At 50.0% G+C, this 573929-nt stretch overlaps 4 protein-coding genes and 1 long non-coding RNA gene across 18 annotated transcripts; 2 read left to right on the top strand and 3 right to left on the bottom strand.

Annotated features, from left to right (window-relative positions):
* Nucleotides 1-168314: 168314 nt before the first annotated feature.
* Nucleotides 168315-188572, bottom strand: LOC134418849 (cytochrome P450 26B1). Its single transcript, XM_063157795.1, has 6 exons — nucleotides 188252-188572; nucleotides 186208-186432; nucleotides 173178-173453; nucleotides 172034-172189; nucleotides 170111-170392; nucleotides 168315-168745 (listed from the first exon to the last, which is right to left on the bottom strand). The coding sequence occupies exons 1-6, from the start codon at nucleotides 188453-188455 to the stop codon at nucleotides 168353-168355; spliced, it is 1536 nt and encodes a 511-aa protein (XP_063013865.1). The 5' UTR covers nucleotides 188456-188572; the 3' UTR covers nucleotides 168315-168352.
* Nucleotides 188573-219750: 31178 nt separating this feature from the next.
* EXOC6B (exocyst complex component 6B) lies at nucleotides 219751-515857 on the bottom strand. 12 transcript variants are annotated; one of them, XM_063157788.1, is made up of 25 exons: nucleotides 515708-515857; nucleotides 461453-461618; nucleotides 452915-452962; nucleotides 451953-452043; nucleotides 451791-451836; nucleotides 447800-448004; nucleotides 402340-402411; nucleotides 376683-376859; nucleotides 368135-368203; nucleotides 334674-334757; nucleotides 334510-334556; nucleotides 332512-332632; nucleotides 329735-329806; nucleotides 329073-329170; nucleotides 328248-328353; nucleotides 327287-327396; nucleotides 322525-322636; nucleotides 320867-321001; nucleotides 319403-319582; nucleotides 313131-313160; nucleotides 297087-297228; nucleotides 285585-285658; nucleotides 227224-227336; nucleotides 221200-221226; nucleotides 219751-220146 (listed from the first exon to the last, which is right to left on the bottom strand). In XM_063157788.1, exons 1-25 carry the CDS (start codon nucleotides 515818-515820, stop codon nucleotides 220047-220049), a joined length of 2538 nt encoding a protein of 845 aa, XP_063013858.1. In that variant the 5' UTR covers nucleotides 515821-515857; the 3' UTR covers nucleotides 219751-220046. The 12 variants fall into 12 exon arrangements, with proteins under 12 accessions (XP_063013858.1, XP_063013859.1, XP_063013852.1 ...); XM_063157789.1 differs by lacking the exon at nucleotides 221200-221226 and adding an exon at nucleotides 220776-220802; XM_063157782.1 differs by lacking the exon at nucleotides 221200-221226 and having other exon boundaries at nucleotides 219751-220171.
* A 12351-nt stretch (nucleotides 515858-528208) lies between these two features.
* SPR (sepiapterin reductase) lies at nucleotides 528209-534159 on the top strand. The gene is made up of 3 exons (XM_063158106.1): nucleotides 528209-528848; nucleotides 529630-529920; nucleotides 530943-534159. The coding sequence occupies exons 1-3, from the start codon at nucleotides 528209-528211 to the stop codon at nucleotides 531131-531133; spliced, it is 1122 nt and encodes a 373-aa protein (XP_063014176.1). The 3' UTR covers nucleotides 531134-534159.
* Nucleotides 534160-552511: 18352 nt separating this feature from the next.
* LOC134418847 (uncharacterized) lies at nucleotides 552512-554417 on the bottom strand. Its single transcript, XR_010027869.1, has 3 exons — nucleotides 554084-554417; nucleotides 553926-553954; nucleotides 552512-553161 (listed from the first exon to the last, which is right to left on the bottom strand). It is a non-coding gene; the product is annotated as an uncharacterized LOC134418847 (long non-coding RNA).
* Nucleotides 554418-556097: 1680 nt separating this feature from the next.
* EMX1 (empty spiracles homeobox 1) lies at nucleotides 556098-567827 on the top strand. 3 transcript variants are annotated; one of them, XM_063157780.1, is made up of 3 exons: nucleotides 556098-556594; nucleotides 558323-558507; nucleotides 567018-567097. In XM_063157780.1, exons 1-3 carry the CDS (start codon nucleotides 556234-556236, stop codon nucleotides 567063-567065), a joined length of 594 nt encoding a protein of 197 aa, XP_063013850.1. In that variant the 5' UTR covers nucleotides 556098-556233; the 3' UTR covers nucleotides 567066-567097. The 3 variants fall into 3 exon arrangements, with proteins under 3 accessions (XP_063013850.1, XP_063013851.1, XP_063013849.1); XM_063157781.1 differs by lacking the exon at nucleotides 567018-567097 and adding an exon at nucleotides 559836-560030; XM_063157779.1 differs by lacking the exon at nucleotides 567018-567097 and adding an exon at nucleotides 567127-567827 and having other exon boundaries at nucleotides 556115-556594.
* Nucleotides 567828-573929: the final 6102 nt, after the last annotated feature.

Below are 573929 nucleotides of genomic sequence, written 5' to 3'. Positions count from 1 at the left end.
TGGGAGTTCTTAGGATCAAGGAGAAATCGCCTGGAATCCTGGGATGAAAGAAATTGGAAACCAATCAGGAGGAGGCAGTGGTTTGTGTCAGGCAAGGGGAGCTTTTCCTAAAAAAAGCCCACAAAATTCTCTGATCTAAGAAATAGTTTTGTCATTTAGGACAAGAAGAAATGGCCTCAAACGTGCCAGGGGAGGATTAAGTTGGATATGTGGGAAAAATTCTCCCTGGAAAGCATTGTCTAGGCCTGGAAGAGGCTTCCCAGGGGTGGAGTCCCCATTTCTGGAGGGATTAAAATCCATGTGGGTGTGGCACTTGGGGACATGGGTCAGAGGTGGCCTGGGCAGTGCTGGGAATGGTTGGACTAGATGGGCTTGGAGGGTTTTCCCATCCTGAATTATCCCGAGATTTCCTGGATTTGTGATGTCATGAGGGGCAGAGCACAGGTTCTGTGATCAGAACATTCCAGCTGGGAAAGGCAGTTCCAGGGAGGCCCAACCCAATGTTCTCCCAAGTCCTGCCCAGGCCAGGTCTTTCTTCTGTCCTTACATCTGGAAAATCCAGGTCCCCCTTTTCCCTCTGTCCTCCAAGGAATGGATAATCCATCCCCCTGGGAATTCCCACCTCCCTGGAAGTTTGGAACTGCTCCATTCTGAGGGAATCAGCAGAGCAGGGCCTTATTTCTCTCCAAAAAACTTCCTTTGAGAGGGAAAAACCTTTGGATCCTTGGACACCCATGGAAGCTGCGCTTCCACTCCATCCCAGCTGACATTTCCCTGCCTCTACCTCCATTGGGAATGGGCTCCAGCTTTTCTATTTTTTTATTTCTCCCTCTCTCTCCCTTGCTTGTGGGGGCTTCCATCCAGCCGACCCCATACCCAGCTACAAAAGCTCCGAGAGCCCCTCGGAAGGAGGAAGCAGCCGGAGCCGGCAGCCGGAGCCGCGCAGGCACGAAGGTCATCCTTTGCATAATGTATTTATCTTGGAAAACGGGATTTTATTCAGGCTATCCAAGAATCCAAGTGCTGAAACCAACACTAAGTCAACAGCACTTAGAGTAATGAAATAAATTCTTCAGGACAATCCAGCCCAAGGAGTTGACAAGGAGGGGGGGACTGGGGTTGTTTTTATTAAAATTCCTTCATTCCTGCAAACCGGCATTGTCTGTGTTTCTTGGATGCGGCCTACGGAGAGACACCGCGCAAAGCCTAGGCCGGAGTTTATTTAGTCTGCTGCCTGCAGCAAAGGAAAATAAAAAGCTTAATAAAAGATTTCCTTCTGTGGGAGCCCCTGCGATTCACAGATTGGAAGATAAGGGGGCTGTTAGGAGGAAGGGATAATTCTCCATCCCAGCAGCGATGGCATTCCCAAGCCAAGCGAATGGGAATTTATCTCCAGCCTCTGGTTAACCACCGGCCTGAGTGAAAGCCACCAGGACTGAAAGCCTAAACTGTTCTTAATTGTGCTGTAAAGCTCAAAGGAAAATATTTTTGATGCTCCGGCTTTTTAATCTAAATATGATTTAAATTCGGCTGTGCCCTTTCCCTCCCGACAGCACTACATCAATCCTTTATTTCACGACCTCTCGTGTGGAATTCTGCCAGGAATTCCGTCAAATTGGAAGCTTAATTTGGAGCCTAATTTCCACTGGCCCTAAAACTTGGGGATTCGGTTACGCTGCAGCTGCAGCAGCAGCAGCAGAATGTGCTTCCATTCCTGATCCTTTCATTTACCTGGAGAGAGCTTTCATCCCGTTATTCCAGGGTATTGTAGCTGTTGTTCCTTTGCTCAGGAATTCTGTCGGTGTGGCAAAATATTCCAGGTCCTGAAGAATTTTTTAGACCTGGAAAATAGAAATGTTCCTTAGCTTTTGGGTCTTCCTTCTCTTGGAAATGGAAAATTCCCTTGGTTTTGGTGTTCCCCCTTCCAGACCTCCAACCTGCCTCTCCCACCCTATGGTTCCCCAAAACCAGGGATCCAGAATTCCATAGATCTTCTTCCGCCTCAGCCAGAAAGCTTCCAGGATTTTGCAGCCCGGAACAACCAGGAGGAAAAGAATTCCCAAATCTTTTCCTAGCTTTTTTCCATCAGGGGCACAAAAGCAGACAAAACATTCCTTCTACAGATGTCCTGCACGAGGAAAGATCCAACCAAAGGCTTTGCAGGGACCCTGTGGAAAATCCAAGGAGATCCCTTGAGTCTCCTGCATCCCACAATCCCATTTTTTTCCATAAATCCAGGATGCATTTGCTTCCTCATCCTCAAAATGCACAGGTCAGCATGTCCCTAAATCCAGGCCAGGATTTGCAGCCCAGTTAAACTTCCAAGGACTTTCATGGCAAAATCCTTGGAAATTCAAAATAGGGGGAAATAATTCCTGTATTTCAGCAGACCACAGATGGGATTCAACCAAATTCCTATGGTACCTAACTGGATCAATTTAGATGGGAATATTTTCCCTAAGTCCCTCTTTTTTTATTCCCTTTGTTCCACCTGGGAAGAAATTTGGCTCCAGCATTGTCTCCAAACCCACCATGGCATTGATTTGGAATTGCTGAATGTTCCAGAAAGTTCCAGGCTGTTGGCTTCCAGTGGGATCACCATTCCTCCCCTTTCCCTCTTTTCCAACACTCCTTTAGGAATGGGATCCACATGGTGTAAAATCCCTACAAATCCCTAAAATCCCTACAACTGGGGCCATTTGGAGTAGAAAATTCCATGTTCCTTTTTGTTTTTTGGGCCAAATTTTGGTGTCTGAACCTACTCTGGGCACAACCAATCCACAGGTGACTTCACTCCTGGAATTCTGGTGATCCCAAGTTTGGATTGGTTCCCTAATCCAGGTCTAGAGAAAGGTTCTGTCCTTAAAGCCACTGCGGGAAAAAGTTATCCCTGGATAACTGGAGATTCCAACTCTTTATTTTATGGAGGAAGAACATTTGGATTTTCCTGGAAGGTTTGGAGTTTATTCACTTTGAGGAATCTGGGATGGGATGGGATGGGATGAGATGGCATGGGATGGGATGGGATGGGATGGGATGGGATGGGATGGGATGGGATGGGATGGGATGGGATGGGATGGGATGGGATGGGATGGGATGGGATGGGATGGGATGATCAGGCTCTGAGGACCTTATCCTGAAAACCACCAGAGTCCTGAAAACAATTTGAGATTAAGGATTGGGAAAAATTCCTCCCTCTGAGGGTGGGCAGGGGCTGGGATGGAATTCCCAGATTTGCTGTGGCTGCCCCTGGATTCCTGGAAGTGTCCAAGGACAGATTGGATCCACCGGGGATAAGGGGAGGTGTCCCTGTCCATGGCAGGGGGTGGAATTAAATGATCTCAAAATTCCCTTCCAACCAACTCCATGATTCTGTGATTTTATGATCTAAACTCTCATCCCCCAGGATTTCTCCCCAGAACTCCAGAAATAAATTTTCTTTCTATTTTTAGAGAGGAAAAATCTTTGTCTTCTTTCCAGGGCTTTTCTTTTTTCCAGAATTTTTTTCTTTCCATACTCTCCTCTTCAGGTAGTACCTTTTTGGGAATTCTGGGGGATTGGATGAGGCAGGAGCCAACCTGGGGTAGGAAAACTGGGAGAACTGGGTCTTGTTCTGGGACTTTCCAGCCAGGACACACCTTTGGATCTGCGCTCCAAGCAAACCCAGGCTCCTGGAGTAGGAAAAATTGATGGAGCTGCAGGAAAACTGGTGGAGTGAAGCTGCTTGGACCACGGAGCGCCAGGATCCAGCGTGAGGCATGAAGAGCTGGGGGGAAAAGTGGAGGAAATTAATGATTGGATAATGGATTCCAAATGTTGCTGTTCCAAGTGAAATCCTAGGAATACAGGCACTTTAGGGGACACGGAGCTCCAAACCAGATTGTTTTTCAAGGCAGAGCTGCAGCGAGAAGGATGCTGGGTAATGCTTCCCGAATTCCCAGAAAGGTAATAAGGTGAGGATTTAGCTCCATCCAAGCTCCGTTGGCTCCCGTGCATGCAGGAACGATTGCAGAGCGCTCTTCCCAAGGCTTTGCATCCCGCCCGGACTGTTAATCCCAGTGGCAGGTGGCCGCTGGCCATCTGGAATCTCTTCATCCATTAAGATTCTCCCAAGAAAGAGAGGAAAGAACTTCCTCAGTAGCCGGGCCAGGTTTTCAGGGAGAGCTTCTGTACGGCGGCTCCGGGTCAGCGCTCCCGCTCGGATCGTTGGCTCCAACCGCTGGCTCGGGGTACGGGACTCGGCATTCCCCTTCTCCAAACACAGCTGCTCCTCCCAGATCCTCAATTCACCTCCTCCATGAGCTTCTCCTGAAGTTTCCAGGGGGGCCAGACCTGGGATGGTGTGGAATGGTATGGAATGGTATGGAATGATGGGGTAAAGGGAATGGCCTGGAGCTGAGGAGGGAAGGTTTGGATGAGATATCCAAAGGAGTGGAATTATTTGGATAAAGCTGGAACAGTGAGGTTGCGGCTGCCCCTGGATCCCTGGCAGTGTCCAAGGCCAGGCTGGACATTGGAGCTTGGAGCAACTTGGGACAGTGGGAGGTGTCCCTTTCTATGGAATGGGATTGAAAGTGGATGGGATTGAAGGTCCTTTCCCACCCAAACCATTCCATAATTCCGTGATTATTCCAATTATTAATAGGATGTCCCATTCCCAGGCACTGTCAGAGGGGTTAAACCCCATCTGTCTTTCCTGCTTGGCTCAATCCCAATCCTTCCTCAAATACTGTTGGAAAAACCCATGGGGACAGTTCAGTGGTGCTCCAGTTGGAGTCAAAAACTAATGGAAAAATCTGTAAGGAATTTTTTGAAGTGGGGGATTTGTAACATTGGACACAAGGATGGGGGAAAACAAAGGAAAGCCTTCCAGTGTGAGACTTGTTCCTACTGCAGAAGGAAGAGCGAGGCCATCAGAGAAGACAACAGCCTTTCCCTACCAATCCTATTTTTTTGGGGGATAATTTCAGCCTCAGAGATGTCTCTCCCATTTCCGCATGGTCGAGATGAGAATACCAGCATGGACCAAGGGCCTTGGATACCTTGGGAACTCCACAAGGCTGCCAGAAGAATTTGGGCCAATTTTTCTGACCCAAAATCCAAAACATCCATCTGTATTCCAGCCCCTTGGATGTATCCAGCTCTCCGTGAGCCCCAGCAGGAATCAATTTGGGATCAAAGGAAGTGGCCAGAGTGTCCGAGGGTATTTAGCAGGATATTTGGGGTGAGAATTATGGAAAAAGGGACTTTTCCTGGAGGGGGATGTCTAAACAAGGAAAGGATGGGGTGGATGTGGATTCCTGATCCTTTGCACTTCCCATGGGAATACCAAATGGAGACAGGGATTGCACTGGGGATGATCTACTGCAAATCATCCCATGATGACCTTAAAGCCCCAGTGAGCTTTGGGAGACCCCAAAACTTGGGGAATTTACTGGAATTTACCCTTTGGAATGGGTGTCACTTCTGGATAAATTCCAAGCGCCTCATGTCCCTCAGGGGACTTCCACATGTCGCTGTTGTCCTGCTGATTTTTAGGGAACCCAGGTTGATTTTGGAGGGGCCAGAGCCGATGAATGTGGATTAACCTCCAGCTTAAACATTTTTCCAGCTACTTGGAATTGTGTCACCCACACTGGTGGTCTGCTCTCGGCAGACATGGAACGATGTCAGAGGGATTCAAGAATTCCTGGATATTATTCCTGTTCCTTCAGCTCCATCAGTGCTTGGAGTTGCTCCAGGGCTCAGCGCTTCACAGGGTCTGGTCAGGAGGAGGAAAATCCCACAATCCCAGAATCACAGAGGCTGGAAAAGGTCTTTGGGTCCAACCTGTGCCTGATCCCACCTTGTCACCAAACTGGGAATGCCACAACCCTTCCCAACCCACTCCAGCCCTGGAAACTTGGATCAGGTGGAAGAGTCTGGATAAGCACCTGAACCCTGAGATGTTTCCCTGGAATGGTCCCGGATCTATCCCAAGCTGGCCCAACCCTCTCACCAGCAGCCTGTGGAAATAATTCCAGCTAAAATTAGGACACTTCCAAGGATCCTGAGCATTATCCTGGATAATGTGGATGGGGAGGAGGGGGGAAAATGCCGGGTGGAAAAATCAAAGATGCCAACTTTTTTCTACGACACATTTCTGCTGCCTTGACACAGCTCTGCTTCCTCGCACCATTCCTTTATATCCGGTTGACGGATATTTTTCCATAGAGCGGGAATGCTGATCTTGGCAGGGTCTGAGAGCAAATATAGAAGCTCTGATGCGTGCCTGGAGAGCTCCAAGCCATCGGGAAAGCTGCCGGGAGCAGCAGGAGGAAACAGCGAAGAGCTGGAGCACTGGAGAGGCCTTGTTCCGTATCCACAAATCCCGCGGGATTTGGGAAGGTGAGGGGAACCCCGCCATCCCAAACGTCGGGATCCTGCCAAGGAACACTCCTGGCAAAATTCTGCCTCAATTATTATCTGGTTTCTTTTATTCCTGCTCTCGCTCTGGATCCTTGGCTTCCATCCTTACAATATCCAGCCCCCCACTGTCCTTAATATCTTCATCTTTTCCACATTATCCTGAGTGGGATCCTTGTGCTGATCCTTGGATTACGGGAGCACGGAAGGACTGGAGAGGCCCAGGTTTGGGAGTTAAAACTTGAATTTTCTTAAAGCCAGGCTTTGGAGCCCTGAGGAAAGAGCTCCTCAAATCCTCATCTCCCCACTTAAGGGCCATTTGTATGCGCTTTAATTTGGGATGGGAAATTCCAGCTGGCTCCACTTTTTGGGAATTGCTGGAGCAGGCCCCACTGTCCCTTCCTGCTCCATGTTCAATCCACATGCCTTCCTGCTCCAGGGACATCCCAGAGAGGGAATTGCAGGGTATGGATGGAAAGAAGTCACTCACTCTCCTGCAGGGACATCCTGCCCAAAGGGAACCTCAAAAAAGAGGGAGAGTGACAACTTCCAAAAGCCTGGAGGGACAGGACACAGGGAATGGCCTCCCACTGCCAGAGGACAGGGAGAGAAGGGATATTGGGAAAGAATTCCTGGCTGGGAGGGTAAGGAGGGGCTGGGCAGGAATTCCTAGATTTGCTGTGGCTGCCCCTGGATCCCTGAAAATGTCCAAGGCCGGGTTGGACATTGGGGCTTGGAGCAGTCTGGGACAGTGGGAGGTGTTCCTGCCCATGGATGGGGTGGGAATGGGATGGGATTTAAGGTTCGCTCCAACCCCAACATTCCAGGATTCTGGAGCCCCTCTGCTCTGCAGCCAGGCTGGGAGAGCTGGGAATGCTCCCCTGGAGAAGGGAAGGCTCCAGGCAGAGCTCAGAGCCCCTGGCAGGGCCTGGAGGGGCTCCAGGAGAGCTGGAGAGGGACTGGGGACAAGGGACAGAGGGACAGGAGCCAGGGAATGGCTCCCACTGGGAAAGGGGAGATTGGGCTGGGATCTTGGCAAGGAATTGCTGGCTGGGAGGGTGAGCAGGGGCTGGTCTGGAATTCCCAGATTTGCTGTGGCTGCCCCTGGATCCCTGGCAGTGTCCAAGGCCAGGTTGGATCCACCTGGGACAGTGGGAGGTGTCCCTGTGCATGGAGTTGGAATTTGATAATCTTTAGGGTCCCTTCTACACAAACCACTCCATGATTCCATGAAGGTGTTTCCAGGGGCATCTTTCCAAGGAACACAGGCCAGGACCACGTTCCCGATCTGTGTTGAGCTGGGCTGGATGAGGTGATGATGTCCAGGTGAAAGGCCGTGGATCTCATTCCCAAGCTCTGGAATCTCCCCATTTTCTCTCTGCATTTTACCATCAGTTCTTGGACAAAGCCGGAGCTTTCTTTTTAAGGAAAGCTGCCAGAACTTGGATGTTCAACTGTCCAGGGATGGGGAGAAAAAAACCCTTAAAAAAGCAAACTCTGGATCTTCCAGTGGTTTATTTTTGGAGTCCAGAGCAAAATGTCCTTGGATTTACTTTTTTCACGGATCTATTTTGGTAAAAACTCTATTAAATTTTTTACTTTTTTATTTTTTTAAAGATGGAGCTATTGGCTCCTTTCTGCCAAAAAAATGTAATTCCTGTCTTCTTCAGTGTTTCCAGAGGCCTTTTCCAGAGGTTCTCACACCCACACAGGAGCCTCTCCCAGAGCCCGGCCCAGACTCTGGGTGACCCTTCCATAAATCCCAGTAATTTATGGATTATTATTAGTATTAATAGCAGCCAGAAAAATTCCAAAACCCCAGGACTTTCTCTTTTTGCTCCTCCAGAAGAAATCCAGGGGTCTCCACGGAGCTTCCCTCGTGTGCTGCGGGAAGTCTGAGAACTTTTCCATGCTTAATAAGGAGAGTGGATTTAGGGAGGAATGACAGAGGGAGTGTGGCTTCTTATCTCTGTTATCCCTGATTTATGAGCTGCCTTTCCCAGAGGTTTGGAAGGAGGCTGGGATCAAAGGAATGATGTGATCCCAAGGCCATTCCAAAGTGATGGAGTAGTCTGGACTGAAATCCATTTCTGGAATTCTAGCTATCCTGAACAAACTCATCCTGCTTTATTCCATTCCTACCAGATCCAAACTCAGAGCCCCTCTTGCAGCAGTTCCATGGAAAATGAATGGGATGAGCATTCCAAAGCATGTCCTGCTGGAGCTGGAGCATTGTCAGCTGGGAAAACACCTCCTGATGGATCTGCCAGGTGTCCTGAGCAACCAGGAAAAACCTAGATGGAAAAACATGGAGAAACTGGGAGGAAGTATTAAAATGTGGAATGGTCACGTTTAAATTCCCAGTTGGGAAGGGGATTATCCATTAAGACAATGCTTCATCCTGGATGAACATGGAATAACTGATGTCATCCACCAATATGGGGTGAAAGAAGCTGGAAAGGTTCCACAAAAGGGATATTTTCCTTGGATATGGGACTAACCAGGAACAGAGGCATGGAAGTGTCCAAGCCCAGGCTCCACCTGGACCAGTGGAAGGTGTCGGGGTTGGGATGAGATGGGATTTGGTTCCATTCCAACCACTCCACAATTCCACGATTTCCTGGATGTTTCTTCCGAGTGAGACTCTCCACCCTTCCACCCGCCGTTGGCTTTTCCCAGATTGTCTCCATGGTTTCTGCTCCTTGGTGAGAGAACCGCTCTCCTTGCTGACCTGCACCTCATCAGTCCATGGATGAGCTGATGGAAACTTGGAACATCCCAGTTTTTGCTCTGTGGAGGAACAAGCATGGAAATTCCTTGGATCTCCACATTTTTGTGCCTATCAGGGACTCATTCCCAGCTAGTCACCCATCTCCTCCATCCCGACGTTCTCTCTATCCTGCTTTTCCCTTTTCCCATCCCACCCTGCCTCTCCACGTCCCCCTGGAGCAGCCACAGCTGCTGCATCCATCTGGAATTCCCTCCTTTCCACTCTTCCTGGCTGCCCTTCCCATTCCCTCTCCTCTTGGGCAACCCCAAAACTCCGGTGGCCAAAGCCAAGGCTCAGAGGCGGCTTTTTATTCCTGAGGCTTTGGAAAACCACATTCCTGCCCCTCTCCGGTCCCATCGCGCTCCGGCCAAGTGGGATGACGATGACACAGCAGGGCCTGGGTAGGATTTTTCCTCTTCCTTGTCCCGCTGCCAATGTCTTTGACCTCTGGATGAACTCCCCAAAAATTGCCTTTGGAGCTGCTCCCGCCTCTTTGACATCCGTGACCAGTTGGAATTTAAATTCCCTTTTTTTTTTGGGAGGGAGGGAATGAGAAAGGAGCGAGGAAGGGTGAGAGTTAAAATGGAAAAAAAATAATTAAAAGGGAGAAAAAAAAAAAAAAAGAAAAGATGGATGGGAAGAAACCAAACCCAGAACTGAGGGAAATCTTGTGGTTGGAAAGAACTCGGGAAAGAGTGGGATAAGTCAAGGGTTCAGAATATATGGATCTCTTTGTTCCAAGAAAACAGCGGGAAAAGGTAACAGGGCCTTATCTGGAGTCAGTTCCTGCTTCCCACGTCCCCTGGCAGGGTCATTCCCAGGCTGGGAATGTTGGAAATGTCCCTGGCTGAGGTTCTGGAACAGCCGAGCTCCAGTCACGTGTCCAACCTTTGGAATCCTCCATCCATCACCTCTGGCTGAGCTGGCGGGGACTAAACTCTGGAATTCTGTTGCTCAAAGCCTCCAATAAAAAGCCAAAATTCCAGCAACACCTGGATTGGGATGGACCGGAGAAGCAAATGGTAAAAAATTGCTGGAAATTGGAAAATTGATTCAATGAGGATAAAATTTTTGAAGGGTCAACAATTCCTTCCCCGAGTGATCAGAAAATGATCCTCCGCTTCCACTGAATTTATTTAGGATTTGTTTTCACTGAATTCCAGAAAAACTGCACCACCATCCAGCAGGAATTCCATGGGATGTGTAACTTCTTAGAATTCTTGGCCTTTTCTTAATTTATGTTCTAACAGTGACCTGTGTAAGAAAGCTCCAAATTCCAGTTCAGTTAGAAAATCCCACACTTTCATTTTTGAAGGGTTTGTTCCCAAATGAAATTTAAAAAAATCCTTTTCTGCTCCAAAAATATTTTGCTGGCAAGAAAAAATAATCCAAATGCTCTGTTTTGATTTTGGAGTTGCTTTTTGGGGGGAATTTTGGGAGATGAACAAAGGGAGACTTGGTGGGGTGGGAATTTTGATGCCTCACAGATTTCCAAGGGGAAACTTCAGACTCTTCACCTGGAAATGGAGGATCCTGAATGCCAGAGGGAGCCTGGAGCTCTCAGGAGGCTCCAGGATCCCAACAGTGTGTCCTAGAAGCTGGAAATCATGGAATCATGGAATGGTTTGAGTGGGAAGGGACATCAAAGATGATCGAATTCCAACCCCAACACCTCCCACAATCCCAGGTGGCTCCAAGCCCCAGTGACCAACCTGGCCTTGGACATTTCCAGGGATCCAGGGGCAGCTGCAGCAAATCTGGGAATTCCAGCCCAGCCCCTCCTCACCCTCTGATAAAAAAAAATCATTCCTGATATCCCATCTCCATGTCCTCAGGTGGATTCCCATTCCCACAGCAGAAGATTCCCAATGTCCTGGGATTTAAGGGATCTGGGTTCGTCCTGCCCAGGAGCTGAATCCCTTTGTGTCGTCACCACAGGCTGGGAATTCTGGTCCAAACTGGGATTTCTGGTGGATCATGGCATGGTCAGGGCACGGTTGGGAAGAGCTGCGTCAGTTCCAGGTTTCTCCTGGGACTGAGCAAAATTCCTGCAGTTTTCAGCCTCTTTATGTCTGCAGAGTTTGGGCAGAGCTGAGTTTAAGCCTGGCCTGAATCGCTCGGATTCACCTTCCCAAGCTTTAGGCTTGCCAGAGTTGCAATTTCCAAAGTGAGCCAGGAATGGGGAATCTGGGAAGTTATGGAAAAGCAGGAAAAGACAATACAGGAGGTGGATTGGATGGAGAAATATTCCAACAAAAGAGTGGGATTGGAGCTTCCCAGGTGAAGCTGAGATTCCAGGAGGCCTCTTAGGCTGAGGCTCCCAAGGAGCAGCCGGAATGTCACTCCTTGGAGCACCAGCCATGCTCATCCCAATGGGATTGCTGTCAGGGAAATTCCTGCAGGGATTTGGTTTTTGGGATTATGGCAGATGGGATTATCCATTCCCTGTTCTCAGGTTTCTTGCCCCTGGATCCCTGGAAGTGACCAAGGCCAGGTTGGACATTGGGGATTGGATCCACTTAGGATGGGGAAGGAAATAAATCCTCAATTTTTAAAATTCTATTAAAAATTATATTTTTATTTACATAAAATAAATTTTAAATTATGTTTAAATATATCTTATAATTATATTGTAAATTGCATTCAAATACATTTTTTAAATAGATTAAAATACATTAGGAATTGTATTTAAAATATATTTTTAAATTGCATTTAAAATATTTAAAAAATATTTTTATATTTTTTATTTCAAATTATATTTTAAATTACATAAAATTATATTTTAAATTACATAAAATATATTGAAAATTATACTGAAAATTATATCAAAATCATACTGAAAATATATTTAGAATCATATTTAAAATATATTCTTAATTACATTTAGAATGATATTAAACAATCCTTTATAAGTGTATTGAAAAGTAGATTTTAAGTTATATAAAATATAGTTAAAATTATATCAGCATTATATTGAAAATATATTAAGAATCATATTTAAATTTTATTTTAAATTACATCTAAAATTATATTAGAAAATAATATATAAAATATATTCAAATGCTATTTTTAAAAATACATTTTAAATTTATTTTAAAATACATTTATCTTATAAATAATATTTGAAATTGTATTTAGAATTATATTTAGTATTTATTAAAAATATATAAAGATATATTTAAATTACATTTAAAGCTATAGTTGAAATTTTATTTAAATTATATTTAGAATTATGCAAAAATGCAAAATGATATTGAAAATTAAATTTAAAACATATTAATGTCATAATAATATTAAAATTACATTAAAATTATATTTTAAATTACACAGAAATTATATTTAAATTACATTCTTGATTATGCCTGAATTTCATTTAAATTGCATTTTAAATTTATATTAAAAATAAAAGATTGGTAAAAAAATCCCACAACATTTTCCAGGCTGCCCCTGGATAACAGGGCCAGAACGTCCCGAACAAGTCACTCCCCCTTTCTTTTTAGCTATCCTGTCCAGCTTTTGGGAATGCAGAGCAAATCTTGGGAGGTGGGAAGTTTTCCTTTGGACATCTTGGGAATGAGTCCCACCAGGCCTTTCCCGGCCATGCCCTGGCCTGGCTGTCCAGATCCCTTCAATCCCGGTTTTTTTGGCTGTCACCCAGGGACAGGAGGTGACAGCCAGGCCAGGGCTGACGGTGACGTCACCGCGCGCTCCCAGACATTTGTCCTTGGGAAGAGCCAAGCTCGGGATCGTCACCACCAACAAAGATTCCCTACAAAATCCGGGAGCGGGGACGTGCCGGCCCTGCCGTTCCGGCCTTCCCCTGCCTTCGTTCCCGGTGCTGTTTGCGCAAAGCTGCCTTGGGAAGATCCCAATTATTCTTTCCTTAATGAACTCTTGGCTCACGGAGCCTCCCTGTTAATGAGCTCCCTGCTCCAGCCTTGTTCACCTTGGAAAATGCCGGGAAGGGGAGCCAGGAATTCTCACCCTGCTCCAGCAGGCTCAGCAGTGGGAATCGTTGATCCCAGAGCTGGGAAAACGGGAGCTCCGGTGTGGGAAAAGTGCCACCTAAAGTGAAGATCCCACTGATCCCAGCTCATTTTTCCATGTCAATTCTCCTGGGAGCCCCTCTGGAAACAGGATTTTCCCTCCTAATTATGGCAAATTTTACTGGAAGTGTCCAAGGCCAGGTTGGAGTATGTGGGAGGTGTCCGTGCCCTTGGAATGGGATGATCACTAAAGTCCAACCCAACCCATTCCAAGATTTTGGATTTCTAGGAAGTGTGGGCTCAACCAGTGCTCTGCTTAAGGCAAATAATTATTCCCACTTCTGGAAAAGAGCCCAAATAATTGGGAAAAAAAAGGGGGAAATAACGAGGCTGCAGGAATTATGGGCCTGGAATTCATTCAGGATATGGAAAAACTTGGAATTTGGGAAATTTGCTCTCTGTTGTGCTGATAAATTCCATAAAGCCTGACTTCAGGATCCTTGGGAGAACCATAGGTGCCACAGTTTATCCTTAAAACAGGAGCAGAGGGAATCCCAAGCTGAATTCCATGGAATCCAGTGATTTATTGCCCAGCCCACCTTGACTGGGAAAAATAAGAAAATCCATTTGGAACTGGTCCTAAATCCTTATTTCAGGTCCCAGTGGAATTCCAGGTCCCAGTGAGTTCATGTCCCTCTGAAGAAAATTTTTCCTTGGGATCTGGGACCTTTCCTTGGGACCTTGGCTCCTCTGGGAACTGCGGGAACACCTTCTGTTCTCACAACATTCCCCAAATCCTGATCCAGAGCCCAAATTCAGTTCTGGAATAACCCAAAATCCACATCCCAAAGAGCTGTGTCCTGCTCTCAGCTCATTTCAAGCTTTCCTGCTCTTTTCCCGAGCCTGATTTCCCTCCAGTAGTTCAATCCCATTTATTAGGAATTTATAGTTCTCCATAGGGTTTTTATATTTAGCAGCCTCCCCTGGAAAACCACATTTTTATGGATCTTGGATCCCACCCTTTTCCCTGTGGCTCCTCCAGGCGGATTTTTCCCCCTTTTTTTTTTGTGTTTATATTCCAATTTTGGAGCTTAGCACTGGCTCGTGTCCGTCCTTTATTCCCATCCACCCATCCAGAAATTCCTTATCAACAGGTCAGGTTTAAAAGGCCACAGTTTTTCCGGGATTGGGTCATCCTTGGCTCCCGGAGTCATTTGGCTCCAAGAGAAAAGTGGGAAAAGGGATTGGTTTACAGCCTGCTAAAGGTCAGCTGCGTCGCTCCTGGTTTTTAGAGGGGGAGATGTGAAATCCTTAAAATATCAGGATAATATTCCTAAAAATAAAACCTCACAAAGCCTGATCAGCTCCATGCGCCTGTGGATTTTCTTCTGGGATAGGCAGGGTTGATCCGAATCCCAAAGTTCTTGGGCCAAACCCAGAGGAAACCGCTGCCAATGATTCCCTGCATTATCCGGTTATTTAAAGCCGGATTTTCCATGAGGAAACCGAAGGGAGAGAGACTGAGGAATCAATCCCTGTTCAATTCCATAAGAAAAATGGGAACGCAGAGCAGCTCCAGCTTCTGTGCCAAGGGCTCCAAAGCTGGAAATCAGGGAAAAATCCTGCTGGTTTGGGATTTTTTTCAGGAATCATCACAAATAACAACTAAAAGGATGGGAATTTGGATCAGATTTTCCAGAGGCAGTGTGGATGCCCGATCCCTGGAGGGATTTAAGATCTGGGAAAACTGGGAAAAGTGAGTTAGGGAGGGGTTAAATAGGTGGAAAATCAACTTCAAGCCAAAATAATTGGAAACTCTTTTTTTTCCCCTCTATCCATCCACAAATTCCGTGGATTTTTCTGGGATCCCCATTTGTGGAAATCTTTTCTGGGAACGAGAGAGGATTGGAGCTTCCCAGTTATCCAACATACCAAGGATTAAAGCAGAAAGCTTTGGGATTTTGGCACATCCCACCATTTATCTCTTTGGGAATCATCCCAATTATTGGCATTTATTTGTAAACAGAATTTTGGCTGGATAAGGAGCTGGCAGGGTGGATATTAGGGAATATCCATGGAATTCCATATACAGGATATTTTGGTGACCAGTATTTTTAGCATCATACAGACAGGCTTGTTCACATTCCCAACTCTGAGTTTGGAGTCAGATCCAAACTCAGACTGGGTTCCAGGTGTGGATTTTTCCCACTCTGCACTTCCAAAGAATTCTGTTGTGGATGAACTCTTTACTGGGGCTCCCAGCTTGGTGATTCTCTGGAAAAATGGGAAATCAGGAATTTTAGGAGATCTGAAGGTTCTGTCATGGATGAAAGGGTGAAATTGGAAACCTGGAAATAAATTCCCAGCAAAACTTGCAAATAAATCTGGGTGAGGAATTTCTCTTAATCCATATCTCTTTTCCCATGATCCATTTTTCTTCCCGAGCCATTCCTCGTGAAAGTAAAAATGAAGGAAAAAAAGGAAAAATGGGTCAAAACTATGGAAAAAATGGAATTTTCTGCTGATTACCACCAAAAAATCCAACCAGGCTTCTCCAATTTTGGGCATAAATTAACACAAATTAACTCCAACACCATCCCATGGCTACAAACAGCCCGAGGATGGTGTTGGAATAACTGCTCCAAGCTGGAAATTTTCAGGAATGATTTCTCTTCTAACATATCCCTCTTTTTATTAAAAAACCTGGATCTCGGTAAAGATTTCACATCCCATTAATGGTTTTTGCTCTTAATTAAATAAACCACCAGCAGCTCATTAATACCCCATTAGGAGGTGAGAATAAAAGACGGGAAACTTTGGAAAAAAGCAATGGAAAATCCAACTGCTCCCAGGTAAAATTCCTCAATAATTTATCAGGAAAGGGCAAATCTCCTCACTTTTGGCTCGCACACACTGGCTCCTTTATTTAGGATGAGTCAGCCTGGAAAAATCCTATTTATTCCCAAATTTTGGCAAATCTGCAGCTACCAGGCTCGGAAGTGATACCAGCCAAATTTCAGGATTTCTAATTCGGGGGAAATTTTGGCCTTTGGAAATTTGCATTTTGTCGGGGTTAAGAAAACAAAATTCTTTCCTCCATTCTTGTCTCAGACCAGAATTTCTGACTCCAAAAATGCCCGGCTTTGGAAATCTTGACCTGGGATCATTGTTCCTGTCCACAGAAATGGGCGGGGTTTGGAAGGGAGACTTTTTTGGGAGCAGAACCAAAGGTCCTTCAGGGATGTTATTCCCCATTTTTACCGCGCAGAAGTGTTTTTCTTATGATGGAAGATAATAAATTCGGATTGTTGGAACACATGGGAAGGCAAAGGAAAAGCAACAGGAAGTTCAAGCAGGTTTTGGTGATGAATCCTTGGTGTTTTGGGGGATGAGGCGGGAATGTCCAACCTGGAGAAGAGAAAAATTCAGGGAAAACTCAGAGTCCCTGAAGGGGCTCCAGGAGAGGTGGAGGGAGACTGGGGACAAGGCCTGCAGGGACAGGAGCCAGGGAATGGCTCCCACTGGGAAAGGGGAGATTGGGCTGGGATCTTGGCAAGGAATTGCTGGCTGGGCTGGAATTCCCAGATTTGCTGTGGCTGCCCCTGGAACCCTGGCAGTGCCCAAGGCCAGGCTGGATCCACCTGGGACAGTGAGAGGTTTCAGAGCGGAACAGACGATCTTGAAGATCCCTTCCCACCCAAATCATTCCATGATTTTCTGTTCATCTCCTGCATCACTTCAGAGTCCAGGTCCATGATTGTCCATGCTTGCTTCAGAAGGAAAACGATTATTCCCGATTTCTTTTTTAAGGGGAAAATTCCAGGCATTCCTTCCCAGCCCGCACCAGACTCAGGGCATGGACACCCCACCCTACCAAGCCGATCCATCTGCATTTCCCCATCCCACCTCCCACTTTCCCTACATTTGGAGCTTCTCCCAGGACATGCAACACCCTCAGTGCTGCAGAAACTCCTTGGTAGGAGCCCTGTCAGAATTCCAGGATCCGAGCTGTCCCTGTCCCTCCAGGAAACCACGAGGGATGAGTCAAAGTCATGCCCAGAGGAGGGATTTTGGGATGGAGATTCCAACAATCCACCCCTGAGTGCAGGGTCTGACCACGGTGGTTATGGACCAGTCTGCACCAGACAGCCCAGGGATGAGTCTCCTTCCCCTCCTGAATCCCACAAATCCCAAGTTTCCAGCTTCCCTCCCACATCTGGGCTGCAGGACCTCCATGGAGTGCAGGCAAACCTCATTTCCCTGGCAAATCTTGTCTCTGTCACTCACCCAGGGTTGCTCAACGACAATCCCATGGCTTGGATCCAAGTTATCTGTGCCCCAAACCACCAGGAAAAGAGCTGGACTGGGTTTCCTCTCCCACATTTCCCAACCGGAGCAGTGAATCCCGCACTTGTCATGGGAAGGGAAGTGAAGCTGAGGCAACTTCCGAGAAGGAAAGTGGCCAGAGAGCCGCAAAAGAAGCTGTCCCTGGGGTGGTTTGGGTCACCCAGGGTTTTCAGCAGGGCCAGAGCCAGGAATTCTGGAAATGCTGGATTTCTGGGATAAAGTGGGAAGGAGATCAACTACAAACTCACTGTGCTTTGCTCTCTCCATTAACTTTGCCCTTGCAGGACCCAGATTTTGGGTGTGCTCAGGGCTGATCCTGGTTTTTGATAGTCCAGACTGCTCAAACTCTCCTTGTTCTGGGTGAGGGATCCCAATCCAAGGGGAAATGGGTTCCAGGATGTGCTTTCCGGAGGTTTTCCCATGGTTGAAGTGTTTCCATGGGTCAGGCTGGAGAAAAGGAACCTCTGGATCCCCACAATTCCCTGGCAGGAGGGAGGAGCTGGTGGGAGTCAGGATTTAATCCCAGGGAATGGGGACAGGATGGTTCCTGCCCAACATCCTATCTGTCCCCTCCTTGGGAAGCCATTCCCCCTTGTGAATGCAAACTTAGGGAATGAGAGGAGAATCAACACATCACATTCATAACCTCATTAGTCCCAAAAAATAGATGTGGATCCAGGATTTTCCTTGACCCGAAGAAGCTCAAATCCAGCCAACCATTTTTAGGAGCACATTTTATTTTTGGTATTTCCTGGGAAAGATGGAAAACTTCCACTGTCCTGACAGGAGCCAGGCGGGTCTGGGAAGCCAATCCTTTATTCCCTTCTTGTCTTCCAAGCCAATTTCAGGCTGTCCTTCCACTGACTAACTTGGCATTGGGAATAAACTCAGGAATATTGCTCTCCTCTGGAAAACACACAGGATTTGGGGGTCTCTTGTCCTCATGCATCCCAAAGGAAAAGAAAAAAAATCTTGTGCTTCCATTGAGAGTCCTCAGCAAAAGTGAGGATTTTGCTCCAAGGGAAAGATTTCGATCTCCAGGAGTGGAAGAATAAATCCAGGGATGGCTGGGAGAAGAGACCATTCCCACACTACTGTCAGAGAATTTCGGGGAGTACCTGGAGATACTCTTGGAGAATCCCTAAAATTGAGGGATTGGCTCATGGAATATCACTAGAATTGAGGGATTGGCTCTTGGATAATCCCTAGAAATGAGTGGTTGGCTCTTGGATTATCACAGGAACAGAAGGATTGGCTCTTGGAGAATTACTAAAGTTGAGGGATTGGCACTTGGAGAATCCTAAAATTGAGGGATTGGCTCTTGGGTTATCCCTAGAATTGAGGGATTGGCTCTTGGAGAATCCCTGGAATTGAGGGACTGGATCCCAAAGTTGCAGTTCCACCAGCAGGGAGACTAAAAGGCTTCAAGTGAGATCCCAAAAACCAACTTAGGGACAGAGGATCCACTTGGGAGTGGCATAAAAATCACACAAAGGGCAGGGAAAATCCCTCAACACCAGGAAAAATTCTTCCCTGTTAAGGTGGGGAGGCCATGGCAAAGATTCCCAGAAAAACTTGGTGCCACATCCAAGCTTTCCTTGGATGCCTCCGGGGATGGGGACTCCACCATTCCCTGGGCAATTCCAATGCCTGACCACCCTTTCCATGGAAAAATTCCTGCTGATGTCCAGCCTGAGCCTCCCCTGGCACAGCCTGAGGCCGTTCCCTCTTTTCCTGTTGTTCCCTGGAGCAGATCCCAAATCCCCCTCCTGTCAGGGAATTTCAGAGATGGAAAATATCCCCATGGATCCTCCTTTTCTCCAGGCTGAGCCTCTTCCCAGCTCCGTCAGGAATTCTCCAGCCCCTTCCCAGATCTGTTCCTTTCCCTGGAAACTCTTCAGCTCCTCCATGAGTTGAGGGGCCCAGACCTGGACATAGAATTCCAGGTGTGCCCAGCACGGAGGGACAATCCCTTTCCTAAGGATAAGACAAAGTGCAAATCCCCTTTAAGCCTGGAATTTGGAATGCCATGCTGCTTGTGGAATCCCAGCCCTTCATCCATGATGCCTTTTCCACAGCTCTGGGAATGCCCTCCAAGCCCTCATCACCTGTATCCAAAGTGTCCTGGAGTGATCCAAGGAAACCAAGAAGTTCAGACTTTATTGGAGCAAAATCCATGGGGTGAGACATCTGAGGGACAAGAGGAAAAGGGCAAGGAAGAACTCAGACATGAGGGATGCACAAAATCACCTCAGAATTCCCTTCAGACCACTCCCAGGATCCCGAAAATTGGTGAAATTTGGAAAAAGCCTTCCCTCCTCTCTGTAAAACTGAAACCAGTTCTGAGGAGGCTGGAGGAGTTCATGGCACAAATCCCGGGATAGGGGGGAAAATGCCATGGATGAACCATTGCCCGTGAGTCACTCCGGTGACTCATCGGAGCAGAGCCGAGGTCAGGAATAAAGGAGGGAAAGCTGTCACCTTTCCCTGCTCCTTTTCCCTAGGTCTGTTATTCAAAGTGCTGAGCATTCCCAGGATTTCTCTCCTGTGGCATGAAACGGACACCGCAGGTGTTATTTCTGGACACCTCAAGGAATTTCCTTCAGGAAAGAACTTCCCCTTCCTTGCTGTTTCCACCATCAAATCCCAAAAAATCCCAAATGTGTGGCACAGGGAGAACCCACCTGGGTTTATATGGTAAACTGAGGCACAGGTGGAGGGGTTGATATGATTGTGATCCACTGGAAAATCCAGGAATCCCACCTGGAATATTGTGGAAGTTGGTCCCTGGAGCAGGTGCTGGAAGTGCCTTTGGATGGTGTTGCAGCGTTCTGGGAATGTTACTGGGATTAGCGCATCCCACATGCCTGGAAAAGTGGAATTCCAGAAAATTGGCTCAATCTGCTGCTCGACACCTCCTACCTCAGCACAGAATTCCCAGGATCCTCCATTGCTCCAACCATTCCTGTTGTGGGTACCTCAGGTATCCCATGGCGTCTTGGCCGTGCACAGGGAATTGGCTCTCACCCCTCACTATCAGCATGGAATAATGGAATCATGGAATTCCAGAGCATTCTGGAAGGATGTGGTCCATAGGAATCACTGGAGTCCAGCTCCTGGCATAAACACCAAGGGATTCAGGGATCAAAACCTTCCCAGGAAGAGAAGAAAGGACAAAGCAGGAATGCTGCCACTTCCTAAACTATTCCCAAACATGGATCCTCATCTGGCCATTTCCCTAAGGAAGATTTGCAGGGATGGGAGGTTTGTGCTCCGAGGTGGGAGCTGAGGAAATCCCAGCTATGGTCAGGGAGATTCCAGGAAAATTTTCCCTTGGATCACTGGCTGTTAATGGAAGAAAATCCCTTCATCCATCAAAACCTTCCCATGAACATGTTTCCTACGGAGCTCCTGGAAAAACCCCTCGTTCCTTTCCTTCTCCTTCCCCCTCACATCCTCCTCATCCCAATGGCTCAAGGGCTGAGGGAATAAACCCCATTCCAGCCAATCCATGAGTTTATGTTCCTCCCATTCCATATATTGTGCCTTAACATTGCTCCCGCTCCAAGGAAGAAGTCACAACTTCTGCTCCGTGGACTTGCTAATCCAGGGAAAAGTAGAGAAACCGGAAAGTTCTTGTAGCTACCCCTCATTCCCAAGGGAGATTCCAGCACTTTTCTTTTTTTTTTTTCTGGATAAAAGCTTTTTCAGGCCTCTGACCTTGGACTAAGCAGCTCTCCAGATGTTGGGACACGATGGCTCCAGCAGGTCCCGGACTTCATGTGGCCACCGAGCTCCAGATGTTGGCCCAGAAATCAGCCTTTGGAGTCATCTCCTGGAGGAAAAGAGGGAATGGGTATGGATCGGGATGAGTCAAGCAGGGTGTGGAGCCGGAAAGGAAAGGAATGTGCCTCCAAAGCTGCTTTTATTGCCTTGGCACGTGGGCTTTGTCCTGGTCGAACACCCGGGTGGAAGTTCAGCCCTCCCGATGGATCTTGGGAAGTCCCTGTGGCCACAGGGTTTTGGGAACAACATTCCCTGGTTGCGTGGAGCTGGAAAAGCTACAAAGGTTTCCTCCCTTTGGCTCCCAACTTCCAGATTGCTCCGGATGGGACAGAACCGGCTGAGGGACAGGGACAGGGTGAGAGGAAACGACCTCAAGTTGGACCAGGGGAGGTTTAGGTTGGATATTGGGGAAAATTTCTTCATGGAAAGGGATCTCCAGGCCTGGCACAGCTGCCCAGGGAAGGGGTGGAGACCCCATCCATGGAGGTGCTCTGGAGCCAGGCTGGGAGAACTGGGAATGTGCCCCTGGAGAAGGGAAAAATCCAGGGAATCCTCAGAGTCCCTGGAGGGGCTCCAGGAGAGCTGGAGAGGGACTGGGGACAAGGCCTACAGGGACAGGAGCCAGGGAATGGCTCCCACTGGGAAAGGGGAGATTGGGCTGGGATCTTGGCAAGGAATTGCTGTCTGGGAGGGTGGGCAGGGGCTGGGCTGGAATTGCCAGATTTGCTGTGGCTGCCCCTGGATCCCTGGCAGTGCCCAAGGCCAGGCTGGACACTGGGGCTTGCATCCACCTGGGATAGTGGGAAGTGTCCCTGCTCATGGATGGAGTTGGAACTGGATCATCTTTAATTCCCTTCCCACCCAACCTATTCCATGATTCTTAAACTCTCCAGATGCCATCCTCCTTTTCCCTGTTCCAGGCTGAGGATCACACCTTGGCCTGGATTTCTCGGGAATGTGTGACAGCACTGAAGTTTTAGTTGATTTTGTGTTCCCGATTTTCACCTTGGAATAGCAATGGAAATATCCCAGTGCCAGCTCCAGGTTAAAAATAGAGGCCCGGGATGTATGGAAAAGAGTTCATGACCCTACTGGGACAATTCCAACCCTGGGCAGGTTTGGAATTACAGGGAACAGCCTGAAATTTTCCTGGTTTTTATTGGCATAAAGGCAGTGAGTTCTATTTATAAAGGAGAAAAAAAAAAAAAAAAACAACATAGAAGGAAGGGCAGGAAAAGAAGGAAAAAGGGAGACGTGGAGCTCCCCATGGTGTCCCGGGTGGAATGGGTCACGCTGAGGTCACGCACTGGTGGCCAGGACAGGCTGAGTTTCCCTGCCTGCTGGAAAAGTCTGGTTTGGAGGTGGAAATATCCAAGCACCAGGCTCTGGAATTCTGCCTGGAATTCCAGCTCCCTGCACTTCCAGATTGTCCTGAGGTGGTGGCACATCCCATGGAGGGCCCAGTCCCTGCTGTCACCCCCACCTCGGGCTCTGCTCCTCTAAATCACCCAGCCGGGAAAAGTTTGCATCCCAGTTCCTGGATTGTTCCCATCCCAGTCTCTCCTGGCATTCCAGGGTTCTCCTGAGGTTTCATCCAATGTCTGGGATTGAATCCTGTCCCCACAGAGGGATCCAGCAGCTCCTGGGAAGCACAGACATGAAGCCCAGTACCTGGGATGTGCTTGGACAGAGGTGGATCAGTCCAGGATCACTTCCCAGGTATCCATTGGGAGATCAGATCCCTTTTCCATGTGCCAGAGGTGTCTTCCAACACCTGAGAGTGGGAATTTTGTCCACAAGATAAAATATCCATTTCTCCTGGCATTTCCAGTCACCCCCTTTGGCTCCAGAGCTTTTACCCAAGGCAGTGGAGATGGAAAAACAGAGGAACAAGTGGATTTTCTTGGGATCCGGTGGCTTCCTCCAGAAATGGGAGATGGCTCTTCCTCTTGGATAGTATCTTGGATTTTTGTTTTCCTCAAGACACAACAGAGCAACCAAGGAATGCTCAATCCATGGAAGACTCCACATCCATATTTTCCTGAAAATCCAACTGGGATCTTGTTGTCCAGAGTTGGCTTGACCCATCCTTGACTGATTTTAGTGCCGGGCCAGCCAAAGTTCACCAGATATTTGTCATTTCTTTCCATCCTTTCCAAAATTTCCCGGGATTTCCAGTGCCCCACAGCTCCAAGGGTGGAAAATGTGGCAGTGAGGGGCTGAAATGTTCTGCATCCTCCTGAGTCACCGGCAATTTCCTGGAGCTCCCTGAAATACAGCCCGGATTGCCCATGGTCTCCCAAGGGAAACATTAAAATAAAGGGGAAAAAAAGGGAAAAGAGAAGAAAAAATTTTGGAGAAGTGTTTCTCATCCCGAGCCAAGGAGAGGGAGAGGGAAATTCCCTGGGTGGGTGTCAGGTTTTGGTTGCAAAATGAAAACAAGTGGGACCTTCAGGGACACCTCGCTCTTCCTGTGGCTTTTCCTTGGAGAATTTCTTCCAGGCAGGGTGGCAGGGACAGCACTTGGCTGCCCGGGAACACTCATTTCGGTGGAATTGTCCCCCGGAATTAACAGTGCACAAGAATTCTAGGAGATCTTCCAGTTTGTCCTCTGCTCCCATTTTCCTTCGGATATTTTTGGTAGATCCAGCATCCTCCTAAAGCTTGGAGTGATGGAGATTCCAACTTTTCTTCCCAAAGGAGCTTTGCCTCCTTCACCTCAGGAAGGTGAACCTGAATTCCAACCTACATTTCTTTTGGAAAATTTTGGACATAAAGTTTTCCTTTCTCCTTGTAATTCCTGATAAATTGCAAGTCTTCAATTGGCTTTTCCTTCACCCATTTCTTCAGATTCATCCAAGTTTGACTTCTGTGTCATCTCTTCAATCATCCCACTTAGGATGATTGGTTTAGCCAATCCTGAACTATTTAATTCCATTGAAAGGCTATTTTCCCTAATCCTTTTTCTATACAACAGCAGGAATTTCTTGATTTGGGGTCAATTTCTAATCCATCATTTCTCCCTCCAAAGATTGAGAGTTCTTCTCCAGCTGAGATTTATCCAGGCAATGAATCTTCCTCAAAAATAGTCCCTGCACGTGATTCCTTGAAATATTCCCTGCCTTTTCCATCCAGGTTTTTACTGCTTGGCTCTGGATTCACTGCCTGGGCCAGGAGAGGCACAAATTTGGCTCCCAAATTTTCCAAGTTCTGTGGCCTCTCCTAAAAAAAAAAATACTGCTCAAAATGAGTGGAGCAATCCATCCTCTGTGGAGGGCTGATATTCCAGGTGGAATAACATCATCATTCCCAATTTTCCTTCACTTTACCTGGATGGGTTTTGCCATAAAAATGTGAATTCAACTTCACATTTGAATTCTGTGTGACCTATCCACCAATAAATGGTTCTTTTCCTGCAAGGAAGCTTCTCTGATCCAAAGGAAATGCTCATCCACAGGGAGAAATTCAGAAATTCCTTTCCACTGGGAAGTACCAGGCTGGACATGGGGAATATCTGAATGTGGGCAGGGAAAAGCTGGAAAAATTCCATGTGTGAGGGTGGAAGGTTGCAGGAAGTCACTGGGGGCCAAACAGGGAATCATGGAATGGTTTGGGTGGGAAGAGACCTTAAGGATCATCCCATCCCAACCCTCCTTCTATGGACAGGGATGCCACTCACTGTCCCAGGTGGTTCCAAGGCCTATCCTTGGGCATTTCCAGGGATGGAGCAGCCAGGACCTCTCCAGGCCACACCTTGGCATGGGGCAAATTCCCAAAGTGTTTTCCTGCTGGTGGCAGCCCAGGAGCAGCAGTGACCCTGCTTTGGCTCCTGCATTCCCAATAGGAATGTGGAAACCTTTCCTTAGGAAGGAAACACCTTTTCCCTCGGAGACAGAGCCCTCCCAGGTCCCAAAATTCCCCTTCACCACACCCACACTGCTTTCATGGAGCCTTTTCTCCCTGCCTGCTTCCCAAAAAACATCCCAGTAGCCAAATCCCCAAATCCCAGAGCCAGCCGTGCTGCCGTGCGTATTCCAAGATGTTTGTGGAGTTAAATCCCAACAAAAACCTCCCCTACCTTCCAAAGGCCATCCCCAAGTTAAAAACAGATGGAAAACACTGGCAACAGAAGGATGGCTTTTCTTTAATCCTTTTTTTTTTTTTTTCCATGAATGATTCAGAAGGCCAGGAACAGCGGCCTAAGCCTGGCTTAGGCCCAGCACATCCTGTTGAGTCATGGCTGATGTCTGCACTCTAAGCTTGGCCTTGTTAGGACTTGTCAGCCAGGCCTGGCTCCCAAAATATCCCCCGGCCTGCCCTGGCCCAGGAATTCCACAATAAATCCTCACCCCAGGCACTGCCAGGAGCGTGAGGGAGGTCTCGGGAGGGCCAAAGGCCACGGATGGGAGGCAGGAAAACACATGGATCATTCCTTATCCTTTCGCCTGTTCTCACTTTTTTTTTTTTTTTTTTTTTAATGTTGCTTCAGCCAGAAAAAGAGACTTTGAAGTCCCAGCATGCCCAGTTCCAGGCCTGTCACTGATTTTTTTTTTTTTTTCCTCAGGATAACAGCAGGAATTTTATCTGCCACTGGGTGATACTCTCTGCCCACAGACACCACGGGAATTAGGGAATGCTGGGGATAGTGATTAATTAAAATCCATCATGTTCTGGAGTGTGTTTAAGTGGCTCTTGACCTTTAATGTGGTCATTTGCTGATCCTGAAAGAATTCCCAGTGGCAGCAAAAGGCCCGTATCCAGCAAACCCAGGCCTTTCTCTGGCAACACTTCCCATTCTCAGCTACATTTTTGTTGTGAATTTTGTGAAATCCCCAATAGTCCCTCAATTTTCCAGCCTGTCTCTCCACAGAGATCCCACATTTCACCCTGATGTTGATGGACAGATAAGGATCCAACCAGGAGAATGTGGGGATGAGCTGAGCTTTAGATTCCCACTGGAAAACTTCCACGCAGGCCCTCCCCGCTTCCCAAAATCCCCAGATGGAGGATTTGGTTTGCCCTGGGTTATCAAGATAAAGCACATTTCCCACTGCAGATCCAGCCTGGAGATCAAAACGTTCCCAAAAATTCAGGAACGTTCCAATTTGCCGCTTTGGTTCCAATCTACATCCAACTTTCAAAGGCAAGATGAAGGGAGATTGCTCCGAGATAGCAGCAGATCCACGGATTTGTCCAGGCCTCTCCTGTTTTTTGGGCAGTAGCTGAAAGCCTCCTGAAATTTCCCTTTCAAAGCTCCAGAGCACTTAGTACTTGGAAATTTTTTCCCGGTGAAACGCTGGGAGCTTTGCCACCGCTTTCAGCCGGGCTTGGATTCCCTCCTAAACATTTAATCCTCCAGATGGGGGAAGGATTTTTTTCCTGACTTTTTTTTCTTTTTTTTTGTGGATGGGGGGGAAATGGAAAGGAATCACGTGGGAGCTGCTCATCCCAGGCCAAAGCACGGTCAAGGAGAATTCCTGAATTCCTGGTGCTGAGCCCCAGGCTTGGACTTGGTGCCACAATTTTCTGGGAGGAGAGGACTCAGGAGGCCACACACAGAGCCTGTTCCTGCTCTCTTTTCCCTTTTTCCTGGATCCAGGAGAATCCCAGGCCTCCTGTGCCTTCCCCAGGGTGCAATTCAGCCCTCAGGAATATGCACCAGGACAAAAAAGTGTCCTCGGATTCCTTGGGAAATGTTGGAGCATCCCTTTGGTTTTTTTCCTGAATAAAACTCAAAATCAGGATGCACTGGGATCAAAATGGGCTGGAACTCACACCCAAACTGGATTTTTTCTGGAAAAAACTCTGAGGTGATGGATGAGATTCTGAAAGCCCAGCATGCTCCCTGTTTTTCAGTCCCAAAATTGTTTTCTGGAGGTGCCCAATCCCTGCTCCATCCATCAGGAAAATCTGGGGAGAGCCAAGCACCAATTTAGGAATTCCAGACAAGCACTGGGAGAGGTAGGATGAATCCATAGACTAAAAACAGGGATGTGGATGCAGCCCAGTCCTTCCCTGAGAATTTGGGAGAGAGGGAGAGGCCCGGCACAGAAACCCCTGAATTATTTTGATCCATTTGTCACAAAATCATGGAATAATTTGCGTTGGAAGGGAACTTTAAAGATCTTATAATCCAAAACCCCTGCCATGAGCAGGGATAAGATTCCCAAATGTGTCTTAAATCCCGTAAGAAGGAATCTCTTGAATACTCCAGTTATTTAGGAGTAGGGAAGATAAAGTCCTTGTGGATCAGGCTTTATCCCAGCCATGATCCAGGAAATTTTTGGGAACCAAAGCATCTTGCACAGTTAGACAGGATTAACAATGAACCTTTGGATCCCTCTTCCAGGTGTCCCTGGATCCGACTGGGATCTGCGTCCATGGAATATGGAATTTAATCCATTTGGGAAGAGGAAACAGTGCTCCGGAATCATGGAATTGTTTGGGTGGGAAAAGGTGTTAAAGCTCCTCTCATTCCATGTTCAGGACACTTCCCACTATCCCAACTTTCTCCAGTCCCCAGTGTCCAACCTGGCTTTGGACACTTCCAGGGATCCAGGGGCAGCCACAGAAAATCTGGGAAACTTTTGCAATTTCTTGGAATTGGCCTCCACCATGGCATTTTTCCTTGGATCGGTGTTCCATTTTAACCTCTTCCCCCAGTAGCTCCTTGGATATCCCACATAGAGATATTTGATGGATATTATTTATATTTTATAGATATTTATATTGTATGGATATTTATATTTTATGTATTTCTATTGTATGGATATTTATATTCTATTGATATTTATATTTTTATATATTTCTATTATATGGACATTTATATTCTATGGATATTTATATTTTATGAATATTTTATGAACGTTTTTCCACTCCCAGTCTAAATTCCTCCACAGCATTGGCTGAGCCGCTTCCCTCGAGCGGGAGGCAGGGAGCAAACACCTCCATTTCCCAAAGAATTCCTTGGATTTTAGAAGAGGTGCTGCGATCCTCAGCATCCCAAACTGTCCCATGATCCAGCAGGAAGGGAGGGGGCCTCTCTCCAGGACCTTGCTTCAATTCTAGTTTGCTCCTGCTGCTCTCAGGTGGGATTTCCCTGCTCCAACCCTATTTATAAACCCCAATTGTTATCCAGGAGCAGGGAGATGAAAAGGAGGGAACTTTCCATGGAATGGTCAGGAAGCGGCTCTCAATGGCCAGACAGAGTGGCAGCCTCCGAAGGAGCCTCCTGGGAGAAAGGAGGGATTTCCCCCTCCTGAGTCACGCTTTGTTGGCCTGGACACGGGCAACAACATTCAGGAGGGGAGGTCCTGGAATGGTGCCAAAATCCATGGATTTGGAGAGGTGCTGGCAGTGGATTCACCATCCCAGTTTCCTGGAAATTCTAAGGGAAATTCGGTTTAATCCGATCGGCAGCAAGGACAAGCTCAAGACCCTCCAATATGAGCAGGGAAAAGGGACAAATCCCAGGAATTCAGAGGAATTCTGTTTCTGTGTGGGAATTGCAGGCAGATAGGACACGAATCCCTTCAAAGCTTGGATGGATAGAGGAAAATCTACTTTTCACTGTGTCTGGTTTATTTATTTTCATCCAATTGAAAGTGTTTCATGCAAATTAAATTAATTTGTGTGCTGGGCACTGCTGAGGTGACACCTGGAATTCTGTGTCCGGTGGCAGGACATGAAGGAGCTGGAGTATGTCCAGAGAAGGGAACGGAGCTGGGAAGGGGCTGGAGAATTCCTGAGGGAGCTGGAAAGAGGCTCAGCCTGGAGAAAAGGAGGATCCACAGAGATCTTTTCCATCTCTGAAATTCCCTCACAGGAGGGGGATTTGGGATCTGCTCCCAGGGAACAACAGAAAAAGAGGGAATGGCTTCAGGTTGTGCCAGAGGAGGCTCAGGTTCGACATCAGCAGGAATTTTTCCATGGAAAGGGCGGTCAGGCATTGGAATTGCCCAGGGAATGGTGGAGTCCTCATCCCTGGAGGTATCCGAGGAACTCCTGGATGTGGCCGTCAGTTCTCTGGATGTGGCACCAAGTTTTTCTGGGAATCTGTGCCGTGGCTTCCCCGCCTTCATAGGGAAGAATTTTCCTGGCCCTTTGTGTGCTTTTTATACTGATCCCATGTGGATCCTTTGCCCCTAAGTTGGTTTTTGGGATCTGACTTTGAAGCCTCTTATTCTCCCTGCTGGTGGAATGGGGATTTTGGGACCCAATCTCTCAATTCCAGGGATACACCAAGAGTCAATCCCTCAATTCTAGGGATTCTCTAAGAGCCATTCTCTCGATTCCCAGGATAATTCACCAGCCAATCCCTCAATTTTAGGGCTTCTCAAAGAGCAAATCCCCCAATTTTAGGGATATTCCATGACCCAATCCCCCAGTTTTAGGGATTCTCCAAGAGCCAATCGCTCAATTTTTGGGGATTCTCCACCCTGGGAACAATAAACACCTTGGAGTCAGGTGGATCCTGTTCCCTCAGGCATGGATGATCCGTAGGGATAGGGATAAGGATCCGTCGCTGCGAGATGGATTTAGGTGGAGTTTACATCTATTCCTATGGAAGAACTTGGGAAAAGTGTCACCTGGAGAAGCCCTGAGGACTCCGAGGTTAAGTTTTGTTCTTGGAAATGACAGCTGTGGATCCATGGGTGATGAAATACCTGGAGAAATCCTTGTGGAGAAAGGGCCTTTAGGGAAATCAGGAACCTTGGGATGCTGATCAGTGTTGGACCCTAAATTTCTCAATCAATGGATTGTAATTAATTGGCACATTCCATGCAAGGGAATTCCAGATCTTCCTTAATTTCTTCCTTTAGATTCCTTGTCCACGGCTAATTAGGGATATTAGGGAAAAAACACCCATTGGGATATTTGTGAATCTGTTTGCAGCAAAATCGAATTAATAGTCAATTGAAACCTAAATCTAATAATTAAAATCATGGAAATGTGGGGATCAAAAAGTTGGAAAAGCCCTCCAGGATCACGTTCCTGATTCCCAACATTTTCAAAACCATGGGAATATTGGTGTCAGCCGTGGCAACAAATTTATTTGTTGTCTCAAAACTTCTCTTTCCAAGAGCTGTTGGAAACAACTTCCAACCTTGGACCTGGTGGCACAGAATGTTGTGGATGTTATTCAGCCCCTGGAACTGCCCAGAATTTCCTGGAAATTCTGAGAGAAATTCGGGAAGCTCAGTGGACGACGTGAGCGATTCCTGATTATTTTTATGATTATTGCTACAAACTTTTTTGCGTGGTGGCAAACAAGGGGTCATAAATTCCATGATTGTGGAAGAAACTTCTCTGGATCTGGATCCCTGGGTATTTTTCCAGGTATCCATCAGGTTTACTTGGCTTGGTTAAGCGCGGCTTGTTTTTGCAGCTCAGATCAAAGCACTCCTCAAGCCCCAGCCCAAGGCCAGACCAAGGAAAGCCAAACTTGAGTTGTTTTTGTTTATTCCCACATGGAGAAATCTGGGAGAACCCTAGGTCTGCCCCACACAGCCCCCACAGGGGCTGGTTTACCTCTGGAATGAGCAAGGGGGAATCCAGGGGAATTTGTGGCATTTTGCTCCATCCTTGCAAGTGTCCAAGGCCAGGTTGAACATTGGGGCTTGGGTCCACTCGGGATAGTGGGAGGTGCCCCTGAACATGGAATGGGATGAGAAGGGGTGAGATTTAAGGTCACTTCCAATCCAAACTATTCCAGGATCCTGAAGCCCAGCTGTTCTGGAGCCAGGCTGGTAGAGCTGGGAATGTTCCCCTGGAGAAGGGAAAAATCCAGGGAATCCTCAGAGTCCCTGAAGAGGCTCCAGAAGAGCCAGAGAGGGACTGGGGACAAGGCCTGCAGGGACAGGAGCCAGGGAATGGCTCCCACTGGGAAAGGGCAGATTGGGCTGGGATCTTGGCAAGGAATTGCTGGCTGGGAGGGTGGGCAGGGGCTGGGCTGGAATTTCCAGATTTGCTGTGGCTGCCCCTGGAGCCCTGGCAGTGCCCAAGGCCAGGTTGGACACTGGGACAGAAGGGTTGGAAAAGGCATTTGGTAAAACTGTGAGGGTCATAAACTCGGGTCAATCCATAAAATATTCCTGAAATCATGTTCTGTTCTGCACTGGACACTCAATACCTTTGGATTTTGGGTTTCCAGGAATTTGAGAGAATGGGGACCTTAATGGGGACCTCATGACCTTAAGGGTCCTACCAGGGCTGTAATGAGGGATGAGCCTGATGCCCCTGGATATTGAAATGGGGCTTCCCAAATCCAATTCCAAATCCAAGCTACAGAAATCCGGATTACTAAATTCACTCAAAATGGCCAAATCCATGAAGGGTCTAAAATCACAGGGAGGAGAGTTTGTCCAGGGTGAGTCTGTCAGGGGAGGGGTGGAAACAGAATGAATTTAAGGAAAAGGAAAATTTCAGCTGTATCTCAGGAAGTTTTTCCTGACAGTGAGAAACACAAGGATGCGACGGATTCCCCAGGGAAACTCTGGGAAGAGCCCAGTTGGAGCTGGACAGAGCAGCAAAGAATAAAAAGGGAAGGAAAAATCTTGGATTGCTCCCATGGGGTCCCAGAGGTGACATCAGAGGTGTTCTTTCCATCTCCAGTCTCTCCCGTGGTCAGTCTGGGAGTTAAGGAAATGTGGGAATCACGCCCTTCGGATCCCTGGGACAGAAATGATTCAGATGTTGGAGGTGAGAATGGGATAATTCCAAAGGGGGTGGGAAGGGGGAATTGTGACAGGATTGGAGTCCAGCAGCTCCTTGTCCCGGAGCACAAGGGAAAGAGGGAAGTTTGAAAAAACGGAAAGGAAAGGAAAGGAAAGGAAAGGAAAGGAAAGGAAAGGAAAGGAAAGGAAAGGAAAGGAAAGGAAAGGAAAGGAAAGGAAAGGAAAGGAAAGGAAAGGAAAGGAAAGGAAAGGAAAGGAAAGGAAAGGAAAGGAAAGGAAAGGAAAGGAAAGGAAAGGAAAGGAAAGGAAAGGAAAGGAAAGGAAAGGAAAGGAAAGGAAAGGCTAGAGCACTCTGGGATAGTGGAATGCGTCCCTGTCCATGGCACAGAGTGGGAATGGGTGGGATTTAAGGTCCTTCCCATCCTAAACCATCCCACGATCCCATGATCATTCCTTGTCCAAAGTCCCTCCCAGCACTTCCGTAGAGGAGTTGTCCCTCCTTGAAATTCCATCCCAGCCTCCAGGAAGCTCCTGAGGGTCCAATTCCCAAAATCCTAGGCACAGATTCATGGATCCATCCTCTGTCTCTTGGAGGACACAATCCCCCACAGCCAAACCTTGGGAGCATTCCCGGGGAGTTTTCCAAAGGGAATTTGAAGAAGGAACGCAGCTGGATTAACATCTGGATAATAATAATAAAAATATCAATAACACTAATGATGCAGTTGATGATGATGATACTAATATTGATAATAATAATAATAATAATAATAATAATAATTTATTTTACAATTCCACCTTGTGCATCCCATCCTTTTCCAACCAGCAGGAAGAGAAAACCTTTCCCACGGATCAGAGAATTGCACCTGGATCAAGGTGGAACCTCTGATTTTCATTCTCTTCCTAGTTTGGGTGAAGTGTTTGGGAAGAGGGGAATTCGAGAAGTTTGGGATTGGGAAGGGGTCCTGGAAGCCAGGAGAGGATGTGGATCATGGAAGTGAGGAAGCCAGGGCACCTCTTTGGAATATCCACAGCATTCCCTGTGCTCTCCCTGCCAGGATTCGGGAGCAAGGCAGCCTCACCACATCCCAGCTGAAATCCTGCTGATTCCTACATTCATCCTCACCTCCCAGAGCCTTGGCTTTGCTCCAGGAATTTGGGATCAGACCCAAGGGAGTCGGGCAGACGCTCCATCCTGTGCAGCCTGAAATTCCCTCCTCTCCCACTGCCTCTCAGCTGGATCAGCAAAAAACAGGGATTTTTTTTGCCTTGTGTTGCTTCCCAGGGAGGCTTGGAAAACTTTCATCCCAAGCACGCGTGGTTGTTTTCCTTTAATTCCGTGGGATGCTGCTGGTTTTGAACTCTGCCTGGCTTTTTTTTTTTTTTTTTGTCCAGGGATGTTTTAGTGCTCTCCAGTTTCCTTGTTTACGGAACAGCCGGAGAGCCGGGGCTGGGGGGTGCCATAAAAACCCGATCCAGGATTCTGATGATCCCGGTTGTTTTGTTGAAGCCGTGCTGGCTGAGCCCCACGTGAGGCAGGAATGAAAAACCTCCGGGATATGTCAGGAATGGGGAGCAAACAGAGACGCTCTGCGGCATTCCCTGAAAAAAAAATGTAGGGATAATAAACCAAGATATCCTTTCAAATCCACTCCCAGTTGGTTGGGAAAACATCTGTGTTTGTTTTATCCTATGGTGGCAGAGATAAGGATCTGGAACAGGGATAATTTTCAAGGAATGTGTTCCTAATAATCAGTTGATATTTAAACACACGATAACTGTCCTATTAAACCCCCTCCCATCGGATTTATTGGATAAGGATTTTCCTGGGCTGCCATTCCCAGTTTTCGAGGATTATCAAAACCATCCTGAAGATTAGTAAGGCATTTTATCATTCCCACGTTGCCCTTGTTAATCCTTTATAAATCTGCTTCCAATAATCAGCACTAAATGAGCAATCGCGGCTTTCTGGATTTGGAATGCGGTGACAATTCCCGTGGGAATTGCAAACCTGGCAGAGCTGCTGTCAGGAGATTCCAGGGAAGGCTGGGATTGTCCTGCTCACCTGTTCGGAAGCTGGTGTCACCTGCAGAACAAATGGGATGGAGAGGGAATTTTGACAGGGCACAGGGAATGGCTTCCCACTGCCAGAGGGCAGGGAGAGGTGGGATATTGGGAAGGAATTCCTGGCTGGGAGGGTGGGCAGGGGCTGGGCTGGAATTGCCAGATTTGCTGTGGCTGCCCCTGGATGCCTGACAGTGTCCAAGGAAAGGTTGGACATTGGGGCTTGGATCCATCTGGGATAGGGGAAGGTGTCCCTAAACATGGATGGAGTGGGATGGGATGGGATGGGATGGGATGGGATGGGATGGGATGGGATGGGATGGGATGGGATGGGATGGGATGGGATGGGATGGGATTTAAGGTCACTTCTCACTCAAACCATTCCAGGATCCTTGGAGCCCCTCTGCTCTGGAGCCAGGCTGGCAGAGCTGGGAATGTTCCCATGGAGAAGAGAAAATTCCAGGGAATCCTCAGAGTTCCTGAAGGGGCTCCAGGAGAGCTGCAGAGGGACTGGGGACAAGGCCTGCAGGGACAGGAGCCAGGGAATGGCTCCCACTGGGAAAGGGGAGATTGGGCTGGGATCTTGGCAAGGAATTGCTGGCTGGGAGGGTGGGCAGGGGCTGGGCTGGAATTGCCAGATTTGCTGTGGCTGCCCCTGGATCCCTGGCAGTGCCCAAGGCCAGGTTGGATCCACCTGGGACAGTGGGAGGCGTCCCTGCCTGTGGATGGGGTGGAATGGGATGATCCTTAAGCTCCCTTCAATCCAAACCATTTGAGGATTCCCTGACACTGCAAGAGGAGCCACCTGGGATTGTCCCTGTGCAGATCCATGTCAGGAAGCCAGGAGACTGGGAGAAGCTGGAATTCCATGGGAAGACAGGAAAGCCTCCTGGGGCTCTTTTCCCGATAAATCCAACCCCACTCAGAACAGAAATTGTGGAATTCAGCCACAGAGCCGTGCTGGAGGGGGGCACAGAGCTGGAGTTTTCCATCCCAGACTCTTGGATTGGATTTCCCAACAACATTTCCCAATGGAAACCCTCGGGAGCAATAATTTTCCGGCAATCCATGAGCTGAGTGCTGAAGTCGGGGGTTAATTGCAATTAAGTCTCCACACTGGCGGCTCCCACCGCCACCTCCAGGCCTTCGGATATAAATTATCCTTTGTTTTCAACCCTCTGGAAATCCTCTGGTGGAATCAGTGTGGCTGGAGTTATCCAGGGAGAATCCTTCGGGAAAATCCTTGGGCAGGCTGGAGGGACCCCTCTCCCTGTGTCCTCCCCTGGGGATTCCCAGGGAATTGTAGGGATCCAGGTTTTCCTGTCAAAGCCAGGCCTTTAATCCCAGCTCCAGCTGCAATTGGAATGATCAGATCCATCAGCAAATGGAATAAAGGAGATCTCCAGCGTCTGGCTCAGGAATATCTGGAGTTCTTCCCAGGAACAGGAGCGGGGACAATCCCAGTGCCAAATTTCAATCCTGGTGACAATTCCAAATTGGTGTGGCTGGAGTTACCCAGGGAGAATCCGTAGGGAATATCCTTGGGCAGGCTGGAGGGACCCCTCTCTCTGTGTGTCCTCCCCTGGGGATTCCCAGGGAATTTTAGGGATCCAGGTTTTCCTGTCAATCCCAGCTCCAGCTGCAATTGGAATGATCAGATCCATCAGCAAATGGAATAAAGGAGATCTCCAGCCTCCAGCTCAGGAATATCTGGAGTTTTTCCCAGGAATCCCAGTGCCAAATTTCAATCCTGGTGACAATTCCATGGCTCCCAGCGGATCCATCGGCAATCCCAGCCACAACCACTACATCCTTCATCCCAGGATTCGCAGGTGATGATCCCTGGGTTTTCTGGGAAGCACAGGTTAATTGGGAACACCAGACCTTCCTCTCCAGATCAGCATCAGTTTTGTCAGGATTTTTCCGTGTTTTTTGGGATTGTTGGAGGATTTTGCTGGCAGTGATCCCTTTCCTGGGAGCCACATCATGGCACAGGAAATGGACAGATTCCATATGGATTCATGGATTTTTGGCTCCAGATTCCAAAGTGTGAACCTGGCTCTGCCACCTCAGCTCTGAGCCGGGTATCCAGGATTTTTATGGGATAAGCCAAACTGACGATACCAAATTGGGAATGAGTGTAGATCAATTAGAGGGGTGTAGGATTCTTCAGAGAGACTTGGAAAGGCTGGACATATGGACGGAATCAAACGGGATGAGCTTCAATAAGTCCAAGTGCCGAGTATTGCACTTCGGCCACAATAACCCCCTGTACCGATACAAGCTGGGGATGGAGTGGCTGGATAGTGCCCAGGTGGAAAGGGACCTGGGGGTGCTGGTTGACAGTCGATTGAATATGAGCCAGCAGTGTGCCCAGGTAGCCAAGAGGGCCAATGCCATCCTGGCCAGTATCAGAAATGGAGTGGCCAGCAGGAGCAGGGAGGTCATTCTTCCCCTGTACTCGGCACTGGTGAGGCCTCACTTAGAGTATTGCATCCAGTTCTGGGCCCCTCACTTCAGGAGGGACGTCGAGTTACTTGAGCGTGTCCAAAGGAGAGCAACGAAACTAATAAAGGGCTTGGAACACAAGCCATATGAAGAGCGACTGAGGGAGCTGGGGTTGTTCAGCCTGGAGAAAAGGAGACTAAGGGGTGACCTCATCACTCTCTACAACTTCCTGAAGGGTGGCTGTGGTGAGCTGGGGGTCGGCCTCTTTCTCCGGGCGACAACGGACAGAACAAGAGGACACAGTCTCAAGTTGCGTCAAGGTAGATGTAAGTTAGAAGTAAGAAGAAAATACTTCACAGAAAGAGTGGTCAGAAACTGGAATCATTTACCCAGTGAGGTGGTGGAGGCATCATCCCTTGAAGAATTTAAAAAAAGACTGGATGTGGCACTTGCTGCCATGATCTAGCTGAACGGTTAGAACATCGGCTGGACTAGATGATCTTATAGGTCTCTTCCAGTCTTGAAATTCTGTGATTCTGTGATTCTGTGATCTCCCATAAATAACTTGATGGGAAAAGGGGCTGCAGCTGTAAATCCTTCCCTTCCTTCCCTGTCCAATCCCAAATCCTGCTCAGGGATCAAAGGATCATTCCCACGAAAAAACAAATCCTCTGGGAATGAATCATTTAATTCCATCAGGAAACGCATGAGGGAATATTTCCTGTCATTTTTTTCCTGGAGTTCTTGGTCCTCAGAGAGGCCTGGTTCAAGGAACTGGAAAAATTCGTAAAAATTCCTTAATCTGAAAATGAGGGAATGAGGGAATTCTGCTGAATCCTTGTTTCTCTTCCAGGCTGAATGTGGTTCCCAAGCTTTTTCCAGCTTTTTCCCAAAAATAGGACAGATAATTTGGATTATTTATTATTAAATCCATTGCATAATTAACTATTATAATAATTTTATTATTAATTTTAATCCCAGATTTTATCTCTTTCATCCTGGAAAGGATTTCTCCCAAGGCAGATTTAATTCCTGGAAGTGTCGCTGGAATGTCAGGATCTGGAATATTCCTCTCCTGCCAGGAACTCCAAAGAATTCCAGGAGAACAGAAGGAACCAAGAGCCAGATCCTACAATCAGGAGCTGGGTTTTTCTGGGAATTCTCTCCTTTGCTTTGAGATTTTTTGGGATTAGAAATCCCAACAAACTAGAAAAAAAAAATTCTCGTATTTAATATTTTTTGGGGGTTTTCCATCTGTTTTTTTTCAGCTCCTGGGAAGATTTCAGGGAATTTGTGTGGAATGGGCACTGTGATTAATGAGGGGGAGAAAGGGCTTCTCCCACTTTTCCTGAGGAAAATTTGGATTAATTAGAGGTGAATAAATTGGATTAATTCCCTCATTTTCTCAGCTGGGATTGAGCCCCACCTCAGGTGTTTAAGGCACAATGAAAAAGGATTAATTAAAAAAAAAAACAACAAACAATAATTAAAGACAAAACCCCTAATTAATTAAAGACCAAAAAACCAATCAATCAAGAAAAAAATTACAATTAATTAAAGATAACCCCCCCAATTAATTAAATATAAAACCCCCAACTAATTAAAGACAAGAACCCCAATTAATTAAAGACAAAATCTCAATTAACTAAAGACGAAACCCGAATTAATTAAAGACAAAACCCCCAATTAATTAAAGATAAAAAAGTCAATAAGAGGCAAAAAACCCTTCTACAATCTCTGGAATAAAACTCTGCCAGGCCTCATCCTTCAGGAGCCGTTGGATTCTCATGGATGATCCTTCAGGAATCTGGTGGGGGAGCAAGAAGGGTCTGGAACTTCCTGAAGGGTGGCTGTGGTGAGCTGGGGGTCGGCCTCTTTCTCCGGGCGACAACGGACAGAACAAGAGGACACAGTCTCAAGCTGCGCCAAGCGAGATGTAAGTTAGAATTAAGAAGGAAATATTTCACAGAAAGAGTGGTCAGAAACTGGAATCATCTACCCAGTGAGGTGGTGGAGTCATCATCCCTTGAAGAATTCAAAAAAAGACTGGATGTGGCACTTGCTGCCATGATCTAGTTGAACAGTTAGAACATCGGCTGGACTTGATGATCTTATAGGTCTCTTCCAGTTTTGAACTTCTGTGATTCTGTGATTCTGTGAAAACCCAGGATGGCTCCTCTGGTTGGGATCTGGCCAAGGAATCTGATCCCAAACTCCCTGGATCTCCTCAGCCTCTGGATTTGGGAGCTGGGAATGTTCTCCTCACTTTTCCATCAACAATTCCTGCCTGGCTGCTGATCCCAGCATGGAGGCAGGGAAGGATCCATCCCAGGATTTCCCGGAGCGAGGAGGAAAATCCGTGACCTGGGAGAAGGGAATGAAGAGAGAACAGGATGGGTCAATTCCACCACGGCAGGGTCCGAATTCCCACTGCAGAATATTCCAGGCTGTTTGGAAAACTCCCAACCTAGCCTGAATTCCAGTTGTGCTGCTGATTTATTAACCTTGGAATTCTGGAGAGGATTTTTCTGGAAAGGATTTTTCTGGAAAGGACTTTCCCGATTAAACGCAGCCTTGGCAGGAGAACTTCCAAAGGCCTCCCAATATTTTTGGTTTAATACCAGAGCATAACAATTCCTTTTTTTTTTTTTTTTTTGGGAGTCTGAATTCCTGCCCAGAACAGGCCAGGGAATGTAATCCCATTATTCCTGTGTCCTTGTGTCCTTGAAAAATGGTCCCAAAGTTTGGGATTCACTGAACAATTTTCCTTCTGCTTTGGTGTTTTCCTTTTTTTTTTTTTTTTTTTTTTTTTTTTTGGATGAAATTTGGACAAAGTTCGGACACTTTGGAGGAAACTTGATCCCAGTAATTCCTGTGGTTGGTTTATTCAGGAAAAATCTGCTCCCTGTTTTTTGGAGTCAAGGCTTGGACAAATGTTTGACCTCTGGAATCCTTCACAACCTGGATTTGACCTGGGAGCAACAGATTTTTACCGGAAATTCCAGACAAATCAGGAATTCATTATGGAATTCCTGAGCCACAGCTTGTTTTTGGGTTTTTTTTTTGGAGAACCAAAATGGATTAAAAAAGTTTTATTCTGGGTCTGAATTGTGGAATTTGGATGGATTTGAAATTTTTAAAATTCAAATGGGAAGAAAATTCCAAATCATGTGGAATTTTGAGGGAAAAACAGAATTAGGAACTAGGAATTTAGGAGTTCTGACTTTTTCCAGTGATTTTTAATTTTTTTTTGGTGGGGGAGGGGATGGGGATGAATTAATTGGTGACACTGAGAGAATTCCCTGAGTTGCCAAAATCGTAGGAAAATTTGCAGTTTCTTATAGTTCCACTTTGAACCAAAACTTCCCATGCCTGGCAGCTTCCCTGGGGAATTCACATTCCAACCTGGATTTCTCCTGGAGGAAACTCAGGATCATCCTTTCACAAATTCCTTTTTTTGTGCCAGCCATGGGTTTTCCTGCTTTTCCATGTGTTTGTGCAATCCCAAATCCAAGTCTAAAGGCCCGTTTGGAAGGAGGGATGGAACATTCCCAGAGCTGCTGGATGCTCTGGGAAAGGAATGGATTTCCCATTGTTTGGGATTGGGCAAAAAAAGGCTTGGAGCAGTTTCCTAGGGATCAGCACTTTCCTGGAGCTCATTCCCAACATTTTAGGATCCAAAGGAATTTTGCCCAGTTGGACAAGTGAAGGCAGGAGCTCATCCCAGCCTGGCAACCTGGAAAACTCCTCTCCAAAGGGTGAAAACTCCCAAACAATTGTTCTAAACCACCAACAATTTCTTTTTCCAGTCGGGACAACTCAAGATTTCCACTTTTTTTCCCAGAATAAAAGGCAAAAGGCGCTTTTTGATGGAGCACCAGGGTGACCTTTCCCAGAAAAATCAACCCTGGGCAGCTCCAGTGACATTTCTAAAGCACAAAGCTCCAAGAAATCCGTGGGGAGAGGAGCTGGAATGATGCTGATTCCTTTGGAAGGGCCCTGGATCACCGCAGGCTCTTCCCGGTGACAGAGCTCTTTGTCACCTGCTCCTTTCCCAATTTTTTTGGCAGATTTTTTTCCCTCCAGATTTGCAGAAAACAGAAAAACTTCAGAAAACAAAGGTTTGGGGAGGGAGGTGGAATTTTTCTCCTTTTCGGTTCTCTTTACTCCTCAAACCTTTGATTCCTTCTTTTAATCTCCACCTCAAATTCCCAGGATTTTGGTGGGTTCTCAGGCATAAAAGTGGCATCCACTAAAATGAGAAAAAAAAATTCCAGAATTCCTTTAAATTTATGGAGAACATGGGAATTTTTCCTCTCCCTGAAATCCAAATAATTAAAGACCAAAAAAATTCCACAACACCCAAGAAAAGGGGAATTTTATCCCGAAGGGAAAACTCCTAAAAGTGTTTCAATCTGGAGCTGATCCCAGTCAGGAAAACACTTGGAATTTTAGGGAATGGTGATTTCTGCTCATTTCCAGAGGGAATTTTGGCGTCACAACAGATCCCAAAATTCTCCTGGCACTTGGGTGTCCCTGCTGTCCCTTAGATTCCAATGAGGAAAAACGGGATTGGCTCCTTCCCAGGAATTTTCTTTGGGAATGTGACATCTTCCCCAGGTTTTCCCTGTCTCCTGGTGTTATCCAGCCTGACTGGGAATGGCTCGGCATAGGATTGGTCTTGCTCCAAGTAGGGATAAAAACATTCCAAAGGGATAAACTTGTTATGCCTAAAAAAAGAAATTAAATTGGAATTTCAGGAAATTAAATTGGAATTTGGAATTGTTGGAAGCTGGGGAGGGGTTGGGATCCCACCAAAAATTTCCTTTGATAAATCCATGGATAGGGAGAAAACAAATGTTTATCACATTTGCTGTTGAGGGAATTTCTGGGAATTCTCCTCTGCTTAATCCAATTAAAACCGGGCAGGGAATTCCCAGTTTAGCAGAGTCACACACATCCCATTCCCAGGCTCTGGAAAGGGCTTGGAAAAACCTGGGATGGTGGAAGATGCCCTGGCCCATGAATGGATGATCCTGAAGATCCCTCTCATCCCAACCCATTCCAGAATTCCAGGATTCCATCCCAGTCCCAGCCTGAAAGTCCCTTGGCCAAGTGGAAGTTGCAGGAGCAGCAAAAAAAATCCTTTTCTTTCAATTTTTTTTTTTTTTTTTTTTTTTTTTGTGGGATCTGGACCATTCTCACTTGGAATTAGAGGATAAGGAATCTCTGAAATGTGGATTTTTGAGGAAAGAAAAAGGTGGAATGGGATTTTCACCTCAGTGAAATATTTTCATCTGAAAGCGTCTCATCCTGAGAGGGAAGTGATCCCAAATTATTGAGCAAATTATTATCCCAACTTTTTGAGCAGTTATCCCAAATTATTAAGCATTTATCCCACTTTTGACCAGTTATCCCAAATTTTTGAGCAGTTTTCCCTGGACAAGACCTTTCCTCTCCCTTCTCCTCTCTCCTCATTCTTCCTTCTAGTCTGTCCCAGCCCCTCGCTGCCATCTCCCAACCAAATTCCCATTTTTCTTGGAGCTCTTTTAATGGAAAATTCCCATAAAAAGCAGGTGGAATGTTTTCCAGGATCGTGGGATGACCTCAAAGCCCATCCCTCATCCATGGGGACACCTCCCACTATCCCAGGCTGCTCCAACCTGGCCTTGGACACATCCAGGGATGAGGAATCCACAAATTCTCTGGGAAACCTCTTCCAGGGCTGGAATATAAATCCACAGATTTGAGCTCCCGGTTCTGCTTTTCCAGGTAGCTGGGATTTGGGACACTCCCTCAATTCCTAGATGGGAAAAGAGATTTTTCCTGAGGTTTTTCCTGGTTTTTGACCATCTCCACCTCCAAAGCCGCATTCCAGACCTTCTTCCAGCAGAAAACCAGGCAGAGGTCTCATCCAAGCTCTCCAGTTCTGCCTTGGGAACAATTCCTCGTAAATTCCATTAAGATCTCCAGGACACCAGGCTGATCCTGGCTGGTGAATTCCTGGGAAAAACACAAATCCAAGAATTCCCAGGGAACAAGGGACAGGATGATGGGGAATGGCCTCAAGTGGCACCAGGGGAAATTAAGGTTGGATTTTTCAGGAATATTTCTTCACCAAGAGGGTTGGAAAGCCATGGAAAAGGTTGGATTTTTGGGAATACTTCTTCACCAAAAGGAAAACAAAAGCCATGGAAAAGGCTGCCCAGGAAACTGTGGGAATCTTGGATCCCTGGAAATCTTGGATCTTCTTGGGGACAGGATTTGGTGGGTTGAACTTTGGGCATGATGGTCCTGGAGCCTCTTTTCCGAAATAATTCCGTGATTCCAAAATAAAAATGAAACTTTTCCAATACTCCAAGGTGGAGGAAATTTGTGGTTCCTTCTACATTGGGTCCAACCTGCTCAAAACACAAAATGAGCCCAAAAGGATCTGGGAATTCCATAGGATTCATCTAGGGATAATGCTGGGTTCTGGATAGGAGAGATGGAAACATTTCAGGGAATTTTTTTAAGGAAAACAGGATTCCTAAGGTTGAGGAGCCTTTTCATGGCAAGAGACATTTCCAGGTTCCAAGGACAGGTTTGGAGCATTTTCCAGTGGGGATTTTCTCCATGGGGGATGCCTGGAGCCAATTTTTCCATCAATATCCGTCCATGTCCAAGAAAAAAGCTCCAGCCTTGCTGGGTGTCAGGAAATCCTGACTGTCAAATAAATCCTGGGAATAATTATTTTCCTTTGAATTTATTTACATTTGAAATTTAAAAAAAAAAGAGGGATGAACGGATTCCGACGGCTCTTGGAATTCTTTGAAGGCAACTCCACAACCACCCCAGGAACAGAGACTCCTTTGTAATTCCCACCAAATCCTGGCCCGGGAGCCAAAAGCAACAAACAGGATGTCAGGGAATGGATGTGGAAAGGAAGCCATGGAAATTGGCGAGAGAAGTAGCTGGAGAATGATGGGAAGGGAAGCTTTGGAGTGAACTTTTTGTTGGGAAGCAGGAAAAATGAGGAAAAACTCCATCATTTTTGGCTGGATGTTGAGTGCAAGGAAGACAAAAAAATGTGGATTTTTTGTCTAAAAATGCCCTGCTGTAATTTTGGGAATGGCACATTCCAGCGAGGAAGAGATCTCTGCTGGAGACACACAAATCTCCATGTCCCGTGCTGGTCCTCATCCCACTTTTCCTACAAAATTCCATGCAAAGAGAAGGAGATCAAAGAGCTCTGCTTCTTTTCCTGGCTGGCCATTCCCGAAAAGGGCAGGAAAACTGGGAATGGAGGAAATCCCACCCTCATTCCTTATTTATATCCTGAACTTCAGCACCTTGGCCATGGTCATCATTTTATTCCAGCAAGACAGTCCCAAAAAGTGGGAATATTCCCGCCAGGAGGGTTTTAGCTTGGATATTCAGGAATATTTCTTCATGGAAAATTCAGGAATGTTATTGCATTTTTTCATGGAAAATGCTGTCAATCTTTGGAAAATGATCCCAGGGCAGGGATGGAGTCCTCACTCCCAGAGGGAATTCAATCCATGTGAAACACTGGGGACATGGATCAGTGGCCCTGAACTCAATCCCAGAGGGTTTTTTCATAACAATTAGCAATTCCATAATTCTGGAATCATGGAACAAGATCTTTCCTTTGGATCAGCACAGAGGGTCTGGTGTCCTGGTTTTCCCACCTCCTCTTCTCCCTAAAAACTGACTGGTCCTTCCAGGAACATTCCGCAGGATTTCCCAGATGGATCCCAAACAGCCGGAGGTTCCAGCTCCATCCCAGAGACAAAACAAATCATGGAGTGAATGAAAAGCTGGAAAAAGCTGAAAAAGAGACAACTATTTCATGGGCACAAGAAAAGACACAGCCAAACTCAATCCCAAGGGAATATTTTCAGGGAAACCAAGGCGATTTCTGTAATCTCAACTGGAAAAATATGGAATTTTTTCCCGTGCAGGCCAGGAGCTCATCCCAAAGTTCACTTAGGCCATTTTTCCAAGGTTTCTCAGCTCTTCAGGGGTTTAAGGGGAAGAAATTCAGGAATGAAGGAAAATCTCATTCGAGGAATGGGAGAAATCCTTTATGGGGCTCTTGGATGAGGAAAAGCTTTTCCACCTCCACTTTGGAATTCTGTGTTGGGAATTCCTCCTTCCTTCCAAAGGATTTTCCTGATTAAAAACTTGGCTCTCATTTATTAAAACAGGGAGAAGGGTAAACCTTTCCCCCAAAAAAAAACAAAAAGGAATTTTTTAAAGAAATGAAATCCCAGAAATTGGGGGATAATTACAAAAACCGGGACATTTGTGTTAAAACAAAGCCATTTCATCCCAATGTTTATTCCTTATTAATTCATCTTCGGGGAAAGGGAACAGATTTAATGGAAGAATTCCAAGCTTTTCCCATAAGGATACAGGGAAATCTCTGGGGAGTCATTCCTCTGCAAAGGGGGAAAATATCTCAATGGAATTCCAAACCTTTGGAATAACAAAAGGTTTGAAATAGAAAATTTCAACGTGAAATTCTCCAGGATGAGGGAACTGAGCACTTCCAACTTCCAAGGAGCTACAAAATCCTCCCAAAAACACAGCCCTGACTCAAACTGGTGGAAATCATGGAAAAATCTCAGAGATCAGAGGTTTTACCCCAAAATTTCCTTCCCTGGAATTCTGAGATGAACAATCTCACTGTTCCTTTGATTTCTGGAATAATAGGGATAAATTGGGAATGGCACCCAAAATTCCTTCTCCTGCTTCCCATCTTCCCATGGGATGGCTCCAGACGGGACAATTGGAATTAAATCCCCCTCTTGCCATTGGAATCACGGCCTGGAATCCCACCTGGAATCCACAGATAACAGCAGGGAGATGCCTCAAGTGGGGGTTAATCCATCCCATTCCCGGCTCCTTCATCCCATTGGCTCTATCCGGGCTCTGGGCTTTATTTTTAACTCCTGTGGAAAGCTCTGCTTTCTTTTCCTCACTGCTCCAAGATGAAAGTTGGAATTCTGGCCTTATCCGCTGCCGCCCTGGGATGCAGTTGGATTTTTGAGGGGCATTTTTCCCTCTTCTTTGTCTCTCGCTTGAGAAATTCCTTCCCAATCCTCCCAAAGTAGAAGCCTTCCCAGCTTCCTCTTTCCTTGGAAAAAGAAAAATCCCCAAAAATTCCAGTGCTATCCATGCAGCCAGATTTTTGAGGGGCCTTTTTCCCTCTCCTTTTTCTCCCAGCTGAGAAATTCCTTCCAAATATTTCCAAGGTGGAAATATCCCTGTCTTCCTCTTTCCTTGAAAAAGGAAAAAATCCCCCAAATCCCAGTGTTATCCATGCAGTTGGATTTTTGACGGGCATTTTTCCCTCTCCTTTTTCTCCCAGTTGAAAAATTCTTTCCAAATCTTCCCAAAGTAGAAGCATTTCCACCTTGCTCTTTCCTTGGAAAAGGAGAAATCCCAGAACTTTCATTGTTATCCAGGTCCAGCCTGGTGTGCATTTGGATTTTTGAGGGGCATTTTCCCCTTTCCTTTTTCTCCCAGTTGAGTAATTCCTTCCCAACCCTCCCAAAGTAGAAGTATTCCTGGCTTCCTCATTCCTTGGAGAAGGAAAAATCCCCAAAATTCTAGTGTTATCCACACAGTTGGATTTTTGAGGGGCATTTTCCCCTTTCTTTTGTCTCCTGCTTGAGAAATTCCTTCCCAATCCTCCCAAAGTAGAAGCATTCCCAGCTTGCTCTTTCCTTGGAAAAGGAAAAATCCCCAAAATTCCAGTGCTATCCATGCAGCCAGATTTTTGAGGGGCATTTTTCCCTTTCCTTTTTCTCCAGTTGAGAAATTCCTTCCCAATCTTCTCAAAGAGGAAGCAGTGGCTTGATCTTTCCTTGGAAAAGGAAAAATCCCAAAAATTCAATTGTTATCCATATCCAGCCAGGGGTGCAATTGGATTTTTGAGGGTCATTTTCCCCTCTCCTTTTTCTCCCAGCTGAGAAATTCCTTCCAAATTTTCTCAAAGTGGAAGCATCCCCACCTTGCTCTTTTCTTGTAAAAAGAAAAATCCCAACAATTCCAGCATGGAATTCGACTGGATCCAAGCCCTGAGTGCTTCAAGGAAAAAAACCCACACCACATGAGGAAAACATCACTATTTGGGGTGAGAACCTCCAAAAATTCCCCTTTTCTCTGAAAAACCTGGAGTTCAGTGGAAAACGTGGAAAACATCCCTGTTTGGGGTGAGAACCTCCAAAAATTCCCTTTTTCCCTGAAAAACCTGGAGTTTGGTTGGAGGCACGGCGCATTCCCGCCACGCAGGGCTGGGATCCGGGCACAAAAGGAGCCGTTTCCTGGATTTTTTTCCCTGGATTTCGGGACAGGGTTCAGGCAGGGGCCAAGGCATGGATGTGTCAAAATGAGGGATGGCCTTGGGGGTCACCTCTCCTTTGGACTCCAACGCCGCTTTTCCGTAGGCTGGAAAATTAAGAGGTGGGAAGGAGATTTATTCGTCCCCCTGGCCCGGTAGTTCCTTGTTAGGTTAAATTCCCTGATTTCCGGCTACAAAAGTGCTTGTTAAAATAATCTCCCTGGAAAAATTCCCCCGGGAGCGCTCCATCTTCCCCAGCCCAACATTCCCGGGGAATGGAAGGGGGCGAGGTGTGATGGATTTGTGCAAAATCAAATGAACCCCCCCTCAGAAAAGAGGAATTCTTGGGAATTTGGTTTGTTCAAGGTGTTTTGTGTGGAATTCCAGCATCCCTCTTCCATGCATCCTGTTTCGTTCTTATACACAAGGATATTCTGCCTTTCCCTTAAAAAATTCCATTTTTTTAACCACCGTCCCAGGCTGTTCCACAGGTAATTCCCATTAATTTTCCCTGGTTTGGCTCCGTCCTCTGCCCAAAACTTCCACCAGGATTGTCCCAAGGAGACAGCAGGAAAATCCATGATGTGCTCAGCATCCCTCTTTTTTCCAGGCTATCAAATCCCAAAACTTCTTTTATCCACATCCCTCAAACTCCAGTGGGAGTTCTGAGTCCCATCAGCCACAAATCCTATCCCAAAACCGGGGATTCCTCCCTATTCTCCCTATCCCAGTATCCCACCTGCCCCATTCCCAAAATCCTCCTTTCCATTTTTCTGCCCTCTGTGGTCACATTTTCTTCCTACACTCTGCAAATCCCCCCAAACTAAACTTGCTCTAAGGCTATTCCACATTCCTTATCCTGCTCTCCCTGCATCCCAAAGTTTTGGCCCCACTTCCGTGTCCCAATTCAGATTCAGCTCCGTGGGGGAGATGGGACCTGAGGAGCCCAGCCAGGATCGGCCCAACCTCTCCATATCCAGGAGATTGGGATCCCCTCCACCGATGTTTGGGAATGGGAGCTGCAGAGCAGGGCCTGAACTGGGATCTCTGGTTTTCGACAGTTCAGACTTTTCCATGTTTTTCATGGAATGCCTTGGGTTGGAAAGAGTTTAAAGATGATCCTGTTCCACCCCATCCATGGGCAGGGACACCTCCCACTGTCCCAGGTGGATCCAACCTGGCCTTGGGCACTGCCAGGGATCCAGGGGCAGCCACAGCAAATCTGGGAATTCCAGCCCAGCCCCTGCCCACCCTCCCAGCCAGCAATTCCTTGCCAAGATCCCAGCCCAATCTCCCCTTTCCCAGTGGGAGCCATTCCCTGGCTCCTGTCCCTGCAGGCCTTGTCCCCAGTCCCTCTCCAGCTCTCCTGGAGCCACTTTACGGGCTCTGAGGATTCCCTGGATTTTTCCCTTCTCCAGGGGAACATTCCCAGCTCTCCCAGCCTGGCTCCAGAGCACAATCCTGGAGTGGTTTAGTTTGGGAGTGACCCTAAATCCCATCCCATTCTATCCCATCCGTGGGCACCTTTCCCTATCCCAGGTTGTTCCAAATCCCGTCCAACCCTTCCTTGGACACTTCCCGGCATCCAGGGATGAGGAGGAAGCTCCTCAGGATTTTTGCTGAGGCCGGCACAAACTCTTTAACCTCTCCCCTTCCCTTCCCTTGCAGCCCCTTCCCAAAGTCCCGCTCCGCCCTGGGTGTTAGTGTTCAAAAACACATAATCACGGGGGATTATATGTGGCGCTTTTTATTAAGAGCTCTGGGAATCGGGGTATATTCAACCCAAATCTGACTCCGACCATACATCCGAAATGATCATGTTTTATACTCTATCGTTACATAACTTCCATGTTAATTATTAAACTTATATTGTTCTATTGTATACATAAATTTAGCCCCTCTCTGAATTTCCAACATGGGGACACCTGGAACCAACCCCTCCCTCCAGCAAAGGTTCAGTCCCGGGCTCGGACAAAGCTCCCATTGTGTGCCTGGATTATCCCGGCTACCGGAGGAGGCGAAAAACCGGGAATGCCGGAGGATGCTCGGAGAGCCGGGAGGGAGCAGAGGGCGCATCCCGAGCGCGCCCGGCCGAGGAGCGGGAGCGGAGCCCGCGGCATCCCCAGGGAGCGCCTGTCTTTCCCGGAGAGCGGAGATTGAGGAGCTGCCCGGAGCTCCCAGACGTTACCTCAGCTCCCAGCTCCTTCCCAGCGCGGCCGGGGCTCGCAGCGGATCCTCCCCGCCACCGCCGCGTCCCGAGCCATGAATCACGGCCGGCTCCTTCCGACCCCGGCACGGGGGGAAGCCATGGCAGGGAGCGCTCCGTGTGCTGCGGGCACAAAAAAGCGGCTTTTCCCCTTTTTTTTCTCCTTTTTTTACCCCCCTTTTGCCCATCTTATCTCCCCTCTTTTGCTCTTATTCTCCCTTTTCTCACTTTCCTCCCTTTTTTTCCTTCTCCTTATCCCCCCTTTTCTCTTTTTTCTCTTTTACCTTTTTTCTGCTTTTTCTCCTTCTTCCCTTTTCTCTTTTTTCTCCTTTTTTCATTTTCCCCTTTCTCTTTTTTCTTTTTTTTTTCTTTTCCCTTTCCCTCTTTTATCTCCTTTCCCCCATATTTAAACCTTTTTTATCATTTTTTCATTTTCTCTTTTTTCTCCTTCCCCCTTTTCCCCTCCTTTTCAATTTTTCTCCTTTTCCCCTCCCCTTAGCCCCTCTTTTTCCCCTTCCGCCCTTTTTTATTTTTTCCCTTTTCCCCTTCTTCTTTCCCCTTTTACCTTTTATCTCCTTCCTTATTTTACCTATTTTTCCCATTTCCCTTTTTTTCTTTTTCCCTCTCTTCTTCCCCTTTTTTCCCTGCTTTTCTCTTCCCCCCTTTTCTTTCCCCCTTTCTCACTTTTTCTTTCTTTTTCCAATGAGGGACTCAGTGAGGTTTTCCCTTGTTTGGCTTTTTTTCCCCTCCTCATTCTTTCTCCCTTTTTTCCCAATAAAACAAAATTCCCAGCTCACAGTTCACTGATTTTAGACCCAGCTGCACTAAACAATCACAGAGTCTGTGCCATGAAGGATAAAATTTGTCCCAAATTTGTCTCAATTTTGTCCCAATTTTTTTTCCACAATTTGTTCCCAATTTTGTCCCAGCCGTGTCCCAAACCGCTCCCGCTCTGGAAAACCAGCACCGACCCCTCCAGGGCAGGAATGAAACCACGGGAATATTTTATCCACGTTTACGGTAATTTACAGCCCATTCACAACTGAGAAAAACAGGGATCGCCCCAGGATCCTGCAGGGAGCAGAGGGATGCTGGGAATTGCATCCCAGGTTTCTAAAATCATCCCAAACTGAAGGACCTGCTGGTGGAGCTCCAAATGGGATCATGGTGGCCTTGGGGACTTCTCCAGGGTCATCCGTGCCAGGAATCCTCTGAAACTCCACCTCCCTCCATGGGGACAATTCCCAGGATTCCTGGGCACTTCCAGCCCTCCAAGCCGTGCTGTCCCATCCCCCAGGAGAAGTGGCTCCCTGCTTCCATCCCCACCACTGGAAACCCTTGGAAAACCCAGGAATTTCACCCCGAACGTGTTTTTTCCAAGTTGAAAAGGCGAAGGCTGTGGAAAAGGATCCATTAAGGAAGTTTAATCTTTCCCTGAGGTCCTGTGGTTTGGGGAGGAGGAGGAGGAACGCTCTGTCTTCTGGACAGACCGGGGTTGTTTTTTCCTGTCCCCACAAGAAAAATTTAGGAATAAACCCAGGATTTGCCTCCAGCTCCCCTCTGGATGTTCTCTCATTGTTCAGATGCCCGGCGAGCATCCATCAGGCTTTGTCATCCCCAATCCATGTTTTTACCGGGAAAAGCAGCAAATAAATGACTCCAGCTCCTCCCAGATCTTTCCCGCCCCTGTTATTTAAACACAAACCAGATTTTGGTGCTAAAAATGGCACGTTTGGGGTCATTATCTCCCTTAGAAAGCCTGACTCCCACGAAAAGCGCTGATTTTGAGATGAATCCTTGTTTTCCTTCATTCCTGGAAGGGATGAGCTGCCCAGGGTCCCTTAAAGCAACATCTGTTTACAGCCACAGCTCCAAACAATTCCCGATTCCTTCCACATTCCCAGTGGGGATCAGGCAGCTCCCAAGCTTTGCTCCAGAGCTTCCCAGAGCCTCTACCTCCAAGGACAAACTTGGAAGGAATTCTGGGGCTCATGTTGTAACAGCCTCTCTGAAGCTCCCATAAAAGCAGGAATTCCTTATGGAAAAACACCTCAGGAAAACACCTCTTCCTCCATGGACAAACTTGGAAGGAATTCTGGGGTTGGTGTTGAAACAGTCACCCTGTAGCTCCCAAAAAAGCAGGAATTCCTCATGGAAAACACCCCAGGGGTGACGCTGCATCCATGGCCTTTCCCAAATCTGCGGCGGTCACCAACTAGGCGGCTTGGAAGGATCCGTCGGAATCGCGGGGACTTCCAAGAGGAAGCGTTAGGAATGGCGCCAGGAGCGCAGCCTGTTCCGTTTATCCCACTTTCCCTCGCTAATGAGGGTGATCTGTGCAGGACAGGAGGCCCCAGAAGGGGCTGACACCGCCTCAAATCCCAGATTTTTAAAGGACTCTACGGAGATGAAATTCCGCGGCCGGGTGGCTCAAGGAAGGGCATGTCCTGGGAAAACGGCCATTCTGGGGTTGGTTTTTTCCTTTGGAAAGGGGATGGATCAGGAGCTCCAGAGTGGATTTGTTCTACCTGGTGGAGGGTGCAGAAATCCTACAAAAAACCCTAAAAAAACAGCCAGGGGGAATGATAATGTTGATAGCTCTGAGGTGTCTGTGCTTAGGGAGACCCCAAATCCTGGGAATTTTGAGTCTTTTTAAGGATCTGTCCCAACCCCAGCCAGCAGCTGGATCCCACCAATCCCCTCATCCTATGGAGTGGAACAAAAGGAGGAACTCCCAGTGCTGCCAACTTTGATGGTTTTTTTGGGAATTTACAATTTTCCATGTCCTTTCCATAAGATCCCAGCTGCTGGGTTCAAGGGGTGGCGTGAAAAACCTCCGGGTTTGGAAAAGAAGGAAAAGGAGGAAAAAACGTCAAAAAAAAGAGGGGGAAAATTCGGTTGGAACAGGAAGAAATCTGAAATGAAATTAATTTTTTCAAGCTCCAAATCTGGAAGAGAAATAGGAGCTAAATCTGGGAATTCTGGAGGAAATGTCAGGGTTGGGAGAGGGTCCCTTGGCTGGATCATCTCATTCCAAGGACAGGGACACCTTCCACAATCCCAGGGGGAATTTTGGGATGCAGCTCATCCCGGTGCCAAGGCCAATGACATTCCCAGAGGATGGAGACCTGGAGAACACCAGGTGTGTTCCCCTCCTGCCGAAGCCCTTTGGGATTTGTTGGGAACCTGGAGCGAGGGGAGGGGCCGGCGGCTTCTGCAGGTGGCGCTCCTGCCCTGACTAATGCTGGCAATTAACAAATTAACTTAATTAGGCGGTGACTGAGGCCGCATTGAGCAGGAGCTGCCCTTTCACCCCGAGCGTAGTCAGAGCAGTCACGGGAATTCTGGAGGGAATTTGGATCCAAAGGCAATCCAAAGAAAACACTGAGGAATTTTCCTCCCTCACTGTTGGGAATTTGCTCTGGAATTATTTATTCCACCCCAGACTCCCTGCTGATCCCATGGTTGGTCCATTGGGATCCCTGCTCAATCCCACATTTCCTCCAGCAGAATTCCAAAGCTTAGTTCCTTTAAGTCGCTGAATTACGATGCAGTGATCCCATGGTTGGCCTGTTCAGATCCCTGCTCGATCCCAGATTTCCCAAATCCCAACAGCAGAATCGCAAATATTAAATCACTGAATTGCAGTGCAGTAATCTCATGGTTATCCTGTTCAGATCCCTGCTCGATCCCAGATTTCCCCCAGCAGAATTCCAAAGTTTGGTTCCTTTAAGTCACTGAATTTTGGCACAGTGACACCACCACAGCCTGGGCTGGTGTCTCCAGGGAGGGTCCCCATCCAAAGATTCCCTGGAATTCTGTACCCTTGCAGTCCATGCACCCCTTCCCATGTTGGATTTTGGGCTGTGATGTTCCCATTGGATATTCCAGACTGGGATCTGGCACTGCAGGGCCCTGTCCCAGGTGCCCATTCCTGGCTCCTTCCCCTTGTCCCTCACCCATTCCCACCTGGCACTCCCAAAAAATGGGATCAGCTGGTCGAGAATTCACTCCTGAGCTTGGTGTGGAATGGAAGGAGATGGTTGGAGCCACCAGGAATGAGCTGGGAATGGGGGCATGGACTGGGAGGGTACAAAATCCCAGTGCCTGGTTTGGGGCACAGGGCTGGTGCCCATTCCCAGGTTATTCCTGGTGATTCCAACCATTTCCTTGTCAAACCAAGATCCAGAGTGAATTCCTCAGCAGCTGATCCCATTGTCCTGACTTCCAGGTGGGAATTGGTGATTAGGGATAAGGGGACACAGCTGAACCTCTGCTCTGGCAGTCTCATCCCAAAGGAATTTCCCCCATTCCATTTCCCCCATTCCCCATTTACCAATCCCATTGTCCCAGATTTCCAGGTGGGAACTGGTGAAAGATAAGGGATCACAGAGAGCTGGGCTGCTGCTCCAGTGCCCTGATCCCGAAGGAACTTCCCCCATTCCCCATCAGCTGATCCCATTGTCCTCACTTCCAGGTGGGAACAGGTGAGTGATAAAGGGTCACAGAGAGCTGAGCCTCTGCTCCAGTACTCTCATCCCGAGAGAACGGCCCCCATTCCCCAGCAGCTGATCCCACTGTCCCAGATCTCCGGTTGGGAATTGGTGAAGGATAAGGGGTCATAGAGAGCTGGGCTGCTTCTCCAGTGCTCTGATCCCAAAGGAACTGCCCCCATTCCCCCTTTGCCAATCCCATTGTTCTGACTTCCAGGTGGGAATAAGTAAGGGATAAAGGAGCAAATAGTGCTGGGCTGCTGCTCCAGTCCCCTGATCCCAAAGGAAGTGCCCCATTCCCCATTTGCCAATCCCACTGTCCCAGATTTCCAGGTGGAAATTGGTGAAGGATAAGGGGTCACAGAGAGCTGAGCCTCTGCTTCAGTGCTCTGATCCTAAAGGAATTGCCCCCATTCCTCAGTTGCCAATCCCATTGTCCTGACTTCCAGATGGGAGTGGGTGAGGGATAAAAGATCACAGAGAGCTGGGCTGCTGCTCCAGTGCCCTGATCCCGAAGGAACTGCCCCCATTCCCCAGCAGCTGATCCCATTGTCCTAGATTTCCAGGTAGAAATTGGTGAGGGATAAAGGGACACAGCCTCTGCTCCGGAGCTCTCATCCCCAAGGAATTTCCCCGTTCCCCATTCCCCAGCAGCTGATCCCATTGTCCTGACTTCCAGGTGGGACCAGGTGAGGGATAAACGTCGCAGAGAGCGGGGCTGCTGCTCCAGTGCCCTGATCCAGAAGGAACTGCCCCAATTCCCCACTCCCCAGCAGCTGATCCCATTGTCCTGAATTCCATCAATTCCAGGTGGGAATTGATGAGGGATAAGGGGACACAGAGAGCTGGGTTGCTGCTCCAGTGCCCTGATCCCAAAGGAGCTACCCCCATTCCCCAACCAGGATCCGGGAATCATCCCGCCCTGGAGACCCGGCAAGGGAGGGCACGTCCCTGTGCCCTCGGCAATGTCACCGTGTCCCTCTCCCCCGCGCTCATCCTGCTCCTCCTCCACGCGCATTTGGAGGCGAGCTCTTAATGGCTTGCTGTTAATTAGTGTGAACTCTGATTGCCCCGCGAGCACGCCCTTGCCTTTGTCAGCTAATTGGCCGGGCTTTCTCATCTATTATGTAAATAGCCCCGGTCTCTGTGGCGCGGTGTCGTAACGCTCCGCATTCCTGGGAGCCTGCGCTCCCGGTTCATGGAATTGTGCTCCCGGCCCCGGGCGAAAACAGCAGCAGCAGCAACAACAACAACAAAAAGCAGGCGAGCCTTTGGCTGGGCCTTGGGAGGCTCCAGAAGAAAGTGTTCCGGGCAGGAGTTCAGGGCATGGACAGCGGGAGGAGGAGACAGCGGGAAAAGCTGGATAATCCTGGCCTTGCGTCACCTCCCGCGGCCCCACGTGCACAGGTAGGGCTGGGAACCGGCCCAGAGGTTGTCCCGTGTCACATCCCCAGGGAAGGAGCGAGGGAGGAGCAGCTCTGCCCTTCCCTCTGTGCCGGGCTCTGCTGGGGCCGCACCTGGAATTCCGTGTCCGGCTCTGGGTCACTCCATTTGGGACTTGTCCCAATTTTGTCCCGTTTTTTATTCACAATTCGTTCCCAATTTTGTCCCAGCTCTGTCCCAAACTGATCCTGCTCTGGAAAAACAGCAGATCCCGGGGCTGGAGCGTGGCCAGGGAAGGGAACAGAGCTGGGAAGGGGCTGCAGAATCCTTGAGGGAGCTGGGAAGGGGCTCAGCCTGGAGCAAAGGAGGCTCAGGGGGCCCTTGTGGCTCTGCACAGCTCCCTGAAAGGCTGGAACCAGGTGGGAGTTGGGATCTGATCCTAGGGAACAACAGGATAAGAGGAACAGCTTCAGGCTGGGCCAGGGGAGGCTCAGGTTGGACACCAGCAGGAATTTCCTCATGGAAAGGGTGGTCAGGCCTTGGAAATGCCCAAGGAGGTTTGCAGTCCCCATTCCTGGAGGTGTCCAAGGAATTCCTGGATGTGGCACAGTGACAAGGTGGGGATCGGGCACAGCTTGGACTGGACATTCCTGGAGAGATTTTCCAACCTTTGTGATCCCTCTGCAAGGACCATCCCTGGTTTCCCTCCTGTGCTGGAATGAGCAAAGCTCCTCACCCAATTCCAAGGTCGCTCACAGCATTATCCATGAAAGCTGCAGGTTTTTTAGGGAAAATTTGGATGTCCTGGGAGCTGAGGAGTTGGAGAGGCAGGGAATTGTTTGTGGGACAGATCTGCTGGAGCAGCCCAGCCGAGGATTCTCTTCCCACCCACCCCAGGAGATGCTACAGCAGGAGGAGGAGGCACCATCCAGTGCCAGGAGCAGGGAGGAGCCAAAGGATTCCAAAAAGAGATCCACAGGCCTGGATTTTTCCAAAGCCAACAAATTTTGGGGCTGGAGATGGTCTAAATGAGTCTTTTCCAGTGATCCATGTCCTGCAGACAGGACAGTTTAGGACAGGAACCCCAAATGTCCTGGCCAAACAGTGAGCAAGGTGGCTCCTTGGAATGTCAGCTGGTATTTTCCATGAGGGAGAAAAACTTCCAAAGGATATTTTATTTATTCCACAGACAAGCCGAGCTGTAAAACAAATGAGCAAAGTCCCTGCCCCGATAAATCCACTTAGAAATCCAAACCCAGTAGCAACAGGATAATTTATGCCCCATGGAGAGAGGTCCAGAGGAAAATTGATGGAGTCTCTTATTTGGGTCATAAATCAGATTCCATTAATGGAACCCATCCACAAAGTTATAAACACAGCCCTGAGCCCAGGCTGGTCCTTCAGCTCCTGGGAAGGAGGGACTGGAGCAGAAAGGGGGCTCTGATCCATAAACTCCTTCCTGATAAATCCAGGAGGACAATCTGGGAAAAGATAGCCGGGCTCGATTTATGGCACCTGAAAGGGAGCCAGGCGGGAGTAAATCCTCTGTGTGCCAGCAGAAATAAATCTGGGAATGCTCTCCTCTTCTTCCCTGTCCGGAGAGCCACTCACAAATCCAAGAGTGTTTCCAGCTCCTCTTTGCTTTGGCCTTCCTGCCTCCAGTCCTGGGAATGCCAAGACTTATGGGATAATGGAATGGGTTGAGTTGAAAGGGATCTTAAGGATCAGCCAATCCCACCACATCCATGGGCAGGGACAGTTCCCACTGTCCCAGGTGGACCCAACCTGGCCTTGGGCACTGCCAGGGATCCAGGGGCAGCCACAGCAAATCTGGGAATTCCAGCCCAGCCCCTGCCCACCCTCCCAGCCAGCAATTCCTTGCCAAGATCCCAGCCCAATCTGCCCTTTCCCAGTGGGAGCCATTCCCTGGCTCCTGTCCCTGCAGGCCTTGTCCCCAGTCCCTCTCCAGCTCTCCTGGAGCCCCTTCAGGGACTCTGAGGATTCCCTGGATTTTTCCCTTCTCCAGGGGAACATTCCCAGCTCTCCCAGCCTGGCTCCAGAGAAGAGGGGCTCCAGAATCCTGGAATGGTTGGATGGAAAGCGACCTTAAATCCCATCCCATTCCATGTTCCGGGACACCTCCTGCTGTACCAGGTTGCTCCAAACTCTGCTGTCCAACCTGGCCTTGGAAAATTCCATGGATTTGGCAGCCACAGCAAATCTGGACAACCACATTCAGGGTCCAGAGCCCTTCCACCATTCCCAGGTCAAGGGAAGATGTTTAAATCCATTAAATCCGTCAGAATTCCTTGGCCATTCCCCACAACTCCTGTGTTCAGCAGGAGGCCACAGCTCCACTGGATCCAGGAGAAGAATTCCAGCGTGTTCCACCAGGCAGGGAAAATTCCCTGAGGAGCTGCTGCTGCCTTTGCCATCCATTTTCCAAACCCAACTTGTTCCACAGATTCCTCTGGAATGGGGGACATTGGGAAATGGTTTTGGCCCCAGGTGGAAATTTGATTTCACAGGAATTTAATCCTGACAGGGCACACACGGGATCAACTCCTGCTTTTCCCCAGGCATAAAAATTCCTTTGTTCCTTTGAGGGTGCCGCTCTCCAGGGCACCAAAGTCGAATAATCCAAAAGTGGGGGAGTTTGGGAGTGACGAGTAAGGATTAAAATCTCCTTTTTACAGGAATTTCATCACCCAATCCCTGCCTTTCCCACCTTAAAATCCATCGGGAATTGTCTGAAAAGCTTTGATGAGGTGCCTTTAATTAGGCTAGGAGTTCTGGAGGCATTGCCTGGGATAAAGGTGAGGGAATTGCACAAAGAGGTGGCAAAAATTATTTTGGATTAAAATTTGACTCCTCTTTTTCACTTTTCCCACAGCTTGGTGGTGCTGTGTGAGGATTTCCCTTTATTCCAAGGGAAATTTTCCATTATCTTCCAAAAAAAAAAACCCATTTGGAAAGCCAAAATCATGGAACAACGGAATTGTTTTAGTTGGAAAAGCCCTGACCACCACCTTGTCCCTAATGTAGGGACAGGTTTGGGCACAGTTTGGGATCAGGAATTTTCTCTAATATTCCTTGGAAAGGTTTGTGTTGGAAAAGTTGGGAAATGGAGGAGGTGTTCACAAATGTGAACAATGGGGGGTGGCTGGAAGTGAGTTAAGAGCTGTAATTTTTAAAAAACAATATTCTCACATATAATTTTATCTTAAAAATGGGACAGGAACCATTTCTGGGTGATCGCAATGAGAAAAAAAAAGATCTTAATTAATTCAAATATTATTTCAGATTTTCTTTTAATTGGAAAATTAAGCCCAGAAAATCCCAGTGCTTTGACCTTCAAGGGTTATTTCAATAAACCCGATTTTGGCCAAAAGTTGAGGTGAAATTGGTGACCCTGGCAAGAAACGCGATGAAAATTTGGCCTTAATTAAAAAAACAAAATTTAGCCAAGGAATAAATATAAATTATAAATTAATGAAAATAATAATAAATAAATATTAATATAAATAATAAAAAATGAATATAAAATGTAGATAAATATAAAATATATAAAACATATAAATATGAATATTTTAAAATAAATATTTTAAATATATATTTTATATAATTAAAATATATATAATATATTTTTATATATAAAAAATAAAAAATACATAATAAATAAATAAAAATAAATAATAATAAGAGCGTGTGTAGCAATTTCCTCCTCGGGTGTTGCTCACGTGCCTCCCGTGACTCAGACAAACATTTTTCCACCCAGCGGGGTTTGTCCATGATCCAACACCCGTTTCCTAACGATTATCCCGAGGAAAACATAAATTTCCGGGGAGGGGGGTTGGAAGAGGTAGTTTTGCAATCCTGGCAGAGAGGTCAAGCACGGCCAGGGCAGTTCAGGAGGTGATGACTGGGCAGAAAATCCTCTTTGGACTGTGCTGAAGCGGCCAAGGACAAGTTTGGACTTCTTAGGGAAGGCGAGGGAGCCTGGGAAGCTCTGGGAAAGCTCGGGATTAAGAGCAGATAAGGTGGATCCAAATCCTTGTAAACAGCAGGAATTTCCTCAGCCGGGGTGGCTGCAGCGAGGACAAAGCACCCAGAGGTGGAACGGGGATGAGTTTTAAATCCTGGGACGGATGGGATTTGGGGAATTTCCACCCCGGAGTCTGGGAGACCTCCAAGGACAAATTGTCCTGGAAAAATTCAACTGAGTTTTCTGGATCCTCTCTGGGCTTGGAGCTGGATTTGCCTCTGGAGGAGGAGCAGGAATTTTTTGGTTTGGAAAGGTTTTCTTGTGCCTGGAGAAATGGGGTTTGAGAGTCCAAAATCCAGTTTAACCAACGGAAGCGGCCTGGGAGAACTTCCCAGGGATTTTGGGAATACTGTGTGATTAACATTCCCTTAGAACCATGGAATATCCTGAGCAGGAAGGGACACACAGGGATCATGGATCCCACTCCTTCGCTGCGTAGAACAATCCCAACAATCCCATCCTGTTCTTGGGAGTGTTTTACAAACACTCCTGGAGCTCTGGCAGCCTTGGGAATGTGACCATTCCCTGGAAAGATGTTCCAGTGCCCAGCACCCTCTGGATGAGGAATCTTTTCCTGATATCCAACCTAATCCTCCCTGGAGCAGCTCCAGCTGTTTCCCCCTGGAAAATTTAGACTTTCCTACTCTTTTTTTTTTTTTTTTTTTTAAGGAATATTTTCCTTGAGATGCCTAAAGCTCAGGTGTCATCAAAGATGCACATGTGTTTTTCCTTTTTGACCCCCATTTTTTACAATATTTCAATATCTTGGGGTTTTTTTTCCCCTTACTGAAGGTAAAACCCTTTTTGGCTGGGCCCATCCCAGTAAATGACCCATAAAATTTCCGTGTTGAAAATGGATTTTTCCCTCATCCTGAAGACACCAGACCCAGGGCAGGAGATCTCCCCAATTTTGGGCTCTCTTGGGATTGTTCCCTGTTGGGATCCAGAGGATTCAGAGCTGCCTCCTGATGAGCATTAGGATTTGTCCTAATTCCTGAGGGATTCATTGAGGGATTGAATTTTAAAAAAGGAGGAAAAAAATCATCCTGGATTAACACAGATCCATTTCTCAGCCATGAATCTGCAGAGGCACCCCTGGGAATCTTTCCTAGAGGAAAAATCACCATTTTTGTGGGATTTTGTGTTTTTTGGGTCAGACCCTTGGCTTGTCTCCAACGCCAGGAAATTTTCCTACTTTTCACCAGCTGGGATTCAGGCTAAGGACGTGGAGTCACTCCCTGCTCACTTGTGCAGGTGGAAAAGAGCTTTGAGGATGGATTTGAACTCCTGCAGGTGTTTAAAAAAGGGAAAATTGGGATATCCCCTCTCTCTGGAGCCTCCAGATTCTGGATTTGTGTAGAGACAGTGGGGAAAAAAGTGGATCTGTGGTTATGGTGGGACAAATCCAGGGAAAGGTTGCATTCAAAGGTGAATTATTTGGGATTTCCAGAATATTTCCACTTTTTCCAGTGGGGTTCAAGCCTGGAATCATCCTTGTCCCATTTTCTGGCACAGCTGAGACGGTGGTTTGTCCTCAGCAGAGCACCCAAAAATTTGGGGTGCAGCATCTCCTTTCTCCAAGGCCTGCATGGGAATCTTGAAGGAAAAAGGAATTTTTGCAGCTCCACCCGAGTTCCTCAGGGTTTCCTGCCTTCCTGAAGGATGATCCCAAAACCTTTGCTGTTCCTGGGGAAGCACCTGGATTCGCTGGATGCGTAGAAATTAATTTGTGATTTACACTCATTTTTGGAGTGTTGAGACCTGATTTTTACGACCCCAAATCAACGAGAAGTGGAGACTCAGGGCCTTGAAATGTGAATTTTACAGGAAAGAGTCCAAGAAAAAGCCTGAAAATAGATGAGCAGATAAATCCTGACAGATCAGGACCTGCTGGAAGATCCGAGGGCTCAAGGGCTCCTTGTCGAGGAACTCATTAAATGCCAGATCCGTTCGCTGTCATTCCTGCTATTTTGGGATATATGAAAATATCAGGGGAAAAAAGGTCAGAAAATCAAGGGTGGTTCTGAAGCACTGCTGGAGCTGGGGCAGAGCAGCTCCAGGGGATCCCATCCCACATCAGGAGCAACAGGCTGGTCCTGGGAAGCCTCCACGCGATCTGTCCCACCTGGATGTGGATTTGGGATGAATATCTGCTTCCAAAGATCCAAAAAAACCCACAGCAGGACTTCCATTTCCAACATTCCTTCAGCTCCACCCTCCAATTCTGACACAGGGACATCTCCCACTGTCCCAGGTGGATCCAAGTCCCAGTGTCCAACCTGGCCTTAGGCACTGCCAGGGATCCAGGGGCAGCCACAGCAAATCTGGCAATTCCAGCCCAGCCCCTGCCCACCCTCCCAGCCAGCAATTCCTTGCCAAGATCCCAGCCCAATCTCCCCTTTCCCAGTGGGAGCCATTCCCTGGCTCCTGTCCCTGCAGGCCTTGTCCCCAGTCCCTCTCCAGCTCTCCTGGAGCCCCTGCAGGGACTCTGAGCATTCCCTGGAATTCTCCCTTCTCCAGGGGAACATTCCCAGCTCTCCCAGCCTGGCTCCAGAGCAGAGAGGCTCCAGAATCCTCTGTGGCCTCCTCTGGGCTCTCTCCATGGCCAAAATCCCTCTTTTTTGGGGGACATTTTCTCTGTAGCTCAGCATGGCCATGTTTGGCCTCCCTGCAAACCCTCACTGTTTAATTTTGGGGTTAAAAGGGCCTTTCCAGGCAATCTCAAGCTGGGAATATCCCTTTGCCTCAGGGCTCTCCCCACCAGGCCTTGGCCATCAGACCTGGCTCCTGCCAAGGTTCAGGAGATGATTCCTGATTTCTCCTTTCTCCTGGAGCTGCTCTGACTCATCTGCACAGAGCAGACACAACTTCCTTGGTCCCATTCCCACAGCAGCAACTGCTGCCTCTGGCTTGGCTTCAAAAAGGCTCCGGAGGTGCTAAAATCCCACAGAACTGGCAGGGATTGGAGCCCAAAATGGATTTTTTTTTAGAGCTGGGTCTCTGTCTTGGCTCTGAGGCTCTGCCTTGTTGCTCCTGGCACGGGTGGGAGGTTCTGAAGGTTCCAAGATTGGGGGTTTTTTGGGAAGAAAGATAAGAGACTCTACGTGTTGTGTCTCCCAGCTGGGTAACCAGGCTCCAAACAGACTCCAGGGAATTGCTGTGGCTTTTCCTGCTCGGAGTGAGGCTGGGTCACTGAGATGAACCTCAGCTGATTTCTTTCCTCAGCTGAGGATGGAAAACTCATTTTAGGGAGGGATCTGGTGATGGAAAGTGTCTCTGCTTCATCACTGGATGTTCCCTTCTCTTTTGGGGGGTCAATGCTGAGGAGAATGAGCTCTTTGTCTGGCACAGGGATGGATGAATTCCAGGAATCTCCTGCCAGGAGGGGACAGCCAGGGTGGAGGTCAGGCTCTGCTCAGAGGGAACAGGGACAGGAGGAGAGGGAACCGCCTCAGGCTGCGCCAGGGGAGGGGCAGGGTGGACATCAGCAGGAATTTCCTCATGGAAAGGCTTGGGAAGTATTGGGAGTGCCCAGGGAAGTTTGGAGTCCCCATCCCTGGGGGTGTCCAAGGAATTCCTGGATGAGGCACTCACTGTTGGGATGGGGCACAGGCTGGACTGCATTATCCTGGAGGGATTTTCCAACCCCAATGATTCCATGAACCTCCATGTGGTCCACACATTGTTCCTGGGATGTCCTGGCCTCCAAGATCCATCTTTTTCTTTTCATGGCCTCATTTCATGGCAGCAGGAAAGGAGCAGCGGGGTTTGGAAGGTTCCCAGTGCCAGGTACATCCCATCCTGAGGGAACAGCACCGGGACACCAATCCCGGATTGCTGAGACAACTTTGCTGTGTGAGATCTTCTCAGAAAGGAGAGATCTGGATTTAGAGCTGGTTCTAGATCTGGAAAAGGCCAGGTTTTATATCTGAGCAGTCTGGTTTAGTGGAAGGTGTCCCTGCCCATTGCAGGAGCTGGAACGAGATGAGCTTTAAGGTCCCTTCCAAGCCAAACCATTCCATGATTTTTATTTCACGGTCATGGCCTTGTTTAGAAATCTTGCCCCAAAGTAAGCGAGGAGAAAACTCTCCTAATTTATTCTCCCCTCACTCAGAAAAGCAGTTTGTTTATTTTCTTTTCTTAATTTTTTTTTCTTCATCCAACAACGCCAACAAGGAGGGCTTGAAGGCGCCTTTCTCCTGCCAGGGAAGGGACGGATCAGGGAACACAAGCAAGGAGAAGGTGAGGGAAGCAGCAGGAGCTGCTGTGCCCCAGCCAGAGCCTTGGAACCCTGCCCATCTCTGAGTAACACATCCAGAGTTATTATTTCTCCTCGGAACCAGGACCTCCCGCAGGAGCCTCCACAGAAAAGATTTGCAGGAATTCTGGACACCTTTGCCCTGCCATGGGAGTCCATCCCATGGAGAGCTTGGCTTGGCCTCCTCCAAGTCCCTCATGGCTTCCTGTTAGAATTAATGTCTTTTTTCCCCCCCTCTGTTTTAAAGCCAAACGGATTTGGATCCCTCTGGATCCAAATGGAGGGGAGCTGATTTTCCAGCACACGGGTAGGGCGTGGGGAGGTGTTAGCCAGGCTTGGATGGAGAGATCCAAACCTGGGAGAGGCTGATCCGTGCAGAGCACAGGGAGCAACATCTGGAGCCAGTCACCCTCCTAGCTGTGCCTGGCTTCCAGCTGTGCCTGGCTTCATCCCACAGAATGCTCAGCCCACAGAGAGGCAGGAAGGAGCTGGTGGAGTTGGGATGATGAGGGTCATGACCTAGGGGGTGTTTGCTGAGCCATGGGGGGTTCAGATGGTGGTGGTGGATAGTTTGGATGGTGGTTGACGTTTGAGGTGGTGGTGGTGGTGGATGGTTTGGGTGGTTTGGATGGTGGTGGTTGATGTTTAGGTGGTGATGTTAGATTGGATGGTGGTGGATGATAGGTTGGATGGTGGTAGTGGTGGTTTGGGTGGTGGTGGGTCATAGTTCAGACAGTGGTTGATATTCAGGTGGTGGATGATTTGGATGGTGGCTGATGTTTGAGGTGGTGGTGGGTCCTGGTTGAGATGGTGGTTGATGTTCAGGTGGTGGATGGTTTGGATGGTGTCTGATGGTTTGGATGGTGGTGGATGATGCTCAGACAGTGATGGATGATGGTTTGGGTGGTGGTGGAAGATGGTTCAGGTGGTGGTGGTCGGTATTTGAGGTGGTGGTGGATGGTTTGGATGGTGGTGAGTCATGGTTCAGATGGTGGTTGATGTTCAGGTGGTTGATGGTTTGGATGGTGGTGGTTGGTGTTTAGAAGGTGGTGTAAGATGGTTCAGGTGGTGGTGGTTGATGGGTTGGATGGTGGTAATGGTGGTTTGGGTTGTGGTGGGTCATGGTTCAGATAGTGGTTGATGTTCAGGTGGTGGTGGTTGATGTTTGGACAGTGATGGTTGATGGTTTGGGTGGTGGTGGTGATGGTTGGATGGTGGTAGTTGATGATTTGAATATTCCAGAGGACACCTGGAGCTGCCAGGGACCTCAGGGGACTGGCCCAAACCTTTGGGATGAGCTCCATGGTTGGGTTGGACACCGTCACCATCCCAGCCGCAAACACTCCTGAAAACCCGAACAAAGCAACCTCCCCCACCCCGCTCCTTCCTCGGGCTCCGAACGCGGGGCAGCTCCCCCCGGGGGATTCCCGGGAGGAGGAGCTGCTCCCGAATTCCCAGCGGGATGAGGAGCCGATAACCCGGGGCCGGGAGGGCTCTCCCAGGTTTGGGGTTGTTCTGCTCTCCCTGGGCACGGCCCTTATCTCTTATCTTGCGTGCGGTTTCCTTCCCCACATGGAGCACAGCTGGGGCAGGAGCCCGATAAGCAGGGAGGCGTTTCCCGCTCCCCCAGCGCGGCTCGGGAAAAGGGGAGGGAATGGGAAGGGGATCCAACGAACTGAGCTCCCGCCGCCATTCCCGAGAAATCCATTAGCCATGGAGTGGCGGGGCCCTTGGCAAACTGCGGGATTGGGAGGAAAACATCGCGAAAAGGGGGCGGAGGGAGGGGGTGTTGGAGTTGGGAGTGTGTGTGTTTGCTCCTGGGAGATGTTCCCAAAGGTTTCAGCAGGAGCTGATCAGGAAAACCTGGGATTTGGGAAGCAGGCTAATAATTAGGGAGATCAAGAGATGGGAATGAGAGGATTTCTTTGTGAGAAATGCTCCTAAAAGTTTTAGCAGGAGCTGGTAGGGAAAACCTGAGATTTGGGAAGCAGGCTGATAATTAGGGACATCGGGAGATGGGAATGAGTGGATTTGTTCATGGGAGGAGTTCCCAAAAGATTCAGCAGGTACTAGTAGGGAAAACCTGGGATTTGGGAAGCAGGCTGATATTTAGGGAGACAGGAGTGAGTGGATTTGTTTCTGGGAGGTGTTCCCAAAAATTTCAGCAGGAGCTGGTAGGGAAAACCTGGGATTTGAGAAGTAGACTAATAATTAGGGAGATAGGAATGAGTGCATTTTGTTTGTAGGTGTTCCCAAAAGTTTCAGCAGGAGCTGGTAGGGAAAACCTGGGATTTGGGAAGCAGGCTGTTAATTAGGGAGACAGGAGGTGGGAGTGAGTGGATTTGTTCATGGCAGATGCTCCCAAAAGTTTTAGCAGGAGCTGATAGGGAAATGTTGGGATTTGGGAAGCAGGCTGATAATTAGGGAGATAAAAATGAGTGGATTTGTTTGTAGGAGATGTTCCCAAAAGTTTCATCAGGAGATTGTAGGGGATGCCTGGGATTTGGGAAGCAGGGGACCACACTCATCCTGTGCTGAAAAATATCAGCCAGGACTTGTGGTCTGCAGTGGCAAAGGTTGGGAAAATCCACATTTGGAATCTCCTCAACACTTTGGGAACTCCTGTAGTGTCAGATTGAGCATTTGGGGTTTTTTGGTTTGGTTTTTTTTTTCAGACTTCAGTTCCCTCCCAGAGTCTGGGAGGCCTGAATCCTCCATCCTACTCTTTTGGGAATATGTCCAGGGTGTGCTGTGTTCCTGCTGTATTCCATGGGGAAATGGGATATGTGCGAAAAGCCTTTGGATGGACACTCGGCACGGGTGCAGTTGGATTGAGGGATCTACCCTTCTCTTCCTTCTTAGCATGGGCAATTATTTGAAATTAAATAAATTTTTGGGTTTAGTTCCCTCCATTCCCAGTCACATTCCCAGTTTGGAAAAGTTTCTACCTCCTGTTAGGAGGGAGTGAGGTATTTTTGGGATGTGACTCTCCCCTTTGGGAGAGGGGCTGCTGCCGACAGGGATTGTCCTCATGGAATGTCTCATCCCACAGAATGTGGAGCTTGTGTGGAGAGCTGGATCAGGGAAAACCGGGCCTTGCCCTTGTCCTGCCAGGGTTGCTCCAGCAGAATTTTGGGAAGTTTTCTGCTGGCACAAAGTGAGGAATGTGATTGAGGCTCTGTTGGACACCTGATAATCCCAAATACCAAATTCCCACTTCCCAAACCAGCCTGAAGGGGAAACAGAGCTGGGATTGGTGCCAGAGGAGTGGATCTTACTGCTGAGAGGTCACACCTGTCACCCTGAGCCCTCCTTCCCATAAAAAGGGAATTGAATCCCCATTTCCATGGGAATTGCTCAGAGCAGGTTTGGGGTTTCCTCCTGTTTCTCATTCCACTGGAAAGGTGCCATGGCGAGAAGGGTGGGAGGGAGCTCCAGGACTCTGGGAAGCTCCAAACCCTGTGGAGCTCTGGAGAGGAGGGAGGCTGGAAGAGAGGCCTCAGCTCCTGGGCTGGGAGCTGTGTCCCAGCAGGAATATTCATTTCCTTGGGCTCTGGAGCAAGGTTTGAACTCCCATCCCAAGCTGGAAAATTGGGAAACAGCCCCTCAAGACTGAGGACTTGGGGACTTCCATGGATCAGCTTCTCTGCCATCCATGTAGGAATGGTGGCCACCATTCCACCTAAATTTGTATCATTATTCCCAAAATATCCTTCCAAGATTTCTCCTGTGGCACCCACCCAGCTTGTAGGGTTTTTCTGCTCTACTCATTTTCACTCTGATTTAATTCCCCTGGGACTTCCTCTAGGATCTTCCAAAGTGTTCTTCTGAACTCCCCAAGAACTTTTTCTAGGACCTTCCCCACCTCTGGTGGGATGGTCCCTCTTGTTAAATTCACCTGGAAGTTTTGTTAGGATCTTCCAAATGGTTCCTCTGATTAAATTCCCCTGGATCTTTTCCTAGGATCTTCCAAACTGTTCTTGGAATGGTTCTCCTTATTAAATTCCCCTTCCAAACTTTTCCTAGGATCTTCCAAGCTTCTTCTTGGATGGTTCTTCTTGTTTAATTCCCCTAGAACTTTTCCTAAGATCTTTTCCTAGGATCTCCCAAACTGCTCTTGGAAAGGTTCCCTTTGTTAAATTCCCCTGAAATTTTTCCTAAGATCTTCCAAGCTTCTTCATGGATTCTTCTTCTTGTTAAATACCTGTGGATCTTTTTCTAGGATCTTTCAAACTGCTCTTGGAATGGTTCCCTTTGTTAAATTCCTCTGAAACTTTTCCTAGGATCTTCCAAGCTTCTTCTTGAATTGTTCCTCTTGTTAAATTCCCTGAGAATATTTCCTAGGATCTTTTCTTAGGATCTTCCAAATGGTTCCGCTGATTAAATTCCCCTAGAACATTTCCAAAGATCTTAGAAATGTTTTCTCTGATTCAATTCCCCATGATCTTTTCCTAGGATCTCCCAAACTGCTCTTGGAATGGTTCCCCTTGTTAAATTCACCTGAAACTTTTCCTAGGATTTTCCAAGCTTCTTCTTGGACAGTTCCTCTTAAATTCCCCTGGAACTTTTCCTTGGATCTTTTCTTAGGATCTTCAAAATAGTTCCTCTGAATAAATTCCCTGAGAATATTTCCTAGGATCTTCAAAATGATTCCTCTGATTAAATTTCCCTGGATCTTTTTCTAGATCTTCCAAACTGCTCTTGGAAAGGTTCCCTTTGTTAAATTCCTCTGAAACTTTTCTTAGGATCTTCTAAACTGCTCTTGGAATTATTCCTCTTGGTTAATTCCTCCGAAACTTTTCCTAGGATCTTCTGAGCTTCTTCTTGGATGGTGGTTCTTGTTAAATTCCCCTGGAACTTTTCCTAGGATCTTACAAATGGTTCCTCTGGTTAAATTCCCATAGAACATTTCCTAGGATCTTCCAAAGCCTGCTTGGATGGATCCAGGGAGATGAACCTGCTGAGGAGAGGGACCTGAGCCAGCATTTGGGTAGAAGAAGGGGTAAGTGTTGCGCACATGGCTGGGAGAGGGAGAGGATTTGGGAATGAGATCCCGAGCCCGTGACAGTGTCCCTGTGGGAGATGGATTGGTCCGGGGGTGTGAGAAAGGAATATTTGGAAGTGTGTGGGTGTGAGGCGTGTGTGAGACTGTGCCTGCCTTTCCCTCCCCACACTCTGAGAGCCTTCTTGGGGTGTTCACACAGGCCCCAGTTCCCAAAATAATCCTGAAAAATTCTGGAGTCTGTGGCCCCCTGGAGGAGAAGGATTTGCTCCTGCGCCTCGGGACTGGCTTCCCACAGCTCATTCCAGAAGTCAGGGCAGGTGTCCAGGGGTGTTTGGGATTTCCCAACCCCTCTCCTCACTCCTCTTGCCATCTTCTGAGGGACGGAGAAGTGGAACATCTCCAAGCTCTCCCCAACACTTCCCATTGTGTTCCTGGAAACCATGGAAGGGCAACCGAGTATCCATGGGCTGAAGGAGATGTCACAAGTGCCTGGAAAAGAGTGGAATCGTCCCCATTTTTGTGTCATTGTGACAGCCTTGATAATTTTCCCCTTCCAGAGTGTTCCTAAACCTTTGGAGCCCTGGACTTTAGGGCAAGGGCAGCACGTGGAGCACAGAAACCCTTTTGATCCCAAAAAGTGCTGGCATCCCTGCGAGGAGATCGGGATTCTCCTGCTGTCAGCAGTTCCCCTCACCAGCCCCAACACGTGGAAAATGCGGGCTCAGGTCCCTTTTCCCTCGGGAAAGGGCCAGGCCACATCTCCCGCCTGGAGCAACACGGTGGCAGGTGCCTCCTTGCACCCTTGTTTTCCCTTTTTTGGGAAAGCCATCCCAAAGATTGGCAGAGGGAAAACCGGGATTCAGTGGGTCAGCAAGAAAGAACAAGCAAGGCTGGCAATGTTGGCGCTCCGGGAAATTCACCTGGGAGCCGGCGGAGCAGCTGGAGCTCCGGCTCCTGCTCCAAGGGCTGTTGATGTTTGGGAAATGAAACAACCCCTGGTGCTGGCGACTGGAATTCAGCTCTCCCCACTCCCAGGGGAGTGTCCTGATCCCAAGGCTCTGGAGTCATGCTCACTCTTGCCCTCTGGAGCTTCAGGCTTGGATTTGATGGATATTTTTTTAGTTTTTTTCTCCTTGATGAGGATTTTCTCCCAAAAAAAAAAAAAAAAAAAAGGGGAGTGAGCGCCTCTTCCGCTCTGCTGTCGGGAAGGGCAGGCAGCATTTGGAGAATGGGGTTTCTCAGATCCACTGAATGCTTGCTGGCATTTCAGTTGTTATTTGGGAAGGGGCTTGCAGGAGTTTTGCCTCCTAGTCCTGCTCATGATGGCAATCTGCATATGGAAATAATTATGGAAATTCTGGGAGATGTGGAGCACAGGATGGAAACATCCACGGACTGGGCCTCGGTGGTGTCACCAGGCAGGGACACAGGACAAGGACTGAGACACCTCTGGCCATGTCCTGATGCTTTGGGGTTGGGAATTTTCACTAAAAATGGAGATTTTCCATGGATTTTGGTGCCCCCGGGGTGACAGAGCAGGTGAGCCAGGGTGTGAGAGTGAAATCTTGGACACCCATGGATAAACACGCTGGGTTTGGCCGTGCAGACCCTCGTGGGGGAGTGTTCTTCCCAGTGATTTATCCTGGGAAGTCTCCAAAGGCAGCCAGCCTCCAGAGAGAGGCCCCTTGGAAAGCAGCAGGGCCTGGAGCCTGGCAGGAAAATCCACCAAACAGGAAAGCTTTGATATTCCTGGCGTAAAGAATGGCGAGCAAAGAGAGGCTCTTGCACAACTCCCGCTGAGCTTGGTGCTCCCACATCCCCCTCTGGTTTTAAAACCGGAGTTTTGGCTTTAAAAGCTTTATTGCTGACCCTAAATCCCTTAGGATCTCTGTCCTTCCCCTGCCAGCACTGAGCTCCTCTCTGGAATCCTGGAGGGTCCCCAAATCCACCGCTGCCCCCAGGTCCTGGTAGGGTCCCGAGTGTTGAGTCAGTGCCTGTGGGCAAATCACTTCCACCTCTGTAGGATCTGGCTGTAAACCGAGGTTAATAACCCCAAATTACCAACCTGTGAGAATTAATGAGCTCAGCCCGGCCCGGCCCTTTGAAGGCAGGAGGCATTACAGGAGCACCGGGCCATTATTGCCGAGTGTGGTTTTAATCTCGGCCTAGTTTCACTTACAAATTGGAGTTTTGCTCCCTTTGGACTGCACGGCACTAATTAGACAGGGAAGGGAGGAAATAAAGGTTTCTAGTGTTGGAAACCAGTTAATTTTAGGGTGCTTTGCTTTAATTGCGTCTGCAAAGACATTGGGAAAACGTGTAATGAGCTGAGAACGCTTGAACTCGGCTTTTATTGGTCCCTAAACCCTTGCTTCTGCTAAGTCACAAAATGCCAGTAAAAGAGTGGAGAGCTCAACCTTTTTTTAAATTTTTTTTTGGGGAATGCTGAGGTGAAATAATTCCCCCTTACCCCGTTTCATGTCGCCCTCCTCCATAAATCCTGGAGCACTTCCCAGGAGCGGGTGCAGCGCTCTCCCCTCTCGTTTGGGAAACACAAAGCAGAGGGAGGTGCCAGGATTTGCCCAGGGTCACGTAAATGAGGCTTTGGCTCTGTGAGGAACATGTGGCAATTTAGGAAAACAGGTGGAAAACACGCTGTGGACACTTACCTCATTTCTGGGTTTGTTTTCACTCTGGCCGGCTCCTCCCGATTTAAGCTGGTTTGGGGTTTAAAGTGAAGCTTTGTTGGACTGGGATCTGTCTGGCTCCGGCACAGGGAGGATGTGGAGCTGCTGGAGAGATCCAGAGGAGGCATCAGGGAGGTCAGAGGGATGGAGCAGCTCTGCTGGGAGGAAAGGCTGGGAGAGCTGGGAATGCCCAGCCTGGAGAGGAGAAGCTTTGGGGCGAGCTCAGTGTGGCCTTGCAGGACCTGAAGGAGCTGCAGGAGAGCTGGAGAGAAATTTTGGGCATGGGACGGAGGAAGAGGACACAGGAAATGGCTTCCCACTGCCAGAGGGCAGAGATGGATGGGATATTGGGAAGAAATTCCTGGCTATGAGGGTGGGGAACAAAACTGGGAAACCCCAGGTGGAATCTTTGTGGAAAATGCCTGAAACAGCGGGACTGGGAGAGCTGTGGTTTGGTTTGAGAAGGTTTTGGGGGATGAACTGAAGGCTGGAAAAGTGGTGGATGTGGTTCTGGATTCTGGACTGGGAGCATTGGGGAGATTTGGCCATCCTCCCTCAGGCTCCAGGAATATCTGGAAGCACCTTTGGGATCTGATTGCTGGACCAGTTTGACTGGGAGGGAGCTGCTTGGAGGTGATGGTTTTCTGTGGCAAAGGTGAAGAAGGGAAGGTTTTGGGGTGATTTATAGAAATTTGGGGACCCAGAAGATCTGGGATTTCTTTCCAGCTCTTCAGAGACTCCTGAGTGACCATAGCCTGTTTGTCACATGTAAAGTGGAATCATGGAATGCGTTGGGTTGGGAGAGACCTTAAAGCTCATCCAGCTCCACCCCTGCCATGGGACACCTCCCACTATCCCAGGGGGATCCAAGCCCTGTCCAGCCTGACCTTGGACACTTCCAGGGATTTTGGGACATCATGTCCCAAACAGGATTTGCACAGAAATTAGGGAAAATGAAGATGTCTTCAGATCTGCCCTTGCCTCTCCTTGTCCTCTGGGGATCTCCCTCTGGCGTGGGGAGTTCCCAGTCTGGCTGTCCTGGGATAATCCTGATGTCCCGTGGCCCTTCCTGGAGGGACAGGGTTGGGGTTATTATCCTTGGGACTGCTCCCCTCAGAGACCTCAGCTGTATTATGGCGCCATCCTCACTCCCAGGTCAAATATTTAATAATTTCCCAATGAAAATTCAGCAGAGATTCAGGGGCATTCCCGAAGCAGCTCCAGCTTTCCATGTGTGGGAAGTGCGGTTGTTCAATGGGAATGGTCATTTTGTCAGGCTTTTCCAGAAAAGCTGCCTTGCCTTTGGTCCAGAAACAAAGCTCTTCATGAAGCTTTTTATGCTTTGGGTTGTTTCAAAATTTATTTCATTTTTGGGGCACCCACAGCACATCCTGGTGAGAATTCAACAGCTTGTTCCACCTGGAGAAGGGAAAAATCCCGGGAATCCTCAGAGTCCCTGCAGGGGCTCCAGGAGAGCTGGAGAGGGACTGGGGACAAGGCCTGCAGGGACAGGAGCCAGGGAATGGCTCCCACTGGGAAAGGGGAGATTGGGCTGGGATCTTGGCAAGGAATTCCTGGCTGGGCTGGAATTGCCAGATTTGCTGTGGCTGCCCCTGGATCCCTGGCAGTGTCCCAGGCGAGGCTGGACATTGGAACTTGGATCCGCCTGGGATAGTGGGAGGTGTCCCTGAACATGGATGGAGTTGGCGCTGGATGAATTTTAAATTCCCTTCCAACCCATCCCGTTCCATGATTCAGGAATTACGCTGGCCTGAGAGCCAAGCACTCAACTTCGGGAAATCCCAGCAGTCCCATCCACCTTCTCCTTGTCTTTGGCAATCCCGGGAAGGGAGCTCAGCCCGGCAGCAGCCCCCGCGGCGCTCGGTACCATGGACAGCGCTGGCATGGCCCCGCCACTCGAGGGGAGCCGGCGGGCCCCGGCCTCGTCCCGGGTCTCCCGGTGTTTCCTTGTCCCCCCTCTGCTTCCTGCCCGCAGCTCCCCGGAGGTTTTCTCGCAGTATCAGCTTTTTGTTTGTCCTGGATTAGCTATGGGAAATCCCCGAAATCCACCTGGATTTAAGAGGGTTGGTTGGTTGTCTGCACGCCTGACATTGGCATGAGGGGGGTTCTCTGTCTGCCACAGGAAAAAAGGAGTAGTTTTTCCTTCAAAAGCAGGGATTTTGACATCTTAAAATCCCGCAGGGATTGCTGTCCCTGTATCCCTGCAGGGATGAGGAATGTCAGGAGGAAAAATCCATGATTAGAGGGATTTTTTGGGAAAGGGAATTCGGCACAACCAGGGAAGTTGTGGCTGCCCCTGGATCCCTGGAAGTGTCCAAGGCCAGGCTGGACATTGGGGCTTGGAGCCACCTGGGATAGGGGCAGAAATTCCTGCCCATGGAATGGGGTGGAAGGAGAAGATCTTCAAGATCCCTCCAACCCAAACAATTTTATAACTCTACAGCTGCTTTCTGGAGGTGGAAATTTCCCTGGAATTCTCGGTCTGAAGTTTCAAGGACAGGTCACGGAGCTCATTCCAGGAGCAGAGGGAGGTTCCCTTCCATGGAATCCCTTGGGATTGTCACCCAATCAAATCACCTTGGGATTGTCACCAGGACAAAGGAGCACTGGGATCAGATCCATGACACTTTTCAGGTCCAACCCCTGTAATTGAACGTGTGGAACAGCTCCCACCTTTGAGCCCGGGGAGGAGAAAGGGGCTGGAGATTTAAACCCAGCTTAGCAAAGAACACAAAAGAGCTTAAGCTGCAGAAAGAGAGCTCGTTGCGAAACCTCCAGCGAGGATCCACCTCTGAGGGCCGTTCTGCTCCAGCTGGGATCAGTACATGGATGCTGAGTGCAGGGAATTGAGGACATCAAAGCAGCAGCTCTGCATAGCCCAGGAGTGCTGAGATTCCAAGGAACTCATTCAGCTTTTTGGGAACACGGAAGGGACAAAGAGGTGCCAGGTCCTCAGTGAGGATGTGGGGATCACCCCGATCTCACCTGTGTCTGATGGGTTTTAGGCTGGAGATCTGGGATGAGGTGGACTTTCAGCACCAGGTGGACTTGGTCACCAGCTCAGTGCTGTTGTGAGGGTGTTTCCCAGTGGAGTCAGATTTAAAGGGAAATTGTGGATTTAAAGGGAAATCAGCACCTGGAAATCAGTGGTTGTGGGATCTGGTGGTTTGCCATGAACAAAATTCTGCTCCTGACCACACCAGCCTTGTACCAGGCCGCGTGACCTGCCTTGCAGCGTTAGTCAGGGTGGAGAGTTGGTTCTAAGGCCAAGGATGTCTGTCAGGGATGGACAAGGTGATTTTGGAATGGTGGTCCTGGGATGTGTCAAAGCAGTGTGGATCAGGCACCGAAAGGATGTAGAGCCATGGAATGGTTTGGGGTGGGAAGGGACCTTAAATCCATCCCAGCCACGGGTGGGGACACCTCCCACTATCCCAAGGTGCTCCAGCGCCAGTGTCCAGCTGGCCTTGGGCACTGCCAGGGATCCAGGGGCAGCCACAGCAAATCTGGGAATTCCAGCTCAGCTCCCGCCCACCCTCCCAGCCAGCAATTCCTTCCCAATATCCTGTCAAAACCATCTCATCTCTGTCAGTGGGACACCATTCCCCTTGTCCCACCTCTACAATTCCTGACAAAGATCCCTCTCCATCCTCCCTGGAGGCCCCTCCAGATCCCAGAAGGAGATCAATAAATATTTCATCTGTATTTTCAGAGTGTCCGGAGGTTCCGTCAAGGATCATGTGGAATGTCCTAATCCCACCTCTAGTGGACGGTGTCCCTGCCCATGGCATGGGTTGGAATGGATGGTCTTCAAGGTCCCTTCCATCCCAAACCATTCCATGATTCCCTGATCACGACCTTGTTGTGTTTGGAGCTGGACAAACACAAAGTCCTCATCCTAAGAGGTTTGTCATCTGCAGGAGGACAGAAGGCTGCAATTTGGATTATTCCCGTTCTCTGTTGGGAAGAGATTCAGGGTTGAACTGAGGATGGAGGAGAGAGGGAGTTGGATCTCACAATCTGTTGGATTTCAGGATTAGGACAACCAGAGCCGTTCAGCCTTCCTGAGTTGTGCATCCGTCCTGGATATTGGGAGAAGATGGTCCTGGAGAGATTTCCTTTCTGTGTTTGACACCTGGATGGTGAAGCAGGGATGAGAGAGGAGGTGGCGATTCTGGGAACGACAATTTCTTGGATTCTTCATCCTGTGGAGCTGAGGGAACCAGCAGGGATTCTGGGAACGATGATTTCATGGATTCTTCAATCCTCTGGAGCTGAGGGAACTGTCAGGGATTTGCCCAGGAAGACAGTAGGGAAAAGAGATGTGGAAAACCTCAAACCAGGAAGATCCTGGGCCTTCCATGGAAGATTCTCTCACCATCTCCTTGCCAAGAAGTCTCCCAATTCCTTCCAATCCGTTGGCTGCTCTTCAGTAGTTCCAGAACTTTCCTTGGGTCCCACCGGGTGCTGCTCGGGATGAGGCAATCCTGGATTCGCCACTTCCATGGGATGCTGGGGACAGGCTCCCTGCGTGCCTGGGCACGCCACCCCAAAACTGTTCCTCCGTGCGACTTTCCCACAGCCAGAGGAATTCCTTGCCGGAGCCACACCTGCTGTGAACTGGTTTAACACCAGTTTGTTAAATGGGAGAAGCCGATGGCGACTGGAACCTGCTGGAAAACACCCGGCCCAGCCCCACCTGAACATCTGCACCCCGGGCAAAAGTTCCCTCTGAGGAGAAGGTGACAAATGTCACCTCCAGCACTCCCAACGTTCCCATTCCTTGCTGGGGAAGGGAGCTGGGACCCGCCGGAGGAATCCCATGGAGAATCCCAGTGCTGGCTTGAGGAGCGCTGCAGGAAGGGGGTGAAAATCCTTCCTCGGTGAAGAACCGGGATGAATCTGGGCTCTGAAACCCCTCTGGAAGTCTTGGGTGGGTTTTTTTTTTGGCTGTGTTTTCCTGGCAACAAATCCGCCCGCCTCGTTTTTCACTCGGAACAAGTTTTTCCAGGTCTGGAAGTGTCCCAAGTGAGAGGATAAAAAAAATTAACTCTCATCTTTTTAAAGGCCCCTGGGAACACCTTTGAGAGGTTTTGATGTCATTTATGCTGAGCCTGAAAACAAAACCTGGGCTGGTTTTGGTTTTAAACCAGGCCTGAAATTTAGGGCGGTGGGATTGAAGAGAAATGGGAATTTTCAGGTTCAAAATCTTCCTTTCAAGGAATGGTTTTAGCCCATAGGATCAAAAATATTCCTGATTATGGGTTGGGAAAATACAATTAAATAAATGACACTTTCCTTGTCCCCTTTTCCAAGTCAGCTTTTTCCCGCTTAATTCTTCAATTTCAGATGAATTTTTTAGATTAAATTCTGATCTTTCACAAAGGCTAAATTTTAAGAATTGGAATTAAGGATTTACTTCAACTTCTCTCAGTGGTTTCCATGAAATTAGTTTCCCTTATTGATTTTGCCCCTTGACAAATGGAAGAAGTTGGGTTATTTGGAGTTATTTTAAATTCTTTTGGCTGCAGAGCAGAGGAATCAAGTCCTGGTGCAATTTAGGGCCCAGACCTGAGCTGGTCTGGATTTGGGCCGGTCTGGGTGATTGAGTTGCACAAGATCAGATTCAGTTTATGCTTTGAAGGGGTTAAAATGTACAAACCAAAATTTCAGGTTTCCAGAACTACTTGTTTGGGGGTTTTTTTTATTATTCTCATAATTTATTGAAAGAGAAGACAGAAATTGTGTTCATTTTTCTCTTCCATGTCTCTTGGGATTTTCCCCTCCCTCTTGGCCTGTTTCAGCCCCTCCTTGTCCATCCCAGTGTCAGAATTGCAGGCTGCTCCTCCTTTATTTATCTGGAACACAGAAATTCCTGGTCCAACCCAAACTTCCCGGCTGTTTTTGTCCCCCAGGTGACACCAGACAGGTGTCAAATCCCTGGAGCCAGCAGACGCAGGACCCTGGAAGGGACAGAAGCCAGGGAATGGCTCCCACTGGGAAAGGGGAGATTGGGCTGGGATCTTGGCAAGGAATTGCTGGCTGGGAGGGTGGGCAGGGGCTGGGCTGGAATTCCCAGATTTGCTGTGGCTGCCCCTGGATCCCTGGCAGTGCCCAAGGCCAGGCTGGACATTGGGACTTGGAGCCACCTGGGATAGTGGGAGATGTCCCTGTCCATGGATGGGGTGGGATGGTATTTAAGATCCTTCCCAACCCAAACCATCTCATGATAATCCTGTGATCCCACACTGGTCCCTCTGTGATCTCCATCAGGATTCCTCGGCTGTGGATGGCCAAAAAGTGGGGGAGAAGACAGCCAGTGAATGTTTGGCCTGTGCTTGTCCTGCACCTGCTCTTAAATTCCAGCACTAACAAAAAAAAAAAAAAAGTGGTTTTTTAGAAAAGATGGAAAAGGACCTGGAGTTTTCCTGATGGCTGAGGAATGAGCAGACACGGCAGGGAATGGGAGAATTCCTCATCCCGCATCCCAACAAACCTTCAGCCACCCAAGCTAGGGGCAATCCCAGTGCTCCCATTCCTTGGCTCCCTTCACCTTTGCCAAGAGCTTCCCTCCCTGTTTTGGGGCAGCAGTGGGATTTTCCACCTCCTTTTCCCCTCTGGAGCTGGAGGAGGACTTTGGGGTGTTCCATCTGGGAACGGGCCCTTCGGTTGGGCTGGATTCTCTCTCACCTCCTCCCACCTGTGCAGGTGAAACTCTCCCTGATTTTGGCCGGGGCCACTCGAAACCTCTGAGCAGCAAAACAGCGGAAAACGCCCGGCTGGAATCCCATGGGAAAGAAAGGGAGCACACCAGTGTGGGGTCCAGAGATGTGTGGGGTTTAGGTTCCTCTGGAACGAGGATTTGGGGCTGTAGGTTTTGGCATAAACTCCCAGAATTCTGCAGGATTTTAGGGAAACGGGAGAAGCTTCCGAGCCTCAAAGCTGCAGCTCCTGGAGCCACCTGGGTGTGCAGGTTTGGGGCTTGCTCAGATCCAGCTGCTGGGCTGAGTCACACAATCCCAGGTGAGTTCCCTGAGCCAGGTGGGAATCTTTCCTTTCCCCCTTGCAGCTGGGTCAGGAATGTGTCACTGCTGAACTCCGCTGCAGGTGAATGCTCAGCCCTGGGCTTCTGCTGTCCCAGGAAAATGAGTAATCCCAAGGTTTGAGAAACTTGGAATTGCTAAGGGGGGTTTTGTGTCCTTAAGAAAACCTCTGGAATTCCAGAGTTAGTGCCAGGAGGGCTGGATGCTGGAGGAGACCCATAATCCCACTCCACGTGGAACAAATCGCATCTCCCACCACGCTGGATCTGGGAATTTGAGTCAGGCTTAGCGTGGTCGTGTCCATGATCCACCCCTCAGGAATATCATTCCATGGAAAGCCCAGAGAGGGATTTACAGGATTTTACCTCTACACATAGAGCAGTGCACGCGTTGTAGGATAAGTAGGAAAGGACTTGTGGAATTTAAGCCGGGCCTTGCTCCTGACCCATCCGGTGGATTTGGGAACGGTGCTTGCACAACCCAGAAGCTCTGGGTTGGTTAAAACCCCCCAGGGGGATCAGATTTAATCATTTCTGGATTCATCTCCCTTGATTTTCCGTGACCCTTTGGAATCCGAGCTCGCCCCGGCTCTGACTCATCCCTGTCTGAGCCGTGCCTGAAACTGGGTCAGGCTGGCACAGAGGTCCCCACTGAGGTTGCTCTCTCTCCTCCAGGCTTTTGGTGGGGAAAAATCTGGATCAGAGGTCAAAAACCAGGACATTTTTACTGGAATTGGGACCACAGAAAAGAATCTGAGGTTTAGGAGCAAACAGAAATCCTGGTGGTGCTGGGGCAAGGGAGGAGAGGATGGAGAAGAGAAAGGGAATCATGGAATGGTTTGGGTGGGAAAGGATCTTTAAGCCTCTGCTGTTCCAGCCTCATCCATGGGCAGGGACACCTCCCACCATCCCAGGGTGCTCCCAGTGTCCAACCTGGCCTTGGGCACTGCCAGGGATCCAGGGGCAGCCACAGCAAATCTGGCAATTCCAGCCCAGCCCCTGCCCACCCTCCCAGCCAGCAATTCCTTGCCAAGATCCCAGCCCAATCTTCCCTTTCCCAGTGGGAGCCATTCCCTGGCTTCTGTCCCTCCATCCCTTATCCCCAGTCTCTCTCCACCTTTCCCATGTTTCCCTTCAAGTCCAGGAAGACCACAATCCACTGAGAGCTCTCTGAGGAGAGATCCACTGAGGATCTTTGCAGCTAAACTGGGGCTCCCAGGGCTTTGGGAAGCAGGAAAATCCCCTCTGGAAAATTCCAGAGATCCCCAGCAACTTTTCTGGCTCCTGGTGCAGTCAGCAAGGAGAGGACAGCGGGGATGGTTTAAAATGAAAAGAAAAGGTTGATTTGGATAAATAAGGAATAATTTCTTTCCAGTGAGGGTGGAAAACCCCTGGGAGGTGTCCCTTAGGGAAGTGGTGGCCGTCCTATCCCTGGAAACATCCTCAGCCAGGCTGGGCTGTGGCTCCGAGCAGCCTGACCTGGTGGGAGATGTCCCTGCAGAGGAGCTGGGCTGGAGCAGCTTCAAAGATCCTTCACATCCCAGACCATTCCATGACCCCCAGCACCAGGCACGGGAATTGTTCTGGAACTATTCCATCCTGCCTGGAGACCACCTTGCCTTCCAGAGCCTCCAGGCCCGACTCTGCTGCTACAGGATGTGGCTTTGGGGACAAGGGGACATTGGGGCCACCTCCTACAGTGGCAGGAGCAGCCTGGATGTCGCGATACAACACGAAACGAATGGCACACACCCACTGAGATGTCCAAGGTACAAAAGGGGCAGTTCATTTCTGAACCCTGACAATTATATTTATAGAATTTCATAGAAATTTTATTCATATTTTATAGATGTTTGTAGAATTTCATAGAAATTTTATTCATATTTTATAAATATTTATAGAACTTCATAGACATTTTATTAGTATTTTATAGATATTTATAGAATTTCATAGAAATTTTATTTATATTTTATCGATGTTTATAGACTTTCAAAGTGACCATGGATCAGAGGATGATATTTCCACCTCTCCAACCACACTTGGTCAAACCAACATTCCATCAATTCTCTCTTTGTCTCGTGGCTTCTCGCTGCTCAGAGTGACCCCGAGAAATGTTGGAAATTCTCTTTTCCCAGCCCGCCGCCCAAAGAAGGAGTCAAAGCTCTTCATTTCTAGGTCTCAAGGTTGTTTATTTTTCCTTATCTATGAAATTCTTTCTCCTGTCCAGCCAAGGTCCATTCAGCAGGACAGTTCCAGACACTCTGCCTGCCCCAGGGTGGTGTTATTTTTTTATACTAAAAGCTACGTGTACAATGTTTACAATAACTTCCCAATACCTATCACCTATGTTAGACAGTCTGTCTCTGCTCTGAACCATTCCAAAAGTGCGACCATCACAGCAGAAGATGGAGGCCAAGAAGAAGAAGGAGAAAGACTGGACATGCCCAGATCCCTCCATCTTGCCCCCTGAAACCCCATTCTAAAAACCCCAAAAATCAATTTTAACCCCATGATAAATTCACTATAATTCTACTTAAACTGTTGTGGCTTGCAGATCTTCATCTAAGGTTGGTAATTTGCTCCACGGGTCATAATCAAACCCACAGTGCCAGGGTCTCTGAGCCCCCTCCAGGGATCTCGGCTGCTCAGGACAGACAGAGGGATGTCCTGGTTCCGACAGCTCTTCTTTGAGAAAGAAATGTAAAACAATCTTTATTTGCATGAAAAGTGCGTGAGAAACTCAATTACAAAAATGTAAACATCAGAAGAATTTAGAAGAACATGGTGACACCTGGCTGGGCAGGAAGGAGGGTTGGGAGAGTCCTTGGGAGTTGGGAAACTGGGAATGAGGGAGCTCAGAGGTAACAGCAGACCCTGCTTTGGATAAAGCTGAGCTCATGGAAGCCAGGCCTTGCTCCGTGTGGGATCTGGGCCTCGTGTTGGAACGTGCCTTGACCCCGGCTGCCTCCAGGGAATGCTGAGTCCGGGAACTCCGCGGGTTTGAGGCCCAGGGAGGCCGGGACCCACCCTGAGATGGTTCAGATAGGGAGAGTGAGTGAGACAAAGGCCTGACGCAAGAGCTGACCTCGGACGGTGCTGACTTCCACAGGATTGCTTTTCTTTTTTTCTTCATTTTTTCCCTCTTTTTGATGGTTTCTTGCAAAGCTTTCCCACAGCACGGGGTGGGTTTGGTCAGTCCAAGAATGCTGGGGGTGCCAAAACTCCAAATTTGTGTCCCTGGGATGTGTGGAAGCATCAGAGGGAGTTCAGGAGGTTTGGGCAACACTCAGGAATGGGGAAGGATTTTTAGGGTGTCCTGAGCAGGGAAATATTTGGGCCAGAGGATCCTTGGGGGGTCCATCCCACTCAGGATATTCTGGGATTCTGTGGTAGAAATGTCCTGTGCTGAGTTCTGCACCAAAAATGTCTCCTTGGAATGCACCACATAAAATCCGCTCACGTTTAGGGGCCAAAAGGAGGAAATTTGGGTAAAGTTTTCTCCTGGTGCAGTTCCTTGTTTGCTGTGGACCATCCTTTTTTAGGGTATTTTTCTGTGGATCATCCTTTTTCAGGGTGTTTTTTTTTTGGGTTGTTTTTTTTTTTGGTGGATCATCCTTTATTAATATATTTTTGATGTGGGTAATCCTTTATTAGGATATTTTTCTGTGGATCATTTTTTAGGGTATTTTTTCTGTGGATCATCCTTTTTTTAGGATATTCTTCTGTGGAAAATCCTCTTTTTAGGGTATTTTTCTGTGGATCATCCTTTTTCAAGGTATTTATTTTTGGTGGATCATCCTTTATTAAGAGATATTTTTCTGCGGATCATCCTTTATTAGGTTACTTTCTGTGGACCATCATTCATTAGGGTATTTTTCTGTGCACCATCCTTTTTTAGGATATTTTTTTGTGGATGATCCTTTATTGAGATATTTTTCTGTGGATCATTCTTTATTAGGGTATTTTCTGTGGATCAATCTCAGTCCCCATCCCTGGAGGTGCCCAAGGAATTCCTGGAGGTGGCATCAGGGCTCTGGGCTGGGGACAAGGTGAGGATTGGACCTGATGACCTTGGAAGTCTTTTCCTCAGTGATCCCAGGATCCTGGGATTGTGTTAAAGGGAGTTTGAATGGGAAATTGTTCCTGTAGTTGGGGAGACCCTGAAATGAAATTCCCAGATTTGCTGTGGCTTCCCCATGATCCCTGGCAGTGTCCAAGGCCAGGTTGGACACTGGGGCTTGGACCAGCCTGGGACAGCGGGATGAGGCTGGAATGGGATGAGCTTTAAGCCCCTTCCAGCCCAAACCATCCTGGAATTCTGTGAATTCTCCAACTCCTCATCTGCAGCTCCTCTCTTCACTCCAGGGGCAGCAAATAATTAAAAAAATAACGACAGCAATCACAGCCCAGACCTGATTTCATCCGTGGCACTCAGCAGGCCGGGCAGCGTCTCCTCACGGCTGGGATTTTATTCCCGTGCATTTGTGCTGGAAGGAAATCAGGAGCCAGGTCGGGTTTTATGGGTGTCTGTCAGCAGAGGAAAGGAATGAAGCCATCGCGGCGGCTCCACCCGGCCGTAAATCTTTTATGCATTGGGAGAGGAAGCCCAAACAACATCGGATTTGCAATTCCAGGGCTGTGCCAGAGTGGGACTGGGCTCCTGTTTTCCAGGGCAAGCAAATTTTGGGGTTTGGAGAGGTCAGAGAGGAGACGCCAAGCCCGGGGTGCTTTTGTTGTGGGGAATGTCACTGTCAGGGCACTCCCGGGTTTTATAAAGTTGTTTCTTTCCCTCAAAAATGTCTTTAAATACTTTTATTGTTGATGGGGATTTCTGTCCTGTGGTGCTGGTGCAGGGAGCAAAGGAGAAAACAGGGATGGAGTGGGATTCAGGAAATTGTGGAGTGATTTGGGTGGGAAAGAATCTTAAGGATTGTTCTATTCCACCCCATCCATGGGCAGGGATATCTCCCACTGTCCCAGGTGACTCCAAGTCCCAATGTCCAACCTGGCCTTGGGCACTGCCAGGGATCCAGGGGCAGCCACAGCAAATCTGGGAATTCCATCCCAACCCCTGCCCACCCCTCCTAGCCAGGAATTCCTTCCCAAAATCCCACCTAAGCCTTCCCTCCTTCAGCTTCCATCCCTAGGAAACTTCCCTCTCCAGCCACCTCCAGGCACTGTGAGGCTGCTCTGAGCTCTCCCCACACCCAGAACTGCAAATCCTCTGTGGAAAAGCAGGAATTGGGATCCCAGAATTCCAAATCCTCCATGGAAAAGCAGGATCTTGGATCCTAGAACTGTGTGGAAAAGAGGGAATTGGGATCCCAGAACTGCCAATCCTCTGTGGAAAACTGAGAATTGGAAACCTAGAACTGCAAATCCTCCATGGAAAACCGGGAATTGGGATCCCAGAAGTGTGTGGAAAACTGGGAATTGGGATCCCAGAATTCCAAATTGTCAATGGAAAACTGGGAATTGGGATCTCAAAACTGCATGGAAAACTGGGAATTGGGATCCCAGAATTCCGAATCCTCTGTGGAAAACTGGAATTGGGATCTCGTAACTTGGAATCCTTTGTGGAAAACCGGGAATTGGGATCCCAGAATTCTGAATCCTCTATGGAAAACTGGGAATTGGGATCTCAGAACTGCAAGGAAGAATGGGAATTGGGATCCCAGAATTCAGAATCTTCGGTGGAAAACCGGGAATTGAGATCCCAGAATTTTGAATCCTCCATGGAAAAGCAGGAATTGGGATCCCAGAATTCCAAATCTTCCATGGAAAACCTGGAATTGGGATCCTAGAATTCCGAATCCTCCATGGAAAACTGGGAATTGGGATCCCAGAGCTGCAAATCCCCCGTGGAAAACCGGGAATTTTGATTCCAGAACTGTGTGGAAAACCAGGAACTGGGATCCCAAAATTGTGAATCCTCTTTGGAAAATTGGGAATTGGGGATCCCAGAACTGCATGGAATACCGGGAATTGGGATCCCAGAATTGCGAATCCTCTGTGGAAAACCGGGAATTGCAATCCCAGAACTGGGAATCCTCTGTGGAAAACCGGGAAGTGGGATCCTAGGATTCTGAATCCTCCATGGAAACCCGGGAATTGGGATCCCTAGCCCTGCAGCTCCGTTGATTTAATTTACGAGCGCTGCCAGGCGGGATCCCAAACCCCTCGGGCGGGCCGGGGCTCAGCCGGGGGGGCTCGGGCCGGGCTGGGGCTGCCGAGATGGGGCCGCGACCCCCTCGGGCCGGCGGTGCCGCCGAGTCTGGCACAGCCCGGGAATCGCTGCAGGGAAATCGTGGGTGGGACCGGGATCTGCCCAGGGGCTGGGGATGGGGGTGACAGAGCGGGTTTAGGGGCACAAAGGGGGTGAAGGAAGAGGGTTTAGGGGCATAAAGAGGAGGAGGAGAGGAGGTTTAGGGGCACAAAGGTGGTGAAAGGGGGTTTAGGGACAAAAGGTGAGTGGCAGAGGGGCTTTAGGGACATAAAGGGAGGAGGAGAGGGGGTCAGGGGCACAAAAGGGTGACAGAGGAGGGTTACGGACACAAAGAGAAGAGGGGAGGGGGTTTAGGGGCACAGGGGGTTTGGGGTGACAGGGACGTTGCTGAAGCAGGAGGTGCCCGTGGTGCTGACAGGGATTTCAGGGAAGAGGGAAAAGGATCTCCAGCTCCTCTCCTTGGGTGGGGCTGGAGATCCCCCTGCTGCAGACAGGGAGGGCAAATCCCAGGCATCTATCCTTAAAATGACCTTTCCCTCTTCTTTTGGTGTTTTTAGGGGAGTCTGTCCCTAAATCCACCTTTCCCTTTGTTTTTGCTGTTTTGGGGAAATCCATCCAAAAATCCCTTTCCCTTTGTTTTTGCTGTTTGGAGGAATCCATGCATAAATCTATCCTTTCCCTCTGCTTTTGGTGTTTTTTGGGGAATCCATTCCTAAATCTATCTTTTCCTTTGCTTTTGGTGCTTTTGGGGTCTGTCCCTAAATCCACCTTTCCCTCTGTTCTAGTTTTTTGGGGATCCGTCCCTTAGTGCACCTTTCCCTTTCTTATGCTGTTTTTGGGGTAGTCTGTCCCTAATCCACCTTTCCCCCTGCTCTTGGTGTTTTGGAGGGAACCCATCCCTAAATCCACCTTTCTCCATCTTTTGGCGTTTTTGGGAGCCTCTCCCCCGCTCAGGAGGGTGCTGGGTGAGGAAGCAGCCGCAGGTGGCACCGCAGATAAACAAAGCAATTAAACTTTTACTTTTCCCTCCCGTAAACGGAAGCGGGAGCCGAGACCGGGCTGGAATGCGGCTCCCGATTCCGGTTCCTTAATGAGCTCGGGGGCGGAGGAGGTTTGACAGAGCTGCCCTTGGAATGACAATTCCCACCTTTTACCTGGATAAACACCCGGCCGCTCCTGGCAGCCGCGTTGCGCCTTTGATCTGCGCGAGGGCTGGGAGCTGCGAGATAAGAGCGGAGATAATAGAGCGCGATCCAGGGGAAGGGCAGGACCCCGCAGGGCTGTGGCTGGTGACTCGGCTGTGACCTCCCGGCGTTGTCCTTGATCCTGACCGCTGGAAGCAGCTTGGGATGGTCCCCAAGGGATACAAGAATCTCGGGATGGTTTGGGTGGGAAGGGACCTTAAATCCCATCCCATCCCATCCCATCCCATCCCATCCCATCCCATCCCATCCCATCCCATCCCATCCCATCCCATCCCATCCCATCCCATCCATGGCAGGGACACCTCCCACTGTCCCAGGTGGATCCAAGCCCAGTGTCCAACCTGGCCTTGGGCACTGCCAGGGATCCAGGGGCAGCCACAGCAAATCTGGAATTCCAGCCCAGCCAGGAATTCCTTGCCAAGATCCCAGCCCAATCTCCCCTTTCCCAGTGGGAGCCATTCCCTGGCTCCTGTCCCTGCAGGCCTTGTCCCCAGTCCCTCTCCAGCTCTCCTGGAGCCCCTGCAGGGACTCTGAGCATTCCCTGGATTTTTCCCTTCTCCAGGTGGAATGGTTTGGGTTGGAAAGGACCTCAAATCCCATCCCATCCCAACACCTTCCCCTATCCCAGGGTGCTCCAAGCCCTAATGTCCAACCTGGCCTTGGACATTCCCAGGATCCAGGGGCAGCGCACACGGATGTGCCAGGGAGGCTCCCTGGAGCAGGGCCAAACTTTTGGCTCATTGGGGTCACTTTGCTCCTTGCCCTCCTGCCCTCGGCGCCCCCGGGGGTGGTGGCGCCTCCCAGGGTGCCCAAAAATTCAGCTGTCACCTGCTGGTGACCTTTTGGCCCTGGTTTGTGGCAGGGTGTGGCAGCAGCCGAGCCAGTTCTGGGCAGGACCGGGAGCAGGAGAAGATGGGAATGGCAGGGGCAGGACAGGACCTGGTGGAGCCTGGGCCAGTAAAAATCCAGGGAGAACTCAGAGTCCTTTCCAGAGCCTGGAGGGGCTCCAGGAGAGCTGGAGAGGGACTGGGGACGAGGCCTGCAGGGACAGGAGCCAGGGAATGGCTCCCACTGGGAAAGGGGAGATTGGGCTGGGATCTTGGCAAGGAATTGCTGGCTGGGAGGGTGGGCAGGGGCTGGCTCAGTTTTGGTTGGACTCAAGTTTTCTTTGGGGCGTTCAACACTGGTTTTGGCTCCTCCGAGCCCCACCAGGAGAGAATTTCCATGGGATGTGCCAGCACATAGAGACACTTGCATAGCAGAATTGGGGAATCATGGAATGGTTTGGGTTGGAAGGGACCTGGAAGATGATCCAGTGCCACCCTCATGTCACTGTCCCAGGTGGCTCCAAGCCCCAATGTCCAACCTGGCCTTGGGCACTGCCAGGGATCCAGGGGCAGCCACAGCAAATCTGGGAATTCCAGCCCAGCCCCTGCCCACCCTCCCAGTCAGGAATTCTCTCCTAATATTTAGCTTAAATCTGCCATTTTTCACTTTGAATCCATTCCCCTCTCGTCCTGATCCAAGGAATTCCAGTTAGGAGTAGGCAAGCCTGGCTGGGCCCCTCTTCCTCCCAGTTTTCCTCAGAAATCCCTGGAGGGATCTTGGCTTGTCCCTGCCCATGGCACAGGGTTGGAATGAGATGATCCCTAAAGTCCATTCCAACCCAACCCCAAATTCCGGGATTGTCCCACGCCCCCAGCACTGTGCAGATGTTCTGAAACACCAACAGCTGGAATCCCAACACCTTTGCTGGGATTCCACCTGGGAATTTAAAGTTTTGGCCTGAGATCCTCACTGCCAGCCCTTCTCCCACTAATTCCATGAGTTGTTCCAGGATTCTTCTGAGCAATCTCATGGATGTTCTCCCAGCAGGATGTTCCACCTCTTGCTTTGGTGTTGCTGAACCACCCAGGGTGGGAATGCCACCCTTGGGATTCATTCCATGCCAGCAGTGACTTGGAGCCACCAGGGACTGGATGAGACCCTTTAAACCTCCCAGTTCCCAGAAATTCCCATCTTTCCTCCATCCCAATCCATAGAGAACCAGGGAAAACCTCCCCCTTTTTTTGTTTTTTTTTTTTTTTTCAGGTTTCAACACATTTCTTATCACTCAGGGGAAGCTCATTAGGCGCTTTTTAAATGAAAGATTAAATGAGTTGAATTCCTAACTAATTTTTCTGGTTTCTGGACGGGGTCGTAAATAGTCGGGGTGTTTATCTCAGTGACAGGTGGCTCCGTGCTGGGCCAGATTGGATCTCCTGGAGAACTCCTGAGGAAAGGAAAGGAAAGGAAAGGAAAGGAAAGGAAAGGAAAGGAAAGGAAAGGAAAGGAAAGGAAAGGAAAGGAAAGGAAAGGAAAGGAAAGGAAAGGAAAGGAAAGGAAAGGAAAGGAAAGGAAAGGAAAGGAAAGGAAAGGAAGGAAAGGAAAAACAAAAAACCCACAAAAAACCAAAAAAACCCAAACCAACCCAAAAACAACCCCAAAAACAAACAAAAACCAGAAAACCTCAAAACCAAACCAACCAACCAACCAACCAAAAACAACAACAACAACAAACAAAACAAACCCAAAGCCCCCAAAACCAAAACAAACAAACAAAAAAAAAAAAGGGAAGGTGTTTATCCCAATGAATTTGTAATCCCTGTCCTAAACCCCAAATCCGCCTCGGGATTTACAGCTCTGAGTCCCTCCTGGTTTGGAACAAAGCCAAGGAATGCTGGTGGTGGGTGCTGCTCTTCCCAGAAATGTGTGTGGAGTTCTCCTCCTGCTCGGGGTTAATCGGGGACCTGCCACATCCTGGATGTTGGACACCGGAGATTTGGTACAGGTTTGGAATTCCAATGGGAATTCTGGTGATGTTGGCCTCCTTGTAAACCTCAATCCGTGTTTTTTCTGCCACTTCCCATGGGAATTCCACTGTTAAAGTTGGTGCTGGTCACTCCAGGGTAACCCCTGAGCTCCGGGATCTGCCCTGGGATGGAGGAACCAGGAATGTTTTGGGAAGGATTGCAGCAGATGGGACAGCAGGGAATGGTTTGGAATGGAATGAGGAGGGATTTGGATGGGATGTTGGGATGGAATTCCTCCCTGTGAGGCCCTGAAATGGAATTCCCAGATTTTCTGTGGCTGCCCCTGGATCCCTGGAAGTGTCCAAGGCCAGGTCGGACATTGAGCTTGGATCCACCTGGGATGGTGGGAGGTGTTGGGGTTGGAATGAGATCATCTTTGAAATCCTTCCAACCCAAACCATTCCATGATTCCGTGTCCTTGGCAGACCATGGGTGCTCCCCACACCAGATTTCGTTTTTTCCCCCAAAATTTGAGGGATTGAACCTGGAGTGGCTCCTTTTTCCCTTCTGGATTAATGCCAGGACTAGGGATAACGAGTAGGAATTCTAATCCTAAATTAATTTCTGTATTTGATGTCCATGAAGTGTCTAAATAATAAAAACTTGGAATTACTTCTTGGATTTACAGGAGCTGGGATATTTCTCCTTCTGGGAGACGCCTGAGGAGAAGCAGAGCTGTCACCCCATCCCAGTGTCAGAAAAATCCCAAAAAAAGAGGGAAAAATCAGTTCCTTCCACAGAAACTTTTGGGTTTCCTCTGGCTCCTTCCTCTTCCAGGTGTGGGATCTGAAAATCTGGGAATGGGAAGGGATCTGCATTTTTCTGAGGTAAAATATATCCCAGGGAGGTTTGGGAAAAGCCAAGAGCAGCCCCAAATTTTTTCTCCTTTCTCTCCTTTCTCCTTTCTCCTTTTCCCTTTCCTTTGAAAATCCAAGAATTCCTGATCCATGAGGAGCTCCTGACTCGGATTCAGGATACTCCTGAGCTTGGGCTTATTTTTAAACCTCTCCTTAATCCCTCCCCGCATGTCTGAAACAGCAAATTTGACACAGAGAGGAAAGGTACCAGGAAAGATCCAGGAGGTAAAAAAAACGTCTGGGAATTGGGAATAAATGGGGGAAATTGGGATTGTGTGCCCTGACAGGTCCTAAAAAAATAATTACAGCAGTGTTGTTGGCTCTGTGCTCAAGGGACTGGGCTTGCAGTCAAGTTTAATAATAATTTTATTATTTTATAACATTTTCTTGTTTCTGTTATATAAATCTTTATATATTAGTATTTATAATTTTTGATTGCATTTTCTATTATTTCTATTTATCTAGAATACATTTTATATGTTATTTAATTTGCTTACTGTATTTCTATTATTTCTATTATTCATGTTTTATATATAATATATATATTTTCATCTATTATTATATTTTTGTTTTATATTATTTCTATTCTATATAAATGTATTTTATATACTACTATTTATAACTTTATTATTTAATTTATATTAGTTTCTATTTATTTTATACATGGTATATTTAATACATTACTTATTTTTGTAATTTTATTTATGGGATTTATATTTTATATCTGGTATATTTTTTATGTTACCATTTATAATTTTTCTGTTTCACTTATGTTATTTGATTTTTTGTATATATATAGAATATCTATATTATTATTTATATTTCTATTATTTTATTTATATAATTTCAATTTTACTATTTATCTTAATTTACATTTTATGCCCATTATATATGTCATATATATCATTACTTATATTTTTATTATTTTGTTAATAATATTTTACTATTTATGTTACATATTATATATAGTTTTATTTTTATGTTATATTTGTATACATATAATTTTTTCTATTCCATGTATTTTATATATTTTTATTTTATTGAAATTAATTTTATAATGATAATTATATAATATCTATAATATATATAATTATATACATTATTATATCATTTTAATTTATATTAATTTTTATAATTATTTAAATTTAATCACTTTTATAATTTCATTCCTATTATTTCATTCTTTCAGCCCCTTTAATATTCCAAGGTCCTGAATATGAAATTCCTACAGAACTGGAGAACCATACAGAGATTTTGGTGGAAGCTCTACTAAGACTTGGAAAGTTTTGATGACTTCAAATCTAAATCTAATTTGTAGCCCTTAAATCATATTCCACCATTAAATCCATATTTTCCTTATTAAATCCGTATTTATATCCCTGAACTCCAGGCAGGATGGATTTGGAGCAGTTTGGGAAGGAGAAATTGATGCAATCCTATAAAATTTGGGATCTTTATCCCAAATGATGTCACACCACTTTGGGATCCAGTGGATCCACCCAGAGCTGTGGCACTCCCAGGAAATCATGGAATGTGGGATTATCTTATTTTATCCATGCAAAATCCGCCTTTTCCCTTTCCCCCCATTTTTAATTCATTTTTTTAGGTAACTCAGCAAATCATGGAACGCGGGATCAGTTTGTTTTATCCATGGAAAATCCACCTTATTCCCAATATTTAATTTCATTTTTTGAGGTAACTCCAGGGAATCATGGGATGTGGGATAGTTTTATTTTATCCATGGAAAGGTCCACCTTTTCCCATTTTTTAAGTTCATTTTTTTTAGGTAACTTCAGGAAATCATGGAACGCGGGATCAGTTTGTTTTATCCATGGAAAATCTGCCCTGTTCCCAATTTTTATTTTAATTTTTTAGGTAACTCAGGAAATCATAGAATGTGGGATCGGTTTATTTTATCCGTGGAAAATCCACCTTTTCCCCAATTTTAACTTCGTTTTTTAGATAACTCCAAGAAATCATGGAATGTGGGAACAGTTTATTTTATCCATGGAAAATCTGCTTTATTCCCCATTTTTAATTTAATTTTTTAAGTAACTCCAGGAAATTATGGAATGCAGGATTGCTTTATTTTATCCATGAAAAATCTGCCTTTTCCCCCAAATTTTAATTATTTTTTTTTTTTTTTTTGTAACTCGGGAAATGCCCCTTCCTGATAACGAGGATTCCAATTCCTTTTCCTCCATGGGGAGCCATAAAATTTGGGATGGATCCAGACTCCACAACAGGTCCGGGCAGGAATCGAGGAGGATCCATGGAAACCTCTGGGGGAATTTCAGGAGATGGAAGGTAATTAACGCCCATTGGAATTTGAATTTGGCTGGGATTCCGGAGCTCTACTGGTGGGATCTGGGGTAGGATCTGAATAATTCCGGCTCTGTCATCCCAAACAGGTGGAAATTGGGATCCTCGGAAGGAATTCGCTTGGCAAATTCCAAAATGTCGCCCAGGAGGTTGGGAAAAAGCAGCTTCCCATTCCTCATCCTGCTGCTTTCTCTCAGGAGGAAGGAAATGGAAAAATTCCTTTCTGGAAATAGAAATACAAAACCAATTATTGATATAAGAGATGAATAATGAATTTAAGGGGAAAAAGTCCCTGGAAATCCCATGGAATAGCAAAAAACCCCCATAACAATCCAATTTTCTGCAGTGTTTTTCCAGAATGGGGATTTTTTACCTCGAAGTTTGTTCTTATTCCCATAAAAAGTGGGATTGAGGGAGCAGAGGTGGAGCTCGTTTGGGTTTGGGAGGGCTTATAGCGCTGGGATCCTGTGGATCAGGGAATTCTTCATTTCTTTGGGAATGCCCTGAGCCTGTGAACACCAAGGCAGACAAAATTCCCAATGGGATCACGGATCTGCTGCAGATCCACATCCCGCTCTTCTGGTGGGGGTTGCACCTTCCTTGGATCCGCAGCCCAGCATGGAGCAGGGTTTTTCTGGGATGAGGGCTCAGACAGCTCCAAGAATTCCCAGACTGTCGGAATTGGGACTGGGAGGGAAACCCAGAGGTCACTCAGTCCAGCTCGTCGCCCCGGGGCAGGATGAGCTTTCCCTGCGTCATTCCTGGTCCTGTCGAAATCATTCCTGAAAACCCCCAGCAGCGAAAGCTCCCTCACCCCTTCCCGGCAATCCATTCTTTTTTTCCTTATCTCTTTTTTCCCCTCCCATCCATCTCTCCCATTGAAATTCCAATCATGAACTCATCCCAAAGGGGGAGCAGTGATGGGATCATCCTCTTCTCACCATCCCTGTTTCCTTCACCCTTTCCATGCTCTCTCCCTCATCCTGGATTTTTTCCTGGTCACCTCCAGGGTGGAATTCCGGGGTCAGGTCCCCTCATCCGACTGTTGCCGCCTCATTCCCAGGAATGCGCACCAATCCCTGTCTGCTGCTCCCTCATTCCCGCTTTTCACCTCCTCCTGCCCTGTCCATCTGTCCTCCTGTCCACCCTCCAAGGATCCTCATCCCTGATTCCTCCAGACCTGCCGTTCCAGTTGGTTTGGGGAGGGATATCACAGAGCTTTATTTTTTGGGATGAGGGTGATTTTCCAAGGATCAAGGAGCCGCAGGAGCCAGAGATAAGGATCAGAGTAACTCCGGCAGGGTGTGGGAGCACGGCGGCTCAGCCTTAATCTCTGTGAGTCAGACCCAGCCTCTGCCGGGTCAGGTCGGGCTTGAATTTAAACCCAGCCTGGGCCGGGGGCACCCGAGGGTGTCCAAGCCACGTTTGGATCCTGGAATTCTGTGGTGGATCAGGACTTCTGAAGCTGTCTTCAGTTAAACTTGGCCTAAAGGAGCAGAAATTCCATGAACTTCACTCCAAACCCCATTCCAGGAACATCCCTGTCCCCATCCTGCTGTTTCTCATGGGCAGGGCGGGAGGGGGCAGTTCTGTGTCCTGAACCAAAGTCCCTCTTGTCCCATGGGATGTTGGAGCCACTGATTCCAGGATTCTGGAGCCCCTCTGCTCTGGAGAGCTGGGAATGCTCCCCTGGAGAAGGGAAAAATCCAGGGAATCCTCAGAGTCCCTTAAGGGGTTCCAGGAGAACTGGAGAGGGACTGGGGACAAGGCCTGCAGGGACAGGAGCCAGGGAATGGCTCCCACTGGGAAAGGGGAGATTGGGCTGGGATCTTGGCAAGGAATTGCTGGCTGGGAGGGTGGGCAGGGGCTGGGCTGGAATTCCCAGATTTGCTGTGGCTGCCCCTGGATCCCTGGCAGTGCCCAAGGCCAGGCTGGATCCACCTGGGATAGTGGGAACTGTCCCTGCCCTTGGATGGGGATGGGATGGAAATGGGATTTAAGGTCCGTTCCCACCCATTCCATGATTTTATGTCAAGATCTGTGTGGCCAGAAAAGCCAAAAAAAGGGATGTCACTTCACATGAACTGGCAATTCTGTTGTGTTGACTTCAGGGAACCTCCCAACCCTTTTCATCCCCCTTTTTCCCTGGATTGCTCCTCCCCAAGCAGCACAGGGACCACTGTGGGTGACGCTGGAGCAGAATCCCTGGATGAGGCAGAAACCCCAGTTTTGGCCGCTTCTGCAATAATTCCAAGTGAGGATTTTGCAAGAGCGGGTGTGGGATCCCTGGCACGGCTCCAGCTCTGCTGAGCCCATGAACGCCTGGAAAGCGAAACCCCAAATCCAAACAACACCCCCACCCCCTGCTCCTGCAATTTGGGACGTGTCCAATCATTTTCCAGAGCTGCTGCACTGTTGATTTTTTAGGAGTGGATGAGGTGATTATCCAAGTGTTAACGGGATAAGGATTGTGGGTGAATATCCAACATTTTTTTGGGATTTGTGCTGCTGTGGGTGATGGGAAGATGGATAAGCTGGGCTTTGCTGAGCTCCTGCAAATTCCCACAATTGTTTGTACCAAGCTCTGGGATCAAAGCTGCTCCATAAATGGGAGTTATTAATAATCCTAATTATTGGATGTTGGAAAATTGGTGCTGGGTGTTTTCCCATTAAAAAAATGAAAGGATTGGGATAGAGCCCTTTCAACTTTTTCCCAGGAATATTAAATCCATTTATAAAACAATACTGAGAAGTTGCCTCAAGGAGCCTGGAATTTGGGGTTATTCCTGGGGATTTTATCTTGCCATGAAAACAATTCCCAAATTCAAAGGGGGAAATTTTAATTTATAATCCCTGACATTTGTGTCACCCCTTTTCATCCCGATGGATCATAAATCATTTTTCCAGACCACGAACAGAGGGAAGGGGTGCTCCCTCCCGTGTGGATGGGGTGGAACTAGGGAATGGTCCCGTGCCAGCGGGATGAAGCAACAGCTCGTTTGGGAGGTGAAGTCATGGGATCACAGGAATTAGGGCTGGGAAAAAGCTCATTAAGGAATTTGCTGCATCCCTCTCCCCCTACGTGCTTGTGCCTCTGTCCCGAGCTTTGTCCGGACTAGTTGGGAACATCCCAGGGGAGCAGGAGGAACATCTCCAAATGAAACTGCAGTGGGAGCAGATGGGGGAGCTGAAGCCCAGCCAGGAATGGGAATGTTCATCCTGGAAAAAATAGAAAAATATTTAAAAATTAAAAAAAAAAAAAAGAAAATAAAGACATGGAATCTCCGGGCTGCCAGGCTTGGGATGAGCCTCCAGCAGCACAAGTGTTAAATCCCAGAATCTTTTAGGTCAGAAAACCCCTCTAGGATTGAGTCCAACACAGCCAGATCCACCACTGGCTTTTCCTGCAGATTTCCTCTTCAGATTCCAGCCAATCCCATCGTTTTCCTGTATGGAAGCAGCTCTGGTGGAGCAGCTGCGAATTCCAGGGGGAGCAGGAATGCTGGAGGATGCACGTGCACCTCAGGCATGGTGTCCATGAGCCTGGAATGAGCTGTGCTCCCACAAAGGTCATTCCAGGTCAGGGAAGCAGGGCAGGGTTGGAGATCCATGTGGGAAGCTGTGGAAGTGCTGTTAATGGAAAATTGTTCAAAGCAGGGCTGGAAAAGTGGATTCCAGCATGGAAAAGTGTCCTGTGTTGTGCGTGCAGGGGGTGGGGGAGCCAACTGGAGCCCCAAAATCTGGGATGTGCCAGGCTGGGAAGTGCTGGGGGAAGAAAAAAGGATTTTTTACCAAGTTTTTGTGTCCACAGGGAATTCCTCACCCCCTTAGGCCTCTGGAATATCACAGTGAGAGCAAATCCAAGGTGATGCTGTTCCCTCTGGCCCCAAATTCCCAGCAAAACCCCAGCAGGCCTTTTCCTGGATAAGTCCTCCCATTTTTCCTTATCCTCCTATTGGCTAAACCCTCCTGGCCTCACTGGCAGTTTCGTCCATTTTCTCTCAACTCCTAAGGAATTTTTGCCTTTGGGATGAGCCAATTCCTCAGATTCCATTTGAGATCCTGTCTGCAAGGTGACCCTTTGGCAAGCTGGGAATGAAATTCCCAGATTGTTTTCCTGGATGAACCTTCCCATTCTTCCCTTTGCTAAACCCTGGCCTCAGTGGCTGCTTCTTCTTTTCCACTCAATTCCAATGGATTTTTTACCCCTGGGATAAATCAACTTTTGGGCCCCCATTTGGGATCCTGGCCTCAAGGTGACCCTTTGGTTATCTGGGAATGAAATTTGGTGTTTTACTGGATAAACCTTCCCATTCTTCCCTTGGCTAAACCCTCCTGGCCTCACTGTCTCTTTCCTCCTTTCCCACTCAGTTCCAATGGATTTTTTGCCTCTGGGATGAATCAACTCCTGGGGCTCCATTTGGGATCCCTTTGGCAATCCAGGAATGAACCGCGGCGTCCCGGCAGGACGGGAGGGAATCATCTGTCCAACACCAAGTTTTTGGAATGCTGCCTTGCCTGACTCCTGGACACACCCACTTTTTCCAGATTGACCTTCCCACCTCGGGATATTTCACACACAATGGCTGGCCTGGTTTTCAGACAATTATGGGGAATTGGCACCTGCCACATTCCAGCCCCGTTCCTTTGATGCCGGGTGATTTTGGGGCACTCAATGACAGGACATGGACTGGGAGATCCTCACCCTCTGGAACCAGCTCCATTCCCACAGCCTCATTCCTTCCTCCATGTATTTATAGATAGGATTCGATTCCCTCCCCACAGCCGCTGGAATTGTTTTGGGCCTCGTTACTCTCCGGGGCCCTAATTAAAGCACCCTCGTTAATTATCTCAGGGGACACTCCTTCAGCAATTATGAGTTGGAGGGTGAGGATGGCTGCTCCCATTATCCAAAGGCTTGGGAGATGTTCGGCAGGATCAGTTGGATACTTGGGATTTCATCTTTTTCCGTAGCTAAAACCAGTTTTTCCCCAATATTTTGTGGTTTTTAGGGATGCAGCAAAGCAAATTCTGGGCCTTTTTCTTCTTTTCCCTATGAGCAGCCAGGTGGAAAAAAATCCATTGATTTTAGAGGATCCATTGGTTTTCAGTGGATCCATCACCGCCTGGATTATCCATGGAAAATCCATGGATTTTTAGTCTGTCCATGGATTTTAGTCAACCTCCCGAAAACCCCATTATTTAAATAATTATTCAACTAAATATTAAATAATTAAATAATTATTAATTAATTATTTAATTTAAATATTATTTAATTTAAAAATTAATAATTTTAAAATAATGTAATTTTAAATATTAATAATAATTAGATAATTGTTTAATTAAACAGATAGTCAATTAAATAATTTATTCCTTAAATAATTAAATAAGTCCAATCCTTAGGAAAGGGAAACTTTGGGGTGATATCAGGACAATAAAACAACAGAATGATAAATAAAAATCCCAGAAATTAAATAATCCTATAAAATATTAGGTACACGATATATTTATAAACTTATCTAGAGGAAAACATCTGGAATATTTGGAGGAAAAAATTCCTGTCTGAGGACAGAAATTGATTTATAAAATTCTGGATTTATAAAATTATTGATTTATAAAGGTTTTTATTTGGAGAACGGAAATGAAATTGCTTTTAAGGATAAAAGAAGGAAGGATTTGAGCTTTTCCCTGTGTCCAAAGTGGACGGAAGATGAAATCCTGGATGGAAAATTTGGATTGGGAAGAGAAGGGACAAGGAATCCAGGGAGGGTCCTGGCACTGCTTGTGCTCCAAAATCCATTTGGTTTCTCCTTGTCTTGGAGGTGAATGGGATGGCCTGGCGAAATTCCAGGTGGGAGTTCCAGAATTAGTTTGAAATTCCCTCCTGGACTTTCTCCTGAGGGAATTACTCTGAAATTCTGCTGTGGGAATCACGGGGCACTTCAGAGAGGATGGAGGAAGGAGAAGGGGAGGGTGGGGACGGGATTTGTCATCTTGAGAGGTTTTTCACAGCCCAGGTGTGAAGCTGTCTCACCATCAGGAATTTAGGAGATCACATTCCCTCTTAATGGGCCCAGCTGGCTAAAAAATCTGTAATTCCACTGGAGTTATTTGATAACAAATTCCCATATTAAAAAAAAAAAAAAGTGTCTTACTTTTTACTTTAAAAAAAGATTTCTATTTATCCAGGATGATTTTCTTCATTTTTTTACTTTTTACCCTTTATTTCTTGCTTTTTATTTTTTACTTTTTAATTAAAAAAAAAAAAAGTCTCTTAATCCAGGATGATTTTTCTTTATTTTTTACTTTTTACCCTTTTACTTTTTACTTTCACTTTTAGAAAAAAAAAAAAAAAGTACTTCTATTAATCCAGAATGAATTTTCTTTACTTTTTACTTTTTTTCTTTTTACTTTTTACTTTTACAGAAAGAGTGTTTCTATTAATCCAGGATGATTTACCGTCAATCCAGGGATCTCTGTGAGTGAGTGATCTCTGTGTCCCCTTGGATTTCTTCTCCCTTATTTAGCGTTTCTCTGTTTTTGTCCTTTTCCCTGGAGGATTCCTGCGTGTCCCTACATTTCCTCCTGAATTTGGGATTACACATGGATAATCCATCAGTGGTAAAAGTTCATCCCTCCATTTTCCTCTGGGAGCTTTTCCTTTTCTCTTTCATCTCCAGGAAAGGCTCTGGGCTCCAACCTTTGGGATTCAGAGCTCAGGAGCTGAGGACAACCCCAGTGCCTAAACCTGACCCCAAATACCAACCAGAATCATGGAATTATGGAATACCCTGAGCTGGAAGAGATCCATAAGGATCATCTAAGATGGCTCCTCTCAACCTTCCATCCCTGGAAATTCCATCAGCTTTAAGACCCAGACTCGTTTTTCCTGGTAGGAGACACTGGAGGGGGTCAGGAGAGCCCTCAGTGCTGTTTCTCTGTTTTTCTGAGGGTACGAATTCCCAGTTGGTGATTCCATTCCTGTGGATAGGGAAGGGTGGGAATCACTCATCCCAGCTCTTGGTGCTTTGTTTGCCAGCCCTTTTTAGGTGTCCCAGAGGGTCTGGAAGTCCCTGAGCACACGTGCACAGTTGGGACAAGCAGGGAATGACCCCAGGGGCCATCGCTGTCACTCAGGGTTTGAATTTAGGCTGAGAAAACTCCAAGATTGGGAATCCAGGACAAACCAGGATTGATTTTTCCCCTTTTTTATTTCCCCACAGTCTGGGATGGATCAGCCCTCTGGAACTTTGTTGTCCCTGTCAACTCTTGTCCCATTCTTTTGGGACAATGAGCTCTTAAACTCCTGACACCAGGAACAATCCAAATGGCTTTGGTTTGAGCTGCTGACAGAGGGATGGGAAATGAGATAATGATGAGGATGATGATGATAAATTATGGTTATGATGGTGATAAATGATGGCCCTTTCTCCATTCACCTTCTCCAGGACAACTTTGTCCAGACCTCTGTTCGATTCCCAGCCAGGATTTACTTCCCAAGCTCTTCACCCCAAAGCTCCTCAGGCTTGGAATCACCTCAGGTCTGGGGACTCTTCCCTTTCATCCCCTTGGGTTTGGGGACCCTCCCCTTTCTGCTCCAGATCTTCCGAACCAGGAGACCTGCAGTGCACTCTGGAGCCAAGCCACAAATTCCCTGTGGAATTCCACATTTTCATTTTTTTAAATCCTATCTTTCCTTTTCCTTTTCCTTTTCCTTTTCCTTTTCCTTTCCTTTTCCTTTTCCTTTCCTTTTCCTTTTCCTTTTCCTTTTCCATTTCCATTTCCTTTTCCATTTTATTTTATTTTAATTTATTTTATTTTATTTTATTTTATTTTATTTTATTTTATTTTATTTTATTTTATTTTATTTTATTTTATTTTATTTTATTTTATTTTATTTTATTTTATTTTATTTTATTTTATTCTCAGCATAACCGGCTCCACGCTATTCCCTCACAGGGAATTGTGGTTCCCTCACTCCCAGAGGAGTTTTCAGACCCGTCCCAGATCCATGGACATATTCCAAGGGCTGAGGGAGGAGAAGGAACCTTGTGTTTGTATCCATAGGTGTTTATGGAGGACGGAACAGCACAGACTTCCAAGACATCATCCTGGAGAAATCCACCCCTGGATCTGCTGGAATGGGACAAGGTTGTCCATGGAGACCCTGAGAGAGACTGGAATTGGGAAGTTTTCCCAGCAGGGCTATCTCAGGAGGCCTCCGAGTTAATCCCTGTCCTCCAGACAGGATTAAACCTCTGGAAAACCCCAACAGATCCCTGCTGGCTCCATCCTGTGGAGCTTGATCCCAAAATCCAGGCTGGGATCCTCATCCTTGGACATTATTGGAGCTAAGCTGGAAGAAATCACAGCAAGTTTTGGTTGGAAGGACCTTGAGGATCATCCAGTTGGGAACAATCCTTCCTTCCCAGGAGAATCCATTTTTCCCTGGGTGTCCCCGCTTGTTTTGTGGTGTTATCCCTGGAAAATTTCTGTACTGGGTTTGGAGACGATCCAAAGCTTTTCTTGGGTTGGGATATAGGACCAAAGGCCAGGAGAAGACCCTAGGTCAGTCTTTGACTCTTGGAGATCCTCTGGCTGTAGGAAAAATTGCTGGATCCACCAGCTCCACCCCACGGATGGGAATTGTGGACATGGAATATGAACATGAACACAAAACATTTCTCATCTTTTTCCCAATGTGCAAATCCACTAATTGGGAATATTTTAAATGAAGGAAATTTAGGGGGGTGAGACCCCATTCCAGAAAATTACCAAATATTTATCATTTATTTACTGAGCCTCCAATGGTCTCAGGTTCTCTACCAGGTTCCAGCTTTCCTTGGGAGTTGGAGGACACGTTGGATATCCAGGTTGTTTGGCTGTGTATTCCCAGATTTTGGGTCCAGTTTGGAGTCTCTCGAGCAGCCACACGGGGTTTTCTTGGGGTTTAGGATTCCATAATTTGTTTATCCCAGAAATCACAAGGCTGACACTTTCTGGGCCCTGGAGTCCTCCTGGGATTAGGGAATGTAATTCCAGGGGATAAAAGGGTGCATTGCTTAACCCTGGCAGGGACAACACAACAATTTTTGTTTCCTTAACTTTATTAAAAGTTATTTCTTTCAGGAATTCCAGCTGGGATTTCCAGGCACATAAATCCCCAACATCTCTTCCCATTGCCTGGTCCCATTCCTCCTTGGACCGTGAGCCACGGGCAGTGCTTTGACCAAACCTCTTCCCTTCGTTTCCTCCATTATCCCATCTTTCAGGAGTAGAAACAGCCTGGAAGGAACCTGCGCCTCGAGTGCTGTGCCCAGCTCTGGCCCCTCAGTTTGGGAAGGACTTTGAGATGTTTGAGCCCATCCAGAGGGGGCCGGTGAGGGGCTGGGAGCACAAACCCTGTGAGGAACCCCTGAGGGAGCTGGGGGTGCTCAGCTGGAGAGAAGGAGACTCAGCGGTGCCCCCATCACTCTGCACAGCCCCTGAAAGGTGCCTGTGCTCAGCCAGGGCTGGGTGTTGGGAAGGATGAAAGTTTGACAATAAAGTCTCACAGATGCTTGGCAGAAAGATTTTTACATGTAGAGTCTGATGAAGGAATAGAAATGGAAGCAAGTTTTGATACAGAAGAAAAGAATTGCTGAGCCAGTCTCACTGGATAACCAAGGAGGCAGAGGGTGTGTTAGTTAGAAGGGGTTTTTATGGCTTAGAGCAGAGGATAAACCCACCCCAAACAAGAAGATGTTTTTACCAAGCAGAAAGAGAGCACAGGCAAACAAGGCAGCAAATGCTGCAAGTAGAAAAAAGGTCTCAGAATTTTCCACTGCAAGAAAACTGAAAAAAACAACTTCTAGCTTAAACTGTAATGTACTGACTTTTAGTGATTGGAGAACAGTAATATGAATATGGTAATTATAGCAGTTATGATACGCTATAGATAATAGATAAGGTAGAGATTCGTTCTACTGTATGAAGATGCTCAGCAAAGAAAAGTATATAATGCATTGTAACCAAAAGAAAAGTATAAAATGCATTTGTAATGAAAAGTATATAATGCATTGTAACCAAAAGAAAAGTATAAAATGCATTTGTAATGAAAAGTATATAATGCATTGTAACCTAAAGAAAAGTAAATAATGCATTGTAACCAAAAAAAAAAGTACATAATGCATTGTAACCAAAAGAAAAGTATATAATGCATTGTAACCAGAACCAAAGGGTCTCCAGGCCTGCCTGCAGCTGGAGCTGACAGCTGTGGGCACAGCTCTGTCACCCACAACCGTGGACTTCTGTAAGGTCTTGGATGGAATAAACTGCATTTTGGAGAGCCCCTGGAGTCCCACACCTCTCATTTACAGCTGTGCTCTTTCTGCAGGAACTGACAGAACCAGAGGACACAGCCTCAAGCTGCACCAAGGGAAATACAGGTTGGATATCAGGAAAATGTTTTTTACAGAAAGGTGATAAAGTTCTGGAATGTTCTGCCAGGGGAGGTGGTGGAGTCCCCATCCCTGGGGGTATTTAACAAAGCCTGGATGTGGCAATGCGTGTTGAGATGTTGGAACTGAGTTGGACTTGATGGTCTTTAAGGTCTCTTCCAACCTGGTGATTCTGTGAATTCTGTGCTCCAAAATCCCCCATTTTGGAGAGGCTGCATTTGGACCAGCCCGGCCTGACATTGTTTGGGAAGCTCATTGATTCCAGGTGCGGAACCACCGAGGGAGACAGCCCCTCCTAGGAATATTTCCAGCATAATCCAAAGCAGGATGGTCGGTTTAGATGGGCCATAATTGCTCTAATTTGGGCAAGATGGGACTTGCTCAGCTCTTAAATCAAAAATGAGGCTTCACATTTCATCCAGACACGACTCCGGTCATCCCAGTGCTCTTAAATCCATGAGTTGTTGATTTGGGAAATAAACAAGGGGTGGGTTTGAACCAAACACAAGGTAAAACAGAGTTTCTCAACCACTCAAACTCCTAAAATTACCTTTCAGGACAAATGGATTTCATCCTTTGACCGAGAGGAATTACAGTAGGTTTTCATCTATAAACATATTCCCATAATTAAATTTCAGGACGGGAATAAAATCCAAGGCAGAAAAATTCCACCATTTCATTTGGGTTTTGTTTCATTCCTCTGACTTTAAAAAGAAAAAGGAATTAATTACCCGAAGCAGCTGAAATAATGGACCTGAATTTAATATATTTATGTATTTTACTTATGTATTTATTTTATTTTGTTGCAAGTCAAATATTCCCTGAGGGAATGAGCGCCCCAGAGTTGGAGAAAGGATCCCTCAGGATTCCTGCGGCCTCTTTGCTGTTCCTTGGTTTGGATTTCAGCCTCGTGTCCTGGTTCTGCATTCCCTGGATGATCCCGTGCAGGGAGAGGTGGGATCTCAGCACCTCAGGACGGAGGTGCAGAGTGACCGAGACCACCCTTGGGGGGCTCGGGAGTCCTGGAATGTTGCCAGAAGTGTCTGGTGGCTGGACTTTGATCCTACACGGGAGACGACACCTGTATGAGGATAGGAGGATTTCACTGGGTGAATGGTGAAGGGATAAGTTAATTAGAGTGTAAAACACGGGGTTTAGGATTTCTGTACAGGGGGGTCTAAAGAAGTAAGATGGAGGAATTGGGGCGTGTCCTGTTCTTCTTCTTCTTCTTCTTGGCCTCCATCTTCTGTGGTGATGGTGGCACTTTGGGATTGGTTATTACTAGAAGTGCACTGATCAATAAGGGTAGAAGGTATTGGGGAAAAATTATAAATATTGTATATGTAACTTCTGGTATAAAGATAAGTGACCGCCCCGGGGGCTCTCAGTGTGCTCATGGCTGGCTTGCTGTGCAGACCTCTGTCGGGCTGAAAGAAAATCTTTTAGATAAACAATTAATAAACACCGAGACCGAGAAAAGATCAGAAGTCTCTCCTCGTCCTTTGAAGCGCCGGGCTGCCCAAGGCCACTCTGGGCCTTTCCAGGCCACCTAAACAGCCGAGAAACCGACAGGGAGAGGTGGGAAATTGGGGAGAGATATTCCAGTTTTTCCCTTTCCTCCTGTCGTCCTTGACTTGGCACCACGTCCTGCCCTTTCTCCTGCGCGGATTGCCCAACACTCCAAGGCCTCTGGCGTCGCTCTGGCTCCCACACCCCGTGCCTCCACACCCCTTTCATCACAATTCCACACCTCCTCCACTTCCCCCGGATCCTTCCCCAGCCAGGGCCGGGAACTCTCCTTGTTTTTCACCCCTTTCCTCACATTCTTTGCTCGCTGCATGTTCGGGACAACTCTTTCTTCACCTGCCCTGCCTTGACTTGCGGGTTCCTCTAGGCACTGAAATCCCTTCCCACTCCTGCCAACACCTCTGGAAAAGCCATTTATCATGGAATGGTTTGGGTTGGAATGGCCTTAAAGATCACCCACTCCAACATCCCACGGGCGGGGACACTTCCCACTGTCCCAGGTGGATCCAAGCCCCAGTGTCCAGCCTGGACTTGGGCACTGCCAGGGTTCCAGGGGCAGCCACAGCAAATCTGGCAATTCCAGCCCAGCCCCTGCCCACCCTCCCAGCCAGCAATTCCTTGCCAAGATCCCAGCCCAATCTCCCCTTTCCCAGTGGGAGCCATTCCCTGGCTCCTGTCCCTGCAGGCCTTGTCCCCAGTCCCTCTCCAGCTCTCCTGGAGCCCCTGCAGGGACTCTGAGGATTCCCTGGATTTTTCCCTTCTCCAGGGGAGCGTTCCCAGCTCTCCCAGCCTGGCTCCAGAGCAGAGGGGCTCGAGAATTCCTGGAATGCTGGGGTGGGAAGGAACCTTAAATCCCATCCAGTCTCACCCCATCTATGGTGACCTCCCACTGTCCCAGGTGGATCCAAGCCCCAGTGTCCAATCTGGCCCTGGGCACTGCCAGGGATCCAGGGGCAGCCACAGCAAATCTGGGAATTCCAGCCCGTCCCCTGCCCACCCTCCCAGCCACGATTCCTTCCCAAAATCCCACCCCAATCTCTCTAATCTCCCCCACTTTTTGGTTTAGGAGCACAAAGCCAATTGGGCCCTCTGGGACAGGTGTCCTGCACACCAAGGACACCTTTCTGTCCCAAAGATTTTCCAGTCAAAGCAAAAACCTTTCCTCTTGGATTACACAGCAAATCAAAATATCCCAGGTCCCCGCCTGCTCCAGGAATTTCATTATCCCAACACCTTCCATGGCACCACAGGAGAGGATTCCAATGCAGTGCTGGCATCTCGGCTCCCATCCTGGAGCAGTTTGGGAATCTCCTTTCATTCCTCAGCTTCCACACGGACACTCCAAACTGACCAATTAAGTGGCCAGCTTGTGTTAATTAATTAGCTAATTAATATCTATTAAGTGTTTTGAGTCACCTGCAGCGATCCCAATCCCAAAGCACCTTTCCTTTGTGAATTCCCTGGCTGTAGGGAGCTGGAATTGTCCTGCTGCACCATTAAACAGGAAAACTGAGCTGGCAGGAGTTCCTCCCCTGAAAGGTGCGCAAATCCCAGGCTGAAATTCAGGGATTTTCCACTTACTCATCCTCTGTCCAGCCTAAAGGTCCTTACTCAGCTTTTACCACCTGCAAATAAATATCATTAATGTCAACAGGGATTCCCTGGAAAAAGAGGAGAAATCCAAAGGGAAGGGCAAAAGGGCAAGGCCTGGTTCCTTCCCCCAAAAAAATTGGATTGAGGCAAAGCTTCATCCTCCATGGCACAAAGCAGGAAGATTTCCAGGTGTCTCCAGACCATGGGGTTTGGAATTTTTGTGGCTTTGTTTTCTCTTTCATCTCATCCTGGAGAAAGAGGGAAAGGGGATGAGGATGGATCCATGTTTGCAGCTGCTGAGTGAGGCTGGAAAAGTCCTGAGCTTTCCCTTGGAGGAAGCACTGATTTATGTATGGACTTTTTCCCACCCATCCATTACTTTTTACAGAATTTGTGGACAGCTGATATCCTCAGGATTCCCTTTTCCCTCTAAAAGGGAAATGTGTGGGTCTGGAAGAAGCTCCTCGTTGTTGGCAGGAGTGGGAAGGGATTTCAGGCCCAGCAGGAATCCAGACACACGTCAGGGAGGAGAAGGTGAAATAAGAGTTGTCCTAAAGTGGAGATGGGACATACAGAGAGCAAAAAACATGGGAAAAGGGCTGGAAAACATGGTAAATTCAAGGAATTTCTCCATGGAAAGCATGGCCAGGCCTTGGAGGTGCCCAGGGAGGTTTGGAGTCCCCATCCCTGGAGGTGTCCAAGGAATTCCTGGATGTGGCACTCAGTGCCAAGGTGAGGATTGATCTCAGGTTTGTATGGATGATCCTGGAGGGCTTTTCCAGCCTCAGTAATCCTGGAATTCTGGAAAGTTTGATTTCTTTGCAGGAAGTGACATCTAAGCTTCACCTGAAAACGAGCACAGCTGGGTTAAAAAAATATCCCAAAATATCCAGTGTGTTAATTCCCTTAAGTGGATGATACAAATGCATTTTCCATGTTCTGGGAGTCTTGGGGGTTAAAAAATCCCCGTTTTGTTGATATCTTCTCCAAGAAAGGCATTTTAAACTGCCAGAGGGCAGGGATGGATGGGATACCCAGAAGAAATTCTTCCCTCTGAGGGTGGTGAGAGGCTGGACTGGAATTCCCAGATTTGCTGTGGCTGCCCCTGGATCCCTGGCAGTGCCCAAGGCCAGGTTGGACACTGGGGCTTGGATCCACCTGGGACAGTGGGAAGTGTCCCTGCCATGGGACTGGGTGGGATTTAAGGTCCCTTCCCACCCCAAACCAATCTGGGATTCTGGGAAGGACATTTAGGATGATCAATCCAAAATTAAACCCAAGGTGGTCCTGGATCCAAAGAAACCAAACGGGTGCAGCACCAGGGATGGGGATGGGAAAAGGAGCAGGATCACTGCTGTTCATGGAAAGGGGAATTTGGGCGCCATCCTTGCTCTATCCTGGTTGGAATGTGGGTCCAGGAAAGCTCCCGTTAGCCTTGGCAGCCCCATCCCAGCGGAGCCTTTGTGTGAACCCCACAAGTCCCAGCTTCCCAAGATCCATTAAAACCCTGGATCCAGAGGCAGAGCTCCAGTGGGGCTGGGCTTAGCAAAAACAACAACAGAACAATCCAAAATCCTTTGGGAATATGGGAGAAAGCACAGATGGGCTGGAAAAGGGCATGGAAGGGAGGGTGGGATCACTCCTCGCCTTCCTCAGGGCTTGGAGCATCCCTAAAATTCTTCCTGTGCCAGGGACTCCACATGGAGCCCAGGCCTTGGCAGAGGAGGCAGGATTAATGGAGTCCCACACCTGAGGGCAGAAGGAATTTGTTTATTTGGAAACAAAAGTTGTTTTTCCCATTTTTGGGGGGTTGTTTTGTTTCAGCCTCCAGGCCCTTCCAGTCGGGGCCAAGTCAGGGAGCAGGCAGGAGGCCTGTTGGGATTTAACCCTGCTCCTGCTGCTCCCTGACAAGTGCAGGAGAAATAAATGTCTTTTTCTGTGGATTAAATCCAGAAAAGAATCTTTAGGGTGCTGCCATATCCTGCCAACTGGGGATTCCCTGGAAAAAGAGGAGAAATCCATAGGAAAGGGCAAAAGTGCAAAGCCTGGTTCCTTCAAAAATAAACCCCTGGACTGAGGCAAAACTCCATCCTCCATGGCACAGACTAGGAAGGTTTCCAAGTGTCTCCAGAGCTTGAGATTTTGTGTGGTTCTTCCCATAGAAAAGAGGGGAAAGGGATGAGGAGGGATGCATGTTCCAGGCAGGAAAAGTCCTGAGCTTTCCCCTGGAAGATGCAGGATTTATTTATTTTATGAGTGTTACCGTATCTTTTTACTTTTTCCTTTTCCTTTTCCTTTTCCTTTTCCTTTTCCTTTTCCTTTTCCTTTTCCTTTTCCTTTTCCTTTTCCTTTTCCTTTTCCTTTTCCTTTTCCATTTCCTTTTCCTTTTCCTTTTCCTTTTCCTTTCCCTTTCCCTTTCCCTTTCCCTTTCCCTTCCCTCTTCCTGGATGAGAATTTTTGGGGTTGTGCTTTCTCCCCTGGTGCCTGAGATAAGACTCCCTGAAAAAGAAATATTCCCAAAAAATCATTTGGTTCTGGGAAATTTCCCTTCCTTTGAAAGGAAAGCAAAAAATTCCATGAGCATTCCGAGGACAATTCCATCACCTGACTTTCTGCACTTGCAGCAGGTTCATGAGCATACAAAGCAAGGCCTGAGCCTGAGCCTAAAATTTCTGGGAGCCAAAGGCTGAGGAAAGAGGGAGATACAGGTAAATATCCAGGATTTGTAGCTTTCTGTGTCTAAGGAGTTGAAAATCCAGGGAAAGCTTTGCCACAGTGTTCAGTTTTCCAGGGAGATTTCATTTTGCTGCTCCAAGTCAGGAATCAGAGGAACATCATCCATGCAGGGGCTTTCTTTGGAACTTGCTCCAAGGAAATATCAAATCTCTCATGGAAAACCAAAAATCAGCTCATTGAACAACCAGTTCCCAGGGTGAGCACCCCAAAACAGCACTGGAAAACATTCCTGGCTGGAATGCCGAGCTTTTGGCTTATCATGTTGATTTTTCATGGATCTGCCTCGTGACTTGGATTCCATTTGTCCCATCAGGAGATGGGAGAAGAAGCCGAGGAGAGGCTGAGCTCCAAGGCAAAAATCAAAGGAATTCTTTCCGAGGAAGGGCTCTCTGTGACGTTGCTTCCAGGCTGGAATCTCACTTCATGCCAAGGTTTCAGGAAAAGGAGAGGGAGAGCTGGGGAATGTTCTCATTCCAGAGGTGTGAAGAGAGATGCAAATGTTCCCTTTTTTCCTCCTAGTTTGTTACAAGGAAAACACAGAGGAGACAAGGAAAGGTGCGACGAAAAGCGACATTCCATGGAAAAATTGGATGCAGCACAAATCCCGTGTCCAGGTGCTCAGTCCTTAGGGAATTTCAGTTTTCCTCTTCTCCCAGGTTTCACCCAATCTCTGGATCCGGGATATCGCCAAAACACCAAAGGGCCGCGATTCCTCCGGCGATTTCCAGTGTGGATGGAGCACGGGACACAGGGAATGCCAAGGATGAAGGGATTTATTAGCAGTGCCTTTGAGCTATTTTTCCTATCAAAACATGGAGACAAAAAGTTACAAATTATTGGGAATTCTGCCAAGGGGTTACACAACCAGCGCTGAGGCAATGAAGCCGAAAGCGCGACTCCGTTGGGTGGGAATCGCTCCCAGCCAGAAGGACTCCAGGCCCTCCCAGGAAACGTGGAGAGCTCTGAGTAGGTGACACTCGACCAGGAATATTTCTGGAAAAGAACCTGGGACACAGGTCCCGGCCAGGTGGAAGATCCAGGAGCCAGCTGATTGCTCCGCTGAGCTGGAATTTCATCTGGAGTGGAATGGAAGGGAAGGAAGTTTTTTAATCCATGGGAGGTTTCAGTCTGGGAGGTGGATGAGGCTCCTGGGGTGCTCCAGAACATTCTGGAAATGCTGGAAGGGTCTAAATCCACCCAGTCCAGCCTTTAGGCCACTGTGGAGGACTAAAGTTGTGTGATAAACCTGGATTTGGGTTCACCTGGAATGTTCTCCCACATTCCCAAAAAAGGCCAGAGTCGTTTCCTCATGGAGAATCCAGGTCATAGAGGACACTGAAGGCCACCCTGGCTCCGGCTGCTTCTCCAGGAAAAACCAGACTCTGGTAAAAAGTGTTTTATCCACCGGTCTCTTGGAGATTTCTCCTATAATTTATGGAGAAATTTATTTTGGAGAATCAAAAAATTATGGAATGGTTTGGGTTGGAAGGGACCTTGAATGGATCCAACCCCAATCTTCCATCATCCCAGGTGGCTCCAAGCCCTGCCCAATCTCGGACAATTCCAGGCACAGTTTCTTTGGGAATACCCATGCCAGGCCCTCAGCCTCATTCTCATCCTGATTCCTGGACTCAGGAATCCCACACATTCCAGAAGGGGGGCCCTGCCCATGGCCAGGGTGGAACTGGATCATCTTGGAGATCCCTTCCCACCCAAACCATTCCAGAATTTCAAGGGAAGCAGCGTCTTAGGACCTTGGATGCTCCCGGGAAGTTCCAAGATGCTCCTGGATTGATCGACTCCTGGATTCCACAGGGATAGGAACACTGGGAATCTGTCACTGGAAGGTTTAGGACAGACCCAGAAAGCCCAGCCCAGCAAACCAGACTCAGTATTAAGGGCAGGACTTGTTCCAGGGACAGCCCTAGCTTGGCTTTGGATATTCCGGGAGCTGCCCATCCCAGTGAATCCCACTTATCCCAACATTCCACTTTCAGTTCTTTCCCTAGGCAGGACTTTGGGCTCAGCTCCAACAACTTTTTAAATTATTTTTAACATTTGGGCTCCTTTAACCCTTTTTCCTGTTTTTATTGCCAAAAAAGAGCCTTTAACACTCCCCTTTTCTCTGATTTATTCATAAAAGTGTCCTGTGGAGGCATCCATGATTTTTGGGACAGGATTTGCTGTTTAAGGAGCAACAGGAAGATGAAAACAATTGGAATTTTTCCTGGGAACAGCTGACTTAGGGCACCTCTCAGCACCGTTTTTTGGCCAGAAAGCTACAAAAAAATGCTTGGAAAACCTCTGCCAAAAGAATTCCTAACTGAGAACAAACTTTTGGGACACACCACAGTTCCAGAGTTTCCTCATGGAAGCAGAGACATTCCAAGGAAAGAATCAGGGGAAGACAAATTTAGGAAATTAGGAAAAAATGTCAGGATCATATTTTAGATTTCTGGGGAGTTGCTTTATTTGTGTAACTGTAATTCCAGAATAAGTCCAATAATTTTCCATGGATTCATCGGGCAATGTGACTGAGGCTGTCATGATCAAGTAATGGAAGTATTCCGTGATTTCCTTTTGTTTTCCTTTTCCAATCATTCCAGGCAAATCTCCTGTTGGACATCAAAGCCTGCCCTGTTTGTGTTGTAATTAATCAATAATGAAGCACCTTAATTACAACAAAAACAGGAGCTCCTTTGATCCAAGAAGGAAGAGAAGGAATTCTCAGAGGCAGCTGCTTGGGAGGATTTAGGGAAAAGAAAATAAAAATGGGATTTTGGAAGGATTTCAGGGCATTATGGAATACTAGGACCACCTTCCATAACATAGGGAGAAACATATAATATAATATATTTTATAATATAATATAATATATATATTATATATATAATATATATTATATTATATTATAAAATAAAATGATAAAATTTTATATATTACTCTTATCATAGTTATAAAATAATCATATTACAAATATACAATATTTACATAACAAAATAATTGAAATATTATACATATAAATATAATCTATTATAAAATAAATCTATTATAAATAAATGTATTATCTATTTTATTTATTGTATATATAATAAATAAAATGTAAAAGAAGATATATATAATTTCTATAAATATTAATATAAATATAGGTATTAGTATCTATAAATATATAATGTATAAATATTATACATTATTATGAGGTATTATATAATAAAATAAAATATCGTTAAAATACCAAAAAAAAAGCAGGAATTCCTTGAACTCTATTTTTGGAGAGAAAAATTCCTGGCAGTTTCTGAAGGCATTGGGTTTCTTCTTCTTCCAGTGGAAAACAGGAGAAAATCCTGGGAAAATGGGAATGCAGAGCATCAGCCTCTTGGATAAATCCCAGGGATAAGGAGCTGCAGCTTCTCCCATCCCCTTCCATCCCCCTGATCCGGCTTCCATTCGGATCCCGCTGCAGGAATATCCAGAAGAATCCTTCGGAAGGATTCCAAAGGGAATCCTGATTCCCTCTGGGGGGAAAAGCCGATCCCTGTTAGGTCCTTTGTTCCAGGGATGCCTTTGGGAGCAGCTGGAAAAGTGGGATCTCTGCTCCACTTCCTTCTCTTTGCAACCCTGCTTAGACCCGCTGGTCCCGAGGCCTTTTCCTGCTTGGCGATTCCAAGAATCCACAGTTGGGAATGATCCACGCTCCTTGCAACATAAAATCACCTGGAGGAAATTCTTCATCCATCACTCGTAGGTTTCTTCCAGAATTCCAAGATTTTTCCTGGAATAAACCTTTTCCAAGGCAAGAGGAAGCCAAGCCAAGACCAGTTCAGCCAATCCTTCATTTTTTTCCCCCCAAAACTTTGATAATTAAACTAATATTAAATTATTCATTAAACTAATAATATATTATTTTATTATTTAATTTCTTTTTATAATATATTATTTAATATACTGCTTATGATATCTTATTATTTTAATACATAATATAATATAACATACATAACATAACATAATATAATATAATATAATTGTTTTAAATTATTATTTATTATATGATTTGTATTACTTTAATTATCTTTATTAATTTAATTAATAAAAATTATTGTATTAATTTTGGTTTTCTAAAATATGAAGTATCACTATAAAACGTCATATTTATACAACTATAATAAAGTTATATGCATATAATATATAAATCATTATTATAGATAAATTATGAATTAATTATAGTTATAAAAATTATATCTACAGTTATACAATTATAATTATAATTTACTTTTATGTAATTATAATTATTACAATTATATAATTAGAATTGTAAAATAGTAATAAATATAATTATAATTGTAAATAGTAATAAATATAATTATATAGTATAAAAACATAAATTAGATACAAACATAAATATATTAATATATATTATATATATATATTATATATATATAATAAAATTCGATGGGATTATATAAAAATGCAGTTATAGAAAATTTATTTAAATTTAATTATTTTATATTTTAATTTTTTTTAAAAAGAGGGGGAAATTAGGAAAAAGCCCTTAAGTATTTTAATTAAAAATTAATAAAAAACTTCATTTTTATTAAAATGGCATTAATTAATGGCAAGTTAATTCCATGAACAACTTCTTACCTTGGATTTTCTTATCCTACTTGATTTCTTTTGGCGTTCCTTTGGAGGAGCAGATCCAAGATTTTATCTATTGCCTGTATTTTCCTTAATGTTGGGATTCCTCCAGTTCCCAACTTCCAACAGAACCTTTAGAGAGGGACACTTGGGGACACGGGCTGGTGGTGGGACCTGGTGACCTTGGAGGTCTTTTCCAACCTCCAGCATTCCATGATTTTCTGTTCCCGTCCCAGCTCCTTTGGGAAGTTCTCCTGCAGGTCCAGAGTTATCCGAGGTCATGGAGAGGGCTCTCCTTGGGGGTTTCTGCCAGGATTCCCAAGGATTTTCTTCCATGTTCTCGTGGTTGTGTTTCCTCACATTCCAAAGGCAGAGCCATCGGATTTCTCCATCATCCAAGGAAGCTGAGGATGGTTTTGCTAAGAAAACCAAGTCCTGGTCTCACCTGGACGGATGGTTGGGAATCCCGCTTGTTGGTGGGAGCCAAACAAAGCCATTTCTGGGATCAGGACACATTCCCAGCCTTCCTCCCTCTTCCTAAAAGCCTCTCTTCTCCAATGGGCGGGGATTTGGGAGTTTTCTGCTCGTCTCCTAGCCAAGGAGGGGAAAATTCCCACAATTCCTTTATTGTCTCTCCTCTCCTCCAGAATTCCCAATGGGAGACAATCCTCAGCTTTCCAAACCCAAAGGAGCACCAGAGACACTGAAGGAGAACCAGGATTTGCCCTTTGGTTTAGTCCACAAGGAGATCTTGGATCTTGGGCTCCTTCCTTGGATCCCAGGCTCCTTCCTTGCTGTTCCATTTGGGAAAGTCAGGACTCCTGAAGATGGGCCTCAGGAAGAGGGAGGAAAGCAGGAATCTAGGAATGTGTCCTGATCCCAGAAATGGCTTTGTTTGGCTTCCACCAAAAAGAGGAATTCCCAACCATCTGGGACTTGGTTTTCCCAGAAAAACCATCCTCAGCTTCCTTGGATGATGGAGAAATCCAGTGGCTCTGCCTTTGGAATCTGGTGAAACAACCATGAGGAGATGGAGGAAAATCCTTGGGAATCCTGGCAGAAACCCCCAAGGAGAGCCCTTTCCATGACCTTGGATAACTCTGGGCCTGCAGGAGAACTTCCCAAAGGAGCTGGGGCCGGAACAGAAAACCATGGAATATTTGTGTGGATCCATCCCTTTGGCAAAGCTCAACTCCTGGCCCAGCTCAGGGACGCTTTTCCATGGAATTGTCTTTGTTTCTCCACGTCTGACCTCACAAACTCTTCTTTCTTATTTTTCTTTTTTTTTCCCCAATTTTCCCCCTCTCCTCCTCTCGTGCCTTCCCATTTTTCCCTTCGTGCCACCAGCATGAAACAGCTCCAGGCTGGAGTGAAGGAAGCAGGGAACAGCAAGGAATCAAGCGGGATAATGGGAAGAAAGGCTCAATGGCTCTCCCGGGATTTCTCAGGGTTTCTCTCCAACTGTTTTCCACGGAGTCGAAAGTTCAACCTCCCATTTGCTGGAAAGGAAAGGGGGAAAAAAAAATTAAAACCAAAAAAACCCAAACGAAACAACAACAAAAAAAAAAAAAAAAAGAGAGAGAAAGAAAGAGGACAAGTCGTGATGTGGGAATCTTTGGCCTGGGATGAAAATGGAAGGCGCCACTCGGAAAAGCGGAGCTCTTCCAACGAGATCCAGATGTTCCTCGTGTTCCTAAACACATCCAGGCCGTTTCCAATTAGCCTGGAATTAGAGCAATAATGGGAAACAAAACATGGGTGGTGCTTGGGGTTGTTTTCCCTCGCTCTGCTCTGTGTCCTTCCCGCTCTGCCCCAGCTGGATCGGGAGCGTTCCTCCAGCTGCCATCTCCTTCCTGGAACAATCCTGATCATCCCATATTCCCCTCATCCCTCCTTTCCTCATTTTGTAGGACCAGTCCTACAGCTCGATGAGAATGGCTCGTTCTGCTCATCTTCTGCTCGTTAGGAGCTCCTGGATAACAAATTCTGGGGAACTTTTATGGAATTTTGGGGATTTGTTTGTTTTTTTCCAAACCAAGCCTTGACCAAATGTCTTTTCTCTGCTGTGGGATTCCTGATTGGGGCAAAAATCAGGGAGGGTTTTGTCTCCAAATATTGGATTTTTGGGATTCCTCATTAGGCCAAACACAGGGAGGCGTTTGCCTTCAATTATTGGATTTTTGGGATTCCTGATTGGGGCAAAAATCAGGGAGGGATTTGTCTCCAAATATTGGAATTTGGAATCAGAAATTGTCCTAAAGTGCTTCGTTTCCTGGATTTCTTTTTCCCAAAGAAATCAAGGATTTTTAGGTGCTCAAAGTCAAGTTAAAAATAAAAACAAATTGAAAGTATCCCAAATCCAGCCCCTCTTTCCTGACTTCCCCCACTTCCATGATTCCATGATTTTATGATTTTATAGTCAGTAAATTGTTAATCAAAATAGTTAATTCCTTATTAAAATTAAGAAATTTAATTATTAATTATATATTAAAATAGTTAATGAAAAATAAATTATGTGAGTTAAATAGTACCTTATAAAAATAAAGTATATAATAAAGTATATAATAAAGTATAAAATAAAGTATGTAATAAAGTAATAAATAAGAAGTATAAATAATAGAAATAAATAATATAATAAAATTATATTTAAAATTAAAATAAAATATAAAAATAAAATAAAATAAATAGAAATCAATAAAATAAAATACAAAAATAAAATTAAAAAATTAATTAAAATTAAAATAAATAATACAATAAAAAGTAACATTTAAATGCAAATAAGTAACTAAAATATAGATAAGAAATAAGCACATTTAGCAGGAAAACACTGGGAGTTTCAGGCCAGGAAATCCAGACTCCCTCACTCCCTTGGAAAATCCAAAGGACAAGGAGCAAGCAGAGGGTCCCACACGAGGGGGAGGAGCTCTCCCAGATCATTCCCACCCTTGGGAATGTGCAGAGGGATGTGGGGAGGGTACTGAGGTGGGAACAGCAAGAAAGGGAAGCAGAGCTATCAAACTGATTTCCTCTCCATGGAATGTTGGATGGGAATGATGGGAGCCACATTGCTGGGACTGGGAAGGGTTGGGAATTTTCTGTCAGAAACCTGGGATGAGTGATGCCTTCTCCAGGGAAAGGGGTGGCAGAGCAGGATTCTGCCTCCCACACCGAGCCAGGACCCCTTCCACTTCCAGAATGAGAATTCTGGAATTCTCTCTGTGTATTTCAGCCTCTCCACACCCCTGGACAAGGCAGGATGGCACAAACCACGTGAAACCCCTCAAATTCCACATCCATGGCGCTCCCAGCCTGCTTTCCATGGCTCTTCCCATGTGGCCACATCCATTCCCCTTTCCTGTGTTCCTCAGCCAAGAACCGAGGGCAGGCACCTTCCGAAATCCTCATTTTCCCTCCCTCCCATTCCCACAGAGGAGATTCAGAAGGAAGCTCCCTGTGGAGCATCTCCGGCCTTCCCCATCCCCACCCTCATTTATCAGGAGCTCAATTCCTCTTTTCTTTCCCATCCTCTCCTTCCAAAGTCCATTTAATGGGAACCTGTGGCCTCCACATGGACAATGTTCCCCTTTATTGGAGCTTCCTTGATTTCCCTGGAGATTGTTCCAGAAGACAGAGGAATTAAATAAAACAAATGGATTCTGGGTTATTTAATTTATTTTTTCCTTTTTTTTGTGCCTCAATTTGTGTGTTTTAATTAAGGGAAGAGAACCAAACAATGGGATCATCCCATTAGCTCCTAAATGTGCTGGATGGGATGCTCCTTGTGCTAAGATGCCTCCTTGAAGGAACAAACAGGAAACTCCCTGGGGAAACCACTTCCAAGAGACCCTGCCCGGCACATCCCAGTTTGTGCCGGTGCAGCCAAGAATGCTCAGGTCCAGCTCCATCCCGATCCCGTGACCCGAAAACTGCTGAGGAGCTCAGGAGGGTTTATTCTACCCAGAATCAGGCACCTGGACACCCTCCAGCCTCCAGCTGGCTCCAATCCAGGTGGCTCCTCTGTCTCTGAATGGCAATTCCCAGCTTTTCCAGACCTGGCTTAGCAGGGACAGGATTAACACAGGCCCTTGATTTACTGGATCAGCTCCACAGCTTCCAGAGCTGATCCATGCTCTGGAAAACCTGGAAGCTGTGCATGGACCTGGCCAAGCAACAAAGCCGGAGGGTGCTCCAGGAGATGTGTCCTGGCTCAAGGGAAGTCCCAGTTTGGAGCTGGGACACATCCAGGGATAGGTTGTGACCCCAGAATTGGGGATTTGCTTCCTCAGGCAGCTGGAAAATCCCAGGACAACTCACCTGGCCTGTTCCCATCCTTCTCCAAGGGACCGGAATTCCTCCTGTGCTGCTGGAGGGGATTTCCATGGGACAGACCCGATTCCAGGTGTGGATAAAACTTTGGGCACTGCTGGCTTGGACAGGGAGCCAGGAGATCCTTCCTGAGCTCCTGCACAGCCTGGGAGGGACATGGAGGGGCTGAAGCATGGCCAGGGAAGGGAATGGAGCTGGGAAGGGGCGGGAGAATCCCTGAGGGAGCTGGGAAGGGGCTGGAGAATTCCTGAGGGAGCCGGAAAGGGGCTCAGCCTGGAGAAAAGGAGGATCAGGAGGGACCTTGTGGATCTGCACAACTCCCTGACAAGTTGGAGGCAGGTGGGGGTTGGGATCTGATCCCAGGGAATAACAGGATAAGAGGGAACAGCTTCAGGCTGGGCCAGGGGAGGGGCAGGCTGGACATCAGCAGGAATTTCCTCATGGAAAGCATGGTCAGGCCTTGGGAGTGCCCAGGGAGGTTTGGAACCCCCATCCCTGGAGGTGTCCAAGGAATTCCTGGATGTGGCACTCAGTGCCAAGGTGGGAATCAGTCCCAGGTTGAACCTCCTTGATCCTGGAGGATTTTCCAACCTCAACAATTCCATGATTAGGGAAATCTTCCCCTGGCTCCCACTGGTCCCAGCTGGGCTGCAAATCCACACCTCCCAGGCTCTTCCAGGTCAGGTCAGTGCCACAGCGCAGACAGGACCAAAGCTGCTTCCAAGGAGCAATCCCCAGCAGCTCCATCCCGGTGCTGAGCCAGGAGAATCTCGATTTCCTTCATTCCTGCTGTTCAAACCTCTCATCCAGGAGCAGCAGGAGCTCGGATTCCACCCACAGCCTGTCACACTCTGGCAGCCCAGGAGGGAAAATCGACCTTTGGAGCTCCACAGGAGCCGAGGCCGAGGAGCCCCTCCCCATCTGCTTCCCATCCAACCTTTCAGCTCAGGCACATTCCCATCAGGAACACCGGGGATCATCGGAGCTGGCGTGAGAAGGGCAGGCAGGGCTGGCAGAAAATCTCTCCAAATCTTGAAGTTTGAGGCTGGCCTTGGGCGGGGAGTGATCCCAAATAGGAGAGGTGAGGGAGGGATTCCAGGCTGGAATCAGCACCCAGGGAAAGGGTCAGGGCTAATTGTGAGTTTTATAAATTATGGCAAATTGTGAGTTTTATAAATTACTGCTAATGGTGAGTTTTATAAATTGCTGCAAATTTAGGATTTTAGGGGGAGAGAGGGGAGTATGGAAATGAGCCTCGTTCCCCGGATAAACTCTCCTGGAATTTGGTTTGAAATGGGGATGAAGTGAAGTTCTGGAATTTTCCAGAAGTTGAATTTGCCCCTTGGATCCCCCATTTTCCCAACAACAGGAGAGGCCTTTGTTCCTTTTAACAGAGAAAAAAAGGGATTTTAACCTCCAGCCCTAATCTTTAGGACGTGTTTAAAGTTCAGTTTGCTCTTTGTAGGCATCACAAAATCCAGATTATTAATTTGCAGTTTGATCAGAGATCTGGGCCCAGCTGCGCTCACAGATCAAGGAATATCCTGGAATAACCAGGTCTATCTGGGATCTTGCAGCATGGAAACAAACAGAAGGAAAGGAGAAAAAAAGAGTGGAAGTTTTACCAGAAATTTCCTACTATCATAGAGCAGGAAAGGAGAAAAATGGTGGAATTTTTTCTGGAAATTTCCTGTTATCATACAGGAAATCCATGGATTCTGTCAGTTTTTAACTAACCTGGCACATGATGCCCAGAGATGTTGTGGATTTCCCATCCCTGGAAGTGTCCAAGGCCAGGCTGGAAAGGGCTTGGAGCAATCTGGGACAGTGGAAGATTCCCTGACCATGGAAAGACCTGGAATGAGATGATCTCCAAGGCCCTTTCCAACCCAATCCCATTCTGGAATTCTTGGTTTTAAAAGTCCTGTGCCCATGTTTTTTCCCCCTTCACTTAGGAAAAGGATTTGGAGGGAAAGGAGCTTTTCTCAAGGAGTGGCTTGGAGCCTTTTAAAGTAATTTTCCAGCTGGAAAATGTATTCCAAGAGAGTTTAAATAGGGATTGCTCCTTGGAATCCAAATAAACCAGGAATGAACTTCCCAGCTCAAACATCAACCAGCACAGGTGACTGATGGACTCAGGAGGAGAATTCAGCCTTTTCCCAGGAGGGGAATCCAGCCATTTCCCAGGAGGAGAATCCAGCCTTTTCCCAACCATTTCCTGATCCAGGGACCATTATCAGCCCTCATTAATCCCCGTGCTCCAGCCCTGCCTAATTAATCCATGGCAATTACTCCAGGCACCTCTTCAGAGAGTTCAGCTCCTGGTTCATCCTGGGGGAGCAGGAAGAAGAGAGAAAAGAAGGACAAATTCCAAATTAAATCCATCAAGGAGAACAAAACCTCAAAAGGACTCCCCAGCCAAACGTTCCCAAAGTCCCGTTCCTGCTGGGAATTCATTCCTGTTGCTCCTGATTTACAAGGGACATATGGAGGGTTGTTTACATTCTGCTCCTGGTTTATGTTCTTCCAGAAAGGAGGAATTCCTCCAGTAGGATTTGATTGCTTTCCTGTATTCCTCTCTCCCCCCACCCTCTGGGATCTGGTTTCGCTTAATGTGCCCAGAAGTTTCCGGAAGAAAACAGCTCCTTGGATATTTTTTCCCCCCCTTTTTTAATGGCTAAAGAAAAACTCGGCTCTTTTTTTCCAGGAAGGTTCAGGCTGAGTCCCATTGTATGGATCCATGATCTTCCAGAGTCTCCCCTGTTTCCACAGAAGGCATCAAAAAATCCAAATTATTAATTTGAATAATCCAGGGAAGCAGCCATGGCTCCATGTGGCACATGGATGAAGAGCTTCAGCCTGGAACATTCCAACGGAAACCATTCCCACCCATTCCCTTAGGAATTTTGGGTTCTCCAAGCTGAGCAAGGCTCCCGGTCTCACACTCCTGCTCCACAGATTCCAAAACTTCTGTAGACCAAGGAACAAATCCAAAGGAATGTTGTTCACACCGCAAGGAAAAAAAGAGGATTTTTTTTGTTTTCCAAAGGATCCGCACCAGAGATGAAGCTTCTCCAAGATTCCCTGAAATTCAGGTTGTGTTCCTGTTCGATGGATATTCCATGATCAAGCTGTCCAACCAGGTTATTCACTAAATTCCTGGAGACGGAGTGGTGTGAATTCCAAAGCTCTTCCCATAGGATTTGCATCCTGGGCTGGATCCCAGGCTGCTCCAAGCCCCATCCAGCCTGGCCTTGGACACTTCCAGGGATGAGGAGTTCACAGCACGGATGATCCATGAAAAATTCTCGGATTTTGCCAAGGGGATTCCAAGGAGCCATGAAATTAGAAGATGTCATGGATAATGGAAAACGTTTTTGCTTCATGAAATTTTGGGATCCCTGTTCCAGGTCAGAGGAGCCAAGGGCACGCAGGGTTATGATTCCATGGCCTTTTCCAAGAATTTGGCTCCTCACAACACAGGAAAACACCTGGAAGCCTCAGCTTTGCTGAGCCAGAATTACCTGGGAAGGAACACTTTATACATGGATTTTTCCCAAATAGGACACCATGATGTTAGATTTGATCCCAGAACCACCCCTCAATTCCTGGGTGTGAAATCTTAGACTTTGGACACATTTGTCTGTAAAGTTACAAATTTTTAAGGAAAAAAAAAGAGGCTTTTTGGGTGGTTCAATCCCTGGATACACCTTGGCAAGGGAGAGGGAAAAGCATCCCGTCCATCCCTGGATAACATCCTGCTCTCCAGGTGGGAATTCCCCAACAGAGACCTTATTTTGTTATCAGAGTTCTTATCTGTTGAGTTTGAGGCTTTGGGAACACAAGAGGACTGTGAAATACCCATGGGATCCGACATTCCAGCAGAGCCAGTGAAACACTGGAATTCAGGCCGGCTAACACTCAAGTCCCACCTATGTGAAAAACACAGGGAATGACCTAGAAAAGGGATAAAATCCCATTGAAATTTAGGGAAAATCAGCTCCTTTTAGAAAGAGAGAATTCAGAGTTCATTTAAATAAGGAACAACAAGGATGGAATTGCATCCCCTTGGCTTGTCTGGTTTTTATTTACCCTTCCTCCCTTCCTTGGAAAAGCATCCCAGAGCAAAAAACAAAGGGAAACAAGCCCGATAAATGGACCATCAAGAAGAATAATTAGTCCAGAAAGGAAAATTAAATAGCGGCAGACACTAATCAGCTGCTCCTGCTGCAAGGAGGAGGCTGGGGAAGGAATTTAATTCTTGGAGGAGCCTCTGAGGCAGAGTGGAAAGTAAAAATCCAGCTGGGCAGAAATTGGAGCGGGTCTGGGAGCACGGAACAGGTGGAATTGGTTAGGGAAGAGCTCCCTCCCAGCCAGCTTTTCCACCCTCCCAGTCCCCTCCTGATTTTCCCTCCTGGATGGCAGCTCCAGGAGCTGGGAAGGGAAAAATGTGTCCCCCTCTGAGATGGTGGAGCTGATCCAGCTGGGAGAGGTGCTGGGAGGGATCCAGAGGGATCCCGATGTCCAACTTCCCACCTTTTCCCAAAGCGTCCATGAGATGTTTTAACCTCATCTTTGCCGTGGAATGTGTTGCATTGTTAAAACTTTTCTTTTTTTGGGATACCGGGATTTTTATCAATGAAATGCCATCAGTTTTTTGGAATTTTAATTCCCACATGGTGGAACGCGCCTGTTTAACTTGGAAAACATCTTTGGGGAAAGGTGGGAGGTTGGAGACTGGAGGAGAAAGTCTTGGGATGGCTCACAGCCCCTCCGTGCTTGGAATGGGAAATTCCTTGGGGAAACCACTTTTTCCAAACACAGAATTATGGAATCATGGAATCATGGAATGGTTGGCATTGGAAACACCCTCTCCCAAGATGTGTTTCTTTATCTCATCCCATGGCAGCCTCAGGAAGAATCCCCAGTCCCGCAACAGGAATAACTGGATTTGTTTTCTTCTGAAAAAATTTTAAAAATTAAAAATCTCCGATCCCTTAAAAATATTTTCAGGCTTTGGGTGGGAAATATTCCCTGAGTCTGCAAATATTTTCCATCAGGAATTTGTTGGAGTTCTGGATGTTTCCCAAGGTAAACACACATGTGTCACCACATGGGAATTAAAATTCTCCAAAACTGATGGCATTTCATTGATAAAAACCCCAACATTCCAAAAAAAGAAGAGATTTAACAATGCAACACACTCCACAGAAAAGAACATTCCCTGAGTTTAAACAGAAAATCCCAGAATTCCATGGATGGGTGACTTCATCCCAAAAAAAAACCAAACATGGCCCATACAGACGTAACAAACCTGGGAGTCATCCTGAGGCCAAATGGGGGAATTAATCCAAGTGGGAAAGATCAGGAAAAGGAACTCAAGGTTGAGGATCTGCCTCGAAAGCTCCGGTCTTTCCTACATCAACATTCCTGAGCAGTTCAGAAGAGATCCAGGATCATCCCAGGGTTTCCAGAGGCAGCTCAGGCAAAAGGAGAGGAAATTTGTACTGCCACTGGAGAAAACCACAAGAGAGGCTCTGGATGTTTCTGTTATTCCTTAAGCAAATATCGGGAGCCAAAATATTCAGGGATTGGGTTCAAACGTGGCCGGGGTGGGTGAGTATTCCAAGCATTTTCAGCTTTCCTGGGATAAACAGCATCTGCACAGGAGGAGGGAATTTAGGGAAATTCAGATACCCCTGGCTCGGGTCAGCACCAGGAGCTGGATCCTGACACAGCATGGGGGATTTGGGATGAATAATTCATTCCCTGAGGGAAAGAAATCTTCAAAACTTCTGGGGTTTGGACCCACCAAAGATATTTGCAGACTCAGGGAATATTTTCCACCCAAAGCCTGAAAATATTTTAAGGAGTCAGGGTTTGCTTAGATTTTTTTTTTTTTTTTGCTATTTTTTTACTCCAATGCCTCTGCTTGAAACAGAATTGTGGGGCTAAACTGGAGTTTAAGCCACCTGAGCTTAGAGATGATCCCATTCCCAGATTTCACCGGCACCTGCCAGGTGTCGCCTCCCCATCCCAAGTCCACCAGGGGTGATCCCAACCCAAAATCTGGGACAGGAACTTCATTCATCCCAAATTTGGTGCTCATCTCAAACACCCCTGGCTGGGAAAATCAGCCTTGAGCGATCCCCTGGGTCCCCATCACTGCTGGAGCCACTCCTGGAGGGCTCCTGGAGCAGGGAAAGGAAAATCATGGAGCCACAGGTGGAGTATTTTGGTGTGGAGGGAGGATTGGCGTTGGGGACAAAGGGACAGTTTGTCCCAGTGCCACTGAGAGGCCCCATGGCACCGATTCCCACTCGAATCCTGGGAGCAGAGGCCTCTGGAGCCCAAATCCAACCAGGAGAATGAGTCAGGCACCTGGCAGCGCATTCCAGGGATATTTGCCAAGGCAAGTTTATTCCCTGCTCCTTTCCTTCCTCGTCTCCTCCCCTTTTCCCGCCTTCCGTGAGTAACCGGAGGCAAATCCTTCAAGCCGTGACTCTGGCACAGCCCTGGATTTGGCAGGAAGCTGCTCAGGTGAGGCAGCGCTTGAACTTTGACCTTTTCATGCCTTTCCCGAGCTTTTCTCCTGGAATATTTCAGATTAACCCAGGAAACCTCCCAGGTGTGTGATCCAGCTCTTCTCTCATCCGCAGGGAATGGGGATACAAACCAGGCAGGATCCCAGGTTTTTCCCACCTTGTTGTTTAGGGTGGATTCTGGCACGAGGAGATTGGGATGAGATCCCAGCTCTGCCTTGACAAGTCCTGACAAAATTCCTCCCCATCCCAATTTTGCCACACTGGATTCATGCTCCAGCTTGGCTCCGTGCAGGGGGGACATTCCCAGTGTCCCCACATCCCTGCCAGCAGATCCCCCCAGTTGAATTCCATCCAAACCAGGGAGATGCCCTCTGGGGGGAGTTGTAAACACAAAATCTATGGAATTGTAGCATATCCTGAGTTGGAAGTGACCCAAAAGGATCCAAGCCCAGCTCCAGATCCTGCACCAGGACAGATCCAAGAATCCCCCCCCATGCCTGGGAGTGTCCCAAACCTCTGGCAGGTTTGGAATCTGAAATTCCAATGGGCTTTCCCTTCTGCTATCCCAGGTGGATCCAAGCCCCAATGTCCAACCTGGCCTTGGGCACTGCCAGGGATCCAGGGGCAGCCACAGCAAATCTGGGAATTCCAGCCCAGCCCCTGCCCACCCTCCCAGCCCGGAATTCCTTGCCAAGATCCCAGTCCAATCACCCCTTTCCCAGTGGGAGCCATTCCCTGGCTCCTGTCGTCTCCTTCCTTTGTCCAAGCTCCCTTAAAGTGCTGGAATACTGGGATAGGTGCCCCTGCTCCAGTTTCCCACTTTACTGAAAAAAGATGGATGTGAGATGGCCATTATTGTATTAACTCCTCCTTCTCTTACTGATGGAAAAGTGGGATCTGCTTCCCAGTTTTCAGAAGCAATCCATTAATTAGGAAGTCCATTCAAAACTGGACTGGCTGCATTTTCTGGGATCACCTCATTTCTTGGGATGTAGGGAAAAAATTCCATTTTTCCTCACAACCACAGAAGGGTTCCTCAGTTCTCCAGCCGTGGCACAGAATTGGAAGCATCCACCTTTTCCTGGTTACCTGATCCCGAGTCTGCATTTCCTTTACTACAGGAATCCAAAAGAAACACCAAAAATTTTGTTTTAGATGGAATCAAAATATTGGGAACATGGATCACTCTTCGGGTTGATTTTCCCCTCCTCATTTCCAGGGTTACATCCACATTTTGGAAATCCCCCACATTTTGGGTCCAGTCACATGATTTATTCTGAGGGTTTTGGGGATAAAACCTTGTGATTCATGAATCCCAAGCAGAAACATCAAAGTAATGGAAAAAGAGCAGATTTTGAGTGTGGAAGTCAGGGAAGATTTCAGATCCATTTCCAAAGTATCCAAATTCCAGATACTGATAAAATCCTTGGGTATCATTGATGCCATTATTGCTCTGGAAAAGAATATCCTGTGGCTCTGGAAAATAATTTCCCATGATTCCTCCTCCAAAAGAATATCCCAAGAGCATCAGCAAAGTTGGGATCTGAACAGTCAGGAGACAAAGGGAAAAGAGAGGAAGTGGATTAAATTCTTGGAATGAAGAGCAGCCCAGAGAAGTATTGGGAATTGCTGCTGTGCAGCATCCCAGAAGCACCACTCCATATTCCCAAGGGATAATAGCTGAGGTCATTCCAGAGGTATTTTCAGAGGGAAAACTGATCCCTTCCAGGGAACTTCAAATCCACCTCTGAAGGAGGTGACGTTACCTGGACACAATTCCAATGGCGAGGAAAAATGCCAGGAATGCGAAGTGACAGGGGTGGTTTCACAGAAACCTCTCAAGGATCTCCAGCTTCCTCCTCAGCCTCCATTAAAAAAAAGGAAAAAAATAGAGAAAGAAGAATTTTCCCAACCATGAAGTCACTGAAGATCCTTGTTCAGGGTTTAAGGAATGTGGAATATTTACTGGCAGGGCAGGAATCATCCAAAAGTGGAAGGAGTCCATTAATTACAGGGGTAAATATAATTATCCAGAGTTTCCACAAGCAGCTTTGGAAAAGTATTCCCTTCTCCCTAAAAAGTGGCTCCAGAAGGGAATTGTGGCACCTGGCAGGACAACAACAAAACACTTCCAAAATCCAGGTCCTCTCTTGGGCTGGAGAAAAGAAATGCAGGGAAGACATTGAGGTTGTCAGAACCATTCCCAGAGTTCTGAGCACTGGGAGATGCTTGGAAGGAGTAGTAGATTAAAGGGAAAAACAAGGGAAGGGGGAAAGGCAGAGTTTTCCTCAAAAAGCAGCACAAAATTCCCTGAGCTGGCGGCTTCTGCTGGAATTTCACTCCGTGCTGACTTTGGGGTTGTCCATATCCCAGTTGGGAATGATCCCCCTCATTTAATTCAGGTCTAAAGCTTTTAATTAATTAATTAAAACCCTCCAGGTCAAAACCAACTCGAGCCCGGCTGTTGTGACAAGGAATTGTGATTCCTTCACCTCAGAGCTCCTTCCCAGCAGCTCTGCACAAGCAGCCGCAGGAGAGGCTGGGAATGTGGGAAGTGCTGATATTCCACGCTCACAGAATCATTTCAGAAGTCTGGAAAGGGTAGAGAAAAGTTTGGGATGGGATGTGAGAGGATTCATGGCATCTTCAGTCAAACTTCCAAGTGTTTCCAAAGAAAAGAGTGGATATTGAAATTCCCACCTCTTTCCAGCAATGAGCTGCTCAGACTCACAGCCAGGATTGGGATGGGATAAAATGGGTTAAAAATGAGGAAAAGCTCTGGTTTTCCTGGGTAATTCCATGTCCCTGGGTGACAGTGGCTGGACATGAGGACAGAGGCTCTGCCATGGGCAGGTTGGGCCCAGCCTGTGCTCGTGGATTCCATGGAAAACTTCAACTGATGGTTGTTCCCTGCTGGAGAAAGGGCAAGGCAGGACCAGCAAATCCTGCCCCAGGTCCCACCTGAGGACACTGTGGAAAAGCCCTGAGCAGCAATCCAGTGTTTTCCAGCTTTGTGCCAAAGTCTGGGAGATGATTCCCACATGCGAAGCTCCTTGGCCTCTGCAGAATGCCAAGATATTTCCTCCTTCTTAATCCAGGAACTGCAGCCTAAAAGGCCTCACGCCCTTAAGGGCACATGGGGCTGGGTGGAATCACCCAGGAGGAGTAAAATTTTAGCTGAATTTTAAGGGAAAATGGGATTTTGAGCCTCACAGGGATCCAGCAGGGATTGTCTAACACCAGGATAACAGACTCAGGCTCCTTGGCCTCTGCAGAATTCCAAGACTTTTCCTCCTTCCTAATCCAGGAACTGCAGCCTAAAAGGCCTCGCTTCTCTAAATTCCCATAGGGCTGGGTGGGATCACCCAGGAGGGATAAAATTTTAGCTGGATTTTGAGGAAAGGCCCTGCAAGGATCCAGCAGGGATGGATCAGCATGGAACCAGGATAACAGATCCAGCCTCCTTGGCCTCTGTAGAATTCCAAGACTTTTCCTCTCCTTCCTAATCCAGGAACTGCAGCCTAAAAGGCCTCACAGCCCTAAATCCACATGGAGATGGGAATCATTCAGAAGGGGTAAAATTTTAGCTGGATTTTGAGGGAAAACACCACAGGGATCCAGCAGGGATGGATCATCATGGACCCAGGACAACAGACCCCAGCTCGGCTCCTCAATCCCAGCCCCCAGAGGGAAGAGGCAGCTCAGGTGTCCCTCCAGGACAGACACAGCCCCGGGCTGTGACTTTTGGAGCTGTGGGGCTGCGCCCTGGCGAGGAGGAACCTCCGGCTCACTCCAACCATGACAAGAGGAAAAATATCCAGCTTTTCCAAGGGATGAAAGGCTCAAGGGATTAAGGCCCAGCCTCCTGCTGCCTTTCAGAGCTGCTGAACCGTGCAGGGATTGCCGTCAGCTGTGTTGGTTTAGTCAGGAGGCACAACAAAGCAGCCTGGCTTTCCCAGTGCCCTCACCTCTAGGAAGGATTCCCAGATTCCCGAAAATCCCGCTCCCACCTGGAGCCACGAACAAAAGAGGAAAAACTCTTCAACTTTTGACCCTGCCGAGGGCTCGCGGCATCGGGAATGAGTCAGGAGGCAGCTCCCGGAGCCCTTCCCTGTGCCGCACGTGCCTCTGGGCTTTGTCACCTCCTGCCAGTGTTTGTTCTGGCCCCACAGGAGGGGCCACTGGGTTCCTGGGAAGTTTTGCTTGTGGATTTGCCGGAAATAAATGAAAGCCCTCAGGTCCCAAAGCCAAGCCATGTCTGTGGTCTTGAAGATGAGGGAAAATTTGATAAATCCCAGACTTGCTGTGGCTGCCCCATGGTCCCTGGCAGTGTCCAAGGCCAGGTTGGACACTGGGGCTTGGATCCACCTGGGATAGTGGGAGGTGTCCCTGCCCATGGATGGGGTGGAATGAGGGGATCAAACCAAAACCATTCCGGGATTCTGGAGCCCCTCTGCTCTGGAGCCAGGCAGAGTTGGGAATGTTCCCCTGGAGAAGGGAAGGCTCCAGGCAGATCTCAGAGCCCCTGGCAGGGCCTGGAGGGGCTCCAGGAGAGCTGCAGAGGGACTGGGGACAAGGTCTGCAGGGACAGGAGCCAGGGAATGGCTCCCACTGGGAAAGGGGAGATTGGGCTGGGATCTTGGCAAGGAATTCCTGGCTGGCAGGGGCTGGGCTGGAATTGCCAGATTTGCTGTGGCTGCCCCTGGATCCCTGGCAGTGCCCAAGGCCAGGTTGGACACTGGGTCTTGGAGCAGCCTGGGATAGTGGAAGGCTTTTAGTGGAAGGGTTTGGAACAAGATGAAATTTAAGGTTTTTTCCAAACCATTCCATGATTTTATGTTTCCAGCTTTTCCAAGCCTCCCAGGAAATCTCCAAGGAGTTCAGTCCCCTTCTTTATCCCAACAAAAACAGTTTTATGTGGTGGTGGTGAGGCCATGGTTATGCTGAATTTCGGGTCACCCAACATCCAAGAGGGGCAGAAGAAACCCCTTTCCAACATTGACTGAGGTCAGGGGACACGTGAAGAGCCCCAAACTTTTCCTAAATGGATTCTGAAGGCTGCAAAGCTGCGGCTTATCCCAAAATCTCCCTGAAGTTGGTTTTGCTTCAGCTGCACATTTGGTGTTTGTTGGTGTCTGGTCCCGGGACGTTGCCAAAGCTGCCTTTGAAGTGGGGCTTAGACAAGAAGCCCTGAGTCACCTCCCGAGGGACCTCCGACGAGTGACATCTGCCAGGCTTAATCCTGACCTCGGGAACAATGGGTGACTCACAAAGCTGAACTTTACCTCACTCCTAGATTAGCCCTGGCCACCTCCTTGGAGATCCCAAACATCGGGGAGTTCCTGCCCGGGATGATTCAGAGCGAAGATTAGCATGGGAGAAAGCCCCAAGCCAAGCGGAATTATTGGCCAAGCTGAGTTCAGCAGGAAATGTTTGCTTGGGCCATGACTCCAGGATCCCATTATCCCACCATTATCCAGCCCTTGGAAGCTTTTCATAAACGTGGAAAGGGCAGGAAGGACAAACAGGGCGGTGATTGGAGCTCACATGAGATAAGAGGTGTTGGGAACCCTCTCAGTGAATCACACAGGGAAGCTGCGCCCTGATGACCTCTAAGCCAAGCTTTGCTAATCTGAGCCTAAAACCAGCTCCATCCTGGAGCAGGCCCCTCCTGATTCAGCAGCTCCACGATGAACTCCTTGTTTTAATCAATATTTTCCAGAGAAACACAAAAGGAAAAGGAGTTCCAGGACAATTTCAATCTTCTTTGACAAGGAATGAAAGGGAGCAGGAATCCAAATTTCCAAGTATTTTCCTTTGTGTTTTTTACCTTACAGCAAAAACTCCAACTTTCTCAAAGGCAAATTAACAATAATTTACTCAGCTTCTTAATCCTTCATGTGGAAAAAAAACCCCTCACACAGCACAAAAATCTCCATCCTTACCTTCATCAACTGCTTCCATCACCCCATCCCTGACTCAGCTCTCCTGGATTTTAAAAAAACCCACACAGCTGCAAATAAATTTATTCTTTCTTAATAAATCCTTATAAAAACAAGGCTGCTCATCCCCCACACTAATTAATTGCACCCAAGGTCTGCCCTAATTAACTGCTGCTAATGAGACAATCTCACCTGTGCTGGGTTGGGGCTTTACCTGCGAGGAAGGGACACCTGGAAGCCAACAGCTCAGCGAAATCCAGCTCGGACCTGCTCGTCCTGTTCCACATCTCCTGATCCAGAGGGATTTGCTTTGTGTAATTCACTTTGTGGGGAGGAGAACTTGTTATTCCCTTGATAATTCCTTGGGATAGCAGGGCTGGAAAATTGTCACCAGGAAGTGGCAGCAGATGCAACTTGGTGGCAGTGGAGAAAATATCCTCTTCTTTTTAAGGAATCACTCCTTGGCCACTCCCTTCTTTTCCTGCATCCAGGCTTCTTAAAATTCCGGTTTTCCCAGCAAAACAGCTGAGCTGGCTACACTCAGCCTATTCCAAGGATTTGGAAGTGCCTCGAGCTCCAAGTTGCTCTAGCCAGGTGAATTTTTATGGTCCCGGTGAGGTCATTCCCAAATCCCTGCACTGCAAAGGTGATTCCTGCTGCCTCCTCCTTTCTTGTCAATCAAAAAAAGAATCCACAAAATCAGCACAAATCATCAATACGATCAAAAATGCCACTGGAATCTTCTCCACAAAAAATCCCTGGACGTCCCCAGATAGCAGGATCCACAAGGGTTTGGAAATTTATGGAGATCAAGGAATCATTCAAGGCCTCCAGGGCCAGCAAGTCCAAGATGTGACCGATGCCCACCTTGTTCCCAGCCCAGAGAGCACTGAGTGCCACATCCAGGAATTCCTTGGACATGGATGGATCCATCCAGCACCTTTGGATGCCGACTCGAGCCTAGATCCTTCTTTTTGCTGTACTGATCCCTGCTCCCAGCACTCCGGGTGTCACCCGAAATCCCTGAGGATCCAGCCTCTTCTCCCAGGAACAAGTGACAGAACGAGAGGAAGTGGCCCCAAGTTGTGCCCAGGGAGGTTCAGGTTGGATATTGGGAATTTTTTTTTTTCCCCCCACAGAAAGGTTTTTCAACGTTGGAACAACTCGAGGGAAGTGATGGACTCACCATGCCTGCAAGTGTTCAAAAAATGCGAATGTGGCACTTGAGGGTTAGTGGTGGCCCCCTCAGAGGCCTTCTCCAAGCTTAAAGAGACATGGACAGAGATAATCAGTGGCCTGAAGCACATGAAATCACAGAATCATGGAATGGTTTGGGTGGGAAGAGACCTTAAATCCCATCTCATTCACCCCTGCCATGGGCAGAGACACCTCCAACCATCCCAGGTGGATCCAGCCTGGCCTTGGACATTGCCAGGGATCCAGGGGCAGCCACAGCAAAACTGGGAATTCCAGCCCAGCCCCTGCCCACCCTCCCAGCCAGGAATTCCTTGCCAAGATCCCACCCAAACCTCCTGTTCCTCAGTTTGGAGCCATTCCCTGTGTCCCACCACATGGATCACACTCCACACAACCACTCCAGCCTGAGACTCCCACCCAGAGCCTCCAATCCACAGCCCTGCTTGGGACAGGAAACCCTTGGGAATCACTGACCCTTGGCTCCAGATGAGTTCCTTCTCCCTCTGGAGGCTCCAACACCTCACACAGCCCTATGGATCCATGGAATGCAGCCTTTCCGCAGCCAATCGGTGCCAAAATCCCATTTTCTCACTGCCTGTGACTCCTTAGCTCCATCCCCAGCTCAGCCCCCACAGAACCACAGCAGGACAACCAGTGGCCACCCCCCATCCCCTCCTGCCTTCCCAGGAGCTCTGGATTCTATTCCCAGCTTCCCCAGGGAGCAAACAGTCGTGGCCATCGGATTTGTTTTAGGGTTTGCTGGAATTTCCTGGGGTTGGAGCGAGGTTAACCACAGCCAGCTCTTGTGGCTGTGTCCTCAGTGTTCCCCATTGTTCCCTGCTAAGGTGGCTGGGCCTGGTGTTCGTGGAAGGCCGGGATGTTGTTTGGCATTCCCAGCTCGGCGCTCCACGGTGACGGAGAGGAGGAAGGAGAAGGAGCAGCTCTTCCTTTTTTAGGCCTGTGGCTTTGAGAGAGGGCCCGGTGTCAGCGAGAGGTCACCCCGAGCTTGCTGAGATGGGATTTGGGACAGCAGGAGGCTGGAATCAGCTCCCTGCTTCCACAGGATTCCCTGGAGAGGCTCGGTGAAAAATGTCCGGAATCTCCCACTTCTGCCTCTTTCCATCAGGGTGTCCCAAAAGGCTTTTCTCCTGAGAAAAGGAGGAGGGGGCCATAAAAAGCTTTTCCCTGCTGGGATGGGATCAGCTGCATTCATGCTGTGTCCCGACCTTTTGCTACTGGAAAGCGGAATTTCCTCGGCTCCGCCAAGAGTCCGTCCCTGTCCCGGCGGCCGGCGGTGCTCCCTGGTGGGAGGACACGCTCCCTCTCCAGCCGCAGGGACACAAATCCTGCCCGGCTCGGCTCCAGCTGTGCCTCACAGTGGAAACTGAGCTCATCCTCACGGATGGGCCCTGGAGCCAAGGGCTGGGCTCGAATTCGTGCCTGGAGGGAAGGGAAGGAGCCGAGCATGACTCCGGTGGCTCCACCAGGTTATTCCAAGGAGTCAACAATGGGAAATGTGTGATCCAGTGCTTAGGACACTGGACAAGGAATGAGGGAATCTGGCTGCTGGGTTAAATCATGGAATTGTGGGATGGTTTGTTGGGAAAGGACTGTAAATCCCATCCCATCCCATCCCATCCCATCCCATCCCATCCCATCCCATCCCATCCCATCCCATCCCATCCCATCCCATCCCATCCCATCCCATCCCATCCCATCCCATCCCATCCCATCCCATCCCATCCCATCCCATTGAATCTTCCAAGATCCCAGGTTCCTCCAAGCCCTGTCCAGCCAGGCCTTGGACACCTCTCACTCCCTGCCTTGGGATCCACCATCTCACAGAGGTTTCATCCCTCCTTTCCACCCTTTTCCCAGGAATGTCTGCCCGAAGTGGAAACCTTGGATGGAGTCACTCACCCACAGCTCATGGGTTGGAGAGGGACAGACCCTGAAGGAACGAGGTGACCTCAGCCCAAGGGACTGCCCGGCATGGTTTGGAGGGGGTGACGCACACACGTTCTCCTCGTGGCCTTCCCAACTCTTGGATGGATTCCTCCCAGCTGGAGGCATCTGATAATTCCAAAAATTAATTCCCCAATTAATTGGGAGAGCCTAAAATTGACGATTTACAGATGAAACCAGGCATTCCACAGGGGCTGTCAGCAGACCCCTTGAATGGCAGGAGGCACCTGAGTAACTCATATTTGACTTTCCGGTGGTGGAATTCCAAGGCAATGGTGGAATTTCACTAAACAATTGGCTGGAAAGGAATCTCATGGAATCATAGAAAAGTTTGGAAAGAATTTGAAGTTCATCCAGTGCCAGCCCTGCTATGGCAGGGACACCCTCCCCTGTCCCAGGGTGCTCCAAGTCCCAGTGTCCAGCCTGGCCTTGGACATTTCCAGGGATCCAGGGATAGCCACAGCAAATCTGGGAATTCCATCCCAGCCCCTTCCCACCCTCTGAGATCTGGTCTAATCTGATTTTAATTATTTTAATTAGATCTGACTTTCATTTTATCCACCTCCCCTTCCCCAAAATCCACCATCACAAGATTTCCACGTTCCTGGCTGATGGAACAAGGAGCCTCTGCAGCAACCAGGCTCAGTCAAATTTTGGAAATATTTGGATATTGGAAATATTCTCAAATATTGGGAATATCTGGATATTTGGAATAAAATTTGTGGGATATTTGGATGCCAGGCCCATGAATTTCTGGCCTGGGATGGCTCTGTTGCCAGCAGGATCTGCAGGACTGTAAAAGAGGGAACATCACAATCCTGAGGCCTGGCCAGAGGAAAAAGGGACACTTCAAAATGCCAAAATCCCCCCACCAAAATCCCCAAAACCCCAAAACCAGCTGGGAGTGAAAGCTGTTTCTCTCAGAGCACACCACCAAGCCAAACCTCCCTCAAAAACCTTTTCCCTTTCTCCTGCCAGGCCCGGCTGTGTCCCACTCCTGGGAAGGGGCAGGGAAGATTTCTGTGGCTTAGTCAGGCCACGATCCTGGATAAAAATGGCTCTGGAAGCAAAAGGGATGAGTCACCCGTCCCAAAGTCCAGCAGTCGTCAGGCCTGGCCCCGTAACGAGCTGTTGACACCACTGGGAAATGACTGTGAGCAAGAGCAGCCTCTTGTCTCTGCCTCGAGCACCCCTGACCTCGCTTTGGGATGTCACAAGCGGCCTGGGGGACACATGAATCCAATTATTTTCCCCTAAAATCGCCCTTCAAGGGCCTCATTCTGCTCTCAGCTCCCACCCCCGGCCCAGCTTCCAAAAAAAAAAATCGGGGATGAATCCCATTAAATGTCCCCCAGCAGCAGCAGGAGCAGGGCAGCTCGTTATGCCTGTGGTTAATTAACTCCTGGGATGATCCGGGATGAGCCAGGGAAGGTGGGACGTGGACAGACGGACAGAGGGGACCCCACGTGTGAGGGGAGGTTGGGCTCAGCATCATCTCCTGCAGGGTGGAGATGCTCAAAGGCTTTTTTAGATCCTCCTGTGGGAAGAGGAAGGGAATAAAGAAGGGCGAAAGAGGAATGGGAAAACCACTGGACTGCAGCAGAGAGGAGGAGGAAGAAGGAATCTGAGGAGGCACCTCCTGTTCCAACCCAGCCCCAAAAGCTGCCACAAATTTCACAGAAATCTGGGGAAAAAGGGACTTCCCTGTTTTGCTGGCTCCCCCAACAAAGCCTTTCCCCTGCCTGCTCCCAGAACATTCCCAGCTGTCCCAGTCTGCTCCGGTTTCCCCCTCTGGAGCAGCTTTGGGCACTCCGAGTGCTGCCTCCGGCCAGGGCTGGAAACCATCCCTATTTTTGGGCAGGGAAGCGGGCCTGGAGCACACTGGGCCAGGCTGGGAAGAACCTGGCTGAACATCAGGAATTTGGGCCGAGGAGGTCGAGGCTGGGTTTGACTTGAGCTCCGGACAAGCCGAGTGTCCAAAACTTCCTGGGCAGCTCAGCTCCAGGGCCGGGAATTTGTTGGGAAGGGTTGGGAAGAGCAGCTCCATCAGCAAGGAAGGAAGCTCCAGTTAGGAGCTTCCAGCTGTCCCAGTCTTGGTGTGGTGAGGTCTGGATGTCCCATTCCCGCCTCCCCCACTCTCCAAAGCTTTTCATGGAAAATGTGCCAGGAGGATAAAATTAGCCCTGAGCTGTCCAGGAACATCCAGAGCTTTGCTGGGATTTGTCGCTGTGATATTCACACATCACCTGAGAATTTTCCAGCTCCAGCAGCTCATTCCCAGTTCCAACCTCCTCATTTTCCAGCTCCAGCAGCTCATTCCCAGTTCCAAACTCCTGATTTTCCAGTTCCAGTGTCTTGTTACCAGTTCCAAACTCCTCATTCTCTGGTTCTAACACCTCATTCGCTGCTCCAAACTCACAATTTTCTGGTTCCAACAGCTCAACCCCATTCCAAACTCCTCATTTTCCAGTTCCAAGTCTCATTCCCAGTTCCAAACTCATTTTCCCATTCCAACAGCTCAAGCCCACTTCCAAACTTGTCATTTCCCAGTTCCAGTAGGTCATTTCCACTTCCAAACCCCCTTTCCCTGTTCCAACAGCTCATTCCCATTTCAAAGTCCCCATTTTCCAATTCCAACAGCTCATTCCCATTTCAAAGTCCCCATTTTCCAATTCCAACAGCTCATTCCCAGTTCCAAGCCCCCCATTCCCATTTCCACAGCTCATTCCTCACTTCCATCAGCTCATTCCCATTTCAAACTCCCCATTTCCCAGTTCCAACAGCTTAAACCCATTCTAAACTCCTCATTTTCCGTTTCAAATTCTCCATTTCCCGCTTCCAACAGCTCATTCCCATTTCAAACTCTCAATTTTCCAGTTCCAACAGCTCAAACCAATTCTAAACTCTACATTTTCCAGTTCCAATAGCTCATTCCCAGTTCCAAGCCCCCCATTCCCATTTCAAAACCCCATTTCCAATTCCAATAGCTCGTTCCCCAGTTCCAACAGCTCATTCCCATTTCAAACTCCCCATTTCATAATTCCAGCAGCTCATTCCCAGCTCCAAACCCCCCGTTTCTTAGTTCCAATCATTCATTCCCAGTTCCAAACTCCCCATTTTCCAGTTCCAGCACCTCATTCCCAATTCCTAACTCCTCATTTCCCACCCCATGCCCGAGATGTGGCCAAGCTGTGCCACAGCCAAGCAAGGGACAATTCCTCGTCCCCCAGGAGCCACAAGTGGCATCAGCAGGACATCACTGACCCCTGGATGCCACCACCACCCCCAGGGACCACATTCAGGCACCGCTTCTACCTAAAAGGGAAGGAAAAGGGAAAAGGGGGAAAAGGGGGAAAAATGATGGAAAGGAGGAATAAAAAAAAGGGGAAAAAAGGGGGTGGGGAAAATAAAATATAAAGTTCTGGAATGTGAGCTGACAGTGACCTGTAAGAAAAATGCTGTATCCAAACTTTCCCATCAAGGCCTGGAAATTTGTTCCCTAAAGTGGGGGTGTATCCAGTTCGAAGGAAAAGCTGGAGCAGGGAAGAATTCCGTGGCTACTCCTGAGGTGGAATTTTCTTCCATTTGCTTCCTCGTTCTCCTCCTTTCCAACCCCAGGTCACCCTGAATCTCCCAATTCCTGTCCAGTGCAAAAAAAAAAAAGAAAACCTGAAAAACAAAAAAAAAGGAGAAAAGTCATGGAGGAGGGAGAAAAATCTCCAGTTTGTGGGAACTGCTGGTGCTGAAGTGGGAATGCAGGGAGGGGTTTGGATTTTCCCAGGCTTGGAGCTCGGAATTCTATTTTTACAGAGCAGGGGAGAAAGAAGGAGGGGGGAAAGGGATTAAAGCAGCCTAAAAGCAGGAAATAAATGGAAATGTCACAACTTTCGGGAGCTGTTATTATTATTTATTATTTGAATCCTATTTATTCCTTGGGGGATCCACAGTAGCTGGAACACCAGGACAAGAAAATGGGAAAAAACTGGCTCAGAAGGAATTCTGGGACACTGACAGGGTTTTCTGGTGTGTTTTTGCTCAGTGAGGTGGAAATTGTAGTGGAGATATTAAAAAAAATGGACGAAATAATCCTGGAATTCTGCAGGGAATATCCTGGAAACTGCTTACCTGAGCTGGACCTCCATGGAATCACAGAATAGAATCAGCAAAGCTGGAAAAGGACGCCAAGAGGATCAAATCCAACCTTTGAGCCAACACCACCTTAATCAATTAAACCCCAGCAGTAAATGCCTTGTCCAGTTGTTGTTAGAGGAATTTGGAGTCCTGGAAATTTCCTGGAGTGCCCAGAAATTCCCTGGATTTGCCATAAATGCTCAAAGGAACAGGGAATGCTGCAAATTCTCCAAAAAAAAAAAAAACTCCCTGTGGAGGATTTGGGCTTCAGGAGATGTCTGAAGTGCACCACGTTCCCATGGAGAGCCCAAAGACAAATCCATGGCTCAAATCTCCCTCTAGGAAAGTGGGATGGGCAGGGATAGGAGCAGAATCCACCTGTAAATCCATGATCAAGGTTAATCCAAAATTCCAACTAATCCTCTCCTTGTGTCCAGGCCCAGTCAGCAGCAGATGCCGAAGGAAGACCTAAAAGCTGGAAAATCATGGAGTTTTCCCAGTGCCCATCCCTCCCCTCACGTGACCACACCAAAACGTCTCCTTGGAATTGATCTGGATCCATTTTATAATTCCTGACCCATGCTCCTAATGCCAGAAGGAATTTCATGAATCCCACAACTCCTCTTCCTCAGAAATTCACTTATGGCTGCTTTATCCCAAATCAAAGACTCCAGAGTGACTCTGAGCACTGCAAAAAAAATCCTGGGAAAGACAAATAAATGCCAGGGAAAGGTCGGAGGAAGAGGAGTTAACTGGGGTAGAGTTTTCCCTTTGTTTCCAGGGAAAAAGGGGAAGAAAACTTCCATTGTTTGATCATCAGCTGGACGAGAAGGTTAGAGCTTGATCCATTCTTTATCCTTGTCTCTACAACATAGGAATTGTCCTCCTTCATCCCAAAACAGGGTCAGGCTCAGATAAACTCTTTATTCTGACATTCATGGAATCATGGAATGGTGTGGGTAGGAAAGGGCTGAAAAATTTAATTCATTCCCACACCATCCCATCCCATGGGCAGAGACACCTCCCACTGTCCCAGGTGGATCCAACCTGGCCTTGGGCACTGCCAGGGATCCAGGGACAGCCACAGCAAATCTGGCAATTCCAGCCCAGCCCCTGCCCACCCTCCCAGCCAGCAATTCCTTGCCAAGATCCCAGCCCAATCTCCCCTTTCCCAGTGGGAGCCATTCCCTGGCTCCTGTCCCTGCAGGCCTTGTCCCCAGTCCCTCTCCAGCTCTCCTGGAGCCCCTTGAGGGACTCTGAGGATTCCCTGCAATTTTCCCTTCTCCAGGGGAACATTCCCAGCTCTCTCAGCCTGGTTCCAGAATCCTGGAATGGTTTGGGTGGGAAGGGACCTTAAATCCCATCCCATTCTGTCCCATCCATGGCAGGGACACCTCCCACTGTCCCAGGTGGATCCAAGCCCCAATGTCTGACCTGGCTTTGGGCACTGCCAGGGATCCAGGGGCAGCCACAGCAAATCTGGGAATTCCAGCCCAGCCTCTCCTCACCCTCCCAAGGAACAATTCCTTCCCAAGATCCCATCTAAATCCATCCTCTTCCAGCTTGGAGCCATTCCCACTTGTCCTATCACTCCGTGCCCACGGATGTGTCTGTGCCAGGAAGAAGTGAAGTTTCCTTGGAAGAGCTGAAGACAAATCCCACTTTTTTTTTCACTCTTTGCTCCTGCCAGATTATCCAGGAGTTCCACAAGAGCTCAAATCCATCTGCTCCACTCCAGTGGGTGGGAGAGGAACAACACAGGCTTGGATCCAGCCGCTGGAATGGGGGGGTCTCCATCTGAGAGAGCTCCCAGGATTTTTGCTCCTGGCAGCACTGGCTCCCACAGGGAGCTGCTGTTATCCCACCTCCTCCTGCTTCCCAGCTGCATCCCCGGAGGAAAGCGGAGCTCGGGATGTGCCAGCTTGGCTGGGCTGGAGTAAATATTCCACCCAGGAGCTGGAGTGGGGTTGTGTTTGGGATTTGGGCAGGATTTGGTGTTGGAAACACAGGGATGGTTCCATTATTTTTGGGAAGCGGTTTCACAGATCCGAGGTCTTTCCTGCTCCTGATGCTAGAGAAGAGGCCGGGAATGCAGCAGGAGCTGGGAAGGGCCATGGCCAGGACCACAGGGATATTCCAGAACATGGGACACCACGCTCAGTGGATAAACCTGGGGGAAAAAGAAGGAATGTGGGGACATTCCAAGTAACACCATTTTGTCTTCCCATGTCATCATTCCTGGGATGGAGCCTGGTTTTCCCAGGGATGGGCAAACACCCACCTAGGATGAAAAGCTCGGAATGAATTCCTTGCTTTCTTTTTTCCATGTAAATTTTCCTTTCCCTATTCATCTTTATACCAACCCATGAGTTTTCCCACCTTTTCCCTCCCCATCCCACTGTGGATCAATTCCCAGTGGAGGTTAAACCATTCCACAGGTGTTTCCCAGTGTCATGGAGCTCCTTTCCATCCCAACTTTCCTTTCCTTCCTCCTGCTCCCTCAGCCTTTCCCAAATTCCCACTGTCTTGACCCAGGAGCCAATTCCTTGGAAGCAGGAGGAGATGGGAATAAAGATGGGATGTGCGCAAAGGAGAAATTCCTTGCTGAGTCAAGGCCTGGGCAGCAAAAATAGATAGGAATAAAAAAAAAGCAGATTTTTTTTTTTAAGGAAAATGTTTGTCTCACTATTTTTAGGAGAGGCCGTTGTTTCCCTATTTTTAAACCAGGCTGGAGGAGCAAAATGAGAGGTTTTGTTCTAAATCCGAAGAGGAATTTTTGGATGGGCTGAGCTGCAAAAAAGCTGCAGTTTTGTGACAAAGCTGTTTTGGCTACGTGAGCTTTGCCATGATTTAAAGCCATTCCACACTCGGAATTCGTACAGAGGAAGCTCAGGATTGCTCCAGAAACAAAACCAGGGAATTTCTTCATCTGCTCAAGGCTTCAAGCCTCTGCCCACTCACTGTGATGTGGGGACATAGTGGAATATCCTGATGGGAAAAATCAGGAAACACAAGGATCGTGGATCCAACTCCATCCCTGCACTGACCCGGCAGCAATCCCACCCTGGGCATCCCTGGGAACGTTGTCCAAGTGCTCCTGGAGCACTGGCAGCCTCGGGGCAGGGACCATTCCCTGGGGAGCATAAAGGATTTGAAAAGACTGGGAAAGGAGCAATTCCAGCTCTCCAGATCCATGATCACCCTCGGCTCCTTGGTGTTTCATTTATCCATGTGGAAACTGAGGGTTTGGAGTGGCATAGGATTGTTTGGATGTGCTGAGAACCTGTTTTCCATGGAATCACAGGGTGGGATGGTTTGGGGTTGGAGGGGATTAAATCCCATCCCATCGCATTCCATGGGCAGGGACACCTCCCACTCCCAGGCTGATCCAAGCCCCAATGTCCAACTTCCAGGGATGGGAAATAACTTCTTTCCTTAACTTTGTTCTTCCTGCTTTTTAAGGAAATCTTGGAGAAAGTTTTCTCTACCCTGGATTAGCAAACGCTTCAAAGCTGCCAAAGAAAACGAGGTGAGCACCAGCCTTGGCTCGGGACAGAGGGCACGGAAAGAAACTTCCTTTGTTTTTCGGCAGCAAAAGGATCCCGAGGGAAATGGGAAAGTGAGTCTGGGATTTTTCTCCGTCAGGACACGGCCAGGCTGTGCCATTTGATAGGGAACTTTCGGGTTCCTTTATCCCTGCTTTTCCTGGGCCCAACCCTTCCTCCTCCTCACCTCCCAGTATCTCTCTGTGACATTGACAAAAATAACCCAGCAGGACATCACTCCTTGGCCGTTCCCAGTGCCTGCATTCCATGGAATATTTGGATGACACGAGCCAGGTCTCACGGGGAACACCATATCCCCATTTCCACCCCCTGGAATAAAAAGAAAAAAGAAAGAGGGATTTTCCCATAAATAAAGCTTTTCTGTCAAGCTCTTCCTCGGGGGATTTGATGTGCTCCTGGTCACCTCGGCAGCACTGGAATTCTTGGAGAGAAGTCCAAGTGAGACAAAATGAAGTGGCTGGAAGGATGGACTTATGAGGAGAAAAGCTGGAGGAGCTAAATATGGATAGCTTGGCTGGAAAACAGGGAAGGAGGACAACTGTCTACGGATGGACAGAAATATCCGGGAGAGGGAGGGATTGTTTGGGTCAGACCGACTGGGGAATAACCAGGAATCACAAAATGGGATTAAGGAATGGAAAATGAGCACTGGCCATCGGGGAAACATTCCAACCTCTTGGAATGGGGAACATCCATCTTCCCCAGGGGCTGGGGTGGGAATCCTGCTCCTGGAGATGTTTAAGAATGCTCTGGGGCACTCCTGGGAATGATCCTTGGGGTGTGGATGGATTGGATCCGGGCAGAGTGTTCCCTGCTGGAAGAACAACACCTGAACCATGGGAAGGGGTTCAGGGAGCACGGGCTGCCCAAATCCGGGAAAATCTGAGCATGGACTCATGGAATCGCAGAAGGGTTTGGGTTGGAATGGAATTTAGGGATCATCTCATTCCATGAGGGACACTTCCCACTATCCCCGGGTGCTCCGAGCTTTATCTGACCTGGCCTTGGACTCTTCCAGGGATGGAGCATCCAGAATTCCTTGGAATGCAAGGATTGCTCTCCATGCTGGCAGTCGCTCCATGAGGGTGTGGAAAATGAGTTCCTCCACTTCTCCCTTCTCTCCAAGGCACCTGGAAATGAGGGAACATTCGAATAGAAAGCTGGGAATTTTGTGATGGGAATTTTCACCGCCAGGGTTTTTCTGTGCCCAGAGTTCGGACCCCGAAGTCACCCCAATTCCTGGAAAAATGTGGGAATAGAGCCATGGATTTTGATTATCAGGGACATTCCAACTTCTGGGATGCACCATGGATTATCCTACCTGGAGGCCTGGCCTGAGGTTCAAACAGGCCGTAAAAATTCATTTATGGCCTCAAAATCCGTGCCAAGGACCTGGAACATCCTGGAGCTTGGGGAAATGAATGCAAACAAGAAAACAAAAATGAATAAAAAAATCAATGACAAAAACTGGGAAAAACCAAAACAAAGTAAAATAGGATTAAAATATAATAAAGTAACATAGGAATAAAATAAAATAAAGTAACATAGGAATAAAATAAAATTTAAAGGGGAAAATAAAGAGGAAAATAAAGGGGAAAATTAAAAATAGGAATAAAATTAGAAAAAATAAGAGAAAAAATAAAAGAGGAAAACAGCAAACAAAAGGAAAAATAAAATAGGAAAAAATAAAGAGGAAATTTTTTTAAAAGAGGAAATAATAGGAGAAAAGGGGAAATAGAGGGAAAATAAAATAGAAGAAAAAATTAAAAAGAGGAAAAATTGAATAAAATACAATAGGAATAAAATAAAATAAAAATTAGAAGAAGAGAACCCCATTGTTGTGAGTAGAGCCAATTTTCATCCGTTTTTCCTTGAGGATGTCCCTCCAATCCCTCCTGGTGACATCAGTCCTTGGCCTCAAGGGATGTGACAGATACAGACATCTTGGAATTCTGGAATCTTGGAATATTCCAGGCTGGAAGGGACCTCCAGGGGTCTCCAGCTCATCCTCATGCTCCAACCAGTATCAGATCAGAGCAGGCTCCTCAGAACTTTTCCAGGCTGATCCTAAAAGATCTCCAAAGACCCCCTTGTGTCCTCCTCACCCTCCCCAGCATCTTCTCCAGGCCCCACCACCTTCCCCAATTCAGGAATACTGGGAGAGCCCCAAACTGGGCACATTCCCAGGAGGAACTCCAGAAAATGCTGAGTAAAAGAGGTTTTAGGATTCGGCTCAGGAACATCTCCGAAGTCCAGTTCCCTGTGAGATTTCCACCCAGGATAGAGGAGAATCATGGGGTTAATTGTGGAGAGAAGGCCTTGGGGCAAGCCAGGGAAGGGATTTTCTCAGGTCCCTGTGAGGTTTCCACCCAAAATGTAGAATTCTGGGAATGATCACAGAGAGAAGGCCTGGGGCTCACCAGGGAATGGATTTTCCAACTCCATCCTTCCTTATCCTTTACCTACAGAGATGTGGCCATGGAGGAACCTTCCCACTGCTCTGCACTCCCAAAGGACCTGGAGATGTTTGGTTCTGCTCTGCACAGGACAAAAATTTCCTGCCTTAGGTTTCCTCCTCCTGCTCATCTCTTTTGGGGTTTTCCAACCACAGTTTCCATCCCATGTTCCCATCCAGGAGGGCACCAGAGCAGGATCAAACTCCAACCAAAGCCAGAAAAAAAAAATAATGAAAAGAAGGGTTTTTTTTCAGGCCTTTTAGTCAATTTTTATCCTTCCTGGGTCCAGCTCCACCCCTCACCAGGACCAACCTTCTTCTCCTGTCCCGCTCCTGGATTTGGATCCCAACATTTTGTCTGCAGTGGGCTCCAGGAGCAGGTTCTCCCCCTCTTTTCCCCAGTCCCCTTTTACACACTCCCAGCAAATCCCTGTGCACTCATCTCCCCTCCAGACTAAACAATCCCAACTCTTTCCGTCCTTCCTGGAGGTCGTGTTTGCCGGACCTCTGATCATTCCTGCTGCTCTCCCTTGGACTCCTTCCAGCTGGCCTCAGTCTCCCTCGGAATGCCTTGTCCTGGACTTTTGGTCTCCATCTGAAGCCTTTTGGGACTCCTCAACTCGGAGATCTCAGCCTGGCCCATCAGAGAGAGAGATTAAAGTTCCAAAGTCTGGATCTGGTTCTGAATCCGCGTCTCCTCCGAGCTTGGGATGGCTCTGCTGTTCCCACCAGGGACTGTGAGGAATGCAAATATCCCAAATGCTCCAAGATTTGAGAGCCAGCCCTGGACACACAAAAAAGATGGAATAGGAACACTTCCCAAAGGTCCTCAAAGCACAGCACACCTGGAGACTTCCCAGCTCCATGTGCAGGATTTGAGGGGGGATGAAGGGAATTTTGCTGTACCCAAATATCCCTCTTTTTGCCTGGGAAGGCAGGGATAAGAAAAAGGGGAATGAGTTTAAACTGAAAGAGGAGAGATTCAGATGGAATTTGGGAAGAAATTCTTCCCAGTGAGGGTGGGGAGAGCTGGGCTGGAATTCCCAGATTTGCTGTGGCTGCCCCTGGATCTCTGGGAGTATCCAAGGCCAGGTTGGACACTGGGGCTTGGAGCCACCTGGGACAGTGGGAGGTGTCCCTGCCCATGGAGGGGATAGTGGGAATGGGATGGGATTTAAGGTCAGTTCCCACCCAAACCATTCCAGAGCCCCTCTGCTCTGGAGCAAAGCTGGGAAAGCTGGGGATGTTCACCTGGAGAAGGGGAAAATCCAGGGAATACTCAGAGTCCCTGAAGGGGCTCCAGGAGAGCTGGAGAGGGACTGGGGACAAGGCCTGCAGGGACAGGAGCCAGGGAATGGCTCCCACTGGGAAAGGGGAGATTGGGCTGGGATCTTGGCAAGGAATTGCTGGCTGGGAGGGTGGGCAGGGGCTGGGCTGGAATTGCCAGATTTGCTGTGGCTGCCCCTGGATCCCTGGCAGTGCCCAAGACCAGGCTGGACATTGGGGCTTGGAGCACCCTGGGACAGTGGGAAGTGTCCCTGCCCATGGCAGGGGTGGCGCTGGATGGTCCCATCCATCCCAAACCATTCCATGATTTTTTGGTGTTCCCAAACATCTCATCACTCTCCCGTTTTTCTGCCAGGCCCTGCAGCTGCAGCTCCATCTGCGAACTTGGAAAAGAAGTCAAAATCCAATCAATCCAACCCCAAAGATGTTCCCACTTCCCTTCATCCATAACAAGATTTTTCCATCCTGAAATAAAAACTGATTCCTAAAAAAACCCCTTTATTAACGGAACCAAATTGCCGCTAATGAATGATTAACCACTAATTAATGATTAACCGCATTAGAGCCCCTCCAGGACTCAGTGAAATGCAAGGGGGAAAAAAGAGCTCCAAGGATGAACCAGGAGATTCCTGTGAAATCCTTTCAGCTCCGTTCATTCCAAATGTTTTACAGGAGAATTCCAGGCAGACACATTTTCTACCCTGGCAGAGCCTCCCTACTTAATCCTATATCTTATTAAAGCAAATATTTAATTGGCTACAAACCCCAATTTGATTTATTTGTCCTTTTCTCTCCCCGTTGCAAATTAACAGGTCCCAAAATGCAATTATTTGGTTTATTTGCAATTAAGAGCTGCTAAATCCTTGGCTGTTCCAGCAGTTCATAATTCCAGCTGTAATTTCAGTTCTATTCTGGTCTCCTTGCTTTTATTCCCTGCTTTTTATTCCATGTTTTTTTATTCCATGCTTTTCATTCTCTTGCTCTTATTCTGTGAAAATGGAAGAATGCAGGGGCAAACAGGAATAAAAAGTAATTTTAGGGTAAAGCTAAAATTTTCCTCTCCAAGCTTTCCACACTCCCTTCCTGATGGGATGATCCCAAAGGTGACATTAGCACCTGGCTGGAGTCATCTCCAAGTGGGACTGCATGGATAATCCTGCAGGAATCACCCTGTCCACCTCCTTCCTTTCCCTTTTATCCACATTCAGCTCATGTCTCCCAGTTCTTTTTCCATGGATTTGTTGGAGAAATCCATCCCTGCCTTATCCCCCCTGGAGTTTGCAGGGAGCTACGACACAGGCAGGGTTGTTAATGAGCCACCCATTATTCAGGCATGGAATAACCTCCAATTCCTGCACACTCGGGATGAGACCTTGGATCCCAGAGATCCCTGCAGCAGGTCAGCCTTTCCTGACCCAGCTCTGGGGCAATTCCCAGGGGTTTTTCCACTGGCTCTGCCCATCCAGCCCAGCTCCCAGGGCAGGATCAGGAATCCCATTGGCATTTCCATCCTCACTCCATGGGCAACTTCCCCTCCCACTCCTCTTGCTCCTGAGGGATTTGCTGAGGGAACAGCACATCCATTTCCAGCTGGGATGATGTACAGGGCTCATGGATCAAAGCCTGTGGATAGCTGGAAAACCAGGAGCAGTCTAACAAATGCTGTCCTACAAACTTAGGCTGAGCCTAACCACCCTTCTGGATAAAGGGAAAGTGCTGGGAAGGGATCTTGGAATTTTGTCTTGAGGATTCACCCCGAAACTCCACAGCCTGTGACTCATGAGTGTCCTGAAGGGGAACAATGCATTTCCCAACCTTTGGAGTGAGCCCTAGGAAGGCTGTGCCAAGGTTTTACCAGGAGAGGTGATTTCACTGGGATAGCTCTGCCTCCCAATGAATCCCTGCTCCTTTCCCCCAGTCACCAGAGACAGGCTGGGAATTCCAAGCAATCATCCTGCTGGGAGCCAGATGTCTGAACCAGATTAGGTGATTCAGCTGCTGCAGGGCCTGGAAAAGGAGCATGGGATCAGACACCCCGCTGGAATTTGGATAAAAATTATCCCAGGTGGCACCGCTCTGCCTCACCGATAATTGCACTGGCAGCCAGTGTCAGTCCGTGCTTTCCATGGGAGACAGGCCTGACCCCTTCCCAAAGTGAGGAATTCTGCTCATCAAAGAGACTTTTCCAGGCAGAACCAAAAGTTCCACGTGGTGCCTGAGTTTGCGTGGCACAACCCCGAGCTGGAGCAGCTTCTCCTGCAGGAATAAACTCCACATCCCATGGATCGGGATTTGGATTGGGGCTGGGAGGGAGCTGGGAGTTGGTATTCCAGTGGGAAAGACGTTTGGTGCGATCTGCTGCCTTGCCCATCAGCTGATGGTGTCCCGAGGTCACAGGCAAAGTGAGAACGCGGAGGAGGGCAGGATCGTCCAGCTGAGTGCTCTGGCTCCAATGGAATTTTTAGGGAATAAAATCCAGCAGAACACGCAGAAAACAGGGAAAATCCACCATCCCTAAAGAGCAGAAGGACAATGATTTTTGAAGGCTTAAATATTTACATGAGGACCAGGTTTTATTTGGTTTTTGGGTTTTTAGGGTTTTTTAGGGGGCTTGAATATTTAAATGGGGAAGAAGATCTGTTTAATTTCCTTAAAAAGTGATGGAAAATGAGAAAAAAGAAGAACAATTGCAGCACAGAAACCCTTGACAAGGAAGAGACTGAAATACTGGATACAGATTGTCGAAAAGCTGTTTAAAAGCTGGATAGATCCAAGGAAAAAACAGGAGAAAATAATGTGGTGGAAGACCTTGGAAGCTCAACCTCATGGAAAAGGATGAAGGTATTAAAAGTGGGATTTATCTCACCTCCCTTTAGGAGTCTCAAAGGAAACCCAGGCTGGGATATTTGACTTCCTGAAGAACCAGTGGAGAGGGAAATTCATTCCTAAATCCCAATCTTTGCTCTCTGAGATGGATTCTCCAAGGGGATCAGCCCCACATTTCTGACCTTGGCTTTACAGAATTTAGGAGAGAAAAGAGAAATTTTAGGACTTTTTTTTTTTTTTTCTGTCTGGTGTAAGGCCATGGAACCATGGAGTGGTTTGGGCTGGAAGAACCTTATATCTCATCCAGTGCCATCCCATCCTTGGGCAGGGACACTTCCCACTGTCCCAGGATGTTCCAAGCCCCAGTGTCCAACCTGGCCTTGGACACTGCCAGGGATCCAGGGGCAGCCACAGCAAATCTGGGAATTCCAGCCCAGGACTAGCATATGCAAGTCCTTTGGAATAATTATTCCCTTGGAAGTCTCCCTTCTCCAGCCAGAGGAACATCAGGACATCCCACAGGAGATCCTGGAAGTTTCAGTCCCCAAAACTTCAAGATAAAGGATTTGTCTGCTTGGAGAAAAGGAAGAAGAGATATTCCTATACACTTAAGCAGGAATTCCATGTTTTTTCTGCATCCTGATGGCATCTTTTGTTCTAACTCATCCAATCTCCCTCCCAGACACCAGTCTGGGAATATTCCTCCCTCATCCCAAGATCTCCTGCTGCATGATCTGAACCATCCTCCCAAAACTTTGCTCACCATGAGGCCAATGAGCAGCAGCTGCCCAGGGGTCCCTCTCCAGGCTGGATCTAGTTCCCAGGAGAGCTTTACTGGATCTTGGATGGAGAGGGACTGGGGACAAGGCCTGCAGGGACAGGAGCCAGGGAATGGCTCCCACTGGGAAAGGGGAGATTGGGCTGGGATCTCGGCAAGGAATTGCTGTCTGGGAGGGTGGGCAGGGGCTGGGCTGGAATTGCCAGATTTGCTGTGACTGCCCCTGGATCCCTGGCAGTGCCCAAGGCCAGGCTGGATCCAGCTGGGACAGTGGGAGGTGTCTCTGCCCATGACAGGGCTTTAACATCCCTTCCCACCCAAACCATTCCATGATTTTGTGATTTTATGACTCCCCACCCAATCCAGACCTTTTTCACCACTGAAGGAATGAAGAACTGTTCCTTTCCATCCTGTATCCTACATTATCCTGCACTGTCTACATTGCCAGGAAAACTCTTCTCCAGAAGACTCCAAATTTGTCCAACTTTAAGCCAAACTCTTGGACAATGAGAGGTTCTGGCCTGGTTTAGCAAGACGGGGCTTTTAGGCTGTGATCTCCAATAACGGAGACCTCGCGGTCCAAATCCAAACCTCTGGATTTTGGAGTATTGTGGTTGACCCCTGAGAGAACCCAGGAAAACAAATATTGTTAGGAATGCTGGGCCATGGGAATTCAGTGGAAGGACTCCTGCACATGTAGCTGGAACAAGGAATCCATGTTTTGGGAGAAACTCTGGAAGGAAGTCCATGTTTGAAGAGAAACTCTAGGAGGGCATCCATGTTTTAGGAGCAGCTCTGGAAGAGGATCCAAGTTTTAGAAGAAGCATTAGGAGGGATCCATGTTTTAGAAGAAGCATTAGGAGGGATCCATGTTTTAGGAGAAGCTCTAGGAGGGATCCATGTTTTAGGAGAAGCTCTGGAACTGGGAACATAACTTGGCTTCTCTCCTTGTTTCTGCCAAGCTGGAACAAACCAGGCTGGAGCAGGGAGGGGAGGAAGAACCAGAGGTTCTCCACATGGGAACAACAGATTGGTGGGAAAAATCCTCTGGCTGCCAAGGAACATCAGGAATTACAGCATCAAACGTGTCTTGGTGCACAATTACAGGAAATAAAGCTCCACATGGGCATTCCAAGATCAGAAACGTTTCTATCTGGACACATCATGGACAGGCCTCCTGCTTCCCATCCCGGCTTCCTCAGGCTGGGATTGAAACCAGATTGGAAGTTCTATTCCCATGTCCTAATTCCCTCGTTAAACTGTACGTGGTTCATCCCTCCATGTGGTCGATACCACAGGATTTGCTCTTCCACTTTTCTTTTGGTGTGTCAGCACTCCCCACCATCTCCAGAGGGTTTCCCAGGGAATTCCATGGCATTTCCTTCTTCCTGCCCATCCTGGTTTGCCATGCTGGAGGAGCACGAGGATTCCTTAGACAAGATTTACTCTGTGGACACAGGAAACTCCAGGAAATGTCCTGCTCCTAAATTAAGTCATAAATTATGGGACCACTCAGGCAGAGGAAGGTGAGGCAGCTCCAGCCAAAAAAAGCAGGAAAATATTCCTAGCCAGGAGAATTCCCAGAACAAGGTGCTGGGAATCCACAACCATTGTGCTCATCTGTACAAGGTAACATCAGAATTTTATCAGTAAAACTTGGAATTTGGGATCATTTTGGACCTGAAAATGGTTTTTCCCCTCTGCCTTTCCCCAAAAATGTGATTTCTCTAAAAAAATCTGTTTCTGCTCTCATTTTATCACCAAAATCCCAATAAAACCCCAGAGTGCCAAAGAAGAATGGGAGAAAATCAGCACCATTTTAACAATTACAAACCATGGAACAATGAACATCCCAAGGATTTGGATCTAAAGGATCTTTGAGGTCCTTCCCAATCCAAACCATTCTGGGATTCTCCAAAACAAAACCCACCAAAGACAAGAGTTTTGGGCACTTCTCTGCCAACATTTTCAGGAAAACCAAACAAGGGGAGGATTTCTGTGCTCTGGCAAAAAATGATGCTTTTAATCCATGGAAAGCCTCATTTCTGACTCCTTTAACCCTCAAGGGATTCCAAAAGCCAACCTATCAAACCCCAATGAAATCCAAAATCCACCCTTTCCAACCCCAATGGATTCCAAAAGCCACCCTTTCCAGCCTCAAGGAATTCAAAAGCCATCCTCTCAAACCCAAAGGAATTACAAAAATCATCCTTTCCACCCTCAAGGAATTCCAAAACCCATCCTTTCCAACCCTCGGGAAATTGCAAAAACCACCCCCTCAAACCCTAATGAATTCCAAAACCATCCTTTTCACCCTCAAAGAGTTCCAAAAACCCTCCTCTCAAACCCCAATGAAATCCAAAAACCATCTTCTCAAACCCCAATGAAATCCAAAAACCATCTTCTCAAACCCCAATGAGATCCAAAATCCACCATTTGCTCCCTCAATGAAACCCCAAAGCCATCCTCTCAAACCCAAAGAATTCCAAAACTCATCCTTTCCAACCCTCAACGATATCCAAAAGCCACCCTCTGAAACCCCAATGAAATCCAAGATCCGTCTTTTCCAACCCCAAGGAATTCCAAAAGCCATCCTTTCCTTCCTCAAGTGGTTCCAAAGCCATTCCAGTCCCCCAATCCCACTTCAGGGAGAAAAAGGTAGGGCGGCATTTCCTGCTTTAAAATCTCTCTCCCAAGCACTAAGTGGAAAAATTCAGGAACACTAGGAATTTCCAGAGGTGGATTATCCCACTGGTGAGGCCATCCCCTTCCCAGACATCCCCTGGTCACAAGATCACCCCAAAAACATGCCGAGGGTATTGCCCGGCTCTCCATGGATAACCTGGCACATGCCAAGAGCAGAATCCCCATGGAGCTCATTTAGGAATGACTGACAACATTCCTCGGGATTCCATTTGGGAAATCAAACTCATGAATGGCTCCTCTTCCAGCCCTGGCCAAGGCCGTGGTTTTCCGTGGAGCAGGGAGGAGGAGACGCAGACCTCTGGAATGGTCTCCACCGATGGGAATTCACCCGGGTTTGTTTTCTCAAGGCACAAATCCTTTTAAAGTCATGAGGCCTGGGAGGGGTGGGCAGAACGGGGAATGTTTGGGGCTATTTTTGGTTGGAGAGGAACAGTTCCAAAGTCATTCCAATCCTATTAAGTGAGCTCTTGGAAAGACAAAACCCTTTGGACTTTTCCACTCGGTGACACTTGGAAGGAGCAGAGGGAAGAAAAGGGTGTTCCCCCTGTTCCGGATATTCCTTCCAATGCCACCTTCCTAAATCCTGCCCCAGGATCCTCTGAGCCTGCAGAATTTTGGGAAATCTGAGGGAATTAGGTCTTTTTTGGAGTTTAGTTAAAGGATGAATAAGGGACCCCCTCAGCTGGACATTCCCTCACCTCCCTAAACCCAGCTGGGATCAGGGTGGGAATCCAACCACTCATCCTGCCAGGTGTGACACATTCCAGGTCTGTGGAGATCAGGCAGGGAGCGAGGATCTGATCCAGGTTTAAACACCCACCTTCCCCACCACAAACCTCAGGAATATTTTCCCTCAGGAAGGGGCTGATCCAAACTCCGGCTGCTCCATTCCCTTGAGGCCAAACAAACCCTCCTTCCATGGATCCTGAGGGAATGGTTTCCATATCCGCACCCATAAATGGGGGCTCCACTGAAGACCAGCTCCCTCCAGGTGAGTCCCATTCCTCATGGAGCAGCTTCCATGGACCTTGGGAGCTGGAATGGCTCTATGGAGACTTCATGGGTCATCAGGCAGGGACTGGAACATCTTCTCTTACCTCACAGCAGGATTTATCCACAGGGAAGCGCTCAGCAGCTGGAGCTGGTGGTTCCTAAATATTTTCTGGGATAAGCTTTTCTTCATGGGATGGGTTTGTATCCTGAACTTCCTTCTCCTGCAGGAAATCAGGAGTGTGGAAAGGTCAAGGGATACAGTCTGAAAAGAAGCAAAATATTGGATTATCTTGGGAAAGTGGTCTGGTGTAAGGCCATGGAATGGTTTGGGTTGGAAGAACCTTAAATCCCACCCAGTGCCACCCCATCCATGGCAGGGACACCTCCCACTGGCCCAGGTGCTCCAGCCCCAGTGTCCAGCTTGGCCTTGGGCACTACCAGGGATCCAGGGGCAGCCACAGCAAATCTGGCAATTCCAGCCCAGCCCCTGCCCACCCTCCCAGCCAGCAATTCCTTGCCAGGATCCCAGCCCAATCTCCCCTTTCCCAGTGGGAGCCATTCCCTGGCTCCTGTCCCTGCAGGCCTTGTCCCCAGTCCCTCTGCAGCTCTCCTGGAGCCCCTTCAGGGACTCTGAGGTTTCCATGGAATTTCCCTTCTCCAGGGGAACATTCCCAGCTCTCCCAGAGCAGAGGGGCTCCAGAATCCTGGAACAGTTTGGGTGGGAATTGACCTTAAAGCCCATCCAGTGCCACTCCCTGCCATGGGCAGGGACACCTCCCACTATCTCAGGTTGTCCAAGCCCACCCAGCCTGGCATCAGACACTTGCAGGAATGACTGGTGAGTTTTTGAAAGGCTTTCTTTGGATCAAAAAGAGTGGAGAAGAAAGGAAAACTAGAAAAAAAAAATTAAAATCATAAGCCACAATTCCTTTTTATGGGGCTTTTTAACCATTATTCTTGAAGGTTTATCCATGAATATAAGTGGGAGAATCTGTCCCAAACCCATCCTCATGGTTCTTTGGATCAAGCTGATATAAATTGGAGAAATGTGAGATTAGAGGAAATACAATGTCAATTTCCCTGATCATCTCAATGATTGTAAGAGCACAAAAAAATCCTTAAATCCAGATAGTCCGACCTCCTACGAAGGCCAGGTCAGAAAATCCCACTCGGGTATCCCTGCTCCGACCACAACTCCCAGATAGTTTATGGAATCTCTTTCCCAGATTCTCCGAACCTGTTTTAAACACCTGGAGCACCCCTGAAAAAAACGACCTCAGGTTTGTTCCTGGATGATCAAAGAGCTCCCAAGGAAAAACATGGAAAACACAACCCATGGAAGCTCCAATGGGAGCCGAGGGACTGGGAGAGATACTGGCCTCTCTTCCCAATTATTTTTATTTTTCCCCAAGCTGTGCCTGGAGGCAAAACCCTCTGGGGTTCATTTCCACAGTCAATGGGAGCTCCATTGATCCCAGCCAGCTCTCCCTGGAATTCCCACTCAGCTCCCGGAGGTCGATTCCCACTTTTCGGGGCCTGGAGCCGCGGGATGCCGATGATTGCTCGGTGAATGACCCCTTGTTCGGGCCGCCATGGCCAGGGGGCCCTTCCACACGTTTGGAGCTCGCACTTCCTGACATCTGGTTCCAATCCATCCAATCCAATCCGATCCCTGTGCCTGCTTCTGGAATTCCAGTGAGCTCTTACCTGGGCAAAGGTACCGAGAAGCTGAAATTGCCCTTGGAATTCCCTCTGTGGCTGTTCACGTGCCAAACTCATCCTTCATCCCAAATCCTCTGCTCCAGACCCAGTGTTTCAGGCTCTGTATCCTCTCTTGGAGGTGGAGAAATTAAATAAAATTAACGAATGATTAAATTAATTTGGTTTTTTGTGCTTATTTTCTTCCCATCTCCCTCGGATTAACAGGATCTCCCCGGATCCGAGCAGGATCCGACACCCTCCATGCAGAGGCACCAGCAAAGCTTCAGAAGAGACAAATTAGGGAATTCTGGGGACTTTGATTCCATCCATCAGCTCCAAACAGCCTGGAGAAGTTTGGGGATTCAGAATTCCTCAACCACCAGCAAGAATCAGATCCACCCACATGTCCCAGGATGGAATCCATGGGTTTTTTTCCAAGCCCAGGGAAGCACACACAGGGACACAAGGCAGGGAACCCAAATCATGTCAACTTTTCCACAAAAATGTCTTTTCTTCTGTTTTTTTCCCACCTTGACTCAATCTACAACAAATTCCAGCTGCTCCTCCACCCCGCTGACTCTGTTTTTTTCAGTCGTGACCTGAAATTCCCACATTTTCTGCTGTTTGGTGTGTGAAGGAATCACAAACCAATTCCCTTCTCCTGCTCCTCCTTCTGCTGACCCATCTGCTCCTCCTGTTTAGCCTCGGGTGCCACCTCCCACATTCCCAGTGGGAATCCCTCCAGAGGAAATCCATGGCCTGCCGAGCAGAGTTTTGATACTCAGCCGCCAAAAAATTCCCATGGAAAGGAAAACGTGATCCATGCAACCCCAGGAATCAATGCAGGACTTCAGATCCTGGAGGGTGGAATCCCCCAATCCTCCAAGTTGGATTTTCCCATCCCAGTGGAGCCCAAAACAACTTCCAGCTCCCAGGTGTTCCCACTATCCAGAGCTGTGCTGGTCACACTCAGGTTTCATCCCAAATTTTCTCACCGTGGAGCTGCTCAGCTGCTGTGGAATTTAGTAAAAGGAGGCTTTGGGAATTGGGGCAGGAGCTGAGATTGCTCCTGGAAAGCTCAGAGGGATCCTACCTCTCACTTAAACCTGGATTTTCTGGGAAGTGCCTTTGCCCCTCGTTCCCACCCTGCCACTGTCGGGATAATCTTGGCAAAGACCCAGCTGAGCTCAGTTTTTCCATTTGGACACTCAGGATAATTGCAAAGCCCCTTTCTCTAACAAGGTGTTTCCAAATTCCCAGGGAAAAGGCCCAGTGGAATTGCAGAGCTCCTGGATTTTGGGGTGTTTGGAGATTCATTGGATGCCAAATCCAAACCCTGCCCAGGAAAATGAAGTGTTGGAGAACCTGGGGGTGGGGAGAGTTTCAAGTTTTTCCTCCTTTTTAATGCTTGGATTTCCTCGGTGCCTGCAGAACCCAAGCTGCCCCTGGAATTTTGTTTGGGCTCCTCTGGATCCCATCCAGTCACAGCCTCTGGAAGAGGAGCTAAGAAATATCCTGGAGCTCCAAGTCCAGATTCCTGCTGTTCTGGGTCAGGGATCAGATGGAAGAGGAGATGTTCTGAACCAGCCCAAATTCCAGCTCGGGCTCCCCGGCCAGGAGAGATTTCCCAGGAAGGAAAAGGGAGGGTGGAGTGGGAGCAGGGACCTGGATTTACTCAGAGGAGAGAGGGAAGAGGGGAAGAGAAAGCTCCAGGTCCCGTCTACGCCTGGAAAAACTTCCCAAACAACACTGGGAATTGCCTGCAGTGATAATTACACAGAGAACTGGGGTTTTTCCAAGGAAATTGAGGGAATTTTCACAGCTGGACGAGCTCCTGCATCCCTGAATTTCTCCATGCTCTCCCACCCAGCATAGATCTCTTCAGGAAGCATGTCCCGGGCACCTCCACATCCAGAGCCACTCCAGGGCTGACTCATGTCCATCCCACGCGCTCCTCCAGCGGCAGAAAGCCATGGAAAAACTGCCTGGGAATGCTGCAGGCGCCCTTTGGCACAGCTGGCTCCAGCTGCTGCTCCAGTGCCTGGCTGCCCTCAGAGCCTGGCACGGATATTTTGGGATGCTGGGATGGGGATGCTGCAGCAGGACGCGGATATTTTAGGATGCTGGGATGCAGGGAGCGGCCTGAGCCAGGCCATGGCTGTTTCCCTGGGATACGGGATGGGCTGAGCCCGGCCAGGGCTGTTTCCCTGGGATACGGGATGGGCTGAGCCAGGCCAGGGCTGTTTCCTTGGGATACGGGATGGGCTGAGCCAGGCCAGGGCTGTTTCCTTGGGATACAGGATGGGCTGAGCCAGGCCAGGGCTGTTTCCTTGGGATACAGGATGGGCTGAGCCAGGCCAGGGCTGTTTCCCTGGGATATGGGATGGGCTGAGCCCGGCCAGGGCTGTTTCCCTGGGATACTGGAGATGGGCTGAGCCCGGGCACGGGACCTGCATAGGGCAGCAAGGCAGCACGGCCATGGAATGGGCTGGATCCCAATGCCCAGAGCCAGGGTCCACTCCAAGAGCTCTTGGATGGGGGCAATCGGGATCGGGATTCATTTACATCCCAAAAAGCAGTGGCCACACCCGTGTCCAGCCTCAGGTGCGTGCTTCCCACCCCCATGTTCCCAAGGACTCCCTCAGCCCCTTCCGTGATCCCACATCCCAGTGGGATGGGACTGGGCAGCCCCTGCTCCCTTGCACTTGGATTTGAAGCAACAAAATTCATCCCACAGGGAAACATCCTAAAAAATCCTCTCCCTGTCCCCACCATCACAGGGACACCTTGGGAAGGTCTCTCCCCAAAAACAAGGAGTGTGGCATGGGGGATCCTGATCCAGGATCCTCTCCTTGGGCCAGCATGGACACCAGGACACTCAGCCCTGGCACAAACATTCCCAAAGCAGACATGGAACAGGCAGAAATTCCCTTTCAGTCACTATCCTGGGATTTATCAGTGCAAGAGGGTGGGGAGACCTTGGAATGGAATTCCCAGATTTGCTGGGGCTGCCCCTGGATCCCTGGCAATGTCCAAGGCCAGGTTGGACAATGGCGCTTGGATCCACCTGGGACAGAGGGGGGTGTCCCTGGGTGGAACAGGATGGGCTTTAAGGTCCCTCTAATCCAAACCATTCCATGATTCCACAATTCCTAAGGAGCAGCCAACATACAACCACTGCTCTAGAGGGACCTGCAGGAATTTTTCCAGCAGGATCCTGTCCTCTGGCTGCATCCTCACACCTGGAGCAGGAACATCCCAAAGGGCATTTTTGGGAGCCACATTCCCTGCCCACTGCTGGCATTCCCAAAGCAGCTCCCTGCAAGATGCTGGGGCATCCCTGGAAGTCTCTGCACAGAACTTTAGAGGGAACATGGAGTGTTTGGAAACCCTGGCTGGGAGTGGGAATGTTCCCCAGTTCCCTGAGCTCATCCCTGCATGGGGAATGTGGGATTGAGCCACGCACAGAAGAGCCAGATCCTGCAAACACCTCAGACTTGGGGATAATTTCATGGAATTGCAGAATGGTTTGGGTTATAAAGGACCTTAAAGTTCCTGTTCCACCCCATCCTTGGGCAGGGACACCTCCCACTGTCCCAGGTGAATCCAAGCCTGTGTCCAACCTGGCCTTGGGCACTGCCAGGGATCCAGGGGCAGCCACAGCAAATCTGGGAATTCCAGCCCAGCCAGGAATTCCTTGCCAAGATCCCAGCCCAATCTGCCCTTTCCCAGTGGGAGCCATTCCCTGACTCCTGTCTTTGCAGGCCTTGTCCCCAGTCCCTCTGCATTTTGGGGATAGGAAAATGATCCACAGGAGATGGGAAATTTTGGGAATGGGACAATGATCCACAGGAGATGGGGAAATGGTCCATGGGAGATGGGGAATTTTGGGGACGGGACAAGGATCCACAGGAAATGGGGAATTTTGGGATGGGACAACCCATGGAAGATGAGGAATTTTGGGATGGGACAATGATCCACAGGAGATGGAGAATTTTTGGGATGGGACAATGACCCATGGGAGATGGTGAATTTTGGGGATGGGTGGGACAAAGCCATTAATTAATTAATTACCCCTAGGGGGATCCAGGGCCTTATCAGCAGTACCTGACAATGGCTCTTGCTGAGACTCCAGGGGTGGCTCAGACAATTCCAACATTCCAGATGCTGTAATCCCTAATTCATTGATCCCAAGGGCCTTCCCTATAAATCAGCCTCCCCCATCTCGAACAGCTTTTTTCCGTGGACAAACACTGGTTAATTTTCCAGGAGTAACCTGATCCATCATTTTCCTCACTCCAGATTTGTCCAGAGGCCCCTTTCCCGCCTCATGGAGCGCATCCACCCAGGGATGAATGTCCAGCAGAGGAAATGTTCTGCTTTATTAATAGACTCAATAATGGCTTAATGAGGCTCCTGCAAAAGCCATTCTGCTGCTCCTGGGTTTGAATAAACCCCGGCAGGAGCAGCTCTGGCTCAGCCAGAGGCAGAGCTCGGGAATGGGAAACGCCGGAGTGTCCGGCCCCGTGACGTGACGGGAGCCCGGGACACCCACGACATCCTCCCCTGGGATTGGGATGAGGCTTTGTGGTCGAGCCCAGCCCTTGGAGCGAGCCAGGCTTCACCCACAGCGCTGCCAGTGCTTCCCTGTCCTTCACTTTCCCAACCTTTTCCCTCCTTCCCAAGTCTCGGGTTGCTGTTGATATTTGCTGCCCCGAGATGTGCAGGATGTCTCTACTTCAGCCCGCGCAACTGAAAAGCGAGTCTGGACTCCTCACTTATCGCTCTTGAGGTTGTTTATTAATTCTTATCTGTAAAATTTTCTTTCTGCCCAGCCGAGATCTGCTCAGCAGGGCAGCCACAGGCACTCTGACCGCCCCCGAGGCAGTGTTGTCCTTTTATACCCCAAACTATGTAAAACATATTTACACTTAATTCGCAATACCTATCACCTGTGTTAGACAGTGCACTTCTACTCTAGACCAATCCCAAAGTGCCAGCATCACTGCAGAAAATGGAGAGCAAGAGAAAGAAAGAAGAAGGACTAGACACGCCTTGATTCCTCCATCTTGTCCCCCACAACCCCTGTACGAAAAATCCTTAAATCTACATTTTCACCCTGTGATTATTTTGTTATTACACCATTCAAATCTGTGTGACGTTCATGGCCTCATACCTTCCCAAGTTGGTAACTTGCTCCAGGGGTCACAATCAAATCCCCAGGTGTTCTGGGCTGTGTGCCAGGGCCTCTGAGCCCCTGACGGGGTCCTTTGCAACTCTGGACATCCAGAGGGATGCACTGAGTTCCAACACCCAAGTGCTCTCCAGGCCAAAGCACCGGGAGAGAAGATCCCACTTCAGATGGATTGTCCCCTTCTGGGCAGACAAGGGATCACTGCAGGTCCTTCCACTCCAAATTGTCCAATTATTCCCTTCAAACTGAGTTTATCTGGGAGCTGCTTGCCTTTCCCATTGCTCCATCTGGATTCTGAGCCATCCCAACTTTGTGTGGATCAACTCCACTGTTTTCCCAGGATCAGGGATGGATCTGGTTTAACCCAAAACAAATGTGCATTTATGTGGGAGAATGCTTCTTCCACACAGGAATTGTGTAGGACACACATCCCACCTGGATTTACCTGGGGGCTACAGAATAATCCTGGTGCTCCACCAGGCCAGGGCCTCCCAACCAACTCCTAGACCCAGCCTAAGGTTTAGCCAGGAAAGGTTTCCATCTCTACCTCCCCTATTTTTCCCAAGCTTTCCTGGAATAATTTGGGTTGGAAGGTGATTATCTGGTCCAGCCTCCAAATACACAAAATCCCAGGATCACTGAGGTTGGAAAATCCCTCTAGGATCATCGAGTCCAAGCTGTACCTAATGCCCACCTTGGCACTGAGTGCCACACACAGGAATTCCTTGGACACCTTCAGGGATGGGGACTCCAAACCTCCCTGGGCACTTCCAAGGCCTGACCACCCTTTCCATGAGGGAATTGCTGCTGGTGTCCACCCTGAGGCCGTTCCCTCTGCTCCTGTCCCTGTTCCCTGGAGCAGAGCCTGATCCCCCCGGCTGTGCCCTCCTGGCAGGAGCTGTGCAGAGCCACAAGGGCCCCCTGAGCCTCCTTTGCTCCAGGCTGAGCCCCTGCCCAGCTCCCTCAGGGATTGTGCAGCCCCTTCCCAGCTCCCTCAGGGATTGTGCAGCCCCTGCCCAGCTCCCTCAGGGATTGTGCAGCCCCTGCCCAGCTCCCTCAGGGATTCTGCAGCCCCTTCCCAGCTCCCTCAGGGATTGTGCAGCCCCTGCCCAGCTCCCTCAGGGATTCTGCAGCCCTTCCCAGCTCCCTCAGGGATTCTGCAGCCCCTTCCCAGCTCCCTCAGGGATTCTGCAGCCCCTTCCCAGCTCCATTCCTGCCCTAGCCACACTCCAGCCCCTCCATGTCCTGCACTGAGTGGCCCAGAACTGGACACAGCCCTCAGCAGTGCCCAGCACAGAGGGACAATCCCTTCCCAGATCCTGCTGAACACCATTCCCAATCCAAGTGCCCACCTGGGCAGATGTTCACAGATCCCAGGATATTCCCTTTCCCTCCCTGCACATTCCTGGCTGTGCTCAGAGTCAGGAATTCACTACAGCAGGACACCAGAGGTGCTCCTGCATTTCACGGATATGCAAGGAGCACATCCCAGTTTTTTGGGGTAATTCCCTGCAATATCCCCCTCAAGCACGTCCCAAAAATCACCTTTTCCTCCTTGGAGCCAAGCGAATCTGTGAGGCTGTAATTGGGCAAATATTGTTCAAGGAAAAGGGATCTGGGAATGTAGACTAAACACAGCTCCCATGCCAGAGAAAACTGCTCCTCACCCTGGAAAAGGAGTTCTCATTCCATAACAAACGCTCCAGCTCGATAACTCAGGACAAATATACAGAAATATAGATCCCATCTACATTTATAATAGGGGAAAAAAAGCATGGAAAGGCCTGATCCAGCTTCCAGCACCGGAAAAAAAAGACATCCATTGGTTTTGTCCAGTACTGGGGGAGGACATGGAATTGTAACACGAAGGGGAAGATGCTGGGAATGTCATTTGGGATATGGGGTTTGATTATTAAAAGGGAATTCTCAACTATTGAAAGGGAATTTTCTGACCGCCAAAAAAGGGGAGATTTTCTGACTACCAAAAAAGGGGAATTTTCCGACTACCAAAAAAGGGGAATTTTCCAACTACCAAAAAACCAGGAATTTTCTCAGTGTGAGTGAATGGATTGCTTAAGCTGCTGCCTGGAATCCTCAGGGAATGTTCAGGTTAGAAGTCCCAGGGATTAGTTGGGGATTTGAGGATACAGCCAGAGGAGGGGATTGTCCTGCTCTGCTCTGGGGCAGCTTTGGGCACTACCACCCAAGAAAGATCCAAAACTCTTGAAGAGCTCCCAAAGGAGGGACACAAGGATAGGGAAGGGTCAGGAGGAGCCATGCAAGGAGTGGATGAGGGCGCATGGAATGTTCATCTGGAGAAGAGGAGGCTGAGGGAGATCCCTTGGGATCTGCAGCTCCCACCTCTGTTCCTTGTGACAGGATACAGGGAATGGCTGGAGCTCCTCCACGCAGAGTTAGGCTGGAAATCGGGAAAAGATTCCTCATCCAGAGGGTGCTGGGCACTGGAACAGCTCCCCAGGGAATGGCCACATTCCCAAGGCTGTCAGAGCTCCAGGAGTGTTTGGACAACGCCCCATGGACAGGACGGGATTGTTGGGATTGTCCTGGGCAGGGAAGGAGTTGGATCCATGATCCCTGTGGGTCCCTTCCCACTCAGGATATTCCACGATTCTTTACCTTAAGGGAATTTCACATCACTTCTCCATGTTTGGGAATTCCACACTGACCAAGACCTTTCCCAAGGTCTCCATCGTGAGGACCTGGCCCTGTTTCCACATGGATCTTCCTGGTCTTTGGAACATGGAAGGACCAATTCCTGGTTTTCACATGGATAACCAATGGCATTCCTGCTAATGGCAGGGGCAGCTGGAATTAGGGGATTTTCAAGGTCCCTTCCAAATCATTCCATGTTTTTATGAGGATGATTCCATGAAAACCTCAGGAACTTCTGTGAAATCATGCCCAGGAACAAACGTGGAGCCTCACAGGGATGTTGTAGCCTAACCTGCCCCTCATTCCCTAATTTTGGGTCTCTCCACTGCGGATTATTCCCAAAAAATCCTCACAAATCAACCGAGACTCCAGCCACAGCCTCCAAGGTTCCCTGATCCTCCCTTTCCCACATTTTTCCATGCAAACCTTCCTCATTTGTGTTTTATCCCATCAAAAATCCCATGTCAGCAGTTAAATAAATAATCAGGGAAATGATCCAAGTCAGGATTTTGGTGCAATCATCTCTTGAAAAGGGAAATTTTCATTTGTAGCCTGGGATAAAATCAAAATCCTTCATTCTGAGTGCAGAGGGAGACCTTGAAAAGAGGAATATTTGCCAGAAATCCATTTACTATTTCAGCACTTCACATCCTGCTTGCTGTCACAGTTTATCATTTTTAAAATTCCAGATCAAGCACCGAGGCCATCCAGGTACTCTGAGTTATTACCCCAACACTTTGGAAGATTTATTAGGATTTATTTTAGGGTTTCATCCAGTTTGTCTCAGGATGTCAGCATGGAATTAGATGCACAAAGAATTCTGAGCTCCTTTCATGTCAGGAGTCTAAAATTGGAATGTGAATCCTCCATGGAATGATTTGGGTGGGAAGGGATCTTAAATCCCATCCCATCTATGAGCGGGGACGCCTCCAACTGTCCCAGGTGGACTCAACCTGGCCTTGGGCACTGCCAGGGATCCAGGGGCAGCCACAGCAAATCTGGCAATTCCAGCCCAGCCAGGAATTCCTTGCCAAGATCCCAGCCCAATCTCCCCTTTCCCAGTGGGAGCCATTCCCTGGCTCCTGTCCCTGCAGGCCTTGTCCCCAGTCCCTCTGCAGCTCTCCTGGAGCCCCTTCAGGGACTCTGAGCATTCCCTGGATTTTTTCCTTCTAGAACATTCTATTTTATTCTATTCCAAGGCACCTTCCATGTTTTAATTCCAGCCAAGACCAGAGCACGGGATCCACCAGGGTTCCTAAAATATTCTGGAGAAAAACTCTGCCAAGAAACCACCTGGAAATCCATCCCTTTCTCCCATTTCTCTTCTTTCTATAATTCCTGTAAATGTTATTTAAGGACACTGCAGGATTTTAGCTCAGCTCTAAATTCTAAATAGCTAAATAGCTCTCTTTTTTGGAATGGGCTGAGCCTGGAGATTTTCTGGTGAAATCCACATTCTAAGAAGACACAAGGCCTCTCCAGAATCCCATTTGATTTTCCAGGAGCCAAAATTCCCTTTTGTGTTCAGAAGGGGGAAAAAAAAAAGGAGACGAAAAGAGGGGAGGAAAAAAGAGGAAAAAAAACAATCCCTGGATGCATTCACACACCTTTTTTGTGCTCTCACACTCAACCTTTAAAAAGAAACTTTCCAAGAGTTTAGCTCAAGTTAAAACCAAGGGAGTAACGTGAGCCCTGGAGCCGGCGCCGAGTGGAAAGAACACGGAGTCCGAGGGACCTGAGCCGGGATCCAGTGGCTCCCGTGAGGCCATCCCAAAAAAACCCCTCTCCCTGCTCCTGCTGGAGCGCAGCGAGACACCTCATCCCACGGCAGGGGTGGTGCAGCGCCTCGCTGACAGCCGTAAATACCAATAAATTATAAATAAATCCAAGTGGAGGGAGGGGAGCAGAGAAATCCCAAAAGGAAATGACCTGCCCTGCTCGGACAGAGGGTGACAGATGGGGTTTGTGGGGTTTGGATGGGACAGAAAATTAAAATTAAAATTTCAGGGAAAAAGCCTTCCCTGACTTCCCGTGAGAAGAGGGACGGAGCCCTTCCAGAAAAGTCTATCCAAGAGATTTTGTCCATCTATCCGAGGGATTGGTCTTTAACCAGACCTCCCAGCAAAGGGAGGGGAGCGGATAAATCCCGAAAGGAAATGACCTGCCCTGCTCGGACAGAGGTGACAGACAGGGTTTGTGGGGTTTGGATGGGACAGAAAGGATGGGGAGGTGACACAAGAGCAGCGATGAGCGCAACCCAAGGGTGGAGTTTGGCCGCAGCCAAGACAGAGCCGGCAAATCTTGGCTGGCAGGACGCATCCCAAAGTAGGGAAAGAGCGGCCACAAAGCTCTGAAGGGAGGGAGAGGAGCCTCGGAGCCCCGGGCTGGGCTTTCACGGTCACATTTTCCAGCCAAATCTCCGCTCGTTCCCTCACTTGCCTTGGGATGTCATCGCTGGAAGCAACATCCTGTTCTCCACAGCTCCCACCGAGGCCAGGCCTCCGTCAGGGCTCTATTTATGGGGAAGAGAGGAAGGAGACAGAAGCCAATTACTTCACTAATTGCCTAATTACCCTAAGCACTCCCAGCCCGCTCCTGAGCGGCTGCAGCTGCAGCTCCCACCAGGAGCTTGTCCTGGCACATCTCATCATCCAAAACTCTGCTTCCACCAGCCGGGGCCAGAACTTCCCGAAATATTGATGGTTTAAAAGCCTCACAGCAGCCCCAGATCCCAGAAAAATCCGGGATTGGATGGGGAGCTGCAGTCAGTCTCCCTGGAACCCAAATGGGAGATGATGGGAATTCAGATGGGAGATGCTCACCTGGTGCTCATCATGAGGTCATTCCCACCTTGGGAGTGAGAAATAGATTTATAAAGGATTTTTTAGGATTTTTTTAGGATTTTAGTGTTATATTTTTAGGATTTTGTTTTTTTTTAGTTTTGTATATTTGTATGTAAATTTGTATGTGAATTTTTCTGTAAATTTTAATGTAAATATCGAGATGAGGTGTGTTGATTCAGGAAGGTTGTGGAATAGAGCTGGTATTGTTGAGAGAGAGATTAAGTTAAAAATAAGCTTTAATAAATTTTAAATATAACTTTTTAAAAAGATTAGGTATTTTAGAGAATTAGAGTTGTAAAAGATGTAGTAGGTTATGTTGGGTAAAAATACAGGTGATTAGTGTTAAAATAATAGTACTTTTGTGTAGTCGAAGTTGATAAGTTGAAAAATATTTATAAAGCATTGTAACTAAGAAAGAAGTCAGTGTAACTAAGAAATAAGTCAGTTTTTGACAGAATAGTGTTGAGTTTTACATCTGTAATGTCCCACCCTTCATGGACACTGATAATGGAATAAAATCTTTTAAAATGCTAAAAAAAAACCCCAAAATGTGGTGGTCTCCAGTGCCTATTTCATATGGAGCAATTCCTGAAAAAAACCAGCAGCAGGACACACACACAGCTGGAATATTTGCCTTCCCTTCCCTCCTTTCTCCTCCTGGGAAGAGAAGAAAGCTCTGGGCAGAAACAGGGAATCCTGGAACTCCCAAAAACTCGGGATGGGTTGGACCTCATAGCTGTGGGTCCTTCCTCAGGTCCATGGAGGGATACTCCAAATATATCTTACTTAATTCAACACTTGATCATAAAAAATTTGTTTATTTTATTTTATTTTATTTTATTTTATTTTATTTTATTTTATTTTATTTTATTTTATTTTATTTTATTTTATTTTATTTTATTTTATTTTATTTTATTTTATTGTGGAGTTTCCTGTATTTGGATCCATATCAGCCAGAATTCATCTTGGTCCAGGTCCTCAGGACCACATCCCATCTCCAGGAATGGAGACTTCAAGCCTCTCCTACTTGATCCAAATTTTGACAATCTGCCCCATAAAAAGATTTTATTATTTTATTTTATTATTTTATTTTATTATTTTATTTTATTTTATTTTATTTTATTTTATTTTATTTTATTTTATTTTATTTTATTTTATTTTATTTTATTTTATTTTTATTTTATTTTATTGTGGAATTTTCTTTATTTGGATCCATATCAGCCAGGGTTCATCTTGTCAGGTGGCTCAGGTCCATGTCCAGTTTCCAGAGACGGAGACTCCAAATCCCTGGACATCTTGACCCAACGCTTGACCATCCTCCCCATAAAAATATTTAATCTAATGGTTTTTATTTTATTTTAAAGTGAAATTTCCTGTACTGGAGTCCCCATCAGCTGGGATTCACCTTGGACAGGTGGCTCAGGACTCTGTCCCGTCTCCAGGGACAGGGATTCCCAACCTCCAAGGATATCTCAATTCATCGACCTGACAACCGTCCCCATAATTTATTTTATTTTTAAGTGGAATTTCCTCTCTTTGGGTCCATACCAACCAGGGTTCACCTTGGCCATGGAGCCAAAATCCCACTTTATGGGATGCCCCAATTTTTAGGACGGTTCTCCCCGAAACCCGGAGGCCACAAGGCCTTCAAAAGAGCAGCAGATGGAACATGACATCAACATTTGGGAGCTCCAACCCTTTTTGATCCAGAATTCTACAAAGGAGCCACAGGGATGTCATTTTTTGTTTTGTTTTGTTTTATTTTGGGATCACAAAATACACAACATTCATTTTAATATGGGACACAGAATATTCTGTACATATTAAAACCCACATGACTGCAACACAACCGCACACGGCACCAATTCTTGAACGAAAAAACCCCACAAGTGCTTTTTTCCTTTTTTTTAATATTAAAAACAAATAGGATAAAACATTAATATTTTTTCCCAGACAACGTTTACAATAGAGGAAAAAAAAATAATATTTTTACTAAATAACAAATATTTAACAGCACAACTTTATCCTAAATATCTATTTTTGAATTATAACAAAAATAGCACTTATAATAGTTTATAAAGACAGACCAAAAAAAAAAAATTTGTGTATAAAATAATATTATAGCAAATTGGACTGTGCTAATTAAAAACAAACAAAAAAAAAATCTGAGATTCAAAGTGCTTTATTCTGCAAACCCACTGCAGCAATTTTATTTTTTTAGTCAAGTTATATTAGTTAGGACTGGAACAACAAAGCCTGGCTTCCTTCAGCCTGGATTAAATACTCCCCCACACAAACACTGTATATCCACGGGATGTCAATGGGATTTCAGGGATGGCTGCAGCTCCCATTTCCATCAAAACTCACTCCAGAGCAGGTTTGGTTCTCACTTTGGAACAACAGTGAAAGTTAAATTTAAAATTTCAGGGAAAAACCCTTCCCTGATTCCCCATGAGAAGAGGGACGGAGCCCTTCCAGAAAAGTCTATCCAAGAGATTTTGCCCGTCCATCCAAGGGATTTGTCTTTAACCAGACCTTCCATCCTGGCTGTCCGTCCCCCTCTCCAGCCTTTCCCTTTCCCAGCCCACTCATCCCCAAGCACAGATCCCAAATGGAAATGGGGGCTCCTGGAGGGCACCCGTTGTGTTCTCACCCTGCAGCTCATCCACCTTCCATCTCCATTCCCAAATCCTACAAAAACCACAGACACCTCCCTGTGCCTGGTGCCTCTCCTGGGATGTTTGTCCCTAGGAGATTCCCATTCCCACCACATCCAGGTTTGTTTTCCCCTTTGCCCTTTGGGATTTGGATTTCCACCCAGTTCCTTTTGGGAATGTTTTCTCTCCATCTAGGACAAGGAAACACCTGGAATCCCAACAGGGTCTGAGCTAGTGGTGTTCCATTCAAAAATTCCAGGCTGGAAAACTCCAAACCTCTGCTCCAGGGCTCCTGAGACCTTCCTGTGGGGTTTGGCACGTTGGTCACCACCCAGGAATAAGGACAGGATCGGAATGGGAATGGGGAGTCCCAGAAGATCGGGAGTTTTATTCCAGCTTGAATCAAGTTGTGCACCCCGGTGGGAGGGACCACCATGCCCTGGGATGCTCCGGGGGGACTTCTGGCAGCTGGGCTGACGGCATTCCAACCTCAAGTGCTTCCCTTGGCTCCAAACCTGCCTCCCTCCTCCTTGCCCCCGCCAGTGCCACGCCGGCCAGGGCGGCCTCGCCTCCGCTCGCTTCACACTTCCCGCCACCTTCCCGAGAGGCACCTCTTGCCAAAGAGGCAAAGGCACAACCTGCAAAGCCACCTGGTGAGCCACACCTGCCCCTTCTCCTTCCCCTTTCCAAGCCCTCGGACTTCTCTGGACCCCTTTGGAGCCGACAGCCAAGCTGCCCCCGAGAGCGCTGGATCGGTGCCCGTCACCGTTCTCGGCCTCCTTGTGTCACCTGTTCCACCTCGGAGGGTTGGGATGGGACAGGAGTGGGGCTGGATGGGCTGGAAGAGCTGCCCCAAGTCACAGAGGGATCTCCCAAGCTGATGTTTGGCTCTGGTTGGAACCCGACATCTGCCCAGGTGCTCGGGGAGCTTTTGCTCTACATCCTCCCAACCCAACTCCTCAAATCTCCAACTCAGCCCAGAAGCCTCCTGCATGCAGAAAACCAAAATAAAATACCCCCCCAGCAAATGGAAGGCAAGATACCTCTCGGTGGCTGCTGGCTGGTGCTGGAGAGGCTCTGGAATTCTCCTGGGATGTGGGGTGGAAGCTGACACGGAGCCCTCTCCTTCCTGCTGAGCTCTCCCGTGGCCATAAAAACCCCAAACACGAGACAAACAAATGCGCGCGCTGGCTTAATTTGAGAGATCACCTTTAATGCAAATGCCCCGGCAGGAGCAGCCCCCACGTGCCCCCAGAGCCGTGCTGGGGTCGGGAGCTGGTGCCAGCACCTTGAGGGGACAGCAAAGGCACCAAAATGTCCCCAAAGCCGGGTGCCTGTGCCCAGGGCTGCAGGGGCTGCAGAGGAGGGGGTGCTCACAGGCCGTGTAGCAGCAGCAGGAAACTCAATGAGAGAAAAAACAAAAGGGCATCCCCCTCCCCAGAGCCTCAAAACATCTTGGAAAATGCAAACCTGCCTCTCCCGAGGCCTGGGGGATGACTCAGTCCCGGGCAAGACACCACAGGAGGGGTTTCTTGGAAAGCAAGACGACCCCTCCTCCTCCTCCCCAGCCTGCCCCAGCACCAGCGGGAGAGGGGCTGGGAATGGGCCGTGTTGTCTCCCCCCAGCCAAGGAAAGGCTCCAACACTCCAGAACAAACAACACAACCAAACAAATGAAAAAAAACAAAACAACCAACCAAAAAAAAACCCACCTCAAAAAACGTAAAAACACTGTTATCACCAGCTAATTTAACACTGTTAAAAAAAAAAGGTCAGAGGTGACCCCAGAGCTGCCCTGGGACACCAGACCTCAGATCCTCGGCTGATTCCCAAGCCTTTCCCACAGTCGGGCCTTCTCCTCTTGGCAGCAGAAGTGTTTTATAGATATTTATATATATATATTTATAATAATTAGATACTGTGTATTGTTGGCCATTCCAGCTCGACTCGGCTTTTGCGGATCTTCCTCCTCCTTCCCGACGAAACAAGGCGCCGACACCGCCCCGACCTTCTCCACGTCCCGCGGGAAGAGCAAAATGCTTCCGGCAGCTTCCCTGCTGGAAAAGCAGTCCCAATCCGGAGGTGAGCGCCGTGGAGAAGCTCCTCTCATGCCTCTCTCCTCCCCTCCTGTCCATCCCCTCGCCCCCACCCCACCCCTGCCTCCCCCGGCCGCCCGTCCCTGGTGCCACCGGCGGCGCGGGCTTTACACGGTGGCCCCCAGCATGGCGTCTGTGCCCGTCAGGATCTCGTTCTGGTTGGAATCCAGTCCGAAGAACTTGACCTTGAGTCCGTCAACCGGGTGGACCACGGGCACCAGGGTGATTTTGGGGAAAGTCCTGGTGGCGAGCTCGAAGCGGCTGGTGCTGGCCAGCTCGATGGCCAGGGCCTTGAGGAAGAGCTTGGCCAGGTGCTTGCCCAGACAGGTCCGTACGCCTCCTCCGAAGGGGAGGTAGTGGAACCTGCCCTCCTTGTCTTCGCTCCGGCCCTGCCCGAAGCGGTCGGGGTCGAAGACGTCCACGTCCTTGAAGACGGGAGCAGTGTCGTGGGTGTCCCGGATGCTGTACATCACGCTCCAGCCCTTGGGGATTTGGAAACCCTGCGGAGAGGCAGGAAGGGAAGGATAGGAGAGCAGAGTGGGTCAATCCTGCTGGAGAGGGAGCGGGAGCAGGGGAATGAGATAAAGAAATTTTGTTTCCATGGAATGATGGAATGGTTTGGGTCGGGAGGAACCCTAAACTGATCCTGTCCCACCTCCCTCCACGGGCAGGTACACCTTTCATTACCCCAGGGTGCTCCAAGCCCCATCCAGCCTTGGACATTTCCAGAGATGCGGCATCCACAATCCCTGGGCGATGTGTGCCATCCACAATCCCTGGGCAATTTGTGCACCACCCTCACAGTTTTCCCTGCTTATTCCCATTTATTTGGGATTTATCCCTCAAGTGTGATGTAGGTTTAAAGCAAAGCCAGACAGCACAGCACAAAGAGATGCAGATCCTGGCTTTATTCCTCCCTCCATCCCAAGGATTCATGGGATGATCCATCCATTCATTTGCTTGGTGGTCACTGGCAGGAGCTGCCTACCAGGAACCCCGTGGTGCTGAGCAGGGGAAGCAGCTTCTCCCGTGCCGTGCCCCACATATCAGCCAGCCCTTCCCAGACCATCCCAGAGGATCCCAGAGGATCCCACAGCATCCCACACCCCACTGCCTGTCAGCACCACACACCCAACACCCACGTCGGGGCCTGGGCGATGAGAAATGGGGTGGATTTATCACCCCCTGAGCACTTTAAAAGGTCTCTGACTCAAACCACTGCATTAGGAGGATTTACAGTGACAAGGCAGCTCCCGACATTTTGTTTTGCTGTGAGGAAATTCCAGCCGTGGTGGTGACTAATCCGCCTGTCATCCAGCAGCCTGGAGATGCCCTTTGCCGTAAACCTTTCCCCTGTCACACCCCAGCTCAGAGTTTGGCGTCACTGTCACGAGCTGGGCTTTGGAGCATCACACCCGTCTGCTCTCTGACAGCTCCATGCATCCCTTGCTCCACATCCCATCACTGCTGGATCTGGGGCAAATCCCATTGCCAGAATCACAGAATTAATTAGGCTGGAAAAGCCTTGGAGATCATCAAGTCCAAGCTGTGAGCTAACACCACCTCATCCACTAAATGGTGGCACCGAGTGCCACATCCAGGCTTAAACCCCTCCAGGGATGGTGGCTCCATCACCTCACCCCATTCCAATGCCCAGCCATTCTTCCTGGGAAGAACTTTGTCCCTAAATCCAACCTAAACTTCCTCTGGCGCAGCTTAAGGCTGCATCCCTTTATCCTGCCACTGATTGCCTGGGAGAAGGACTTAATTAGGCAGGACTTCATTTATCCCCTCAGAGGTCTCCTCTAAGCTTGGCTCAAGCAAGCTGGGCCGTTTTGGGGAGCTCGGGGTGCGGCACTACTCACATCCAGCTCGAAGGTCTGCAGCACCGTCCGGTACCCCCCGGAGATGGGGGTGAAGAGCCGCAGAACCTCCTTGATGACGCAGTCCAGGTACTGCAGGCCGTTGATGTTGTCGAGGCGCAGGGAGCCCTCGCAGATGCAGCCGTTGTGCAGGATCCCTTTGCTGCGCAGCTCCTCCCGCAGCTTCTCCAGCACCCGCGGGTGTTTGAGGAGCTGCATGATCAGGGAGGTGCTGGCGCTGGCTGTGGTGGCGTAGGCGGCGAAGATGAGCTCCAGGGTGCCGTCCTGGCAGGCAGAGAAAGGGCCAGGGTGAGACACACGGGTCGCAGACATCTTTTATGAAAAATTGTTTCCTTAGGATTTTTCCTGCTGAGAAGCTGAGAGGCCTCAGGAACAAAATGTAAACAATGGTTATCTGCTGCTGTGGAATGCAACAGGTGCATCTGTGATTGGTCTCATGTGGTTGTTTGTAATTAATGGCTAATCACAATCAGCTGCTCGGACAGAGAGTCCGAGACAGAGCTTTTGTTATCATTCTTTCCTATTCTATTCTTAGCCAGCCTTCTGATGAAATCCTTTCTTCTATTCCTTTAGTACAGTTTAATGTAATATATATCAAAAAATGATAAATCAAGCCTTCTGAAATGTGGAGTCAGATCCTCGTCTCTTCCTTCAAGACCCCTGTGAACACCATCACAGCAGGGTGAGACACAGGTGTCGCAGACATCTTTTATGAAAACTCATTTCCTTAGGATTTTTCCTGCTGAGAAGCTGAGAGGCCTCAGGAACAAAATGTAAACAATGGTTATCTGCTGCTGTGGAATGCAACAGGTGCATCTGTGATTGGTCTCTTGTGCTTGTTTGTAATTAATGGCCAATCAGGGCACAGCTGGCTCGGACGGAGAGTCTGAGACAGCTGCCTTTGTTATCATTCCTTTCTATTCTATTCTTAGCCAGCCTTCTGAGATGAAAGCTTTTCTTCGATTCTTTTAGTATCGTTTTAATGTAAGATATATAATAAAATAATAAATCAAGCCTTCTGAAACATGGAGTCAGATCCTCGTCTCTTTCCTCAACCTGAGACCACTGTGAACATGGTCACACGCAGGGGTGGGGCAGAGGGGCTTTTGGGACTTTAGCTGATCAGAGTGACTTTGAGATACATTATGAAGTCTCTTTTCTTGGCTTGGTGCTCAAAGGAGGTGTTAGAGCTTTTCTTTTCTTGATTTTAAGGTTAATGGCCTTGGAGGCTTCCAGGGATCCAGGGGCAGCCACAGCCTGGTCACGTTTAACTGGAAGGTCACTCCTCGGACAGTGCCACCACGAGGAGCTTCACACAGAACCTCCAAGAATCAGACAAAAAACCCCAAGAGATGGCTCCTGGCATGCCATGGCCCTGCTGCAGGTAAGAACCTGCTGAGGGGCTCCTGTGCCCTGCAAAGGAGGCACCAGGAGAAGTGGAAAGGTCAGGGGATGCAGCTGGCCAAGGTTTCCTCTGAGAGCAGGGAGGTTCAGGTTGGATATCAGGGAAAATTTCTTTCCTGGAAGAGGGGCCAAGTGTTGGAAGAGGTTGCCTGGGACAGCGATGGAGTCACCATCCCCAAAAGCTTTCAAAAACTGAATGGATGTGGAATTTTGTGGTATGGTTTAGTGGGGATGGAGGTTGGCCTTGATCACCTTGGAAGCTTTTTCCAAGCTTAACGAGTCCATGGAACGCTTGGTAGAAAGGGCTGGGCACAACCAGCAAATTAATAAAGCAACTGGTTTGGGTCCATCGCACCAGGATCCACCAACAAACACATCGTGGTCCCCCAGCTCTCAGGTCTGCCCCAAAAATTCCTCCTGGGATCATCCCTCACTTTTCCCTCCAGGAACGCCCTGCCCTGAGCAGAACAATCCCAAGGTGGCCCCAGGGAAGTGCTTTACCTTCAGCTCCTGCATGGTCAGCTCCTTGCCGTGCTCCTTCCCGCTCTCTATCAGGATGTCCAGGGCGTCAGCGTAGTCCTTGCCCTGCGTGTTCTGCAGCTTCTCCTGGATGGCTTTTTCCAGCCCCTTCTGCAGCGTCTCCCGGGCCCGGATTCCCTGTGGAGGAGCAGGAAGCGCTCAGACCACGCCACAACCAGCAGCACCTTGCCCATCCCAGGAGCTGCAGACGTGCTCAGGACAGGTCCGAGCCATAAAAGCAAAGGCTCAAAGAAGGGTGTGAAGATGCTGGAGGTGTCCCCTGGGCAGGAGGAGTAAAGCCGGAGTGGGGGAGATCACAGGAGGAGTAATCAACACCTAGGTGTAAATGACAGGTCTGGGCTGGGAGCCCCTGTCCGGCACCGGTTCACAGCCCTGGGCTCCTCCTGGGATGTATGGAAATCCCTGGGAAAATCGTCTCTCAAAGGAAAGCGCATTCATCCCAAAGAATCCCCTTGCCCAGCAATTTGATCACCTGGTCCCAGTAAAGCAATTCCTACGGGAGTGCAGCTGCTTGGGGCTAACCTGCTGCTGGGAATGATTCCGGGCTCCGAGGGGATGGAATCGTTCCCATGGGCAAACAGCAATAAAAAAAAAAAATGCAGGGATGCCAGAAAAATAAATATTGAACACCCGTATTTCTGTTATCGAAATTCCCCATGGAAAAAAAAATATGATTTTATGCGTATTTTTTGTTATATTTTCATTTTGCGTCTTTCATCATAAAAACTGGAATACTCCAGGAATTAGAAGGATCTGTTTTAGTTTTGGGAATTACAAGGATGTATTTTAGCTCCTAGAATTATGAGGACCTGTTTCACTCCAAGGGAATTAGAAAGAGAAAGGTCCCATAAAGCAAAAAAACACAGGTAAATTGCCAAATGAGGAAAAACACAAATTAAATCTGGGCAAGTCTTAACTATATCCTGTTATCAAGGAACAGATTTTCCCCTTGCCTTCTCCACAAAAATCAGGAATCATGTCCCAAAATGGACTCCTTGAGGTCAGAGGATGAGAAATCCCACCGCGAACGGGGAAAGGTGCGGATTAATCACCATCCATTAATTAATTGGCGCTATCAGCACAGAGACCCTGCCCCAAAGCTCACCCTCCTGTAGCCGCTGAAGGGCAGGTCCACGGGCAGGGAGAAGACGTTCTCCACAAACTGCTGGTAGACCTCGAAGAGGCGTCCGAGCTCCTCGTCGGGGATGCGGAAGCCCAGCAGGACGCGGATGGCCATGCGGAACGTCAGCTTCTGCGCCTCGTGGTACACGTTGATGGGCTCGGGCTCGCTGCTCCACGCCCGCAGCGTGTCCTTGATCACCAGCTGGATCTTGGGCAGATAGCTCTCCAGAGCCTCGTGGCTGAAAATCTTGGAGAAAACCTGCGGGGAAACAGTGAGGAGAGGTTTGTCCACAGACCCAGCACATGTGGGCCTTGTCCAAGGTGTCCTACGGGAGGTGTGACCATTCCAAGCTCTTCATCCCATTCCTAAAAAGCTGTCAGAAACACCAGCTCTTCCTAAAATTCCCACCACAATCATCACAAGTGATGGGGAATAACGGAGCAAACTGGGATGGGAGGGATTCCTCCATCCCACGTGTGGCAGGAGGGACAGAGCCACATTTCCATGTCCAAAGGATCCCAGTTCTGTTCATCCCGTGGTTTGGGTGTCACTAATGCACCCTTTCCACAGGGATTCTCCAGCATCCAACACGGACAAACCCAAGGGGAAAACACAACTCTCCCAATGGGAAGCACTGACAATTCCTCCCACCTCTCCATTACCTTTTCCTTCCTTTTTTTTTTTTTTTTTTTTCACAGATGCAAAACTAAGCAAAATAATTATTTTGGAGCCTTTAGGATCTCCGTGGAGTCTGGCTGAACTCCGACGGGGGTTCAAGCAGGGAAGAGCCGCTGCACGTACGCAGAGGCCGCGATCGCCCTCGGCTCATTTCCTTGGGAAACCAGGGAAAAAAAAAATTCCTGATGTCAGCAGCCAGCGTTAATTTAAGCCCTGCGAGTAAACAGTGAGCAGGACTGGGCCTCCCCAGGTCCCCCACGCTAACGGCTCCTTACTCCAATTTTTTTCCTCGAATTTGGGCCCGGGCCCGCTCCGAGGAGCTCAGCAATGCCAGGAATGTCCCTTCCCGGCACAGCAGCGCTTTCATTCGGCATTCCCGCCGCATCCCTCGCCGAGCGAGGGGGGAAAAGCGCTGTTTGTTTATTTTTTATTAACCTACACACACGCACGGGGCAGGACGCACACGCACCGCAGGCCTCCAGGAAAATCCAATTAAACCAGGATTCCAAGGAGGGAGCTGCGCGCCGGAGCCTCCACCGGTGGCCGCTTCCCGGCGGGAATGGAGGCGAGGTGGGGGGGCTGCCAAAGTTATCAACCCACCGAGAGGAGCGAAATCAAAGCCGCCCCCTCTTTTCCATGAGCGCCGGGCTCGCCGGAGCTGTAAATGTGAGAATTTCCTCCGCAGTCAGCACTCCAAGGGAAAGGTAATATTTTCCTGGCTGCGACCCCTCATTGCTAATGCCCGGCGTTCCCCGGGAGTTTGTTTGGTGAAAAAACACCTCTGTCCCCTCGCAGCTCCGCGCAGGAGCCTCCACAAGAGCCGCTTCACTGCGCCCCAGGTTGAGCCCCCAGAGAAACCCAGGGCACGGCGCGGAGCTGCCCACGGAACTCCCGGGATGGGAGGATGGATGAACAGGGAAGGGAATCCGAGCCTGGGGACAGGGAGCCATCCCTGGATGGCCGCACGGAGCCGAGGCATGAATGAATGAATGAATGAGAGGAGGAATCAATGAATGAATGAATGAACAGCGGGGAGTGAGGGAGCGGGACGGGGCGGCGGCGGCCGCCTCCTCCCTGCATCCATCCCGAGCCTGGAAAGGCAGCGGCGTTCAGGCTTCTTCTGCTGGAAAAAGCGGCTGCTCGGGCAGGAAAAGCTAGAGGGGGTAAAGCCAAGACCCTCAGCTGCGTGGGGAAGGTGGGAAGTGGGGAAAGTGGGAAGGGAATGGGGAAGGGAATGGTTCCTTTGCACATGAGCAGGACACCGGGGTTTGATGCAGAGCCAGGATCCATGAGCTCTTCCACAGGGATGGATGAGATCCTGGCAAAGGGACACTGCTGTGTCCCCAGCCAGCTCTCACCTGCCCTTCATCCATGCTGAGGAGCTTGGAATAAGGACAGAGGATTGCAGTGAATGTCCCGAAACACTCCCCGTGCCTCAGTTTCCTCAGCTGGAAGCAGGGCCAATGAGGGGACATTGATTTAGGAGTCTGCATCCCTGCCGGGGGCCACCACCCCAGTGGAGGTGACATTTGGGGGCTCCTGGCTTTGTCCTTCCCTGGCATCTCCCACAGGAGAAGCACCTGGGGACCCCCTGCTCCCTGACGAAGGGACACGGTCCCAGAGGTGCCTCTGGTCCTAAAACAGCTGTCCAGCTGTGGGGGGCTGGATCCACAACCCCGGATCCTCCCAAGACAAAAGATCCTGTCCTAAGGACTGGCGTGAACAGAAGGGGGGATCCTTTGGAAGAGAAAACCGAACCCCTCCCTATGGGATCAGCACAAACCTGACAAGGGGGAGGTCAAGCGCCGGGGGGTGAGGGGGATTTTGTTCTTTCTCGGCAATTTTTGGGCGCTCTCCTCGCGCCAGGAGGCTCCTCCAGCTGGCTGCTCCCTGGAGCTCCCGAGCACGGCCCGAGCTCCGTCTAATCCCACATGTCAGCAGATCCTTCCCCGGCCAGACACAAGTCTGGATCCCCTTCCAGTCACCTCCAGTTCAACCCTGCATCTTTCCAGTTGATTAAAAAGGAGCAGAAGGCAGCCAACTTTCCCCGACGAAGCGTTCCTAGCCTAAAATTCCTGCGCCCTCTAGTGAAGTCGGGCCGAGCGGCTCGGCTGCTCCAGGAGCGAATCCAGGCGAAGCCGAGGAGAATCGGGGCAAGGAAAAGTTGTTCCAGAGCTGCCAAGAGGCAAAATCGTCTCTAAACTCAGCTTTGTTAACCCGGAGATGCCAGAGCCCAGCTGTGGTGCAGCCACAAGGGGGGCCAGGATTTTTTGGGGATGCTGGAAAGAGTTTTTCCACGTTGGAGAATGTCTCCAAAAGAGCCAAATCTCAGGATTTGCTCCATCCAAGGGTGCTCATTTCCATCCTACATCCACACTGATGGAGACCCCACCACCCAGTGAGCCCAGCTGGAACCTTCCCACTCTGTCTTACATAGAAAAAAGATATTTAAGGATTTATGGTTTTCCAAAGGCAGAAAATGCCTTCCCAGTGCCTCAGCTCCAGCTCCATGTGACAGCAAAGTGCCACCTTTCCCAGCTGGAGAATTCTCCAGCCCCATCCTTAAACCACAGCCAGGGAATTTGAAGGAATTCCGTGAGCTCCAGCAGTGATTCCATGCCTGGTTGGGATATGGGGGACCCTGTTTTTCATGGCTTTCTCCTTCCCACCCCCAGCGCCAGCACCCATCCCTGCCTTTGGCCATCCATGATTTCCAGGCCCCTCGCTCCTACCTGGCTCCCAAAAGAGGGAATGGAGCTTTCCATTCTTCCCCTCCAGGAGGAAAACTGAAATGTTGGGATCAGCCACCTGCATCCCATCCAGCCTGGAGCCGCTGGCCCGACCAAAAGGAGGCGAGGTGAGCCTGGAAATGTTTTCAAGAACCAGTTTGGCACCTGCCAGAGGTTTGGCCGACAGGAGACGTCGGGAAACATCCAAAGCAACATCTCAACCTGGATTCATCCTAACTTTTCCCACATTTCCAAAGGCCAGGCTGTGTTTGTCCCAGTCCTGTCCCATCACCACATTATCCTGGATGTCTGCCCCTCTCCAGAGCCCATTCCCGTGCTCCAGCGGGATTGGAAACTGGGATATTTTTGGAGGTGGTTCATGGGCAAGAGGCCATGCTGGTACTGGGAGCGTGAACAAAGGGAAAACACAGCAAAAAAGTTGGAAAGGCACCACAAAAGGAGAGAAAATTCCAAAAAATCCCATTCCTGCCCGGACACACTCTTTATAAAAGGTTTGGGCTTTGCACACAGCAAAGAACTGATTCCTTTTCTCCCCCTTGTTTTTTTTGGAAATGGAGCACATGGAAATGGAGCACACAAGAAAAGAACTGACTCCTTTTCTCCCCCTCATCTTTTTGGAAATAGAGCACATGGAAGGCTCCATCCTGGAGGAATCCAGGCTCTCGTGAACGCTCCAGCCTCCAACGGGAGTCTGGGAACAGGAGCTGGAGCCTCCAGGCTGAAAGGAATGAGGTGCCTTTGCCAAAGGCTCTTGCACTGAAATTCAAATGATTCTCAAAAAAAAAAACTGCTGGAAAAAATGGAAGGATCATTTTGGATCCTCGGGTCATGTCATGATGCACCTTCGAGGGCTGTCCTAACTCCAGCATTTCCAGTCAAGTTCAGAATAAAATTAACCCCAAGATCTGCATTTCCACACAACTCAAAAATCTCCATGTTCAAAAATCTCTCCTACAAATCCCCCACGCAGCACGGGAGGATTTCAATCCCAAACCCTTCAAGGCCCTGCTTTCGATCCCAAACCCTTTAAGGCCTCACTTTCACTCCTAAACCCTCCAATGCTTTTTTTTCAGTCTCAAACCCTTTAAGGCCCTGTTTTCAATCCCAAATTTTCAAGGCTGAGAGTTCAAAGGGGCTGTGGGGCAGAGCCAGGACCAAGCTTCAGCAGCCCCTCTGCAAAACTGCCTCAGTCTCCCAAAAATTCCATCCCCAGCAGAATTCCATCAAGAAATTTCGGCTTCTCTGCTGAATTTCTGGGGGTACCAAAAGGCACTGGGATTGATCAGCTTGGAATGCTGCTCCCAGTGTCCTCTCCCTTTTATTTATGGAGAAAAATGAGAATAAAATTCACCTTGCACTCCTCAAGGAGGGAGAACAATCCCACATCTGTGGATGTCACGGGAAAGCAATGGGAGCTGTGTTCAGAGAAGAGGGATCAGAAAAGTGGGATCAGCCAGCTGGGATCCAGTTGGGATCCCTGTGGATGGAGCCGTGGGGAAGGAGAATCCCACAAACCCAGTGGGCACAGTCAGAGCTCTCCTTCCTCAGGGAATCCTCAGGGAATCATGGAATGGTTTGGGTTGGAAGAGACCTTGATGACCTAATTCCGACCCCTGGGATGGGCTATCCCGATGGGTGATGGATCACTGCCCGTGGTGTGGGCATGAAGGGTTCCCTGGAGACAAGGAGGAGAACAGCTTTCCCAGGGAACCAGTGGAAGTGAAACATCAGGAGGAAAATCCCAGTTTTTACTGAGCTGACGGGTTTTCCTGGAGCACGGAGAGAGGACAGAAGAGAAGGATCCCTATGGATTTAAGTAACCCAGAGACAAAGCCAGACGTAAAAATAAAGCAGTCCTCGGTCCTGCCAAGAATTCCAGGAACCGGGAACAGAGCAGAGCCACACTTGGGAAGGGATGAGTGAGAAATTCCCAATCCATGGTGCAGTCACTTCATCCCAAAGGAATAAAAACCCCTTCTAGAGCATGCATGGTCCTGTGGGAAGGAATAAGGGAAAAAAGCTGGGAAAAAGGATTCCTCCAAGGAAATCCTGAGGATTGCAAGGCCTCTGTGGGATGAGCAAACACCTGGGGAGCTCCTGCAGGCCAGGTGAGGGTTAAAGCTCCTCCAGGGAGGAGGGGACAGGGGCTGAGGTGACCCCACGAGGTGATTTCAACCCTACAAGGAGAAGGAAGCTGGAAAACCAGCAGGGGAGAGAGATTTCAGGGGAAAATTCCACCTGGGAAGGGATGGAGAACTCTGTTACCACCAGAGGGATGAGCGGAATGTCACAAACCACAACTGAGGAGGGTCCTTGAGCTGCCTGGGAGGATGGATGGAAAACACAAAAGGTGCAGGATGGATCCTGACTCCCTGACATCCCTGGGATTCGCTCCTGGTCCCTCACATCCCTGGGATTCGCTCCCGATCGCTCTGGAAGTGGAGCCTGGATTGCAGCTCCACCCAGTTCCTGCCCAAGGAGGGGCTTCACCTTCTCCACCCCTCCCAAGCCAGCCAAAAATTCCCACCCTGGAAGGCAGAAAATCCAAATTTGGGGATCCCAGGGTATCCCACAGCCACAATCCTGCTCCGCCAGCACAGTGGGCCTGGAGCTCATGGGATGGCAGGCACCATGAAATCCCCCCAAATTTGCGTTTTAGCCAGGAGCTCCTCCATTTTCTTTTTTTTTTTTTAATCCTTTAGATTAAAACTGGTAATTTTTTAAATCCCTTGGATTAAAACTGATTAAAGTAATTAAAATTACTCTGGATTTACAGCACTGCCTGGTCTAAAGTCAAGGAGCCAACCCAGCCCAGGAATTCTTCCCCCGGAATGGGAGCAGGAGCCATCCTCCATCCACGGAAGGTTTTCCCTGCTCCAGAGGCTTTTGCCCGTGGATTGAGGCTCCCAGGGCATGGAGAAGGGGCTGGAGCTGATCGCAGCTGGAATTCAGCCTGTTTGATATAATTTTGGGAGCTGGCTCTGATGGACTGGGATGGTTTCTTTTCCGCCACGGAATGGGCTAGGAGGGTTGGATAGACATCGGGAAAAAAATTCCTAAAAACTCTAAAAAAATCCCCTGCTAACAACCTCAGTCCAGGTTGGGAAAAAAATCCTAAAAACCCTAAAAGAAAAAAACCCTGTTAACAACCTCAGTCCAGGGGTTTTTTTGTAGGAAAAGATCCATTCCTCCACCTCCCATGGCTCCTTCCTCCTGCAGCCCTCTCCCCCATCCTGATCCCGATCCCGATCCCTCCCTCCCCCCCAGCAGCTGGTTTATATTTGCCTGTAAATTTATGGCCCCTTTTGTGCTCTTAATCCCCTCGCAAACGATATGAAAGCCTCGGACCTTTCCACTCGGTGCTAATGAGCTCAACACTTGCGTGCCTCGGAGGCAGAGCATTAATTGCCGTGTGTTAATGAGCGATGGAGCTTTGGACACTGAGACAAACCAGGGCCTCCCCTCCGCTCCACTCCCTCCTGGAATCCCTGGATGTCTCCCCAGCAATCCCAAGGATTGCTTTTATTTTATTCCATCTTTGCCTTTTTAAATTTAATTTTTTTTTTTCTGAGCTGGCTATTTTGGGATGGCTCTGCTGGAACATGAATCCGGCGCTCTCCTGCCAAGCGGGATGATCCCAAGGAAAGTCTGATCCCACCTTTCCCTGCACATCCTGGGAATCTCCTTCCTGGCTCTGGGCGCTGCTCAGACTTGACCAAAACCCTAAAGGCCGCATTGTGGTCATTCCCAATTCCCATTTCCTTCTCCACCAGGATCCCTTGCAGGCACGGGAGTGCCAAATTCCAGCTTCCTGCTGGAATTCCCATAAAAGCAGAGGCTTCAGGATCCCAAGGATCAGGCTTGTTTTGCCCTCTTTATGGCTCCTTTCACCCCAGAATCAACGCTCCCAAAATCTGGGGTTTTCTGGGTGGAAATGGGAATTGAAGCGGTCAAGATGGGATTGGATGGGACAAGGATGGAGGGAAGAGCCAGGATGGGACAAGAGCAGGATGGGGAGACCCCTGGAGCATGGAGCAGGAGCTGGAATGATCCCACCAACCCTTCCCAGGGAGTTCCAGGAGGAGCTCCAATCCCAAGGGATGACGCTGATCCATCACGGAGCAGGCAGGGACAGGGATCTGCCACCAAAACCCTGCTCAGCCACCAGGGTCACTCCTCTGAGGAACCTGGAGGAGATTCCAGACAGAAATTCCACTGTGGAGCTCCGGCTCCAGCAGGGGTGGCCCAGATCCTTCTCCAACATCAACATAGACTCCGTGATCCGGCAGCAGGAACAGCCTGGCCGGGATAAATATCCCAGAAAAGTGGGAGAGGTGTTTGGAGCTGCTGTCAGTTATTCCTTGTAAACTGCTCCAAGGCCAAAGCCAGAGCCAGCACTGGGGACATCTGCAGTGCAGCCATTCCATGGGGCAGCAATTTTCCCCATTCCCAGTCCTCCATCCTGCCTCACATCCCTGCTCCCGGCTGACTCCAAACCCTCTCGGCAACTGGAGAGTTCATTTCCCAAAACAGTGAGATTTTCCTCAATTTATAGGAATTTTCAGTGCCAGTGACACCTGCAGTGAAGGCATTCCTTGCCACAGGAATTCCCTGTTCCCAGCCTTCCACTCTGCCTCAAGCTGATTCCATATCCTGCAATTCCCTCTCTGTAACCTTGTTTCCCAAACCAGGAAAGTTTCTTCTGATTTATAGGAATTTCGGCAGCCTCCTGGAGGGGAAATTTGATAAATTTGGGACGGGAAAAAGCTTCCATAGGGTTAGGATTGGGGTCCTCCTGCATCCCAGAATCCTTTACCGACACCTACAGGATCAAGACTCCTGGATATTACACATGGAATGGGATAAAGAATCCATAAAGATCCCAAAAAACAGCTGGGACATGGAAACAGGAAAGAGAGAAGAGCTCCAACACCTGAATCATCCCACCCTATCCGTGATCCCATCCAAGTGTCATCCAGTGGGAATTCGCTGATCCCGGAATTCCGCGGAGGAGCTGAAATTCCTTGGAAAGCTGCAGCGAGCAGCTGATCCCTGGCAGGATCCCAGCACCCTCCTGCAGGAACATGTTGAGTTTGGAGCTCATCTCCACATCCCAGGGACAATCTGGAGACCACGGAGCGGCTGCCAGGGAATGCTGCTGGAAGAGGAGCTGCTGGAAATAAACGCAGCTCCGTTTTAGGGGGTTTGGGAAGATGAGGGGGATTCATGGCCGTGGACAAGAGCTGGAGATGGTCCCACATGGTTGGAAGGGCAGCAGAGGTGGCTTCCATGCTCTGCTTTTCCTCATTTTGGCCAAAATTCTGGGCCAGGTGAGGAATTTCGCCTCAATTTGTGGCAGGATCAGGGAGTTGGGAAGGGACAAGTGAAGGCTCGAGCTCAGAGATGAAACAAACCCCAGAATCCGCGAGGTCACCGAACACCGGGAAACCCCACAGTGCTTTAACCTGGATCATCACCCACCAAAGAGATTTCCCAGGAAATCCTCTCTCCACGGAGCTTCCAGCTGCTCCAAATCTTTCCATGAACCTCTCAAGAGCAGCGCCCTCGCTGTGGAAAGGAAATTAGGGAATTGGGGAATCCTGTGAAAAATTGGAGAATCCCGTGAAAAATTCTGCCTTTTCCAAGTCCTTCCCTTGCTTCCCTGGCAGGTCAAGAGGAGAACTCAGGCTCGGTTTAAGATTTAATCTCGCCCTAGGTCTGAATCCTTTCTCCTGAGACCTCTGAGTTTCAGGGTGAGGAGAGCTGGAAATTGGAACAGCAGAACAACAAAAACTCGGGATTAACGAGCTCTGAAGAGGCCACACCTGAAGGGACAGTCTTAATCTGCTCCTTGGAATCTTGATAAGAGCAAAATCATCGATTTTCACCTCATTAGAGGAGGCTCAGTTTATCTCCGAGCGCAGCTCGGGGATGGGTTTTTGGGGAGAGGAGGATTCCCTAAATCGGGATCAGCCCAGGCTGGGTGGGGTGGGAGGTGCTCGGCTCCCAAAAGCAGCGATTAGCAGGAGATGGAGGGAAGAAATGAGGCTGAAACTCCTGAATTCCAGAGCTGGACTCAATCTCCATCTGATGAAAGGGAAATCTTGAAAAAACAATTAACTCCCAGAGTGTCCCAGATCCTGGGGAAAGAGTTTGTGGGAGTTCAAAGAGCACCAAGGAGTGGGAGAAGGAGCCGGGGTTGTCCTGGGACGGGATTTTGTTGGAATTCCTGAGCTCGGGAGGCTTTTGGCCACACCTGATGCAGGAATTAGGATTTAGGAGTTAATTGAGATTTAGGAATGAATTAGGAATTAGGAGTCTAGCCGGCTTGGAATCACAAGTGATGCCAAAAATCAAAGAATTATGGAAAGGCTTGAGTTGGAATGGCTTGAAAGATCATCAGTTCCACTCTCTGTCACGGCCAGGGACAGCTCCCAGGATGCTCCAAATCCCATCCCAGCCTGGCCTGGGACTCTCCCAGGGATCCAGGAGCAGCCACAGCAAATCTGGGAATTCCATCCCAGCCCCTGCCCACCCTCCCAGGGCACAATTCCTTCCTAACATCCAACACCCACTCAGGACACAGAAAGGGTTTTGAGGAGATCTTTAGGACAAAGAACATTCCAAAAGCCTTGGGTTTCAGAGTTTAGGGTTGGCCACGTGGTTTTTCCCAGGGAAAAACCAGGGAGTGAGAACATCAGGAAGAGCCACGGAGGAGAGAGGAAACCTCTGCCGGGTTTATGCCCAGCCCAGCCCTGGTGGCAATCTCAAAGGATCCTCACCAGGATCCCACAGAGGTCAGGTCTCCCTTTTCCATGACCCCATAACCCACAGTCCCCTGGGCCCGCTCCCGAGGCCGGAATTCCGTGGTTTTATCCAGGCCAGCAAAGGCCACTTTGGATGAGCAAAAAAAAGAATCCAGAGGTGCAGGAGGATGAAAGGAGCAGGGAATGGGCACAGAAGCACCTGCAGATCTCTGCCTGATCCTGCTTAACCCTCCTTGCATAGGGAATGAACCCTCCTTGGATAGGGAATGAATTCGCCTTGGACAGGGAATAAACCTGTCCTGGAAAGGGAAGAAACCTGCCCTGGACAGGGCATAAACTCTCCTTGAGTAGGCAATAAATCTGCCCTAAATAGGGAATGAACCCTCCTTGGACAGGGAATAAACCCTCCTTGGATAGAGAATGGACCTTCCTTGGATAGGGAATAAATCCACCCTGGATAGGGAATGAACCCTCCTTGGATAGGGAATAAACCCGCCCTGGACAGGGAATAAACCTGTCTTGGATAGGGAATAAAATCTCCTTGGATAGGGAATAAACCCGCCCTGGACAGGGAATAAACCTGTCCTGGATAGGGAATAAAATCTCCTTGGATAGGGAATAAACCCGCCCTGGACAGGGAATAAACCTGCCCTGAATAGGGAATAAAATTTCCTTGGATAGGGAATAAACCTGCCCTGAATAGGGAACGAACTCTCCTTGGATAGGGAACGAACTCTCCTTGGATAGGGAATGAACTCTCCTTGGATAGGGAATGAACTCTCCTTGGAGAGGGAATGAACCCTCCTTGGATAAGGGATGAACCTGACCTGGATAGGGAACAAACCAATTTTCCTCCTGGATGGCGGCAGCCCCATCACCACCCCTTGGCAGGAAAACCATCTCCATTCTGAAGGGAAAACCCCGGAACTGGAGGGGCTGAGCTGCTCCTGGTTTGGGGCAGGGACAGGCTCAGCTCTTTGTGGCGTCACTGCTCGGTGCTGTGACTAACGGGTGTCATGTGCTGTTTGTCTTCCTGTCATCTCCCCCAGGAGAAAAGGGGGAAGGAATTTTCATAGCTTTGGAAGGGGTTTTACGAAAATCCTCCAAAATAGGAAACGCTGCTGGAGCAGGGACCCGGCCCTGGGGCAGGGATGGGGACGGCCTCGTGTCCCCAACGGTGTCACCACCATCACCAGGTCACCTCCCCTTCATCCCAAACCATTCCCAGCCCAGATCCAGCTGGAAAAGAGCCCATGGGGTGTGACAGCCATGCCAGCACTGCCAGCAGCCCTGCAGCAGGGGGGACACGGCGACTGTCCCCACCTCTGATGGGCTTCAGCACCCCAAACCAGGCTGGGGCTCTGAGGGGGGGACATAAAGGGGTCCCAGCACCCCCAAACCAGGCTGTCCTGGGGTTTCTAAGGCAGGAGGTGTCACCTCAGGGGGACACAAAGGGGCTTAGCACCCCCAAACTGGCTGCCCTGGGGGTGTCACCTCTGGGGGACACAAAAGGGGCTCAGCACCCCAAACCAGCTGCCCTGGGGGGTCTAAGGTGACACAAATGGGTCCCAGGACCCCCAAACGAGGCTGGGGCTCTGAGGAGGGGAGATGTCACTTCAGGGGGGCACAAAAGTGTCCCAGCACCCCCAAACCAGGCTGATCTGGGGGTTGTGAGGGGGCAATGTCACTTCATGGGGACAAATAAGGGTCCCTGCAGCCCCAAACCGGCTGCCCTGGGGCTGTCACCTCTGGGGGACACAAGAGGGGCTCAGGACCCCAAACCAGGCTGATGTGGGGGTGCCACCTCAGGGTGAAACAAATGGGTCCCAGCACCCCCAGACTAGGCAGATCTAGGGGTTCTAAGGGGGAGGTGTCACCTCAGGGTTACACAGAGGGGCGCCGGCACTGCCAAATCAGGGGGAGTCTAAGGTTGGTGTCACCTCAGGGTGACACAAAGAGATCTCAACCCCACCCCAAACCCTCGCTTCACCCCAGAAACCCCCACCCTCATCCCAAATTCCCCAAAATCCCAGGAAGTTCTCAGCACCACTGCCTCCACCCAAAGCCCCTCGGGATGTCCCTGCAGTTCAGGGTGGGGGTGTCACAATCCAGGTGGGGGTCACAATCCATGGGGTCCCCCCATTGTGCCCTTTTAGGAGCCCTCCCTGCCACCCCTGTCACGCGTGTCCCCATCGCGGGGGACTCGGGGTGACACGAGTGTCCCCTCCCACCCCATTCTGAGCCACCCTGAAATTCCTCAAGGGATCAGCGCACCCGGGGGGAAATGGGGAATAAAGTGAGAGGGGGGGGGGAAAAAAGGAAAGGGAGAGGAAAGGAGGGGAAAAAGAAAGAAAAGGGCAGGAAGGAAGAGGGGAAAAAGGAAAGGGGAAGGAAAAATGGGGGGGGGAAGGAAAGGGTGGGGAAAGGGAAAGAGGAAGGAAAAACGGGGTGAAAAGAGGAAAGGGGAAGGAAAGGAGAGGGGAAAAGAAAAGGGGGAGGAAAAGCAGCGGAAAAAGGAACGGGGAAGGAAAGGAAGGGGAAAAGAGGAAAGGGGAAGAAAAGTAGGGAGAAAAGGAAAGGGGAAGAAAAAATTGGGAGGGGAAAGGAAAGGGGAAGAGAGGCAGGGGGAATAAAGGAAAGGGAGAGGAAAAACGAGGGGGAAAAAGGAAAGGGGGAGGAAATGAGGGAATAAAAGGAAAGGGGGAGTAAAATGGGGGGAAGGAAGGAAAGGGGAAGGAAAGGAGGGAGAAAAAGCAAAAGGGGAGGGTGAACGGGGAGAAAAAAAGGAAAGGAGGGGAAAAAAGCAGGGACACCGACCTTCCTCTTGTGGCGGTGGATGTCGCCGATGGAGTTGGCCACGGTGTTGGGGCCCAGCAGCATCCGCGTGCTCCGCGGCCACTCGGTGCTCACCAGGTGGTGCTCCCCCATCAAGATCTTGCGCACGTTCTCGGCGCCCGTCACCCGCACCAGCGGCCGCCCCAGCAAGTGCGTCTTGAACACGTTCCCGTACTTCTCCCGCCGCGAGGACTGGAAGCAGGAGCCCTGCGGGGGTGCCACGGGGTTGGGATGTGTTGGGATGGGAGCGGGTGGGAATTGGGGCAGGATTTTGGGGGGGCATTGGGGTCACCCCGCATCCACCCGCAGGGGATCCGTGCCTTCCCCCCTTCCTCCTCCTCCTCCCTTTGACTTCTCCCTTTACCTCCCCTATCACTTTTACACACATCCCTATTTTTCCTCCTTTCCCCCCCTTTTTTCCCCCCTCCTTCACACCCTCCCCTTTTACCCCCTCGCTTTTTGTCTCTTTTTTTTTTTTTTCCCCTCTTTTTCTCCCCTCCCTCCTCGCTCGGGCTGATTTTACTCGAGGAAGGCAGCGCTTTGCCTAAGTAAATCTCCAGATTTCAGGGACTTTAATAACTTTCCCACATGCTCCAGGGGCTTTTGTCGGCGGAGCGGCAGCAATAGCGGGGAGGGGGGAGTCCCCTCAAAAAAAACCCCCCTGGCGAGCGGGGAGAGGCGCTGCGAGCGCCGCGGCCGCGCCGCCGGGCTGGGAGCGCGGGTGTTTATTTTGAAACAAAAGCGCGGTTGTGAGGTTCAGATGTTCAGGTGACCCTGTTTCTTGATCTGCGTAAATATAATTAAAGTCCTTTTTGTGGCATTAATAAAGAGTTATTTGTACACCATTTCCAGGGCAGCACAAAGAGCACCTTTATGCGGCACAAGTTGCGAATGGAGTCCAATTTATACAAAATTTTTGTATTTTTAGCCCTGCGCTCTGTTTGGACGGAGCCTGGTGGAAAAGCGAGAACCCTTTTCTGGTCCCCCCGTAAAAATCTGATAAATTTCTTTAAAAAATAAAGCCCTATTGAGAGAGTGCCGTTAACCCCTTCGGCGCCGGGCGGAGCGGGGCCGCCGTGCCGGGGCTTCCCCGGCGGTGGCGGGGAGGGGACACCGGGGGACGCCGCCGCTGTCCCCGCCGGGACCGGGCTGTCCTGCCCCGCCGCCGGCTGCGGCGATGAAGGGCGGGAGCATCCTCCTTTGATTATTATAATTAATTTTTTTTTTCTTTTTGCTGCTGGGAGGAGAGAAGGGGAAACCCTGGCGCGGCGGCTTCGCCTCGGGGGTTCCCTCCCGGGATGCTGCGAGCCCCGGGGCGCCCCGAGGCTCCCCCCGAGAGCCGAGCACCCCCCGGCCGCCTCCTGCTGCTCCTCCTGCGGGATTTTTTCACCCCTTTCCCCCCGATTTTTTGGCAGCCGCCCCGCGGTGCGCGGGGGGGATCCCGCTCCGCCCGCCGCTGTTGGGCGTTTAGCGAGGTTAATCCCGGGTTAATCTCCCGATTACCTCGGCGGGCTTCCCCCGCCGCGGGAGCCGGGCCGGGAGGGGCGCCGGCAGCGCGGAAGGGCCGGGACGGAGCCGCGGCTCGGGGGGAACGCGAGCGGCGGAGCCCCCGCATCCAGCCCGGGCCGCCTCCGCCCGCGGCTCCGCGCTGCGCGTTTGGGGCTCTGGCAGGAATTGAGGCTGAGGAGGAGGAGGAGGAGGAGGAGGAGGAGGGGGTGGGCAGCGCGGGGGCGATGCCGAGCCCGGGGCAGCCCCGCCGAGCCCGGCCGCGCTGCCCCCGCGGTGCCGCCGCCGCTCCCCCGGCTCCGGCTCTGGCTCTGCCGCCCCGGGCTCGCCGAGGAGCCGCATGATGCAATCGGAAGGGAAAGAAGACGGGGGAGAAAAAAAATACAGCGAGAAAAAGCCCTAAAATGCCCCTAAAACAGCACCGATCCGAGGGGGAAAAAAAAAAAAAAAAACCTAAAAAACCAAACCGGTCCCAACCCGGGTTCCAGCGAGGAGCAGGGCATGAGGGAATCCTCCTTACCTGCAGCAGCCAGTGGAAGGTCTCTCCGATTAAAGGGAATCCCATGGAGCCTTTGGGGATTGGTAGCTTGCAGGTTTTGTCGCGGGTGGCAGCCCAGCGGAGCTGCCACAGCTGTTGGGACACGGCCAGCAGCAAAGTCAGTGACACCAAGCACGCGGCGAGGGTAGCCAGTGCCGAGACGAGATCAAAACTTGCAAAAAGCATATTTGGAAAGAAGGGAGGAGGAGGAGGGTGGGGAGAGAAACGGCCCCTTGACAGGCACCACGCTCGCACCCACACACACGCGCGGAGGGAACGGCGAGTGCGGAGCGCCCGCTCGGCGCTGCTTGGGGGGTCCTGGGGCGAGGGGGCCCCCGGCTCGCCCCCCTCGGCGCTGGCAGGTTGGGGAAGCGGCGAGGGGAAAGAGGGGGAAAGGAGGAAAAAAATGAAAAAAAAAAATTTAAAAAATAGAGGGGGGATAAAAAGCTGTGGTTGCTGCGCCCCTCGCTGCGAAGTTTGGGCTTGTTTGGGGCAAACTTGACAGAGTGACACGGAGAAAAGGCACCACGCGCGCACGGAAAGAGAGGGGAAAGGGGAAAAAAAAAATAAAAAGAGGAAAAGCAGCGCCCCCCCCCTCCAAAAAAATGGGGCGGGGGTGATGAGGAGGGGGGAAAGGAGAAGGGGTAAAAAATTAGCAAAGAAAAAAAAATTTAAAAAGAAGAAAAAATGGAAAAAAGTAAAACCTTGGAGTGGCGGAAAAAAAAAAAAGACCCCAAAAAGTCCAACTGCAGATGCTCTGGCTCTCGCTCGCTTGCAAGGCAAAGCCACACACACCAGAAGGAGGGGGGGAAAAAAGAGGAGAAGTAAAAAAGGAAAATAAAAAAAGGGGAGAAAGGGGGGAAAAGAGGGGAAAAAGGAGCGAGATTTAAAAAAAAAAAAAAGTTAAAAAAAAATCTTAAAATATTTCAGCCACGAGCTGGAGAGATGGAAGAATTAAATAGCTGTATATATGTATCTACACACACGCAGCGAGCCGGTTCGGTTTATAGCTCTATCTCTACATATATATAAATATCTCCCTATAAATACAGATCTCTCGCGACGCCGCTTATTTGGGAGCCCCAGACTTTTCACCAGACTTCTGTAAAGGAGGAGGAAGGCAAAGGAGGAGAGAGGAGAAAAAAAAAAAAAAAAAAAAAAAAGAGAGAGAAAAAAAAAAAAAAGAAGGGAGGCAGGGCTGCTGGGCAAAGCCCCTCTGCACTGTTCGCTTTGAGGCAAAAGAAAGTCAAATGTGTGTTTATATAGAGGCGGGGAAGCCGGGGCTGGGCCGGCCGCCAGCGCCGCTGCTCCCCCCGCGCCCCCACCCGCACTTCAGAGGCTCGGGGGGGCCGGGCCGGCCCGGGGGACGCGGCGCTGGAGCGTGCGAGCCCTGGCGCGGAGCCCGCGCCTCGGTCACGCCGCTCTGCTCGGCCTCATCCTCCTCCTCCTCCTCCTCCTCCTGCTGCTCTTTCTCCTCCTCTTCTCCTCCTCCTCCTCCTCCTCCTCCTGCTGCCGCTGCTCCTTCGCCGCCGCCGCCGGCCTGAGGAGAGACGAGCGCGGCTCAGCCCCGACCCCCGTCCGCTCGCGTTAACCCTTGGAGAGGAGCGGAGGGCACCGGGAGCTTTCCCCCGACACCCTCAGCTCCCCCCCGGGACACCCCAAGCGAGGGTCGCCCCGAGATTTAGTCCGGGATCGTCTCAGTGTTCAACCCGAGATCGTGTTCGCCTTGCCACAGCTCCCTCCTGGATTTGATCCACTCGGGATTGGCCCCTCGATATTCAATCCTTGGTCCTTTGCCACAACTCCCTCTAGATTTGATCCACTTGGGATTGTCCCGCCAGTATTCAATCCTTGGTCCTTCTCCCCTTGCCACAACACCCCCCCTCCTCCTGTATTTAAACCCCCTGTGATTGTCCCCAAAATATTCAATCCTGGATCCTTTTCCCTTTGCCACAGCCCCCTCCTGTATTTGATCCACTTGGGATTGGCCCCCCGATATTCAATCCTTGGTCCTTTTCCCTTTGCCACAACCCCGCCGGGATCGTCCCCCCAATATTTAATCCTTGGTCCTTTTCCCTTTGCCACAACCCCCCCGCCCCTTATCTAATCCTTGATTTTCCCCCCCAATATTTAATCCGTGATTTGCCCCCCCCCCCAATATTCCAATATTTAACCCTCCATCATTTTCTCCTGGCAAAATCCCCCCCCACTTTAACCCCTTGATCATCTTCCCCTCAACACAACCCCTCCAGGATTTAATCCTTGGTTGTTTCCCCCATAACAGAGCCCCCCAATATTTAATCGATCACCCCCCACCAATATTTAACTATTGATTGCCCCCCCCCCCAATATTTAACTCTCGATCATTTTGCCCTGGCAATCCCCCGCCCCCATTTAACCCCTTCCTTGTTACCCCCTCACCACAACCCCCCAGTATTTGACCCTGACTCCCCCTCGTGATGATTCTCCCAAATTTAACCTCCAATCATTTCCCCCAATGTTTAATCCCTGATATTTCCCCCCATTTTTAACCCTTCACGACTTTCCCTCCCACCATCCCCTACATTTAAGCCCCACTCACTCCCCTCAATATTAAACCCTTAAAACTTGCCCCCCGCAAAAATTTCTTCCCCACAGGACTTCCCCCAATCAGTTGCCCCATTTTTAATGACCCACCCCCCCAATTTATCCCCTAATTATTTTCCCTGTCCGTGATTTCCCTCTCTGCCCCCACCCAGGCGCAGATTTACCCCCAAACCTTACATTCATTCACCCCAATCGCTGATTTTTTCCCCCCTCCCCAATAATTTCTCCCTGTCTGTTGATGTTCCCTTTCCATCATTTCCTCCCGGGAATAATTTCCCTCCCTCTTTGATGATCCTGACCCCCCTCCTTTTCCCATTATTTCCCAGATTTCCCCCATTACAGAATTGCCCCCTTGCCATGACCCAACCCCCCCCCCCTCAATTTTTTCCCCTTGCATTAATCCTGAACACCCTCCCCTAATTACCAGTGATAATTAACCTCGCAATGATTTCCTCAGTGCCCCCACCACATTTTGGGGTTTTGTTCTATTTTATTTTATTGCAGGGGGGGTTTTCCTGCTCCCCCTCCCCGCAGCCTCCCAGGCCAGCCTGGGTGACGCCGCTTTTCCCAGGGGTGTCCCCATTGTCCAGGAGGCTCCAACCCCCCCAAAATTCCCCTTATTTCCCCCCCACCCCGGGGATGGCAGCAGGTACCGGGGCCGCCCGCTCGCAGCCACGCATTTGCTTCAGATTACAGGAAAAACAAAAGTTCTTTGAGTTCCCCTTTCCCCTGAGCCCCCTCCCCGTCTCTCCCCGCCTGGCTCCGCTCTGTTCCCGCTGGGATCACAGGGAATAGGGGTCGGGGGGGTTCCCACACCCCTTTGATTTTTGGGGTGACCCGGGGGAGAGCCAGGCTGCCCCCCCATAGCCCCCGAGGGGCGGGATCCCCCGGATCACCCCAATTCCCGCATCCTCGCACCCCCAACCCCGCTACCCCCTCCCCGTTCCCGAAGGGATGGAGACCCCCCCCCCCCCCCCCAAAAAACCACATCCCATGGGAATTCCCGTCACCATCCCGGAGCGGGGACCCCTCCTGTCCCCCCGCGGGTGCCCCCAGGGTGGGATCGGTGCCTGTGGAGCGGGGATCCCCCCCCGGGGCCGGCGCATCCCGGCCCGGAGCCCCCCGAGCCCCGCGGGCCCCGCGCCCCCCCCCGCGCCCGCCGCTCACTCCCGGCCCGACGGCCCCACCCGGTGGCGGCCGCGGGAACTGCAGGGGCGGCAGGTGGAGGTGGCACTGTCCCCTCCCTGTCCCCTCCCTGTCCCCTCCCTGTCCCGCCCCCTCTGCCCCACCGGGTGTCCCTGGGCTCGGCCCCAATCGCTTCTCCAAAGCATCTTCCCCGAAAACATTCCCAAAAAACCTTCCCAAAGCGTCTTCCTGAATCTCTCACACAAATCTCCCCATGCCAAAGCACCTTGCCGAGAAACATTCCCAAAAAACCTTCCTCTTCCCAAAAAACATTCCCAAAAAACATTCCCCTTCCTGAAAAGCATACCCCAAAAACCTTCCCAAAGTGGCTTCCTGGATCTGTCACACAAATCTCCCCATCCCAAAACACCTTGCCGACAAACATGCCTAAAAAACCTTCCCCTTCCCAAAAAACCTTCCCCTTCCCAAAAAGCATTCCCAAAAAACCTTCCTTTCCCTTCCTGAAAAACATTCCTGAAAAACCTTCCCAGAGTGTCTTCCTGAATCTCTCACACAAATCTCCCCATCCCAAAGCACCTTCCTGAAAAACATTCCCCAAAACCCCTCCCAAAGCAGCTTCCTGAAACTCTCACACAAATCTCCCCATCCCACAAAACCTGCCTGAAAAATATTCCCAAAAATCCTTCCCCAAATACCTTCCTGAAAGACCTTCCCCAAATACTTTTCCAGAGCCCCTTCCCAAAGTGTCTTCCCAAAATATTTGCCCCAAGTATCTCCCAAAGCGCCTCCCGCTGTCCCAACTCCCCTTCCCAGAGCATCTTCCTGAAGCCCCTTCCCAAAATCTCTTCCCAAAATTCTTGCCCAAAATGACTCCCAAAAGGATTTTCCCAAAGCACCTCACACTCTCCCAATGCACCTTCCCAAAAGATCATCCCAAAGCATTTTCCCAAAAACTGTTCCCAAAGCATTTTCCCAGAAACCGTTCCCAAAGCATCTTCCCCAAAGTTTTCCCGAAGGATGTTCCTAAAACACCTGCTCCAGGCACCTCACACCTTCCCAAAATGCCTTTCCCCAAAAACCTTCCTAAAATACCTTCCCAACATATCCTGAGGCCCCTTCCCAAATTATCTTCCCCCAAAATCCTGCTCCGAGCCCCTGACACCTTCCTGAAGCGCCTTCCCAAAACACCTTCCCTAAACACCTTCCCAAAACCATCCCTGACCCCAGTGGAAAACACCCCCTGGAATTCCCAGCCTTCCCTCCTCCTTCCTTTTCCATGGAAAAATCCATCCATGGGATGCCTCCCAAAAGCAGCAGAATTCCTGTCCCAAAGTCTTTCCAAGTGTGTGGAAAAGCCCCTCTGAAGAGCAGGGATGAGCTACTGGCACGGAATTCCATAAAAATTTTATGGAAATATCTAATATTTCTTTTCCTGCTACTAGAAATTAAAGGAGAAAGTGGGAATGCCTAAAAAAAATATTTGTGGGGTTAAAAGGGTTTCCGTTGGAGGTAAATCCAGGATTTCCAAGGTCACACCTGGAGTTCAAGCCAGGTCCGTGGGATGCAGCCACGGTATTCCCAACTTTTCCTGGAGCCTGGAGAGTTTTATCATCCCCAAACAAAGCCAAGGAGCCGTGAAATCACAAATGGGGTGGAGAAAGCCCCGGAGAGCGATAATTCCAGAGGGGAGAGGGGCGATGGCACCACCGGATTTCCCATCGGGAATGGGAATGCCGGGATCTCCTCCCCCAGGATGGGTTTGGGGCTGAACCACTCCCGAATCCCGGGGTTCAGTCCCGCTTTTCCCACGGGATTGGGCCCCAGAGTCCAATTTTGTGACACAAAGGAGACCCTGAATTCCTAAACTGGGAAAAACAGGGAATTTCAGGAGGGAACAACCTTCCTGTAGGAAAAGTTTCCTCCAGGCTCTCTCTGCCTGGGCCATAAAGCGCCAAAATTCCCTTTTTCCCCCAAAATTTCCTGGGATTTCCCGTGCCAGGAGTGGGCAATGCTGTCCCTGCAGTCCCTGAAATTCCCAGTGCTGTTCAATTCCAGCTGGAGAGAGCAGCAGAGAGTCCCGGAGGTTGCACCCGGAGCAGCATTCCCAGGATTTCCCCATTCCCAGGGAATTTAGGGAAGCTCTGCCCCCCCAGCTGATCCCAAAGGAGGTGCTGGGGTCTCCCCCTGCACGCAGAACTTCCCCCTGGGAACTTCCCTTCCCCGTTTTCCGCTCCCTGGCACAGGCAGCTGCACCCCCTCGGCCGCACGGACGGATTGGATTCCCCGAGAAAATTCCAGAGGCCCTTCCAGGTAATATTAATTTTTAATTCCTTTTTTATTCTTTTCCTTTCCCAAAATCCCCTCTAAAATCTACATTTATTTTTCCCCTTCTCTGTGGCTTCCTCACATCCCTTCCCTTTTTTTTTTCCCCACACCCCAATTTCCCCTTTCCTTATCCACATTCCCAAAGGGGAAACTGGGAAAAACTTGGAAGGCAGAGGTGGAATTTTCAATTTTCATGTCTCACACCACGACTTTTTTTCTTTTACCTCATCCCCTATGTAATTTCAAAAATTAAATTTAAAAAACCCCCAATTCATTCAAATCTCTTTAATTTTCCAGCTGGGATTTCCTCATAATAATCTATTAGGAATGTTGTCCCATTTTTTCACTTTGATTGTGGTGTTTATTTCCATGAATTAATATTAATTAACAGTTTCAGAGCTGATTTAATAATTGGGATGCACCACAAGCTCCTTTCACGCTCTCATCCACCTGCAGAGGTGAAGCTCAGGAGGGCAGAATCCAGGGAATTTTACATTCCAGGGGAATCCCAGCTCCAGCCCCTTTGGAATTGAACTGCTGCCCCTTCCAGGCTGATAATGAGGAGCAGGGAAAACCCTGACATGAAAATCAGGGAATTCCAGATTGGAAGTGACCTTAAATATCCCATTCCAACCCCGTGCCCTGGGCAGGGGCAACTTCCACAATCCCAGGAACTTATATCCAAAAATATTTCATTTTTTAACTCATCCTCCAATTTTATTGAATTTTTGCTCCCAAATCTCCAACTGGATTTTTTTTTCATCCAAACCCTCAACTTGGAATTTTTGCATCCAGACTTTCAACCCTAATTTTTTTGCAGCCAAACTTCCAGCTGGAATATTTTGCACCCAAGCCCTTGACTGGAATTTTTTGCAGCCAAAATCCAGCTTTTTCCCCTTACCCCCCAAACTTCCCAATTAATTTTTACTCTTTCCTCAATTTTACTCTTTTGCCTCCAAAACTCTGCTGGGGTTTTGGGAGCCGCTTCTCCCGCTGGAAGCGGAATTCCACCACTTCCCACAGCCGGGAACAGGCCCTTATTCCTGGTTTAAGGCTTTCCATCCCAAAATATTTTTCAAACCAGGTGCCTTTCCATCCCTGCACTGAAATTTGGGAATTGTCATCACCGCTTTTCCCACCCTCTGGATGAACAAACAACCACCACCCCCTTGGGAGATCCCACGGGAAGCGCCGCGGATATTCCAGGATTTCAAGCGCGATTGGATGCGGCAGCACCCCGAACCCCAAACCCCCACCTGGAAAAATCCCTGGGAAGAAAATCCAGATTATTTTTACCACTCACCCAACCTCCAAGCCCACGTTGGCCCCGGCGGCCGCTCCCCACTCCCGGGAAAACCCGGAGCGTTTTATAGCGTGGGAGCCGCGGTGGTCCCCGCCCACAGGGGGGAAAGTGCCGCTGGAAAATGAGGATTCCCAAGGATTTAGGGATGATGACAATGTCAGGCTTCCCTCCCCGAGACTCCGGCCTTGGCTCCATCACCCCGCTCCCAAAATCCCTCTTTGTAAATTCCAAAGGCTCCAGGAGATTCTTCAATAGGGGCTCCCCCACTTTTACCCCTTCTGGGGGTTTTTCTTCCTTTTCCCTTTTTCCCTCTTATTTTCCTTATTTTTCCCTCTTCTTTTCCTTCATTTTTCCCTCTTATTTTCCTTTTTAAAAATTATTTTCCCCCTTTTCCCCCCTAATTTTTGTCCCTTCTTTTCTCTATTCTTCTTTATCCCTTTTTTTCTTCTTTTTCCCCCTCATTTTGTCCCTTCTTTTCCTTCTTCTTTTTCTCCTTTATCTATTTTTTCTTTTTTCCCTTTTCCCCCTTAATTTTCTCCCTTCTTTTATTCTTCTTTTTCTCCCTCATCACCTTTTTTCTTATTTCCCCCTTATTTCTCCCTTCTCTCAATTCTTCTTTTTATCCTTTTCGTTATTTGATAATTTCCCCCTTCTTTCTTCTCCTTTCCCCCCTCATTTTTCTTCTCTTTCCTCCTTTTTTCTCTCATTTTTCCCACTCTATTTTTCCCTTTTTTTCCCTTCTTATTTTTCCCCTTTCCCCCCTCTTATTTTTCCCCCCCATTTTTCCCCTTTTCCCCCTTTTCTTCCACTCCTTTATTTTCCTTTATTTTCCCCTTTTTTTCCTTTTTTTTTTTTTTTTTTTTTTTTTTTTTTCTGAAAAGCCTCCGAAACGCGAATGTTTCTGCCTGGAGTTTATCAAATTACATTTGGGGACAAAGAGCTAAAGTGCATTTTCTTGAGGGCTTTGACAATTGGGGGAGCCAGCAAGGAAATGAAAAGAATGACAGAAAACCAAAGGCTTTTGTCGGATGCAGATCGGGAAAAGCCGGCCTTGGGGGGGCCCTTTCTTTCTCTTTTCCTTGGATTTCCTTCCCACTTTCTATTCCCAGGTGTCAGACTCAGGGCTGTGGGGAAAAGCATGGAAAACCTTTGGACTAGGGGGGGTGTTAGAATGCTTAAATTCAGATTTTTCCTGGGTTTTTTTTTTGTTGTTGTTTTTTATTTTTTTTTTTTTTTAACAAAATGCCAGTGTTTCAAAGGAAAATGAAGCCCCTTTGGAAATGTGAAGCTCCGAGATAATGACCGGATTGCTCCAGGACTGGATGGGAACAGGTGATGCTTTTTTCCTTCCTTTCTTGTTCCCATCTGTCCTTTGTTCCATAGGAGACCGAGGAGAGACAGAAACGAGATCATTTTGATATTCCCCCTTTTTGTGCATCTGCCTTTTCCCGAGGAGCGCGGACGAGCCTTGGGCCCGCTCCAGGCGCCGCCAGAGGGGGGATGCGGCAGGGCCGTGGAAAAACTCCATTAAAACCCCATTAAAATCTCACCAAAACCCCATTAAACCCCCACCAAAACCCCCTAAAACTCCAAAATTCAACTTTTGATCTCTTAAAAATCCAAAAGTGGCTGGTTGTTCTGGGGCTGTTCCGACCCCCAACTCCGGATGCGCCCTCAGGAAGATGCTCCAGGGACAGCCCAACCCAAATCCATGACATCCCTATAAAAAATGGGATTTTCCCGTTGGGTTTCAGTGGAATTTTACTCCACTTTTTTGGAGTTTCACAATAAATGGAGCCCAACCCGATTTATCCCCATTCCCAATCCCTTTATCTGCAATTTGTGGCCACTCTCGGCCTCTCCTCCCCCAAATTCTTCAATTCCTCCTCCAAACCCAATCCCAAGGGAACAATCTCCTCGGAGCATCCCAAATCCCAAATCATCAGCAGAAATCCAGGTGGGGGCTGCACAGGGAAAGTTTTGAGCTTCTGTTCTCTCGTTTTCTTTTTTTCCCCAATTAGGAGAATTTTGCAGAATTTTCCTCTCACTTCTGGATCAGATTAGCGGTGATGGAACTGGGAATATTTTCTGTGAATAATCCCAGGTATCCAGAGTTTTTCCTTAAAGTCTCTTAGTTTGGAATTCTCCTCAGGAAGAAGAGATCCTTTTCCTGAGTATCCCCTCTTAAAATTTTTTAAATTATTTATTTCAGATAATTTATTTTATCTCCCTTTCTCTGCCAAACATTCCTGAAAAAAAATCTCCTTTAAATCCCAACCTGCCAGCACTGCCTGGGATTTATCCTGGTTTTCCAAACAATTTTCCTTTTGCATTTTTTTTTAATCTGCTGCCAGCAAATCCATCCTCCCAAATTTCAGGGAGGATTCAGCTTTTCCCTGGCCTGAATCTCCCAATAATTCCCAAAAAAAGGTTGGATGGGAGGGGTTTGTGCATTCTTGCAAGATTCCAGCCTCCAGTTTTCTCCAGGCCATGGAGAAAATTCTGAAGGCATAACGAGAACCATTTTCCCCCACTCCAGAAGGAGAAGAATCCCCAGGGAATTTTCTCCCTTCATCCCAACACAAAATTCCAGGGAATGCAATCCAGGGGAAAACCATGAATAAAATATCCATGGATATTTTTATAAATGGGATTTTGGAGCCTTGTTAAAACATTTTTTATATCCCAAATATTTGAATATAAAACCTGGATGAGGAGGCAGCTCCAAGGATCCACTGAATGGGAATATCCCCAATGTTTGCTCTCTCCAAATCCAGGAATTCCTCCCTGCGAAGGGAGCTGGGATTGATCCCATTATCCTGAACTTCCATCCTTCTCCCTGTGCTGAAGATTCTCACCTGCTCCCTTCCAACTCTCTGCGCCCATCCCTCTTCCGACTCATCCCAAAATGCTTGGGAAAAGAGGTTTTAAATCCCAAGGGAATTTGTGGAGCAGAAATTCAAGGCTGGAGCCGAGCCCATGGCTCCATTCTCATCCCTGAATCCTGACAGTTTTCCTTGCTGAACCCACAGGGAAAACAGGGAAAAGGGGGGAGGAAAGAAAGGAAAGGAACCAAATCAAGCCCCAAATGCCAACCCCATCCAGAGGAAATTCCAGGTGGGATTTGCTGCCAAGGCGAAGGGCTCGGTACCCCTTGTTTCCTCAAGGATTCCTGAAATTCCACTTTTCTCTTTGGGATCTTTTTAAAATTCCCTTTTTTGGACTCAAACAGCCAAAATTTTGGGCCCATCCTGAGTGAGGGACCCCTCACCCATCCCACAGGCCAAGGAGCCTTAAAACCAAGGAAAAACCTCTGGAATGAAGCCTTGTAGTAAGGATGTCACCCTGAGGACAGAGGTGGCCCAGAAAAGTGGGATTGAGAAGGGATGGGAGCTTGTTCCATGTGGAATAAGCGGTATTTTTATCATAGCAAGAAGGGATTTTCTCCTCCATTCCCAGAAAAAGTGAGGGAAGTTTGGGAGTGAGGAAGGGATTGGGGAAGAGGAAGAAAAGAGAGATTTCCAGATCAAATTTTTCCTGGTTTGGGGAAATTTCGGGAAGTTTGGGGGAGTTTTCCACTTCCTTTAGGGATGTGGAATGAAGCTGAAAACACCACGGCTCCATTCCTTCCCAAAATCCTTCATCCCCTTTCCAACAGAACCACTCTGGAACTTCCAAACCACTGATGGGGCCTTGTGGTTCCAAGGAAACACAACAGGCCCATGGAATTCCATGGAATAAATCAGGATATCAGTCCTGGGTGATGCTGGCTCTGAGTGTTTCTGCACATCTCGAAACACACAGGAAAGGTTTCTCCAGGTCATCCTTAGGATCACTGAGTTCCAGGATGGTTTTCCCATTCCTCTCACAGAGTTTAGTTTTCCTTTCAGGAAAACTCACAAAAACTTCCCTTCCTTTTAGGAAAACACAGAAATTTCCATTATTTTTAGGAAAAGTCACAGAAAATTCCCATTCTTTTAGGAAAACTCAGAAATTTCCATTCTTTTTAGGAAAACTCACTTTTAGGAAAACTAACTTTAAAGGAAACTTCCTTTCCTTTAAAGAAAAACCACAGAAGCTTCCTTTTCTTTCTTGGAAAATTGCCTTAAAATTAAAATTAATCCATGCTACCAGTTAAAACTCAGGGAAATAAATTTGTATTTAGTTTGAGTCATTTTTAGGATTTCTACAAGGCAAAACCCATTTTCCTGCATAGGATATCCCAGATTGAGGATGGGAAGAGAAACCAGGAGATTTTTAGCAGAAAAACCCCCATTTTCCTGCATGGAATATCCCAGACTGAAGATGGGAAAGGAAATTGGGAGTTTTTGTATGAGGCAAACCCCATTTTCCTGCATGGAATATCCCAAAATGAGGAAGGCAAGGGAAATCAGGATTTTAAGGAATAAGTGGGATAATGGGGGTGTTGCCCCCTTTGAGCATCCTCAACCCAAATAAATCCCCAAATGAGCCTCAGACAGTCCAGATGAGGAGACCTCAGGATGAATCCTTTGCTCAGAGATTTCCAGGGATCCAGGATCTGGGCAGGAAGTTGTTAACATTTGGGAATGAGGAGGTATCTGAATTCCCCTCGGTCAGAGCTCATTTGCATTCATTAAGAGCCCGGGGTGATTAGCAGGGCCCTCCCCCGTCAGCTGCCCTGCAAGGTCCCTCTCTCCGCCGGAGCTCCAGGACCGAGGCCGATCGGGTGACAGAGCAAAGAATTCACTCTGAAAGAAGATTCATCCCCAGGGTCCAGCACGGAGGCCTCGGAAGAGGCGGCTCCGCGGATTTGGGAGGCTCCACTGCTCCGGGATGTGTCCAGACTCTCCCAGTTCCTGCTGCTGCCCATGGAGGGGGAGATGGGGATGATTCCCAGGATGATTGGGAATTTTATCCCCCCTGTTGTGTCATTCTTGCTTTGGTGTGGGAGATGGGGCCTCGATATTGGCATAAGTTGAGTGTCCACTTCCCGAGGCCATTCCCATCTCCCTGGGGCTATTCCCATCTCCCCAAGGCCACTCCCATCCCTGTGAAACCATCCCAGTTTCCTTGAGGCTGTTCCCATCTCAATGAGGCCATCCCCATGGCCCCGAGGCCATTCCCCTCACTGTGACGGCATGCCTGCTTCCATGAGGCCATTCCCATTTCCCCGAGGCCATTTTCATCTCCCTGAGGCCATTCCTGTTTCCATGAGGCCATTTCCATCACCGTGACACCATTCCCATTTCCATGGGGCCATTCCCATCTCCCTGAGGCTGGCCCCATCTCCTTGAAGCCATTCCCATCTCCCCCAGGCCATCCCTGTCTCCATGAGGCCATTCCCATTTCCTTGAGGCCATCCCCATCTTCTTGAGGCCATCCCCGTCACCCCGAGACCATTCCTCTCTCCCTGAGGCCATCCCTGTCTTCTTGAAGAATTCCCTTCTCCCCAAGGCCATTCCCATCTCTCCCCGAGGCCATCCCCGTCACCCAAGGCCATTCCCGCTTCCTTGAGGCTATCCCTGTCCCTCTGAGGCCATCCCTGTTTCGTTGAGACCATTCCCATCTCCATGAGGCCATTCCCATCTTCCTGAGGCCTTTCCCATCTCCCCGAGGCCATTCCCTCTTCCTTGAGACCATCCCCATCTCCCCGAGGCCGTCCCTGTTTCCATGAGGCCATCCCCATCATCCTGAGGCCATCCCCATCATCCTGAGACCCTCCCCATCTCCCTGAGGGTCTCCAGGAAGGCCGAGTTGCTTTCCCAGATCCAGGATCAGGGATGGGAACTGCCGCCAGTGCTCCCTGCTCGGGCTCAGTGCCAGGATATTCACAAAGCACAACAGCCCAGGGATGGGGGATTTTAAACCAGATCCTGATCCCGAATTTCCAGATCCCAACACAAGTGTGGGACCAAGGATAGACCCACGGATACTTCAATCCCTGGGATCAGGATGGGAATCGCTACCAGTACTCCCCGCTCAGGCTCAGTGCTGGGATACTCACAAAAGCTGGAGACAACGGGCTGGCTCTTCCAGGGATGGGCTGGCGCTTCCAGGGATGGATCCCAATGCTCCGAGCTGCCGTAAAATCCCCGGGATGTCCCCGTCCCACTCCATTGTCCACCTCTGGCACGAGACGGTTCTCATTAAGGCCCACAATTGATCTCCTGGCTTTGAAGGAAACAAGAAAGGAGGAACAAATCCAACGGGATCCTCCTTCCTCCGGCCCAGGGGAACAAATCTGGCTTTAATTTCTTTTCCTTTTGTCGTTCCAGTCGGGATTTCACTTTAACGACACTGCCATCCCCATCCCCATCCCTCTTTTTCTGCTCCTGGAGAAAGAGGGAAGTCTCCCCTCTGCTTCCCATGTTCCCTGCCTTTGTTCTCCACGCTTGATTTATGAAAGGACTTTTCCTTCCCCAAATCCTTCGTTTTGGGAGTCGAGGACCCCCAAAACCGGTGGTTCCCACCCCTGAGTTCAGAAGAGCCACGCTGGGACTCGCTCAGAAGTTCCTGACTGGCTCTAAATATTCCAGCTCTGCTGGGAAGGTGCTGGAGGGCCACACCTTTGGAGCCATCTGAGATGGTTTTGGGAAGGAGCTCCGGGATGGTTTTAATTCCCAGTTCTTCCTGAAGAAAATCCACTCCAGCCCAGGAATAATTCACACCCAAACAGGTAGGGAGAGGCATCCAGCAGCATTGATTTCTCCAGGATTGGTTAAATCCTGCATGAAAGCCCTGTGGAAAACCTGGGAGAGAAGACAGAAGTCACCTCCTTTCCCTGACCTGAAATAAATATAAAAAAACAAATCCTGGTGGTGCCCGTGAAGAAGCTGCTCCAAGGGAATGTGATGATGACACCTGGAAAAAAACCACAAGGATTTAGGGATTAAGGTGGGGAAAGGCATGGAGCATAATGGTCTTTTAATCAGCAAAGAGACCAAACTCAAGGTCTTTTAAGCAGAAAATGTTTTTTATTTTTTCACTTGGCACAGGCATCAAAAAGTTATTAAAAGGGCCTGGTTAAATATCTCATTAATGAAGATGAACGAGGCCCCAGATTTGTTTTTAAGCACTTCAAAGCTGTTTTTCTTCTGGCCTCCCAAAGTGTGAGTGTGTAGGGGGATCTCAGTGCCTTCAAATGTTCCTTTTTTCTGGAATTTTACAGCAGCTTTAACCGATTTCAGCGCTGGAGCTGCTGCTGCTTCTTGCCCTGGGAGGGACAGCTCGGGCTGGGACATGAGGAAAATCTGTTTGGTGGTGCAGGAACATCCCAGGGATCCGAGGGGCTGCTCTGCACTTCCCAGTGCTGCATCCCATGGGAGATGGATTGAGCTGGGATTGAGCCAGCTCCTTCCTGCTGGGAGCACCTGGAGAGCCCGAGAAGGAACAGCTCCAAGGATGAGAGATCTCAGCCCCCTAAAATCCCAGCTGGTCCTTCCCCACATGGAAAACTGGGAAGGAAGCCTGTTATCCCACCATGCATGATCCAGGCATTCCAGTCTGGGACAATCTTGCCATGGAATCATGGAATGGTTTGGGTGGGAAGGGACCTTAAAGCCCTGCCATGGGCAGGGACACCTCCCACTGTCCCAGGGGGCTCCAACCTGGCCTTGGGCACTGCCAGGGATCCAGGGGCAGCCACAGCAAATCTGGCAATTCCAGCCCAGCCCCTGCCCACCCTCCCAGACAGCAATTCCTTGCCAAGATCCCAGCCCAATCTCCCCTTTCCCAGTGGGAGCCATTCCCTGGCTCCTGTCCCTGCAGGCCTTGTCCCCAGTCCCTCTCCGGCTCTCCTGGAGCCCCTTTAGGCTCTCTGAGGATTCTCTGGGTTTTTCTCTTCTCCAGGGGAACATTCCCAGCTCTCCCAGAGCAGAGGGGCTCCAGAATCCTGGAATGGTTTGGGTGGGAAGGGACTTTAAAGACCATCCCATTCCATGGGCAAAGACACTTCCCTCTGCCCCAGGTTGCTCCTAGCCCCCAAGGTCCAGCCTGGCCTTGGACACTTACAGGGATCCAGGGGCAGCCACAGCAAATCTGGGAATTCTATCCCAGGCCCTTCCCACCCTGACGGGGAGCAATTCCTTCCCAAATCCAATCTAAATCTCCCCAATTCCAGTTTAAAGCCATCCCTCCTTGCCCTGGGACCAGGTTGAAGGGGACAAGCTCTGAGCTCTCATTAATGGGGCCAAACCCTCAGGTTGCCCCACAAATCCCCAACCCCAACCCAAAAGGATCCCAAGCCCCAGGTACAAAATACCCCAGAATCCCGGGTCCAAATAAAAAACACATCCCAGAATCCTGAGACCCAGGTACAAAATACCCCAGAGTCTCGAGCCCAAATAAAAAACACATCTCAGAATCCCAAGGCCCAGGTACAAAATACCCCAGAGTCTCGAGCCCAAATTAAAAAAAATAACCCCAGAATCTCAAGCCCCAGGTAAAAATACCCCAGAATCTCAAGCCCAAATAAAAAATACATCCCAGAATCCCAAGCTCCAGGTACAAAATATCACAGAATCTGGAGCCCAAATGAAGAAGCACATCACAGAATCCCAAGAACTGGGTACAGAATACCCCAGAATATGGAGCCCAAATAAAAAACACATCCCAGAATCCTGAGCCCCAAAATAAAACCCATCCCAGCTCCTGCCCAGGCCGGGGATGGGAGGAGCCTGGTCCCAGATGAGTTTTTGATACACAGCCCCAGAGAAGCTCCTGGGTGCCTTGTTTGAAGAAGGATGGCGTTAAAATCACCCTCCCCATTACCCGACACTAATGGGGCTCAGTGCATTATTCCTATCAAAGTGCAATTTGCATTTACAAAGGGATCCCGGGAAGTGATGGATGGGGAAGGAATGGAGGAAGCCTTGTAAAGCCTTGGAGCGTGCTCACGGTGCAGGAACTTCCCGGCACCAGGCGCTTTTCCCCGCACCTTCCCCTCCACCCCAGCCCGTGACGTCGGCTGGAATGAGCATTCCGGCCCTCGCCTTTCACCCCACAGCCCATCAATAAAAGCTGGAAGAGCTGGAGGAGTGGGAATACTCATTTATCTTCATTAGGACTCTGGCCAGCTCCTCTGATCACCACGTCGGCGTCGCTGGGGAGAGAAAAAGCTACTGTTCCTTTTTCCCTGGATTCCCGGCCCACACACCCGAGCAGGGAGCTGGGATCCCACTCAGCACCTGGCCTGGGTGGAGGGAAAATGGGATTTTGGGGGGATTTCCCTCCTCTCTGCTCCTTCACGGAAGCAGAGCTCTGGGAGAGCAGTGGGGAGAGACGAGGAAAAAACAAATTCCTGCCAGGAGATTCCATCAGGGAGGGAGATGAAAGAGGACGAGCCCCATCAGACAGGCAGAAGGTGGAGTGGGAGACTTGGGAATGATCCTGGGCAGGGCCAGGAGTTGGACTTGATGATCCCTGGGGTCCCTTCCCACTCAGCACATTCCATGATTCTGTGGCTCAAGGATCTTAAAGGGATGAAAGAAGCTCAGCCCCCATCCCAAATCCCCACATTCCCAAAGCTCAGCCCCCATCCCAAATCCCCACATTCCCAACTTGCACTGCCTGTTTAGAGCTCCCATTTTGGATAAGGGGGATAATTTTGGGAAAGGCATTTCATCCTCCTTGCCCTTCCCGAGGTTTCCTCGCAGGAAACTCCCCTCAAATCCCCTCCAAACCTTGCTGGGATGCTGAGGGACAGATCCGGCTGCTGCTGTCCTCAGGGATGCCCCACATCCTCCCTGGACACTGTCCTGCCTCTTCCCATGAAGGACATTCCTGGGAGACACTCCTGGGGTCATGGAATGACCAGAGGTTCCAAATTTCTTCTGAAAACCATCGGCAGCTCCGGGAAAAATCTCCCAGTGCCTGTCCAGAGGAGTTCTCTTGTCATCTAAGTCATGCCACCTGGAAGTGGACAGTATCCTTGAGGAATCCCAATGGAAAAGTGACACTGGGACTCTGCTTCAAGGGCAGGGTTCCATCCCACCCATGTGGATCCATAAATGAGGCATCTGCTCCAGGATGGCTCTTTGAGATTCCCTGGAACTCTCAGAGATGGAGGCATCTCCCTCCAAGATACATGGCTCAGCAGGACAGGAGCTGTCCTCCCACGGAAGTGACCATGCCTTGGGATGGGATGGATCTCCTGGAAGTGCCCTGGGATGGGATTGATCTCCTGGAAGTGACCTGGGGATGGGATGGATCTCCTGGAAGTGCCATGGGATGGGATGGGATGGGATGGGATGGGATGGGATGGGATGGGATGGGATGGGATGGGATGGGATGGGATGGGATGGGATGGATCTCCTGGAAGTGCCTCATGGCCTGGCACAGCCCAATTCCAGGGCAGTAGGAAAAATAAGGAGGGATGAACTTGGCTGATCCACTCTGGGCTGGGAAAAGGGAGACTGGGAAAATCCCTGGCTGAGCCAGGACATTCACTGGGAAGACACCGAGATTCCCAAACGTTTCTCCTGGTTGGACACAGACATTCCACCTGTCCAGGCTCCCTCAGTGTCCTCACTTGGCCACCTGAACTCCCACAGATGAATCCCAGGTGGGAGAGGCACCTCCTGTCTTCCAGCTCTGGGAAGATTCCAGGGATCTAAAGCTGGCTGAGATGAATCCCTCACCCACAATTAGAGGAGGAAATAGGATTTGGGCTCCTCAGAGTACAAACTTCCCAAAACTGAGGGAATTGGGTATTATTCCTTCTCATCACAACTTTGGGATCGTTTTTCTCCGATGTTTTCCCCCCTCGATTTCCCTTTGGCACCCTCCAGTCTCCAGCCCCAGCCAGGGTGACAGAATTGTGGAGCCAGGGGTGACCCCTCAGTCCCGTCCCCAGCAGCAAACCCTCCCTGGAGAGGAGCAAGTGCTTCCAGCAGGGAATTCTGGCACTAAAAATGATGGATTGGGAGCAGCACTGCTCTCCCAGCGTTTTACAGGCTGCTCCCACAGGAGTTATTGCCTGGATTTTCCCTGGTTTATGGGATTAACAGCCACATCAGCTCTGCCCTCCCCACCCCTCCTGGTGCCTGGCAAAGACCTTTTTCTGTCTAATTACCCAAACGACATCGTTAAACCTCACTCAGCCATCCTTGGCCAGATCTGGGCTCTGCTCTGGGCTCACAAAGGTCCCCAGACCTGAAAATGTCCAAATCGCAGCAGATTCCTGCAAAAAAATTCCTGTAGCTAAAGCTTACCCCTGGGCCTGAGAAATGGGAGAGAACAAGGGAAATACTAAAACACTCATTTTTCTCTCACCTGCCCTTGTGATCGGAGCTGCAGAAGATCTCATGGAATAATAGAAGAAAAAAATAAATAAAAATTAGAAAAACTCATTTTTACTCCTTTTTCTCTCACCTGCCCTCACAATCCAAGCTGCAGAAGGTCCTGCAGAATAATAAAAGAAAATAAATAGTAAAAATAATAATAATAGAAAATAATAAATTATATTATAGAATAATAAAATAATAATAAAAATAATATATAGAATAAGGCAGAATAAGAAAAAAATAAAAAAACCCCTTCTTTTTCTTTCACCTGCCCTCACGAGCAGAGCTGTTGGCTGTTCACCCTTGGAGAGTGCTGCAGCCCCAATGCTCCCATCCCATTCCCACCATCCTCCTCAATCCCAATCCCCCTGGATCTCATTCCAGCCAATTCCTGGTAGAGCATTCCAGAAACCTGTGATGGATTTGGAGGCTGCTGGAAAATGTTTTCCTCAACCAAACAACTGCAGAATTTGGGATCCTTTCTACTTGGCCATTCCCAGACCCCTCTGGTCTCCCAGCAGCCCAATCCCAGACTGGCTCCAGCACCACAGCCCAAAATTTGGGATCATTTGCACCAAATAACCGGGATGGTCGAAGCATTCCCAGCTCACTCCTTCCCCATTCCATCATTTTTGGTGTTTCCCTCAGCATCGCCCCCAAACAAACACCCTCAGCTTTCCCTGGGAGGAATTTCTCCTGGAGGGTGGGGAGAGAGAGAGAGGCTGGAATATATCATTTAGGAGGGATCCAAGCAGCTGGGTGTGTCTCAGGAAAGCCAGGATGTGCCTTAGTCACCGGTTTATCCATCTGGGAACGCGGGCAGGGTCACCGCAGGGTCACGGATGTCCCACGTCACCTCCACCTGCTTTCGAGTAGCGCCCTTGGAAAGGGGAAACACCCAAGGCTGTCCCCAGGGTGACCGGAAAAACAAATAAAACCAAAAAAAAAAAAACCAAAGCAGGGGAGGAATCCGTCCCCCCCTGCGCCAGGGAACTTCCTGGTTGGAATTCCAACATGCAAATCTCCCCCGCCCATCATCGCACTCCCGGGCAGACGGGGAGGATCAAAAGTGCCAAGGGAGCAAGAGAGGCTGGGAGGGAAGGAGAGGCTGGGATAACGATGGAGGCTGGGATAATGATGGAGGCTTTTCCAGTGCCAGCTGACACAGGCACTGTGGGATCCCAGTTTTGGGAAGGAATCAGTTTTCATGGAATGGTTTGTGCTGGAAGGACCTCACAGACCATCCATGGGCACCAACACCGTTCCCTAGACCAGGCTGCTCCAAACTCTCCTTTCCCAGCTGGAAATCAGCTGGAAAAACTGAGGGATTCTCAAAAAAAAGAGAGGGATTCTCCCTGTCTTTGCTCCAGGAACGAAGCCCTCCCTGGTGACAATCCCAGCTGGTCAAGGCATGGCTTAATCAGCAAAAAGGAGCCCTCTGGGATTAAAATAAAATAAAATAAAATAAAATAAAATAAAATAAAATAAAATAAAATAAAATAAAATAAAATAAAATAAAATAAAATAAAATAAAATAAAATAAAATAAAATAAAATAAAATAAAATAAAATTTGTAATTACAATCAACGACCCTCCCATAGAAATTCAGGGCTGCACGTGTGGAAATGATCCAAGCTGGAAGGACTTGAGTTTGGGAAAGCTGGGCCTGGCTGGCCATGGCACATCTCCTCCGGGATCATGGAAGAGTCTGGGATCATCCTCCAGCCCTGAGGACACCTGGCGAGGCCAAACCTTCACCCACTGGATGACCTCCACAAAAACAAGGAGCAAAATCCCTCCTGCCCCTCAGGAATGCTCCGGGCACAGTCCAGAGTCGTGCCCGAGAATCACCTGGGCAATAATTTAATAATTAAGCCATGAGGATAATTGGTGTCTGAAGCCTGGAACTGCTTAATTTGCTGGGATAGACACAGCCCCAGGGCTTTTGCTCCGGCCCATCCCCAGGAAAGCATCCCAAGGCTGGGAATCATCCCAGCAGGTGTGAAACGGGGTCAGGGCTGGGGAAATCTCGCCCTGCTAACCCCACCAGGCCAGCCCTGACACATTCCCCGCTCCCCGTCCAAGCCCGGGATGGGTTTCCAACAAAACCAGAGGAGCGTGAGTCACAGAATTCGGGTTTGGGGTGGAAAGGACCTGAAAGATCTTCTCATCCGAAGCCTCCTTCCAGCAGCTGGGAGCCAGAGCCCAGCCAGATCCTATCGACCCTGGCGCGTCCCCACAGGCCCCAGGCAGAGATCCCAAACCTCCCCGAAGCCTGGGGAGCACCGGGGCTGTCGGAACCCAGGACATCCCTCTGTCTGTCCCGGGCAGCCCAGACCCCTGCCAGGGGGCTCAGAGACCCTGGAGCAGAGCCCAAAATGCCCCTGTGGGTTTGATTATGACCCGTGGAGCAAATTACCAACCTTGGATTAAGATCTGCAAGCCACAAGGTTTTGAGTAGAATGATAGTGAATTTATCACGGGGTGAAAAAATAGATTTTTGGGGTTTTAGAATGGGTGTTTGGGGGGCAAAATGGAGGAATCTGGACCTGTCCTGTTCTTCTTGGCCTCCACCTTCTGCTGTGATGGTGGCATTTCTGGATTGGTTTAGAGACAGACTGTCTAACACAGGAGAGAGGTATAGGAAAATTATTGTGAATAAAGTACAGGTAGTTCTTAGTATAAAAAGATAACACCGGCCTGAGGGTGTGGAAAAAGTAGAATTTTGGAAAAGTAGAATTTTGGGGGTTTTAGACTGGGGATTCAGGGGGCAAGATGGAGGAACCTGGGCATGTCCAGCCTTTCTCCTTCTTGCTCTTGGCCTCCATCTCCTGCTGTGATGTTGGCACTTTTGGATTGGTTTAGAGTAGAAGCTCACTGTCTAACATAGGGGACAGGCATTGGGAAGTAATTGTAAATATTGTACACATAGTTTTTAGTGTAAAAAGATAACACCGACCTGGGGCAGGCAGAGTGTCCTGGGCTGTCTTGCTGAGCGGAGCTCGGCAGGGCAGGAGAAAATATTTTAAAGATAAGATAATATAGATATAGATATTATAGATAAGATATTATCGATAATATTAATAACATCATATTAATAATATAATATTATTAATATAATATTAATATAATATTAATACTATAATATTATTAATATAATAATATAAGATATAGATAATATTTTATAGAAAATATTTTATAGATAATAAACAACCTTGAGACCGAGAACTGAAGAGCTCTGACTCCTCCTTCAAGCACCGGGCTGGGAAAAGAGACTTTCCAACATTTCTTAGGGTCACTCTGAGCAGTGAGAGATCCCAAGACGGAGCTGGGTGGGAAAGCCGATCATGGATTTCGGGATAGGTGGGATCATACCCGGGGTTTTTCATTCCCTGGGGATTTTCTGCCTGTCTTGGTGGCCACGGGGGAGTTTTGGTGCCAAATGTGCACGAGGTGGCCCTGAAGGCCAAGTGTGTGCCCAGCATTCCCTTAGGGATGAGCCGGATCTGCATCTCCTCTGTCTGGAGCTGCCTTTTCCCAGCCATGGGATTGTAGAATTGTTTGGGATGGAGGGGACTGTGGAATGCTCAGGATCTTTCCCCCTCAGGGAATTCCCCAGAGCCCTTCCCTAGAGGGACTTACCTGCTCCAAGGGACCTTAAATCCCATCCCATTCCCAGCCCTGCCAGGGCGGGGACACCTCCCACCATCCCAGCTGCTCCAAGCCCTCTCCAGCCTGGCCTTGGACACTTCCATGGATGCTGGGGATGGATGAGGTGAGCCCAGGCCCTTGGAAACAAAAAGTTGGATAGGGCTTGGAGCACCCTGGGATGGTGGGAGTTGTCCCTGCCACGGGGTTGGGCTTTAAGGGCCCTTCCAAGCCAAACCATTCCATGATTCCAGAAAGAAAACAAAGGTGGATTTTTCATCCCCTGGCTGGCTGCAGCCACCCTTCCCCCTGGGAATTGCTGTGCTTCCTTCTCAAGCTCAGACTCCTCAGGGATTGCAGCCTGGGAATGCTGCAGGGATGCCTCCCGAGATGGACCTTCCCCATCAGCTGAGCCACGGATGACCCAAAGGGATCCAAGCTCCAGGACACTCGGATCACCTCAGCAATCCCCAGCTGGACCCCATCAAACAGCAAAATTCCCAAACAATCGCATCAAGGTTGAATTCCCATTGGGTTTTTTTTTCCTGGACTTTTTTTGGAAGGTCCTGGATCCTTCAGGCTACTGCCTTTCCATAGAAAGGAGGATTCTTTGGAGCAGGGAAGGGGATGGGGTTGGCCATCATGAACACTCAGGAAATGCTCAGGATCTTGGGTCATGCTCTGCCCCAAAATCCCATTTTTTTGACTTTTCCCTATATCCTGCCCTCAGAACAGATGGATTTAAGGGGATTTATCCCAGATTTATCCCAGTCTGTTCCCAAAAAGAGGCACTGGAGGGGTTTCACAGCCCAGGCAGTGAAGGTTAGAAGAAATGAAATTTCCACCTAGGAAATTCCTGCTGGGAATTCCTGCCTCCAACAGCCACGGTTCCAGTCCAGGGGCATCACAAATCTCTGCAGTCTCCCATTCCAGTGGAGCCAAGGGCAGGAGAAGACCAGGATAAATTCCTTCATATCCCAATCCCTGGGAACCTCAGCCAGGATTTTCCTCTTCCCAGCCCAGGCAGAGGTGTCTGATTCCCACCAGAAAAGATAATTTGGGTAGTAAACCTAAGGTTGGCATGATCACTCCCTATAAATCAAATTCCACTGCCCCAAAAACCCCAAAGCTGTGTCCCAACAAGGAAAAATCCCGGATTCAGGTGGGCTGGGAATGCTGAGGGAGGAGCAGCTATTTTTTGGCAGAGGGTTCATCCCTCAGAGTGGGCAATATTAAGGATATTCACCCAAAAGCCGCTTTACCCTTTTTTTTTTGTGGGTTTTTCTGCTCCCAATCATGATCCTGTGGAGAAGGGGAAGAGCCAGGGGCAGGAGAAGAGGGAAGACCTGTCCCGACAGGAGAGGCTGGAGCTGCTCCCATCCTGCACTGGACAGTTGGGAGCAGGAGCATTCCTGGAGTTCCAGCCTGGAAAAACCAGGGCTGGGGCTGGGAGTAGCACGGTGGGGCCGAGGGAAAGGTCAGAGCCGAGGGTTTGAGGAGGAGAGGAGCCAAAGGCCGCCCTCGGCCAGGGATTTTGGTACAAACATTCCCAGGGGAGCAGAAGAAAGGAAATTTCCACCTAGGAAATTCCAGCTGGGAATTTCTGCCTCCAACAGCTCCAACCCAGGGGCAGCGAGCCACAGCTGCTTCCAAATTTCTGTTGTGTCCTGCTCCTATTGTGGGGACAGAGCATCCTGTGCCCTGCACAGCCCTGGACTTCTCCCTATATCCTGCTGCCGGAACAGAAGGATTTAAGGGGATTTTTCCTAGACTTTTCCCAGTCTGTTCCCAAAAAGAGGCACGGGAGGGGTTTCACAGTCCAGGCTGTGAAGGCTAGAAGAAATGAAATTTCCACCTAGGAAATTCCAGCTGGGAATTCCTGCCTCCAACAGCCACGGTTCCATCCAGGGGCACCGAGTCAGTGGCTGCTCCCAAATTTCTGCTGTTGTGGGGATGGAGCATCCCATGCCCTGCACAGCCCCGGGGTCACCACATCGAGCCTCGAGAGAGGGAAAAGACAAATCCGGGCTCATTCCAGATGTCCCAGGACCTCCCCAGCCCCTCGGGATGGCTTTTCCAGGGCTGTGGCCGGAGGACAACCGGCCCCGCGCTCCTCCGACGGCAGCAACAAGTCCGCGGTGTCACCAGGCGAGGGGAGCCGAGGTGTCACCGCTGCCCCGAGGGCCGAGGAGCGCTCGGAGCCTCCTCCACATCTGCGGCCGGTGCTAATGAATACAAACGAGCGCCCCGTGCCCCGCCGGGGGGTCTTTAACACTCGGCACGTCGCGGTGACAGTGAGCGATGGTCCCCGCCGGCAGCGCCCGCATCCCGGGCCGGCCCCGGGAGATGGATGAATGAGCGCCCGGCGGACGCGGCACCGCCGTCATTTGTCATCCGCCGCCTGCCTTGAACCTTTCGGGAGCCAAATCCCATTTGGGATGGGGGCTCGGTACCTGCGCGGGCCCCGCTGGGTCAGGGAGGGGCGGCGGTGATGGATGCGCGCTCCCGGGTAATCGCATCCAGCGCCCGGCAGATATGGATGGGCTCCCGCCTTTGATCCAATCATCCAATTAGTGCCCCACGGAATGCAATTAGCGCGGCTGGAGACACGTGGGGCATGGATGGACGGGGGGGATTCCTGTCTCCTCTCTTCCCACCGGGAAACACCGCGGAGGGAAGGAGGAAATTCCTGTTTATCCCAATCCTGATTTTCCCCCACACCATCCTCATTTTGGTGCCACCTGGCCGGACCATCCTCACCCTCTCCCGAATTCCCGTGACCCCGTTTCCCACCCGGATGCGCTGCCCCACCTGCCGTGCCCGCATTTCTCACCAGCTCCGCTCCGGTTCCTCCTGGAGCCCGTCCAGCCCTCCCTGCCTTATCTCGGCCTTATCGCGCTCCTTATCGCGAGCCAGCCTATCTGGGATCTGCTCCCACAGCCTCCTTCTCCCCGGTTCCGCGGGCAAGTGGTGACAGCTGGGGCTTATCGGCTTCCTGCTGCCACCTCTGCCTCGCACTCCTCGCTCCAAGAGCCCCGGTGGTCCCGATCCAGCGGCCACCTGCCCATCCCTTCCACTGCAGGTGTTTCCAGAGCCTGGCAGGAGAAATTGAGGAATCACTGAATGGTTTTGAAAGGAAGTTAAATTCCATCCCATTCCAACCTCATCCATGGGCAGGGACACCTTCAGTGAGAGGTGGGTTTGGAGCCATGGAAGAAGAAATCATGGAATCATAGAATGGTTTGGAAGGGAACTTAAATTCCATCTCGCTGGAACTTTATCCATGGGCAGGGATACCTTCAGTGAGACCAGGTGGCTCCAACCCCAATGTCCAACCTGGCCTTGGGCGCTGCCAGGGATCCAGGGGCAGCCACAGCAAATCTGGGAATTCCAGCCCAGCCCCTCCCCACGCTCCCAGCCAGGAATTCCTTGCCAAGATCTCACCCATTCCTGCCGTGTTTCAGTCCCTGCCCCTGGGACACGATGGGAAAGCCACCCCACAGGGGGGTGAGGGCATCTCCCAACATCCCAAACCTCCTCCTGCCGCATTCCCGGGGCTCCCTGGAGGAGGCAAATCCCACCTGGAGGAGTCAGACTCACCTGGCAGCTCCACCTGATCCCACAGCCTCAGCTGATCCCACCGGGGAAGGAGGTGAGGAGGTGAACTGAGGTCGGGGTGAGAAGGGGCCGAGGCGGCCGGAAAGGAACGCTCGGGAGCAGCTGCTGGAACACGTTTGTCTCACCTGGATCAGGGAAAACCAGGAGGGAAGGAAAACCTCCCTGCTTGGGGTGGCTCGTGGGGTGTCCTGGGCAGGGCCAGGAGCAGGGCTGGGTGATCCCTGTGGGTCCTTTCCCACCAGGATATTCCATGATTCCATGATTTGGTGAAAACTGGCAACGCGTCCCTGGGGCTGGAACGGCGGCTCAGGGCTGGGGGGACGTGAGTGGGGACAGGGAGGACACGAGGGGGGACAGAGCTGGTGGCAGAGCCAGCCCAGGGGAGCCACAGGGCTCTGCTGAGGTCTGGCCCCGCTCCGGGCACTGATCCAGGGCCTGGCCACAGCCAGGGTGACATTGGTGACACTGCAGCACCCCAAATCCGTGCCTCAAAACCCACCCGTGCTGCACTCCCTGATCCAGGATGATCCAAGATCCACTGATCCAGGACAGTCTGAGATCCACTGATCCAGGATGATCCAGGATCCATTGATCCAGGAAGGTCTGAGATCCATTGATCCACTGTGATGTGAGATCCAGGATCCACAAATCCAGGAAGGTCTGAGATCCATTGATCCAGGAAGGTCTGAGATCCACAGATCCAGGAAGGTCCAGGATTCTCTGTTCCCGGATGATCCAAGATCCACTGATCAAGGACAGTCTGAGATCCATTAATCCAAGATGACCTGGGATCCTCTGATCAAGTAAGATCTGGGATCCACAGATCCAGGCTGATCCGAGATCCCTTCCCACCCTCTCCCACCGAGGTCCCACAGTGCTGGACCAGGTCCGATCCCCACATCTCCACCTCCCACCTGGAGCATCCCAAAATTCACCAGGAAAAGGGGATGGGGGTGACACAAAGGTCCTTATCCCAGGCACTCGGGGGGTTCCTGGATTTTTGGGTCCTTCCTGGACCTGCTGTGGGAGGAGATGGAATTTTCACCTTTTTTCCATTACCAGGAAATGCTCAGGAATATCCTGGTTAAATGAAGGATTTTCCCAGATTCCCACCCTCCTTTTCCCTTCTCTTGTGGGGAAATATCCTGGTTAAATCCAGGATTTTCCGTGATTCCCTTTTCCCTGTACTGTGGGGAAAGGCCCCTGGCAGAGGTGGAGTCACCAAAAACTCCAGGGAATGTTTTCCTTCCCACTAGGAATCCCCATCCCAGGATCTGCCAGAAACCACCAGGAATAAATAGCTGAAAAAGGGGATTTAGAGGAATTAATGGAATCCAAGCCATCCAGGAATCTTTGCCATCCCATGGATATTCCCTAAATCCTTCATCCTACACAAACCCCACATCATCTGCTTGAGCCATTCCATAAAATTTCCCCATCTCCAGAATCCTGGAATGGTTTGGGTGGAAAAGGGACCTTAAATCCCGCCCTGTTCCACGGGCAGGGACAGCTCCCACTATCCCAGGTGGATCCAAGCCCCACTGTCCAGCCTGGCCTTGGGCACTGCCAGGGATCCAGGGGCAGCCACAGCAAATCTGGGAATTCCAGCCCAGCCCCCCCTTGCCTTCCCAGAGAGGAATTTTTTGATAGAAACCAATTAAAATCCCCCAAAATTTGGGCAAAACTTGGTTTCTGCTCAGGGCAATGAGGGAAGGTGGAATCCAACGCTCATCCAGGGATTTTCTTGCCTCTGGATCCCCCATAAACCTGGGTGTTCCAGCAGCAGCCAGGTGTCCAAAGGGGATGTGGAATTTTTTCCTTTATGGGATTCAGGAATCAGGTTTTTCCCAGGGAGGCACAGAGCGAGACGAGGCGTTAATGAAACAGTTAAATGCTGTATTTGTTTAATTGGAATTACACCAGGATAAATGTCCAACATGCTAATTTCTAACAGAATTGAACCTGTAAACCATGCAGTCCTTTCTCTCCAACCATTCCAGCTCTTTTTCCTCTTGGAATCAGTAGCTCTGCTAGCGAGTTTTAAAGAAAACCAAAAAACAAACCAACAACAAAATTCCCTTTAAAGTTAAACCTAATTTGCTAAATTTTCCCCTTATTGTGCAACGACTTGTGCAAAAAAAGCTGTTTTCACCACCTTGGTTCCCAAAATCAGGTCCTTCCACCCCAAAATCAACGGGAAAAGGCAACCCGGCGGACTGGGATGGGATGGGATGGGATGGGATGGGATGGGATGGGATGGGATGGGATGGGATGGGATGGGATGGGATGGGAGTGTGGGGGGTTTTCCTGGCAAAACAGAATCTGAGGGATGAGCCAAGGCAGGGAGCAGCTTGGATAGGACAGGATTCCAGTGCTGCCAAAGGAATTTTTGGGAAGCTGCAGGTGGGGATGGATCCCAGCTCCGGGAAAAGCTTCCCAAATCCAGCCCTGGAGACAAGAGAGGGGCTGGAGCAGCAGCTTTGGGGTGAAGCAAGCTCCCCATGAGCTCCTCCCCTCCATCTCGGAATTTTTGGGGTGAATCCCAGCCGATCCCGGCATGTTCTGGTCGCTTCCCGCCGATCCATGGCGTTCCCAGTGGACAGCAGAGCTGGGATCATCCTGGGATGAGATTTATGGGATTTGTGTTCCCTTGGAGCTGCCAGCAGTGGGATAAATATGGAATTGTGGCAGGGGGGCTATGAGGGGTCTCCAGTCCCGTGGAGCTGTAGGAAAAACAGGATAGAGATCCCAAAAATCCTGCGGGATCAAGGGATGTGACACAAACCCAGCCAGAGTGTGGGATGGTGTTTGGATGCTCCAAACCCCTCCAAGGCCCCAAAAAGCACCAAACCCAACCCAGAAATAAAGGGAAAACCCCAGCAGAGGCAGGAGACACCCAAGGGTGAGGAATCTCTGCCTGAGATTTGGGTTCTGGCTGGAATCTCTGCCTGGGATTTGGGTTCGGGTTGGAATCTCTGCCTGGGATTTGGGTTCTGGTTGGAATCTCTGCCTGGGATTTGGGTTCGGGTTGGAATTGATCCCAAAACTTTGTCACGAGGGACGTGACAGCAGAGATGTCCCCAGAGCGGCCACAGCTCTGTCCCAGCCTCACTTCCAAGGAATTTGGGGCCACCACGACCCTTCCCACAGCTCCTGTCCGAAATTCCACCTTCCCCAAAGCAGCCAATTCTGGAGAAACCAACCCCGAAACAGCATCATCCCAACTCCTCCTATTCCCATCCGAGTGGGAGCTGGGATTGGATCTGGAACAAAGTGCAAAAATCCCTGGGAGCATCTGGCTTGGACTCCAGCCCCAGGAATACCCAAAAAATCCCAGGAAAACCCCTCCTTTCTCACCTTCCAGGTGCTGGTGGCTCAGGGAGAACATCCCATGGATGGGTTGGGCTGCAAATTCCCACTTTGGACACCTTTTATGAGATAATTCCCAACTCCTGGAATGCCTGACAACTCCTGAAGAAGGAAAGAAGCTTCTTGGGAAGCCTTATTTGAGTTTTAATATAATTTTTTCCCACTACTGCTGGAATATATTTTGCTGGAGATGGGAAAAATTATGGGATGATCCAATTTTCTTTTCTTAAAAAATAAAATCCACTAAGGAATGCTCAGTGGATGTGGAGCGAGATGTAAGAGCAGCACTATTCATTCTGGAAAGCTGGAAATCTCGGATTTGGGTCCAGCCCCTGTTTCCCACCCCCCTTTTAAATTCCCTGCAGCGACTTTTCCCTCCTAAGCAATTCCATCCGTGTCGGAGGACACCCATCATTAGGAAGGGACTGAGAGGGGATTTGGGATGTCTTCCAGGGCCTTTTTTTTTGGGGCAATCTGTTTAAAAGATTAATTTTGCTTGGAAGTGATGGAACATCTCTCAGAACAAAAAGTTAATTGGGACCAGAGTCCCAAAATCCCATTTTTCATCCCGGGCTCTGACTTGCGGTTCCGGCTCTTGACCTCCCGAGATCAGGAACTCCCAGAATCTCTCCCTTGGCCGGATTTGACTTCTCCAGCAGCAAATCCTGAGTGCCAGGAGCTGGTTTGGAGGATCCCAATCCTGGTTTTTTCAAAAAAAAAAAACCCTGAAGGAGCGAGGAAACCCATGCCAGGTTGCTGTTCCTGGAATCAGGGAGATGGGAAGGGGATCCAGCGCGGATTTGGGAAGGGTGAGAGCTGCCTGGAGCTGTCTGGAAATGAGGCTTTGCTGGGGATTTTTTTGTGGGAATACCTTGTGGAGTGCAATACAGGAGGGGAAAATGGAATTTTGGGATGGCAGCACAAAATCCCTTCCCTGTGTCCCGGGATTTCGGCTTCCTCTCCATCCCACTCCCGGAATTCCCATCCCTTGTCCCTCTGGGTCATTTCCAGAGGTGTCTCCAAAGCTGATCCCTTTCTGGCCACGCTGACTCCAACTTTCCTTCACCTGCTGCTTCTCCCATCATTCCTCTTCCATATCCCTCCAGGAGGAGCTCACAAGGAACCCCCGATCCCTCTCCAAATCCAAGGAATTACAAATTTTCCCTCTTATTAATGAAAACAATCCCTTGGTCCCTGTAGCTGGAGATGGCTGGGACAGCCCAGGAGCTCCAGGGGGTCATTCCTGACTGTGTTCCCATTTAATTTTGGGATGGAGCCAAAGGAACCTTCTCCAAGTGAAAACCACCCCAAAATATTGCTGAGGAGCAAGGTGGGAAGGAAAAACCTCTGGATTGGTGCATCCAGAGGGTTGGGAATGGGCACAGGAGCAGCAGCTCAGGGCTGCAACAACCACCAGGGAGATCGGAATTCCCTTTGAGGGTTTGGGAATGTGGCTGGATAACGTGAGGAATTAGAGGAAGGTGAGAAGGGCAAAAATCCCCCTCTGGAAGTGGAACCCTGGGATTAAATCCTGTTGGTGGCCACCTGGCTTGAGCAGATTTATGGGGACCTTCAGGACAGGGGGAATTTTATCCACAGGCACTTTGGAGCAGCGCTGCTCCATGGGGAAACTCCCAGTGCTCCAGGAGATTCCCACTGGTCCAGCTCCAAAACTTCCCAGGGAAGCTCTCCCCATGGAGCCATCAGCAGGAGAGGGAGGATGGGACACCAGCATGGAAAAGAGAGGGAAAAACCCCTCCTGGACACTGGGAGATCCCACTGTGCCTTCCCTTCATCCCTGTGAGCATCCATCCCTTCCCGTTCCCTTTCCATGGATGTGTCCAGCAGCATCCCAGCCCCACAGTACTGCCACAGGACACATTCCCAGATTATCCTTCAGCTATGCCTTCCCAAATCTGATCGAGGAGGCTGCTCCAAACCCTTCTCCATGATCCCACAGCCCCTGGCAGGTCCCAGAGTGGAGCTCAGGGATGGTTATGGACATGCTGGAAAGGGTCACGATTCCAGGGATTTGCAGGCTAATGTGGAAATCAGCCCGTGGAGGGGGAAAAGAGGAGAAAAACCCCTAGGAAATCCCCTTTTTCCTACCTAAATCCAAACCACAGGACACACTCAGGGTGACCCTCTTCCCTCTGCCCAGAGAACCCATGGCTCTTCCCAGATTTCTCAGTTTTCCAAGGGAATAAATTAACAAAAGGAAGGCAGGATGATCCCTTCAATTTGGCTTTGACAAAAACAAGAAACAAGAACCCAGTCCAGGTGCGAACTTCTCCCAGGCTCCAAGAATTCCCATCACTTCCTAAACCCCTGAAAATAGGAGTTTATCCAGTAGACTCCTGCCACCACCTCTTTTTCCCAGGATTGTTCCACCGGGAGCGTTTTGCTGTCGGGGGGGGAAGGCTCCGCGGAGACTTTCCAGGCGAATAAAAAAATACAAATCTTCTCTCCCAACGAGATTCCTGAAGTCCAGGCCGCGGGGAAGGAGATCCCGAGCCCCTCAGGAGTGGTGGCTGTTGATGAGGCCGCGCAGCTGCTTGGCCACGGTGTCGATCAACTTCTGCTTGTCCCGCTCGTTTTTCCGGAATTGGGCGAAAACGATTTTTCCTGCTGGTGTCCCGCATCCTGCACGGAGCACAAACAGGTTATGGAACGGGGATTGGGAATGTCCAGTGCTCAGGGATGAGCATGTGGAATTTCAAGCCTCTACACCAAATTCTAGGACATTTTTCATGCTTTAAATCCCTCCAATCCCAATCAACACTACTTTGGAGTCTCCCCAGTTCCCGCTCTTTTTTCCGGAATTGGGCGAAAACGTTGTTTTTCCTGCTGGTGTCCCACATCCTGCACGGAGCACAAACAGGTTACGGAATGGAGATTGGGAATGTCCAGTTCTCAGGGATGAGCACGTGGAATTTCAAGCCTCTACACCAAATCCACCAAATTTTGGGGCATTTTTCATCCCAATCAATGCCACTTTAGGGTCTCCCCAATTCCCAACTAGTTTTTCCGAATTGGGTGAAAGTGTTGTTTTTCCTGCTGGTGTCCTGCATCCTGCACGGAGCACAAACAGGTTATGGAACAGGGATTGGGAATGTCCAGTGGTCTGAGAGAGCACATGGAATTTCCAACCTCTACACCAAATTTTGGGGCATCTTTCATCCCAATCATGGAGCCACTTTGGGGTCTCCCCAATTCCCGCTCTTTTTTCTGGAACTGGGCGAAAACGTTGTTTTTCCTGCTGGTGTCCCGCATCCTGCACGGAGCACAAACAGGTTATGGAACGGGGATTGGGAATGTCCAGTGCTCAGGGATCAGCACGTGGAATTTCAAGCCTCTACACCAAATTTTGGGGCATTTTTCATGCTTTAAATCCCTCCAATCCCAATCAAGACCACTTTGGAGTCTCCCCAGTTCCCGCTCTTTTTTCTGGAATTGGGTGAAAACGTTGTTTTTCCTGCTGGTGTCCTGCATCCTGCATGGAGCACAAACAGGTTATGGAACAGGGATTGGGAATGGCCAGTGGTCTGAGAGGAGCACATGGAATTTCCAACCTCTACAACCAATTTTTGGGGCATCTTTCATCCCCAATCATGGAGCCACTTTGGGGTCTCCCCAATTCCCGCTCTTTTTTCTGGAACTGGGCAAAAACGTTGTTTTTCCTGCTGGTGTCCCGCATCCTGCATGGAGCACAAACAGGTTATGGAATGGGGATTGGGAATGTCCAGTTCTCAGGGATGAGCACGTGGAATTTCAAGCCTCTACACCAAATTTTGGGGCATTTTTCATCCCAATCAATGCCACTTTGGGGTCTCCCCAAATCCTGCTCACTTTATGGAATTGGGTGAAAACATTCTTTTTCCTGCTGGTGTCCCACATCCTGCAGGGAGCACAAACAGGTTATGGAACGGGGATTGGGAATATCCAGTGGTCTAAAAGGAGCACATGGAATTTCCAAGCTCTACACCAATTTTTTTTTTTTTTTAATTTTCAGGTGTTTTTGTTTTAAACCCCTCCAACCCCAATCAACACCACTTTGGGGTCTCTCCCTAATCCCAAATGCAGGAAATCCTGAATCCTGCATGTGGATCCCTCTTCCAAGCAGGGATTTCTCCATCCCCACATCACCTTCTGTGGTGGTGATGGAATTTGAGGAGGAAAATTTGGAAATCAGCATGAAATCCACAGAATTAAGAATTTTTTTTAATTAAAACTTGCGTGCAGGAGATGCAGCTTTAGAGGAGGCTGGGAAGGTCTGGAGTTGTGAATTTAAATTTTATAAAGTATTCCAGGGAATCACGGAATGTTTGGGTTGGAAGGGACCTTAAATCCCATCCATTTCCAACCCCCTGCCATGGGGTTGCCACTATCCAATTTTTTCCCAATGAAAAAAGAAAAAAAATTATATAAATGTATATAATTTATATTAAATATAACACGGAATAATTCCATTCCAGGAAGGAATCCAGCTGTTTGGAAGGAGCATGGTGTCTCCAGGAGGTCTCCATAAATCCAGAGCCCAGTAGAGCAGGAGATGGGTTAGGGGCAAAGCTGGGAGGGGGTCATGCACTCCTGAATTCCCAAATCCATATTTTGAGGGGAACAAGGCTTGGAACACTTCCCAAGGGTGCTGAGAAGGGAAAAAATTCCGCCAGGATCAACTTCCCAGCAGCTCCTGAAGGCACAATCTCCCAAAATCCAACCTGCTGGGGCTCGGCTCTTCCAAATTATCCCAATTTGTAAAAGATTTTCTGGGCAAATCAGATCTGGCAGAGGCTGAGGACTTTGGATGCATCCCATAATCCCAGTTTTTGGCAGTGGGGACCTAAAGGAAGCACTTGAAGTGACAAGGACACAGTGCTGATGATCCCTGGGAAGCTGGCACTGGATCATCCCAAGGGTCTGGAGTCAACTGAGCATAATCCCAACCTCTCCAAACTTCTGGAACACAAACAAACATTCAAGGTTTTCCAGGCTTCAATCTCCTCGAAAGAGCCACAGGGAATCTGAAATGTTCCCAAAACCACCAGGCTTGGAACTGGGATCCAGGATAACAGCTTTATCCCAAAGGGAATTTACTGGGGTTACCAGAGACGGAGCTGCTCTCCCAATAGGAACAGGAGTGCTTGGAGCACTTCCAGTCATCAAAAAATTGGGATTTGTTTGTTTTTCCCTATTTCTCAGCCACAGAAGGCTGGCAGCTGCTCCTCCAGGAGAACCAGGGAGTGATTGTGCCAATGGGAAGTGGAGTTTGGAGTCACCCAGGTCCTGCTATCGTGGATTGGGGATAATTATCCTCCCCTGGAGCTCCAAACAGCTCCAGGAGGTCTCCAAGAGCACCTTTCCCAGGAAGGTTGGGAGCTCTCACGGGTTCCAGAGGGATATCAGCGGTGCTGGAAGTTGATCTGTACCTTTGGAAAGCTCTTCCCAGCACCTTACACACACTGGGAATTTGGAGCTTTTCCATCCCGGCACCTTTGGGGCCATCTCCCACCCCGTGGGACCTGCTCAAGTCCATGGAATGTTCTGGAAGCAGCGCACAATCTGTGTGAGAAAAACCTTGGGGTGTGTTGGGATGAGCTGAATGGATAAACCTCTGGATCAGGATGGAAAGGGATTGCAGCTGGAGCCCTGATCCCCAAATAAACCCACAGAGATGGATCTGGAGAAGTCTGTGAGCTGCTGGGATCTCCAGACACCACGTGAAGGTGCAAACACTGAGCTATTAATTAATCAAGAAACAGGACAGAAAATCCTGCAGGATTTGGGATGGGCTGTGCAGATCCATGGGGTTTTTTCCCTGAGAAGGGCTTTGGGATAACTGGGAGTGCCCACAACAAACCCACAGAAATGGATCTGAAAAGTCTGGGAGCTGCTGGGATTTCCAGACACCATGTGAATGTGCAAACACTAAGCTACTAACTATTATTAATTAATTAAGATACAGGACATAAAATCCTGTAGGATTTGGGAACGGCTGTGTAGATCCACAGGTTTTTTCCTGAGCAGAGCTTTGGGATTACTGGGAGTGCCATTAACAAAACCCACAGAGGTGGATCTGGAAAAGTCTGGGAGCGTCTGGGAGCTGCTGGAATCTCCAGACTCCACGTGAAGGTGCAAGCAGTGAAACATTAAATAAGATTAATTAATTAAACTGCCTGCAGGACACAAAATCCTGCAGGATTTGGGATGGGCTGTGCAGCTCCCCAGTTTTATTTCTCTGAGCAGAGCCTCGGGATAACCGCGGGTTTGGAAGCCGGTCCCAGGATTAGAAGTGAAAGGAAGGGAAAGGCGAGCTCGGCGCTGTCCCACCCCTGTCAACAAACACCACCTCGGAGAGAGCCGAGCTTTGTCTCAATTAATCCGGGAGGGGAAGAAAGCAGCGCGGTAAAAGCTCCTCTTTTAGCTCTAATTAAGTGCATTTGGGAGGATCGGGTTGCGCAGGGCCCCGCTCCAGAGGCACTTTGCATTTCCAGCGTTTCGGGCTCCATTGAGAGCGGACAATCGGGCCCTGCCAGGTGAGGGTGAAAGCCCGAGCTGAGCGCATACTTACACCCGGGATATCCTGGGAGAGACACAGACACCGGGGTGATAAGGGACACAGATAACCAGGAGAACAGGTTACAGGCTGAGCCGGCCCCGCTCAGAATTCCCCCCGGGATTCCCGGCGGGATGGGAGGCAGAGGATGTGCCTGGAGCGAGGAACCTCGGAGAGCTGGTGGGGGATGGACAGAGAACCCTCCGAGGGGATCCCTGAGAATGTCCAAAGCCAGGATGGACATTGGGGCTTGGAGCAGTCTGGGATGGTGGGAGCTGTCCCTGCCATGGATGGGAGAGGGAATGGGATGGTCTTTAAAGTCCCTTCCCACCCAAACCATTCCAGGATTCTGGAGCCCCTCTGCTCTGGGAGAGGTGGGAATGTTCCCCTGGAGAAGGGAAAATTCCAGGGAATCCTCAGAGTGCCTAAAGGGGCTCCAGGAGAGCTGGAGAGGGACTGGGGACAAGGCCTGCAGGGACAGGAGCCAGGGAATGGCTCCCACTGGGAAAGGGGAGATTGGGCTGGGATCTTGGCAAGGAATTGCTGGCTGGGAGGGTGGGCAGGGGCTGGGCTGGAATTGCCAGATTTGCTGTGGGCTGCCCCTGGATCCCTGGCAGTGCCCAAGGCCAGGTTGGATCCACCTGGGACAGTGGGAGGTGTCCCTGTCCATGGATGTGTTGGGAATGGGATGATCCTTAAGGTTCCTTTCAACCCAAACCATTCCAGGATTTTATGACTTTATGAAATGAGCCAGGCTGGGTTTGGTGACATTTTAACACCACTGAGTGCGGAGCTGCCCTCCTGCTGTCCCACTGCCTTCCAGCCTCTGCCATGATCCACCTCACTGCCTGCCTCAACTCCCCAGCTCTCCCAGATGCTGCATGGCCAAACTCCCAGATTTTGGGCGTCCCTTTATTTTAGCAGTTTGCTGCTAGCTCTGAATAAACCTCTCACCTGAATAAACTTTCCCACCTCGGACCCTGGGTTATGAATTCCCTGTGTATCACAGAATTATCCCGGCTGGAAGAGCCCTCTAAGGTCACCAAATCCAACCATCCCCAGCATTTCCACACCCATCCCTGACCCATGGCCCCCAAATAACCCAGGGATAACACAACCCATAAAATACCAGTCTAAAAACAACGCCACGAGGTGTAAAAGTCCTTTAAGTCCAGTTTAGTCCCTGTGTCCCTCACTGGTGCCCTCGGGGTGTCCTGGGGTGCTGTGACATCCGTTCTTCTCCTCTGGTGGAGAGGAGCTGGACCATGGTGACACAGAGGGAGCCACAAAGTTCACAAACACCCCAAAGGTCGCTCACAGAATCGGAGATTCAGGGAATAATTTGGGTGGGAAGGGATCTTTAAAGCCCATCCAGTGCCACCCCCATGGCACCACTGTCCCAGGGTGTTCCCAACCCCATCCCAACCCAGCCTTGGGCACTTCCAGGGATGCAGCTGGGGTTGGATTAAGCACGGAATCAGAGCATGAGGGGGGAGTTTGAGGTGATTTGGGGTCTCTCCTTCTCCTCAAGGAGGAGGTGACAAGTTTAGGGATGGGGCCACATTTCCAGAAGAACATTCAAGGCCCCAGGATCCCAGGAAGTGTCCAAGGCCAGGTTGGACAGGGCTTGGAGCAGCCTGGGACGGTGGGAGGTGTCCTCCCCATGAAACTGATGGGCTTTAAAGGTCCCTTTCCCACCCAAACCATTCCACAATTCCACGAGGATCCCCTCCTGCCCTCTCCTCCGTGCAGGACCCAACACTGCGGCGCCCGTGCCAGGAGCCGCTCGGAAAATGCTGAATTCCCATTTTTTGGCTCGTTCTCTGTCCCACCAGCTGGAAAACGACCTGGGAGGTCTGCTGGGAGCAGGAGCAGAGTGGATCCTTCCAAGCCAGCTTGGAGCTGGACCAGCGGAGATCATCTGGGAGACCCACCACGGGCAGGGGTGACAGGCAAAGCAAATCCCGCTTTTCCTGAGGCAAATCCCGCAGTGCTCCCGGGACTGGCAGAGCCCCCCAGGAGCCACCCCGGAGCGCCGGGCGCTGTTCCCGGCACCACTCCAGGGTCTGGGATGGAGCCGTGCGGAGCATGAGAACGACGGCCCTCAAAGGATGGATTGAGGGAGCCCCGGAGGCTCCTCCGGCCCCACGGAACCGGGATCGGGGCTCTCTGGGAACCCCACGCAAGGGAGGCGGGAGAAACGGGAATAAACGAGAATAGAAAGAAACGGAAATACAAATGTAGGGGTGTGTAGAAATAGAAAAAAAAATAGAGATACAAACAGAGGAATAGAAATAAATTGAAATATAAAACCACAAAAATATGGAAGTATGGAAATATAGAAATTTAGATAAAAATACAGAAACAGAAATAAATAGGAAATAAAATATGGAAATAAAAATAGAAATAAATGGAACTATAGAAATAAAAAATAAAAGTATAGAAATATAGAAATAAAGTTATACAGAAATGTAGAAATAAAAATACAGAAATAGAAATAAATATATAGAACTAGAAATAAATTTTAAAAGAAATACATAGAAATATAAGTGTAGAACTGTGGAAATAAATGGAAATAAAAATACAGAAATAGGAATAAATATAGAATTAAACAGAAATAAATATAAACAGAAATACATAAATAAAATCCAAAATATAGAAATAGAAATGAAAATAGAAATAAAAAGAAATAGAAATGCAGAAACACAGAAACAGAATGGAATAAAACAGAATATTCTCAGGTGGAAGGGAACCTACAACAACACGGTCCAACTGCCTGACCACTTCACAACCAAAAGTTGTTCATAGCATTGTCCAAACACTGAAAAATTCGGGATAGCCACTCCTGCCTGCAGGCCAGCACATTTTAAAGGATTTTGGAGCTGGAGGTTCATCTCTAAAGCGAAATTTTCTGGTAGGACAAGCAAAACTCTGCTTAAGAGCCAATAAAAAGAAGAACCTGCAGCCAAGCCATTCCATTTGGATAATGTGGGATTCAGGTCAATGGGATAAAATGGGATTTTTCCATCTGAGTTTCCTCTGTCCACTTGGGGCTGAGATCTTTGTTCACAGGGATGGAAAGAGCTGCTAAAGCATGATGGGAGTGGAAATTCTTCCAGGATTTGGGGGCCACACTCACTTTTCCAGCAGGATGAGGGCTGTGGTGGGGTTCACACGAAGGTACTTGCACGTGGGCTGTCCGTAGTCGGCCAGATATGTCGACCAATCCCACTGGATGAACAGATCCAGGAGCTGGAAAGGAAAACCAAATAGGGTCTGAAAAAGCTGGAAAAGGCAGCAGGTGTTTCCCTCAAAGGTGGCAGAGGTCCTGGGCAGGTGGAGTTATCAATAAAAAAAAATGAATTTGGGTTTTATTAATTTGTTTAATATTATTCTGTTAAGGTTTCATCATTAACTTGATTGTACTTCATTGTTAATTTAGGGATATTTGACATTGATTAATGCAGGGCTGTATTAATTTAGCCATTGAGCATTCCTGCTCTGTGATCCCTAATTTTTGGGATTTGAGGTCTGAGGCACCTCGAGGACATGGGTGACAACCCCAGTGGCCTGATGGTCTCAGCTATGGCAGAAGGAAACTTTTGGGGTCAAAGTCACCACAAAGTTCTGTCCCCAAACAACCCCCAGCGTCATTCTAACCATTCCCCACGGATTTCTCACCACCCTGGGCCCACACCAACACCCTCCAAGTGCTCTGTAGGCATCTCCAAAGCCCAGAGGAGTTTGGGAGGTTATTCTGGGTGAGTGCAGCTCCCGGAGCTGGGAGTCCCAGGTGCTTTCCAGACATTGGTAAGAGAAACCACCAGGCCTTGGCAGCAGGGGGAGGAACAGGGATTAACTCGGCCATCCATGACGGCTGCAGACTGCCAAAATTCCCACCCGCAGCCCTTTGTGTCCACAAATGACCCCACTCCTCCCAGCCAGGTGAGGGACGGGCAAACAACAGCCCAGGTTGCCCAAATGCCCTCTTCCCACCTCATTCCCATCCTTGTTTTCCTTAAAAAACCAGGAGCTGCCATGGCCTCCTCACATGAGGATCTCCTCACCTTGATGAGGACTTGGCTTCTCTACCTGCCCATGAGGGCAAGAATTCGCTGTGCATCAGAGAATTATTCTGGCTGGAAGAGCCCTCCAAGGTCACCAAATCCAACCATCCCCCAGCATTTCTACATCCATCCCTCACCCACAGGTCAGGGATGTTCCCTAAATGCCCAAGTTCCCTAAATGCCCTCTTCCCACACTGTTCCTATCCTTATTTTCTTTAAAAAACCAGGAGCTGCCATGCCCTCCTCAACTGAGAATCTCCTCACCTCGATGAGGACTTGGCTTCTCCACCTACCCATGAAGGCACAGTCTAGGTTCCCTGAATGCCCTCTTCCCACACCAATCCTATCCTTATTTTCCTTAAAAAACCAGGAGCTGGCATGCCCTCCTCACATGTGGATGTTCTCATCTCAATGAGGACTTGGCTTCTCCACCCACCCATGAAGGTACAGTCCAATGCCCTCTTCCCACACCACTCCCACCCTTGTTTTCCTTAAAAACCAGGCTCTCCCCTTCCCTCCCCACACGTGGATCTCCTCACCTCGACTAGGACTCGCCTTCTCCACCCACCCTCAGCGGCACGGCCCAGCATTCCCGGGATGCGGCCTCCACCTCTGCCCCATCCACAGCAGGTTAATTAAGAGCTCCTGCCGTTCCCCCCTCCCAGAGATCCCATCTTGGAGCGCCGCTGTGACCACTCTATTTGGGGACAGCCTGCCAAGCGCGTGGACGTCTTCATCGCTCGCTCGGCGTGTCCTGGTGCCCACCACCGGGGCCGGGAGAGGCCGGGCCCATCCCGCGGCCAAGCGGGGCCCATAGAGGCCTCATTGTCCCGCGTCGCCATGGTTTTCCTGGAGGCCCCGGCGCTGTTTAACAACGCATCTTGCCCCGCCAAGAAGGGGATTTAGCTCCTCCGAGACCTCCAGATACAAAACAAAAATGTGCAACAAGATTCTTTTTGACTATGTAGGTCAGGGCAAGGAAAACAAGCTGTCGGGAACAATCCCCCGGGCTGGCGGGGGGGATGGATTAGCCGGGACCTAAGAGGGCTTTTCCAGCCCGGGTCCCGCTCGGCTTTGTCCGGCGGGGCCTTTGTGTTGAACTACAAACCCGAGCTGAACATCATTGGCAGGAGGTTTTTCCAAGGGGGCACCTTCAAGAGAGACAACCTTAAATATGATTTCACAGGCGCTTTTCAGGCCCGAGCGCCAGGGCCAAAACGCTTCTGCGGGGCTTGGCGGCTGCTGGGAGGAGTCGCATGGTTATAGAGGCTCAAAGGGAACCCCCACAACGCGCCAAAGACCTCTTGCTGGTGGCCCCTGGGAGGCTGAACGTGCCTCAGGCAAATCCCAAACAAAGCCTGAACGAGTTTCTTGCCATGGAAAGTGCACGGCCTGGTCGGAGCATCCAGGGGCCAGGTAGCCGTTCATGGGGAGGGGGAATAAAGACCCAAGAGGAAAGGGACGAAAGAAGAAAGGAAACAAAAAAAAGTGAGAATTAGGAATGGGTTTGGAGAAGATGGAATTAAAATATTGGCAGTTGTTCTGGCAGAGGATTGGGAGCAGGGAGCTCAGAGGGATACGGAGCTGCTGCAGGGCTGGAGTTCCTCCGCTCTGGAGCCAGGCTGGCAGAGCTGAGAATGTTCCCCGGGAGAAGAGAAGGCTCCAGGCAGAGCTCAGAGCCCCTTGCAGGGTCTGACGGGGCTCCAGGAGAGCTGGAGAGAAACTGGGGACAAGGCCTGGAGGGACAGGAGCCAGGGAATGGCTTCCACTGCCAGAGAAACTCCAGTGACCTGGAACCATCAACAGCAGCTCCACACGAGCCCAGGTGTGCCCAGGTGGCCAAGAAGGCCAAGGGCACCTGGGCTGTGCCAACACTGGGGTGGCAGCAAGACCAGGGCAATGCCTGTCCCCTGTTCTGGCACTGCTGAGGTCACAACCTCAAATCCTGGGGCAGTTCTGGGCCTCTCCCAGCAAGAGAGACCCTAAGGGGATGGAGCGTGTCCAGGGCAGGAACAGAGCTGGGAAGGGGCTGCACAATCCCTGAGGGAGCTGGGCAGGGGCTGCAGAATCCCTGAGGGAGCTGGGAAGGGGCTGCACAATCCCTGAGGGAGCTGGGAAGGGGCTGCACAATCCCTGAGGGAGCTGGGCAGGGGCTCAGCCTGGAGCAAAGGAGGCTCAGGGGGCCCTTGTGGCTCTGCACAGCTCCTGCCAGGAGGGCACAGCCGGGGGGGTCGGGCTCTGCTCCAGGGAACAGGGACAGGAGCAGAGGGAACGGCCTCAGGGGAGCTCAGGGTGGACATTAGGGAATTTCCCCATGGAAAGGGCTGTCCGACCTGATGGAGACCCTGTCCCTGGAAGGATTTGAAGGCTCCACTTGGGGACATGGGTCAGCAGTGGCCTTGGCAGTGCTGAGGAAAGGCTGGACTCAATCTCTGAGTGCTTTTCCAACCATATTGATTCCGTGACTCCCAGCGCTCCCACCTCGGCCTGGACCTTGCCGGAGCTCTCGCAGAGCCAGACCACCCCCAGGTGGCTCTCGACAGTGACGGATGGGCTGTGTATTTTCCAGCTCGTTGCCCACATCCATCTTTTTTGGCTGGGCAGGTCCACGGACGGCCGGGGCCAGCACCTTTGGCCCCGGCTGCTGGTGCTCCCGGCCCGGCCATGGGTTGTGCTCCGGAGGGGAGAGGTCCTGCAGGAGGAAACCCAAAGGCTCAGGGAGAGCTGCCTCCAGACGATTTATCTGTCACATAAATGTGGTTTTATTGGTTTTACTGCTTCAACTTTTCACCTCTGCTGCTAAATCTGAACGGGCCGAGGGGAAAGGGAAAAAAAGGGAAAAAAGAGCCGGCGGCGTGGGGCTGCTGCGGGTCTGCCGGGGGAGTTTCCAAATCAAATATGCAAATACCATTAATTCCTTAAACTGGAGTCTCCCTTTCAAGGCCATAAATCAAACTCGACAGGACATCCACTGGAGGGTGGGGGGGAAGGAAAAGGAGAGGAGGGAAAGGGAAAAAACGAGGAGGGAAAAATTAAGAGGAGCTTTCACCACAGTGATGTGGGAGTGGGATAAGATCAGGAAGCTGCAGATGTGCTCAGGGCTGGGGACCTGCAGTTTCCCGGGGCTCCAGGAACACCTTGAGCAGGAGCAGGGAGAGGTGCAGGCAGGCACAGCTTTACGAAAATAGAGAAGCGGAGGATGGTTTGAAAAAAATGACAGAAAAAAGGTATTAAAAAGTACTAAAATTGGTTTTATACACATAGATGAGCTTGTACCCAAATTGAAGTGCAGAATTCAAGAGAAGGAAATGCTGGAATGAAAGAATTAAACTGGAAGCCAGCTCCCAGCCTGTCCCAGGTTCCCCTAGAAGAACTTCCCCCCCCCCCCCCCCCCATTTCATGGAATCATGGAATCATTTAAACTGGAAAAGACCTTTCACATCATCAAATCCAACCACCAGTTCTACCTCAAAACCACTTCCTTTTCACCCTCTCCTTGCACGTCACCACCTCAAACTCTTCAAAAATGTTCTTTTTATCCAAACAGACAAATTTTCAGGCCCCTCACCTCAAGCAGGGGGTGAGGATGGCTGGAAGGTCCCTGCAGGAGGAGACCAGGCCGTGGCTGGGCCCCGCATCCCCCTCCAGATGGGAAGGAGAGCAGGGACAGTTTGTTCTGCCTGACGACAGCGTGGAATCTGGATGGAATCCTCCCGGTCAAGCCAGGAGCACTGGAATGTGAATCCAAACTGACTCCAAACACGGTTTGCAAGCCCTGCCAGAGCTCCTGGAACTAGATCTAAGCCACCACCGGCGTTCGCACGCTTGCGCCTGTGTCACAGTCATGGAATGGGTTGGGTGGGAAGGGACCTCAAAACCCACCCAGATCCGACCCCATGGACAGGGACACCTCCCACTGTCCCAGGTGGATCCAAGCCCCAGTGTCCAACCTGGCCTTGGACACTGCCAGGGATAGGGCTGTGACTGCTCCACCTGGTCCAGCATCCCCCAACAGGAAATTGCCCCAAAAGTTCCTGACCTGCACGAAACTCCCATGGGAATGCACTAGTTTTCCCAGGAAAAGGGACAGGATTTGGTTAAATAAGAGACATCCCCTCATCATGGTTTTCCAGTCCTTTATGGGTGGCTACAGGAGGAGATCTCTCTTCACAAGGAACCCCATGGAGAAGATGGGGAGCAAAGGCTCCAAGGTGCCACAGGAAAGGTTTGACCTCCACACAAGTAAGAAATTCCTTGGACTAAGACCCATCTTCAATTAGGACAACTTCCCCTGGATGTGGTGGTGATCCCACTGCTGTGTGGTGATGATCCCACTGCTGGAGGTTTTTGGGATGGACAGGGAAAGGCTCCTTCCATCCATTCCTTCCCCTGACCAGGTTGGACTACATGGGCCCTCAAGGTCCCTCCGAACCAGGGTGGTTCTTTGATTTCACCCCAGAAAAAACTCTCTGGTCCACCAGGGAAATTACCAGATTTCCTCCTTCCAGGGACAAGGAGGAGCACCAAGATGGATTTGGTGGGATTGGATGGATTTCGATTCCACCATGATGGATTGGGGAGGACTTTTCTCTGCCAGCACCATCCCAGCAGATGAGATGGTGCCAGGGTTGATGGGAGACATTCCATAAAGAACTAAACCTTTCCTTCAACAAAAGCCTAAATTAGGGAACTCAGTCCTTGTTTCTGCAAGCGCACACAGCTGGGTTGACGTGGGGGAAAGTCTTCCTCATGGTGGGGTTTTGGGGACACTCAGATCCCCACGGGAGTGATGGTGATGCCATGTGGTTATGGCCAAGTTTTGTGATGAGTTTTATCCCCCCCTGGGCATGGAAAAGCATGAATTCAGTCAGGTTTGGTGTTTTCCCAGCTGGAAGCAGCATTCCTGCCCTGAACCCTGCTGAGGGCCACGTCCATGAGCTGGGTCACGTCCCTGAGTGCCCACTCTGGTTTTCCATGGAAGAAGGAGGAAATATTTTCAGATCCAAGGTGAAAACACCTCTCAAAAGCTCCATTATCCTTTCTTATCCTCACAACTACAGTCTGATGTTCCTCTTCCCAGAGGTTTTCTGTACCTGGCATGAACAACCTCTGACCCGACACCTTCCACAAACCAGCTTTGATTTGTACGAGGTCACACCTTGAACTTCTAAACCTCGGGAGGAATTTCCTCTGAAAAGCTCCTTTCCCTGACTGAACACCACAGCTCCTCAGGAAAGGGGACAATGAGAGGGGGCACCCTTGTGTCCCACCTGGAGGATGGGACAAGATGCGCCAGTGGGATCACAAAACAGTGATGACATTCAGTCCTGCTGGAAACTTCCGTGAAAAACAGAAAACTATGGAAAACCAATGGCAATTCCCAGTTTGTCCACATCCATAACCCTTCCCAGCACTGGTGGAGCAGCCCCTTCCATCATCCAGCAGGGAATTGTCACGGATTACAAAAAACCCAAGGAGCTTCCAGCAGCAGCAGCCACGGACAAGCACAGTCCAAATAATTTATTTTGGGGAGGTTTCAATTACGCCTTGTGGGAAAGGAATACTGAAAGAGAAAGAAATATTCCAACCCCTGGGAAGACGTGGGGTTTGGACAATAGTGTTCCCAAAAAGAAAAGGCACCGGGAATTGGAACATGATGTTTGTTGTTGAATTTGTGAAAGGCACGGAGGGGGAAATCGTGGTTTAAGTGAAAACAGGAGCGGATTTGTCACTGGTTTCACTGGAAAGAAGGATTTGCTTTGGGAATTGGGTGTCCTTGGGGTGAGGGGTTGGAGAGCACTCGCAGGGAATTGGTGATGGACAAGGAAAGGGATCCACAAAGGGAGCACAGGGAAGGAAAAGTAGGCGCTACTTACTCCTCTAATTACCTGGATTTCTGGGAATTACTACAGATCCAAGAGTCCTGCTTGGACCTCTCTGTGAGACAAAACCACCCCAAGTGACTCCTCCAGGCCTCCTGGGATGTCCCACTCAGGGATCTCCTCCTGGAGAGAAGAGAACCAATCCCAAGCTCCTCACCTCACATTTAACTGGGTTGATCTTGCAAGTTAAAAGCAGAAATTTAATTTTTTTTTCCCTTTCTAGCTGCAAAAGTCAAACAGTTCCTGGAAAAAAAACCCCAACAAAACATGAGAGGAATGTGGAAGGATTTATGGCAGCCAGGACAGTTTGTAATCAAGAAAGGTTTGAGACCAGCAAAACCCAAATCTGTCCAGTCTGGATTATTTTCAGCTTCACATTATTGGCTGTTTATAGGTTCTTGTATTCCTGATAGCCCAGATTTCCAGGGAAAGGGCTCCACAAAGGTTTCTTTGCACAGAGAGATCTCCTTGTTTTCCAGCTGCAAACATTCATCGTTTATTACGAGGAAAACCTCTGGCTTTCCACCTCTGGCTTTCCACCTGCTTTGAAGCCACGCTGGAATTACATGTGGTTGACTTTTCTCCTCTTCCCAAAGGAATTTCTTCCAAGGGTCTCGTTAAAAATGTTGCAGGATTTTAGATCAGAAAATTTGTGTTTCTGAGCCCCAGGAGTGGCTGAAGGATCTGGAGAAGTGGTTCAGCTTGGAGCAAAGAGGGATCAGGAGGAACCTTGTGACAACTCCCTGACAGGAAGGGACAGCCAGAGGGGGATTTGGGATCTTATCCCAGGGAACAGGGATAGGAGGAGATGGAACTCCCAGGTCTGATATTGGGAAGATTTCTTTCTGTACAGTAGGGACGCCGAGGATCAGCACCACATGTGACAGCGGTGACAGCCCTGGAAAGTCCCCCCAAGCTGCGCTCAAGACCTGGCTTTAGTCACCCTCTGGATCCCTGCCCGCAGGGAAAGCTCTGCTAAATTCTAGGGGAATCCCGAGTTTCTCTCACCCATGGCACAGCCCTTGGAAAACAAAAACACACAAGGCCTGAAAATGATTAGGTGCAAACCCCCTGAGATTTCAACGTTTTGGGATCGAGCTGTTCCCAGTGATAACACCTGAACAGGGGAATTTTATGAACGGCCATGGGAAGAAAAGCAAGAGGATTTAGTGACCAATTTGCACTCCTAAAAATAACCCCTTGGGCTCATCCCACTCTCCAGGCAGTTTCAGGAGTTTTCAGGGAAGGCTGGGCCCGGAGCCGGACAGATTCCCACCCTCCAGACCCTCCGATGGCACACGGGGACAATACTGGGCGGGAGCCAGGAGGAATGAAAGAGGCTCGGAAGAGCGTTCCGCAGGGAATTCCACTATTGAATAACACTTGGCTTTTCCATTGAGCCACCACAAAGGGGGATTCATTCCCCAGGCAAAGATGGCTCCTGTAGCAGCATCGGGTTCTGGTGCAGCAAGGATGGGGCCAAGAGAGACCCTCCGGAATCAGCATCCGACACCACAGGGGAGAAATTTGGGATGTGATGTTTGCAAAGTGCTCAGGGCATTGATAATATTGATATATTAATACACTTTATCTTTTAATTATTTTAATTATTATCTTTTAATAATTTAAATTATTTAATTTATCCCAAATTAATGTAGCTGTTTCTGATTTACTTCATGTTTTTTCTTCGTCCCATCTTGCCCACTCTCATGAGCATGTGTACTATGTTCCTCCTGATTTTAGGATTAGAAATCAGCACAGTGTACCAACATTTTATAAAGGGGAAGGAATACACCATAATTTACGTGCATGTTTTCTTTGGAACACACTTTTGGAATAACCTGAAAAAATCTCTGCAAGTGTGGGATATATATAGATATATATCTATACATAAATACATATGCTTGTGTATGTAGACACATGTGTAAATATTCCTTAGAGGCTGTTTTGAAGGTGTTTTGAGGGAGGAAAAGGTGGATTTTGGAAAAGCTCTGTGGTTGGGAGTTGATGGCTCCATGCTCAGGTATCCCATTAACACAGAATTCCTTTTCCACTGCTGCATTCCAGGGGTTCACGGCCTTCTGGGTTTCCCTGCCTGACCCACATATCCAAATCAGTGGCTCCAAAGAAAACATTAGGAATAACGTGGAAAATTCCAATATTTCAGCAGCAGAGGATCCTTTAGTCAGGGTAGAGTGATCATGAGCACAGAAAAAGCACAAAACCCCTAAAAACAGGAAAGGAGGTTTTCAGAGAAGAGAAATCAGGAGTTGTCCAAATAAACCTATAGGAAACATCTCCAGCATTGTTGGAGATAAAATCTTCCCAAATCTTCCTAGTTGGGAAAAAATCTTCCCAAAAAGGGAAAAAAAAATCACTTTAATGCCACTATTCCAGGAGAGAGCATTCCTAAGCCAGAGAGCTTTGGGGCTGGGAGGTGTCAGTGCTGCCCACCAGCAGCAAACCCAGGCACCTGCAGGGAGCAGGTGACAAAGTGACACCGAGCCACCTTTTGGGACAGACAGAGCCCAGCAAGTGCCACCAGTACCGGGCTGGGACACCCAGACCCCCAGCATTTTCCCTTTGAGGGATCCCAGCAGCAGCCAGGAGCAGGGATGGGTGAGCAGCAAATCCTGAGGATTCCTCCTTTCCCTGGTGTCAAAACCCCGTGAGATTTGTGCTGTTTGAACCAAACCTCTCCTGTTATCCCCCAAAACCACCAGGCATCACCTCCCTGAGCCCCACAGGGCCAAGCACTCCACGCTTCTCTTTCCTGTTGCCGCTCAGCTGATGCCAAATCCTCTGAGAAGCTGCAATTTTTTTTTTTGTGTTTACATGTTAAAAAAAGGGGCTAAAAAAAAAAAAAAAAAAGGAAAAAAAAAAGGAGGTGACCTCTTGCTCACCCCAGGCAGGCTGTGAGGAGCCGCCGCTGCCTTCACCTCCGGCTGAACTTCCAGATTATCTCAGCCAAGATTCACCTTGCACTGAACTTGTACCCGGAGCACGGCACAGTCACGGAGCCCTGATTAAACATTGCAGCACCACGGGGTCATAAATTTATACATTTAATGAGGATTAGCGGCGCTTCCTCCCGTCCTCCTCAGGCTGGGGACTGATGGAAGCGCTCACCAGCACGGGTTGGATGTGGAAAAGCTGGGAATAAGCAGGAGAGGAAGCAGCTCCTGTGCTGTTCCCTATGTGTGAAATACATGGCAAATCCAGCGGGAGCGACCCACGGAGGGTTTGCACTGCTTCCCACCCAAAAAAACCCTGTAGAAAGGAGAAATGCTGTGGGACACAGCGCTCCAGGAGCCCGTGGGTCCCTTGGCCCAGCAGGAAACCGTCCGCAGGCCGTGGCCTCCTAAACTCTGGCTGCCCTCTTCCCACCGAGCGCCGCATCCCAGCGCCGTCCTCCCGTCTCTTTTCCAGGACGGACGCGTGACGGGAGGCAGCGGCGGCTGCTGCCTCCTCCTCCTCCTCCTCCTTCTCCTGCTGCTGCTCCTGTCCCAGCTGCCACGGAGGGAACGGGGAACGGGAGAGCTCCGCGCTCGCCGACGCCGGCCGGGGTCACTCGGCCGCGCCAGGGGAGAACGTCTGGGCCGCGAAATGGATCCGCTCAAGTTCAAGTGCTTGGAATGCCTCCCTCTTTTTTTTTTTTTTTTTTCCCTCTCTCTCTTTTTTTTTTTTTTTTTTTTTGTTGAAGAAACTAAACTAATACATCCCTGCTTTTCCTGATAACTTCCTCCTTTCCCCTTGGAGGTTTTGTTTAGCAGATCCATTGTTCTCGGCCAGCCTTGCCCTGGGGTCCAATTTGAGAGCGTTCTCATTTTTCCCCCCTATGTAACCGATGCTTATTTCTTTAAGCTCCACTGTAAACACAAAGCACACGGCAGAGCCCTGGCCCGGCTTTGCAGGAGGCAGCCTCAGCCCTGGAACTGCTTCTCTGTGGGGTTTTTTTTATTGGAAACAAAAGGATTGGGTCTCCTTGCTCCAAGGAGTCAAACACCTGCGGGATGCGGGAACCCGCGGGTGGTCCGGCAGCTCCGTGACCCTTTTCTGCTTCCAGAAATGTGGCTTTGCTAATTAAAGACTTTCTTGATTGTTCGTTAGGGGCAGGGGTTGAGGCAGCAGGACCTGTTGGAGGTGGCCTGGAAGTCCTTGGGTTACTCGGGGTGAAGGAGGAGCCACCAGAGCGTCCCCTGGGAGGGGTGGCACAGGGGGACAAATATAAACTGAAATAGAAAATAAATCCTTGGAAGAGGTGAGAGCATCTTGGATGGTCCCAGGGACACACCAGGAGATGGGGATTTGGGAAGGGTGGGTGACAAAGCCACCACTGACCCCTGTCCCCAAGTGCCACATCCACAGGGCTTTGAAATCCCTCAGGGTTGGGCACTCCAAACCTCCCTGGGCACTTCCAATCCCTGATCCCCCTTTCCATGGGGAAATTCCTCCCAGTGTCCATCCTGAGGCTCCCCTGAGGCCGTTCCCTCTGCTCCTGTCCCTGTTCCCCTCCTGGCAGGAGCTGTGCAGAGCCACAAGGGCCCCCTGAGCCTCCTTTGCTCCAGGCTGAGCCCCTGCCCAGCTCCCTCAGGGATTGTGCAGCCCCTTCCCAGCTCCCTCAGGGATTGTGCAGCCCCTTCCCAGCTCCCTCAGGGATTGTGCAGCCCCTTCCCAGCTCCCTCAGGGATTGTGCAGCCCCTTCCCAGCTCCCTCAGGGATTCTGCAGCCCCCTCCCAGCTCCTGGAAAAGGTTTCCCAAAGTGGAAATGTCCCCAGGCCAGGGTTGGAGCAGGCTGGGATAGGGAAGGTGAGGAATGGGGTGGAACCAGGTTCTTTAAGGTTCTTTCCCACCCAACCCATTCTATGATTCCAGGGTAAAAGAGGAGGATTTAGCATTCTCACTCACTCCAGGTCTGCCTGGGAGCATGGCCAGCCTCTTTCCCCCTCCACAAACCTCCTCCTGCAGAGAAAGCCCCAAGGTTTTCTGAACCTGTTCCCTTTTTGGTGGATCCAAACCATCTCGAGGACTTGGAATTAGCAGGGAACAAAAGCACGGAGCCAGAAACTCCAGCAGAGAGCGTGCCACGCTTTTGGCAACCTGGAAAAACTCCTGGATGACCCAAGTCTGGCTCCTAATTAATTACAAGCCCCAAATCCTGCAGGACACACATTCCTGGGATTAAAATGATGCTGAGCAGGAGCTGAGGCAGGATTTGATCCCGTGGCCGCATCCGCCAGACGGCCCCGGGCACGGGGAGCCCCGGCAGGATTTATGGATATTTGTTGGAGATAAAAGCAACCCAAGAACCTCTGGGAAACAAAAGCCAAGGCTTTTTCCTTGGAGTGTCACAGTAACCCCTGGATGGCCCCGTGCTCATTGTCACAGCCCTGGAAAGGTACAAACAAAGGGAACTTTGGGTGCCAAGAGCTGGAGCGGCAGGGAGAGGAGCGGCTCCGCAGAATTCCCTGTGTGGCCGCTGCCAGGGCAGAAATCCCGGGATGAGAGGGTTTGGGATGTGCACCAGGAGCTGTCACCCCACCCCAAAGCAATTCCCAGGGGGAATATGAGAGTGGAGTCCTGGGATTGGGGGATTTGACACCAGGGCAGTGATGGGGGAAGAATAAAAAGTCACTTTTGGGGTTAAAAATGCGCTTAAAGGGTTTTAATGGGGCTGGAAAGGGAGGGTTTGGGGTGGGAGTGGTTGCCAAAAAATGGGATTGGATCCCAAAATTGCTGTCGTGGTTATGGAAGGGTTCCACAGGTGTTTCAAAAATCTGATGCTCCTCCTGCCCCAAAGATCAGCAGCGTCTCCAAGGAAGGTGTTTTCCAGAATTTTGGGGAATTTGAAATTGGAGAAAATTGCTCTGGGGAGGCTGGAGTAAATGTGGAATGGGGGAAAAGGGAGAAAAATGAAAGTAAAGGAAAAGGGGGAAAAGAAAGGAAAAAACAAAGTAAAAAGAAAGAAGGGAAGAGAAAGAAAAACTAAAAGGAAAGAAGGGAAAAGAAAGAAAAGGTAAAAAGAAAGAAGGGAAAAGAAAGAAAGAAAAAAGAAAGTAAAGAGAAAGAAGAGAAAAGAAAGAAAAAGGAAGGCAAAAGGTAGAAGAAAAGCAAGAAGGAAAAGGAAGAAAGAAAAACAAAAATGAAAAACCAAAAAAAAGAAGAAAGTGACAAGCAAATGAAAGACAGAAATGAATGGGGGAAAAAGAAGGAAAGAGGGGAATAGGGGAATAGGAAGGGGTAAAAAAGAGAAAATAAATAAAAAATAAAAAAGGAAAAGAAAAAAAAAGACAGGAAATAAAAATAATAGTAATGAAAATATCCAAAGAAATGTAATGTAGATAGAATATCAGAGGAGGAGTATTTGCCAAAGCAGATCCAAACGCATCCAAGGAACCCTCATCTGACATCTGGATTTGGGCACTGGAATCAGGGATCTGTCACTGGGATTTGGGCACTGGAATTGGGGATCTGCCACCAGCATTTGGGCACCAAGTCAGGGATCTGCCACCAGTATTTGGGCACCGGAATCAGGGATCTACCATTTGGATTTGGGCACCAAATCAGCGATCTGCCACCTGGATTTGGCCACCAAACTCCTGTTTCCAGGTCTGACAGAGCCCCCAACTCCCACCTCTTCCACCCACGATGGACAAAGCACCCAAACCCACCAAAGCCCCTCCACAATTTCTCAATCTCACACGACCTTGGTGAATTCAGCCTAAACCAAGCCCAGCACAACTTTAAGCCCAGCCTAAGCAGCCTGGCTAAGCCAAACCCCCTTTTCAGGGCATTTTCCACTGTAACCGAGTCCCGTGTGTTTCCACCATGGTCCCGTTGCCTTGTTCCCTCTTCCCAGCGCGTTTTCCTGGCAGGAAGGAGCAGCGGCCGGGCCAAGCCGTCTGCTGGCCCTTCCCTGAGCTCCAACAGCGGTGTTGGAGACAAATAAATTTGTCTTTATTTACCCCAAAATGTGTTTATTTTCTCCTTCCCTTTTAATTTCATTATTGTTTGATAGGAACATAAAGCAGAAGCCCCGATCGATGCCAGAGGCTCCCGACCCGAGGGTTCCTTGGAAACTTCCTTGGGGTTGTCGGAACATTTCTGAGGGGTTATGAACTCCTTAAACAAACAGCTGAAGTCATTGTTAGTCACAAAAAGACAAAAAAAAAAAAAAAAAAAAGAAAAGAAAAGGAATTATTTCAGGAAATAAAAAAAAAAGCAGGATTAAAGTTACAGAAGCTGCTCCCAGAGAGAGGAGCTGGGATGGGGGATGGCAAGAGCCTGGCACTGGTTCTCCACTGGTTTTCCAGCTGCCATTCCAGGCCACCCTCTCTGTGTTTTTAAGATGTCAAATCCTCAAAAAATCCTTCTCCCAGCAGTCAAAAATCCCAACCCCAATTCCAAGGGTCACTGTCCACGGAAGAGGAATTTTTGGGGGTGATTCTGGTGGCTTTTCAACCTCTGGATGGGATGCCACCGGACAGAAGCAATTCCAGAGTTCCAGGAATGGAATGGAATGGAATGGAATGGAATGGAACGGAATGGAATGCCAGAAAAAGGGGAAAAAAGGGGGAAAAAGGGGAAGGGAAGGGAAGGGAAGGGAAGGGAAGGGAAGGGAAGGGAAGGGAAGGGAAGGGAAGGGAAGGGAAGGGAAGGGAAGGGAAGGGAAGGGAAGGGAAGGGAAGGGAAGGGAAGGGAAGGGAAGGGAAGGGAAGGGAAGGGAAGGGAAGGGAAGGGAAGGGAAGGGAAGGGAAGGGAAGGGATACAACCCCTGGATATCCATAAATTCAGGCACAGGGAAGGAGTGGGATTGGAACACATTGGAAAAGTGAAGGAGAGAGGCCTCTTATCCCATAAATTTCCAGTCCCAAGGAAGAGTCTGCCTGGCTGCCTCTACCCCATCCCCTTCCCATCTCCTGATCCGTGTGGGATGGAATTCCATCCACCCCGAGGCTCCATTGGTTCCATTTCCAGGGATACCACGATTCCCACGGAGCAGGGTTGCTCCCACCCCTGGCTGAGCCTGGGAGATCTGGAGATCCTGGAGCTCTGCTGGGATCCACTTCCCACCTCCAGCAGATCCAGCATTTGGGGCATCCCAAATAACCAGTCCCAGGATAAGTTGGATGCACGGAGCTTCCTGCACCCCTGAAAACTCCATGGAGTGGAGAAATTCCTGTTCTATCCTGCTGCTCATCCCTCCTTGCTGCTAACGAGGCTCTGTCCCAGCCTCATTTCTCATTCCTGCTTTTCTTCCAGCTTTGTGCCTCCCCTCTCTGTGTCTGATCCTCTTTTTTCCTCAAAAAAAAAAAAAATCCCTGTTTTCTGCACAGGCCCCAAAACCCCCTGAGCCTGCCCAGACAGAAACATGAATAAAATACAGAGGGAATTCAAAAGAGAGGGAAAATTAAAAATAAATAAAAGCCAAGCAATCTCCTGGCAGGTACTGAACTCTCCTTGTGCTCCAAGAGGAATTTTTCATGACATCCCATCACTAATTTAGGCTGTGGATCCGTGACCTCCTGCATTTCCCTGCATTCCAACGAGGCATCAGCAGCTCCTCTGCCCACCTAAATCCCAGCCCAGCCCTCGTTTGGGCAAATAAAACCTCCAGGAAAGGCAGGGAATAAAGAATATTTAAAGAATTGATTGTACGACTGATCAACGGGAATGCTGAGTTTGGGAAAAACGCAAAGGAAAAGGGAAAATCCTTGTGGATGAAGAAGATGTGGATGAGATGTCAGTGAAAATGGGAATCCAGAGGGTTTTTAATCCTCTGCTTGTCTGATGCTGAAAGCAGCAGGGAAAAGATGGGACGGGCAGGAGGGAAAAGCAAAGCTGCTTTAAAATCATGGAAAAGGGTTGGAAAAGATCCTTCAGACCATGGACTCCAACCATTCCCTTCACTGCCAAGGCCACCAGTGCTCCATGTCCCCAGTGCCACATCCCCAGGGATTTACATCCCTCCAGGAATGGACATCCCATCACTTCCATGGGCAGTTCCAGTGCCTGGCCACCCTTTCCATGGAGAAATTTCCCTAATTCCAGCCTAAAGCTCCCCAGTACAACTTGAGGCTGTTTGTCCTTGTTGTGTTCCTTGTTCCCCAGGAGCAGAGCCTGATTCCCACCTGGGTTCACCTCCCTGGCATCCCAGAGAACCTCTCAGACCCAGGGACAGAGCTGGCCCTGGCAAACCAAGCCCTGAAATGCTCCAGGAAATAAAGAGGAGCAAAACCAGACCAGGAAATACAAACAGAAGAGGAAATAAAACCTGAGAAATAAAAACGATCAAATAAAACCCTGATCTGATCTCAGAGATGCTGAAAACCAGCAGCTTCATTAAGAAATAAATTAATTAGAGCCCATGGGAATTAAGGGTTAAATGATTTCCAGAGTCGTCCTGGGGCTCCTAAAAGCCACCAAGTGCTGAGATAAAGAAGTGCTCAGTGAACACCAAATTGTGGCTTTACCCAAATTTGTATCTCGTGATCGATCCCTGATCCAGGGATGGGCCAACCTCATCCCATCTGAACCTGGTCCCATCTGGGAACTCCCTTCCTGCTGGATTCTCAGGGAGCAACGAGGCGTGAGCCCCTCTCCAGGGGCAAGGCTGGGCTTCCCCTCCTCTCCAATTTCCCTGGAACTGGGAGTAACTTAAGAACCCTCCACCCTTGGTGGGATTGCAGCGAACTCCAGAAGGGCCGGGAGGAGCTGAGAGGGAAAAGCAGGGGCAAAGCTCCCGGGCCATGTGAGCCTGGGTGTCCATTTCCTTTGGATATAGGATTAAATTAGATTGGTTGCACTGTGTTATATCTAACAATTACATGGAGCTTTACATGGTTACACACAATATCAGGTAATGTTGTTTATGGGGTTTATTATCTTATAAACTCATTAGACATTGTGTATTTTATTACATGGAATCATGGAATGGGTTGGGTGGGAAGGGAGTTTAAATCCCATTCCATCCCACCCCATCCATAGGCAGGGACACCTCCCACTGTCCCAGGTGGATCCAACTCCAATGCCCAGCCTGGCCTTGGGCACTGCCAGGGATTCAGGGGCAGCCACAGCAAATCTGGCAATTCCTGCCCAGCCAGGAATTCCTTGCCAAGATCCCAGTCCAATCTCCCCTTTCCCAGTGGGAGCCATTCCCTGGCTCCTGTCCCTGCAGGCCTTGTCCCCAGTCCCTCTCCAGCTCTCCTGGAGCCCCTGCAGGCCCTGCCAGGGGCTCTGAGCTCTGCCTGGAGCCTTCCCTTCTCCAGGGGAACATTCCCAGCCCTGCCAGCCTGGCTCCAGAGCAGAGGGGCTCCAGCCCTGCAGCAGCTCCGGGGCCTCCTCTGGGCTCTCTGCAGCAGCTCCACGTCCTCCTGCTGTTGGCCCCAGGGCTGGGGCAGCTCTGCAGGTGGGCTCTCACCTGAGGGAGGGCACAGGGACACAATTCCCACCTTGCCTTTGCCATCAGCCAGGGCTGAGCAGGGGGGGCTGGGCTGGGCCATTCCAGCCTCATCCACAACTTCCCAAATCCCTCTCCCAGCGCTGCTCCCAGTCCTTTCCCAGGTTTAAGGAATTAGAATCCAGCTCAAGTCGGGAACTGAGAAGGTGCTGCTCCACCTGGACCTGTTGCCACAGCTGCAGCATCAGCCACTGAGACAGATTTATTGCAACAATTAGCAGCAATTAAGATCTAGCATCAGAAACTGGATGAATCCCGTTTTTAATACTCTTTTTTTTTTTTTTTTTAGGAACAACTCCCTTGAAATCAGCAGGAAAAAAAAAAAGGCAAAATCCCTAATTCATCTGGAAGAAGCCACTGGGAATCTGAGCACGGCTGGAGTCGGGGGTAAGGACAAGGATCGGAGCCACGCTTTGAGGTTTATGGAAGCTGAAGGGAAGGAATCTTCCCCGCTCCCTGCCAGGCTCCCGGTGGAGCTGGGAAGAGGGCCCGGCTCCCGTCTCCCGTTTCTCTGCCCCCCAAGGCCCCGGCTGGGAGTTTACAATTGAATTTTCTGCAGTCGCAACGCGGAGCCCTTTGTGTACAGAACGTCTGATGGAAACGGCCTTTTTCAAATTAACCTGGAATTCGGGCAAAAAGAGCCTCCATGTGTTTCTGTTTCATTAGGGGAGGACATTTGGAAAGGGAGGAACGCTCGGGGAGGGCGACGGGGCCGAGGCGGCGGGAAACCGGGATCTCCTGCCACAAACAGCATCAGAATTCCACTGGGAATGGCTTTGGTCTTCGTGGAATTCATAAACTCCTTCCATGCATCCATCCCTCCCTCGTCCCCCTCGCTCCTGGCTGCCCATCCCGAGCCCCCGTGGTCCCAAAGTTGGATTTGGTGGCCTTGGAGGGCATTCCCAACCTAATGATTCCGTGATCTTGAGGTGAAATATGGATCTGGTGGATAAGTCACTCTCCAGCCTTCCCAGCTCCTTCCTTTATGGGTTAATTCCTCAGGAAAACGAGGCTCTCCTGGATATTTTTGATTTGGTTTAATACCTAAAAGGATCAATTCTTTCCCTGAAATTCAAATGGGAAGGGAAGGGAAGGGAAGGGAAGGGAAGGGAAGGGAAGGGAAGGGAAGGGAAGGGAAGGGAAGGGAAGGGAAGGGAAGGGAAGGGAAGGGAAGGGAAGGGAAGGGAAGGAAAAAGGAAAAAGGAAAAAGGAAAAAGGAAAAAGGAAAAAGGAAAAAGGAAAAAGGAAAAAGGAAAAAGGAAAAAGAATAAGACCAAACTCCCTACTGATGTCATTCCCATGACAGCGATGTTTCTCACCTCAGATATTATAAAATATTGGAAAAAAATATTGAAAAAATATTTAAAAATACTGAAAAAGATTTTTCGATATAGAAAAATATTGGGAAATAAAAAAAAAAAGAAAAATATCAGAAAATTGTAAAATATTGTAAAATATTGAGGACCATTGAAATAATGCTGAAAAATATTTAAAAATATTGAAACAGTATTAGAAAAAAAGTAAAAATATAAAAAATTGAAAAACATTGAAAAAATACTGAAAAATATTAAGAAAAGGCTTGGAAAACAGATTGAAAAAGATGCCCAGCAAATCCACTGTGCATCTTCAACAATCCAACCCTACTCCAACCCAGCTCCCTCTGCCTCTTGGAAACCACTTCCCTCCCCACTGTTTTTTGGGATTCACACTTATTATTCTTCCTCTCCTCTCCTTTGTTATCACTCTGCTCTCTCCCTCCAGGCTTTTCCTCAGCCCTGTTGCTTAATTTTTCTAATCCCTGCCCCTCAGAGGGAGGAAGCCGTCCTGTTTTCCTTATTAATCAGGAATCTCTGGCTCCAGGAGCGTGGAACGTTCCGGTTCAGAGCATTCCTCCTCATTGAAGCTACCAGCACGCAGAGCCCACAGAGCCCTTTTCCCTGGAATTACCTTCCAAAACCACAGCCCAAAAAAGGTTTCCAAACCTCCACACCCTAAAAAAAAAAAAGGGGGTTGGGTTTTTAGGAGAAACCAAAATTCCTCAAAAGTGCCGGGTTGGATGTGGGGATGAGGCTGAAGTTTGGAAGCTGAGTGGCTCCTAAGGGAGGGAAAGTGGAATAGTGGATTTTGGATAAGCACTGGAATGGGACTGGGAAGGAAGTCCATGAGCAGTGGCACTGGCCCACTGCGTCTTCTGGAAAGCTCCTACCAGGATGGGATCATCCCGCTCTCCTGAAATCCCATCTGGAATTCCGTGTCCAGGTCTGGTGTCCCCAACATGGGAAGGATACAGAACTGCTGAAGAGAGTCTGGAGAGGGGTCAGGAAGAGTGGAGCCAGGCTGGGAGAGCTGGGAATGCTCCCCTGGAGAAGGAATCAATCCAGGGAATGCTCAGAGTCCCTGGAGGGGCTCCAGGAGATCTGGAGAGGGACTGGGGACAAGGCCTGCAGGGACAGGAGCCAGGGAATGGCTCCCACTGGGAAAGGGGAGATTGGGCTGGGATCTTGGCAAGGAATTGCTGGCTGGGAGGGTGGGCAGGGGCTGGGCTGGAATTGCCAGATTTGCTGTGGCTGCCCCTGGATCCCTGGCAGTGCCAAGGCCAGGTTGGACACTGAGGCTTGGATCCACCTGGGACAGTGGGAGGTGTTAATAACGAGGCTTTCACATTCCCAGAAATTTTCCCATCCTAAGCCCCCCCAAGTCCAACCATCATCATCCATCCCTTCTTACAGGACCACAATTACATTGCATCTTTTTTTCCCCCCAGTTAATTCAGTACCTTCCCCGCAGTAGAGAAGAGCAAGCTTGTGTAACTGGGCTCTCTACTGTTAAAGAATAAAATAATGGAAAAAAATTGAAAACTCATGAAAAATAATAAAAAAAAAAAAAAGAAAAAATTAAAAAAAAAGGGAAAAATTCAGCAATTTCTGAAGGGAGAGGGCAGAAACAAGGGATGGGGATGGAAATGGAAATGATGGAGATACAGAAGAAGAAGGGAAGAAGAGAAATATCTCCCTACCAACCGTGTAGTAAGATTGAGACACCATAGCCTGTAAACAGCCAAAATCAAGGTTTACATTTACCTGTATCTATTTATATCCATTTTTATCTAAATATCCATAAGTCCCCTTATCTGTCCCTACATCCATCCCAAATCCTTCTAAAATTTAAGCGTTAAATAAAGGAGGAAAGACAAAGAATCAGCACCCACATGGACAACTGAGGCACAAAGATGTTCCTGGTTAACAATTCCACCCATTCCCAAGGTGTGGGGCCTGAAATCATCCAGAACCTTCCTAAAATATTTTTTAAAATCCCATTTAACCTTATTAACTCCCTGGGAGCACCATTACCATGGCCTGCAGAGAGACCCAAAAACTTAAAGCTGCTTTCCCCATGGAATGCTGAGAGACAATCATGATTTTTCAAAGTTCTGATCCAAATCCTGCAAAATTTGGGTTCTTTACAAGGACGGCAACAACAATCCCCATCCCAGGGGTGCTTCCCTGCAGCTCAATTCAACAATTCCCTCCTCATCTCCTCCCTCAGACATTTTCCTCCTGTGCAGCCTTCCCAGCCATTCCCAACTCACCATTCCTCACCCTTCCCAGCCATTCCCAAACCTTGCCATTCCTCAGTCTTCCCAGCCATTCCAAACTCACCATTCCTCACCCTTCCCAGCCATTCCAAATGCACCATTCCAAAGCCTTCCCAGCCATTCCCAGCTCTCCATTCCTCACCCTTCCCAGCCATTCCCAACTTGTAATTCCAAAGCCTTCCCAACAATTCCAAACTTGCCATTCCTCAGTCTTCCCAGCCATTCCAAACTCACCATTCCTCACCCTTCCCAACCATTCCCAACTCCCCATTCCTCACTTTTCCCAGGCATTCTCAAACTCCCCATTCCTCATCCTTCCCAGCCATTCCCAAACACCCCATTCCTGAAAACCCACCTTGATTTAACGACCTCTTTGGCCCAGCAGATTTTGCTGTGATTCAAACCCAATATTTTTACCAAGCCAAATATTTTTATCAAACCCAATATTTTTATCAAACCCAATATTTCCACCCCTGTCTCAGATTTTCCTCCGAGTTCATTCCCCAATCCCACAACACCAAAGGGACGTTCCTGAGATAACTCCAGACCCGGATCCATTAACCCAGCCCTGAACCTGGTCCCAAAATCTGCGTTATCTTGTGCCTGACGGGATGCAGGATTGCTGCACTCATTCATGGTGTTGTTTTACACATTAATAATTAATTATTAATAATTAATGGAGATTGTTCCTCCTCAGGATGAGTCCCCAAGGTTGATAAGGTTCCAAGAGCTTCCCTGATGGAATTGTCACCATCTGACACCAGCTCAACCAACAGGCTGAGCCCAGCTTGATGTCACCACGCAACAGCTCCATGAAATGGTTCCATTCCAACCAAGGAGGCCAAGGAGAAATTAAAAAATTAAAATAGAACAAGGTCAAGGAGAAACTAAAAAAAATTAAAATATAACCAGGTCAAGGAAAAGTTTAAAAATTAAAATAAAATCAGACAAGGAGAAATTAAAAAATTAAAACAGAACAAGGTCAAGGAAAAACTAAAAAAATTAAAATAGAACCAGATCAAGGAGAAATTAAAAAATTAAAACAGAACAAGGTCAAGAAGAAATATAAAAAATTAAAATAAAATCAGGCCAAGGAGAAATTTAAAAATTAAAATAGAACAAGGTCAAGGAGAAACTAAAAAAAATAAAATAGAACCAGGCCAAGGAGAAGTTAAAAAATAAAAACACAAGGTAAAGGAGACATTAAATAAACATAACCAGGTTCATGCTGATGGAGCTTCCACTGACACCAGGGAGCTGCAAACCTCGGGATTCAGCTCAATGTGGAGGTGAACACCAGATCACCTGGGGTTTAAACACCGGGGATACCCTCCAAAACTCAGGGTTTGGGTTAATTTCCTGCCCATCGTGGATCAGAGAACCATCGGGAGGACTCTCATCCTTCTCTGCATCGCTGGGTGCTCCTGTAGCCCCCTCGCTCTCCCCGCTCCGGAGCCTCTGGAATACAAATGACTTTCGCGGCAGAGATGGAAACCCGATCGTTAAACTGAGATAGCTGAGCCGAGCCCCGGCGGGGCCCAGCCCCGAGCCAAGATCAGCGCTGTGAGGAGGCAGAGCTGTCATTTAATCGATACCCGAGCGCTGCCCATCATCCCCACGCTCCCGGTGCTCCTGGGAATCCTCCGGCCGGGTGACGCTCGAGGGGAGCGCTGAAGGGTGGAAGTGTTTAATTTAGGGCACTTCCCAGGACAATCGCAGCCATGGGAGATCTCCCAGATAAGTTTCACTCCCCACCATCCTTCTGGGAGAGTGTTTTCTCCCCCCCTTTTTTTGCCGTCCACCAGGACAAAGGGGCCTTTATGGCGTTTTTTAGCCAGTGTGTTTATTTAGTGCATATTGTGGCCGAGCCGCCGTTGGAATATCATCCATTTCCCTCCCCGGGGAGATATTCCAAGGAGCAGCGAGGAATCAACTTTAAACAAAAAGGCCATCTAAATATACAAACCGAGGAGAACAATGGCAGCATTAATTATATCCCGGGCAGGAGGGGATCCAGGGGGAATTCAGGGGCAGGGAAGTTCTTTCTGCACAATTTATTTCCCTCTCCGGGCGCTCAGAGAGCGGAGCCGTGGCTGGGGATGGAGAGGGAATGTGAGGATGGAGGGATGGGGAAGTGTCCAACAAAATGGGACCCAGACAGGACAAAAGCAGCAGGAGAAGAGAAGCCATGGGGTTTGGAAGTTGGAAAAGAGGATCTGGAGATGGGTCTGGCTTGGATGGGGCAAGGAATCAACAGCAAAGGCAGGGATGTCCCACAGCTCCGGAGAAAAGGGATTTAGAACTTCCAGAAGACCTTAAAGTCCTCCCTGTGGGGGATAATATGGAATCATGGAATGGTTTGGGTAGGAAGAGACCTTAAAGCCCATCCAATGCCACCTCATCCATGGCAGGGATACCTCCCGCTATCCCAGGTGGATCCAAGCCCCAATGTCCAGCCTGGCCTTGGACACTGTCAGGGACCCAGGGACAGCCACAGCAAATCTGGGAATTCCAGCCCAGCATCTCACCACCCCCACCCCCACTCCAGGGAGGAGCAGGGAATTCCTGCTGGAATTAAAACCAATTAATGCTGTGACAGCTCTGGTGACAGCTGGGACAGACAATGCCACCACTCCGGGCCTTTCTGAAGGCCAGGGTAGCCCAGGATTGTCACCTTGTGATGGCACAAGTGGCATGGCGAGGAGCATCTTCCATCAGAGGACCTCCCGGCACCCCTCGTATCCCTGCTGTGGTTGGGTTGGTTACTCAGCCACTCCCAGGGCTTTGATTTCCAGGGGAAAACCAAAAAGTGCCTCTTTCCAGCACTTGGAAGAGGAGTTTATCCAACACAAACCAAGCTCAAGGCACCAGATCCACAAAACCTTCAAAGGGGCCTCCAAAAGATAGCAGGCTTTCTTTTTGATTTTTTAAAAGAAATCTTGCTAAATCAACTGAAAAATCCTGTTTCCATACAAAACATCCTCCTTGATTCAGGGTAAAATGGGATTATTGAAGGAAATCCCAAGGATTTGGCCCTAACAGAGATGGAGTCAGAGAATTATGGAATCACTGAGGTCAGAAAAGATTTTTAAGACCATTGAGTTCCCCAGAACCGCCAATCCCACCACTAAACCACATTCCCAAGTGCCACATCCACAGGGATTTTGAATCCACCACTGCCCTGGGCTGGAGAACCTTTTCCATGGAGAAATTTCCCCTAAAATAAAAACCTAGTACAGAATCAATACATTTGCACTCTTGCACAAAGATGTGGAGACTTTGGGTCCCACCTCCTGCTGAGGAACCCCCACCAGGTGGGTCTGAGTCTCAATCCAGGAGCTTTTGTGGCAAGGTGGCCTCAGGGAACCCCCATGGAGCATCCCACAGGATCACCAGGAACTCACCACAATCCCACCCACAGCTCCCAAAATAACAGAGAAAATCCACATTTAAAAACCAATTTCCAGGAAAACTTCACCCTAAACCTCTCCAATGCACAGATAAGGATTGGAAATATGTGTATTCCATGCATTTTTAAGGATAAACCACAAACCCCTGGATTTCTTGACAGTTTGTTATCACAGCCCTCAACTGGAGTTCATGGGATTTGGAGCAAATCACTCCAACCCTGCTTTAGTTTCCTGGAATATTTAGGAACATACAAAAACTGGGAATTCTGCAGCACAAAACTTGAATAATTTAATATAAATATATCTCTTTGTTCTCCTCAGTTCTGTAAATGGATTTTTTAAGGATTATCAAACACTGCTTCAGGGCACAAATCATCCTTCCAGAGATGGTTTTTTCCCTGGAAATTTTCTTGGTTTTTCCCTGGAAATTTTCTTGCACCTCGGAGCAGTATCAGGATGTCAGGCCTGCCCTGAGACACCCAATGCTGGGATGACCCAAAATGGCCATGGAGAAAATTCCAGCTCAGTTTTCCAGCTCCTTCCCCCTCATGGATACAAATTGTTGGTGGTTGATGTTTCCCTTTGATTCATGGAATCCTAGAATGGGAATTTCAACTTGGCTCCATGGCAAACATGAAACCCTTCCCTTGGAGGTTCTCACCTCTGTATTCCTAATTTTATTCTCATCCTCACTTCCCTAAATATCCCTTTTCCCTTTTTTTTTTGGCTAAGAACATCTGGGCACTGTGCTATTCCTGAGCCATCAGGGCTTTATCCCAACCTCATTCCCACTTTCAGCCTCTTTTCACCTCCACCTGACCTCACCTGCTTCACTTTCTAGAATTTTTTCCCTCTCCCTTTTATCTGGGAGGCCAAAATTTCTGTTAGCAAAGCTTTGGGGCCAGGCAAAGTTCAGGGCACTACTGCCATTCATTAGCAGGGTGCCCAGCACCAAACCCCAACCCCAACCCTACAGCAGCTCTAAAACCCCGAAAACCCAAACCCCAGCCTGGCAAAACCCAGTTTATCAACGCCTGCAGGGCTGAATTCCATGATCCATGGAGCCTGGAGCACCTCATCCGCTGGATATTTCTGTGGTGCTTTAATTGCAGGAACAAACCCAACTTTTTCCAAGGCCAGCACATGTGGGATTTGGAAATCCTGACAATGGGGGCTCTGAGAATCATAAATTCCACTTGTCCCCGTCCCGGAGCCAAAGGAACACGTGGAGTGAAGCTCCTGCTGGCAGCTCCCTCCCAGGGGTGACACAGACTGGGAAAGAGGCAGGGGTTTGTTTAGAGGGAAAAACACAGGGGTTTAGAGGGAAAAATAGAGGGATTTGTAGGGAAAAATAGAGGGATTTATAGGGACAAATAGGAGGATTTATAGAGGAAAAACACAGGGATGGGGTTTGTGCACTGCCTCGGGTACCCTGGGTGCCAAACATCTCCTGCCTGGTTCAGAGGATCATGGAATAATTTGGGATGCCAGGGAACTTCAAGATCATCCCATTTTCCCCTTTTCTCCCCTTCTTCCCCCGCCCCCCCCGCTTTGTTTCTGTTTTTTTCCCCTCCTTCTTTGGGAGGTCTTTTTCATCACCTGCATTCTATTTTCTTTTTTCCTTTATATCTTGATTTTCCTTTCCCCCTTTCCTTTTTCTGTTTCTTTATTCTTTCATTACTTTTTCTCCTCTTTCCCTTTTTTCTATTTACCTTCCTCTTTTTTCTTATTTTTCTCCATTTTTTCTTTCCCATTTTTTTCCCTTCCCCTCTCTTTTTCTTTTTTCCCCAATTTTTTATCTCCCTTTTTTCCTTCCCTTCTTTTCCCCTTTTCCATTCCCCCTTTCTCATTTCCTACCTTTTCTTTCCCCACCTCTTTTTCATTTCCCCCGTTTTTATCCTTTCCCCCCCCCTTTCTTTTCCCTTTTCATTGTACCCTTTTTTCATTTCCCCCCCTCTTTTCCTTTTCTTCCCCTCCCCCATTTTCTCATTTCTCTCTCCCTTTTCCTGCTGGTTTTTTTCCCCATTTTTCTTCTTTTTCCTCCTTTTTTTCCCCCAGGGACAGCACAGGGCATTCCCTACAGCCAAAGTCATTATCATGGAGCAGGAATAATCCCCAAAAAAAGATTCCTGGGTGCTCTCAACCCTTCCCTGTGGCTTAATGACCTTTACAGCCCATTAATACTTATTAATACGTACTAAAGTTGCTCTCCTGCTTCACATTCCCCTTTTCCATCCATTTTTGGCTTCATTCTCCCCTTCCCAAACCCGTGGTTGGGAGCACGAGGCTCTGGGACACCCATCAATAATTTTGCAGGGTTTCTCATTCCCAAAAAATCGGTTATTTGGGGAAAAAAAAAGACCAAATTCCACTCAGGAGCAGGGAGGGTTATTAATATTGCAAAGTACGAGAGGTGGGAGCACTTGAAGCCAAACTCCTCCAGAGCCCCAACAGCTGCAGCGCTCCGGAGGGATAAATCATCCCAAAACGGGATCAAAACAATGCATCTCCATATTTCTGAAACAAAAAAAAAATCACCTGTACTCAGCTGTGCCATCAATTCCATCAAGGAATTCCACTGGAAGAGGGGAAAGGGGGCAGGGAACCAAGGAACCCTTTCATGGCCACATCGCGCCTTGAGTTTGCCATGTCCGTCCTCATCCTCACCCTCATCGTACTCATCCTCATCTACCTGGCAGGTTTCACTGGATTTTGGAATTCCCAAGGCACCAGAAAACCCTGGGAAGCTGGGTTTTTTAGGGCACACTGGGAGTTTCCATATTGGCCTGCAAATCTCCACAGGTGATGAATGTTCTGAGGAATCTCTGCGCGGCCACCCTGGATCTGTGACCACACTATCCCTCAGCCTTCCCAGAAGGAAACACATCACAAGGCTGGGTTTTCCAGCAGCATTCCCAGCCCCTCTTCCCAAGCCAAGGGGTCCCAGGCTCCCTTTGATCTGCTGAGCTCTCCAACCCCGGCAGCGAGAGGAGCAGAGTCAACAATTGATGGAGGTTTGCTGGCAAGAGGCTTGGCTGTCTGAGTTACCTTTCCCAGACCCCTCAGAAGTCATCCAGACACTCAAATCCATTGTTTTTGCCTAAAAAATCTCTAGGATAGGCTTTCAAGTGAACCAAATCCATGAGCCAGGGTTTGCTTGCTCCCACTGATGGGAAATCAGAGCAAGGAGAGGACTCTGGGGAGCACTGCTGGGTCCTGGGGCAGAGCTGATCAACCAAAAACACTCAAGGAATGGAAAATTCCCATGGGAGCCAGGCTGGCAGAGCCGGGAATGTTCCCCTGGAGAAGGGAAAAATCCAGGCAGAGCTCAGAGCCCCTGGCAGGGCCTGGAGGGGCTCCAGGAGAGCTGGAGAGGGACTGGGGACAAGGCCTGCAGGGACAGGAGCCAGGGAATGGCTCCCACTGGGAAAGGGGAGATTGGGCTGGGATCTTGGCAAGGAATTGCTGGCTGGGAGGGTGGGCAGGGGCTGGGCTGGAATTCCCAGATTTGCTGGGGCTGCCCCTGGATCCCTGGCAGTGCCCAAGGCCAGGTTGGACATTGGGGCTTGGATCCATCTGGGACAGTGGGAGGTGTCCCTGCCCATGGATGAGGAATGGGATGAGCTTTAAGTTTCCTCCCACCCAACCCATTCCATGACTCCATGATAAAAGCTGGCAAAGAGAGGCAATTTTGGAATTTGCAAGGTGTCCTTGAGTGCTTCCAGGTGGAAACTGAGGCTCTATGGCTCAAGATGTGTCACTGAAGGGCACAACAGCACTGAGATGACATCACCTTAGGTTGGTTTCTGAACTTTGCACCATTATCCCTTTGCCCATCCACAGACATCACCAGAAATCCTTCAACAAACTCCTAGCTTGGGTTTCCACCTCCACCAAAAGCAGGGAAAACAAAAACCCCAAATATTTTTATCCTTCAGGCTCAACCCGTTGATCCCAAAATGCTTTGCAGACACTGCTGGGCCCAGTCTCCCCACGAGGCCCTGGTGGTTGCTGGTGTTACTGGGAGCTCCTTGATGAAGACCCTGGCCTCAAACAGCTCCCCATGAGCCCTCCTGGTGCCCCCTGTCATCCCTGGCCATGTCCTACCCCGTCCTTGTGGTGCCAAGGCTGGCTCAACCCTAATTGACATCATGTGTGCGCAGGGCTGGCTGCGCTGGAGAGACCCATGGCACCGAAAAGAGGTGGAAAAATCCAGTAATCGACCCCAAAATTCGCCTTTTCCCTCCCTGCTCTGGCCTGTGCGGGAGCAGAACCCGGCGTCCAGGGCCCGTTGTTAGGCCCAGTTTAAATATAGATCCAGCTCTGAGGAGATGAATAATTGCAGTGCTTAAAACGTCTGGCTAATCTTTAGCAGAGCTGCAATCAATCACCGGTGTCAGGCTGGGACGCATTTCTCAGTTTCATACACAAAACCTTCCTTCAAATGCAAACTATATCCACTTTCAGGGCCTGGCCCGCCTTCCCCATCTGATATTAATGGAAGAGCTCCCGGCATGAGGAGGCTCCGGGCGGAATTGATTTGGATTTTCAAGGGGGGGGAAAAAAATGAAATTTAAAAAAAAAATTCGTTCAGTCGGGAATGACAGTCCTAGGAAAAGAAAATACTCTGAGCTGCTGAAGGGGGATTTGGATGGGTTTGGAGCTTCGGGAAAGAAAACACAGGGAACACGTTCGGCTGATCCTGCTCTTTGCTCGCCGACGGAGCAGCGAGGAAAAGCCAAGTCTCCGTCTCAACCTAAATCCCTGGAGCACTTTGTGTCCTCTGGTCTTATGGTCTCTCCCCTGGAAGTGCCTCAAAATGGTGGACTATAAAGTAAAAATTACTGAATTGCTGACAAATTTGGTATTTTTCTTCATTGGCGGCTGATTTTCTCTGATTTAAGGGTCAACGGCCAGCTCTGCTCCTGGTCCTGACCATCCCAAAGCATTGTCCTCTGTTGGTGGGCAATAATCCATGTCCAGCATTCCCAGGAGAGCATTCCTCATGTTTTCCCCATTTCCCAGAGACCAGCTTCAGTTTTTCCTGCAGCACGGGGCTCACACGTCCCTCCTCGGATGCAAGGAAGCCCTAACCAAGTAATCCTTTAATCCTTTAAGTTAATTAATCTGAGCTCCGGCCCACCACGGCTCCACAGAATCATTCAGGATGGAAAACCTGAATGATACAGGATGGAAAACCATTATTCAGGATGGATCACCACGTCCAACCATTAAACCAGGAATTACACGTGGATTGAGCACAGGGATCCACATCAGACCCATCTTCCAGAAGAGCCCACTCTGCTCATCCAAGAGATGGAAAAACTCAACCAGGACAGCCAGCTCCAGTCTCCTTCTCCCCACCAAGAGCTGGAGAGGACCTGGCAGACCCTGCTGAGCTCTTAGAGAGTGAAGCTCACCAGTTATCCCAGTTTTACAGCCAGGATTGTTCTCCCATCTCATTACGGACAGGACAGAAGTGTCCTGTCACCGTTTCCCATATTAAATCAGAAAACCCCGGAGCTGGCAGCAGAGGAAACGGGAATTGTGCTGGTTCCTGGCACCAGACCATGGTGGAGCCCAGGCTCCATCTGGAAACCTCTGCCTGATAAAGTTCACTGAGTGTTTTGAAGATAGGAAGGAATCTTGAGATAGGAAGGAATCTGATCTGATCAGACTCTGATGAACTCAGAGGGGACATTGGCAAGCAAAACCCTCGTTAGGAACCTCCTGCCACTTCTTTCTCCGTAGAATTTATGATTTTTTAAACAATTTTTTCATTTATTGGGGTTTTTTTGTGGGCAGATTCCGAAAGGCAGAGCGCTGACATCTCCCAACAAGACCACGGGCTGCCCCAAAATTAAAACGTGCGAACACCGAAGGTGGTGATGGTATCTGGGGGCCCTTCGGGGGTGGAAAGTTGATAAAATCTGGTGAGTAATACCTGGATTTTTCATCAGCTGCCATCTGAGCACGAGGGGAGATGTGAGGTTGAGGTTTGCTCCTCCAAACACCATGTTTGACTCATAAAACACTGTTTTCTCTCCTGGCTCAGCAACCTGGCTCTCATCACCTGGGCATGGATGTGCCCCTTTGGTGAGGTCAGGAATTCCAGTCTCCCAGTGCTCACCGTTGCTCCCAGCCCGCCATGCCCAGCTCCTGCCACGCTCACTGAGCTGCAGCCCAAAGTCAGGCTGATTTGGGTCATCTCAGGAGATAAAATCAAATACAAGAAATCACCCAAGCTTTGGTTTGGTCGGTGGGCAGTTGCCTGCAGAGTTTTGGAGCAGGTGGGAGAATTTTCAGGGGTCTCTCCCAAGTTGGAGAGTTGCTTTATAGAATTCCTCTCCATTCTCCATCCCTGGAAACTTCCAGTGTCAGGCTGGACAAGGCTTTGAGCACACTGATGCTGTCCTGGCTCGCTGCAGGCACAGATGGCCTTTAACGCCTTTTAAACCCAAACCATTCCATGATTCCACACCATCCTTGTTCTTATCCCACCAGCAAACCAAGGAAACAACAACACTGCCACAAACCCTAGGAAAACCCTTGGACACTCCAGGAACTGCCACCTCCAAGGTGTCCCTGATATTCCCAACCACAAACCCCTGATCCAAGCTGAGAACACCTGAGAACACCTCGGCACAGCCCGAGCTGCAGCCGTTCCACGGAGGATCCGTGCTCCGAAAAAGAAATGTTGGCTCCTGTTTTTTGGCTTCCCCTCTCCCGCAGGCAGGTGTGAGCCCAGCCCAGCCCAGCCTCCCCTGGGAGACACCCCACCGTGCGGGAAGCACTGCAGGCTGCTCCCTTTCCCCGCGGATCAGATAAAGTCCTTGTGGGAATTTTGGCAGCAGAGCTCCGAAGATGAGCTTGGCTCTGCTCCAAACAGTTGGAAGCACCTCCGAGGCAGGATTTGTCTGATAAGGGATCTCTGGCTTCCTCCTTCCCTCTGCCCCAGCACGTCCGTGGCTTTGCTGATCCTGTCACGCTCCTGCCCCACAAGGTCAGCACCAAAGACGAGCTGGTGGAGCCGCCCGTGACCCCAGATCCACCCGTGGATCTGGATGGAGGCTGGAAGGGACATTCAGGATCATGGAATGGTTTGGGTTGGAAAGGACTTTAAATCTCATCCAGTCGAACCTGTGCCATGGGCAGGGACACCTCCCACTGTCCCACGGTGCTCCAACCTGGCCTTGGGCACTGCCAGGGATCCAGGGGCAGCCACAGCAAATCTGCGAATTCCAGCCCAGCCCCTGCCCACCCTCCCAGCCAGCAATTCCTTCCCAATATACAATTAGGAAATCATCCCTGGGAAACAGTTATGGATTTATCCCCTAAAGGTAGAAAGGATGGGGATAAAACTCATTTGGTCTGCTGGAGGTCTCAGGAGCAGTTTGCCACACGTCCCTGAGGTTTCTCACCATTCCTTGAGGTGAGCCAAGGTTTAAGAAGGGTGAGATGACATTCCCAAGGCAACGGCAGCAGAGCAAACCCAAAGCCAGGGGAAGAGCCCTGTTTTTGTGTGTTTGTAAGGAACTGGAGGACCAAAACCCCCAGAAACCAGAGATCTGAGTGATGAATTCAGGGATCTGATAAACAAATCCCACACGCAATGGATGATCCAGAGGTATCCACCCCACAGATTTTCCTGGATATTCTCACTTGAATTGCAGGGCAAAGAGTGGATTTATTCCTTTTGAAGCTTTCACCACCTGAACTTTCTGATTTGGGGCTGGTAAGAGATTTGGGATGCCTCTGGAAGAGAAGCTCTGAGGGAATCTGGCCGAAAGATCCCTAAAAAGCTTTTAACGTATGGTAGAAACATTTTCCTTCTTGTGCGAGAAAGGGACACTGGGATATTAATCACGGATTCCTGCAGCATCAATTACTGGGGTTGCAATGGTCAGGATCAAAATGAAGCAAAACCTGCCAGTCAAAACACTGAGAAACCTAAAATTCCTCCTGTCTCTCGTCCTTCACGATGATCCAGAGCTACTCCAAGCTGACACCGGCGATTCCTCCAGGCTGTAATTCAGCAGCTCGCTCTGCAGCAAGGCCTCATTGCTTTGGAAAAACAGAATTTATTAGGAAGGCTCCCAGCCATCCATTCTTTGCCAACATCCAAACGGAGAGCACATTCTGCAGGGAGAGGTCTGAAATTTTCTCTCTCCTGTGGGAAGCCAAGCTGGGACGTAGGGAAACTCAGGCTTTGTGAGCTTCGGGTTGGTGGGACGCAGGAAATTTGCTTTGTGGGGGGATTTTCTCCAGCTGCTACCATGGAATGACTCTGCCTATGGAATGACTGTCCCTGGAGAGGCTCTTCCAGGAAAACAGCCTGGAAGAGGTGGAAAGTGGGATCCAACAGGGTCCAACTCCCATTTACCATCCAGTGTGGGGCAGCTGGCCCTGCCCATGGAATCAGATGATTTTGAGGTCCCTTCCAACCCAAACCAGGCTATGATCCCATGATTTCGTGATTCCATGAACACGAGGCACCCAAAACTCAAGAGTCGAGGCTCCCCGTGCTGGTGCAGGCTGCTGGAAAAGCCAGTGTGCTTGAGGTTGGGCTTGGAGAACTCTTTGCATGCAGTAAACACGAGGAAATTAGGGCAGGATGGGAGCAAGCAGATTGTAAATCCCAGCTCTGGTTTGCTCCCTGCTCATCACCCCTCACAAACGACCCCTTTCATTGCCACTAAAACCATTTGCCCAATTGTCAGCAGCAGCAGCAGGCGACTCGTGGTGCAGAATTCCTGAAAAACCAGCAACAAAAACACGTTGACAGCAAGAGGCCTTTGGAAATCTGCATTTCTGGGGAAGTTTCCACCCCGTAAACACTGCGGGAGTTCGATCAGGGCCCGGAATTCTTCTGCTTTCTGTTCTGACTTAGCTCTTGCGCCTGTGCCAGTTGACACAAGCGAGGGAGTGGGGGATGAGGGACAGGGACGTGGGGGTGCACTCCTGGAGCCACTTTGCTGCCCTGGGACTGGAGGAAATCCCTCCAGGAATGGTGGCTCTCACTCAATGCACCCACAGAGCGCCCCGACACCTTCCTGGACAGGCGCTAAAACCTCTTTTATTCTTCACTGTCACACGGACCCTAGGAGAAACTGAAGCCAGCAGCAATTTTAAACCCGAGACGAGCATTTAAACCCGACCTGAGGCCGGCATTTCACCCCCTGCCACCTCGGAACGTGCTGGGGTCACTGCTGAGGGACAAACCCGGGGCTGGCTCAGGGTTGGCTCGGGCCTGGGGATCCCCGCGGGAGCTGTCACGGAGCCACCCCGATGTCAGCCCTGCCATGGCCACCCTTCCAAGGGAGGATCCGCGGCGTGGCCGGCGGCCAGGTGGGGGAACAAAAGGCGCCTGCTGGGTTTTTCCTGCCGTCATTCAATCCCGGCTTAGCGGTCACGGCGCGTTCTCCTCCTCCTCCTGCCCGGCTCTGCGCTGCTGCTGACGGATGCTCCGCACACGGCGGGGTCTCACCTTCCCGGCCCTGCCTGTTCTCACCTCCGAGCTCCTCCCGGGCCAAAACCCAACGTTCCTTAAATCCGCCGGGTGAGAGCGCGTTAACAGGCGGATCTTTCGAAACTTTCCCATTCTTCTGGTAATTTATCGATGAAAGGATTCCTCGTGGGTTAGGCAATATCCCCGCGGATGGAAGCCTGGCTTGGGTTCTCTCCTTTCTTCCCCCTCGGTAACGTACACCTCCTCTCGGAGGGGCCCTGATGAAAAATCCCCTGCTGGCCTGGCCGTGCTGCCGGTGGTGCTGCTGATGGATCGTGTTCCTCCCTACCTGCTCAGATTAATCAGGTTACAGCTCCAGCCTGCCAACAAAACCTGGCCTCACACCTCAGCCCAGGCCCGAAATCCAACATCTGAGTCGGGCAAGGGCTGCCCCAGCTTGAAACCCAGCCTAGGAGCTGGGAGAGGCCTCTGCCATCACTTCAGGTGAAAAGAATCCTCCATTTGCTCCACGTCCCGCTTATAAATCCTGTTTAAACCTCCAAACTGTGAGGCATGGAGCAGAGTGCCAGCTGGAGTGGTGGGAATTGAGATGGAGGACCTCTGCTGCTCTAAAACACCATCAACTTGTGAGCTGCCGGGCCGTAAAACTAGCACAAAGCTTCCCCTCCTGCCCAGGCAGGGCTGCCTGGAAGTTTAATTTGTATTTTTAATGATCTGAGACACTCCTGAGCGAAAGCTGGGACAGAAACACTCCTAAACACGTCACAAATGCAGCGCCTGACCAGGCAAAGTTTATCACTGGGAGTAACTCTCATCTCACCACAGGACAAGGGCCATACATCTCCCCAGTGTTTAAACCCAGCTTAGTGGTCCTTAGGATTTTACTGCAGGGGAGTAAATCCTGGCTGTGAACTTGTCTGATGGAGCACTTCCATCACCCCATGACCGACCAGGCAGCTCCAGTCATGACTGACTGTCACAAAACCACCTTGAAAGGTGGTTTAAAACATGGGGAGCGGGTTAGCACAGAAAAATGGATCTGGGTGGTTTTAAACCAAGGAACTGAGGTCACCGTTCTGCCACAGACACACAGACACAGACTGGGGTAGGGATCTTGGGGCTGGAGTTGCTGCATACTGCTTATTTGTACATTTGATTCAAACCAAGGATGTCCCAGCCCTGGGGCCAACAGCAGGAGGACGTGGAGCTGCTGCAGAGAGCCCAGAGGAGGCCCCGGAGCTGCTGCAGGGCTGGAGCCCCTCTGCTCTGGAGCCAGGCTGGCAGGGCTGGGAATGTTCCCCTGGAGAAGGGAAGGCTCCAGGCAGAGCTCAGAGCCCCTGGCAGGGCCTGGAGGGGCTCCAGGAGAGCTGGAGAGGGACTGGGGACAAGGGACAGAGGGACAGGAGCCAGGGAATGGCTCCCACTGGGAAAGGGGAGATTGGGCTGGGATCTTGGCAAGGAATTCCTGGCTGGCTGGGAGGGTGGACAGGGGCTGGGCTGGAATTCCCAGATTTGCTGTGGTTGCCCCTGGATCCCTGGCAGTGCCCAAGGCCAGGTTGGACTTACCTGGGACAGTGAGGGAGGTGTCCCTGCCCATGGATGGGTGGCATTGGATGGGCTTTAGGGTCCTTTTCCACCCCAAATTTTTTAGGATTCTGTTCAATGCTGGTGCTGAGTTGGACCACGGGAAGGACACGACCAACCTTCCATAAATCCCAGCTTTGCTTCATCCCTTCGTTTTGCTCCGAACAGAACAGACTGTTCAGCTTCTCCTTCTTGGCTTAACCTTCACCAGACTACCAAATTCTGGTGAAATGAGGTAAGGGTTTCACCTGTGGGAACCACAGGCAGCTTCTGCAGCCAAATTCCTCAGCAGAGCAGCTCCAGCAGCGTAATTGCATTGTCACTCATCATCAATGTCACGGAGATTATTCAGCAATTAACACCAACTCCCGAGAATTGCAGCCCTGAGACAAAACCAGGGCGTCTGGAAAGGCTGAGATTTTTAACTCATTGCTTTTCCAAAAAAATTCAGAGCCCATGAGGCTCAGGCTACAGTACTGACACTCAAGCTTAAAAAACTGAAATATGTTGTTAAAATAATAATAATTATATTAATAACCATAAAACCAGCAACAATAATAAAAATATACTACCAATAAGAAAAAAAACACTCCATTCTTTGGATTTTCTCTGACAGAAAACCAGGAATTTCTTAAGGAGTTTTCTTGAGCAATTCTGGTGGGTTTGGAGCAGGGTTGAGGCTCGCAGCTCTCTGCTCACAGGTGAAAATGTTTCTTCCCATTTTTGGAGTTACCACAAAATTCAAATGTACTGGTTGGCAAGACTGGCCTCCTTGTGGTATTTCCCTATCAAATTATGTGGCTGTGGAGTTTTTTGGGGTTTACCTTTTTTTAATCTGAACCAAAAATCAACAGATGAACTTGAATAAAGTCTCAAAGCCCAAGAGGTAGAACACGCTCTCCAACAGCTCTACAAAAATCAAGGACAAAGCTTGCCCAGTATCATCCAACCCTGGAGCTTCCCAACTCCCGGAATTTTCTGTGGAAATTCCCTTCCTTCCCTCTCCCAAGCACCGCTGGGAGAACTCCTGGAAATGAGGTTGAAGGGGGTTCCTCCATCATTTCTTCTGCTCCTTGGCCTTGCTGCATGACCTGGGGTGGTCACTTCACCCCGACTCCTCACCCCAAACCCAGTGCTGCCGTTTGCTGCGAATCACAGCTGGATTTCCATTCTCCTGGAATGCCCAGAAGTAACGGATTAACACTGGCCAGGACTCCCTGCAGGAGAGAGAGATTCCCCGAAAAGTTCCAGCAATGAAAGGAATGCGCATGGAGCGACGGGGAGAAGCAGGAACGAACTTCAAAAAAAAAAAACAAAAACCCAAAAAAAGGGCCACAACATCTGGGTTAGTTTACCCCAAAGCTACAACCAAACCACAGTCGCCTCGGCTCCACTGGCACCGCGCTCCGGAGAAATCCCACAGCTCCGGGATGACAGTCGGGAGCCGGAGCGGCAGCGAGGAAATATCGCCTGATGAGGTGTCGAGGAAAACCGTCCTCGCTGCAGCAGAATTGATGGCACGGGGCTTGGATCCCCTGGGAACGCCATTCCACGGCAAAACCGGATGGTTCTGGTCAAGGTGAACGTGTTTGATCACTGCAGAGACGTGGGCAAGCTCTAAGGTGTTGGTTGAGAACCTCTGAGTCCCAAAAGTCCGAGGCCAAGGGGTTCCTCCAGAAATTCACTTTCTTTGTCTTAGCACTCATTTTGAACTCTTTTTTCCAGCAGTTACACGGAAAAACTGACAGGAAGCAGCTCCAATTGCTGACATTGTCACGGAATCATGGAATGGGTTGGGTTGGAAGGGACCTGGAAGATCACCTTGACCCACCTCATCCCATGGGCAGGGGCACCTCCCACTGTCCCAGGTGGATCCAAGCCCCAATGTCCAACCTGGCCTTGGGCACTGCCAGGGATCCAGGGGCAGCCACAGCAAATCTGGCAATTCCATTCCAGGCCCTCCCTACCCTCACAGTCAGGAATCCCTCAATCTAAATCTCCACCCTTTCACCTTAAAACCATTCCTGCTTGTCCTTGGAAAATTCTTCTCCAGCCTTGTTGTGATCTCCCTTCACACCCCTGCAGATGTCCCTGGAGCCTCCTCTCCTCCAGGCTAAGGATCCATCCCTTGGAAAACACTTCCCTGACTCAGGGCATGGAAGCCAGAGGAAAACAAGGCCACTGAGATCACCAAAATCCTGAGAGCGACACAAAGCCACTTTAATTCACTCACTTTTAAGGCAAAACTCACAGCTTTAAAGGTCAGCTAAATGAGCTGGGGTTTAGCTTAGTCCCAGCCTAATTTAAGATGTCATAAAAGCAAATTTAGGTTTCAGGACCAATTTTGGCAGGAGTAAACTGCTCCTAAGGTTGCCCCTCTCAAGATGCTGTCCACACCTTGAAAGGCGACAGGAAAACATGGTTTAATATTGACAAACTTGGTGATGTCACTATAAAAACGGCCAAAGTGACCCAAACATGTTGACAGAGGCTCCAGCCCAGGCAGGATGGATGTGGCATCACAGGGCAATTTGGGAAGCACAGGAGAGCTCCTCAGTGCCCCAGCTACGGGTGAGGAAAGATGGAGGATGCCGGGTGGGAGATGTTATCTCCAAAACAAACCCTCCAACCCTTCCGGCGTTTCTCCCATGTTTTCAGCGCGGCATTCCCAAGGGTGTTGGTTTCTCTGGAAGGCAGCCCGGTGGTGCTGCCCTTTCCTTGGAAAAACACACCGCTCCTGGGATGGCTGGGATTCTTCCCAAGCCAAGAGGGTGACATCTTCATCTTGGGTGAAGTGAGTGCGGGGTAGTGCTGGGAGGGCTCTGAAAGCCTCAGCCACCTCCCAGATCCGGTTTTTCCCATTTCCAGCTGCCCAGCCCTGCTCCAAAGCTCAGCTCCCGGGGGTTACAGAATCAGGGAATCACAGAATGGTTTGGGATGGAAGGCATCTTAAAAATTATTCCGTTTCTTCTACATCACCTTGTCCATGGGCAGGCACACCTCCCACTGACCCAGGTGGATCCAAGCCCCAATGTCCAACCTGGCCTTGGGCACTGCCAGGGATCCAGGGGCAGCCACAGCAAATCTGGCAATTCCAGCCCAGCCCCTGCCACCATCCCAGACAGCAATTCCTGGCCAAGATCCCAGCCCAATCTCCCCTTTCCCAGTGGGAGCCATTCCCTGGCTCCTGTCCCTGCAGGCCTTGTCCCCAGTCCCTCTCCAGCTCTCCTGGAGCCCCTTCAGGCACTCTGAGGATTCCCTGGATTTTTCCCCTCTCCAGGGGAACATTCCCAGCTCTCCCAGCCTGGCTCCGGAGAAGAGGGGCTCCAGAACTCTGGAATATCAGACTGGAAGCTCTTGCACCACGTTCCTGCCCTTTGCCAGGGCTGCACCTGCAGCACCGCTGGAATCTGGGACAATTCCAGGGATCCAGGGGCAGCCACCGCTTCTCTGGGCACCCTGTGCCAGGGCCTGCCCACCCTTCCAGCCAGGAATTCCTTCCCAAGGGTCATTTGAGGCTCAGAGTTCCACAGGAGCCTGCCCAGAAGCAGCAGCACTCCCATGGGATGGACTCACGTCCATGAAATCCAAATGCCATCACACACAGAGCGATTTCCAGCCTTTTTGATGGAAGACAGATTTAAGCTCCCGTGCTGGAGCCAGGCTGCTGCATCCAACCCTTCCCCACCCCCCAAAAGCCGATTTCATCAAGAGATCCGATTGCAACCCTATCGTTTACCCAAAAAAAAAAAAAAGATGGGGGGAAAAAATCCCTTCGGCGTAATCTACTTAAAAACCCAAATCTCATTTGTAGGTTATTAGAGCTGCTCCCGCCTGTGACATCCGGGCACGGAGCTCCCAGGAATTCTGAGGAGTCAGAGCTGGTTTCACTGGAGTGCTTGGCCACGTTTCTGAAGGGCTCCTCAGCTGCCGTGGCAGCCGCAAACAGCTTCCCGAAAAGACAGTGGAAAAATCTGGGAATGAAAACCCAAATAAAAGCGACGGCCCTAACGAGCTCTGTGCCGGTTTTGGGGCCGATCACTCAGCTCGTTGTCAGCTCCAGCTCCAGCCTCCATCCATCCGTGTGTTTTCCATTTATCCCAGGCTGACAGGAGCAATAATCCCGGCTCTGCTGCTCCGTGCAAACCACCCACCACACTTCAGGGGTTGCTGGCCATCAGCAGCCAAAATGACCCTTTTCCATCCCAAATTTCCAAGGATGCTTTACAAGAGGAGTTTCCAGTCCCACAGGAGTTCACAAGGAGAAGTTTCACTCATTAAAAGGAACAAAACACCTTTTTTTTTTCCCCCCCAAATACTGCTTGGCTTCCTCTCAACATCCACAAATATCCCCAGCTTTCATGGAGCAGAGAAGGAAACTGAGGCACAGGGATTGTGGCCAAGCATGGAGCATCATTCCCGCCAGCTCCATCCCGATCCCAGGAGCCTGGATCCCATTAGTGGCTTTGGCAGAGAGCTGGGGCAGGGCTCTGCTCCGGGCACTGGAACACTCCTGGGGCTGTCCTGCTCCACAGGTCACATTCCAGCCTGGCAGAACTGCCACGGCCGGGGCCGGGGCCAGAGATTTGGGAACGTCTGAGGGATGGGAGTAATGGGATAACAGGAGAGGAGCAGCCTCTGCTTTCCAGAATTAATTATCAGGAGCACTGGTGGTGGATTTTTCAGGATTCCATGTGGAAGCTCATCCTGAGGCACTTCCTTGGGATGAGAAGGAAAAGCTTGGCCAACCAGCAGGGTTGGAACGTTCTCCCAAACCTTTTCAACCCAAAGCAAACACAAATCTTCGAAATGACCCTCAGGAGCAGACGGATCCCATCCCTGGAGCAACCTGGGATAGTGGAAAAGCTTGGCCAACCAGCCAGGTCTTTCCCAAAGCTTTTCAACCCAAAGCCAACACAAATCTTCGAAATGACCCTCAGGAGCAGATGGATCCCATCCCTGGAGCAACCTGGGATAGTGGGAAGTGACCCCGCCCACCGTGGCAGAGGCTTGGAAGAGATAACCTTGAGGATCTCTTCCAGCCCAACCCATTCCATGGTTCTGTGACAATCTGGGCAGGTGGAACCTTCTCATTAAAAAACAAACAAAAAATTACAATCTAATAATTAAAAACTTACATTTTCAGGACCACGATGGTCCCAAACCGAAAGCTGAAGTTTCTGAGGTTGATTTTTGGGACCTTCCAACCTAAAGGCAAGTCCAGAGCAAAGAAAAGGCCCAGAACCTTCTCAAAGTGATCACTGAAAATACAGGGGAAAAACCCACCATTTCCAAGTGGGGACAAAAAGGTGGGAAAGGAGTCCCAGAGGTTGGGGAGTGTCTGGAGAAGGTTCTGAGGAACCTGGTCTGTCTTGGTCTTGAGTCCTGCTCATGAGAGAGTCCAAGGGTTCTTTGTGGCCAATGCTCTTCATGGGCACCTTCTGGAATACTTATCTTTCCCAGAAAAATCTGAGTTACTTCAGATATCCCACTCTAAGAATCTCACTGAATCTTGGATCTGTTTCCTTCCTGCTTCTCAAGGAACTCCAGGGATCGCAGATGGGATGGAATGAGGCAGGGATGAGTAAGGAAAAGAGAGATTTGGGGACAGAATGTGATAAAAAAGACAAAACAAGGGCAAAAAATGAATAGAGAGAGATGACTCTGCTTGCTCAAACGTATTGGAATCTGCCTGGGATTGGGAAAATATCCTGGCATTCCCAACTAGAGTAGAAGTTAAATGTAGCTAAACATAAACCACCAAGATTTTAATGAATATCAATGGCCAGATTCTGCCCAAAACTTCAAGAAAAAAAAACCTGTCGCTGGCCCCATTTAGAAAATTCCCAGCTGGATTTTCCATTCCAGGTCCCCATCTTTAAGCCAAGATCAAAATGCACAATTGCTGGTGCTCACTGCCACAACATCCAGCCTTCCCCATGACGTGGAGCTGGGAAAACCTTCCTGGATATATTCCAGAGGAAATTCCTGAAGGAACCTGCATTCCAGGTGTTCCACAGAAAGCATCGCAAAGGGAATCCCGTTCCTGCCTGGAACTGCCCTACTGGGGTCCCTCCTGCCCCTTCCCAGCCTGGAGGGGGTCTCAGAGTCTGATAAAAGGAGAATTAAAAGGTTTGTTTAAGGGAAAACCACCCCAAATGATTTAAACCCAGCAAACAGATCCCACAGGGAATTCAAAGGAGCTTCCCAGCCCTGGATCCACATGGTTCCCCCTCATGGCACATTCTGCACCAACACTTGGCTCCCATCCTTCAGGCTGATCAGCAATCCCTAAGCTGCAATTCCAGACTCAATTCCTGCCCAAACTCCCCACCCTGCTCCAGTCAGACCTAGAGCATGAATCCCACCAGCCTGAGCTCCGGGTGGGAGGGAACTCCCAAATTCCATGGGGAAGGAGAAACCCCAGGAGAAACCCCTTTGGTCTCCACCTGAAGTGTCAAGCAGCAAAACCAATGTGAGAATTTCCTTCCCTTTCTTGTCCATGTCTCACCTGGGGATGAGATCTGCAACTTCAGAGTGAGCAATAATTGACATTATTCCCCAAAATCCTGCAATGGCTGGACTGGCTCCACAGCTTCAGAATGCACAGAAAGATTCCCTGACTGAACTCTCCGGTTCCCAAAGCCCAGCTTGGGTGGGATCTGGGATGCCCAGTGAAAAACAAAGCAAATCCAACTCTTCTCAATCAATAACTGGAGTCAAACGAGTGTAGAACGTGAGGATTCCCTTGGAGCAAAGTACTGGGGGCTGGAATGCAGCAAATCCCATGTGAGAAGTGAGGGAATTCAACCAAACCATCCCCAGTTCACATTTTCTCCTCTCAGTTCTTGCCCAATTTACTTCTGCAGACTAGGAGGCAATTCAGCCTCAGGAGATCCAGAGCTGGTGCTTGAGCAAACCAGAAAAAATCCATAAATCATGGAATCATGGAATGGTTTGGGATGGAAGGACCTTCAAGATCATCCTGATCCCACACACAGGGACACCTCCCACGGTTCCAGGTGGATCCAAGCCCCAATGCCCAACCTGGCCTTGGGCACTGCCAGGGATCCAGGGGCAGCCACAGCAAATCTGGAAATTCCTGCCCAGTCAGGAATTCCTTGCCAAGATCCCAGCCCATCTCCCCTTTCCCAGTGGGAGCCATTCGCTGGCTCCTGTCCCTCTGTCCTTTGTCCCCAGTCCCTCTCCAGCTCTCCTGGAGTCCCTTCAGGCCCTGCCTGGAGCCTTCCCTTCTCCAGGGGAACATTCCCAGCTCTCCCAGTGGAAAGGGCTGATGGGGAGCAATATTAAATGAGGGAGTAAATTACAGCACCGCACGGACTCCGCTTCCTCCAGTCTCCCCGTCTCCCATTATATCCTGATTTTCTGGGCAATTTTTTCCTCCTGGCCCTGCCTAACGAGCTGCTGACTGGCTTGGCCACCTCCAGGCTGTGACAGATGGCTCCACACGCTGCTGTTAATGTGCTGGAAAACACCCCTGGATGGATCCAGCCCTGCCCGACCCCAGCACGGAGCTCCAGGGAGCCTTCCCAGGGTGGGTTTCATTTCACTGCCTTGTGCCTCTCCCCACTATTTATATACTGAGCGTGATCAGATGAGAGCAAGGAATATAAAAAAATATTAAAAAAATATTCTTTCCACAGCCCATGACATCACCTTTTCCTCTTGGAAAGTCGGTAACTCCATACGTTTTTATGCACGCAGCCCCACACGGGCTCTGCTCTCTCCTTACAGCAGCAGAACATTCCCCTCCATGAAAATTAAAGGATAATCTATAGGAAAAATGTGCTACTGGAGAGAAATTTGTGCTGGAGGCTCCTCTGCTTTCTATTAAGGGCCCTTTGGAAGGAGTTTCGAGTGGCTGAAAGGCAGAGGGATAATTAAGTGGCCTAAATTATGGCTTTAAACAGACAGAGGGCAGGGTTAGATGGGATTTTGGGAAGGAATTCCTCCCTGTGAGGGTGCTGAGGTGCTGGCAGAGAGGTTGTGAACTCCTCACCCCTGGAAGTGTCCGAGGCCAGGCTGGATGGGGCTTGGACCAACCTGGGATAGCAGGAGGTGTCCCTGCCCTTGGCAGGGGGCGGGATGGATTTCAGGGTTCTTTCCATCCCAAACCAATTTGGGATTCTGAGCTCCCCAGGGATCAAGCAGAAGCAGAATTTCCCCCAAACTGGGGCAGGAGCCATGCACACTCATGCCATGAACCTGCTGCCGCAGCCAGCCCAGAGGGACGAGGTGTGACAGCAGCTTTGGTCACTCCAAACACCAATTCCCACCTCCACCAGGGCAGGAGGGAAAGGAGCCTGAACTCGGGGTGACCTCCAAGAAATCCCTGAACCTAAAAATATGACAGACAAACTGTTTCCACCAAGGGCTGCTATATAAAACCACCCCGGCTGCAAACTCCTCAAACCTCAAACACGAGGCGAATTCCAGCCCTGCTGTTTTCCTCTGGCATCCCGGAATGTTCGTCTCCAGGACAGAACTGGCTGTTCAAGCGAGCCCCCGCTCCTGCAGAAGTGATTGTTTTCAAACACTTTGGAAAAGCAATCCCGCACAGGGGCTGCATTCCAGGCAGGATTCCCTCCCCCCTCCAGGTTTTAAGCATTAAGAGGAGCAGAGCAAGAACAGACTTTGTCCACTTGGCTTCCAAGGCGCTGCAAATTAAAGGGAGAAAAGACATTTTTTTGGTTTCTTTACAGCACTGAGGATCGCAGAATCATTTAGGTTGGGAAAGATATTCAAGATCATGGAATGGTTTGGGTTGGAAGGGACTTTGAAGATGATCCAGTGCCACCCCTGCCATGGCAGGGACACCTCCCACTGTCCCAGGTGGATCCAAGCCCCAGTGTTCAACCTCGTGGGCACTGCCAGGGATCCAGGGGCAGCCACAGCCGCTCTGGGAATTCCATCTCAGCCTCTCCCCACCCTCCCAGCCAGGAATTCCTTGCCCAGATCCCACCTAAACCTCTCCTTTTTTCCTTTAGGACACTTCCCTCATGTCCTGCCCGTGTGGGAAGCCTCTCCCTCTTTCCCTTCAATCCCCTCTGGGCACTGAAGGGCTGCAGGGAGAGGCCGTGGCTCCCCCAGAGGCTGGTAACAGCTCAGGATGGGAACAAACCGAGGCATTTGCAGCAAGGTTTCTGTTCCCTGCGAGGTTTGGAGCCGTGACTCATTTGCGGGGACTATTTCTGGTCACGGGCACAACCCGGCGGGGCTCGGAGCTCTCAGGTTCTCTTGATCCGTGCAACAAAAGATCCCAATCTCCCGTGGCTGTCAGTGCCCATCCCCGCCTCGTTTCCCCATCGGCAGCCCTCATGTCAGCAGCCAAATTAAGGGATTACAGCCGGGAACATTTAACGAGATTAGATCGGGGGAGTGTTTGCTCTTCCACCGAGGCTGCGAACAGGAGGATGGGGAGATGCCAACAGCCTGGGTCACACCTACAGCTCCTGCCCTGTCTGTCTGTCTGTCTGACACCACGCGAGACAAAAGCCAGACTTTGTTTCACGGTGTTCAGCACATCAGGCTCCAGCCCGTGCTGAAAACACACACAAGGGCTTTAAATAAAATTCACGTATCTGCGGCAACCAGAATTTCCAACGCCAGGAACTCCCAGCCCCACCCCAGCCCAGCACGCAGCACTCTATGGGATCACAGAAGGGTTTGAGCTAGAAAAGACCACGGGCAGGGACCCTTCCACTCAACCAGGCTGCTCCAAGTTCATCCAACCTGGCTTGGATTTGTGGGAAGATCCCAAATAAAAACCCCAAACAAAAATCACGGGAATTAAAGCGCTGCTCATCCCAAAACACATAAACCCCGATTAAGCACCACAAACAAAAGCTCTGTCTGGCCAAACCAAGCCCAAATTTTGACCAATTAATCAGAAAAGACACAAAGGGAGCCAGGGAGCTGAATTATCCTATTTAGGGAAGTCAGGGTTTGCTCAAGCAAGAGGAAGGCTCGGGGTGACTCACAGGAGCCAACCGCTGCCATCCCCGCGGATTATCCAGAAAACACGAGCTGGGTCAAGGAAGTTGGGCCATTTAACACCAACTATTCCAGTATTTATTTATTTTTTTATGGGCCAGTTAACACCAACTATTCCAGTATTTATTTGTTTTTTGTAAGTCAGAGCCGGTGCATGGCTCTCAGCGCTGGGACTGAATTCTCACAGCAGCATTTTCAAACCTCAGCCAAAACAGCTCCAACGTCTCCTCTAAACCTTTCTCCCTCAGACAGGGATGGGAATCGGGGAATAAACATCAGGATCTCCCTATCATTCCTGCACCAAATCCATGCCATGTGCTGCTTTTCCCAGGAACCCCAAACTGCAGCATTTTTGGGACTTGTTTGGCTTCAGAGCAAGAAAATTCTCAAAGCAGTGAAAAGTTCATTGCAGTGCTCTGCAAAGAGTCGGAGTCACAACTACCCTGGAGAAGGGAAAGGCTGGGAGTTTCTTCTTCCTGGGATGGGATTAATGAGGGAATGGTTGAATTATGGAATCATGGAGTGGTTTGGGCTGGAGGAGAACTTGAAATCACCTCATTCCCACCCCATTCCATGGGCAGGGACACGTCCATGGTCGCAGGTGGCTCTGAGCCCCAACCTTGGACACTCACAGGGATCCAGGGGCAGCCACGGCAAATCTGGAAATTCCAACCCAGCCAGGAATTTCTTCCCAAAATCCTATCCATTCCTCAGCTGCTCCTGGGGCTGCAGCCCCTTCCTGATCCTCTCTCCCTCCACATTGCCTGGACAGCCCTGGAGCTCAGGACATTCTGCTGGTCCCAAGGAATGTGTCCTCCCTCTGGTCAGTCTCACAGCTTCACCCCAATCCCCCAGAGCAGCCAAGGCCCCCTCCCTTCCCTGGTGGTCAGACCACCTCTATCGTCATCAATTAAAGGCTGGGCCCAATGATCCCAGAGGTCTTTTCCTACCTAAACGATTCCATGATTCTGCAATTAAAGCCCATTAGGCTAATTGCTCTCCTGCTCCTTGTGCACCCAGCACGTGGAGCCCTCTTGGCACTCGTCTGGTCCCACCATGGAGCTGTTCAGGATATGTAGAAAAACAGGGAATAATGAAAGTGCTCATGCCAATATTTAGTGCAAATTGCACTCAGGATTTCCAATCTTGTTAAAAAAAAAAAAAAATCTTTCTGATCTTGTTAAATCTGTGATGCTTTGGAGAATTTGTTCCATTTCCAGGATGAAGTGTTGGGTTTATCAAAGGGCAGGATGCAAAGTCAACCTGAAGGACAGAAGCTCAGATCAGGACATTCCTGGTTGGTTCATTTCGGGTGTGAAGAACCACAGAATCATGGAATTCCTGAGGCTGGAAAAGTCCTCTCAGATCACTGGCACTCAGTTCTGCCAAGGCCACCACTGCCCCATGTCCCTGAGTGCTACATCCACAGAGCTTCGTAATTCCTCCAGGAATGGGGACTCCACTCCTGTGCCAGGGCTGGAAATCCCTTTCCCTTAAAAAATTCTCCCTAAAATCCAACTGGAATGGGACATTCGTGTCCCTGGCACACCCTGAGGCCATTTCCTCTTGTCCTGTCCCACAGGGAGCAGATCCTGACTCCCACCTGTCCATGTCCTTTCTGCCCCACAGGAACAGCCTTTTGGAGACCAAATTCCCAAATCCCAACTCCCTGAAATGGAAGAAACGCATTAAAAGCTGGGGAGTGAAGCTGGCTCAGCACAGCTGGAGCACAATCCCCTCCTCAGCTGCCATCCCTCCCCTGGGAGCAGCGCTGTGACCTCACAGCTCCGCTCTGCCGTCAGGACAGACAGATGTGGACACACATCCGATTACCCACCCGTCACTCACAGCCAGCAGCTCTGCTCCTCCAGCCAACGGGGCTGGCGCCGATCCAGGCACCAAAAAGCATCTGCCAGCTGCTGCTCCAGTGGGACACAAATCCCTGGAAACCCTGTGTCCCATCTACTCATCCTTCGTGGACAGCTGGGACAGCTCCAGGCGTCTCCGACAGCAGCACTGACACACCTGGGCAATCACGGGATCACCTGGGCTGGAAAAACCCTCCAAGATCGAGTCCAACTCCTTCCCTGGGCTGGAAAAGCCCTCCAAGATCGAGTCCAACTCCTCCCCAGCACTGCCAAGGCCACCACTGGCTATGTCCCCAGGTGCCACATCTGCAGGGCTTTGAAATCCCCCCGGGGATGGGGACTCCACCCACCGCCCTTGGGAGTTTTGTTCCAATGCTTGACAACCCTTTTTCCTATAGGAATTCTACAGGAAATCTGCACTTAAACAGTGGAATGGATTTGGAGCCAGAGCACAGAACTTCCCACTCTCACCAGACCAACCTCAAAACTCTCCTAGCAGACCCAGCCTAAAAATAACCCATTTATGGATTTAACGGCGGCTAATCCAAGCCCACGCGCCCTGGAGTCGGCAGAACCTCCAGGAATGGAAATGGCCATTTTTATCCCAGGATGGAGGGGAGCTAATTAATTGAAAAACCATCCTGTGATTCCGTGAATCCAATGGGAAGGTTGGAATGGATCCCAGCATGATGTTCCTGGCTATACAGTGCCACCTTGCTGTCAACCCATCACTGAAATGACATCTGGGAAGGGTGGGATGTGCAGCACCTTTACCTCGAGTGACCCGGGAATTCTGGGCTGGAATACAACATTAAAATCACCTTAATCCCAATCCTTAACCTATTCCAAGTGATCTGCTCTCTGATGGATCTCCCACAGCTCCACATCATCATTCCCACAATTTCTCTCCACCCCTGGAGGCACGAAGAGGTGGATCTCCCTCTCCTCTGCCTCGTCCCCATCAGTGCCCTGCCCTTCCTCACTGACCTTATCTCATTGATTTCCCTGCTAATCCACGTGTCCAGCGCTCCGTAAACGCCGCTCAATATTTGCACTCCTCGAATCCAACGGGAAAAAAAATCAATGGGAGACTCCGAGAACAAATTGCTCTGGGATTGAGTGTCTGGGAGGGAATTAATCCCTCATTCCGGAGGGACATGGGGGCCCAGACCTCGCAACCAAAGTCACCTTGATGGGAAGAGCCCCAGCGGTCCTGTCCCTCATCCCACGCTGTTATCCCAGCAAGTCGACTCCTTGGCTGGCAGAACGCCCCAAGGTTTTCCAGGAGCTAAAGTTTCCCTGCTCTGAAATGATCCAGCTGCCCTCGAGAGGTCACCAGGAGAAGAATGACAGGGATGCACTGGGATAAAGTTTCCCCACGGCTTCAAAGGCACGAGAGCTCCGCACAACTTCCTCGGCCACCCACCGCGATTCAGCTGGGGGATCCCATTCCAAGGAAACCGGGGAACGCTGCCCCATCACGGCAGCAACAGGAGCTCCTGTTCCCCTCCTGAGGCACCAGGTGAGGGTTGGATCAGTGAAAGGCAGCCCCATAAAAGCTCCTTTATGGACAGCTCCTCCTCATCCCCCAGGAGCGGCAGCCGGAGCGGGTTCGGTTTCCCAGCCGGGGGTGTGGAGGTGAAGGGCACCCACCTCTGGTCCCCTCTGTTCCTACCAGTCCCACCCCAATCTGTGGGACAAAGGGAATGTGGGCCCTCTGTAACTCCCTTTGGTGTCTGTTTTCCTGGCTGGATGTGAGGCTGCAGTTACAGGGAAGGAATCTCAGGAAGGAGATCCTGGTTCCCACAGCACAGCCCTGCTCCAGGGAGGGTGGGCTGGGGGCAGCCAGAGGGTGCTCAGGAGGAGCCAAAGGCTCCAGCTGAGTCTTGGAGGAGTAAAACCCAATGGAAACACGTTCCTGGCCGAGTGCAAGGTCCCTTGGGATGAAGTTCTCCATGGAGTCCTGGGAGTGGCTCCTTGTTCTGCCATAAAATTCCGCCAGACCAGGCTGGAGTCATTTCCCATCCCTGGAAGTGTCCAAGGCCAGGTTGGCACACCCTGGGATGGTGGAAGGAGTCCCTACCCATGGCTGGGAGTTGGAATGAGAGAATCTTTGGGGTCCCTTCCAAACCAAACCATTCCCTGATTCCGTGATTATTGTGGGAAGGGTCTCTGCCACCTCAGCACCTCCTGCCCCAACACCCACGCCCGCCCCATGCCCTGCCCACACGGCGTCCCGAGCAATTCAACACCCAACCACCAGGTCCCAACCCCTCTCCTCACTCCCCAGCTCCTCGTTTCCTCCCTTTATTCCCTTTGTCTGAAAGGCTCCCAGTGACAGAGGGTTTGATTGTTTGTTTGCTTTTATTGTTCCAGAGGGCCAAGTGTCGACAGGCTCCACAATTCCCAGCGCCCAGAAACCCCGGCAGCGCTCCCCGCCGCCCAGAAGTGCTAACAGGACATGTTTGCACCCTGGGATTTTTTGTTTGGGGAACATCCAGGCACTTTTAAGTCCTCCCCAGGCCACTGCATCCCTCCTGGATGGAGAGTGATGGCTCTGGAGCCTGAGCAGCCGAAGGGGAGAGGGATCTGTGTGATTTTAATGGGATTGAACCACAAAAGGATGGGTTTAAAGCAACACCAAGACCAGTTTAAACCCACCAAGGCAGGAAAAATCAGAGTTAAGGCTCTAAATCTGCTCTGAGCTCCTGCTTTTGTGTTTCCTGCCCTCTTCCCATCCCTTTTCCGCAGAGCACAGCGAGAGGCAGCTTGGATTTCCAGCCCAAACTTTGGAGGATCCTTTCCTTTGTGAGTCAGGCAGTTAACACTGATTTAAAAACAAATAAACCACTCCATGTGCCCTTCTCCAACACTGTTGGGATTTGGGCACTGAGGAAAAAAAAAAGAAAAGAAAAAATAGTGCCCAGAGCCTGACAAGGAAGAAACAGAGTGGTTTGGCCAAGATTCTGGAATGTTCTTCCTGGAGCGCCGGGCTGGCCGCAGCCCGAGGGATCCCTGCCTGCCCAACAACCCATGGCTGGGCACGTGGATCTATGCTGGGGGCAGGAAAAATGGATGTACAGATCATCTCTGATGGGTCTCCAAAGTGGAGCAGCATTCCCGATGGGAATTCCGGGAAGGGTGAGCGGTGCCAGAGGTGTGGGGCCACTGGAAGAGCAGGGCCATGGGCTGGGGCTCAGCCTGAACTTCAGGAGGCCCCAAAAGAGTCCCCAACCATCTCTTGCTACTTCTTAGATGTCTCCCAGCTGCCCTGGGACATGTTTTGACCCAGATCCAGTTGGTTTTCCAGGAAAAACCCCTCATTTTGGTGTCACTACCAGTTGGTCACACGTGAACACCAAGGCAAGAGGATCAGGTGAATTTGGGAGCAGGAAATAAATCCAAAAAGGGTCCCTCACTGAACATCTGCAGGTTTGGGTTTGATAATTTTGGTTTTTCTCCATCTTCTTTCTGTTTCTTCACCTCTCCCAAGTGTTTTAGGGAGCCATGGGGTGGGAGAGGGATGGATGGATGGATGGATGGATGGATGGATGGATGGATGGATGGATGGATGGATGGATGTCACAGATATCTTTTATGGAAAATCCTTTCCTTAGGATTTTTCCTCCTGAGAACCTGAGAGGCCTCAGGAACAAAATGTAAGCAATGGTTATCTGCTGCTGTGGAATGCATCAGGTGCATCTGTGATTGGTCTCGTGTGCTTGTTTCTAATTAATGGCCAATCACAGTCAGCTGGCTCAGACACAGAGCCCGAGCCACAAACCTTTGTTATCATTTTTTCCCATTCTATTCTTAGCTGGCCTTCTGATGAAATCCTTTCTTTTATTCTTTTAATATAGTTTTAATGTAATATATATAATGAAATAATAAATCAATCCTTCTGAAACATGAAGTCAGATCCTCGTCTCGTCGCTCAATCCAAAAACCTCTGTGAATGCCATCAGAGATGGAGACAATACTTTAATGGGGAATGGTCTCTTCTCCCAAGTGAAAAAGCAACAGAAAGGAGGAAACAGCCTCAAGTTGTGCCATGGGAGGTTCAGGTTGGGTATTGGGGAAGATTCCTTCCTGAAAAGGACTGTCCAGCCCTTTAACTCAATCAATCTGTAACTTCACAGATTTCCAAAGGTAAATTAATTCCAATTATGGATTGAGAACACAAATCCAGGCATTTCTGGAGAGAGAAATCCAACGTTCAGGTGGTTTCTTTGTCTTAATGAAATTATTTACTTCTCCCTGACCTTGGAGAGGACACTCAGCCACGTCTGAGGTCCACCAGGAACTAACTGCAGCCTTGGCTCCCCCAGGCAACCTGACATTCAGGAAAGCCAGTATAATTTGGGTTTCTGGAAGTAGAAAGGTGGGACAGAGGATGAAGGGGATAATATTAATATTAACAACAATAATAACAACTTCTGGGAAGCTGATGTGGTTATGGACGCCTAGAGAAGCCTCCATTACACTCAGGGGTGTTAGGAAAGAAAATATCCTTTAATTAGCAGTAATTAGTTCAGCTGGAAGTCAGGCACCTGCCCTTGCTGCTCTCCATTATGTCCTCAGACTCTTCAGGGCTTCGTGTTTGCACAAGAAGCAGCAAAACGGGCGCTTCTCGATGGCCTGTGGGCACCACCTTAATGAAGGTGATTAATAACACTGGATAAATGATCCAGGAGATATCAGCCGGTATAAGGAGCTTGGAGAGGAGCCACTGGAGTAATTAAGAGCCTGGAGATAGGATCTGAACAGAAAAATCCTGGATCTAAGGGTAATGATCCAACTGGCTCCGACCTCTCTCTCCTTGCTGGGAAATGAGGAATTAGGGCTGACACTGGAACCTGTATCTTCACACCTCTGTTTCCTGAGTGCTCCAGGTGTTTGCCAGGAAAGATTCGCGGAATTCTGGAATTCAGCATTTCCCTTGGCACGTTTGGGAGCTGCAGGCAGGGATCCAGAGCTGGAAAAGGAGTTTGGATCACTGGGCTGGACAGGACAGAGTGGCAGAGGCCACAGAGAGAGTGGTGAAAGGGTTAAGCCAGGACAGGATCCACAGGAGTGAAGGATGCAGGAAAACAGGGAGAATGGCAGAGGTTGGTGGTTGGTTGATGATCTGGGAGGTGTTTCCCAACCTGAGTGATTCTGTGCTGATAATAAATTTAAAAAGACGCAAAATTCCAATGTTGTCTTTCTGTGGCAAAAAAGCCCCAGAATTTAGGGCAAAGGGCCCTAAACAGTGAAGGTGAACAGAACCCCAAAAGTACAACCTGGCTTCTCAAAACCATGGAATGGGCTGGATTGGGGATCATGGAGATCATCCAGTCCCAACCCTCTGAGATGGACAGGGACACCTCCCATTGTCCCAGAGGGATCCAAGCCCCAGTGTCCAGCCTGGCCTGGGACAATTCCAGGGATCCAGCGGCAGCCACAGCTTCCCTGGACAAAACCCAGCGCTCAGATCCCTCCTTGGCCAGAGCAGAGGGAGAGAATTCCGAGACCTGGAATTCAGAGTTCACTCAAAACTCAAGCTCTGAGGCTGGGCAAGGCAGTGGGGGAGCAGGGCTGGAGCCAAGGGAACAATTTGAAGATGAAAAGCAGCGACTGAAATGAGCTGAAAACCCCTCGTGAGTCACCCTTCCATCCCTGCCCTCCTGCATCCAGTGACTAACATGGCAACAAAGCCGTGGGAGCTGCTCTCCCAGCAGAAAGCCTGGAGACACAAGCAGGGACATGCGGGAGGAGACACCTCGGCGGGAGAGCTGGGATAATTGATCATCCCCTCCGTGTGCTGCTCAGCTCCTGCTCCATCTCCCAGCAAAACCAGCTGGCAAGGATCGGCCAAACCAGTTTGCTGAGCAGGATGGCTCTGGGCTCACCCAAAGTCTTGTTTTCACTCTGCTCCCCAAACATCTCCTGACTTTGCAGGACTGGGGAGACACATTTAGCTGTAAAATGCAAAAACAAGTTAAAAAAAAACAACCCTGAGCTCCCTGCCTGGTGGGAATGAACCTTCAGGGAATCCTGGATGCTGCCATGGAGGGATTGGAGGGACTGGCTCCACCTTCCCACCACCAACATGACAAATGACAGAGCTGAGAGCTGGCCAGAGCCACCAGTGTCACACCAAGGGGATCTTCAGCCCAAATCCCAAGAGCTTTCCCTCAGCCACCACCTGGGGATGGAAGCAGTAGGAGGCAGGGATACATCTCATGGGAGGTGCTGAGTGGAAAGAGATCCCGCAAAATTGAGTCCAACTCCTCCCCTTTCCTGGGACACCCCAAAATCCCACCCTGGGCACCCCTGGGAGCGTTGCTCCACCAGCCTCAGGAATGTGCCCATTCCCTGGGGAGCTGTTCCAGTGCCTGACACAAGGACACAATTCCAGGCCTCCCAGTGCCCCTAGAGCAGCCAGACACCCAGCCAGAGGATTCCCACCACCTGATTTATCAGCTGGTATTTGATAAGAAGCCAGGCTGGATGCCCACCATTCCAGCACCACTGGAGCTCCCAGAGTGACCTCACACTGGCTGCTCCCTCCAAGAGAGCAGGTGGTTCCTCAAATCCAGGCACGGAGCCCAGGAATCCAGGCTGCTGGAATGTCAGGCTAAGGGATGAGCTCACGCTGCAGCTTTGCTCCTCTGTTTGGTTCTCATTTTTAGATAAAAAGGTGCAGGGCTGGAGAAAACGGGAACGTCTGGGGACTGCACACAGGGCAGGAGAGAGAAGAAACCTGGGAGAGGTCAGGGGTGCTCCTGGATCCCTGGAAGTGTCCCAGGCCAGGTTGGACACTGGGGCTTGGAGCACCCTGGGACAGTGGGAGGTGTCCCTGCCCATGGCAGGGTGGAATGGGATGGGATTTAAGGTCTCTTCCCACCCAAACCACTCCACGATTCTATCACGGAGCAGGGATGGAAGGGAATTGTGTTCCTGAGGGGATCATTCCTTTATTAAGTGTCGCGACCAAGGGTAATGAGAGAAAAATGAACTCACTGGAGGGAGACTACCCATTCCCAGCTGGCTGGGGTCCAGCAGGATCCCACAATAACCACAGCTGGATCCCAACACAGGGAAAACACACAAACAAAGCACTTCCCATGGGACAAGCAGTAGCAGAGTCATGGAATACGTTGTGTTGGATGGGACCTTAAATTCATCCCATTCCTTGGGAGGCTCCCACTCCCAGCTGAACCATGGAATGGTTTGGGTTGGATCTTAAAGCCCATCCCATTCCACCCCATCCATGGGCAGGGACACCTCCCACTGTCCCAGATGGATCCAATCTGGCCTTGGGCACTGCCAGGGATCCAGGGGCAGCCACGGCAAATCTGGCAATTCCAGCCCAGCCCTTGCCCACCCTCCCAGCCAGCAATTCCTTCCCAAGATCCCACCTAAGCCTGACCTTGCCTGTCTTAACCCCACTGATGGGGTTTGAGGAGCTGATGCTGAAATTCAAACCCACCAAGTCTGCATAAAGCAAAGCAGAAAATTTTGGGGGGAGAGGAGTGGAACCCCCCTGTCCCCATCCCTTGGACAACCAGGTGCCTCAGCCCAGGTGGGCTCCCACCTGCCTCGGGCCAAACATCCCTCAGAGCTCAGGCTGGCACTTGCAGAGGATCAGGATTTGTAACTCACTGGACAGAAGGAGAGGCTGGGAGGAGGGAGCTCTCATCACTGAGCATGTTCCCTCCCTGGAGCCCAGAGTGAAATTCCTCAAGTGCTGGATGCAGATTTTCCTTGGAAGGCGGCCACGAGCGCTGATCTGGCTTCTAGGAGAGATCAGCGTGGCCAGGGACTGCAGGCACCTCAGGGACCAGCACAAAACCCTCCTCTTGCACCAACGTCCTCACAACAAACCCATGGAAACCAAAAATTGAAACACTTCCAGCTGTGTGGAAAACAGGGAATGATTCCACGTGCGGGACTGGGAATGACCTGAGAGCACCTGGAGATCTCCAGTGGTGTTTGGACATTCAGGGGTGTTTGGTGAAGATCCAGAGGAGTTCATTATTTCAAATTTCAGCAAGGGACTAAATTTATTTTAGATTTCTAAAATACAGCACTGAGTGTGCAAAGAGCAATGCTTAAACTGGAAGGGGGAAAAACAAATATTCCCTCCTTGTAAAACCTGAAATATTTGAGTCTCACTCCTGCAGGAGGACTTGAGATGGGGGTGGGTTTCCTTTATTACTTCATTAAGAGTATTTATGGATTTAGAATTGTCCCAGAATAGGACAACAAGCCCCATTTTACACTTCTGCCTGCTCAAAATAGTGATTTTGATTTTCTGGGCTCAACTCTTCCTCTTTTCCAGACAAGGATGGAATTATTCCTGATTTCATTGGGCACGAGGGGAAAACCAGGATTTTGAGGTAAAAACTTGAGTCTGCTCTCTGAACAAGGACAAACTCTGATACCTTTAAACGGTGACATCTTTTTAGGATTTATTTCCCACTGCAAGGATCTGCACCAAGGCACAAACCAAGTCACCACATTTTCCTATCACTTCATATTTTTATTAATTTTGGTCACTCCCATAATCATCTCCCATTACAGCGAAAATTTTCTCGGATTTACAAATGTTCTGCAACAGCTCCTACTGAAACATGTTGGGAAGGGAAATCTCTTTAATTTCCCTACTTTGGTGAATTTTTGCCCAGTCATTTCTCCTCCTCCCTCCTTCCCCCAGCTGGGTCATTCCATTTAAACCAACATTGATGTGACATTTCACAGAATCATGGAATGGTTTGAGTTGGAAAGGGCCTTAAATCTCATCCCACTCCCTCCCCTGCCATGGACAGGGACACCTTCCACTATCCCAGCCTCAATGTCCAACCTGGCTTTGGACACTTCCAGGGATCAGGGACAGCCACAGCTGCTCTGGGAGGCCATGGGCTCCATCCCAGTCCCTCCCCACCCTCACAGACAGCAATTCCTTCCCAATATCCCATTTAATCTATCCTGCTTCAGTTTAATTTAATGGTTTAAAAGAGAAAGAATGCCAAGTCCAACAAGAGAAATGTCAAGACAAGTCAAAGAACAATGAAAGACCTTAATCCATGACCTTCCCACCTTTCTCTGTTCCCAGCTGGAGCTGCAGTCCAACAAGAAGTGCTGGGAGCATTCAAAGGAGGTCTGGTGGCCACAGAGAGCCTTGTTTGGATGGGGTCTGGTGACACATTCCAACGTGCCACCAGGTCAGGTCATGGAGAGGAGCAGGGAGGGGGAACTGCCTCATCTTCCCATGCCACTGGATAAGTCAGGCATGGGTCAGCTCTTCTCCATTATCTGGAGAACAACTTGATTTTCCCCTCATCAATCATCATCCATTACCCAGGAGATCCAGGACTTCCCGTCCTGTATCTCCCCTTTCTCCTTGTATAATCACAGAATCCTGGAACAGTTTGGGTGGGAAGGGACCTCAAAGCCCATCCAGTGCCATCCCTTCCATGTGCCACAGTCCCATTATCCTTCAATCTGCTCCTTGTCCAACCTGGCCTTGAGATTCGGAGGTGCTGCTGCTTTTAAATGCAAGAACAAAACTTGGGAGCAAGAACAATGTTCTTAAATGCAAGAACAAAACTCCTGGAACAATGACAAAACCTCCGTGTCCAAGGACACACATTGGACAGAGGAGGAAGGACCGAGGAGGCTCCTGCTCCTTCTCCTCCTCCTCACCCGAGCTGGGTCCCTTTGGCTGCATTTTGTACTTATGAACCACATGAACATTTCACTGGCTTGACCTCACTGAGACATTTCCAGGCTTTTCACTCTTCCAAGAGCTTCAGGTTCCCTCTCCAAAATCCCCACATTCATTTCCAAGCCTGGAGCTTGGAAAAGGCCCAGGGCCTCCACATTCCCTCACACCCAGGAGGCCGCGGCCGTGCCGAGCACCGCAGTCAATAAAGCGCCAAGGAGCTAATGAAGATAAAAGTGTCAACACAGCCTGGTGATAACGCACACCTCTCCCATGGAGCTGCTGGGACCATTCTTGCAAACAAATTTGGCAGTTCCTGGTGGGCCGGGGCCCAGAAAGTGGCGTCTTGATGTTATTAAAGTTAACACAAGTGTCGTGGGATGACAGATGGCTCCCCGCACATCAATTGGATTCTGAGGAGTTCTCAAACCCTGGCGGGTTGAAAGCAGCTCCAGCACGAATCAGAGGCAGGGGCAAGATCATCGATACAAGGGATTATGCAGATTTAAGAAATACCCTCGGCACCCGAAAGTTTTCAGAATGCAAACTACGTCAACCCCGCGAACAAGAGGCACTGCATCATGATGGCAGCAGGAACAAAGCCAGGGGGGTTTAACAGACAAAAAAAGATTGTTTTAATAGGAGAGAAGCATCAGTCATTGAGTCTTACTTCATTCAGACTTTCCCTCCAACCCATCCATCTTCAGCGCCAAGAGATGACAGGACCACCTCACTTTTCCCCCCAGCCTAGTGTATCAATAATGCCCATTTCTCCCCAAACAAATGACTCCCCAGAATGGCCCTTTTCCCAAAATTGGCTGCCAAGCCTCACAAAGGCCTCAGTACCTGCTATGGTCAACTTGGCTCCAACAGGGCCCCCTCCAGAGGTGGCCACCGATGGGTGGAGCCTTCCCCAACCATCTTCCCCAAGAGCCACTTTTGTCATTGCTGGCCGGACGGGGGGGTGGCCAAGGGACACAGAGTGGGACACTGAGCGGGACACAGAGAGGGGACACAGATGGGCACGGACACAGGGGAATGCAAATTCCTCCGCCCTCGCAAATGCCTCCGTGGGCATTCTCTGGGAACAAAGGTCCCTGAGGCGGGCGGGCTCTGCATCACTGCTCTCTCTGTTCCCAGCACCTGCTCGGCACCGGCCACGGTCCCTCCACCAAGGAGCCAAGGGCAGCACAATGGTCCCGTTGGCCAGGGTCAGGCCTGGCTTTCTTCCTCACCCCCTTCCACCAGCCCTTTTCACCTCCACCATCTCCAGGAGCGCTCAGCGAGGAGGTGGCTTCGAGAGGAGGAGGAGGAGGGGGGAAATATAGGTCTCTGGCGTAAATCACTGACGCCGTTTCCCCTCCTCTCCCTTCCCTTAAGACCTGATGGTCTTCAGTCACACATCTTAAAAGCAAAACAAAAAACAAAAACACAAAGACTTACTTGTCTCAAGTCGATGAAGGCCAACTGCAGCGTGTCCCCTTGGAACCCAGGCACTGGGCCGGATCTGGCAAACTCTGTGGGAAAGAAAAGAGGATAAAAAGCGCCTTTAACTAACCATGGACAGGGAGATTGGCAGACGGATGACAGGGAAGACAAGAGAGGCTGGGGGAGAGGAGGACCGCGCTTCTAAGGAGTCATGTCTCCCTCCCTTCAGCGTCTTTGTTCGCCCTTCAAAATTCGTGTCATCAAAACACCATTAATTCCACCGTCCTGACAGCAAGGAAACTGTACTAATTCGACCTGAAATTTATTCCCATGAGCCGCACTAGGCTTCAGAGTATTTGTTTTGTGAACGGACAAACAACTCGCCCAGAAGAAAGGGGGGGATGGGGGTGGAAAAGTTTTTCCTCTCAACACAATAAAATCTTCAGCTGTGAAACTCTTTTCAGTTCCGAAAGCTATTTATATTTTAGGGCGCTGAAGGAATTTTCTAATTTCACGCCTGTCACCAGGCTCCATGAGCATTCATCAAAAAAATATGCCCGGCCGCGTCATTAATTATCAGGCAGCAGATTATTTGCATGATCTGGTGATGGCGCCTCTTGGTCAGCCCAAACGCGGAGACTCGCGGCCGTTGGGTGGCATTTTTATTTCTGGTGGATGAAGACATCTGACAACTGAATAACGTTGGCTTCTAAAGCGAAGAGAATATTTCCAAGGCCACATTTATCTCCTTCCAGCTTAATCTGGCCAAAATTTCATACTTTGGTTGTTAATTTTTCTCCTAATCCATTCTTTAAGCCAAACCTAAAACCGCTGAAGGGGCTTGAATTGATCCATCTTAGAGGACCTTGGCTCTTCCGTGGCATTTAGCAGCTTTTCCTTGGGAATGCTCGTGAAGCCGACGCCTGCACGCATCCCAGGGTGTCTTTTGAGGTTGGTTCTGCCCAACTTCACTTCATTTTCACCCTCTGCAGTTACAGCTTCATCTCCTCCCTCCTCACAACCTCTCGGCGCTGAGCAGACCTGGGTTGTGAGGCCACAACTCAAAGGCTTGAGGGGCAGCATCTGCCTGGGGTTGAGTTGTGTGGCTCCTGCAGGCACTGGAGGTGCTGGAAGAATGAAATGTTTTCTTGGGATGAAGCCAGGTGTGATGGTAAAAAGGGAGAAATTAGGGAAAATATTCACCAAATACAGATTTTTCAGTTGCATGGTCCATTATCGCCCATCTATCCCAGTTTTCACCCTGCAGGGTCCCTCCAACAGCTCCACAGAGATGAGGATTAGGGATGGCTAGGCAATATGGAAGGAGGATTTTGCCTTTTGTCTCCGTGACTAACCAGAGGCACCAATGGACAAAGTGATTTCATGTCAGGTGGTCTTTGCCTTGAACACTTGTCCTCCCAAAAGTTTTCCCATTTCCAAGCCAGGGCCACAAAATCAGGAACATAAATCATCACGCTCCCATTTCCAAAGCTTTCCTAGAGCAGCCCAATCACGGAGCAGCCCCTTGGCTCTAACAAGAAGAGATTAATGAGTGAAACACCAGGACTCAGTCCTGTCCCTCAACCGCCTCATTTCGGGAAGCAAAGCAGGGTTATTAATCAGCTCCCTTGCTCCACCTTCCATTAAAACCTTGGGATGGAGAACATCCTTCAAGCCAGACACAGGCACCTCCAGGGGCACAGGGGACACTTCTCAGATTCTGCTTTTTAATAGTCTCAGATGCCAGAAGAGCTTTGAGATTGAAACCATCGCTCATCTTTGCAGTGATCACTCAAGTGACAACCGCTGCAGGACAGGAGCGAACACGGCTGGGAAATCATTGCTTTTGTCTGAAGTTATGACTCAAAGGGAGTGATAAACAAATAAAAACAGAAATTATGGACTTGACTGTTCATGTTTGGATTTTGGATAGAAAAGGCACAAACCAAAGTCAGTGGGAACAATCCATGGTTGTGCCTTTGGAGTTTTGCCCAGGATGGGAGTGGGATGAACATGAAGTTCTTCTCTTTCCCAGGGAGGGTGTGAGGCCCTGGCACAGGGTGTCCAGAGCAGCTGTGGCTGCCCCTGGATCCCTGGAAGAGTCCAGGCTAGGTTGGACTTGGGGACTTGGAGCACCCTGGGACAGTGGAAAGTGTCCCTGCCCATGGCAGAACATGGGATTGGATGATCTTGAAGGTCCCTCCATCCCAAACCATTCCATGATTCCCTGAGATCAGAGCTACTCAGCTCCAGCCAATTCCACTGACCAATCCCACAATACTCCTGGTGCAAAGAGCCCAAAGTGACTTCACATGTGTCCCTCAAAAACTGTTTTAATTAATCCTAACTGCAAAGGCATTTTAATGTAGTTTGCTGTAAAATTTGACTGCAGCCTGCCTGAGCCAGCAGGGAGGGAGGATCAACCAAACCCTCTGACTCTGATCTGCAAGGGATAAATCATCTTTACACATTCCCTCTACACCCCACTGTCCCATCTGGAACAATTATCCCGAAAGCCACATCAATCCTGAAACACTTTGGGAAAGCACAATACCTGAGAAACTAAAAACGTTTGGAACCGAGAAATGATGCTTGAGCACCTTCTCAAGAGGTGAAACTCCTCTGGGTGGCTCAGGGTCAGAGATGTCCCTGGGCTGAGGAACCCAACCACGATGTCCTGCCCTCCAAGGATGGGGTCACCTCATGTTCCTGATTACATTTGGAGAAATCCTGGAAAAGAAACTCTGGAAGGACTGCGAGGAAAACGAGTTTCTATTTTGGATCAAGGGCCTCACAGCTGTTCAGCATCTATTTAGGAGCACACACGGAGTTGGGAAATTTAAGATCTTCCTCAAAGCATGAACTTCAAATCCTCATGAGAAAATGCCTGTGATTGTGAATGTTCTCACAAGGCTGGTGAATTTATCACTGCTGTCGGCTGCTTGTGAGAAACCCAAGGCAGATTCCACTCCAAGCCAGATTTCATCCCAAGGCAGATTTCATCCCAAAACAGATTTCATCCCAAAACAGATTTTATCCCAAGACAGACTTCATCCCAAGAGAGATTTCGTCTCAAGACAGATTTCATCCCAAGAGAGATTTCATCCCAGGACATGGCTGCTCATTAGCAGCTCACCTTTAGCTGTCTTTGCCCATTGTCTCTTCCCACGTTTCCCTGCCCATGGACAGGATGGAACTGGATGGCCTTTAAGGTATTTTCCATCCTGAACTGGATGGCCTTTAAGGTTTTTTCCATCCTGAACTGGATGGCTTTTAAGGTTTTTTCCATCCCAAACCAATCAGTGATTCCTAAGGAACCTACTGGAGCAAGGCTGGGAGAGTATGGAGTGACGCTGCCCTTCAAAACTTAGGATGATCACACATTAAGCCAACACTGATTTAAGCTGCAATTTTCACCAAAATACTGAATTAATAATGCTCTGGAAGCTTCTAGAGAAAGGTGGCCCTGCCCATGGATGGAATGAGATGGTCTTGAAGGTCCCTTCCATCCCAAGCCAATCTAAGGAGTTCCTAAGGGAGCTACTGGATGAAGCCAGGAGAGTTATGGAGTGACACTTGAAAATTTAGGATGGTGACACACTGAGCCAACACAATTTACAGCAATTCTCATCAAAAGATTCATCAACACTGAATTAACAAAGCTCTGGAACCTTCTAGCAAGAGGTGTCCCTGCCCATGGCTGGAATGAGATGTCTTTAAGGTCCTTTCCAGCCCAAATCCTACAATTCTGGGATTCTATGATTGACATCCAAGAGGTGAAACAACATCCAAGCTGATAGTCCCCGTGTCCCAGAAGAAATTATGTAGGAGCCGATAATCTTTGTGTCCAAGGAGAAATAACGTAGGAGCTGATAATCTTTGTGTCCAAGGAGAAATAATGTAAAAGCTGATATTCTTTATGTTCCAGAAAGAATGATGTAGGAGCTGATATTTTTCATATCCCAGAAGAAAGGAGAGCAGGAATTCGGCCCAGACACTCAGAAAAGCTGCAGAGGAATGAATGCAATGTTTCCCCTGGGCTGCTGGAGAAGGAGCTGCACCTCCTGTAATCGCAGGTCACACTTTACATACCAATGCCACCAACCCATTCTGAAGGAGGAATGAACAAAGTCTCGGAGCAAAAAAGGGCAAACAAAGAGGAGAGCGGGGCTTTAGAGGACAGACACAGCCAGTTCTTCTTGGGTTTAATCTCCTCAAGCAGATTTCAGGATAATTTCCTCGGAACAACCGAGCGCAGTGTTGGCCTCAGTACTGTCGGATTCGTTCATTGTTCTGTCTTCACGACCAAGGCAAGTGGCAAACATAGCAAGCAACCTACAGAGCAGCCCCTTGAGCAGAAAATCACCGGAGAATAGAGCAGATCAGTATGCGGCTGTTTGTACAAAGCATTTAGCCAGGCTAAAGGTTTGAGGGGTTTGTGTTCAGGCCAAAAAAGTAATGTCTTTGCAAGGTCTACAGGCCTGGGCCACCCAGGGCAGGTCACAGGGGGACTCCAACCTCTCTTCCAAAACATTTCACTGATGAAAGAATCAAGGAACAGGAACCGTTAAGCCCTTTACAATGGACAAAGAATAAAGAGTTCAAAGGCACGGCAGAAAAGAGACATCCACTGTAAATTAATTAATTACAGCCAATGGGGGGATCTCCCTGTGCCCCTGGCACGGCTGCGCGCACGGGACGGGGCCTTGCATGGATTGAGAGGTAAAAATGGATCCAGACGTGACTTCATCCCTCAAAAATATCAACTGAGGGCAAGATCTCCTCAGAATTACATGGGATTTGTGATAGCACCTCTGGGATGGAGGCTGAAGCAGCTCCCAGGGAAGGGAACATGGACCAATCTGCTCGTGGCCATGCATAACATCTGGGCATTCGACCACTGAGGAATCAGGATTCCTCAAGGAAGGATGGAGATCTTGAAGTCATCTTCCTTGGATAAAGCCTTGGAAAGCCATCCTGGAAAGGCCAGGTGATGGGAACCCCTTGGATAAAACCTTGAAAGCCATCCTGGAAAGGTCAAGTGATGGGACCTCCTTGGATAAAGCCCTGGAAGGCCATCCTGTAAAAGCCAAGTGACGGGACCTCCTCAGACAAAGCCTTGGAACGCCATCCCAGAAAGGCCAAGTGATGGGACCTCCTGTTCCGTACCCCAGGAACAAAATGACACCTTGAGGACACTGAGGCTGAAGAACAAATCCATGGATTCTGGAGAAGCTCACAGGTGGGAAAAAGTGAGAAATGCTGGGGAGGAATGGAGGCAAGAGGAACAGAGAGAAGATCCCAGTTCCCACCCTGAGCTTCTTCTTCACCCAATTTCCACACTGAGCTTCTCCTTCTCCCACAGCATTCCCACACAGCCCCGCTCTGAAGCTGTTCCCCATTACAGCCCGAGCTCTCAGAGCTCATTCCCATCTGGGTAATTTCAGAGAGCTGTGGGAAGAGGGAGGAGTCGCCCAAAACACTCTGAACTGGGTCAGATTAAAGAGAAACTTCTCTCCCTCGCCATCAAACGTTCCTCTGATGGAACAAAGATGGGCCTGGGGTGCTGTCACTGCAGAGGAAGGAGTGGTCCCCGTCATGGGACACTGGCAGGGCTGAGGAGCACCCACAGCCCCAGGGAGGGACTCCCCCGGGGCTGACCATGAAATGTTTTCCAAGCTGAAGAGAGGGAAACTCTTTAGAAGGATGTTGGAGATGCATGCCAAGAAATTTGGAACAGAATCCATAGGACTGGCTAAAGAGTTGGGTCAGGGAACTCCACAGGTTCTCCAGCCCCTTCCCAGCTCCCTCAGGGATTCTGCAGCCCCTTCCGAGCTCCCTCAGGAATTCTCCAGACCCTTCCCAGCTCCGTTCCCTTCCCTGGACACTCTCCAGCCCCTCAGGGTCTCTCCTGTTGGGATGTGCCCAAATCTGACCCCAGGACCTGAGGCACATTGAGAGATCAGCACCTGAGGGGTGGACATTCCTCTCCTGATCCTTTCTTCTTAAACCTTCTCATCTCTCCACGGCAACATTCCCATTTTTTCCCCAAATCCAGGTTTTTCCTGGTGCACTGCCGCAGGACAGACACCAGTCAGGGACATCCTAACTCCAGCACCACAAACTCCAATCCCTGACAGATCACAGGTTGGAAGAACACCTGGGAGTCCTTGGGATCATGCCGAGGGAGAGGATGACTCCAGCATCATGGTCAAACCCCAGCAGTTCCCCCAAATCCCAGGATTTCCACATGAGAAATTCCCACCAGCTGGATAAGGCAGCCAAGGAGAAGGTGGGGAAGGGCTGTGCCAGGATCCATGTGGGCATATTTTGGGACAATCTGTTGGGATGGAGAATTCCTCACTCCAGCAGAGACATCTGGGTGTGTGCCTGGCTGATCCCCAGGAGAGGGCCTGACTAAAAATAGGGTGTTTAATGTAATCTGAAATATAAATTTTTAGGGCTCTTTTAATTTCCCATAAAGCAGCAGTTAAAAGAGTTTGGAGATTATGGAATTGCTCATTTTATGGTCTGAGGATTGTAAAAATCCCTCAGCCACTGCTGGAACCCGTTATAGAGATTGGAAATACTTCCTAGGAGTGAGAACAGCCCCGTTTCTTTGGGATTTTTCAGCTGACATCCCCAAATCTGGGTTGTTCCATTTGATTCTCACTACGTCTGAGGTAGAGGCGAGATGGAAAAATTATGCATTTATCAAATTATGTTTATATATATGGATTTTATATATATTTATATATAATATATATAAATATAAAATAATATATATAAATATAAAATATATAAAAATATATTATATATATAAAAATATAAAATAATATATATAAATATAAAATATATTAAAATATTATATATATAATTATATTTATATATTTTTATATATGTAATAATATATATAAATAAAATAAATACATATATGTGTGTGTGTGTATATATATATAGGGATTTATCAGTTCAAAAAGAGCAGAGCGGGGCATGTAGGCATTTAAAAATCCCATTGCATTGTTAAATCTTGGATTATGGATGCATCTTGGGAGACAAAAAAAATGTCTAAAAAAATTAAATTTCTTTTCTGAAAAAAGGAAATTTACAGGTTCCAAAAAATCTTTGGGATTTTTCTCCCCTCTCCAGGGTTTTTTGCTTCTTTTTAACCCAGAAGTGGCTCCTAAATGGAAACACAAGGAGATGTGTCCCACTGAGTCTTTCCAGGCAGGTCCTTTAAGCTGTGCCTTAGTCCAGGTTTAAAAGGGGGTGAGAGAACCTCACCATCCCAACTCCTGCCCTACAACACATCTCAAATCCACCTCCAGCCCTTCCCTGGAGCCACTGGTGCCATCCAAGCACTCAAATCCATGGAAAGCTGCTCCCAAACACCTTGGAAAACACCAGAGGATGCTCTCCCTGACCCCTCAGCACCCTGAATCTCCTCCAGGATTGACCCAGCTGGACACTCCGTGGTCTCACCAGGATAAACCATGGAAAACAGCTCAGATTTTCCACAGGTTTCTCCCATCACAAGCAACCCAAAAGGATTTTTACAACGTGGCTGCTCTGCTCTTTTCACCTCTTTCACACCAAAAATGCTGCTGATTATGGGATATCCACGTGAGGGAAACATGTAATACCTGGCTCTTGGGGTCTGCTTAATTCACTGTTTCTCCTTAGTCCTACAACAGCTTCCTTTTGGAGGATGAAATTAATAAACTATGCCTAATATACAATAAAATAATTTCCTTCATTCACCTCACCTCTCTTTTAACCAGGTTATTTTTTCAGCATTCACAAACAAAACCTTAATAAATTCCAGCATCAAAACTCTGCAGCCCCACTCCCTCATCATGGCACTCACTGGAAGTGCTCCAAACAGACATAAAATCCTATTTTAATGTGTAAGTGCAAGATGAAACTGCTGGATTGGGAAAGGTTTGGGAATTTGGGGGGAGGAAGAGGATGAAGGCAGAGGCACAAACTGGTGCTGGGAGGATGTTGACATTCACACCTGTGCTTTCAGGTACAAAAAAGATTAAAAAATCACCAAAAAAAAACAGGAATAAACCCCAACCTTGCAAACTGAAACTTATTTTCTGAATACACTCCTTCCCTCTTGGAAATGGCTCATCCCAAAATTCAAACCTTGATGGATTTCTGCTCCAAAATAACCCAATTACAGTGACTCCCAGGTGCAGCAGAGCCACCAGACAGACCCGCGGGGATGAGGGGCACGGATTTGCTGCTGGAAAAGGAGAAGGATTTTGTCTGTTTAGGGCTGACAGTGATGGATGGGGAGGATCCAGCTCCAGCATCCATCTCCATTCCCTGCTCCACTGGCACCTTGGGATGGGGACAGGTCCCTGACCCTGCTGCTGCCAGGTTGGCGTCACCTGCTCCGGGATGTCTGAGTGCTCCTGGCTCCGGCTCCACAAACAACAGGAATTTAAGGAATTGTGCTTTCCAACCTGCTCTGAAATCCCATCCATCTTCCTTGGCAGCAGCAGCTTTTAGGTAAGAGCTGCTGCTCCATGATCCACGTTATGGATGTGGTGGAAAACTGCTGGGTTTGGAGTGTTTGGAGCCAAAAAAACCAGGGAATTATTAGGGATGACAAACGCTTCCCATTATTCCCAGTTGTCCCTCAGCAGACACCCATGGGAGCACAGCTGAGGGACACAAATGAGAGTCAGGAATTCGGGGATTGAGGCAGCACCAGGAGGAAAATCAGGCCTTGCTCTGTGAGTTATGGTGCAGCTGCAGGATCTGGGAGGGAATCATTAAATTGGGATCCTTCTCCCAGGCTGGTCAGCTGAGGGCTGGAAAATGGCAAGTGGGTGTTAAAAAAGGGAAAAACCCATGTTGGAAACAGCAAAATTCCTGCTAGGGGGTTGTTCCCAGCATTAAACTTAATCTCAGTGTTGATGGGGGCAGCTGAAGTAAAATCTGGTCAGGAAAATGTTGGATAAAGGGTGGAAGAACTTGGCTTGGTAATGGGAAGTGCCAGGGATGGTGAAACCAACAGCTGATGTCACTGAGTCCCCTGGAGCCCTGGAAGTGTCCAAGGCCAGCCTGGATGGGGCTTGGAGCACCCTGGGATGGTGGGAAGTGTCTCTGGATGGGCTCTAAGGTCCCTTTCCACCCAAAGCATTCCAGGATTCTGTGATAACACCCGACATCCCAATCTCCACCTGAACCAGGAAAGGCAAAATGCAGATATTTGGGGGGAAAAAAGTCCCTAAAATACCCTAAAATCAAAGATCACCTGGGGGATTCTTTAGGAACTCTATCAAGCTCTGGGTTCTCAACCACCACGGTCACGAATCCATCCCAGGATGAATCCAAACAAATCCATCCCACCACCCCAGGAAGAATCCCAACAAATCCAACCAAGGATGAATCCCAACAAACCCATCCCATGATGAATCCCAACAAATCCATCTCAGGAAGAATCCCAACAAATCCATCTTAGGAAGAATCTCAACAAAACCATCCCAGGATGAATCCCAACAAACCCAGCCCAGGATGAATCCAAACAAATCCCCACCATTATAGATCCCAACAAAACCATCCCAGGATGAATCCAAACAAATCCATCCCACGATGAATCCCAACAAACCCATCCCATGATGAATACAAACAAATCATCCCATGATGAATCCCAACAAACCCATCCCAGGATGAGCCTCAACAAACCCATCTCAGGAAGAATCATAACAAATCCATCCCAGAATGAATCCCAGAAAATCCATCCCAGGATGAATCCCAACAAACCCATCCCAGGAAGAATCCCAACAAGCCCATCCCCCTCAGAGGGAAGAGGATCCTGGGCAGGGCTGTGTTAGCTCTGCCTTACTTTAATTCCAAAACCAGGATTTAAAAGAGCATTTTGTCTGCTTTGGGCTCTGGTTTTTAACCCTTTCACTGAGCAGGACAAGCAGCAACTTGTGGGCAACCAGAGAATTCCAGCCCCAGTTCAGGTGGGTGCCTGAAGACCCAGAAGGGGTAGTTTTGGGAGCAGAGCCCTGAGGGTGGCACCACGATGCTCCTGCCCTGAGGAGCTGCTGTCACTTTGTGACAAGACACCTCATCTCCAGCACTCTGACCTGGCACAGGGCTCACTTCAAGGGCACCTCAACACCACTCTAACCTGGCACAGAGCTCATTCCAAGGACACCTCATCTCCATCACTCTGACCTGGCACAGAGCTCATTCCAAGGACACCTCATCTCCATCACTCTGACCTGGCACAGAGCTCACTTCAAGGACAAAACTCCCTGCAGAGAGCACAAAGGGCTGAGGCTGGGAGAGGACCAGAACTGGTGAAGAACATCAACTTCTTCAGCTGCTCCAAGCCCCATCCAACCCTGCCTTGGACACTCCCAGGGATGGGGCAGCCCCAGATTCTCAGAACGAGTCATAAACTGATTTTTGATTTATGCACTCCAATCCCTCCTGGTTTTAAAATACTCCATGCCAAAAAGTAGGGATGGTTTGGAGAGCATCAAGGCAGCATTGAAGAGGAAAAGGAGGAATAAAACTTGGATCTCTTGGAATCCTGTGTGCTGAAGATGCTCTGAGTGAGCTCTGTGGGCACCACCACCACCCCCAGACCTTGGCATGGCCACACCCCTGACCTGGGACCCCAAACACCAAGGGGCACAGCAGTACTGTAGGATTTTACCCCAAATTTGGGATGCTGCTTTGGGGTTACTCCTCTGCAGGTTGAGGGAAGGGACTCTGTGTGCACCATGGTCATTTTGATGAGAGGTTCCATTTGATTCCTGATCTGCCCTATTCCATTTGATTCCCGATCTACCCTATTCCTGCTGATTCCTAATCTATCCCATTCTTTTGATTCTTAATGTATCCTATTTCTTTTGATTCCTAACCTACCCTGGCATTTCTTTTGCCAGTTTAAATAAATCTAAATCTAAATCTAAATCTAAATCTAAATCTAAATCTAAATCTAAACCTAAACCTAAATCTAAATATATAGATGTAGTTGCAGATAGATATAGATATAGATATAGATATAGATATAGATATAGATATAGATATAGATATAGATACAGATATAGATATAGATATAGATATAGATATAGATATAGATATAGATATAGATATAGATATAGATATAGATATAGATATAGATATGAAAGTAAATGTAAATGTATATATAATAAGAAATAGAAATAGAAATATCATTTTAATAGAAATACATTATTGTCACACATAATTTAATGTAATGCACTAACAATTCTTTTTGATTTATACCCTGTAGTAACTTTAATAAAAACCTTTTCTTCATTTTCTCCTGTCTGGTCAAAAAATAGCTAATTTTATAAACAGAGCTGACCCACCACCTTTAAAACTCATGGGCCCAAGTCCCATTCCAGGTGTGGGCCACCTCGATTCAGATGTTCCCCAAACCCCTGAGCCTGAGGCAGAGCAGGAATTCCCCCTGGATTCCCAAGCCAAGGACAGGGACAGGGCTGGTTGGGCTCTTACGTTCGCACTCCTCCACGTCCAGGTTGAACTGGTGCAGGGCCCCCAGCGTCAGCTGCCTCACCTCGGCCTCCAGCAGCAGCTGCAGCAGCGACGTCGAGAGGTGCTTGCAGGCCGACATGCAGGCTGTCTGGGCCACCTTCCCCTGCAGGACAAACGGACACTCGTCAGCGACACCACCGCAAAACGGCATTGCGGGACTTCTGCAGAGCAGCCCTCTCGGTAAAGCCACCAGCACAGAACTTCTGCAGAGCAGCCAAACTTTCTCTGTTAAAGCCACCAGAGAACTTCTCCAGAGCAGTCAAACTTCCTCAGTTAAAGCCATCAGTGCAGAACTTCTGCAGAGCAGCCAAACTTCATCAGTAAAGCCATCGCAGAACTTCTGCAGCCCCAACCTCCTCAGTTAAAGCCACCAGAGAACTTCTCCAGAGCAGCCAAACTTCTTCAGTTAAAGCCACCAGCACAGAACTTCTGCAGCCCAGCCCAAATCTCCTTAGTAAAGCCACCAGAGAACTTCTCCAGCCCAGTCCAGATCTCCTCAGTAAAGCCACCAGAGAACTCCTCCAGAGCAGCCAAACTTCCTCAGTAAATCCACTATACAACTTCTCCAGTCCAGCCCAAATTTCCTCAGTAAAGCCACCAGAGAACTTCTCCAGAGCAGCCAAACTTCCTCTGTTAAAGCCACCAGCACAGAACTTCTGCAGAGCAGCAAAAATTCCTCAGTAACGACACCAGTGAGCTTTTCCAGCTCAGTCAAACCTCCTCAGTTAAAGCCAGCAAAGAACTTCTCCAACCCAGCCAAAACTCCTCAGTAAAGCAACCAGAGAACTCCAGCCCAGCCCAAATCTCCTTAGTAAATCCAGAACAGAACTTCTCCAGAGCAGCCAAACATCCTCAGTAAAGCCACCACCGAACTTCTCCAGAGCAGCCAAATCTCCTCAGTTAAAGCCACCAGAGAACTTCTCCAGCTCAGTCAAACCTCCTCAGTTAAAGCACAACAGAACTTCTCCAGCTCAGCCAGAACTCCTCAGTTGAATCCACCTGAGAACTTCTCCAGCCTCCTCAGTGTGTCCCATCTGTGATGGGATGTTCTCACACGCTCAAGGTCACATCAACCCTCTCCCAAAGGAATTCCCTCTGGAAGTGCTCATGGCTGAGGGAAGGGTTAGGCCTTGTTGGGTGCAGCTGGGAAAAGCTCAGATCCAGGAGAGTTTTGGGGTGTTTAGAGCTCAAAATGTTCTTGTCACGTCCTAACACGGGCAAGACAGCATCCCATTGATTATCAGGGCATCACGGAACGTTTGGGATGAAAGTGACCCTAAAGCCCACCTCATTCCATGGCAGGGACACCTCCCACTGTCCCAGGTTGCTCCAAGCCCCAGTGTCCAACCTGGCCTTGGACATTCCCACCCACAACCTGACCCTCTCTACGGCAGGTAGAGGGTCTGCACCAGGAATTAACCCCATAAAAATGGGGAAATCCTTTGGGACCAGAGCAGGATTTAGCTCAACCCCTCAGGCTGACACCACAGGGAACGATCCTGATGCCTGCGTGTGCAACGCCACCAGGGAGGTTTTGGATCACGGTGCTGCCCCGAAAACAGCTCCAGCAGGAGATTATCTCCTCAAACACTCACAAAAGACTCTTAACACGCTTTCCTGGCACCAAGGAGTGGCTTAGGAGCACTCACCGACTCTCAGGCGCGCTTTACAAGCTCTGTTTAAACTGGGATTAAACGCGGAGTTTACGCCGCGTTTCCAGCTCGGCACCGCCGGTTTCGCTACCGCGGCACGGCAACGTTTGATCCCTGTGCTGGGAAGGGCTTTTTTCCCAGCTCTGCAAACTTGGTTTGGATCTTCAGGCCACATCCATCTTCAGCAGGAGGGAAGGATGGGTTTTTTATTTAAAAAAGGAGCCGAGCTGTGCGTTGCAGGGCAGGGTGCTCCATCTCCAGCCCGCCGCCGCTCCCAGGCTCCGGAGCGTCCATCACTCACCTCCCAACAAACACCTGCACCAAAATGAAGATGAAGCATGGCAACCATAAAGTTTAGCAGAGCTCTGGGTTTTTTTTCTTTGCTTTTCATCATTTGTTTGTGCTTTTCTGACACGCTGGGTTATTTAAAACCCTGCTCGTGCCAATTCCTCATCTCCGAGAGCTGCGGGAAGTACGGCGCTGCCCGGCTGTGATTTTTCTTCATTAATTCCAACAGACACTCAAAGTTTTTGCTGTGGCCGAGGAGTTTTGACAGAATCAGGGAAAATCCTGAGTTGAGGGACCCACAGGATCGTGGATCCAAGCCCTGGCCCTGCACAGACCCCCCAACAATCCCACACCATCCATGTGAGAGGTATCCAAATGCTTCTGGAGCTCTGGCAGAGCCCATTCCCTGGGGAGCCTGGGCAGTGCCCAGCACCCTCTGGATGAGGAATCTTTCCCTCAAATTCAACCTGAGTCTCCCTTGGAACAGCTCCAGGCATTCTCCAGGTCCTGCCCTGTCACAGCTGCCCCTCGGGAGGAGCAAATCCCAATGAGTCTCCCCTGAGCCTGCTCTGCTCCAGCTGGACATTCCCAGTGCCTGCTCTCAAGCCCTCCATGTGTCATTGGGATGTCCCAGATGGAAGCAGAGGATGTGAAATCAGAGCTCTGCAGCCAAGCCCTGGAACCCTGATGAGGACAGGGGATGGAGGTCCTGACCCTTCCTGGAAGAGCAGCAGAAAATCCCTGGAGCAGCTCATGCTTCACATCAGTGGGAATTTACAGAGGATTGTAACTCTTGGAAGAGCCTTGGAGGTTCTCACTTCCAGGTGAACAATGGAATGGTTTGTGTTAGATCTTAAATCCCAGGTGAAACCAAGCCCCAATGTCCAACCTGGCCTTGGGCACTGCCAGGGATCCAGGGGCAGCCACAGCAAATCTGGGAATTCCAGCCCAGCCCCTGCCCACCCTCCCAGCCAGCAATTCCTTGCCAAGATCCCAGCCCAATCTCCCCTTTCCCAGTGGGAGCCATTCCCTGGCTCCTGTCCCTGCAGGCCTTGTCCCCAGTCCCTCTCCAGCTCTCCTGGAGCCCCTTCAGGGACTCTGAGGATTCCCTGGGTTTTTCCCTTTTCCAGGGGAACACCCTTCAGGATGAACTCCATGAGCTTCCCCTGTGCTCACCTCTCCAGCCTGCCCAGGTCCCACTGGATGCCCTCCTTTCCCACACCACATAAAGGAAAAGCCCCAGGAAGGTTTTTCTGCCCCTACTAACCAAAATTTCAGAGGAACAACCCCAAGCAGGGGTCAGATCAACTTGTGGAGGTTGCCCGGGGCAACAAATTCTGGCCAGGAGAGAGAGAATGAGAAGTGACCCCACGAGTGGGTGAAAAGGAGCCAACTGAGATTAAATGTTACATAATTAAGCCCCAAACAGGGAAAATGGGATGGGAAAAGCAATTTCATCATCAGCACCACGACTCTGAGAGGCTTCCCTGAACAGAAGGAGCACTTCAGGATGTTCCTTATGGGAATGTTACCTCAGGACTTATTACAGAGACGGCAAAGGAGATCCAAACAAGCCCAGAAGCAGCTTCTGGCTCAGCCTTCCCTCCTTCTGCCTTTTCCACACAGGATTAGGCCAAGCCTAAAACTGTTTCAGGTGCAAATGCCCACTGTCCTCATTCTGAACCTGAATCTTCTCAGGCCAGCTGAGAACATGACCTTTAACTTCCATCATCCTTGAGGTTTAGACACCTAAAAGTCTTTTCTTTTAAAAATACCCAGTTTTTCCTCTCACAGAACACATGGATGCCTCACAGTTTAGATCCACTATTATCTGAAGAAAAGCAAAAGTATATGGAATTTTTTTTTTCTGCTTTTTAAGCCTGAATCCCTTTCCCCCCCTTATTTATTATCAGAGAACTCAGAGATGCCACAGGAGTTTCAATCACGGTGTTAAATGTCTGCTCAGAGAACAGAAGGTACCACCAGGGATGAGCAGCAGCTCCTGCCCTGGGCACCGAGATTTAAAACCCTCCCAGAATTTATGGCTTTCACTCCTTATAAATAAGACCCGACTTAATCCTTTCCTGCCTCACCCCTGCGCTCCACGAGTTACAGCAGCTCCTTATAAAGTCAGCCCTGGCTTGTGAACATCAATTTCAGGCCATTTCCCCGGGAATACAGCGGGAAATCTGCTGGATAAGCAGCTGCTGCTGACAGGAGACAAACGAGCGCGCGGCCGCTGATATTTCAGCGCTAATAAGCTGCCGCTGCGGCTGAAGGCTGTTTGTATTCCCGCTTGGAATGGCTCTGGCTGGCAGGAATTGAGCACATCCTCCTGCCACAGATGCCCACCTCGCCTCTCAGGAGCTTATTTACGATGGGGTTTCGCTTCACGGTGTGTTTTTTTTGCCTGGTTTCTTTTTTTTTTTTTTTTGAGTTTTCCTGTAATGCTGGACGAGCTGGACTCGCCCAGGACACACAGAGCTGAGTATGGCATGGACGTGTTTGCCACAGCCACAACCCTCCAAAAATCATTACCCACCCCAACCCTCCAAAATCATTACCTACTCCAACCCTCCCAAAATCATTACCCTCCTGAAATGGTTACCCGCTCCAATCTTCCCAAAATCATTACCCACCCCAACCCCCCTGAAATCATTACCCACCCTAACCCTCCCAAAATCATTACCTTCTTGAAATGGTTACCTGCCCCAATCCTCCCAAAATCATTACCTCCCAATCCTCCCAAAATCGTTACCCCTCCCAAAATGGTTACACACCCCAACCCTCCCAAAATTGTTACCCTCCTGAAGTTGTTACCCACCCCAATCCTCCCAAAATCGTTATCCATCCCAACCTTCCTGAAATCATTACCCTCCTGAAATGGTTACCTGCCCCAACCCTCCCAAAATCATTACCTACCCCAACCCTCCTGAAATTGTTACCCTCCCAAAATCACTACCCACCCTAACCGTCCTGAAATTGTTACCCAACCCAGCCCTCCCAAAATCATTACCCTCCCAAAATCATTACCCACCCCAACCCTCCTGAAATTGTTACTCACCCCAATCCTCCCAAAATCATTACCTACTCCAACCCTCCCAAAATGGTTAGCCTCCCAAAATCATCACACTCCTGAAATGGTTACCCGCCCCAATCATCTGAAAATCATCACCCATCCCAACCCTCCTGAAATCATTACCCTCCCAAAATTGTTATCCACCCCAACCCTCCTGAAATCATTACCCTCCCAAAATCATTACCCACCCCAATGCTCCCGAAATTCTTACCCACCCCAACCCTCCTGAAATTGTTACCCACCCCAACCCTCCCAAAATCATTACCCTCCCAAAATCGTTATCCAGCCCAACCCTCCCGAAACGGTGCCCTGCCCCACCCTCGGTGGCGGTGCCAGGAGCTGTGCCCTGGCACGCAGCGGGATCCCCGAGGTGTCGCCGCGGCCGTCGGGAGCTCAGAGGAGCCGCCGCGCTCAGCCGGCCCCGCGCTAATTCCCTGATGATTTTCGGGAGCGTGGCAGAACCTGGGGCACTCCCAAAGGCTGTCCCTGTGCCAGCACCCTGAGCAAGCACTGGTGATGTCCTGGTCCTGCTCCCCAGAGTGGCTCCAGCCTTGTCTGGGTTTCAGGAACAGCTTCTCTTCTACAGGGGAACACCCTCAGGATGAACTTCATGAGCTTCCCCTGTGCTGACTTCTCCAGCCTGCCCAGGTCCCACTGGGTTCCCTCCTTTCCCACACCACACTAAGGAAAAACCCCAGGAAGGCTTTTCTGTCCCTACTGACCAAAATTTCAGAGGAACAACCCCGTTACACCCCAAGCATGGGTCAGATCAACCTGTGGAGGAACTCCAAGGGCGACCCACACCTGCCCTGGGCACCAGTTTCTGGTCAGGAGAGAGTGAATGCCCAGACATTCTGATCAGGAGAGAGAGAATGCCTGGACACCCTGGTCCCTCCAGCTCAGGAACAATTTGTCCAAAGGATGGGATGAGATCTGGATGGGGCTTAAAGAGCAGGAATGCAGCCCTGAGCTGAGCACTCTGCAGGGAAAGAGGAAAACAAAGACCTCAAAGGCACCAAGGCTCCTTTACCAACGTGGCAGAAAACTGAAGAGCTTCAAACCACGCAAAGCAATCCCAGGAACAGCTCTGTGGGGTGATTCATTATTTAAGACCTTCACAAATCCCATCAAAACCTGGATTTGCACTGGGAAGAATGGGGATCATAGGTGAAAGCTGGCAGATCTCCACAGTCAAGATGCCCAAACTTCTCCTTGGTCCAACCTCAATCAAACAAAGCCATTCCAAGGGTGTTATCCCAGCAAAATCCACAGATTTATTGTTTTGTGGCTCATTCCTGGAAATGAATCCCTCTGTCCATGGCTCCTGATGGAACCTCGGGGTTGCCATGACACCTTTCAAGGTGACGCTGCCCTCTGTGCCACCAGGATCCCTCTGGACACACAGGAAGGATCCAGAAAGTTCCTCCCTGTAGCTCCAGGTGACACTGCCCTCCCTGTGCCACCCAGGATCCCTCTGGACACATGGGAAGGATCCAGAAGGTTCCTTCCTGTGGCTCAAGGTGACCCAGGATCCTTCTGGGCACCCGAGAAGTATCCAGAAGGTTCCCTGTGGATCAAGATGCCACCGCCCTCCCTGTGCCATCAGGATCCCTCTGGACACAAAGGAAGGATCCAGAAGGTTCCCTGTGGCCACTCCAAGCACTGAAAAGGAGGAGCCAAGCTCCAAAGCTCTCCCAGAGATGCAGCCAAGGGGCTCCTACCAGAACACACCACCACAGGATCACTAAGGCTGGAAAAGCCCTCCAGGCTCGCCCAGTCCAATCTGTGACCGAGCCACACCTCATCTCCACCCTGAGCACTGAGTGCCACATCCAGGTGGCACCTCCAGGGCTGAGGACTCATCCTGGGCAATCCCAGAGCCCAGCGTCCATCTGTGACCAAACCACACCTCGTTCCCACCCTGAGCGCTGAGTGCCACATCCAGGTGGCACCTCCAGGCTTTGGGACTCTCCCTGGGCAATCCCAGAGCCCAATGTCCATCCTGCTTGAGGAGATCAGCCAGGAAATCCTCTCTTTCCATGCAGATCCCATCCCTGGGCAGACAGGGAAGGCTCTGGGCTCCCAGGGGCAGCCCTGGTGGGGAAGGGCCGTGCGCGCGGAGGCTCCGGAGCCGGCCCCGCTGCCGGGAGCAGCGTTTGTTTAGACACGGCCAATCTGTTCCCAATTAGGGAGAGGAAACGCCAAGAGGCTGCCTTGTTAATTAAGGAACTGGCTATCAAAGGACTCATTAAGAGCTACTGAAATGGAATGGTTGTTCAAATAAATACCCATTAATCTTAACATGCAATCAGGAACAGTGCTGCCAGTCCCCGCCACCCTGCAGGAGCGCCTCTGGCTGCCAGGGAATCGTGGAATGGGTTGGGTTGGACCCCAAAGATCACCCAGGTCCACCCTGGAACACCTCCCACTATCCCAGGGTGTTCCAAGCCCTGTCCTTGGGCTCTTCCAGGGGTCCAGGGGCAGCCACAGCCTCCCTTCACCTGTTGCTGCCTCCTGCACCTCCCCTGGCCCAACCAGGTGGGATGTGGTCCCAGAAATCCAAACCCAGCTCCTGCTGTAGCAGGAGAACCCTCCCAGCGACCCTCCAAGGAATTAACACAGCATTTCCACAGAAAACGAAGCCTGACAGGCTCCAAGTGCTCTCAGAGTTTCCAATTATTTTTTTTAGCTACCAGCAGAATTCCTTCTTCACCCACAACAAGCATCGGGATTGATGTGATTAAGGATATTTAGACATGCAAAATCCAGGGACTTCAGACAGCACAAAAGCAGGCCAAAAAATGGGAATCCTTTGGTATTAAATGTACAATTTTCTATAAACACCACAAGTTGTCCCCATAATTTCAACACTGAATTTCCTGACTTTCCCAATCCATAAGGCAGCACTGGGATGTTTTGCAGAGGATGGAAACGTGACGGGGAAATAATGAGCAATTGTTTGGTAGCATAAACCCCAGGATAATCCCAGTGGATCCTCTCTCTGTGGCCACAGATGGAGACTTCAGACCCTGCAGACCTCCCAGGGCTCATCTCCTGCTCCAGAAGCCTCTGGATCCCCTGGTTGCCTCAAATCCCCCTAAACTGGGGGCAAATTCAGTAAATCAGCTCTGGAAATTTTTCCTGCCTTGCCTGTCCTGTCCTGATTTGCCTTTTTTTTTAAACAACAGCTCTGCACTCACTGAAGGTGACAGAAAAACCCCAAACCATCACCCAAAAGCACAAACGTTTCCCAAAACGTCAAAACAAATGAACGGCGAGTACCTGTAATTTTAAAAAATATTTTTAAGAGGTTTATAAAAATAAACCTTTCATTAATTGCCCAAAGGTCAATTTTCAACCGGACCAAGTGGGGGTTTTTTGTGGAGATTTTTGGTTGGATTTTTTTTTTCTGGTTTGTTTTGGGTGTTTTCAGCTTTGTTTTAGTTTAAAAAACCACACAAAACCAAACAAAACCCTCACCAAAAAAAAAAAAAAAAAAAAAAAAAAAAAGTGATAATCCAAAAGCTGTGGATCTGCACTCAAGATCCTGCAAAGAAATGGGTTCTCCAGGACAAAGAGGGCCCAAGGAATGAGAAGAGGCCCAAGCAAGGACACCTCTAGCCCCAGTGATGTGTCTGGTTGGTCGCCAATGTCACCCCAAGCTTGGTGGCCCCCAGAGATGTCTCCTTAAGGCTGGAGCTCAGCTCAATCACCACCGTGGCCACACCAACCTCCATGGCTCCATCCCACACAAACCCTGCAGGTACCAAGAAAACTTTCAATTAATTAGTTCTATTTACTCAGCTTTGCAGCAGACTCATTAAGAACAAATCCCTTTTTTGTTCCTTTTTTTTTTTTTTTAATGGAAGGAGGAGAGGAGCAGAGCAATTCCTGGTTTCCATCTGTGGGCCAGGCGCTGTCACTCCGCATTGACGTGACACACGTGGGGCACGAGGGGTGGCTGACGTGGTGTGGCCACCAACTGGCCCTGAGTGACTTCAGCCACTGGCAGACCTGGATTTGATCCCTGGCTCCGTGGAGCCATCCCAGGAGCCGAACACTGGAGCCACTGTGTGGATTTATGGAGCTGGAAAAAGGGGCTGGAGCCAAGATACGAGGTGACGTTCACGTGGCTTTGGGATTTGCCAAGGAAAAGAAGAAGGAGGGAAACCTTCCAGGCAAGGCTGGCTTGTGGATCAGGGCTCCTGGGCACATGGGAATGGCTGCTGGAGGAAGGGATATTCCTCAGACTTGGATCAATGGGATGCTCCTCAGCCTTTGATCCATGGGATATTCTTCAGCCTTTGATCCATGGAAAACTCCTCAGCCTTGGACCAATGAGATGCTGCTCAGCTTTGGATCAATAGGATGTTCCTCAGTCTTGGATCCATGGAATACTCTTCAGCCTTGTATCAATAGGATGATCATCAGCCTTGGATCCATGGGATACTCCTGAACTTTGGACCAATGGGATGTTCCTCAGCCTTGGACCAACGGGATGTTCCTCAATCTTGGATCCATGGGATGCTCCTCGGCCTTGGACCAATGGGATGTTCCTCAGTCTTGGATTTGTGGGATGCTCCTCAGCCTTGAATCCATGGAATACTCCAACCCTTGGACCAATGGACCTTGGAGCTCCTGATGACTCAAGAAGAGAGGCGATGTCTGCACACACATTTGTTTGGGAAGGCGTTTTGGATTCCATCCACACTGGGACACATGGAATGGCCAATGTCCCTGTCACCATGACAGCAGCGTCCCTTCCAACAGCCCCAGCATCCACTCCCAGCCAGGACAGACATCCATGATTTCCCAGGAATGGGGGAGCCTTCTGCCCAGGATCTGCCATTCCAGAAGTGATCCCATGATCCGAAGTTGTTGGTTTGAGAGGAAGAAAGATGGTCCAGGAGAGATGAACCTTGGGTCACCCATGGAAGAACCCTCGCTGCCATCAGCAAATCACCAGATTTCAAAAGTTTTCCTCCTGGAGCTTTTCCTGAGTAAAACTGGGATTTTGGCCATGGCTTTGACTACCCCTATCTCAGTTCAGGAGACATGAATGTCCCAGCATGGAAGATCTCAGGTTCACCATGGAAAACCTACAGAGAGCAGCACCAATCAACCCAATTCCAAGCGGAATTTGTCTCCTGCAAAGACCAACTCATCTGGAAAACTCCAAAGAGCCAAAAAGTGGAGCAGCTCCAACCAACCTGGAAGGCCCCATTCCCTGCCTGACCCAGGATCTCTCCCAAATTCCCATGGAAGCTGAGCCCCTTTTAGTGGTTGCATTCCAGAGGTGTGGAAAAACCTCCATAGGGTGTCCTTTGCCAGAGGCAAACACTTCCCACCTTGATGAAATTCTGGGAAAACGGGATCCAGCAACAGGACCAACAAATGGCAGAGCTGAGCTCCCACCAGAAGCTCAAGGACAACCAGACAAACAACAAAAAAAAAAGGAAAAGGGGGAAGAAAAGAGAAAAGCAAACCTAGCAATTATCCTCACCACACCAAAAATAAACCAGCCACGATACAAATCCCTGACATTCCAACAAAAGACGACGAAAACTTTGGCTGTGCCCAAGATGCCCAAGGTCAACAGCTGGAAGTATTTTGGCTGGAGCTGGGGGAAGCTCAGGGAAGAGGGAAATCACACTGGGGGTGATGGTCACAAGCAGCTCCCGCAGACAGGGCTGAAAGGGGCTTTTATTAAAAATATTTAATGCTGTTTTATTCGGTTTGGGGCTTTTTTTTGGGGTCTTTAGTAATTTGCGGAGTAGCCAGCTCCACATGGAAAGGTTTTTCCTCTGAAGGAATCAAGAGGTCTTGGAATCATGAGAAGCCTGAGAAGGAGAAGCAAAAACACCCAACAGCAAAAGCACAACTCAAGGAGGTTGGAACCACGGGAAATTGTGGGATTTGGGATATCAAAGGCTTTGGGATACAAGCAGGCACAAGAACATACAATTTGTCACTGTGTCAGAGCCAACGAGTGACTTCTGCTTGATAATTTTTGTTAAATAGGAAAATAAATTAACAGAAGGAGGGGCAGGGGGAAGGGAAGGGAAGGGAAGGGAAGGGAAGGGAAGGGAAGGGAAGGGAAGGGAAGGGAAGGGAAGGGAAGGGAAGGGAAGGGAAGGGAAGGGAAGGGAAGGGAAGGGAAGGGAAGGGAAGGGAAGGGAAGGGAAGGGAAGGGAAGGGAAGGGAAGGGAAGGGAAGGGAAGGGAAGGGAAGGGAAAGACCTCGGGACGCAGATGGCGCAGCCAAACACAGGGCAGCTCCTTTGGAGCCCTAAAGAGCCCAGAGTGGGCAGAGATCTCCTCTGGAAGCTCCAGGGTTGGCAGCAAAGTTGGGAAGCTGCTGGGGGAAATTCGGATATGTAAACACGCAAAAAAACCAAGGAAACAGAAGATTCCACAGTCTCCGTCTTTTTCCTTGTACAACACCCAAAGGCAAGGCAGGATATTTTTAATTAAATGGTTTTTGGGAGTCAGGAACATGGAAATGGTTAGGTGAAGAGTTTGGATCACCCAAAATGAGCTGGAACATCCAGCTGCTCTTCAGGCTCCTGCAGTGTTGCAGGATCTCTTCAAGGACCTACACACCAGCCATGGGTGGGAAAGATTCCTGACAGTCCGGGTTTGTGGTGGGACATCATCCCACCCTGAGAAACTCCAGGAAATACTCTAGGAATTACAGCCTTTATCCTGGTTCACCACTGAGTTTACCTGCAGGCACTCAATAACCACAGAACCACCTAATCCCAAATGTCCCATCAGGTTGGAAGCTGAGACTGGATTCAAAATCACAGAATCCTGGAATGGTTCGGGTGGGAGGAGACATTAAATCCTATCCATTCCCACCTTGCCCTGCGCAGGACACTTCCCACTATCCCAGGTGGATCCAAGCCCCAATGTCCAACCTGGCCTTGGACACTTCCAAGGATCCAGAGGACAGCCACAGCAAATCTGGGAATTCCATTCCAGGGCCTCACCACCTTCACAGGGAAGAATTCCTTGCCAATATTCCATGTAAATCTCCCCAAAGCCAAAAGGTAGACAAGGAACATGAAGTAGCCTTCATTTTTTTGGTCCTATTCGTGTCTCTCTCCTGGTCCCCGTGCCCGAGATTCGAGACTTTCCCAGATCCTTGATGGAAAGCAGAGCTGTGGCCCGGCCGCGATCGGAGCGCGCGGCTCCAAACTGGAACGAACGAGACCAAAAAAAAAAACCTAAAAAAAAAAATATGGACATATTTCATCCTCCTCTTTTGTGGGTTTTATTTTCTTTTGTATTCGCTTTGGGAATAACATTCTTTCCATTGGGAAGAGCCTGATTTTCCATTAAATACAAAGCAGCTGCCATCTTGGAAACAAAAAGCTGATTAAATACAGATTCTTTTTTTCATTTTTTCCCCTCACTTATGAAGAGCAAGAACCACGTTTGTTTCTGCTGATTTATCGGGGCAAAGCTGCCAATTACGGCAGCAGGAAAACTTAAAGAGAGGGACTTGAATCGCTCCATCCTCCCGAAATAATTTTGTAATTACAATTCGATGACGGAGAAAAAAAGGAAAGATCCAGAAGTTTGGAGCGCTCGTCCTCCCTCTGGGATGGCGACCCCAGGGGTTCCTCACCCTCTGCACACATGGGGATGCTCCAGATCCCCCATTTACGCAGATTCCCACCCTTTGGGATGCTGGGGGAAGGCTCGGCACACCGGGGTGACGCGCGGGGCCTGAAGGAGACGCAACCACTGCCCCACTGCGGCCCAGATGTTGAACAGACTGGAAAAAAAGATGAGCTCCAAGGAAAAATCCCAACCCACCCACTCCATTGCTGCTCCATGAGCCAGCAAAGCTCAGTCCAAGAGGTCTTTCCAAGCAGAGCCGGGTGACCAACAGGAGTGGCGTCCGAACCTTCAGCTCAATTTTGTCTTTTCCCAAAAACTGAATCATAGCTAAAATTTCCATTTCTAAACTGAGGTGTTAGACCTAAAAACCAGGCAGAAGATGGATGAAAGAGATGGGGAAAGCTGTAGGAATTAGTGATTGGTTTTCAATTTACCCATCAGATTCTCCTGATTTCTTGCCCTTCATGAAACCCAACAAATAACTCCAGAGGATGATGAGAATTCCATAGAGATCTTCACTTTGAGAAGTTTTTCCCGCTCCTGCCATTCCATCTACCCAAAGCTGTAAGATCCAGGGAAAACATTTGTGGAAAGGGACGCTGTGATGGTCACAAAAACATCTTCACCCACACTGGTAGCATCAGCCATGGCTGGTGGCTCCATTCTGAGCACTCAACTTCTCTCAACTCAAGCGTCCCCTGCACAGGGACCCCCCCAAAGGTTTGGGCTCCTCCAGGGGAGCTGGGGCTCCTCCCATGGATGGGTTAAGGAAGGTGTGGAGACCTTTGGAAGCTGCTCATGGATGTCCCTTTCCACATTCCCAATTTGGAAGAGCAGTGGATGAAACAGGAGGAAAGCAGGAAATTGCAAATCCTATGATTTCCCCTAAATTTCCTAAATGGTAGAAGAATCCCAACCCAAACTTTATCTCCTGGTAGGATTTTCAGAAGGTCCAGGCTGAGGCTCTGGAGCAGGAAGGAGAAGGCAGGTTTGGATTCCATACACCAGGGCTGGAATTTTGGCTGCCAGATTCCCTGTGCCACACATTCCTTATGGATGGAAGTGCAGGCAAGAGGAAGTATCCAACACCTTCCTCAATCCTGGTTTGGAAAACAAAATTCCAAGCCAACCATGCCGAGGTGACTCTACAAAGGGAAAGATCCCTAAGGAAGCACACCCTGGTTCAAAGGATTTATGGATTTGGGCATTTTGGCTTCCATTAATTTTCCAATCGCTGAAAGCAGACAAGGAAACCTTGGAATTCCAGATAATCTGGCTTAGCTAGACTCAAGTTTACAGAGCTCCTGGGTTAATCAGGGGTCAGTCAGACTGCCCCATCCAGCACTAGCAAATCCATGGGATTTGGACACACTGCTCCTTGTTTTAAAGCACCACCAGCTCCTGTTTTGACCACTCATTCCTGACAAATATTTGGGATTCTGGAAGCACTTGGGAAACCAGGAATGGGCTGCAACATCCATGAGTCCATCCTCTCCCCTTCAAGGCATCCCTGCTTTACAGGAATTTTGCTGAACATTCATTCAGGCCATGCAATCCCCTAAAAGACTTGGATCACCTCTGGCGTGGAAAGCCCCAGACACGGAAGATTCCGGATGCTGCTCATGCCCTGTCCATGTCCACATCCCACTTTTTTTACCTTTTAAACTTCCAGGATTAGCCACAACAACTTCCCACCAGACAAATTAAACTCTGCTAAAACTCCTCCTTTGTCCTGCTACTTTGCACGATCCCATTTTTATTTTTCCTCCTCTTCTGTGATTTATCCCTGCCAATTAATCCCAACAAGGCAGAGAACAGAAAATTAGGAGGGATAAAAGGAAGGAAAACTGGGATTTGTTGCCGTTAAGAACAAGCCTGACTAAGAGCAGGCTGGCAAAGCCCCTCCATATAAAGGGATTACTCCATCCCTGACCCTTTCCAGGGGAGCTCCAGGTATTATTTTCCATTGATTTACCTTAATGAAAGTAATGCCCCCCTCTCCATAGGAAGCTGACTCCAGAGCTGTCTAGGCACTGGATCCAATTAAAGAAATAAATACATCTGGCTTCTAAACAGCTCCAAGCCTGGAAAAGCCAGGGGGAAAAGGGCTTTTTGCATCTCTCCCTCTTGGGCTACGCCCTGAGGACAGCACGGAGGATGCCTGACATCCAACACCGCTCCTGGAATCCCTTGGCTGCAGGGAATGCCTGGAGCATCCCGGCTTTGATGGGAGCCAGCCCGGGATTGCTTTAACGAGGCTCCCTCTCTCCAGGAGCTGCTGTTGATTTGAGGCCTCAGTGTTGACTTAGAAACCCCCCCAGGTGCCTGGAGCCTGCAGATAGTCCAGGCTTAGCCAGGCTTGGTTTCCAGGGAAAGGGGCACAAGCATCCTGCTGGAGCAGGGAATATCGGTCAGGATTCCCATGAAGAGCAGGGAATAAAGGCTAGAAAGCAGAAGCACGGTCCAGGCTCTGAGTGTGACAACCCCACAGAATTCCCAGGTGGGTTTTGCTCCCGTGGGCCTGGGTTTGAAGCCGTGGGAATAGAGGAAACAAGGTGGCTGCAGAGCACTTTGTTTGCCGTCTATCCCTGGAAATGCCATGGGCTTTCCTCCTGCACATGGAACAAGCAGAGATGACAACAATCACAGGGGGTTGCTGAACCAGAAGGAAGGTCTGAAAAGTCTCCTTGGCTTTACTTTGGTGCTAATTTGGCCAAATCCAAACTGGGAGATGGCACGTGTCAAGAGTGTACGTTATTTTCTGGAGAAAACCGTGGAATCCCAGAGTGGTTTGGGATGGAAGGGACCTTAAAAATGATCCAGTTCCACTCCCTGCTGTGGCAGGGACACCTTCCACCATCCATCCCAGGCTGCTGCAAGCCCCATCCAGCCTGGCTTTGGACACTTCCCCTCCAGTCTGATGGAGGGCTTAGTGGTCCAATCCCTCAAACCAGGAGGAATTTCCAGCTGCAATCCCCAAGGGGAATTTCCCTGAACAAGGAACACAGATTTTACAAACATCTCTTCTCTTTGGAGCAGAGTGTGAGAATGTCATCCAGGTTTCCCTAATGTCGGGCATTCCCCCTAATTCCCTGCAGATTCAGATATTCCAGGGTGATAAAAGGAGCCACTTCAATGCAACTGAAACCAACAATTTAGTGACCCATTGGGAAGAAAACCCTTTCCTTTGGTCTCTGATTTTATCCCAGAATTATGTATCCCATCGATCCCAACTTTCAATCCATCTTTTCCTTTCCCCCTGGCTGACACAAGGGACCTTTTCTGGTTCAGCTCCCCCTGAGCCTGGAGGTGTGAGCAGAGCAGAGCCAAGGCACAGGACACAGTGTCCGGTACTCACCGACATGGTGGAGTGGACATCCACCTGCCCCTACGGAGGACAACACAGCAGGTCAGGGTCAAAGGCAGAACAGAGCAACAGGACAAAGGCAGAAAGGAGCCCAAAGGCCACCAGAGGTGCCCACAACCTCCCCAATACTCCAACAGCAGCTCTGACATCAGCAAAGGATTGGGAAAGAAAATGGGAGCTCCTGGGAGGAGGAGGAAGAGGAGGAGAATAAAGTACCTCAAGAGCAGTTTTGGTGTCATTCTGTCACAGATTCCTGGAATGGGTCGGGTTGGAAGGGACCTCAAAGAGCATCCTGATTCAAACATCTCTCACTATCCCAGGGTGCTCCAAGCCCCAGTGTCCAGCCTGGCTTGGGCACTGCCAGGGATCCAGGGGCAGCCACAGCAAATCTGGCAATTCCAGCCCAGCCCCTGCCCACCCTCCCAGCCAGCAATTCCTTGCCAAGATCCCAGCCCAATCTCCCCTTTCCCAGTGAGAGCCATTCCCTGGCTCCTGTCCCTCCTCTCCTTGTCCCTCTCCAGCTCTCCTGTCTGCTCTGCACGTCCCCATCCCTGCTCCTCAGCAATCCCACCTGCAAGAGGTGATGGATGCCAAACCCTGGGAGTGACAGCTGGGATCAGCTCCAGCAGGGCTTGCTCAGCTCTTCCAAAGGCCAGGGGAGTTATTTAAGCACAGACTGGACTTGTGCAAACCCAGAGGTGACTCTGGTGCTCCTGAGATGTTTTCCTGATGGTTATTTTCCACTTGGGTCCCTCCCAAGGCGGCCGAGGCTGTGGTTGGTGCAAAGTTCATGGCATTTCGCTTCCATGCACAGGGCCTTGGCTTATAAATATTCCAGAGGGATTTGACTTTTCAAATAAAAACACAGGCAATCGTTCTCTTTGGAAAGAAAATAAACACTTGCAAAGCTCTTTCTACCAGAGCAAGAGCTGCCGGGGCCATTCGTTTGTGAGGGGGAAGAGATGCCAAGAGAAGGCAAAAAACCATCACAGCTCCAGCTGAAATCTGTGCCTGCCATCTGGCAAAAATAAGCAGAAAAGGGGAAAAAAAAATAGGGGAAAAAAAAATTCCCTCTGCAGAGGGTTCACACTGAAGTGCTCAGCGGCAGAGGTTGGATTTGTTGGATCACTGAAAGATTGCTTCCCCTTCCCAGGTCAGCCTCACCTCTTGACCTGCCCTGATTCCCTTTCAAAGGAGGTTATCGAGATACAAGACTAACAGAGGATTAAAGGAAACTGAAAATAAAAACAAAACACCCCCCTCCTTCCCCCAGTCCCGCTCCCCTCCCCCAAGAAAACATCCTTGCTTTGTTAACCTGACAGTTCAGGGGAGGTGTTGACACAACCCTCCATCTCTGAGGAGCTTAATGTCAACAAATCAGTGTGTTTGGAGTAGCCCTGTCAATGCCATTTACATTAACTTGTCCAACAAGAAATAAAAACAACAATCAGCCATCAAAGACAAAAGGCTTTTTCAGTCATTCTTTGCAAAGTCTTAGGCTGGAAATGTTCATTTTTGGAGGCCGTGGCCCTTTGCTTGCTGAAAACCAGAAACCACCTTTTTTTGGTTTTCTTTTTCTTAAGGCCTAAAATACTTTTTGTACTAAAATATTTCTTTTTTTGTACCCTTAAAAAAAGAGGTTTTTCTTTTAAAGGAGACTCGAGCATCCCATATTAATGAGCTCCACAGCAGCAGCAGCAGGAACCGACTCTCCCTGGTTAACGCAGGAAGAGGGCGGCCTCGGGAGCCAAATGTTAATTATGCTTTGATTCCCATCAGCGTTTTATTTGCTCGGAGACATTTTTGGGCACTTAGTGGAGCATTCTGGAATTGTGGCTCCAAACCACCATGACCGTTTCATGCAGCACTGGCATGCACCAAAACCCCGGGAAGTTCTCTGTGAACTTTTCCTGCCCCCCGGCACACGCTGTCCCCATGGCACTGGTGAGGGCTCAGCGTCCCCCAGAAAACTTCAACGTGCAAATAAATTCCAGGAATTCCCAAAATCAAGTGGTTTTCATCATCTCCCACAATGCCTACTCCAAAGGAAAAAAAAAACTGGGATTGCAAGGCCTGGAAAAAGTGGAGGCTCTTTAGGGTGCTGCACCAGCCTGGATTTTGGGATTATTTTGGGGTTTTTTTTGCCAGGTCACCACAGAGGCGGTCAGGGCCTCATCTCTGGAAAAATCCAAGGCCATGGCTCTGGACAGCTTGATCCAGTTGAAGATGTCTCCCAGAAAACAGCAATGTGCAAATAAATCCCAGCAATTCCCGATTTCCATCATCTCCCACAATCCCTACTCCAAAGGAAAAATTAGAAATTCAAATTCCTGCTTGAGCTCCAGAGAAAATGGAGACCCTTTGGCTTATGAATCAGGATTTTGGCTGTGTCAGTTTTGCTGCTTGAACTAGGTGCCCACAGAGGTGGTAGAGGCCTCACCCTGGAAAAATCCAAGGCCATGGCTCTGGACTTGATCCAATTGAAGAAGTCTCCCAGAAAACTGCAATGTGCAAATTTATTCCAGGAATTCCCAAAATCAAGTGGTTTCCATAATCTCCCACAATGCCTACTACAAAGGAAAAAAAAAAATGGGATTGCAAGGCCTGGAAAAAGTGGAGGCTCTTTAGGCCGCTGCACCAGTCAGGATTTTGGGATTATTTCTGGGTTTTTTTGCCAGGTCACCACAGAGGTGGTCGAGGCCTCATCCCTGTTAAAATCCAAGGCCATGGCTCTGGACTTGATCTAATTGAAGATGTCCCCCAGAAAACTGCAATGTGCAAATAAATCCCAGCAATCCCCAAAATCAAGTGGTTTCCATCATCCCCCACAATGCCTACCCCAAAGGAAAAATTCGGGGCTGACACTCCTGCTTGAGGCCTAGAAAAAGAGACTAAAACAGAGACTTTAGGCCAATCCACCAGCCAGGATTTTGGGCTGGGTTATTTTTGCTGGGTGCCCAGGGAAATGGGGGAAGCTCATCCCTGGAAAGATCCAAGGCCATGGCTCTGGAGAACCTGACGCAGTTGAAGATGTCGCTGCTTACTGCAGGGGCTTGGAGCAGGTGACCTTCAAGGGGCCCTCCCAACCCAAACTGTTCAACACAAAAATTCTGGGATTCCCAAGAAACACAGGAAAAATTCAGCCTGAAGAGGGAAAAAAAACCCCAAATCCTGACTCCGAGCTGAGATTCCTTTCAGCTCCTCTTCAGCCCCTCTTTAAAGCTGAGTCCCAAGGACCTTCCAGGGCCACTTGAGCTGCCCTGGGACCAGCTGGAACCGTGACCGCACTGAGGTTTTCCTGCAGCTTTGTTGGGACAATGGGATTACTCAGCCCTGTCACGGTGCATTTCTGCAGCCTCAGGACTTTGGGTTCCGTTTATTTTCCCTGATGGGGCTTTTTGGAGATGGAATTTTAGCCCAGGAACTCTGACATGCCCAGGCTGAGGTTCCCTGATGGGCAGGTGGAAGTGTCATTGCAGCTGGGACAAAAGGCAGGGAGAGCAACAAATCTGCACCTTCCAACACCAGGGGAACACTTTTCACTTGGCCAAAACCCCAGAAATTCTGCAGGAATCAGCTCTGGAGGATGGGGGCATTGCCAAACCAGGCAGGAGAACAGGAATGGGAGGTGTGGCACACAGGAATGAAGGTGCTCCAAGGACACCTCACCCCAGGATGGGGCACAGTCCTGGACCTACTGGCAGTGTGGATATCCTGGATTTTATGGGATTAGGCTAAAAACTCATCTCAAACAAGGCAGCAGTTCCTCTCAGACCCCAAAACTGTCATGCTTTATTTCCTATCACACCTCTCATGCTGATGGATTGGGATGAGTTTGGATCAGCTCAATCTTGTTCCCAGAATCCTGAATTTCCTTCTAGAGCTGGAATTCACCCTTTTTGGAAATGTTCCTTTACCCCTCTCCAACTGATGCTCATGTCACATTTTTGGTGCTTTAACAAACACCTCCATCATTTTTTTCATGGCTTTGGACAACACCTTTATCTCCTGCACTTCAGTAGCAAAGCCCAAGAATTTCACTGTGCTCCTAAATCAGACACTGGAAAAATTCCCTGAACCCTACAAGGATAAAAATCATTGACACCAAAGGATGTGGAGGCCTTTGGGATGCAGCCTGCTCCTTCCTGGCTTGCTCTCACCCACGATTTGGGTGATCCATCCACAACATAACGAAAAAACTCCAACTAATATTCAAAAATTCCAAACCTGCAGCTCCCACAAAGCTTTGACCCAGACCTGATGCTCCCAAACCATGCTGAGGTGCCTCCCATGTCTCCCCAAGCTTTGGGGAGGCTCTGGAGCTCAGGGGCTGCCCAGCAAACTCAACTTCTTCTCAGCTGGGGCTTTTCTAACCCAGCTCTGCAAGACAAAAGGCTGCCTCGATCTGTCCTGGTGCTTTTTAGACCAATTCAAGTCCTCCCAGCCTCCAAACCAACCCTGACTGGCTCCAAAAGGAAACATTAATATTTAAGGAAGATAAATCACTGCTGGCCCACCTCATAAATCACTGTGGGCATCCCCCCCCCAGCTCATCTCTGCTGCTTCATGCTCTGCTGCAGAGACAAATCTCCCTGTCAAGTTCCATTACTGGCACCTGAGGATCCCCAGCGTGATGGGTGGAAGCCTCCAGGTGCTAAACCAACCCACTGCTCCTTTCTTTTAAGGAGAAATCCAGCCATTTCCAGCATCTCCTGGCTTTGGAAGGCACCTGCCACAGGACACCTGCCCGGGGACATTTGGGACAAACCTGGCTGCGGAGATGGACCGAAGTCCTCCCCACCTCTCTGCTCATTTATCAGTTTGTCCAACTGGTAACAGAGCTGAGGAAGCCACTTCTCCTCCTCACAGGTGCAGAGGAGCAGGGAAAGACACTTCCAGTCCCCTTTTGGGGGTTTCTCCCCCCCAGCAAATCAGCCAGAGCTCCCCCTGCTCCCAGATTTTCCTGCTGGGATGGGGATGCCCAAAGACATGAGGCAGCACAGTTTGGGGGTGTGACAACTCCCAAAACAGGAGGGTGGGACCTCCTTCCAGAGGAGAATCCCAGGGCACACACAGAACGAAGGAAGCTGCCACTGGGGAATATTAAATCTCCCCTTCCTGTTTATTCCCAGCTCGTGAAAGCAGCAAATAAATCCCAGTTTCGCAAAGGAAGAAAGATCTGAAATTGCTTTTAGAACAGCCACAGAGTTCAGGGGATTTGCTGTTTCAAAATACCTGCTGATCCTCCCGAGAGTGTATCCACACAGCTCAAAACAAATGCCACTTAGAGGAGGGAAAAAAGCTGCTGGAGCAAAAAAGGAATCTCCCTGGTGATTGGATTTTTCCTACCAATGAGACAGCACTCAGCCGACTGCAAAAAGCAGCATAAAGTACATTTCTGATGGCAACAGCAGCATAAACACAGGGACTTTAGACAGCAGAGAGAAGAAAGAAACATATGGTGCCTTCCAAGGCAGCAATACTGGGATGGGAGGCATCAGGGACTTGACAAACACTTGGAAACGCAGCTGTAGTTCCAGTAACGCATCCACAGGCTGGATTTTTGGGAAAAAAGAAATCTGTATGGACATTATCTGGAAGTTAAAGTGTCTGAAATACAGGTGTGGAATAAATTACAATCCTGCTGATACACGGTGGGCTGGGATGGAGCCTCAATCCCACAAATCTATATTTGCAAATATTTGGGAGAGTCCTGAAGACCAGAGCTTGTGGTGACACGTGAAACCCCTTCTGTCGCAGACATCTTTTCATGAAAAATCGTTTCCTTAGAATTTTTCCTCCTGAGAAGCTGAGAGGCCCCAGGAGCAAAATGTAAACAATGGTTATCTGCTGCTGTGGAATGCAACAGGTGCATCTGTGATTGGTCTCATGTTGGCTGTTTGTAATTAATGGCCAATCATAGCCCAGCTGGCTCGGACTCTGTCCTAGACAGAAGCTTTGTTATCATTCTTTCTGATTCTATTCTTAGCTTAGCCAGCTTTCTGATGAAACCTTTTCTTCTATTCTTTTAGTATAGTTTTAATGTAATATATATAATAAAACAATAAATCAAGCCTTCTGAAACATGGAGTCAACATTCTCATCTCTTCCCTCATCCAAGAACCTCTGTGAACACCATCACACACTTCCTTTAAAAACAGAATTTTTCCCATATCCCCCACATCCCCAGGCCCCATTTCCAGCACAGCCCATGAGGTTTGAGCTCCCCCAGGACCCAGGAGCAGGAGGGAGGGCGGGCTCACCGGGAGGTGGGTGAACACGGCGAAGGTGCTGCGCAGGAAGCCGATCAGATCCACCAGGTACTCGCTGGCCCGGCTGCCTGGCTCTGGGGCCATCCAGTCGTAGTCGGCCAGCTGCAGGAACTGGTCGATCTTCTGGTTCAGGTTGGTGTAGATCTCCTCCTCAGCAGCGTGTCGAGCGTCCTGGGAATGAGGCAGGGTGTGGGATGGGGGCAAAAATCCCACGTGGGATGGGGGCTCCAAACCAGCAAAATCCCACATGGGATGGGGGCTCCAAACCACTGAGACCCCACATAGGATGAGGGCTCCACTCCACCACTGAAATCCTGCGTGGGATGGAGGCTCCACTCCACCAAAATCCTACATGGGATGAGGGCTCCACACCAATGAAACCCCACATGGGATGAGGGCTCTAAACCATCAATATCCTACAAGGGATGGGGGCTCCACTCCATCTTCAACAGGGTGGGAGCTCCACCCAGCCTTTAGACTGGGATTTGACACAGCCCTCAAGCTCAGGGCAGCCACCACGAGGCTGCTGCAGCCGCATGCTGGTGGGACAGGGACCACCAGGCTGTGGTGGGCAGCACCAAGCTGGATTCTGCCCCTGATGTCACCTGAGGACAAATCCAGAGGAGATGGAGGAGAGACTGGCTCCAGGGCTGGGATCCTGGTGCTGATGACACCAAGGTGGTGTTCAACCCCTGGATGGGCTGTTCCAGAGTCAATGATCTCTGTGGGTCCCTACAGCTCAGGATATCCCATGATTCTGAGGTGGGAGAGGAACATTCCCCATGGAAACCCCACCAAACCCAGGGCAGGGCTGGGTTCAGGAGCCTCCCTGCCAGAACAAGGGCAGGACACTCAGCTTCAGGCCAGACAGGTGGATAAAGGCAGGATGGACTTCCCTGGGGACACCCCATGGCAAAGCCCCACCAAACCCACTGCTGCTGTTCCCACCTCTGGATCTCCACGGGACACTCCACACTTGACCCAATCAGATCCCATATAAAGCACTCCTGGGGTGGGATTTAAAGGGTGGAAAATCTGGGAGTTTCTGTCAGCCCTGATTTTTAGGGGATAATGCCAAAAGGAGTGGAAAGACGGAGAAATATAAATTCTGGAAATCTTTCTCCTGGGTGGAAGAGGAATCTGGTGTCCATGACACAGCACTCCAACAGCAAAGCGAGGATTTATTTAAATAAGAAATATGAGGCTTTTGTTTAAGATCTCCTTAATCCTTTACCTAATTAGTGCTGCAAATTAAGGACAAAACCTCCCATGATCTCAACAGGAGCAACGCTCCAAAGGACAAACCCAAAGCGATGGCGCAACCTCCCCAACAAATAGGCCAGAATCATCCTTGGGCTCAGCCCAGCTGGCCCTGAGGCCTCCTGAGCAGAGCAGATCCCTGCCAGCACCCACCCAGGGGTGGGACCCTGAAGGTGGTGGTGCTGTAGAGCTCACCTTGAAGGTGGTGGTCCCGTAGAGCTTGGTGGTGTGCACGGTCTCCGGCAGCACGTTGGTGATGTTGGTGATGAACTCCTCCAGGAACTTGCAGGATTTCTCCAGGTGGGTGGTGTTGATGATGATCTGCACCAGCTGGGGAGGCAGAGAAGGGTTTCAGCCCCACTGCCAGTTCCATGCAATGCTGACGCTGTGCAAACACCCTGAGCTTTGCTACGGACTCCAGTTTCTCCTCCTTTAACAACACCTAAATCCAAGATAATTTTGGGGGGGAAGCATTTCCCATGACAGCCACTAGTACCACAGGAGGCGATTTTTTCTTTTCAAGGACTTTCCTACATTGAGCTGTCACTCAGAGCTCCCCAAAAAAAACTGCCAGGACACATCAGGAGGCTCCAGGCTGCCACTGAACCCGAAAAATAACCCGAGCTTGAGTGACACCGAGCAGCATCACACGGGCCCCGAACAAAGGAACCACGAGGTTTGGCTCTGGCAGGTGTGAGGTGAGCAGATCCCTGCCAGCCCTGGGGCAGCAGAACGCCCTGGGTTGGTGTCATTTCACTGCTGGAGCCTGGTGGGGCTGTCTGCAGCCACTTCCCATGCAGGAAGGGCTTGGAAACGCTCCCAAATCTGAAGGAGATTGGATTCATCAGCAATTTCAAAGGTGCAGGCATAGAAATTGTGAAGTGACACCACAAAGATCCCAGCACTGGTGCTAGTGACACCTTGGGAGGTTCAGACTGGATATGGGGAAAGAGAACAAACACTGAAAAGGTGCAGAATGGGAACAGGGTGTCCAGAGAAGCTGTGGGATGTCTGGGACAAATGAGAAGTTGGGAAAGGAAAGCCTTAGGTGACACGATGCAAGGCAGCAATAATTAAGTAAACAATTAGTAACTCCTTGTTTAATACCAGCAATTAGTAACACCTTCTTTAATACCCAGAGGTCCCACCTGTCCCGGAGACCTGCAGATATACATGGATTAAAATCATCAGGAACCTGATTTTGTACCAAAAAAAAAAAAAAAAACAGACCACAGAAAGAAAATCCCAGATTAGGGTTTGTGCTGCAGCAATGTGCTGAATCCACTCAAACATCACCAAAAAAATGAGGATTGCTCTTCCATTCCCTCACATTTCCTGCTTGGATCTCCTCTGGTCCTCCCTGAAGTCCTCTGACTTTAACTCAGATTTGTAACATTGCCCAAAATGTAGAGTACAAAATTCACAAACAATAGCAAAGAAACCTCTTCACTTTCCACAAGCTAAAGTTCCTCGCTTTGTACAACAACTCCGAGCAGTTTTCCAGGCAAATATTTCATGGAATGCTCCAAACTAGCACCTCTAGAAGGAGTTCTAGGGACCTCGTGTCACCCTGCCCTAGAATCACACAATCCAGGAATAGTTCGGCTTGGAAGGGACTTCAAAGATGATCTAATTCCAACCCGAACACGTCCTGCTATCCCAGGTGCTCCCAGCCCCAGCGTCCAACCTGGCCTTGGACACTGCCAGGGATCCAGGGGCAGCCACAGCAGATCTGGGAATTCCATCCCAGCCCCTCACCCAGGAATTCCTTCCCAAGGTCCCACCCATCTCTGCCCTGTGGCAGAGGGAAGCCATTCCCTGTGGCTCCATTCCCAAGGGAATCCACAGCCCACCTCTGTCAGTCCAACGTTTTTCCTCTTGATGACATTCTGTAAACAGTTGCTCAGGGTCCGGGTCAGCAGCAGATTTGTGGATTTTCTGATCATGTCATCAACTTCTGTGGAGCTGCGAAGAAAAATTGAAAGAGGGATTTGCAAGATACTCCATGGAAACAAGATCCCTGGGAATTCTCCTCATCCTCCGTCCTGACTCTCCCCTGCCTCACCCCTGAGCAGCCCTGCAGGGCTCACAGGAGCTGGTGTTTGAAATGCATCAAAATAAAACAATTTAAGCATTTTATCCATGTTTCAGGAGGAATAGCACCTGCAGATCCCAAATTCCTCAGCCTCCCATCCAAGAGGAACTGGTCCAGCCTAAGGAAGAGCTGTCCATGGCATCAGCACAACCCTGCCCTCAACACTGGGGGTTGCATGCTCAGAACAAGGGAAATGAACTCCAATGGTGAAATCACAATTCAAATCCTCCAAAATTCCCCTCTCAGCCCTTTCTGGGCTTTTACACAAAATTACAGAACCATGGAATGGTCAAGGTTGGAAGGGATCTTAAACAGAAACTGGAAAAACTGCAGGAGTGAGCAAAGTCACAGGAATGGGTTTAGAAGGTCACACTTGCAATGATCTCTGGATTTCCACACAGGGACTCCTCAGCACAGCCCAGCTCCACTCCCAGAATCCCAGAGTGGTTTGGGTTGGAAGAGACCTTAAATCCCATCCCATTCCCAACCCCATCCATGGGCAGGGATGCCTTCCACTATCCCAGGTGGATCCAAGCCCCACTGTCCAACCTGGCCTTGGGCACTGCCAGGGATCCAGGGACAGCCACAGAAAATCTGGGAATTCCAGCCCAGCCAGGAATTCCTTGCCAAGATCCCAGCCCAATCTCCCCTTTCCCAGTGGGAGCCATTCCCTGGCTCCTGTCCCTGCAGGCCTTGTCCCCAGTCCCTCTCCAGCTCTCCTGGAACCCATTTAGGAACTCTGAGGATTCCCTGGAATTTTCCCTTCTCCAGGGGAGCATTCCCAGCTCTCCCAGCCTGGCTCTAGCCCTGGAACACCAGGCTGGAAGCTCCTACACCCCATTCCTGCCCTTTCCCAGCTGTCTGGAGCAGCAGCACCGTTGGAATTTGGGGGTTCAGGCCCTCCCAGGTGCTCACTGTGCCACCTCTCCTTTCTCCAGGAGGTTTTGCCAATCCCCCCTGCCAGAGGCTCCTTGGATCTGTACTTGGCTCTGGATTAGCCCTGACAGGAGTGGGAATTGTCTCCTGCAGGAGGGGCAGGAGAGGGAATTCCCAATGGGAAGGCCGGGCAGGAACTCTGATCCTCCCGGTAAATGGAGCCCCTGACCTTTGGCTCCTTCTCCTGCTCCACCTGACAGAGGGGCCACGTCACAGGGCTGGGATTGACGTGGGAAACAAAAGCCAACCTTGAAGTTATCCCAGGAGAAAGGTGGGGGGCGTTGGGATGCTGCAAGCGGGGGGTGGGAATGGCTGGGATGGGATTTTGGGTAGGAATTCCTGGATGGGAGGGTGGGCAGGGGCTGGGCTGGAATTCCCAAATTTGCTGTGGCTGCCCCTGGATCCCTGGCAGTGCCCAAGGCCAGGCTGGACATCGGGGTTTGGAGCAGCCAGGGATAGGGGAAGGTGTCCCTGCACTATCCCAAGTTCTTCCAGGATTTGGGGTTTGTTTGTAAAAAAACCAACCAAAACCCAAGCCTTGGTGATCAGAGCTGATCATCCTTGCACCCACTGTTTTCCAGAGATACTCCCTATTTCCAGAGGGAAATTCCACTGGAAAAAGCAAGACGGTAGATTTGAAGACAACCTGATGAATTCAGCTTGTAAAAAGGCAAAAGTGCCAAGGAGATAAAGGAAATTTTCCTGCTCCACTCCAATCAGTAGTGCCAATAATAAAAACTCCAAGCCCTACAAACCCACCCGGAGCCTCCAAACTCTCCTCAAGTGAAACAACTCCCACATCAAGGAGAACCCTCCCATCCCAACAAATACAAGGAGCTGCTTTAACAAAATAATTAGCGGAGGGGGGAGAAAAAAAAAAAACCATAAAATGTGAGCTGCACTTTGTGCTGTGCAGGAAAAGGCTTGAAGGGAACTGTCTGGGATAATGACAGCTCCTGTCCCGGATCCTGTGGCAGCTGTGGTGACCTCCAGGCCCCTGTGAGTGACGGGCTGACCCCCAGCACTCCGGGGTGCTCCGTAAATGACAGGGCCAGGCGAAAAAAGAAAGGGAGGAGAAAAGGGAACTCGCTGCCGGCTTTGTAGCCAAGCTTCCTAATAAAACCTAATTCAAGCTGTCAGGGTGAAATGAAGAAAGTGTCAACAGGGGTTTGCAGAGAAATATTCCAAATGTTTGGCTGCGAGAGCTGGAGCTGGGGCTCCCCTCCCCCCCTGCTGCTCCGAAAGGGCTGGAAAATCCAATGTGGAAAGGAATTTTAATAATGGGTCTGGTGGGAGCCCCAGGAGGGACCCACGGGGACACCTCTGCTCCCTGCCCTGCCAGGGCCAATCATCCCAGCCATGGGGAGCAGCACCCACAGGAATGGGCTCTGGGAAGGGAGAGGGGCCATGCTGAGCCCGGGTTAGGGGCCCTGGGAGCCACCAGCAGGAGGAGGAGAAGCTGCCACCACTGCAAGGGTGAGGTGGAACATGGGGGAGAAACTCCTGAGCTCCCAGAGCAACCCACAGGGAAAGGGACTCTCCAAATTGGCATTAGAGAGTCCCTTTCTCCAATAAGAAAAGGACTCCATGGAGAATCCTTGGCTCCAGGGCAGAGCAGGAAAATCCTGGAGAGCCTGGGGCACTGGAACAGCCACTGAGTCCCCAGAGCTGTCCCAGCTCCACAGAAGCCATGGGGCGGTTTGGGATGGAAGAGACCTTAAATCCCATTGAGATCCAACTCCAGGGACACCTCCCACTGTCCCAGGGGGCTCCAGCCTCACCTTGGGCACTGCCAGGGATCCAGGGGCAGCCACAGAAAATCTGGGAATTCCAGCCCAGCCAGCAATTCCTTGCCAAGATCCCAGCCCAATCTCCCCTTTCCCAGTGGGAGCCATTCCCTGGCTCCTGTCCCTGCAGGCCTTGTCCCCAGTCCCTCTCCAGCTCTCCTGGAGCCCCTCCAGGCACTCTGAGGATTCCCTTGAGTTTTCCCTTCTCCAGGGGAGCATTCCCAGCTCTCCCAGCCTGGCTCCAGAGCACAGGGGCTCTGGAATTCTGGGAGCAGCTCTGGGGCCTCCTCTGGGCTTTCTCCACAGCTCCAGGGTCAGGTCATGGCCAGGATATGAAGCTCCCAAGGAGGTGGAACTCCTCTCACCCCAATCCAGCCTCGTGTTAGCCCAGGGAAGGGAAGGAGGATGAACCCCTCCAGCCAAACTCTTGTCCTGCATTTCTCAGCCTCTCCCAAGCTGTGAATGCTGCTGATGCAAAGGCAAAGCCCCAGCTCTCAGTTCCTGGCAGACCCTGCTGGTTTTCAGTCTCACACACGTACACATGGGTGAAACGAGCATCAAAGCACCCCGGGATGGAGCAGGGAGGGTAAACACATGGAATATTTTGCAGGCTTTAAAAAAAAAAAAAAAAAAATCACATTATTTGTATATAAACTCCCCGAAGAAACAAGAACAACAAAAGCACGAAACCAGCAGCTGAAACTCGTTCCTGACCAAAAATCCAACCCTCAGAGCCTTCCTGACAACACTTCCATGGAACCACGGGATTCCCATTCCTTGGGGAGCAGTGAGGGGAGACCTGGGGGGATCAGAGGTGCTCCAGCAGGCCCTGGGGACAAGTGGCCACCACAGCCTCTCTCCAGACATCCCCATTCATTTATTTATTAAAGAAATGCCACAGAAACATCTCAGAGGAAACAGCCCCAACTGAGATTGTCCTGGGAACAAGGAATTCCCTGGAAGTGTCCAAGGCCAGGCTGGAGGAGGCTTGGAGCACCATGGAAATTGTCCAGTGATGAGTTTGGAAACAATCCCTGAAGTTCCTCCCAACCCAAACCACCCTGGGATCTCCCCCTGCAGGAGCAGAGGTGTCCAGCCAAAATCCCACTGCTCCAGAGCCACTTCCAGCCTGGACAGGCTCCATCCACAGGGGGAGGCCGGTGGTGAGAGGAGAGCCTTGGAGTACTTGTGGGAATCAGAAGTGGAATGGCACTAGTCCTGGTTTTATTGTGATTGCTGAGGTGAGGATCCGACAGGACACTGGCTGGGGAAGTTGGGTGATGTCCCACTGTCTGGTGTGCCACGTGTTGGTTATGCTGGAGAATAAGACAAGGGCAGAAGCAGCTGCTTGAGTCAGGAAGTATTTAGTGGCAGCTTCAATGGCTCGTGGGTGATGGGATTTTGAGATTAATGGGAGGATGGCGAGTGTGTTGATTTCAAGGCCGATCCAGGCCATAATTCAGTGGTTATTTGAGACACTAATGGTTGTTTCTAGGAGTAGACTAATAATTAAGATTAGATTTGCCTGGAGGTTCATTAGCAGGGGAAGAAGTTGAACCATCACTTTTGGGGTATGGGCCCCATAGCTTGTTTAGCTGACCCTACTAGAAAGTAACATAAAGGAAGCGTGGAGGGCTTTGATTCCTCTAGTGCAGGTTGGATTCCTGCGTTTCTAAGCGCTAGGAAATGAGAGGGTTGGGATAGCCCCACGTTCACTTTATCATAGTGACCCAGGCACATTTCCAGCAGGGCCTCAGGAGAGGAGGCAGGCCCGCTCTCTGAGGGCACGGTTCCCACCTGAGGTGCAGGTCCTCGGAGAACTTGAGGCAGGCATAGATGAACTCCTTGATCTGGCCGTAAACCTTGGGCACGAACTCCGAGAAGGGAAACTTCTTTGGGAAGGGTTGCTGGAAAACAGGGCGAGAAAGAACAGCTCCAGAGAGAGGGTTCTCCCAGGCAGGCAGAGCAATTCTGGGATTTATCCTGGATTTTATCAACACTTCAGCCAAGGGGGAGAGCAGATAATCACAAATAGAGCAGGAGGGCTTTGCGGCCATTCCCTCTCCCAACTCCCTTCTCCTCCCATTGGGAACACCTGGAATTCCTCCCCCACCATGCACAAAGTGTTTTCCTGCTCACCACCCCCAGGTGCTGCCCAAAATCCAGGAGCAAACAGATTTTCCAACACCAAATTTTCCCAGTTTTTACCCCCAGCACTCAGAGCTGGGAGGGGCAGGGAACAGCTGAACCCCGGGACTGAATTTTGGGGCAGGACACAGAAACCTGAACCCCAGACTGGGATCACCAGGGTTGGATTTGCTGCCTGCCAGGTGTGGATTTAGGATTTGAGGGACATCTGGACACACTTTGGTTTACCAAGCACATGCTCGTGCAAAGGCCAAGAACCATCACTTTTCTGGGCTCTTTTTCTCTAAATATGAGACTAAAACCAAAAAAGGTCAATCCCAGCGTCCATAAAATAGGAATAAAATGCCAGTGGAAGAGGATTTTTCTACCTGTGTGACACAACACTCTGAGAGAAACACAAATCCCACTTCCCTCATCCACACAAGGAAATGCATCCCATGGGAGGAATATTGGTTCTTCCCCATTGATTTCCTTCCTCTTTTATAGTTTATTTGGGTTGGGGAGTTGATTTGGGGTTTGTTGGATGCTTTAAATGCCCACAAAGGGTGTGAGGTTCTCCTGCCCCAGCAACCAGGCCAGGCCAGGCCATTCTCCCCATTCCAAGATTTACCTTTTCAAGTTCAGCATCCTGGAATGGGAACTGCCCAACGATTTTCCTATAAACTTCTTCATTTGACACCGGGATGGGGCTGTAGTTATCTGAGTCAAGGATATTTCTGGGAGAAGAAGAGAAGAGTCAGGGAGACAAAGGTGAGGGGAAGTTTTCCCGCTGAGCCAGGGGATTCCCAGAGGCTGCTGCCAGGCTATGGTGGGATCCCAAATTCCTGCAGCAGCAGCCAGGGACGGCCCAAAGCAGCCACAGCTCAGTGATGGAGCGAGGGCACAGAACCATGGAATGGGCTGGGTGGGAAGGGACCTTAAACCCCATTGGGATCCAACTCCAGGGACACCTCCCACTGTCCCAGGGGGCTCCAGCCTCACCTTGGGCACTGCCAGGGATCCAGGGGCAGCCACAGCAAATCTGGCAATTCCAGCCCAGCCCCTGCCCACCCTCCCAGCCAGCAATTCCTTGCCAAGATCCCAGCCCAATCTCCCCTTTCCCAGTGGGAGCCATTCCCTGGCTCCTGTCCCTGCAGGCCTTGTCCCCAGTCCCTCTCCAGCTCTCCTGGAGCCCCTTCAGGGACTCTGAGCATTCCCTGGAATTTTCCCTTCTCCAGGGGAACATTCCCAGCTCTCCCAGCCTGGTCCCAGCCCGAGAGCAGCTCTGGGGTCTCCTCTGAATTTACTCCAGCAGGGGAAGACCCAGATGGGCTTCAAGGTCCCTTCCCACCCAACCCATTCCACCTTTCTATGACTGATCCCTCAAAAACTTCCACGCAGGGGCCAGAACCCCTCAGTGAGGGGTGTCTCAGGAGGTTCTGTTGGAGCCTCTCACCTGAAGACCCCAGCCCATTTCTTCAGCAGGGTCTCGCTGTACTGGTCCTGGATCTCCAGCAGCATGTCAAAGAGCTGGTTCACGGGGAAGCCATAGCCCTGCAGAGCAGCATGAAGGGAATGAAACCCCCAGCAGGAATCTGGGGATCATTTTCTGTATTTATCAGGGGCAAATCCCCCTTCCAGCACCACTCCAGGGGATCACTGTCTGTATTAAACAGGGCAAATCCTCTTCAGGTACCACCCCTGGTGCAGCTGGGGATTATTGTCTGTATCGAACAGGGGCAAATCCTCCTCTAGCACCACCCCTGGGCATCCTTGTCTGCATTTAACAGGGGTAAATCCTCCTCCAGGACCACTCCTGGTGCAGCTGTGGCTCACTGTCTGAATTGACCAGGGGCAAATCCTCCTCTAGCACCACCCCTGGTGCAGCTGGAGGGGCTCAGGGGGTGATTGACCAAGGGAGCACCACCTAGAGCTGTCCCAGGCCCGAGCTTGGTCCTTGCACAGACCAAATCAGGCTGTCCCTCAGGCCATCCACAAATGGCAAAAAAATTCTGGCATTTTTTTGGCCTAGAAATGCCAAAAAAGAGCTTGGCCAGCCCAGCCCAAGCACCAAAGCACTGCTGGAGCTCTGGGAGCACCAGGAGAGGCCCCACGTACCTGGAGCGTGTCAGCAAAGAGCACAATGAGGTTCTTCAGGTCCAACACCAGGCTGGGGTCAGAGCAGTAGGACTGGAGAGCAGGGCAGAGAGGAAAACACAGCTGTGACTGCGTGGCACAGCCCAAACCCTGCCCTGAGCCCCCCTGTGCCACCAGGGATCTGATAAACACTGCCCAGAGTTTATCTGATAAACGCTGCCCAGGCCCAGGAGCAGCGAGGGCAGGGCTGATAAGGGTGATAAGGCTGATAAGGCTCTGCTCTCCGGGCTGGAGAAGGCTCTGGGCTGCCCCAGAGACACCTGAGGTGTGTCTAAAACTGCCCAGGAGCTGCTGGGCAGTGAGAGGAGATGGCTCCCATGGTGTTGTCACCGTGGGACAGGGTGACATTTAATATTTACCTCTCATTTCATTTGCCTCTCATTTAATATTTACTGTGTTGTGTCTGATGGTAATGAAGCATCTCAGCCAGGCTGAGGGGAAAACACGCTGGATTGCAGCTCCAGCACGGGGATTTATCCTGCTCCAAACCCCCCAGACACAGCTCAGTGTCCCCAGAGCAGCCCCAGTCCCCCCTGGGCTTCCCAAGAGCAGCCAAAAATGAACTGGAAAATGTGGAGTTTGAGACAGAGGCTGCCCAAATATAGAATCAGTGATCCCCGGCTGGAAAGGGAGTGGGATTTAAGGCTTGCTGGAAACTCCAGGAGGAACAGCTCCATTAATCAGAGGGAAGGACTGGGAGACACACGTTTTCCATCTCCCTGTCCAAAAAGAAGAGTCAGGAAGAAAGATAATGCCCTGAAGCATCAGCAGTGATTAAAGATGTCCCTGTCTGCGGCGAGGAGGAAAATCCAGGGATAAATTTGTCTGCCTTGGAAGGATCCAAATGGCCTCAGCAAGGTGAGAGACCCTCCCTCAGATCCCAGTTTGGGATGCAGGGCACTGGTTGAACTGGGAGCGCTCAGGGCAAATAAATGGTGGTGGCCACAGGGGTTGGGAAATCGGGGAATGTTTTGTGATTGCTGAAGAAGCCTCCCCTGGCAGCCACTCCATGCGTTCCCTTTGGCACCGCTTGAAACAACCCGAGTGGCAACAAAGCTGGGAACACCAAAAAACCCCGTGGCTGGGCCTGCCTCAGCCTCCTGCTGCCAGCCCCGAGAAAATCCCACTTGAAACCAAAACAAACACAGGTTTGCAGCTGGGGGGGTTGGTGTTTATCCCCCCCTGCCAGCACAGGAGCTGGGGGGGAAGGAGGAGGCTCTGCAGTCACCTGGATGGGGATGGAGAACACCAGGAACCCTCTGGGGTCCCTCATCCCACAGAGATCCAGGTTCACCACAGAGATCTGTGTCCTTCTCTTCCCATATTTTCACCCTTGCTCTCTCCTGGGGTTCTGTCTCTCTGGATTTGGTTTTTCAGCCCATTTTTAGCCCACTTCTCAGCCCATTCACAGCCATGAAACTTAAGGGGATCAAGATGATCTCTAAGGTCCCCTCCAACCCAAACCACTCTGGGATTCTCTGATCATGTGTGCCAAAAGACGTTTTAACACCACATTTTGGGAAAAATCAACTTTCCAGTCACCTGGATGGGGATGGAGAACACCAGGAACCTTCTGGGGTCCTTCATCCCAGAAAGATCCAGGAGCAGGAAAGAGCCATGGAATGGGGTGGGGTGGAAAGGACCTTCAATCCCATCTGGTTCCACCTCCTTCCACTGCACCAGGATGCTCCAAATCTGGTGTTCGTGTCCACCTCTTTTCATATTTCCACCCAAGCTGCTCCTGGCTCTCTCCTGGGGTTCTCTCTCTCTGGATTTGTGTTTCCAGCCCATTTTCCAGTCCATTTTCAGCCCATTTCCAGTCCATTTTTAGCCCATTTTCAGCCCATTTTTAGCCCACTTCCAGCCCATTTTTCAGTCCATTTTCAGCCCATTTCCAGTCCATTTTTAGCCCACTTCCAGCCCATTTTTCAGTCATGAAATTTAAGGGATCAAGATGATCTCTAAGATCCCCTCCAACATAAACCACCCTGGGATTCTCTGGTTCTGTATCAGACAACGTCCTGTTTTGGTGTGCCAGAAAGACGCTTTTCTCTCCCAAGTTTCTTGGGAAAATCAATTTTCCAGTCATCTGGATGGGAATGGAGAACACCAGGAACCTTCTGGGGATCCCTCATCCCTGAGAGATCCAAGTTCATCAGAGAGATCTGTGTCCTTCTCTTCCCATATTTTCACCCAAGGTGCTCCTGGCTCTCTCCTGGGGTTCTGTCTCTCTGGATTTGCTTTTTCAGCCCATTTTCCAGCCCATTTTTAGCCCATTTCTCAGCCCATTTTTAGCCCATTTTCCAGCCCAATTTTAGCCATGAAATTTAAGGGGTCAAGATCATCTCCAAGGTCCCCTCCAACCTCAACCACCCTGGGATTCTCTGGCTCTCTATCAAACAAGGTCATGCTTTTCCAAAAAGATGCTTTTCCCCCCCATTTTTTTGGGACAAATCAACTCCTTCTGCTGCTGCTCCTCAAGAATTCTGGATTAAATAATGACAAAAACACAAAACCACCATTTTAGTCTTCAAAATATTGAGTTTGGTAGGGAAATACAGCCAACCAAGAGGCTAAAACAACCCAGACAAAGAGAATTATCTGCGTGTCTGCGTCGTTCCTTTAAACACTCATTGGAAAAGAGGGAGAACAAAGAATCCTGAGGGGGAAAAAAGGCAGAATTGCAACATGTCAGGGACAGTCAAGCAACAGCTGAGCTCTGCTGGGCTTTTACTCACGGAGTGGGTCCTGAGGGCCGCGATGGTTTTGGACAGGGCCATCTCCCACAGCTCATCAATGTAGGCCCGGTTGACCAGGCCCTGCGTGGTGTGCAGGATGTGATCCTCCACCACAAAAAACCTGAAACGCAGAAAACGCCACCGAAACTTCACATCTGAGGGGTCCAAGGACATCCCCGAGCCCCTTCGGGCAAAGTTGGGCTCTGGGTTTGGGGGATTTGTCAAATCCAGGCAGCTCCAAGCGCTTATTCCCTCATTTTTAATTTCACTGGGTTGGAGGAGGGAGGTAAAACCCTCCCTGTGCCGCTCTGTGTGTACACAAAGGCAGAATTCCCCCTCCGTGAGCTCTCCACCTTGTTATTCCCACAAGAACCACGGATTAAACTCTGCTGCAGCCAGCAGCAAGTCCATCACAACTGGGGAAAATGCTTTATCTTGCTATATCTGCAGGGAAAACTGCTTCATCTGCAGGGAAAAATGCTTTATCTGCAGGGAAAAACACTTCATCTGCAGGGCAAAATGTTTTAAATACAGGGAAAACTGCTTTATCTGCAGGGGAAAATCCTTTATCTGCAGGGTAAAATGCTTTAAGTATAGGGAAAACTTGATCTTCCCTCTTTATCTTCAGGGAAAAACACTTTATCTGCAGGGAAAAATGCTTTAAGTGCAAGGAAAAATGTTTTAAGTACAGGGGAAAATGTTGGAATTGTAGGGAAAACGCTTTATCTTCAGGGAAAACTGCTTTAAGTGCAGGAAAAATGCTTAATTTGCAGGGGAAAATGCTTTATCTGCAGGGGAAAATATTTTAATTACAGGGGAAACTGCTTTATCTGCAGGAAAAAATGTTTTAAGTGCAGGGAAAAAATGTTGGAACTGTAAGGAAAAATTATTTATCTGCAGGGGGAAATGCTTTATTTGCAGGGAAAAATGCTTTAAGTACAGGGAAAAATGTTGGAACTGCAGGGAAAAATGTTGGAACTGCAGGGAAAATCCCCTCTCCCACCCAGGCCCACCACATGCTCCCAAATTTCCAGACAATCCCAATTTGCTCCAATCTCCAGTTGGAGATGAACTCTGCTGCTCCAAACAAAGTGTTTTCCAAGGAATGAGGGTGAGAATGGGCATTTTAAATGGTGACACATGAATTTCCAGGTGGTTTTATCAAGGAAATCCAGGCCAGGAGCAGGGAGCTGCAGGAGGGGAGCACCACACGTGGAATTATTGAAATAATTCTCATTATTAGATGAAGAAAGAACAAATCCTGTCCAATTTTTATGGCTCAGCGGCCTTTGGAATTCTCCTCTCGGAGCTCAGTTTGGGAAGATTTTTGTTCAGATTTGAGCGTGACAAAAATGCAGCTCTGGGGAACAAAGAATCACCTCCTCCAGCAGGAAAATAATTAAAGAATAATAGTTAAATATTCCCAAATCATTACGGCAGCGAGCTCATTCATGTCATTAGCAGGGCAAGAAGATGAACATAATCCACAGGGTCATTCATCCTCAAATTCCCAGAAATCCAGAGAAACTCCCAGAAATTAATAAAAATTCCTAGAAATTCATAGAAAATCCCAGAAATTATGAGAAATTCCCAGAAATTATGAGAAATTCCCAGAAATTCCCAGAAATGTACAAAAATTCCTAGAAGTTCATATAAAATCTCAAAAAATTCATAGAAAATCCCAGAAATTCCCAGTAATTCATAAAAATTCCTAGAAATTCAGAGAAAATCCCAAAAAATACATAGAAAATCCCAGAAATTCAGACATCTGTAAGAGCTGGCAGGCCCCTCCCCGCTCCCCCCTCAGTGATACAGCAAAGTGGATAAAATTCACTTTACAACACTTAAAAAGCACAAACCACCTCTTTTTTTTGTCCTGTTTTGGCTTTGAGGACCACCAAAAATACCAACATTCCCTCCTCTCCTGGTTTTTTTTGGGCTCCTGAGCAGGCCAGGCCACCCATTTTTAGCAGGGCCGTGTATAAAAGGAACACCTACCCTACAATTTGATTGAAATACTTCCTGTAGCCATCTAAAGTTTCGTGCTGCAACAAAGAGAGAGGGAGCAGAGGTTAAAACCCAGGTGGCTGAGGGCAAGGGGGGATTTTGGGGATGAGCCAGGGCCAGCAGGAGCCCGGGATGAGGCTCCAGGACAGACTGACCATGTTGGAGGGAGGCTGCAGCACCAGCCGCGCTTGTTTTCTCCTCTGCTTCCTGTAGTAGCTCTCAAAGGTCTCCCGGGCTCCCTGGAAAACAGGAAAGGGTCATTGCAGCCCTCAGGATGTGCAGGAAGAGGTCACTTGGAATGTAAACCGTGGAATTGCTGAGGTCGGAAAAGCCCTCTGAGATCTGGGAGTCCAACCATGCCCAGAGGCACGAGGGCCACCAGTGCCACATGTCCCCAAGTGCCACAGACACAGGGCTGGAAACCCCTCAGGGATGGGCACTCCAAACCTCCCTGGGCACTTCCAATTCCTAATTCCCCTTTCCATGGAGAAATTCCTCCTCAGGGATTGTGCAGCCCCTTCCCAGCTCCCCCAGGGATTCTCCAGCCCCTTCCCAGCTCCCTCAGGAATTCTCCAGCCCCTTCCCAGCTCTGTTCCTGCCCTAGCCCTGCTGCCACCCCCAGCTGGCATATTCAATGCCCAACCTTGTGTTCCCCCAGCACAAATGTAGAATTTTCCCCCAAAATTCCATTCAAGTATCAGAGCACAAGGAGTTTATCTGAACACACCGAGTCCAACCCCGAGTGCTCAGGTACAGAAACGTTCCATGCCCAGTCCCTGGGATCCACAGGGATGTGCCCAGCTGATTTCTGGACCACAATATGGCCCAATGTTGGATTCATTGCTCCATGGAACAACCAATGGTGGTGTCAGCAAAGAGAATGAGGGGCCAAAAGACACCAAAGAAAGAAACAGGGGGAGGTAAAGGCAGCTCGGACAGGGCCTGGAGCACCCTGGGATAGGTGAGGATTCCCTACCCATGGATGGGCTCAAAAGGTCCCTCCAACCAAGTCCTCCTGGGATTCTGTGAGTTCCAGAATGTGTATGGGGTGCAGAGGTCCAGAATGTGTTTTGTGTACAGAATTCCAGAATGTGTTTGGGGTACAGAGGTCCAGAATGTGTTTGGGGTGCAGAATTCCAGAATGTGTTTGGAGTGGAGAATTCCAGAATGGGTTTGGGGTTCAGAATTCCAGAATGTTTGCAGTGCAGAATTTCAGAATGGGTTTGGGGTGCAGCATTCCAGAATGTGTTTGGAGTGGAGAATTCCAGAATTGTGTTTGGGGTGCAGAATTCCAGAATGTGTATGGGGTGCAGAATTCCAGAATGTGTTTGGGGCGCAGAATTCCAGGATGTGTTTTGTGTAGAGAATTCCAGAATGGCTTTGGGGTGCAGAATTCCAGAATGGGTTTGGAGTGCAGCATTCCAGAATGTGTTTGAGGTGCAGAATCCCAGAATATGTCAGGGGTAGAGAATTCCAGAATGTGTTTGGGTTACAGAATTCCAGAATGTGTTTTGTGTGCAGAATTCCAGAATGTGCTTTGTGTACAGCATTCCAGAATGGGTTTGGGGCACAGAATTCCAGAATGTGTTTGGGGCACTCCTCAAGACCACTCTGTATCATTGGGAGAAACAAACTCTGCAGCTCATTTTTCCCAACCTGCCGTGGCTCTGAGTGTCCAGAGGGTTTCCATGCCCACAGCTGACCCCTCTCCATGGCCATCACCCCTGGGCTGGGCTCTGGATGGCCCCTCTGGGGTGATCTTTGCTCCAAACCAGGCTCCACCTCAGCACCCCCATCCTGAAGCTCCCCAGAACTCAAGGATGAGCCCCCCAGGCCATCCAGCCCTGGATGTTTCATCCCTGCCCATCCTCCCTCCTCCACACCCTCCCTGTTTTCTGTCTGAAATTGGATCACAAACATCTCAGGGAAGGGACAACGTCTTGCTTTGAACTGTTGGGAGCCAAGGGAGAGGGGAAAAAAAAAAAAAACCAACAAAAAACCCAACTCAGCCTCATTTAGAATTCACAAAACAAACAACATGCAACAACAAATATCACCTGAGCGAGGCACCAGCTGTCAACCTGCTCCTCTCCAGAAAATAAATTAATTAAAAGCAAAACCTGATGGTAATTTAATGATTCTCCAGCTGTTGTGGCATTATACAACCAGGCTGCCTCGGGATGCCCTCAGCTACCAGGGGCTTGTGAGGAGCCATAGCCTGACTTGCTCCTTCTTTTCTCCAAGTGCAGCTCCAGGCTCAGGCAGGAATCAGCTCAGGGATGTGCCCAGAGCTCTCCCAGCTAATTCTACCCTTCCCAAAGGGGTCAAAATCCATCCAAATAACCTTTTTAGGTGCTAAAATCCATCCAAAAAACCTTCTTGGGTGCTCAAATTCATCCCCAAAACCTTCTTAGGTCCTAAAATCCATCCCCAAAACCTTCTAAGATTCTAAAATCCATCCCCAAAACTTTCTTACATGCAAAAATCCATCCCCAAAATCTTCTTAGGTGCAAAAATCCATCCCCAAAACCTCCTTAGGTAGAAAAATCAACCCCCAAAAATCTTCTTAGGTGTTCAAATCCATCCCCAAAACCTTTTAAGATTCTAAAATCTATCCCCAAAACTTTCTTACATGCAAAAATCCATCCCCAAAAGCTTCTTAGGTGAAAAAAATCCATCCAAAAACACCTTCTCAGGTCTTAAAATCCATTCCCAAAACCTTCTTAGGTGCAAAAATCCATTTTATAAACCTTCTTAGGTCCTAAAAACCATCTAAAACATCTTTTTAGGTACTGAAATCCATCTGCAAGACCTTCTTAGGTGTTAAAATTCATTCCCTAAAACCTTGTAAGGTCCTAAAATCCACCCCCAAAACCTTTTAAGGTGCTCAAATCCACCCCAAAATTTCCTTGCCACTGTGCAGGTGCACTGCAAAGGGATGTGGAGATTCTAAATGTGGATTTTGTCCTTGAATTCTGCTTTTTGTCCTGGCTGAGTCTCAGGGGGCTCAGGATGAGCAGCTCCCAGTCCATCCCAGGCACATCCAGCCACCCTGAAACCTGGATCACAAATCCCAGTTTTTCCCCTGTAATCAGGCTCAGGACCAACTTGAATCTATGAGAAATTTGATATTTTAAGAGAGATTTTAGAACCAGGAACTGTGAACCAACATTTCCCAGATGTCAGATGTTCCCAACATTCCCAAAAGCTGTTTCCCTCAGCAAAGGGAAAAATCCCAAGGCAGAAATCAGGGATCTACAAGTGAGGTCAAGAAAGAGGAGGATTATTACAATTTTATCAAACCAAGAGATAAAATTGGGTGGTGCCTGAAGCTAAAAATTGATAAATGCCATGCAGGGAGCAGCCACCTCCCTTTAAGCCCCTCTGCAAGGCCTGAAGTTTGGTGCTTCTCACAATCCTGGTGTTGTCCATGTCCTCTCCACCATGGGAAAACCAAGGAAAAAGGGATTGTCCCACTCCCACCCCACCACTGAGGGACAAAACCAAAAGGATTTATTAAATTCTGCTGGGCCTTGGCTCTCCAAACCTCCATGAGCAGCACAAACCCACCCATGATCATCTCCATCCTCATCAACCCAGCCCTGGTGCCATCACTGACACCTTGGAGTGAAGCCACTCATTAAGCTGGAGGAAATTACTTAAATAAAAAAAAATTAAAATTAAAAAATTAAAACTTAAAAAAACTAAAAAAATAATTGAATTTTGGGGCCAATTTAAAACTGAAGGTGTTTTTACATAATTTCTTTAATAAATGAGCGTGTGGCACCATCAAAGGCAGGAGCCACCACCAGCAGCAGCAGGACCATGGTTGGACACTCACACCAAACCCCTCATTCATGGTGCACCATCCCCTGAAATTAATGAGTAATTAATTCATCACTGGACTCACAGAAGCTGCTGTTTCCTCAATATTTTGTGGTAGCCTCAAGGACTCATTGGACTCTCCAAGAGGAGCAGGAGGCCTGAGACCAGTTTTAAGAGCAGATTTTGGAGGTTTCTGCTGAGACTGCACCAGATCCAGGCAGATCTGGGATTGATCCCTCATCCTCCAGCTCCAGGACCCTGCCTGCTCATCCACGCTTTCCCTCAGTAAAGAAAGGACAAGGAGCCACCCCACACCTGGCTGCATTTCCAGTGTCCCACCATGGCTGCGTCCAACCCAGCTCCACAGAATTCCAGACTGGTTTGGGTGGGAAAGGACCTGAAAAATCTCCTCATTCCCCCCCATCCATGGGCACCTCCCACTGTCCCAGCTGGATTCAACCTGGCCTTGGGCACTGCCAGGGATCCAGGGGCAGCCACAGAAAATGTGGGAATTCCAGCCCAGCCCCTGCCCACCCTCTCAGCCAGCAATTCCTTGCCAAGATCCCAACCCAATCTCCCCTTTCCCAGTGGGAGCCATTCCCTGGCTCCTGTCCCTGCAGGCCTTGTCCCCAGTCCCTCTCCAGCTCTCCTGGAGCCCCTCCAGGGACTCTGAGGATTCCTTGGATTTTCCCCTTCTCCAGGGGAACATTCCCAGCTCTCCCAGCCTGGCTCCAGCCCTGCAGCAGCTCTGGGGCCTCCTCTGGACTCTCTCCAGCAGCTCCCCACCATTCCCATGGGAAATTTTCCCCACCAGCTCCTCGGGAGCACCACAGGATGGGAGAGTCCCCCAGGTCCTGGGGCTCATGGAAGCACAGGAACCAAAATTCCCAACCCCTCTCCTCAGGTCCTTCCCCACAGGGACAAACCCCAGGCCGGGTCTCCATCCCGATTTCACTCATGGCTCTGAGGAGGGTGAAGCACCTGAAACAGCTTCACCACAACTTCTGAAATTTAAAAGTACTTTGGAATCTTTTCCAGAGGAAAAATGTGTTTTCCACAGCAGGAGAAGGAGAAGTGACCAGAGCTGGGCTGGAAACGGCCCCACAACAACGGGACTCCCATCCTTGTCTGGATTCTCCTCAGCCTCGGAAGGTTTTGGGTGCCACCTCCTCGTTCCAACTCCACAAAGGGAACTGCAGCAGAAGGGAAGGAGCAGCAAATTTGCTCCTTTGAAATCATTCCCAAAAAGAAAATCAGAGAATCCTATTCACATTTTAACAGTTTCCCCAAAATTTATGGTCCAGGGACCTGCCAGTATGACCAAACCCATCCCCTCACGGCGCTGCTCCCTGGCTTCTCTTTCCTGAGCCATTTCTGGCTGCCCCAGGAATCAGGGACTCTCTCACAAGAGGTTCCTCCAACAAAAACCTCGTCCTCCCCACAGCCCCTCTCGTGACCCTACTCCCATTTTTCATCCTCCCAGTTCCATCCCTTTCTCCTAAGTGCATTCCTCCCTCATCTCCCCAGATATTCCCACTGCTGCCATATTACATTCTCCTCAAAATGGAAAATATTTCTTCCTCTTCGTGGCAGTTTGAGCTCAGACCACCCAGTTTCCCACATTTGATCTGTTTAGGACTATTCATCTTCTCAGGTCTCCAGATAATCCATTACTCCCCTGAATTTCATGCCTGAATCCTGTTTTCTTCTGGATAAAAAAACCCAAAAAAGCAAAAAATCAAACGAACACATCAACCAGATCAAGAATATTTTAGAGCCAACCACAAGATCCTGAGTTTTCTGGGCTGCCCAGATGAAACTCCAGGTGGGATTTGTGTTTTAGGGCTGCTCCTCTCTCACATTTAGGGAGAGAACAAGAGGAAACAGCCTGTGGGGAAAGTTTAGGTTGGATATTTGGGAAAATTCCTTCATGAAAGGGTGGTCAAGCATTGGCAGTGCCCAGGGAGGTCTGGAGTCCCCATCCCTGTGGATGTGGCACTTGGGGACACGGTCAGTGGTGGCCTTGGAACAGCTGGATTCAATCCTGGAGGGCTTTTCCAACCTCAGCGATTCCATGGAACCCAGCGCCAGGGCTGGGCACAGGAGCTGCTCCTTTTCCATCCAGCTTTAATTCCAGCTTCACCCAGCTCCCAACCCCTCCGAGGGAGCAGAGGAACCCAAAGGATTCCTGGCTCCCAAAGGACCCATTCCTTGTAATCACCGGTCCAGGAAAAACCCTCAATAACGCCTCATATTTGTAAAATTACCGGGCAGAACTCTCCTGCTCAAATTAGCCCCGGAGTTCACAGAGTTGGCAGGGAGAGGGGGATAATTACCAGCGGGGATGAACACCACAGAAGGGAAAACAGAGGATAATCACAAGAAAGCAAAAACAGCAGCTGAACAAACCCAAAAATGTTTCGGGATTCAGGAGCAGCGCAGAGCTGAGAGCCAAGCGAGCTGGGATTACACCAGGGAAAAAATGTGCTCCTGGTTTTATTCTCCAGGAATAATCAAAATGCCCATGGAAATGGGACTTTGGGAACTGGGATGACAGTGGTTTGGAGCACAGTTTCTCCTCAGCCTGGAGCAGAAATGCACTTTGTGCACTTCACATATCTCCTACCTGGATAACACAGAGAATCCATAACCCAACATTCCCGGGGATATCACTGCCTGAGCCATCTCAAACCCTTCCCATTTGGAACATCATTAATCATTCCCTAAAAATCAGTGAATCCTCTGGGCTCTTCCATTAAAATCCCATCACAATGACAGCAAGGAAGGGGATGTGCTGCAAGATCTGCTGAGAAGATTCCTCCTGGGAAAACCCAGGTTGTGCCAGTTTGTGCCAGGGAAATCAATCCATGGACACAGCCCAAATTTACCAGAACTGCCCAATTTTACATCCGCTGGAGGAGGTTTTTGTACCCCCCATGAACAGAGCAGCTCAGTGCCATCCCTGTAACTCTGGTTTAAATAACCAGGAATGAACCCAGGTTTAATTCCATGCTTGGAGAATTCTAAACCCAGCACCCACCTGGATTTATCCACATAACACCACTAAAATCATGGAATGGTTTGGGTTGGAAGGACCTTAAATCCCACCCAGTGCCATGGGCAGGGACACCTCCCACTGTCCCAGGTGGATCCAAGCCCAATGTCCAACCTGGCCTGGGACAACCAGCAAAGCTTTCCACAGGGGCCACAACAAGTGGGATTTGGAATAACAGGAATTCTGGGACCTGCTCCCTCCATATCCCCACCAATGACGTGCAGGAGCCCTGGACAAGAACTCTCCACTTTGCAGATGTCCCCAAATTTGGTGAAAATTGACAGACTCAAGGCAGAGCCAACGCCTGGAGAGGTCTTGGCAGGCTGGAGGAACATTCCAACATGGCGACATCCAAAAGGACAAATTCCAATCATCCCTCATGGAAAGGGAGAAACCTTGAACCCCTCACAAACTGGGCACCACTGGTTTGAGACCTCCTCTGTGGATAAAGATGGGAATTTTCAGTAGACAAGAAGTTTTTCCACAAGGGGAACAATAAAAATCCCTGAGATTGGTTGGAGCAGGGTGCTGATAACACCAAGGTGTGGATTTTGATTTCTGGATGATTCCCTCAGGAGCTGGATCTTTTTGAGTCCCTTCCAACTCAGAATATCCCATAATTCCATGAAGTAGCAGAAAGAAATCCCCAAAGCTGGATCCCAATCTCCATCCTTGGAACCCTTCCAGTCCAGGCTGGACAAATCCCTGAAGTCTGATCTCCCAGCTCCAGGCAGGAGGGTGGATTGGAGCCCTCCTGAGATCCCTTCCCACCCAGGTGTCCCCATCCTGGGAGATGGTGGCCCCATCCCTTCTCATCAGGCTGCTCAGAGCTCTGGAGCCCCTGAGTGTCCAGCAGAGCACCCATCTCCCAGTCAGTACCCTGACCACCAACCCCCTCCCATGTTCTGCGAGGAGGAAAGGCCAGATCTGCGGCCAAAATCCCATTTCTGGGGGGGTTTAGTCACAGTTTAGGCAATTCCAGCCTCCTTCCAACAAAAATCAGGATTTCCTTCCCCTCACACCATGAGCAGAGCCCTGGCCTGTATCACCCTCACCTGCCCGAGACAGCCCCAGCTCAGGGCTCCATTTTAATATGCCTGCAAGTGCCAAACAACACATTCATGCTAAAAACCCACTTGGTCCAACCTGGATCCCATCCCTGCTCCCCCCTCACAACCCTGGAATTCCATGGAAATACCCCAAACCCAACCCCAATAGCTCAACAGCGCAGCGCAGCAACTTGGATGGGACACATCTTACCAAAAGCAGCACAGAACCTTTAAAACCTTACAAATCACCCTTTTTTCACCCCAAAACCAGCTGAAACAAGCAGGTTTTGTTTTTTTGTTTTTTTTTTTAGGGTCCAGCACTTCACCAAACACCAGGAGCTTCCCACCAGTGAGGAAGGAGCTGCCAAGAAAAGCAGCTCAGAAAATGATCCTGACATGCCCCGGAGATGCGTGCAGATAAGAGAAGCCCGGTAGCCACTAATGAGGCACAAGGAGTCCGACTCCCGAGCAGATGCTCCTCTTGGAAAACACTGGTAAATATTCCCAACAAATCTCACGGAGCGCATGGACGCGCTCGCAGGTGCTCGGCAGGGAAAGCCGGGATCAAAAAAGGAGGCTCTTGTTTGTTGACTGTAAACACCCCCTCGATACCGAAAACACGGAGATGAAGTGGAGCAGGAATTGCGTGGGGGGAAGAGAGAGTGGCTGCGAGAGGCCTCTCCTGCCAGCCCGGCAGGATTTGGTCTCCTCCACCCAGACCTGACCTCGACCTGTGTCCTGGAAAAAGCAGCAGCCACCCGTTCCTTCTTCAGGCAGTGAATCCCAATTTTGCATTTTGGGTACTTCAGGGCTTGGTTTCTTCTGTTATGTGCTCAAAATTAAATTATTTGGGGCCTGGTGAAGAGGAAGGAGGCCAAGAAATGCAAGCAAAGGTGATCCCAAAGGAAAAGAGGCTCCAGAGGTCAGGAGAGGTTGTGGCTCGCCATGCCACAAGTGTCCAAGGCCAGGTTGGACAGGACTTGGAGCAGCCTGGGACAGTGGAAGTGGCACTGGATGGGATTTAAGGTCCCTTTTAAGTAAATCCCGATTTTGCATTTTGGGTACTTCAGGGCTTGGTTTCTCCTATTATGTGCTCAAAAATAAATTATTTGGGGCCTGGTGAAGAGGAGGGAGGCCAAGAAGCACAAGCAAAGGTGATCCCAAAGGAAAGGAGGTCAGGAGAGGTTGTGAGTCCCCATCCCAGAAGTGTCCAAGGCAAGGTTGGGCAGGGCTTGGAGCAGCCTGGGACAGTGGAAGTGGCACTGGGTGGGATTTAAGGTCCCTTTTAAGCCAAATAATTCCATGATTCCATGAAACGACCAAGAACCAGGCATGGCCTCAGAAATCTCACTTGGAAGAGTCCATAAGATCCAACTCTCCTTTCCCTCTCTCCCATCCTTGGTTTGGCTGAGTTCATTTAAAGCCAACTTGGAAAGCAACAAAAATTTACAAAGAGAAAGCAAGAGGGGGGAAAAAATAAGTTTGAAATCTTTGGTCCAACAGACTCAAGGACCTCTCCAGACCCATTGAGTCTGAGCTCCTGGCCAGGCCTGCTCGGGACAACAGGGAACACATGGACAAGGAGCACAGGGATAACAGGGAGCACAAGGACATCAATATATCAGGGAAATTGTTTCAAACCCCATTTTCTCTGGGGCAAATTGTTTCAAACCCCATTCTCTCCAAGGAGAATTGTTTCAATCCCCAGGGGAAATGGTTTCAAACCCCATTTTCTCCAGGGGGAATTGTTTGAAACCCCCTTCTCTCCAGTTTCAAACTCCATTTTTTCTGGGGGAAATTGTTTCAAACTCCATTCTCTCCCAGGGAAATGGTTCAAACCCCAGGTGGAATTGTTTCAAATCCCATTTTCTCCATGGGGAATTGTTTGAAACCCTGTTCTGTCCAGGAGGAATGGTTTCAAACCCCATTTTCTCTGGGGGGAATTCTTTGAAACCCCATTCTCTCCAGGAGGAATTTTTTCAAACCCCAGGGGGAATTGTTTCAAATCCCATTCTCTCCAGGGGGAATTTTTTCAAACCCCAGGGGGAATTGTTTCAAATCCCATTCTCTCCAGGGGGAATGGTTTCAAACCCCAGGTGGAACTGTTTCAAATCCCATTTTCTCCAGGGGGAACTGTTTCAAACCCTGTTCTCTCCTTCAAACCCTATTCTCCCTGGAAGGAATTGCTTCAAACCCTGTTCTCTCCAGGGAAAGATGCTGGAGGCTTTGCCTCAGCTCTGCTGCAAAAGCCACCACTGGTCCCAGGCTCCTTGCTCAGCTTCTCCTGCTCCCCACCAGCCATGGAAGAGTTAACCACGAGGGAAAAAGGTGAGATTCCCCCTTTTCCCCCTTCCCCTCTGCTCCTTCCTCCCAGCAAAGCAGGCCATTACCCCAGCCCGGAGCCGCAGCCCCATTGTTCCCAGCCCTGGATATGGGAAGCAATATCCATTTTCCATTTAGACCAGGGCAAAGCCTTTAATTTCAGCCTCCTGCCTGCAGCTGGAGTTGCCTTTTAACTCCCGGACTGCAGGAGTGAAGACAGTTTTATATGGGGGGAAAGGCTGCAAAGGCCACTTTAATATGGTCACATGTGGGAAGGGGGGAGCTTTTCCGAGGGCCCGGTAATGAGGGGCAGCAGCGGGATATTGCACTTCCCATCTGGCTGCTCTGCACAGCAGGGAAAAGGCTCTCCTGGCTTTTTAAGGACAGGCCCCACTGCAGTAAAACAAAACACACCAAAAATAAATAACGAATGGAAGCGTGAGGAGGAGATGCCCTCTAATGTTCGAGCCTGGCAGCACAGCCATGGAATGGGGTGGGGGAATTGAGAGAGAGGGGCAGGGATGGGGCAAAATGCAGAGGGTTCGGGGTATCCCGGAGTTTTGGGATCATCCCCACACCTGGGATGGGTTCCCCACATATTATGGGGTGTTAGGGTTATGCTCCTCGGCCAGGGCCACCTGTGTTTGTGTTGGTGTGGCTCCAGAGCGTGGCCCTGCAGTGACCCGGGAAGGTCCTTCCCGTCCTGTCCCTGTCCCGTCCTGTCCCATCCTGTCCCGTCCTGCCCTGTCCTGTCCCTGTTCTGTCCTGTCCCCAGAACTCCTGACAAATCTGATTAAGGAGCAGCGTTGGAAGAGGGAAAACAGCCTGAGTAAGGAGCCTGGCTTTGGGAATCCAGCTTCGGAATCCAGCGTTAATCCATGGAATGCCTTCCCAAAGGACTTTTGGAGCAGCCAGGTTCTGCCAGAGCCTTCCCAGCTCCTAATTAAGTGTTAATTAGCACAACATCTGAGCCAGGGTCGGGACAGCAAAGGAGGAATTTCCATCCCAAAAGAGCATCCAGGGATGCAAAGGGCTCGGATGGATCCCAGGGATGGGAAGGCTGGAGTTGAGATCCCTTCCAACCCAAACCATCCCAGGATTCCTCCCATTTCAGTCCCTTTTCCAGATGCTCCACTTTTCCTAAAAGCAGAAAACACCAATTTGCTGAGAAATGGGACATTTTTACAGCCTGTGTGATGTGGGGGGGAGGAATCCACTCTCCTCACTGAAATCCACGGAATTCAGAGAGATCCTGATCCTGGTTTTCTCCAGCTCCCCATCCCATGTTTCTTCTGACCTGCTACTGAAGGGGAGAGACAAAACCAGGATTTTTCCCTCCTTCCCAGGGAACCACCATGAAAGCAACAGCTGAAATGTGGGCACCAGGAGTTGAAAGTCAAATTTTGGAAGTGCTCAGGGTTTCTCCTCTTTTTGCAGGACAAAGCCACCCATGACAGAAAACTGCCACAGGCAGCATGATGGAAAACCAAGGAATTGAGGATTTGAGGGGAAAAAAGAAAGCCTGGAGGAAATAGAATTGCCAGAACAGCCTGTTGAGGGTGGTGGAAGGGTAAGGGAGCTCCTGTCTCCAAAATTCCAGAGCAGACACCCCTGGAGCCAATTCTGATCCCAGGGTCCAAAGAGGGCACTGATGCCTCCTATCAACCTCCAAGGATGGAATCAAGAGTTGCTCCACTCTTGAAAATAAATACTAAAAAGAAATAAATAGGGATTTCTATTCCTTGGTACTGCAGGGGAAAATGCATGGAACTGGGAATAAAGTGCCTTTAAATTCCTCACTTTGGGATAGAAACCTTTTCCCAAATGCCACCAGTGCTTCCAGCTCATTCCCATTCACCCACCTGGATAAAACAGGGAAAACCAGACATTCCCAGACATTCCCAGGATGCAACAAGCAGCAACCTCTGCTCTGCAAACAACTGTTTGAACCTCATTTCACTGAAAATCAGCAGCAGAAAATGGAATTTCTCTACCAGACAAAGTCAGGAGGCCTCTGACACAGAGCAGAGGGTGCCCAGGAGCTGTCAGGAGCCACACCCTGCCCTGCCCACAGCACAAATCCATAAATTCCCAATTGTCCCAGCAGGAACACCAGCCCAGGTGCTGCTGAAAAATAACACAACAATGGCCTGGACAGGGAATTCCAGATTTTCCAGCATTGTTCTCAGCAGGTCCTGGAGCGAGCACAGCCCGAGCCACAGGACAGGTTGGTATAGCCTTGGATGGATTTTGTTCCATGGATTTATCCAAAGGTTCCTGTGCTGTGTAAACCTCTGGTGTCCACAAGAACTTTGTCAACGGCTCAGGAAGAGCAGGAGCAGGATGAGTTTCCAGGAGAAGGAGTTTTCCACCTTTGGAAGCAGAACTGGGAGGAGATTCAGCAGATCCAGGACCTCCAGGATCCTGAGGGAGAGCATTTTCTGGGAAGGAACATGGAGAGGAACTCTCCAAGGAAATGCAGAACTCCTGGAGACAGCAGACCTCTGCTGGTGTAGCAGATGGTAATGCTCCTCATCCTTAGGGCACAAGGAACACCCTGGAACAGGAGACTGTGCTGGCCAGAGCCCACCAGCATCAAATTCCAGCCTCTTCTGGGATCATGGAACCACTAAGGTTGGAAAAACCTTCTGTGATCATCGAGTCCAACCATCCCCAGCCCTGCCAAGGCCACCACTGACCCCTGTCCCGAGTGCCACATCCACATGGATTTTAAATGCCTCCAGGAATGGGAACTCCACCCCTGCCCTGGGCAGTGTCAAGGCCTGAACACCCTTTCCATGAGGAAATCCTTCCCAGTATTCCAGCCTGAGGCTGTTCCCCCCACGCTGTCCCTGCTCCCCGGGAACACAGACTGACACCATTCCCTATTTTCTGATCTGATCTGTCCCAATCCAGGCCAAGCTCCAGCACCCCAGCTGCAAAGGGAGTGTCCGTGTGGTGGAAGCACAAACCTCCAAACCCAGGGAATTTTAGGGATCTTCAGGCTGAGGGAAGTTCTAACATGACACACAAGTGGCCACAGCAAATCATCCGAGTAATCCAAGATGCGAATTCCACTTCAATGCCATCTCAGAGGGTCCAGTGTGAACAGGGATGTGTTTTCCCTGGAATATCAGGAGGGAAATTCCGTGTCCTTGCTGCTGCTCAGTTCATTTAACGAGGGCAGGGGTCCAGTCTGAATTGTTTCTTCTGTTCTGCCGCTCAGCCAGAAGAGCTTTTCCTCAAATTACCCTGAAGCAGACATCTTTCATGAACAATCCTTTCCTTAGGATTTTTCCTCCTGAGAAGCTGGGAGGCCTCAGGAACAAAATGTAAACATTGATTATCTGCTGCTGTGGAATGCAACAGGTGCATCTGTGATTGGCCCATGTTGGATGTTTGTAATTAATGGTCAATCACAGTCCAGCTAGCTCAGACAGAGAGCTGAGCCACAAACCTTTATTATCATTCATTCTTTCCTATTCTATTCTTAGCTAGCATTCTGATGAAAACTTCTCTTCTATTCTTTTAGTATAGGTTTAATATAATATATATGATAAAATAATAAATCAGCCTTCTGAAACATGGAGTCAGATCCTCGTCTCTTCCCTCACCCAAGAACCCCTGTGTACACCCCAAGCCAGGAGTGCTGCCCCAATCCAACATGGATTTCCCATCCCTTCACCCCAGGTAAAGACAGCTTTGCTTGGATCAACACCGAACACGTGGCCAGACTTTAAAACATCGAGTTTGGATCTATCATCCCAATTCTCCAGAATCCCAAGAGGTTTGTTCATCCAGCAGGAACACAACAGCTCCAATCCTCCCCAGGATTTCCCTTGGGGGCCTTTTGGGATGTTCCAACTTTCCCTTTTGAACAGCTGGAGGGAGGAAGGGCTTGGGAAGAGCTGGGCCAGGCCAGAGGGACATTAAACCTCTCCAAGGTGACAGCTCCAGCTTTCCCAGCCACTGCTGATCCAGAGGGCAGAAAAAGCACAGGAACAAAGCTTCTCCTAAGATCCAGAGCCCTCAGGTTGTCCATGAGGGGCAGCAGCCAGCGGAGGGTCCCTGGCAGAGCAGGGACACTGGGGACCAGCCAAACATTTGCTCCTTTTCCTGATTTTCCATGGCGTGGATTTTGTTTTCAGCTGACCAAATCCATCAAGCAACAGTGGATGTGTCCAGGGTTTATGGAGGTGAGCAGGACCAGGCATGGATCTGGCCCTTCCTGAATGGAACAGCTCCTGCCACTGCTCCAAGGAATGTTCCAGAGCCCTTCTCCAGCCACTGATCCAAGGAATGTTCCAGAGCCTTCTCCTGCCACAAAGAGGCTTTTCCACATCCCCTTCATTCCTGCTGAAAACTTCCCAGCAACCTGAGCATCCTCAGATCCACCTGTCCCACACTGAGAAGCCCTCCATGCTCCCAGATTTCCCCATGGGAATGGGCTGGACCTAAAATCCTCTTGGGGAAAGGGAAAGGAGCTCCTTGGCTGCCCAGAGAAGGCTGAAACTCTCTAATGCTGCAATGACAGAAAAACTCAGCCTCTGGCTTGCCCTGCTTGGGATTATCCAGGATTATTATGCAGGATTAGGCCTCTGCATTCCAGAGGCAAGAAATTCCCAAGAAAAGGGGAACTGATTTTAGAAGAAAGATGCTAAAAAGGCTGATAGCAGCCTCCTGTACCTAAAGGGGCTCCAGGAGAGCTGCAGAGGGACTGGGGACAAGGCCTGCAGGGACAGGAGCCAGGGAATGGCTCCCACTGGGAAAGGGGAGATTGGGCTGGGATCTTGGTAAGGAATTCCTGGCTGGGCTGGAATTGCCAGATTTGCTGTGGCTGCCCCTGGATCCCCTGGCAGTGGCCAAGGCCAGGTTGGATGCACCTGGGACAGTGGGAGGTGTCCCTGCCCATGAATGGGGATGGGGATGAGATTTAAGGCCACCCAACCCATTCCATGACTCCAGCACCCCTCAGAAACACCTTCACCACACAAGATCCAAGCTGTTCCCAGGGAACTTCCCCCCAGGCATTCCCAGGAGCTGAGATTGAATTCCTAGAGCAGAAACCTCCCCACCCAACCTTTCCCTCAGTACAATCCCTCCCGGGGACCCAAACCCTTGGATGTGGAGCTCCAGCCCCTCCTGAAGCCTGGGGAGAGGCCGGGCCTGGCCGGGCCCCGCTCCCGGCACCGCTCCGGAGGATCCCAGCACTCAACAATGGGGGATCTGTCAGAGCCCGGCCCCGCACCGGCCATCATCTGTTTCCCATAACTCCAGCTGACCTAAACTCCAGGGCTGAACAAGTAGCCTGTGTTTTTCATCTGGAAAACTCCATGGAGCCGTTCCCACTCCGGCCTCTCCCTCCCCTGCCCGAGCCAGGCTTTGGAGAAGTCACAAAGTGATGATGTCCACAGAGATTTCCTCATTATCCAACATTTTCAGGCTGGGTTTTGGGTCCCCGGCCATCCCAGGTGCCCTGCAAGGCTTAATACACCTGGATGTGCCTTTCTCCTCCATCCCTCCCTCCCTCCCCAAGGAAAATCCCACCCCAACACTTCCCAGTGTAAAAACAAGCGGAGCCGGATGCCGGCCCCATGCCTGTTTCATGATAAATTTAAAAATCCATTAAAACTTTATCAGGAACGAGCTGCCAGGGAAACAAACAGATTCAGGACGAGCCCCACAGGGTCTTCCACGTGAGGCAACCCTGAGGAAAAGCCCTGGAGAACCCTGCTGGTGGGGAAAGCTCTGTGTGAGGGCTCTGGGAAGGGAGGATCCAACCCCCAGAGTAATCAGCTCTGGTCAGGGCTCCCATCCATGAGGGGCAAAAAAAATTGCCCCTCAAAAATTTCCCCCTTTCCAATTAGGGGAAAAGCAGGATGAGACCCTGAAGAGGATGAAGGGCAGGTCCAGAGGGAGGAGGAAGGAAAATGTAGGGAAGAGAACACAACCTGCAGCAAATCCCTCCCTTTTTCCACAGTACTGTGGGGTTTAGGCTCCCTGAGAACTGAAAAGATCCCAAAATGGGGAAGTTTCCATGGGATGATGTGAGGTCAAAGCCCTTTTTTGTTTTCTCCTCTCCCTGGATCCCTGTCCCAGCCAGGAGCCTCAGCTCACTCCCACAGCTCCACCGTGAAATGTTTGGGTTGGAAAAATCACATTTGCATCTTTATTATTGTGTTCTCCCCTGGCAGAACAGGGGGGAACGCTCGGGGAGCACGGAGAAACAAAAACAGGACAAACTCGTAAATAAACCTCCTGTTCTGAGCACACCCAGCTTGAGCTGCACCCTCTGTACTGGGACAGAAGTCATGTCCCAGCAGCCCTCCTCCAGCTCAAGTTTTGCCCCTTTTTGAAGCAAAAATGCCAAAAAACTCATCCAAACAGAAAATTCCAACTAAAGGGATGCTGTCACACTCTGAGCAGCAGAAAGCACTTCCTGGAATCCTGGATGTTGGGAGGGGAATGGTCATGGAATGAGAGGAGTCTGGAAGGGATGGGACATCCAGAGAGACCCAGAGAGGTGGGACAGTGGGAACCTCAGGAAGGTCAAAAAAAAACACTGGCACCAGGGTCAGGGAAATGCCAGCACAAATCCAGGCTGGGAGGAGAAAGAAGGGATGGAGAGCAGCGCTGGGAGAGGGATTTGGGATGTTGTGGATGAAGCTGGAATGGCCCAGCTCAGCCCCCCCTGCTCAGCCCTGGCTGATGGCAAAGGCAAGGTGGGAATTGTGTCCCTGTGCCCCTCCCTCAGGTGAGAGCCCACCTGCAGAGCTGCCCCAGCCCTGGGGCCAACAGCAGGAGGACGTGGAGCTGCTGCAGAGAGCCCAGAGGAGGCCCCGGAGCTGCTGCAGGGCTGGAGCCCCTCTGCTCTGGAGCCAGGCTGGCAGGGCTGGGAATGTTCCCCTGGAGAAGGGAAGGCTCCAGGCAGAGCTCAGAGCCCCTGGCAGGGCCTGCAGGGGCTCCAGGAGAGCTGCAGAGGGACTGGGGACAAGGCCTGCAGGGACAGGAGCCAGGGAATGGCTCCCACTGGGAAAGGGGAGATTGGGCTGGGATCTTGGCAAGGAATTCCTGGTTCAGAGCAGGGGTAGGCCCTGGCACAGGGTGCCCAGAGCAGCTGTGGCTGCCCCTGAGTGAGTTCCAACCATTTCCAACAAATTCCAACCAATTCCAACCAGATCAAATCAATTCCAATGAGTTCCAGCCATTTCCACCCAATTCCAACCAGTTCCAGCTGGACCCAGTCAATCCCCTGGTTGTCAGGGTGTCCCAGGCTCCTTTGTGACACGGGGCTGTGCCGTGCCCAGAGCCCTTTGTGACCTGGGGACACCACCAGGAACGCCCCTCCCTCGGGAGGCTGCACTTCCCAGGACCCCCCAGAGGATCCCCCAACCCCTCTGAGGCTCGGGATCACGGAGATGGCGGAGAGGGCAAATCCCAAATCCCAGCCCAGGAAGGGGCAGGCGAGCCCTCAGAGAAGGGGCCAGGTGAGGGAGGGGACAGGAGGGGACACAGTGGGGGATGGAATGGGATGGGATGGGATGGGATGGGATGGGATGGGATGGGATGGGATGGGATAATTGGGATGGGATGGGATGGGATGGGATGGGATGGGATGGGATGGGATGGGATGGGATGGGATGGGATGGGATGGGATGGGATGGGATGGGATAATTGGGATGGGATGGGATGGGCCAAGAACTGCTTCCCACGGCTTCTCCTGCCTGTAGATGAGACACAGGGACTCATGGGTGGGACATGGGGAATCACAGGTGGGACATGGGGATGAAACCACAGATGGGACACAGGGAATAACAGGCGGGATATGGGGGAATCATGGTTGGGACACAGGGAATAACAGGGTGGGACATGGAGAATAATAGGGTGAGACACGGGAATACAGCCACAGATGGGACACAGGGAAGAAACCACAGGTGAGACACAGGGAAAAAAAAATCAGAGATGGGACACAGGGAATATCAGGTGGGGATATAGAGATTTCAGGTGGGACATAGAGAGCCACAGGTGGGACACAAAGAACAAAGGTGGGATACAGGGAACTGCAGGTGGGATATGTGGAATGATGAGTGGGATATGGGCAGCCAGAGATGGGACACAGGGAACAACCAGAGACAGGACTCAGGGAATGGCAGGTGGGATACAGGGAATGGCAGGTGGAATACAGGAAACAAAACATAAGAGGGACACAGGGAACAACCAGAGATGGGACACAAGGAATGGCAGGTGGGACACTGGCAGGTAAAGGTGAGACACAGGTACATGTGGGACACAGGGAAACAACCACAGGCGGGACAGAGTCAGGCAGAGGTGTGACACAGGAGACAAAGCACAGGTGGGACAGCTGTGCTGGCAGCTGAAGGTGATGCCCAGGGACACTGGGACACAGGGCAGACAGGTCCAGTCCCCCATGGGATGAGGCTGCCAGGGCCACCCACCCCAGAGATCCCATGGCACACCGGGAGCCACCACGGAGGCCTTGGGACACCCCTGGAGATGGCACCCAACACCTTCCCCAGCAGCCAGGAGCCGCGACAGCAGCCAGGGCCACCCTCACTGTCCCCGTGTCCCCTGCAGGCGCCCGTGGCCCAGGAGGTGACAGCTCCAGCCCATTCCGCGCGTGACCCCAGCCGCCGGCCACTGCCCCCAGCGCTGGCACCGCCCCTGGCTGTCCCGGGCCGGAGGAGCAGGGCCCCGGGCCCCGGGGAGCGCCCACGCGTCCCCAGCGGGCAGGAGAGCCTCGCCACGGCCACCACGGGCATGCAGGGCCAGCCTGGGGACGGCGCGGAGCCCGCCCAGAACAGGGTCAGGGTGGCCCGGCTCACCGAGGCTGGGCTCAGGCAGCTCGGGGGCATCTCCCGCTACCAGCGCATCCTGGACTGGCTGGAGAGCATCTTCACCAGCAGGGGCGAGGTGGTGGCTGAGCTGCAGCAGGAGCTGGATGGGTTCTGGGAGTTCCAGGAACACGGGAGCAGTTTGGGTGGAAAAGGGCCCTGAGGTCATCGAGTCCGACGGGACTGAACTCCAGCATGGCCCCCAGGGCCACCTCCAGCCCCGCCTTGGACACCTCCACCACTCTGAGGGACCTCCTCGCAATGGACAGGCACCAAAAGGGGGAAGCTGAGAAGGCAGAGCCAGACCCTGCTCAGGACAAGCTGAAATACAGGAATTCCCACAGGAATTCCCAGGAAAAGCCCTTTTCCCTGGAGGATGATCTACCACGGGGACCGGCTGCCCAGAGAAGCTGTGGAGCTCCATCCCAACGGGACATGGACCTGAGAACCCCCTGTGGCTCCGTGGGGAGATGGACAGTGATCTGCAGAGCTGGACAGTGATCTCCAGAGCTGGACAATGATCTCAGAGCTGAACAGTGATCTCCAGAGCTGCAAGTGATCTCAGAGCTGGACACGGATCTCCAGAGCTGGACAGTGATCTCCAGAGCTGAAGAATGATATCCAGAGCTCCCCTCTGACCTTCTTCCATGATGCTGTGAGGATGGGAACACCTTCCCTATGGAGCTTCTGGATGTGCTCCAGGAACTACAGAATGGCATGGGCTGGAAGGAACTTTGAAGACACCCAGTTCCACCCCCTGCCACAGGCAGGGACACCTCCCATTCCCCAAAGTTTCTCCAAGCCCTGTCTAACCTGGCTGTGAGTGCTTCCAGGGCCTAGAAACAAAAGCAGGATGAACCTTCCCACCCAACACCTGTGGAAAACACGTCCTGGAGCATCCCAATAAAGAGTTTTTACACAGATCCGCCCTTGTCCTTCGGTTAATATGTGAAACCATGACAAGATGCAACAGGAGAAGCTTTTCAAGCCTCTGGTTTTCCCAACAAGTTCGTATCCTGAAGGATTCCACGGGGTTTCAATGCCACACCACAACCACAGTGCCGGGGCAAGACGGAGTCAGGAGAGGGGATTGAAGGGAAGAGCCAAAGCCCTGCTCCCCACACAGCCCCCGTGGGCTGCGAGGAGATGACTCAGCCCCCACAAAAAGGGTGAAACCCGAAGATCACAAGTCCCCCAGACCTCCAGCTCCCACCTTCAAACCATGAAAGAGCTGCTTTTCCCCACAGCCAAACCCCATGGATTCCAAAGGATCCACGGAAAACCCTCTCCGAGGGCAACGCCGCCCTTGGGAACATCCCCCGAACTTTTGTGTGCAGAGATTTTGGAGCTTTCCCACCCACAACACGACCCCGAAATCCCTTTTTTTTTGTGGGAGTTTATCCCATTCCCTGCGCTCTGGCCGCCCCCGGAATGCGACAGCAGCGTTTGTTCATTGTGCACATCCAGCCTGGCTTCCAGGTTTTCCTGAACAAAGGACTGAAACAGGGGGGAATATGCGTCACAAGCCCGTCCTGGACGTTGCTCACCCTTTTTTTCCTGCACAAATATTTGTAAACACATGGAGAATTCGTGTCCAGCCGGCTTTGGGGACCCTTCATAAAACCAGGGATTTATTGCAAACAGGATGGGAATCATTTCCCAGCTCCCGGTGCTTATAGGGCTTTAGGATGAGAAACATAAAGAGCAGGAAAAGAGCGGCTGCAGCTGGGCTCTGAGCCCTGCTGGAGAGGGGTGGAATGGGGCTGGTGTGGATTTACAGCTCCAGAGTCCCCCAAAACCCCCTTCCCAAAAAAATAAAATAAAGTCTGGAGTTTCTGGGCTGCACAGGAAAATTCTCCGGGGTTTATTTATGGATGGAGTTTCAGGGATAAGCTGAGCTCAGCTGAGCTGAGCCCAAGGAGCTTCCAGAAGTGCTCAGCCTGGAGAAAAGAGGTTCAGGAGAGATCTTATGGCTCTGCACAAGTCCCTGGCAGGAGGGGACAGCTGGGGAGGGTCAGGATCTGCTCCCAGGGAACAACAGCAGAATGGAAACAGCCTCAAGCTGGGCCTGGGGAGGTTTAGGTTGGAAATTTGGGGAAATTCCTCATGGAAAGAAAGGATTGTGCAGCCCTGGCAGGGCTGGAGCCCCCATCCCTGGGGGGATTTCTAAGCCCTGCGGATGTGGCACTTGGGGACATGGGACAGGGCTGGACTGGGTGACCTCAGAGAGCTTTTCCAACCTCAGCAATTCCATGGTTTTATGACCCAAAGCCTCTCCTTGCAATCTCAGAGTTCCTGTCTGACACATCCTCATTCCCCACCCAGAGGGACAGAATCCTCCCAGCTTTCCCTCCATCCATGTCCATGTCCTATTCCTGCCATTCCATCCACGTCTTATTCCTGCCATTCCATCCATCTCCTATTCCTGTCATTCTATCCATCTCCTATTCCTGTCATTCCATTTTTTCCATGATTCCCACAGCTGGAGCCAACATCAGACCTGAAATTTTAGGGATAATCAGGAAAAACTGGCACCACTCACCAGGGCTGGATTTGGGTCTTTAAATGTCCCCGAGAAGTGGAACAGAGAGAGACTTTGGTTCATTTTTAGGAGCCAAAATGAGCCCTAAATGTGGAATTTCAGCATCAGCCCAGCAGGATTGGGACAGCCGGGCAAGGAGAGGAGGGAGAAGGCTGAGGAAGCACATCCAGTCCTGGATTCCAGAACAGATGGATCCAGAATCCTCTTGGAAACACTCAGAAAAACAGAGGCATGGGGCAAAATACAAAAGGAGGAATTAAAATTAATGAAATGAGGGAAAAAATTCCCCAGAGGGTGGTGAAATGTTGGAGCAGAGAGGCTGGGCAGCCTCCAGCCTTGGAAATCCTCAAAATTTACATGGAAAAGGTTCAGAGATTCCTGATTTTACTTCAAATTCACCAAATTTAGACTTGCACCAAGTTTTCCACGAGCTGTTCCAGTCTGAACTGGGTGCCCTTGCTATTGGGATTAGATGGGATTTAAAGTCCCATTCCATTATGGTTTGAATCAGCAACCAGAGGATGAGAAAAGAGTGGGAATTCACCATTTCCCTTTGAGCTAAACCAAGTTTTACCTTAGAACACCAAAGTTCTCCAGGGAAATTCCTTCCAGATCACTTCACTTCCGCCCCTATCACTTGTTATTTTTGAGATATCTCCCTTCTGGACACCACCACAGAGCCCTCTGGGGCAGCTGAGGCGTTTTCCAAACATTCCTGGGACCCTCCTGAGCCCCAAAGCCCGGAAACAGCAAATCTTGGGAAGAGCCTTCCCACGCCTGCACACTGCAGGAGCGGGGCTGGAATTCAGGGTGGACCCTGAACAAGGTGAACATTCCCAACAAAATCCCCATGGCCTCAGAGCTCCCTGCATCCAGCAGCTCCACAGTGGCTGAAATTCCTTCAAAAAGATCTTGGAAATGAGTGGGAATTTGCAGTAAAGGCTGAAAAATGATGGGAGGAATTCCAGAATTTTCAGCCCCTGAGTTGTGTCCTCCTGGGACAGAATTCCATGAGAATGGAGGAGAAGGGGAGTGGGGAGAGCCAGGACATATTTCAGCAGGAGTTATAGCAATGATGTCCTGGATTTGGGGATCCTGGGAAAGCAGAATCCCTGACCTTAGCCAGGATTTATGTGCTTTTCCACAATATTCCTGAACCTAAACATGGATGTCCCTGTATGGATGAGGCACAGCTGGAAAAATAAATAATTATTGGGGTGGTCAGTTCCAGAGGGTCGGGATCAAGGAGTTCAGGGAGTCACCCCAAAGGGAGCTGGTGACAAATGGGGACCACAGCAGGGCCTGTCCTGGGACACGTTCAGCTCCACTCTGGGGGTAGAGACCTGGAGGAGCCACAGAGCAACTGCCAGGAGCTCCTCAGTGACCCCAGCCCAGGGGGAAAGGCACGGGATCATGGAATGATTGGGAAAGGCTGGAAAAGGTCTCTAAAATCACTGGGTGGGAATAATGCTCAGCACTGCCAGGGCCATCACTGCCCCTGTCCCTAAGTGCCACATCCACAGGGCTGGAAATCCCTCAGGGATGGGCACTCCAAACCTCCCTGGGCACTCCCAATTCCTCATCCCCCTTTCCATGGGGAAATTCCTCCCAATGTCCATCCTGAGCTCCCCTGAGGCCGTTGCCTCTGCTCCTGTCCCTGTTCCCTGGGATAAGATCCCAAATCTCTGGCAGGAGCTGTGCAGAGCCACAAGGGCCCCCTGAGCCTCCTTTGCTCCAGGCTGAGCCCCTGCCCAGCTCCCCCAGGGATTGTGCAGCCCCTGCCCAGCTCCCTCAGGGATTGTGCAGCCCCTTCCCAGCTCTGTCCCTGCCCTGGCCACGCTCCAGCCCCTCCAGGGCTCTCCAGAGCTGCCCCAGCCCTGGAGGTGCCCCAGCAGCGCCAGCACAGGGGACAAGGGCAGGGCAGGACAAGTTCTCAGAGAGGTTCTGGACTCTTGGAGGTTTTCAACACAAGCTGGAATAAAGTCCTGAACAGCCTGGGCTGATCTCAGGGCTGCTTCCATGGAATCATGGAATGGTTTGGGTGGGAAGGGACCTTAGAGTTCATCCAGTCCCATCCATGGCAGGGACACCTCCCACTGTCCCAGGTGGATCCAAGCCCCAGTGTCCAACCTGGCCTTGGGCACTGCCAGGGATCCAGGGGCAGCCACAGCAAATCTGGGAATTCCAGCCCAGCCCCTGCCCACCCTCCCAGCCAGGAATCCTTCCCAAAATTGCCCCTATCCCTCATTCCTGGAGGTCAGACCAGAGCCCCCCAGATCCCTCTCCCGGGATTTGATCCCACAAACCACCAAACAGATTCCATGAATTTCCCCCAGTGGGGGCAATCAGAGCTGGTCACTGAGAATGGGATGGGATTGAGGGGATGAAACCAGCCCTAAATCCAGACCTCCAGGATATTTCCAGCCCTGGAAAAGCTCTGCTGCTCCCCCTCCCCTCAGCTGATGAGGAATCTGCATCGGAGCTATTGCAGGAAAACCTCCCTGGCTCAGGGTGGGTTTTTTTCATTTTTTCCCTCCCTTTTCCAGGCCTGTTTTCCAAGGGGAATATTTCCAGCCCTGTGATTTCTGCGCCGCCGCCGCTTTGATGGCAGCCAAGAGCTTTTCTCCCGGGGAAGAAAAGGAGGTCAGGGGGTTAAGGGAGCTCTGTGACAATTCCCAAAGTTCACTGTGCTGCCACCAGGGCCAGGCTCGGGCCAGGCTCCATTAGCACGTAGGACAGGGTGGTTATCACAGGTCACTGACACCGGCCCGCTCTAATGGCTTTTCCTGTGGCCTTATCAATGCCGTGCACAAAGTGGCTCCCCCCAGCCTTCCCCTATGATCTCAGAGCTCTGTTTACAGCTATCTCCCCGCACCAGGCACCAGCCCAGGCAGCAGACGCTGAGAAATGCCAGGACACGGCCATGGGACAGCCTGCAAAGTGCCTGAGATGAACAAGGAGTCACCAGAAAGGGAATTTTTGTTTTTTTTTTTTTTTTTTTCCACTGCACCCCCCGCTCCTTTCCACGAAAATAAAATCAAGTATTCGAGTTCCCAAGGAAAACTCGACAAGCCCGAGCTCTGAAACAGAAGAACCACAGAGTTTTCATGGTGGGGTTTGTGTTGCACTGGGGAATAAAAGGAACAAGTGGTGCTACAAAGAGAAAAAAGGTTTGGTTTCATCTGAAAGGCAGGGCTGGGTGGCTCTCGTTGTTGGAGTTGTGGTTCCTCAGAGCCTCCCTCCTGCCTTGAAAGGAGAACTTCAATTGTTCTGCCCCCCTCTGCAAAGCACAAATATTTTTGGTGGGGATGCTGAGCCCCTGAGAGGGTGGGGAGGGAGTGGGAGCCCCCCTGCCCAACCCCATCCCAAAAAAGCAGGAAAAGGAGGATTGGGGCAGGCAGCACCAGCAGCAGCACACCTGGGAGAGGAATTGCAGTGATTTAAGTGCAGGAGAGCAGGATCCACAGGATCCCCCATTTCCAATGGAATCTGCTCCATGTGGCCAGCCCAGGTGGGAATTCCACAGGCTCACCTTGGGCCCAGGCACCCCTGAGCAGCTCCTGCAGCAAAACCTTGTGATTCCAGCGATAACCCCAAAAGAAAACCTTGTTTCTATTCCCAAGGCTGTGCTGGCTGGGCACTAAGAGACACAAAACTTGTCCTTCCCTAAAATTCCCAAGGAGAGCTGTTCCAAAAGGATACAGACTATCCACCCTGACAAGATATTCCTCCATGGATTGTTTGCAGTAAAAAAGGGGTTATTATTAACTGTACCTTTTTTTTTTTTTTAACCTTTTTAATGCACTTTGTGCATCAAAGCAGCTCGAGGGTCGGGGGAGAGGCAGCACAGATAAAAATGTCTGTGCTGAGATAGGACAAATTTATAGTAAATCCCTGTCAGCTCCCATTTATCTAAATTATCCAGCTCTGGATTCTCCAGAAATCCTTCAGCAGCTCCAGCTTTTCGGGCTGTTTTTACCTCAGAATCCGCTCCCTTTTTCTTTCTGCCTTGTTGCCTGTGTTTTTGGACACTTGTTCTTTCCCCTAAAATGACCCCTTTGTAGCTGGGATCAAAGAGCTGGGAGTGTCAATCCCAGTGTCTTCAGGAACATGTGAAGAACCTCAAAGTAATTGGGAAGCAATTAGCACCGAGCTAAAAAAACCCACCCCGCCGAGGCAGAGCCTAAATGAGCACTAACAGGCACCAGCCCCACTCAGGGAAGGGTTTAAGGGACTTAAATCACCCTCAGCTGCCTCCTGACAACTTTTTGGGAGCACCTTCAGTGCAGCCCACTCTGCCTTGAGTTTTTTTGGCTTATTTTTATTTTTATTTCATTCCTTTCTGCTTTGGGTTCACTCTTTGCTTTCTGCCTCGCTGCAGCTTAGGGGAAACATGAAACACAAAACTGCTTTTCATTTTCTGTTGTGTAAAGCAAAGCCATCCCATGTCTTGGCCTGGAAATCCAAGGCACCCAGCAGCTGCTGAGATGCTCCTGCAGATAAACCAGCTGGCCCAGGCCTCACCTCTCCCCCTTTATTTTGGATATTGATCAAAGCAGCCCCGGCATTACACGGATTTTGGTCAGAGGCAACAAAAAAGATCGACCCCTCCATGGTGAAATCACGTTCTGGGTCTGTTCTTTAGGTCACAATTCTTTATTTATTGCCATTTTCCACAGCTCCTCTGCCAGCAGGGGATGAAGCTGGTGCCACCAGCCCAGGCTGCAGGTGAATGGCTGAGATAGGCCAGGGCTGCTGAGCTCGGCCTGGGCTGGGCTTAGGGCAAAGGGTCAGCTCAGACTAGGCCAGGGCTTGCCCAACTGATCCTGAAATTCCCATTTTAGACTTTCTGCCAGTCCCTCTCCTTAAATCGTTTGCAGATTCCCAGGCTGGTTTGGGAGGGAGGCACCCTGAAGATTTTGGGATGTTTTGTTTGGTATCTGCATAAATTCAAACTCTTCCCACTCCCATCTCTCCCTCAGGCAGCCCCTTCCTATCCAGGAAAGGAATTGGGATGAACAATCCCATAAAACAACCCAGGACAGCCTGGGATGGCTGAACAGAAATGGCTGAACAGAGCCTGGGCTGGGCTCAGGGCTCAGGATCAGTTCAAACCAGGCCAGACCTCAGCCAACTGACCCCAAAATTCTCATGTCCTAGACTTGCTGCCAGTGCCCTCCTTAAATAATTTCCAGATTCCCAGACTGGTTTGGGATGGAGGCCCCCTGAAGAGTTTGGGATGTTTTGTTTGTTATCTGCATAGATCCATGTGCGTCTCCCCCTCAGGACAGTGTCAGGCAGCCCCTTCCTCCCCAGGAAAGGAACTGGGATGAACAATCCCATAAAACATCCCAGGACAGCCTGAAATGGCTGAACAGAGCCTGGGCTGGGCTTAGGGCTCAGGATCAGCTCAAACCAGGCCAGGCCTTGCCCAACTGATCCTGAAATTCCCATCTTAGACTTTCTGCCAGTCCCTCTCCTTAAATCGTTCACAGATTCCCAGACTGGTTTGGAATGGAGGCACCCTAAAGATTTTGGGATGCTTTATCCCAGATCTGCAGAAATCCAAGCTTTCCCCTCTCCCATCTCTCCCCTTAGGCAGCCCCTTCCTCCCCAGGAAAGGAATTGGGATGAACAATCCCATAAAACATCCCAGGAGAGCCTGAACAGAACCTGGGCTGGACTTGGGGCTCAGGATCAGCTCAAACCAGGCCAGACCTCAACCATCTGATCCTGAAATTCCCATCTTTGGATTTGCTGCCAGTCACTCTCGTGGGGTGGGTGGGAAATCATTCACAGATTCCCAGGCTGGTTTAGGATGGAGGCACCCTAAACAAGTTGGGATATTTTATCCCAGCCCTGCAGAAATCCAAACCCTTCCCATGCTCATCTCTCTCTGAGGCAGCCCCTTCCTCCCCAGGAAGGGAATTGGGATGAACAATCCCATAAACCATCCCAGGAGAGCCCGTCCTGCCCCGCAGCCGCCACCACACCAAGGTCCAGCTCTCAATTAACCCCCGCCTGACCTTCCTTCACTTTCTTTCCCCCTGCTCTGCCCTTCCTGCCAAAGTTCAGCGTTTCCTGGAAAAGTCTCCGTGCCTGTTGGATGTTGTCCTTCGCCTTGGTTGCCGAGGGAAGGATTTGCAGGATTTACAGGTGCCTGGCCCCCTCTGGAAGCCCATGACCGCGGGCTGACCCCCCGGTACAATATGTGAACTCCTGCCCTGCTGATAAGGCTGCCAGATAGGAGCAGGAGTTTGCAAATAATCCTTTGGGAATTTATAAGCAGCGCAGCCATAAAACCGAGGTGACTGGAAGGTCGATTTCACTAAAAATAATAAATATCTCAATGTTTATTCAACGTGGGCCTTTTTAACTGCAGGCCAAGCTCTGAGATAACGCCATTGTAAATGACAAATATTGGGAGTTTTGGGGAACTATTACATTATGATCCTTCCGTCTGACACTGCCGGGGCCGTTCCCTCGATGCTGTGCAGGATCTCTGACATTGCTCCACCCGAGCTGGGCCTAGAGAGCCAGGCCAGGATTCAGGCTCAGGTCAGCAAAAGGGCAATTTGCTGCTCTGAAGGTTTTTCTCCTGCTCCTGGCTCCCTAAAACACCTTCCCTAGAGCTGAGCTCTGGTTTCTGCTCGTTGTTAGTTCTTGTTCCTGGTTGTAGGGTCTGGGCTGGGAATGAACAGGAGGAATGAGAGCAGGGACAGGAGTGGGAGCAGGGACAGGGATAGGAATGGGAGCAGGGATAGGAATGGGAGCAGGGACAGGAATGGGAGCAGGGACAGGGATAGGAATGGGAACAGGGATAGGAATGGGAACAGGGATAGGAATGGGAGCAGGGACAGGAGTGGGAGCAGGGACAGGAATGGCAGCAGGGACAGGAATGGCAGCAGAGACAGCAGTGGGAGCAGGGACAGGAGTGGGATCAGGGATAGGAGAGGGAGCAGGGACAGGAGTGGGAGCAGGGACAGGGGACGGAGCAGGGACAGGAATGGGAGCAGGGACAGGAGTGGGAGCAGGGACAGGAGTGGGAGCAGAGACAGCAGTGGGAGCAGCGACAGGAGTGGGAGCAGGGACAGGAATGGGAGCAGGGACAGGAATGGGAGCAGGGACAGGAGTGGGAGCAGGGACAGGAGTGGGAGCAGAGACAGCAGTGGGAGCAGCGACAGGAGTGGGAGCAGGGACAGGAATGGGAGCAAGGACAGGAATGGGAGCAGGGGCTGGTCCCAGCTCAGGGTGGGGATGGAGCTGCTGGCACTGGACCCCTGCCCTGCTTGAATCTCTCCATGGAATCCCTGAGGTTGGAAAAACCCTCAGGGACTGAATCCAACCATCCCCAGCCCTGTGTCCCCAAGTGATGCCTCCGGTTTGAGCTTTTCTATTTTCCACATTCTGTGCTGCTTTAGTGTGTGGGTCTGGGTTCACATTATGGGATGGAGAGCTCTGTGCACAGAGCAGGGAGACAAACAATGCCTGCTCCAGTTGGGCACCAAGGACAAATTACCCAAATCTCAGCCAAGAGCACAAACACCGTGGGCTGAGAGAGAAAAACAAGCAGGGTGGGACTGCATGGGCTAAAGCTGCAATGGGACAATGAACTGCAAGGTGCAAATGGAGATAAAAGGGAGAGACCCCGGGAGCACTCATGCATTTTGGGACCATTTTGGTCCATCTTGGTTCATTCTGGGACCATTTTGGTTCATCCTGGGTTCATTTTGGGACCATTTTGGTTCATCTTGGGTGCATCCCTGGCTGGGCTCTTGCGCTGCCCCAGGAGGAGATCCTTTTAACCAATCCCTGCTTTATTCTTTAATTCTGTCTGGTCTCTGCTCTAGCTCAGCCTCCCCAAGGCATCACAAGGGTCAGATCCCTGCAGGGATCGGGACTGCTGGAAAACCCTTTCCACAAAGGAATTTTCTCAGTATCCAACCTAAACTTCCCCTGGCCATTCCCTCTTATCCCATCCCATGTTCCCCCTGTCCCTTGTAGGGACACTACCACCCATCCCCTGCACCATTCCCACCTCCAGAAGAAGAAAATCCCACCAAGATCCATCCCTTGGATCTGCCGCTTCCCCTGACACATTTCTGAGGATCAATCCCTTTTTCTGATTAGAAAGACAACAAAAATCCCCAATGCAGAGACAAACCCATTTCTGTTATGTGAAGCAAAGTAATTCCATGTCTTGGCCTTGAAATCCATGGAATGCAACCATTTGGAATGTTCAAAACTGCCCCATCCACCAGCAGAAGCTGCTGACCCTCCTCACAACACCTTTGTGGACAACCACACCAGCAAATCCATAATAAATCCAAATTAAATCCATAATAAATCCAAATTAAATCCGAATTAAATCCAAATTAAATCTGAATTAAATCCAAATTTAGTCCATATTAAATCCAAATTATTTGTACATAATAAACTCATATTAAATCCATATAAAATCCATATCAAACCCACACCCTCGACTCAAACCAAGGCCTGGCAGTCCCTCCAATAGGATTCCCAATCCTGTCTCCACGATCCCTGTTTCTCCCTGAAGTTTCCCCAAACAAAGTGGCACTTTCAGCCCCCCCAGCCTTTCAGCTCCCTCCTAATTCCCAATTAACAAACTCCTGCTCCAGCTCCCAGCTCCGCCTGGAGCACTGGGATTTTCCTCCAAGATAAACACAGCCATGCATTTTGGGGAGGGGAACTTCTCATTCCAAGAAAATCTCACGGCGACATGGCCAAATGACCTAATTATGAACAGATGAGGGGCACAATAAGATGTTTTATAGGAACGGGGCTTCTGACAGTTCCTTTCCTTCAGCAAACCCGCGTGGATTGCTGGGGACGCTGGGAAACTGGGAAACAATTCCCTCTGCAGGCTGGGAAGGGAGGAGAGCTGGCAACACAGAGCTCCTTTCATCTCCTGCCTGGGATCTGGGCTGCCCAACCACAGGGGAAGAGCCCCAAAACGGCTCCTGGGCTCCAGTGGCCCTGGAAAAGGGATGCAGGTTCCCTGAAATGGCAGATTCAGGGCATGGATGCTGCTGGAAGCATCCCTAAAATGGAAAATTGGAGGGAGAGCTCCACAGGTTCCCTGGATCAAGAAATTCAAGGCTCAGATGCATCCCCAAAATTAAAATTTTGAGGGTGAGTTCCCAAGGCCCTGGAAAAGGGATGAGACTCCATAAGTTCCTTGGAATGGCAGATTCAGGGCTTGGATGCTGCTGGAAGCATTCCAAAAATTCAGGGTTGGAGGACGAATTCTAAATATCCCTAGAAATGGATGAGGCTGCACAGGTTCTTTGGATCAGGACATTCAAGGCTCAGATGCATCCCCAAAATTAAAATTTGGAGGGTGAGCTCCTAAGGCACCAGAAAAGAGATGAGACTCCACAAGTTCCTTGGAATGGTACATTGAAGGCTTGGATGCAACCCTAAAATTCAGAGTTGGAGGGTGAGATCCAAAGGCCATGGAAAAGGGAAGAGACTCCATAAGTTCCTTGGAATGGAATATCCAGGGCTTGGATGCTCCTGGAAACATCCTCAAGATTCAAAGTTGGAGGGTGAACTCCAAATGTCCCTACAAAGGGATGAGGCTCCACGGGTTCCTTGGATCAGGAAATTCAAGGCTCGGATGCATCCCCAAAATTAAAAATTGTAGGGTGAGCTCCCAAGGCCCTGGAAAAGGGATGCAGGTTCCTTGGAATGGCAAAATCAAGGCCTGGATGTTCCTGGAAGCATCCCTGAAACCCAGAGTTGGAGCATGAGTTCCAAAGGTCTCTAAAAAGGGATGAGGCTCCACAGGTTCCTTGGATCAGGAAATTCAAGGTTCGGATGCATCCCTGAAATTCAGAGTTGGAGGGTGAAATCCAAAGGCCCAGGAAAAAGGAGAAGACTCCACAAGGTCCTTGGAATGGGACATTGAAGGCTTGGATTCATCCCCAAAATTAAAATATGGAGGGTGAGCTCCCAAGGCCCTGGAAAAGGGAAGAGACTCCATAAGTTCCTTGGGTTCAGGACTTGGATGATCCTGGAAACATCCTCAAAATTCAAAGCTGGAGGATGAACTCCCAATGTCCCTAAAAAGAGATGAGGCTCCACAGGTTCCTTGGATCAGGAGATTTAAGGCTTGGATGCTGCTGGAAGCATCCTAAAAATTCCCAGTTCAAATTTGGAGGATGAGGTCCAAAAGTTCCTTATCTGCCCTCCCTATAAATGAATATTTTTAAAAATCCACGTACTCAGAATTCCCAAGAGCCAGCCTGTGGAAACCGGAGCTCTCTGGGACAGCTCCAAGGAACCATTTTTGTTTAAAAACCAAACTCCTGGCACAATCTGTGGGGATTTTTCCCTCAGGAATCTCAGAGTGATCCGGGCAATGGTGGATTTGGGGATGGCAGCAAAGCTGCTCCTGTCAGACAGAGCTGGCGGAGCAGGAAAGGTCTCCAGGGTGCAGCAAACGATCAATTTTTGAGGAATTCCTGCCCAAAACTCCTCCTTTTCCATGGAATAGTGAAATTACCGTGGCTAAAGAAGAATCCTTGGAGAAAACAGCATTGGAATCTGACCAATTCCTGCCCAAAACTCTCCCATTTTTCAGGGAATAACTAAATTGCTGCATCCAAAGAGGAATTTTTGAGGAAATAGTATCAGAATCCACCAATTCCGCCCCAAAACTCTCTAATTTTAATGGAATAATGAAGTTAACAAATCCAAAGAATTCTTGGAGAAGATGGTTTCAGAATCCAATTCCTGCCCAAAGTTCTCCCATTTTGATGGAATAACTGAGTCAATGAATCCAAAGAATTATTGGAGAAAATGGTATCAGAATCCAACCAATTCCAGCCCCAAACTCTCCCATTTTCAATGAAAAAGGAAACTAATGCATCCAAAGAGGAATTCCTGGAGAAAACAGCATCAGATTCCAACCAATTCCTCCCCAAAACTCCTCCATTCCCATGGAATAATGAAATTCCTGCACCCAAAGAGAAATTCTTGGAGGAAGCAATGTCAGAATCCAACCAATTCCTGCCCAAATTTCTCCTATTTCAATGGAATAATGAAGTCCATGAATCCAAAGAATTCTCAGAGATAATGGTATCAAGAATCAAATCAATTCCTGCCCAAAACTCTTCCATTTCCATGGAATATGGAAATTACTGCATCCAAAAAAGGTATTGTTGGAGCAAACACATCAGAATCCAACCAATTCCTTCCCAAAACTCTCCACTTCCTACAGAATAACAAAATTACTGAATGCAAAGAAGAAATCTCGGAGGAAAAAGCGTCAGACTCCAACCAATTCCTGCCCAAAACTCCTCCATTCCCATGGAATAACAAAATTCTTGCATTCAAAGAGGAATTCTTGGAGAAAACAATGTCAGAATCCAACCAATTCTTCCCCAGATTTCTCCCATTTCAATGGAATAATGAAGTTCATGAATCCAAAGAATTCTCAGAGATAATGGTATCAAGAATCCAATCAATTCCTGCCCAAAATTCCTCCCTTTCCAAGGAATAATGGAATTACTGATCCAAAGAGGAATTCTTGGAGCAAACAATGTCAGAATCCAACCAATTCCTCTCCAGATTTCTCCCATTTCAATGGAATAATGAAGTTCATGGATCCAAAGAGGAATTCTTGGAGAAAGCAGCATCAGATTCCAACCAATTCCTGCCCAAAATTTGTCCATTCCCATGGAATAACAAAATTCCTGCCTCCAAAGAGGAATTCTTGGAGAAAACCCAACAACCAAGAAATATAAACACATGAAAAATTCCAGATTTGGGACAGGAGGAAATTCCCTTTGCATTTCTGTGCCCTGCATGAAGGAATTCCTCAGATTTTCCCCAAATCCATCCTTCCCTGGATTTTTCCTCCCTCAGGGATGCACATCCCAGGATGAAGAAGGGAGGGGCAGATCCATGGAATTCCCCAAAGCAGGAAAATCCCGGATTCACTCACCAGGACAGAGTAGATGTGGAGGCATCGATAGACCGGGGAGAAATCCACCAAATCCTGGGCTCCAGGCACCTGGAACGGGGAGAAAAATCCATTAAAAACGTGGGAAACTCACCAAAAATCCATGGGTGAGGAAGCAAAACTGCAAAAAAATGAATTATTGATAAGTGGAGCACGAAAATATCACAGACCGACAAGTGAAACCCTAAAAAAAATCACATTTAAATAAGTTTATTGATCAAAAAAATCATATTTAGGTGAACGAAACTATTAAAAAAATCAAATTTCAATGTGCCCCTAAAAAATTCCATCTATGTGTGTACAAGTCATAAAAATTTCGTTTATAAATAAGTAGAACTGCAAAATATAGGTACATGGAACCCTAAAACAAGTGAAACCCTAAAAAAATCACATTTAAATAAGTTTATCACTCAAAAAAATCATATTTAGGTGAATGAAACAATTAAAAAAATCAAATTTAAATAAACACCACTCTAAAAAATCCCATCCAGGTGAGTGCAGCTCACAAAAATTTCATTTATAAGTAAGTAGAACCGAAAAAAATTTATATATGGGTATATGGAACTCTAATATATCACAGACAGACAATTGAAATCCTAAACCCCTCCCCCACATTTAAATAAGTTTATCACTCAAAAAAATTGCATTTAGGTGAATGAAACTATAAAAAAAATAAATTTAAAAAAGCATCACTCTAAAAAATCCCATCTAGGTGAGTGCAAGTCATAAAAATTTCATTTATAAATAACAGAACTGCAAAAAATTTAAATATGGGCAAGTGGAAGTCTAAAATATCACAGAGAGACAAGTGAAATCCTAAAAAACAAATCGCATTTAAATAAGTTTGTCACCCCCCAAAAAATCATATTTAGGTGGATGAAACTATTAAAAAAATCAAATTTAAGTAAGAGTCACTAAAAATCCCATCTACGTGAGTACAAGTCATAAAAATTTCATTTATAAATAAGTAGAATGGCAAAAAAATTAAATATGGACAAGTGGAATTTGAAAATATCACAATGAAACAACTGAAATCCTAAAAAAAAACAAAGATAAATTGAAAGCCATTCCAAAAAAATCACATTTAGGGAAGTGTAGCTCTAAAAAAATTAAATTTAAATGAGCATCAGTCCAAAAATTCCCATCCAGGTGAGTGCAGTTCCTGAAAATTCCATGGGTAAATAAGGATAACTGAAAAAAAAACTAAATACGGGCAAGCAAAAGAGTAAAATAGCACATGGAGAGAAGTGAAATCTTCCAAAAAATCAAATTTAAATGAAAGTCACTCTAAAAAATCACATTTGGGTAAATGAAATTATAAAAAAAATCATATAAATAATATTTGTTTTATCATAAATTATGTAAAAATATAATTTATCAAAATATTTTGTAAGAATTCTATAAATTCGTGTCACTCCAAAATGCCAATTTTAGGTGAGTGCAACTCTAAAAAATTCAAATTTAAATCAATCCCACGCTAAAAAAAAAATCACATTTAGGAAAATGAAACACTAAAAAAATCACATCTAAATCAGTGTAACTCCAAAAAAATCACTTTTGGGTGAGTGTAGATCTAAAAATTTCCAACTTAAATAAATTCCATCCTAAAAAATCACATTTAGATGAGTTCAACTCTAAGAAATCTCATAAATTAATGCCACTCTAAGAAATCCAATTTAGGTGAATGAAACTATAAAAAAATCACATCTAGATCAATGTATCTAAAAAAAAATTCTGATTTTAAAAATGCTAATATTAAATGTGTCACTCAAAAAAATCCCTTTTAGCTGAGGACAGTTGTAAAAACTAAAATATAAAGGAATTCCACTCTCAAAAATCACATTTAGGCAAATGAAACTATAAAAAAATTCACATCTAAATAAGTGTAACTCCAAAAAAAATCACTTTAGGGGTTGCAACTCTAAAAAATTCAAATTTAAATCAATTCCATGCTAAAAATCACTTTTAGATGAATATAATTCTAAAAAAATCAAAACGGAACTAAATTCCACTATAAAAAAATCAATTTAGGCAAATGAAACTGTAAGAAATCACAACTATGTAAGTGTAACTAAGAAAAAAACACTTTTAGTAGAGTGCAACTCTAAAAAATTCAAATTTAAATAAATTCCGCTCTAAAAAAAATCACTTTTAAGTGAATATAACTCTAAAACATTAAAATAGAAGCAAATTCCACTCTAAAAAAAAACACTTTTAGATAAATATAAATTTTAAAAAATCAAATATAAATAAATTCCACTCTAAAAATTCAGTTTCAGTTGAATTTAACTCTAAAAAAAATCCCATTTAAATAAGTTTATAACACCAAAATATCATTTCTAGGTGAGAGCAGCTCCAACACCAGTGGGTCATGGGCAAAGCCAGGATTCCAGGTAAGGAAAAATTCCTTTTAATTCCTGGGATCTCCCCAAATATTCTGATTTTTCAGGCCTTGGAAGCAGGAAAATGCCCTTTAGTGTTGGGTTTTGCTCCACTGAAATCCCCCAGAACGCTGGGAATCATTCCAGGCCCAGAATCCAAGGGATGCTGGCACCACCCATGCAACAAAAAGTGGGAAAAAAGGCAAAAAAAAGGCAAAAAACCCCAAGTAATTATTTGGATTTTGCTTGAAAGTCCCATTTGGGTTTGATTTTTCCTGTTTTTTTTCCCTTGGGAAGGGAATTAGGGCTGGGTGGGATCAGAGGGGGAATTTCCATTTTGCATTCTTTGGGGATGCTCCCCTGGCTCTCCCTGGGGGCTGGAAGCTCCGGCACCCCAAATCCCAGGAAAAGGGAGGGTTCTGTGGGAATGGGGTGGGAAAAGGGCAGGGATGGAAGGGCCAAGGAGAGCCCTGGAAATGGGGTGGGTTTGGGGTTTTAGTGAGGCTGGAGGGGAGCTCGGGGCTCAGGGAGGATTCCCAATCCCAAAGAGCACTGGGAAGGGGCCTGGAGGCTCCTCAGGAGGGATGGGAAGGGAAAACTGGGATTGGGATGAACCCCTCCATGAGGGGGAAATGGAGCTGGTAAAGGATTGCAGGGTAAGAGGGAAATCCATCCTGACTGGAGTTGAAATGGGGGATCCCAGGATCCCAAACTGGTTTGGGATGGGAGGGATTCTAATGGAGGAGCTCTGAGGTGATCCAGGATGGGATTCCCACACCTGCACCCTCAGGATTTTGTGGGATAAATTCCTCTGTGGGGTGGAAATGGAGCTGGTAAAGGATCACAGGGTGAGAGGGAAATCAATCCTGACTGGAGCTGAAATGGGGGATCCCAGGATCCCAAACTGGTTTGGGATGGCTTGGGATCCCTTAATGGCCATCCTGAGGTGATCCCAGTGCTGCAGGATGGGATTCCCACACCTGCACCCTCAGGACTTTGTGGGATAAACTCCTCTGTGATGTGGAACTGGAGTGAAAGAATCTCCTCCATGCAAGGAAAATCAGATCTCAGCACTGCAGAGGGGCCTGGCTAGAGCTGAAATGGGGGATCCCAGGATCCCAGGCTGGTTTGGGATGAGAGGAACCCTCACTGGGGCAGCCCAAGGTGATTCAGGATGGGATTCCACATCTGTTCCCTCAGGATTTTGTGGGATAAACTCCTCAATGAGGTGGAACTGGAGCTGTTAAAGGATTGCAAGGTGTGAGGGAAATCAGTCCTGGCTTGAAATGAAATGGGGGACCCCAGGATTGGTTTGGGATGGGGGATACCAAAACAACCCAGGCTGGTTTGGGATGGGAGGGACCCTAACTGGGGGACCCTGAGGTGTTGCAGGATGGGATTCCCACATCTGCACCCTCAGGATTTTGTGGGATAAATTCCTCTGTGGAGTGGAAATGGAGCTGGTAAAGGATCACAGGGTGAGAGGGAAATCAGTCCTGGCTGGAGCTGAAATGGGGGATCCCAGGATCTCAGAAAGGTTTGGGATCCCTTAATGGCCATCCTGAGGTGATCCCAGTGCTGCAGGAGGGGATTCCCACACCTGCACCCTCAGGATTTGGTGGGATAAACTCCTTTGTGAGGGGGAAATGGAGCTGGTAAAGGATCACAGGGTGAGAGGGAAATCAGTCCTGGCTGGAGCTGAAATGGGGGATCCCAGGATCCCAGACTGGTTTGGGATGGGAGTAACCTTAAAGCCCATCCTGAAGTGATCCAGGATGGGATTCCCACACCTGCACTGCCTCTGGAGCTGGTCTTGGAGCAGCCTGGGATGGTGGAAGTGTCCCTGGCCATGGCAGGGCTGCAATGGGATGGGATTTTGTGGGATAAACTCCTCTCTGACATGGAACTGGAGTGAAAGAATTCCCTCTTGGGAATTCTTTCTTGGGAAGGAATTCCTGGCGGGGCTGGAATTTCCAGATTTGCTGTGGCTGCCCCTGGATCCCTGGCACTGTCCAAGGCCAGGCTGGATTCCCCTGGGACAGTGGGAGCTGTCCCTGCCCACAGGAATTGATGATTTTTAGGGTCCCTTCCATCCCAAGCCATTCCATGATTCCGTGGAATTCTCCCTCTGCCTGGATTAACACATCACACAATGACCCTGATCTCACATTCACAAATTCAGGTGTTTATCTGCTATTTCAACGTTCAGACACATCTAAAAATTCCCTGAATTTAGCCCTGAAGAAGTGCCTGCATTTCCTGAGCCAGAGCTGCACTGCCAGCGCTCCCAACAATCCATAAATCCATAAATCCCTGATTTTTGGGACGTGCCGATGCCACGGGAGCTCAGGCTGCCCCAGGCCAGGACTGATGGCTCCCCTGCCACCTCCTCTAGCCCAATCATGGTTTTTACTCCTCTTGATTTTCAGAACAAAGGATTTATTCATCTTATCCCAAAATTTCCCAGTCCACACAACATCAACCTCCCAATCTCATTCCCAAATCCTGCAGCAGGCACGTTCCCAGAGCTGGGAGCAGGGCAGGGCTCTGGAAACACCCAAATCCCTCCTGCAAGTGGGGTTAAACAATCCTGCAGCTCATTTAACCCCTGCAAGGCCAGTTTGCCATGGAAACTGCTGCCCTGGCTGCCACCAGCACAGGGATGGCTCAGGGTTTAGGGGAGCTTTGCTCTGGGTTTGGATAATTTGGGATAGGAGGGTTAATTTGGGATAGAAGAGTTAATTTGGGATAGGAAGGTTAATTTAGGATGCAGGGGTTAATTTGGGATACAAGAGTTATTTTGGGATGCAAGGGTTAATTTGGGACACAAGGGTTAATCTGGGATAGGAGAGTTAATTTGGGATGCAAGAGTTAATTTGGGATATGAAGGTTAATTTGGGATACGAGGGTTAATTTGGGATAGAAGGGCTAATTTGGGATACGAGGGTTAATTTGGGATAGAAGGGCTAATTTGGGATACAAGATTTAATTTTAGATATGAAAGTTAATTTGGGATATGAAGGTTAACTTGGGATAGGAGGGTTAATGTGGGGTGGAAGGGTTAATTTGGGATATAAGGGTTAATTTGGGATATGAGGGTTAATGTGGGATAGAAGGATTAATTTGGGATGCAAGGGTTAATTTGGGATCTGAGGGTTTGGACCTCAGACCCTTGGTGGGTTTTGGTGCAGAAGCAGGACACGAACACAGGTTCTGTCCCTCAGTGAGGACAGGTTCTGTCCCTCCAGACTGGAACACCAGGAATTCCAGAGGAGCCAAATCCATGGATTTCAGAAACAACCCAGAGTCCCACTGATGGGAACCCATGGGTGAGCTGGGGCCCAGGGACACGGGACAGGACACAGAACCCACAGGGCTCCACTCCAGGACAGGGCACGGAGCAGGTGACACAAACATTACAGAATTGTCCCTAAAACTCCACTGCTGCCCCCAGCCACGGCTCCACTCCAATCCAGCTTTGGAGCCCTTGGGAAAAGGATCTGGAGCTGCTGGAGAGAGCCCAGGGGACATCAGGGAGCTGGAGACAGAGCTGGGAATGTTCACCTGGAGAAGGGAAGGCTCCAGGCAGAGCTCAGAGTCCCCCCTGAGCCTCCTTTGCTCCAGGCTGAGCCCCTTCCCAGCTCCCTCAGGGATTCTGCAGCCCCTTCCCAGCTCCTTCAGGAGTTCTCAGCCCCTTCCCAGCTCCCTCAGGGATTCTGCAGCCCGTTCCCAGCTCCTTCAGGAGTTCTCAGCCCCTTCCCAGCTCCAATCCCTTCCCTGGGCACGCTCCAGCCCCTCCAGGTCTCTCTTGTCATGCAGAGTCCAAAATTGGAATGGCTCCATTTCCACTGGAAAGGTTTTTTTGGCCAATAAATCAATAATTTTCTTTCCAAAAAGAACAAATCCCCAGGAGGATTCACTCTGGTGACCCAGGGACAGGGAATGCCTGGAGCAGTTCCAGGGCTGGATTTCAGGGAAAGGTTTCTCATCCAGAGGGTGCTGGCACTGCCCAGGGAATGGGCAGAGCCCTGAGGCTGCCAGAGCTCCAGGAGCATTGGGACAGAGCTCCAGGGATGGCCAGGGTAGGATTTTGGGGGGTCTGGGCAGGGACCGGGCTGGATGGATGATCCCTGTGGATCCCCTTCCATCCAGGAGATTCCCTGATTCTATGAGCAAGGAACACGGGGAACTCAAAGCTGACCAGGAACAAACTGCTCGCTTTTCTCTCCCACATGGGATCTCCTCCATGGGGCTGTTCCATGGGATCTTCTCCATGGGATATTCCCCATGAGATCTCCTCCCTGGGGCTTCTCCATGGCATTTCCTCCATGGGGCTCGTCCATGGTGTCTCCTCCATGGGATATTCCCTATGGGATTTCCTCCATTGGATCTCCTCCACAGGATCTCCTCCATGGGGGCTCCTCCATGGGATCTCCCCCATGGGATTTCCTCCATGGCATCTCCTCCATGGCATCTCCTCCATGGGGGCTGTTCCAAGGGATCTCCTCCATTCGATCTCCTCCACAAGATCTCCTCCATGGTATATTTCCCATGGGGACTCCCCCATGGCATCTCCTCCAGGACACCTGGCCAGGGGCACCCGGGGGTGCCATGGCTGCTGCCCCTGCCCCTGTGCTGTTCATCACCACGGACAGCAGCCCCTGCCCACCGTGGGACAGGGACTGGGACAGGACAGCCCCTCCTGCCCATCCCCACTGCAGGGTCACCCCTGGGAGGTCACCAAAGGGCCACCACACCCAGAGGTGGGATTCACCTGCCTGAGACAGGCCAGAACCATGGAATCATGGAATGGATTTGGGTGGGAAGGGACCTTAAATACCATCTGGATCCAACGCCAGGGACACCTCCCACTATCCCAGGCGGATCCAAGCCCCAGTGTCCAACCTGGCTTTGGGCACTGCCAGGGATCCAGGGGCAGCCACAGCAATTCTGGGAATTCCAGCCCAGCCCCTGCCCACCCTCCCAGCAAAGAATTCCTTGCCGAGATCCCAGCCCAATCTCCCCTTTCCCAGTGGGAGCCATTCCCTGGCTCCTGTCCCTCTGTCCCTTGTCCCCAGTCCCTCTCCAGCTCTCCTGGAGCCCCTCCAGGCCCTGCCAGGGGCTCTGAGCTCTGCCTGGAGCCTTCCCTTCTCCAGGGGAACATTCCCAGCCCTCCCAGCCTGGCTCCAGCCCTGGTCCCTCATTCCATGCTGCTGTAGGAATGTGGAGCCCCCCCAGAGGGTCCCAGAGCAGGCCCCAGGAGGGCTCAGGGCTGACCCCACAATTCCATCCCCATGGAGGAAGATGTGACCTCGCTCCGCTCTGGATGCACAGCAGCCATGGAAAGGAGGAAATGGATTTGCAGCAAGAAAACAAAGCCCAAATCACTTGAACAACCCCAATTTCAAATTTCCAGCTTGTCCTTGATCCCCTCCATGTCTGCCCAGGGACTGTCACAGACAGGGTTGCAAACACCCCCCAGCCCAGGGACTGATTGCAGCTGAAAAGATCATTTTCCTGACAAAAGAGGCATCAACAAGTGAGAAAAACCATCCAGGACACGGCTGCATCCCAAGGAATGATGGACACATCCAAAGGTTCAATTCCCCAGGTCCTGCACTGCAGCTCTGGATCTCTGAGCTGCCTTTCCTGACACACGGGGCTCAATTCCATGGGAAACATCCCAAATCCCAGGTGAACCAGCACTGGGAGGAAGGAAAACCCAACACCATCCCCAGGTTATGTGGTTCCCAAAACCCTCTGTCAGGTGCCAGCAAGCTGCAGCAGGAAGGGAAGAAGGGAGCACATCAAGGAAATCAAATTTCCATCCTGACACAGTCCCTTATCCAAAGACAAACCAGGACAAAAGAAAAGGCCAAAAATCGGGTTATGGAGCCATGTTTCCATGAGGGATGGATGTTCTCCAGCAGCACCAAGGTGCTGGGACAAACTGGGGTGGGCATTTCCCAATCCTTGGCCTCTCTACTGAGCCCAGGAATGGGAATAGGGATAAAACCACAAAATAACCAAATTTGGAGACACATCCCACATTCTCCAGCCTCTTCTGCACCTTCAGGACTCCCCCACGAGCAAGGAGCAAACCTCTTGAGACACCACAGACACCCTACACCACCCAGTTTGGTGTTTACCTCTTCCTCCTCATCCTCATCCTCCACATCCAAGATCCCTGAATCCTGCTCCGACATGGGGCTGGTGTTCTTCACCTCCAGCTCGGAGCTGGCGCTGAATTCCTTCTTGGATTTCTTCCCCCCGCCAATCCTGGGCTGCTGGGACACGATGTTGTCCAGGTTCCTCTGCTGCTGTGCCTAGGAGCAAACACAGATTCCACCTGGGGTTTCACTTGGTTTTCAGGCACGAGGAGCAGCCAGCCCTGAACGGGGACAAAGGAGGCCGGAGGCGCCACGCGCTCGGCGGAATTCCGACACGTCGCCTTTCCCCCCGAGCCAGATATTCCCAGATCCATTTGCAAAGCAGGCCAGGGATTATGCAACAATCCAAACACGCTCCTGACTCTTTCCAAATCCCAGCGCCCCGGCCCCCGTGCTGCCACATTGATCCATTTACGGCCCAGCTGCGGCGATATTGGCCCACGGGCCATGTGGTGACTGTCACAGGGACCTCCTGAACCGCCGGGTTTGTTCCTCTTTCCCAGCCGTGGCGGCACAAAACATTCCACATCTGGACCCCAGAGGTTCCTGAAAGCATTTTTGTGGGAGCCCAGGAGGGTTTAATTGCGCATTGTTGATGTGCGGAACGAGCTGTAAAAGGTGCTCAAGGAAAACGTGCTGGAAGCAACGGGATGGAGGGCTGGGAACACACCGAGTTATTCCAGGGGTTCTGGGGGAGTCTGGCAGCTGAGGTCACACTGTGCCCTCCTGCAAAAATTCCACTGTTTTTCCTTTGATATGGAGCACAATAATCAACAGGAGAAATTGTTCAGCCCCACTTGTTCAGGAGCTGATCAAGTTCAAACCCAAGGGCAAGGAATGGGAACGCACCAGCACACAAGGGGTCAAATCCCAGCCAAAATCAAGGGAAAAGGCCAATCCCATGGATGTGGCCCTGCTGAACATGTGGGTTTGTGAGCTGGTGTAACTGGAAAACAAACACTCGGAAAACATGGAATTTATACAGATTTAGACACAGATTTAGAGGATTCCTCCCCGTATTATGCTGTGGATTTTTGATGTATCAGGAGACAGGTACGTGGGAATCATGGAATCACAGACAGGATCTTCAGGATCCTCTCATTCCATGGGCAAGGACACTTTCCACAAGCCCAGGTAGCCTCTGGACATTCTGGAATTCCAGGATTCTCTGAGGTGGCAAAAGGGGCTCATCCCCTTTCCTAAGGGAATGTGGCAGCCTGGTTTTAGAAGGAAGCAGGAAAACCATTAAACCTGTTGGAGATTCAATTGTCAGCAACACCGAGAGAATTAAACATTATTAATTACTATTAAAAATCTCTAATTATTAATTCCTTTTTCTACCTGAACTGCAGAGAACACAGAGTGTGCTTAATCTGTGTGCAAACCTCCCAGATTATTTCCTTTTCAAAACTTGGAAGTTTTAACATCCCACCAAAAATAATTCAGGAGCAGCTTTGATTTTTGCCAGCCTGGAAATCCCTTTGGAATCTCCCCTTGGGAAGCAAAACCCCACCAGGGACTGAGCACTGGATAATTCCTACACCTGAGGAATACTGAAATCCAAGCATGGCATGAAGACGCCATTCCTTGGAAGATCCAGGCATGGAAATCCCATTCCTTGGAAAATCCACCTCAAAGTGCTCCTCACCCCGAGCACACACAATCAGCTCTGAATTAATTAACGAGCTGGGCAATCCCTAGCAAAATTCCATGTACAAAGCTGCCCCTGGAGGCAGCTGCAGCAGGAACAGGAGCAAATCCTTGGATGGGGATGTGAATCCTTGCGGGATGTGTTATCCCACAGCACAACCTTGACCTCTAGTGGTTGGAAAGCAGGAGTAGCCCTGGAGTTTATTTACTCCGAGTGCTCCTCCCAGCTGAGCCAGGGGACTTCCAACCCCATCCCTTTAAAAAAAAAAAAAAAAAATCTCTTCAAGGATGAATCCCAACAATGGGAATTTTTGCAACAGAGCCCCAGAGGGAAAGGTCTGGGTGGACACTGCCCAGGACAAAGTTTTGCTCCCGACGTCAGGACGCGAGGCCGATGGGGAAAGGGGCATTTTTGGCACTGGGATTTTCGGACTTCAGAGGCAGCACTCTATAGAAAGGCCTTGCAACATCCCATAAAGGGAATTAGGACTTCAAAAAGGGGCGGGAGCGCTCGGTCCTTCAGAAGAGAACACAACAAAGGGTCGGGGCTCGGGCCCGCCCAGCGCTGCCATGAGTTTCCCAATGAGGCCTAATGAAGTTATAACCCTGAATCCACTGGAAATTCCCCCAAAAGCAAGCCCAGTGCACTCATTAAACCCTCCAGTTTATGTAATCCTTCTCCTTCTGGAGAGGGGAGAATCAAAGGGTGGGAAAAGGCGCAGTTTTGGATGAGGCCCTGAGCTGGACACGGCTCGTTAAGCAGGGTGGAGTGGGCCTGGAGAGCACAGGCGGTCATGGGAGAGGGAAATCTGGGATAATGAGCTGGAGGATGCTGCTGCCAGCCCTGGACTCCCCTGCCCCAGCCCTCAGCATGAAACACATGGGATTTCAGCCTGGACATGGAGCTGGTGCCACCAAGGATCCATGGAAGGATCACCAACCTTGGTCCCACCTCTGTTTTCCAACAGGGATTAATCTTCCCTGTGTTGGGAGCACAGCAGGATATGGTCAGACATGGTTTGTCTTTGGATAAGGGACTGCGTCAGGATAGGAATTTGAATATTGATAAGATCCAAACCAAATGTTGATAAGATCTCATAAATTACAGTTATTTAGAAATCAAGGAGATCTGTCCCTCCGGCATTGCTCCAGGACAAGGAGCCCCACATGGAATTTACCCGCCAAGCTTTGATTTTGCACTTTTAATGCAAATAAACTGATTTATCAAGAGAAGAGTTTTGATCTGGATTGAAATCCAAGCACCAGCTGGGAAAATCACGGAATCCAGGAACAGTTGGGGTTAGAAGTGACCATAAATCCCATCCCATTCCACCCCCAGAGACACCTTCCCCTATCCCAGGGTGCTCCAAGCCCCAGTGTCCAACCTGGCCTTGGACACTCACAAGGATCCAGGGGCAGCCACAGCTGCTCTGGGCACCCTGTGCCACGGCCTGCCCACTCTCTGAATAGAAAAAAAAGGAAAAATTTGTATGCCCCAACTCCCACACATCCTAAAAAGCAGCCAGAGGATGCTCCCAAAGGCACAAAAGGTTTCCAGCCCACAAGGAGCAATTGGGACCTTGAGAAGTCTTCACCTTTCAGGATTTTTGTGGGGGGAGTTTTAAACTGGATGAGATTTTCCAGGGATTTCTGCCTGAACGACCTCACATCACTCAGTGGAGCTTTGTTCCCTTCCCTTTCTGGGAACACTGGAGCCCAATCCCGACCTGTGACGGGCACATTCCCACTGCAGCAGGAACAGGAATGCCCTGAGCCCAGAATGAAGGAGTGATCCTGGAGCCAGGCCCTGCACACCCCAGGAGGAACGGGAATGGCTTTTCCATCTCCATCCCCACCAAGGCATTCCCAACCCCCCGCTCCCTCCCGGCAGGAAACAATCTGGACTGAGGTGACCTACAAGTGAGAAATATCGAATTTTCCTCAGCTCTGTGAAGTCAGCGAGGTTTGGGTTTCACTGTGAGGGAAAGGCAGGGCTGGGGGGAGGCCCAGAGGAAGCAGATCCAGAGAAAATCGGGATTATCCAAAGGAACTCCCCAGCTCATTCCCAGCACCTCCCCGGGCCGGGGTGCAGCAGAACAACCCTTCCATGGATTTGTTGTGGTACAGGAAGGATCAAACCTGACCTGCAGAGGAGTACTGGGGTGTTTGGGGGCTCTGTTCCCCACAAAGGGATGAGTTCCCCACATCAAAGGCCGGGTGACACTCAGGGTGCCCTCGGAAAACTGACAGAAGCAGGGCTGAGGGAAGCCTAAAACCCTCAGGAGATGATAAATACAACCCAAAATCCCCCCACCTTTTGGTGTGGTTTCCATGAAAGTGAGGCCAGTCTGGGGTTATCCTGTGGGATTGCCTCTGTTATCCAAGACCATCAATCCTGGCTCGCTCTGCTCCACAGGAGCATAAAAAAGGCAGGAGAGCCAAGGCTTGGTCACAGCTGATGCTCCTTTTAGGATCAAACACAAAGTGTTGGCATTGTGAAGGTGAAGCTCCCTCCAAGCACAGCCACTTCCCTCATCCACAGCAGCCATGGGCTGGGACAGTGAGAGGTGTCCCTGCCCATGGCAGGGGGTGGAATGGGATGGGATTTAATGTCCTTTCCCACCCAAACCACCTTGGGATTATTTGATGGTGTAAATCTTGTCTTCTGCACATCCCTTTACTGAGGGCTCGACTCTGCAGGATGCAGCTTTGGGGGTTTCTCTTCAAACCCTAAAATTCCCAGAGAGGTGTGGACTCCTCATCCCTGGAAGTGTCCAAGGTCAGGCTGAACAGGGCTTGGAGCAACCTGGGATGGTGGAAGGTGTCCCTGCTCATGACAGAGGTGGGATGGGATGATTTTTAAGGTCCCTTCCAACCCAAACCATCCTGAGATTCAAAGCCCTCAGCAGGAAGGACTTCCCTCAACATTCCAGGATCCACCCCAAAAAACTCCCACAAGCCTGAGAACAGCAACTCCACCTTCCCACCCCTCACAACCAAACTCACTCAGCCCAACTAAACTGGAGCTCAATTTTTGTAGCTGAATTTTTCAGAGTTGGGTTTTTCAAAGCAACTCAGCTCCTCGAGATCGAGTAACCCTGGCTCCAAACCTGCACCCCAGGGCCATGGAGGCATTCCCAGCACCATGAGATCATTCCCAGTGCCATGGGATCATTCCCAGTGCCATGGGATCATTCCCAGTGCCATGGAGTAATTCTCAACTCCATGGAGTCACTCCCAATGCCACAGAATCATTCCCAAAGCCAAGGGTTCATTCCCATTGCCATGGGATCATTCCCAGTGCCACAGGATCATTCCCAAGGCCATGAAGTCATTCCCAGTGCCATGGGAACATTCCCAACACTATGGGATCATTCCCACTGCCACGGAGTCACTCCCACTGTCATAGAGTCACTCCCAATGCCATGAACTGGGATCAATCCCAGTTCCATGGAGTCAATCCCAGCTCCATGGAATCATTCCCAATGCCACAGGATCACTTCCAATGCCATGGGCTCATTTCCAACGCCAAGGGTTCATTCCCAACACTATGGAGTCATTCCCAACACCATGGAGTCATTTCCAATACCATGGAGTCACTCCCAATGACATGGACTGGGATCAATCCCAGTTCCATGGAGTCAATCCCAGCTTCATGGAATCATTCCCAATGCCACAGGATCATTTCCAATGCCATGGGCTCATTTCCAATGCCAAGGGTTGATTCCCAACACCATGGTTTCATTCCCAGCACCATGGGATCACTCCCAACAGCATGGGCTCATTCCCAACACCACGCAGTCATTCCCAACACCATGGGCTCATTCCCAAAGCCATGGGATCATTCTCTATGCCACGGGATCATTCCCAACACCATGGGCTCATTCCCAACACTGCAGGATCATTCCCAGAGCAGGCCAGGGACTCCTCCAGGCTCTGCCTCCAGAGCCACCCTAAGGAAAAGTTGTTTCCCCAGCTCCAGGAGGAAGGAGCTCCTCTAAAACTCCAATATTGTTATTTTTGTAACTTCACCTTGTTTTCTGCACCCTTTGCAAACACTCCAGTCTTCACCTCCCCTCACCTCCACCCACCAATATTTACTTTTGAGCAGAATCTAATTAGGTTTTTCCTGATGAGACACGAGATAAGGCCCAGGAAGAAGGGGCTGGTGATTTAAAGGGAGCCATGATTTAAAGGCTGGCTTTGGTCGTTTTGATTAGTTCCTGCTGTGATGCTTTTACAGACCCCTCTAATGGGCTGAGACACTGAATTTTCAAATATCATTTCCCCGTATCCCCAGAAATGGGATACATATTCCTTAAGCAATCTTAAGGAAAAAAAAGAAGGGGTAAAAAAAATAAAAAGCAGCAAAGCCGACTGGCTACGGGGGTAGGGAAAAAAAAGAACGTTAATAAAAAATGACAGTAGGGCTGGAGCCCTGCCAGAGAGCCATTCCAAAGTTATAAAATCCCCCAGGGATCAGATAAAAGCGGGGATTATTATTGCAAGGTGTAAACTCAGCTCACGGCCGCAGCTCCTGCTTTGAGTTTGCCCGCGGAGCCGGCGCTGTCGGGACCAGGAGGGGCTCGGCCTCTCCCGCCCCCGGTGCTAACTTGTTATCAGAGCAGACAATTTGTTGGAGGTTTGGCTGACAAAGTTCTCCCTGGGCTCAGGAAACCAGGCCCAACAATGGGAGGGTTTTCTTTTTATTTTTTTTTTTGAACTCCATTCCAGGTCATTAAATAAAAGGAGTTTGGAAATGCAGCACTGGATGGGTTTGTTCTCCCCAGTGCACAGACTCAGCCTCAATCCATCCCCACTCCTCATTCCCTAAAAAGTCTCTTCCACCTCAGCCTATCCAGAGCTGAAATCCACCCTGGGTCTGATATTCCTAAACATCAGTTTTCCTCAAATACAAGTTTTTGGCATTGAGTGTGTGATGAGGAAAATGCAATTCTCCTTTTGCTTTGCTCTCACCCCATGATTTACCCTCATCCCTTGCTCCTGCTCATTTTCCCAACCTGGATTTAAGCCAGGTCTAATTCCATGGATTTTACATTTCAGTATTCCCTGGCCTGAACAAGGGCAGTGCTGGGGCAGCAGGATCCCTGGATACTCAAAAATTCCTGTTTGTGCTGCTCTGGATCCCTGGAAGTGCCCAAGGCCAAGCTGGACACTGGGCTTGGAGCACCCTGGCATAGGAGAAGGGGTTGGAATGAGATGGGATTTCAGGTCCTTTCCAACACAAACCATTACAGGATTCTGGAGCTCCTCTGCCCTGGGAGAGCTGGGAATGTCTCCCTGGAGAAGGGAAAAATCCAGGGAATCCTAAGAGTCCCTGAAGGGGCTCCAGGAGAGCTGGAGAGGGACTGGGGACAAGGCCTGCAGGGACAGGAGCCAGGGAATGGCTCCCACTGGGAAAGGGGAGATTGGGCTGGGATCTTGGCAAGGAATTGCTGGCTGGGAGGGTGGGCAGGGGCTGGGCTGGAATTGCCAGATTTGCTGTGGCTGCCCCTGGATCCCTGGCAGTGCCCAAGGCCAGGTTAAACATTGGGGCTTGGATTCACCTTGGACAGTGGGAGGTGTCCCTGCCCATGGATGGGATCAAGCTCATGGGATAAGCTCAGCCATATTCACCTCCTTGGAGTTCATTCAATAACTGGGTTAATTCAGCTTTTCACACAAAACCCATTAAACCTCAGCTGTGTTGGGAGGAGGCTGCTCAGCCCAGCACTGGGAGAAGAGAATGATCCAGACTCTCCCTTCCAAGGAGAAATTTATCACACCAGGATTGATAAAAAGCCTCGGGCAACCACAGCCTCCAGGTCAGCTGCGCAAAAAAAAACCCCACTTTTTAAGGAGCCCTTTATGGCCCAAGTGTTGATTTACACTTCTGTGGCATCCAGATCTGCGGGCAGCTTCAAAGGGAGCTCAGAGGGGCGATTACAGAGTTTATTTATCACATTTACACAGCGGCAGAGGAGCCGAGAATGAGCTAAGGGCACCCAAGGCAGCGGCAGCAGCAGCAGGAGGAGGAGGAGAGGAGGAGGATGGGTGTTCCACAGGGAATTTCAAACACATGAAAGTCCTCGGCCTGACACAACTCAGGGCTCTGCTCCAGCAGCCCAAGCTCTTGGGCACAAAAATGGTTTACAATTCATCTGAGCTGAGATGGAACTGAGACTCTTTGATTCCCTTCTACCAACCATTCAAAATTCCTTTTCCAGCCAGGAGCACCCCTGGATGAAATCCCCCACCCTGGGAGCTGCTGTGCCCCTGGGCTGGTTCAACTCTGCCCAAGGAGGCCCAACCATGACTCAAAGCTGCGCTGGAAACTCCCACACGTCCCTTGAGCCTCTCCTCACTCGTAATTGGGACCCAACCAGAGCCCTGAGTAAGAGACGGAGCAGCAGAGGAACCACAACCAAAACTGGTCACAGGTGAGAGGGTCTGGGATGACTCAGGGGCACCCAAGCGTGCAGGGCCCGGCTTTGGGAGCTCTCCCAGGGAATTGGGATTGTTTTCCAAGCCAGGCTTTGTTCCAACACGCTCCCTGACAAGCAAGGCATGGCACAGGGCTTGGAGTTGGCTTTTTTTTTTTTCCCCACGGAAAGTGTTAAAAAGGAGAAATATCCAGGCAAAAGGCTTTGTTTCCTCAGGAAAAAAAAAAAGGGGAAAAAAAAAAAAACTCCCAAAAAACCTGGAAAACAACAAAAATAACCCCACAAAAAAAAAAAAAAAAAAAAACAAAAAAAAACAAGCAACAACAACAAAAAAAAAAAAAAAAAAAACTAACCCAAAAACAAACCCCCCCCAAAAAAACCAAACAAACAAACAAACAAAAAACACCCAGAGGAAATGGGAATGAAGCTGGAGAGGAGAGTGAGGAGCCAAAGGGACAAATTCAGGCTTTGACTTCAGGACATTCTACCAGAGAACTGCAGAATTACAAAACTGGGCAGTTCATGGAATCACAGAGCGGTTTGGGTTGGAAAAGCTCATCCCATTCCAGCCCTTCTATGGCCAGGGACACCTTCCACTATCCCAGGGTGCTCCAAGCCTCTCCCTGCCCTTCCTTGGGCTCCTCCAGTGCAGCTCTGGGGCTTGGAGCAAGCCTGGAGCACCAGGAAAGCTCCTCCTCAACCCAAAGGCCCCCAGTGAAATTCCAGCCCCCAGCACAGGAATAATCCCAGCTCCAGGAGCTCCTCAAAACCCTGGGGCCTCTCCAGGTGCTGTCCCCACCTCTGTCCTTGCCCAGGGAAGGTGGGACCCTCACCGCTCTGGAAATTCAGGATAAAAGCAGCCATGGATTAGATCTCACTGAAGGGGGAAGGTGTTGGGCTGGACTTTCCAGGGTTTGATCCAGGAGGAATTCTGGAAATACCATCTGAGTGTGCTCAGCTTGGAGCTGCCCCTGCCCGAGCTCTGACACCACACAGGGCCCTCACTCCAGCCTGATTCCAACGTTTCCCAAGGGTTTTCCTCCCATTTTCCCTTCCCACCAGCTGGGAAGCTGCTGCTTTCCTGAGGAACAGCCTGCCTGTTATCCCTGTTTTCCATGGCAGGAGCTGCTCCCCCAGCCCTGGAGCAGACAGGAATTATCACTCATGGATGCCCCACTTTTCCTTGACCTCACAATGTTCCCCAGGGAGTTGGCCTGGCCTGGGATGGAATCCTTGTGTCCCAGTGTCCGTGGGAGCTCCCAGAGTGCTGCTCCACACCCCCTCCCTGGCTCTGGCACTTGCCGATAAGGTTCCTTTCAAGATTCTGCTTTTGTTCCTGTTTATCAGCCTGGGCTGGGTGCTTGAAGGATTCTGAGGCACTGGCCAGGGTCAGAGCACCTCCCTGGGATGGCTCTGATTCTCCTGGAACAACAGGACTCAGTAAATCCCAGGAAATGCCCAGTGTGGGTAATCCTGCACAAAGCAGGATTTTGGCTTTTCCACAGGACAGCCTGTAAGTCTTTAAGTGAGATCTGGGAAGAGCAGCAGAGATCCTTTGTCTCTAACTCAGATCCCAGACCTGCAGGCAGAATATCCTCAGCTATTCCCACGGAAATCTGGGATAAGGGGATCCCAAGGAGACAGTTCCATGCTGGGATCTGGGAACTGAGTAACAGAGTAACTCAGTTCAGTGACTGAGGGACAGAGATGGGATCTGGGATGTTCACTGAGTCTGGGAAGAACCTGCCCAACTAAGGCTGCCCTGACATCCCGAAGATCCTGTTTTCCATGGCAGAGGAATGTTCTTCCAGGGATCGGCCAAGGCTGCTTCCCCAAAGTGCCTGTGCTTCTGAGCTATGGACCAGAGTGAAACCCTCATGGAATGGTTAGAGATGGAAGGGAACCTTAAAAACCACTTTGTTCCACCTCACACTGCCCCAGTGTGCTCCATGCCCCAATGTCCAACCTGGCCTTGGACACTGCCAGGGATCCAGGGGCAGCCACAGCAAATCTGGGAATTCCAGCCCAGCCCCTGCCCACCCTCCCAGCCAGCAATTCCTTGCCAAGATCCCAGCCCAATCTCCCCTTTCCCAGTGGGAGCCATTCCCTGGCTCCTGTCCCTCCATCCCTTGTCCCCAGTCCCTCTGCAGCTCTCCTGGAGCCCCTGCAGGCCCTGCCAGGGGCTCTGAGCTCTGCCTGGAGCCTTCCCTTCTCCAGGGGAACATTCCCAGCCCTGCCAGCCTGGCTCCAGAGCAGAGGGGCTCCAGCCCTGCAGCAGCTCCGGGGCCTCCTCTGGGCTCTCTGCAGCAGCTCCACGTCCTCCTGCTGTTGGCCCCAGGGCTGGGGCAGCTCTGCAGGTGGGCTCTCACCTGAGGGAGGGGCACAGGGACACAATTCCCACCTTGCCTTTGCCATCAGCCCAGGGCTGAGCAGGGGGAGCTGAGCTGGGCCATTCCAGCTTCATCCACAACATCCCAAATCCCTCTCCCAGCGCTGCTCTCCATCCCTTCCTTCTCCTCCCAGCCTGGATTTGTGCTGGGATTGCCCCAGTCCAGGTGTAGCTCCAGCCCTGCTGAACCTGCTGAGGTTCTGTCCCAGCTCTCTGGGAGAGACCCCCCAGCCCATCCCAGTGTCCATCTGTCCCTCCCTGTCTGTCCAGTCTGACCAGGGACGCTGTGTGGGACAGAGCCAAATGCCATGCACAGCCCCAGTGGATCCTGCCAGTCCTTTTCCCCTCTTCCATCAAAATTTCAGGAGGAATCTGAGCAAGGATCACAGTGAAAAGCTGAACCCTAAAACCCATCCTGCTCATCCCAGGAGCAGCAGCACCTCCACCTTCAGGAGAGTTAAAAAATACTATTAAAAAAAAAAAAAAAAAAGGATAAATCCTTTTTGGAACAAAGCCCTTTTCACTCTGTTTGGGAATAACCCCTCTGGTTTTTTTGATGAGAAACCCACAAAGCAGCTGCCAACGGGGCTGAGCCACAAAGAGCGGCTCGGCTGGGGGAGAACAAAATGGCTTTTTCAGGAATAATCATCTTCCCCAGGATCCCTGAGCTTCAGGGAGCAGCAGAAGAAAGCAGAACATTATTTGGTTAGTGCTGGTTTTAATTAATCACAGAATTAGCCAGGCCCTGCCTCCCCCCGCACGGTGACTGTAAGGAATATTTAATCCCAATATGAAAAGTTTCAACTTTACAGAAGAGCTTCAATTTCATTTTCCTGCCTTCACTTCACAAAGATCCCTCTGATAATGTGAAATATTCTGTTGATAAATATTTTTTTTTTCCCTAAGCACTGGGGCGTGAGGCTTGGGGATTCAGAGAAGAGATTACAGCAGAGAAAAATGAAATTATACATTCAGCACTCAGCACTGCTCTCCAAAACCAACTCTCCCAACTGAAACCACTTTTTGTGGTCTTTTTTAACATAAAAATGAACTTAGTCAACACATTACATAATTCTCCTCTCCCACAGTATGTTCCCAGGATTTTTCTCCCTGCATCCATCACTAATATTTCACTCACACCACAATTTTTAGGACTGAGCCTAAAAAGATTTTAAGTCCTCAGTGATAAATCAAAACCTGATCTCATCTCGCTGCTGTAAATTCACTTCATGGTCACCCTTGAAAGCACCACAAGTTATTGCAGAATTCAAATTATGCTTTAAAAAAAAAAATCTCTCTATGTTCTGCCTTAGGAATCCAGCACCAGGAATATCCAGCACCTCCCAAACCCGTTATTCATTCCCTGGTCCTGATCTGCCCTCTAAAGGCGTCTGCGGAAACTACAAAGAGCTTTTTTAGCCATTAAAAAAGCCCTGGAAGGGTTGGATCTTCCTTTTCTTTCCCCCTCTGGCTTCTCCCTCTGTCCCAGGCACACAGGAGGGTCCCAGGCTCAGCTTAACCAGGCTCGGCCTGAGCTCAGCCCAGCCAGGACCAGCCTCAACTCAAGGAAACTCCACAGGACAGAGCCTGGATCTCCCTCTATGAGGGATGAGCACCATGCACAAACAGGGTTTCATCCAGGCCTGATTCCATGGATCTCACAGTTCAGTGTTCCCTAGGCAGGACAAGGGCACGGCTGTGGCAGCAGGACCCAAACAATTCCCGTTTGTGCTACCCTGGTTCCCCAATTCCCGTTTGTGCTACCCTGGATCCCCAATTTCCATTTGTGTTACCCTGGATCCCCAATTCCCGTTTGTGCTGCCCTGGATCCCCAATTCCCGTTTCTGCTACCCTGGATCCCCAATTCCCGTTTGTGCTGACCTGGATCCCCAATTCCCGTTTGTGCTGACCTGGATCCCCAATTCCCGTTTGTGCCACCCTGGATCCCCAATTCCCGTTTGTGCTGACCTGGATCCCCAACAATTCCCATTTTTAGTGCTGCCCTGGAACCCCAACAATTCCAATTTGTGCTGTGGCTAGATCCCCAGAAATTCCCATTTGTGCTGTCCTGGATCCCAAAAATTCCCATTTGTGATGCCCTGGGAGTGTCCAAGGAAAGGCTAGATGGGGCTTGGAGCACCCTGGGATAGGGGAACGTGTTGGTGTTGGAATGGGATGGATTTTGAGATCCCTTCAAACACAAACTGTTCCCCTGGAGAAGGGAAAACTTCAGGAAATCCTCAGAGTCCCTGCAGGGGCTCCAGGAGAGCTGGAGAGGGACTGGGGACAAGGCCTGCAGGGACAGGAGCCAGGGAATGGCTCCCACTGGGAAAGGGGAGATTGGGCTGGGATCTTGGCAGGGAATTGCTGGCTGGGAGGGTGGGCAGGGGCTGGGCTGGAGTTGCCAGATTTGCTGTGGCTGCCCCTGGATCCCTGGCAGTGCCCAAGGCCAGGTTGGATCCACCTGGGATTAGCGGCAGGGGGTGGCACTGGATGGGATTTAAGGTCCTTTCCCACCTAAACCATTCCATGAACATCCCAACCAGGAAAAATTTGGGATTTAGGCAGATCCCAGAATCCCACAATCAATAAAGTTGGAAAAGTCCTCCAGGACTCTCCAGTCCCACCTGTGACCAAAATCCCTCATCCCAACATACCTGGGATGCTCCCAGCAGGAACAGCCTGGCCTTATTCTGTGGACACCACAAAGAAATCCTGCCCCCAAAAAACCTTTAAAAATATTAAAAAGAATAAAATCCACATGATCCCAACCCCACTGCCAAGGACAGGATTCCAGGATGCAAATTCCAAGAAGAATCAGCAGAGCCACCCCCAGCCCTTCCCTGGCCACCAGTCTGGATCCTTCCCACCCGTCCTTGCCCCGGGTTTGAAACTCCCAGACTTCCAAATTACAGCCCCAGTTTTTAAGAGCCCAAAATAAACAGCAGCTCGTACCAGGAAAAAAAAAAAAATCTAAAAAAGGGCAATTAGAAAGTCAGAATTCCTCCAAGTTCTCGTTAGTAAAAGTTTTATATCCCTCCAACATGTGACACTTCAGGAGAAAACCTGGCAGAGGGAAAAATGCCCTGGTGCACCTTTCTTAACACAGCCACGTTTCAGCCTTGGCCAAGGTGGTTCCTATTAGGGGCCTTTTTTCCATTTGAAATTTACTGGTTAATTTTATGGAAACAAATCAAGGGAGCTGCATATTATAAATCTATTAAGGATAAAAAAACGTAACTCTGCAAATAAAAAAAAACCCAGAAAAAATCTCACACCTCCCCTCCAGCCCTTTCCAATTTTTGTTTATGGGCCTTTTAAAAAAGGGAAAAGTGGAGCTGGGAGGTCCTCCTGGAGTCCCCACGAGTGCCACACGTGTGGCATCCCTGCCCAGCCCTCAGGAATGAGCAGCTTTGTGGAGCCATCCCCTGTTCCAGGTGACCAACTCCACCTGCTACTGGAACAGGATTAAAAAAAAAAAATCCCTTTTTTACAGGGAATTCTCCTCTCCCTGCGGGATGGGGCTGGTAAGGGGAGCTGAAGGACAAAATTCCAAAGGGTTTTGACTGCTCTGCCTCCATCTGGAGTTAATGGGGCTGCACCTGCTTTTCACAAGGTGTGAACGTGACCCCCCAAAGAGCTCAGAGGCTCCAGCACTGCCTTGATCCAAGGGAACAGAGGAGAGACAAATCCAGGTGGGAAAAGGTTTGGGAGCAGAACATGAAACCCTCAGGGGTGGGAGAGCAAAAGGCCACGAGGTCCAGCCAGGCCGGGGGCTGGAGCTGCACCTGGGACAGGGAAATCCCAGCAAAAATCCAGGCTGGGAGGAGAAAGGATGGAGAGCAGCCCTGGGAGAGCTGGGAATGTTCCCCTGGAGAAGAGAAAATTCCAGGGAATCCTCAGAGTCCCTGAAGGGGCTCCAGGAGAGCTGGAGAGGGACTGGGGACAAGGCCTGCAGGGACAGGAGCCAGGGAATGGCTCCCACTGGGAAAGGGGAGATTGGGCTGGGATCTTGGCAAGGAATTCCTGGCTGGGCTGGAATTCCCAGATTTGCTGTGGCTGCCCCTGGATCCCTGGCAGTGCCCAAGGCCAGGTTGGACACTGGGGCTCGGATCCACCTGGGACAAAGGGAGGTGTTCCTGTCATGGATGGGGTAGAGTGGAAGAGCTTCAAGGTCTCTTCCATCCCAATCCATTCTGGGGTTCTGGGATATCTTTGGATCCCCAGGAACACATGAGATAAAGAACAAGGTCACTACACCCAACCCCGACATTTTTCCACCAGCTTCAGAGGAATTTTTTCCAGTGAAATCCCAGCTGCCTTTGCTGCCCCACAGCCACTGCAGGACAGGGATGTGTCCAGAGCAGAAGCTCTGGAGCAGCTCCATCCTGGCTGACCTGGACACTGTGGAGGTCTCAAATTCCTCCTGGGATTTGCTCCTCACTGCAGGACAACCTGATCTACAGCAGGGACAGAGGAACTCCATGGGATGGGATAGGGGCAGAGATGAAACTGATTGCAGGAAATGGGAAAAAAACTGGGAAAAAAGGGAAAGCCCAACATTCACCTGCCCATGTGTGAGCTCCACCCACAGCTCCCAAGGGCAGGAACAACCCCCAAGCCTTTGGTCACAGCTGGGATCAAAGGGAATCAAAAACCTGAGCTCCACAATTCCAATATTCAGCATCCTAAATTTCATTCCTTACTGAGAAAGGGAAGCATTCCCCCAACTCCTGAGGACTTCACCAGGATATTTGTACCCTGTTCACCTCTGAACCACAGAATTCAGTTTATTTTAGGCAATCAGGTGACAGCTGAGTAAGAAAATGACAGAAGAAAAGAGCAGGCAGCCCCAAAAACACCTTCCTGCCTCATCCCAATGCACGTGCAGCACTGCTGGAATTGCCCAGAGCTCCCAGGAATGGATGCAGGGAAGAATCCCACCTAAAAATGTCCTTTATTCCCCTCCAACACAGTGACTGGGAGAGCCCCTGCCAGAACAACCCCAAAGATTCACTTCTGCAAATAATCAGAAAAATCTTCAAGGACCTGGAGCCTCCTCATCCTCCAAATAAATTCCAAGCTGCCTTTTTCTTCCCTTTCCAAGTGGAGTGGAAAGAGAGATCCTCCCTTCTCCCAAAGTCTTAATAATGTTCTTCAAACGCTTTGGAGATGCTTCAAGAGAAAGCACTGAAGAAATATTAACCAGGATTTCATCCCAAAGCCTTGGAGCTCATTTCAGGGCTGGCTCCACATTCCAGCCCCATCCCCTGCTCCCAAATCCCTCCTGCTTTAAGGTGATGGGCGTGTGGATGCTTCAAAAGGTTGGGAACCTCAAGAGCTTTGTCCTGCAGGGGTTATAAATCCCTTTTTCCCTGCTTTGTGAGTGGAACCACCGGTTTTCCACAGTCCCAGAGGGATATTCAGGGAAATCTGGCCATGGATGATGCCCCTGTCCCAAGCCTGGAGCCTGGGAGCTCCTGGAGCAGCCGAGTCTGACACTAATGAGAAATAAGGAGCTCCCAGCGCAGCTGCCATGCGAGCAAACACCAAAAATGTGCTCCTAATTTCTCGCTCAGCCCCAAAGATTTGTGAGGACTTTGTGGAGCTACTGCAACGAGTTAGGAGTGATGAAGTGCAAGGCTCCGGCTCGGGCCAAGCAGACACTGCCTCGTTAGTGCCCCGCTAATTGAGGTCCTGCCCGGCCTGGAACGCCGAGGGAGCAGCAGGAAAACGTCTGGGACCTTCCCCTTTTCCAGCCATCCTTTAAAAAACACTTTATAAAACCCCACCGTGCCACAGGAGCCGGCCTGGAATGATCCAGGGGATTCTCGGCCAGATCTTTCTTCCCGATGTCAAAATGGAAAAGTTTGGAGAGCATTTGGATACCTGGATTTAGGGAAAATCCATGGGATGTGGGGGATGATGGACTTTCCAAGTGCACCTCAGAAACCAGGCTCTGGTTCTTGTCCCACCTCTGAGAAAGGAGGAGCAAGGATGGGTCCAGTTAAATGTTGGGAGAGTGGGAAAAGAGCTCATGGAATTCTGAAGGAGATTTCAAGGAATTTATCAAAGCCTGGATAGACCTTGGAACACTCTGGGATAGTGGGAATTGTCCCGGAACATGGATGGGGTGGAATGGGATGGGATTTAAGATCCCTTCCAACCCAAACCATTCCAGGATTCTGGAGCCCCTCTGCTGTGGGAGAGCTGGGAATGTTCCCCTGCAGAAGGGAAAAATCCAGGGAATCCTCAGAGCCCCTAAATGGGCTCCAGGAGAGCTGAAGAGGGAGTGGGGACAAGGCCTGCAGGGACAGGAGCCAGGGAATGGCTCCCACTGGGAAAGGGGAGATTGGGCTGGGATCTTGGCAAGGAATTGTTCCCTCTGAGGGAGATAAGAAACAGATCCCTGCTCCTCCAAGTGGATCCCATAATTTTCCAAAGTCTAAAAACGTTCTCCTCAGCACTCCACAGCCCAGGGTTTTCCCTCACTCTCTTGTATCTTTAGCCCTGACAGTAAAATCCTCCAACCATTCCATTTCTACCATTCCCATTAATCCCTTCCCTGATTTTAGGAACCCCTCCTCAGTCTATTCCCAAGTGTTTCATGTCAGGGAGGAAAAGCTTCCTCAAAATCTTTACAAAGAGACCCCAAAGATCTGAGAGAATACTCTTCTTCCCAATGGTTCTTTTTGGTGTTTAAGGCAACCACTCCCTGGAATCAGGATTTCACCCCCAGGATTTCATGGAGAGCTCCCTTTCCAGGGAGAGGTCTGCAGCTCACCCTCACTGCAGGAGGATCCCAAAATGGTATTTTTGTGAGACAAGAGGAGAAACACCAGAGAGGGATGGGATCCTACACAGATCCCACCAAAAAACTCCTGCAACTCCCTATCCTGGAAAAGAAAACACAGGAGAATTTGTTTGCAACTGGGAAAGTCAAGATCAGAAAAAAGAAAATTGCTAAGAAGTAGAAGCAGCAGAAGAAAAAGAAGAAGATTCCAAGATAGAAGCTTTCAAAGAAGAAAAAGACAATTCCAAAGGAGAAGAAGAAGGCTCCAAAGAAGAAAGAAGAAAGAAGAAAGAAGAAAGAAGAAGGAAGAAAGAAGAAAGAAAAAGAAGAAAAAGAAGAAGAAAAAGAAGATGAAGAAGAAAAAGACAAAGAAGAAAGAAGAAAAAGAAGAAAGAAGACGAAAAAGATAATTCCCAAGAAGAAGAAGAAGATTCTCAAGAAGAAGATTCCAAAGAAGATTCAGAAGAGGATTCAGAAGATTCAGAAGAAGATCCAGAAGATGATTCAGAAGATTCAAATCCAAATTCAGAAGAAGATTCCCAAGAACAAGGTTGCATAGAAGAAGCAGAAGCAGCAGGAGAAGCAGAAGAACAAAAAGAAGAAGATTCCCAGGAGGAAGAAAATGATTCCCAGGAGGAAGAAGAGCCTGTGGAAGGACACTGTCCCCTCACCACTCCCAAGGGACATGGAAGGCTGTTCCTAAACCTTCTTCCAAGCAACCCTTGGGACAGCAGGCAGGATTCCTGCCCCTCCATGGCAGCTCCTGCCCTGCCCAGTCTGGAGCCACGAGCTGGAGTAAATCCAGGTTTAAAAATAACCCTGGGATGCAGCACCACAAAGAGTGGAAGGGAAATTGCCTGCCCTCCTCACAGGGGTAGAAAATTCAAATTCCAGAGTGGCAAATGTAGATAGAAGAGAAGGAAAACTGAGGGTCCTGGTGCTCAGGAGGGGCTGCTGAGGGAAGGGATCAATGAACTCTCCTGAAAAAAAACCGCCCGGCTTAAGGAGCAATTCCCTGAGCAGGGCTTAGGCCTGGCCTAAGGGAATGGAGAGACCTGGAGAGGAGGAAAAGTGGGAATGTGGAATGGTGCAAAAGTGAATCCACACCTCAGGCACCAGCAGGGCCTGGGAGGTTTTGGGGACAGCCAGGAATGGGAGCTGGAGATCAGGAGGACAAAGAGGCCACCAGGGGAAGCCCTGGAAGGAGAGGAAAGATCAGGGTAAGACAGAAAAGCCACACTGAGGATGTGACATCATCTCTGGAGACAAGGGAATTTGGGACTGGAAGGTGAATAAAAATTGAGAAAGAGCTAAATGCTGAGTAGAAGAAATATCTCAACAGGTGTGTAAATTCCAGAGGAAGGAGAGATGCAATTCATCCACATCCCACACACAACAGCTCCAGGAGGAACAGTCCAACACCATGGTTATCCCAGGAATGCAGGAGTTCTAAAAAACATGGTCAAAATGTCCCATTAGATGTGGGAATATCACACTCTGGAGAAGACAGCCTTGAGAAAATTTGGAAAAATTCCTTATTTTCTAAAATCCCAAACTGAGCTGGGCTGGAAGAGACCTACAAAGGTCCTTTAGTCCAACCCCTGCTGTGGTCAGGGGCATCTTCCACTGAATCACATCATACAAACCTGGCCTGGAATGTTTCCAGGGATGGGACATCCACCCCTCCCTGGGCAGCTGTGCCAGGGATTTACCACCCTCATCTTGAGGAAGTTTCTCTTTATATCCTATTAAAGTCAACTCTCCTGCTGTTCCAGCTCTCAGCCCTCGTTGTCCCTCACCACAGGCCCTGCCATAAAATCTGCCCCCGTTTATGAGGATACAGCAATCCCTGCTCCTGATCTCCTTCCCAGCTGGGAAGTCTCATGGCTGGAGTTTGCCTGCCTGTGGGCAAACTGGGATGGGGTTTGATGGGGTACTGGGACCCCACGGGGCAGTTTAACGCAAGCCACGGCAGAGTCTGGTAAACAACTCCTGTGGTCTGTATTGAGAACAGATCTGGAAGCAGGAGAAGGGGCCCAGCAGGGGGGATTTGATCTGATCCATGACCAAAACCATTCCCATGCCCCAAGCCAGCCCTTCCTTCATGGGCTGACCAGTGAAGCAATCCCCCACAATTTACTCCTGCCATAAAGGGAGCCTTGTTTTCCCACAATCCTGGAGCCACCGTATCTGGGATCAATAAACCTCCTCAATAGCCACATAAAACCTCTTTCATCCCTTCTCCCCTCCAGAAAAGGTGGCAACTGCCACTCCAAATGGCCAATCCCACTGACCAAAGGGGCCCTGTGCCCACGCCTTGGGATCAACTCCCAGCCCCACCACGAAGTCCTGGAAAACAAGTGACTGCAGCTCCTCACCCCAAAAGCTGTGGCTCATGGCCTCGGCTTTGTAGGACCTCTGGAAAGAGTTACCAAAGATAAAACAATCTTTCCATCTTCTGATTTAAAAGGGACTTCTGGGCAATGTCTGTCCTAAAACTCAATATAAATTTGCATTTCTCCCTGGAGGCTCCTCGTTCCAAAGGGTTCCCATTGGGCTTTAACAATGCCACTGCCCTTTTTTCGGGGAACAATGACAAATCCTTGTCCCCTTGATGGATGCTCGTTCCCTACAGAAGTCAACAGTAAAAATGTGAAAGGGTTGGGAGCATCCACGATGTTCCTACCAAATTCCTCAGGCTCCCCAGCCAGGCACGATTAAGGGCTCGGCACAAGGAGTGAGGATGTGCTGAAAGAGATCCCAATCTCACCAGAAAAGTCATCCCAGGTTCCTCCCAGCCCAGCAAAGTGGGGCTTTGCTCTTCTGGGGGGCTTTCAGCAGAGATTCCACCCCGGGTTTGGCAAGATCTGCCTGCTGCAAAGGGGGAAACTCCGCAGGGAAACAATGAAAGGAAAAAGGGAACGGAGTTAAGGCACTTCGGAGCCTAACAAGTCACTGAGCTGTTGCTCAGGCAGACTTCAGAAAACCATTCATCTTCTGAGGGAGCCACCAGCAAGGGCTCTGGAACTGCTGCCATCCTGGTGGGAGGTCCTGTCACACTCCCAGGATTTACAGTGCCGAGGGAAGATAACGGGATCACCACGGGGAAGGATTGTCCTCCCGACAGAGCAGCACAATTCCTCCCACCCACCACTCCCAGCCCAGCCTGCCTGAAGCTGCAGGTGGCACCTCAGTCCCAAACACCCTCCAGAGGACAGGGGGAGGCTCCAGGAACAGAGGAGAAATCCCTGCAGGGGGTTCAGAGGGATGGGAGGTTCTGCAGGGTGTTCAGTGCCAATCCCAAAACTCTCCTGGAACAAAGGGTGAGACTCCAGGAACAGAGGAGAAATCCCTCCTGGACCAGACCTGCAGGGGATTCAGAGGGATGGCAGGTTCTGCAGAGTGTTTGGCGCCAATCCCAAAAAATCTCCTGGAACAAAGGAGGTTTGGGCATCAGCAGAACCAGAATGGATTGGGCCAGACCCTCACGAGTCATAATTATTATTTGTTGATAATTACAGATGCTTAATGAGCTGATTAAAGCCGCAATTTCTAACCAAGGAGACCCAAACACAAGTTTCTGGTCTCCTTTGGAATAGGTTGTGTCCTCCTGAGGACTGAGCCCAAGATTCCCACTTTGCCATCCCTGTCCCTCAGGAAAAATGAATCCTTGTTAAAATCCAGCAGGAACTTCTCACCCTTAACTGCCCATCCCAAATACCCATGGAAAACAGACTTTTCCAAAGGTTTTCACACCTGTCCCACACCAGAACTGTCCTGGAGAAGCTGAAAAGTCAAATAATTCTATGGATTTATCCCATCCACAGTGGGATGGGTCACTGGGAGCAGAACAAGCTCTGCCTGCAGCAATTCCCCTTTCTGCCCTCACCCTTTGGAAGCACAGCAGCCATTCCCAAGGCGAGGATGTTGCTGACACTCCAGCGCCGGCCACCAGCTCCAGGAATTCCTTGGCTTGGGCAGCTCTGCCTGGCCAGGCCAGCCCCCAGGAGAGCTGGAATGGCTCCGCTGGCAGAGGGAATGACCTGAACCATGTGGGACAGGGTGGGACAAAGCTCTGCCCCCACAGCAGCGGCTGCTCCTGGCCAAGGGCTCTGGGAAGGGACAGGCAGGACAAAATCACAACTCCACCAGCTCAGATCTGCCTCTGACAGAGACCCAGCAAGGAAATCCTCCCAGTCAACATCTACAGAGAATCATGGAATGGTTGGGGTGGGAAGAGACCTTAAATCCCATCCATGGCAGGGACACCTCCCACTGTCCCAGGTGGATCCAAGCCCCAATGTCCAACCTGGCCTTGGACACTGCCAGGGATCCAGGGGCAGCCACAGAAAATCCGGGAATTCCAGCCCAGCCCTTGCCCACCCTCCCAGCCAGCAATTCCTTGCCAAGATCCCATCTAAACCTACTTTTTTCCACTTTGAAGCCCAAACCTGGACATCTCACCTTCCATCCCACCTGCTCAGGGTTAGATCAGTCAGACTCATCCCAAGCTGAGCAGACACTGCAATGATCCATGGAAAACATGAAAGCAGAACAAAAATGGATAAATGGATAAACTCCACGTTTTCTCCTCTCACCCAGCTTTTCTTTGCACCAGGAGCAGGTTCTCCATCACCACCATTTGCTCCAGCGCCTGCTTCTTTCCCTAAAGGATGATTTTCCATGGACACTTGGCTGCACTGCAGGAATATCCTAAAATATTCCTCAACCTCCAGCTCACAATAAAAAACTTCAACCCTAAATATTTAACCAAGGCACCTTTACTTGCTTTGTACAAACCAAAAAATTACAGCTTTTGAGGTTTTGTTCTTAGTTGTGGGTTGGGTTTTTAGGACAGCAAATAAAGATCACACTTTCTGCTAAGGTAAGAATAAAACAATGAAATTCCCAATAAAATCAAGAAATAACAACCCCAAGGAATGATACGGATGGAAACTCTGCCCAGAAAAAAAAGGAATTTCTGTGGCTCCCACTTTGAAGAGTTTTTCACATCCCTCTCCATAGGATCAGAGCACTCAATTTATATAAAACAAATGTACAACCAGGCTGGGAGAGGCTTTGGGAAGCGTTGGGAGCAGAAAGGAGGAGTTCCCACGATAAGGCAAACGGGAGAAGCCATCGGACACGGCGACAGAGGGATTCTGACACCCCATGTGCAGTAGGTTTTAATTATATTGTAATAAGCAGCTATATATGTGCATTTTTCATGATTTACTAGACGGCTTCTTTAAATTCTAAGCCAAGCTGTGTTTTTGCGTTTTGTTTTGTTTTTTGGGTTTTTTTTTTAAGGAAAAAAAAACCAGTTTTTTAAAAAATAATTAAAAATAGAAACGGTGCTGCAGAGAACATTTGGAAAATTTTTCAGAGTCGATTGTTTATTGGGACTCCAACTGATTTTAATGAAAAATATGGTTATAATTTGAAAAAAAGCAGCACTTTTATGTTTTGCATAAGGAAAAGGCCCTACAATGCAACCTCCAGGGCACTTCTGGAATCAAAAAAAAAAAAAAAAACCTAAATCTCAAATGGTCGCCGGGGCTCGCCAGCCAAACCCCCCCTGGAAACCCCAAAGATGTGGGTTCCAAAGTATTCCAAGCATCCACAACAAGTGAAACTGGATGTAGGGAAGCAATGTTCCCAACATTTCCTTCTGTTTCTGGTGAAACTGGAACCAGATGACCCCGAGCAGAGCATTGTGTGAAGGGGTCATTAAGCAGCTGCAGATGCGGCGGCGGCGGCGCTGATGGGATCCATCCCGCGGTGGGGAAAGGTCATCCCGGGGGTAACTGGGATCATCCTGCCCCTGCAGCGTCCCAGAACAGCCCTGAGGCCTGGGAGAGCTCAGCCTGGAGGTGTTGGGGAGCACAGTCCCAGGAACAGGGGCAGGATGGTGGAGGAGACATTGGGGTCCTTCTCTAATTCCAGGTGTCTCTCCTGGGGGTGTGTTGGTGTTCCCAGATTTTACAGAGATGGGGCGAGTGAGAGGCGCTTTGAAAGATTTTGTTCCATTATCAGCCTCGATGAAGAGTGAGACATAAGAGATGAAAAACTCAACACCACTCTATCAGAAGCCAGCCAATTTCCTGGTTACAACACCTTATAAATGTGTTTTAGGTTATCAGCTTTCGTCACACAATGCTGCTAACACTTCTAACACCAATCACGGATACTTTTACCCCACGTGGTCCTGCTACAACGCATCTTTCACAGTCCTAATTCTCTAAAATATCTAATCTTTTTGCAAGGCCACATTTTGAAACTTGTTAAAACTTATTTCCAGTTCAATCTCTCTCTCAACAACGTCATCTCTATTCCATGGCCATCCTAAATCAACACACCTCATGTGTGCTGCACACTGATGTGCAAATCTGTGTGAGCTTTCTGTCAGGTTTTGAGAATTTTACAAATCCATTTCTCCCATGAGGGCTCCTATTTGGCCCTTCCCTGCTCGTTCCACCCCAACAGCCATCCCAGTTTGGCTCCCTGGCTCTCTGAGGTAACAGGAGAGGTCCCCAAGTGGCCCTGGTGGGACTTGGCCCAGCCTCAAGCGGTGTTGCCCTCACCTTCTACAGGAATTTGGGCTTTCTTCCCCTTCTCCAGATCATTTACAGGAGACCAGGACACCTGTGAAGACTCCTCCATGGAAAGGGTGCTCAGGCCTTGGAAGTGCCCAGGAAGGTTTGGATTTGCCATCCCTGGAGGTGCCCAAGGAATTCCTGGATGTGGCACTCAGTGCCAAGGTGGGGACTGGGCACAGGACTGGATGGTCCTGGAGGGATTTTCCAACCTCAGTGATCCTGGGATTTTGTGATTCTGTTAAGATGGGATATTAAAGGGAAATTCTTCCCTCTGGCACAGATTCCCAGATTTGCTGTGACTGCCCCTGGATCCCTAGGCCAGGTTGGACATTGGGGCTTGGATCCACCTGGGATGGTGGAAGGTGTCCCTGCCCATGGAACCAGATGATCTTTAAGGTCCCTTTGCACCAGACCATCCCATAATTATCTCATCAAACAAACCACACCAAGTTCAGCAGGAGCTGGGGTTGTCCAGACATCAAAGGGTTGGAGACTTCACCCCTTCATTCCAGAACCACCATCCCCTAAATGCCACAAACCCCAAAATCAGCATCCCCTAAATGCCAGTGCCCACTTGGAAAAATTCAGTTTTACAACCAGCAGCCACTTTTTTCTCCACATTTCTTTCCTGACAGCCGAAACTCAAATAACCATGACTTGATCACAACTGTGCAAAAATATATAAATATATAAAAATTAGGAATGAACCAGCACCACCAATAGTCCACACAAACACAGCATCTTAAAGAGGACCAGTTCCATCAAGCTGAAAATAATTAGGAGGCAAATCAGTGGGGAGAAAGAACGTAATCAGAAAAATATGAAGCCTAATTGAAAATTGTTTAAGAACATTTTAACGAGATGCTCCAGAAGCCACAATCCCACAACTGAGCGGGGCGGCCACGCTGGTTAAAAGGCAAACCTGGCGCAGATGGAAGTTAAAGAGGCCATAAAAAAACAGGGAAAAAAGAAAAAGGGGACATGACAAATGGAATGAAGGGAAAAGCTCGGGCTGACAAAGGGAAATCTGGCGTTAGGATGTGCAGGGGCTGATATGGGAAGCAAGAGATGCACAGAGAAATAATGGGCTGGTTAAGTTTATCCTTGGTTTCTTTTTTTGGGAACATTCGAACAATCCAATGGATTCTTCCTCTAAAAGGGGAATTTTTGGGTGTGTTCAAGGCCAGATTGGATGGAGCACTATGGGACAGCAGAGGTGTCCCTTCCCAAGGCAAGGGGTGGAATGAGATGGGATTTATGGTCCTCTCCAACCCAAACCACTCAGGGATTCAATAATTTCTTTTCCCCCTGAAGAACTGAAAAAAAAAATCTCAAATTTTGTGAACAGCTGAGAGAGGCGATGGAATCACAGCCATGGAGATCACAGATCCCTTTGGATTGCAATCCAGGGGCAGGTAAAACACATTTTGGATGAGCAGATTGTCCACGTCAGCGGTACAACCACAGAAATGTTGACGTGACTCCACCTGAAAGACTGGACTCGGTTCTGCCATCCAAATTCCAGAATTTTGCTGGAAAACCTCTCATTTCATACCCTAGCAGATGCCCAGACTGGAAAACTGGGAGTTTTTCCATTGGGAAGCTGATTTGTAAGCACTGCAAAGGTTAGTGAGGTGTAAGTCCTCAGATTTGCAGTTTAGTGCCACAAAATCAACCCCATGAGGCCAAAGAAAGCAAAAAAATTGGGAATTAGGTCCAGGTTATTCTCCAGGAGAGGGAATTAGTGACCAGGGCAAAGTACCTGAACATTTGGAGAGAGCAGGAGACTGAAGAATATCCTGGCAATTATTTTCCACTGATTGAATCTGCAATCCTTTAGGGAATGAAGGGAATAAACATTAATAAAAGAGGGAACAGCAACAGAGCAGAAAGAGAGCAGACAGGCAAGGAAAATTCCTGAAAAGGGGAAGAAGCAAAGAGGGCAGAAAGCTGACAAAAAAATGGGATTGAGGAATTTGTACAACTGAAGGCAGTGAGAAAAGGCAAATTAAATCCATTACTGCTACACCTAGCAGGACTTCCCAGATTTGCTGGGCTGCCCCTGGATCCCTGGCAATGTCCAAGGCCAGGCTGGATCCACCTGGGACAGTGGGAAGTGTCCCTGCCCATGGATGGGGTGGGATTTAAGGTCCCTTCCATCCCAACCCATTCCATGAGTCCATGAAATGCCAGAGTTTCAAAGTCTAGAGATGAGAAAATCATCACTGTTACACCTTGAGCTGTTTCTGCACCTGGAACAAACCCAGAGCACAGAACTGACACCGCTGGGCCCTGGCTGGGCTCAGCGTGCTGAACTCTCAGATTTTGTGAATACTGAAATCTTCTCATTTGAAGTGAATTCTACTGTAAAAAATCTTGTGCTTTTCAAGCTGCCCAAACACCTCGGTCTGGAGTGAGAACAGACAGAGAACCCTTAACCCTGGAAATGGTTTGGTGAGGAAAAAATGTAAATATACAGAGGAACAAAGAGAGAAAATTCAGAGAGGGGCACCGAGGCCACTTCTCAACCTTCACAGCCCCAACTGATACCAGAAGTGGGACCATTCCCAAAATAAACCCATGCCCGAGACAACCAACAAACCCTTTCTGACTCAGCCAAGCCCTGGTGTCCAAGGCCACCCTCTCCCTCAGGGTCAGGCTCTCCGTGAGTCAGAGCTTGATTCCTTTTCCCGTAAGGCAGCAAGTTCAGCACTCCAAGAATTTCCCAGTTCCATCGAAATCCATAAACACGTTCATCCCATCCAGGAGAACATTGAACTTGGCGGCACCGAGCGCCGCAGCCGTGGCCACGAGTCAAGAAAAATCCTCTCTGGAAGAGTCAGAAACATCTCCCAGGAGTGAAATGAAGGAGCTCTGGAAAATGGGCATCTCCCCTGAACGCAGCCACCCTTGGTCATGAACAAAACATCCATAAAAAGCCGGGAATTATTCCCTATTTACATTAACGGGCTGTTAACAACGCCCGGCTCCAGCGGGAGCTGCTGGACAGCTTGGCACAGGGAGGCACCCCTGGATTAACAGCTCACCCAGGGCCACACAGGCAGCGTTATCAGAGCCCAAATCACAGCTCCCAAACCCTTGGCTGCCCCAGCTGGAGCTCAGCTTCCCTTCCCTTTCAGCTCCTCTCGGCTTCTGAAATTCGGTCTTCGCCACAAGAAGAAAAACAAGTTTGAACCCACTGTTCCTACGTGAGGTTTTAGGGAGCTCAGGTAGTCCTGGATCCCAAACAATGCAGAGGAGATGGCCACTGATGACTGCCCACCTCGAGGTCAGGGGTTGTGGTTGGAACTTGGAGTTTTAGAGAAAATGACTCATTGGGATTGCAGAGGTTCTCCAGGGATGATGCAATGGCCACCACTAGCCTGGATGGATCATCACAAGCCTGGATGGATCATCCCTGGAGGTCTCTGCTCCACTCCCAAACCCTGACCCAGCCTTGACCTTTAACTCCTCAGCCCTGGGCTGCTTATTTTAAACAGTGGCTGCAATCAGTGCTCTCTAAACACAAACCAAAACCCCCTTCTCTTTGATAAATCAAACAAATCCCTCAAGCCCCACAAATCCTGTTTCCAACACCGATAAAGATTCCAGTTGTCCCATCTTTGTCCAGCTCCAGTGAGGTGAGGACAACCCCAGCACAAACCCCAGTGCCCAGAGGTGAATGTTGGTGAGGAAAAAATGTAAATACACAGAGAATATAAAAAATGTAAATATTCTGTGGCGTGAAGTGAAGCTCTGCAGGTGGAGCCAAACCAACACCTGCCACAAGGATATTCCAGAGGGATTGCTCAGGACCTGGCTCCCCCAGAATCTTTTTCCTGAACTGTTCCATTCCACCTCCTGAAAGGTGCAGCAGTTCAGGAGGAAAAGGCAAAAGACCGAGTAAAAATTTTATTTTAAAGATGCCGTTCCCAGCAAAGGAGAGAGAGGAAAGCAGCTCCCTCTGTTCCCATATGGATTTTGGCCATAAGGAAATCCAAAATCCATTGGAACTGATTTCACATCAAATTTATTTAACTTATTTAACTCCATCCTACCCAGACACTCTGTGTACCCTGAGGTGTTTCCAAGGGATCCTGGCAGAGGTTTCCCAGATTTGCTGTGGCTGCCCCTGGATCCCTGGAAGTACCCAAGACCAGGTTGGACATTGGGGTTGGATCCACCTGGGATAGTGGGAGATGTCCCTGCCCATGGGATGAGATGATCCTTAACATCCCTTCCCACCCAAACCTCTCTGTGATTCCCTGGATTGTGCAAATCCCAGGAAGTCTGCAGCTGACAGACTGTGCCACACCCAAACCAGGGATATTCCACATTCCTGACACTCCAAAGCCATCAAACAGCATTTCTTGGAATCAGGCACTTTGCAGCTGTCTCAGGGTTAACATCAACCCTTCAGTGCCCCATATTTGTTATAGATCCTGGTTTCCTACAGGAAAAACCCAACATCCAGGAGGTCCCAAGGGCCTCTGATTCACATCCATGCCAGGCAGCTCCTGGGCACTGGGAGCACTGGGATTTCCATGCAGGAGATCCCTGATCCTGCCCCTGCCCTCCTTGGGAATGGTCAGGAATGAGCTCCCCTTCCCAGACTGCAGCTCCAGCAGCCAAAGAGGGAGCACAGCCCTGCTGAAGGCCATGGAATAATTTCCTGCTAATTATCCTCATTCCCTGCTCCCGGGGCTGCAGCGTCACAGCCAATAAATAAAACCTTTGGGAACGGCACTGAAATCCTACAGAAAGCACAGGACTGAGGAGTGGCTTCACCTCTGCAAGGGCTTCCTTCACCTTTCCAATAATCCCACTGAGGCCCAAACCTTTGAAACCTGCACAGGTTGGGATGGGAACAGAGCAGGGCCCTCACTGTAACCCCAGCAGAGGGTCCAACCCAGGGGACACCTGAGCCACCACAGGTCACCAGGAGATGGGAGCCAATTCCCTAAAAATCAATGAATTTCCATTTATCCTGATTTTTAGGATCTCAGGGAGGCCACCTGAGACGGAATTTCTCTAATGACATCGTCACCAACTTTGATACCAGATGTAAAATAAATTCCTGAACACAGTGTGAGCAACCTTCACCTTCTTCAGTTCTGAGGTTTTGGTGTTTCCAGCCCCCATTTATGTCCCAGCCTCACCTCAACCCAGTTCCCAGCAAATATCCAAGTGGTAAATTAGAAAAACACAAATAAACATTTGTGTTTTGAGCATCAACATTTCCAAATGACCAGAGCCTTCACTAAGTCCATGGGTCACTTCCCATGAGCTCCATGCCCAACTCCTCGTTGGGTGCACATGAAAAACCCCTCATCAAGAGCAGGAAAACCCCAAATTAATCCATGAACTGCAGAGCACAGAGGATGAGGAGTGTCAGGACAGCACCTCGGATCGTTTGCAGATGCTCAGTGCAGGTGTTGGTGGCACAAAGCCCCAGTGACCAAAGGGTCACCTCAAAGGCTGGACTTGATGGTGTGGAATGGTGCCATGGTGTGGGTGACACGGTGGTGTGAGGTCATAGGCTGGACTCAACCACCTCAGAGGTCTTCTACATGACTCCATGTGATCCTGGAGGTCTTTTCCAAACTTCATGACCCTACGAGAAGCAGTGCTGGAAGGCAGCACTGAGGTGACCCACACCAGGTTTTACCAAATCCCAAAAGTCCACACTAATTCCTGCCTGGTTTAGTTTTTTCCATCTGCTGCCAAACAGAGCCCAGAGATTTCTATTTGCATCCTGGTATTTGGCAAGGGCAAGGAAAATTTCCTAGTGGGAATATTATAAAAATAAAAAAAATAAACCTTCCATTCACACTGAAACATCTCCTGGACATCCCTGTGGGCCTAATTCCCAGAACACCAAAATCCAAATGGGAAAAATGGACTGATTACCTGCCAGGAACCTCAGGAGGGGCAAGCCAAGACCTAATAGCAGCCTGTGTTCCCATCTGGCCTCCACACAGCAACTGGGAAAATGTCCCTGTTCGGAGCTGGACCGGCTCGTCAGGGTAATTTCCTCGGAATTAATTAAATGTTCCTCCCTGCAGCTGCACAGAACGTTCACGTGGATCATTCCCTGATTGCACTGATGATTCCCTGGAATGGATGGAACCATCAGACCCAGTTCCATCAGAGTTGGATTCCATGATCCTTGTGGGCCCCTTCCAACACTCTGTCTGTGACGAATTTGCATCTAAATACTCATATTTTAGGCAAAAATCCTGAATATTCATTTCAGAATTGTGAATGCCAAGTCACAGCATGAATTTTTAACCCCTCAAAATTATTAAAACATCAGAGGGGAAGAATGGCTTCCCACTGTCAGAGGGCAGGGAGAGATGGGATCTTGGCAAGGAATTCCTGGCTGGGAGGGTGGGCAGGGGCTGGGCTGGAATTGCCAGATTTGCTGTGGCTGCCCCTGGATCCCTTGGAGAGTCCAAGGCCAGGTTGGACATTGGGGCTTGGATCCACCTGGGACAGTGGGAGGTGTCCCTGCCCTGGGATGGGATGGGATGGGATGGGATGGGATGGGATGGGATGGGATGGGATGGGATGGGATGGGATGGGATGGGATGGGATTTAAGGTCCCTTCCAACCCAAACCATGCTGGGATCCTGGGAGATGGGAGCTGTGCTTGGCTGAGGAGCTGCTGTGTGTGGAGATTTGGTGATCTTCCAGAGGTGGAAATGTGTCCTCCTGAAGCCACTCCCCATGACCTGATTGCACTGATGATTCCCTGGAATGGATGGGACCATCACACCCAGTTCCATCAGAGCTGGATTCCATGATCCTTGTGGGTCCCATCCAACACTCTGTCTGTGACGAATTTGCATCTAAATACTCGTATTTTAGGCTAAAATCCTGAATATTCATTTCAGAATTGTGAAGGCCAAGTCACAGCATGAGTCTTTAACCCCTCAAAATTATTAAAACATCAGAGGGGAAGAATGGCTTCCCACTGTCAGAAGGCAGGGAGAGATGGGATCTTGGCAAGGAATTCCTGGCTGGGAGGGTGGGCAGGGGCTGGAATGGAATTCCCAGATTTGCTGTGGCTGCCCCTGGATCCCTGGAATGCCCAAGGCCAGGTTAGACACTGGGGCTTGGAGCAGCCTGGGACAGTGGGAGGTGTCCCTGCCCATGGATGGGATTGGGATGGGATTTGAGGTTCCTTACACCCAAACCATGCTGGGATCCTGGGAGATGGGAGCTGTGCTTGGCTGAGGAGCTGCTTTGCGTGGAGATTTGGGGATCATCCAGAGGTGGAAATGTGTCCTCCTGAAGCCACTCCCCATGACCTCGTTCTCCTCTGGAATTCCTTCAGCCTTCACAGCTCCTCCACGTCTCAGCTGTGACTCTGAGCAGGGCAGTAAAAAACGGAACGTTTCGCTCGAAAATTGAAACATTTTGCCGAGCCTAATTAAAGCAACTCCTGATGATGATTATGTAAAACGCTGTCCCAAGGCCTTCAAACGAGTTCCTCAGCGCCGGCTGCGCTCGAGCTGCGTGCCTAATCACCCCTGGAAGGAGCAGGAGCTGCGGGTGTTGAAAGGGATCAGCTCCGGCTTGGCCGCGGCACCCAGCGGCCGCGAGTGTTGGAACTCGTGGGGAACACGAGCACGGCTTTGATCCCAACACAGCCCAAACTTCCCCAGCTCGGGATCACTGAGGGCGCTGAGCACACAACAGGCACAGAAAGGAGGTTTGGAGAGACTTCAGAGCTTGTGACAGCGGGGTCGCAGCTGTCATCTCGTGGAAGCCTGGCTCTGTGGAATTCCCGGTGCAGAAATGGGATCCAGGTCAGCACAATCCCTTCCCTCTCATCCCATGAACCTCTCTGGGTCCTTCAGTTTCTTCCAAACTGGGTCACTTGTGGAGGGCAGCAGAAGAACAGGCTGAGATGTGTCCAAGGGAGGGTGGAAAGGATTTGGGACTGATGGAAGATCTTGGCACGCTTTTTGTTTTCTCTCAGGACAAGGTGGAGATGGAACTCCATGGAATTCACAGCACAGAAATGAGATGCAGCTCAGCACAATCCAATCCCTCTTATTTCAAGAACCTTCTTGAGTCCTTCAGTTTCCTCCAAACTGGGTCACTCATGGAAGGCAGCAGAACAGGCTGAGATGCAGCCAAGGAAATGTGGAAAGGATTTGGGGCCAATGGAAATCTTGGCACACTTCTCGTTTTCTCTCAGGACAACGTGGAGATGGAGCTCCATGGAATTCCCAGCACAGAAACGGGATCCAGGTCAGCACAACCCCTTCCCTCTCATCCCCAGAACATCTCTGGGTCCTTCAGCTGGTTCCACACTGGGTCACTCATGGTAAGAAGCCGAAGAACAGGCTGAGATGCAGCCAAGGGAGGGTGGAAAGGATTTGGGGCCAATGGAAGATCTTGGCACGCTCCTCATTTTCTGTCAGAAGGACCGCAAGAAGATGGAGCTCCACGGAAATCCCAGCACAAAAATGGGATCCAGGTCAGCACAATCCCTTCCCTCTCATCCCCAGAACCTCTCTGGGTCCTTCAGTTACTTCCAAACTGGGTCACTCGTGGAGGGCAGCAGAAGAACAGGCTGAGATGCAGCCAAGGGAGGGTGGAAAGGATTTCGGGCTGATGAAAGATTGAAAGATCTTGGCACGCTCCTCACTTTCTCTCCAAAGGACAATGTGGAGATGGAGCTGCACAACTCACAGGGTAACAAACGTCACTTGAGGCGTCCTGGAATTCTTTAAGCCAGCCTTGGGACATGGTCCAAACCTGTTAGAAGCTGCTGAAAAACCAAGTAGGAGCTGCAGCAGTGGTGGATTTGGTTCATGGATAAAAGTGGGAATGCAAATGGGATAATCCTAATTATAATTCCTCATGATCTTTAGTTCAGGTAGGGTGGCTTTTTGAGGAATTATGACTCTCCCAACCACTAGGAATCTACAGAAACTTCAGTGATGTCAGGAGTTCCTGCACTCTCAGATCCCTTGATCAGCTCTTGATGTTATATTTAATATTAATCCATGCTGGTTCAACTGGACTGAGTGGGATTAGCAGCAGAACATCAGGAAAATGAGGGGTGGCTGGAGAAGCACCTGAGGCTGGGCCAGGACATGTGAAGGAGGGCAAGAACCTGGAACTGGAGGTGGAGGAGAAGCAGGAGGAGGAGCAGGAGGAGGAGAAGCACTGGCTGAGCATGTGCTCATGGCAGTCAGAGAATCCCACAATGGTTTGGGTGGAAAGGACCTCAAATCCTATCCAGTACCACACCTGCCATGGGCAGGGACTCTTCCCATTGCCCCAGTGAGCTCCAAGCCCCATCCAACCCAGCTCTGAGACATTTTAAACTCTCAGTTCATAACTGAATGGACCAATTATTGATCCCCCTTCCCTGAAGATGCACAAGAGATCAAACAGGAGCTGCTGAGATGGGGAAACCAAGCTGCTCTCCATATGCCCAAGAAAGGGCCCTCTATAAATAGCAGAGTGGGAAGCGAAGGCTCCTTTAGGAACATCGCTGATACAAAGTTGGGTTTGTTCCCAACTTCAGAAGCGAGAAGCGGGAAGAGGAATGAAAGCTGATTGCAATCGGATGGATGCAGCTCTCTTATCTCTGCGTCCCCAGAGCGGCTTCACGTGAGAGCAGCTCTGTAAAACACGAACTGAGCTCCCACCCCTGCAGCTCCCCAGGCTCAGGGACCTCCTCTGGCCCAGCTCTGCTGGAATTCAACAGCTGAGCTGCAAACCAGGATGGAATTCCAGGAGATTCCAGCCCTCTGCTCCACCCTGTGCTTCCTGCTGTGTCCTGCTCCATCCCAGAACTTTTCCCACATCCAAACAGCTCCAGGCTTTCCCAAAGTGACTCCCCAGGGAGTTCTGGAGGTAAAGGATCTGCAAAGCTCTCCTGGACTCTTCAGAAAGGAAGTCTGGCGGGAGCTGGAATGGCTCCCCAGGGAATGGGCACATTCCCAAGGCTGCCAGAGCTCCAGGAGAGTTTGGACAACGCTCCCAGGGACAGGGTGGGGTTTTGGGGTCAGGATCAGGAGCTGGACTGATGACCCTGTTCATGGATTCTCCTCATGGCAAGGGTTGGAATGAGATGATCTTTGAGGCTCCTCCCACCCCAAACCATTCCATAATTCCATGATCCTTGTGTGTCCAACTCAGGACATCCTGCCCAAGCTTCCCACTGCTGCACATGGAAAACATTTTAGGGAGAGAGCTCCTGGGTCAGGGGAATTCTTCAGGGGAGGAGCTCCCCTGCTGCACCTGCGTGAGCTGAGATTCACAGAATCCTGAGGCCGGAAAGGACGCCTAAAATCAGCAACTCCAGCATATTCCAGAGATTCTCCATCTCCCAGGATGGGGACTCATCCTGGATAAGGAGCAGGAGATGTTTCCATCACCCCAAACTCCACATTCTGGAGCGATGGGAATCACAGCGGGAGCAGTGTCCAAGTGAGCTCAGAGAAACGCCTGGGATGAACTGACAGCTGGGGAAGAGGGAAAAACAGGGAGAACCCAAACCCCACAAACCTCTGGGCTGAAAAAGGCAGCCAGGAAATTCACAGAGAGCCAAAAACCTGCAGAACACCTCGGTTCCCCTTCCCTGCACAGCCAGAGCAGGGGGACACTGGGAAGGGCAGGAAATCCCTGGAATTTGAGGCTGGAGGGATGAATTCCCCATCTCAGCCCGTGCCTTTCCACAGAACAAAGATGGAGAGACAGGGAATTGTTTTTCCAAGGCAGCTGCGGCCTGGAAGAGGCTCCGTGTGTGGCTCCATAAACACCCAGGGATGCTCCTTGAAGTGAGATCCTGCAGGGAATTCTGCTCCCAAGGCACACGGAATGAGGAGACTCCCCGCGGCTCCAGCTGCTCCTCTGGGATGGATCCCGTGAGCCGCCCTCGAGGCTGGATTTGATCTCTTTTCCCTGCAGAATGTTTTCCTTCAGCACCCCAGGTCAAAGGCAGAGGCAACATCAAGCCCTGACACTGCTCCAAAACCTCTGTGTGGAACAGACAGGGCCATTCCCAGCATGATGGAATTCCCTGGATGAGCCCCTTGGAAAGGCAGGAATGGTGACCCTGGATCCTGTTAGGGCTCCTGTCAGCAATGCCACCCCTGCTCCCGATCCAGAGGCTGAACTTTCCCTGCAGACACCGTGAATCCCAGCAGGAATTCCCTGCAGACACGGGGCCAGTGAATCCCAGCAGGAATTCCCTGCAGACATGGGGCCGGTGAATCCCAGCAGGAATTCCCTGCAGACACGGGGCCGGTGAATCCCAGCAGGAATTCCCTGCAGACACCGGGCCAGTGAATCCCAGCAGGAATTCCCTGCAGACACGGGGCCAGTGAATCCCAGCAGGAATTCCCTGCAGACACGGGGCCAGTGAATCCCAGCAGGAATTCCCTGCAGACACGGGGCCGGTGAACCCCAGCAGGAATTCCCTGCAGACATGGGGCCGGTGAATCCCAGTGGGAATTCCAGGCACCAGCAGCCCCTCCTGCTGCCAGCATCCTCAAGATCTGGATGCCCCCCATGGTGCCAGCACAATAAAATCCATCCATCCATGCCATCCACTCCGCTTCCCAAATATTCCCAAATCCCCTTCCCCTCCCAGCTCCTCGGCAGCTCTGTAACATTTCAATTTGGGAAGCTCCAGGCTCCCAAATCCAGCGGCTGCTGCCGCTTCCCATCCTCTGACAGCCCCGGCTGCGTTCCTGTAAACACCTCCCCAGTGCAGCCATTCCAGGGGGGTTTTCCAAGAGAGAAAAACACAGGAGGGAAATTGGAATCCTCCAGCCCTGGCCAAGAGCAGAGCAGGAGCTTCCCGAGGCACCCCCGATTCCCGCCCAGGGAAGGGAGCAGGGATGGGGATGGGACGTGGAAGGAAGGGGCTGTTTAATCTCTTCTTGATTCCCAATAATTATTTAAAGCTGCCAGGGACCTTGTTTTGAAAATCCCACTGTGTGCACTCCATATATCCCGCTCACACTGACACGAGGAATTAGAAAATTCCAGCTCCATCAAAACGGCTTTCGGGCGGATTTTGCTGCTCTGGACTTTCTCAGGCTGCAGACAATGCAATAAAAGCTCTCCCTAAAACAATATTCCCCCGTATTTTAACAACGCTGGGGAAATATTTCTTCTGTTCTGGCTGTTTGCTATGACAAAATCTCCAGCCAATGCCAAATTCCAGCTTCAGTTTCCCAGCAAGGCTCGGGAATTTGGGATGCTGGGATCAGCAAGGAGCTCGGGAGCAAACTCAGCTTTAGCCATGAGCTTGGTTTCCCCTCAAGGTGACTGGGGCACGCTGAAGGCCTGGTTTGCTCCATCAGGGCACGAAAAAGAACATAAAAATTGAAAATACACTTTAATAGTGACTGAGGGCTTCTCTCCGAACCAAAAATGAAAAATTAATATGGATGTGATGGTGTTTTCCTTGGTCACCACCGTGTTTTTCCAGTACTCTGCATGTTATTCCAGGCCATTTTATGGAGAGGCATTATTTGCTCAGCTGAATTATTCCCACTTTATCCCCTCTGATTCAGACATTCATTGGATTTCTGGACAATGGCAGCTCCTTGTCAGAAATCAGAGGGGATTCATGGAGATTTCTTCTGAAAAAGTCATTTTTGCTAAGGTTGAATTGACCTGAAATTCATTTTTAAGCTTAGGATTTTTTAGTTTGTAGACTTTCAGTCCCTGGAACTCCAGGCTGGATGGGGCTTGGAGAAACCAAGAATCTCCAAATTAGGAAATTTTAAACAGAATTATTGGGGCACTGGGCAAATCAGCCTCATCAGAGAATCTGCACCGAACAGTGAGTCACACACCACGCTGCAAAGTAGGAATTCTCCCAAGAGCCACCCTGAAATCCTCATTTAAGCTCCACTCCTCCTTCAAACCCCTGGGATTACACAGAATTAATTCACAGAGAGACCAAGAGTGGAACCTGAGCACTGCAGGATTGGTGCTGCTGCTCCATCCCCACACTCCAGACACACCTGGAGCAAGGAGAAGGCTTCTGGCATGACTTTCTTTCTCTAAAACACCTCAGAAAATGCTCTGAGCCAAAGCTGGGCCTTGTCAACATCACAAATTCCTAATTTAATCCTGCCCAGTTATTCCCATTCCCAGTTACACCCACACATGGGACTTTTTCCCTTCACCTGCCATTTTTACACCTAAAGAGAGGAAAAAGCAACTCAGATACCAACAGTGCTTGAACTCTGCAGACTTCTGCCCTTCCCAAACCTTCTGTCCCATTCCCTGTAAGTGTTTGCTCCCAGAAAACCTCATAATTCCCCAAGGCTTGGTTTTAACCTTAAAAATCACCTGGCAGTGCCAACAGAGGAGGAGCCGAGGGTAGGAATGCTTTTGAGGAGGAGCAGATTTCCAGGAGGACATTCCCAGATTTCACCATCAATTTTGGGTTGTCCTTGAGGATCACCTCAGATCCCAGAACTCCTGAGGTTGGAAAATCCCTCCAGGATCATTCAGTCCAAGCTGTGCCCAATCCCCACCTTGGAAAATACAGGAATTCCTTGGGCACCTCCAGGGATGGGCACTCCAAACCTCCCTGGGCGCTCCCAAGGCCTGAGCAACCTTTCCATGAGGGAATTCCTGCTGATGTCCAACCTGAGCCTCCTCCCCTGGCCCAGCCTGAGACCGTTTGCTTTTGGCATCTTCACCTGAAGGATCTGAGCAAGGTCAGCACCTCATGCCCAAGGCCGTTTTCCCAAATTAATTTGGTTTTCCCACAATGGAACAACATAAGGAAAACACAGCAGGAGGTTGGGTTGGACATTAAGGAAAATTTCCTGGACAGGGCAGGGCTGGAGTTCCCATCACTGGAGGGATTTCAAGCCCTGTGGATGTGGCACCTGGGGACACGGGCAGTGGTGGCCCTGGGGGTGGTTGGACACCAGGATCTCCAGGATCTCTGAGGGGTTTTCCAGCCTCAGCCACACAACAGCTCCAGCAGCATTCCCAAAGCAATCCCAGGGGCTCCACATCCACGTCCTGCCCACCCAGGACACTCCCACTTCCATGGAAGAGTTGAGGGACGCCCCAAGAGGCTCCAGAATTCTGGGACAACAACAGGAACGCTGGAGAATCCCTGGGATCACTCAGGGCCTGATTTTCCATGCACTCCTCCCTGATCCCAGGCAGGAGCTGCTCTTCCCTGGCTCTGTCACTCCAAAGGCTGCTCTGGAAAAAGCCCTGGTGCTTCCCAAGGATGGACACATGTGCAGCAGGGCCGGGGGCAGCCGCTAATTTGGCTCCTGCTCGGGATCACCGAGGTCAGCAGCAGGAACCCAGAGGGAAATGTCAACAATCCCGGCCTTCTCCGGGGGGGAGAGGCCTTGGAAAGGCTTTTTTTCCCCTGCCATGTGTCTGGTTTTACACTGTTGGTTTTGGCTCTTCCAAGGAAGGAAATTAAATGAGCAGCTTCTTTTTTTATCCCTTCTGGAATCCTCCAGAGGAAGAGAGGCTGAGCTGAGGCTGCAGGAGGACGCCGGGGCCTTTGCTCTGGCCACAGAGTTTTTGTCAGGGCTGGTGTAGAATTCCCCATCCCTCCAGAATAACTCCCTGCAGCTGTCATCACCCGCACACCAGGTTCCCAAAAAAGGCTCCAGCCACAAATCTCCCCGGGGAAGGAGCACGAGGCCGTGGATGCTGCAGGTTGGGAAGCAAAGGGCAGGAGGAGGTCCCTAAATCCCATCCTTTGTGGCCTCACCTCCTTCCCAGAATCATCCAAGCTGGAAAAGACCTCCAAGATCATCAATCCAACCATTATCCCAGGATTTCAGCCTGCTCTGCTGGCACAATTCCATTTCCAAGCCCATGGTCCCAACCCTAAGGAGGTTCTGCCCCAGTTCTGCAGCTGCTCTCCCACAGCCATGCCCAGGTGATGCCAGGGGATGCTCCAGGAATTCCTGTAGCATGGAATTTCTGCTGCTAGGATGGCTGCAGCAAATCTTCCCAGCTGCCTGGGCCCGCTCCAAAAAAAGGCTGAGTTAAAATTTCCATGCCAAGAAATTCAATTCTCGCTCCGGGAGAATGAGAACTGCAATAAGAACTTTTAAAGGTCTGAGATGTGCGGAGGAAATGGTGCAAAGACAGGGAAAAAAGGGAACGGGACGGGTAAAATTCCCAGGCAAGCAGGAGATAGGGTTGCTTTCCAAGCTGCAGTTAAGAGGTCTGAGCTACCAGAAGTCATCAGAAGCAGCAGGGAGCCAGACAAGGTGCAGGAACAACCTTCCTTGGACAGAGAATTCCTTCCTTTTCCAAGAGAAACCCAACGGCAGCAGTGATGGTTTTCATTTAGAGCCCATTTACCTTTGTGGGAGCCAAGGCAGACACAGAGCCTGGGATTTGGGAACAGCTCCCAGCTCCCTAAAAACCCCCGGCAGCCTTCCCACTGCCTCACTTCACTCTGCTCCGCCGTGCTTTCTTCTGTTCTGGCCTCTCTCCTCGACCTTGCCCTGCCTGAATCCCAACTCCTCATTCCCTCTCCTTGCCTGGCAATTCCTGCTGGGATTTCTCCCTTCCAGAAGCCCAGAAGGAAGGGCTTGTTTCACCTCTAAGTGCAGAATTGTTACGTAAGTGCCCCTGGCAGGAGCTCCGTGCTCCGTGCACGGGGTCGCTCGCAGCAATTTGGGATTTTAATAGACATCAAAACAGGAAAACATTCCCACTTATGCAATCGGAGCCCTGATTGAAACCAGAGGCAGCCACCAGCTCCCAAAAAAAGAATTGGGAGCAGCCAAGTGGTGTCCACACAGCTCAGCATTGCTGTTCCCTCCCTCTCCATCCCAGAATTCCCAACATTTGTCTGGAACCAAACCCAATTCCCTGGGACAGGGCCTCTCCTGCTTCTTCATGGAAGCACCTTCAAGGTGCTCTTCCAACAGGGATCTTCCCAAGTCACCTCTGCTCCTCCCAGACCCTCCTGCAATACTCCAATGCTTTTCCAGGCTCTAGGAATAATTTCTGAGGTTTAAACCTTTCAAATTCAGATCAGGAACAGCTCAGGAGCTGGTGGTGAACTCATCCCACCACCGGAGCTCTTGTTTCCCAAACACCAGGGAATTCTCCCGCCATGATTTCCACTGCTCCCTCCCTCTCCACCCCAGAATTCCCATCCTTTGCCTCCCAAACCCTCCTGCAATATTCCAACACTTTCCCAGGCTCTGGGAATAATTTCTGAGGTTTGAACCTTTCAGCTTCAGGGCAGGAACAGCTCAGGAGCTGGTGGTGAGCTCATCCACCTCATTCTCCCATAACCTAGGGAAAACTGAAGAGCTCTCATTTCCTAAACCCCAGGGGATTCTCTCTCAGTAATTCCCACTTTTCCAGGCTCTCACTACTGCCCAGCCTTCCTGGAACAAAGGGGTGGAGCAGCTGCACCCTGCACCAAGCAGGAATTCCAGGGATTAAAGGAATCTCTGTTTCAGAGGCAGCTGCAGGAGGCAAACATTACCAAACACCAAAAACCAGGGAAATAAATGCAAATCAGTGAAGGAATGGGATAAAACTCCAGGATTGCCTTTGTGGCTTCTTCCCTTGAGGACTGCAACAGGAACAGACTGAGGGAGAAAGGCCATTTAGTGGGATGAGGAGGTTTGGAAAAGCCACAGGAAGGGGATGAGCCAAGGGTGAGACAACAATGGCAGGAGATCTCAGTGTGCCACAGCTCGGGATTTAAAACAGGGATGAGCACGAGTTTCCCAAAATTCTGGGGTCAGCAGAAGGTTTGGATGAGGAGTCAGCTGCTCAGGGCTGCAGGGTTTGCAGGGAGCAGCAGGATGAGGAGAGGACACCATGGGGAGATCCCAAACGTCACCTGAAGGTGACACCAAGCAGCTGCCAGGCCCATCACAATCCCTTGGGACATACAATTGTGGAATCATGGAATGGTTTGGGTGGGAAAGGACATTAAGAATTATCTCATTCCAACCCCAGCCATGGGCAGGGACACCTCCCACTATCCCAGGGTGCTCCAAGCTGGCCTTGGACACTTCCAGGGATGCAGAGGCAGCCACAGCTTCCTCTGTCCCATTATGGATATTCCAGTTGGATAATTCCAGCAAGGAAAACCAAGCCTAAGAAGTCCCAGAGATTCCAGAAAGGTGTGGCAGACAGGGGAATCCGCCAATGCAGGAGCCAGGAGAACACCAGGGCTCAGAACACCTCCAGAGCTCCCTGGAGCATCCCAAACCCAACTTTCAGATGGATTTTCCAGCTGCTGTTGAAGCCACAGCCAGGAACGATCAGACCCAAGCCCTGCAGGCAGCACATCCCTGGGTGTGTCCTTAATCCCCAAATAAAATCTGCACTCAATATTCTGTGCCAACTCAGGTTACCCCTTATCCCCATTATCCACCAACACAACACAGAATTCCAGAGAAAAGGGTTTTTCACCCAGATGTGCACTGCAGAATTTAAAAGGAAACACAAGGAGCTCTGTTCAGAGCTGGTTTTACCCCTGAACCTGTCCCAAACTCTCCTGGGACCCATCCTGCAGGTTGTCACCCCCCAGTGACCACACAGGGACGGTTTGAGCACCACCACAACATGGAGCCTGCCCCAAATTATCCCAAAACAACCCACAGGAATTTCCCAGGGAATCAACTACAAACGAGGAGAAAATCCAATTATTCTTTGGGATTGGAAGACGAAGGTTTGGGGGGTTTTTAATTAGCAGAACCAGGGTGCAAAAGCTGCTCAGGTCACAGTGTTGTGTAAGGGATGGCTGCAGAGCTGATTTCCCCAAATCACCAAATGGGTTCCTTCTGCTGCAGCCCAGGCCTCGTAAACAAACTCATTATGCTGCATCTTGAAAGGAGTAAACAAATAGTTGGCATCTGAGAGCAGGGCTCTTGCACAACCTCACCCAAACTCCTGCCCGGCTGGACGGGCGCACGGAGCCCCCACGGCACAAGGGACACCTCGGGGACAGCACGGGGACAGTGAGGGGACAGGTAGGCCCGGTGCTGCTGCAGGTGCCACCAGCAGGAGCTTTTGAACTCCCCCAGGCTGGTGATGCCACCAGGCCCTGTGCCCAGCCTGGCCACTGGCACCCTCTGGCTCTGCTGGGATGGCCACCAGCACGGCCACTGCACCCAGGAGGAGCTTCTGGTGCTGCAGAGTGCAGGGCCAGGGAGACGTGAGGGGACAGGGGACACCAGCCTGCTCCAAAGGATGCCACCATACTCCAGGGGACACCACTCTGCTCCAGGGGACACCATCCTGCACTTCAGGGACACCACAGGGACAGCCAGGCCTGGTGCTGCTGAACCCCTCCAGGCTGGTGGTGCCACCAGACCCTGTGCCCAGCCTGGCCACTGTACCCCTGCAGAGTGCAGGGCCAGGGAGCCTAGAGGGGACAGGGGACACCAGCCTGCCCTAGGGGATGTCACCATACTCCAGAGGACACCACTCTGTTCCAGGGGACACCACTCTGCTCCTGGCGATGTTACCATACTCCAGGGGATGTCACCATACTTCAGGGGACACCAGCCTGCTCCAGGGAACACCATCTTGCACCAGGGGACATCCATCCTGCCCCAGGGTTATCACCATACTCCAAGGGACACCACACTGTCCCAGGGGATGTCACCATACTCCAGGGGACACCACTGTGCCCAAGGGGACATCATCCTGCCCCAGGGGACACTATCCACACCAGGGGATGTCACCATACTCCAGGGGACACCAGCCTGCCCCAGGGGTATGACCATACTCCAGGAGACACCATTCTGCTATAAGGGACACCACTCTACCCCAGGGGATGTCACCATATTCCAGGGGACACCAGAGCAGGGCAGGAGATGCCAGCACTGCCCCTCCATGCCCAGGAGCCCTCTGGGCCCAGGCCACAGGTAGGGAACCCCACAGTGAGAGGCTCCTGATCAAAGATCTCAAAATTTGGGTGATCCCAGTGATCTCAGGGTGCTGCCGGGCTGCTCAGCATTCCCTGGGCAGGCACATCCAGACCCCAACCCCAAACCCAACCCCAGAGCATTCCCTGGACAGACACATCCAGATCCCAAACCCAGCACCAGAGCATTCCCTGGGCAGGCACATCCAGACCCCAACCCCAAACCCTATCCCAGAGCATTCCCTGCACAGGCACATCCAGACCCCAAACACAAACCCGACCCCAGAGCATTCCCTGGACAGACACATCCAGACCCCAACCCCAGAGCATTCCCTGGACAGGCACATCCAGACCCCAACCCCAAACCCAACCCCAGAGCATTCCCTGGGCAGGCATATCCAGATCCCAAACCCCAAACCCGACCCCAGAGCATTCCCTGCACAGGCACATCCAGACCCCAAACCCAGCACCAGAGCATTCCCTGCACAGGCACATCCAGACCCCAACCCCAAACCCTACCCCAGAGCATTCCCTGGACAGACACATCCAGACCCCAACCCCAGAGCATTCCCTGCACAGGCACATCCAGACCCCAAACACAAACCCTACCCCAGAGCATTCCCTGGACAGACACATCCAGACCCCAACCCCAGAGCATTCCCTGCACAGGCACATCCAGACCCCAAACACAAACCCTACCCCAGAGCATTCCCTGCACAGGCACATCCAGACCCCAACCCCAGAGCATTCCCTGGACAGGCACATCCAGACCCCAACCCCAAACCCTACCCCAGAGCATTCCCTGCACAGGCACATCCAGACCCCAAACCCAACCCTAAACTAACTCCAGAGCATTCCCGGCACAGGCACATCCAGACCCCAAACCCAACCCTAAACTAACTCCAGAGCATTCCCTGCACAGACACATCCAGACCCCAAACCCAACCCCAGAGCATTCCCTGCACAGGCACATTCAGACCCCAACCCAACCCCAGAGCATTCCCGGCACAGACACATCCAGACCCCAACCCAACCCCAGAGCATTCCCTGGACAGGCACATCCAGGCCCCAACCCTAAATCCTTCCCTCCTTTGTTCCTGTGGGGTTTTCCCCATTTCAGAGTTTTTCCTACAAAATCTCAAGGCCTGAACAAACACAACTGCAAGCAAAGCCACGGCAGCTGAAGAGCCTGGTGGGACTGGAGATGGAAACTTCCTTCCTCTGAGTGTTTTGGTGTCCTAGAAACTCTGGGCAGCACCACAACCACACCCAGCTCTGAGCCCTGAGCAGAGGTGACACCATCCACATCCCCCAAACTCAGCCATGGTGACATGTCCCAGTGCCACCATCCCAGGTCATCTCCTGGGCCAGCAGTGACTGGTGAGCACCAGAGGAGCAAGGAGCAGGTCACAAAACCACAGAATATCCCGAGCTGGAAGGACCCACAGGCATCCCCCAGTCCAACTCCTGGCCCTGCACAGACACCTTAACAGCTGAGGGTGCAACAAAACCAATTCCAAGGGCAGCTATTCCACACCACGACCTTCCTGCCGAGTCCAAGCACTTGGAGAACCTCCTTGGCCACAAACTCCAGGTTTTGGCCAGAACTGGCCGAGGGTTAGGGGATCCTGCTGTTCCCATGGGATCTGTGCCACGTTCCCATCCAGCAGGAATGGCAGGGTCCAGCAGGACCCCAAACACAGCCCACAGCACCAGGAAGGATTAGCGCAGGTTTGTGCCAAACCAGGAATTCTCCTCCGGGCTGGGCTCTCTCAGGGTGGACACCTGGATTGTCCTTCATCACTGGACAAAGCCAATTTCCACAAATCCACTCATTGCCCATGAACTGCTGCAGGACCCCTTGGAGTCCCTTTCTCAGCTTCCCCTCCATGGAAACACCTCCAACCACGTTATCCCAGGTCATTCCTGGGAACTCCTCCCACCTGTCCCAGGCTTTTCTCCATGAGCAGGAAAGGAGGTGGATGTCACCGATCCCAGAGCAGGGACAGGGACACCTCAGCACTGGGACCTGCTCTGGATGTGACAGCAATCCCAGATTCCCGACAGAGCACAGCATTCCCTGCACCCCATCCCTCGGAGCAGCAGCCAGCAGAGCCCAGCAGCCGTGTCAGCACCAAATTTACACTTTTATGGCAAAAGCCTCTGGCACAGAATGGAAAAATGGAATCTGTAAGGAGTTCACTTCCTCCTCTTGGGCCCAGATTTCCTTCCCAGCCTCCCAGTGCTGCTGCAGGTCAGGAACCTCCAAAGGGGACCAAGGAGAGGATGAGACAGAAATCTGCCCCGAAAAAACCCCACAGAGCCAGCAAGAGGTGACAGAGCCTGGTCATTCCCAGTGCTCTGTTCCATCTCCCAGCCCCTTCCCAAGGCACAGGCTCCGTTCCTGGGTGATTCCCTGCTCCAGCCTCAGCCACCCCAAGCACTGGATGTGGCAGCAATCCCAGATTCCCGACAGAGCACAGCATTCCCTGCACCCCATCCCTCGGAGCAGCAGCCAGCAGAGCCCAGCAGCCGTGTCAGCACCAAATTTGCACTTTTATGGCAAAAGCCTCTGGCACAGAATGGAAAAATGGAATCTGTAAGGAGTTCACTTCCTCCTCTTGGGCCCAGATTTCCTTCCCAGCCTCCCAGTGCTGCAGGTCAGGAACCTTCAAGGGGGACCAAGGAGGGGAAGGGAGAGAAAACTGCCCCGAAAAAACCCCACAGGCAGCAAAACTCAACAGAGGCAGCGAGAGGTGACAGAGCCTGGTCATTCCCAGTGCTCTGTCCCATCTCCCAGGTCTCCATTCCTGGGTGATTCCCTGCTCCAGCCTCAGCCATCCCAAGCTGTACCCGTGAGAAAGGGAGGGGAGGGCTGGGCTCCCCCGCCAGCCCCGCGAGGTTCTTTATCTCGTTACTCTAATGCAAACAGACTTCTGTGAGCTCTTTCACATCCAAAATTTCACCATTGAGGCGACCGCAGGCCTGGCAGCCTCTCCCCCGCCTGGAAAGGGAACAAACTTCCCAATCATTTCTAAATAACCATTTCAAGAGCACAGCTTTTCTTCTTTCATCCCACAAAAGGCAGAAATTTTGCTCGGGACCGCAAGCTGTCAACTTCCCAGCAAACCCCAAATCCCACTTAACTCTCTATTGTAAACAGTGTAGTATTGCGCTCCCACATCAATAAATAACATTCCTGAAGGAATTATTTCTGTGTTTGATTCACATTTGTTCTGCATATGCCACTGAGCCCAAGGTATTCACAACGTTCAACTCCTAAAAGCCTCGGCTTTCAAAAGGGCCGCGCGCGAGGCACTGGGGCGAGCCCTTCCCGGGGGATTGTGAGAGTCAGGATGAAATCCCAAATCAAGGATGCCATTTGTGGCTCCCCCCAACAGCTCCTTCATTTCAGGATTAAAAAATGAAATGGCTCCAAAGTGCCTCTCAATGGGGTTGCTGAGCTTCAAGGCCCAGATGGGGCTGGCAGGGGGAGCTTGGGTGTCCCAGTGGATGTTGGCCCTTCCTGGTCTGCTCCAAAGGGACCAGGAGCCTTGGGAGAGGGGTTTGGGGTGTGGGGATGAGTCTGGAATGGTCCAGCTCAGCCCCCCCTGCTCAGCCCTGGCTGATGGCAAAGGCAAGGTGGGAATTGTGTCCCTGTGCCCCTCCCTCAGGTGAGAGCCCACCTGCAGAGCTGCCCCAGCCCTGGGGCCAACAGCAGGAGGACGTGGAGCTGCTGCAGAGAGCCCAGAGGAGGCCCCGGAGCTGCTGCAGGGCTGGAGCCCCTCTGCTCTGGAGCCAGGCTGGCAGGGCTGGGAATGTTCCCCTGGAGAAGGGAAGGCTCCAGGCAGAGCTCAGAGCCCCTGGCAGGGCCTGCAGGGGCTCCAGGAGAGCTGCAGAGGGACTGGGGACAAGGCCTGCAGGGACAGCACACAGGGAATGGCTCCCACTGGGAAAGGGGAGATTGGGCTGGGATCTTGGCAAGGAATTGCTGGCTGGGCTGGAATTGCCAGATTTGCTGTGGCTGCCCCTGGATCCCTGGCAGTGCCCAAGGCCAGGTTGGACACTGGGGCTTGGATCCACCTGGGACAGTGGAAGAAGTCCCTGCCATGGATGGGGATGGAATAGGAATGGGATTAAGGGTCCTTTCCCACCCAACCCATTCCATGATTCCATGACCACAGATGGGCAAAGAGCAAAGCTGTTCCTGAGGGCTCTGAAAGACTTCAGAATAAAAATCTACACCAGGAGAGAGGCATGAAGATGGAAAATCGGACAGCTTGGGTTGCAGAAACCCAGACCTTATCCCAAATCCCTTTCCATGGATTGGCAGGAGGCTCCTTTGCCTTCCCACAGATGTTCCCTCACCAAAACTCCAGGGAAGAAACTCCAGAGCCATCTCTGCATGAGCAGAAGCCTCAATCCCACCCCTGCCCCTTCCCAAAAGTGAGGAGCACAGGGATTAACCCTGTGGAAATGACGAATCCCTTCAGCCCCTCTGCAGATCCGCCATCCCCGGCACCGGGATGGGATTTGGGATTTGACCATTTCAACTCTCCACAGTGGGCGTCTGTCTCGCTGCACTAACAAAGAATTCCTCGGAAAGATTTCGGAAACAGAAGGATTATTTAGCCACCCACACACAGGCAAAATTAACCAGTCATGGAAATTCAAGATAATAAATGCCATAATTTTGCCTTTAACTTCACAAATTTTTTTTTCCCTCTACAAGTGAATGTTTCTAATTTATGGAGAGAGAGAGAAAGAGGGGGGGAAAAAAAAGAATAAAAAAACCCTTTCATTACTTTGTTTTTCCATGGATCAGAAGTCCCCAAATATAAGGAATTAACACGCTAATGTAAACACCCGTCTGCTCGTGGCACTGGAACAGATTTACCCAGGCACTACAAAAGGCTGCCCCTCACTGATCACCAGCCCCAACTGGAGACTTTTTATACAAAAACAACCCTATAAAGCTTTTTTTTTTTCATCTAAATGAGAAAGTGGCCGTGCTCCATTGTTCCCAAAAAAAGCTGGAAAGGATGAGCTGCACCTCCGGAGATCACAGAGACGGGGAAGGAGAAGGAACCTGGAAGGGACGTGAAACCTCACACTTCAGGCAGGCTCTAACGCAGTTAATGAGGTTGGGAAGGAAATAAATGAAGAGTTTGGGACCATTGGAGCTGCTGAGGGAGTTTCTGAGATTGGAGGCTCCTGACTCCTGGATTTTGGTGTCCAGGCAGGACAAGTCCCAGCATTGCAGGCCTGGAGATGCCACAGTTCCTCAACAGCTAAGAACAAACTTATTCCATTCATTTCCTTCAGCTGCAGCTTTCTAAAGGCTCCCCTGGGGCTTCCAACAGAACCAGAAAGGTTGGGAAAGCCCTCTGAGACCATCAAGTCCAAGTTTTGTCCAAATACCCCGTCCCCACTCAACCCTATCCCAAAAGCGCCCCATCCACTTGTCCGGAACCATTCCGGGGATGGTGCCTCCATCCCTGCCCTGAGGAGCTGCCCCAGAGCTTCAGCACTCTTCCAGCAGAGCAATCCCTGCTCAAACCCAACCCCTCCCCACTGATCCCTTGGAATTCAGCCTCCCAAGAACCCAAATGTGGCCAAATCCTGTGGGATGGCCCCACGAGGGACACCAGAGCCCCTTGAGGGCCACGTCCATGTACTGCACCCCACAGTGGAGGATTCCCCAGGACACTCCTACCTTTCCTGCTTCCCTCGCTCATTCCCTGGAAGTGCTGAGCCCCCAGCAGGACCTGCCCTCCCCTTCTCCCACGTGGCTGAGAATTTGAGAGATTGCAGCACCAACACCATCAGTTCCTTTCCATTTTTCTTTTCCCGTTCTCCTTTTTCCTTTCCATTTTTCTTTTCCCTTTCTCCTTTTTTTGCTTTCTTTTTCCCTTTCCATTTTTCCTTTCCCTTTCCATTTTTCTTTTCCATTTTTTCTTTCCTTTTTCCTTTCCATTTTTCCTTTCCCTTCCACGGCTGCTCCCTCATTTGGCAACATCCAGAGTGACAGGAGCCAAGGGAAGAGCAAAGCTCCTGGATGAGACTGGAAAAACAACAGAAAAGGAGCTGAATTCCCACAGACATCAGGAGGGAAGGAGAAACCACCTCAGGAACGGCCATGGGATGGTGTAAAATAAAATAAATCCTGGCTCCAACACAAAGCCCACGTTTGCCTCCAGCTCGAGGTCTCCCAATCCCAGCCCCCTTCGCTCTGCCCGTAACTCAAAAGGAGGAATGATTTAAAAATTGGTTTTTACAAAAAAAGGAGTTGATTCAGTGTTAGGAGTCAGCGAGGGGAAGTTCAGCCCTGGATCTCCAGCGGTTCAGGACATAAGGGATTGATTGCTCCAGCTTGGATAATCTCCGTGGCTCCCAGGCCCCACTGAAGTGGTTTCCAAGAGCTAAAGCCTTGGATCAGCCTGTCAGACCCTGGGAAAACTCTGGGAAAGCCACAGTGAGCATGCTGGAAGTGGGAGCCTGCCCCTGAAACCCCAGAGTGTGCACACACCAAATTAATAATGCACAGTGGCAACCCCGAGCTGCTTTTTCCAACCCCTTCCCAAAGGCCCCAACTTCCCCACAGCCCCTTCCCTGCAATTAAACCCCAAAAGAAAGGAAAACTCTGGGTGAAATCTGATTTTTCACACTCTAAGCGCACTTAGGATCAGAGTTGTTTGGTTGTGATGACCAAATCACTCTTTTTCAGCACAGCAATAGGGTCAAAGCACCTCCCATGGGAATGATCCCAAATCCCATCCCTGATGCCAAAGCCTCGAGCTCGGCCAGGCTCCTCCAGCTCAGCTTTGGGAATTTTTCTGACCTGTCCAGCTGGAATTCCTAAAGGAGGGATTTAAATTCAAACAAGGAAGAATATTTGGGGTATGAGGACCAAAGAAAATCCCAAATTTCTTAACCAGGAGCACAATGATCCAAGCTAACCCCTCACGGCCACAGCAGATCCCTCACACTCCTGCTCCAGGAAAATCAGGCAAAAAGGGATTCCTGCAGATCCAGGGGGTTTTCTGCAGGTTCAGGTTTATGCCAGGATGGAAAAGGAGCTGTGGGACTCCTCATCTGTCCCATCCCTGCTCTGGATGTTCCAAGGCTCAGCTGGGACACACAACTCACAGATTTCCACCAAATCACCCCAAACCTGACACTCCACAGGGAATTATCTCAAATTCCTCCCCAAAGCTGCTGTTACATTTCCTACACCTCAGTCTCAGATTTACCCCTACACCGGATTTTTGTTCTTGTACACCACAAAGTGGCCACCAGTTTATTTATTATTTTAGCAAAATGGACATTTCTTGAAACTTGACAAAAATCATGGAATGGTTGAGTGGGGAGGGACCTCAAGGATCATCCTGTTCATTCCCTTGCTATGGACAGGGACACCTCCCACTGTCCCAGGTGCATCCCACCCTCAATGTCCAACCTGGCCTTGGGCACTGCCAGGGATCCAGGGGCAGCCACAGCAAATCTGGGAATTCCATTCCAGAGCCTCCCCACCCTCCCAGCCAGGAATTCCTCCATTAAACCTCTTCTAATCCTATTTTCCCTCAGTTTAAACCATTCTCTGTGTCCTGTCCCTCCATGCCCTTGTATATACACATACACATATTTATTTTTATATAGATATATAAAAAAATCTCTGCCACATTAAGAAACTCACTATGGAGAAGGAGCTGGGATCCACACAGGAATCCCTGGATGCACTCCTATGGAATATCTGCCTGACAGCCTCTCCAGCACCAACATCACCAGTTCCCTTCCTTTCCCTTTCCTCTCATGGCTGCTCCCTCATTCTGCCATATCCAGAGTGACAGGAGCGAAGGGAAGAGCAAAACTCCTGGATGAGACTGGAAAAACAACGGGAAAATGAGCTGGATTCCCACAGACATCAGGAGGGAAGGAGAAACCACCTCAGGAATGGCCATGGGATGGTGCAAAATAAATAAAAATAAAAATAATTAAAATTAATAAATTTTAAAAACAGATAGATAAATAAATAAATAGAATATACAAATAAAAATAAATTAAAAATAAAATAAATAAAAGTAAAATTTAAAATAAAAATAAATAGAACCTAAAATAAATAAAAATAATTAAAATAAACAAAATTTTAATATAAATAAAATAAATAAATAGAATTCATAAAGAAAAATAAATTACAAATAAATACAATTAATAAAAATAAAATTAAAAATAAAAATAAATAAAACTTATAAAATAAATAGATTAAATAGATAAAATAAATAGATAAAATAAATAGATAAAATAAATAGATAAAATAAATAGATAAAATAAATAGATAAAAGTGCCCTCACCCCAGAGCAGTGAGAGATAATTCAGATTTACGATCTGCTCGTGCTGGTTTGGAGTGACATCACAGCGACTGGAGCCTGACAGATAAGAAAAGTCAACAAATCCCAACTTCAATCCTTATAAAGCCTCTGCTATGGCAATCAGCTGCAAATCAGGCCAGGCCAGCCCTGTGATCTGCTGGATGTCACCTCCTGGGCCATGGCAGGAGAGCCCAGAGGTGGGAGAGGAGCTCTCGTCAAGGAGGGCATCTCTGCGGCTTTCCTCCTTTCCTTTCTGTCTCTCCTTGCTTTCCTCCTTTCCTTTCTGTCTCTCCTTGCTTTCCTCCTTTCCTTTCTGTCTCTCCTTGCTTTCCTTTCTTTCCTCTTTTCATTTCTGTCTCTTTCCTTCCTCCTTTCACTTCTGTCTCTCCTTTTTTCCTCCTTTTACATCTGCCTCTTTCTTTTCTTCCTTCCATTTCTGTGTCTGTGGAATCCAAAACAATTGGAATCCTAAACAATAATCCAAGGCCAGGTTGGACACTGGGGCTTGGAGCAGCCTGGTCCATGGGAGCTGTCCCTGCCCTGGATGAACTCTGAGGTCCCTTCCAACCCAAACCACTCCATGGTTCTCTGATTAACTGAAGAAATTGTTGCACTTTAGGGACTGGACTGAAGTTGCTATGTTTTGTTTTTAATCTTCTGCTCCTGATGACTTGGGAAGGGCTGGAGGGAAACCAGAGCCAGCAGCAGCAGAGCCTGGATCCCCCTGGGAAGGAGATTCCCCTACAAAGCCCAGTCTGCTAAAGGGCTGCTCACCCTACAAATGGATTTTATGAGCGTTTCTACACTAAAGACTCACTCAGCCTACAAAGAATCCTCCTTCAGCTTTCCTAAAGCAAACCTGGGACAGCAAAACCAGAGAGTCAGCACCCAAGCTATGCCCTAAACCCAGAATTTATCACCTGCCACTTCCTCTAGAATGCAAACAAGGAGTTATTGGGGTATGAGGACCAAAGAAAATCCCAAATTTCTTGACCAGGAGCACAGTGATCCAAGCTGACCCCTCACAGCCCCAGCAGCTCCCTCACACTCCTGCTCCAGGAAAATCAGGCAAAAAGGGATTGTTGGAACCCCAGATGCTGAGAATTTTGGACTTTGTGTGTTGAAATGCACAGACCCTCTAGAGAACCCCGCATTTGACCTGAGAGCATAAAGAAAGCTTCCAAAATTAATTGATAGCACTGGAATTAGGAGTGTATAATTTGAATAGAAGTGAGTAATATCACCTAGTAAAAAACTTAAAATTTTAAAAAATATAGTCAAATACATAAGACAAGATGAAAGTTTTAGAGCAGAAGCTTGCCCTTCTTCTTCATCTTATTCTTTAAAAGTAATATTTTATAATTAGACCAAAAAGTCCACATTATGACACATAAATAATTAGTTAAGTTAAAAATAAAAAAATATAAGTATCATTTCTTAATTAGATAGATTTTTTCCTTAAAAGACCTTATCAAAATGAATACAGAGCCAATTTATAACTTATTAGTAAAATACTGTAAAACTCACAACTTACAAGAACTATAATATAAATAAAAATATTAAATATTCAAATCCAAACACAAAATACCATCTCTAACACTTTCAATCCCAACCTTAAGAGAAAAAAATTTTTAAAAAAATCACCAAGGGATGCCTGCAGTTCCAAGGGGTTTCCTGCAGGTTCAGGTTGATGTCAGGATGGAAAAGGAGCTGCGGGACTCCTCACCTGTCCCATCCCTACTCTCAATGTTCCAAGGCTGAGCTGGGACACACAACTGACAAATTTCCACCAAATCACCCCACAAAGAACCACCAGGTGAGACAGGACAAGAAAACTCCATTTTCTACATCAAAAATCAGACACTGAACAATTCTAGAGCCAAAGTGAGCAGCTGCTTCCACTTTGTCCCAAATCCATGTCCTGGAATGTCCATCCTGTGTCCCCTGCAGGAGCAGCCTGTGCTCACCCCATAGCCCCAGCAAGGGGAAGATGGAAAAACCTCTCAGGAAGGAAAAACCTGCAGTGTCTCCTCATAAACCTGGGATTAATGCAGGAGAAAGGACAAAGGGACACCAGCTGTGCTCCCCAAATCCATTCCAGGTTGCTGCAGGAGGATAATTAAATACATAATGGAGGGATGGCCTTGGAGGAGGTGAATGAGGTGAGCTCTGGGGAGATGGTTGAACCCTCCTTCAATCCCCATTCCCTTGGGAATGCAACAGAAGGGTTCAGGAGTGGGAATTCCATCCCAAACTTCATCCACGGATGTCCAGGGATGAGATGACTGAGGTGTCCCTGCTCCATTTCCATCCCACCTCGTGTTCTCAACACCCATTCCCTTGGGAATTCAACGGAAGTGTCCAGGAGTGGGAATTCCATCCCAAACTTCAACCTGGAGGCGTCTGTCCAGGGATGAGGTGACTGAGGTGCCCCTGCTTCATTTCCATCCCACCACGAGTTCCCTGCCTGCCTCAACACCCATTCCCTTGGGAGTTACACACAAGTGCCCAGGAGTGGGAATTCCATCCCAAACCTCAGCCATGAACACAGCCTGGAGGTGTGTCCAGAGATGAGGTGACCAAGGTATCCCTGCTCCATCTTCATCCCACCACGAGTTCCCTGCTTGCCTCAACCTCCATTCCCTTGGGAATTCAACAGAAGTATCCAGGAGTGAGGATTCCATCCCAAACTTCAGCCATGGACACAACCTGGAGGTGCCCAGGGATGAGGTGTCCAAGATGTCCTGCTCCATCTCCATCCCACCACACGTTCCCTGCCTGTAGGGATGGTGGGACAGGGTTGGAGCTCCACGGGGCTTTGCAAGCCCAGGTGGGACCAGGGGATGTTTCTGAGGTTTCCCTGCTCCTGGAGCCTGTCCAGCCTGGAAAAACCTGGCCTTTCTCACCCTCCATCCCCTCTGGAGCGAAACTCATCCAAACAGCACCTTCTGGAAGCCCTCCAGCTCCCACCAGAGCCAGACACATCAGCCTCACCTTGAGAGCCAGAATCCCGGCCCTGGCTGCCGACATTTCCCTCAGAATCACAAAAAGCAGCAAAAAGCATCTCCAAAGGCCACAGTACTCTGTACTGGAGCCCAGGAAATGTGGAAGGCATTAAAGGCTCACTTTCCCTGAGCAGAGAGGGAACACGGACCTATAAACAACGCCTTGGAGGCATTTCAGCAGCTCCATCTACACGGGGGCCTTTTTTTATGATGATTTTTTAAGTCAATCAGAAATCAGCCGGGCCAGGAAGCCGTAAATTCAGCTTAAAAGGGAGAAAAGCAAATAAAAGCTTGGAGGGAATGGGGAGGGGGGGAAAATGGGAATCACTGAAGGCTTCCAAAGCCTTGTTTGTCTGTGATAAAGCTCAGCTGTACACAAGCTGTCCCTCATGGGGACATTTCCCTGCAGTGGCACCATGGGGAGCGGCGAGCAAGGGGGTCTGTCAACATTTTATCAGCAGCAACTGTTCCCAGGGCTTTTTATGAGGCACAAAAAGCTCCTTTTCCTCATGGCTGCTCGGGATGGGGAGGCTCTGACTCAGAGCAAGTCATTGGGATTTAAAAAACCACATCACACAGAGAGTGAGGTTTGGTACAGGGGAGGGGAAGGGGAGAGGAGGTGGCACCCAAAATGTGGAGTTCTGAGGGGAAAAATGCCCCCCAAAAAGCTCTTGGAGGTATAGGAAACAAACTGGGGAGTCCCAGCACGGATATTAAGGCTTCATAAGGCAAGAAGTGATAAAATGAGAGAAATAATTCAATGAGCCAACTCATCCTGTCTTTATTTCTATATAAAATAAAAGCACAGGGTAAAATTAAGCCTTAAAGGCTCCAAGGTGGGCAGGGCTCTGCAGAGAAAATCCCTGGAGAGCAAGAGGAGAAGAGGAAGTTGGGATTCATGGAATAAAGACAGAAGGTGCCTGCAGGGGTGTCCAGCCCTTGGCCACAATCCCACAGGAACTGCAGGACTGAGCCCCAGAGCCTGGGGACACCTGGGAGCACTCCCAGAGCCCAGAGGTTTCCATAAACCAGGGAAGAGCCACGTGCAGCCTCCATAAATCCCATCATCCCTCCCTGGGGGATGGAATTTCATTGTCCCTGCTGGTGGAAGAGCTAATCCAAGTCTCCCTGGCTGGGATTTACCCACATTCCAGGACCATGATCCCACAGAGGGACCTCCCCTACCGAGGCCCTGCACACAAAGCTCAGGGCATGGACAGGAGACCTCAGCATCTTCAATCTTCATTCCTGCCATGAGTCCTTCACTCCTGCCAGGATGGAATTCCCAGATCAGCTGTGGCTGCCCCTGGATCCCCAGGAATGTCCCAGACCAGGTTGGACATTGGGGTTTGGAGCACCTGGAACAGTGGGAGGTGTCCCTGCCCATGGATGGGGTGGCACTGGATAATTACACCAAAAAGTCCACATTATGACACATAAATAATTAGTTATTAAGTTAAAAATAAGAATAATGTATGCATGATTTCTTAATTAGATCATTTTTCCTTAAAAGATGTTATCAAAATAAATACAGGGTCATTTTATCACTTATTAGTAAAATACTGTAAAAATCACAACCTACAAGACTATCGTAGAAATAAAAAATATTAAATATTCAAATCCAAACAAAAAATGCCATCTCAAACACTTTCAATCCCAACCCCAATAGAAAAAAAAAAAAAAAAAAATCACCAAGGGATTCCTGCAGTTCCAAGGGGTTTCCTGCAGGTTCAGGTTGGTGCCAGGATGGAAAAGGAGCTCAGCACTTCACAGGGTCTGGTCAGGACGAGGAAAATCCCACAATCCCAGAATCACAGAGGTTGGGAAAACTCTCCAAGGTCATCAAGTCTAACCTGTCTCATCCCTGCTCTGCATGTTCCAAGGCTGAGCTGGGACTCACAAATTCCCACCAAATCACCCCACAAAAAACCATCAGGGGTGGGAATGGGTGGGATTTAGGGTCCCTTCCACCCAAAGCATTCCAGGCTTCTGTGAAACCACCACATCCCAAGGAGCCCATGAAACAGGGCTGGCATCTGTGGGACAAGGATGGCACTGCCCAGGCAGGGCAGGGGGACACCTGTGATGAGGGTGTGATGAGCACCCCAGAGGAAAAGGCTCACAAAAGATCCCTCAGTCCCCATAAGGAGTCACCAGGAAGATGCAGGAACAATACACGACTGGTTCTTACTGAAAGACCCCAGAGGTTCTGCAGCCTCATCCATGGAGGTTTCCAAGGTAAAACCCTGAGAAACACCTGGCCTAAAAGTGTGAACAGGAGCTTAAATGAGACCTCCCCTGGCTGTGCCCTACAAACCAAACCCTCTGTTCCCTGAGGATCCTCCAGGCTGAAGTTCCAGCACAACAAATGGGGCTGAGCAGCCCCACGGAGGGTGGGTTCTGCGCAGTCATGGAATGGTTTGGGTTAAAGGGACCCTAAATCCCACCCAGTGCCACCATCCATGGACAGGGACACTTCCCACTATCCCAGGTGGATCCAAGCCCCAATGTCCAACCTGGCCTTGGCCACTGCCAGGGGATCCAGGGGCAGCCACAGCAAATCTGGCAATTCCAGCCCAGCCAGCAATTCCTTGCCAAGATCCCAGCCCAATCTCCCCTTTCCCAGTGGGAGCCATTCCCTGGCTCCTGTCCCTGCAGGCCTTGTCCCCAGTCCCTCTCCAGCTCTCCTGGAGCCCTTCAGGGACTCTGAGGATTCCCTGGAATTTTCCCTTCTCCAGGGGAACATTCCCAGCTCTCCCAGCCTGGCTCCAGCTCTGGAAGCATTTCCATCATCTCTGGGCTCTCTGCAGCAGCTCCACTTTGCATTTTTCATTCCAGGCCATGAGATGCCTCCCAACAGTCCCATGGAGGGTTCAAGGCTGCTCCAACCTTCCAGGTGTGTGTCCAGCTCCTGAATCCCAAGGAACAGCGCCTTTCCCTGTTCCCTCCTTTCCCTTTTCCCAGCCAGTTCTCCCCTGGGAGCAGCCCAGGTGTGCATCCCTGGCCCCACACGAGCTCCCTCCCCAGAGCAGAGCTGCAGTAGCTGCAAACACCAACTCCTGCAGCTGCACCAACAGCCCCACTCCCCAGTAACCCCTGAAAGGGGACAAAAACCCCAATTTACAGGGCCAGTGCCCCTCTGTAAAACAGCCAGGCAGGCACAGGTGGCTGATAAAAGTACACTTTAACAGCCACACTTGCAAAAGAAATTTTTAAGAGCGAGCAAAGCTCGCAGCCTTTTAATTGCATGTCAAACTCTGGGCTCTGAGACCCAAACCAGATTCCTGCAGCCTGTGCCAAGTGCTTCCAGATATTCCATGTCTGGAGCAGCTCCCCTGGCTACCAAGGGGTTAAACCTCAGCCTCTGAGGCCAGGGAGGCTTGAAGGCAATGCCACCAACCCTGAAGGAAAGCAGAGAACGTTCCTGCCAGCTTTGTTCCAAATAAAAAACGTCATTAAAAACAGCCCCGGCCACTGTTAACAGGAACGGCCCGACAAGGAGACGTTTACAAAGCAGCTGAACTTGTAAATAAATGGAATTAATCCCCAGCAAATTCCTTTGATCCACAGGACACGAATTCCCTTTCCCTGCAGAGCTGCTCATTAATAGCTCCATGTTCCACTTGTGTCACCCGCCAGCGAGCCCGAAGGAAAATGCTTCAAGTTAGAGAGATCTCCAGCTTCTCCTCTGCCAAGGGATTTCTGGGCACAAAAATTAGTCACAAAGAGATCTCCAGGTTCTCCTGTGCCAGTACATTTCTAGCCACAGATCTACAGTTTTTCCTCTGCCAAGGGATTCCTGGTCATGGAGAGACCTCCAAGCCCTCAGGTGCCAAGGGATTTCTGGTCACAAAAATGAGTCACAAAGAGATCTCCGGGTTCCCCAGTGCCAGTAGACTTCTAGTGATGGAGAGATCTCCAGGTCTTCCTCTGTCAGTGTATTTCTGGTCACAAAGGGTTAGGGTCACAAAGAGATCTCCAGTTCTCCTGTGCCAAGAAATTTCTGAACACAAAAATGAGTCACAAAGAGATCTCCAGGTTTTCCAGTGCCAGTGCATTTCTGGTCACAAAAACATCTTGAGGCCCTCCTTTGCCAGTGCATTTCTGGTCACAAAGAGATTGCCAGATCCTCCTCTGCCTGTGGATTTCTGGCCACAAAGAGATCTCCAGGTTCTCCTGTGCCAGTGCATTTCTCGTCTCAAAAACATCTCCAGGATCTCCAGTGCCAGTGGATTTTTGGTCGCAAAAATGAGTCACAAAGAGATCTCTGGGTTCTCTTCCGCCAGTGGATTTCTGGTCGTGGAGAGATCTCCAGGTTCCTCTCTGCCAAGGAATTTCCGGTCATAAAGAGATCTCCAGCTCCTCCTGTGCCAGTGCATTTCTGGTCATGGAAACATCTCCAGCTCCTCCCGTGCCAAGGAATTTCTGGTCACAAAGAGATCTCCAGGTTCCACTCTGCCAGTGGATTTCTGGTCACAAAAAATCCCCAGGGTCTCCTATGCCAGGGGATTTCTGGGAAGCCCCAGGAGAGGCTGATGAGCAGCAGCAGGAAGGGGGCACTGAGGGAATTCCTCACTCAGAGGCAGGTGAGACCCTGGGAAGGATTCCCAGAGCAGCTGTGGCTGCTCCATTCCTGGAGGCGTCCCAGGCCAGGCTGAAGCACTCTGGGACAGTGGAAGGTGACCTTGCCCATGGAATGGGATGGCCTTGAAGGCCCCTTGCACCCCAAAGCACATCAGGATTCTGGGATTCCTCTCAGCAGGGTGCTCACAGGTATTCACTCACCCAACATTTCAGACACAGACCAAAGGCAGTGTCCTCACAGCTCCCTGGAGCATCTGGAGATTGGGATGTGCCCTTGGCATCACGAGGCACTGCAGGGCCAGGGTTGTCCTGTATCACAGACATCTTTTCATTAAAAATCCTTTCCTTAAGAGTTTTTCTTCCTGAGAAACTGAGAGGCTTCAGGAACAAAATGTAAGCAATGATTGCTGCTGTGGAATGCAACAGGTGCATCTGTGATTGGTTTCATGTGGTTGTTTCTAATTAATGGCCAACCACAGCAGAGCTAGCTCAGACAGAGAGTCTGAGGCAGCTGCCTTTGTTATCATTCTTCTCTTTTCTATTCTTAGCTTAGCCAGCCTTCTGAGATGAAACCTTTCCTTCTATTCCTTTTAGTATCATTTTAAAGTAATGTATATCATAAAATAATAAATCAGCCTTCTGAACATGGAGTCAACGTTCTCATCTCTTCCCTCACCTGAAAACCGCTGTGAACACCATCACAATCCTGCAGGAACTCAGCCCCAGGGATCCCAACCAGGCATCCCCAGGAGCAGCCCTGAGCCAGCCCTGGGGGCTCTGCAAACCCCAACACACTCAAACCCCTCCCCAGCCCACCCCCTGCATTCCTGGGGCATCCCTGGAATCATGGAGAGCCCAGGGAGGAGACACCAGGAGAGCCCAGCTGATCCCAGTCTAGGCTGGGCCTAAATTCCAGAATAATTCTGTTGTCTTTCTCCTTCTCCGCACTGAGGTGGAAAGGGAGGGATGAAGACACAGCACCAAAGAACTCAGCCAGCACTGGGTGCACAGAGAGGTGACCGGGCCACCTTCTACTGGGATTCAGCCCCAAATCCCAGGAGAGGAACCAGCCCTGGCTGCAGGACAGGAACACATCTGCCACATCCATGTCTGGGCAGGGTTCTCTACTCAGGACCCAAGGAACCAAGCCACAGAGGTGGGAAGTTGATCCAGCTTTTCCCCGTGCTGTCACACCCCCCCAGCACCAGCTCCCAGTGAGGGTGACAAGGCAGAGACGGATTTTCCAAGTTTTAATGAAATGAGGATGGAAAGGAACAACAGAGGCAGCAAAGAGGCAAAGCAGAACAAAAGGAGAGGAAAAATCTAGTCCGGATTAAGTTGGAAATAGAGGGAAAAGTACTGGAAAAAGGAAGAATCCAGGAGATGTGAACCTCCATGGATGCATCAGCCAGTGGGAAAGGGGGTGTTGGCCCAGAGGGCAAATCAACAGGAGGAACAAATCATCAGAGCAATAATGATCATGGAATCATGGAATGGTCTGGATGGCAAAGGATATTCAAGATGATCCAGAGTCATCCTTGCCATAGGAACACCTCCCACTGTGCTGGGTGGATCCAACCCCAATGTCCAACCTGGCCTTGGACTCTCCAAGGGATCCAGGGGCAGCCACAGCAAATCTGGGAATTCCAGCCCAGCCCCTGCCCACCCTCCCAGCCAGGAATTCCTCCCCAACACCCCATGGAAGGTTCCAATTCCCACAGCCCAGCTCACAGAACCCCAAAGCAGCTCAGAGCCAAGAACTGCTCCTCTCCAGAATTGTCCTTCCTTTGCTTAATCCAGGGCTTTCCACAGACTTTGGGGATGTTCCGCTGAAGGAGAAGCCACAACTGAGACACCCAGAGCTGTGTCCCCAGCAGGATCCCAAGGACAAGGCGCTGGGGATGTGACAATCCCAGGAAACCCCAAACACTCAGCACTGGGAACTCTGATCCCCAGTGCCAGGCAGGAACAGCTTCCCAAGGGCTTCCCAACTCCTCTGGGAACCTGAAAACATGGAAAATCCCAACCCTGGAGCAGGAGCTGCTCCAAGAGGAGAGCTCTGCTTGTTTTTAACAGCCACACCAAGGGAAAGCTGGCACAGAGGGGATGGAGATCACCCAGGGAAGCAGCACAACTGGGATTTTACCTGCTTGGGGAAGCAGCACGAATGGGATTTTACCTGCCCAGGGAAGCAGCACAAATCCCTGAGCCTCTGCATTCAGGGAGGAGGTGAAGCACCAACACCTGCAGGCACCTCCTGCTCCTCCCTCTCTACACACAGGAGTAGTTTCTGCCCCAAACCTTCCCCCTCACCCATCCCAGCATCAGACACAGTCAATACCCCCAGACAGCTGCATGCCACAGCTTTTCCTCTTCCTTTTCCCATGATCTGGCTTTAGTTTTTCCCTACAAACACTTCCTAAACTCTTCCCAAGTCTGCCTGAGGCATGGGAAGGCTCCGTGTTCTCTGCTCCTGCTGCAGCACACCTGGAATGCCAGGGAAAATCCCTCCAGTCCAGCAGGATCATCTCCAACACGCTGTTCCCATCATCCCTATCCTTTTTCTGAATGTTTTTTTTTTTTTAATTCCTGAGTTTTGTAAGACCTGAGATGCCCAGAGGATGTTTCTGTGGGGGGTGTTTGGAACGGCAGGAATGGGAACGCAGCAGGACCCGCATTTCCCTCCCAAACCTGCAAAGGAAATGGGGCAATCCCCATCCCCAGGGGATTCAACATCCCTGTGGATGTGGCACTTGGGGACATGGGGCAGTGCTGGGCTCAGATCTCACAGGGTTCTCCAACCTAAACAACCCCACCATCCCAAGGCACAGGTGAGCTTGGCCCAGGTCAACACCCACCACCAAAATGCAGAGATTTTAAAGGAAAACCTCAAATCCCACCTCCCTGAAAATACAGGACCAGGGAATGTCCCTGGTGGTGCTGGAGCTCCTTCTACCCTGCTGCATCCCAGCCTTTCCCAGCTTCCTGAGGAACCAAAAGTGAGGAACAGCAGATGGAAACCCCAAATCGAAGCCACCAGGGTGTCCCAGCCATCTCCTCCCTGTCCCATTCCCAAAAACCAGCAAAAGGGAACAAAGCAGTTCCTCCTGGCCTGGAGGAACTGAAGGACATTTTCCCTGAAATGAAAGCTGTTCTAAATTTGCCATAGATGGGAATTGGAAGAATATGTGGAGAGGTTTGAATGACCTGAGCCTGACGGCAGAACTTGGGGGTTTTGCAAAAAGCCTTGGAGGGAAGGGAAGCCTTGGGCTGCTGCAGGATCCCCTCGGTGGTGCTGCAGCACCTGGCTGTAATTTGGCCCAGAGTGTCATGGGAAGGGCAGGCAGCTTGGCACCATTCCTGAAAAATGGAGCTACCGTTCCCTGAAAAATGAATGAGTATTCCCTGAAAATGGAGCCACCATTCCCTGAAAATGGAACCACTATTCCTCAAAAAAATGGAGCCACCAATCCCTGAAAAATGAACGAGTAATCCCTGAAAAATGAACTACCATTCCCTGAAAAAGGCGTCACTATTCCCTGAAAATGGAGCCACCACTCCCTAAGAGATGAACTACCATTCCCTGAAAATGGAGCTACTATTCCCTGAAAACCAAACCACCAGCCCCTGAAAATGGAGCCACCATCACAGCACATGTCCCAGCTGAGATGGCCACAACACACAGAGTATCACCACATAATTTCAGAAGGCTTCAACCCACACACAGTAACACTCACCCCACCAGAAGGCTTCAGGGGTCTGCCCGCACACAGTAACATCATTTTGCTTCAGAAGGCTTCAAGTATCTGCCCTTCTTGTCCTCCAGCCCAGCCTTTATCCCCCCATGCTGACACACCACACCTGTGTGCCCTGTGTGGTTGCCCAGCACACCTGGGCCCTCCATGGCTCATGGCTGTCAGTGCTGCTCACCTGCTTCCCACAGCTGTGCCCAGTTAGGGATGATTGGGGGCCACAGCCCCACTGTCCACCACCATAAACTGTGTGTCTGCAAACCACCACACCCTGACAATGGAACCACCACACCCTGACAATGGAGGCCCCATTCCATGAGAACTGAGCCAGCATTCCCTGAAAACTGAACCACCATTCCCTGACAACTGAATTACCATTACCTGACAACTGAGCTACCATTCCCTGAAAACCAAACCAGCATTCCCTGAACATTAAATCACCATTCCCTGAGAAAAGAACCACCATTCCTTGACAATGGAACCACCATCACCTGAAAACCAAACCACTGCTTCCTGAAAACTGAATCACTGCTCCCAGAAAAGCAAAGCATCATTCCCTGAGAACTGATTCACCATTCCCCAAAACCAGAACCACCACTCCCTGAGAACCAAGCCACCATTCCCTGACAAGTGAATTAGCATTCCCTGAAAATGGAACCACCATTCCCTAAAAACTGAGCCACCATTTTCTGGTATGGAAAACATGGAAAACAGCATTGGAAAACACGTGGAAAACAGAATTGCCATTACCTGAAAACTGAGTTGACATTCCCTGAAAACCAAACCACTGTCCCCTGAAAAGCAAACCACCACTCCCTGAGAACTGAACCACCATTCCCCAAAAACAGAACCAGTATTCCCCGGAAACAGAGCCACCATTCCCTGAAAATGGAGCCTCCATTGCCTGAAAACAGAACTGCCATTCCCTGAAAACTGAGTCACCATTCCCTGAAAACAGAACCAGCATTCTCTGAGAACTCAGCCACCATTTTTTGACAACCAAACCACCATTCCCTGAAAGTAGAGCCACCATTCCCTGACAACAAAACAACCATTCCCCGAAAACAGAACTGCCATTCCTTGAAAACGGAACCACCATTCCCTGAAAACTGACCCACCATTACCTGAAAACCAAACCACTGCTCCCTGAAAACCAAATCACCATTCCCTGAAAAGCAAAGCATCATTCCCTGAGAACTGACTCACCATTCCCACAAAACAGAACCACCATTCCCTGAAAATGGAGCCACCATTCCATGAGAACAGAGCCACCATTCCCTGACAATGGAATCACTGCACCTCAGCTGGCACAAGCCCAGCCCTCAGCACGGACCCATTTCCATCTCACTCCAGCCCCAGGGTGAATTCCCCGAGGATCAGAGCGCTTCCCTTCCTGGGGTGACTCCCAGCCCAGGGCAGGAAGGACAGGACAAAGCTCCCAGGAATTCCATGGCAGTGACATTCCTAAAAGGGGATTTTGGTCCAGCTGGCACCCTGTGCACGAGGTTTCAGGTCCCTCATTTGCAGTAAGGATCTGGTTTTGCTCACCTGGACCAAAAGCCAAAATCTGGGGTCGGGGTAGTCTGGGGTGGGTGCGGCACTCCGGCACTCAGAGTTCGGGTGTCCAGCTGTGACCTTGGCACAGCATTGGGATTTTGCCACATTCACCAAATGTTTGGCAGCTCCAGGTGAGGACCTGGAGACTCTGAGCACCCTGGCACAGCCCTTGGCATGGGAATGGGGTGGGATTTAAGGTCCATTCCCACCCAAACCATTCCATCTCCACGTCTGTGGGACACCAGGAATGCTCCCAAAACCTCCTGAGATTCCTCCCCATGTCCAGAGTCCCAGGGCAGGAGCAGTGCCCAGCTGGAGAGCACAGAGACATCAAACCCCTCCCCATCACCAAAACCACCCCTGGAATTTTTAAGAGGAGAAATCTGGGAAACCCCAGTCCATTTAAAAGGTTTATGAGCAGCCATATTTTTATTCTTTTTACTGAATTAATCACCCTGGGCAGCAGCATCCTGGTGGGAGCCATTCCCAGAGATTTCTGAGGTGATTCCATCACCTCTTCTGGCAGGGCTGTGCTGCCCAGAGCCCTGAGCTCCTCCACACAAAACCAGGCACAAATTGAGTTTATTGTGGGGTCACTCTGAGCTGCCTCAGCCTCACGGGATCCTGGTGCTCCTGGAGCAACTTCCCAGTCTGGAAATAAAAACCAGAGCAGGAAAAATCACAGTGCCCAACCCAGAAATCACAGTCCAGGCTGAGTGAAAGGAGGTTCACGGCTCCTCTTTCCCAGCTGAAATCCCAAAAACACAACAGCCATTCCTGATGGCTCTAAGGAAGGAGCAAGGAGTGCTCCTGCCTCCACCGGCACTTTGCCTAATTATTAATGATTAATTATTAATTCTGTCTCAGGGGCTCGAAGAGGTCCAAGGCCAGGCTGGATTTGCTCTGAAGGACGCTGGGATGTGGAAGTTGTCTCTGCTCACAGAAAAAGTTTGGAACTGGATGATCTTTAAGGCTCCTCCCAACCCAAACCATTCCATGATTGGAAGATTAAGGATTTATTTCTAACATCTCTGGATTTCAAGACTTTTAAAAAGTCTAAAAGGCAAGCACACAAACAGCTGGGCCAGCACATGCTTTCCCTGTAGTTAAACTTGGATTTTCTGGTGCCAGGGAATTTTCCAGTCATGCCCAGGGAATGTGGATCCACTGCTGGGATCCCCCAGGCCCCACGGCCCTTCCTCACCCAGATGCTGAAATAAAAAAGGCCATGATTTAGCAGTTTCATTTCTGAGGTCATAAAAGGAATTGAGAGGGATGCCCATTTATTAATAAACTTCCTATGGAGTATAAATTTTCAAGGCAGACTTAAAGGCACAGAATTCCTGTTAAATAAACAGCGAAACCTTCCCAGAACGCCAGGAAACGGGGAATAAAAAGCCCTTTTATGACAATAAGCACATTTGCACTGCAGCTCTGTGATGTGGGAGGGAGCAGAGGGGGAGCACGAGGAAGGGCAGAACCTGCTGAGATCCGCACAAAGCCCTCAGCACCTCCCCAGATGTGTCCTGCACTTCCAGACGCTCCCGCTCGCGTTTCCCATCCACGGCGCCAAGGGATCACATTCAACCTCAAGCTCCTGGCCTGACACTTCCCTCCAGGAGCCACTTCAAAAATCCTGCTCATTTCTCACATCATTCCCATCTCCTCCTGCTCCTTTTTCCTGCAGCTCCCATCCCATCCCATCCCATCCCATCCCATCCCATCCCACCCCACCCCTGGATGTCCCGGAGTGCGACCAGGGGGTGGCACACGGTGACAGAGCCCACAAGATGCCACCTCCTGCCTCTGGGGTTTCTCACACCGCATCTCCAGAGCCCAGAGAGTGAAGAAAACCCAGAAGTCCCAAACATCAAAGGTTGGGCTTGATGATCTTGGAGCCTTTGTCGGCCTGGATGGATCCGGGACGGTGACGGGAGCGGAGGCTCCGGCTCAGGGCAGACACTCGGGGAGGTTTTGTCTCAAAAAGCTTCCAGATCAAACATCAGTGGCAAGGGATGGATCCCCTGCCCGGAGAGGGCTGCTCAACACTCTTAAAATAACACATTTCGGGGCCAAGGCTTAATGAAAAAAAATAGCAGGGGCTTCCAGAGCCGGCTGAGGTTTTCATCCGGCGCAAAACAACAAAAATCTCCTCCCCGTTTTCCTCGAGGAGGCTCTGCAAGAGGTTAACCAGAGGATGCTGAGGGCAGAGCCCAGCAGAATTCCCGCTGTTCATCCAGCTCCTCCTTGCCAGGAGGAAGGGGATGGCTGTGAACAGCCCCTAAATTCTGGCAGGGTTTAATTCAAACCCAGGCAGTGCCTCCTCTCCATCTGTTGTTCCTCCAGTGGGACACAGCATCCCCTGCGCTGTGGGAGCCTCTTCCCAAAATCCTGCAAGCCCAGCCCGTGCCTGCCCATGTCCCTTCCCATCTCTCCAGCCCCAAGGATGCATTTCCTCTCCTAAGACTTTAATATCCCCAGCAGACGAGCAGCAGGAGCCAAGATTAAAAAGGTCTCGTTCCTAAATTCGACTGGAAAATCAAATTCCTGCTTCCCAAACCTGCCCAGGAGCAGAAACCCCCATCCCATTATCCCCAGCCCACTGTGGAAATCCTCCCAGCCAGCAGAGTGACCTTTCCAAGGCTCTCCTGCTGCATCCAAGCCTGGAAAACTCCCAGTTTTTAATAACCAGCCTCATTTTGCCTTGTTAAGGCAAACCCCCAGAATGGGAGCAGGAAGTTCCGCTCTGGGGGTGCCTCTGGAAATCCTGGGGCAGGATAAACCCCAGCCCTCACTGAGCAGGAGCTTCCAGAGGCTCTGGCTGAGCCCAGCCTTGGCACGGCCACAGCACAGATCCCAGACAGGGCTCTGTGACCTCTGGAAAACACGGAATGTCACCCATTCGGGAGCAGGGACACCCAGCATGGGGACATTCCCTGCCTGGAAAAGGCACCAGGACCCAGCTGACCCCACAAGGATTCCAGCAGTGCTGCCCAGGGTCAGCCAGAGCCCAGAAATGCCAGGGCTTATCAGGATAACTGGGATTATCAAGATAATTAGGGTTATCAGGATAATTTGGGTAATCAGGGTAACTTGGAACATGATCCAAAGTACCTTTTCGGAACATTGTTCCGGGCCAGCAAAAGGCCACCAGGCCGTGTCTGGAGACTGGGAAATGTCCCTGTGTCCCTTGGATCAACCTGTCCCAATTCATCCTGGATCAATGGTCCAAACTCCCCCTGGATCCAGCCTGTCCCTGTTAATCCTGGATCAGCCTGTCACAACTAATCCTAGATAACCTGTCCCAACTCCCCATGGATCAGCCTGTCCAAATTCATCCTGGATCAACCTTTCCAATTGCTTCTGGATCAACCTGTCCCAATTCCTCCTGGATCAACCTGTCCCAATTCCTTCTGGATCAACCTGTCCCAGTTAATCCCGGATCAACCTGTCCAAACTCCCCCTGTCCAAACACAGATCCCCGCCTACCCAAGCCCAGCTCTGCTGCTGCATCCCGGTGATTCCCACGAATAAACTGCTGCTTTTCCTGCCCTCTGGAAAGGCAGCACTGACACTTCTGGCTGTCCCCAGCCCTGATCCATGGCTGCCTTTAGGCTGGGTTGTTTTTGGCCCCTTACTCGCAGCAGCTCCATCCCCAGTGGCCTCCTCCACATGCCCGGCACATTCCAGCCTGGAGTGGGACAATAAAGGCCGGCCCGGATATCAGCACGTGTTAATGGGATGTAATTCAGGCCTGGAGCTCAGAGCCCTGTAAAAGAAACCCCACCAAAACCCAAACACACACGCAGGTTCACAGGGCCAAAGTCCAAGTGGAGTTCAAGTGTGCGCAGCTCCTTTCATCCACTCCAGGCCCCGCCGTTAACAACAGGATCTGGATGGCGGCGAATTCCCCCGGAATTCAGGTAATAAAACTCAGATTGGGCTAAAACCCAGGAGGGAAGGAGAGCAGGGAGAGCTCCTCGTGTGAGACCCCGGGAATGCCTCCCTGGGTCCGTCCCAGGAGGGGCTGGGAGCTCCCCCGATCCCGGGAGCGCGGCCGCGGCTGCGAGCGCTGCCGCCAGATCCTCGTGATTATCACAAAATGAAACGTTCAGCCCTTGTCAGCGGCAGCCCCGCGTTTGTGATGTTACAAAAACCCCATTTCCTCTCCCGTTGTAGCCAGGCCTCCTCCGTTCCCGCTGGTGAAATCAAACAATTTTAAAGGAATTTATATGATCCTAATTTAAACCGAATGGACGGAGCTGCCAATCGCGGCTCCGTGGGCCTCCCGCCAGCTCCGCTCCTTTCCAGAGCTCTGAGCACATCCAGGGAGGGAAAACATCCATCCATCCATCCATCCATCCATCCATCCATCCATCCTGGGGATACTGGGAGGGACACCCTTGTGGAGAGCATTTGTAGCAGACACTGGATAAATCAAGCTGCACAGCACTGCATGCGTGCCTCATAACAGCAGGGACACGCTGCCTTGGATGTAAAGAAGTTTGCCAAGATGTACCCCAGGAAAAGGGATGTGAAGCAGGATGTTCTGAGGATGAGAAGAGAAGAAATGGGGCAAAATGTTCTGCTGACACTTTTGCCAAGCTCCCTGCCCCTGCCCCTGAATTCCAGCAAAGCTGCAAAACCCTCCTGGAGGGCAACTCCAGAGCCTCTCCCAGCTCTGCTGGGATGAGATGAAATCCAAATATTCAGTGGGAGTGGGAAAGGCAATTCCTGATTTAAGGCACAGCCAGGGAGGTTCAGTTCATCAGCTCATCCTTCACAGACACAACCACTGGAAAAGGTGAGGGAGGCACCAGCCAAGTTTGGGCTGGATTTAAAATCAGTTTAGGACGCAAAATTCATGGAATTGCAGTGCACAAATTCCTGCTTTTTTATCCCAAAAAGTGGGGAATCAACACAATGTCTCCAGGTCAGCCAGTAGCACCAATTCCCTGGGCAGAGAAGCGGAAAATACAAGTGAAAAGTGGAGTTATGGGGAGTTGTGATGCCTCAGGTTTGAGCTTTTCTATTTTCAGGTCCTGTGCTGCTTTAGTGTGTGGGTCTGAGCTCCATATGAGGGGATGCCGAGCTCTGTGCACAGAGCAGGGAGACAAAACAATTCCTGCTCCAGCTGGGCACCAAGGACAAATGACCCAAATCTCAGCCCAGGAGCACAAACACCGTGGGCTGAGAGAGAAAAACAAGCAGGGTGGGACTGCCTGGGCTAAAGCTGCAATGGGACAATGAACTGCAAGGTGCAAATGGAGCAGAACTGATCACAGTGACAGATCCCCGGAGCGCTCGTGCATTTTGGGACCATTTTAGTTCATCTTGAGTTCATTTTGGGACCATTTTGGTACATTTTGGGTTCGTTTTGTGACCATTTTGGTACATCTTGGGTTCATTTTGGGACCATTTTGTCCATCTTGGGTTCGTTTTGTGACCATTTTGGTTCATCTTGGGTGCAGCCCTGGCTGGGCTCTTGTGCTGCCCAGGGTGGATCCATGGAGGAGATCCTTTTATAAATCCCTGCTTTAACTCTGTCCAGCCTCAGCTCTAGGGCAGCCTTCACAAGGCATCAGTTTCACCCCCAACTGCACCTCCCAGAGTGCCACAAAATCATGGAAAACTCTGGGAGAAGCCAAGGACACAATGGATCCTCACTTCTCAACAGCCTAAACTCCAGAATGAAACTCCAGAATGAAATCCAAGATAACACTCCAGGAGCAACCAGGGAAGGAACAACCACTCCTCACCCAGCAACAAAATACCAAACTCATCCCAGAGCATTGGCTTGGAGAAGCAGAACTTCCACACAACGAATGAACCTCCAACCTCTTCCCAAAAAATTGGGGACTCCCACCAAAAGCCCACAAATCCCACCTGTTTCATGGCGGTCTCACTGATCTCAATTACCACCAAAGGCCCCCAAATCCCATCTGTTTTCTGCTGGTCTTGCAGACCTTGTTTTCCACCAAATCCCACCTGTTCCATGGCAGCCTCACCTTCCTTCAGTTCCACCAAATGCCCCCAAATCCCACCTGTTCCATGGCACTCTGATCCCAATCTCCCCAAATGCCCCCAAATCCCACCTGTTCCATGGCACTCTGATCCCAATCCCCCCAAATTCCCCCAGATGCCACCTGTTCCATGGCACTCTGATCCCAATCCCCCCAAATTCCCTCAGATCCCACCTGTTCCATGGCACTCTGATCCCAATCCCCCCAAATTCCCTCAGATCCCACCTGTTCCATGGCACTCTGATCCCAAACACCCCCAAATCCCACCTGTTCCATGGCAGTCTGATCTCAAACTCCCCCAAATTCCCCCAAATCCCACCTGTTTCATGGCAGTCTCATTGTTCTCAATTCCCACCAAACGCCCCCAAATCCCACGTTTCATAGCGGTCTCACCGATCTTGTTTCCCCCAAAATTCCCCCAAATCCCACCTGTTCCATGGCACTCTGATCCCAAATCCCCCCAGACGTTCCCAAATCCCACCTGCTTCATAGCAGTCTCACCAATCTTGCTTCCCCCCAAATCCCACCTGTTTCATGGCACTCTGATCTCAATTCCCCCAAATCCCACCTGTTTCATGGCAGTCTCACTGATCCTGATTCCTCGCAAACACCCCCAAATATCCCACCTCTTCCATGGCACTCTGATCCCAATTCCCCCCAAATCCCACCTGTTCCATGGCACTCTGATCTCAATTCCCACCAAATTCCAACAAATCCCACCTGTTTCATAGCAGTATCACTGATCCCAAATCCCCCCAAATTCCCCCCAAATCCCACCTGTTTCACGGCAGTCTGATCCCAAATCCCACCTGTTCCATGGCACTCTGATCCCAAATCCCACCTGTTCCATGGCACTCTGATCCCAATTCCCCCCAAATTCCCCCAAATCCCACCTGTTCCATGGCACTCTGACCCCAAATCCCACCTGTTCCATGGCACTCTGATCCCAAATCCCACCTGTTCCATGGCACTCTGATCCCAATTCCCCCAAATTCCCCCAAATCCCACCTGTTCCATGGCACTCTGATCCCAAATCCCACCTGTTTCATGGCGGTCTCTCCGATCTTGTCCGAGTGCTTGCGGATGCTCTCCAGGAAGTCCTTGAGGTCGGACATGGAGAGCTCCTTGATCTCCTCGCGCAGCCGCGGGATGTTGTCCACCATCACCTTGCAGAAGCGGTAGTGGCTCACCTGGGGCAGGAACGTGTGCTCCAGGTGCTCCAGGGTCTTCAGGGCCGGGTAGTGCCTGGGGGAGCAGGGAAAGGTCAGCAATGTCAACCTGGTTTTTTAAGATTTTCTAAGCCTTCTGATGTTGACTTCTTCTAGTGAAACTTTCTCGCACACTTTCTGTAAATAACTCAATGTTATGCATTCCTGTATGGAGGAGGAGAAAGTTGGTGGACTGTTGGTTTGTCCAGTGGCATTGGAGAGGTGGCACTGTCACCCTCCAATCCACTGTCACTCTTGGAAAACTATAAATGTTGGAGTCAGAAAATAAACTTCCCTTTTTTCTTTGCCTTGAGAACAGCGGTGTGAGCTTGTGTTCTTTCGTGTCCTACAGCGACACAGGAACCCTGCTGGAACCCTGCTCGGTGGAGCCCAGGGCTCAGGGAATGTTCCTCTGCCTGTCCTGAGATGTCCTCACCTTCAGGAGAACACTGCTTTAACCTTCCATGGAGAAAACTTCCAAGATTTTGTGATGAACTGGAATCTACGAGTGTGTGAAATACAGTAATATAGTTTATCATAGGCTGAAAAACTAAATTTTGGGGTTTTTAGTATGGAGGTGTGTCGCAGACATCTTTTTATGAAAAATCCTTTCCTTAGGATTTTTCTTCCTGAGAAGCTGAGAGGCCTCAGGAGCAAAATGTAAACAATGGTTATCTGCTGCTGTGGAATGCAACAGGTGCATCTGGGTGATTGGCCCATGTTGGATGTTTCTAATTAATAGCCAATCACAGTCAACTGGCTTGGAGAGAGAGTCTGAGGCAGCTGCCTTTGTTATCATTCTTGGCTATTCTATTCTTAGCCAGCCTTCTGATGAAGCCTTTTCTTCTATTCTTTTAGTATAGTTTTAATGATATATATATGATAAAATAATAAATCAGCCTTCTGAAACATGGAGTCAGATCCTCACCTCTTCCCTCAACCTGGGACCCCTGTGAACACGATCACAGAGGTGGATAAAAGATGGAAGATGGAAGACTTGGGGCATTGTCTGATCTCCTTCTTGTTCTTCATCTCCTTGGGGTTGGTCTCTTCTCCCAAGCAATCACGGAGAAGACAAGAGGACACAGCCTCAAGGTGTACCAGGGGAGGTTCAGGCTGGTCATTAGGAGGAATTTATTCAGAAAAAGGATGATGAGATCCTGAAATGGCCTGCCCAGGGAGGTGGGAGATCATCCCTGGAGGTGCTCAAGCAAAGACTGGACATGCCATGGTCTAGTTGGCATGGTAGTCTTTAGTCCTAGGTTGGACTCAATGATCTCAGAGGTCTTTTCCAACCATTTTCTGCTGTGTTGGTGGCACAGGGAGATTGGTCACAAAGAGCCACAATGCAGACGTTGTGTGAACGCACAAATAATTAGTTATTGGTAGAAAGGTAGAAATAAAATATATTCTAATAGTTAATTGGACAAAATAGTTTTAAAAAACCTTAAACCTGTGTGTCTTGTAACTTTTTTAGTACCTTTCTCTTTGTACACCAAGTCTAGAATGTAGATGGTGAGTTGAACTGTTGTAAGAGAAAAAAAAACAACCTGAAAACCAAAAAAAACGTAAGTCCCGTTCATCTCTCAACTCTCAATTCTAGAACTTTTTTAAGTCTCCCCCTCAGTGGGAATTGTCACAGTTTTGGTTCACCCATTTGTGATTTCACCAATTTTGAGATTTCCCAGCCCAATGCACCAAAGAGAGATGGGTTCAGTGATGGCCAATCCCCAGGGCACTCAATTCCTGCCCTGAGACAGGATTAGGAGAAAGGCAAAGCAGGATCAAAACCTTAAAAGGGTATAAAAAATTATTATCACTTATTTTATTATCATCTGTGCATCACTTCTCTAAATGTCTCCTGTGCAAAACCATGACACCTGGTCACTGAGAATTTCAGACTTTCTGTGCTAACAGAATTCAGGAGAGAACGTTGGGAATGCCCAGGGAGGCAGGGACTGACCAGGAGGGACAAACACCCACTGGGGGCTGATATTCCAGGGAATCCTCAGGTCCCATTCCTCCCCAAATCCCCTCATTTTAGTTCTATTATTTAATTTTGGAAGCCTTTTTTGGGAAGAGTTCCCAGAAGGGAGCTGAGCTGTGTCCCAGGCCTGTGTCCCCAGGGCTGAGGGGGAAAAGCAGAATTTGGATAAAATCCAGGGCCAAGGGGGCCTTTTTGGGGTGATTTTCCTGTTCCTGCTGGGGATTTCTCAGCTCCCAGCAGGATGAACAATCCCAGAGAATTCATGGAGCATCCAGGTCTACAAGGGAGGCTGGAGAGGGACTGGGGACAAGGCCTGCAGGGACAGGAGCCAGGGAATGGCTCCCACTGGGAAAGGGGAGATTGGGCTGGGATCTTGGCAAGGAATTCCTGCCTGGGCTGGAATTGCCAGATTTGCTGTGGCTGCCCCTGGATCCCTGGCAGTGCTCACGGCCAGGTTGGAGCACCCTGGGTGTGGAAGTTGTGCCGTTGGCTCATCTTTGGGGTCTCCTCCAACCCAAACCCTTCCAGGATTTTACGATTCCATTTCCCACTGCTTGGAGACCACACAGAGCCAGGGGTAAATAAAAAGGTCTGATCCCTCCAGAGCATCCAGATCCCTCCAGAAATTTTGGACTTTTCCACCATTTTCCACACAGCCATGGCAAAAAAAAAAATCTTTTCTGTCCCTTCCTTAAAATCTGGCCAATTCAGAGAAAAATTCCCTCTCTCCATCCTGATCATTCCTCTACGATCAGCTCCACCTCCAGCTCCTGGCCATGGATTCTCCATTTGGGAGCAGCTTGAGCTGGTTTAGAAACTTTCCCTATTTCCTTCTGTCTGTGGAGTTTATTCTCCAAAACTGATCCCAAACCCTGATGGCAGGACCCCTCCATGGCTGCACATCCTGAAATGATCCAAGTGAGACCTGGAGCAGATAAAAAAGTGGAATATCTTGTGCTGTGTCTGTTCAATGGAGCCATCAAATCCAGACAAAAAGGAACAGGAAAAAAAAAAACAGCCACAGCTCCCAATATTCCTGAAACGTGGATTTCAGCGTGGGTTTGGTCACAAATGAACCAATCCTAATAATGGAGGGGAAAAAGAGAAGCAATTCTCAGCTGCAGCCCCTGGAAATGCTGCCCAGAGGGAGGGCATGGAGCAGCTGGAGGATTCCCTGCAGGAATTCCCAGGGATCAGCTCCAGCTCCCACCCCACATCTGCCACCCTCAGGGCTCCAAAATTGCTCCCTGCTGCTCAAACTAACCAGGATTCCTGCCAAAATCCCAGATTTTCATCCCTCGGCAGACGCAGGGTGGGGAAACTCCTGGATTTACAGCCCAGCATTCCCGAGGCACCAAGTGTTGAGGAATTATTTCCACAGAAGTTTTCTCCCCAATTCCCACCATCTTGATGTTTCCAGCTCTTTGTCTTCCCCCCCCACCACATCCCCTAGGATCTCTCAGATTGGATTAAGATTTGTTTTATGGCGTTCATGGAATAAAATTTAGTTGGTAAAACATCTTGGTTATATGTACAGTATTGAGCTGCCATAAAAACCACGGAGCACCCACCCTCATTCCCAAAATCTGAACCGGCTGCCATCCCCAATATTGAGCTGCCACAAAAAACCAAGGAAACCTTAATTCACCTTAATTCCCCAAATCTGAACCTGCTGCCATCCCCATTCTCAGCTGTACCACAGGAGGATGAGCAGGACTGTGAGGAAAAGCAGCCAAAAACCAGGAAATTTAACCTGAACTGCTGAGATTCTCCTTAAATTACCCAGCACCAAAGAATTCCTTGGACTCTTCCCCTGAACCCCCAGCCCAGATTTACCTCTTGGATTTCATCTGCTCCCGCAGCTTGCTGTACATCTCCAGCACTGGGAAGAGAAGGAAAACACAGCTCTGAGACAGGAGCACACAGCTGGGAATCCAAAAAGGAAACAAAAAATTGGGAATTCCACCAAAGAGCTCCAAAAAGGAGGAGGTTCCTCACCGGGGAGACACAGGGTGAGTTTATCCACCGTGGCTGAGATGTTCCTCTGCTGCAGCCGGCACTGCCTCAGCTCCTGCATGGCCAGGATCAGCTGGAAAAAGGGAAAAAGCTCCCTCAGGATCAGCAGCCACCCCTGGGCTCCATCCCAGGAGCAGCAGAGCCCAAACCCTGCTCTGATAAGGGGCGAGCTCGGGATGGGGGCAGCTCCAGCTGGGGAAGTTCCCTGAACTCCCTGGATTTCAAACAGGGAGCAGCAAACCCAAAGGCATCAAACTGGCCTTGGAGCACATCCTGTGCATTCCAAAATGTTATTTCCCCTTCCCATTTTAGGCATCTCTTCCAAGATTTTTGGTTCTCAAAGGCAGGATGTGGCCGCTCGCTCCTGGGGGATTCTCCTCATCCCAGAGTTAACGGGGATTTCATGGAGGCTCCAGGAAAAAACCTGGGCTGGGGAAAAGGGGAAAACAGGGACACAAGGAGGGAATTCTCACATCCCAAAGTGAACAGGGATATCTCAGGGCTCAGGTTCCAGAGAAAATCCTGGGGTGTGGAAGAAGGAAAACAGGGATAACAAGGCCAGGCTGGACAGGGAATTTTCCTCATTTCTAGCTAAGAGGGATTTTTCACACAGGCTCCAGAGAAAATACTAAAGATGTGAAAAAAGGAAAACAAGTGCACAAGGCTAGGTTGGACAGGGAATTCGTACATCCAAAAGCTAAAAGGGATTATTCAGGGCTCTGACTCCAGAAGAAAATCCTGGGGATGTGGAAAAGGGAAAACCAAGGATACAAGGAGGGAATTCTCACATCCCAAAAGTAACAGGGATTTCTCAGGGTTCTGGTTCCAGAGAAAATCCTGGGATGTGGAAAAAGGAAAACAGAGATACAAGGCCAGGTTGGACAGGGAATTCTCCTTCCCACACCAGTCCAGGCTGCAATCCCAGGACTGGATCCATCACTTACTTCTTTCCCTTCATTCTGCAGCTTCCGGTTGGTGTCTGTCACTTGGTTCTGTGGGGACATTGGGAAAAGCACAGAGCACATGCCATAAATCAGGACAATGTTCTTCCCACCAAAACAAACTGTCCATAAACACCATCCCTCCCTCTCTCCCTCCCCACGGCTCCCATCCCATGGAAAAGCTGTTTATGGCTGAGTTAACAGCCACTGCCACTGGGGGACAAATCCAGGGATTTCCCTCTTTGCCACTGGAGAAAAGGGAAAGGCAACAGGAATTCATTCAGAGGCATGGAAGCCTCAAAATGCTGGAGTTTTCATGGATCCAGTTTGGAAAAGGACACAAGGCCAGGTTGGACAGGGAATTTTCCTCATTTCAAGCTCACAGGGATTTCTCAGGGCTCAGGCTCCAGAGAAAATCCTGAGGATGTGGAAAAGGGAAAAACAAGAACACAAATCCAGGGATTTTCCTCTTTGCCACTGGAGAAAAGGGAAAGGCAACAGGAATTCATTCAGAGGCGTAGAAACCTCAAAGTGCTGGAGTTTTCATGGATCTACATTGGAAAACTCCAGTTTTCACCTGAGTGAGGGAGGAATTAATTCCCTTCCCCATCACCAATAAATTCCATTTAGGTTTTAACTCCTTCATATCCCACCAGGAAAGGATTCTTTACCAGGAGCTTTCCCTACAAATAATTATTTATGTTTATGGAATTTCTTATAAAACTTCATTTGGGATCTTCATCTCCCTCTGGATGGATCCTTGCTCCTGCCTGGTGTAAGATATTTTTATATACCTTGGATAAAAAATCTCCCTATTTTTTCTGGATTATCCCACCAAGCTGGGGCTCAGAGCTGGAAAATTTCCACTTGGCAAAGCTAAGGATTCCCTGGAGAGGGAAGAGCCCAGCCCAGCCCTTCCCAGCCCCAGAAGGACCCACAGGAGAACAAAGGGGATTTGGGGGCTCATCAGGATGGAAAATCAGGAGTTCTCCCATTATTCAGCCAAGGAGTGGGAAGAGAACTTTGGGAATTCTCCCGAGTTCAGGCTGGGACAGCTGGAAAAACCAACCCAAACTTCCAAGCCAATATTCCCAGCTCCAGATCTCTGCCAATTCCTGAGAGAATTCCAGCAGGGTTTCTCAGAGTTCTGAGATTTCACATCACTCTGAGATTTCCATGCCATAAAACCCCTTTTTTTCACCCAAAATCTCCTTCTGCAGCTCCTAAAGCTGGACATGTTCATTTCCAAGCTCATTCCTGTAAAAGGTTTTTTCTGATCCAGGTTCTCTCCACAGTGGGAGCTGCTGCTGCATTCCTGCCCCATTTCAGGAACAAATTCCTGCCTGATTTTCAGAGTTCTGCTCCTTCTGGAAGCAGAACCTTTCCCAGAGCTTGGAAAACACCAAGAGCTGGGAGACAGAGCCCTCAAAGGGCTTCCAGGAGTGGGAGATCTCACAAATCCACCCCAGAGCTTTGCTTCCTTTGGAATAATCATGGAAATGAGGAATTTTTAACAAATTTCATCCCAGCGAAGGAACAGCACATGGGGCTCTCCCTTTCTCCAGGAGGATGGGGATGGAGGAGCAGGAGGAGCTCCAAGGGGGATTGGGAAGATTAAAAAAAAACATCCTGGAGCAAAAATCCAGCAAGGAGCAGCTGAGGGAGCTGGGAAGGGGCTGCAGAATCCCTGAGGGAGCTGGGAAGGGGCTGCAGAATCCCTGAGGGAGCTGGGAAGGGGCTGCAGAATCCCTGAGGGAGCTGGGCAGGGGCTGCACAATCCCTGAGGGAGCTGGGAAGGGGCTGCACAATCCCTGAGGGAGCTGGGAAGGGGCTGCACAATCCCTGAGGGAGCTGGGAAGGGGCTGCACAATCCCTGAGGGAGCTGGGAAGGGGCTGCACAATCCCTGATGGAGCTGGGAAGGGGCTGCACAATCCCTGAGGGAGCTGGGAAGGGGCTGCACAATCCCTGAGGGAGCTGGGCAGGGGCTCAGCCTGGAGCAAAGGAGGCTCAGGGGGCCCTTGTGGCTCTGCACAGCTCCTGCCAGGAGGGGAACAGGGACAGGAGCAGAGGGAACGGCCTCAGGGTGGATTATTGGGAATATTCCACATGGAAAGGGCTGCCCAGCACTGGAAGGAGCTGCAGTGGAGTCTCCATCCCTGGAAGGGTTCAAAACCCTGTGGATGTGGCACTTGGGATGGGCTTTGGTGGCGGCTGGACTTAAAGATCTTGAGCAACTTTTCCAACCTCAGCAATTCCATGATCGCACAATCTCCATCCTTTCTGAGCTCACCAGGTCAGACAGAAGGAAAGCTTTGGATTTATCCATATCAAATTGATTCAGGATCCATTTTTTTGAAACAGGTCCCGGCCCACCACAATTCCCCCCCTGTTCCAGCCTCCCCCAGGAAGGTTTGTGGTGCTCCCAGCAGCAGAATCACCCAACCTCAGAGTTCCCTTCCATTCCCACACCAGCCATGGTGCTTTCCAAGCTTCCCAGGATGGAAAAAAGGAGTTCTCCATGATTTCCCCTCCAGCATCTGCATCCCATCTCTGGCCCTGCTGCAGTAGCTGCAGCCCTGCTGGCTGCCTGCCCTCCCCAAAACCTGCTCATTTCCTTTATGGTGTTTGGAGCTTTTACGAGCAGGAGCCCAGCATCTCCTCCAAAGATTATTTGATTTGCTCAGATCCCGAAAATCCCACCAGGAAAAAGGAATCCGTGTCGGGTAATTTAAAACCACTCCTGAACTGAGGCTGGGGCTGGAGGGGTTTGCTGCTAAAATCCCCCAGCAATCCCAACCCCAGGGAAAAGCAGGGCTGGAGCGGGGCCCTGCACGCTCCAGGATTTTGGGGGGCAGGGGGTCGTGTTTGGGATTGTTCCTGGAGTCTCCAGGCCTGGATGAACACAGGGATGGTTGTTTACACACACCCCGTGCTGCTAAGCTGGGCTTGGCAGAGTTGGGCTTTGCTAAGCCAGGCCAGATGCACGGAGGGGGATGTGACAGTGGTCACAGGGAGGGAAGAGACAAAAATCTTGACACTGTTCAGAAGGCTGATATATTATTTTATGATATACATCACACTAAAACTATACTAAAAAGAACAGAAGCAAAAGCTTCATCTCAGAAGGATGGCTAAGCTAAGAATAGAATAGAAAAGAATGAAAACAAAGGTCTGTGGCTCGGAGAGAGAGAGAGAGCCAGCTCTGCTGTGAGTGGTCACTAATTCTAAACATCCACACGAGACCAATCACAGATCCACCTGTTGCATTCCACAGCAGCAGATAATCAATTTTTGTTCCTGAGGCCTCTAAGTTTCTCAGGAAGAAAAATCCTAAGAAAAAGATTTTCATAAAAAGATGTCTGTGACAGGGGGACAGGCAGGTGGCACGGCAGCGAGTGGGAGCACTCCAGGGGTTTGTGGGGTGAACTGTTCCCTCACCCCCAGAAAAGGGCTCAGAAAGTCCCTGGGATCATCCCAGAGGGGCAGAACGCTGCGAGAGAGGAGCAAGGGCAGCTGGAGAGGAACCCTGGGAATGGAGCCTTGTCACAGATGTATTTTCTGAAAAATCCTTTAGTTAGTATCTTTTCTCCTGAGAAGCTCAGAAGCTTCAGCTTCTCCATGTTTTGGTGCTTTGGAATGTGATTTGGAGAATTGTTTACAAAGCATGTGAATTGTTTTTAGTGATGACCAGTGACAGCCACCTGTGTCGAGGCTGTGAGCAGACACAAGATTTTATTATCATTTTTTCCTTTCCTTTCAAGCTTTCTGATGAAATCCTTTCTTCTGTTCTTTAGAATAGTTTTAATATGTCATTTTCTTTTAATATAATATATATCATAAAATAACAAATCAGCCTTCTGAAACATGGAGTCAGATCCTCATCTCTTCCGTCATCCTGGGACCATCAAACACCACCACAGAGCCACCTCTGGATCTGTCCCTGTCCCTGCTGGTGACATCCACTCCCGAGGGAAGGGACAGTGACCAGAGCCATCCTTCATGCTGCAATCCCAAAAACTGCTCTCAGCTCTCTTCTCTACACATGAGGGAAAATTGATTCCCCAAAAGTGTTGTCCAGCCCTGGCAGGGGTGGAGTGATGATTCCTGAAGGATATAAATCCATGGATGTGGCACCTGGGGACATGGCCTGGGCAGTGCTGGGAATGGTTGGACTCCGAGGGATTTTCCAATCTGAACAATTCTGGGATTCCATGAAACTAAAAAGGAATCATCTCTGGTTTCTGAATGACAGGCCAGAAAGCCGTAGAATTAAAAAGGGCTTGGCAGCCATGTGAGCTGGGATTCCTGGAGAAGGGAGGAAGGACAGCCCCAGCTGGGACAACACTGGGGGAGGTGGGATAAAAATCCACTAGGAATGGCCCAGCTAAGTGAGAGAATCGGGGAATGGGTTGGGTTGGGGGCAACCTTAAATCCCATCCAGTTCCACGGGCAGGGACACCTCCCACTGTCCCAGGTGGATCCAAGCCCCAGTGTCCAACCTGGCCTTGGGCACTGCCAGGGATCCAGGGGCAGCCACAGCAAATCTGGGAATTCCAGCCCAACCCCTGCCCACCCTCCTAGCCAGGAATTCCTTGCCAAGATCCCACCATTCAGTCCATGGCATGAACATGAGGGCAGCTCTTTGCTGAGCCACAGCAGGGCAGCTGGAAATCACAAATCCCAAAATCATCATGGTTGGAAAAGATCACCCAGTCCAACCAGGGCCACCACTGCCCAATGTCCCCAAGTGTCACATCCACAGGGCTGTGAAACCCTCAGGGATGGAGATTCCAAACTTCCCTGGGCACTTTCAATTCCTGACATCCCTTTCCATGAGGAAATTCCTCCCAATATCCAATCTAAACTTCCCCAGGCCCAGCCTGAGGCCTTCCCTCTGCTCCTGTCCCTGTTCCCTGGAGCAGAGCCCGACCCCCCCGGCTGTGCCCTCCTGGCAGGAGCTGTGCAGAGCCACAAGGGCCCCCTGAGCCTCCTTTGCTCCAGGCTGAGCCCCTGCCCAGCTCCCTCAGGGATTGTGCAGCCCCTTCCCAGCTCCCTCAAGGATTCTGCAGCCCCTTCCCAGCTCCCTCAGGGATTGTGCAGCCCCTTCCCAGCTCCCTCAGGGATTGTGCAGCCCATGCCCAGCTCCCTCAGGGATTCTGCAGCCCCTGCCCAGCTCCCTCAGGGATTGTGCAGCCCCTTCCCAGCTTCCTCAGGGACTCTCCGGCCCCTTCCCAGCTCTGTTCCTGCCCTGGCCACACTCCAGCCCCTCCAGGGCTCTCCTCAGCACTGGAGGTGCCCCAGCAGTGCCAGCACAGGGGACAAGGGCACTGCCCTGGCACTGCCACCCCAGAGCTGGCACATCCCAGGGGTCTCTTGCCCACCTGGGCACCTCAGGCTCATGTCCAGCCAGCTGATGCTCAAGGAGATAAACTTCCCAGGGCAGTGCTTGGGGACAAACAGGGACAGAAAACACAGCCCTGAGGTTCTGCTCAGGTTTAGTTCATTTGGGGCCACTCTGAGAGCCCCAGCCACAGAAGGTGACACATCCAGGGCGAGCTAAAACAACAGCAAAAAGGACATTTGTGCAAAAACCCAACCCCAGAGCAGCCCAGAGCACATGAGAGGAGGAGGAGGGAGCAGGGAGGGCCCCGCTGGCTCCTCACGGGTTCAAAGGCCCAGATCAAATGGAGGATGAATGGCTGGAACCAAACCCACTCTCAGCACTCGATCCTCAGATGATTCCCCAGGGAAAGCCTCACAAAGAGGGCCCAGGGTTTCAGAAAGGCTTTTCTGGGGATGTTTTCGCCATGTGCTGTTTTATGGATCACATAGGCCTGGAAATCAAGGGAGATCCTGAGGGGACAGGGATGGACTTCACAGTGAGCCACCAACAAAGGGGCTGGTGGCAGAATGGGAACCAGCTCCAAGCAAACAAACAATGTGCAAGTCTTGGCTGGAAACAATGCCTTGAAAAAATAAAAAAATAAATTTAAAAAAGGGGAAAAAAACCTACTTATTTCATGGTCATTCCAATGGATTCATCCTGCAATGAATTGCTGGGTGAATTCTCCTCAGGACATCCCTCAGGAAGGTGTTCCTGAGAGGAAACCCCATTTTGGGATGAAGACTTGGATGTGTCAAGTAAGAACCCTGCTGGGAAATGCCACAGGTAGTTTTAAATGAATGAATAAATGTGTTAAAAGCAGCACTCAGCACCCTGACTTTGAGTTCTTCCCTTTTCTCCAGAAAATCTGCTTTTTCTGACAGATTTTGTGATTTAGAACTTCGGCTTTTCCAGTCTCCCACACTCCTGAACACCAGGAAAGTTTTTCTCAATTCCCAGGAAGTTCCTTTTCACCAGGACAGGCTCCACTCAGCCAGGAAACCTCCCTGCGCTGCTTCCTGGGGACAAACCACAACTTTTTGGGAGCCACTCGACTCAGCCCCATTCCCTAAGTGACTCTTCAGGCAGGGATTTTGGGTTTCCAGCCCAGGTCCCACCTTGTTCCTGCAGGAAGGGATGGCCCAGACTCTCCCTGCCAAGCCTGGATTTGTGGAGGTAAACCAGGAAGGTTCTGACACTCCTGTGCCCCCCAAATCTGGAATATTTGTATTTTAAGGTACAGGAACCGAGCTGGAGCCCAAAGCACCTCCAACCTCCTGCTCCCTTTTCCTGAAGCCTCTCCAGTTTCCTTCCTGCCCTTCTTCCAAATTGTCATCCTACAAATGACTTTTTCCACACATTACTGAGCGCTTTTCCAAGAACTGGGTAAATCCCACCTTCCCCTCATCTTTCTGCACACTTTTAAAGGCCACAAGACTTATTTTAGCTCAAGAAACTGGGATAAGATCCATGAGGAAAAGCACTTTTCCTAATGAAAACAGGCTTGGCTTGAAATTTCTCGGTGCTTTTAATGCACCACACTGGTCCAGCTTGGCCAAATAATTGCTAAACTTTCAATGACCAACCCATTGCTCCAGGAACAATTAAAATAAATATTTATATTTCTTTTTTTTTTTTTTTTTTTTTTTTTAATAGAAATGTCCTGGATAAAAGGAGAAAAGATTGATGTGGTTCTGAGAATCCCAGAGTGCCTGGGATGGGGCCACCTAAAAAGAGCTGCCCAGGGCAGTGTCAGGGCAGGATTTTCACAGAACTCACAGGGTTGGAAGAGACCTTAAAGATACCAAATCCAACCCCAACTGAACCCTGGCACCCAGTGCCACATCCAGGCTGCGTTAAACACACCCAGGGATGGGGACTCCACCACCTCTCTGGGCAGAACATTCCAGAACTTTATCACCCTGACGCCTCAGGTTTGAGCTTTTCTATTTTTCACATTCTCCGCTGCTTAATGTGTGGGTCTGGGTTCATATTATGGGATGGTGACAAAACAATTCCTTCTCTAGCTGGGCACCAAGGACAAATGACCCAAATCTCAGCCCTGGAGCACAAACACCGTGGGCTGAGAGAGAAAAACAAGCAGGGTGGGACTGCATGGGCTAAAGCTGCAATGGGACAATGAACTGCAAGGTGCAAATGGAGCAGAACTGATCACAGTGACAGATCCCCGGAGCGCTCGTGCATTTTGGGACCATTTTGGGTCATCCTGGGTTCATTTTGGGACCATTTTGGTTCATCTTGGGTGCAGCCCTGGCTGGGCTCTTGTGCTGCCCCAGGTGGATCCATTGAGAAGATCCTTTTAACAAATCCCTGCTTTATTCTTTAACTCTGTTCTGCCTCTGTTCCAGCTCAGCCTTCCCAAGGCATCAACCCTTCCTGTAGATCACTTTTCCGTGCTATCCAGCCTGTATTTTCACTGTAAGAGCCTAAATGAGGGATGTGGGACTCCAGGCAGCTTCTCAAAATGCAGTTTATTCCATCCAAGAGGTTACAGCAGTGCAGGGTTGTGGGTGACAGAGCTGTGCCCACAGCTGTCAGCTCCAGCTGCAGGCAGGCCTGGACACCCTTAGTTTAGGTTACAAATGCATTATAGACTTTTTTTTTTGGTTACATTTCATTATAAACTTTTCGTTTGGTTACAATGCATTATATACTTTCCTTTGCTGAGTATCTCAATACAGCAGAACCAATCTACACCTTAACTTTTATCTCTAGCCTATCATAACTCCTGTAATTACCATATTCATGTCACTGTTCTCCAATCACTGAAAGTCAGTACATTACAGTTTAAGCTAGAAGTTGGTTTTTTTCAGTTTTCTGGCAGTGCAAAATTCTGAGACCTTTTTTCTACTTGCCACATTTGCTGCCTTGTTTGCCTGTGCTCTCCTTCTGCTTGGTAAAAACATCTTCTTGTTTGGGGTGGGTTTATCCTCTGCTCTAAGCCATAAAAACCCCTTCTAACTAACACAACCTCTGCCTCCTTGGTTATCCAGTGAGACTGGCTCAGCAATTCTTTTCTTCTGTATCAAAACTTGCTTTAATTTCTATTCCTTCATCAGACTCTACATTTAAAAATCTTTCTGCCAAACATCTGTGAGACTTCCTTGTCAAACTTTCATCCTTCCCAACATCTCACCTTGAGTTTCTGGGCCTCTCCCCGGACCTTGAGCAGCTCGGTGATGGAGTCCACGAAGCCCTGGTAGTGGAAGTTGCACATCTTCTCGATCTCGCGGTCGTGGTTGCGGATCCGCGCCTCCAGCTTCTCCATGAAGCGCCCGTGCTCCTCCCCATCGTACACAGACCTGCAGGGACAGCCAGATCAGCACCCCAGAGCAGCACTCCTAGATCAGCACCCCCAGAGCAGCACTCCCCCAGAGCAGCACCCCCAGAGCAGGATTCCTAGATCAGCACCCCCAGAGCAGCACCCCAGATCAGCACCCCCCCAGATCAGCACCCCAGAGCAGCACTCCTAGATCAGCACCCCCAGAGCAGCACCCCCAGATCAGCACTCCCCCAGATCAGCACCTTCAGCCCAGCACTCCCCCAGATCAGCACTCCCCCAGATCGGCACCCCAGAGCAGCACCCCCAGAGCAGCACTCCCCCAGATCAGCACCTTCAGCCCAGCACTCCCCCAGATCAGCACCCCCAGAGCAGCACTCCTAGATCAGCACCCCCAGATCAGCACTCCCCCAGATCAGCACCCCCAGATCAGCACCCCCAGATCAGCACCTTCAGCCCAGCACTCCCCCAGATCAGCACCCCCAGATCAGCACCCCAGATCAGCACTCCCCCAGATCAGCACCCCCAGATCAGCACCCCCCCAGATCAGCACCCCCAGATCAGCACCCCCAGAGCAGCACTCCCCCAGAGCAGCACCCCCAGAGCAGCACCCCCAGAGCAGCACTCCCCCAGATCAGCACCTTCAGCCCAGCACTCCCCCAGATCAGCACCCCAGAGCAGCACTCCCCCAGAGCAGCACCCCCCCAGATCAGCACCCCCAGAGCAGCACCCCAGAGCAGCACTCCCCCAGAGCAGCACCCCCAGATCAGCACCCCCAGAGCAGCACCCCCCCAGGTCAGCACCTTCAGCCCAGCACTCCTAGATCAGCACCCCCAGCTCTGCTGCCAGGATCCACCAGGAACATCCAAAATCTGACCCCAGAAATGTCCTCTGGACATCCCAGATCAGCATCACCAGCTCAGCACTGCCAGATGAGCACCCCCAGCTCTGCTGCCAGGAACATCCAAAGTCTGACCCCAAAAACACCCCCTGGACACACCAAATCAGCACCGCCAGCTCAGCACCCCCAGCTCAGCACCCTCAGCTCTGCTGCCAGGAACATCCAGAATCTAACACCAAAAATGTCCTCTGGACACACCAAATCAGCACCTTCAGCTCAGCACCCCCAGCTCTGCTGCCAAGATCTACCAGGAACATCCAAAATCTGACCCCAGAAATGTCCTCTGGACATTCCGAATCAGCATCTCCAGCTCAGCACCCCCAGCTCTGCTGCCAGGAACATCCAGAATCTAACACCAAAAATGTCCTCTGGACACACAAAATCAGCACCTTCAGCTCAGCACCCCCAGCTCTGCTGCCAAGATCTACCAGGAACATCCAGAACTTCACCCCAAAAGGTACAAAAAGGAATGTTCCTCACCCAGGAATATCCAAAACCGGACCCCAAAAACATCCTCTGGAGATCCCAGCTCAGCATCCCCAGCTCTGCTGCCAGGATTTATGAAGAACATCCAAACCTGACCCCAAAAACAGCCTCTGGACATCCCAGTTCAGCATCTCCAGCTTGGCTGCCAGGATCCACCAGGAACATCCAAAACCTCACCCCAAAAGGAACAAAAATTAATGTTCCTCACACAGGGACATCCAAAACCCGACCCCAAAAACGCCCTCCTGGGACAAAGGTACAGGTCATAAACCAGGTATTAAATTGGGGTTTAAAATGTTTCTATTCCAAGTTTACTTTTCCTTTTTCACCATTTTGTGTTCCCAGATAAACCAGACAAGCCCAAACCAGGCCTGAAATGTTTCTATTCCACCTTTTTTCTCCTTTTTCCATCATTTTGGTGTTCCCTAAGAGACAAACCAAGCCCAAAACGTTTCTATTCCAACCTTTCTTTTCATTTTTACATCACTTTGGTGTCCCCTGAGAGACAAGAACAACCCAGCAGGACCTGAAATGTTTCCATTCCAACCCTTTTTTTTTCCTTATCCCATCTCTCCCCGCCCTCCTTCAGCTTCAAATTAAATGTAAGGATAGAAGTTAAACCCAAATTTCTATCCCTCAAATGTTTCCCTGGAAAGCAGAAGGACCAAGTCTCACTCTGGGAATTCCAGGGTTGTTTTCCTGTTTTTTTACACCAAATATGGATATTTTTAATGGACTGTGGCAATCCCACCCTTGGCCCTGCCTTTGGGAAATTTTGGCTCCTAAATCTGAATTCCCTCCCAGCCCAAGAGTTAAGCTTGGAGTGAGGATTATGGATTTGAGCTTGGGCCAGATGTTAGGGAAAAATTAGGGATAGAGCAGATTCCAGGCAGCCTTTGGAGAGAAAAGATGGGAATGACAAAGAGAAAAGATGGGAATAACCAGAGAGAAGAGATGGGAATGACAGAGAGAAAAGATGGGAATGACCAGAGAGAAAAGATGGGAATAACCAGAGAGAAGAGATGGGAATGACCAAAGATAAAAGATGGGAATGACAAAGAGAAAAGATGGGAATGACAAAGAGAAAAGATGGGAATGACCAGAGGAAAGATGGGAATGAGCAGAAAGAAAATATGGGAATGACCAAAGATAAAAGATGGGAATGACCAGAGGAAAGATGGGAATGACCAAAGATAAAAGACAGGAATGACCAGAGAGAAAAGATGGGAATGACCAGAGAGAAAATATGGGAATAACAGAGTTGACCAAGATGTGACAATGAAATATTAAAAATCATTAATCAGTGATCATTAAAAACTCATTAAGCAGTGAGGAGCAACATTCCAGAGGGAACCCCAGGAATGCAGGTGGACACAGGAAATCCTTTCTCCTGCACTGGGATCTGCGCTCTCCCTTTGGAGAATCCCATCCCTAAAATCCACACAGGCCCCCAAGAAACAGGAAAAATCCCAAGACAGAGCTAAAAGCTGGGAAAAATCTATTTAGTTATTATTCTTTCGGGCCATTTAATTTCTGCGGGTTGTGTACAAGATTCTCAGTGTCAAAACCAAAATTCCAGAATTGTAAAATCTCATTAAATTCAGTGTGAGAGAACCCAGACACCCAGAGCAGGTGATGGAGAGGGCATTGCCTTCTCCTGCTCGGTCTAAAAGTGCCAAAAAGAGAGAAAACCTCCTCAGATCACATGAGAGGCAGCACTGGAGCGGGGCTGCTGGATTTTCATTGAAGTTTGGTGGAGTTTTGGCGGCGGAAATGTGAAATTTGGAGCCCGAGTGCCATCTAGTGCTGCACGGCCTCCTAGCAGGGTCCCAGTGACTCCAAAGATCTCAGCTCAAAAACGAGAATTCCAATTAAAAAAAATAAAGGTGGATAAGTTGTGTCTGCACACTCAGGGATAAATGAAACAATAATGAAACAATAAAAACCCCACAGCAGCAATGATGTGCTTGTGCTCAAAGGCAAATCTGGGATTTACATCTGAAAATGGGGGGGGGAAAAACACCTCAAATTTACTTAAAATGTCCAGGAAAAATTCCCTTTGGAGGTGGCAAAGTTAAGGAATAAATATCTGATTACTAAACCCCTTTGGTTATTAGAAATTCTATTATTTTATTCATTTTCAGCCAAATTTCAGTGTGGAAAAAATAAAGTTTGGTGTCAGACAGGAAGGAAACACCAGCACACGATGGGAAGCTCTTCCCTCCTGAGCTCTCCTGACCCTCCAGAATTCCTTTTCCAGGAAAATTCAGCTCTCCTGACCCTCCAGGATCCCTTTTCCAGGAAAATCCAGTATTGAACCTTCCCTTCTGATCTTTCCTGACCCTCCAGAATTCATTTTCCACAAAAATCCAGCCCTCCTAAGCTCTCCTGCTCGTCCAGGATCATTTTCCCAAGGAAAATCCAGCCCTGGCTCTTCCCTCCTGAGCTCTCCTGCTCCTCTAAGATCATTTTTCCCGGAAAATCCTGTCTTGAACCTTCTCTCCTGAAAATCCAGCCCTTCTGAGCTCTCCTGACCCCCAGAATTCCTTTTCCAGGAAAATCCAGCCCTTCTGAGCTCTTCTGACCCTCCAGGATCTTTTCCCAGGAAAATCCAGTCTTGGTCCTTCCCTCCTGAGCTCTCCTGACCCTCCAGGATCTTCTTCCAGGAATATTCAGCCCTCCTGACTCTCCAAGATCCCTTTTCCAGGAAAATCCAGTCCTGGCTCTTCCCTTCTGAGCTCTCCTGCTCCTCCAGAATTCCTTTTCCAGGAAAATTCAGCCCTCCTGAGCTCTCCTGCTCCCCCAGGATAATTTTTCCAGGAAAATCCAACCTTCAACCTTCCCTCCTGAGCTCTCCTGACCCTCCAGGATCCTCTTCCCAAAGAAAATCCAGCCCTGGCTCTTCCCTTCTGAGCTCTCCTGACCTTCCAGAATTCATTTTCCAGGAAAATCCAGCTCTTCTGTTTCTCCAGGATCCTTTTCCAGGAAAATCCAGCCCTGGTCCTTTCCCTTCTGAGCTCTCCTGACCCTCCAGAATTCATTTTCCAGGAAAATCCAGCCCTCCTGAGCTCTGCTGCTCCTCCAGGACCATTTTTCCAGTTCCAGGATGGAACCAGAGCCAGGGCAGCCCCAGCTCCAGGCACTCCAAAGGTGCAGGATGGACATTCCAGAGTTTTGGGATGGGGCTGCCTCCTCCCACAGGAGAGCTCAGAGCCCCCCTGGTGCCTCTCACCTCAAAATAATCAACATTAATTACTCGGTTTGGGGGTGCAAAGAACGAACCTCGCCCCAAAACACCCCAAAATCCCAAATTCCACCATCACCTTCCTCCCACCCTTCCAACTTCCTCAGCCTTGGAAAATCCTTGGGAAATAAAATTGCCATATTTAAAATTTTTGGTCCTTTCTCAAATATAAAAGTTCTATGAACACACCAAGTTTGGCCAACAATGATTTTTTAACCTGTTGAGTTTGGGGGTTGTTTTTATTCATATTCACAATCTTGGTGATTCTCTCAAAACCAGGAGTTTTAGGAACACACCAAGTTTGGCAAATAATGATTTTTTTAACCTGTTGTTGGGGTTTTTTCCCCATATTTACAATTATTGGTGCCTCTCTCAAATACAGGAGTTTTACGAACACGCTAAATTTGGCAAATATTAATTTTTTAACCTGTTGAGTTTGGGAGGTTTTTTTTTCCATATTCACAATTTTGGTGCATCTCAAATACAGAATTTTTATGAACACAACAAGTTTGACAAATAATGATTTTTAACCTGTTGAGTTTGGGGTTTTTTCCCATATTTACAATATTTGATGCCTCTTTCATATACAAAAGTTTTATGAACACACCAAGTTTGACAGATTTCCTCATTTTCCCATCCCTCAATCCCACAGAAATGTTTTTCTACCCCTGGCTAATTAATCCAGGCTAACACAATTTAGAACAGCACAGGAATTTCAGAAAGAAATAAAATGCATTAAAATAAAAGTTGAAATATAAAAGTAGAGCCCTTCTTATTCTGGCCTAAATTATTATTAATAAAACCGTAGGAAATAGATTTGCAGAAAATTTTTAAAACTTGACAGAAGGTTGCATTAATATACAAATTTTGAGGTGAGAAATGTTGACTTAGAAATGCTATAAAATAAGACAGATACTATTGAGAGAGAAATTAAATTAGAAATAAGTTTTCTAAATATGAGTTTATTAAAAAGATTAAATATTTTAGAGAAATAATTATAAAAGATCAATTGTAGTAAGATTTATGAGGATTTTAGATTATTATTAGATTTTAGATAATTTATATTAATAATTTTTAAGTATTTATAGTAAAGTGCAATAAAAGTTGGTAAATTAAAAAATACTTAATGTAATTAAGAAATAATCCGCTTCTGATTATTAACATAACATATATATATAACATTTATATATATGTTATATATATATATAGATATTTATAATTTATAAATTGTAACATCTCTATTGTCTCAGCCTTCATATGGGACTAAAACTAAAATAAAATGTTTAAAACACCTCTCAGTTACCCCATCTCTAAGTCAAACCAGAGCATAATCCAACAGAAAACAAGAATTAAGCTCGGTTTAGGCTCCTCCTGCTGGTTTTGCAAACAGATTGGGACAGAGGTACAGAAAACCATCCTGGAGGCTTTTTTAATTTTGCTTCTTTGCCAAAAATAAAGAAGTGCTGGTGAGAAAAGCTGCTCCACAAAAAAAAAGGTGCTCCAAAAAAGGGTTTTGGTGGAAAAATGCTGAGCCAGAGGGGTACAGCCAGAGGGTCCCACAGGCCTGAACCTCCCTGCAGCTCCAAACTATGGAAAAGGCCTTGAAATTCCTGGGATTGAGCTGTGGGGTTTCATCATTTCAGTATCCATTAAAAATCCACTTCAGTTTTGGTTTGGTTTTTATTTTTTTGGTTTTTTTTTTTTAAGGTCAAACTGGGAAAAAAAAACTCTTTCCAGGAAAGGCACAAGTGGATGGGGAGCTGCCATGTGCAGCCAGGAGTTCCTGCAAAGTTTATCCCCCAAAACAGGGACAAAACAAAGCTTGGAGCAAAGGGAGCTGCCAGGAGACTGAGAGGGGAAGATCGGCCTGTGCCAGGGGTCAGGAAGGCATGGAATATCCACAGGGATCAGGGATTAAACCCCTGGCATTGCCAGGCACCCCAAAATCCACCCTGTGCCAGGGTCAGAAAGTCATGGGATATCCTGAGATCCACAGGGATCATCCAGCCCAGCCCCAGAATAGACCCCACAACGACCTCAGCCTGTGCCATGGGTCAGGAACCCATGGAATATCCACAGAGGTCAGGGATCGAACCCCTGGCATTGCCAAACACCACACAATCCACCCCTGAGAGGGTCAGAAAGTCTCGGGATATCTACAGGGATCACGCATCCAACCCCTGGCATTGCCAAATCCAGAATCCCACCCTGTGCCAGGGGTCAGGAAGTCATGGGATAACCATAGGGGTCAGGGATTAAACCCTTGGCATTGCCAGGCACCCCAAAATCCACCCCTGACCGGGTCAGAAAGCCATGAAATATCCACAGGCATCATCCATCCAGCCCCTGGCACTGCCAGGCACCCCAAAATCCCATCATGTGCCATGGAATAACCCGAGATCCGCAGGGATTGTCCAGCCCAGCCCCAGGCCCTGCCCAGACACCCCAAAATCCCAGCCTGTGCTGGGGACAGAAAGTGATGGGATATCCACAGGGATCAGGGATCACACCCCCGGCATTGCAAAATCCAAAATCCAGCCTGTGCCATGGAATAACCCGAGATCCACAGGGATCATCCATCCAACCTCCAGGCATTGCCAGGCACCCCAAAATCCACCCCTGACCGGGTCAGAAAGCCATGGAATATCCACAGGGATCATCCATGCAGCCCCTGGCACTGCCAGGCACCCCAAAATCCACCCTGTGCCAGGGGTCAGGAAGGCATGGGACATCCACAGGGATCAGGGATTAAACCCCTGGCATTGCAAAATCCAAAATCCAGCCTGTGCCATGGAATAACCCGAGATCCGCAGGGATCACCCATCCAACATCCAGGCATTGCCAGGCACCCCAAAATCCACCCCTGACCGGGTCAGAAAGCCATGGAATATCCACAGGGATCATCCATCCAGCCCCTGGCACTGCCAGGCACCCCAAAATCCCATCATGTGCCATGGAATAACCCGAGATCCGCAGGGATCATCCATCCAACCTCCAGGCATTGCCAAGCACCCCAAAATCCACCCTGTGCCAGGGGTCAGAAAGTCATGGAATATCCTCAGATCCACAGGGACCACACCCGTGGCACTGCCAGGCACCCCAAAATCCCACTCATGCCAGGAGGCAGAAAGTCATGGTAAGTCCACAGAGATCATCCATCCAAGCCCTGGCACCCCAAAATCCATCCTATGCCAGGGGTCGGGAAACCATGGAATATCCTGAGACACACAGGGATCATCCATCCAAGCCCTGGCACCCCGCAAGCCACCCTTGCCAGGAGTCAGGAAGTCATGGAATACCCACAGGGGTCAGGGATCACACCCCTGGCATTGCCAAATCCAAAATCCACCCTGTGCCAGGGGTCAGGAAGGCATGGAATATCCACAGGAATCAGGGATTAAATCCCTGGCATTGCCAAATCCAAAATCCACCCTGTGCCAGGGGTCAGGAAGCCATGGAATATCCACAGGGATCAGGGATCGCACCCCTGGCACTGCCAGGCACCCCAAAATCCACCATGTGCCAGAGTCAGAAAGACTCTGTGGAATATCCTCAGATCCACAGGGATCACACCCCTGGCATTGCCAGGCACCTCAAAATCCACCCCTGCCAGGGGTCAGAAAGTCATGGGATGTCCTGAGACCCACAGAGATCATGGATCAAACCCCTGGAATTGCCAAATCCAAAATCCCATCCTGTGCCAAGGGGTTAGAAAGTCATGGAATATCCACAGGGATCAGGGATTAAACCCCTGGCACTGCCAGGCACCCCAAAATCCCATGCTGTGCCATGGAATATCCTGAGAGCCACAGGGATCATCCATCCAGCCCTGTCCCTGCCCAGACCCCCCCCGAATCCCACCTGGGCATCCCTGGCAGTGCTGTCCCAACGCTCCTGGAGCTCCGGCAGCCTCGGGAACGTTCTCACTGCCTGGGCAGTGCCAGCACCCTCTGGGTGAGGAACCTTTCCCAAAATCCAACCTAAACCTGCCCTGGAGCAGCTCCCTGCTCCCGTCCTGTCCCAGAGAAGGGACAGGAGGGATGGGAGGTGAACATCCCACGTCCCACATCTCGCCCCCATCCTGCCCCACCAGCCCCTGAGCCCTCCCCCGGGTCCTCAGCCCCTTCTCCACCCACAGCAGCCAAAACTGGGGGAGATTTGGGGGCTACAGCCCAGAAAAACCCACCAAGCTCAGCTGGAAACCTCCTTCAGACAAGAGGGTACAGTGCCAGGGTGGTTTGCGTGGCAAGGGACCTAAATTTGGGATTTACATCTGAAAATGGGGAAAAAACCCACCTCAAAGTTACTTAAAATGTCCAGGAAAAATTCCCTTTGGAGGTGGCAAAGTTAAGGAATAAATATCTGATTACTAAACCCCTTTGGTTATTAGAAATTCTATTATTTTATTCATTTTCAGCCAAACTTCAGTGTGGAAAAAATAAAGTTTGGTGTCAGACAGGAAGGAAACACCAGCACACGATGGGAAGCTCTTCCCTCCTGAGCTCTCCTGCTCCTCCAGGATCATTTTTCCAGAAAAATCCAGCCCTTCTGAGCTCTCCTGCTCCTCCAGAATTCCTTTTCCAGGAAAATCCACTCCTGGTCCCTCCCTCCTGAGCTCTCCTGCTCCTCCAGGATCATTCTTCCAAAACCAGGAGGGAACAATTCCCTTTGGGGCTAAGAAATAAATATCTGCTGACTAAACCCCTTTGCTTATTAGACAATTCTATTATTTTATTCCTTTTTTAGCCAAATTTTAGTGCAAAAAAAAAAAAAAACAAAGTTTGGTGTGGCATCCCTGCCATGGCAGGGACATCTCCAGGTGCTCCAAGCCCCAATTCCTCATCCCTGGAATGTCCAGGACCAGGCTGGACAGGGCTTGGAGCACCTGGGACAGCGGGGATGGACCTGGAAGGGCTCTGAGGTCCCAAAACCCCCCCTGACCCCAAAACCCAGAGCACAGAGCCCCAGGCAGGGCCCATCCCAGCAAGGAACTGAAATAAATTCAGCTGGAAGTGCAGAGGGGGGAAATCTGTGGAGATGGAATGACAGAACTCCGGGACAATGCAGGGAGGACGAGCTGGGGACAGAGCAACACCAGTGGCTTTTGTTCCCAATTAACAGAGGAACAAATTCCTCAGGCTGCTGCAGGCTGCAATTCTCTTTTTTCCCCCTTTTTAAACCTTCTGTAGTGGTTTGAGTCCCTCAGAAACATTTTCTTCTCATTAAGTGACATAAAAGCATTAGCAGTTTGTTTAATCTCAGCCTAAGTTTTGTCATAAACAAATTAACTACTGAGCACGGCAGAAAAACAACAGTGACCCCAGGAGTGGTGCAACAGCCCTGGAAAAAAGGGCAAAAAAGGTTAAAAATGAATGCCTGCCCAGGATGGGACTGGCAGCAGTTTAAACCTTGTGATTCTGAGGTTCATCCAATCAGGACAGCAGCAAAAATCCAAAAAAAAAACCCCAAAGATTTCCCATTGAGGTGGTGGGGAAAGCGAGGGGAGAATTCATTTATTGTTTTCATTCTGCCAATCAATCAAGAATTGATTTAAGGCCAGAATTGAAGGCAAAAATTTAAACCCAAAATCTAAGACCAAATCAAAAATTAAGCTCAACATTTAAATCCCAAATTTAAGTCCAGAATTTAATTAAGGACCAGATCCGAAGCCCAAAATCAAGCCCAAAACTTAAACTCTAAAATTTAAACCCCAAATTTAAATCTTCAAATTTAAACCCCAAATTTAAGCCCAGAACTTAAAGCCCAGAACTGAAGCCCAAAATCAAACCCAAAATTTAAACACCAAAATTTAAACCCCAAAAAACCCAGATTTAAGCCTAGAACTGATTAAACCTCAAAACCCAGATTAAGCCTAGAACTGAATTAAAGCCCAGAACTGAAGCTCAAAATCAAGCCTGAAATTTAAACCCCAGAATTTAAACCCCAAATTTAAGCCCAGAACTAAACTCCAAAATTTAAACTCAAAACTTAAACCCCAATTTAATTTAATTTAAGAATTTTAGAATTTAATTAAAGCCCAGAACTGAAGCCCAAAATCAAACCCAAAACTCAAACCCCAAATTTAATCCCTAAAATTTAACCCCTAAAATTTAAACCCCAAATTAAAGCTCAGAACTAAAGCCCAAAATTGAAGCTCAAAATTTAAACCCCAAATTTAAGCCTAGAACTGAATTAAAGCCCAGAACCAAACCCCAAAATTTAAACCCAGAACTGAATTAAAGTCCAGAACTGAAGCCCAAAATTTAAACCCCAAATCAAGCCTCAAATTTAAGCTCAACATTTAAATCCCAAATTGAAGCCCAGAACTGAATTAAAGCCCAGAACTGAAGCCCAAATTCAAGCCCAAAATTTCAGCTCAAAATGTAAAGACAAAATCTAAGCCCACTCTGCCGTGTCCTGTCACCCACACAGGTCCACACTTACACCAAAATTACAGAAAATTTGATTTTTTGTCCTTTTTGGCAGATAGAAAATCCTCAATCCTAAAGCTAAAATCATTCCCAGGTGGATTTGTCCCCCTCCTCCTCCTCAGACATTTCCCTCCCATCCAATTCCCAGTTTCCCACAGAAATCATTTCAGTCTGGAAAATTCCACAGAACACCAGGGACAGCGCCCAGTACTGCCAGGTGGAAAACAAAGCAGGAGAACACCACCAAAGTTGATTTTCATAATAATTAAGTTGATTTTTGCATAATAATAATAATAATAATAATAATAATAATAATAATAATAATAATAATAATAATAATAATAATAATAATAATAATAATAATAATAATAATATAACCACCTTGTTTTCCAGCTGGAACACCTCAGTCCTAGGCAGGAATGGCAGGAATTCCCAATTTATTCCTGGGAATATTTGGGATCAGGAATTCGGGAATTTTGGGAATATTTGGGATGGGGGAATTCCAGGATTTGGGAATTTTGGGATAGGGAATTCCAAGATTGGGGGATTTCTGAGAATATTTGACAAAATTTCATCATTTATTCAGTGGTATCTGACACAGCAAATCCCGGAATTCCTGAATCCCATAATTCCATCATTTCCCTCCCTAAATATTCCCAAAATTCTCAAATCCCGGAATTCCTGAATCCCAAAATTCCAGAATTTCCCATCCCAAATATTCCCAAAATTCTCAAATGCAAGAATTCCTGAATCCCCAAATTCCAAAATTTCCCATCCCAAATATTCCCCAAATTCCAGAATTTCCCATCCCAAATATTCCCAAAATTCTCAAATCCTAGAATTCCTGAATCCTGAAATTCCGGAATTTTCCACCCCAAATATTCCCAAAATTCTCAAATCCACGAATTCCTGAATCCTGAAATTCCAGAATTTTCCACCCCAAATATTCCCAAAATTCTCAAATCATGGAATTCCTGAATCCCCAAATTCCCCATCCCAAATATTCCCAAAATTCTCAAATCCAAGAATTCCTGAATCCGGAAATTCCGGTATTCCCCATCCCAAATATTCCCAAAATTTTCAAATCCAAGAATTCCTGAATCCAAAAATTCCAGAATTTCTCACCCCAAATATTCCCAAAATTCTCAAATCATGGAATTCCTGAATCCAAAAATTCCAGAATTTCCCACCCCAAATATTCCCAAAATTCTCAAATCCACGAATTTCTGAATCCAAAAATTCCAGAATTTCCCACCCCAAATATTCCCAAAATTATGGCAAATCACAGAATTCCTGAATCCTGAAATTCCAGAATTTCCCACCCCAAATATTCCCAAAATTCTCAAATCACGGAATTCCTGAATCCTGAAATTCCAGAATTTCCCATCTCAAATATTCCCAAAATTCCCAAATCCCAGAATTCCTGAATCCTGAAATTCCGGAATTTCCCATCCCAAATATTCCCAAAATTCCCAAATCCCAGAATTCCTGAATCCAAAATTCCAGAATTTCCCATCCCAAATATTCCCAAAATTCCCAAATCCAAGAATTCCTGAATCCTGAAATTCTGGAATTTCCCATCCCAAATATTTTCAAAATTCTCAAATCTAAGAATTCCTGAATCCCAAAATGATGGTATTTCACATCCCAAATATTCCCAAAATTCTCAAATCACGGAATTCCTGAATCCAAGAATTCCAGAATTTCTCATCCCAAATATTTTCAAAATTCCCAAATCCTGGAATTCCCAACCTCTGGAATTCCTCCTTTTTTTCCACAGCTCCAGGAGGAAAGCAGCACAGAGAATTCCCACAAACCACATCCCAAAAAATCCAGCCCAGAGCCCCAGGAGGAGTTTCCAGCGACCCAGGAGATTCCTCTGGCTGCCCTGGAGGGCTCAGAGACCTCGGCACGGAGTCAAAATCCAATTCCATGGATTTTAGCCCATGGATACAATTCCCAACTTTGTGTGAGGAGTTACAAACCACAAAGGTTTGAGTAGAATCATGTTGAATATGTCACAGGGTGAAAAAGCAGAATTTTGGGGTTTTTAGAATGGGGGTTCAAGAGGAAAGATGGAAGAATCTGGGCAGGTCCTGTCCTTCTTCTTGGCCTCCACCTTCTGCTGTGATGGTGGCACTGCTGGATTGGTTTGGAGTAGAGACAGACTGTCTGACATAGGGGATGGGTTTTTAATTTAATAATTGGGAAATTATCAAATTAAATAAAGTACAGGTAGGATTTTGTATAAAAAGATAACATGCGCCTGAGGGTGTGGAAAAAGTAGAATTTAGGGGTTTTTAGAATGGGGGTTCAGGAGGCAAGATGGAGGAATCTGGGTGTGTTCTGTCCTGCTTCTTGCCCTCCACCTCCTACTGTGATGGTGAAACTTCTGGATTGGTTTAGAGACAGACTGTCTAACATAAGGGATAGGCATTGGAAAATTATCGTAAATAAAGTACAGACAGTTTTTAGTGTAAAAAGATAACACTGCCCTGAGGGTGTGGAAAAAGTACAATTTTGGAGAAGTTGGAAAAGTAGAATTTTGTGGTTTTAGAATGGGGGTTCAAGATGCGAGATGAGGAATCTGGGCGTGTCCTGTCCTTCTCCTTCTTCTCCTTGTCCTCCATCTTCTGCTGTGATGGCGACACTGCTGGACTGGATTAGAGACAGACTGTCTAACATAGGGGATAGGTATTGGAAAATTATAGTAAATAAAGTACACGTAGTTCTTAATACCAAAAAAAAAATAACACCAGCCTGAGGGTGTGGAAAAAGTAGAATTTTGGAAAAGTAGAATTTTGGGGTTTTTAGAATGGGGCTTCAGGAGGCAAGATGGAGGAATCTGGGTGTGTTCTGTCCTTCTTCTTGCCCTCCACCTCCTACTGTGATGGTGAAACTTCTGGATGGGTTTAGAGTAGAGACAGACTGTCTAACATAAGGGATAGGCATTGGAAAATTATAGTAAATAAAGTACAGACAGTTTTTAGTGTAAAAAGATAACACTGCCCTGAGGGTGTGGAAAAAGTAGAATTTTGGAAAAGTTGGAAAAGTAGAATTTTGTGGTTTTAGAATGGGGGTTCAAGATGCGAGATGAGGAATCTGGGCGTGTCCTGTCCTTCTCCTTCTTCTCCTTGTCCTCCATCTTCTGCTGTGATGGCGACACTGCTGGATTGGATTAGAGACAGACTGTCTAACAAAGGGGATAGGTATTGGAAAATTATAGTAAATAAAGTACACGTAGGTCTTAATACAAAAAAAAACAAAAATAACACCAGCCTGAGGGTGTGGAAAAAGTAGAATTTTGGAAAAGTAGAATTCTGGAAAAGTAGAATTTTGGGGTTTTTAGAATGGGGGTTCAGGAAGCAAGATGTAGGAATCTGGGCATGTCCTATCCTTTTTCTTCTCCTTGTCCTCCACCTTCTGCTGTGACGGTGACACTTTTGGATTGGTTTAGAGTAGAGACAGACTGTCTAACATAGGTAATAGGTAGCAGAAAATTATTGTGAATAAAGTACAGGCAGTTTTTAGTATAAAAAGCTAACACCGCCCTGAGGTTGTCAATGTGCCACAACCCAACCTGCCAGACAGACCTCGGCAGGACAGACAAACAATGAATTAGATAACAGCAAATAAACAACCCTGAGAACCAGAGCCAAGGAATCTTGTGCTCTTCTTCAGTCTTGGGGCTGGGAAAAAGAGACTTTCCAACACCTCGGGGTCATCTCCACACCACAGAGACTCCCGAGAGGCTTCCTCACGGGGCTGGGCCTGGCTTCCCTCAGTGGTCTGGGGAGGAAATTGGGAAATTTGGTGCCAACAGCTCTTGGGGAAGGTGGTGGTGTCACCAAAGCTGAGGAGACACAAGGATTGGGAAGCAGCAGCCAAAGGAAAACTGGGAGCGATTCCAGAGGATTCCAGAGGCCAAGGAAGATGAAAAGTCAGCACAAGTCCATGGAAATGGAGCAGGAATCCAAAGGGATCAAGGGGGGAAGGAGAGACCCCAAAGTCCCCTCCAGGCACAGCTCCTCATGTGCTGATCCATGAAATACCACAGGAATTGGCTTTGGGTTTGAAGGGAAAAGGCTGGGGAGAACATGGGGAGCACAAAGCCTTGGGCAAAGTCCTCTGCTATAGAACATGGAATGAGCAAGGCTGGAAAAGCCCTCAGAGATCCTCCAGCTCACCCCATAACCCTGCACCACCATGCTGACAACAAACCCCGTCCCAAGAGCCACGTCCAGGCCCTTCTGTCACCTCCAGGGAAGCAATTCCAGCCCCAATCCCTGACCCCTGCAGGTGGAGACTCCCAGAGCTCCTCTGAACCCTCTCCAGCAGCTCCACTCTGGGCCCTGGAGCTGAGGAATCCTCATCCCATAAACATCCCAGCCCTCCCCAGCTCCGCACACAGATTATTTTACCACAGAACAATTTTAATGCCGATTCTCGCTGCGTTATTGCCCAATAAAAGCTCCTTCTGTTGTCTTGTGCATTGTCTCCACGAGTGCATTTGGATTTTTCGGAGCATTCTTGGCTCCAGGCCTCGCCCCCTCCTCTCTCTGCTGGGAAGAAATGTGGTCACAGCATCCAGCAGAGGCACAACAAACCCTGGGGACGTGCCTGACATTAAACACCCCTCAAAAATCCCTTCCTGAGGGACAGCAGCTGGTGGAGCACTTCCAGCAGGGGGACAGCACCAGCAGCACCCAGGGATCTGTTTGTCCAGGGATCTGTTCATCCAGGGAACTGCTCACCCAGGGATGTGCCCACCCAGGGATTTGCTCACCCAGGGATGTCCTCACTCAGGGATCTGTTCAGCCAGGGATTTGCTTGTCCAGGGATTTGTTCAGCCAGGGATTTGTTTGTCCAGGGATTTATTCATCCAGGGATTTATTCACCATGGGATCTTTTTGTGCAGGGACTTTCTCACCCAGGGATCTGTCCATCCAGGGAATTGCTCACACAGGCATTTGCTCACCCAGGGATTTGTTTACCCAGAGAAGTGCTCACACAGGGATTTGCCCACCTAGAGATCTGTTCATCCAGGGTTTTGCTCACCCAGGGATCTGTTAATCCAGGGAATAGCTCACACAGGGATATGCCCACTCAGGGATTTATTCACCCAGGATTTTTTCACCCAGAGATTTGCTCACACAGGCATTTGTTCACTCAGGGATCTGCCCACCCAGGGATCTGTTTATTCAGGGATTTATTCATCCGGGGATCTGTTCACCCAGGGATGTGTCCACCAAGGAATTGCTCACCCAGGGATCTGTTCACCCACGGATCTGCTCACTCAGGGATGTGCCCACCCAGGGATCTGTTCATCCAGGGATGTGCTCGCTCAAGGATTTGTTCATCCAGGGAATCGCTCACCCAGGGATCTGCTCAAACAAAGAACTGCTCACACAAGCATTTGCTCACCCAGGGATGTGCAGAGGAAGGCAGCAGCCTCCCTGCCTGGCATCACATCCCTGCCCCAGCAGCTCCCCCTCCTTCCCTGGGGATGGAGGTCAGCCCAAGGGTTCCCTCAGGGCAGGATTTGGCTGGGAATGCCCCATGCAGTTCCTGGTGCCAACCCATTGTGCTGGGAAACTCCTGCTTCCTGCAGCAGATGGATCCATCCACAGCACTCAGCTGTGCCAGGGGAAATTCCTCCCTGCCAGCCCCTCACGGCCTCTACCAGGATGGTTGGTATTGGAGGGGACCCTAAAGACAAGCCCAGTCCCCATGGGGCACCTTCCAGAGCCACATCCAGCCTGGGCTGAGAGCAGAGGGGAGCAAGGTTCCTGTAAACCTTGGGAGATCCTCAATCCCTTCCTGGTAAACACTGGGAGATCCTCAGTCCCTTCCTGGTAAACACTGGGAGACCCTGGATCCATTCCTGGTAAACCCTGGGAGATCCTTCAATCCCTTCCTGGTAAACCCTGGGAGATCCTCAATCCCTTCCTGGTAAACACTGGGAGATCCTCAATCCCTTCCTGGTAAACCCTGGGAGATCCTCAATCCCTTCCTGGTAAACCCTGGGAGATCCTTCAATCCCTTCCTGGTAAACCATGGGAGATCCTCAGTCCCTTCCTGGTAAACACTGGGAGATCCTCAATCCCTTCCTAGTAAACACTGGCAAACCCTCCATCCCCTCCTGGTAAACCCTGGCAGACCCTGGATCCATTCCTGGTAAACCCTGGGAGATCCTTCAATCCCTTCCTGGTAAACCTTGGGCTCTCCACCACCTCACTTCTCCAGGCTGATGTTCCCCCACACCCCCAGGAGCTGCATAGTCCAAATTTGGGATGCAGAGGACCAGGGGATGGTGAATTTCCAATTAAACTTCCCAGAAGCTTCATCAGAGGAGTGTTTTATCAGCCACATGCTCAGAGAGGAAAGCTGGACTCAAAGGTGATGGATTTGGGATTTGTGAGGACCAGAGGAGGCCAGGACTCACATTCCCATGGGAATGTTTGTGTCTGCTGAAGAGAAGAACAGGAATGGGCCTAAATTGCCCAGGAGAACTAGGCTAAACATTGGATGGAGTTCCCTGACTGTGAGAAGGGCTGAAATCCAGAAGGGATCACCAGGGAATGTTCTGGAATCCCTTTAAATTGATCATCCCAAGGAATAAGTCAGAAAGACCCCAAGGAGGAGCAGCCTTGGTGCGTCTGCTGCTCCAGAGACCAAACTCCTCCCCAGGCAGGGACAGGAACCTGGAGGTCCCCAAAATCCCATTTCCCACAGTTTCAACTCCAGAAGAGCTGGAGGTCCGTGGAAACCCCCTGACCCTCACAGATCACCCCTGGTGTCACCAGGAGCTGAAAGAAGGGATGGCTCTGACTCTGGCCATCAAACCTTGCCAGGTTTTCCAAGGATTTCTGAGGGCCCTACTCAACTTTCACTGACAGCACCACACAAATCCCCACTTCCCTCCCTGGCACAAGATCAGGGCTTAAAATCATGGAATGGCTGGGGTTGGAAGGGGTCTGGAGGATCACCTCATTCCACGGGCAGGGACATCTCCCACTGTCCCAATGTCCAAGCTGGCCTTGGACATCCCCAGGGATCCCGGAGCAGCCCCAGCTGGAAAAATATTCCAAAGTCTCCTGAAGAGCTCAGGGACGACCATAAAACACCTTCAGACCATAAATCAGTGGGAAACCAGAGCTGCCATAAAGCCACAGCCATCCCTGGGATGGGATCCAGCTCTTCCCTGCCAGACAAGAGTCCCGAGGAAATGAGGGATAATTGCCCTAATTAACAATAAAATGGAACAACCCAGAATGTCCCTGTTAAATAAAGAAGGAATTTGTGATGCTCCAAAGCCATGAGGAAAAGCTTGAACAAATCCACCTTTTAAAAAAGCCAGGAATGGAGGAACAACCCCAACCCAGGGAGAGCAGAGGACACAGGGAGGATGGGGAGAGGTGGCCACGAGCTCAGCTTCCAAATGGCCTCCCCTTTTCGGGAGGACAATGGGAACAATTCCCGGGAACAAAAGCTGGAAGGACACTTGATTTGAGCCATGTGTGGGACAGGAATGCTCCCAGAGCCGGGTGAGAGAAACCCCAGCCCGTCCAAGCTGGGGAACATTCAGGCAGGGATGAATCATCTTCCCAAAGCTGGAAACAACACTCCGACCCCAAAAGGACCCCTGGAAACAATTGGGACCCCTGTAAACAACACTCAAACCCCAAAAGGACCCCTGTAAACAACACTCAAACCCCAAAAGGATCCTTGTAAACAATACTCAAACCCAAAAAGGATCCTTGTAAACAACACTCAAACCCCAAAAGGATCCTTGTAAACAATACTCAAACCCAAAAAGGATCCTTGTAAACAACACTCAAACACCAAAAGGACCCCTGTGAATCCCAAAAGGATCCCTGCAAACAACACTTCAACCCCAAAAGGACCCCAGTAAACAACACTGAAACCCCAAAAAGACCCCTGTGAACAAGGCTCAAATGCCCAAAAAGACCCCTGGAAACAACACCCAAACCCCAAAAGGAGCTCTAGAAACAACACTCCGATCCCAAAAGGAGCCCTGTAAACAATTGGGATCGCTGTAAACAACACTCTAACCCCAAAAGGGCGCCAATAAACAACACTCAAATCCCAAAAGGAACCCTGCAAACAACACTCAGACCCCAAAAGGATCCCTGGAAACAAGGCTCAAACCCCAGAAGGAGCCCTGTAAACACCACTCCAACCCCAAAGAGCCCCTGTAAACACCACTCCAATCCCAAAAGGACTCCTGAAAACAACACCCAAACCCCAAAAGGACCCCTGGAAACCCCAAAAGGAGCCCTGTAAACAACACCCAAACCTCAAAAGAACCCCTGGAAACAATACAAGACACACAGGAGCAGGGACAGCTGTGGGGTCTGGAACAGGACAGGACACAGGAGTGGGATCAGCTGTGGGATTTGGGACAGGGACATCAGAGTGGGGTCAGCTGTGGGGTTTGGGACGGGGACAGAGCTCAGGGGATCAGCTGTGGGGTTTGGAATGAGGGACAGGAGACACCAGAGTGGGGTCAGCTGTGGGGTTTGGGACAGGACAGGACACAGCAGAGTGGGATGAGTTGTTGGGTTTGGAATGAGGGACAGGACACATAGGAGCAGGGACAACTGTGGGGTTTGGAACAGGATAAAAAGGAGCAGGGAGAGCTGTGGGATTTGGGATGGGGACAGAGGTCAGGGGATCAGCTGTGGGATTTAGGACAGGGGACAGAACTCAGGGGATCAGCTGTGGGATTTGGGGGAGGACAGGACACAGGAGTGGGGTCAGCTGTGGGGTCTGGGACAGGACAGACCAGAGTGGGGTCAGCTGTGGGGTCTGGGACAGGGGGATCAGCTGCCCTGCCCTGGAGGATCCCCAGCCTGACCTGCAGTGGAACTCTGACTTTTCCAGGGTGTGAGAGCACAGCGATGTCACCTTCATTGGGAACTTGGATGGGAAGGGAATTCCAAGCCCAGAGCACGGGGCAGGCAAATCCCAGCCAGAAAATACTCACAGAAAATCCCAGTCACAAAATACTCACAGAAAATCCCATCCTGACCAAAGCACCTTGGATATGGCTGGACTCCATCCCAAAGGGCTTTTCCATCCCAAAAACCACTTTGTAATTCCCACAATGAACCCACAATGCACTCCCACACCCCCAAATCAAAGAGCACCACAAGGAAACAGCTCCAGAGCAGGAAGAACCAGACAGGCTGCCCTGATCCTCATTTTCCAGCAGTGCTGCTTTTCCCAGGACACTCCCTAAGGACAAAATTCCCTTTTCCAGCTGCACCTGCCCAGGGAAAGGGGGAAAATGCCCTTGGCAAGGCCCAGCTGCACTGAAAATGCTGCGAGAGCCCTCCTCCTCCTCCTCCTTTCTCCATTCCCAATAAATCACCACATTCCTCTCAGGGAACTCAAGGTCACCTTTTTTTCTGTAGTGGGGAAGAATTCTGGACAAAAAAAATACATAATTTTAACTGAGAGTTTGGGGCAGAAAAATCACCCACACCCAGTGGGACAGCACAGGGAAAATAATTAAATATTTATTATTAAATATAATAAGTATTGTGGCTATTATTAAATAATATTATTTATTAATTAATTGATGATGACTAATATTATTAATTTATTTATTATTGAATATAACAATTAAAATTATTAATAATAAATTAAATTTTATGTGCAAACACATCAGCAAAACATCATGGATAGTCCTGAGGGAGGTGTCTGCTCATCCTGGGGGTTCTCAAACCTCAGCACAAACCAAACCTGTCCAACCACAGATCCATGAGGAATTGTTGTATTTTTATGTTATATTATTGTCTTTTTATATGTTATATTGTTATATTGTTGTATTTTTGCATGTCCTATTGTTGTATTTTTCTATGTCATATTGCTGTATTGTTGTATTTTTCTATGTTATATTGTTATATTTTTCTATGTTATATTGTTATATTATTGTATTTTTCCATGTTATGTCGTTATATTGTTGTATTTTATATGTTATATTGTTATATTTTTTATTTTTACATGTTATATTATTGTATTTTTCTATGTTATATCGTTATATTGTTGTATTTTATGTTATATTGTTATATTTTTGTATTTTTACATGTTATATTATTGTATTTTTCTATGTTATGTCATTACATTGTTGTATTTTATATGTTATATTGTTATATTTTTGTATTTTTACATGTCATATTATTGTATTTTTCTGTTATGTCGCTACATTGTTGTATTTTATATGTTATATTGTTATATTTTTGTATTTTTACATGTCATATTATTGTATTTTTCTATGTTATGTCGTTATATTGTTGTATTTTTATATGCTATATTGCTATATTATTGTATTTTTCTATGTTATACTGTTACATAGTTGTATTTTTATATGTTATATTGTTATATTATTGTACTTTGATATGTAATATTGTTGTATTAATGAGAGAGGAGGGCCCAGAGCTCCCAGTCCCACACACAAACCCCAAAAAGGAGCTGTTTGTGCTGGAAATAATTCTGATTCCCAATCTGCTCCACAAAACCCCCCCAAGAAGCAAAGTCGGGCTTATTTAGGCTTCAGACTGAGCCCAGCCCAGATTCCAGCCCCTCTGCCCTTCTCTCATTTCCCTCTTAATTGCTTCATCTAATTAAAGAACTTCATTAGCCCAGCTTTGACTCTCATTAAACTTGGCCTTTTTTTCCCCCTCATCGTTTTTGTGTCATTTTCAAGCCTTGGGATGTTATTTTTAGAGGATTTGGGAGCTTTGTGTGGCTGTAGGGAATCAAGGGCTGCTCCCAGGAGGGATTCCAGGGAATTCCAGGCTGGATAAATTAGAATTCCAGGATGGATAATTCCATCCTGGGGTGCAGCAACAGCTCCTGAGCACCCCAAAATTAACGGGGAGCTGCCAGGGGAACGTGGGGATCAACCTGCACTCACTGCTCCTAAACCCCTCTGCAAAGCTTCCTCAGGGAATGAGCGAACTGAAAACCAGGGCAAGTAACTCAAAACCAGGGCAATTAACTGAAAACCATGGGAAAAAAATTGAAAACCATGAAAAAAATTGAAAGCCGTGGTAATTAATTAAAAATCATGGCAACTCATTGTAAACCATGGCAATTAACCCAAAACCAGGGCAATTAATTGAAAACCATGAAAAGAAAAAATTGATAACCATGAAAAAATTGAAAACCATGGATAAAATTGAAAATCGTGGTAATTAATTAAACATGATGGCAAGTAATTGAAAATCATGGGAAAAATTGAAAATCATGGCAATTAATTGAAAACCATAGCAATTAATTGAAAACTATGGCAATTAATTGAAAATCATGGCATTTAATTGGAAACCATGGCAATTAACTAAAAGCCATGGCAATTAATGGAAAATCATGAAAAAAATTGAAAATTGTGGCAATTAATTGTAAATCATGGCAATTAATCGAAAACCATGGCAATCAACTGTAAATCCGGGCAATTAATTGAAAACCATGGCAATTAATTGAAAACTATGGTAATTAATTTAAGATCATGAAAAAAAATTGAAAACCATGAAAAGAATTCAAAATTATGGCAATTAATTGAAAACCATGGCAATTAATTGAAAACATGAAAAAATTTGAAAACCATGAAAAAAAAATTGAAAGTCATGAAAAATTTTAAATCATAAAAAAAAATTCAGTCATGGCAAGTAATTGAAAACCCTGGCAATTAATTTAAGACGATGAAAAAAAAATTTGAAAACCATGAAAAAAAATTGAAAACCATGAAAAAATTGAAAATCATGGTAATTAATTAAAAATCATGGCAATTAATTGAAAGCTATGGGGAAAAAAAAACTTGAAAGCCATGAAAAATTTTAAATAATGAAAAAATAAATTAATCATGGCAATGAATTGAAAATCATGGCAATTAATTGAAAACCATGGCAATCAATTGTAAATCATGGGAATTAATTGAAAACCATGGCAATTAATTTAAAGCCATGGAAAAAAACTTGAAAGTCATGGCAATTAATTGAAAACCATGGCAATTAATTGTAAACCATAGCAATTAATTAAAAACCATGAAAAAAATTGAAAACCATGGCAATTAATTGAAAGCCCATGGCAATTAATTGTAAGTCATGGCAATTAATTGAAAACCATAGCAATTAATTGAAAGTCATGAAAAAAAATTGAAAACCATGAAAAAAAATTGAAAGCCATGAAAAAATATTGAAAGCCATGAATAATTTTAAATCATAAAAAAATTAAATCATGGCAATCAACTGTAAATCATGGGAATTAACTGAAAACCATGGCAATTAATTGAAAGCCATGGGAAAAAATTTGGAAGTCATGGCAATCAATTGAAAACCATGGGGAAAAAAATTGAAAATCATGGCAATTAATTAAAAATCATGGCAATTAATTGAAAGCCACGGGAAAAAAATGAAAATCATGGTATGTAATTAAAAATCATGGTAATTAATTGAAAATCATGGCAATTAACTGTAAACCATGGAAAACATTTATAACCATGGAAAAAAAATTTTAAAACATGGCAATTAATTGAAATTCATGGCAATTAGCTATAAACCATGGCAATTAATTGAAAATCATGGAAATTAACTGTAAACCATGGCAATTAATTGAAAACTCTGGCAATAAAACTTCTGGAATAAATCAGCAACCAAGGATGAACCAGACAGGAACAAAACAGGAAGAGGAGATTGACCAGATCACACCTTCCAAAGTTATTCCTGATATTCCCAAATCCTTCCCTCCCACACCCCGCACATCCCAGGGGATCTCCAGCATCCTTCAAAATCCTTTATTCCCAATTTCCTCTGCCCAGCCCGGGAATGGCCAAACCCCAATCCCGGATTTTGCCACTGGATGGCACCAGAGGAAATCCTAAAAATTCCAGCCCAGATTCAGAAAGCAAAACCCAAACCCGAAAGGGAAGAATCCTCGGGAAGGTTTGGGGAAGGAAAATGTGAGTTTCTTTGAAGGAGTTCAGAGGAGGTCCTGGAGCTGTTTTGGGAGAGCTGGGAATGTTCCCCTGGAGAAGGGAAAATTCCAGGGAATCCTCAGAGTCCCTGCAGGGGCTCCAGGAGAGCTGGAGAGGGACTGGGGACAAGGCCTGCAGGGACAGGAGCCAGGGAATGGCTCCCACTGGGAAAGGGCAGATTGGGCTGGGATCTTGGCAAGGAATTGCTGGCTGGGAGGGTGGGCAGGGGCTGGGCTGGAATTCCCAGATTTGCTGTGGCTGCCCCTGGATCCCTGGCAGTGCCCAAGGCCAGGTTGGATCCACCTGGGACAGTGGCAGGTGTCCATGCCATGGATGGGATTCAAGGTCTCTTCCCACCCAAACCATCCCATTATTCCAATCCTGGGTTCCATCAATGATTTAATTCAGTGTTTAACACAACATTCCCTGCCTATGGACACTGGGGGATATTTCCTATTTATTTCCTATTTATTTCCAGATCCTGGCATATTCTGAGCTGGAAGGGACCTCAGGGATCAATTCCTGCTCCCAAATGACTCAGCCTGGGACTGAACCCTCCAACCAACCGAGCCCATCTCAGGCTCTAAAACTGCCCTAAAGTACCTCTAATATTATTTATTTGTAATTCTTTGTCCCTAAATCCTTCCGGAGCAGTCACAGCTCCTGCATTCCCAACCCCTGGATGAGCTCAGCCTCCATCCATGGAGCAGCACTCCCCAGCCCAAGCTCCCTCTGGGATAATTCATTTGTCTTTTGGGATTTGCTGCTGTTTGCAGAGGATTTGGGATTCCCTGGAGATGGAGGCTGTGGCCAGTCCCAGTCTGTGCTGAGGACTAGCTCCCTTTGGATTTGTGCTGAGTTTTCATTTTTATGAAGATTTCCATGGCCAGGCTGTCTGGGCTAACAACAGCAGGCATAAATTGGAGTTAAAATGAAGAATTTAATTAAGATTCCCAGTGGCCAGGCTGTCTGGGCTAATAATTTTAGAGTTAAAATGAAGATTTTAATGAAGATTTCCAGTGGCCAGGCTGTCTGGGCTAACAACAGCAGGCATAAATTGGAGTTAAAATCCTCTTGGCACTCGTGGGACCTTCAAACCAATGAGGAAATCCTTTTTTCTTGGATACTTGGCCCAACTGGCTCAAATCCCAGCATTTCCTGCCACAGGCTGTGTTTAAAGACACTCAGACCTGGCTTTTAATTATTCCAATGTAATTTTGGCCCTGGTTTGGGGCCAGTCCAGGCTATTAATGGCTCGGGATTCAGAGGTGGTTTGTGGGAAGCAGGAATGAACGTGGATGTGGCTCAAGGGATTCTCCTCAGGGACGTGTCCTGCTCAGGGGTGGGAGGGGGATTTTTGTCCTGTGCCAGGGATGCCAAGGAAAAGCAGGAATTGCTTTGGTTCCTGTGGAGCAGCAGGTGAGGGATGGAAAATCCAGGCTGGCAGTGCCAGGGGAGTTTTCCAAAATGCAGTGCAGGAAATTCCAGGGAAGGGATGGGATTCCTTGTCCTGGCTGATCCCAAGCTCCCCATGGCCCATCCCAAAGCCCTCCAGGCCAATCCCAAACTCCCCCAGCTGACCCCAAAGCCCAGCAGCCCATTTTAGAGCACATTCCATGGACCAACCCTACAACACCAAGCACAGGAACATCATTCCTAAAAGGAAGCAGCTTGTTAGAGCTCCAGAATTTTTAACTTTCTGTACAAACAGACTCTAACTCCCAGGAAAATACTATATTTGACCTAAAACCATAAAACAAACTTGCAAAATTAATTACTACCACAAAAAATTAAGAGTGCATAATTAGTTGAAAGTGTGTAATATCACAAAGTGGAAAATTTGAAGTTTCGAACTTTAAATACAGTAACAAATATGAAACAAAATAAAATATAAATAAAATATAAATTGTAAATATATTTACTATGTCTATATTATGAAGCTTAGAACTTTAAAAATAGTAATAAATATGAAACAAAATAAAATATAAACAAAATATAAATTGTAAATATAATATGATATATTTGCTATTTATACATTATGAAGTTTATAACTTTAAAAACAGTAATAAAACAAAATAATAGTAATGAATAGTAATGAAACAAAATAAAAACAAAATATAAATTGTAGATATAATATATTTACTATTTCTATTTTGTTTATATTTTATTAAACATAATAATATAATTAAATATACATAATAATATATATTATATAATATATATTATATATATTTAAATATATATTATATATTAAATATATTTACTATTTATAATTATGAAGTTTAGAACTTTAAAATATAATAAATATGAAACAAAATATAAATATTAAATATATTATATTTACTATTTATAATTATGAAGTTTAGAACTTTAAAAATTAGTCATAAATATGAAACAAAATAAACTATAAACAAAATATAAATATTAAATATATTATAATTATATAATATTATAATGTACTATAATAAATATATAATATAATAATTCTATACACTATAATTATTATATTGTATAAATTATGCTATAAAGCATATATTATATAATATATATTATATGTTATATATTATATATATTTTATATATATAATATATATAATATATAAAATATATATATATATATATTATATATATATATAAACAAAAAAAAAAACAAACACAATCCCCAGGATTCCTGGAGAGTTGTCCCTCCCAGCTCTGTCCCCAAGCACAGGAAGCTCAGGATGCTGTGTGAAGCTGATAGTGCAGAAGGAATTTTAAAAAGCCACCATCTCCTGCCTCAGGCCTGCAGCCAATTCCCTTCACAGCCTTCGGGGTCTCCACACGGAAAATTAAGGAGAAGGGGAATAAAAGAAAACAAAAAAACCCCAACAACATGTGGAAAACAAAGGAATTATGCATGGAATTTGTGTCCTGCAGCCCCCAGCCCAGCTCCTGGAGCTGATCCCCAGTCCTGGAATCCTCTGGAGCTGCTCCTTATCTGCTCCTTATCACAGAATCCCAGAATAATGAGGTTATCAGCAGGTCCAGGCGTTTCCATGAGCTCCCTGATCACAGGGAACAGGGAGCAATTCCCAGAGCAGGAGCATCACCCTGAGCCCATCCAGGAATTCCCGCTCAGCCCCAAAGGGGCACAGTGCTCATTCCATGGGATTGAAAATGTCAGCACCACCCTGAGCCCATCCAGGAATTCCTGCTCAGCCCCAAAGGGCACAGTGCTCATTCCATGGGATTGAAAATGTCAGCACCACCCTGAGCCCATCCAGGAATTCCTGCCCCAGCCCCAAAGGGCACAGTGCTCATTCCATGGGATTGAAAATGTCAGCACCACCCTGAGCCCATCCAGGAATTCCTGCCCCAGCCCGAAAGGGGCACAGTGCTCATTCCATGGGATTGAAAATGTCAGCACCACCCTGAGCCCATCCAGGAATTCCTGCCCCAGCCCGAAAGGGCACAGTGCTCATTCCATGGGGTTGGAACACTCTGGAATTCTGGATTCAGCCAGGGATGCTGAGAGTTGGGATCTGCCCCATGGAGGCTTTAGGATCAGAGGGAATTCCCTGGGATATCCCAGCATCCAGGAGAAGGGAATTCTGCCACAACCACATCATCAGGAATGACCCCTCTTATCCCAGGGTTTTCCACAAAATCAGCTCCCAAAGCCACAGACCGGAGTCAGCACTGAGGGAATCCCACAAAGGAATCCATCCCCCAAATCCCATCCCACATGGAGGGAACTCCACAAACCTTTGGAATTCATTCCTCTAAGCCCCATCCTACAAACCTCTGAACTAATTCCCCCAAATCCCATCCCATGTGGAGGGATTCCCACAAGCCTGTGAATTCATTCCCCCAAGCCAGATCCCATATGTAGCGGATCCCATAACCTGTGGATCCATCCCATAACCTGTGAATCCATCCCTCAAACCCCATGTCCCATGTGTAGGGGATCCCATACCCTGTGGATCCATCCCAAACCCTGTGTCCCGCATGTAGGGAATCCCATAAGCTGTGAATTCCTTCCCCTAAGCCCCATCCCACATGGAGGGGATCCCATAACATGTGAATTCCTTACCTTCAAGCCCCGTCCCACGTGGAAGGAATTCTACAAACCTATGAATTCATACCCCAAATCCCATCCCAAGTGGAGGGAATCCCATAACCTTGTGAATTCATTCCCAAAGCCTCATCCCACAAAGCTGTGAATTCATCCTCCCAAATCCCATCCCACATATAGGGGATCCCATAATCTGTGAATCCATCCCCAAACCCCATCCTACATGTAGGAAATCCCACAACCTGTGGATCCATCCCCCATACTCCATCCCACGTGGAAGGAATCCTACAAACCTGTGAATTCATACCCCAAATCCTATCCCATGTGGAGAGGATCCCACAACCTGTGAATTCACTCCTCAAACCCCATCCCACATGTAGGGAATCCCACAAACCTGTGGAATTCCTTCCCCCAAGCCCCATCCCATATAGAGGGGATCCTATAACCTGTGAATTCATTCCCCAGACCCCATCCCACATCGAGGGAATCCCACAAACCTGTGGAATGGATTCCCCCAAGCCCCATCCCAGAATCCTGTGAATTCATTCCCCAAATCCCATCCTAGGTAGAGGAAATCCCATAACCTGCAGAATTCATTCCCCCAAACCATGTCCTACATGTAGGAAATGCCATAATCTGCGAACCCACCCCAAACCCCAAGCCCACATGTAGGAAATCCCATACCCTATAAATCCATCCCAATCCCGTGTCCCAGCCCTGCGCAGCCCTGGCCTGTCCCACCCGGTGCCCTTCAGGGCAGTTCCGGAGTTTTCCTCCAGATTCAAAAATAACCTCAGGACTTTTCCTGTTTGGGAAGTGGGCAAAGGGAAAAACACCACGGGATGCTGCTCCAGCTGGGAAAATCCCAAAAACGCCCCGGCCCCGCACAGGATGTGTAAAAATAAATAGGGCTGCTGATAGGATCAGGACACGGAGAGTCCTCAGCCCCACCTTGGCCCTGCCCTGCACACACCGGCCCCTGGGGATGCCTTGGAGCAGGGAAAAGGGATTTAGGGACAGGGAAAAGGGATTTAGGGACAGGGAAAAGGGATTTAGGGACAGGGATAGTGGGGTTTAGGAAAAGGGAAAAGGGATTTAGGGACAGGGATAGTGGGGCTTAGGGACAATGGGGTTTAAGGGAAAGGGAGAATGGGATATAGGGAAAAGGGAGAATGGGGTTTAGGGATAGGGAGAGTGGAGTTAAAGAAAAAGGGAGAACAGGATTTGAGGGAAAAGGGAAAAAGGGATTTAAGGAAAAGGGAGAATGGGATTTTGGGGTTTAGGGAAAAGGGGGAAAAGGGACCTAGGGACAAGGAGAATGGGGTATAGGGAAAAGGGAGAATGGGGTTTAAGGAAAAGAGAGAATGGGATTTAGGGAAAAGGGAGAATGAGGTTTAGGGAAAAGGGAGAATGGGGTTTAGGGAAAAGGAGAAAAAAGAGATTTAAGGAAAAGGGAGAATGGGATTTTGGGATTTAGGGGAAAGAAAAAGGAGTTTAGGGAAAGGGGGGAAAGGGATTAGGGAAAAGGAAGAATGGGATTTAGGGGAAAGAGAGAATGGGGTTGAGGAAAAAGGGAGAATGGGATTTGAGAGAAAAGGTAGAATGGGATTTTGGGATTTAGGGGAAAGAGAGAAAGGGGTTTAGGGAAAGGGGGGGAAAGGAATTAGGGAAAGGGAGAATGGGGCATAGGGAAAAGAGGAAAAGGGGATTTAAGGAGAAGGGAGAATGGGATTTAGGGGAAAAGGGAAGAAAAGATTTAGGGAAAGGGAGAATGGGATTTAGGAAAAGGGAGAGTGGGGTTTAGGGACAGGGAAAAGGGATTTAGGGACAGGGAGGGTGAGGTTTTGGGAAAAGGGAGAATGGGATTTAGGAAAAGGAAGAATGGGATTTAAGGAAAAGGGGATTTAAGGAAAAGGGCGAATGGGATTTAGGGAATGACCCAAAGCTTTGGAAGGGCACAGAGGGTGATTAACTCAGGCATTAAACCAGGCAAGGAGAAATTAACCCCAGAGATACAATTATCACCTCTGGAGAGGGATCCAGGGGAAAATTCCAGTACATTCCAGGGCCTAAAGAAGCTCCAGGAATAAAAATTATTTTTTATAATTTTATGTATAATTGATCTGATCATCTCTTTATATATTTATTTTCATATATGTTATGTTTATTATATATTTCTTTTAATATTCTCTGTGTATATAAATATATATTTCTTACACATGTTGTATATTAATATTTTTATTTTACATTTCTTATATATTTATATTTTTATACTTTTGTGTGTATTGTGTATATTTATATTTTTTCTGGATTAGATACAGTTTATCTCTATTTAAATATATGTTTTATATATATATTTGATACAACAGCTGGAACACACCAAATTTGGGGATTACCCTAATTAATCATCACCTAATTAAGAAATTAAAACTAAAACAGGAGAGAGAAGAGAAGGAAAAGTTCCCACATGAAGGATTTGCAGCAGAGACTAAAACCACTTGTATAAACTAAAAACTCAGTGGCATAAACTAAAAAATCAAGATCACAAATTAAAAAACTCAGTGGCATAAATTAAAAATCAGTTGAGTAAATTAATAAAATCAGTAGAATACATTAAAAACCAATTGAATAAATTAAAAATCAGCAGTATGAATTAAAAACCAGATGTATAAATTAAAATAAGCCAGGCCCAGCCCATGGTGTCCAAACCCCTCCCGGAAAAGGAAACAATCCCAGGAGCAGGGAAATGCCTGGAATTCCTCGGGATCAGGGGCTGCAAATCACTGCTAAAAATAAAAACTCATCCAGAATCCCTGAACCTGTCTGTGCTCCCAGGGACTGAATTCCATATTGCATCCAGGAATCCTGGAATGCCCTGATGGGAAGAATTCCATATTCTACAGGGAATCCTGGAATGTTCTGATGGGAAGAATTCCATATTCAGACAGGAATCCTGGAATTTCCTTATAGGAAGAATTCCATATTCTAAATATTAATCCTAGAATGTCATGATGGGAAGAATTCCATATTTCACACCAGAATCCTGGAATGTCCTGATCAGAAGAATTCCATGTTCCACCCAGGAATGTCCCAATGAGAAGAATTCCATATTCTACCCAGAAATCCTGGAATGTCCCAATGGGAAGAATTCCATATTCCAAATATGAATCCTAGAATGTCCTAATGGGAATAATTCCATATTCCAAATATAAATCCTGAAATGCTCCAATGGGAAGAATTCCATATTCCACACCAGAATTCTGGAATGTCCTGATCAGAAGAATTCCATATTCCACATGGGAATCCTGGAACATCTCAATGGGAAGAATTCCATATTCCACAGGGAATACTGGAATGTCCTGATCAGAAGAATTCCATATTCCACACAGGAATGTCCCACTGGGAAGAATTCCATATTCCATATATGAATCCTGAAATACCCCAATGGGAAGTATTCCATATCCCACACCAGAATCTTGGAATATCCTGATCAAAAGAATTCCATATTCCACATGGGAATCCTGGAATGCCCTGATGGGAAGAATTCCATATTCCACCCAAGAATGTCCCAATAGGAAGAATTCCATATATTCCAGATATTAATCCTGGAATGCCCCAACAGGAAGAATTCCATATTCCACACAGGAATCCTGGAATGCCCTGATGGGAAGAATTCCATGTCCCACACCAGAATCCTGGGATATCCTGATCAAAAGAATTCCATATTCCACATGGGAGTCCTGGAATATCTCAATGGGAAGAATTCCATAGTCCAAATATTAATCCTGGAATGTCCCAATGGGAAGAATTCCATATTCCAAATAGGAATCCTTGAATTTCCTTATGGGAAGAATTCCATATTCCACCCAGGAATGCCCCAATGGGAAGAATTCCACCCAGGAATCCTGGAATGCCCAATGGGAAGGAACCCAGAGGATCTGGGATGCAGCTCCTGGCCCTGCAGGGAAAATCCCTCCCCAGCATCCCTGGAGCTCCAGCAGCTCTATTTAAATACATGTTTTCTATATATATTAGATACAACATCTGGAACACAACAAATTTGGGGATTGCCCTACTTAATCATCACCTAATTAAAGAACAACAGCACCCTCCCCGTGCTCAGCTCCCAGCAGCACTCTTGGTCTGGGACCATTTCTCTGCCTGATCCGATTTCTGTGTGCCCTGACCACCCCGAGTTATTTTCCTCAGCAGCCTCACCCAGCCCAGCCAGGCTGATTTCCTCTTGCACTTCCTGCTTTTATTTCCAGCTTCCATTGATTTTCCTGCCTGGGCACTGCCTGCAGCCTCTGCTCCACAGCTCAGCCCCAGGGAGAATTAAATCAGTGTTTGTTGTGATTCCCTCTAAAATCTGAGGATGGGCAGGCAGCAAAACAGGCTCTGAAGCACCAACACCCCTCCTATTTTGTCCTTTTATCCCCATTCTTATTTAGTTTCCAATAAAAATTAAAGCCCTGCCTAACAAGCCCAGTTTGGAGCAGGATTTAGCAGAGCATCCTGCACATCAAACTTCTGCAGCAAACTCAAATCTGAGCACCAGCACTAAAAAGGAGAAAAAAAGAATAATTCTGATTTTGCTCCTAACCTGCAGGACCTAAATCTTGTCCTGGGAAAAACACAAAGATCCTTTCAAAAGGGAAAACCTAAAAACCAAAGCTGCATCCCACATTCCAGCTATGGGAATGACCTGGAATTAGATGTTAAATATCCATAACCTCCCCTGGATCTCCATCAGACAGATAATTTTAAGAAAAATCACAAAACACAATTTTATTTCAAGGTTATTTTACAAGGATCTCTATTATTAGACAGACTCAAACAGGAAGGAAATTAGATTTTGCTTCCCATGAGACAATATTTAGTCATTAATTCACACCGCCATAAATTAAGAAATGAAGCTTAAATGTAAAAACTCAACACTTTACAGCCATCAGACCTAAATAACCACTGGGTTTTTCCTACCACCACTATTTTTAGCCAATTTGACCCCCCCTGAGCTGCAGGGTAATATTTAAGGCATTTTAAGAAGCCCAGCCATGGAATGCAGGGATGTGTCACCACAGCTCCCTTCCAGCTCCTATTTTGGAATTCCTGGCTGGTTTGCCTGGCACAGCTCAGTCCATGGGTGGCACCAGCTGGGAATGGGCACTCGGAGCTCTGTGCCCAGGGAGAGACAAATGGAGAAACACAGAGCAGGGATCTGGGGTTGGGTTTGTCAGGGGGAAATTCAACCCCAAATCTTGGCTTGAAGAGAATTTCACTGCAGGAACAAGGAAGGAGAGGAGAGGGACTGGGGACAGGGGTGGAGGGACAGGACACAGGGAATGGCTTCCAGTGCCAAAAGGCAAAGAGAGATGAGAGATTGGGAATTGGGAATTCCTGGCTGGGCTGGAATTCCCAGATTTGCTGTGGCTGCCCCTGGATCCCTGGCAGTGCCCAAGGCCAGGCTGGAGCAGCCTGGGACAGGGTGGGGGGTGTCCCTGCCATGAATGGGGTGGATGGGATGAGATTTAAGGTCCCTCCTAAGACAAATCATTCCAGGATTCTGGAGCCAGGCTGGAAAGGCTGGGAATGTTCCCCTGGAGAAGGGAGAATTCCAGGGAATATTTAAAATCCCTGGAGGGGCTCCAGGAGAGCTGCAGAGGGACTGGGGACAAGGCCTGCAGGGACAGGAGCCAGGGAATGGCTCCCACTGGGAAAGGGGAGATTGGGCTGGGATCTTGGCAAGGAATTGCTGGCTGGGAGGGTGGGCAGGGGCTGGGCTGGAATTCCCAGATTTTCTGGGGCTGCTCCTGGATCCCTGGCAGTGCCCAAGGCCAGATGGAGCCCCCTGGGACAGAGGGAGATGTCCCTGCCCATGGATGGGGTGGAATAAATGAACTTTAAGGTCCCTCCAAGCCAATCCTGAGCAGGGAAATCTGGAATATTCAAGGGTCAGTGTGGGATTTTCTGTCCTCACTGAGGGAGCTGAGCACAGAGTTTCTGTTTCTCACAAAGGCAGTTCCTCCCTCCTGCAGGGAAACCTCCCCACGTTGGTTTCCAAGCCAAGAGCACAGGAAAATTCCCCTGGACTGAAAATCCCAAGGCTCCTCCAGTCCTGCTCCAACACCTGAACACTCTTTGGTTCATCCTGAATCCCACACCAGATCCTGGAGCTTTTCCAGCCCCACACCCTGCAGCACATTCCCATACAAATGTGGGAATGAATGCCTGGGCATTCCCAACAAATCAAGGAACCACTCAGAGATGGAAAAACCCACAAGGACCAACAAATTCAACTCCTGACCTGTAGGAAATGGATTTACAGAGAATTCTCAAAGTCTGACAGGAGTCACACACAGAGTGCATCTGTATGCAAGCCTTGAGATAAGAAATGCTGATAGAAATGCCATGGAATGAAACAGACATTGTTCAGAAACAGAAATAAAAACAAGCTTCAAAAGATGACTTTACAAAAAAACCTGGATACTTTATAGAAATCTATAAAGAACACATTAAGACTCATGAAAAATAATTTTAGATTATGAACTTTAAAGCCTTTGCAGTATGGTGTGGCAAAAGCTGATAAGCCAAGAAATGCTTCTAGTGGATTGTAATTAAGAAATAGTGAGCTTTTAATAGTAATAGTGCAAATTAAAACTATATTATATATATATATAATCTCTATATGTATTATCTATATATATCTATATATAGATAATTATAATCTATCAATATATAGATAAATATAATCTATCAATACATAGATTATCTAGCTATATCACCTATATGTCTAGGTGGAATATAACATACAATAAATAATATAATAAAATAATAAAATAATATATTTATCTATATTATAGCTATATTATCTACATACCTATTACCTATATTATCTACATTATACACATATTTATATACAGATAGAAATAATTATAATTTATCTATATATCTAGATATATCTAGATATGTATCTATCCATATTATACCTATATTATCTATATTTTTAATATAAATCAATATATAATTATAATCTATATCTAGATAATCTAGCTGTATTATCTATATATGTCTATATATCTCTAACTATATGTTATATATCTATATTTTATCTATAGAGATAGATATATCTATAGCTATCTATTTATCTATCTATAACTATATTATATACCTATTATATATCTATATTATCTCACCCTTCCAATGAAACTAAAAATAGAATAAAAGTTTTTAAAACCTCTCAGTCAAAAAAAATAAAAGTTTAATTCAGGACAACTCCATCACCGCCACCCTGTCCCCAAGAGCTTTGTCCAAATTAATCTTTTAGAGCTGCATCAGAAGATTTATTAAAGGAGGTTCTTTTGGAAAGCACATCCACAGGAAATCCTGTGCAGCCAGGGGTGCTGGATCCTGATTTTTCAAGGAATTCTGGCCCCCAGGGAGGAAGCACCTTGAGCAGGACAGTGCCAGCAGAAAGGTCAGCCCAGAGCAGCTCCTGCCCTGCCAGGGTGACAAGGGACAGCTCTGGTGGCAGCACAGTCCCACAGGAGCCCTTCTGGTGGTGCTCAACCCCACAGAGAGCAGGACAGGAGGTTTGGAGAGCTCCTCCCTGGAATCACAGAACCCTTCAGGAAAAATTTTTAACACCATCCAGTGCAGCCCCAAACGCAGCAGCACCAGGGCCAGCACTGCCCCTGTCCCCAAGTGCCACATCCACAGGGCAGGAAATCCTTCAGAGATGGGCACTCCAAACCTCCCTGGGCACTTCCAAGGCCTGACACCCCTTTCCATGAGGAATATTCCCAATAATCCACCCTGAGGCCGTTCCCTCTGCTCCTGTCCCTGTTCCCTGGCATAAGATCCCAAATCCCCCCCAGCTGTGCCCTCCTGGCAGGAGCTGTGCAGAGCCACAAGGGCCCCCCGAGCCTCCTTTGCTCCAGGCTGAGCCCCTGCCCAGCTCCCTCAGGGATTGTGCAGCCCCTGCCCAGCTCCCTCAGGGATTGTGCAGCCCCTTCCCAGCTCCCTCAGGGATTGTGCAGCCCCTGCCCAGCTCCCTCAGGGATTGTGCAGCCCCTTCCCAGCTCCCTCAGGGATTCTGCAGCCCCTTCCCAGCTCCCTCAGGGATTCTCCAGCCCCTGCCCAGCTTCTGGGGGAGGGTTTGGGATTGGGGCTGGCAGCAGGATGGGGAGGGGGAGATTCTGGGAATCCCTTCCCTAGGATTGAGGCTCTGGGCCACGATTCAGGCTCTGGGCTTGGGTTTGCCCCAGGATTTCACTCCCAGAGAAGAACCCAGTGTGGGAAGTACCGCTCCTCCATCCCTGTGAGGTGTTAATGATGGGAGCAAACTCCATGGATTTTGTTTGGATTCAGCCTCTGGGCTTGGCTTTGTCCCAGGATTTTCCTCCCAAAGGAAAATCCTCAGTGGGAAGCACTCCCCCTCCATCTCTCAAGGTGCTAAGAATGGGAGAAATCCCACAGATTTGGGATTGAGGCTCTGGGCTTGGGTCTGTCCCAGGATTTTCCTTCCAGAAGAGAACCCACAGTGGGAAGTGCTGCTCCTCCATCCCTGCGAGGTGTAAGGACGGGAGCAAACTCCACAGATTTGGGATTCAGGTGTTAATGATGGGATCAAACCCCAGGGATTTCAGATTCAGGCTCTGGGCTTGGCTTTGCCCCAGCATTTCCCTCCCAGAGGAAAATCCAGCATGGGAAATGCTGCCCCTCCATCCCTGCAAGGTTTTAAGGATGGAAGCAAACTCCCAAAGCTTCTGGGATAAACCCCATATCCAGAATTGCAGCAGTGTGATGGAATTCCAGCAGGAATTACAACAGGAATTGTGGGGTTCCAGAGGAGCAGCTCAGAGCATTGAATGCTGGTGGGTGGCAGCAAAGCTGCTCCCAAGGCATTTCTCTGCTCTGAGGTAACTCTGCAAAGAAAATTTCTGCATTCACCCCACTCACCAGGGTTAAACAGCAACAGAGAAGAATTTCAAGGAATAAAAAGACAAAAAAATCCTCCCCTGGAAAATTCAAGAGGCTGGAGTGCAGCTAAGCACACGTGCAAAATTAAAATTATTCAGAAGCAGAGCTAATTAGTTAATATCTGAATAATGAGGAGCTCCTTCAAACATCAGGAGCAGGAAAGCTGGCAGAGCAAGGGAGTGGGAGTTCTTCAACTCCTCTACATGACTGGGCAAAGTAGAAAAAGGGATTTTTTTTTCCTTTTTTTTTAAGGACTAGTTAATAAATATGTAAAAAGCACAATAGAGCAAAGGAGACAAGAGATTCTCTGGGTGGCATTCCCACATTTCCTTCCCCAGGACTCTTGGAAGGAGCCAGACTTGCTCACCAGGGGGATGTGGACACCCAAATTCACTCGAATGTTGAAAGCATTGTGAGAATCCCAAAAAAACAGCACAAATGTGCTAATAAATCTCTGCTCCTCCAGCACAGGCTCCCCAGGGGTTTCCACAGGGCAGGACCATGAGCTGAAGCTCTGCAGAGGACACAGAAGCCTGGAGCAGCTCCAGAGCCAAAGAGGAGCTGCCAGCACTGAGGGAGGATCAGGTGACAGAGGGACAAAAGGGGCAGAGGGACACAGAGGGGACAAACCTCTTCTAAAAACCCTTTAAAATCCCTCTTTAAAAACCCCTTTCTAAAAACTCTTTAAAACTCCTTTTTAAAAACCCTTTCTAAAAACCTTTTTAAAACCCTTTTAAAAAACCCTTAAAAAACTCTTTTTAAAAACCCTTTAAAACTCCTAAGAACCCTTTAAAACCCCTCTTTAAAAACCCTTTAGCCTCCTCTTTAAAAGCCCTTTAAAACCCTTCTTTAAACACACTTAAAAATCCCTTTTAAAAAAACCCTTTAAAACCCCTCTTTAAAAACCCTTTAAACCCATTTTTTTCAAACCCCTTTAAACCCCCAGCCCCAGGCGAAGCAGCCCTGGGCTCCCAGCTCAGCTCAGCCTGCAGGAGCAGGGAAAGCAAAGCAGGAAAGGTCCCTGTGCCCCTGTCCCCCTCCATCCCAGCCCTCTGATCCTTCCAGAACCTTCCCTGGGAGGTGAGAGCTCAGTGGGGAGAGGCAGAGCAGGACAAGGAGTCACCCAAAGGGCTCTGCCAGCAGAAAAATGGGAATTCACTAAAAACCTGAGCCTGGGGAGGCAAAAACCAAAATATGAGTGAGTTAAAATTCCTCCTAATGCTCTGGGACAGCCTAGAGCTGGTCCTGACCCCCTGGGACAGCCTAGAGCTTTCCCTGGTCCTCTCCTAACCCTAGAGTTGCTCCTAACTCTCTGTGACAGCCTAGACCTGCCCCTGGTCCTCTCCTAACCCTAGAGCTGCTCCTAACTCTCTGTGACAGCCTAGAGCTGCCCCTGGTCCTCTGGAACAGCCTAAACCTGCCCCCAGTCCTCTCCTAACCCTAGAGCTGCTCCTAGGAACCAAAGGCAGCACATCCCAGCCCTCCAGGCACCCCAGGACTCATCCCCCTGAGTGAAAGGGCTCCAGTGATCCAGGAAGGATCCTTGGGAAGCTCCTGGCCAGGGAATCTCCAGCATAAACCGAGCCCAAGCTCAGCCTGGAGATCCCTGGAGATCCCTGGGGGCCCTGGCTGGGTTTGCTGCGTGACCCTGGAGCAGCTCCACTCCTCCACCCCAAGGCAGGAGAAGCCAGGAGAGCTCTGGATCAGGAGAATTCCTGGATTTTTTCAGGAATGGCAGCAGGGCTGGGAGAAAAGGGAAATCTGGGAATTACAGAGATTCACATCTCAGAGCTGTGTACAGAACCTCAGGTGAGATGAAATTATCCATAAAATCTGGGATCATTTCAGGATATTCCTTCAGGCAGAGCCAACAAATTAAGCCAGACCAGTCCAGATCATAAATGCCAATCATTTCCCAGGAAAAACTCCTCATATTGGAGTTTCCTTTTTTTTTTTCAGGATTAGCAGCAGGGCTGGGAGAAAAGGGAAATCTGGGAATGACAGGGATTCACCAGCTCTGAAGCACCTCAACACTGGTGAGGAGAAATTATCCATCAAACCTGGGATAATTTCAGGACATCCCTTCAGGCAGAGGTAACACATTGAGCCAAACTTGTCTGGGTCCTAAATACCAATTATTTCCCAGGAGAAATTCCTGATTTTCTTACAGGAAATGCAGCAGGGCAGGGAGAAAAGGAAAATCTGGGAATTACAGAGATTCACTGTGGAGCCTTGTACAGAACCTCAGCACTGGTGAAATTATCCATTAAAATGATCCATCAAACCTGGGATAATTTCAGCTTTATCTCTTCAGGTGTGGATGCCAGTGCTCCACATATTGAGCCAGACCAGTCTGGATCATAAATGCCAATTATTTCCCATGAAAATCTCCTGATTTTTTTTCAGGAATCACAGCAGGGCTGGGAGAACTGGGAAATCTGGGAATTACAGAGATTCACATCTCAGAGCTGTGTACAGAACCTCAGGTGAAGGGAAATTATCCATAAAATCTGGGATCATTTCAGGATATTCCTTCAGGCAGAGATCACACATTGAGCCAGACCTGTCTGGATCATAAATGCCAATTATTTCCCAGGAAAAACCCATTATATTATTTCAGGAATTTCAGCAGGGCTGGGAGAAAAGGGAAATCTGGGAATTACAGAGATTCACCAGCTCTGAGTTGTCTGGAGAACCTCAGCACTGGTGAGGAGAAATTATCCTTAAAACCTGGGATTTTAAAGGGCAGAGATAAATGCTCTACACATTGAGCCAGACCGTAAATACTGATTATTTCCCAGGAGAAATTCCTGATATTCTTTCCTCTTCACCAAAAAACTTGGGATCTGCACAGCACCAGCCTGAGAAGGGAACAACAGCACAATTCCAGCAGCACTGCAAGGATAAAAATCCTTTAAAACCCAATTAATTCTGGACACACCAAGGCTGCTTTTTCAGGAGGGAAAGTCAGGATTTGGGATTTTTTTTTTTTTTTTTTTTTTGCAGATTCCCTATGTGGGTGGCAGGAAAATGGGCTGAAAGCTCCTTCAAAAGCTCCTGGGAGGTTTTTATGAGCTGACAATTTACAGTTGTTGCAGGCAGATTGCTGAGAGAGCCCTGTGGCCAGACAGCCCCTGCTGGGAGCTGATATTCCTGAATTCCTGCCTGGAAAAGGGAAGGGATTTATGGAGCCCATGTAAAGTCTGGAGCACTCAGTGTGATTCCAGCTCGCTGTGCTGATATTCCTGAATTACTGCCTGGAAAAAGGATTGGAGTCAGGGAGCCCACGTAGTCTGGAGCACTCAAGTGTGATTTTAACTCACTGTGCTGATATTCCTGAATTACTGCCTGGAAAAGAGATGGGATTTATGGAGCCCATGTAAAGTCTGGAGCACTCAGTGTGATTTTAACTCACTGTGCTGATATTCCTGAATTCCTGCCTGGAAAAAGGGGTGGGGCTACTGGGATTAATGGAGCCCAGGAAAAGTTTGATTTTAACTCGTGCTGATATTCCTGAATTCCTGCCTGAAAAAAGGATGGGATCGCTGAAGATGGGATTCATGGAGCTCAGGCAAAGTCTGGAGCATTCAGGGTGATTTTAAGTCATTATGCTGATAGTCCATGAATTACTGCCTGGAAAAGGGATGGGATTGCTGGGGAGGGGATTCATGGAGCCCAGGCCAAGTCTGGAGCATTCAGTGTGATTCCAGCTCAGTGTGCTGATATTCCTGAATTAGTGCCTGGAAAAGAGATGGGATTCATAGAGCTCAGGCAAAGTCTGGACCACTCAGCGTCATTCCAGCTCAGTGTGCTGATATTCCAGGAATTCCTGCCTGGAAAAGGGATGGGGCTGCTGAAAAGGAGATTCATAGAGCCTAGGAAAAGTCAGGAGCATTCAGTGTGACTCCAGCTCAGTGTGCTGATATTCCTGAATTCCTGCCTGAAAAAAATGATGGGATTGCTGGGGATAGGATTCATGGACCCCAGGCAAAGTGTGGCACACTCAGTGTCATTCCAGCTCAGAGTGCAGCCCCGGGGGTTTTACAGATGCTGGGGATGATTTTTCAATGATTTCCCTCATGGTGGGACCCTCAGGAGACACTTCTGAGCGAGGAAAGGAAAATCCCCTCCATTCCAAAGCTGCTCCAGGCTCTCCTTCCTCTCTCCCAGCAGGGCTGTCCCAGGAGGAGCAGAATTCCCTCCCCAGCCTGGGATAAACCCAGGGCAGCCCTTCATCCATGGGCTGGGCTTCCTCCTCTGCACATCTGCACCACAGAACGTTGTCCCCGTGTCACCCCAGGACGGGCTGGGACAGCCTGGCCACCCCTGATCCATCCCAGCAGCTCCAGGGGTGCTCCTGCTCTCCATGCTCATCCAGGGGAACCAGAATTCCCAAACTGGGACAGCCTGGCCACCCTGCTCCATATCCCAACTCCAGGGATGCTCCTGCTCTCCCTGCTCATCCAGGGGAACCAGAATTCCCAAACTGGGGCAGTCTGGCCATCCCTGCTCTCCCTGCTCCTCTAAGGAAACCAGAATTCCCAGCTGGGACAGCCTGGCCACCCCTGCTCTGTGCTCTCCCTGCTCATCCAGGGGAACCAGAATTCCCAAATGAGGACAGCCTGGCCATCCCTGCTCCAGGGATGCTCCTGCTCTGTGCTCTCCCTGCTCATCCAGAACCAGAACTCCCAGACTGGGACAGCCTGGCGGTCAGCGTTCAAAAACACATAATCACGGGGGATTATATGTGGTGCTTTTTATTAAGAGCTCTGGGAATCGGGGTATATTCAACCCAAATCTGACTCCGACCATGCATCCGAAATGATCATGTTTTATACTCTATCATTACATAACTTTCATGTTAATTATTAAACTGATATTGTTCTATTGTATACATAAATTTAGCCCCTCTCTGAATTTCCAACATAGTTTCTCACTATTCTTCTTATGGTTATATAATAATTACATTTAATTACTAAACAATCATCGCATCTAACAATTATATAATTTATCATACTGCTCACACAGGTGCAGTTGATCTGGGAAAGCACAAAGCCTGACATTTGAGATTCTATCTTTAACTTTTTCCAGGGTTCCACTATCATGGCCACCCCTGCTCCATGCCCCAGGGATGCTCCTGCCCTGTGCTCTCCATGCTCACCCCCAAGGGAACCAGAATTCCCTGGAACCAGAATTCCCAGATGGGACAGCCTGACTACCCTGATCCATCCCCCAGGGATGCTCCTGCTCTGTCCTTTCCATGCTCACCCCCAAGGGAACCAGAATTCCCAAATTGAAACAGCCTGGCCACCCCTGCTCCATCCCAGCAGTTCCAGGGATGTTCCTGCTCATCCAGGGGAAGCAGAATTCCCAAACTGGGACAGCCTGGTCACCCTTGATCCATCCCAGCCCCAAGGATGCTCCTGTTCTCCCTGCTCATTCAGAACCAGAATTCCCAAACTGGGACAGCCTGGCCACCCCTGCTCCAGAGATGCTCCTGCTCTCCCTGTTCATCCAAGGGAACCAAAATTCCCAAATTAGGACAGCCTGGCCATCCATCCCTCCTCCAGGGAAGCAACTGCTCTGTGCTCTCCCTGCTCACCCAGGGGAACCAGAACTCTAAGCCTGGGACAGCCTGGCCACCCCTGCTCCATCCCAGCTCCAGGGATGTTCCTGCTCTATCCTTTCCATGCTCATCCAAGAATTCTGGAACCAGAATTCCCAGGCTGGGACCCAACCCCCTGCTCCAGGGATGCTCCTGCTCTGTGCTCTCCCTGCTCATTTAGAACCAGAATTCCCTGGAACCAGAATTCCCAGGTCGGGACAGCCTGGCCACCCCTGCTCCAGGGATGCTCCTGCTCTCCATGCTCATCTAAGGGAACCAAAATTGTAAGACTGGGACAGCCTGGCCACCCCTGCTCCATATCCCAACTCCAGGGATGCTCCTGCTCTCCCTGCTCATCCAGGGGAACCAAAATTCCCAAACTGAAACAGCCTGGCCACCCCTGCTCCATCCCCAGGGATCGTCCTGCTCTCCCTGCTTATCCAGAACCAGAATTCCCAAATTAGGACAGCCTGGCCACCCAGGGATGCTCCTGCCCTGTGCTCTCCCTGCTCATTCAGAACCAGAATTCCAGAGGCTCAGGGAGGGCAGGGAAGGGATAGAGCGAGCTCAGGATGTGAGAGCACAGCTGGAACCCAGAGCCCCAGACCCCAGGGCCAGTCTAGACACTGGGAAGCCACAAAGGAGCCCAGCATGAGTGGAGGGAGCAGATCCAGCTGGAAAACAACTCCCAGGAGGCGGGAGAGGACAAAACCCCTCCCCATGAGCAGGAATGAGCCAGGTTTGTGCCTGCCCAAAGCTCCTGAACTTCCCCAAATTCACCAAAACTCAGTCCTGGCTCTGGCCCCACAAATCCCTGTGTGCCAGCTCCTGCCTGGGCTGGAAATCTGGGATAGCCACAGCCAAACCTCCTTCAGCTTTTTGGGTAATTTCTCCATCCTGTACCAAGGGACAGCTGTGGGAAACAGCAAAACTCAGATGATTTTTAGAAAGTTGTAAAACAACTTCCATTTTAGGAGATGCTGGGAGCCCAGAGGGGATGAAGAAGAATCCCAGGACTTGCTTGAGCCATGTCTGGGTGGCACACAGGAAATAAGTTGTGTTCAGCTACTGAATACAATTTTTGGGGGTTGTTTCAGTATTTTTCCTCCCTTAAATTCCATTTGCAAAATTTTAAAAGTCCTTTGCTAAAGTGCAAAATGCTTTTAAGGAGCAATTGAAAGTCACAATGCTGTGAGGTGGGAAAAGTTGGTGGTTTTATAGTTGAGAGGAACCGAGCAAGATCCAAAACTGTGCATGGCAAGCAGAGCACCTGACATGACTGAGAAATCACTGCTGTATCAAACCTGGAGTTTCTCTGGTTTGCCAGCACTGTTTATATAAGTTTCTGTGCTCAGTTTCCCAAATTCAGCTCCAGAATCCTGGATGCCACAGGAGTTTCTGGGCTCAGTTTCCCAAATTCAGCTCCAGAATCCTGGATGCCACAGGAGTTTCTGGGCTCAGTTTCCCAAATTCAGCTCCAGAATCCTGGATGCCACAGGAGTTTCTGGGCTCAGTTTCCCAAATTCAGCTCCACAATCCTGGATGCCACAGGAGTTTCTGTGCTCAGTTTTCCAAGTTCAGCTCCAGAACCCTGGATGCCACAGGACTGTCAGAATTCCAACCCAGCTCCACTGGAAAATACAGCAGAAAATAACCCAGAGAACATTCCCTGTCCACAGCGCCAGCCCGAACTCAGGAGCAAAAATTCCAGGCTGGGAGGAGCTGGGATGGAATTCCCAGAGCAGCTGGGGCTGCCCCTGATCCCAATCCAGGTTGGATCCACCTGGGACAGTGGAAAGTGGAGGAACAGGATCATCCTTAAGGTCCCTTCCCACCCAAACCATTCCAGGATTCCCTGATGTGTCAACCACCCCAGACATAAAACCCTAATAAATATAATACACATAATCGTAAAAATAACAAATATCTAACATAATATTGACATTATCCTAATAAATATAATACACATAATCCTAAAAAAAACCTCAAAAAAGAGGAGCTGGAGTGTTCCAGCTGGGCACAGGGAGGTGCCAAGCAGGGAATGGCCATGGAAAACACCCAGGCCAGGCAGGAGCTGAGGCAGGAATTAGGGAGCTCAGCTTAATCCCAGCCCTGCCTTAATCCACTCAGGAGCTGCCCAGGACCTCACTGAGCCTCCTTTCACTGCTCTGATCCCTGAAAATCCCCATTTTCTGTTCCAGAGTTTCACATCTCCACGATTCTGGCTGAAATCCCAGCCTGGCTGATCCATGCCCAGGTAGAACATTCCTGATTCTCCTGCAGGGCACTGGGAAACACCAAACAGGGCTGATAAAGAGCACCAAGGAACAGCCTGGAAAGCAAACACACACCTGGGAGGGAACAAAACCCAGGGAGGAGCTGCTTGCAGGACACAAAAACCACAGGATCAGGCAGGGAAGTACAGGAATCACCTGGAAATTGTTTCCAGAGGACAAAAAAGTCACAAAATCAGGCAGGGAATTACAAGAATCACCTGGAAATAATTAGAAGAGGACACAAAAGGCAGGGAATAACAAGAGTCACCAGGAAATCATTGCCAGGTGACAAAAAAGTCACAGAATCAAGCAAGAAATTACAAGAATCACCTGGCTGTCATTGCCAGGGGACACAAAAGTCACAGAATCAGACAGGGAATAACAAGAATCACCTGGATGTCGTTTAAAGAGGACACAAAAGGCAGGGAATAAAAAAAATCAGCTGGAAATAATTTGAAAAGCACAAAAAAAAAAAAAAAAAAAAAAAAAAAAAAAAAAAAGCCAGGGAATCAGGCAAGGAATAACAAAAATCACCTGGAAATCATTTGAAGAGGACAAAAAAAGGCATCAGAATCAAGGAAGGAATTACAAGAATCACCTGGATATCATTTGAAGAAGACACAAAATGCCACAGAATCTGGCAGGGAATTGCAAGAATCACCTGGAAATCATTTGAAGATGACAAAAAAGGCCAAAGACTCAAGCAAGGAATTACAAGGATCACCTGAAAATCATTGCCAGGGGACACAAAAGTCACAGAATCAGGCAGGGAATAACAAGAATCACCTGAAAATAATTTGGACAAAAAACGTAACAGAATCAAGTAAGGAATAAAAAGAATCACCTGGATATCATTTGAAGAGGACAAAAAAGCCACAGAATCAGGCAGGGAATTAAAGAATCACCTGGAAATTGTTTGAAGTGGACAAAAGTCACAGAATCAGGCAGGGAATTTACAAGAAACATCTGGAAATCATTTGAAGAGGACTAAAAAAGCCAGGGAATCAGGCAGAGAATTACAAAAATTACTTGGAAATCATCTGAAGATGACAAAAAAGGCCACAGAATCAGGCAGGGAATTAAAAGAAACACCTGGAAATCATTGCAAGAAGACAAAAAAAAGCCACAGGATCAAGGAAGGAATAACAAGAATCACCTGGATATCACATGAATAGGACTAAAAGGCACAAAATCAGGCAGGGAATTACAAAAATCACCTAGAAATAGTTTGAAGAGGAAAAAAAAGCGACAGAATCAGGCAGGGAATTACAAGAATCACCTGGATATCGTTTAAAGAGGAAAAGAAAGCCAGAAAATCAGGCAGGGAATTACAAAAATCACCTGAAAATAATCTGAAGAGGACAAAAAAACCAAAAACCTGGGGAATCAGGCAGGGAATCACCTGGATGTGATTTGCAGAGGACGCAAAAGGCAGGGAACAAGAAAAATCACGTGGAAATCATTGCATGAGGACGAAAAAAGTCACAAAATCAAGCAAGGAATAACAAGAATCATGTGGAAATCATTGCCAGGGGACACAAAAGTAAGGAATTACATGAATCACCTGGAAATTGTTTCCAGAGGATAAAAAAGTCATGGAATCAAGCAAGAAATAACAAGAATCACCTGGAAATCATTGCCAGATAATAAAAATGTCACAAAATCAGGCAGGGAATTACAAAATCACCTGAAAATAATTTGAAAAGGACAAAAAAAAAAAAAAAAAAAAAAAAAAAAAAAAAAAAAAAAAAAAAAAAAGCCAGGGAATGAGGCAAGGAATAACAAGAATCACCTGGATATCATCTGAAGATTACAAAAAAAAAAAAAGCCACAGAATCAAGCAAGGAATAACAAGAATCGTCTGAAATCATTGCCAGGGGACACAAAAGGCATGGAATCAGGCAAGGAATAACAAGAATCACCTGGAAATTGTTTGAAGCGGACAAAAGTCACAGAATTAGGCAGGGAATTACAAAAATCACCTGGAAAGAAATTGAAGAGGACAAAAAAAGCCACAGAATCAGGCAGGGAATAACAACAAACACCTGGAAATCATTGCAAGAAGACAAAAAAAAGCCACAGAATGAAGTAGTGAATAACAAGAATCACCTGGATATCACGTGAATAGGACTAAAAGGCACAAAATCAGGCAGGGGATTACAAAAATCACCTGGAAAAAAAAAAGCCAGGGAATCAGGCAAGGAATAACAAGAATCACCTGGATATCATCTGAAGATTACAAAAAAAAAAGCCACAGAATCAAGCAAGGAATAATAAGAATCGCCTGAAATCATTGCCAGGGGACACAAAAGGCATGGAATCAGGCAAGGAATAACCAGAATCACCTGGAAATAATCGTAAGAGGACAAAAAGGCCACAGAATCAGGCAGGGAATAAAAAGAATCACCTGGAAATTGTTTGAAGAGGAAAAAAAAAGCCACAAAATCAGGCAGGGAATTGCAGTCAGAGGGGCAGGTGCAGGGACAGGAGCCACAGCTGAGCTGGCAGGGCAATGACACCACTGAGAGGGGCAATTCCTGCTGGGACTGGGGCAATTCCTGCTGGGACCGGGGCAATTCCTGCTGGGAAAGGGAAAGCAGGAGGGGTTTGCAGCCTGATGGGATTTTAAAGCAGAGAGAAGACACAAAACCACGGTGAGCACACCTGGGTGGCTCCCAGGGCTGCTTTAACTCCTCAAATGTTGATTAAAAACCTTTGGAATTTATCAAAGGCTGCTTAAAGATGCTGCAGGAGCTGCCCAGGGCTCTGCAGGGCTCGCACAGCTCAGGGTGGTGAAGCACAGAGGATTAAAAAGTGACTTAATCCAGGCTGGGCTTGAGCCAGGAGGTGACACCAGGTGTGCAAGGACACTGCAGAGCAGCAAGGACAGCAAAACGTCCCCAGGGGGAGAATAAAAGCTGCTTTAAATTATTTAAACTGGTTTTAAATTATTTAAACTGCTTTTAAATGACTTAAACTGCTTTTAAATTCAGATATTATTGGGACAGCCCTCAGATTGCAGGGAAATGGGTGAGGTTTTACTCCCATTTTATGGGGTGCCATAAGGAAACCCCACTGTCACCCATCTCTAGACTGACACAGGCCAGCACTGATTAAAAATAATACAAACAGTTTTTGTAATATGTAACACAAAAATAAATACAAACCCCAGCTCAAAGGGACAGAAGGAGCGAGAAACTTCAATTAAACACAACAAAAATGAGAGCACTGGGGTATCACAGTTAGCCAAGAGCTGGTTTTAAGTTAGAAGGTTTCTCTTTCTTTAAAAGCTTTTCAAGCATTTTTCTTACAGATATTTTTTGTAATATATAATACTAAAAATATTTAAATATATCAATATATATCTATATGAAATATATACACATATAATTATATATTTATAATATATATATATAAACACACATATATAAATCTCTAAATACAAACCCCAGCTCAAGGGGACACAAAGAGCAACAAATTTTAATTAAACATAAAAGAAATGAAAGCACTTGGGTATCACACTTAGCCAAGAGCTGGTTTTAAGTTAAAAAGTTTCTCTTCCCCTAAAAGGTCTTCAAGCATTTTTATTACAAATATTTTGTGTAATATATAATACTAAAATTATTTTAAATATAGCAATATATATCTATGTAAAATATAAACATATATAAATATATATAAAATATTTATAAATATATATATATATCTAAATACAAACCCCAGCTCAAGGGGACAGAAAGAGCAACAAACTTCAATTAAACACAATAAAAATGAGAGCACTGGGGTATCACAGTTTGCCAAGAGCTGGTTTTAAGTTAAAAAGTTTCTCTTCCCCTAAAAGGCCTTCAAGCATTTTTATTACAAACACTTTTTGTAATATCTAATACTAAAAATATTTAAATATATCAATATATATCTATATAAAATATATATTTATATATGATTATATAGACTATATATACTATATAAATATATATAATAACTATATATGAATATATAACTCTATAAAAATAATATAACTCTATAAATATATAAATAAATAGATCTCTAAATACATACCCCAGCTCGAAAGGACAGAAAGAGCAACAAACTTGAATTAAACACAACAAACATTAGAGCACTTGGGTATCAAAACCAGCTCTTAGCTAACTCTAAGTTAGAAAGTTTCTCTTCCCCTAAAACGTCTTCAAACATTTTTATTACAAACATTTTTGTAATATATAAGAATTAAAATATTTATATATATAAAGATATAAAATAATACATATATAAATATATATATAAATAATATATATATCTAAATACAAAACCCAGCTCAAGGGGAGAGAAAGAGCAACAAATTTTAATTAAACACAATAAAAATGAGAGCACCTGGGTATCACAGCCAAGAGCTGGTTTTAAGTTAAAAAATTTTCTTCAAGCATTTTTATTATAAGCATTTTTAGTAATACACCATATTAAAAATATTTTGAAATATATCTGTGTATATATATATAAATATATAGAGATTTATATATAAATATATAAAATATATTCAAACAATATATAAAATATCTCTAAATACAAAACTCAGCTCAAGGATACAGAAAGAAAAAACTTCAATAAACACAATAAATATGAGAGCCCTGGGGTATCACAGCCAAGAGCTGGTTTTAGGTTAGAGAAAGTTCTTCAAACGTTTTTATTTTGTAATACATAATACTAAAATATTTTAGATATATCTATATATATATATATATAATTCCATCTTTTATATATAAATATATTTTATATATAAATATATTATATATATAAATATATAAATATATAAAACATATAAATATATATCCATATATAATATGGATATATAATATATCTCTAAATACAAACCCCAGCTCAAGGGGACAGAAAGCAAAGACTTCAATTACACACAATAAAAATGAGAGCCCTGGGGTATCACAGCCAAGAGCTGGTTTTAGGTTAGAGAAAGTTCTTCAAATGTTTTTATTTTGTAATACATAATACTAAAATATTTTAAATATATCTATATATAAATATAATTCCATCTTTTATATATAAATATATTTTATATATAAATATATTTTATATATAAATATATAAAATATATAAAATATATAAATATATAAAACATATAAATATATATCCATATATAATATGGATATATAATATATCTCTAAATACAAACCCCAGCTCAAGGGGACAGAAAGCAAAGATTCAATTGCACACAATAAAAGTGACAGCACTGGGGGTATCCCAGTCAGCCAAGAGCTGGTTTTGAATTGCAGTTTCTCTTCCCCTAATAGGATTTCTGACCCTGCAGAATGAAAGGAATCTCCCAAGCCCAGACCAAGAGAGGACCCCAAACCCCTCTGGAAATTCAGGTGTAAGAGAGGAGGGCAATGAGAGCAGGAGATGCAATTAGCAGCAGGGTGTAATTAGGAGAGGCTGGAGGGCAGGGAGAACATCCTGGCTTGGATCCCAGAGCATCCCAGCGTGCTGAGCTCGGGGTCCCTCAGTGCCACCGAGCCCTGGCAGGACACAGAGCACTGAGCTGCGCTGCCAGTGCCATCAAGTGGGGTCCCCAGTTCCCCCATCGGGGTCCCAGTGCCCTGTCAGGATCCCAATTCCCTCATCAGGGTCCCAGTGCCCCTCATCAGGGTCCCCAGTGTCACCAGTGGGGTCCTAATTCCCCAGCGGGGTCCCCAATTCCTCCCATTGGGGATCCCCAATTCCCCCATCAGGGATCCCCAGTGCCACCAGCAGGTCCCCAGTGCCACCAGTGAGGTCCCAATTCCCCCATCAGGGATCCCCAGTGCCACCAGTGAGGTCCCAATTCCCCCATCAGGGATCCCCAGTGGGGTCCCAATTCCCTCATCAGGATCCCAGTTCCCTCATCAGGGATCCCCAATTTCCCCAGTGGGGTCCCAGTGCCCCATCAGGATCCCAATTCCCTCATCAGGATCCCAATGCCCCCAGTGAGGTCCCCAGTTCTCCACTGGGGTCCCCATTCCCCCATCAGGGTCCCCAGTGCCACCAGCGGGGTCCCAATTCCCCAGCGGGGATCCCCAATTCCCCCATCAGGGATCCCAATTCCCCCATCAGGGATTCCCAGTTCCCCCATCAGGGATCCCCAGTTCCCCTCACAGAGGTCCCCACTGCCCCAGAGAGGTCCTCAATTCCCCCACTGGGCTCCCCAGTGCCCACCAGGATCCCAAATCCCCCACTGGGGTCCCCAATTCCCGTCCCCAGCAGGGCCGGGCTGCTCCCCCGGCTGGAGCAGAGCTGGGAGGGACCCCAAGGAGGCCCCTCCTGGCAGGAATTTGTGCCCCTGGCATGTGCCACCCTGCAGGGCCGGGCTCTGCAGCTCCCATCTGAGCCCTGGGAATGTCCCCAGGGGCCAGGAAGTGACAAAATCCAATTGTGCAGCTATAAAATGACAATCCTGCACACCAAAGGAACCAATAAAAGCACAATCCTGCACCTATGAAATGCCAAATGTGCACAGCGAAGGGGTCAGGAACCCATAAAGCCCCAATTCTGCATCTATAAAATGCCAATTCTGCAAACCAAAGGAGTTGATAAAAGCCCAATTCTGGAAACCAAGGGGGTCAGGAACCCATAAAAGCCCAATTCTGCACCTATAGAAGTACAATTCTACACACCAAAGGAATCAAGAAAAACCCAATTCTGCAGCAATAAAAGGCCAAATCTGCAAACCAAAGGAGCCAGGAACCCATAAAAACCCAATTCTGCACCTACAGAAGTACAATCTAGACACCAAAGGAATCAATAAAAGCCCAATTCTGCAAACCAAAAGGGTCAGGAACTGATGAAAGCTCAATTCTTTACCTATAAAAGGCCAAATCTGCAAACCAAAGGAGTCAGAAACTCATAATAACCCAATTGTGCATCTATAAAATGCCAATTCTGCACAACAAGGGGGTCAGGAACCCATAAAAGCCCAATTCTGCACCAATAAAAGCCCAATTCTGCACAACAAAGGAACCCATAAAAGTCCAATTCTGCACCATTAAAAGTCTAATTCTACAAAGAAAGGGATCAGGAACCGATAAAACCCAATGCTGAACCAACAAAAGCACAATTCTGCAAAGCAAAGGGAACAGGAACTGATAAAAACCAAATTCTGCAAACCAAAGGAATCAATAAAAGTCCAATTCTAGAAACCTAAAGGAACTGATAAAAACCCAATTCTGAAAACCAAAAAACCCAGTAAAAGTCCAATTCTGCACCAGCCAAAGCCCAATTCTAAAACCAAAGGAACCAATAAAAACCATATTCTGCAAACCCAAGGAACAAATAAAAGCCCAGTTCTGGAAACAAAAACAAACCAATGAAAGCCCAATTCCACACCAATAAAACCCCAGTTCTGCATCAATAAAATCCCAATTCTGGAAACCAAAGGAAATCAATAAAAGCCCAGTTCTGCACCAATAACAGCCCAGTTCTGCACCAATAACAGCCCAGTTCTGCCAAGCCAAGGAATCAATAAAAGCCCAATTCTGCCAAGCCAAGGAATCAATAAAAGCCCAGTTCTGTCAACCCAAGCCCCAGCACTCCAGCCTGGCCCTGAGCTGAGCCCTGGGAGTTCCTGGAAGAGAAGCCAGCCTGGCTCCTGGACACACAATTATTCCATGATGCCCACAAGAAATGAGTCACCTTTTCTAAAAAAAAAATAAAAATAAAGTTTCCACCATCCTCTTTTCCTGCCTCGGGTGTTTACCCTGAGCTGGGCCAGTTTAACTCTGCCATTCTTGCTGATCATTAATTATAATTAAACGTTCCCCACATCCAGCAGTGAATGAATAAAACCCAAATCATTCCCAGCCCGGATATTTAACAGAGTCAAGCGAGTTCTGTGTTTCTCCTGTGGAAATGCAAAGCTCCACATCAAACCCAGCTCCTCACCTAACTTCAATATCAAGAGACGAGATCAGCTGCGCTTTTTGTCCTCTGAAATGGAAAAAAACCACCCACACTCCTCACCCTGGCAGCTCCCACCCATCCAAACCAGTTTTTGCAGAATAATAAATCTCATTCCCACTGCTCAGTTTGCCTTGAGAAGCTTCACAGGAGAACTCCAGGAAGCAGAGTTCAAGAATTCCCAATAAACCAGGAGATGGGCGATGCTGGAGCACACCCAGGGCTCTGCTGCTCCATAAATCCCAAAGTTTCCGTGCCCAGCTCGGTGCCAGCGCTGCAGCATCGCTGCAAAGCCCAGAGCTCCGAGCCTGGCTGGGCACAGAGGCCCCAGGGGCTGCTCCAGGGGTTCCAACGGGGAAACTGGGAACAGAAATAAATCCAGGGGAGGCTCCAGCCCTGAGCGCAGCCAGCCCTGCCCAGCTGGGGCTGATGCGGAGCAGCCCAAAGCCCGAATTCCCCTCCCGGAGGCACCGAGCTGAGCTCCGAGATAACGGCGTTATCTGCTCGCGGTTTAACCCCGGGATTGCTGAGGGTTTCCGTGATGCTCCCGGTGATCGGGAGGAGCTGGAATTACCCCCATCCGTTCGGGTATCACAAACAATCCCCCCATCCATTGGGGTATCACATACACACCTGCCTCGGCAAACGCTTCGGGGGGACTCCAAGTCCTTGGGAGAACTTCTGCAGCACTTCCAGGGCGGGGAACGACGGGGGAATTACAAGGATGGGGGAATTGACAAGGATGGGGGAATTGACAAGGATGGATAAATTATCTCAGGGTAGCGATGCTGACTTGGTCCAGCAAGCCACAACAGGGCACGGATGTGGATAACTGATCTAAAATAATGCCATTTTTTAGGAAATCGGGCGATTCCTCATCGGACCACTAACACCACACCGGGCACCGGGGCCGGAGCCGCGCTGCCCAAAGCGAACCCCGGGAACGGCGGCTCCGGAGGGACGGGAAGGACGTGACGGAGCGGGGAAGGGGCGAACCCCGCCAGGGAGCGGGGCTGTCCCGGGGGGCTCGGAGAACAAAGGAGCAGCCCGGGGGTGACACGGTGACACCGGCTGGCACAGGGCACGGGCGGCGCTGCCCCGGTGACCCCGCACAGCCCCGCCGGGAGCGCCCCCCGCATCCCCCCGAGCGGAGCAGGATGCGCGCTCCCCGCCCGGTTCCCCCGCGCTCCCGCACCTGAGCGTGGGGCCGATGCAGGCCGTGTCGGTGCTCTCGATCTCGCGCAGGATCCGCTCGTGCTCCGCCGCCGTCTCCAGGCTCTCCAGCTCCGCCATCTTCGGCCGCTCCATGGGGCCGCTCCACCTGCGCGGCCCCGCCCGGCCCGGCCCGGCCGCCAGCGGCACCGCCGGGGCTGCTCGGCCCCGCTCCGCCACCCGCGCGGGGCACCACGGGACATGTAGTGCGGGAGGGGCCCGCGCCGCGCCAGGAACCATGGGAGATGTAGTCCGGGAGCGGGGCTGGGCCGCGCGGCACCATGGGAGATGTAGTGCGGGAGGGGGCCGGGCCTGCGCGGCCGCTCCGCCCAGGGAGGGACGGACGGAGCAGCGCGGCCCCGGGACTGGGGGAGCGGCGGGAGATTGGGTGGGGAGGGTGTTGTACCCATGAAGGGGACACAGCCGTGTGTCCTCCCCGTGAGGACAGAGCGCCATGGCTTGGACATCTCCGTGAATGACAGAGCACCATGGCACTGTCCCCATGCTGTTCCCAGGAGAGGACACAGCCCCATGGCACTGTCCCTGTGTCCTCCTCCGTGAGAGGACAGAGCCCCGTGGCTTGGACATCTCCGTGAATGACAGAGTCCCTTGGCACTGTCGCCGTGTTGTGCCCAGGAAAGGACACAGCCCTATGGCTTGGACACCTCTGTGAATGACACAGCCCCATGGCACTGTCCCTGTGTCCTCCTCCGTGAGAGGACAGAGCCCCATGGCTTGGACATCTCCGTGAATGACAGAGTCCCTTGACACTGTCCCCATGTTGTGCCCAGGAAAGGACACGGCCCTACGGCAGTGACACTGTCGTGACATCCCAGCAGGACAGAACCTGTGTCCCCGTCCCGAGCAGAGGCAGCCCCTGCTCCTCCTGCCCCATGCTGTCCCCTCCTGCCCCATGCTGTCCCTCCGCCCCATAAACGATGGAAAGGTGACTGTGGTCCCGAAGTGTGCAGAAATGCCGCTGGGAAAAGCCGGCGTCCCTGAAGGACACAGAGGAATCCTGCAGCTTTATTCGGATAAAGGGAGAGCTCACCGGGGCACAGCCGTAGGGGTTTTATCTCTCTCGGTTTCCGAGGGCGTAGCCTCCCTTTTATCCCAACTCCGGCCGCGTGTTGCCCCTTCCTTTCCCCATTGCCGAGGAAGGTGCAGCTTTCCCAACCTGCCTCCTCCCTCTCCCCTCTTGAACCGCACATTTCACCCCAAAGTTCAGGAACTCCAGCTTGTGCAGCCCCATCTGTTTCAGGAGTCAGGGTGTCCAGGATCTGTGACAAACCCTTGAAATTAACTCCAAAGCGGCTTGAAATTAACCCAGAGTTAATTCATTCAGGAAGTCCCACTTGTCTGTTTCAAGAATCAGGATGCCCATGCTTGTGACAAACCTGCTGGGTTGAAATTAACCCCAAAGTTCAGGAGCTCCCACTTGTCTGTTTCAGGAGTCAGGGTGAAATTAACCCCAAAGCTCAGGAGCTCCCACTTGTCTGGAGTTTCAGGAGACTGTCCAGGCTCTGTGACAAACCCTTGAAATTAACTCCAAAGCGGCTTTAAATTAACCAGAAGTTAATTCATTCAGGAAGTTCCACTTGTCTGTTTCAGGAGTCGGGGTGAAATTAGCCCCAAAGCTCAGGAAGTCCCATTTATCTGTTTCAGGAGTCAGGGTGAAATTAGCCCCAAAGCTCAGGAAGTCCCATTTATCTGTTTCAGGAGTCTCACCACGCTCTGTGACAAACCCACAGTTTGAAATTAACCCCAAATTTCAGGAGTTCCCACTTGTCTGTGTCAGGAGTCAGGGTGAAATTAACCCCAAATTTCAGAAGTTCCCACTTCTCTGGAGTTTCAGGAGTCTGTCTGGGCTCTGTGACAAACCTTTGAAATTAACCCCAAAGCTCAGGAGCTCCCACTTGTCTGGAGTTTCAGGAGACTGTCCAGGCTCTGTGACAAACCCTTGAAATTAACTCCAAAGCGGCTTTAAATTAACCAGAAGTTAATTCATTCAGGAAGTTCCACTTGTCTGTTTCAGGAGTCGGGGTGAAATTAGCCCCAAAGCTCAGGAAGTCCCATTTATCTGTTTCAGGAGTCAGGGTGAAATGAACCCCAAAGCTCAGGAAGTCCCTTTTATCTGTTTCAGGAGTCTCACCACGCTCTGTGACAAACCCACAGTTTGAAATTAACCCCAAATTTCAGGAGTTTCCACTTGTCTGTGTCAGGAGTCTCTCTGGGCTCTGTGACAAACCTGTTGGTTGAAATCAACCCCAAAGTTCAGGAGCTCCCATCTGTCTGTTTCAGGAGTCAGAGTGAAATTAATCCAGTTCAGGAGTTCCCACTTATCTGTTTCAGGCATCTGTCCCCTCTCTGTGACAATTAGAAATTAACCCCAAAGCTCAGGAAGTCCCACTTGCCTGTTTCAGGGGTCTGTCCGGGCTCTGTGACAAACCCTTGAAATGAACCCCAAATTTCAGGAGTTCCCACTTGTCTGTGTCAGGAATCAGGGTGAAATAACCCCAAATTTCAGGAGTTCCCACTGGTCTGTGTCAGGTGTCTGTCCCCGCTCCGTGACAAGCACACTGCCCGCAGTCGCTAGAATCATTAAGCCCCATCTCAAAGCTGCTCCCAGGCACCCTCTCCCCCCAGAGAGAGTTCCTGTTATCAGTTTCTTGGAAAACAGCGCTGGAATGTCCCGTTCCCAGCACACCTTATCAGGTGCTGTCCTTGCACGGGAATGGAGAGCAGGAATCCCAGATTGTGGCACCACCGAGGGCTCTGCCTTTGCTTTTGTTGTTTCACCTTCTGAGATAGAAATAAATTTCTCCAGCTGTGTGAGCACACCTGGGCCTCCCTCAGCGCTGCTTGTGAGGGTGGAACGCTGCTGGTGTAAATAATGTGGAACTATGGAATGGGTGGGGTTCAAAGGGACCAAAGATCATCTCGTTCCAACCTCCCTGCCAAGGGCAGGGACACGGCCATTGTCACTTTATGAAATGAGAAGGGGATAAAAGAACTCCTCAGAATGAGGCTCCAGGACTGAAACAACACAGGCAGAGTGAGGAAAGCCTGGTGAAAACTCTGAGTTATTAAGGTTGGAAAAGACCTTTAGGATCATCCAGTCCAACCATCCTGCAGCACTGCCACCACTGACCCTGTCCCCGAGTGCCACATCCACAAGGCTTTGAAATCCCTCCAGGGATGGGGACTCCAGCCCTGCCCTTTCCATGAGGAATTTCCCCTATGGAGCCTCCACAGGACCTTAAAGCCCATCCCATTCCACCCCTGCCATGGCAGGGACACCTCCCACTGTCCCAGGTGGATCCAAGCCCCAATGTCCAACCTGGCCTTGGGCACTGCCAGGGATCCAGGGGCAGCCACAGCAAATCTGGGAATTCCAGCCCAGCCCCTGCCCACCCTCCCAGCCAGCAATTCCTTGCCAAGATCCCATCTAAATCTCTCCTCTTTCAGTTTAAAACCATTTCCCCTGTCCTGTATAAAAAGTTGCTCTCTCTCTATTTTTTATAGCACTGGAAGGCTGCAGTAAGTTTTCCCTGGACCCTTTGCCTCTCCAAGTGAGCACCCCCAGCTTTCCCAGCCTGGCTCTAGAGCAGAGCTGTTCTGATGTTCAGATGTTTGTTCAAACCCTCCAAACATCTTTGGGTTCCTCCTCTGGCCTGGTTTCAGCAGCTCCACGTCCTCCCCAGGGCTGGGGCAGCTCTGCAGGTGGGGTCTCACCTGGGCAGGGCAGAGGGGCAGAATCCCCTCCCTCAACCCCTGGTGCTGCTCAGGATGAGCTCAGGATGGGATTGGCAAGGAACAGAAATCAAATGGTCCCTAAAACCAAAACCCAAAGGGAACCCCATCCATCAGCTCCTCCCTGACATTGTGTGGCCACAGCATCACCCCAGCCCCATGTCCAGCTGATTCCCCACCACCACCTCCAGCTCTGCCCGGGATAAAATGTTCCATTCTGTATGAAAAGCTCCACTCTTAGTCCCCAGTCTGTAGCATTTGTCACCTTCACATGAATATTCATTGCTGGCGTCTGCCTGGGATTTGTCCTCATTATTTGCTGCCACACAAACTTTGTCCCGTTTCAGAGCCTGTCCACAAGAAGTTGATTTATTTATTTCTTCTCCCCAGTCACTGCCATAGCCATGCTGAATGGGTATTGTTGGAATTTATTAATCAAATCATCGGGCAAGGCCAACACGGGTGTAGCAAAGATGGCTCATATTCCTAAAAAATGGGATTGGCTTTGCCTGACAGATTCTATTGGCCTTAAACCCTTCTGGCTGCCATTAACCCCTTTATGTTCCCTTAATTTCCTCCTAATGAAGCTCCAGATAATTGGGTTTTATGGAGCTGACAACAGCCTGGTAAATGCTTTAAAATCTCCCCCTTTTAATTGCTGACCTCGCAGTGTTTGCCAGGCCTCCAGAACTTCCCTAGTGGGCCAAAACTTCCTAAAAAATCAATGGGATGAGTCAGAGAAGCCTCGTGTGCAAGTTCCTCTCTGGTTCAACAATCACCTCTGTCCATGACTTCCCAAAGCCAGGAGCAGCTGTCCCAAATCCCTGGAGCAACACAATTATCAGAATTTATTTAATTTTATTTTGTTTTTAACTACACAACCTCTTACTTTTTGTGTTAATTTCGAGGTTTTGTTTTGTGCTGTGGTTTGGTCAGCTCCTGCAACCTCTCCTGGTTTTTCTCCTTCCTTTTCCCCTTCCTTCTCCCTGCTGGATTTTCCAGTGGCTCTGTGCTCTCCTCCCTCCATCCAGCAGTGACAGGCAAGAGGCCAAGCCAGGCTTCAATCTGCTCTCTCTGGTGCCATTCAGGAAAACATTTCCCAGTGGGATCACGGGTTTAGCCACAAATCCGGGAATCAAACAGGGCCAGACCTGGAAAACCCCTCCTGCAGGACACTCAGGGGATCTCCCTGGGCAGGGCACTCCTTTTGGGCTGTGACCTGAAGCCCTGGAGCTGCTTCCTCCCCTCCATCCCCAGCTCCTCCTGCTCTCCCTGCTGCCCTCAGCAAGCCCCAGCTCCCAGCTGGACACGCTCAGGGTTCAGTTTCCCTCCCCAGAGATGTGGAAGAGGTTTTATGTCGATTTCCCGGCTGTTTAGGTGGCCTGGAAAGGCCCAGAGTGGCCTTGGGCAGCCCGCGCTTCAAAGGACGAGGAGAGACTTCTGATCTTGTTTCGGTCTCAGTGTTTATTAATTGTTTATCTAAAAGATTTTCTTTCAGCCCGACAGAGTCTGCACAGCAAGTCAGCCATGGGCACACTCCGCAGCCCCTGGGGCGGTCACTTATCTTTATACCCGAAGTTACGTGTACAATAATTATGATTTTTCTCCAATACCTTCTACTCTTATTAGCCGGTGCACTTCTAGTAAAGACCAATCCCAAAGTGCCACCATCACCACAGAAGATGGAGGCCAAGAAGAAGAAGAAGAAGGACAGGACACGCCCCAATTCCTCCATCTTACTTCTCTAGACCCCCCTGTACAGAAATCCTAAATCCTGTGTTTTACACCTTAATTAACTTATCCCTTCACCATTCACCCCAGTGAAATCCTCCCAGTCCTCATACAGGTGTCGTCTCCTGTGTAGGATCAAAGTCCAGCCACCAGACACTTCTGGCAACATTCCAGGACTCCCGAGCCCCCCAAGGGTGGTCTCGGTTGCTCTGCACCTTCATCCTGAGGTGCTGAGATCCCACAGTTTTACAGCCACTCCTGTGAGCCACAGAGGAGTCTGATAAAAGGATCCACGTTTACCCCTGAAAGAATTTCCTACCAAGGTCACTGACACAGAAACCAAGAAGGAAACAAGGATAAATAAGAGAAACCTGCAACTTCCTACTCCAATGAGCACTTTGTTTGTCTCTCATGACCAATGAGTAAAGGGGTTTGTTGGCCTCACGTGGATTCATCCACATAACCACAAAATAGTCCAGATTTCCAAATATTCCAATCTCCACAAGGTATTTCTGCAGGATAAATCTACATTTTCCAGCCACAGCACCCAGTGGTTAAAGTCCTGCTCTGTGTTATGTTTAATGACTGAAATCAGTTTTTAAGCTTAATTTTTAAGCCTAATATTCCAAATATTCCAGTCTCCACAAAGTATTTTTGCAGGATAAATCCACATTTTGCAGCCACAGCACTCAGATGTTGAAATCATGCTCTATGTTACATTTAATGACTGAAATCAATCTCTAAGCCTAATATTCCAAATATTCCACTCTTCCACAGGGTATTTCTGCAGGATAAATCCACATTTTCCAGCCATAGCAGTCAGTGGTTAAAGTCCTGCTTTGTGTTATGTTTAATGACTGAAATCAGTTTTTAGGCCTAATATTTTAAGTGTAATATTCCAAATATTACACTCTTCCACAAGGTATTTTTGCAGGATAAACCCATTTTGCAGCCACAGCCCTCAGTGTTACATTTAAGGTCTGAAATCAATTTTTAAGCCTAATATTTTTGTAGTGTTCCCCAAATCCCTGTTTGGGACACACCTGGATGCTCCAAATCACAACTTCTGTATCCATATGGATTTTATTCCACTTTTTCTTCTGGCTACAGGAAATTATTATCTGGGCAGACTGGAGATGGATTTCAGCATGGAGTTCTGGCTTCAACCTTCCCAGAATTCGCAGAAATCACAGAATTCCCCAAATGACAAGGTTGGAAGAGACCTTCAAGATCAATGAGTCCAACCCATGCCCTGACACCTTAACTAAAACCAACATTTGTCAAGAATTTTTCAGATCTGAGTTCCTGCTTTCATTAAATCCAGCTCTGGGATCTCTAGTGGAGATTTGGGGTGAAGATCTTTTGGCAAGGTGTGCTGGGGTCTCTAAAGTGCTCCCAAATCCCACAGGAAGGGTTTAGCTCCATCGAGGCAGGATTTGAAGACCTTAGAGGTGAATCCCACCTGAGGGCTGTTCCATGTGGGAATTCTGTGCTTGGGCTGCAGGATGGCAAAGGAGGGGCCACAGTTTATGAGTAGGAGGGAGATCTCCCCTCTCATCCCAGAGATGAGAGATCTCTGGGATGAGAGGGGGGAAGAGATTCCCTCCCTGCAGGCTCCTCCTCACAGCTGCAGGAGGGGGGATCCTGCTGTGCCTCTCAGCCCATCACATCCCATTATCCCATCCCATCTTATTATCCCATCCCATCCCATCCCATCCCATCCCATCCCATCCCATCCCATCCCATCCCATCCCATCCCATCCCATCCCATCCCATCCCATCCCATCCCATCCCATCCCATCCCATTATCCCATCCCATCTTATTATCCCATCCCATCCCATCCCATCCCATTATCCCATCCCATCCCATCCCATCCCATCCCATGCCATTATCCCATCCCACCCCATCCCATCTCATTATCCCATCCCATCCCATCCCATCCCACCCCATCCCATCCCATCCCATCCCATCCCATCCCATCCCATCCCATCCCATCCCATCCCATCCCATCCCATTATCCCACCCCACCCCATTCCATCTCATTATCCCATGCCATTATCCCATTATCCCATCCCATCTCATCCCATTATCCCATCCCATCCCATCCCATCCCATTATCCCATCCCATCGCCCCATCCCATTATCCCATCCCATCTCATTATCCCATCCCATCCCATCCCATTATCCCATCCCATCCCATCCCATCCCATTATCCCATCCCATCCCATCCCATCCCATTATCCCATCCCATCCCATCCCATCCCATCCCACCCCATCCCATCCCATCCCATCCCATCCCACCCCATCCCATCCCACCCCATCCCATCCCATCCCACCCCATCCCATCCCATCCCATCCCATCCCATCCCATCCCATCCCATCCCATCCCATCCCATCCCATCCCATCCCACCCCATCCCATCCCATCCCATCCCATCCCATCCCATCCCATCCCATCCCATCCCATCCCATCCCATTATCCCACCCCACCCCATTCCATCTCATTATCCCATGCCATTATCCCATTATCCCATCCCATCTCATCCCATTATCCCATCCCATCCCATCCCATCCCATCCCATCCCATCCCATCCCATCCCATCCCACCCCATCCCATCCCATCCCATCCCATCCCATCCCACCCCATCCCATCCCATCCCATTATCCCATCCCATCCCATCCCATCCCATCACTCCATCCCACCCTCCTTCCTGCCAGGAATCCAGCTGGATGCAGCCGGACCCAGGGTCAGTCCTCAGGCTGTCTGGGGAGGTGACACAATGAGCTGTGGGGACAGACACCCGGGGGTCCCACAGCCAGAGTGGCCTTCGGGCGACTCAGGAGTCAGTGCTGGGAGCCACGGCCACGGGGACAAGTGACAGGGCCACCTCGGGAGCCATGGCTATGGTCACAGCAGTCAGGGACACCTCGGAGTTACAACACTGGTGACAACAGCCAGGGCCACCTCGGGAGTCACAGCAATGGTGACAACTGCCAGGGTCACCTTGGGAGTCGTGGCAACAGTGACAACAGCCAGGGACACCTTCAAAGCTACAGCCACGGTGACAACAGCCAAGGTGACAACTGCCAGCCCCACCCTGCTGCAGAGCCACAGCCACAATGACAATAGGGACAACAGGCAGGGCCACCTCGGGAGCCACGTCAGCGGTGACAGAAGCCAAAGTCACCTGGAGTGGCTGCCAGCCCTGCCCTGCTGCAGGGACAGAAACCCCCAGGGCTCCTCCTGAAAGCCGTCGGTGCCACTCCTGTGCCCCAAGAATTGAGAGGCTCCTCTCCAAGGAGCCCTGGCAGTGCCACAGCAGGGCAGTGTCACAGGGCAGTGTCACAGCAGGACAGTGCCACAGCAGGACAATGTCACAGGGCAGTGCCACAGCAGGGCAGTGCCACAGCAGGACAATGTCACAGGGCAGTGTCACAGGACAGTGTCATAGCCAGGTGGTGCTACAGCAGGGCAGTGTCACAGGGCAGTGCCACAGCAGGGCAGTGCCACAGCAGGACAATGTCACAGGGCAGTGTCACAGGACAGTGTCACAGCACGGCATGACACAGCAGGACAATGTCACAGGGCAGTGTCACAGGGCGGTGTCACAGCAGGGCAGTGCCACAGCAGGACAATGCCACAGGGCAGTGTCACAGGACAGTGTCACAGCCAGGTGGTGCCACAGCAGGGCAGTGTCACAGGGCAGTGTCACAGGGCAATGTCACAGGGCAGTGTCACGGCAGGGCAGTGTCACAGCAGGACAATGTCACAGGGCAGTGCCACAGCAGGGCAGTGTCACAACATGGCAGTGCCACAGGACATTATCACACCAGAGCAGTGCCACAGCAGGGCAGTGTCACAGCAGGACAGTGCCACACCAGGGCAGTGCCACAGGACAATGTCACAGGGCGGTGTCACAGCAGCACAATGTCACAGGGTGGTGCCACAGCAGGGCAGTGCCAGCTCCACGGTGTTCCCACATCCCTGGGATGGGGTTTCCCTGTGGAAGGGGTTCCCCCTGAGGGAATCCCCTCACATCCCTCAGGATTTTCGGTGTCCCTGACAAAACCAAACCTGTACAAGTTTCCCAGGGCAGGGCTGGAGTCCCCATCCCTGCAGGGATTTCACAGCCCTGTGGCTGTGGCCCTTGGGGACAGGGGCAGCGGTGGCCCTGGCAGTGCTGGGGTGGTTGGACTCACTGATCCCAGAGATCTTTTCCAGCCCTGAGGGTTCTGTGATTCCCTGACACCAAGAGAAGAGCCTGAGCCCGAGCCTGAGCACGGATGGGAGAGTTCTGTGGATTTCCTGCCGATCCCTGTCCGGATCCAGGCCAGGAGGTGCCAGCTCCGCATTCCCAGCGCCAGAGGGTTCCCTGGGACCTGTCCCTGTCACCTCCCGGGGCTTGGAGTGCAATGAGTCCCCCCAGCGCCGGCTGCGAGGGATGCAGGGCAGCCTCGGGAATTGTAGAGGCTGATCCACCCTGGGAGAGGCTGGAATGGGACTCCCAGAGCAGCCTCGGGAATTGTAGAGACTGATCTTCCCCTGGAGAGGCTGGAATAGGATTCCCAGAGCAGCCTCGGGAATTGTAGAGACTGATCCACCCTGGGAGAGGCTGGAATAGGATTCCCAGAGCAGCCTCGGGAATTGTAGAGGCTGATCCACCCTGGGAGAGGCTGGAATGGGACTCCCAGAGCAGCCTCGGGAATTGTAGAGACTGATCTTCCCCTGGAGAGGCTGGAATAGGATTCCCAGAGCAGCTGGGGCCGCCCCTGGATCCCTGAGAATGCCCCAGGCCAGGCTGGACTGGGCTTGGAGCCACCGGGGACAGCAGGAGGTGTCCCTGCCCTGGGATGAGATGATCTTTAAGATCCCTTCCAACCCAAACTATTCTGGGATTCCATGATCATTTCTCAGGTCTCCCGTTCCAGCTGTGAAAAATGCATTTATTTTATGATCGGCTTTTCTCAAATATTAAAACGAATAGTATATGTGTTGTGTTAGAAAGTAATGCTGTATTAATTCTCTTAAGTAGTGTGTTAAATATAGTTTTAGGTTATAAAAAATGTTAAAATAGAAACTATGCTATGTAGGATACTTTTTTAAAGAAAGGACTCGCAGTGAGATAGCAGCCACAGGACACCTGAATTTTTCAGAGAAAAAGAATTTATTGTCCTCTTATCAGAACAAACGAACTTCTTCCCACCTCGAAGGCGCTGTTAAGATTCAGAGGAAGAAGTTGACCGATGACCAGACAGAATCCTGTGTTTGAATGGAATTTATGCATCATGTATGAAATGTATGAATATGCAACAGGCTGTTGGTTTTAAGGGTTAATCCTCTGTTAACGTGGGTCTTTTTTTGGCTTGTGCTGCCCAGAGAAAGGTACCCGGACATCCGTAACTCTTTGTCTTTATTGTCTCATATTGTCCTAATTCAATTTGTCCAAATTATTATTACTCTAATTGTATTTCTATTTTTATAACCATTTTATTACTATTAAACTTTTAAAATTTTAAAAACAAGTGATTGGCATTTTTCACACAGCTCTGGGCTTGTTTGGTCACTACTTCCCTCCCACTGATTTTTACTTTTGAAAAAATTTAATTTAGCAGGAGCAACTTTTAGCAGCTGAAAATAAAATCCTTCCTAAACCACAGAATGGTTTGGGTTGGGATCCACCCTTAAACCCCATCCCATTCCAACTCCTACAGTGGGCAGGAACACCTTCCAAAGGCAATTCCAAGTGTCCCTGAACAGCTGCAGGGATCAGGAATGTCCTGGTGCAGGGCTGGGCTGCTGGAAGGGCATTCCAGCAATCGCTGCCCATTTCCAGCCCCTGTGGGTGCCAGCCTGGGAAGCAGGGCAGCAATCCTGATGGATGCAGGAGACTGGAGCTGCCAAAGCGGGAAGGGGGGAACTGGCAGTGACTGAAGCAAGTTCTGCCATCAAGAAGCTACTTGTGAAAAAAATACACATTTGCTGTCTTATTTTTTTTGCTGATGATCTTAATTTCGCCGAATGTGTAAGATTTGCTTTAGCAAAACAAATAGCGCTCTTGGGTTTTTGCCATGCCATGAATTTTTAATGCTTTATTAGAGTGCTGGAGGGTTCCAGCCCAGTCTGTGGCTGCTTAATTGAGTGAAATCCCACTCCATTACCTGCCTGGAACCATCTGGCATTGAACAGCTGGGAATGAAAGCCTTGCTGCCAGCCCCTTCCATACAGACCAGGTATTCCTTGGAAAAACCCTCCCTGAAAATCGTCTGCACCTTCATGGACAGAGATATTTATTTTTTTAAAAGGATTTTAGGGCTTTTTGTGATCAGAGCAGGCTTTTATTCCCTAGTAAAGTAGCAGTGCTGGGTGCCAAAAGTCGGGATTGCAGAGGGAAAAGGGGAGGGAAGGCTCTTGTGCCCTGCAGGAGTGAGGAGGTGGGGACAAGGCTGGGCAGGCACAATAAAAGGGAATTTATATCTGCGGGGGGAAAAAAATTAAAATGTATTTTAAAAAATTAAAAAGAAATATTTTTTAAAAATATTTTTAAAGTTTTTTTTAAATATTCAAAATTTGATAAAAACATAATTTGAAAAATATGTTGCAAAGTGCGCTGAATAAACGTAACGGGGAAAGGCCAGGGGCAGCCGCGCTGTGGACAGGGGAGGCCCGGCGCTCCAGGGATGCAGCCACATTTCCAGATCCGGTCCTGTTCACGCTCTTGCTGGTTCTGATCCCGGTTCCGTGGCTGTTCCTGGTGCCGGGCTCATTCCCGGTCTGGGTCCCGTTCCTTTCCCGGTCCCGTTCCTATTCCCGGTCCCGGGCCCGTTCCCGCCCCGCCGCTCCCTCACGGAAGCCGCCCCGCCTCACAGCGGCCGCCAGGGGGCGCCCCGCTCAGACCACGCCCCGCGAGCGCGCAGCGGGCCCAGCCCTCTGGCACCGACCAATCAGAGCCGGCGGTGCTGCCCGCGCGCTCCCAGCGGCCATTCACAAAGCGGCGGGGGCATGAATGGGGCGGGTCACGTGGGCAGGCGCGTTCCCACGCCCCCTCCGCTGGGTTCCGGGATGGAGCGGGCACCGGGAGCGGGATCGGGAGCAGGGCTGGGATCGGGATCGGGATCGGGATCGGGGTCGGGGTCCGGGTCCGGGTCCGGGTCCGGGTCCGGGTCCGGGTCCGGGTCGGGGTCTGGCTCTGGCTCTGGCTCTGGCTCTGGCTCTGGGTCAGGATCGGGATCGGGATCAGGATCAGGGTCTGGGTCAGGTTCGGGATCGGGGTCGGGGTCGGGAGCGCGACCGGGACCGGGATCGCTACCGGGGCGCTGGGCCGCCACCGCCTGCGTGGTGACGGGCGCTTCCCGCGGCTTCGGGCGCAGCCTGGCGCGGCTGCTGGCGCCGCAGCTCGGGCCCGGCTCGGTGCTGATGCTGCTGGCGCGATCCGCGGATGCGCTGGCCGAGCTGGCGACCGAGCTGCGCGCCGGGGCCACTGGCAATGGCTCCGGGTGCGGCACCGGGAGCAGCGAGCTGCGGGTGCAGTGCGTGCCCGCTGACCTGGGCTCCGAGGAGGGGCTGCGGAGGGCGAGCGCTGCCCTGCGGGAGCTGCTGCAGGACGCGTCCTTCGGCCGCCTGCTGCTGGTCAATAATGCCGGTACGACACCGCTGTCCCCGCCTGTCCCCCTCTGTCCCCGTCTGTCCCCTCCCCGAGCTCTGCCCTCCGTCCCCGGGGACAGCCGGGCCAGCCCCGCGCGGCTCCGGGCTTGGGATGCCAGCAAATACCCCAAAAGAGAGAAGGAGCTGCGGGATTTCCCCCTGTCCCGGTGTGGGTTTATTAAAGGAATTAATTGGGGGGTTCCTGGAGTGCTTTGCTGCTCCCAAGGTTTTGCTGTGCCCTCCTGCACCTTCTCATCCCCCTGCTCCCCGAATCCAAAGCTTCAGACAAAATTCCAGCCCCACCTTGTGGGTTCTTTCTCGTACCTTTAATGCCTTCAGTGCCCTTTTTACCCATTATGGCTGTAGATCACCCGTGGGTTCCATGGGGGTTCCAGGATCTGGGAGTGCTCTGGCGCAGGGCCCGTGGTGGCCCTTGGGGACACTGTGCTCCAGCCTGGGAGCTGTTTGCATTGGCACAAGGCTGGCAGGGCAGGTCCCTGTCCCCTGTCACTGCTGGGTCACTGTGACCTGAAATGGGCCGGGCTGGGCTCCTCAGGCTGCTGTGGGCCCTGGCAGGGCTGGGCCCCAAAGCTCTGGGGGTGTTGGGTGTGGAACGTGGCAGCCAGAGGGATCGGCTGTGGGGTTGATCTGTAAGAACTCATTTTCCACCTTTCTGGAGGTGTCCTGGGCCAGGCTGGACACTGGAAGCACCCTGGCACAGTGGAAGGACATTGTTTAACATCCCCCATCCCAAACCATTTCACATTTGCAATTCCCAGGCTCCTTGGGAGACATCTCCAAATCCTTCCTGGACCTGACCGACCTGGAGGAGATCAACTCCTACTTCTCCTTCAACATCAGCTCAGCCCTCTGCCTGACCTCCACGGCCCTGAGGGCCTTTGGGGCCCGGCCTGGCTGCAGCAGGACCGTGGTGAACATCTCATCCCTGTGTGCCCTGGAGCCCTTCCCCAGCTGGGCCCTGTACTGCTCTGGCAAGGCTGCCAGGGACATGATGTTCCGTGTGCTGGCCCTGGAGGAACCCGGAGTGCGTGTGCTCAACTATGCCCCAGGTGAGGAGAGCAGCTCCACCTTCTCCTGCCTTTGGGATGGGCATTCCTGCAGCCCAGCCCTGCTCCTGCCCCTCCAGCCCCCAGCAGCACAGCTGGGAGCCCAGTTCCCTGTGCTGCACTCCAAGGCTATCTCCCAGCTGGCTTTTACGTTGGGATCATGGAATTCCAGCTTGGGTTGGGGAGAAGAAACGTGAAAACCCATCCCATTATTCCATCCCATCCCACCCCATCCTATCCCACCCCATCCATGGGCAGGGACACCTATGGGTGCCACTATCCCAATGTCCAACCTGGCCATGGGCACTGCCAGGGATCCAGGGGCAGCCACAGCAAATCTGGCAATTCCAGCCCAGCCCCTGCCCACCCTCCCAGCCAGCAATTCCTTGCCAAGATCCCAGCCCAATCTCCCCTTTCCCAGTGGGAGCCATTCCCTGGCTTCTGTCCCTGCAGGCCTTGTCCCCAGTCCCTCTCCAGCTCTCCTGGAGCCCCTGCAGGGACTCTGAGGATTCCCTGGATTTTTCCCTTCTCCAGGGGAACATTCCCAGCTCTGCCAGCCTGGCTCCAGAGCAGAGGGGCTCCAGAATCCTGGAACGGTTTGGGTTGGGAGGGACCTTAAATCCCATCCCATTCTGTCCCATCCATGGCAGGGACACCTCCCACTGTCCCAGGTGGATCCAAGCCCCAATGTCCAACCTGGCCTTGGGCACTGCCAGGGATCCAGGGGCAGCCACAGCTAATCTGGGAATTCCAGCCCAGCCAGGAATTCCTAATTTCCAGTATCCCATCCTTCCCTGCCCTCTGGCACTGGAAGCCATTCCCTGGCTCCTGTCCCTGCAGGCCTTGTCCCCAGTCCCTCTCCAGCTCTCCTGGAGCCCCTTTAGGAACTTTGAGGATTCCCTGGGTTTTTCCCTTCTCCAGGGGAACATTCCCAGCTCTCCCAGCCTGGCTCCAGAGGGGAACACAACCCCTGGATTTTCCTCTCTCCTGAAGTGAATTGTTTGGGTGATTTTTCCTTTCCCCAGGCCCCCTGGACACGGACATGCAGCTCCTGGCCCGGAGCAGGACTCGGGACCCTGGGCTGCGCCAGCGCTTCCAGAGGCTGCAGGAGCAGGGCCAGCTCATCCCGAGCTCTGTGTCAGCCCAGAAGCTGCTCCAGCTCCTGCAGGAGGATTCCTTTCCCTCCGGAGCTCACGTGGATTTCTTTGACATCTGAGCCCCTCCACTTTTGCCTCCCTGCTTTGCTTCCAGCTGAGCCTTTCCCTGGTGCCTCCAGTGGGACCTTGTTCAAATCCTGAGATTTGGGAAGCTTTAAGGGTATCTCTGTGTGCCTTTTTGGTTTCTGTGTGCCTTGTGGTGCCCTTTTTGGTCCCTGTGTGCCTTGTGGTGCCCTTTTTCATCTCTGTGTGCCTTGTGGTGCCCTTTTTTGGGTTCTGTATGCCTTGTGGTGCCCTTTTTGGGCTCTTTGTGCCTTGTGGTGCCCTTTTTGGGCTCTTTGTGCCCTTTAGTGCCCTTTTTGGTCTCTGTGTGCCTTTTGGTGCCCTTTTTCATCTCTGTGTGTCTTGTGGTGCCCTTTTTGGTCTTTCTGTGCCCTTTGGTGCCCTTTTTTTGGCTCTGTGTGCCTTGTGATGCCCCTTTTTGGTCTCTGTGTGCCCTTTAGTGCCCTTTTGAAACTGGGCAGCAGCTCCTGCTGCTGAGCCCTCACTGGCAGGGCTGCAATCCCTCACTCCCAGGGATTTGGGATTTTTCCTGATGGAATTGCCCTGGAAGGCTCAAATTCAGGAGTTTGTGGGAGCCAAAGGCCCATGAGGGCTGTGCCAGCCCCACAGGAGCCCCAGCAGGAGCTGTGTCCCCCTGTGTCCCCCAAGGAGCCATTCCTGGGCTGGGATGTCCCCTGTGTCGTGTTTGAGGGTGCCCAGGATGAGGGAAGAGATGAGAATCTTGATTCCATGTTTCAGAAGGCTGATTTATTATTTCATTATATGATATGATATAATATTATATGATATTATAAGAAAATTATATACTAAAACTATACTCAAGAAAAGAGGAAGGATACATCAGAAGGGTAGAAAGGAATAATATAAATAATAAATAATATAAGAAATAATAAAATTTTGTGGCTGACCAGAGAGTCCCACACAGCTAGACTGGGATTGATCATTAATTAAAAACAATTCCCATGAAACCAATCAGAGATGCACCTGTGGGTGATCAACATCCAGAGCACATTCCAAGCAATCAGATAATTCTTGTTTACATTTATTTCTGAGGCTTCTCAGGAGGAAAATCCTGGCAAAGGGATTTTCCAGGAGATATCAGTGACAATCCTGGATCCCTGGCTATGTCCCTGTTCCCCTGGGGCTCCTGCAGGGCTGGGCTGGGTTCTGGTTGTCATGATCTGTCCTTACGAACGGGGTTCGTGATGGTTTGTGGGGTGATCTCAGGGTGCAAAAGAACCAACATGGTACAAGGGGGTTTGCAGTGATAAAACAAATGCACCTTTATTGAATGACCACAGCAAAATAGAGGGATTAAGGGAGAGAAAATGATAAAGAGAGAGAAAAGAGAGAGTGAAAGAGGGGGATAGAGCTACCAAACGTAGAGACGAAGTCCTTTGGTCCAGTCCAGTTCAGGATCCGCCTGTTACATCGGGGAGATCTCAAAGTCTCTAACTCAGAGGTTTTTATTATGATAACTCTATTGGAAATTGTGAGGGGGGAAACAGGTACAATAAGGAATTGATGTAACAGGCAGTCCATGCTCTCAGCAGTAAACAGAACCATTGTCTTCTTGGTCCAGCAGTCACAACCTGCAGGCAAACATCTCACTTTGGTCAGCTTTGGTCCCCCACACACCTCCCCGGGCTGGGGGTTTCATGTCTCAGTCCTTGCAAGGAGCAGAGAGGCCTTTGCACATGGGGTTCCATGTCTCAGTCCTTGCAAGGAGCAGAGGGGCCTTTGCACATGGGGGTTCCATGTCTCAGTCCCTGATGGAACAGAGGGGCCTTTGCACATGGGGGTTCCATGTCTCAGTCCCTGATGGAGCAGAGGGGCCTTTTCACATGGGGGTTCCATGTCTCAGTCCCTGATGGAGCAGAGGGGCCTTTGCACATGGGGTTCCATGTCTCAGTCCCTGATGGAGCAGAGGGGCCTTTTCACATGGGGGTTCCATGTCTCAGTCCTTGGAAGGAGCAGAGGGGCCTTTGCACATGGGGGTTCCATGTCTCAGTCCCTGATGGAGCAGAGGGGCCTTTTCACATGGGGGTTCCATGTCTCAGTCCTTGATGGAGCAGAGGGGCCTTTGCACATGGGGGTTTCAGTCCCAGCCCTTGGAAGGAGCAGAGAGGCCCTTTTCACATGGGGGTTCCATGTCTCAGTCCTTGGAAGGAGCAGAGGGGCCTTTCCACATGGGGGTTCCATGTCTCAGTCCTTGATGGAGAGGCTCCTTCCATCCCAGTCTGTCACGGTGGTTGTAAAACAGGTGAAGGTCTTCTGTGGGAGACCACCCGAAACTCAGGAGAAGTCCAGCCAGGCCGAGAGGTGGGAGAGCTTCCAAGGCTGCTGTTGCAAACGGGGCACGGTGCCCCCTTCTTCTTCTCATTGGGCTCAGTGTAGCACACAGCAAACACACCTGTGAAAACAAAAGCTTAACACTGAGCTCTCAGGTCTCAGGGCCTTTGGCGTGTGTAACTTTCTCCTTCAGAGCCAGAGATTTTAGACAGGGGGGTCTTCTCTTCAGTGGTCCCCCAATGATGACCGTGAGGCAGATGAGGGAAAATTCAAACAGACTCTCACACTGGGCAAGGAGCAGCAAAGCCTCTCCCGGTGCTTTTCCCACAAACACCAGTGACGGCCAGGAGAGGGAGCAGCCTTGGAGGAATTGGGAATTTTGGCTGAGGTCACCAGCTCACAGAAACTGAGCAGAGCTCGCAGCAAAGGCACAGCCCTGAGTTCCTGCCCTGCTGCCTGTGCAGGGTTTGGGTCCAAGCCTTGCTCTGGGGCTTCAGCCCCTTCCTTTTAATTATTTGTGGGGGTTTTTTGTCACTTTTCCTTCAGATTGCAGCAGGCACAGACACACAGAGACTTTTCCTCTGGAAAGCTGGTGCAGAAGAGTTGTTTTGAAGTCCTGAAATATGCCCTGGAAATGCCCCTCTGTGCCCCCTCCACCCCAACCCTGCAGCTCAGATTTTGCCCCCCTGGCTCTCCAATCATTAAAATTCTAAAATCATTCAAATCCTGAGGCCTGTCTGCTCTGGGGTTTCTGCTGTGTCTAGCAGGGTGGGTGAATTCCCGCCAGGGTGGGAGGAGGATCCTGGGTTAAGCCCTGGTTTCACCCAGCAAGCACCAGAATTCCCTCCTGGAGTCCTGGCCTCCCCTCTCCGAGCCTTTTCATTAATTCTGTGTTCATTTAATCCTGCCAAGCTCCTAAATCCCTCCTCCCCAGCCAGCCCTGCTGTCTGCTTTCAGCTTTCCTTCCTGCCTAGGACTTTCATTAGCAAAAATCCCTCTGAGATCCCAGCCCTGGCACTGGGAATGTTGGGATTTGATTCCTGCTGGGTTTATGGGGCTGGGAAGCCTTCCTGGGCTGGCTCCTGCTGAAATGTCCCCCCTCTCCTCACCTGCATCCCTGGGGGCTTTCCCCACCCCCTTTTGGGCAGGGATATTTTGGGATCTGGCTCTCTGCATAAAAGAACCTCAGAGCTTCCCAAGATCCCAATTTTCCTGTCCTCTGGGTGTTCTCTGTGCTCTGTCCCTCTGTCCCTTGTCCCCAGTCCCTCTGCAGCTCTCCTGGAGCCCCTCCAGGCCCTGCCAGGGGCTCTGAGCTCTGCCTGGAGCCTTCCCTTCTCCAGGGGAACATTCCCAGCTCTGCCAGCCTGGCTCCAGAGCAGAGGGGCTCCAGAATCCTGGAATGGTTTGGGTTGGAAGGGACCTTAAATCTTGTCCCATCCCACCCCATCCATGGGCAGGGACACCTCCCACTGTCCCAGGGGCATCCAAGCCCCAGTGTCCAACCTGGCCTTGGGCACTGCCAGGGATCCAGGGGCAGCCACAGCAAATCTGGCAATTCCAGCCCAGCCCCTGCCCACCCTCCCAGACAGCAATTCCTTGCCAAGATCCCAGCCCAATCTGCCCTTTCCCAGTGGGAGCCATTCCCTGGCTCCTGTCCCTCTGTCCCTCTGTCCCTTGTCCCCAGTCCCTCTCCAGCTCTCCTGGAGCCCCTGCAGGGACTCTGAGGATTCCCTGGATTTTTCCCTTCTCCAGGGGAACATTCCCAGCTCTCCCAGCCTGGCTCCAGAGCAGCTCCAGGGTCTCCTCTGACCCTGCAGGGACAGGTCCATGTCCTCTGTGCTGGCCTGGGTCATTTTCAGGGACCATTCAACAGGTCCCAATGTCCCCTGGGTGTCACTGTTCCTGGGTGTCAGCATCCCCTGGGAGCTGGAGCCCTGGGAATTGCTGAGAATTCCAGACTTTCTGTGCTGACAGGCTCTGATCCCCAGGAGAATATTGCATTGGCCTGAGGGTGCAGAGAATCTTCCAGAATGGAATGGTGGAACTGGGATTGTGGGTGTGGAGTTTGAACAGAAGTGTGTGATATCACATGGTGGGAAAATCAGTGTTTAAGGGTTTGGAATGTAGTGATGTATATAGAGCAAAATGGAGGGTTTGGGGTGGAGGCTGGTCCTTCTTCACCTCCTTCTTCTCCTTCTCCTTCACCACCTTCTTCTCCTTCACCTCCTTCTCCTTCACCTCCTCCTCCTCCTCCTCCTCCTTCACCTCCTTCACCTCCTTCACCTCCTCCCCCTCCTCCTCCTCCTCCTCCTCCTCCTCCTCCTCCTTCTCCTTCTCCTTCTCCTCCTCCTCCTCCTCCTTCTCCTTCTCCTCCTCCTCCTCCTCCTCCTCCTCCTCCTCGGGTTTGGGTGTTTTTGTGTCATTGGATAAAAAGTCCCCATTGCAGGGCACAGGTAGTTGGGTATTGGGTTAAAAGTAAAAATAATTCAGGTGTCATTTCTTCATTGGACAGTTTATCATTAAAAAGCCTTGGAGAGAGAGAGATGGGGCTCCATTTTTGGCTTGTGAGAGTGAAGTGCTGCAGAACTCAGGGTTTGTGAGACTGACAGAGATAAGAACTAACAAACATCTGAGTCCCAACAAGAAATTCCATCTACACCTTTAATCCCGACCTTGGAAAAAAAACATCTGAGTCCCAACAAGAAATTCCATCTACACATTTAATCCCGACCTTGGATAAAGAAATTAAGACTCCACACCTGGGTACCAGCATCTCCTGTGTACAAATATCACCTGGATGTCAACACCCACCAGATACCAGCACTCCCAGGTGCCAGCATCCCCTGGGCATCATCATTCTCTGGGTATCAATCCTCCAGGTACCAACATCCCCCATGGACCAGCGCCTTTGGGTACCAAAATCTCCTGGGTGCCAACATCCCTTGGGTGCCAGCATCCCCTGGGTACCAAAATCCCCTGGCTACCAAAATCCCCTGGGTGCCAAAATCCCATGGGTGCCAAAATCCTCTGTGTACCAGCATCCCCTGGGTACCAAAATCCCCTGGGTGCCAAAATCCTCTGGGTGCCAGCATCCCCTGGGTGCCAAATCCTCTGGGTAGCAGAATCCCCTGGGTACCCAAATCCCCTGGGTACCAGCATATTTGGGTATCAAAATCCCCTGGGTACCAGCATTTTTGGGTACCAGCACCCCCTGGGTGCCAGCATCACTGCGGATGCCAGGGTTCTCTGGGTGCCAGCACTCCCTGGGTTCTGGAGTTCCCGGGGAACCAGCCCGTGCCCGGTGGGTGCTGCGGGATGAGACGACGAAATGCCACTGTAACTTTTATTTCCCTTTCCCGGAATTTCTGTCACCAGCTGAGGGCGTCCCGAGACCGGGGAACAGAGCCCGGCTGGAGCTGGGAGCCCGGGAATGCCTCTGGAAAAGCAGCGCGGTGTGGGGAGGGCATGGAGCGGGGTTCCAGCTTCCTCCGGCCTCCACACCCATCCTTTGGCATCATTTTGTAATTAGGGATCCGTGTCCCGGCTCCGGGGGCTTTGCCAGAGGCTCGAGGAGGGGAAATACAGAAGGGCGTTAAAAATAAAGGAGTTTGGAACTCCCCAGAGCTCTCCTAATTCCCACAGCTCACCTGGGCAGGTGTGTCCCCATGGATCCCTGGGGAGCCACGGGGTTTGGGCAGCGATGTTCCCTGGGCTAGGAGTGAACCCTGCACGGAGTGAGCCCAAAATGAGCCACCCTCTCCTACATCTCCTTCTCCTTTTCTCCTTCTCCTTCTCCTTCTCCTTTTCCTTTTCCTTTTCTCCTTCTCCTTCTCCTTTTCTCCTTCTCCTTTTCCTTTTCTCCTTCTCCTTCTCCTTTTCTCATTCTCCTTCTCCTTCTCCTTTTCTCATTCTCCTTCTCCTTCTTCTTTTCTCCTTCTCCTTCTCTTCTCCTTCTCCTCCATGGGTTTGGGTGTTTTTGTGTCATTGGATAAAAATGTCCCCATTGCAGGCCATGGGGTTAAAAGTAAAATTAATTCAGGTGTCATTTCTTACCTGGACAGTTTATCCCTAAAATTTCTCTCTTGGAGAGAGAAATTCCTGCAGGGAATCAAGTGCAGCTTTCCAGCCCAAAAACCCATCCAGCCCTGGGGTGTCCCACAGGTCGTTCTGATTCCCCCCAAATTCCACAGTTTCCCACCCTGTCTCCTGCAGCAAAACCCTGTGCAGGGCATTTCATCCCTTTTCCTTCTTTCCCCCCTTTTCTTTCTCCCTGAGCAGGGAGATAAAGCTGCAGCAGGAGCTGTGCAGGTGCATCCTGGGCTGAAATCCCTAAAAAATGCTGCAAAGAGCCCCGTGCTGGCCTCAGGAGCAGTTTGGGGCAGGAGGGCAGGGCTCTGTGCTTTGGGGTGACCCCCCTGAGCCCCCTCCCCGTGCTGGGGACACACTGTGCCCTTTGTGCCCGTGCTGGGCTGGGCTGAGCCTGCTCAGGCAGGAGCCAAAGCCGGGGCTGGGTTTTGTTGTGAGCAGGGCAGCACCAAAAGCCCCTAAATCCCCCCAAAATGAAACCCAGCTCACCCCTGACCCCTCCCAAAGCCGGGCAGCTGCCCTAGCTCAACAGGAGCTCCTGTGCCCCTCCTGAGAGCTTTCCCAGCATGGAGGAGAGGACACCTCGCTTTCCCTGGGCCCAGAAATGCTGAGCTTGGCTTTGCCAGCCCTGAGCTTGGCTTTGCCAGTCCCTTCGTGCCCAGGGCCAAAGGTTCAGGGGAGGGATAGCACTAAAGGACCCAGGAGCTGCTGCCCTGCCAGGGAACGGCACTGTGGGAGTAATTGAGAGGAGTTTTAAAAACTGCTGCCCAGGGCAGGGAGTTGGGGCTGGAGGAGCTTTAAGGTCCATTCCAACCCAAACCATTCTGGGATTCCAGGATTCAGGAAAGGAGGCTTGAAAGGCACCAGGCTGAGCAAGACAGAGTCTGGCTTTGGGTGGTGTACAGAAAAACCAAGGGAAAACCAATTTCTGCAGCTTTTCCCACTGGGATGGGGGGGGGGTGGCTGCTGGTCTGCAGGGCCCACTCCAACCTCTGGTGGGATTGGTAGGTCCAGACCAGCTCCAGGAGCGATGCCAAGGTCAGGATCCATCCCTAGGCCCAGCTTGGATCCAGCCCTAGGCCCAGCTTGGATCCATCCCTAGGCCCAGTTGGGATCCAGCTCTAGTCCCAGTTTGGATCCATCCCTAGGCCCAGTTTGGATCCAGATCTAGGCCCAGTTTGGACCCATCCCTAGGCCCAGTTTAGACCCATCCCTAGTCCCAGCTTGGATCCATCCCTAGGCCCAGCTTGGATCCATCCCTAGGCTCAGTTTGGATTCATCCCTAATCCCAGCTTGGATCCATCCCTAGGCTCAGTTTGGATCCATTCCTAGGCCCAGTTTGGATCCATCCCTAGGCCCAGTTTAGATCCATCCCTAGGCCCAGTTTGGATCCAGCCCCAGGCCCAGCTTGGACCCATCCCTAGTCCCACCTTAGTCCTTTAGTGCAGGATGGCACTATAGGACCCAGGAGCTGCTCCCTGCCAGGGGATGGCACTAAAGGACCCAAAACAACATGAGTGCCCACACCAAGGTGGAAAAAGGAAAGTTTATTTTCTGATTCCAGCATTTATAGATTTCTAAAAGTGGCAGTGGATCAGAGGGTGACAGTGCCGCCTCTCCAATGACACTGGACAAACCAACAGCCCACCAGATTTTTCCTCCTCTATAAAAGAACGCAAAACAAGGAGTTATTTACAGAAAGTGTGTGAGAAAGTTTGTTACAAGAATGCAGACATCAGAAGGCTTTGGAAATCTTTAAAAATCAGGGTGAAGGGGGGGAAAGGGCTGGAGGTGCCCACATAGGGACCCCCACTGTGCAGGATGCCCCTGGAGACACGTTCTGCATCCAAAGGCACAAGTCAGGAGCTGTTTGGGATGTCCTGGAGCTGTGCTGGCATGGGCAGGAGTGAACCTGAGAGTGTTGGAACAACAAACCCCTTCCTGCTGAGCTGGGTCCTCACAGACGCTCCTCCTGTGGGCTGGAGCCCCTGCCTGTCCCCCTCCTGTCCCTCTGTCCGTCCTCACTCTCAACCCTGTGACCCATTTCCAGCCATGTCCCCTCCTCGCTGTCCCCTGGCTTTAGTGGCCTCAGAAGCAGCTCCAGCACGGAAGAGGGGGGTCTGCCCTCAGATGAGGCCACACCTGCAGAGCTGCCCCAGCCCTGGCTGATGGCAAAGGCAAGGTGGGAATTGTGTCCCTGTGCCCCTCCCTCGGGTGAGAGCCCACCTGCAGAGCTGCCCCAGCCCTGGGGCCAACAGCAGGAGGACGTGGAGCTGCTGCAGAGAGCCCAGAGGAGGCCCCGGAGCTGCTGCAGGGCTGGAGCCCCTCTGCTCTGGAGCCAGGCTGGCAGGGCTGGGAATGTTCCCCTGGAGAAGGGAAGGCTCCAGGCAGAGCTCAGAGCCCCTGGCAGGGCCTGCAGGGGCTCCAGGAGAGTTGCAGAGGGACTGGGGACAAGGCCTGCAGGGACAGGAGCCAGGGAATGGCTCCCACTGGGAAAGGGGAGATTGGGCTGGGATCTTGGCAAGGAATTGCTGGCTGGGCTGGAATTCCCAGATTTGCTGTGGCTGCCCCTGGATCCCTGGGAATGCCCAAGGCCAGGTTGGACATTGGGGTTGGATCCACCTGGGATCATGGAATCATCCTCCTGCCCATGGATGGGAAGGAATGGGAATGGGATTTAGGGTCCTTCCCAACCCAACCCATTCCATGGATTCTCTCAGGCCCTTCTCTCCCCACTGCCTCTCTCTGGGGGGTTTCTGGGCTTCCAGCATCTCCTGCTGTTTCCTGGCTGTGCTAATTCCCTGGAATGACTCTCCTGGTCCATGGCACAGGAGCAGCTCCCTGCTGGGTTCCCAGGAATCCAGGGAATCCTGAGGCTGCTGGAGCTCCAGGGATGCTGGGGAGGAATTTTCCCTTCAGGGCTGGAAGCTGCATCCCAGATCCTGTGGGTTCCTTCCCATCAGGGCATTCCAGGATTCCTTGATGGAATTCTTCTGATTGGGACATTCCCATGTGGAATATGGAATTCTTCCCATTGGGACATTCCAGGATTCCTGTGTGGAATATGGAATTCTTCCTCCACCTGGGACAGTGGGAAGTGTCCCTGCCCATGGAACAAGATGATCCCCCCATCCCTTTGATGGGTCAGGGCCCCATTAATGGGTAACGAGGCCAGCGAGGAGCTCACAGATTAACCCAGGCCTGAGCTGAGCAGAGCTCTGGGCTGAGCTGTCCTGGCCCACGGAGCTCCCCCGCCTTAATGAGTAATTAATTAGTTTGCTGTGGAGGTTAATGAGGAGGCACTGCAGAAACGATCTGTGATTAATTAAACCACCTTGAGCTGGGCAGGCACAGCAGCTGAGCTGGGCTGGGCTGGAGCTGGGCCTAGGGCTGGATCCAAGTTGGGACTAGGGATGGATCTAAAGTGGGATTAGGGCTGGAACTGAGCTGGGACTAAGGCTGGGTCCAAACTGGGATTAGGGCTGGAGCTGAGCTGGGCCTAGGGATGGATCCAAGCTGGGACTAGGGATTGATCCAGCCTGGTAGTAGGCCTGGATCCAAACTGGGCCTAGGGATGGATCTAAAGTGGGACTAGGGATGGATCCAAACTGAGCTTAGGGATGGATCCAAGCTGGGCCTAGAGCTGGACCCAAACTGGGCCTAGAGCTGGATCCAAACTGGGCCTAGGGATGGATCCAAGCTGGGCCTAGAGCTGGATCCAAGCTGGGCCTAGGGCTGGATCCAAGCTGGGCCTAGGGCCGGATCCTGACCTTGGCATCGCTCCTGGAACTGGTCTGGACCTACCAATCCCACCAGAGGTTGGAGTGGGCCCTGCAGACCAGCAGCCTCCCCCATCCCAGTGGGAAAAGCTGCAGAAATTGGTTTTCCCTTGGTTTTTCTGTACACCACCCAAAGCCAGACTCTGTCTTGCTCAGCCTGGTGCCTTTCAAGCCTCCTTCCCTGAATCCTGGAATGCCAGAATGGTTTGGGTTGGAATGGACCTTAAAGCTCCTCCAGCCCCAGCCCCCTGTCCTGGGCAGCAGTTTTTAAAACACCTCTCAATTACTCCATCTCTAAATAAAATAAAAACCTTCATCCAACACCAGATGAGCAGGGGCACAACCAGCACACCTGCACTCCTCATCCTCCACCTGCCCTCAAAACCTTCCTGAGCATGGGATAATCCCAGAGAATTCCCAGCATTACCAACCTGTTGGGGTCCAGGCAGGCTCAGGAAGATCCCAGCTCTGAGTTCAGACAGAAAGGGCAAGAAAACCATGTCCATCCCTCCTGTGCTGGTAATCCCAGTGAATCCCTGTCCTTCCCATGCTTTTGGAAGACCCCAGCTCCGAGTTCAGGCAGGAAGGGTGATCCCCCCTCGCTGCTCCCACCCCGAGTGGGATGCCCTGGGGCTCGCAGCCCGAGTCCCTCACCAGGGCTCGCAGCTCGTGTCCCTCCCTGGGGCTCGCAGCCCGTGTCCCTCTCTGTGTCCTTCCCTGGGGCTCGCAGCCCGTGTGGCTCCCCGTGTGGCTCCCTGGTACCCACGGCCCGTGTCTCTCCCCGGGTCTCGCAGCCCGTGTCCCTCCCGGTGTCCCTCCCCATGTCGGGCGGACCGTGTCCCTCCCTGGGGCCCGCAGCCAGTGTCCCTTCCCTGGGCTCTCTCCCCGTGTCCCTCCCGGGGACTCGCAGCCCGTGTCGCCGCCCGGGACCCGCAGTCCTTGTGGCTCCCCGGGGATCGCTCCCCGTGTCCCTCTCTCCCCGTGTCTCTCCCCGGGGCCGCTCGGGCGGGCCGTGTCCCTCCCCGGGGCTCGCTCCCTGTGTCCCTCCCCGGTACCCGCTCCCCGTATGGCTCCCCGCTCCCTGCTCCTCGTGTCCCTCTCTCTCCATGTCCCTCCCCGATCCCTCTCTTCCCGTGTCCCTTCCCGTGTCCCTCTGTCTCCGTGTCTCTCCCCGGGGCCGCTCGGGCGGGCCGTGTCCCTCCCGGTACCCGCTGCCCTTGTGGCTCCCCGGGGCTCGCTCCCTGTGTCCCTCTCCCCGTGTCCCCCCCCGTGTCCCTCTCTCCCCGTGTCCCTCCCGGTGTCCCTCCCTGGTCCCCTCTCCCCGTGTCCCTCTCTCCCCGTGTCCCTCCCCGTGTCCTTCTCTCCCCGTGTCCCTCCCCGGTCCCCTCTCCCCATATCCCTCCCCGGTCCCCTCTCCCGGTGTCCTTCCCCGGTCCCCTCTCCCCGTGTCCCCCTCCCCGGTCCCCTCTCCCGGTGTCTCTCCCCGGTCCCCTCTCCCGGTGTCCCTCCCCGGTCCCCTCTCCCCGTGTCCCTCCCCAGTCCCCTCTCCCGGTGTCCCTCCCCAGTCCCCTCTCCCCGTATCCCTCCCCAGTCCCCTCTCCCCGTGTCCCTCCCCGGTCCCCTCTCCCGGTGTCCTTCCCCGGTCCCCTCTCCCGGTGTCCCTCCCCAGTCCCCTCTCCCCGTATCCCTCCCCGGTCCCCTCTCCCGGTGTCCCTCCCCGGTCCCCTCTCCCCGTATCCCTCCCCGGTCCCCTCTCCCGGTGTCCCTCCCCGGTCCCCTCTCCCGGTGTCCCTTCCCAGTCCCCTCTCCCGGTGTCCCTCCCCGGTCCCCTCTCCCCGTGTCCCTCCCCAGTCCCCTCTCCCCGTGTCCCTCCCCAGTCCCCTCTCCCGGTGTCCCTCCCCGGTCCCCTCTCCCGGTGTCTCTCCGCGGTCCCCGCTCGGGGCCGTGCGCGGTTGGGCGCGGAGCGGGGCCGGGAGCCGCATTCACATTCCTGCCGCGAGCGCACTTGTCAGCCGAGCTGTCAGTGCCGCCGTAATGGGGCCACGGCGGTCACTCGTGTTGGGAGTAAACACAGCGGAATCTGAGAAAACAAGAGCAGAGCCCCGAGCTCCCGGCACGGCGGCACAGCCCCGCCGCTCCCGGGGGCGCTGCCCGGGCTGCCCCCGCCGCCCGCCCCAAAAACGCCCCCGGGGATGGGGGCGCTGCCCGGCACCCCCGGAATGTGATCCGGGCTTCAAAAGGGGCTGTTTGGGACATGCAGGGACGTCCCTGGCCTGCAGCTGCTCGGGGACACGAGGCGGTGGAGCCGCAGCTCGGTGACTTCCAGCACAAACAGCCCCAGCGCTTGGTTCTGATTTTTGGAGCTTAAAAAATGGAGTTTTGCACATCCCTGAGCCTGTTCGGAGTGAGGGTCCAGCCTCCCTGTCACCCCTCAGCATCCCCCGGGAGCCCTGCGCTCCTCCTGCCACCCCAGCGGTGTCACCAGCGCCGGAGGGGACACCTGGGCCAGGTGGGACGGAGCGGGCTCGGCAGCAGCACGGGGAGGGACCGGGGGGTTCGTGAGGCTGCAGCCCCGAGGAGGAGGAGGAGGAAGAGGAGGAAGAGCAGCTCTGGGAACCGTCATTGCCGTTTCTTCGTTTGGGAACATTCCCCCAACTCCCAAAGGCTCCAACAAAGGGGCGGCCGCTGAAAAGCCGCGGGTTTGGGACAAAGAGGGGATGGGGTGGCCAAGGGCAGAGCGGGCACAGCCCCGGCAGTGCCCCATCGCCTGCTCCATCCCTCACCCCAAATCCATGCGATGCTGCTCTCCCCACTCCCTTTAATCACAGCCGCAAACCCTCAAAAAGCTGCAAACGCCACCGAATATTTCCTGCGGGCGGGGAGGGGAGCGGGCAGTTTTTATCCTCTTCCAAACCCGAGGCGAAATGTTGGGGTTGCTCCTCCTTTGAAATCCCCCGCGGCCTTTCTTCCCATTAAACCAGCTCCCAGCTCAGAAGTTTCTTCTCCACCCTCCCCCCTCCCCGTTTTTTGGTTGTGGTTTGTTTTTTTTTTTTTTTTTTTAATTTAATAATAAAGCATCTCAGATCTCGGAGCTGCAACTCATCTCACACCTAAGCGAGATTGCGTTTTGCACAAGCCTTTCAGCTGTTTTCTCAATCTCTCCTCTGTCTCATTCTCAATTCAGGCAGTTGCTATAGGTATGTTTTAATCCCCAGCATGGTAGATTTTAATTAGTCTTTGTACAGATGGCCAATTAACATTCATTACTTTTGCCTTGAGCGATTAATTATGAGTTTGGATAGAAGGGGAGATGCAGACAGGAAAGATGGGCAGGTGAATAAAAAAAGGGATTTTAATCAGAGTTTGGGAATTTTTTTTTTCCTTTTCTGGTTTATATATATACACACGCACATGGGAAGAGGAGGGAAAAGAGGCGACACGGTGCGAGTCACATTCCCAGAGAGCCATTCCAGCCTGGAGCCGCGGGAACGGCACCTCCAGCCGGGGATGCTGCGGCTTTGGGGCCGCGGTGCTGCCAAAACCCTCGCAAGGATGGAGAAAGCGAGGCAGGGAGTGCTGGAGCGACCCCGCTCCCTGGGAATCGCATCCCAAAGGATTTGGGTGCCTGGGCATCCCGCCTTGGCGGCTGGAGCGGTGCCAGGGCGCTGGGGACAGCGGTGACACAGAGCGGTGACACAGAGCGGTGACACAGAGCCGCGTCTCGGTGCGCAGGACGGGCCCCGCGATTGTCCCCTCCCGAGGCCCGGTGACACGTCGCTAATTCTTCCTAATTGATTTTTCACGCCGCTGGGAGGGAGACGGTGACATCCAACAAGAGAGCGCTGATGTCGCGGCTTTCTGCGGCATGAAAGGGGCCGGCGGCTCCCCCCGAGCCCGGATGCCTCCGCCGGGGATGGGTAGCCATGGTAGCCGGGCTGGGACAGCCTCTGCCGGGCTGGGTAAGGCTCTGCTGGCCTGCCGTGCCAGGCTCTGCCGTGCCAGCCTCTCCCGGGCCGTGCCAGGCTCTGCCGTGCCTGCCGGGCCAGCCGCTATTGCGGGACAAGGGACGGAGAGGGAGAGCAGCAGAGGGAAAGCAGAGAAGGGAAACTGCAAGGGGACAACAGGAAAGGGAAAACCGCAAGGGGAAAATTGCAGGGAAAAAAAAAAACAGCAAAGGGAGAGCAGCAAGGGGGAAAAAACCGGCAAGGGGAAATTGCAAGGGGAGAGAGTCAAAGGGAGAGCAGGAAAGGGAGAAGTGTAAGGGGAGAGCAGCAAAGGGAAAATTGCAAGAGGAGAGAGGCAAAGGGAGAGCAGTGGAGAGAGAGCAGGAAAGGGAGAAGTGCAAGGGGAGAGCAGCAAAGGGAGAGCAGCAAAGGGAAACAGGAAAGGGAAAGCAGGAAAGGGAAAGCAGGAAAGGGAGAAATGCAAGGGGAGAGCAGCAAAGGGAAAAGAAGACCATCAAGGGGAGAGCAGCAAGGGGAAGGCAGAGCAGCAAAGCCCCTCGGGCCGCTCGGTGCCCCTTGCCTGGCACAGGGACTGTGCCACATTCCCGCTGTCCCGTGCCCATGGCGGGTTTGGGGGCTGCAAGGGGCTGGTCCTGCTGGCTCCCGTGGGAAACAGGGATTGTGGAAGGATTTGGGGACAGGATCCATCCTGCAGGACTCCCGGGTCACCTGCACCCTGCCGTGGCCTGTGGGTGGCTGTGTCACCTGCACCCTGCCGTGGCCTGTGGGTGGCTGTGTCACCTGTGTCCCAGCCTGTTCCCTGGAGTCTTTGTCCCCTGGATCCTGACACAATCCCTGGGTGTCTGTGTCACCTGGATTCCAGCATGGCCTCTGGGTGTCTGTGTCACCTGTTTCCCAGAGCGTTCCTTGGCTGGCTGTGCCACCTGGATCCTGGCACAATCTCTAGTTGCTGTGCCACCTGGATCTCAGAGTGTTCCACGGGTGGCTGTGTCACGTGGATCCTGACACAATCCCTGAATGTCTGTGTCACCTGTGTCCCAGAGCATTCCCTGGGTGTCTGTGTCCCCTGGATCCCAGAACGTTCCCTGGATGTCTGTGTCACCTGGATCATGGCACAATCCCCGGGTGTCTGTGTCATCTGGATTCCAGAGCATTCCCTGGATGTTTTTGTCCCCTGGATCCTGACGCAATCCCTGGCTGTCTGTGTCACCTGTTTCCCAGAGCATTCCCTGGGTGTCTGTCACCCATTTCCCAGAGTGTTCCCTGGGTGGCTGTGTCCCCTGGATCCTGATGCAATCTCTGGGTGTCAGTCTCACCCGTTTCCCAGAGCATCCCCTGGGTGCCTCCTCACCCTGGCAGTGCCCCTGAGGATGCCCCAGCTCACCCCTGTGCAGGGCTCTGGGCAGGGCTGGGTGCCCTGGAGCCCCAGACCCACGCTGGGCACCCCCAGGAGCTCTGCTGCTGCCACCACCCCCTGCAGGAGCTGCACCCCGGCTCTGCCACCTCAGGGAGCAGCGTGGCCAGGCCAGGGTGTCCCCTCCAGGTGACACACAGGTGGGACAGCCAGCAGCCAGCAGCAGGGCACACAAACCCCTCTGAGCAGCTCATGGGGCAGAGTTTGGGGGAGCCTGGGGGGCTCGGGAGGCTCCGTGCCCACCTGCAGAGCCGTGGCAGGGTATGGCCCTCTGCAAGTGTGTGCCATGGAAATGTGCACATTTCCTAAAAGCAATATGGAACAGCTAAATATACTGCTCACAAATCTGTTTACACTAATAATGGCTGGGAGCCTGCCATCCATATGACTGCACGGAGCCATCGATTCAGCACAAACTCCCTGCAAATCCCTCGCACGAGGAACAAACTCACAGAGCTTCACATTTCCGTTTTTCCCCCTTGGTTTTTTTTCTTTTTTCCCCTCATTGTCAGGGAAGGGGGAGCAGGGATAGACCCACAAACACAGTGGCATAAACCCCCAAACATAGTGGGTTAAACCCCCAAACATGGTGGGATAGACCCACAAACGCAGTGGGATAAACCCACAAAAATGATGGGATAAAGCCACAAACACAGTGGGACAGACCCACAAACACAGTGGGATAGACCCACAAACACAGTGGGATAAACCCACAAAAAATGATGGGATAAACCCACAAACACAGTGGGATAGACCCACAAAAAAATGATGGGATAAACCCACAAACACAGTGAGATAGACCCACAAACACAGTGGGTTAAACCCACAAACACAGTGGGATAAACCCACAACAAATGATGGGATAAAGCCACAAACACAATGGGATAAAGCCACAAACACAGTGGGATAGACCCACAAAAAATGATGGGATAAACCCACAAACACAGTGGGAAAAACCCACAAAAATTATGGGATAAACCCACAAACACAGTGGGATAAACCCACAAAAAATGATGGGATAAACCCACAAACACAGTGGGATAAACCCACAAAAAATGATGGGATAAAGCCACAAACACAGTGGGATAGACCCACAAACACGGTGGGATAAACCCACAAACACGGTGGGATAAACCCCCAAAAATGATGTGATGAGCCCCAAAACCCAGCCCCACTCTGCCCACCCCTCAGCCCCTCTCCCAGGATGGGCACGCTCAGCACAGGGAATTTCCCAGCACAGCTCCAAGCTCTGGAGCTGCCTCCAGGCCTGAATGAACACAATATTTACCCATTTCCCACCCAACTGAAGGGTCCGAGGCAGCATTTTGGCGCCGGGCTCTTTCCCATTTTTGAAAAAAAGAGAAAAAAAAATATATAAAAAGAGGGAAAAAAGCCCCTTGGGAATTGGCAGCTCGTGGTGTATTAATGGAAAAGCTGCAGACTTGGCTCCAGCTCACCTCCCCAACATAATGTTAAATGGCAGCAAGGCACTATAGCAGTCATTTACATATGGTGCTTATAGACGCCAAACTTATTAACACAATAAAACTGCTGCGCCAGGAGCTTTCCTGCCTATTTTTCTCCTGGAGAATGTCAGTGTTGGAAGCACCTATCCGCCTGGTATGGAAACACCCGGGGCTGCCTTTCATATGGCACCGGCAAAATAAATAAATGACTCAGCCAGGGGCCCCCTCCGACCACTCCCCGAGGGAGGAGGGAGAGGAATCCGCGGGCTCCGAGCTTTGGGGGTGGGGGAGACCACAGGAATCCTCCAGGATCCAGCAGAACCCCCTGGAAAAACTCATTTCCTCCTGCAGGGGGGTAGAATTGGCTTTAACCCCCCACCCTGAGGTGTCCCCAGGGCTGGGAGAGACAGGCTGGGCCATTTCTGGGTGGGTTTTCCAGGAAAAGCAGCACCGGTGTTCCCAGAGGAGGTGCCCAGGTGCTTCCAGCAGGGGAATGCTCCATGTGGGAAAGCAGGAAAATTCCCAGCAGAGTGGGAAAGCAGGAAAACTCCCAGCTGTGGTTTGGCTCTGCAGGAGGGCTGGTGTCAGGAGTGACATTTGGAGCAGTGTCCCGGTGCCATCCGATGGGATTTTGGGGATGGGAGGGCGGCTGGTTCTGCTGAACTGCCCTGACTGGCACTGCCAGGGCCCCCGGGGGTTTTGGGGACTCTCCTGGGGTCCCACAGCTCCTGTCCCCGAGGGTTCCTGGCCCTGCAGGCTGGCAGGGGATGGTGCTGAGGGCATGGCAGTGACACAGGGCATGGCAGTGACACAGGGCACAGCAGTGACACAGGGACATGGCAGTGCCACAAGGCCTATGCCAGTCACACAGGGCATGGCAGTGACACAGGGACATGGCAGTGACACAGGGACATGGCAGTGCCACAAGGGCTATGCCAGTCACACAGGGCATGGCAGTGACACAGGGACATGGCAGTGACACAGGGACATGGCAGTGACACAAGGGCTATGCCAGTGACACAGGGCATGGCAGTGACACAGGGCACGGCAGTGACACAGGGACATGGCAGTGACACAGGGGCATTGCAGTGACACAGGGCACAGCAGTGACACAGGGACATGGCAGTGCCACAAGGGCTATGCCAGTCACACAGGGCATGGCAGTGACACAGGGCATGGCAGTGACACAGGGCACGGCAGTGACACAGGGACATGGCAGTGACACAAGGGCTATGCCAGTCACACAGGGCATGGCAGTGCCACGGGGCATGGCAGTAACATAGGACATTGCAGTGATTCAGGGCATGGCAGTGACACACAGGGGATGGCAGTGACACAGGGGCATTGCAATGATACAGGGACATGGCAGGGCCACAGGGACATGGCAGTGACACAGGGCATGACAGTGACACAGAGGCATTGCAATGACACGGGGCACAGCAGTGACACAGGGCATGGCAGTGACACAGGGCAGGGCAGTGACACAGGGCAGGGCAGTGACACAGAGACATGGCAGTGATACAGGGACATGACAGTGACACATGGATGTGGCAGTGACACAGGGGATAGCAGTGACACAGGGACATGGCAGTGACACAGGGACATTGCAGTGACACAGGGACATGGCAGTGACACAGGGCGGTGACACAGGGCATGGCAGTGACACAGGGCAGTGTCACAGGGACATGGCAGTGACACAGGGCAGTGACACAGAGATGGCGGTGACACAGGGACGTGGCAGTGACACAGAGACACGGCAGTGACACAGGGCATGGCAGTGACACACACCCATGGCAGTGACACAGGGCCATGGCAGTGACACAGGGCATGGCAGTGACACAGGGCCATGGCAGTGACACACGGGATGGCAGTGACACAGGGCAGGACAGTGACACAGGGCATGGCAGTGACACAGGGCCATGGCAGTGACACAGGCACACAGCAGTGCCACAGGGCCATGACAGTGACACACAGACATGGCAGTGACACAGGGGATGGCAGCGACACAGAGAAGGCAGTGACACAGGGCCATGGCAGTGACACAGGGCACGGCAGTGACACAGGGCATGGCAGTGACACACGGGATGGCAGTGACACAGGGCAGGACAGTGACACAGGGCATGGCAGTGACACAGGGCCATGGCAGTGACACACAGGATGGCAGTGACACAGGGCAGGACAGTGACACAGAGATGGCAGTGACACAGGGCAGGACAGTGACACAGGGCATGGCAGTGACACAGGACATGGCAGTGCCACACACAGCACTTTGCACCCATGGAGTGTGGATGGGTTTCCCAAAATCCATGTGCTGTGTCACTGCTGGGAGAGGTGACCAGAGCAGTCCTGTCCTGTGTCACAGGAGTGACCAGAGCTGTCCCTGTCCTGTGTCACAGGAGTGACCAGAGCTGTCCCTGTCCTGTGTCACTGTGTCACAGGAGTGACTCAAGCTGTCCCTGTCCTGTGTCACTGTGCCACAGGAGTGACCCAAGCTGTCCCCGTCCCAGGGACAGCCCAGGCCACCAAGGGCTGGGATGCCCCAGCTCCTGGAAAGGCTTTTTCAGGATCATGGGCTCCTCCCAATCCCCTGGAGGTGCTCCCAGGCTGGAGATGATCCCACCAGGAGCTGGATGTTCAACTTCTACCAGGGCCTGGCTGCCAGATCCTCTTTGCTTTGCAGGCCCAGCATTCCTGTTCCCTGCAGCCACCAGGGCCACAGGGACAGCTCTGGTCACTCCTGTGACACAGTGACACAGGACAGGGACAGCTCTGGTCACTCCTGTGACACAGGACAGGGACAGCTCTGGTCACTCCCGTGACACAGGACCCTCCAAGGACCCTCAGGATGTGGCGCCCCTGAGTGTGCCCAGGACCTGTCCCAGCAGATCCCAGCAGGCCTGGGCAGGGTTGGGAGGTTTGGAGAGGGGAGGGGGATGCAGCCCCGTGGAAAGGCCAAGGAGAGCCTGTGGAGGTGGGTGGGAACCCAGCAGCCTCTTTCCCTGCTGGAATGGGCTCTCCCAGTCTGGAACTGGAGAATTGGCATGGATTCCTTCTCCTAGACTCCATCCATCCATCCATCCATCCATCCATCCATCCATCCATCCATCCATCCATCCATCATCCATCCCCCATCCATCCATCCATCCATCCATCCATCCATCCATCCATCCATCCATCCATCCATCCATCCATCCATCATCCATCCCCCATCCATCATCCATCCCTCCATCCATCATCCATCATCCATCCATCCATCTGTCCATCCATCCATCCATCATCCATCCATCCATCCATCCATCCATCCATCCATCCATCCATCCATTCCCCATCCGTCCATCCATCCATCATCCATCCATCATCCATCCATCCCTCATCCATCCATCCATCCATCCATCCATCCATCCATCCATCCATCCATCCATCATCCATCCATCCATCCATCCATCCATCCATCCATCCATCCATCCATCCATCCATCATCCATCCCTCCATCCATCATCCATCATCCATCCATCCATCTGTCCATCCATCCCTCCATTCAATCCCCATCCATTCCCCATCCATCCCCCATCCATCATCCATCCATCCATCCATCCATGACAGGGTGGCATTGTTGAGGTGCTGCGCAGGGCCAGGAGTTGGACTGGATGATCTCTGTGAATTCCTTTCAGCTCAGGATAGTCTGACTCTGTGATTCTGCGATTCTGCCATCCATCCATCCATCTGTCCATCCATCCCTCCACTCAATCCCCATCCATCCATCCATCCATCCATCCATCCATCCATCCATCCATCCATCCATCCATCCATCCATCCATCTGTCCATCCCTCCACACACCAGTTCCCAAAATCCCCTGACTGAAGGGCCCTGAGGGAGGTGACAGCAATGACCTGCTGGAAGCTGAGGCTTCAGGGACAATTTATTCCAATCCAGACCATTCCCGAACTAAAGAAAACACAAAAAATAGAATTAAATGAAATCCGAGGAAGCAGGAAAAGGACCTCGTTAACCTCCCAACCCTAAATTTCCCCCTGTGCCCCTCGGGGCTGCCCTGGATGGCCGGCGAGAAGGAACGGGGCCGGGCAGGAGCGGCGCCCGCGGGAGGAGCAGGTGGCAGAGCAGAGGAGGAAAAGCTGCAGCGCTTTGAAGTCTGGTCAACTTTTAACGTGGGGCCGAGCCCTGCCCGCTCCGGGCCCGGGGCCGCGCTCCCGGCGGTGCCTTTTGATGGCGGGGCCGCTGCGTTACCGATTAACGACGAGGGGACAGCGGCTGCGGGGCCGGCCCGGGGACACCGCTCCGCTCCGGGGACACCGCCTGGCTCCGGGGACACCGCTCCGCTCCGGGGACATCGCCGGGCTCCGGGGACATCGCCTGGCTCCGGGGACACCGCTCCGCTCCGGGGACATCGCCTGGCTCCGGGGACACCGCTCGGCATTGGGGACATCGCTCCGCTCGGGGACACGGCCCGGCTCGGGGACACCGCCGGGCTCCGGGGACACCGCTCTGCTCGGGGAAAGCACCTGCGGGCTCTGATTCTGGGGTGCGGATGGACACGGACACAGAGTGGCTCCGCTGTCCCTCTGCCACCCCGTAAATGACCATTTACCCCCATCCCGCCGCCGGTGCTCGGTGTCTGTCCTGTCCCTCTTTCCCTCTCCTTTTCCTCCTCTCTCGTTTGCTCCTTGCAGGACGCCCCGGTTGGGTTTTCCAGACCCCCCTTTGCCCCCGATCGCGGTGCAGCCGCTCCTGCCCGGCCCCTGAGGGCCCTCGGCTGCGCTCGCACGGCCGGCGGCTCTTTCGTTAGAAAGGAAAATGGATTTTTCCCCTTCCCGGAGCTGTTCCCGGCCGGAATCCCGCGGGGAGGATCCATCCCGGTTCCCCTCTCCGGGCATTCCGCGGATAAAGTTTTCCTCTCCAGCCAGGGGCATCTCCAGCCCGAGCAAGACCCCGGCTCGGCGGCTCCGGGTTCATTCCCGAAGGGATAAAAATCCTGCTTGAGCTCTCCTGGAGCTGGGACAGGCCTGGGAGCAGAGGGGAAAAAGAAATTTAAAGATAAATTTGGGGTTCTTGGTCGGTTCCAGCGTAGCAGCTCCGCGGTTCCCTTCGGAGCATCCGAGCCTCGCCTGGACACTGAGCCGGGGCTGAAAACCACCGGGGCGAGATGGGGAAAGCCCAAAATCAGGTGAAGGGTTTGTAAATTCCCTAGAGGGGCATTCACCCCAAAGCGGAGCCGGACAATGCTCGGCTGCGGCCGGGGAGCCCGGGGCAGCTGCGGGCACCGGGGATCCCGCGGGGAGCAGCCGCAGCCCGGCCGCCTTTCCCGCTGGTCTCCCTCGGAAGATGCTGAAATGAGGGAGATCCGCACGAAACGAAATCCCGGCCCCGCGCCGCGCTCCGGGGCCGCGGATCCCGCAACGCCCGCTCCGCACCCGCGGCTGCCGCAGGGCAGGGCCGGAGGGGCCGCGTCCCCTCCCCGGCCCCGGGGGCAGCGAAAAGGTGGAGAGGAAAAAAAAAATAAAAGGAGAGAAAAACAGAAATTCAATTGAATTCAGTTGGATTAAATTGATTTAAATGAAATTCCACAAACGGTCCGGAACCGGGCAGTTTCCGCGGCTGAGCCGAGCTGTCCCCGTGTCCCCTTCTCCTTCCCCTTCCCGACCCCATCCCTTCCCCTTCCTCCCCATCCCTTCCCTTCCCCTTCTTCCCATCCCTTCCCTTCCCTTCCCTTCCCATCCCCGTCCCCCCGCGGCTCCGCTCCCGCTGCCCTCTCCGCCAGCTCTCTCACCCAACTCCTCTTCCTTATTTCCACTTTTCCTATTAAAAAAAAAAAAAAGGAAATATATATTTTAAAATCTATTTATAAAATATTTCGAATGTCGATTATTTTTTTTTTCCTCTCTCTTTCTTGCGGAAACGAAAATAAAAATTAAAAAAAAAAAAAACCGCTTTGCCGACGCTCTCGCTCCATTTTTAGGTTTTCAGTTCTCTGGGATTTCGCGGAATTTTGCTTTTCCTGCCCCCATCCTTCTCCCCGCAGCCTCTTGCGGGAGCGAGTCCGCGCAGCGCCCGCGGGCGCGCAGCAGCGCTCTGCTCTCCGCGGGGGGAAGGATCCCGCGCGGAGCATTTCGATCCAGCCAAGTGGAAAATAGACTTTCAACCCCCTTTGTGCGGGAGGGGAGGGCTGGCCCCCGCCTCCGCGGCCCGACCAAACTCCGAGCAGAGCCAAACTGCGGAGTGAACTCGGGACCGGCCCGCGCAGGGGCTGCGCGCCCGCGCATCCCCCGCGCCGGGCAAAACGGCCAAAATTGCCACTTTTGGGAGATTTGGTTGGTTTTTCTTTTTCCCTCCCATCCCTGGAGCAGGATCGGAGCGGTGGGAAGAGGTTTCGGCCGGGGGAAGGGGGACACGCGGAGGGGAGCGGAGCTTGCGCGGGATGGGAGAGGAAGGGGAAGCTTCACCTGTGCTGCCCCCGCGGGCCGGGATCCGCTCCGCCGCTGAGGGCAGGGCTGGTTCATTCATTTAAATAGGAAAAAAAAAAAAAAGACAAAAAAAAAAAAAAAAAAAAAGGAAAAAAGAAAACCAAAAGAAGAAGAAAAAATGAGGAATTTTAAAGGATTTTTAAATTTTCTTTTTTTAATACGGAGGGAACCCCCCCGCCCAGCCCCGCGCAGCCGGAGCCCTTTTGCCACAAGTTCGCGGCGCGCCGGCGGGAGCGGCTCCAGTCCAGTTTTTCGGGCGCTCTCTGCGTCCTTTTGCCTCCTCTGCCTCCCCTTCCTGCCCCATCTCCCCGTGTCCTCCGCTGCCTCTCCTTGTCCTCCCCTGCCCGTCCGTACCTCCCGTGCCTCCCCCGGCCTCCCCTGACTCTTCCTGGCTGCCCTTGTCCTCCCCCGGCCTCCTCTTGCTTCCCTTTGCTTCCCCTGCCTGTCCTTACCTTCCTCTGCCTCCTCTTCCTCCCACTGCCCGTCCTGTCCGTCCCTGCTCTCCCCATCCTACCCCGACCCATCCCTACCTTGATCTGCTCTCCCATCCCATCTCTACTTTCCCCCGCTCTTCCATCCCGGCCCTGCCTCCTCTGGCTTCCCCATCCCGGCCCTTCCCTTCCATCCCATCCCGGCCCTGCTTTCCCATCCCATCCCTACATTCTCTGCCCTCCCCATCGCACTCCTGCAATCCCTGCTCTCCCTATCTCGGCCCTGCTCTCTCATCCCATCCCATTCCTGCATTCCTTGCTCTCCCATCCCATCCCATCCCATCCCGGCCCTGTTTTTCCATCCCATTCCTGCAATCCCTGCCCTCCCCATCCCGTCTCTGCACTCTGCATCCCATCCCTGCATTCTCCATCCCGGCCCTTCTCTCCCATCCCATTCCATCCCCGCAATCCTTGCTCTCCCTATCCCGGCCCTGCTCTCCCATCCCATTCCTGCATTCCCTGCTCTCCCTATCCCGGCCCTGCTCTCCCATCCCATTCCATCCCCGCAATCCCTGCTCTCCTATCCCGGCCCTGCTCTCCCATCCCCGCAATCCCCGCTCTCCCATCCCGGCCCTGCTCTCCCCTCCCATTCCTACAATTCGCGCTCTCCCCATCCCGGCCCTGCTCTCCCATCCCCGCAATCCCTGCTCTCCCATCCCGGCCCTGCTCTCCCATCCCATTCCCACAATTCGCGCTCTCCCATCCCGGCCCTGCTCTCCCATCCCATTCCTACAATTCGCGCTCTCCCCATCCCGGCCCTGCTCTCCTATCCCGGCCCTGCTCTCCCATCCCATCCCATCCCCGCAATCCCTGCCCTCCCCATCCCGGCCCTGCCTCCGCGGGCCTCCCCTCCCGGCGGGGGCTCAGGTGCGGCCGCCCCCGTGGTCCCGCAGGTCCCGCCCGCCGCCGGAGCGGCCGCGCGGGGCTCGGGGCTGCGTGGGCGCCCGCGGGTGGGCGGCGGGGCGGGGGCGGAGGGAGGGAGGGGTGCGGGCCGCGGGCCCGCGTGTGTGTGCCGTGCCCAGGGGGAGGTTTCTTGCACACGCACACACACACACACCGCACACACGCGCGCACCCGCAGGACCGGCCCCGCTCCGGCCCCCCCCCCGCTCCCGGCTCACACCATGTTCCAGCCGTCCGCGAAGCGCTGCTTCACCATCGAGTCCCTGGTGGGCAAGGACACCCCCCTGGGCCCCGAGGACCCCCCGCGCCCCGCCGCCCTCGCCTACCCCGGCCCCGCCGCCGCCGCCGACGCCGCCGCCTTCGCCCCCGGCTTCCAGGGAGCCGCCGGCCGGGCCCTGTACGGCAGCGCCGAGCTCGTCTTCCCCGAGGCCGTGGGGCACCCGGCGCTGCCCGTCGGGCCCCCCCAGCTGGGGGGCTCGGCCCTGCCGCACCCGCACCCCTTCTTCGGGCCGCAGCACCGCGACCCGCTCAACTTTTACCCCTGGGTGCTGCGGAACCGCTTCTTCGGCCACCGCTTCCAAGGTGAGCGGGGGCCGCGGGGGGCGCGGGCCGGGCGCTGCCGGGGCCCCGGGGGCTGCTCGGGGGGCCCGACTGCACCGCAGGACCTGTTGCTGCCGTGCCCGCACGCACGGCCGGGGCCCCCGGGCGCTCCGTACCGGGGCCGGTGCCTCCGAACCCCCGGATCCTCCGAACTCCCGGTTCCTCCAGGCGCCCGGTTCCTCCGAAAGCCCGGCGCTTCCGAGCACCCAGTGTCTCCGAACACTCGGTGCCTCTGCACTCCCGGTGCCTCCGAGCCCCGGTGCCTCTTCATACCCGGTGCTTCCGAGCACTCGCTGTCTCCGCGCCCCCGGTGTCTCCGCACCCCCGGTGCTGGTGCCGTTCACGGCCCCGCACAGTGCCGGCCGAGCATCGCGGAGCTCCGGGGCACGGGACCGGCGCCGCCGCCTCCGAGCGCAGCCGAGCCGGGAATTTGGTTTTCTCCTTCCCGGGAACGAAGGGAAGGATTTCGGTGCGGTGGATCTCGGCTGCGCAGAGAGATGTTTGTTTGGTTCTGTAGATTTTTCCCTCGATTCCTTTTCTTCTCTTTATTTCTTTCTTCTCTTTCTTTTTCTCACTTTCTTGTTTGGCTTCTTTCGTTCTTTCTTCCCTTCGTTCATTCTTTCTTTCTCTTAATTTTCCGATTCTGCCTCTATTTCTTTTATCTTTATTTTCTTTCTCTCCGTTCCTTTCTAACCTCTTTCTTTTCCTTTTCCTTTCTGTTGCTGCGTCCTTTTCTTTCCTCTTTTTTCCCATGTTTTTTCTTTCTCTTTATTTTTTCCTTTTTTTTTTTTTTTTTTTTTTCTTTTTCCCCTCTCTCTTTTTGCCTCTCCGTTTCCTCTGCACGCCGTCCCCTCTGTCCCGCCGCGGTGCCGGGGGGTCCCGCAGCCCGGATTAGTTTTATCTGCTCGGCACCAACCCCTCGCTGTTCCCCGGGGCTCCGCTGCCGGCGGCGCCCGGGGGCTCCGGCCCGGCCCCCTCGGCCCCGGGAGCGGCTCCGGGTCCCCCCCGGCCCCGAGCCCGGCCCGCCGCTCTCCCGAGCCGCCCCTCTCTCCTGCCTTCTCCCTCGGCCTTTAATTTTCTCTTTCTTCCCTCGTTTTCGTTTCTTTCTACCTTGTTTCGCTCGCTTGCTTTACAGATTTCCTTCTCTCGCTCGTTATTCTTTGCTTCTTTCCTTCTTTTTCTTTTTTTTCCTTTCCTACTTCTTGTCTCTTGCTTTCTTTCTCCTTTCACTTTCTTTTCCTTCTGTTTTCCTTTCTATTTCTTCTCCTCTTTTAAAAATTGCTTTCCCACTTTTCTCCTCTCTTTCCGTGTCCCCTTCCCTTTTTCTTTCTTCCCTCCACTTTTTTTTTCTTCCTTAGTTTTCCTTCTCTATTTTTTCCTGTCACTTTCTCAGTTTTCCTCCTATTTTATAATTTCTTTTTCTCTCTGTCTCAGCTTTTTCTCTGCCTCCACCTTCTCTTCCTCCCTTTCCCCTTCCTGCTGCTCTCCCCGTCCATCCCTTCTCTTTATTTCTTTCTTTCTCTGCCTGCCCTCCCTTTGGCGCCGTGTCCAACCCCACCGTGGGGCTGAGAGCATCCAGAACGTAGCGCAAAACCATCAATTTCAGGGTGGGGAAATCTCCCAAAAATTCCCCTTTTTGTGCCCTTGCCGAGTCCCAGGGCCGGGCAGGGACGCCGAGGGGGCCGCGCTGAGCTCTGTGTGTGCCCGCAGGGAGCGAGGTGTCCCAGGAGAGCCTCCTGCTGCACGGCCCCTTCGCCCGCAAGCCCAAGCGCATCCGCACGGCCTTTTCCCCGTCGCAGCTGCTGCGCCTGGAGAGAGCCTTCGAGAAGAACCACTACGTGGTGGGAGCCGAGCGCAAGCAGCTGGCCAGCAGCCTCAGCCTCTCCGAGACACAGGTACTGCCACCCGCCTGTCCCTCCGTGTCCCTCCTGGCTGTCCCATCGTGTCCCACCCTGTCCCAGCAGCGGCCCCAGACCCGCGCATCGCTCCCATATGAAACCCCAGCTGGCACTCCGCAGGACCCCCAGAGCCTGCAGGAGTTCTGGGGCTCCTCGGGGTGGGTTTGGGGCTTTTGTGATTCAGCTTTTGGTGCTCCAGGAGCTGTGGCAGGTTTGGGGTTGGGGATGTGGCTCTGGTGTTGTCCCGCTCTCCGGAGTGCTTTTGCGGTGTTGTTCCTTGCTGGTTTGGGGTGTTTTCCCTGGGAGCAATTTAAGGGTTCAAAAATCCATCTAGGAAAGGAGCAGCAGGCTGAAGGCTTCCCTGGAAACTGGAAAACCGTGGCTGAGCCGAACAGCTCCGGGTCTGCGCACCAGCACCCGGGATTCAGGATGGGTGTGAGACCGTGCTGCCGCAGGGCGCTGGTGTTGGATGATAGTTTTTGGGATCAGAACAGACATTTCACAGGAATTTAGATGTAAGGAGACCCAGGAGAAACATGAGGATGAAAGGAAAAGTGTACAGAGCTGGGGGAAAATGCAGGAGCTGGGGCTGAGCATCTGAGTGTCCGAGCGTGGTGTCCCGGTGAGCGGCTGTTCCCAAACGCTCCAGGGGAAGGAGTTTTATTTCCCAGGAAGGGAGAAAGTTTTCCCCAAATTCTGGTGAGGTGGTTGGGCCTATGTGCTGAATTAATTGAAATTTTAAGCTTAAATTTAGTTGGGAAATAAAGCTGGAGCCGTGGGTGTTCCCAGTACCCGCCTGGCTCATCCTTGCCCAGGCTCTGCCAAACAAAACCTCCAGACGCGTCCCTGGGAGCAGGAACTTCCTGGGAGGAAAATGTCACCGGCACGGGGTCGGAGGAAAGGAGCAGCTGTGGGTGTCGGGAAGCAGGGACTGAGCCTCCCAAAATCCCCAGGGTGTTTGGATCCCGAGGGTGAAGCTGCCCCAGCTCACGGCTCGCGGGGCTCAGCGCTGACACCGGCTCAAGGCCCTTCCCGCTGCTGCCGCCACATTTCTGGGTGGAATGGGGGAAAAAGGGAGAAAAAGGACAAAACCCAAAGGTCAAAGAACAGCCAGGAACTTGTCGGGGTGGAAAGGGCAGCTGTGGGATGCCCCAGGGGCAGCTTGGCCATTCCCTGGCCTTTCCCAGCGCTGCCTGGAGCCTGAATGCAGTAATGCCATTTCCAGGGGAAGCGCAGCAGCGGCATCCAGCCCAAATCCCAGGGAGCTTTCAGGGTGCAAAGAGGCCACGGAGATGTTTGAAATTTTCATTTTTTGGGTGCTGCAGGGTGTTCGGTTGTGTGGTGTTTCCGTGATTTTGGGAAGCTGATGCTGCTGGCAGGGAATGAGCACGGGGAGGCAGCGGCGGGGCCGGGAAAGGCTCCACGGATCCATCCGGGAACAGCACCCGGCTGTAGGGATTCAGCCTGCAGGGAAACGTTTTTCCTTTCTGTTATATGGCTTTGGAAAAATTATTAAAAAAAAAAAAATCTGTTTTAATTACCTGGAGGGAAATAATTTCAGAGTGCCGAGGGTTTGGGGACAGACGGGTATTGGGATTGGAGAAGTGGGACAGCCAGGGGGGTGGCTGTGCCAAACCCAGGATATTATCACTATTATTATTACCATTATTATAATTATTGCTAATTAAATATTCAGTGATAAATCCTGCATGGGATCAAACTCCCATGGAAAACCAGCCTGCTTTACCCATGACACCCATCCTGGTGTGACACTGGTGTGTTTTCACCTGGGGCCCCACATCTGAACCCACAGTTTGGGGGATTTTACCATTTTTTCACGGATTTAACAATTCCCAGAAGGGCTGCAGCTCATGGCTGTGCCTGGCCCTATTTCTCAGCTGCTTTTCCCCTGGAAAATGGAATTTTGCCCCCTGGCTATGCCAGCTCCGGGTCCCCGGGCAGGGAGCTGGCACCTGGAGCAGCCCAGGGCAGGTGAGGAGGGTTCAGGTCCTGCCCAGCACCAGGAAATGCCGTGGGATATGGGCTGGGGATGGTGCAGGTGTTTAACCCCTTCCCAGCCGCTCTCCTGCTGAGGAGCTGCGTTAATTCGGGGTGAGATTGGAACGACAGGCCCAGAACAGCAAAATCAAAGGGGCCGGGGGAGCAAAACACAGCTCAGGGCCCTGAGGGAAACCCAAAAGTGGGATCGGGGTGGGGAAGGTGCAGGGAGGGCTCCGAAGGGAATCTGGGATGGTCTGAGCAAGGGGAGCCCTCAGGGGGGTTTGGGTGTGATGGGGTCACAGGAGTGTGACACAGGTGACATCGAGCCAGGCGTGTGGGGGGGTCTGGGCAGGGTGGGGACACCGGGATCAGCAGAGATCCTGGGCATTGGGATCAGTGGGGATGCTGGGCATGGTGCTGGCACTGGGATCAGCAGGGATCCTGAGCATTGGGATCAGTGGGGATGCTGGGCATGGTGCTGGCACTGGGATCAGCAGGGATCCTGGGCACCAGGATCAGCAGGGATTTCAGGTTCTGTGGTGTAACTGGAATCATTGAGGATCCCAGGCTCTGATATGCTCTGGGATCAGCAGGGATCCTGGGTACTGTGCTGTCACTGGGATCAGCAGGGTCCCCATGCCCCGTGGGTTCTTTGGGATCAGCAGGGTCCCCATTCCCTGACAGGCTCTGGGATCAGCAGGGCCCCCATGCCCTGTGAGTATTCTGGGATCAGCAGGGCTCCCATGCCCTGTGGGTTCTATGGGATCAGCAGGGCTCCCGGGCACTGTGCTGGCACTGGGATCAGCAGGGTCCCCATGCCCTGTGGGTTCTTTGGGATCAGCAGGGTCCCCATTCCCTGACAGGCTCTGGGATCAGCAAGGACCCCAGGCCCTGTGAGCATTCTGGGATCAGCAGGGCTCCCATGCCCTGTGGTGCCCAGGGCTGTGCCAGGCTGGGATCTGGGATGTGTGCTGGCAGTGGGACAAGCTGGGGGCACCGTGCTGTGTCCTGCTGGGTTGGGCATGGCTTCACTGGTGGCACCAGTTCTGTTCCCCTGCCTTGGGAGCAGCCTGGGCTGGGAAGGCGCTTCCCTGGGTTCCTCTGGCACGATGGAGCCCAGAATTCCCAGCAGAGCAGCTCCAACCTGGCAGCTCATGGGGCAAACCCCACTCGGGGTCTCCAATCTGCATTCCCTAAATGCAGGCCTCTCCCTGGCTGCTGCAGAGGGGAGCTTGGGGTGGTTGTGGAGCCACTGTGTGTCCCACTGTCCCCTCACAGCTTTGGGGTGACTGTGGACTCCCTGGATATTCCCTCCTGCTTTTGGGGTGATTATGGAGTTCCCAGATATCCCAGTGTCCTCTCACAGTTTGGGGGTGATTATGGAATCCCTGGATATGCCCTCCTGGTTTTGGGGTGACTATGGAATCCCTGGATATCCTGCTGTCCCCTCCTGGTTTTTGGGGTGATTTTGGAGCCCCTGGATGTCGTGCTGTCCCCTCCTGGAGCTGTCCCTGCAGGGATGGAGCAGCCCTGGCGGGGGGCTCGGCGCTGGTTGTAATTAATAATTAATAATTAACGGAGCGAATGCCTGGGAATCACGGGAGGAGAAAGATGCCCAGATAGAGCTGCAGAGCGAGGCCCAGGGCTGGCAGTGGCCCCTGCCCTGAGAGCTGGCCCCAAAAACAAACCTGAGAAGTTTTGGGGTTTTTTAATGGGGAAAGTCCCCGCAGGAACAGGCAGAGGTGCGGCGATGGCACCAGGGTGGTGGCACTTTGGGTGACAACCTGGCACAGGCGGTGTCACCCTCTGACAGTGGGGCTGCTCCTTCCTGTCCCCATCCAGGGCCACCCTCACCCTTTGTGTCACTGCCAGGGGAAGCTCCTCAGGGATTTTAACTGTCCCCAAGTGGGGATGGTAATGTCACCTTGGGGCTAGAGCTGATTCCCCCAGGTGCCATCAGATGTCCCGGTGGCCGTGGTGGCCCTCAGGGCAGGGCACAGCTGGGAATGTGGAGGGAAAAGGGGACGGGAGCCAGGCTTAGGGACAGGACAGGGATGCAGGGATGCAGGAGACACCTCGGGGACTGTCCCTGTCCTTGTCCCTGTCCCATCCCTATCCCTGTCCCTGCCCTGTCCTTGTCCCATCCCTGTCCCTGTCCCATCCCTGTCCCTGTCCCATCCCTGTCCCCGTACCACAGCAGGGTCTCGGAGTGGGAGGTGACCCCGGGGGACAGAGCCAGCCCCGGGAGTGGCGATGCCGGGACCTGGCACAAACACCCGGCATGAGAAGGGTTAATTTGGGAAGGGATAAAACAGAGAAGGGTTGATTTGGGAAGGGATAAAATAGAGAAGGGTTAATTTGGGAAGGGATCAAACCCCGGGCTCGGGGGTTTAGAGCGATTCCTCCGGAGCTCGGGGCCAGCTCATCCCACGGGGAGCTCCCGCAGTTCTCCCGCCGTGGCTGCGGCCTTTGGAGCGAGGGACGCGGCCCGGGAGCTGCTCCAGCCCGGGAACAGCCCCGCTCCCAGCCGGGAATCCCGGGGAGCCCGCAGGAACCGGGCCGGGCCGGGCCGAGCCGGGCAGAGCCGCTCCCCCGCCCCGCTCGGGCACAGATTGAACTGCTCGGGCACATTTAATGATTTAATCGCTTTGTGCCTCGGTTCCCCTTCCACAATTCAGGGATAAGGCGACTTCTCCGCTCCCGGAGCTTTAATTAAAGTTTGCAAAGTGCTCCGCGGCGCCTGGATGGAAGGCGCCAGCCCGGCACGGCTCCGGGAATGCCCCGGAGGTGGGAAAGGCAATGGATTGTGTCCCCGGATTGTGTCCCGGGATTGTGTCCCGGGATTGTGTCCCGCCGCCGGGAGGAGCCGTTCCGAGCCGGGACAGCCCAAAGTCAGCGGCTGCTGCTGGGCTGGTGGGGCTCCAGCGAGTGCCGGGCCGGGATGGGAATGATGGGCTGGGATGGGAATGCTGGTCTGGGATAGGAATGATAATCCGGGATGGGAATGCCTGGGATGGGAATGCTGACCCGGGATAGGAATGCTGATCTGTGATGGCAATGCTGGGATGGGATGAGAATGCTGATCTGAACTGGGAATGGTGGCCCAGGATGGGAATGCTGATCTGAACTGGGAATGCTGGCCCAGGATGGGAATGCTGGTCTGGAATGGGAATACCAGCCCCCGAACTGGGAATGCTGACCCGGGATGGGAATGCCTGGAATGGGAATGCCGGGCTGGGATGGCAATGCCGGGCTGTGCAGGCCCGGGGAGGCTCCGGAGCAGGGAGCGGGGCCGTGGTCGGTGCTGAGGGAAAAGCACCGATGGTCCCGGGACCGGCTGAGCCGGGCCAGCAGCTGCAGGACACGAACGGCGGCGGGAGAAAGCTCAGCCTGAGCCAGGCCGCGCCGGGCTGGGCTGGGCTGGGCCGGGCCGGGTCGGGCTGGGCTGGGCTGGGCTGGGCTGGGCTGGGCTGGGCTGGGCTGGGCCGGGCTGGGCTGGCAGCGGGGGCCAAGCAGCGGCACCTGGTGCTGCGGGCCTGGGAGCCAGGCAGTGTCCGCAGCCCACCGGGGGCATCCTTGTCCTGCCTGGGGGGAGGTGTGGGGATGGCCCCTTATCCCAGCGGGGGAATCCTGGATCCCACCTGCAGCATCCACATCCTGCACCGCTGCCAGCAGCATCCCACCCCTCTGCCACCCCTCAGCCCCCATCCCTGCCTGCAGCACCCAGCGCTGCTCCCTGGGGCATCCCCTCTGCTCCCTGCAGCATCCCAGCTGCAGCAGCCCTCACCATCCCAACTGCCACGTCCTGCATCCCACCGGCAGCATCCCATGTCCCATAACCCTGCCTGCAGCATCCTGCATCCCATCCTGCAGCCCTGCCTGCAGCCCTGCCTGCACCATCCCACCTGCAGTGTCCCTCACCACTGCCTGCAGGCCCCTCATTCCCAGATGGAGCATCCCATAACCCTGCCTGCAGCCTCCCACATCCCATCCCATAACCCTGTTTGCAGCATCCTGCATCCCTCACCACTGCCGTCCCCCATCCTGCATCCCATATCCTGCATCCCTGCATCCCTGCCTGTGCCATCCCCATCCCTGCATCCCTGCCTGTGCCATCCCCATCCCCATCCCTGCCTGTGCCATCCCCATCCCTGCATCCCTGCCTGTGCCATCCCCATCCCTGCATCCCTGCCTGTGCCATCCCCATCCTCATCTCTGCCTGTGCCATCCCCATCCCTGCCTGTGCCATTCCCAACCCCATCCCTGCCTGTGCCATCCCCATCCCCATCCCTGCCTGTGCCATCCCCATCCCCATCCCTGCCTGTGCCATCCCCATCCCTGCATCCCTGCCTGTGCCATCCGCATCGCTGCTTGTGCCATCCCCATCCCCATCCCTGCCTGTGCCATCCGCATCCCTGCTTGTGCCATCCCCATCCCCATCCCTATCCCTGCCTGTGTCATCCCCATCCCCATTCCCATCCCTGCCTGTGCCATCCCCATCCCTGCATCCCTGCCTGTGCCATCCCATATCCCCATTCCCATCCCTGCCTGTGCCATCCCCATCCCCATCCCCATCCCCATCCCCATCCCCATCCCCATCCCCATCCCTGCCTGTGTCATCCCCATCCCCATCCCCATCCCCATCCCTGCCTGTGCCATCCCCATCCCCATCCCCATCCCCATCCCCATCCCCATCCCCATCCCTGCCTGTGCCATCCCCATCCCCATCCCCATCCCCATCCCCATCCCTGCCTGTGTCATCCCCATCCCCATCCCTTCCTGTGCCATTCCCAACCCCATCCCTGCCTGTGCCATTCCCATCTCCATCCCCATCCCCATCCCCATCCCTGCCTGTGCCATCCTGCCCCCCTCCGTGCCCCCTGTCCCTGTGAGTGCCCCCAGCATCCCAAAGTGACCCTGGCTGTGCTGCCCTGTCCCCAGTCCTGGCCCTGAGCCCAGCCCAGCCCCTGCTGCCAGCGCTGGAGCCAGGACTGTGGGGTGGGTTAGGGTGGGATGCCAGGATGGAGACTCTGCTCAGGCTCCTGGACAGGGTCTGGCACCAGCAGAGCAGGAAAGGTCTCCTGAAACCTCAGTGTGGTCAATTAATGATGGATAATTGGGATCCTGGTCCTGGCTGGAGATTTGGGGATGGCCTCGAGCATCATCCCGGTGTCACTGGAGCCATGGCTGCTGTGCCAGTGGCACCTGGCAGCAGTGGTCAATTAATGATGGATAATTGGGATCATGGTCCTGGCTGGAGGTGTGGGGATGGCCCTGAGCGTCATCCCAGTGTCACTGGAGCCGTGGCAGTGGCAGCTGGCAGCAGTGGCAGCTGGAACAGGGCTGGCTTTGGCTGCTTCCCTGTTCTGTGCCAGTCCAGGCCCAGCCCAGCTCGGGCTCTGGGTGCTGTGAGCAGTGTCACCTGTGCTGTGAGCAGTGTCACCTGTGCTGTGCTGAGGTGTCACACTCTGGGTGCTGTGAGCAGTGTCACCTGTGCTGTGAGCCGTGTCACCTGTGCTGTGCTGAGGTGTCACACTCTGGGTGCTGTGAGCAGTGTCACCTGTCCTGACAGGCTCTGGGTGCTGTGAGCAGTGTCACCTGTGCTGTGCTGAGGTGTCACATTCTGGGTGCTGTGAGCAGTGTCACCTGTCCTGACAGGCTCTGGGTGCTGTGAGCCGTGTCACCTGTGCTGTGTCTGTGTCAGGCTCTGGGTGCTGTGAGCAGTGTCACCTGTGCTGTGAGCAGTGTCACCTGTGCTGTGTCTGAGGTGTCACCAAGTGTCCTTCACACCCCTGTGTTTCTGCAGGGCTGTGAGGTGGCAGCAGCCATATTTGTGCCACATTTGTGCCCCGTGTCCCACCTTGCTGTGGGAAACTCAGGCATGGTGGGGTGGCTGTGGGAGTGCTCCTGGAGGGACAGGGACAGGGATGGGGATGGGAATAGGGACAGGGATGCAGTCGAGGACAGGGACAGGGATAGGAACAGGGACAAGGATGGGGTTGAGGACAGGGACAGAAATAGGGACAGGGATAAGGATAGGGACAGGGATGGGGATAAAGATAGGGATGAGGATGGGACAAGGACAGGGACAGGTGTAGGGACAGGGACAGGTGTAGGGACAGGGAAGGGGACAGGGAAGGGGATAGGGACAGGGATGGGGACAGAGAAGGGGATGGGGACGGGGATAGGAACAGGAACAAGGACAGGGACATGAACAGGGATGGGGATTAGGATAGGGACAAGGCCAGGGCCAGGATCAAGGACAGGGACAGGGATGGAGATAGGGATAGGAACAGGATCAGGCCCAGGGCCAGTGTGTCCCCTCCCCAGGGAATCCCGAGCCTCCTCCCCGTGCAGGCCCGGCCGTGTGTAGCCCACAGGCGCTGTGTGTGTGCCGCAGGTGAAGGTGTGGCTCCTGTTGCAGGTGAAGGTGTGGCTCCTGTTGCAGGTGAAGGTGTTTTTGCTGTTCCCGTTGCAGGTGAAGGTGTGGTTGCTGTGTGCAGCAGGTGAAGGTGTGGTTCCAGAACAGGTGTGGTTCCTGTGTGCTGCATTGAAGGTGTGGTTCCCATTGCAAGTGAAGATGTGGTTCCAGAACAGGTGTGGTTCTCCTTGCAGGTGAAGGTGTGGTTCCAGAACAGGCGGACGAAATACAAACGGCAGAAGCTGGAGGAGGAGGGCCCCGACTCGGACCAGAAGAAGAAGGGCTCGCACCACATCAACCGATGGCGCCTGGCCACCAAGCAGTCGAGCGGGGAAGACATCGATGTCACCTCCAACGACTAAGGCGGGGACAGGCTGCAGGTGCGGCCAGCATGGCGAGCAGCCCGCGGCGCGCAGGGGGGACCCCGGCGGCGGCACCCACCGCACTCTAGGGACGCTCTAGGGACACTCTGGGGACACTCTGGGGACACGGCCACGCCGCCGCCGCCGCCCGCGGCCTTTCCCGGGGCCGGGGCCCGCGCCCGTCCCCCCGCCGCCCGGGGCCCCCCTCGGAGGGGCTTTCGGGGCGCTGCCGCCCCGCCGAGCAGGGACAGGAGGCTGCCAGGGCGGCCCCGCAGCGCATCCTCCCCGCGCTGCGCTCCTGAGATGCACCCACCGCCTCCGAGCCGAGGCTCCGTGCTCCAGCCCTCCTCATTCGCCTTTTTATTCTCATTTCCCCACCGGTCGCCCCCTTATTTTCTCATCGTTTGGGTTTTTTATGACGGTTTGTTTTAATTTATTCTCTCTGCCCGTGCCCGTGTGCGTGCGTTCCCTCCCGTAGGTAGCGGCTGTAGTGAGTGTTACTGCGTGGAAATAAAGGAAAATCCTGCTGGAAACTCACCTGGACACCTGCGGGGTGGGGACAGAACCCCGCCAGGGGTGGGGACAGCGGGGGCCCTGTGGGACGGCAACTGGGGGGCACTGGGAGGAACTGGGGGGCACTGGGAGGTGTTGGGAGGAACTGAGAGGAACTGGAAGTGAGGGGACAAGCGGAGTTTGGTGGCTCCATGGCACTGGGTGAGGACAGGGGTGTCGCTTCGGGGGTCCCAGAGGTGTGACAGGTAGGTGGGGTGTCCCTCGGTGTCCCTGTGGGTGTCTCTGGGGGTCCCACAGGTGTGACAGGTATGTGGAGTGTCCCCGGGGGATGTCCCTGGGTGTGTCCTCGGGGGTCCCAGAGGTGTGACAGGTATGTGAGCTGTCCCCTTGGGGTCCCACAGGTGTGACAGGTACATGGGGTATCCCCGGAGGTGTCCTTGGGGGTGTCCTCAGGGTCCCACAGGTGTCACAGGTATGTGGGGTGTCTCTGGGGGTGTCCTTGGCTGTGTCCCTGGGAGTCCCACAAATGTGACAGGTATGTGGGGCGTCCCACGGTGTCCCTGGTTGTGTCCCTGAGAGTTCCACAGGTGTGACAACCATATGGGGTGTCCCCGGGGGTGTCCCTGAGGGTGTCCCCGGGGTCCCACAGGTGTCACAGGTATGTGGGGTATCCCTGCGTGTGTCCCTGGGGTCCCACAGGTATGTGGAGTGTCCCTGGGGGTGTCCCTTGAGGTGTCCCTGGGGGTGTCCCCGGGGTCCCACAGGTGTCACAGGTATGTGGGGTGTCCCCTCGGGGTCTCATAGATGTGACAGGTATGTGAGGCATCCCTGGGGATGTCCCTGGGGGTGTCAATGGGGATCCCACAGGTGTGACAGGGATGTGGGTTGTCCCTGCGGGTGTCCCTGGGGCTGTCCCCGAGGTCCCACAGGTGTGGCAGGCATGTGGCAGCTCCAGGGATGGCAGCCCCACACCCGCACAGGGATTGGATGTTGGGAGAGCTCCCGAGCTGCTGCAGTCCCCTGTGGATCCCTCGGGAATGTCCCTGCAGGGATGGGACACCCAGGGCTGGCCCCGCCGGGACCCCCCAGACAAGGGAGCTCAGGGGAGAAAGGTCAGGAATCCCTCCCAGGTTTTCCTGGAATTTGGGGGAAAACACATATAAATATTGAAAAAAAAAAAAAAACCAACCCCCTCCAAAAAAAAAAACCAACAACCCAAAACCCCACCAAATCATATATATATATATATATGAATTATATATATATATGTAAAAATAAAATATTAATATATAAAATATAGCACATATACACATATATGCACATGAATAAATCATATGCATACAAATGCATATATAATGTGTATATTGTGTTTTATAATTTATATTTTATATATATTTATTAGTATGCACACCGTATATTTTGTATGCAATATGTATATATAAAATATAGATTGTGCTTTGCGAGGTCTATATTATATATAATAATATCTATTTACATATTTTAAAATATATCAATTGGCTTATATATTTTATTATATGTACTAGATGATAATTATATATATATATTATGCCTATAATTATACATATTTTTATAGTCTAGCATTATACAGATTTTGCAATTATTTATGTATAATTATATACAAACACACAAAATCCATCATTCCCGCTCCCTGCCCGCACCCAGGGAGAACCATTCCAAGGAAAATCCCCATCCCCAGCAGTTCTCCCCTGGAGAGCCAGCCCATAATAATCCTGTCCTCAGATGGGACATTTCAATCCTGACATTTACCTGGAATCGCACACGGAGCTGGGAGCACAGCCAGTGTGTGACCTCTTTTATTGTGACAATCCAGGGGTGACACGGGGACTCGCGGGTGCTGGCGACGCAGGGGTTAAAAACAGACGGAGCAGAGGGGGTCCCGAGGTGTTCTGGGGTGCCCCGGGGTGCCCTGGGGGTGTCCCAGGGTGTCTCAGTGTCCCAGGAGTGTCCCAGGGTGTCCCAAAGGTGTCCTGGGAGTGTCCCGGGATGTCTCAGTGTCCCAGGATGTCCCAGGAGTGTCCCAGGGTGTCCCAAAGGTGTCCTGGGAGTGTCTCAGGATGTCCCTGGGTATCCCAGAGGTGTCCCTGGGTGTCCCCGGGGTGTCCCAGGGGTGTCTGGGATGTGTCCCACAGTGTCCCACGGGTGTCCCAGGGGTGTCCTGGGGGTGTCCCGGGATGTCTCAGTGTCCCAGGGTGTCCCAGAGGTGTCCTGGTGGTGTCCCAGGGGTGTCTCAGGGTGTCTGGTATACATCTAGGGGTGCCCCAGGGGTGTCCCAGGGAGTTGTAAGATGTCCCAAGGTGTTCTTGGGCATTCCAGGGTGTCCCCAGGCTGTTCCCTGGGTGTCCCCGGGGTGTCCTGAGGGTGTCTCAGTGCCCCAGGATGTCCCAGGAGTGTTTCAGGGTGTCCCAAAGGTGTCCTGGGGGTGTGCCAGGGTGCCCCTGGGGGGTCCCAGCGGTGTCCCCAGGGAGTCTCAGGGTGTCCTGGGGGTGTCCCAGGGTGTCCCAGGGGTGTCCCTGGGTGTCCTGAGGTGTCCCAAGGTGTTCTGGGGTGTCCCAGGGTCTCCTGGAGGTGTCCTGAAGGTGTCCTGGGGGTGTCTCAGTGTCCCAGGGTGTCCCAGGGTGTCCCAGGGGTGTCCCAAGGCTGTCCCCTGGGTGTCACAGGGTGTCTGACATGTGTCCCACAGTGTCCCAGGGGTCTTGGGGGTATCCCAGGATGTCCCAGGGGTGTCCTGGGTGTCCCAAAGATGTCCTGGGGGTGTCTCAGAGTATCCCAAAGGTGTCCTAGGGGTGTCCCTGGGTGTCCTGGGGGTGTCCCTGGGTGTCCAGGGTGCCCACCCCGCTGGAAGACGTGTTGCTGGCAGCTGTCCCCTCATCATTCCCGGGGGATTCGCTGTCAGGGGGTGCTCAGACCCAAGGATGAGATACCAGGTGTGGAATAAGTCATAAAAACCAGTAAAAAGCCCAAAGTGGTGTTTCCTAAAGGGACCTGGGGACACACCCAGAGCTGGGGACAGCCACCAGCACCAGGACTCCACATCCCAGCCTGGGAATGTCCTCAGAGCATCCCAGGGGATTGATCTGTACCCAGAGCTCTGCCCAGGGAGGTCTCACACACCCTGGGACCCTCCACGCTCCTCCCAAGGCCGTCCCAGACTCTGGATCTCCATCCCAGCCCTGCATGAGGAGGGGACAGCCCATCCCTAGGCCAGGTGGCATTGCCAGGGATGTCCCAGCATCTCCTGTCCCTGGGTGGCAGGGTCCAGCATTGACCAGGTGACCCCACAGGGACCTCCTGCCATCCTGCCAGGACCTGGCACAGCCCAGGGAGGGGGGCAGGAAAAGGAGGAACAAGGGAAAATGGAAGGAGCTGAGCTGTGCCCAGGCTGGAATTGGGACACCCACTGGGACATGGGTGACACCACCCTGGGCTTGTCCCCTGGCTGTCCCAGGAGCAGCCACCAGACCCATCCTCCAGGAGAGACATTCAAAACTTCTCGCTGGCACCTCATGCTGCAACCTGGTTCTCATTATTCCTTAATTAACATCGCCAAGAAATCAATTAAGCGCGCCATTTCTAATTAGATGCTCTGGGAGCCGACGGTCTCGTTATTGTTCCGTGCCGAGGGAAGGGCTCGATGTGAGCGGCGCTCCCCGGTCCCTCCCTCGTTCCCAATTACAGCAAACCGGGAATGCAGCGCTCGGGGTCCTTCCCCCAGCCCAGGGCTCTGCTCTGTGCACCAGGAGATTAATTAGGGATTAAATGAACGTGCAGAGTGGCGTCATTGGCTGGGCTGGGGAGCTGCCTGGCACCGCTCGCTGGCCTGACAACCGGAGCTGACGTGGAGCCGTGTACCAGCTCCGTGTCCCGGCCCCAGAGCTGCTGGAAGGGCTGAGGGGGACATTCCGTCATGGGACATTCCCAGGTGGGGCATTGCCATGTGGGACATTCACATGTGGGACATTCCCACGTGGGGCATTCCTGTGTAGGGCATTCCCACATGGGGCATTCCCATGTGGCATTTCCATGTGGGACATTCCCACATGGGGCATTCCCATGTGGCATTTCCATGAGGGGCATTCCCACATGGGGCATTCCCACAAGGGGCATTTCCATGTAGGACGTTCCCATGTGGCATTCCCATGTGGCATGCCCAAGAGGGACATTCCTGTGTGGGGCATTTCCATGTGGCATTCCCATGAGGGACATTCCCATGTAGGACATTCCTGTGTGGGGCATTTCCATGTGGTATTTCCATGTGGGACATTCCTATATGGCATTCCCATGTGGGACACTCCCATGTGACATTCCCATATGGGAAAGTCCCACGTGGGGTATTCCCCTGTGGGCAATTCCTGTGTGGAACATTCCCATGTGGAACATTACCATGTGGGACATTCCCACATGGGGCATTCCCAGATGGCATTCCCACGTGGGGCATTCTCATAGTGACATTCCCATGTGGGACATTCCCATGTGGCATTCCCATGTGAGGCATTCCCATGTGGGGCATTTCCATGTGGGACATTCTCATAGTGACAGTCCCATATGGCATTCCCATATGGGGCATTCCCACATGGGACATTCCCACATGTGACAGTGCCACGTGGGACATACCCACATATTCCTATATGGGATGGTCCCACATGTGACATTCCCATGTGACATTCCCATTGCTCCCACCACGAGGGCAGGGACCAGGAGCTCCCAGCTCCGGGGCTGCTCCAGGAGGGATCCCAGCCTCGCTCTGCCCGGCAGTGCCAGTGCCTTTGGACACCCACGGGGTTCAGCTCTGGGGCTGCTGAGCTTTCCTGCTGCCTTGGATAAAACCCAACGCCAGCCCTCACTGGTTCAGCTGGGGACACTGTGATCTCGGTGTCCCCATGCTGGGATGCCCAAGGACTCTGGGTTCCCAAGGGTTTGGGAGCACAGGGCCACCACAATGTGCTCCTCATGCAGAGCCCTTGTCCTGCTCGTCACCAGGCTGGGGACAGCGAGGGGAGGGCAGCACCCAGGGACCTGCAGTGTCCTGATGGTCCCAGGGGGATGCACGAGGGTTTGGGAGGTGTGGGCACAATCCCAGGGTGTCCAGAGCCACCTCCCCATCCCAGACCTGCAGGGATTGTGGATGAGCCCTCCCTGGCAGGGGTTTGGGATGGGATGAGGTCCCAGGGCCACCTCCCCACCCCAGACCTTCAGGGACTGTGGATGAGCCCTCCCTGGCAGGGGTTTGGGATGGGATGAGGTTCCAGGGCCCTTCCAACCCAAACCATTCCAGGATTCCCTGCTGCCAGAGGAGGTGGAGAAGGGAATGAACTCAGGGCCTGGCGCCTCTCCCCAGCTCCACCAGGAGCTTCTGCCCAGTGCTTTGGGCAGGACCACGAACTTCGAGTGACGTTGGGACAAAATCTGGGAGTAACCACTGCTGCCAGGGTGCCAGGGGCTGGCAGAGGTGACCCCGCCAGGGAAGGGCTGACTCAGGCCCAGGGTGTTCCACTGCTCAGCACAAACCCTGCCGAGCTGACTGAGCCCCTGTTGCTGCCACACAAAGCCAAACAAGTCTGACGGGGTTTGTGCGGGCAGACACCACCCCAGACTCATTTAGGGCCTGTCATTGTCACTTGTGTGACGGAGCAGCTGCCTTTGAGCCGAGGCACGCTCACAGCACAGCTCCTCTGACATCCCCAAGCTGTGCCCAGCCCCTCCCCAGGATCAGCCCCTCTGCATTCCCTGGAGCTGCCTGCCTTTAATAACCCCGGGTCTCTGCTCTGGATGGATCCAGCCCCTGCTGATGGTCACTGGGTGGTCACTTCTCCACCCCCTGGCAGCACGGAATCCTGGAATGGTTTGGGCTGGAAGGGCCCTGTAATCTCATCCCATTCCAAACCCCTGCCAGGGAGGGCTCATCCACAATCAGGACACGGGATGGGAGCCCTGCTAACGATGTGTGATCCCTGCAGGTGATGTGTGTGCAGGGAGAGCACCCACAGCCTCTCCCACCACGGGAAAATCGGGACCTGGCTCTTTCCCCAGGCAGAACCTGATCAATCCCTGGCTTTCCTTGATGGCAGCAGGGCCCAGGCTCC

The sequence above is a fragment of the Melospiza melodia genome, chromosome 5, assembly GCF_035770615.1.
Source record: "Melospiza melodia melodia isolate bMelMel2 chromosome 5, bMelMel2.pri, whole genome shotgun sequence".
NCBI classification, from domain to species: domain Eukaryota; kingdom Metazoa; phylum Chordata; class Aves; order Passeriformes; family Passerellidae; genus Melospiza; species Melospiza melodia.
The sequence above is the reverse complement of the archived record's forward strand: the minus strand, read 5'-3'. Positions and strand labels throughout refer to the sequence as shown.

Bases quoted from the DNA above. Each gene is read 5' to 3' on its own strand.
- LOC134418849 (XM_063157795.1), bottom strand. From the start codon at position 188,455: ATGCTTTTTGCAAGTTTTGATCTCGTCTCGGCACTGGCTACCCTCGCC. The intron at 186,433-188,251 runs GTAAGGAGGATT...GCACCCCCGCAG, and splicing joins CCTTCCACTGGCTGCTGCAG to GGCTCCTGCTTCCAGTCCTC. The intron at 168,746-170,110 runs GTGAGTAGTGCC...GCCTCTCCGCAG, and splicing joins TGCAGACCTTCGAGCTGGAT to GGTTTCCAAATCCCCAAGGG.
- EXOC6B (XM_063157782.1), bottom strand. From the start codon at position 515,820: ATGGAGCGGCCGAAGATGGCGGAGCTGGAGAGCCTGGAGACGGCGGCG. The intron at 329,807-332,511 runs GTGAGTAAAAGC...CCTGCTCTCCAG, and splicing joins CGGCCCTCAGGACCCACTCC to TCCTACTGCTCTGACCCCAG. The intron at 329,171-329,734 runs GTACGTGGGGCC...GCTGCTCTGCAG, and splicing joins TCTTTGCTGACACGCTCCAG to GGCTATGGCTTCCCCGTGAA.
- SPR (XM_063158106.1), top strand. From the start codon at position 528,209: ATGAATGGGGCGGGTCACGTGGGCAGGCGCGTTCCCACGCCCCCTCCG. The intron at 528,849-529,629 runs GTACGACACCGC...TGCAATTCCCAG, and splicing joins GCTGCTGGTCAATAATGCCG to GCTCCTTGGGAGACATCTCC. The intron at 529,921-530,942 runs GTGAGGAGAGCA...TCCTTTCCCCAG, and splicing joins TGTGCTCAACTATGCCCCAG to GCCCCCTGGACACGGACATG.
- EMX1 (XM_063157779.1), top strand. From the start codon at position 556,234: ATGTTCCAGCCGTCCGCGAAGCGCTGCTTCACCATCGAGTCCCTGGTG. The intron at 556,595-558,322 runs GTGAGCGGGGGC...GTGTGCCCGCAG, and splicing joins CTTCGGCCACCGCTTCCAAG to GGAGCGAGGTGTCCCAGGAG. The intron at 558,508-567,126 runs GTACTGCCACCC...TTCTCCTTGCAG, and splicing joins TCAGCCTCTCCGAGACACAG to GTGAAGGTGTGGTTCCAGAA.